At 43.0% G+C, this 576,716-nt stretch overlaps 4 protein-coding genes, 2 long non-coding RNA genes and 1 pseudogene across 13 annotated transcripts; 3 read left to right on the forward strand and 4 right to left on the reverse strand.

Annotated features, from left to right (window-relative positions):
- Positions 1-16,233: 16,233 nt before the first annotated feature.
- GLYCTK (glycerate kinase) lies at positions 16,234-21,986 on the reverse strand. Of its 3 annotated transcripts, none has more exons than XM_059663390.1 (5): positions 21,826-21,986; positions 18,969-19,384; positions 18,594-18,745; positions 17,812-17,987; positions 16,234-17,469 (listed from the first exon to the last, which is right to left on the reverse strand). In XM_059663390.1, the coding sequence occupies exons 2-5, from the start codon at positions 19,343-19,345 to the stop codon at positions 16,600-16,602; spliced, it is 1,575 nt and encodes a 524-aa protein (XP_059519373.1). In that variant the 5' UTR covers positions 19,346-19,384; positions 21,826-21,986; the 3' UTR covers positions 16,234-16,599. The 3 variants fall into 3 exon arrangements, with proteins under 3 accessions (XP_059519373.1, XP_059519374.1, XP_059519372.1); XM_059663391.1 differs by lacking the exon at positions 21,826-21,986 and adding an exon at positions 19,936-20,048; XM_059663389.1 differs by lacking the exon at positions 21,826-21,986 and adding an exon at positions 19,936-20,048 and having other exon boundaries at positions 18,969-19,621.
- Positions 21,674-27,568, forward strand: LOC132215324 (uncharacterized). Its single transcript, XR_009448503.1, has 2 exons — positions 21,674-21,905; positions 27,456-27,568. It is a non-coding gene; the product is annotated as an uncharacterized LOC132215324 (long non-coding RNA).
- A 13,281-nt stretch (positions 27,569-40,849) lies between these two features.
- Positions 40,850-41,371, reverse strand: LOC132215125 (E3 ubiquitin-protein ligase RBX1-like; annotated as a pseudogene).
- A 5,201-nt stretch (positions 41,372-46,572) lies between these two features.
- Positions 46,573-72,453, forward strand: WDR82 (WD repeat domain 82). Its single transcript, XM_059663403.1, has 9 exons — positions 46,573-47,062; positions 53,821-53,918; positions 57,740-57,806; positions 65,419-65,518; positions 66,004-66,120; positions 66,554-66,709; positions 67,130-67,199; positions 68,171-68,313; positions 69,282-72,453. The coding sequence occupies exons 1-9, from the start codon at positions 46,902-46,904 to the stop codon at positions 69,309-69,311; spliced, it is 942 nt and encodes a 313-aa protein (XP_059519386.1). The 5' UTR covers positions 46,573-46,901; the 3' UTR covers positions 69,312-72,453.
- Positions 72,454-74,746: 2,293 nt separating this feature from the next.
- Positions 74,747-79,191, reverse strand: PPM1M (protein phosphatase, Mg2+/Mn2+ dependent 1M). 6 transcript variants are annotated; one of them, XM_059663397.1, is made up of 10 exons: positions 78,818-79,191; positions 77,998-78,121; positions 77,605-77,859; positions 77,047-77,159; positions 76,633-76,717; positions 76,418-76,536; positions 76,188-76,251; positions 75,859-75,966; positions 75,605-75,753; positions 74,747-75,295 (listed from the first exon to the last, which is right to left on the reverse strand). In XM_059663397.1, the coding sequence occupies exons 1-10, from the start codon at positions 79,048-79,050 to the stop codon at positions 75,151-75,153; spliced, it is 1,395 nt and encodes a 464-aa protein (XP_059519380.1). In that variant the 5' UTR covers positions 79,051-79,191; the 3' UTR covers positions 74,747-75,150. The 6 variants fall into 6 exon arrangements, with proteins under 6 accessions (XP_059519380.1, XP_059519381.1, XP_059519382.1 ...); XM_059663398.1 differs by lacking the exon at positions 76,188-76,251 and having other exon boundaries at positions 75,605-75,766; XM_059663399.1 differs by lacking the exon at positions 75,859-75,966.
- Positions 79,192-79,455: 264 nt separating this feature from the next.
- Positions 79,456-462,410, forward strand: LOC132215343 (uncharacterized). Its single transcript, XR_009448504.1, has 5 exons — positions 79,456-82,240; positions 147,234-147,480; positions 303,060-303,181; positions 443,744-443,937; positions 460,679-462,410. It is a non-coding gene; the product is annotated as an uncharacterized LOC132215343 (long non-coding RNA).
- LOC132215333 (stathmin-like) lies at positions 243,576-244,297 on the reverse strand. Its single transcript, XM_059663394.1, has one exon. The coding sequence runs from the start codon at positions 244,211-244,213 to the stop codon at positions 243,764-243,766; it is 450 nt and encodes a 149-aa protein (XP_059519377.1). The 5' UTR covers positions 244,214-244,297; the 3' UTR covers positions 243,576-243,763.
- Positions 462,411-576,716: the final 114,306 nt, after the last annotated feature.

Genomic DNA, 576,716 nt, shown 5'->3' on the forward strand with positions numbered 1-576,716 from the left:
CTCTGGTTTGCTGGGCCAGGGGCTCTGAGCTGCTGCCAAGTAAAACCTAGTCATAGGCCTGGGGGTGTCAGAGAGGGCTGGTGAGGTCTGGGGTTCACCCCTTCCTCAGGCCTCCCCTGCCCCCCTGCCCCTGCCATTGGCCAGCTGGCCTCAGCAGTTCTGATCAGAATTGTCTTTGATGAATAAAAATGGAAACAAATCCTCCTTTGATCCACATGGTCAGCTTGACAGCCCAGATCACAGGGAGGAGGGGTGGAAAGGAATTCCTGGGGGCTGTAGGATTGAGAAGCGCTGGCCCGTGGATGCTCAGTTCTCATCCCAGCCCCCCACCCCCCCCACACACACACACTCCCCCGCTGAAGCTCCTTCCCACCCGTACTTTCCAGCTGGAGTCCCCTCCCTCTCAGTCTCCCTACAACTTCCTCAGGAAGCCCGCCCTCATCCCACAGAGCGCGCTCATACGCCCCTCAGGGGCCCCAGAGGACCGTGGCCAGTGCCCCTTGGTGGGCAACCACACCGAGGTCACTGCTGTGTCCTCCAGCTGGACGGTGGGCTTGAGCAGCAGGACCAAGGATTGCTGCTTTTCCCAGTCGCCCTGCCAGCCAACCACTCCTAGAGAGGCCCTTCGGAAATGACTAGGAGGCAGAGCAACTCACGTCGCAGCCACCACCCTGAAGATGGCGGCACAGACAGCAGCCCAGCTGCGCGTGACTCCTGTCCCCCATCACCGCCCTCTGACCTGTACTTCCAGACCACACCAGGGGACAGGGTCCAGGATGCTGAGGCTCCAGAAGCAGCTGCCAGGAGGCCATCCCACTGGCCCCTACCTACCTGGGCCAAAGCTCCAGGTGACAGGCAACAGGGCTGTGATGTCTTCCGACATTTCCATGGGGCCCTGAGAAGCTGCAGAGAGCTGTTCATCTCTGGGGGCATCCCAGCTCAGACATCCTTCCAAACTCTGAGGGAGGGAATGGCTGCTCCCATTTGACAGGCAAGGAGACTGAGGCCCTGAAGTAGAGACCTTGTTAAGGTCACATACACTGCTGACCAGGCAGAGCTGGACCCTCTGCTCTTGCCTGGGGACCTCCCAGCTACCCATTCTGGTTCCATAGCCCCTCTTGGCTGACCCTCAGAGCAGGCAGCTGGGCCTGGGGATGGGCAGGGATTGCCTTGAGGAGGGTGCCTGGGCTGGGGGGCAGGTGTGGTGTCTGTGGGGGTAGCAGGTGCAGGATAATGGGGCCACCGGGGGAGGCCCAGGGAGCAGGTGCTGCCATGGAGGGGGTGAGGTTGCCATTGTACGCCTGGCTCTGAAGGGGGATCCCTGTGAGCTCCTGGGCCACCCTGGCTGATGCTCAGAGGTCGTCCAGATGCCTGGGCTCAGGCACACAGCCAAGCCCCTCCCCTGGGTCCCAGCAACCGCCAGGTTGTCATGACAACCAGCACTTTCATCCCTGTCCTTTTGTCTGGTCACGGTTCAGCTTTTGTGGACCAGCCATAATTGGGGGCATGGAGCAGGGGGCCTTGCCTCAGGACACACTCAGTGGGGCGGAGTTGTGAACTGCAGCAGAGGGGGCTGAAGGGCAGGTGAAAGAAAACTGGAGACCAAAAAGGCTGGGCTTTGCTGGCCGCTGACCCCTGCAGCCTCCTCTCCTAGTGGCTGACCACACCCTCCGAGCAGGGTCTGCGGGCCTGGGGGTGACCTGGGGCCCAGGCCCTCCTGTCCCCTTTCTGAGCCTCATTTCTCCTTCTGTGAGTGGAGCTGTGAACAACCCCTCTCCCCTGGCGCACTGTGGCTCTGGGAAGTGAAAGAGCATGGGCCAACCAGAGTTTAGTAACTCCCCTGTACAACTGGGGAAACTGAGGCACAGAGCAAAGCTGGGCCCTGGCCTGGATCACACCACAGTAAGCAAGTGGCAGAGCCAGGCCTGCAGGAAAACCAGGACATCAAGGCATCAGACCCCCAAAGCAAACGCAAATTGAGCCTCAGGGTCATCCCTTCTTCTGACACCCCCATTGGGAGGAGCTTAGCCTGTTTGGAGTGAGCTTCTGCAGGGTCTGCCACCCTCCATGGGATCTGGGGCCCTGCAGGCCCCTCACACTCAGGACAAACCAGACATGGCGGGGTCTGGTGACATGCCCCAGAGATGCCTCCAGGTAGACACCTTAATCAGGGTGGGTCTGCATCCCCGTCTCTGCCACCACTGGCTCCCTGAATGAAACTGAGGAGCAGGAGGCCACAGGGAAGCGGCTGGGGTTGCACCTGCATCTGGAGGAATACTGAACAGAGAACCGATTTCAACAAGCAGGGCAGGCCCCACATCAAAGCACAGCTCGGCCATCTCAAGAATATGTCACTTCCTCTCCCCCACGAACGTCTTCCTCTCCCCCACGAACGTCTTCCTCTGGGTTAGCTCTGTGTCTGCGCTGGATCTGAGAGGGGGGCAGCGGTGGGGTCTGGTACTTGAGGCCAAATCCTGGGCTGAGGCTGCAACCCTGGGCAACCCACACCAGGAGGACAGCATCCATCTCTGTAGTTACTCGTTGTTGTGTGTAATTAACCCATTCTCGGGGACTTAGCATGTGTCATGAGGTTTATGCACATGATGTCATTTAATCCTTGCACCAGCCCAAAGAGGTTAAGCTGTCTTGGGAAAGGAGATCAGCAGACCCACTTGTGAAATGGGGAAGGGTAGGAAGCAGAGGTGAGGCCACTGTTAGGTAGAAGATAGTGCGAGGCATATTTGGGCTCAGGGAAAAACATTTTTTAAAAATATATTTGTATTGATGTCAGAGAGGAAGGGGGAGGGAATGAGAGATAGAAACATCAATGATGGGAGAGAATCATGAGATCGGCTGGCTCCTACACCCCCCCTACTGGGGATCAAGCACACAACCAGGGCATGTGCCCTGACCAGGAATCGAACCATGACCTCCTGGTTCATAGGTTGATGCTCAACCTCTGAGCCACATCGGCAGGGCCAGGGGAAACCTTTTTATAACGGCCCAAGTCAAGGCTGCCCCGGTGGCAGGGAGCTCCCTGTCCTAAGAGACATGCCAGGAAAAGCTGGACGGGCCCTGTCATTCAGGCATCAGAATGGAAGCGGAGTACCTGCTAGCCCAGAGTGTGTAACCCTGGAGGGTACAGAGAAAGCAGCATCCCCAGGAAGGGGGTGAAGGACAGTGGGGACATCTGCCCAGAACTACTCCCTGTGCCCCGTCTCCAGGGGCGACTTCCACTTTCTGAAACGTCTTTCTTAGTGAGAAATCTCAGAGGACCAGGGACAGCACAGGCGGGAGCACAAGGCGGGGAGTAAGCATCCCAAATGTTGCATCCTGGGCACTTCCCTTCTGGGCCCCCGGCCTTGCAGGGATGTCTCAGAGCCCAACCGGACTCCCAAGGCCCCTCTCGGGGGCTGGCAGCTCGGCTAGCATCCCTCACGCTCAACTACTCCTCTCCAGATTTTAGCCGCAGCCCTGGCCTCCTCACTGCCAGTCACCAGTACCTTTTCTACCCAGCAGCCCTGCTTAGGCTCCTCCACGGCTCCCTCACTCCTGCCTGATTGGGTCCCTCATTCCCCCCACTTGGCACCTGGCCAGAGGGAGGCCCATTTAGTTCCTGCCACACACCAGGGGCCTGCCCCCTCCTCACCTGGGTCATATTCACTGCGGTCAGACCCTCTCCTCCCAGGTCTGGGTGAAGTGCCCCTGTGCTCCCATGGCCACGACAAAACTGTGGCCAGGACCATTGGTGTGTCTGTCTCCTCAAAAAGACCAAAGGCACCATGGGGCAGGGTCCTACCTGTTTTGCCCAGCCTGTGTGCCCAGCCTGTGTCCCCAGCCCTGGCCCTAATTGCCTAGCACAGAGGACAGCCGAATGGATGAGCGAATGGGAGTGTGACCAAGTTCCAGCCACGCTGTGCCCACGCTGTGCAGTCAGAGGGGAAAGATGCCTGTTGGTGGCTTTGTGCAACCTCCCACCCCGACCCCTGAGAGGGGAACATATCTGAGAGTTCAGTAGGTTTTCCTAGGCCTGGCTGACCTGGAACCTCCAGCTACTGCTCTCCCTGAGTGGTCCCGGCCTGCCTGGCTGCCACACCCCCCTCCCAGCTGAGTGGCAGCCTCCTGACTCCCTGGCGGGCTTCCAGGCCTCAGAGGAGGCCACCGCCTTTGCCACCACCATTACTGTCACAGCCACCCTGCTTCTGTGAAAATGCAATTACACCCAACAGCCTCCGCCTCACTTGAGCCTTGCCATTCACACCTGGAACTAATTAACTTAATTAGGCCTTAATGAGCTACGCTGGTCGGAAGGCCTATTTTTACTTAATTATCCCATAATGTGCTTGCGTGGAGGCGCGGGTCCTGGAGGATGGCTTTGGCGGTGGCAGTGCAGCCATCTCCTCTCTCTGCAGAAAGGATGCCCGGGAGTGATGCCTGACTGCCAGGGGTAGGCCCCCAAACGCTGAGAGTTGGGGAGTGGAGGCTGAGGCAGGAACCCCCTCACCTCATGAAGTCCCATCCTTCTGGCTGCCCTGCCTCAGCTGGGGCTAAGGCCACATGGCTCTGCTGAGGGTGTGGCAGGCAGGGCCTGGCTGGCTTTTGCATTCAGACCTCTGGCAGGGAAGGGTGGGGCTCAAAGTTACTTCTCCAACTGTCTCTGCTGGGGAGCCAGGCTCAGAGAAGTAAGGGGCTTGCCTGAGGACACACAGCTAACTTGTGGGGATGGAGGTCCCAGACCCTCTGAAGGAGACTTTCAAGGCATGATAGGATCCTGTCAGGGTGGGGTCTAGCCCTTCCCACGCTGGGCCGGGTTAGGGTGGGCAGAGGATCACCCGGACAGCTGGCCTCCAGCATTTCCATGGCAGCACCTTCCACCCCTAGTTGGGTCTTGGCTCAAAAAAAACCCACAAAGTTTGTCTAACCAACTTCTCTAGCTTTGGGGCGAGATGAGGTGGGCTTGGCTCACTGGGCAGATATGAGGGAGGCATGGAGAGCAGAGTCCCTCCTTTCCAATTTGCCTCTGCCTTGGCCCTGCCGAGCTGGGGGGCAGGGGAGAGGGGTTCCTAGATGATTTGGCTCATTTGGATCTCTGGGTTCCTGGGGCTGGGGGGACTTTGGCTGAAGATGGATCAACCCTCTCTCCCTGGAGCAGTCCTCTCTCTGGAACTCCAGCCTTAAGTCTGACAACTGTTGCCTTGGTTCCTGCAGCCCTACCTGGCCCTGGATGTCCCTCTCCCCGGCCAGCTCTTCCCAGCATTCTCCTCTTCTGAAAATGGCCACATCATTCGCTGATGTGCTCAAGCCAGGAACTGAGAGCCACCCTTGACACGCCACAGCTACCTGTCAGGAGTCCTGATGGTCATGCTTCCAATCAGCATCCCCAGATACCAACTTCCCACCAAGCGCCCCCCCCCGCCGCCCCATCCTGGCCACCAGCGTCTCCCATCTTGGCAGCCCTCCACAACCAGTGTCCACACAGCTGCCACAGTGATTTTTAAAAACCACTCCCAGTTCAAAACCCTCCAGTGACTTCCTGTCCCACACAGAATAAGGTCCATGGCCCTTAGCCTGACCTATCCTGCCTGCCCGCCTCTGGTCTCATCACCTCCTTTCTCTTGTCCTGGCTCCAGTCACGTGGGCTGCCCTTTATTGCCTCTAAAGCTCAGGGATTTTGTACTTCCTGCTCCTCCTGCCTAGTATGCTCTTCCCCCTGACCTCTAGGTCCCTCAGATCTTGGCTTAAAAGTCACTGCAGACTTTCCTGGCCCCACACCCTGGTCTCTTGGCATGTCACCTTGTGAGGATCTTCTGCATGGCACCTGCATGACACTGCTCCTGTTTTCCTGTCTCCCACAACGAGAGAATAGGCAACATGGGGCCAAGGACTCCATCGGTCTTGGTCCCTGCTGACCCCCTAGCCTACAACACCATGTGCCCGGCACACAATAGGGACCTTTTGTTGAGTGGATGTTGAGGGAATGTTTTGACCTTCCATCAAACAGCCAGAGTCCCCACCACCTTCCTTGAGCTCCCCGGGCCACTCAAACACCTCACACTTGGGCATGGCATCCCCACATCCTACTCTGGCCCCCGGGCTCGGCTCAGACGGTCCTCATCACCCGAAGTGCTCCTTTCCCCATCAGCGGAGGACTGAGACCCTGCCTCCCAGGCCCTGTGCTGCTCCTGACCAGTGAGGGAGAGCACTGGACCTCTGCCTGTTTGAACTGTGTGCTTGGCTTGGCCCTTGCCTTGGCTCTTCCCGGCGCTTATCTCTGCCTGTCCTTTGGAGGAGACTCCTTGGGCCTGGGTCTGTCTGGACCGAGAGGCCATAAGCCCCTGGAGGTGGTGACCATCATCTCTGCTTGCCCATCACCTCCCATCCTGCCCCAGCAGCCAGGCCCAAGGTGGCTGGCCCATAGTCAGTGATTAGCAAACAAGTCAGCTCACCCTCCCCATGTGGCTCTCGACCTCAGGAGGGGCTCCGATAAGAGCAGGGCCCGGCTAGCTAGGGGAATGGAGTACAGGATGGAGCACCGCTGAGTGGGAAGGTCAGAACCCAGGCCTCCGAGACAGGAGACACGGGTTAGCCAGTTCAGAAGGGCAGGGGGCCCAGATGGGCCCACAGAATTGCCAGTCAGAACTGTCTCCCTCTAATGGCCAGGTAGGGCACCAGTGGGACACAAAGGGATGGATAACTATGTTGATGTAATTTGGAGGGAGGGACGATAGATGTCAAGTTCTTTGAGTCCCATTTCACACAGGCTCTGGACAGACCCAGGATATCTGAGACTCTCTCTTTTCACACAGGGAAACTGAGGCCGGAGGTAAGGGACCAGCCCTGTTGACCCAGCCAGGTGGGGAGTAGGGTTGCTGAGCAGTGACTCCCATCCTCTTTCACGTCCCTGCACCCCCTTCCCTCAGAGCTGTGAGGTTCCCTGATGGGGAGGCTGTGATGGTCTCCAGGGTCAGGGCCCTGCCTTCCAGCTCAGGGATTTTGGTGGTAAGAGGAAGGATGGAGAAGGCTGATTCCTAAGGCAGCCCTGCCCCCTCCACGGGGGAGGAGACCTCCCTAAAGCTGAGGGTGACTTACCTGGGCTTGAGGCATCTCTAGCCATGTTGGGCTACCTTTAGGGTTGGCACTGCCATGACTGGCTCTACCACTTCTCTTGCCCCGAGAAATCTCAGTTTCCCCACTAGTCCAAAAAGGAAGAGTCGTCATCCCAGATCTTCAGTCTGTGGCCTAGTAGGGTCATGTAGGGGCAGTGGCTCCTGTGAGCAGCGAAGCCCTGAAGAGATAAGAGACAGCACCCTAATGAGGGCAGAAGGACCTAGAACACTCAGGCCCCCTAATCTCAGCCACCCCAGCCAAGTCCCTGCCCTGCGCTGGGGTTGTGTGGGTTGGCGATGCCCAGATGTGATGGGAGAGGCTTAGTCAGGGACTCCATCGCTGGAATGTGCCTTTCTGTCCTCACTGACTCTCCTGTCCCAGGCTGCTGTCAGCTGCCAACAGCCACCCCACGTACACACTCACACAGCAGCCACTCCCGCCTCCCCTCTGAGCAGAGACAGCTGCTGCGGCCTCCATGCTGGAACCAAAATTGAAGGAGCATTTTCACAACGTCGCCTCCCACTGAGGCTCCCAGTTGCATGTTGAAGCCATGTGATGGAGCCCATGTTACACTAATTCTGTCATTACCCTAATTAAGTAAATACTGTATGTGCTAATGGGCTGAAACTTCTTCAGGGGGCTAGGCAGGGGGGCGGAGGCCAGTGTCCCCGGGGTTATCAGATGGGTGGGCTGGAGGTCACAGATGCGGGGAGGGAGGATGAAGAAGGATGAGGGGGTGCTTCCCCCTGAGTTCAGCAGGTCCTGTGGCCACCCAAGTGAGGACCCTCGGTCACCGCCCTGGACAGAGGAGGAAGCAGAAGGTGCCGAACAGGTGGTCAGAGACCCAGGTGGGAGGCCTGCCTTTGCCAGGTGGGAGGCCTGACAGGCTCGTGGCCTTGAACAAGCCCTTTTCCTCTCTCAATTGGGTCTCCTAGTTCACCCCCACCTCAGCCAGCCCAAAGCCTATGGATTCTGAGACATACTGGGCACAGCGGTATCAGAGGGACTCCATGTTCCGGCAGGACTAATCGAGCCACTGTCAGTCCTCTGTGGGACATCCGTTACATGCCCTGCCGGGTGGCCTGAACAAAGCCTTGGGCCCTGGGGGCAATGTCAGCGTGAACCAGCAAAGGAACAAACAGGGTTAGCATTCCCCAGAAGCCGTGGGAGATGGATGAGCTGAAGAAATCTGGAGGGCTTCCTGAAGGAGGAGGACTTCCCCTAGAGGGAAAGAGGAAATCAGGGCTTCAGAGCTCAGATTATCTTTCCAGGTGTGATTTTTAAATGCCAGACTTCTTAACCATAACCTTGAGGTGGGGGTTAGGAGGGATAAGAGGGCAGCCATCTGAAGGACAGCCTCCAGATGGGAATCTAACCCCTTTGGAGGGACTGGAGGACACAGGAATGCCGGACCTGGGTCCAGAACCATGACATAAGCCCCGGTGTGACCAGAGCCTCCGTCCTCCCCTCTCCGAGTTGATCAGCATGGCCAGCTGTCAAGGAGGGCCCCCATCCCTGCCCGTCCTTCATGGGGTTGTGGAGAGGGGCCCACAGGCACTGTGGCTGGGGCCTCCAGCAGCCGGGTCTTCTCAAGCCCACTCAGGGCCGCAGTGCCCAGTCCCCTGAGTGTGCCCAGGGGCCGCAGCGTGGGCATCCCTGCTCTCCCAGCTCCACCCCACCCATCTGTTGCCATCTCTGCAGACATATGCTGCAGCTCCACACCCAGAAAACACCACATGCTCACTTTGGTGGGCAATGGCTGCCTGCCTCCCAGGCTGGAGGAGAGAACAAAACGAGAGGGAAGTGGGACCGAGCCCTACACCAGCCCGACTTCCAGGGCGGCCTTGGTCAAGCCCCTCTGGCTCCCAGCCCCAGGCTCCCAAAGATGATGTCCACTTATGCGGTGCCTGTCCCAGGCCTTTATTCACTCCACACGCTATGGTCTGGGCTCCCATTGGGCTGGCTCAGAAACAAATACACTGTCTTCTCAGCTGTGATGTCTGCAACTTCCTCTCAAACGGCTCAGGAAAAAAATTATGTATGACTACACACACACACACACACACACACACACACACTGGGCCACTGGCTAATTGTGTGTGTGTGTGTGTGTGTGTAGTCATACATAATTCTCCGCCCCTCCCTCTCCTCTCTCATCCTCTCCCATCTCTCCCTCTCCCCTTTCCACCTCATCCCGTCCCTATGTGTCAGTATATGTATATATATATATATATATATATATATATATATATATATGTATATATATATATATATATATATATATATATATATATATATATATATACTGAGAGAGAAAGTGACGCAAAATGTTACAATAGTTGAATATGACTAATGGGTATATGGGTGTCATATTATTCTTATTCTGACAACTTTCCTGCAAGTTTTAAATTATTTCTAAATAAGAAGTAGAAGAAAAGAAGGAAGGGAAGGAGGGAGGAAAGTCCTTTCCTTTCGTGGGTTTCCAGGCTACAAGAGGAGGCAGCTGGCCCAGTGGGAGCCAGGTTGATGTGGCCCTGCTTGTGGGGCCCGGAGGGCTTCCCTGAGGCGGCCGTAGGGACTGGGGTCAGGCAGAGTCTAAGTGGAACAGAGCCGGGTGGGGTGGGGGCTGACTCTCTCTCCCTCTCCACGCAGCGCCAGGCTCCGCCCCCGGCTCCCGCTCCTCTCCGGCCCCCCAGAGAAGGCGGGTGCTGTGGAGTTCCTATGAGGAGTCTCCAGTGGGAACACAGGGGACTTGTCTTGGTCAGAGGCCTGGGAAAGCCTCTTGGGGCTCCGGGCATGACAGGAGACTGGCCCAGCCCCGGCAGTGTGCCCTGGAGTAGAAAGGGATGGGCAGCTATGGGCAAGGCCTCCCCCCCCCCGCCCCCCCCCCCCCCGACCTCGCCTGCCTCAGCAGCCCTAACACAGGCCTGTGCCAGCCCTGGTGCCCTTCCTGTCACAGCAGTGCCTGGCAGGAGGGCGGCCTCAGGGCAGAGGCTCCGTATTCCCTCCTTGGACTCATTAGGCATCCAAGAATGTGGGTATGGAAGGGGGGCTCTGCGGCTCTGGGCCCACCCTTGCAGCCCCCTTTCCACCTCATCCCGTCCCTATGCCCTGCTTGCCCACTCCCTTCCTCCTCAGCCTCCTCTTGCCCATTGCACCCACCAGCCTTCCCTCCTCCCTGGGGGCCCCACATGTTCTCTCCTAAAAGGGGGCTTCCCCTCCCCAGTGCTCAGGCCAGCTCTGGACCCCTCCCCCAAGGAGGCGCGCATCCTGGTGTGTGGTCACCCACAGGTGTGTTCCCAGCTCCTCCGGATGGAGGGGCCCCGCCCCCTCACCGCCAGCCCCTCTCCCCTTGACCTCAGGCGGCCACCTCAGAGCCCGGACCGCCCCAGAGTGGACCTGCCTCCGTCCAGGAGACTATCTAGATGCTCCCGACTGCGGCCCCCAGAGGTCAGCAGGGGCTGCTTCCTGCACTCAGACACCTTTGTTCTTCTCCCGCCTTTGTCCCTGGCCCCTGTCCTTGCAGCCAGCCCACCGGCCCAGTGCCTCGCTGCTGGCCTGGCTGCTCACCTCTCCCTGCCATTCCCTTCCTGGTCTTCCACTGACTCAAATGCCAGACCCTATCCTGGGACAGTGGTGGGGCGGCTCTGCCCACCCAGCCCGCCAGCCAGCCCGGCTGCCTGCCCCCTGCAACCTGCCTCTCACCCCTCCCGCTCCTGCCCACGCCCCCTGACTTGCCCCGTGTCCGCCCCTCTAACAATCTCTCCTCTCTGGGTCTGGCCCCTCACTGCTCCTCCCCCCACCCGCCCCCTCCTCATCCCTCTGTTCTTGGCCCTTCAGTCCCTGGGAGTCAGGCTTTATCTCTCTCTCACGCGTTCTCCGCCCCTCCCTCTCCTCTCTCATCCTCTCCCATCTCTCCCCCTCCAGCCTCCACTCCTTCGCCTGCTCACTCACCCTCTCCCTCTCCCGCGGCCCCCCCTTTCTCCCCCACCTCTTTGTTTCAGCTGCGAACCGGCTCCTCGGGACAGTTCCCACACCGCAGTGCCTCTGGCGAGGAGACAGCGCCGCCGAGGTGAGCCGGGGGTCCGGGACGCCAGGCGGGGCAGCGGGAGCCCGGGGCGGGCAGGTGGGGGGAGTGGGCAGTCCAGCGGAGGCGCCGCTCTGTCCAGGGCAGTGGGAGCCTGGAGTGCCAGCTGCAGGTGCCCCGTGGTCAGTAGGAGCCGAGGGCAGCGGGGCAGCCAGTTGCCTGGGGTGGGGGGCTGGTGGGGGGCAAAGCTGCTCGGGAGCTAACAGACTCGTCCCTACCCTAGTGCTGGCCTCTGTGGGTGGTCCGGGGCTGTGGGAGACCCTGCAGGGGGGCGGGGGGGACCTGATGGGGTGGGCGGGGGCTGGGCTCCTGGACTGCCACTCCTCAGGGTTGGCCCGCACGCACGCCTTGTCCTGGAGCCCTCGCAGGGCGGCGGTGCTGTCAGTGAGGCTGGGACCCCTACAGGTGCCTGTCCCTAGTTGAGGTTTTGGCTGCAGGACAAGGGATGTGCAGGGCTGTTCTCACTGCCCGGGCTGCCCGGGCGGGGGGTGTAGGCAGAGGAGAGATCTGCCCCAACCACAGGCTGGCTGCTTTTGCCCCAAGCTACTGACCGCCAGACCCACAGAGCCACAGGGCGGGGGGGGGGGGGGTGTGCCCTTCTCCCTCCCCTGGGGGTCTCTGACCAGCTTCCCCAGACAGGGCTCCTGGGACAGCTTCACCCAGATTGCAAAACAGTAGGTTTCAGGCCAGAGCCCAGATGCACTCGAGGTCAGCTTCCCGGGGCGAGCTGAACTGGCCAGGGTGGCATGGTTGTGGGCTGGGGGGCAGGTGGGAGCAGAGCCCTGGCTCCTGAGTGAGGCTACAAGTGCGGTCATTGGAGATGATCCAGGAGGGCGAGGAGGTCCTGAGACTGAAGCTGGGACAGGTGGGTGGAGTGGATGGAGAGGCCTGGGCCGCTACCAGGAGCCCCGCCCCCTTCTCAGCCGGAGCTGGGGGTGGAGCAGCAGGGCTAGGAGAGGAGAGTGTGTTGCTCACCTTTCCTCAGGATGGCTCCACTGGCTGCCAGAGGAGAGCCGGGGTGTGGGAGACCAGGGGAAACTTCCCAGTAGAGTGCATCTTGGGTGGGGGTGGGGATGGGGTGGCCCCTGGCTCTCTGTCCAGGGCAGAGCTGGGTACTACATCTCCCTGAACCCTCAGGGCCCTGCAGTGGACAAGTCCATAGTGGGTAGGGATCCCATGAGGTAAAGCTAAGGACGCTTGTCCTCCTAGGACTGGGCGGATGGGACACCTGTTCTGGGGCCTACCTCTCCCTCATCCTCTTCCCTGGCCAGAGCCTCCTCATTGAGCAGGCAGCTACCCTCCCAGACAGAGGTGGAATCAGAGCTGTTGGGCTCAGGTGGTCCCTCCTAGCCTACCCCATCCAGCTTCCAGAGGCCCCGGGCAGCCTGAGCCAGGGAAAGTGGGGGAGCAAAGCCTCAGGAACACCCCACTGGTTTCCAGGGAGGGGCTGACCCAAAGGTTCCTGGCCTGGGGCCAAGTGAGGTCTCCCCACCCTGGTCTGGGCCTCATCACGCCCTTCACATGATCCAGACCCAGAGGTCAGGCTGCCCTGCCTATTTTTCTGGGACATGAGGGCTCTCTCCCAGGCTGGGCCAACTTACTCTAGTTCCAGCTGACCCTCTCCTGCTGGCTCCGTGACCTCCCAGGGCACTGTGCGCCCAGCGGCCATTAAAGCCTCAAATACCAGCCCCTGCTAGCGCCAGTCCAGGACTGGAGGGCAGTAGGCACTTGCCTGGCCTTAGTCAATAGCCCCAGACCCTCTGGCTGTAAGCCTGGCGCTGCCTGGACCCAGATGGTTTCCCTCAGCTGACAGCTCCCAGCTTCTTGGAAGAGGTCAGCACCTCTCCCTTCTCTTCATCCCTCTCTGAGGCCCCACCTGCCACAGATTTTTTTACCCAGATCCATCTGGGCTGACACCTCCTCTGAGGGGTGAGCAGGACAAGGATGCTGTCCCCAGTCAGAGGAGAAAACTAAGGCCAGGATAAGGACCTGGCACTTTTAACTGACACCCTGGTGAGCGCCTAGATGAGAACGGGGTACTGAGGCTGACAAAGTGTCCGTCCGTGGCCCAGCCTCTCTGCCCCCTAAATCCTCAAGACCCTAATGGCATTGCCAGGGACAGAGGGGCTAGGTTACTCTGAGAGGGGAGGGTGGTTTGAGCCAGGGCTCCCAGCCTTGCTTCCAAAGTGGGCATTGAAGGGGCTGCCTAGGCTGACGGAGGGCTGCTGGGACAGAGGCAGAGGGGCAGGCAGAGGGGAGGCGGGGAGGGGTTCCTGAGCTGGAGACGCATCTCTTTCCCACCTGCGACACCTCCTCTACCTCCTTGCATGCCCTATCCCCCAGCCCTGCACAAGGAGGCCTCGGTAGCAAACTCCTAAAACGCCTCCTGGCATGATGCCTTGTCGAACATCCTCCCGAGGCTGGTTCCCACTGTCCATGTGAAGTCCAACCCCTTGGCCAGACGCACAAGGCCCTTTGCCAATCGGCCTGTGCCAACCTTTGTGGCCTCCTGGCCCATCTTGCTTAGCCTTATCCCCAACATTCTAACTATACCAAACTGGGTGTCCCTACCCTGGGATGGAGCCAAGCACAGCTCAGAGGCCAGCTCAGTGACTGTGATGGGTTCAACTGGACACACACGTGCCCACACCCTGGTCTGGGCGTCATCACGTCCTTCACATGATCCAGACCCAGAGGGATCAGGCTGCCCTGCCTATTTTTCTGGGACATGAGGGCTCTCTCCCAGGCTGGGCCGTTCATATGTAGACACGCACCTTTGTATAAAAGCCCACCACCCAGCTGCATGTAGTTTCCTACCAGATCACACACACACACACACGGAGCTGGGAAATCTGAGCCAAGAAGGGTCTAACAAATCTGGCTTATGGATGCCTAGAGACACTGAGTGTGGTCCTGTCACCATCCCCAAGTCCTTGAGGGGCAGCAGGGAGGCAGGAGTGGGTCCCCGGTTGGCTCAGCCCTCACTGGACCCCAGGGTCTCTGAGCCCGAGGGTGGGCAGAACATGGTCAACCAGGTCCCAACCAGGTTCTGATTCTGGTTCTGTGTCAGGACTTGCTGTGTAGCCCCAGACAGGCCACCTTCCCATTCTGTTTTCCCAGCTATAAAGCAAAGGAATTTGGATTAGCCGACACCTACGGGCTACCCAGGCTCACTGTCCAGCTGCTGTCAGTCCATGGCAATTTCAGAGAATGGAAGGGCCTGTGAGAGCAGCAGTCAAGGGTGCCAGGCACCCCACAGGAGCTCCGGCCGGGCCAGGAAGAGTCCGGGACTGGAGATGCGGTGAGTGCAAGGGCAGCAGGAATCTGAGCCAGGAGATAGGAGCAACGATTAGGACCATACTTGACATTTATGGAGCAGATAATAAGTCCTATGAACACTCACCATGCAGGGTTTATCTCATTTTCATCTAGATTGAGGCCAAATATATGCTCTTTTATCTTGGGGATACCAAATGAGCAAATCTAATGGGTGAGGCTCGATCCAGCCCCTGGCCTTCCAGTCCCCACAGACACAGAGCAGGGGCCGAGGTGGCACCGGGGAGCCGCTGGCAAGGCCCCACTCCCGCCCCACCCCTCAGCAGGTGTGTCAGCAGCCATGGGCACGCAGCAGCATCTCCTCTGCTGAGTATCTATGAATACAAACATGCATCCCCCTCTCCGCATGCCAACACGAACATGCACACACATGCACAAATTGGGGACGTGGCAGGCAGGTCCTCCGCCACCGGCCAGCCCTCTTCTGCCCTCGCCTGGAGCTGGACACCCTGTGCTAAGACTCATGGTCCCGAGAGCAAGGACTGAAGCAGGGTCAGGCCATGTGTAGAGGTTGCCAGAGGAGAGCCAGCACAGGGCATTGTCACGTGGGGACGATATCCCCTAAGACTATGACCGCCCCCCCCCCCATCAGAAACTCCACACAGGGCAGAAGGAGCTGGTGCCTCTGCATCGAGTGGTGCAAACTCTCTTCCCCAAACCTTCGTGGCCCCAGAGCCCTGCTCTCCTTGCTCACCTCCCTCTCAATCCCCGACCTGCCCGATGTGCTGTCCGGGTCATGAACCGTCTGCCAGCTGGGCTGTCCAGAGCTCAAGTGGGGCAGGAAGGCTGTTCCCAGGGGGAGGGCAGGCCAGCTCTGGCCAGAGCCGCTCACACCTTCAGAAAGAAGGGGGTGGCTGGGGTGGCAGAGGGGCCAGCAGCAGCATCCCAGGCCTCGCTGTTCTCTATGGCTTTTTATTCCTATGTGATTCTACTGCTCACTCATATAGGGATTGGAGCCGTGGCGCACGGCGGGGGCGGCCAGCGGCGGGCGTGGATGCTGAGCGAGGGGGCCCAAGGAGAGCCGGGACAGCGGCCCACCTTCCCTCAGCACAGGCAGCTGGCCTGGCCAAGGGACCCTCCTCTGTTGCTTTCCTCCCCACTGGCGGAGGGACTGTTGGACCCCATCACTGCTCTGACCCACCGTCCAAGGCTGACCCCCATAACAAGGCTGGGACCAGGAATGGGACTGTGTCCCCACAGGAGTGGCTGAAGGAACTGGGGGTATTCAGCCTGAGAAAAAGGCTGCCACAGGGAACAAGGCCCAGTGTCCTGTGTGGCTGGGGCGGCCCCTAGCGAGAGGGCTGCTCAACCAAAGAAGGTGTGGTCTGTGGCTAAGGGCTGTCCAAAGTAGGAAGGAGGCCAGGTGGGAGGTAGTAAGCAGGCACCCAGTGGGGCATATAGAACCTGGAGACCGGGGCATGGATGCCACTGGGGAAGTCACTGTTGGATGGGTGGCCAGGCCCTCCCAGACCCCACAGATGGCAGTCCTTAGGCCTGTCTCCCTGGGGTCTCTGCTCACCCATGTTGGGAGCCAGGCTCCACCCTCCCAGGCTCCTGTTGGTGAAACAAGTGCTGAGTGTGTTGTGTGGAGGGTGTGGGAACTCCCACCGGGTCCTGGTGGGGTGGCTGCAGCCCGACCCACTCCCTCCCCAGCGGCCCCCTGTGAGCCCCGGCTCTGAGGGAAGATGCACTGAGACCCCATTGAGTGGTCCTTTTTATTTTCAGTCCTTCTTGTTCCGCCCCACAGAGAAACAGGCTCAGGAGCTCAGCAGTGGGGCTGCTTAGGGAATACCGGGAACAGCGAACGGGCCAAGAGGCTTGTTTTGGCCTCAGGGGTACTGCTGCCGGGGCTGAAATTAGGGGCGGAAGAGAGCCGCCATCGTGCCGTTCTGGTTGGGGGAATGGACATGAAGCAGAGGCCCTGGGTGGGAAGTGTAAAGGCCAACCATGCAGCCAGGGCCAAGGCGAGGAGGGGCCCTCAGGCCTGGGGAGGCCCTGGGGACCGACCCTGGTCTGCCCAGAAGCTGCCCGTAGGCCTTCTCTGGACTCCCAAATCGTGACTTATGTCATCACCGCGGCCGCAGGAACAGGAAGTGGACGTCCATGACGTTGGTGCCCGTCAGCCCTGTGTACAGCAGGTGGGCCCCGCCCTGGAAGCGATGGAAGAAGGTATGTGTGTCGTTGTGGGCTAGGAAGGTGGCCACATCCAGGCCCTCAGCGGTGGCCTGGCTGGCAAGCTCAGGCATAACCCAGGCCCCGGCTGCCTCCGTGGGTCCGTCCCTCCCATCGGTGCCGCCACTCAGAAACAGCACGTCGACGGGCCCCAGCGGCCGCTGTCCCAGCTCTGTGGCGACGCGCAGGGCCAGTTCCTGGTTCCGGCCACCCTTGCCCGAGCCCTGCAACTGCACGGTGGGCTCCCCACCAGCCAGCAGGCAGATGGGGCCCTGAGCCCCCTTCACGACCTCCAGGGCCTCCTTCAGCTGCAGGTCTGGGAGCTGGAGCGACGCCGCCTGCTCATGGAGCTGATCCTCCTCCTCCACAGAGACCCCGGCGCCACCGGGCGCAGTGAGGTGGGCTCCAGCCACTCGGGCCAGCAGCCCGTAAAATGTGGCCACACTTTTCACGTCGCCCTGCATGGCTGCGCTCAGCACCACGGCCCGGTATCCCAGCGCCTCCGCCTGCCGCCGGGCCTCAGCCAGTGCCAGTGCGTTGGAGCCGATGATCACATTGAGGACGTGGCCGCAGGTGTGAGGCCCGTGAGGGTCCGAGTCGGCCCGGGCCAGCACAGTTTTCACCGAACGTGGCAGGGCAGCACGGAGGCCATAGCGATTAAGGATGTGCAGGCAATCCTGCACATTGTGGACGCTGGCCACGGTGGGGCCGCTGGCGATCACCTCCACGGGGTCTCCCACCACGTCCGACAGAATCAGGCTTACCACCTGGGAAGAGGTTGAAGATGCAAAGCTGAGTCCCGCCTGGTCCGCACCCCAGAGCTCTGAGGACAAACTGCCCCTCCCGACCACCCCACTTCCCATGTAGCCATACACCTTCCACCACCTGCTGCACTTCCTGGCCCGTTTCTAACCCCTCTCAAGTGGGTTTGCAGAACACCTGGTCATGTGGACTCCACCTCGCCCTCTGAGGTCTCCCTTTGATGGTCCTGTGAACTCCATACCAGGTCCCTGCCAATCTGTAAGCTGTTTGAGGCTTTCATCTGCTGAGCACATGTGGGCCTGATTCCACAAACCCAGGGCTGCCTGGGTAAGAAGTGACTCACACACCTGGGCAGGGTAGGCAGCCTGAGCGAGCCCCCCACCCTTGAGCTGGGACAGGGCCTTCCGGATGGTGTTCAGCTCCTGGATTGTGGCTCCGCGGGCCGCCAGCAGCTTGGTGAGTGTCTGCTTCTCCTCCAGTGTGACGGGTGGGATGGGGGCGGGCAGCAGGGCCGAGCCCCCACCTGCAGAGACAGGGAGGACTTCAGGCAGAGGGGACAGCAAGGAAATGTCCTCACCCAGGGATGCAGGTGGGCAGTGAACACATTAGGGAAGGGATGAGGCCTGAAAGGCAGAGTTAGGGTGCCCCATATGGACATGCAGTGAATGTGTGCAGTCACCACACCCTGGGCACCTGAGGTTGTGCCCTGCCTTGGGGTACCCCAGGTCCCAGCAGGCACTGGAAGAACTATTCCTTAAGATCTTGAAATAGGCGGCAGATATGGGGGAAGAGGGTGGAGAACCAAGGAGAGGGCTCCATAGGGGCTGCAGGGCCTGGGTTCTAGCCCCAGGTGACATTGGTACAGACAGCAACAACAGCAGTGACATTTCCCTTGCAAGACTCTGAGGTCGGTGCTCCCTATGTGCCCTCATGACCTGCCAATGGGAACCTAGGGGAGGACCCCACAGCTCAGAGGAGGCCAGACGACTCGCCCAGGGCTGTCCAGAAGTCAGCCATCCAGGTTCCTCACTGCCTTACCTGCTTTGTGTCCCTGGGGGCTCAGACCAATGGTTTCTTGAAGACCTGATATTGCCCCACCCAACTTCCCCAAGCAATCTGGCACCCACACCTGAGATGAGCACGAGCAGCAGGTCGTCAGCTGTCAGCCCTTCGGCCAGCTGCCGGATGGCTAACGCAGCCCGCAGCGAATCACGGTCCGGCAGGTTGTCCTCTGCACCCTCAAAAACCTGGACACGGCTGTGTGGCTTCAGTAGCATCTCCCTCAGGGGAGAAAGAACAGAGTAAGAGATGGGGCGGGCTCCTCTCCTCCCAATAACTTCCCAGCTGTTCATACCATGATGCCTGCTAATACCCATCCTGGAACCAGGCCAGACCCGGTAGAAAAGGGAAGCTGGTGAGGAAGGGAGGCCCCGATCCAGCCTGAGTCTGGGCCCAGATTCCCCTCCAGATGGACAGTAGGGGGCAGCCCCCCAGAGCTCCTTACTGCTTGCCACTGCACTCCACGGCAGCACGGATCCCCTTGGGAACGCTGATCACGCCCTGCACCAGGTGCTGGCCCAGTAGCTCCTCGGCTGCAGCTGCCATGCCCAGCACAGCCTTGCCGAAGCCCACCAGGTAGAGGTTTTGCCGCAGCTGAAAGCTCCGATCCCGCACCTTCAGCTGCCCGCTGCTGGGGTCCAAGGACAGTGCCCGGTGCATCATGGGGCCTGGCAGCACGGCACCAATAGTGTTCTCAAACAGCATCCGAGCCTGCTCTGCCAAGGCCATGCCACTGGCCAGCCGTGCCCCTGGGCCCCCCCAGAGGAGTGGGCGTAATGGGGCTCGGGCCAAGCGGGGCAAGACCTGCAGGGCTACAGCCATGCCCCACTGCTTTCAGCTCCACCTGGCACCCATAGCCGCCTGGAGGGGAAGAAAACACTAATGAGGCAGTTGCAAGGTCAGAGAAGGGAGCCCCTGAGGGCTCAGGGATAGTGGACCCCACAGCTGCTGCTGCAAGAATGGACCATCTGCCAGTCCCAGGAGACTTCCCGAGGCTCCCAGCTAACGGATCTCACTCCAGTCCTCGGAGCCCAGGCCTGCCACCCAGCCATGTCCTCCTCTTCTGCCGGCCACACAGCGGTCCTCTGAACGCTCTGCCTGGAGTCCAAAGGTCCTGTTAGTTGAGCCCTCCTCCTGGGTCACCCACTTTGGCTGAGAGTTAATCATTCACGGAGTGAGCAATTCCTATCAGTGGCTTCCCGCCCCGCCCCTTGTCCACCCCTTCACTCTGAGCCCTCACCCAGGTGCAACGCCCCTTTCTGGCACTGCTTCCTTGCCTCTTCACCACTTCTGGTGCCAGGAGGCTGCTGGCTGTCCCACCAGCTGACTCAAGCCCGGTGACCTCCCGCCTGCTCCTATTCATTAACTTATGGGTCTGTGTGGGGCGACTGCAGGCTTGCCAGGGCACTCACAGGTCCTGAACATCAAGGCATACAGTCTGCGGAGTCCCAGCACTCACGGCCAGTACAACCAGAGGTTCCGTTTCAAATCAGAAGTGGCAGCAAAGTCTCGCTCATGGTGGAACCTCAAAGAAACCCCAGATACCACATGAGGCGATGTACCAGGGGACCCAATCTGCTGGACAGAAAAAGATGCCCTTCCACCTACATGGCTGGCTGGACCCACCCCTGCTAACAGCATGCCTTTTGGCTCCCACAGAACAAAACAAGCCTTGGGTCACACCACCCACAGGGGTGAGAGCCAAGTGGCTATGGCAGCGAAAGACCAGGCTCCCACAGCTGAGCCCAAATTATCATTTTCCCCACGGGGCAGGGAAAATGCTCAAGAAGCCTTGAGGTGAAGGTCAGGAGGCTGTTGAGGAGTTTAGGGACAATAAAAAAACAAAACCAAAGAGCTTATCTCTAAAAAGGCGTCTGCTTTCATAAATGCCCACCATAAATGCTGCCAGTTGACTGCAGCAGTGTGTGGACAGAGCAGGGGAAGGCGGCTGGGAACCAGGCTCCAGCTCCACCATGGGCTTTCTGACTGGCTAGGAAAGCTCCATTTCTCTCACTGGCCTCGTCTGCAAAATGAGCAGTGGGAGCCCTGGCTGGTTTGGCTCAGTGGATAGAGCGTCAGCCTGCGGACTGAAGGGTCCCAGGTTCGATTCTGGTCAAGGGCACATGCCTAGGCTGTGGGCTTGATCCCCAGGAGGGGACCTGCAGGAGGCAGCCAATCAATGATTCTCTCTCATCATTGGTGTTTCTATCTCTCTTTCCCTCTCCCTTCCTCTTTGAAATCAATAAAGATATATATATATATATATATATATATATATATATATATATATATATATATAATTTAAATGAGAAGTGGGATAAGATTAAGACTAATGCTTTCCCCTTGAAATCCCTGGGCTCTCTGAAGCTGTCCACTGTTAACACACAAAACCTGGACACCAAACACCAATCTATCCCACACTCAAAAAACCTGGCAACGTCTCGCCCTCTGAGCCTGCTGGTTTTCCACATTTCCGTAAGAGACCAACTCTGTCCGCCCTCAGTTGTGAAAGGGAACAGAGAGCACCACCATGCGGACTCTGGAAATGGACCCAGCTTTTTCCTGGGGGCTCCTGGGGCTGACCCCCATCAGGCTTGGAGTTAAAAGTATCTTAGCATCTAGCAAAAGCTGGGTGAACTCTGTACTTATTCAAAAGCTGGGTGAACTTTGTACTTATTTCCCAAAAGGACACAGGCCTAGAGGATCCCTGCCTTGCTACTGGATAGCAGAGCCCAGGGCAGGAGGGCATTCAAGGTGAAGGTTGCCAGAGAAAATACAGGGCGTCCAGTCAAATTTGAATTTCACACAAATGAGGAATTTTTTTCTTAACAAACAATTAACAATGTCATATTCGTTTCAGGTGTACAACGTAGGGGTTAGGAATTGCTTTAATATAGGGATTTCCCCTAGAATATTTGGGACATACCTATACTGAAATATTACTTGTTTATCTGAGATTCAAATTTAAACAGACTTCCTGTATTTTTATTTCTAAACCCAGCAACTCTAATCAGGACAACTCCTCAAACTCCCGGGCACTACAGCGCTAAACCTGGAGATTCCGAGAACATTCGCCGTGACTCCTCCCCGCCGCCAGATGGGGCTAGAACCACTTCCGGCCATCGCCTGCTGCTGGCACAGGTCCCGGAAGTGACGTCACCTGGCCGACGCCGCAGGACTGGGCGAGGGAAACGGCTGCGGCGTAATATTGGGTGGTAACCCGAGAAATAGCCCACTGCCGCCGGGGCCCGCTGTGGCCCGGCACAAGGACTGCTTCCGCATGTTTCGCGGCGCAGACTTACCCCCGGTTCCCGGCTGCGGCTTCCAGCGCTGGAGGCCGGAAGGACTCGCTGGTGGGCGGAGCGGAATCCGGAAGTGCGGGGTGGGTGCCAGGTGTGAATGGTGCTTGGAGGAGCGCGGGGCGGGGATCCGGAGTGAGGCCTAGGGCCTCGGTTTCATCTCTGCCATGGGGGTCGTAATTGCCGCCCCACTGGTTGCTGTGATCGTCTCCTCATTTTTCCTGTTCGGAGCAATCAGTCAGCAAATACTTTCCAAGCTCCTGTTAGGTGCCAGGCACTGTACCGAGCCAACGGCCCAGAATCCCGGGATCGCTCCTTACCCACAACCCACCGCTCCGGAGCCAGGTTATGTCATCCTCACCCTCCTGGCGCTGGGGTCCCAAGTAATTGATTGGCGTCTCCCCCACGCCCCCTTCCCCTTGGCAACCAAATAACAGCTCTGACTCAGCAAGAGAGTTCAGTGCCGAGATCCTCGAGCGCACAAGGGGCCTGTAAACACAAGTGACCCTGGGCCTCTCCCTGCCCCTGCTCTCACCCTGTGCTCGGGAGGGTGTACTATTTTTTTTTTTTAATGCAGGTTCTAGTTTATATTTTATTGATTTTTTTACAGAGAGGAAGGGAGAGAGATAGTTAGAAACATCCATCAGCTGCCTCTTGCACACCCCCTACTGGGGATGTTCCCGCAACCAAGGTGCATGCCCTTGACCGGAATCGAACCTGGGACCCTCCAGTCCGCAGGCAGACGCTCTATCCACTGAGCCAAACCGGTTAGGTCAGGAGGGTACACTATTTTGACTACGTTTTCTTGGGGAGATGTGGGGGAGAGCTACATGACAAATCACAGAATAGACTTCCTAACAATCTTAAACAGGTTTTTTCACACCTGCTCTCTAGCAGCTGCCACCTCTCTCCATAGATCTCCAAACCATGCTCTGCTTTTGTCATAAACTCCTCCTTCCCCCCTTCTTAGCTGTTTCCCTGGGCTTTCCTTTGCCTTTATGCTAGAGGACCTTTTATTCCCTATCAACCGCTCCTAAACGCTTCTCCTCCCCATCATCCAAGCACAGGCGCCTTCAGGAGGAGTTGCCTTCTTTATTATGTTTTTTTCTCACTTACTAGTACAGTTTACATTCAGGATTATTTTGTATTAGTTTCAGGTGTACCGCATAGTGGTTAGATAATCATATACTTTACACAGTGTTCTCTCCCTCCACCCCCATGTTTCCAGTGCCCACCTGGCACCATTCGTAGTTATTACAATGTTATTGACTATATTCCCTACACTGTACTTTACATCCCCAGATCTTCCTTCTTTAAATTTGGGGAGATTGGAAAAACTTAAAGTTTCAGTTTGTCCTCACTTACAGTAAGCTGTCTTCATCCATGCATGCATTTATTCACTCCTCCATCATTCAACAGTCATTTCCCGAGTGTCTTCTTTGTGGGCCAAGTGCTGTAACTGCTGCAGTGAGTAAGAAGTGGTGGTTTCAGATGGGAAATGTACTCTGCTTTTGTAATTGCATTCCCACATTGGTGAGAGGAGTGTAAATTTGAGCAACTCTCTAATTATTTAGTGCCAGAGATTCATAAACAGACACCATGTACTGTGCCCGTGCTGTTCTGTCAGACTGTAAGCAGGGGACTAACTGTACCCATTTTTAACCTCCTACCGCACCCCACAACTACTCACAAGATGCATTTAACAACAGCATAAGTTTTAGATGCCCACTGGACTGTGAGCCTCTGGAATGTCATGACTTGGTCTAATTTGTATTTGTACTGCCTTGCGTAGGACCAGGCACAAAAAGAAACTGGAATTTCTTTCTTGTTCTTCTTCTTCTTCTTTTTTTAATGAATTAAGACAACAGTGAAGTGCTCAACTACAAATTGCTGCAGACCCTAGGTGGAAAGGATTTCACAAAAGGAAAAGAGTTGGTGGTGAATAGAAGTAGAAGGCTTCATTGAGTGGTGGGGTTTAGATCTAAAAAAAAACCCAGAATATTCAGCTCATCCGAATAATAACACATCTCTGGATAGTGGGCATGAATATGTCTACAGTCTTTTTTTAATCCTCACCCACGGATATGTTTAGAGAGAGGAAGGGAGAGAAAGAAAGAGATTCCTGACTGAGAATCGAACCTGCAACCTTTTGGTGTACAGGACGATGCTCCAACCAACTGAGCCACCTGCCAGGGCTGTCAATAGTCTTTTAAAGAGCACTTTGGCAATAAATATCAATATCAATAAATATAAAAAATGTGACATCCAGTTTCAGTCCAAAGAAATAATTGGATATGCGGACAAAGATGGTATAGGGAAGGGAAAAACTTTCTCCTTTACAGTCTTAGGTTCAATGGTGGAGGCCCTACAAATTAAACTGACAGAAAACAGATTAATGGGAGAAAAAGGTTTATTTTATATGCACATGGTGGCAGGGGGGGGGGGGGGTTGCTAACAGAAATGAAGTGAGGACTCCAAAGAAGACAGTAGGCCTGAGACCTTATACACCCATTTTAACAAAGAGTGATAAATTATGGAGATGGACAAGATAGAGGGGGTTTGAGCGACAAGGGGCAGTACATTGTGGTAAAATATATGGGGGAAATAAGGATTGCTGTAGTAAGATTTGTTTGCACAGACTCATCTTGGCATTGGTTCCCCATCTCCTGGTACCAGAATGGCACAATTTCTCACGGAAAATTTATGTCCTGCTTTTCAGTAGGAAGGAGGAGGACAGGGAGCCCTTTGAGTGTCTGCTGTTTCTCAGCATGACTGTATGCTAAAGTGGCAAATTTAGGGTGATGTACTCTGATCCCTTCAGTGGATATGGAGAGGTATTCATCCCAGAAATTTTCTGAGTGTAAAGCAATGTAAATATCCATTGATGATAGAATTTATACAATTAAGTTTATAGTGCTTCTAAAAATATTAATAATATTAATTCTAATATTATTAAGGCTACATAGATGTTATTATTTTTTTTTAATTAAATCTTTATTGTTCAGATTATTACATTTGTTCCTTTTTTTTTCCCCCCATAACTCCCCTCCTCCCAGTTCCCGCCCCACCCTCCGCCCTCACTCCCCACCCACTGTCCTCATCCATAGGTGCACGATTTTTGTCCAGTCTCTTCCCACATCTCCCACACCCCTTTCCCCCCCAAGAATAGTCAGTCCATTCCCTTTCTATGTCCCTGATTCTATTATAATCAACAGTTCATTCTGTTCATCAGATTATTTATTCACTTGATTCTTAGATTCACTTGTTGATAGATGCATATTTGTTGTTCATAATTTGTATCTTTACCTTTTTCTTCCTCTTCCTCTTCTTAAAGGATACCTTTCAGCATTTCATATAATCCTGGTTTGGTGGTGATGAACTCCTTTAGCTTTTCCTTATCTGTGAAGCTCTTTATCTGACCTTCAATTCTGAATGATAGCTTTGCTGGATAAAGTAATCTTGGTTGTAGGTTCTTGGTATTCATCACTTTGAATATTTCTTGCCACTCCCTTCTGGCCTGCAAAGTTTCTGTTGAGAAATCAGCTGACAGTCGTATGGGTATTCCCTTGTAGGTAACTGAGTTTCTTTCTCTTGCTGTTTTTAAGATTCTCTCTTTATCTTTTGCTCTTGGCATTTTAATTATGATGTGTCTTGGTGTGGTCCTCTTTGGATTCCTTTTGTTTGGGGTTCTCCGAGCTTCTTGGACCTGTAAGTCCATTTCTTTCACCAGGTGGGGGAAGTTTTCTGTCATTATTTCTTCAAATAGGTTTTCAATATCTTGCTCTCTCTCATCTTCTGGCACCCCTATAATTCTGATGTTGGTACGCTTGAAGCGGTCCCAGAGGCTCCTTACACTATCCTCGCATTTTTGGATTCTTTTTTCATTTTGCTTTTCCAGTTGGATGTTTTTTGCTTCCTCGCATTTCAAATCATTGACTTGATTCTTGCGCTCCTCTGGTCTGCTGTCGGGCGTCTGTATAATATTCGTTATTTCAGTCTGTGTGTGCTTAATTTCTAGTTGGTTCCCCAATATAAGATCGAGGGTCTTATTAGTTTTCGTGTAGAGCTCATTAAGTTTATCGGCAGCTTGTAAACAGTTCTTGAGAGACCTTAAAAGTGTGGTTCTGAATTCTATTTCTTCCATTGACAATTTTGTCCTGTTTCTTTGTCTCCGCATTTTGTTATGCTTCCTTGGTGCACCCCCTAGTGGTCTTTGTTCGCAGTCTTATAGATAAATCTTGATTGTTGTAGCTAATTCCAGGGAGGGTTTGACCTCCAGGCCAAGTGGCTATGAGAATCAGCTGTGTCAGCAGTGAGAGAACTTCTGTCCTCTAGGGAGGTGCTAATCTAGCCTTTGCCTGAGGCTATCCGGCAAATGCCTCTGTGCAGGGCTTGGGCAGGGCGGGTCGCACAGGATCAACAGCATGGGCCGGAGAGAGCAGTTATGGCGGCTCTCAGTCCTGTCCCAAGGAGCTCTGCCTCTCTGAGTCCCAGCACCCGCTGCAAAGCTGGGAGAGAAAGCTGCACTCGCTCTGACCGAAGCCAGACAGTCCCGCTTCTCCCGTTCGAGTCTGGGTCCCTAAAGACTCGCCCGGATCTGGAGCTCAGAGTCTGCGACTCCCTCCCGATTGAAAACAACAACCGCGCCCTCCGCCGCCAGCCCGCTCCGCGCACTCCGCACCTCAGAATTTGACTTCAGCACTGCGCCTCCTCTGAGTGTCCGTGTGCGTTTCTCTTTCCTCCTAGTTGTAGGACTTCCACTCAGCCAGCGTTCCTGTGGTTCTGGGTGATGTCCCTTCCGTTTTTTGGTTTCACTTTTGAAGTAGTTGTTCAAAGCAGCAAACTCCGGCGTTAACCTATGCCGCCATCTTGGTTCTCCTATCGGAAGGCGAGTTCAGATGTTATTTTTTTTTTGAGATGCTATTTTATGAATTAAGGAAACTGTTGAAAGGCCATTAAAGTAGATTATAAGCTTTCCCTATTCGAGCAAGCTGAATTACACATACCCTACTGGGGGAGGGGTTACTGAATTTATTTTTTCGAGTTAAGCTTTAATTTACATGTTTCCTTTGAGAGCAAAGGAAGAGGTTGTTCCTGGGTGATGTTGGATGATAGTGACACGGGGAAGGTGGCAACAGTGCACCCATCTCCACTAACACTGCTGAATCTCAGGAACCCCTGTAAATCTGAAACCCAGCCCCCTTCTCTGCTCAAGGGGGCCGTCAGGGTAGTGAGTAGTGCTCCGTCTTGGGCTTTCTGACCTGGAACCTCACCGTAAAGATATCCTGCTTGTTGAAGAAGCTGGTCACACATGATGTGCAACCATTTGAGGTTTCAGATGCCTCAGTAGGCTGGAAGTGTTAGTTCATGTTACCACAGCAAGCCAGCAGTCGTACTCCTAAAGCACCTGCTCTTCTATGGACATTCATCCTGTTGTCCTCCCGCTTCCAACCGATAGAGCAGTTTACCCCGAAATCCAGGTCTCACCTTCCAGCACTTCCCGCCCCCGTGTGGTCGAGTTCAGGCAGTCGGCTAGTTGTGGCCAATGAGTTGTGAGTGAAAGTGAGGGGTCACTTCTGGCCATTTACTTGCCCGTGAGGTTTTCCTGAGCATTTTTTCTCTTCACCTGGCAGTTGGCAACATTCAACCCGAATCCCTGAGTGAGTGATGGGAAGAGACACCCGGCCAACCCACAACGGACATGTATTGGAAGTAGAAAGTAAACCTTGGATGTTTGAATCACTAAGATGTGGGGGTTTGTGTTACTGGGCCATTACCTAGCCCATCCTGGCTAAGCTCACTCTGTCCTGTAGAACTGCATCTTAGAAGCTAGATCTACTCTTGTTAATGTTAGATCATCCAGAAACTCTTGGTTCTCACTGGCATTCACCTTGCCAGACATGCTTCTGGTCACACACTGTTCATGCTTGCACACCTTTTCTTGAGGCATAGAACGACAATGAAGAGATCAAGAACATTTTGCTGTGTATACACAAACTCAGGAGAGTCTTGTGCACTAATTAATACCTCGAAGCGGGGGCACAAAGCAGAAAGCAGCTTCCATGCTGGGGTCCAACCCCAGCGGGTCCAGGGGTCCCCAAAGGTGTGGACGGCGTCGGCGAAGAAGGAAGGACACGGAGACAGCGTTCAGTTAATCAGCAGCCTAGCCAGGATTTCCAGCCAGGATCTCCAGCCAAGTTCTGGTCTGGATCTCCAGCGAAGTTCTGGTTAGGATCTCCAGCCAGGTTCTGTGTCCATGTTCTCTTGCTAGGTTCTCCAGGTTCTCCAGCCAGGTTCTGTAGCCAGGTTCTGTCCAGGTTCTCCAGCCAGGTTCAGTCACCAGGTTCTAGTCAGGTTCTCTTGCCAATTTCTGTAGTCAGGTTCAGTCCAGGATCTTTTGCCATGTTCTCTCGCTCGGTTCTGTCTCTAGGTTCTGAGGCCAGTTTCTGTCCAGGATCTTTTGCCATGTTCTCTCCAGCGAAGTTCTTCTGTCTCTAGAGAACGTTCTGTGTAGGTTCTGTGCCTAGGTTCTGTCTCCTAAGTTCTGTCTCTTGCTGTCTTGTTACATCTAAATTTATACCAGTTGATTCAATCCTATCAATCTCTATTACAAAGGTTAGGGCGTTTCTTATCTCCATTCCAGGGAGTAAAGATTATGTAGCTTAAGCATGATTGTTCGTAGTTAAAGTGATTAATTACCCGCCTGGCACTTAGTTAAGGGGTTTTATTCCCTCCCTAACTTCAGGGGAAAATCCCTACCTGGGGAAACAACCTTTCTCGGAGAGGTGACCTTGGTTAAAACACAGCGCCAAGAAGGTGAGCAAACATATTAAGAACAGTATGCCATATATGCCAGGTCCCTTGAAACAGCAAGCATGGACTGGCTCCCAGCACTTCCACAAATAGAAATTCTTTGCATCAGTCTTAGATTCCAGCAGTGGGGCAGATTTTTATTCCATCAGTTCATGTGGCTTCTGCCCCTCACCCCCGCCTTTTTAAAAAGGTGGTGTATTTTTTTAAAAAAAATTTTTTCAATTGACTTGAGAGAGAGGGATCGAACCTGAAACCTGGGCATGTGCCCTGACCGGGACAGTGCTCAACCAGCTAAGCCACACTGGTCAGGATTGCCCCTACCCCTTTTATTGCACTTTACCTGTGACTGAACAGAGGTAAATGATCGCAAGAATTCAGGACCAGCAGGAAATGTAGGATTGATTTAGAACCAGAAATAAAAATAGTGAATATCAATGTGTTCCGTCTTCTCTCCAATGAGGTGAACAAAGTTTGGTTATTCAGCCCTGAAAAGTATTGTGAATTATGATAGTGCATTCATAGAGAACCTGTAAAAAGTTCTGCCACCGTAAAATCCACTGTGAAAGTAAAGTAGTGATTTTTTTTTTTTTAATGTATGCAAAACCTGAGATAAGTCAGAGGGTGTCAGTCATCAACTCCAAACTGGAGGCAGCTGCCTTCTCAGGGCGGCACTGCTGGGCTTCTCGGCCTCCCTCCACTCGTCCTTCACATCCGGGACCTTGGGGTTCAGCCCCCTCTTCCTAAGCATTCAACCCTAATGCCTCCCAAGAGTCTGCACGGAGGCGTGGAAGGGCTCTGCAGTGAGCTTTCAGGACTCCCCTCTGCCGCCCCTGCCTTGTGCTCTGCACTGCTGGACCCTGGCCAGGGCAGGGCCAGGGGGAGCTCTGGAAGACCCAAAGCTCTGGTGCTAGAATGGTGTTATGAAGGCTTGTTCAGGGGGCAGGAGCAGGTGAGGCGGTGCTGGAGGAGAGAGAGAACAGAGCTCTTTTAAGTAAGGACTGTAAACCCCTTAAAGCTGTGTTTGTTTGTTTTTAAAGGAGGGATAGGGGAGCATACAGACAGCTCAGCCTGGACTGATGGGTAACTGATGAGGAGCGGCTAAGGCTGTATAGGCTGGGTTGTGAGATGGGGCAGTTAAGCCTTTGAAACAGTTGTATACTTTTAGAGACAAGAGGTTCTGGGAGGTGGTTCTTCCTGGCTCTGAGCTGCCAGCTTATCTGGGAAGCTCCTATCCCTTCCTTCCACAACAAGAAGGCATTGTTGAGCTACAATGGACTCAGTTACAAGTGAAACAATTACCTACCCTTTGCCCTGGAAGCCCGGCTGGAGAGTGCGAAACCAGCCTCCAGGGCTTACTGGCTGGGTGACCTTGAGAACGTTACTTAACCTCACAAAACCCCAGAGTCTTCATCATTAAAATGGGGTTAAGAGCATGAAATGTGTTTAAAGTGCACACAGAAAGCCTCCAAGTTGTGGCCGTACTGTTTCTGAGCTGGGCCAGATTAATGGGTGTGTGACCTATGCAGTCACCAGGGAACAAGGCCAGAAGGGGTCCCGCACTGGGTTTAATAGTCTGCTGCTGCTGTCTTGCAATTCTTAGCAGTTTCTGTGAGGGGGAGCCCATATTTTTGTTTTGCACTGGGTCGGGCAGATTACGTCGCCAGTCCTACTACCTGGAGAAGAATGGTATTACGGGCCCCTAGCCCAGGGGTCTCGGGATCTGTCTGAGGAAGTCGTCAGTGGCTACACGTCAGGAGGGCCAGGGTTACACACTGGGTGAGGCGGAGGTGGCACTGTCTCCCGGGCAGTACTGAGGCTGTAAGGACAAAGTCTGAGCTCCCCCAACTCCCCGCTAGACAGGTCCCTCCCGCCACTTGGCCCAGGAGAGCTCTTTTAGCAAGAGGCCTAGAAACCCTCGGCCTGGCTCACTCCGTGGCTGAAGGTCACACTTTGAGTCTCCCACAGGCTGATCCCTTGGGAAAACTAAGCACAGCCTGTCATTCAGAAGTGCACAAGCTGCAGGAATTATATGAAGTCAGCCACAGGTTCCTTGCAAAAAAACCCACAAAGTCAAATGTTCTAATCTTTTTTGAAAATGTTTTTATTGATTTTAGAGAGGAAGGGAGAAACACGTATGTGAGAGGACCATCTATCAGATGCCTCCTGCACACCCCCTACTGGGGATTGAGTCCACAACCTGTGCTCTGGCGGGAATTGAACCAGGAATGCTCAACCAACAGAGCCACACTGGCCAGAGTAAATATTCTACCCTTTCGTTTTTATTTTATTTTTTGTCAATTCTCACCTGAGTATATATTTTCCATTGTTTTTTAGATAGAGTGGAAGGGAGGGAGGGAGGGTAGAGAGAGGGAGAGAAGAGAAGTGAGAGAGACACGTGGAGTGGTTGCCTCCTGCATGGTTGCCTCAGAACCGGGGCAGGGATCGAACTTGCAGCCCAGATACTTGTCCTTGACCGAGAATAGAACCTGTGTGTGGGCCAGTGCTCTAACCACTGAGCTGTATGGACCAGGGCCTCTACTCTTTCAAAATGCTTTTAAGCAGATATTAATTTGGTCATCAGAAGAAAATAAAACAAGCAAGAAACAAATAGAAAATATGTTTCAATTAAAATAAAAACCATTGCTGAGGTTGCCTTTGACTCCACAGAAGATGTTTGTAATTTTCATTTGATGTGAAATGCTACTTCTGCTCATGGTCATCCTAGAACATTTATTTCCTCTTGGTGGTAAGTGAAATGATGCATTCATTTAGAAAATAAAGCAATTTGTCAGGTAAGAAGCAGTTATATGAGACTGTGTGTGACAATTGAAACATGCTATTCAGAATTACTGTGGGTTGCTATCATGTTCCAACATTCTGCTTTTCCTCTTTGGCAATTTAGCTTACACACACACACACACACACACACACACACACACACACACAGCCTTCCCAGAGAGTCACCTGACTCTAGTTATTGTGAAGGCTTGTGTAAAAACTTGAGGGGGAGCAGAATAGCCTCCCCATAATGTGCCACTTTCGCATGTGGATTGTTTTGAGCTGAAGGCAATTAAGAGCCAGCAGACTCTAGAAAAGCTTTTTCTCCATTAACTGCCTAAAAGAATTTTAAATGCGGGTCTATATCAACCAGGGAGAGAGCTGCTATCAGAGACAACTTTGTACACCAGAAAGATTTATCTGCATGCTGCGGCAAACATTTGTCCACCAAAGTTTTGCTCTTCTTATCTTCCTGTGAATTGTCTTCCTCCCTTTTGAGATCCCAGACCCCTACCTTCTCCTTAGCTCAGGATGGTATAAAAATCTAAATTGCCTGACTACCTTGGATTCTGTCTTTGTGGGGCTCCTGTACATACAGGGTGGGGCAAGAAATAAGTTTACAGTTGTGAGCACACAAAACAGAGTTCATTCTTGTATTACTATTTATTCATTGTATTATTTTCCATACGGACAACTGTAAACCTACTTTTTCCCACACCCTGTATATACAGAATTAAATTTGTTTTTCTGTTAATCTGTCATATCAGTTTTTTTTTCTTTTTCTTTTTTGTCTCATATCAATCTTTATGTATTAGATCTGCCAACTAATCTAAAAGGAAAGGAGGGAAATGTTTTTCTCCCAAACAAGCTTAATCAAGTTCCAGAGAAGTCCCACTGGGCACTTTAACTCAAATTTATCTCAAAGAATTGGAATTTGTAAGGAGCCATCAGTTTTGGAAAGAAGATATATGACTTAGTGCAGATTCCACTTTAAACTGTGTATCATGAAATGTAAGCATTTAATAAATGGGCCAATCCCGCCCTTGCCAGTTGCTCAGTGGTTAGAGCATTGGCCCAAGGACTGAAGGGTCATGGGTTTGATTCCGGTCAAGGTCATGTACCTCAGTTGCAGGCTCGATCCCTGGTGCCTGTCAGGGTGAGAGCGGGAAGCAACCCATCCATGAGTCTCTCACATCGATGTTTCTCTCTCTCTCTTCCTGTCTCTCTCTCTCTCTCTCTCTCTCCCTCTCTCTCTCTTTTTCTCTCCTCCCTGCCACTCTCTAAAAATCAATGGAAAAAATATCGTTGGATGAGGATTAAACTCCCCCCCCCGCCCCAAATTAAAAAGAAATGGGCCAATCCTAACCCTATTGTAATCATTTCACAACATACAAGTGGATCAAGTCATTACATTGTACACTGTTAAACAAAAACCTTAGCCGCTAAAAGCCTTTCTGAAAGTAAGGGTTCATTGAGCCATGTGCTAGGCAGAAAAAGGACGAAGGACGAGGTCCTGGGGCATGCAGTCTAAACCAGCCGCAGCAGGGCTAGATGGAGAAGACAAACCCATCTGTCGTCCTGGGCTGACAGAGTTTGGAGAAGAAAGATTCAAGTTGTTTTAAAAGAATTTACATTGGCTATAGATAAAGGGGGTGGGGGGGGGGGGAGGTGAATCGGGCTGGTTCTGGGACAGGTGGCTGGTCAGTAAGGAAGGAGTGTTTGCTCTTTTTGTATTGATAGTGGGCAAGAGTCCAGAATGTTCCTGCGTAAGCAGAATGCAGTGGTGTCTGGTGGTCAGCTATTCTCCAGATAATCATGAAAATAACCACCTGGAAGTTAATTCAAAGTTTCAACAGGCATTCAGGAATGTAAGCAATCCTGCTGGTTTTTGGCCTGCAGCTATGAACTGATTTTACCTCCCTTATCTCTCCCCGCCACCGTCCTGCCTGCAGTCATTTAATCTAGGACACTAAGGAATTTTCTCCGTGTCAAGACTTTAAACTTACACAATACCATGTGTCAACCATATTGCATGAATCTGGAAAAACAAACAAACAAAAAACAACTCTATCCAACTAGCTTAAATAATAAGAAAAAATTATTAACATAACAAGTAATCTCAAGACAGGATGGCTGTAGGGTTGGTATATAGATCACAAGGACCCTGGGTTAGCTTCCTAGGACTGCCATAAGGAAGTCACACAGACTGGGTGGCTTAACACAATAGACTTTTATTGTCTCACGGTTCTGGAGGCTAGTAATCCAAAATCAAGCAGCATCTCGCTCCCTCTGAAATCGATGGGAGAGACTCCACTCTCTGTCTCCATCTTTTGGGTGTCTCTCTTTTCTTCTAATAAGGACACCAATCATATTGGATTTTGGGTCCACCCTACTCGAGTTTGACCTTATCTTAACTAATTACGTTTGTAACAACCCCATCTCCAAATATGGAGTACATTCTGGGGTACTTACTAGAGGTGAGGACTTCAATATATCTCTGGGAGAGGGCAAGAGACACAACACAACCCACAACAGAACCTTTCCATCTTTCTGCTCGGCCACTGTCAACCTCCTGGCTTGCCTTTAGGCTGCTGTCCTCATGGTGAAACCTGGCTACAGCAGTCCCAGGCATCACGTCCAACAGTGTCCATCAGAGGGATCTCTTCCTTGTATCTCTTTTAGAAGCAAATAGCCCTTCCCAGGACCCCCCCCCCCCCCCCACCCACAGCAGACTTCTAATTTATCATTAGCAAAAATTTCATCACTTACGCATGCCCAATGCCATGACTGGGATGGGGAACAAGACCACTCATCATGGTTGACTTTGACTAGTGGTTCTTAAATTTGAGCATATATTAGGCTCACCTACCTGTAGGGCTTGTTAAAACACAGATTGCTGGGCTCCACCCCCAGAGCTTCTAGTTCACTAAGTCTGATGAATTTTTGACAAGTTCCTAGTTGAGGCTAATGCTTCTGGTCCTGGAATCATACTTTGAGAACCAGTGGTTTAGACTAACCAGGATTTATCTCAGAGTACTGAGCTCAACAAGTGGAAAATGCATTGCCAGTTAGAGGAGGGAGGAATCAACAAAATCAGGGTTCCATCAGAAAGGAGCAAGGGGGAGGAGGGTAGGCAGCTAGTAGTGTCTGCCAAAGAGCGGCCAAAGAAAAGCCAGGAAGAGACTAGAAGGGGTGTGTCCAGACAGGCAAGAAGAAAGTCAGAAAGGAATAATGTCAAGGGGGACCATGGAGAAGAATTTTAGGGAGTGATCAACACTGTTAATTTCATAGATAGGGCCAGGAAGATAAACACTTATTGAGAAGATTATGTTTTTGTAAGGACCTCATTAAAACACATCATATGCAGAACTTGTTTTTCTTGTGTGCAACAAACTTTATAAAATCTTATCAGGAACAGACCAATGATATAGGAAAACTGTCCTTTTAGTTGATGAAAGAACTTAAGTTTTATATAAATATACCATTGATAGTGGATATTAATTAATTTTAAGAATCCTAATAATAGCCCTGGCTGGTGTGACTCAGTTGATTGGGCATTGTCCCATGCACCAAAAGGTTGCTGGTTTGATTCCCAGTCAGGGCACATGCCCAGGTTTCAGGCTCCATCCCTGATAGGGGGCATGAAGGAGGCAGCCAATCTATGTTTTGCTCTCACATTGATGTTTCTCTTTCTCTCTCCCCCTCCCTCCCTTTTTCTCTAAAAATCAATTAAAAAATCAAAAAATCGCCGAAACCGGTTTGGCTCAGTGGATAGAGCGTCGGCCTGCGGACTGAAAGGTCCCAGGTTCGATTCCGGTCAAGGGCATGTACCTGGGTTGCGGGCACATCCCCAGTGGGAGATGTGCAGGAGGCAGCTGATCGATGTTTCTCTCTCATCGATGTTTCTAACTCTCTATCTCTCTCCCTTCCTCTCTGTAAAAAATCAATAAAACATATTTAAAAAAAAAATCAAAAAATCTAATAACAATGTTAGCCAGCTTAATTATAAAAAAACTAGAGGCCTGATGCACAAAATTTGTGCATGGGGCTTGGCCCTCGCAGCCCCGGCTTCATTTGGAAGGTCGTCTGGACCAGGGGTCCTCAAACTTTTTAAACAGAGGGCCAGTTCACTGTCCCTCAGACCGTTGGAGGGCCGGGCTGATGGCTGTTTGCAGGCTGGTCAAAAAACTATGAACAAATTCCTATGCACACTGCACATATCTTATTTTGAAGTAAAAAAAACAAAATGGGAACAAATACAATATTTGTATTTGCATGTGGCCCACAGGCCGTAGTTTGAGGACCCCTGGTCTGGACGGTTGTTTTGCTGTTTGGTCTAATTAGCATATTAGTTCTTTATTATATAGGACTAGAGGCCCGGTGCACAAAAATTTGTGCACTCGGGAGGGTCCTTCAGCCCGGCCTGTGCCCTCTCACAGTCTGGGACCCCTCGGGGAATGACCACTTGCTGGCTTAGGCCTGCTCCCCAGAGGATTGGGCCTAAGCTGGCAGTCAGACATCCCTCTGGCAGCCTGGCAGCCCTCGGGGGATGTCCACTTGCCAGCGAGGAGTAGGCTTAGCTGCAGTTGGACATCCTTAGCGCTGCTGAGGAGGCAAGAGAGGCTCCCACCACCACCGCTGTACTGGCAGCCGTCAGCTTGGCTTGTGGCTGAGCAGAGCTCCCCCTGTGGGAGCGCACTGACCACCAGGGGGCAGCTCCTGCATTGAGCGTCTGCCCCCTGGTGGTCAGTGTGTGTCATAGTGACCAGTCACTCCCAGTCTTTCTGCAGTTAGTGTCAGTTTGCATATTACCCTTTTATTATATAGGATAGAGGCCTGGTGCATGGGTTGGGGACAGCTGGTTTGCCCTGAAGGGTATCCTGGATCAGGGTGTGGGTCCCGCTGGGGTGCCTGGCCAGCCTGGGTGAGGGGCTGATGGGTGTTTGCAGGCTGGTCACACCCCCTTCAGGGTGTGGGTCCCCACTGTGGTGCCTGGCCAGCCTGGGTGAGGGGCTGATGGGTGTTTGCAGGCTGGTCACACCCCCTTCAGGGTGGGGATCCCCACTGGGGTGCCTGGCTAGCCTGGGTGAGGGGCTGATGGCTGTTTGCAGGCTGGTCAAGCCCCCCAAGTGGGGACACTCACCCCATGAAGGTTTGGCCAGCCTGGGTGAGGGGCTGATGGCTGTTTTCAGGTTGGCCACACCCCCTTTAGGGTGGGGGGTCACCACTGGGTTGCCTGTCCAGTCTGGGTGAGGGGCTGAGGGCCGTTTTCAGGCTGGCCAAGCCCCCTGGTGACGGAAGCTCCCAGCCTCTCCTTTTTTCCTTTATTTTTTAATTCTGAGATTTATTTACCTTCTATAATTGAAACTTTGTAGCCTTGAGTGGAGCTCAGAGCCAGCCAGGGTGGGCGGGAAGCTTGGCTTCCTCCATCGCCAGGGGCAACCCAAGCCTCCTGCTCGCTCCAGCTTTGTGGCCACGGCTGGATGAAAGCAGGTATCTGGGGTTTATTTATCTTCTATAATTGAAACTTTGTTGCCTTTAGTGGAGCTCAGAGCCAGCCGTAGGAGGAGGGAAGCTTGGCTTCCCCCATCAATGGAGCAACCAAGCCTCCTGCTTGCTCCAGCTCCGTGGCTGCCGGCCACCATCTTAGTTGAGTTAATTTGCATATAGTCGCTCTGATTGGCTGGTGGGCATGGCTTAAGACATAGTGAAGGTACAGTCAATTTGCATGTTTGTCTTTTATTAGATTAGATAATATTTTCTCTTCCCATTCTGAAATAACCAAGACAAAGTTATTTTATGTCCATTAATGAGAATATATCTCCATACCTTATACTATCTTTTATTAAAAATATGGACTATGCATATATGAATATAAGTTCCATATTAATTATAATTTTAAACCTTTAGAAATCTTAATTTTAGTGACAACTAAAAATAAGCAATTAGCATTCATTAGACCAGTAAATTTATAAATACAGTTCATTCAAAATGATTATGTAACTCTGTATTATTGACCTGGAACATGTTCACATTATAAGAAAAGGGTGGGTTATAAGTAATATTATATTATGAACCCATTAAAAATATAGTTCAGCCCAGCTGGTGTAGCTCAGTGGTTGAGTGTTGACCTATGAACCAGCAGGTCACAGTTCAATTCCAGGTCAGGGCACATGCCTGGTTTGCAGGCTTGATCCCCAGTGTGGGGCATGCAAGAGACAGCAGATCAATGATTCTCTCTCCTCTATCTCTATCTCTCTTTCCCACTTTGTTCCTCTCTGAAATTAACTATATATATATATATATAGTTATCTACACTAATAAAAGAGAAACATGGTAATTGGCATACGACCGCTACCCTTTTCATTGGCTAATCAGCGAGATATGAAAATTAACTGTCAGCCAAGATGGCGGCCGGCAGCCAGGCAGCTTGAAACTAACATGAGGCTTGGTTGCCTCAGTGACGGAGGAAACCAACGTTCCCCGCCTGCGGCTGCAGGCCTCTGAGCGGGCAGTTTAAGAAACATTGTAACAAATACCACCGGACTTCAGCCAGCAGATTCGCAACATTGTAAGCAAAGGCCAGAAACCTACTTTCAGCCGCGGAGGCCTAAGAGCTGGAGCCAAGCCTCAAGCTAAAGCTGGCCCAGAATAAAAAAGAAAAAAAAGAAAAAAAGGAGCGGTTGGGAACTTCAGTCACTCCCTGCCTGAAAACAGCCCTCAGCCCCTCACCCACACTGGCCAGGCACCCCAGTGGGGACCCCCACCCTGATCCAGGACACCCTTCAGGGCAAACCAGCTGGCCCCACCCATGCACCAGGCCTCTACCCTATATAGTAAAAGGGTAATATGCCTCCCGGCACCGGGATCAGCGTGACAGGGGGCAGCGCCCAAACCCCCTGATCGCCCTGCGGCTCTGTGTGTGACAGGGAGCGGGGCCCCAAACCCCTGAGCAGCCCTGCTCTGTGCCTGATAGGGGGGAGCTCCCTAACACCCCCCCCCCACGGGCCCTGCTCTGTGTGTGATGGGGTAGAGCCATAACCTCCCCATCGGCCCTGCCCTGAGTGTGAGAGTGGCAGCGCCCCAACCCCCTGATGGGCCCTGCTCTGTGGGTGATAGAGGGCGGTGCCCCAACCCCCTGATGGGCCCTGCTCTGTGCGTGACAGGGGGTGGCGCCGCAACCTCCCCATCGACCCTGCCTTGAGTGTGACAGGGGATGGTGCCCCAACCCCCCAATTGGCCCTACCCTGAGCGTGACTGAGGGTGGCATCACAACCTCCCAATCTGCCCTGCTCTGTGCATGACGGGGCGGCGCCCCAGCTCCCCAATCGACCCTGCTCTGAGCCCAGCCAGGGGCTGCACCTAGGGATTGGGCCTGCCCTCTGCCACCCGGGAGCAGGCCTAAGCCAGCAGGTCGTTATCTCCCGAGGAGTCCCAGACTGCGAGAGGGCACAGGCCGGGCTGAGGGACCCCCCCTCCCCCGCGAGTGCACAAATTTTTGTGCACCGGGCCTCTAGTATATATATATATATGTATATATAACCATATATATATATGCATATACATATATATATATATATATATATATATATATATATATATATATATATATAGTTAAAATTTATATATATTTTACCATAATAAAAACAAATGGAACAGTAGCTACTTCTGGATGCTATGTTTTTTATTACTTTTTTTTTTAAGTTTTCTGCAATGGATGTGTATTTACTTGTATGAAAAGTAAGTAAATAAATAAAATAATGCTTTAAAAGAAGAGGAAAATAAAAGGTCGTCTGATGCTCTTTAAGGCAATTTTGATTCAATTTGATTCAAACTTTCCCCTCCGTTCCCCTCCCACCCCCGCTCTGGAGTCACCTTTTTAAAAAAATTTCTGAGCCTTTCTTAGTCACCTTTAAAAAATTTTTTGTTGTCTTTATTTTTTTTAAATTTATCTTTATTTTTTAAAGTATTACAGATTTCCCTTTTGTTTTTTTTCCCCATTGACCCCCTCCACCCTGCACATGCCCCTCCCAGGCTTTCACCACATTATTCTCTGGGTCATGGGCTATGCATATCTATACTAATAAAAGGGTAATATGCCAACTAGACTGGCCATCTTCTGGATGTCCGTCCGGACCAAGTCACGGTGGCAGGGGCCGAGGCAGAGGCGGTTAGGGGCGATCAGGCTGGCAGGGGAGGGCAGTTAGGAGGCCATCAGGCTGGCAGGGGAGCAGTTGGGGACAATCAGGTGGTAGGGGAGCAGTTAGGAGCATCAGGCCAGCAGGCAGAGGCAGTTAGGGGTGATCAGGCAGGCTCCCAGGCCAGTGGTTAGGAGCCAGTGGTCCCGGATTGTGAGATGGATGTCCAACTGCCAGTTTCAGCCTGATCAGGATTGGGCCGAAACTGGCAGTCTGACATCTCCCAAGGGGTCCCGGATTGGAGAGGGTGCAGGCCGGGCTGAGGGATACCTGGTCATGCACGAATTTCATGCACCAGGCCTCTAGTATGAATGTAAGCTCCTGGGTTAATCATTCCCCATCCATCCTCCCACCCCCATCCAGCCCCCCACCTTACCTCTGAAATTGTTAATCTGTTTCAAGTTTCTATGTCTCTGGATCTATTTTGTTCATCAGTTTATTTTATTCATTAGATTCCACATATGATACTTATTTTGTCTGACTGTTTTATTTTGTTTAGCAAAATACTCTCCAGGTCCATCCATGTTGTTGCCAATGGTAAGAGTTCCTTCTTTTTTACAGTGGTGTGGACACTTTTTAAAGTCCAGCTTTTAAAGCACTATTGGACTGGAAGCCAGGAGAGCCCAACTCTAGCATGTCTGGGAGCCAGGCTGGGAATGTGAAACAAGCTGGACTATTTCAGGACACTCTTAAAATATGAAAAATGACCTTTTCCATTCCAAAAATAATTCCGCGAGTCAAGTCTTGGAAGAAAGCTTCGGTCTTAACAGTGAAATCTGGGAAAGGTACAGGAAATACAAAACTTGAAAGATACCCTGCAAAGATTTCTTTTGGCTGACAATATTCAGTAGATTACAGCTGTTTCTATGGTTATTTTTGTGGGTTAAGAGGAACCACAAAATGGTATCTCAGTGGATGTGTCCACTTCCCAACAAGTCCAGGACATGGCACCAGATTTATCCATGTTGCATCTAACTATTCAAAGCCGACTCTACACCAGCATTTCTAGCCTGTGAAATAAAGAAGCAGGGATTGCAGGGAAGTGAGTGTGCTGGGGAGCCCAGGGTTTTTCTTCCACTGCTTTGCAGCTTGGAAAGTTGCCATCCATTCAGGTTTCACTCAAACAGGCTTTTTCCAGACCCTAGAACAAATCGTAGCCAGAAACTCTGCTCTTTGTCAGGAGGCAAATTGCAGCCCAGACTGAGCCAGGATCATGCCTTCTCCCCGTAGAAAACAACTTTGGTTTTTTTGTTTGTTTTTTAAGAATCCAACTGGATTTTATTTGATACGGAACACAATAGGACTGCAGGAATAGAAAACTGAAAAGACAAAGCGGAAAAGACCCAGTTCTATCTAACTTACAATTAAGTAACAGGACGGCAAGTCATTAAATGAATAACAAAACAGTTGAGCTTGATGGAGAATATTCTTTTTCTAGTGCCCATACTTTTGGAATTCCCACTCTGTTGTCCAGCGGACACACCTGCCGTGTTTTGAGCCAGCGAGAGATGCAGTGGAAGTGAAAAGCATGATTACAGACTCCCCACGCAACGGTGCACTCTTCAGAAGTGGCAGATGCCTGGTTCGCCGGACATATGCAAAGATCATAATGTGGTTCCTGCAGATGACAGTTATCAACCACAATGTCCCAGGCCCAGAGGGCTACTGCGTTCCACTTTTTCACTTCGAAGAGCTTCTTGCCTGCTCCGCTGTTGGTGCCACTCTGGGTATCCACATCCATTGCTGCCGCCATTTTGGAAACACACCAACAACTTTAAAAAAAAAAAAAATTTTATTGATTTTTTACAGAGAGGAAGGGAGAGGGATAGAAAGTTAGAAACATCGATGAGAAACATTGATCAGCTGCCTCTTGCACACTCCCTACTGGGGATGTGCCCGCAACCAAGGTACATGCCCTTGGCCGGAATCGAACCTGGAACCTTTCAGTCTGCAGGCTGACGCTCTATCCACTGAGCCAAACCGGTTAGGGCACAACTTTGTTTTTAATGTGTAGGAATCCTGGCTCTTCTTTCTTTACTCAGGGGATGGGACACAGCCCTGAGTTCTTTCCAGAAAGACCCCTGTTGTCCCCGGGTTTCTGTATTGTTTTTGCCACTGTCCAGATTATATTGTTGTAGTGTACCCTGCAAATCACACCAGGATGCCTCAAGATGTTGAATTAAGGAGCCACATTTATTTCAAAGCCAGCGACTGCGAGGGGCAAATGCTCTCCAAATCTCATAGCCCTGTATGGCAGTAACATCAGGCTTATATCACAAAGGTATCGATTACATCTCTAGGTTTGGAATGAGGAACAAGGTTTGCAAAAGCAGTTGGTTACAGAAACTAAATTGAGCAAGTTAGTTATCTACAAAGGTTAATTATAGTTTTAGGTCTTGGAGCCACTGAGTCAACAGAAAACACATTTTCTGGAGCCACTGAAGCAATTAAAGCAATTGTGCTGTCCTGGTCTCCAGGTGCAGAGGAATGTGTTTTGAAAGACCAGTAAAACCACAATCAATGGGGTATACAGTCGAATGGGGTGATTTATATAAGTTCAGGAGATCAAAACAACTTCTCTATTATTTTAGCAAGCAAATAATTACAGAAGCCAGAACAGCAGGGTTAAAAATTAAACAGCAGTTTTTACCCGAGATGAACGTTACTATGCTTCATTGCTCTGGATCTATGGATACCTCATCTTTCTAATATCAGTGATTTAAATGTTTCAGTCTTTCCTCTTTAGCTACTGCAGTTTAATGAAGTAAAAGAAATAGGCTCCATCTCCACTGTAGGAGACCCCGGGCAATGAACCATTTGCAGAGCTCCGCACAAGTTAGACATCTGTGAACCCTCACAGGTTGCACTCTTTACCCCCTTGCACAGAAAGTGACCCAAGGTTCTTGGTGCCTATTCTGTGATTAGATGTGCTTTTCTTTGTTAGGGATCAACTTTCTCTCCCTTTAAGGCAAAGAACCCCTTTGAGGAACCATTGGAACAACCCTGTTGACTACAAAGAGGGTAATGCAGCTGTTTCATATCTTAAATGTGGTGATGGTTACACAACTGTATATGGTATTAAAAACTATCAATTAAATTATACCTGGATTAAGAACACCAACAACAATCAGTTTAGTAACATGAAAAAATGTGTACAAAGCAATACTAAAGCAGGGGGGGGGGGAATGCTGCATCGGTAAAGCTTATGTGTGTGTACATACATATACATATACAGTGGGGCCTTGACTTACGAGTGTCCCGACTAACGAGTTTTTTGAGATATGAGCTGTCTCTTGGCCGATTTTTTGCTTTGAGTTGCAAGCTAAAATTCGGGTTACGAGCCAGCTTCAGATACCCCACCGCTAGTTGGTGCAGCAAACGTCACAGTGAACGCCACAACATCAGCCCAGCATCACGTGTCTCACTCGTTCACTTCTTGATTTGACATACGAGTAATTTGAGTTACGAGCTCCATCACAGAACGAATTAAACTCGTAAGTCAAGGCCCCACTGTACTAGAGGCCCGGTGCATGAAATTCGTGCATGGGTTGGGGGGGTCCCTCAGCCCGGCCTGCACCCTCTACAATCCAGGCCGCAGGCACAGGCGCAGCCACTGGAACCTGGGACCACGGGGCAGGCGGCTTGTCTCTCTCCCTGGCCACAGCCTGGCTAGTCCCCATTTCTCTCTCGCGAGCTCATTCGTGCCTGGCAGGTCCCCATTCCTCTCTCCCAGTGTTGAGTGTCTGAGCTGTTCCAGCGTGATGGTGTGATGGATATTTGCATATTAGCTCTTTATTATATAGGATTGGTTAATTCTTGTATGTGGTCTGACCTGGGGTTGCGCCCGAAACCTTGGGTGTATCAGGATGATAATCTAACTGAACTCTAGGGCTTCCTATGTTTTCTTCTTGGATTTTTATGCTTTTGAGTCTAAAATATGCCTTTAATCCACTTTAAGTTTATTCTTGTGTATGGTATAAGAAGGTGGTCTAGTTTCATTTTTTTGCATGTATTTGTCCAATTTCCCCCAAACCACTTATTGAATACTAGAGGACTGTTGCACAACATTCGTGCACTGGGGGTTGGGGGGGGTCCCTCAGCCCAGCCTGTGCCCTCTTGCAGTCTGGAACCGCTCGGAGGACATCCCCTGAGGGGTCCTTAGTGCTGCCACAGAGGCGGGAGAGGCTCCCGCCACTGCTACTGCGCTCGCCAGCTGTGACCCTGGCTTCTGGCTGAGTGGCGCTCCCTCTGTGGGAGTGCACTGGCCACCAGGGAGCAGCTCCTGCATTGAGCATCTGCCCCCTGGTGGTCAGTGTGCATCATAGTGATCGGTTGTTCTGCTGTTTGGTCAATTTGCATATTAGGGTTCTGTTATACAGGACACTGTCCTTACCCCATTGTATGTTCTTGCCTCCTTTGTCATAGATTAATGGACAGTAAAGGTGTGGGTTTATTTCTGGGCTAATATATGTCTGTTTGTATGCCAGTACCATGCTATTTTGATTATTATGGCCTTGTAGTATAGTTGGATATCAATTGGCATGATTCCTCCAGCTTTGTTCTTCTTTCTCAAGATTGCTGAGGCCATTTGGGATCTTTGTGGTTCTATATAAATTTTTTGGAACATTTGTTTTAGTTCTGTGAAATACACTATTAATATCTTTATAAGAATTGCGTTGAATCTATAGATTTCTTTGGGTACATTTTAATGATGTAAAGTCTTTCTATCCATGAACACAGTATATGCTTCCACTTATCTGTATTTTCTTCACTTTATTTTTTTAGCCTTGGCTGGTTTGTCTCAGTGGATAGAGCGTCATCCTGTGGACCAAAGGGTCCCTGGTTTGATCCCAGTCAAGGGCACATACCTTACTTGCAGGCTCCTCAGGCAACCAATAGATGTGTTTCTCTCCCATCAATGTTTCTCTGTCTTTCCCTCTCTCTTCCATTCTCCCTAAAAATCAATGAAAAAATATCCTCGGGTGAAGATTAAAAAAGAAAAAATTATTTCTTCAGTGTCTTAATAATTTTTCAAGCACAGGTCTTTTGCATTCTTGGTTAAATTTATTCCTAGGTATTTTATTTTTATTTTTTTAATCCTCACCTGAGGATATTTTCCCCATTAATTTAATTTATTTATTTAATTAATTTGTTTTTCAGCAAGGCAAATATCTTTACTTCTGCAGAAGGATGTGCACACACATGGTCTGGGAACACACGCACACTGATTTTTTTTAAAATAGAGAATGGAAGGAAGCGGGGAGGGGGGGGGAGAGAGAGAGAGAGAGAGAGAGAGAGAGAGAGAGAGAGAGAGAAACATCAATGTGGGAGAGACACATTGATTGGTTGCATCCCGCACACTCCCCGGGGATGGAGCCTCCAACGAGGTATGTGTCCTTGACCAGGAATCAAACCTGATACCCTTCAGTTGGTGGGCTGATGCTCTAAAATAGCCAAGCTATTTTATTTATTTATTTTTAATTTTAATTTTTTAAAAATTCTCACCCAAGGAAATTTCTTCATTGATTTTTTTAAAAATATATATTTTATTGATTTTTCACAGAGAGGAAGGGAGAGAAATAGAGAGAGTTAGAAAAATCGATGAGAGAGAAACATCGATCAGCTGCCTCTTGCACATCCCCCACCGGGGATGTGCCGCAACTTAGGTACATGCCCTTGATCGGAATCGAACCCGGGACCTCTCAGTCCGCAGGCTGACGCTCTATCCACTGAGCCCAACCGGTTTCGGCTTCATTGATTTTTAGAAAGAGTGGAAACGAGGGGAGACAGAGAGAAATATTGATGTGAGAGAAATACATCAATTGATTGCCTCCTGCAGTCCCAATTAGGACCCCAGTGGGAAGAGCCTGCAACAGAACTCCATACCCTTGACTGGAATTGAATCCAGGACCCTTTAGTCTGCAGGCCTATGCTCTATCCACTGAGCCAAACAGGCTAGGGCTATATTTTTTAATGCAATTTTAAGTGGGATTGTTTTCTTAGTCTCTCTTTCTGATAGTTCACTTTTGGTGTATAAAAATGCGAATAAGCCCTAGCTGGGTTGGCTTGGCGGATGGAGCATCTGGCAGCTGACTGAAGGGTCCCAGGTTCCATTCCAGTCAAGGGCATGTACCTCGGTTGCAGGCTCCATCCCCAGCTTCGGTTGGGGATTGTGCAGGAGGCAACCAACATCAATATTTCTCTCTCTGTGTCTCTACCTCTCCCTTCCACTCTCTCTAAAAAAGCCAATGGAAAAATATCCTTGAAAAAATAATGCAACTGATTTCTGGATATTTATTTTGTATCCTGCTACTTCACTGAATTCATTGATCAGTTCTAGTAGTTTTTGGTGGAATCTTTAGGGTTCTCTATATACAGTATCATGTTATCTGATGTAAATACTTTTTAAAACTTAGGTGAGTGTGGAGCAGTACACTTAAAATTAGTTCACTCTGCGCTTTATGCTATAAATACATTGTTTTAAAAGAAGGTTTAAAGTTCTGGCTGGTGATCACAAGAGTGTATATCCAAATGAAAAAATATTCATCCCCAAAATTTGTGCAGTCTACCATACATTATAACGCAATAAAGAAAAATACAGACATTGAAACTGCCCGCTCTGTCCAGGACTAGAAGTGAAAGCCCGCCCGCGCTGTGTTCACTGACATAGCGGACCTCCGCGTGGCCTGCGATCGGGCGCCTGCAGGGGGCGCCCGAGTCGGGGCGGGGCTATGGCTGCACAAAGACCCGCCGCTCGGGGCACCAAGGTCTTCCGGCCCACGGGGGAAGGTGGTGGGCGGCCCCACGTCTCCCGCCCTGTGAGCGGCTGGGGAAACCGCCGCCTCGGGCCACGCTGCCACTCCACTCCGCGTAGGCCGCCCCTGACGTCACCGCCCCGCCTCCCGGCCTCGTGCCGCCGTCCTAGCCCCGCCCCCTTTCCCGGCTTGCCCCGCGGTGAGGTCCCTCGCCCTCGGCTTCTGCCAGTCGCCGCAAGATGGCGAACACAATGAGCTGATCCGCGCTTGTTGCCCCTGAGCCTACTGTGAGGAGGAACGGTTGGCGAGGCCTCACTGAAAGAAGAGCGTTGCACGAGCAGGAGGAGGAAGAGGAGGAAGAGGAGGAGGCGCCCCGACTGTCGGCCGCTCTCCCGCTCGCCGCCGGCCCGGCGCTTGCCCCGCCTGGGTCGGCCCCTCGGCTGCCCGCCCGCTCGCTCGCTCGCTCGCCTCCCCGCTCGCTGCGGGGCCCCGCCCCGGCCCTGCTCCGCCGCCGCCGCCTCCTGCCGCCGCCGCCATGAAGCTGACCGACGGCGTGCTGCGGAGCTTCCGCGTCGCCAAGGTGTTTCGTGAGAACTCCGACAAGATCAACTGCTTCGACTTCAGCCCTAACGGCGAGACGGTCATCTCCAGCAGCGACGACGACTCCATCGTGCTCTACGATTGCCAGGAGGGCAAGTGAGTGCGGCGGTTGGCCTGGGCCCGGCTCGGAGCCCCGCCCTCCCTGCCTCCCTCCCGCGGGTCGCGCCGCGGCCCGCTCCCCACTCCGACTCCGGCCTCCGGCCTGTTTTGCACTCGCTCCCGCCAGGGCCGTTTCCACTCCGAAGCCGTCCAGGAGGCCTTTTTTTTTTTTTTTTGAAGAAGTAACGGTAGTAATGCTAGTAGTAGTATTTTGTAAGTCTTCGGTCTCCTCAGAGAGCGCTCCGCATCTCTTGCCCCACCCCACCTTGACCTTGACCTTTCGGCGCCGGCCCGCCCACACCTGCCCGGCGGGGAGCGTTTCCGCGCCTCCTGCTCTATCCGAGGTGCGGGTCGGCTCTATCCCCAGCGCCGGGCCGCCGAGGCTGCTCCCCGCCGGCCGCCGCGGCCGCTCTCCGTGCCCTCGCGGAGGTGACCTCGATCCGGCGCTGGCACCCCGCCCACCCGCTCGCCCTCGGCTTCCCGCGAAGGCCGCGTGGGTTGCAGTTCTTAGCGTCAGGATTTATTTTTTGTGCTTCCTTTCCTTTCTGTTCCGAGTCATGCTCACACTCCTTCGGACCCGGTGCCCACGCTTATAGGTGAACTTTTTACCCAACATCTGAAACTTTTCCTTTTTGCCGGGCACAAGCGAACTTGGCCGTCTCATCCCGACCTGAATGTGGACCTCCCGTTAGAACAAAGAAAGCATCGTCTAATAATTTCGTGTTTCCTCTTACGCTTTTTTTTTTTAAACTACACTTTATGGTCCCCTTGGAATTACCAAAATTCCGAGTCTAGTCTGACCGTGAAATGTATACGTTGCCCCTCTGGAGACCCACCACACCTGCTTGTAAGCCCAGCATTTGTTTTTTTTCCTTTTTTCCTGGGGAGCTTGTCAGCTTCACCTCACCCCTGTAGATTTGCTTTCTTTAAGTCCTTGCCAGCTTGTGAGCTCCTTTGGAGCAGAACTGGATTTAGGCTAAATTTTATTTCCCTTCAGCCACTTTCCTCAAGCAGGCTTGCAGATCTTTGCTTTTGTCAGACTTCATTGTGTTGTCTAGTTCCAGATCTTACTTTTTGAATCTTTGGGTTTTCCTCTATCTTCTCCAGCTGTTGTTCTTCTTCCTTTTTTTTTCCCCGTTAAAAATACACACTGATGTCCCCTATAAACTTTCTTGTGGAACTTGTCTCTTTGTGAGTTTAGTTATCTAAAGTAATTCTGTTTGGTCCGAGCCATAGTGTTCTACCCACTTTTTCCCCACTGGGGCTATGAAAAAGTATTATGTAATTGGCTCTGGATTTGCCTGCTGTACGTGGGAGGGTGGCCTATAGTGGTGGTCCTGGGGGAAGAGAATTTGTTAGCTGGAGTGATGCTGAGTTTTTTTGAGTCAACTTAATTCATTTAGCATATGGATTTCTGTCCATATCTGGCCACTTAATCCGCTTGGAAGAGAGAGTAATGTATAATGCTGGGATGAGGGTCAGTTGTGGGGTTCTGGAGCTAGAAGTAATTTGAACCTGGCTTCCTTGAAATGCTTGTGCACAGATTAGAACCTCTCCCTGGAACCTGAGGATGAAAGTGTATATCCTCATTCAAAAGAAATAAAGGTTGTGGTAGTATTTCTTCAGTTTGTCTTATAATTTTCACATGTTGGGAGGGATGACAGTGACTTGAAGTCCTGTCTTGTTAAAAGCAAAATGTTAATTATATGACATACTGCAGTTTATTCACTCATGTAGCATTTTTACATAATTGCAGTCTTATAGAAAAGTCACAGCAATGTTCCAAAGAACTCCCATATGATCCAATAATTGGCCCCATTTTGCCCCATTTGCTTTATTCTCTATGTACATATTTACACAAATGCATTTTTTTTCTAGAGGTATCAAGCCCCTTTATTCCTAAACATGGGTTTCTTAGGCACTAGGACATTCTCTTATATAACCAGGTGCAGTTATCCAAATTAGGAAATTTATTGTTTTTTTTTTTTTTAATATATTTTATTGATTTTTTACAGAGAGGAAGGGAGAGAGAGAGAGAGTTAGGAACATCGATGAGAGAGAAACATCGATTAGCTGCCTCCTGCACACTCCCTACTGGAGATGTGCCCACAACCAAGGTACATGCCCTTGACCGGAATCGAACCTGGGACCCTTTAGTCCGCAGGCCGACGCTCTATCCACTGAGCCAAACTGGTTACGGCCAGGAAATTTATTGTTGACACAATAGTGTAGGGCATGCTTTTAAAATTTTTCTCTTATCAAGTAATTGTGACCTTGTTTCATTGTGGCAGGAGAGTGGTCTGGTAGTTGGGAGACCTGGGTTCTAATTTGGCCTTGTGACCAGGTATGTGACATTGGTCATTTCACTTCTCTGGATATTAGATGACCTCTTTAACCTATCCGACAGAGTACATGGTCCTAAGTGGTAATGTGAAGAAAAGATTTGCCACTAGTGTGGCCAAACCAACATTGGAAGAAATACAATGTTTTCTTGTAAGGCACAGTATCTTTTTAAAATATATATATTTTTATTGATTTCAGAGAGGAAGGGAAAGAGAGAGAGAAAAAGAAAAAGAAAGGAGCATCAGTGATGAGAGAGAATCATCGATCAGCTGCCTCCTGCATGCCTCCTACAAGGGGTTGAGCCCAAAACCTGAGCATATGCCCTGACTGGGAATCAAACCGTGACCCCCTGGTTCGTAGGTTGATGCTCAACCACTGAGCCATACCTGCCGGGCTAAAACAATATTCTTTATGCTCTGTGTTTTCTAGTTTACTGTTGTTGTTTTTTTTAAATTTTATAATGGAGTTCATCCATTGAGTGATTTTTTTTAAACTTGAGAGAATATGAAGGATATTAACTGAGGTAGGTGATGCGAATTATTCAGAGAAGGCTTTAATATTATTTGCTCATTCTTTTTTAAAAAAAAAATATTTTATTGATTTTTTTTACAGAAAGGAAGGGAGAGGGATAGAGAATTAGAAACATTGATGAGAGAGAAACATCGATCAGTTGCCTCCTGCACACTCCCCACTGGGGATGTGCCTGCAACCAAGGTACATGCCCTTGACCGGAATCGAACCTGGGACCCTGGAGTCCGCATGCTGACTGACGCTCTATCCACTCAGCCAAACCAGTCAAGGCTATTTACTCATTCTTGATCACCAGAATCATCTTTGGTGGAGAGAAGCTTACAAAAATATTTGTGAAAAAATGTTGTTCCTGGGCTTTGTAAAGATTCTCTGAAAGGCCGAAACCGGTTTGGCTCAGTGGATTGAGCGTCGGCCTGCGGACCGAGGGGTCCTGGGTTCGATTCCGGTCAAGGGCATGTACCTGGGTTGCTGGCACATCCCCAGTGGGAGATGTGCAGGAGGCAGCTGATCGATGTTTCTCTCTCATCGATGTTTCTGACTCTCTATCTCTCTCCCTTCCTCTCTGTAGAAAATCAATAAAATATATTAAAAAAAAGATTCTCTGAAAGAATGAAATACATTAGAATTTTTTTTAAAATATATTTTTATTGATTTCAGAGAGGAAGGGAGAGGGAGAGAGAGATAGAAACATCAGTGATTAGAGAGAATCATTGATCGGCTGCCTCGTGCATGCCCCCTGATTGAGCCTGCAACCCAGGTATGTGCCCTTGACTGGAATTGAACCCGGGACCCTTCAGTCCAAAGGCCGATGCTCTGTCCACTGAGCCAAACCAGCAAGGGCTAGAATCTTGCTTTCAAACTAGAAAATCATATGTGGTAAAAGATTTCTGTAATTAAGAACAAATCTCAGGTTAGTGTTATTGATAAATTTGAGGCAAATAGGCTACTAGGTGTACCAGTTAATAATGCGGATGGAGTTACACATATGTTGATATATATGCGATTTGATATATATGCTATTTTGTATTGACAACAAGCTTCAAAACTTCATGTGTCAAATTTGCTGAAGATGTTATCATCATAGATATTTTTACGCCTACTAGTAAAAATGTCAAATTTCATGCCCCAAAAAAGAGCATTTGTGGGAAGTTTTAATTCATTATTTTGAAGAAAAAGTTATTGTATACTTTGGGAAGCTTATGGTGAACATGCTCCATCTCAAGATACTTGTGAACACTGGTTTAAACGCATTAAAAGTGATGATTTCGATGTGAAAGACAAAGAACGTCCAGGTCAACTGAAAAAGTTTGAAGACCAACAATTACAAGCATTATTGGATGAAGATCCATGTCAAATGCAAAAACAACTTGCAGAAAGATTAAATGTTGCTCAGCAAACAATTTCCAATTGTTTACAAGCAATGGGAAAGATTTTAAAGGAAGGAAAATGGGTGCCACATCAACTGAACAAAAGACAAATGGAAAACCGAAAAGTCATCAGTAAAATGTTGCTTCAGCAGCACCAAAGAAAGACTTTTTTATGTCGAATTGTGACTGGTGATGAGAAGTGGATTTATTTTGAGAATCCCAAATGCACAAAATCATGGGTTGATCCAGGTCACCCATCAACATCACCTGCAAGGCCAAAATTGTTTCAGAAAGAAGACAATGCTCTGTGTTTGTTGGGATCCGAAAGGTGTGGTGTATTATGGAAACCATTAATACTGATCGCTACCTACAACAAATAATCAATTTGAACCACGCTTTGATCGTGAAACGACCAGAATGGGCCAGAAGACATGGCAAAGTAATTTTGCTTCATGGTAACGCACCATCACACACTTCAAAACCAGTTAAAGACATGTTAAAAGATCTTGCCTGGGAAGTATTAACCCACCCACAGTATTCACCAGTCCTTGCTCCTTCAGATTACCACTTGTTCCTTCAGATTACCACTTGTTCCGATCGATGGCACACGCACTTTCTGAGCAGCGCTTCAAAATGTACGAAGAAGTGGAAAATTGGGTCTCTGAATGGTTTGCCTCAAAACAAGAAAAGTTCTATTGGGATGGTATCCACAAATTACCTGAAAGATGGGGAAAATGTGTAGCTAGCAATGGACGTTACTTTGAATAAAGCACTTTTGATGTTTCTCTTAAAATTACCGTGTTTTCGCCGAAACCGGTTTGGCTCAGTGGATAGAGTGTCGGCCTGCGGACTGAAGGATCCCAGGTTCGATTCCGGTCAGGGGCATGTGCCTCGGTTGCGGGCACATCCCCAGTGGGGGGTGTGCAGGAGGTGGCTGATCGATGTTTCTCTCCCATCGATGTTTCTAGATCTCTATCTCTCTCTCCCTTCCTCTCTGTAAAGAATCAATAAAATATATTTAAAAAAAATTATCGTGTTTTCTTTGATTACAAAATCTGCCATTATTAACCCGTACACCTAGTATATATAAGTGGAACTGAAAATTTTCCTTACACCACAGACTTTAACATTGGCTCTTTAGGCTCTACTGTGGTAGATAGACTGAAATATTGGGATAAGTAAGCTTCTCCTTTCACTGGTAGAGGCAAAGTCAACTACCTTTTGAGAGCAAGCACATGTGCACACTCATACTCACTTGTTTACTCACTCTCTCATTGGTTACCACCATACAGTAAGTAACCCCAATGAACAACTCTGGACAGTGGACTTGACTAGGTAGCCTCTCAGCTGAGAAGTCTTGTTTGGAAATGCGTTTTATGTAGGGAAATTTTTAATCTTACTGACATTAAAAAATATTGAGACCTGGCTGTTGTTTTCAGTGGCTAATGTCAGCCCATGAACCCAAGGGTTGTGAGTTTGATTTCTGGTCAGGAGCACATACCTGGTTGTAGGTTCAATCCCCACTTCATTCAGGGCATGTGCAGGAGGTAACCAATTGATGTGAGATGGGTCTTTCTAATATTGATCTCCCTCCCTCCCTCCTTCCTTCCTCCTACTCTCTCATGGGAAAAAATATCTTCAGGTGAGGACAAACAAAAAACAAATATTGGATGTGCAAATGATTGATTTCTTATAGCTGCCTGGGTCATCTGATTGTTTAGCATCTATGTGCCAAGATGAATTTGCATTGATGACAGGGTGAACTTTTTCATAAATTGGAACTCTCGGTAAATACTGGTACAGGATTTATGAAATTCTCCTACACCTAAATGTAGAACATTATGAAGTTTTTGGTTAATGATTTTGTTGAGTTCGGTTTCAGCTTGATGTCTTCCTCAGGCTTCCATAGAGGAAGACATTTACAGAACTTCAGCGAATGGATTGGTATCCTCTGGCTTGGGAAATGTGTGATTTTGCATTAAAGTAAAAAGAAAGCAACCAATGACTAGTTTTGCTAGGGAGAGTTAGGTTTGCCTTCCAAAAGGCTCAGTAAGTGCTTTGGACATGTAGGATAGGGAGAATGGATAGGTTCTACAATAGCAGGTTATTAGGAAGGGTAAAAAGTAAGTTCTGGCCTCACTGGTTTGATGTATTTTCATGTCCCTCTTTATTGTCAGGGTGATTTGTGTTTTTTTGTGTGCCTTTGTTCCCAAATAGATGTACTTTTTCTCAAAGCTAACTTTTGAATATTGTAATAAAGACTGAATTGAGCCCTCAGATTTACTTCCACTTTTGAATCTTTGCATTTGGTGTCCAGAGGTGAGAAAGGCTGTTGCACTTGATTTCATTTGTTTCTTCTCTCTTGTAAGAAATTCTGTTTCTTTCTAGTGTTAGAGATTACCAAGAATCCTCATCCTTGCCACATCATTCAAGTGCTTTTTTTTTTTTTGAAGATCTCAGATTTGATGATGGAGGATTTTGATTGTTTTCTTTCTCTGTCCATTTTCTTATCAGACCAAAGAGAACCCTGTACAGTAAGAAATATGGCGTGGACCTCATCAGATATACTCATGCAGCAAACACAGTCGTTTACAGCTCTAATAAAATAGACGGTAAGCAAGCCTTCTTTTTAGTAGGTCATGGTTTCCTTTGTTAAATACTTCACGGAATCTTTGTGACTATTTCTGTTTAGGTTGTAGTTACTTTAAATATTTTCCTATGATGTTAACAGTGCTAACATTGTTATGACTGAAAAGATGCTGGAGGCAAGCTGCAAGTGCTTTTGAAATTGAGTATGAAAGATCTTCAGTTTAGAGTAGAAAGTGGAAATAGGAAGCAACAACTGGTGTTTATGGTTTGTACTTCTGGAAACTTAGAAGAATACTTTTAGAACAAATGAAAGGAAAGAATACTTGACACACAGCAAGTGGTAAACAATAGTACCTGCTCTTCAAAATAAAGAGATTTGAGAAAAGTTTTCACAAATGCTTGAGCTATGATAGTTTATGGGATCTTAGAAGAGTTTTTAGTGTATGCCCAATCTTTTATGGTTTGTGTCAATAAAGGACAGTGTGCTGACCTTATTTTGTCTTTGATTCTCGGGACAATTTTTTTATCTGAACTTTATCCTTTTCCCTTTTTACTTTTAAATAAAGCTAATGTCTTTGAAGAGTAAAGTTATTTTTAGAAATTAAACTTGTGAGTTTCTTTCTCTAATAAATGGTTCTGCTTTTACCTGCATTTCACCTGGATAAGTTGTTCTCAGTTGACAGATGATCTTGATAATTGAGCAATACCACTTAATTCTTTTATTATTATTTTTTACAATATAGTTTATGGATTTCAGAGAGAAAGTTAGAGGGAGAGAGGGAGAGAAATATCAATGATGAGAGAGAATCATTGATTGGCTGCCTCCTGCACGCCCCACACGAGATAAAGTCCACAACCTGTGCATGTTCCTGAACGGGAACCTAACTGTGACCTTCTGGTTCATAAGTCAATGCTCAACCACTGAGCCACATCGACTGGGCAACACTTACTTTCATGTTAGGACTCCTTTTTAAAAAAATTCTCATGAATTTGATTGTTTCACTTTTTTTGCGGTAAGATTTTTCTGAAGTCATTCAACAGAGATTGCTTACACTGTTATTTTGGTTCTGCCTGTCTCAGAGCTGAAGTGTCTTCTTTTTTTAATGTTTTTTTATGAGATGTTTCTGCCTGTACTTGACTTTTAGTAAGTATATTATTTCTACTTTTCATACCTGTATTTCAGAAATGGTTTTTTAAGTAAGCATGCATTTGATGCTTTTGACAAGAATATATAAAACATTAGAATCCTAAAGAAACATATCTATGTGATTATCTGCATGACTGGTATATTTCTTCTGTTGGGGTCTTTTTCTGGGTGATTAAATGAGGATTGTCCAAATCTGGTTCAAGATGAGGCAAATGTGTGGCACTGCAGCTTTGCTGCCAGGCCTCCGCTGTGAGGATATTGCCTTTCCTGTGTCGAGTGCATCCTGAAGAGTTCCTTCAACGCTTCGTTTCCTTTTGCCTGATTCCAGGCTGAGGTAGTAGTTTGTACAGTTTGAGGGTCTATGATACCACCCGGTACAGGAGATAACTGTACAGGCCACTGCCTTGCCAGGAACAGCGCGCCAGCTACTGAGTGGGGCGGAGAGGATGGCGACGCCCTGCTCATCTCTGGGAAACCAGGTAATGGGGAGAAAGCCTTTTTCTGCTTAGGGAAGGTGAGTAGCTCCTAGTAATAGAACAAACAGGAAGACTTTGTAGTTGTTATAGGAGAACTTTAAAGATGTATTCAAGGAAAACCATGTAGAGTTCAGTTTTGTAACATACAGGTTAAATGCCCTCTTATTAGAAAGTACTCCTGTGAACCACTGGGATGACTTGGTGCTGTTAGTGTCTTAGTTCCTGTGTTCTGTTTTCCTCCAGAATGTTCTTTCTGTGCTTTTCTTTCTGCATTTTGGCATCATTTCCTATTACCCCTTTCTCAACAATTGTTCCTTATTCATAGTCTTTTTAGGGGCATCGTACCTTCTAGTTCTATTCTTTATGGCACTTCATTTCCCTTCCCATCACCATCTTTTTTTTTTTTTTTTTTAGATAGAATCATTTGGTTTTTAAGAATGTCTTATTTTACCCAAGCACAGATCTCTACGATTATTCCTTTCTTTGTTATTGTCAAAATCTCACTGTTCTGACTTCTTGGTATAGTTCATGAGTTTTATTTTGAAAACTAGGGGCCCGGTGCATGAAATTCGTGCACTGTGTGTGTGTGTGTGTGTGTGTGTGTGTGTGTGTGTGTATGTGTGGAGTGTCCCTCAGCCCAGCCTGCCCCCTCTCACATACTGGGAGCCCTCAGGCGTTGACCCCCATCACCCTCCAATCGCAGGATCGGCCCCTTGCCCCCATCACTGGTTCTGCCCCCAGCCCAGGCCTGATGCCTCTGGCCCAGGCATCAGGCCTGGGCAGGGGACCCCCAGACTCCTCCGATTGCTGGCTCTGCCCCTTGCCCAGGCCTGATGCCTCGGCCAGAGGCGTAGACCCCCATCACCCTCCGATCGCCTGATCGGCCCCTTGCCCAGGCCTGACGCCTCCGCCAGAGGTGTCAGGCTTGGACAGGGGACCCCCACCTCCCCCCGATCACTGGCTCTGGCCCCCGCCCAGGCCTGAGGCCTCTGGCCCAGGAATCATGCCTGGGCAGGGGACCCCCATCTCCCTCTGATCGCTTGCTCCACCCCCCCGCCCAAGCCTGACGCCTCTGACCCATGCTTCAGGCCTAGGCAAGGGGACCATCATATCCCCCCAATCCCCGGCTCCGCCTCCCCACCCAGGCCTGATGCCTCTGGCCCAGGCATCAGGCCTGGGCAGGGGACCCCCAGCCCCCCGCCCAGGCCTGATGCCTCGGCCAGAGGAGTTGACCCTCATCACCCTCCGATCACCAATCACCGGATCGGCCCCTTGACCAGGCCTGAGGCCTCCGGCAGAGGTGTCAGGCCTGGGCAGGGGACCCCCAGTTCCCCGTGGTTGCAGGCTCCGCCCCTGCCCAGGCCTAACGCCTCTGGCTGAGGCGTCCGGCCCGGGCAGTGGGGACCCGCAGCTGCAGCGGCCCCGCGATCGTGGGCTTCGCTTTAGGCCCAGGCAAGGGACCCCTAGCTCCTGGGACTGCCAGCTTCGACCGTGCCCAGTTCCCATTGCTGGCTCCACCCCTACTTCCTGCTATCATTGGCCAGGGACGAAAAGGTGCCTGATTCTCTGATCATGCCCCCCAGTTCTTAGCTCCCCCCTGGGTTTCCGATCACTGTCAGTGGCAGGGGGCTTCTTCCTGGTTTCCCTTTCGCCTCCCTGCATTGTGCCTACATATGCAAATTAACCGCCATCTTGTTGGCAGTTAACTGCCAATCTTAGTTGGCAGTTAATTTGCATATAGCCCTGATTAGCCAATGAAAAGGGTATCGTCGTACGCCAATTACCATTTTTCTCTTTTATTAGTGTAGATGTCTTGAGATCTTTGAAACCCAAATTTTCTCACTGTTTTTTGCCACTTTATTAGTATTTTAAACTAATTTCTCTGATGGACAAGGGACTAGTGGATAGTTGGTTAACTAGAAAAGAAGTAATAGAACTTCTCTTTCCATTTTGTTTAATTTTTATGTAAATTGTAAACACAGCATTCAGGTGAGGTTATTGCTCTATAGTCTGTCAACTTAAGAATTCTGCTTTTGAATTATGTCAGATCTGTAGTGCCCTCTTTTCAGTTGTGGAAAGGAATTATTTACTATTTATTCATACCTTGCTTGGGTTATAGACAGCAATGACTTCTTCGATCTTGCCTTTTCAAGATGAAAATGCGAAGTAATTTTCTTTGAAAATAGTAGGATATCATCATGCCTTATTTGTCTTCTTACAGATACTATTCGTTACCTGTCCTTACACGACAACAAATACATCAGATACTTTCCTGGACATAGCAAAAGGTAAGACCCAAGTGTTATAGAAGTAGATAGTTCTTTTATCCCTGAGCTCTCAGATAATAGAAGAATGAATGGAGAGATTTTATCAGTGAACTAAAGCTAGTTCCTCCCTGCTGCTTGGCCTTCCTCTTGGTCTTCTTTTGTTAATCCCCACCCAGTCAACTCTTGATTAACTGAGGTTGTGGAGGCAGGGGTAGGACTTTATACATAAATTTAAATTGTTACCGGAAAGGGGACCTGGTCCTTGGTGGTTCTGCCTAGGGCCAGCCTGTAGTGCGTGGGTTCTTCATGCAGGAAAAATTTCACAACATGAAGTCCAGGTGAATTTTAGCGGATGTTTATTAAAGCTGGGACAATGAAACAAGGAAGGGCTGGGAAAATGAGCCTAGGCTGGTCTGCTTTGGCTCACTAAGAAGTCAGAGAAAAGGGGGCCTTGGGTACAAGCTCTGGGGGTTTGCCGGGGATGATCTGCCACTGCCCATTGCTGTCCTGGTTGCAAGCCTTGTGGGGTCCCTTGGAGTTCAGGAGATACATGCCTAGGGGAAAGAAGTAGGAAGGAGAACGCAGGCTGGGAACTTTGTTTTGAGGGGTTTTAAAGGCTGGGTGTTTAGGGGAAGTCTCGGGAGAGAATCTCAATAGAATATTCATCAGCTTTATGCTGATGTAGCAAAATGAGGTTTTTTCTCTTCATCTGTCCTTGGTTGTGGTTGGCAAATGGCACTAATTGGATTTCTGCTGTTACCCTTCGTAGAGTGATTTAAGCTATTTACCCTCTGGTTAGGAGGAGAAGTGCGAAACATTTACTCAAGTGTCCCTGGTTTAGGGAAGATAGGATATATTAGATCAGTGGTCGCCGACCGGTGGTCCTTGAGGTCTGAAAGGTTGGCGACCGCTGGTTTAAGGAAACCTTTGGAGCAGTGGTCACCAACTGTTGGTCCGCAGACCACTGCTGGTCTGTGAGGTCTGAAAGGTTGGTGACCGCTGTACTAGATGGTAACTGCTTGGCATATTGATTTTCTAGATGATTGCAAACTGCTGTTTAACAGTCTGATCTTAGTTTCCCTAGTCCACTTGTCCTGGTTTACTGGCCTGTCTCAAAATCACAGTTAAAATGTAATTAGGAAAAATGGTAGATTAAAGATATTCAGTGGAAACCTATGTAGTAAAAATACAGTTAGAATTTAGGAACCCCAATGAAAGGGATATCTGTATATATATGAAGCCTCCCAGTAAGGTGGTCCCATTTCAGCAGGTTTCTGCTCTATACAAACATTCTATGTGGGGACCTTAATGAGGATGCAAAAGAATAATTGTCCTTTGTTACTTTTAAAAGTCAAGAAGCTTGTTTCCTTATCCTGTTTGGTAGTGTAGGTTGCTTCTCTGTCTCCTTTGCCAATTTCCTCAGTATTTTTTTCTCTAGTTTGTCAAGTTTTGGTTGAATGTTAAACACATTTTTCCCTTGGATGATATTTTAATCACAGGGAGTGGGTTATTTCCTCTTGCTTTCATTTGCAAATGTCCAGAAACCAAGTAAGGCTTAGAGTGGTAGAGTACCCTGACAGGCTGCACTCTGATTGGGCAGGGCATTTCTGTTACTGAAGGTAAGAGGCGGCAGCTGTTGATTACGGTAGTGCCAGACAGTGAATGGCTTGTGACAAGTAGATGTTTTTGTTTGTTTGTAATCAAATTAATGTTCACTAATGTACTGTTGTCTATAATTGAGTTGATTGCAGTTGTTCAAAATTCTTTCCAATTTTCCCAGTTGTCCAATCTCTTGACCACCTGATTCTTATTAGTAGAAGACTTTGTCCCTCTCTTTTTGACAAAATCAAGGCCATCCAAAATAAGTTCTTTTCAAATTGTATTTCTTTCACCTAAATTCTGCTCTTCCTTTGAACTCTTTCCTTGAAAAAAGAGTAGTCTTTCTTCCTTGACAAAACCAACCTCTGTTTGCTTTCATCTGCTTAACTGGACATTTCCTTGCTGTCTACAAACTTACTTGGTCTCTTATCTTAAATCTATTTCTGGAGCCTATCACCCACTCCTTTTCACTGTCAAATATGAGTAATTTGCATACTCCTGTCTTCACCATCTAGTCCCAGAGTCATGTATGGGGTTTTTTCTAAGCTGTTTTACTTCCCGTTCCCTGCTGCCTCCAGTTAAAATTCATTGCCCTGGGCTTTTTTGGAGGTGCTCAACTTTTCAGTAAAACATTTTCCCCCCAGTTTGCAGCTGACTTTTCCCATCTCGGTTTTATTCTCTCGCTATTCTTGGCTTCTCTTTCTCCTTTTGGCTCTAAAATATATAAGGTTCTATTCTAGCCTTTCTTCCTTCTTGGTATTTAAAAAAAATATCTCCCCTGATTTCATTCATGTCTACTCAGATGGCTTCCCAAATCAGTATTTTTAGCCCATGTCTGTCATGATTTCCAGACTCAACTTCCACCTACAGGTTTTATACACATCTGTGCAGATGTTTTTTCCATGTCCCCCATCTGACAGGTCCAACACTCCATCCATCATTGTTCTATTCCTTGAGTCATCTCCTCTCTGTCTACCTCACGTTTCTTCATGTCTGTTCCTATCGATTCTCTGGACTCAAAGCCTCTGTTGTCTCTTGACTCCCTTTCCCCTCCAGTGAGATGTTAAATCCTATTGATTCTATCTAGCTTTAATCCCCTGTGTCGCTCTCCTCCCTACTCTCTCCTTTGCTTCTGTTCTGGCTTATGTCCTGTCAGGTGAATTATTGTCAAATCCTAATTAATCTCCCCATCCCTCACCATCCTGCTTTAGCACCCTGTATTATAGTTCTGACCACAACGTCCCTCAGGAAGCCTTAAAGGCTCTCCACATTTGCCTACTCCTTTCCCTTGGACTCAGGTTCTCCTTCCTCTGGCTCTGACTTTTCCCCCAGCATTATCACTCAATTGCGGTGAATTGAACACGTGCCTCATGACTTCCTATCTTGCACCTTCTGGAAAGGTGTTTCCCATTGAAATCATGTTTACCACAGGTTTGCCTCTTCCAGGAAGCCTTCCCTGGCCTTCTGTTGGAGTTGTCTGGACTAGATAGTTAAGCTTCCATAGAGTTGAGGTATTATTCCTCTTTGTGTTCCCTGTACCTCTCAGCATAAAGTTTTTTTGCCAAGATGGACTTCCTCTGAGCTATTGACCTGAATGCTGTGGCATAAAATTGCATGTCTATATGCATTTTGCTCACTCTGTTTTAATTATCACCTTAGCATTCCCAGGAAATTTTGGCTTACAGTATATTTTAAATTTTTGAGTTGGGGAGCTAGTGTAAATGTTACATTGGAAGATTTTTTTTTTTTAAGAAAAATTTTTAAAAATGTAAATGGTAAGGAAAGTAAATTTTTTTCATTTTCTGTTCATGGTGTACATTTTAATTCTTTCTAGTGGAACCAAAAACCTCCTGAACACCTTTCAGTATCATTCAAAACTTGAATTTCCTCTATGTCTAGATTTTAAAAATCTATTTACAAATGAGCTGTGCAGTTAGTTCAGTCACCTTTTTTACTTCAAGCTTCTCTTTGTCAAAATGAAACAGTACAATATGCATATTTCCTCTGTAATTTTTCAAAAGTTTTTTTATTTATTGATTTTTAGAGAGAAGAAGGGAGAGAGAAACATCGTTGTTCCACTTATTTATGCATTTATTGGTTGATTCATGTATGTGCTCTGACCAGAGATCAAACCTGCAACCTTGGTGTTTTGGGACAATGCTGTAACCAACTGAGCTACCCAGCCAGGGCTCCTCTATACCTATAGTCTTTATTTGTGATACCAGCTGCTAGATCTATGAAGTGTTTTGCAGTCAAGCTAGAATATAGAACTGTTCGTCCATACACCCAGAAGAGCCACCTGGATGTCTACTTTCACAAGGGCTTTCTTCATAGGCGATATGGTAGACTCACAGTCACTGTACAGGTCAGAGCTCACACCTCAAGAACCCCATGGTCAGGGCCATGGTATGCCCTGGGAGGCAGGTAAAGTGGTGCCACGTGTGGTCCTTCTCTGCAGGCCAGGCCCAAATGCTGGGGAAATGGAGGAGGGTGTCTCTTCAGAGCACAGAATGGCAGAGCAAGAACACCAGCAGAGAGGACAGGAGAGCTCAGGATGAGTCCTTGGAAGAAATGTTTTTTTAGTGAGCGATTCTCTTTTTTAAAAAAAATTGATTTCAGAGAGGAAGGGAGAGGGGGATAGAGATGGAAACATCAATGATGAGAGGATAATCATCGATTGATTTCCTCCTACACACCCCCTACTGGGGATTGGGCCTGCAACCCAGGCATATGCCCTGACTGGGAATCAAACTGTGACCTCCTGGTTCATGGGTCAATGCTCAACTATTGAGCCACCCAGCTGGACAGTGGGTAATTCTCAATGGGATAATCATAAAAAGGGACCTATATCAAAAATATAGTTGCTGGTAGCACAGGCCTGTGGCTCTGTAAGTGTAATGCCCAAATTAGCAGTCTATCACCTAGGTCAGTGGGCTGAGGTCTGAGAATTCAAGTTTCTAACAAGCTCCTAGGACCTAGGTCAGTGTTTGGCAAACTGCGGCTCGTGAGCCACACACGGCTCTTTGGCCCCTTGAGTGTGGCTCTTCCACAAAATACTGACTTCTGTGCATGGGCCACGAAGTTTCAATCACGCTGTACCTGTGCGCCCGCACGTGGTATTTTGTGGAAAAGCCACACTCAAGGGGCCAAAGAGCCGTGTGTGGCTCGCGAGCCGCAGTTTGCCAACCATTGACCCAGGTCCTAGGACAGTGATGGCGAACCTATGACACGTGTCAGAGTTGACACGCGAATTCATTTTTTTGGTTGATTTTTCTTTGTTAAATGGCATTTAAATATATAAAATAAATATCAAAAATATAAATCTTTGTTTTACTGTGGTTGCAAATATCAAAAAATTTCTATATGCGACACGGCACCAGAGTTAAGTTAGGGTTCTTCAAAATGCAGACACGCCGAGCTCAAAAGGTTCACCATCACTGTCCTAGGAGCTTGTTAGAAACTTGAATTCTCAGACCTCAGCCCAGACCTGTTGGATCAGTCCTGGGAGTGACCTCAGTGATCAGTGTGAGCCCACCCTCCCAGCCATACTGGTGCCACTTGGGTGTAGACTTTTAGTCTAGACCACAGACCACTCATTAAGTATCCCATATAGTTCAGTACCATAAATTCACCCTTTTAAAGCAAACAGTTCGGCGGTTTTCAGTACACTTACAAAGCTGGGCAGCCATTCCACTATCTTAATTCCAGAACATTTTCATCACTCCAAAGAGAAACCTTGTACCCATTCACATTCCCTGGCAACTACTAATCTACTTTCTGTCTCCATAGCTTTGCCTCTTCTAGACATTTTGTATAAATAGAATCAGACAGTATGTGGCCTTTTGTGTTTGTCACTTACCATGTTTCCAAGGTTCATACATACTGTATGTAACGTGAATCAGTACTTCATTTAAAAATATATATATATTTTATTGACTTCTTACAGAGAGGAAGGGAGAGGGATAGAAAGTTAGAAATATTGATGAGAGAAACATCGACAAGCTGCCTCCTGCACACTCCCTACTGGGGATGTGCCTGCAACCAAGGTACATGCCCTTTACCGGAATCGAACCTGGGACCCTTGAGTCCGCAGGCCGACGCTCTATCCACTGAGCCAAACCAGTTAGGGCAGTACTTCATTTTTTAATGCTGAATAATATTCCGTTGTATGGATACATACCACATTTTGCTTATCCATTCATTAGTTGATGGACATTTGGGTTTCCAGTTTTGGGCTATTATGAATAATGCTGCTGTGAGCATACATGTACTTTCTTTGTGTGGACATTTTCATTTTTCTTGTAATTTCTGGGTCATAGCAACTCTTGTTTTTTGAGGAACTATAAACTTTTCCCAAAGGAACTGTGCCATTTTACATTCCCACCAGCAATGTATGAAGATTCCAACTTCTCCACATCCTCACCATCATTTGTTATCTCTCTCTTTTTTTCCGTTATCTCTCTTTTAGATTATAGTTATCCTGGTGGTTGTGAAGTGGTATTTCATTGTGTTTTGATTTGCATTGGAATCATACATTTTTATGCTACAGCTTTAAGTTGCTTTTTTTAATTATATTAGTTGGCTTTTGATTATCCAGATTGCTTGTGTAGTGTGTTCCTTAAAATGGCAGTTTGGGGAGAACAGGTTTACCAGGTGTACCGGTTAATAATGCGGGTTTTTTTCAATAGATGGAGTTACACATATGTTGATATATATACGATTTGATATGTATGCCATTTTGTTGTATTGACTTCAAGCTTCAAAACTTCATGTGTCAAATTTGCTGAAGGTGTTAACATCATAGATATTTTTACGCTTAAAAATGTCAAATTTCATGCCAAAAAAAGCATTTGTGGGAAGTTTTAATTCATCACTTTATTTTGAAGAAAAAGTGATCGTATATTTTAGGAAGCTTATAAAGGTGAACATGCTCCATCTCAAGATACTTGTGAACACTGGTTTAAACGCTTTAAAAGTGATGATTTCTATGTGAAAGACAAAGAACGTCCAGGTCAACTGAAAAAGTTTGAAGACCAACAATTACAAGCATTATTGGATGAAGATCCATGTCAAATGCAAAAACAACTTGCAGAAAGATTAAATGTTGCTCAGCAAACAATTTCCAATTGTTTACAAGCAATGGGAAAGATTTTAAAGGAAGGAAAATGGGTGCCACATCAACTGAACAAAAGACAAATGGAAAACCGAAAAGTCATCTGTAAGATGTTGCTTCAACGACACGAAAGAAAGTCTTTTTTGCATTGAATTGTGACTGGCGATGAAAAGTGAATTTATTTGAGAATTCCCAAATGAACAAAATTATGGGTTGATCCAGGTTAACCATCAACATCACCTGCAAGGCCAAAATTGTTTCGGAAAGAAGACAATGCTCTGCATTTGGTGGGATCCAGAAGGTGTGGTGTATGATGAGCTTCTAAAACAGGTGAAACCATTAAAACTGATTGCTACCAACAACAAATAATCAATTTGAATCACGCTTTGATCGTGACCAGAATGTGCCCGAAGACATGGCAGAGTAATTTTGCTTCATGATAACGCACCATCACACACTTCGAAACCAGTTAAAGACACATTAAAAGATCTTGCCTGGGAAGTATTAACCCACCCACAGTATTCACCAGTCCTTGCTCCTTCAGATTACCACTTGTTCCTTCAGATTACCACTTGTTCCGATCGATGGCACACGCACTTTCTGAGCAGCGCTTCAAAATGTACGAAGTGGAAAATTGGGTCTCTGAATGGTTTGCCTCAAAACAAGAAAAGTTCTATTGGGATGGTATCCACAAATTACCTGAAAGATAAAAGGGAAATGTGTACCTAGTGATGGACATTACTTTGAATAAAGCACTTTTTGATATTTCTCTTGAAATTATCATGTTTTCTTTGATTATGGAATACGTCATTATTAACCGGTACACCTAGTATATATGTAAGCCGGTAGAGTGGTTTAAGGTTCACATCCAGTTTTTGTAAGTATTTTGCTTCAACTCTTATTTATCTCAATGCATTTCAGGGTGGTGGCCTTGTCCATGTCACCTGTGGATGACACTTTCATTTCTGGGTCTCTTGATAAGACCATTCGACTCTGGGATCTCCGGTCTCCTAACTGCCAGGTAATGGTACCTCACAGTTACACTTGAGTGTTATGTATGGTAGGCACTGTCATCACCTCTCCCTCTCAAGGAAAGGGGGAAAGCATTGGTTCTATTCTGGGATCCCAGAGTCTTTTTAAAAAACTTTGGAGAAAATCTGATTTCCTGGTAGGTAGCTTGTAATTAAGCAAATGCCCTAATCCAGGGCATATTGCATTATGCTCTGTGGCTTACTGCTTTAAAAATGTTTTCCTGGAGCCTTTTAGCCTCAGATTTGTTATTTGGATTTAGTGGCTATAAAATACAGTTAAGGTTGATCTGAAATCAGTTGTGTGGAGACCTGTTTTGTTTTTTTTTTTATAAAAGCTTCATTTCAGTTTTACTTTTTCACTTCTGTAGGTAGGCTGGTATCTATTTGTGTCTCTTAGTTTTCTTTGGGAAAAGTAAATTTTATAGTGATAGGACCCTAGGTTCATTAACTTTTTTTCTTATTTCTGTTTTCTTAGGGCCTCATGCATCTACAGGGCAAGCCAGTTTGTTCTTTTGATCCAGAAGGGTTAATTTTTGCTGCCGGTGTCAATTCTGAAATGGTCAAACTCTATGACCTTCGCTCTTTTGATAAGGTAAATCCTTAAGCTCTCTTGATATTGTGGAAGTTTTGATGGGTGAGATGGACATTTTAAGAACCTTTTAAAAAACATATATTCTTATTGATTTCAGAGAGGAAAAGAGAGGGAGAAATAGAAACATCAATGATGAGAGAAAATCATTGATCTGCTGCCTTCGTCCCCTACTGGGGATCGAGCCTGCAACCCTGAGTTGGACCCAAGACCCTTTAGTTTGCAGGCTGATGCTCTAACCACTGAGCCAAACCAGCTAGGGCTTTAAGAACCTTTTCTATGATAGAGAGGTATATGGTAGATATTGGAGAGTGTCATAGCAGCAGTTCATCCTTTGCTTTCCCTAGTCAAAAAGGAATCCAAAGGGGATAGAATAAGAGCTCAGGCAGAAGGAATTATTGATGTGCATTGGGGCTGCTGCTTTTATCTTTTGCAGGGGCCATTTGCAACATTTAAGATGCAGTATGATCGGACTTGTGAGTGGACAGGACTTAAGTTCAGCAACGATGGCAAACTCATCCTCATCTCCACCAATGGCAGCTTCATTCGTCTCATTGATGCATTCAAGGGAGTGGTGATGCACACGTTTGGGGTGAGCTGACATAGCTGTTTCCATGTTCCTATCTCCTGGGCTGAGAGTTGTGTTCACTGGTTAGTGGAGACAAACAGCTATCCTTAACTCACTGATTGAGGCACAGGCTTACATTTTGTTCCTATATATGAACTTACTTCCCTTGGATTCTGAGACATTCACTTCTCACCCAGTGACCCAAGTTTAGTGTTTAGATGTCATATAATTCGTGTCCATAAACGTTTTCTTGCCCTCTTGAATCTGGAGCTAGAGTAGGCGGTGAATGGTAAAGGGTGGGGCCACGTTTGGAAACTTGGTGCTGTTGTGCATGAGAAGAGGGTTTCACAGAAAGGAAGGTGATGAGTCTGCTGGGTCAGTGTTTCTAGGCAGTTATTTTTTTGTTAATGGCACTTTGGCAAGAGAACTGTTCTGTTTTTTTAGGGTTATGCCAACAGCAAAGCTGTCACACTGGAGGCCTCATTTACTCCGGATTCCCAGTTTATTATGATCGGTAAGTGCTCTTTATACCCTTTGGGGGTTATTTTTTTAATGCTGAGGTTTTGTTTCTATTATTTTTGTTAATTTTAACTAATTAAGATAATACTTGTTATCCTTTTGTTAAGATGTTCTCAGATTTCTGTGTATCACTGTATGCCAAAGGTATAGTGTCTTTAAACTATTCTGACTTTGCAGTTCTTTACTGGGAACTGGCATTAATGTTGGTCTTTCCTGGACTAGCATTGGAGTTAAACTCTATAAGCACCATCTTATTAGTAATACTAATTTTCTGATATAATCCTGCTTTCAATCATTTTTAAAGTATATTTTTTATTGTTGATAGTTTTATAGATATCTCCCATTTTTCCCCCCTTGACCTCCCTCCTCCCTGCCCTACCCACCCCCCAGGTCTTCACTATCCTATTGCCTGTGTCCATGGGCTATACATACAAGTATATGAGTTCTTTGGTTTATCTCTTCTTATCCCCCCATTTCAGTCATCTTAATGGCTAGGTGTTGGTGGTGTAATGATATTTAGCCTCCATTTAAAAAAAATGTTTTTATTGATTTTAGGGAGAGAGGAAGGGAGAGGGAGAAACATCAACATTGATCGGCTGCCTCCTGCATGCCTCTATTGGGGATCGAGCCAACAACCCACTGTCAGGCATGTGCCCTGACAGTGACCTTGGTGCATGGGTTGATTGATGCTCAACCATTGTGCCATACCAGCTGGATTTAAATACCAGCCCCCATTTTTAATGAGAAAACTGAAGTCAGAGGGGAAGCTTTGCTTAGGAACAAATAACTAGGATCAAGATTATTTCCCATAGTGTCCTTTCTTCACTGCTTCTCCTCCCTCTCAATTTCTGCTGAGGGCTGGGTCCTGAAACATGACTTCTTTCTACATGCCAATCTATGTCTCTTTTCCACTTCCCTTTTTATTGTGCTTTGAGCTGTTGTGTGTTCCTTGATCATTCTATTCAGGTTCAGAGGATGGCAAGATCCATGTCTGGAATGGAGAGAGTGGTATAAAAGTAGCTGTGTTGGATGGCAAACATACAGGCCCCATTACCTGTTTGCAGTTCAACCCCAAGTTCATGACCTTTGCCAGCGCATGTTCCAACATGGTATGTGAACAATGGGAGATGTCCTTCAGTTGGGTTGTGGATGTTTCAATGAGCACAGCAAGCTGTGTTCTAAATAGGTTCACCCAAATTTGTTTCTCAGCTGTTGTTTCCATGTTTCACCTCTTACTCTCTGATCTCTGGTTGGGCTGGCCTTTCATTTTTACTCTTCTTTCTATGATTTGGGATCACCTGTGAGCTCCCCGGAGATCGTAAGCCAGTTTTAGCTCTGGCTCCTAGTTTTATGCCCAAACTATCTGGGCTATGCTTTGACAGCTTTTTGGCTTCTTAAAATACTTTGAACAAGCCTTTTGTGGTTGTAACCTATCAGTTTTCCATTTTTCTCAGTTTATCGCTGAATTCCTCAGAAATTCTTACAGTTGATCATAACTCACCACTTAGAAAATTCTCTCCAGGCTGTCTCTCTTCCTAGATAACACTGGCAGAACAAAGCATCATGAATCTCAGCCACCAGTTTCCCCTGGGCATCTTCTAAACCTACCTGGATATTTGGAGGATGAGGCACTTAGCCAGAACACATTACCTTCCTGGCCCTCCCCCCCACCCCTCCTCCTAAGAAAACCTAAAAAAAAAAAAAAAAAAAAAAGCATCAAAACCATCCAGTCCAATCCTCATTTTTTACAGATCAGGCAGGTAGGGCCTTTCAATGAGGGTCACTTGTACATTAGTATGAGGCTAGGTTACCCAGATGCCTACCTCCTGGTCAGCACTCCTTTTTATCCTTACCACTGGGCCACTGTGGTAAGGATAAAAAGGGTAGCAGTATTGGAGGGAAACAGAACCGTGTAAAGTGGAGTGTTTCTCCATAGATTGCCAGAGTCCGTTGTTTGGGAGGGAAGGCCACCAGCCATAAGGGTTGGACAGCTTGACGCTGTGGGAAGGGGTAAAAGAACCCTTGTAGTTAAGAGAGCAACTTGGCTTTTTAAAGTTGACTTATGTTCTTTTTCCAGGCCTTCTGGTTGCCCACCATTGATGACTGATCCTGATGCTGTTTGGCTATTTCTGTACAGTGAATGTGTGTTCAGCAGGAAAAAACTCAGAGGGACTGATCTAATATTGGGACTGGATCATTTGACTGGGCTGGAGAGCATCTTTCCACATGGCCTTCCCATGGATGTGCTGTACATCTGCTCAAAAGAAAAAAAAGTGCTTTGCCAAGCTTCTTCAAAAGGACTCTTGGTGGGGCAGATTCAATTGGGACTCAGATTTTCTAGCTGTCAACTGCACCAAGCCCCTCCAGAGGATGACCAGACTCATGATTAGGGTATAGTGGGGCCCTTAAGGCGCCTTCAATTTTGAATGTATTTGCTGCTGAGGAGCTGGTGAAGTTATTAATTCTGCACATCCCCTCTCTTACCCCCATAAATGCATGGGAAGCCACAGTTCTGGTTTTGAGATGCTAGAGCAGCTCAGTGCCCCTTGCCCTCACCCTGCATGTCTTATTACTGGGTCTCCCTGTGTCATTGTGGTATAATCCACAACCATATGTTACTTAGGTGCCAAACATTTACAGAAATAAGTCTTCATATATCTTGGGGTCAGAAAGGGACAGATACAGAAAGACCTTGTTTGCTAGGAAGAGTCAAGTTATAGTCATTTGAGGGTGGGTGACCTAGACATGCCTCAGGCTCTGGGTTTTAGGTTGGAAAAGACCCAAGAACCTGAAAGGGAGGAAGGGGTAGCAGGTGAGTTCCTAGGACTGGGAGGTATAGCAGTAGCCTAGTGTGGTCCCTTCTCATCAAGACAAACCAATGGTCCTCCTGGGTGCCTACCCAGTGTGGTTGTGTACAAAAGCAAGGGAGTCTATTTTTGTACATGAGCTACATCACACTTTCCTGTGGGGCCAGTATTGTGGAGTGAGTTTGAGTTGTTTACACTGATGCCTTCCCTGCCCACCACAAATTGTGTACATAGTCTTCTGATGATACCATCCCTTCCCAGCTCTTAACCATGAGCTGGCTCCAGGCCTGTGTTATATGTTATATTAGCCTTTTTATATATGATCTTGGGTTTCTGTTGTTTGTATTTTAGCATAGTGTGTACACCTTCATTTAAATATATCTGTGTATGTGCATACATATATATGTATACTAGAGGCCCAGTGCATGACATTTGTGCACTGGGGTGGTGGGGTCCCTCAGCCCGGCCTGCACCCTCTCGCAGTCCAGGACCCCTTGGGGGGTATCTGTCTGCCGGCTTAGGCCTGCTCCCTGCACAGAGAGCGGGCCTAAGCCAGCAAGCGGATATCCCCCAAGGGGTCCTTAGTGCTGCTACGGAGGTGGGAGAGAGACTCCCGCTGCCGCCGCTATGCTCACCAGCCGTGAGGCCAGCTTCTTGCTGAGCGGTGCTCCCCCTGTGGGAGTGCACTGACCACCAGGGGGCAGCACTGCTTTGAGCATCTGCCCCCTGGTGGTCAGTGAGTGTAATAGCGACTGGTCGTTTCATTTTTCAGTCGATTTGCATATTAGGGTTTTATTATATAGGATAGGGTGTATGTATGCATATATATATATAATACTTGTTGTTTCTTGGAGTTTAGCCGAAGAACAGCCTGGGGGAAAGACTGCATCCTTGCTAATAGTGTTTGCCACAAGTGTTTGTGAGTCTTCCCTATTACATTTTCCCTTAGGAGACTTTACGGAGCAAAGCTCCAAGTGTTTGCTATTCCCATGGCAGCTAATTGAGGGTCTTGGGACGACTCCCTTGTGTTCATCAAGCCGCACTTTGGGGCCCTCTCTGCAGTATTAGCCCCCTTTTTTGCCTGGTGATTCTCTGTCTGCACCTTTATATGTGTGACAGTCACTTTTGCATGCCTCTGTGTCTGGCTTACAGTATTTGGGGACAGGATGCTGGAACCACGGCATTTTCAGTTTGAGGCTTTACCAATTACACGTCACTCCTGTTTACCTGTTATGTCTTCTTTCTTGTTTCTGTTCCTTGCCTTCTCTTGGGAGAAGGAGGGGTCCCGATCAGGGTTGAGATGAGCTGTGGCTAGCTTATGGCTTTTCTTCCCCTGCATGGCCTTCTTAGAGCAGGATGAATGGCATGTTATTTTACTAAATTCCCAAACATTTAATTAAGCAGGTAACATACTCCCTGCTCTTCCAGAAACAGACTCAGCAAGGTAATGATTTGTCCACAAGGACTTGCCCAAGAGTACATGTCTGCTAGGGGGAAAGCAAGCCATTACTGACTCTGTTCAGCAGCAGAAATAGGCTATGAATTGCAAGCAATTACTATTTTGTTTTAGCAGTTACTTTTTTTTTTTTTTTTTAATCTTCACTTGAGGATATTTTTTCCATTGATATTTAGAGAGGGAAGGAGGGGTAAACATCAATGTGAGAGACACATGAAATGGTTGCTTCCTGCACAAGCCCCTGACCATGGCCAGGGATCGAACCTGGCGTAGGCTGATGCTCTAACCACTGAGAACACTGGCCAGGGTGCAATTTTTGACTTGTTCTCAAACTTAAAGGTCAAGGGGCATACATCTTTCTCAATGTAGACTAGGACCTGCAGCTTCTGTGATACTCACTTTATATAGCTTTGCAATTTAATAGTGAAGGAAATTTTAGAAACCAAATGAACTGAGCTGTTTACTGCCCACTCCTGACTTTCCCAGGATAGAAAATTCATAGTAGGGATAACTTCAGAGAGTGCTTGGAACAGGGTTAACAGAAAACCTGCATAATTAACATATCTGTAACTAGAGCAGCTACCAAGCATGATTTTCCTGTCAGCAGGAAAATGAATTGTATTGAGTTGTGTGTCCAAAGCTGAGGTACCATGTCCTTTGAAAATATGCACTCATGGCCTCTATAAGGACCTGGCTCCTGAGTTAGGAAGGAAAGGAAAACGACGTAGCTGGAAGTGACTGGAGATGATGTGGTGGTGGGAATAAGGCAGAATAAAGAGAATAAAGGCTGTTGGCCAAAGAGGCTGAAGGCTGGGGCTGCATGGATGCTCACAGTGGAGCCAGAGGTGCTTGAGTTCTTAGTGAGGAAGGGCTGCTCACCACTTTCAAGTCGGGCCAGAGCCACCGATTTGTATGCGACAGTAACAACACTGCATTGCTCAGCCACCAGCTAGTTGGTTATTATTATTATTATTATTTTTTTTTTTTTTTAAGAAAAACTTCTGGTTGCAATAACAATTAGTGCTTATTAAAGAAAATTTGGGAATTTTAGAAAGAATCAGTTTTCCACCCAAATGCTATCACTGTTAATCTTTTGGTGTTAAGTGTTCTAGACATTTCTGTGTGTAGATTTTTGGTGTGTTTACATAGTTGTTATTCTACTGTATATACAATTTTATGTCCCTTTTGTACTTAACATAAACATTTTTCCATGTTATCTGTCTTAAACAGAATTTTATGGCTGTAGACTCTTCCTTTGAGTTTCGGTAGCATTGTTTGGTTCCTAGAGTTGGAGGGTGAGATGGGTTGACTCCTGGCTCACAGTGGGCTTCACTAAAACACTGTGTGGATGGATGGTTGTGCTTCCTGGGACTGCCCTTGACTGCCCCTGGTGACTAAGCTATGGGCTGGTGGGAGGAACCCCTAAACTCAGTCCTCAGGTGAATAGCAGCGTGAGTCTCCTCTACCCCAGCCTCTAATAAGCAACCATATGGCCAGAAATGAGTGAATGGGAAAGGCCAGCCTGAGCCAACCTTGATCTTCAGAGACTTACATCTGGCATGTACCTCAGGCTACCTTTCATCCCCACTGTTATCTCAGCTCTTAATCAGAATGGCAGCCTCTATCTGGAATAAGATTTGTCCTGCTAGGCCTTAGCTTTTGGGGGGCAAGGATAGTGGGGCCTCTTTGAGGCTCCTATGCCAGTTTTGGCAGACGGCCTGGCAATTGCTTGGTAACCCACTGCCTGGCTTGTGAGTTGGTAACTACTAGAGCCTGTATTCTAACTGCTCTATCCTTGGAGCTGCAGGCACCTGCCATGTGCCTTATTCCCGGCCCTCTCTGGACCAGAGAAGACAGTCTTAGGCCCATTACTTTGCCCATGGTCATTGGAGGTTGGCCAAGGGCTGTGAAAGGCAGCAGAGGGAACATCCCAGCTTATGAGCAGTAGGTTGACAGATTGCTCAAAGAGGAAGAGACCTCACAACCCAGTGGGAGGGCTGCTGCAGCATTTGACTCTGAGACATGAATACATAAGTCAGTGTAGCTGTCCCTGCTGCAATCACTCCTGTCAGCTTGCTTGTAGTTGACAGACCCACTGCACCCACGCCCTTGGCTTCAGCCTTTGTTGTGAGGAGCAAGAGGATGAGCTGGCTCAGCTGTTGATATGGGCGAGAGGCAGACACAGGATGCTGCCCACACTCTTGGGGGCGGGAAACTACTGAGGAAAGGGGAAGTAAAACTCCTGCAGGTTATCCGGGCACACTCCTGCCCTTGCCAGCTGCCAACTAGAGTCCTGGAGAGGCTGCCCAGGCTGGCTGGGGCCGACCAGTTTGTCAGGATACATGGAGGTCCAGACTGTGGACAGATGTAGGTCCAGAAATGCTGGGCTATGGGATATGACTGAAAAACGAGAAATTTTGTAGTTTTTCCTATCTTCCCTAAAAAACGTTTAGGACCGTGGTCGGCAAATTGCGGCTCGCGAGCCACATGCGGCTCTTTGGCCCCTTGAGTGTGGCTCTTCCTAAGCCTTAGGAGTACCCTAATTAAGTTAGTAACAATGTACCTACCTATATAGTTTAAGTTTAAAAAATTTGGCTCTCAAAAGAAATTTCAATCATTGTACTGTTGATATTCGGCTCTGTTGACTAATGAGTTTGCCGACCACTGGTTTAGGAAATGGAGTCTAAAATGAGTTAATGGGCCGGAAAGAGGGTCTGAGAGCCTCCTCAAGGAGTTAGTAAATACATGAATTTTATCATCAATTCCAGAGCCTATTGGCCCTTGTCCTTCCTAGCTGCTGTTTAGGCTGTGAGCTACCTGATAAGAACTCATCTCAATTGTAAACCAAAATAGTGGATCAGGGAAGAGTTGAGTAAGGTTGAGGTCATGAAGGTGATTGCCTTATAACTGAACAAATACTTTCCCAGTACTTGAGTCTTGGCAAGTGCTAGATTGTAAAATAGTCTTGTTGGAAGGGTAAAAAATTAAGCTGCCCATCAAAATGCAAGCCGTGGAATTTCCATTCAAAAACAAGTTAAAAGGGCAGCCCTTCTGGTACCTCAAGCCCAGAGCTCACAGATGGTGGTGGAGACCTCCTTTCTGTTCCCCAGGCAACAGCCCTCTCACTGCGGCTCACCCCAAGCTGGAAACTAGGGAGGCCACAGAAAAAAAGTGCTATATGCAAGCTTGCAAGGTAGAACTAAGACTGATTTTTTGGAAGGTAAAAGCGAAAGTAAACTGTAATGCCAAGCTGTACAGGAATTCACGATTCACAAGGGCTTTTCTGCACACAAACTTTTAATCATAGGGAGGTGATGGGGAGCAACAAAAGAAAGGCACTGGGGCATCAGCCTGGGGAGGGGACTGGAAGGAGCAATTGGGATGCAAGGCCAGAGGCAGGAGCAGTCATTGGAGGGAATTCCCCTCAGCCAACTGGGACTCCTTGCCCCTTTTTGTTCTCCATCTGCCTGCCAAAGGGAGGACCGTGGGAGCTGGGTTCTCGACACTTCAGTTCTGACTGCCTGGTATAAATAAATGCTCCTCTTGAAATGGGTGGGGGTGGGGGCAAAAGCCCTGGGCTGTGTCTGGGGGCAGGCAGGCAGGCAGGCGTGCTGTTGACCACAGTGGAGGGATGCTCACATTGCACCTAACCTGAGTGGTTTTGGGATATGGTGTCTGAATCCTCAGTGGCCACTGCTCCCTTGGCTCTGGCTGTACAAGGGAATCACGAACACAGAGACGTCATCGTAGGACACCTGCCCTTCCTCTGTGGGATTGCCATCCTTCCCCTGTGTGCTGTGTATCAGCATTTGGGCCAGCTCCGAGAACCTGTGGGGATCATCCTGCAGATGTACTCCAGGGCTGAGCAAAGAGGCAAAGCCCACCCTCAGGGAGAACTCACTGCGCTGGGTTAGACACTTGGAGACCAAGCCATGCAGTCCAACTGAGGGGCCAGGCAAGCTGCAAACCTGTGAGGGCCAGATTGGACCCACAGACATCCCCACCCCTTGGAATCTAGAGACCACACTAATCCTGACCCTGCTGTAAGCCAGGCTTGCCAGTGCTGTCTTCTCAGCTGTAACTACTTGGTGTTGCTGTTGCACCCAGGCCCAGGCAGGTCCCCAGCAGTTACAGTACCTGTGTGGGTCCTCTTGATTGCCAGGGAGGAAGCTCCGCACTAGCCGTGCCACCTGCTCATTGGACAGGACATCCCAGAGCCCATCAGTTGCCATGACAACCACATCCTCTTCCTGCAGCTCCAACTGGTCCAAATCCAGCACTGTCACCTGCAAGTTAAGCCTGAGGATCCCTCAACTTTCCCTTCCTGGCTCCCACCAGCCTCATTTTCTGGGTAGATGGAAGGAAGCTGGGGTGGGCTGTTGCCCTCTCACCTGTGGGACAGAGAGCAAGAAGGGCTTGAGTTGAATGTTTGTATCCAGGACTCTGAGCTGATGGTCTCCCAGGCCCCGGGAGACGGCCAGTGTTCCCAGTAACCGAGCCTGGGGACAAGGGAGATGTGAGGTGACAGCAAATAGCCCCAGCAAATGCACAAGTAAAGCACAGAGATGGACTGTAGTCCTCAGGCACCCTGGGCTGAGGGAGAAACATCCTGTGGCCTTGGAGCAGACCCAAGACACCAGCCACAGCCACAGCACAAAGAAGCTCCCGCCTCTGCAGTGGGCAGTTGAAGAGGGATTTTTGGAGGGAGCTGTTCACTGACCTGCCTACCCTGTCCGTGGATCAGTGGGTACTTGAGATCCGACTTCTCCACGCACTTGTAGCTCCTACCAGGAGCAGACCCAGTATCAACCCAGGCCCTACTTCCCACCTCCTCTCCCCTCAACATAGGGCCCACCCTGCCCATGTGGATGGGATTGCCCCCCGGCTACAGAGTTGGGCTTAGACCCAGTGGTTCTCCCCACTGTCTCTCCCCACCCCCATCCTGCTCACCAGCCGCTCATGTAGTGATCCCTGAACAAAACTTTCTGCCCCAAGTCATCCCCCTTTAGTCGCCGAGGGAACTCCAGTCGGGTGAACTCATCAGCCAGAAGCTCAGGGTAGACAAAGGCCTGGGGTAGGGAGGCCATGCTCCGATTAGGCTCTTGTTGGTGGCCCTGCACCCAGGAGTTGGAGCTCCACAGCCTCCCTCTGCCAAGGGCACCTACCAGTTGCTGGATCCGTTGTCGCTCACTTTCCGGGGTGAACTCAGAGCTCAGAGGCCGCACCTCATCTCTCCGCACCAAGATGGCCCTGGATGGGATTGGGGAGGAGAGGGAGAGGGCTGTGATGAAGCCTTCAACCTTACCCATGGCCTCCTTTCTGCTGGCCAGGGGCCTGCTCTGCCCACGCCCCCCTGTTCGAAGCCCTCCACAACCTCCTGCAGGGTAAAGCCTCAGCCCCTTCGCCCTGTGCGCTCTCTGGCATCTGCTGTCCACTCAGACTCCATATAGACCAGATGTACAAATAGCTCAGCTAGCCAAGCCTCCCCATTTCCCTCCCTCCACTTCCAGCCCCCTTTCATTGTCCCCACTGCCTGTGCTGCCTGCCTGCCACCTGCCCCACTCTCCGAGCTCACTCACCTGCTATCTCCGGCATTGGCCACATACAGCTTCCCCTTCAGCGACACAGCCACCAGGGCTGTGCAGCCACCCACTTGGCCTGCGGCCTCCAGCTCCCGCCCGATCACCTCATCCTGGGGCAAACAGAGGCCACTTTAGCTTGTACTGCCACCATATCACTCTCTCCCCAGTGCTCACCCTGTAGTTCATTTCCCCACCAACCAGCCTGGCAGTCCTCGTCCAAAGTCTAGCTATGTCTCCAGGACCCCGTGGTCAGATCTGTGTGTATCGCTGGAGAGAGGGAAGTCCTACTCAAAAGAGTGAGAAAGGGAAGCCAGCTCCTGCACCAAGGACCAACAGGGTGTGCAACGAGATGATGCAGGTAAGAGCACATAGCACATAGTAGGCACTGGATAAATGGGAGGGGTTTTGATGATAATGATGGCTGTTAGGAACAAACCAACCCAATCTTGTCTTCCCAACTCAAACATCGAGGGTGACTACCACACCCAAGGTCTCTCAGGTCCCTGGGGACAAAACTGTCACTCCTTCCCCAGTCAAAAACCACACTTAACTTACACATTCCTGGAAGGCGCTCTCCAGAGCCCCGATCACCAAGTCTTCTGTCCTAATGCCCTTTTCCTCAACAAACTGGGGATCACTGGGGCAGACACAATGGCCACTGAGATGCATGGGGGGCTGAGTGGCCACCATGCCCTCTCCTATGGCCTCCAGCTGCCGGCGCAGGCAGGAGTGCAGGGTGTTGGCAGCCAGGATGGCTGCAGCTGGACCGCCATGCCCATCAAACAGTGCCCAGTAATGACCGGTCAGGAACTGTCCAGGAAAGGACTGGTGTCAGGTTCTTCCTGGCTTCCCCAGTTGATCCCTGGCCCAGCATGGGCACTAGGGTAACAACTTCAGCCTGAAGTCCTGGCCCCAGCCTGTAAGAGGGGCTCAACCCGGTGTGCTCACCTCCTCTGGGCACAAGGTCAGCCACTCCTGGTCCTCTTCAGGCCCAAACTCACATCTCCGGATGCACAGCTTCCCACAGGCGGCCTGATCCTCATTGAACTCGGATTTCTCTGCATTGATGATCCTGAGGCCAGGAAGTGATCAGTGACCCTCCAGGGACACACCCATGTCCCTGTGGGCACAGAGACCAGAGCAGGTGCACAGGGAGGAGCCCTCCCTCTGGGCAATAGCCCCCACGCTGTCCCTTATGTCTGGACAAAGATGGTGTAAGTTTCTTAACTCTTCAGTGACCTAAGGCAAAACGCAGGGCCCAGCTCCTCTGAAGCCTGCCTGTTGACCTGGCTGGGAGGTAAGGGTGGGGCTGCTGGGGAAATCTGGGGTTCCCTTGCTACCCTCCCCCCCCCCCCCCCACGTAAGCGAGAATCCCTGTCCCACACAGCATAAGCCAGAACCCAGGGGGTGTGTGTACCGGGGAGGTATCGCCAAAGCCCACAATGCGGGCACTCCACCCAGTCTCCCTGTCTCATGTTGGAAGCCCCAGGGGTGCAGGTCCTTCCCAACTTGCCACCTTCTTCTCTGAGGGAGGTCGGCGTCCCAAAGAAAAGGCCGAGGTGGAGGAGGGGAAGACTGTCGGAGCCCAGAGACGAGGGCAAGAAGGAGTTGGCCGCAGGTTGGGGAGGGCGTCACTCACTCCGTTTAGCCTGTTCCCTAGCTCCGCACAGGCCCCGGCTGGATCAGCAGGGGTCCGGGGTGAGGGGTCCCGGGACAGGGTCGCTGGAAGGGGAGGGTCGGGCGGGGTCGCAGGGGGTGGGGCACTCACTCTGCGTAGCCTGCGTTCCAGGGCAGCGTGCGGCCGCGCGCGGGGCAGCGCACGGGCCGGGCGTCCGGGCGGCGCGGGGCGTCGGGGGTGCCGGGGCAGGAGCCCGAGCCGCGCAGGAAGCGGGGCCGCCGGTAGGGCACGGGGCTGGCGCGCGGCCGGGGCGAGCGCGGCGCGGGGAGCGGGCCGCCGGCGACCCCGGGCAGGAAGCGGCGGCGGAACCAGCCCGCGGACATGGCGCGGCAGGGGCTGCGGGCGGAGCGCGGGGCTGGCGGGAAGGCTGGGCGGACACCACCCGGCCCCGGGAGGAGGAAGCGGGCCGGGAGGGCTGGGGCGGGGCGGGCGGGCGGTGACTCCCCTAAACCCCAGCCTCGCAGCGGAGTCCGTGCGCCGCCTGCTGCCGTCGGGCTCGTCAAACCTCTTAACAACCTAAGAAGCAAACGCTGTTACCAACCCCACTTCGCAGGCCGGAAAAGTGTGGCTCAGAGAGGGAAGTCGCGCCCCGTGCCCCACGGTGACCTGGGCAGGCGGACTGTCCACCCACGCGTGTGGGGGTGGGGCCCTCGCCGTGGAGAGGGGCTGCCCCTCCTCCCCGCTCCAGGGGCCCGCGCAGGGCTCAGGGCAGCCGGGAGCCTCCTGCTGGCCCGGACCTTGCGCAAGGGGAGGAGGGAAGAGGATGTCCTGAGGTGCTGGGCTGACACCGTGAGTGCCTCTCAGCAAGGCGTTCCCCTCCGGTGGCCTCTTCCTCCCGGCTCAGCTCGGCCCCCTCCACCCCGGGATGGGCAACACTCGTCCTGGGACACCGCTCTGAGCCCCTGGCTGGCTGTCACTGCAGGGTCAGCGGCAGCGTCCCCGTTCACATCGGGGTGTCAGCAGATCACCCTCTGTCACTTACGCCCTACTCCCCGCGCAGGCCTGTTATTTCCATCTCATAAGGACCGTGCAGCCACACAGGGGAAGTGTCCTACGCCCAGGGCTGTGCTGTTTCCATTATGACAGTGGAGCTGACTCAAAACCCACCCCTCAGGGATTTCTCTTCCCCTTTCCTCCTCCGGGAAGGCAGGCTAGTCAACTCAAAGCCCCTGAGCCCAGGGCCCCCAGGGAGGGCGATGGGAGAAGTCCCTACCTTTGCCTCTGCTCCTAAACCCATCATATGCCCACTAGGCCTTACTTCCTCCCGGTGGGCCAGCCTGCCCCTTTGTGCGTTCCCCCTACCCCAAAAAGAAGGTTCTCGGGGCTGGAAGCTGTGTGCAACACCTCCCTCAGATGGTTCAGTTCCAGAGAGCCTGTGGGCTAATTTTCTGGACCCACTGTGTGTGCCAGGCCCGCGCTGGGTGCAGGAGCACAGCACTGACTGATGGATCTGAGCTCCCCAGCAGTGATGGTGGAAGTCCTGGTGGGTGCTGCTTGATCCAGCTGGCAAGGGGGTGAAGGCAAAGTCAGCGAAAGCTTCCCAAAGGACACCTGAGCTCTGACTTGTCCTTAGACAGAATTGGACCAGGGACCCAGGGTAGGGCAGACTTAATTCAGGATGTGGGTTACCTCATCCCCACCAGCCAATGGCTAAGAGGCTTGTAAAGTCTAAAATTCAAGGAAATACCCAAAACACAGCCTACTCCTCCAACCCACTGTCATGGCCTCTCCTTGGTGGGATGCAGGTCCTGTTCTTTAAGGTGTATTCAGAGAAGCTCCTGACAGCCAGACGCCACATGTTGCCCAGCGTAGCCATTTTAAGTTTTCCCAGCCGCGTGGAGCCCTATGGCAATCCCATACTCCGTTCCCAGGTGTCCTGAGTATTCCTTCAGTGCCACCAGGGTCCTCTGGGCTCTTGGGCTCCCCTGAGCCTCTGTTCTTGCCTGGATCCCAAGCTTGTCTCCTTTGGTTCACTCCCTCATTTTGATGAAGCACATCCTTTAACCACTTTCTAACAGCTTGCAAGTCTGAAAAAGTTTGTATCCTATTTTTGCTTTTGATCGGTATCTTGGCTCAGAATGCTGACTGCTCTGTTTATTGTCTTTTGCCTGTGGCTGCTGCTGAAATCCAGTGTCTGTCTTATTCCCAGACCTTTGGATTAGCTTGTCATTGCCTTTTTGTCTCTCCACAAACTTCCTGGTTCTTCTGACTCTGGTGTCTGAAGTTTTGGGGGAGGGGCTACATTCCTGGGCTGGCCCTCCTTGGAGGTCGTGCAACACCTCACTCCCCCGTGACACCCTTCTCTGGACAACCTTTTCCAGTTGCTTGAATGAACTCGAGCGCGCCCTCTCCTGGCAGGAGGCCTTCCCTCAGCTAACTCCGCACGTGAGGAATGGAAGGTAAGAGAGGATCAAGCTTAGAAAAGGAGAAAAATGTTTATGCTACATTTTTTTTTTTTACCTCACAATGAAAATAGCTTTGTTATGTCCAATATCTCTCCTTAACAAAATGTAATTTTTAAAATTTAATACTTTTACATGACTCAACATTTTAAAAAAAGTATAATAGTGTATTTAGCAACAACCCCAACCCCTGGCTACCCAGTTTCCCTCCCTGGAGACATCCAATACCACTACCTTCTTGTGGATCTTTCCAGAAATTCAGGGGTATTCTGTGGAAATTCAAACAAAAAAATTACATTGCATATTCTAGACAAGAAATAACAAGTGCTGGTGAGGATGTGGAGAAAAGGAAACCATTGTGCAGTGTTGGTGGGAATGTAAATCGGTGAAGCCACTGTGAAAAACAGGATGGAGGGTCCTCAAAATATTAAGGGGATTAGAGAGATGGGGAAAAAGTGGTTGGATTTGGGAGGGCTGGAGAAGTTAAGTAACTTGACGGACGTCACATAGTGACTACTCAAATTTATATGAATTAAAATGACACAAAATTAACATTCCACTTTCTCAGTGGCATCAGCCACTTTACGAGTGCTTAGTAGACACATATGGCCACCTTATTGAGCAGGCAGATCAGAGAATATTTCCATTGTCGCAGAGCGTGAGGGACAGCACTCCCTCAGAAACCAGGTCTCCTGAAGTTCCTTGCCTAAAGCGCAGGCAGATTCCCTACTCAGTCTGGAGTCTCTGAGTGTTTGGGGGCTGATGTCAGCAACTCTAGATTGTGCTTGACCTGGCAGCGCTCCCCAACCCTTAAAAAAGTGTGGCGTCCAGAGCAGTGCAATTGTCCCTGCCCCTTTACTACAATTCAAGGCAGTGACTGAGAGGTAGGAAGCCACGTCACTAATGTGTCCGTGTGAATTTGACCACAGGGCCACCCGGGCTGCATGGAGACTCAGAGCGGCCACGTATGAACCCTTCTTCACGTACGACTTCATGAAGCAATCAGGGATTTGCCCAGCTTCTGAAAATATTGGCACACAGAATGTACATTTCACGACTGGAATCGTCCATTTCGGAATTAGATGTCAGAAGAATAATAAAGTAACTTTTGGTGAGTACATACTATCTGTAACGAAACAAAATGGGGATTGCAGCAGCTACAGCTCAATCTTCCATCTCAGAGGTTTATTAGCTCGAATCCCACTAGAATCAGTAGCAGGATCTGAGAGTGTAATAAAGTGGGCGCATTCAGTATGCTGCATGTTTCACACTTATTTGATCACTGGCTATTTTTCTGTTTTCTTTTTTAATCTATGAAATGTCTCGTAAAATTAGTTTTCTAAGAAACACAGTTTGGGAAATACTATGCTGGTCCAGACTCATCATTTTACAGGTTATGAGAAATGAGTTCCAAAGAGGGTAGCATGAATTTCTTAAGGTTTTGTAGGAAGGTGGTTAGGCTGGGATTCAAACTTGTCAGAGGCCAGTGCTTGGGCCCCTGCATCAATCATTTATTGGAGAGTTGGAAGTACCATGCATGTCAGCCTTTCACAAGAGACCTGGGTGAATGCTGAACCTTCCAGGCAGACTATCCTATATAATAAAAGCCTAATATGCTAAGTGTTCGACTGTTTGACCAGTTGGTATGATGCTCACTGACCACGAGGGGCAGACACTCCGACCGTTAGGTTAGCTTGCTGCTGGGGTCTGGCCGATCAGGACTGAGTGCGATGGGCTGGACACGCCCTGGAGCCCTCCTGTGGTTCCTCCTCGGCCTCGATTGTGCACCGGTGGGGTCCCTCAGCCTGGCCTGCACCCTCTTGAAATCCAGGACCCCTTGAGGGATGTGGAGAGCCGGTTTCGGCCCGATCCCAGCAGGCCAGGCCGAGGGACCCCATCGGTGCACAAATCTGTGCACTGGGCCTCTAGTCTATATATATAAAAGGCTAATATGCAAAGAGTTCGGCTGGGAGATTGGGAGCTCGATTGCTCGCTATGATGTGTGCTGACCATCAGAGGGTGGTGCGGAATGAAGGAAGTCCCTGGCCGGCAGCCAGTAGCCAGGGAAGGAAGGCCCCAGTTGGCAGCCGGAAGGTCCCGATCGGTCCTAATCACCAGCCAGGTCTAGGGACCCTACCCATGAATGAATTTTGTGCACTGGGCCTCTAGTTGTAAGATAATAGTAAAAGACGGGGGATGGGAGTGGGGAGCTGCTACACAGTAATTTATTATGTAACAACAGAAAACTAATAGAAGTAGCACGGAGGCCAATATGGCAGGATTGAAGTAAGCAAGGGGAGACTTTGAGAAGATAAAATCTGGGAGTTAGCCCAAAGCCAGAAAACGCAAGGCTTTCTGGGCCTTGGTTGTGCCATTGAATTTCCAGTGAATGGGATGGGACACTGCTGGAAGGTTTGAGCAGAGGAACCGTGGCCTTGACCTGCTCCTGAGAGCTCAGTACTGTCTGATGAACTGGTAGCCAGAGAAAGCAACTTCACTGGTAGGACCCCCAAGGACTTCCAGTGGTACTAACAGATCCTTTTTTTTTTTTAAGTTAATGGTTGTTGTTGTTCTAATTCTTTAGTAGTTTCATTTTTTTGTTGTTGAATTTATTGGGGGTGACATTGGTTAATAAAATTATATAGGTTTCAAGTGTACACTTCCATAATACATCACCTGTATATTGTATTGTGTATTTCCCACCCCAAGTTAAGTCTCCTTCCATCACCATTTATCACCCCATTACCCTCTTCTACCTCCTCCCCTTCCTTTGTGGTAATCACTACTGCTGTCTGTGTGTAAGAGGTTTGTGCGTGGTTTGTGTGTTTTTTTGCTCAATCCCTTCACCAAGCTCACCAACCCCCCTCTCTTCTGACAGCTATCAGTCTGCTCTCTGTATCTATGAATCTGCTTCTATTTTGTTTGTTTATTTTGTTCATTAGATTCCACATATAAGTGAAATCATATGGTGTTTGTCTTTCTCTGACTGGCTTATTTCACTTAGTATAATACTCTCCAGGTCCATCAATGCTGTGGCAAAAGGTAAGATTTCCTGCCTTTTTGCAGCCAGGTAGTATTCCATTGTGTAAATATACTACAGCTTTTTTATCCACTCATCCACTGGTGGGCACTTAGGCTGCTTCCAAATCTTGGCTATTGTAAATAAAGCTGCAATGAAAAGAGGGGTGCATATATCCTTTTGAATTAGTGTTTCAGGTTTCTTCAGGTAAATTCCCAGAAGTGGAAAATCCTGGGTCATAATACAATTCCATTTTTAATTTTTTGAGGAAACTCCATACTGTTTTCCACAGTGGCTGCACCAAACTGCATTCCCACCAACAGTGCACGAGGGTTCCCTTTTCTATACATCGTCACCAACACTCACTGTTTGTTGATTTATTGATGATAGCCATTCTGACAGGTATGAGGTGATATCTCATTATGGTTTTAATTTGCATCTCTCTGATGATTAGTGACTGTTCAGCATCTTTTCACATGTCTATTGGCTCTCTGTATGTCCTCTTTGGAGAAGTGTCTATTTAAGTCCTTTGCTCATTTTTTAGTTGGATTGTTTTTCTTTTGGTGTTAAGTTATATAAGTTCTTTATAAATTTTGCATATTAACCCCTTACCAGATATATCATTGGCAAATATATTCTCCCATTCAGTGGGTTGTCTTTTCATTTTGCTTATAGTTCTTGCTGTGAAAAAACTTTTTAGTTTGATGTAGTCCCCTTTATTTAGTTTTCTTTTGTTTCCCTTGCCCAAGGAGACATATCAGAAAAAATATAGCTACAAGAAATGTCTGAGATTTTATGCCTATGTTTTTTTTCTAGGAGTTTTATAGTTTTGAGTCTAACATTTAAGTCTTTAATCCATTTAGTGTTTATTCTTGAATATGATGTAAGAAGGTGGTCTCATTTCATTTTTTTGCATATATCTACCTAATTTTCCCCAAACCATTTATTGTTAGACTGTCTTTACCCCATTGTATGTTCTTGCTTCCTTTTTTAAATATTAATTGACCATAAGACGTGGGTTTATTTCTGGGCTCTCTATTCTGTTGCACTGCTCTATATGTCTGTTTTATGCCAGTACCATGCTGTTTTGATTACTATGGACTTGTAGTATAGTTTTGTAACAGTGGGGAATTGTAATCTATCATTCTTTTGACATTGTTTTGGTAAATGCTGACTCTGACTAATATGTAGCTTGTAGATAAACAATATGCTTGTATTAGAATCCGAGGAGCTAACGTCAGAAGATGCAGACTCTGATCTTCAGTCACCCCATTTCCAGGAGACTTGCTGACTTTCAATCATAGAACCAGGATGACGTAGAACCAGGATGACACACACCAGACCATTGCATGACCAGTTTCCAGATCCTTATCGGAATAGACTGTGCTGGTCTGCATGTAGAGAACTTTTCAATCCCCTCCCCTTGACCTCTTGTTCTGCTTTCCCTCCCCCTCCTTACAGAAACCTCTGCTCACACTGAGGTAGGGAGATGGGCTCCCTTGGTTTCAGTTATAGTTTGATATCAAGTAGTGTGATTCCTCCCAATTTGTTCTTTCTCAAGATTGCTGAGGCCTATTTGGGGTCTTCTGTGGTTCCATATACCTTTTTAGAATATTTGTTCTAGTTCTGTGAAACACACCACTGGTATCTTGATAGGCATTGTGTTGAATCCATCAATTTCTTGGGCACTATGGACATATTAATGATGTTCATTCTTCCTATTCATGAACATAGTATATGCTTCCACTTATTCTTCAATTTCTTCAATTCTTCAATTTCTTCTTCAGTGTCTTGTAATTTTCTGAGTACAGGTCTTTTACTTCCTTGGTTAAATTTATTCCTAGGTATTTTATTTTATTTCCTTTTTATGCGGTAGTAAATGGGATTGTTTTCTTAGTTTCCCTTTCTAACAGTTCACTATTGGTGTATAAAAATGCAACTGCTTTACTGAATTCATTTATCCTGGCAAATCCTTCATCATAAAATATTCCGAAGGAGCCAGGAAAACACACGGGGAACACCTGGAGCGGTTGAGAGACAATGCATATCAGATACAGTATTAAGGATATACCAGCGACTGAGAAGAGAAATCCATTAGGAGAGATCACATGCCTCCCTCTTTGTTCAGTTCCCATATACAGTAGGAAAAGGCTTTCAGTAGATGTGCTTCTCTAACAAACATATCTACGCGGTAGAGACTCAGCCTCAGGAATATCCACAGCCTGCCCCATGCTATCCTGGCAAATGATTAAGATATGATTAAACTTGATGGTTTGCCACGGCCAGGAATTGATTACTAATAGGACTCAGGGGCAGCTTTTATTGGCGGTTGAGTGCTTTGCCAGAAACTGCCTTCCAGAGGGGGCTGGAAGATTGGAAAAACGGCAAGGGAACCCCACCATAGGAAAAATATAGACCCCCAAGATAATAACAGCAAGAGAGAGAGAGGCAGAGCCTTCCTCACACACACCAAACCAGAAATACTTCAGGTATATTTAAACCCTACTCCAGAATTCAGCACCTTCTTGTAGTAAGAATCTTTCCTTGCAGTCCTCAGCATTCTGTTGCCTTGGCAAAAACCCTATCTCTTGACATTTAAGAGATTTCTGTCCCATTTTCAAAGAACAGTCCTGGTGAAGATGCCTTTAAAAATGTGTTTTGTGCCCTAACTGGTTTGGCTCAATGGATAGAGCGTCAGCCTGCGGACGAAAGGTCCCAGGTTCGATTCCGGTCAAGGGTATGTACCTTGGTTGTGGGCACATCCCCAGTAGGAAGTGTGCAGGAGACAGCTGATCGATGTTTCTCTCTCATCGATGTTTCTAACTCTATCTCTCTCCCTTCCTCTCTGTAAAAAACCAATAAAATATATTAAAAAAAATAAAAATAAAAATGTGTTTTGTATCTGCAATGCCTTTACTGCTAACCCCTCCCCTCGTCCACCACCCCACTCTCCCAGCCAGAATCTGTTCATATCCTCTACCTGACTTCTCCATAATGGGCGTCCCCCATTCCCTTTCACTGGCGAACCATGTGCAGGACGGGCCGTGTGGTGCGCCAGCAGGAATCCACTGAGGGTCCATGTCACGTGGTGCTTGGGGAGGATGCCTGGAGTGCCCACTGTCTGTGCGAGCAGCTCTCTGCTCATCTTTGACCCTGCTCCCTGAGGATGCTGAACTCTCGAAGCAGGTTGAGCTTCCTGAATTTGGTATTGGTGACTTTCTTGACTGGTTTCTGATGAATTTTATCCCAACTGTCAGTTTTGGGGTTCTCCTAGCTTCCATTTCCATTCTTGTCCATATTTGCTTTCTCCTGGCTTCCCACTCTCTCTCTTCAAGATCCATGGTCACGGCCTGTCCGTTGTTGCTAAGTGGTCAGAGCATCAGCCCACACACCAGAGTCGTGGGTTTAATTCCTGGTCAAGGGCAGTACCTGGGTTTCAGTTCGCTCCCTGCCCTCGGTCAGGGAGCATGAGGGAAGCAACCCATTGACCCCTCCCTCCCTCCCTCCCTCCCTCCCTCCCTCCCTCCCTCCCTTCCTCCCTTCTTCTCTCCTTTCCTTTCTTTTCCTCCCTCCCCACCTCCCTTTCACTTCCACTCTCTCTGGAAAAGCAATGGAAAAAACATCCTCTGCTGAGGATTAACAAAATAACAAACAAAAAAAGATCCATATTCAGAGCCTAATGCTGTTGGAATAAACTGTAACTAGAAATTCTGTAAACTAGGAATACTCGTGATTTGATCACAAAGGGTGATAGCGATGGTTTGGAAGATAACATATTTAAAGCATGTGCGGGTGGTTGGCACATGATAAGTACCGAACAAACTGTTAGTATTTTTAGTAGGAAAGCTGGTGGATGGGTGGAAAGGGGCAAGGATGAAACTCAGAGAGAGTATGGTGGTAGGAGAGGAGACTTAAGATGTGGAAACAGAATATGAGAATCCTGCTTACATGCAAAAGACACTGCGGAGTGGACCCCACTTCATGAGCATCAACTCAGCCCTGTGGTCACAGAAACACAGAATGTGGCACTTGGGAGTTTGATTAAAGCCGCTTAAAGGAGAGCATGCTGAGTCCGGAAATCCCAGTGATGGACAACTCACTTGAGTCCTGCTATGGCCTTCTCTGTTATCATGGTAACAATAATCATGTCTTCATTCAATGACTATATAGAGTGTGTACTCTGTGCAAGGCACTAGATATACTGCAGAAAGCAAAGCCAAGTCCCTGCCTCATGCATCTTAACAGTCTGTAGGGAAGAGAGATAATAATGATGTAGAAAAATCACTACCGTTGAAAATGTAGTATGAGTAACAGGAAAGCATCTTTCAGATAGGAGATCAAAGAAGACTTCCCTGAGCTGAGATTTGAGGCAAATGAGGATAAACAGAGCAAGCAAAGAATGGAAGTGAGGCAGAAGGAGGACCGAAGGTGGGGGACATGATCGCAGTCCTTTACCACATTTTGAGCTCCTGTACGCCAGTCCCTTTCTAGGTCATCTCCTCTGATCCTCAGTGAGGAAGGAGGCACTTTTCCAGGCATTAACTGAGGCTCAGAGAGCTCAAGTAAATCTCCCAGGGCTATTGGAGGCGTGGAAGAATTGAGGAAAGAAAAGAAAAAGAGAGAGAAAAAACTCGTGGGCATGGAAACCAGTGTGATGATTACAGGAATTGGGGGGTGGAGGAAGAGGGTCTAGGGGGGTAAATGGTGATGGGGGAAAATCTATATATATAAAGGCTAATATGCAAAGTGCCCCCTGCGAGTTTGATCATTTGCTATGATGTGCGCTGATCACCAGGGGCGGCGCGGAATGAAGGAAGGCCCTGGCCAGCAGCTGGAAGGCCCCAATCGGCCCTGATTGCTGGCCAGGCCTACGGACCCTATCCGTGCATGAATTTTGTGCACCAGGCCTCTAGTAATAAAATAAAGAGCCAACAGTGATGGCTGCTGAGGTGGCCAAGGGGACCAGGGCTTCAGCTGTGGGCTCAGGCTCCACCACGATTTGAGGACATCCCCCATGTACTTCCTCCAGCCCTGGTCGGAAAAGACGCTCACTCCCAGCGAGCCCCACTGGCTGGCCGGGATCCAGGTCCCACAGGCAGAGAATCTCCACTACCAGCAAGGGTGATTTTTAAATGAAGGAGTATTCAGCAGAGGGTTTGCAAACATTAAGTGTCCTCTTACTTTGAGCAAATAGATGCAAAGCCCATTTCTGAGAAAAGAAATGGAAAACTTAAAGGACCCCACAAAATGAATGTGAGGAACTGACTACAGTTCATTAATTGGATCAAGTACCCATGAGATGAAAAAGCCATTCCATAGTATCGTCAGGGACTTGAGGCCTAGGTAAGGGATTTTTCTGAGGGGCTCCCACAACACTTGCATATAGTTTAAATAAGCATCTGCAGTCATGTCATTTAATTAGGTCCACGAGAAAGCCCTAAATCACCTCTGTGCCTTCACGGGACTCACAATTTCAGACTCTTCCTGTTGCCAAGAAGTAGAATAGCCAGGATCCATGGAAAAGTTTTGGGCCAATTAAAGAGGTTGTGCACTGCTATTTAGAAACAAAAAAAATGGTGCTCATTTTTCATGGTGACATTAGCAAAGACAACCAGGACCTCTCACCTGGAGCCTCTGAAGGTGACAAAACCGTGAACCAGGTGGACCTAGTAGCATGTGCCTAAGACTTTGCTCCAGCCAACACTACTTATTATATACTAAATTAGAGGCCTGGTGCACAAAATTCGTGCATGGGTAGGGTCCCTAGGCCTGGTCGGCGATCAGGGCTGATTAGAGCCTACCGGCTGCTGGCAGGGGCCTTCCCCTTCCTTCCCTGGCTGCTGGCTGAGGCCTTCCTTCGTTCTGTACCGCCCCCCTGATGGTCAGCGCACGTCATAGCGAGCGATCGAACTCCTGGTCTCTTGATCGAACTCCCGAGGGGGCACTTTGCATATTAGCCTTTTATATATATAGACTAGGGGCCTGGTGCACGAAATTCGTGCACTGGGTATGTGTGTGTGTGTGTGTGTGTGTGGGGGAAGTGTCCCTCAGCCCAGCCTGCCCCCTCTCACATACTGGGAGCCCTCAGGCGTTGACCCCCATCACCCTCCAATCGCAGGATCGGCCCCTTGCCCAGGCCTGATGCCTCCGCCAGAGGTGTCAGGCTTGGACAGGGGATCCCCATCTCCCCCTGATCACTGGCTCTGGCCCACGCCCAGGCCTGAGGCCTCTGGCCCAGGAATCATGCCTGGGCAGGGGACCCCCATCTCCCTCTGATCGCTTGCTCCACCCCCTGCCCAAGCCTGACGCCTCTGACCCAGGCTTCAGGCCTGGGCAAGGGGACCATCATATCCCCCCAATCCCCGGCTCCGCCCCCCACCCAGGCCTGATGCCTCAGCCAGAGGAGTTGACCCTCATCACCCTCCGATCACCAATCACCGGATCGGCCCCTTGACCAGGCCTGAGGCCTCCGGCAGAGGTGTCAGGCCTGGGCAGGGGACCCCCAGCTCCCCGTGGTTGCAGGCTCCGCCCCTGCCCAGGCCTAACGCCTCTGGCTGAGGCGTCCGGCCCGGGCAGCGGGGACCCGCAGCTGCAGCGGCCCTGTGATCGTGGGCTCCGCTTTAGGCCCAGGCAAGGGACGCCTAGCTCCCGGGACTGCCAGCTTCAACCGTGCCCAGCTCCCATCACTGGCTCCTACCCCTACTTCCTGCTATCACTGGCCAGGGTGGCGAAGGCACCTGATTCTCCGATCATGGCTGGGGGGCACGGCAAAGGCGGCCCCAGGGCCGCCTTTGCCCTGCCCCCTAGCTCTTAGCTCCCCTCTGGGTTTCCGATCACTGTCAGTGGCAGGGGGCTTCTTCCTGCTTTCCCTTTCGCCTCCCTGCATTGTGCCTACATATGCAAATTAACCGCCATCTTGTTGGCAGTTAATTTGCATATAGCCCTGATTAGCCAATGAAAAGGGTATCGTCGTACGCCAATTACCATTTTTCTCTTTTATTAGATAGGATTTTGTAGGTCAGAAGTGTGGGTAGGCTCCATCATGTTTTCTGCTTAGGCCAGCGTCAGCTGTCTGCAGGTCTGGGGGCTCTGAGGAAAAGTCTACTCCCAAATTCATTCAGGTTGTTGGTAGAACTCAGTTCCTTATGGTTGTAGGACCGAAAGCCTTGTTTCCTCATTGGCTGTCAGCGGAAGGCCACTCTCAGCTCCAGGAGGCCACCCACATTCCTTGCCACGCGGTCTCCCCATCTCAAAGCCCAAAGGGTGACCTGAATCTTTCTGAGTTCCCCTTCTGCAGCCAGCCAGGGAAAACACTTTGCTTTTAAAAGACTCATGCAGTTAGGTTAGCTCCACCTGGACAGTCTTCCTCTCTAAAGGTCAACTGATTAGTAATCTTAATCGCAGCAGCAAAATTCCTTTAACATACATAGTACTCCTGGGAGCACTGCGGAAGAGGAGGGAATTCTGCCTCCCACACTATTCCTTAAACATGCTCTGATCAGTCTATCTCAGGACCTTTGCACTTGCAGTTCCCTCTCTCAGGGACTCCTCCCCAGAGAGTCATGTGGTTTGCACAATGGACATATTACGTACTTACATGTTTATATGTTTACTAGTGGCCCGTTGCATGAAGATACACTCAATAGACCTTGCTTCCTCTGGCTGCCGGCACCGGTTTTCCTCCAGCACCCGGGACCCAGGCCTTTGGTCCGGCCGCAGCAGCGAGGCTTGGTTTCTCCGCTCCGGCTGCTCCCAGCCCTTCCTTTTTTTTTTCCCCAGCCCCTCCTTGAGCGGAGTCCAGGGCCGGTGGGAAGCTTGGCTTCTTCCGTTTCTGGGAGCACCCTAAGCCTCCTGCTCACTCCACTTCTGTGGCTGCTGCCATCTTCAGTCGTCTTCAGTTTTCGCTTGCGCCTGCGTTTGCAAATTAACTGCCATCTTTGTTGGGTTAAATTGCATAGTCGCTCTGATTGGCTGGTCGGTGTAGCGGAGTGGTGGTTAATTTGCATGTTTCTCTTTTATTAGTGTAGATCAGGGGTCCTCAAACTTTTTAAACAGGGGGCCGGTTCACTGTCCCTCAGACCTCTGGAGGGCCGGACTATAGTTTAAAAAAAAACTACGAACAAATTCCTATGCACACTGCACATATCTTATTTTGAAGTAAAAAAACAAAACGGAAACAAATACAATATTTGTATTTGCATGTGGCCCGCGGGCCGTAGTTTGAGGACCCCTGGTGTAGATCATTTCTCTTTCCTCACTGGAATTGAGGCTCCCTGAAAATGGGGGCATTGCCTGCTTTATTCATGACTGCATCCTCAGCACCTAAAATAACTCCCGGCACACAGCAGATGCTCTACATCAGCGATTTTCAACTGGTGTGTTGCAAGAATTTTTTAAACATGCAATGCCCAACTATTTAGTCAGGGGCACTGATCTCTTTTCCCTTAGATTGTCAAATAAAAAAATGACAACAGCCAACACAACAATAGTCATCTGGTGTGAATGAATCAAAATTATACCTTTTTTTTGTTAGGTCAGTAAAAAAGTTATTTTTTGGTGGGCCACAGAATTTTAGTAATTAGTTATGTGTGCCATGAGATGAAAAAGATTAAAAATCACTACTCTCAAGCATCGATCAGATTGTCAAACCTCAGAGGGAAGGTAGGGGAGGGTGGGGGTAAGGGTGAGAGATCAAACAAAGGACTTGTATGCATGCATATAAGCCTAATCAATGGACACAGACAACAGGGGGATGAGGGCATGAGTGGGGGGCTTGGGGGAGTAATGGGGGGATAAGGACACATATGTAATACCTTAATCAATAAAGAAATAAAAAAGGAAAGATAATCACTGCTCTCCATCTGTAAATGCATCATAAACGAATCTCTACTTTTCTCCACCCTCTTCTTCTCTTCCCCACTAAGATGTCTCTGAATTTTAGAATTTTCATAAAATGATCATTATAAATGGGTTTTCCCTCTCTGAATTCAAGCATGATGATGAAAGGCGTGAGGAACCTCTGCTTTTCCACCTGACCTAAATGAGCACGGAGTTTAAAGAGGCTCTTTTATCTTTGTCAGTCTTTCTTACCTTTGACCCATTTGTCTCTTCTTTGCCTGGCATGTACCTTGTGCATTCCCATCTTTATGCCTCAGTTCAGGGTTGGAAAGGCCTTGAAAATGTTTGATTGTAATTTCCGATTCGATGAGTGAGTTTTCTAAACTGGAATATTTGCTCTGGCTGGTGTGGCTCAGTTGGCGGGGGCATTATCCTGTGCACCCAAAGGTTGTGGGTTCAATTCCCAGCCAGGGCACATACCTAGATTGTGGGTTCCATCCCTGGTCTGGGTGTGTTTGGGAGGCAACCTGTCGATGTCTCTCTCTCTCTCTTTCTAAAAATAAAACTTAAACTGCCAAGAATATTCCCTAGTTTTTAAGGTTCGGCTCAGGATTCATGGGTTCCGTGGCATTCTTTGATTGGTATAGTTAATCCATAGGGAGATCTTTCTCTTTTGAATTAATTTACTATCTGAACCAGAGGTCCTGGGGGCACAAAGGCTAGATTAGTGCACTGGTCTATTTTCTAGTTTGGAAAGTCATTTTAAGGGTTAGTCTTCTTTTTAAAACATATTCTTTAAATTGAATTTTTAGAGAGAGAGGAAAGGAGAGGGAGAGAGAGAGAGAGAGAGAGAGAGAGAGAGAGAGAGAGAGAGAAAGAAACATCGATGTGAGAGTGAAACATTGACAGGTTGCCTCCTGGTTGACACTCCAACCAGGGACCGAACCCACAACCTGGGCAACAACCTGACTGGGAATTGAACCAGTGATCTCTCAGTGCACGGGTCAATGCTCAACCAAGTGAGCCACACTGGCCAGAGCTAAATGCTTGTCTTTTTGTTTTTTTAATTATCTTTATTGTTGAAAATATTACAGATGTCCCCTTTTATCCCCATTGACCCCCTCCACACTGCACCCGCCCCTCCAGGCCTTCACCCACAATTATCTGTGTCCATGGGTTATACATATCTACCTATATATATATAAGGCTAATATGCAAAGTGTCCCCTTAGAAGTTTGACTGGGACACCAGGAGTTGGATCACTCACTATCACATGCACTGATCACCAGGGGGCGGAGCGGAATGAAGGAAGGTCCTGGCCAGCAGCTAGAAGGCCCCAATTGGCCCTGATCTCTGGCCAGGCCTAGGGACCCTACCCGTGCACAAATTTCGTGCACTGGGCCTCTAGTATGCATAAGTTGCCTGGTTAATCTCTCCCCCCACCCTCCTAACCCTGCCTTTTCTTGGAGATTCATCAGTCATTTCCATGCTTCTATGTCTCTGGATCTACTAGTATTTTATTCATCAGTTTATCTTGTTCATTAGATTCCATATATGAGTGAAATCATGTGATACTTGTCTTTCTCTGACTGGTTTATTTTGCTTAGCATAATACTCTCCAGGCCCTCCAGGTTGTCTCAAAGGGTAAGAGATCCTTCTTTTTTACAGCTGCATAGTATTCCATAATATATATATATATATATATATATATATATATATATATATATATATATATATATGCCATAGCTTCTTTATCCATGCATCCATTGGTGGGCACTTGGGCTGCTTCCAGACTTAGCTATTGAAGGAGATTTCAGTAAAAAATCCAGAATTCTCATTTCTCTTAAAAATAGAAACTCTGGAAACACCTGTTCTCATGTCCATGTTATGGTGGAAGTCACGTCCTAAGGCCTATGTGATAGATTAATCTCTACCTTGAACAAGCCCTGTCCATTATTTCTGTGCATCTAGAATAACACACTTAACATGTCAGAAAGATCTCTTCTCCAGATCTCCAACGATAACAGGGTGGGACAACTCCAACATTCCTCATTAGTACTCTTTACCTGCATACCCCATATGTCAGGTGTTAACTGGCCTGGACCCACTGATATGAAAGAAACATGTGTTCCTCCATTTTACTTTTCATCCAGTCCTAGTGATTTCCCAGCTTTGCTTTCTCCCACCTCCTTAATCTGCCACTAATGGATTTCATATAACTTTTTAAAAAAATACATTTCTATTGATTTCAGAGATGAAGGGATGGGGAGAGATAGAAGCATCAATGATAAGAGAAAACCATTGATCACTTGCCTCCTGTACACCCCCTACTGAGGACCAAGTGAGCAACCGGGGCATGTGCCCTGACCTGGAATTGAACTGTGACCTCCTGGTTCATAGGTTGATGCTCAACCACTGAGCCACACCGGTCGGGCTCATATAACTTGCTTTACGTCTTCTCCTTTGATGCTAATGCATGAAATAAACTGCAAAACTTATATCCCCCCAGAGCATTATCTCAGTCCCTTGAGATTTTGCTTCTAGGACTAGCCCCTAAATCAGTGATGGCGAACCTATGACACGCGTGTCAGAGGTGACACGCGAACTCATTTTTTTGGTTGATTTTTCTTTGTTAAATGGCATTTAAATATATAAAATAAATATCAAAAATATAAGTCTTTGTTTTACTATGGTTGCAAATATCAAAAAATTTCTATATGTGACACGGCACCAGAGGTAAGTTAGGGTTCTTCAGAATGCTGACACGCCGAGCTCAAAAGGTTCGCTAAATCCTGCCCTAAATCCCTGGCTCATAATAAACTCTTCCAACTTTCCTTTAGGTTTGAAATTCCTTTCCTGTATATCTATTGTGGTGACTACGAAGGCATTTCAAAGAAGCCCATCCAGGATGACCCTGCTGGGTGCCTGCAGGGCCCTCGTGCCCCAGGGGCTCCCGCTTTGCAGCAGGTGAACTTGGGTGAGTTCTCCTTTGGAATTCCAGACCTCCGTGTTCTGTTGAAGGTCTTGACTTTGTTTGAGCTGTTCTTAGAAACTCCTGGAGGTGGCACTAAAGGATAAGGAAAAGGAGAAAGGGTGGCTTTTTTTTTTTTTTTTTATGTGGTCTTTGAATGTGGTTGTGCTTTAACCTTTGCTTATTGCACAATACACCACTGATTCCCAGGTTCTGCTGACATCAGTCAGTCAGGTTGTTTCTCTTACCATGGCTCTACAGGTGATAAAGGAAGAGGTACAAGGGCCAACTAGTCAGAACAACTATCTTTTTTGACCTTTAATGAGGCACCAGACAAGAAAGCCTGTTGATTTCTGCCTCGGGTCTGATGTGGTCCTTGGAGCCATGCTATGGAGGGCATTGCTCTTATAGAACAAGGCTCTCAGTATCGTCTGACCATGTGCCTAGCGAAAAGCCACTGATTCGATTCTGGGCTGCAGAAAGACATGGCTACATAGTCAGTTTATAGCACTCAGTTTCTAAACTGTGGGGAGAGATTCAATGATTTGTTTAATTATTTAATAGTAGAAAAATAAAAATTTTAATGTGTGTGTACAAAGAATTCACATAAGCATGAAACCCAATGATATACTTTAAAAAAGAAATCTAATTGGGTGAAGCCAATTCTATGGAGCTTGGATATGAACCATAAATATGTACTAGTAAGTACGTTAGAGGTTTCTCACACAGTTGCCTAGGGAAAAACCCTGGGCCGCTTTTCTGAGTAGTGGCCCATTGTGGAAAAACAATGTCTACTCTAATTTCTTTAAGAGTCATCAGTTATGCTGGGCATCAAAAGACGCTTTTTTATTGGCCATATATAATAAAATATACTGGATAATTCTAGATGACTAAACTTTTAAACAACTGTAACTTTTGGAAGAACGAAGCCAGGATGGGACAGAGGCTGCCAATTATAATGATATAATTAAGCAGACATTACTAATCGATTGCTGCACATTTCCCATCATCTCCAGATGTGACCTCAAAATTGTTCCCAACAATGTGCTTTAGGCAGAACTACTACTTAACTGGAGTTGTCATGTGAGATGAATGAAGCCTTTTGCCGTCTCTGATGTAGAGTATAAGAAAAAGTTAACTTTCTTGTTCTCCTTGCTGACTTTTTTTTTTAACCTTATGGAAAGGTTTACAGATAAACAGGCTTTGTATTTCCAGGTAAATCACTAAATGGCTCATTGATCGTTATGTCACTTTGAAAAGTGGGCCATTTTAGAAGTCAAACTGCAGAATTTGACAGGACGGCTGAGGCAAGGCTTCATTTGATTTTTGAGCTTTTTATTCCACGCCAGACATTAATGGGAGTCAACTCCTGGAACAGATGGAAAATTGTGTATTCCAGGAGAGAAAGCCAGTGGGTTGTATGTACCAAGTGCGAACCCAATCCTTTAGGGTGAGAAAGTTCTCTCTGATGGCAAGTCAGTTACCACATGACCCGGAATATTCACGTCTACATACTTGATTTCTTTCTTCCCCGTCTCTTGAAGTTGCCAGCAAAGGCAGGCAAATGACTACATTGAACAAAATAATGTGATAGGAAGGAAAACTTAGGTTACAGTTTTCAAACATGAGAAGTGAAGTGGTTTCATTAAAAATGCATTAGGCATAGAATGAAAAACACACACACTACCGTCCTCATCTTTGGTTGGCACATAATTATTAGACTCTTCAGGATTACTTGGATTTGTTTTACGACCGACACAACGCAAATGGCATCATAACTTTTTGAACCAAGGCAGCAGTTTCAAAATTTAATATCGCAGGACAAGGAAAACAAATAGGCCTTGTCTGTTAGTGCACAATGGCCCTAAAAATACACAACTGTAATTTCATGGCTGACCTGTGTTGTAATTTACTCCTGGTGGTTCGTTTACTGAGATTTTAACTCTTGGGACTCTACATTTGGCCAAAAATGACGGAGATGTGAAAACCATTACACAGCCTTCCTCAGAAAGGAAAAGTAAGACAAGGTGAAGGGGCGTAACTTCACTTTTTGTGGTGTCACTCAGGAGGGAAAAGTTTCTAGAACGCTGGATCCTGGCTGTGCACCCTCCAACAAGTCATGGAACTTCTCTGACCTCAGTTTCTTCATCTATAACTTACATGGAGCAATCAGACACGTCTTAGACTTGTTAGGAGGACAGATGAGTTAGTGCATATGGAGTGCCTAGCACAAGGACCCATTGAAAGAACTCAACATGTTTTATGTTATTTTTTTATTGCTTTGAATGGCTGTGTTCTCCCTGCCATTGTATAGTGTTTAGAAAAAAATGGTCTAGGGACTGTGGAATGGAAAAGCTTCCAAAATAATTTTCCCGTGTTTGGAGTTTAAGCTTTTACCAAGGACATCACCAAGAAGTGTTGCCGGTAGAAGAGGCAGGGGATGGCAGTTCATTGCAAAACAAACCTGAACAATAAGACAGACGTAGTTCCTTGGGTCTTTTTGCAAAATTGTTTTATTTCTTGGGAAAATGGTTTTGCCTTATTAAAAGAAAAAATAAGTTTAAGCCATCACCATGAACATGCCAGGAGCAGTGTGCTGGAGGGGGAGAGACCCATGGAGGCGAGCCAGTCATTCCAGCCAGGAGCACCTGGCCTCCACTTGGTGTCCAGGTATTAATACATTCCGGTCAGGAACAGCAAGGCCACTGAAATGACCACCCGGGAGAGTAATGCCTGTAGCCTGCCACTGAGGTTCTGTGGTTGTTATGCAGTATTGTTAAAGCAATAGATAATGGTTACACTTCTGTAACAGCTCACACTCTCTTGTGTTGCGATATGGCTTCTCTGTCAGGCTCCCCAGGAGTATTGGAAGCTCCTTGAGAGTAGGATGCTATCTTATGTACCTAGTATCCCTGGGGCCCAGCACAGTACCTGATGGGCAATAAACATTGTCACCTGAAGTTCTGGCTTTAATAATTCCTCCGCTCATTGGAATATTTGTCCCTACATTCATGTTTTCACTACTGAATGCCCACTATATGCCAGACACTGTGCTGGGTGCTAGAATTACAAATGTGAGCAAAAGTAACATCGGAAGAGTCCTGTAAGTAGGAATGCAGAGCGTGTTAGCATACGTGCTTTCTAATGTGAATGAATGAATGGATAGATAAAATAATCACATTGGATTTCTGCCGGGAGAAGGAATGGGAGGAAAGATCTAATAGGGAGTTAGTATAAGTGGAATGGAAGGGTTGGGCTGGGAGGTAGTGAGAGAAAGTTTTGAAATATAGTTCTGGAGGGCTTAGCTGATAGGCCAAGGGGTTTGGGTTAGGGTTGAAAGCTGGACTATGTACACAGGCCAGGCAGGTAATGTAAATAAGTAAAAAAGACCAAATGCGAAGAGAGATAGACTGGTGGGGACCATACTAGTCTTGGGAGTTCATGCCTCACTAAAGACCTTGTCCAGCGCTAGCTCAGTGCTTCCTAGACTTTTGTGTGCCTGGGGGTCACTGGGCAGCTGTCTCTGGGGCTGTAGTTTTGGGAGGGGGTGGTGAGGTCTGAGACATCATATTTCTGACAATCTCCCAGGTGATGCCATGCTCCTGGTTTCCTCATCCATTGTCTGAGAAATAAGAATCTAGTTGATTGTTGTCATGTGACAATGTGGGTCCAGGTTTGCCAGTTCATTGGACCTTTTCAATAAACCCATATATCTCTGTTTTATCTAAAATGCCCTGGTTTTTCATAGTAGTAACTTATGTTTGTAAAATGGGAAATCTCTCTTTGACTACTTCATGGAATTATGAACATGAACTATTCTGATTCTAAATGCTAAGACCTCATCCCTCCCTCCCTCCCTCCCCCCCCCTCCCCCCCCCCTCCCTCCCTCCCTCCCCCCCCCTCTCCCTCCCTCCCTTAATAGCTCTTTAAAAATGTACAAGCCATGCTTTGTGGGCTGTATAAAAATAGACTGTGGCCCAGCTGGTGTGGCTGAGTGGTTGAGTGTCGACCTATGAACCAGGAGGTCACAGTTCCATTCCTGGTCAGGGCACATGCCTGGGTTTCAGGCTAGATCCCCAGTTGGGGATGTACAGGAGGAAGCTAATAAATGATTCTCTCTCATCATTGATGTTTCTATCTCTCTCACTCTCCCTACTTCTCTAAAATAAATAAAAATATATTTAAAAAACAAAAAAACAAAACAACACAAACAAATAAACAAAACACAGGCTGTGGTCTGGGTTTGACGCATGGGCGGTAGTTTGTCCTGCCAGCTCCTGAACTGGGCTCTCTTACAACTCTGTAGGGACGGGAGTTAACTTGTAAAAATGGAATAGCATTGCACATGATTCTTGTCTGAGCGGAATGTAAATAATTCCTCTCCACAAGGATGCAAATAAATTTTTCCCTGGAGAGATGCTACTTATTTCTATGTAGTAGAAAATATTACCATTTATTGTCTTGTAGGACATTAACCAGTTTCGCATCTATGAACAAATTTATTTTGGCATTCCTTTGACTGACTATCTCTGTTCCTCATATTCTCCTTGGAATCAGTCATAAAATCTTACTGGCTCTCTTAGTAATTAAAGACTTGACTGGAGGAGAAACCAAGATGGCAGAATAGGTTAATGCCAGAGATTGCTGCCTCGAACAACCAATTCAAATTACACCTAAAAGACGGAATGGACATCATCCAGAACCATAGGAAGGCTGGCTGAGTGCAAATTCTTCAACTAGGAGGAAAGAGAATATCAGACCCAGACTCAGAGGAGGCGCAGTGCTGAAGTGAAATACTCAGGTGTGGAGTACGCGCGGAGCGGGCTGGCGGTGGAGGGCGCGGTTGTTGTTTTCAATCGGGAGGGAGTTTCAGACTCTGAGCTCCAGATCTGGGCGAGTCTCTAGGGACCCAGACTCAAACGGGAGAAGCGGGACTGTCTGACTTTGTCAGAACTCGAAGTCAGCTTTCTCTCCGAGGTTTGCAGCGGTTGCTGGGACTCTGTGAGGCAGAGCCCCTAGGGACGGGACTGAGAGCAGCCATAACTGCTTGCTCCGCCCGCCCTGTAGATCCCCTGGGACCTGCCCCGCCCAAGCCCTGCACGGAGGCATTGCTGGATAGCCTCAGGCAAGGGCTAGATTAGCACCGCCCTAGAGATCCAGCACAGAAGCTCTCCCACTGCAGACACAGCTGATTCTCATATCCAGTTGGCCTGGAGGTCAAATCCCCGCCAGTATTACCTACAACAACCAAGGCTTAACTACAACAAGACTGCGCACAAAGACCACAAGGGGGTGCACCAAGAAAGCATAAAAAATGTGGAGACAAAGAAACATGACAGAAATGGAGGATACAGAGCTCAAAACCACACTTTTAAAGTCTTTCAGTAAGTTTCTAGAAACTGCCGATAAACTTAATGAGATCTACAAGAAATCTAATGAGACCCTCGATGTTGTGATAAAGAACCAACTAGATATTAAGCATACACTGACTGAAATAAAGAATACTATACAGACTCCCAACAGCAGACCAGAGGAGCGCAAGAATCAAGTCAAAGATTCGAAATGCGAAGAAGCAAAAAGCACCCAACCGGAAAAGCAAAATGAAAAAAGAATCCGAAAATATGAAGATAGTGTAAGGAGCCTCTGGGACAGCTTCAAGCGTACCAACATCAGAATTATAGGGGTGCCAGAAGATGAGAGAGAGCAAGATATTGAAAACCTATTTGAAGAAATAATGACAGAAAACTTCCCCCACCTGGTGAAAGAAATAGACTTACAGGTCCAGGAAGCGCAGAGAACCCCAAACAAAGGGAACCCAAAGAGGACCACACCAAGACACATCATAATCAAAATGCCAAGAGCAAAAGACAAAGAGAGAATCTTAAGAGCAGCAAGAGAAAGAAACTCCGTTACCTACAAGGGAATACCCATACGACTGTCAGCTGATTTCTCAACAGAAACTTTGCAGGCCAGAAGGGAATGGCAAGAAATATTCAAAGTGATGAATACCAAGAACCTACAACCAAGATTACTTTATCCAGCAAAGCTATCATTCAGAATTGAAGGTCAGATAAAGAGCTTCACAGATAAGGAAAAGCTAAAGGAGTTCATCACCACCAAACCAGGATTATATGAAATGCTGAAAGGTATCCTTTAAGAAGAGGATGAAGAAGAAAAAGGTAAAGATACAAATTATGAACAACAAACATGCATCTATCAACAAAGTGAATCTAAGAGTCAAGTGAATAAATAATCTGGTGATCATAATAGAATCAGGGACATAGAAAGGGAATGGACTGACTATTCTTGGGGGGGAAAGGGGTGTGGGAGATGCGGGAAGAGACTGGATGAGGACAGTGGGTGGGGAGTGAGGGCGGAGGGTGGGGCGGGAACTGGGAGGAGGGGAGTTATGGGGGGGAAAAAGAGGAACAAATGTAATCATCTGAACAATAAAGGTTTAATTAAAAAAAAATTCTAAAAAAAAAAGACTGAAATCTTCGACATGTTTGTTTTATATTTGCATAGATATCAGATTTTTAACTGTTTGAAATTAATTCTGTAGCAATAATGTTATCCTTTTTTTAACAAATTAGAAAAGTGGCTTTACAAGTGGTTAGGGGAGTTTCTCACGTTAACCAGTACATGGCCCAACTGGGCCGCTGGGACTTCAACATGACTTTGGGTTCTTCGGGAAGAAGAGAAAAAAAGCAGTTCTGCCATTTTGCCCTCCTTCTGACTTCCTGGAGAATTTGATTTTCCTTATCCCAGGATAGGAAAACATTTCTAAAAGAAATGTAGTAAGTTAAGCAATTTATATTACTCATTTTCATATTCTGTGAGCTCCTTTTAAAAAAACCTATCCGGCCCCTTTATATGCAAGTAAAAACTCTTTCTCACACCACAGCATGGCCTATGAATACTTCTTAAGGCTAGTCTGGTTGTCTCTTTCTTGTACCTCTCTGGTATTTTGTGGAAGAGCCACACTCAAGGGGCCAAAGAGCCGCATGTGGCTCGGGAGCTGCAGTTTGCCAACCACTGGCTCTAGGCCAACTTCTGCGGCATCTCGCTGGGACGCGAGAGTCACTTACTGGGAGTTATGGGGTCTCCTGTCTGGCTACCACCACACAGCGCCACCTGGTGGCCACGTGCCTTTATTTTCCAGCGCCTCTCTTGACCTCTGAAGTTGAAGGAAACAAAACATCTCGGTGTGTGAACTGTGCCTGCCTGAGGTCCCTGTATGTGGAAGGAGGCAGATGGTACAATCGGAGGAGCAGAGAGTTAACTGCCTAAGGAGAGAATGCTGGTTATCCACGTAGGGCACATGAGTACATTGTCTTTCCTTCTTCCCTCCCATGGACGGATTAAAGCATGGTTTATTCCTAGAGCTCGAAGATGTCCTGAATTGCTGAGTGACAAGCAACCTGACACATCTTTTTATGGGTCATCGTGAGCCGTGTGTCACCTGGCATTGCTGTCATCCTTCCCTATTTCACATCCTTTTGCCTTATTCTCACTGTCCTGGGACTGTACCTGCGAATAACCATCAGCACTTAATCCTTGCCCCAGGCTCTGTTTCCTGGAGACTCAGGTGACCACAAGAATTCCTTCTCACACAGATCTGATGTTCTTTCTCAGGACTGGAAGTTTTAATGGCCAGTTTGATTTTAAGCCACAACAACAAAAAAGAAAACCACAAAACTACAAACATAATGCTGTTTGTATCGATTAGGATTAAATTTAGTTCCTAGCAATAATAACAACAACAATAACAACAACACACACAAATAAAATGGCCTAAACAACATAGAAATCCGTTGCTCTTTCATGTAAAAGTCTGGAGTTACGCAGGGCAAGCTATCACCGTGGTTTTCCTCCACACAGTTGTTAGAGCTGCGGCCTATTTCCAGCTCAGTGTACCCCTCTTGTAGGGCATCACCTTCAGCCTTACCCCCCAAGGCCACATGGGCTTCCTAGGTAGGACCGTGAAGCGGAGAAAAAGGGAAGGGCCATAGCTCTGCACCAACTGTGTTTGGAGGAAATTCCTGAAAGCCGCCACAGGACAGCTTGGTTTATATTCCATTGGCCAGAATCTAGTTCTACAACCTGCAACCTAACACCTCTACCTGCTGCAAGAAAGCCTGGGGAATGGAATCTTTATTTTGTGTGGCCATGTGTGAAGACTTCTGTTTGGAAGAAAGAGAAAAGGGCTATCCAGGAACAGCTAGAAGATTGTCAGGTACTTCTGTGTCAATTCTACTCTTTTTTCTTAACTCTCTAGGACAGTGGTTCTCAACCTTCTGGCCCTTTAAATACAGTTCCTCATGTTGTGACCCAACCATAAAATTATTTTCGTTGCTACTTCATAACTGTAATGTTGCTACTGTTATGAATCATAATGTAAATATCTGATATGCAGGATGGTCTTAGGCGACCCCTGTGAAAGGGTCATTCGACCGCCAAAGGGGTCGCGACCCACAGGTTGAGAACCGCTGCTCTAGGATCTATTTGACAGTGGTGGGTATTTTCAGGAGGCGATGGACAGGATACAAGTTAGGACAGAAGGAAGGAAAGTGATGCGCATTCAGTAGAAATTTGAATTTTGATCTTTCCCCGGCTAGCAACATGTGCTTCAATGGTGATGCTGGGCAGCGGCAGTGAGGTGATTTTGCCGAACGCTGTTCCGAGTGTGTTTAAGGTAATCCAGGTGTATTATATGTTGAGTTGTGATATTTTCAGTTTACAATGGGTTTATTGGGACGTAACCAATTTCCTAATTTAAAAAAATTTCCTTTGCAATGTACTGTCACCTAGCATTTTTTTTTCTAATGTCCGGTTATAAAAATGAATTTATAAAACGGGCCAAAGGATCACATCCTCTCATTTACATCTGCTACTCAATTTATTTTCATTACTATTGTGATCTTTTTTGATTAATGTGACTAATGTTCCTCACATGGCTGGGAAATGTATCAGTTATGGGGTTAATTCATGTGGATGTTTAAACTCAGAATGGGTTCATATTCATCAAATGCATCTATTTGATGGGGGCTTTAATTAATTAGGTTCTGAAAACCTCTTCTGATAAATTCCACTCCATGCTAATGAACCCCATGGATCACCTTATTAAGCGCTAACTGTTGCCACCTTTTCACCTGCACTATTAAGCCACATTTAATTTGTTCACACAGTTCCACAGTCAATAACAAGGCCTTTATTTTTGCACCATGTAATCAGGGTTAGGAATGTCCATTTTCATTCAGCGCAATGCTTGCATAAGGTATGTTATGGAAAAAGATGCTTAGCTAGAGAATTTTTAAGCACATAAAGAAAAAGAAATCAAATTGGCATTAATGAAGGTGTGGGAATAATGTGAAGTTAAAATCGCATTTATGAAAAGAGTCAATAAGGTTTTAAGTTTAAAAATGTTTCCTATAAAGTAGCATAGGAATAGAAATTACAAGTTTTAAATGCCATTTATTTCTTCTTCTGCATTCTTTATTGGGATTTAATTTGCATGCAGTAAAATTTACAGACCCTTTTTGTTGTCAATTCTCACTTGAGGATATTTTTTCATTGATTTTTTTTATTTTATTGATTTTTTTTACAGAGAGGAAGGGAGAGGGATAGAGAGAAACATCGATGAGAGAGAAACATCGATCAGCTGCCTCCTGCACACTCCCTACTGGGGATATGCCTGCAACCAAGGTACATGCCCTTGACCAGAATCGAACCTGGGACCCTGTGTCCGCAGGCGACGCTCTATCCACTGAGCCAAACCGGTTAGGGCTCCATTGATTTTTAGAGAGAGAGTGGAAGGGTGGGGGAGAGACAAAGAGAGAAACATTGATGTGAGAGACAGATCAATGGGCTGCACATGCCCCGACCAGGGCCAGGGATAGAGTTGAGCCTGAGTCGAGCCTGCAATTGAACCTGCAACTGAGGTACATGCCCTTGATGAGAATCGAAACCCGGACCCTTCAGTCCATGGGCCTAACCACTGAGAAAACTGGCTAGGGCAGATTTACAGATCTTAAGTGTACAGTTGGATGGGTTTTGAAAAATGATGTGCCCAGGTAACCATGGTTCCAATCAAGATAGAGAATAAATCAACACTGCAGAATATTTGAAATCTAACAGAATGTACTTTGTTTATTCTGGCTTCCTAGATTCAACATGTTTTTGAGATTCATTCCAATTGTTTTATCAGTTATTTTTTTTTTGCCAAACAGTAATCTGCTGTATGCATGTACCACAATTTGCTTATATATTTTCTTACTGATGGACATTTAGATTGTCCCCCCATCAACCCCCAACTTTTATAAATAAAGTTGCCACAAACATTCTTGTATAAATCTTTTTGTGAGCATATATATACACCTATGGATGAAATTGCTAGTCATAGGGTAGGTATATATTTAAAATTAGAAGAAATTGCCGAAACCGGTTTGGCTCAGTGGATAGAGCGTCAGCCTGCGGACTGGGAGGTCCCGGGTTCGATTCCGGTCAAGGGCATGTACCTGGGTTGCGGGCACATCCCCGGTGGGGGATGTGCAAGAGGCAGCTGATCGATGTTTCTCTCTCATCGATGTTTCTAACTCTCTCTATCTCTCTCCCTTCCTCTCTGTGAAAAATCAATAAAATATATTAAAAAAAAAATAAAATTAGAAGAAATTGCTCAACAATTTTTCAAAGTGCTTACCCAACATATGGTATTGTCAGTTTAATATTTCAGTCATTCAAGTAGTTGTATAGGATATCTCACAGTGTTTTTAAAATTTTTTTTCTAATGACTAATGATGTTGAACACTTTTTTTTTGCTTCTTGGCCATTGCTACATATTCCTTTGTGATGTTGCCTGCTCAGTTCTCCTCTCCCCCTCATTCTTTGCTGGAGAAGGAAATCTTTCACATCCAATTTCTCTAGCCTGCATCCCAGAAATCAGATTGTAGACTTGTAACCACTAATATCAGTGGGCTGGGATTTACAAAATGGCTCCTCACACAGCTGTAGGGCTAGGAGGACCGAGAATTGGTTTATTACTTTCTTGTTAAAATGAAAAAAAAAGTTAGTACCTTACTTAAAAACTCATTTGACCCGCTAGTCACCAGGCCTGCCTTGGTTCCATGCTAATGTGCCTGTCCGCTGGGAATTTGTGGTTCATTTTCTTTTCAGTATGTACTACAATATAATTCTCTGTGTCTTAATTTTATGAAATAATGGGGCAGAAGAAGATGTAGTGAGGTTATTAAGTCCTTCCCCAGTCTTGAGATAGTCTTCATTCTTTCTCTTCTTAACTCATCAAAGTGATTTAGCTGTGATTACCCAGGTAATTCAGGCAAAATACCGATTCCCTTGTTTTCGCTGTATAGACCTACCTGTGGCTGCTGTTTTAATGAAAGGCAGTAAGTTTAACAATTCCATTAAATTTAACACCTTCTAAAACACATAAGACATCGGAGGTATTAATGCTGCATGAGTATTTAATAATAGGAACTAAGCTTTTATGGCACTTCACAGTTTGTAAAGCACTTTCTATTTGTTATCTTAAGCTTTGGGAGGTTGGTGACATATCCATTTTAAAGATGAGCTAAGTGAGTGTCAGAGTAGTGGGAGATCTAATAGAAAGTAATATCTATGATGACAGAACCAGTTAGTGCTAAAGCCAGGACTGGAACCTAATTCCTCCTCCTCTCTTTTATTTTATACTAGAGGCCTAATGCATGAAATTCATGTGAGAGTAGGCCTTCCTTTCCCTGGTTGCTGGCACCGCTTCCCGCTGGCACCTGGGACTTGGGCTTTCCTCTGGCACCAGCTTCATCCGGAAGGACATCTGGAAGGATGTCCGGTCTAATTAGCATATTACCCTTTTATTATTATAGATAGTGTGGGTTCTTTTAATCCAGGCAGTTAAATGCAAGGACCATGGGAATCTGATTTGTTCCAACTATGGGAATTTTAAAGCTTGCTGGGACCTTACAGATCATCTAGTTATATCACTTCATTTTATACAATGAGATTGGAGATAGTATTGCTTCCCACAGTCCTTTGGAAACTCCAGGCTTAGTGATTAGAGAGACTCGAGCTTGCGAAGACTAGCGCTCGGCCTCTTTTGTGGGGAGATGAGGATGTTGGAGCTCAGAGAGGTGAGAGGCTTGCCCCAGGTCACACAGCTGGCCCTGGTGGAGCTGGGGGTTTGGGTCCAGATCTCATGACACCCAGTCCCAGGACTTGTAGAATCTTTTTACTTACAGAGAATTTAACTTACCAGTTTACTTCAGCAGTCATGTAGGTTTTATAAAAGAGAAATTTTAAGAACTGATTAAAGAGCAAGAGTAGCCAGCTTATGGATTTCTCTACAACTCATGGAGTGATGCCGGAACTATGAAGTTGTGTCATCTGTGAATCTCTCTGAAGGAATTCAGTATCCTAAGAAAGATGTATAAATATTGACATCAGATTCACCTACATAGACACTCTCAATAGAGTTTCTTTTTTATTTATTTTTTTTTTTTTATTGCTTAAAGTATTACAAAGGGTATTACATATGTGTCCTTTTTATTCCCCCCCGCCCTTGACAATCCCCTGCCCTTCCCTACCCCCCAGTGTCTTATGTCCATTGGTTATGCTTATATGCATGCATACAAGTCCTTCGGTTGATCTCTTACCCCCCTCCCTCCTGTCCCCCAACCCTCCCCGGCCTTCCCGCTGCAGTTTGACAATCTGTTTGAGGCAGCTCTGCCTCTGTATCTATTATTGTTCAAAAGTTTAGAATGGTCTCTATTGTCCATGAATGAGTGAGATCATGTGGTATTTTTCCTTCATTGACTAGCTTATTTCACTTAGCATAATGCTCTCCAGTTCCATCCATGCCGTGGCAAATGGTAAGAGTTCCTTCCTTTTTTTTTTTTTTTTAATATATTTTATTGATTTTTTACAGAGAGGAAGGGAGAGAGAGATAGAGAGTTAGAAACATCGATGGGAGAGAAACATCGATCAGCTGCCTCCTGCACATCTCCCACTGGGGATGTGCTCGCAACCGAGGTACATGCCCTTGACCGGAATCGAACCTGGGACCCTTCAGTCCACAGGCCGACGTTCTATCCACTGAGCCAAACTGGTTTCGGCGTTCCTTCCTTTTTTACAGCAGCATAGTATTCCACAGTGTAGATGTACCACAGTTTTCTAATCCATTCATCTACTGATGGGCACTTAGGCTGTTTCCAGATCTTAGCTATGGTGAATTGTGCTGCTATGAACATAGGGGTGCATATATCCTTTCTGATTGGCATTTCTGGTTTCTTGGGATATATTCCTAGAAGTGGGATCACAGGGTCAAATGGGAGTTCCATTTTAGTTTTTTGAGGAAACTCCATAGTGTCTTCCATAGTGGCTGCACCAGTCTGCATTCCCACCAGCAGTGCACAAGTGTTCCTTTTTCTCCACATCCTCTCCAGCACTTGTCGTTTGTTGATTTGTTGATGATAGCCAGTCTGACAGGTGTGAGATGGTACCTCATTGTTGTTTTGATTTGCATCTCTCAGATGATTAGTGACTTTGAGCATGTTTTCATATGTCTCTTGGCTTTCTGAATGTCCTCTTTTGAAAGGTGTCTATTTAGGTCCTTTGCTCATTTTTTGATTGGATTGTTTATCTTCCTTTTGTTAAGTTGTATGAGTTGCCTATAAATTTTGGAGATTAGGCCCTTATCAGATATGACATTGGCAAATATGTTTTCCCACGCAGTGGGTTTTCTCGTTGTTTTGTTGATGGTTTCTTTTGCTGAGCAGAAGCTTTTTATTTTGATGTAGTCCCATTTGTTGATTTTCTCTTTAGTTTCAAGTGCCCTAGGAGCTGTATCAGTGAAGAAATTGCTTTGGCATATGTCCGAGATTTTGTTGCCTTTGGATTCTTCTAGAATTTTTATGGTTTCCTGTCGTACATTTAAGTCCTTTATCCATTTTGAGTTTATTTTTGTGTATGGTGTAAGTTGGTGGTCTAGTTTCATTTTCTTGCATATATCTGTCCAATTTTCCCAACACTATTTATTGAAGAGACTATCTTGGCTCCATTGTATGTTCTTGCCTCCTTTGTCAAATATTAATTGAGCATATTGGTTTGGGCCGATTTCTGGGCTCTCTATTCTATCCCATTGATTTATATGTCTGTTCTTGTGCCAGTACCAGGCAGTTTTGAGAACAGTGGCTTTGTAATACAGCTTGATATCTGGTATTGAGATCCCACTCAATAGAGTTTCTAAAGTAGAAATATGTCAGGCAATATTTCCTGAAAAATAAAATTAAATAGAGACACAAATAGATAAGCAGAAACATGTCTTTATTGGATAATTCCTGGGCCAAAGAGAAAAGCCAAAACCACATTTGCTGAATATTTAGAAAATATAGATAATGAAAAAGCCACATAAAAAAAGTAATGGGATGTAGCCAAAGTTGTATTGAGTGGAAAATTCATAACTTTAAATATTTGTGTTAGTTAAATGAGAAAAAAAAGAAGTTTTACTGTGAGAAGTTAAAATAACTCTAACCACAGAGGCGAAGTGCCATTCTCATCACACCAAACCCAGGGTATATGCTAATAAAATGACTTATCAATGTTGATATTAAACTTGATAAACTAACATTGTCAGATTTATGTTGAGAAAAGATTTCCCACATGTACTCTGAAGACCCAATTGGAGGGAGTCAAGAGCAGGTGTGAGTCAACTAGTTAAAAAGGTTACTTTGCCGAAACCGGTTTGGCTCAGTGGATAGAGCGTCGGCCTGTGGACTGAAGAGTCCCAGGTTCGATTCCGGTCAAGGGCATGTACCTGGGTTGCGGGCACATCCCCAGTGGGAGATGTGCAGGAGGCAGCTGATCGATGTTTCTCTCTCATCGATGTTTCTAACTCTCTATCTCTCTCCCTTCCTCTCTGTAAAAAAATCAATAAAATATATTAAAAAATAAAAATAAAAAAAGGTTACTTTATATCTGAAGGCATCAGGATTCCAAATATCACCCGTGTATGCAGAGCTGTATTTCTACTGTCATTGTGACTTTGGATTAAGACAGTAAATGAAACCTTTACAAAATTACTATTATTATTATTGTGTAGTAACAATGTTTCAAATAAAATCTTAAGTTTCATAAAAACCAATAGATACTGAGCTGCTCTTGGTCAGGTGGAGATGGGGTGGTAATGGACAGAATCTGTCTGTGATGATTAATTTATGTATCACCTTGGCTGGGCTGCAGCGCCCAGATATTTGGTCAGACATTATTCTGGATATTTCTATGAGGGCGTTTTTGAATGAGGTTAGCTTTTCACTTGGTGGGCCTTGAGTAAAGCGGATTGCCTTCCACGATGAGGGTGGGCCTCATTCGATCAGTTGAAGGACAGATAGAACTAAAATACTCCCCTAAGCAAGAAGATCTGCAGCCAGCAGCATTCAAACTTGAACTGGAGCGTCAGCTCTCCTCTGGGTCTCCAGCCTGCTAGCCCACCCTGCAGATTTTCAGCGAACCAGCCTCTATACTCATGTACTAGGTGTACTGGTTAATAATGCGGATTTTTTTTCACTAGATGGAGTTACACATATGTTGATATACATGTGATTTGATATGTATGCTATTTTGTTGTATTGACAACAAGCTTCAAAACTTCATATGTCAAATTTTCTGAAGGTGTTAACATCATAGATATTTTTACGCTTAAAAATGTCGAATTTCGTGCCAAAAAAAGAACATTTGCCGGAAGTTTTAATTCATTACTTTATTTTGAAGAAAAACTTATTCTATACTTCGGGAAGCTTACGGTGAACATGCTCCATCTCAAGATACTTGTGAACGCTGGTTTAAACACTTTCAAAGTGGTGATTTAGATGTGAAAGACAAAGAACGTCCAGGTCAATTTGAACCACACTTTGATCATGAAACGACCAGAATGGGCCAGAAGACAGGGCAAAATAATTTTGCTTCATGATAACGCACCATCACACACTTCAAAACCAGTTAAAGACACGTTAAAAGATCTTGCCTGGGAAGTATGAACCCACCCGCTGTATTCACCAGACCTTGATCCTTCAGATTCCCACTTGTTCTGATCGATGGCACACGCACTTTCTGAGCAGCACTTCAAAACGTACAAAGACGTGGAAAATTGGGTCTCTGAATGGTTTGCCTTAAAAAAGAAAAGTTCTATTGGGACAGTATCCACAAATTACCTGAGAGATGGGGGAAATGTGTAGCTAGCGATGGACATTACTTTGAATAAAGCAATTTTGATGTTCCTCTTGAAATTATTGTGTTTTCTTTGATCACAAAATCCGCGTTATTAACTGATACATCTCGTAAGTCAATTCCTTAAAATAAGTCCCTCTCTCCTCTCTCCTGTCTCCTCTCCCCCTCTCTTCTCTCTTCTCTCTCCTCTTTCCTTTCTCCTTCTCTCCCCTCTCTCCTCTCCCTTCTGTCCTCTCTCCTTTCTCTTCTCTCTTCTCTCTCCCTTTCTCTATTCTACTGGTTATGTTACTTGGAGAATGCAGACTAATATACCATCTGTCTCTTTCCCACCCCACTACACTCTTGTTGGGGGGTACAATCCTTCTATTCCTTAGAGATGAGTTAGAAAATCATTGATTTAAAGACTTGAGAGGATGCTGAGAAAAAGATGGAAGAACAATTTACTGAGAATGTATATGAGACTCTAGTCCACCTCTTAGATCTGTGTTATTTGATTATTTCCCTCTCCTGGCTTTAAAATGACAATAAAGAATGATGATTAAAAAATGGAAAGTATTTTTCAAATAGGAGTAAAAGCAATTTTACTCCTAATTTTCATTCTTAATCTAAGCATGAAATTGTACAACAGCGATAAGCTAAGGATGAATAGAGGACATTGGCCTCTCTGGAAAGTAATGAGACTTCACTTTGCTGGGCTGGATGCCTCATCACTTCTATTAACAGTGCTTCTTAATGGTATTGGGTCCTGGGGTCTTTAATAAGCTGGTGAGTATTAAAGGCATAGACCCTTTCTTTCCCAATACTGATTAAAAATCATACACTTAACGTTTTGCTGTGCTTTCAGGTGTTTGTGGATGCATCTTAAAAACTTGCATTTGGGAATATTATTTGTAATAACATTTGGGTGCGGAATAGAATAGAAAGAACTCTGTACATGGAATCCCAAGACCTGGTTCAAATTCTAGTTTTATCACAAATTAGCTGAGTAACTTCGACCAAATGGCTTCAAATTTACAATGCTGCCTGCTGCAGGTTTAATTTCTGCAGCTTTGAAATGGGATGACAATATTTGGTGCAGAGAGCTGGCATGCACTCCAATTAGATCATGTATGTGCAGAACTTTGCAGACTTTAAAGGGATGTGAGGATGTAAGGTGGTGGTATTTGCTCATTAGACAAACTGGTCAGTCACTTAGGCAGACCTTGCTTGAATCATGGGACACAGGAAAGATGAGTTTTCATGGGGAGAACACAAGTGCTTGGAGTCTGCTACAGAGGCAGGAGCGTACAGGAAGGTCCGGGAGTGGAAGCAGACGGGAAGCAAAGGAGAAAATGCATGGGTACAGACGGGAGGATGGGAAGACGCTAAAAAGTAACGTCTTTTCACTATTTTACTTGCAGTTGCCATGGTTGAGCTATTTGCAAGAGGCTGTTTGGATATAGAACCCTGGATGGATCAGACATGAGCAGATCTGGAATTCCTGGTTTCATAGGGTGGAACAGGCTTAAGGATGGGTACGTCTGGAAGTCTCCTTGTGTCTAAAACTTTGTAAGGTCAATTGAGAGAACTGAGTCAGTAGGTATTCTGTCTGCTCCTCTGTACTTCCTGAGGGTTGGAGAGTAGAACCAAGTGAAACAGCAGTTCTTTTGGGGCATTGCAGTGATTCTCTGAGAAACCTCCTTGTGGCTTTTTAGGGTTTGAGCTGGTCTTCAGTCTGAAAATCATAGTGAGGATCCCGTCTTGCAATTGAAAAGAGACGTCTGCTTCTCAGGGAGCTTGTGTGCTCATGCTCATGCTTGAAGTCCTTGGGGCTGGTTTCTGCTGTGGTCACTGCACAGTGGAGAGGACCAAGTATGAGGTGGGCTGACTTGTCTGCGATTACATTGCCAGCTTTTAGGAGGTGTCTGTCTGAACCCCAGTCTTGTGCCTTCTGTGTTGTGCTGAGACCTACCCTTGAGAGGGAGCGTAGTGCAGGATTCAGAGCTCAGACTGCAGCAGCAGACGCATCGAATGCCGGCTTCCCCATCTACTAGATGCCTGACCATGGGCACGTCACTCAGACACTGGGTGCCTCAGTTTCCTCTTCTGTAAAGTGGGTACACCGGCTGCTACCTACCTCATGACTTAGTGTGAGGATTAAAAGTATGACTAGGCCTGAAGTGTGTAGGAACTGTGCTGTGATGTAATTGACATTTACCCATACCTATAATAGTGCGTCTCAGTGTGAGAAGAGAGAAATGTGAACTCAAAGGATCTCTGGTGCAAAGTTTGTGGAGAGTGTGTAGTAGTTGAAACTGAGTATACTCTTAGGTACTTAATAAGCACACTGCCCCTGCCCGACCCCCCCCCCCCCCCCCCCCCGCCTCACCTTAACACTTATAGGAATGGTGCTTATGGCTCCTCTCACATGGCTTGACTTCGTCTTTCAGATCTCAGCTCAGATGTCACCTCCTCCAAGTAGTCATCCCTGATTGTTGATGTGGTTTCCCTTCACCCTTTACATTGTATCATCTTAATCCTTTCCCTCGTAGCCCTATCACAATCTGGAGTTCTCGTTTCATTTCTTTACTTATCTGTTTGTTCATAGGATGTCTCCCTCACCTGAAAGTCAGCTTAATGGGGGCATGGTCTTGTCTGTCACCTCCTCCTCCAGTATCACACTGCTTAGCACAGTTCTGACTATTTATAGGGGTCTAAGAAGTAATCGTGTGTGTGTGGTGCACGTCGGGGAACTTCTGGCTTACCTAGCAGCTCCTGTGAGGGGGAGCAGGTCTGGGACCGAGCTTTAACATTCCTGGCACTCGCCTACCTCTATCCACCACCTCTCTGTGTCCTTCTCCCCAGAAACAGTGATGTTATTAGCAGAGCCCTCCACCCCTTCAAGCCCTGAATAAGTTCCCCTGTGCATCCTCCGTCACAGACATGGCAGCATCGTGCATCCAGCCGCCCGTGTCATGATCTCTGAGTGGGAGCTTTTCCTCTCTCCCTCGGGCATGAATAACTCTAGTGCCCTGATTTTGCAGATGGATGAAGGGGTCAAGGCTGAAAGTTCCAGACAGATCTGTCGGTGCTGCCTCACCCCCTGTTTCAAGTTCTATTTGTAAACCCCCATTCTCCTCACCTTCTCATGATAAACGGCTAAGGGTAGAGCGCATCAGCATGGCACTGAGGGCACCGCAGACCATGGCAACAGGAGCTCATTTGCTTGACGAGAGATTACACTGGCTTTTATACCACAAAAGGCACAAGAAATTATAGCACTACCTCGAAATTAAAATTTTTATTCAGAAGCCAGTGGCGCTTTATCACCCTAGAAGCAATTACAAGGTGATAAAATGTGTGGACATTTAATCGATGCTGCTGTTGGGACTCGCTGTGCCATTTGAATTCTGACTTGGGGGCATTCTGAAGGCATTGCCTGTGTCCTGTGCTTTGCCGAGGGACTTCTTACAGGCACACTGGTTGGCTGCAGGTGGCTGAGCTGTACTTTCTTGGGGTGCAGTGGAAGGCTTGCTTGATAAAATGCAATTATCTTTGTGGCAGAGGGGATGGCAAACCACCAACCAGAGCCAGAAGTAATTATTCTATTTGGGACCTCAGAATATCAAATGGAGCTCCAAGTTGTTGTACAACTTTTAAAAAGGTATTTAGGTTGGATTGGAGCCTCAGGGTGGCTGAGGGAGGAGTGGAAGTGTGTGGGCATAGGAATCAGGAGGCCTGGGGTCCAGTCTGAGCTATTTCTACCAGGTTCCTTAGCTCAAGCCAGTTACTTTGCACAGCCTCTCTGGGATCGCGTCTGCAAAAGGAAGGCGTGGGCTGGATGATTTCTGAATTCCTTCAGGCTATTTCTCCTAGGGCAGCGGTTCTCAACCTGTGGGTCGCGACCCCTTTGGGGGTCGAACGACCCTTTCACAGGGGTCGCCTAAGACCATCGGAAAACACATATATCATTACATATTGTTTTTGTGATGAATCACTATGCCTTAATTGTGTTCAATTTGTAACAATGAATATACATCCTGCATATCAGATATTTACATGACGATTCATAACAGTAGCAAAATTACAGTTATGAAGTAGCCATGAAAATAATTTTATGGTTGGGGGTCACCACAACATGAGGAACTGTATTAAAGGGTTGTGGCATTAGGAAGGTTGAGAACCACTGTTCTAGGGCCATGTCTAGTAGGGGTTCTGTTCCATGGTCACCTAAAACAGTCCTTATTTTATTTGAAACATTTAAATTGAGAAGGTGAAGATAAGAAGTGATTAAATTTTTTAAAATTGAATTTATTGGGGTGACATTGGTTAATAAAATTATACAAGTTTCAAGGGTACAGTTCTATAATACATCACCTGTATGTTGTATTGTGTTCACCACCCAAAGTCAAGTCTCTTTCTATCACCATTTATCTTCCCTTTACCCTCTTCTACCTTCCCCCACCTCCTTTCCTCTGGTAATCACCATGCTGTTGTCTGTGTCTATGATTATTTCTTGGTAAATATATTTTTATTGATTCAGAGAGGAAGGAAGAGGGAGAGAGAGATAGAAACATCAAGGATAAGAGAGAATCAATGGTCATTTGCCTCCAGCACACCCCTCCCACTGGGGATCAAGCTGGCCACCCAGGCATGTGCCCTGACCGGGAATCGAGCCCTGACCTCCTGGTTTATAGGTCGACGCTCAACCACTGAGCCATGCTGGCTGGGCTGATTTTTTTTTCTTAATCTCTTCACCTATTTCGGTTAGTGACTGGTTTTTGACTTTACCGAGATAGCTTTGTAGGAGGCAGGAGGCAGAGTATCCTTCTGTCATGGGAGTGTGGAACTGTCTGTTACTGTTTATAGCATTTGGGGACCTGTGGGGGAACTGTGAGGTGAATTTATAATATATCCACTGAGCTGGATGGAATTTTCCAGGCTACATATGCCAAACTCTTAATAACACAAGTGTCTTTATAGGCTGTAGAGACAAATTTCTGGCAAATTCTTGGTCATGTTGCGGGTGAATGAAAGTTCTATGAGGTCAAGGATATTGTTGGTCTTGTTTACCATGATCTCCTGCAGACACAATTATTTGTTAATTTACAAATCAATAGATGATCTGGCACAATAGTCTTGGGGAAAAAAGAAGGGGGCTTGGCTATCTTCTTATTTTCTTTTTCATTTGAACCCATCAATTCCTTTCTGTTATGGCTGCTGAAAGATCCTGGAAGTGCTCTGATAGCCCAGAAAATTCCCATTTTTCTGAGGAGGATAGGTCAGCCAATGCAGGGAGGTTATTTTTTTTGTGGTGAAATTAGATCTCTTCATTTTCCTCCACGATCCAGTTGGAAATGACCAAACAGAGATGTTGGATTAGAAATGAGCATCATTGGATGTTATCCAGTTTACTCTTATTTGTGTCACCCACCATTTCTTCCCTTACCCCCTGAAACCTTCCCTGAGTCCCAGGCTACTCTCTATTCTAGATTCCTCTAAAACAGCGGTTCTCAACCTGTGAGTCGCGACCCCTTTGGGGGTCGAACGACCCTTTCACAGGGGTCGCCTAAGACCATCGGAAAACACATATATAATTACATATTGTTTTTGTGATGAATCACTATGCTTTAATTATGTTCAACTTGTAACAATGAAATTGGGGGTCACCACAACATGAGGAACTGTATTAAAGGGTCGCGGCATTGGGAAGGTTGAGAACCACTGCTCTAAAAGGTTTCTCTGTTGTTGTGGTATAGAATGTTCATTTACTTCTGCATATATTCCCAGCGTTAGGAATATATGGGTTGGGATCTTACCCTTTTCTTTTTGTGTCCTTCTTAGCACAGCCCCTTTATTCATGTTTGCTGAGAAAGAAGTTCTTTCTGTGACTTTTTGGTCGATGAGCAGGAGGAAGTTAACCTTTAAGGATCAGTGCTGTTGACTTGATAGCGTCAATTGTATGCCTAGGACTAACTGAACATATGCAGTTCCTGCTCTTAAGCTTTTTACAGTTTTGTTCGGAAGTGAATGAAGATCTATCTGGTTTATAGGTCGACGCTCAACCACTGAGCCATGCTGGCCGGGCTGATTTTTTTTTCTTAATCTCTTCACCTATTTCAGTTAGTGACTGGTTTTTGACTTTACCAAGATAGCTTCTGCATATATTCCCAGCTTTAGGAATATATGGGATGGGATCTTACCCTTTTCTTTTTGTGAACCACTGGTCTAAAAGGTTTCTCTATTGTTGTGGTACAGAATGTTCATTTACTTCTGCATATATTCCCAGCTTTAGGAATATATGGGATGGGATCTTAAAAAATAAGTTGAGATATAAACAAAAAAGATTAAAGTCAAGTGCTAGGTTGTGTGGATATAGGCAATTTAGCCTTTTTGGCATTTAGAGGGATCAGACAGTTAAGGATGACATCTTATTTTCTAAAGTGTCTGTAATGCACCTTTAAAAAAAACCCTTATGTGGGCCCAACTATTATGGGTGGGGAGAATTCTTCATCCCCACCTATTACTCATGGGAGTGGAATTCTTGCAGTATCCCAAAGAAAAGGATTTTTCTGAGACTCATTGCGGGGGGGGGGGGGGGGGTTAAGGTATTGTAGAAAGCATTATTTCCATGGAATTATACCCCAGAGTTTCCAAGGCCCTGTTTCCCTTCACCCCCCACAGAAGTGTAGCTGCGGCTTCAGTAGGACTAGATGAGAGCCATAGTCCAGAGTTTTCTTTTCCATGTAGAAGCAGAGTCCAGTCCAGCTTCAGGCTGCTTAGTTTGTGTTCCCTGCTGCAGTCCATTGCATGTGGGGTCCACAGGGCCACATGATTATGGAGGAAACATGGGCAGGAGCAAAGCCAAAGGAACCAGAGCGCCAAGAGAGCCACTAGCCGAGAGCCATGATCCAAGAGCCAAGAAAGAGAATTCCTTTGTCTAGGGGATTAGGTATTCCCAAATCTTTTGTGGGCTTGCATTGGCTCCACCCACGTTGGCCAATGAGCTCTGTCCCCAGATTTGACTGACAAGCATCTTCCCTATGGCACCTGGACTCACTGTTCATGCATCTACCTCCCCTTTGTCCAGTCCCTTCCCCCAGTAATCAGCAGGGAATGGGCTGGTGGTTCCCAGGGGAGTGTGAAATTGCAGCTTCATGGTGAAGCTGCCCCAATGGCCATGCTTATAATGTCTGGCCTCCCCTTTGCTCCTTTTCTATTGTTAATCACTAATTACAAGGGTATCAAAACCGTATTCTAGAAACAAATACTCTCAAACAAAACAGCCAGACAGTCAGTTTCTTCTCTATCTTAAATTCACAAATTATAGGGTATTTATGGCCTTTGCCTATTGGATAGTTTGACCCTTGCCTTTGTAAAACCACAAAGACAGGAATAAAGTATTTTGCACCTCAATCCTAATCCCCTGAGGCGTAGTTTCTTAGGCAAATGTATTCAGATTTCTTTTCTGCTGATGGGGGAACCTGACTCACAGCTAGTACTGGAATTCCTGGCATTCCTCAGACAAATACATTAGAAAATTGTTTGATGGTTTGTGTAAGTAAACCATCAGAAACACGTATATCTTCCCTATCTGTGTGGGTGCATCTTGCTTCCTTGTAACTAAAAAAATTCAACACGTACCGAGTGCTAGCAGAATGCCCAGCACTGGTCTAGAAGCTGAGAATACAGTAGTGAGAGCACATGCTCAATGTACCTTTCTGGAGTTTATAGCCTACTTGGAGGAAACATACTGCAAATAATGACCGCAGTAAACAATTCAATGATACAGAATGTTACAAGGCGACCAGGGTTATGGGAAAACACAGGGCAGAGATTGGGGGTGACAGTGGAGTGAGACTGGGTTGCCATTTTACATAAGGTGGTTGGAGGGACCTTAGTGACAGGCAGCCATTGAAGAATGACTTGAAGAAGGTAAGGGAGTGAGGCATGCAGATATCTGGGGAAGAGCATTCTGTGCAGAGGGAACCGTCAGTGCAAAGGCCTGAGGTGGAAGTGTGCTGCATATGAGTGAGGGTGCTACGAAGGAGCCAGTGTGGCTGTAGTAGGGAGGATGGAGACATGGCATCAGAGAGGATTGCATAGAGCCTCGTAGGCCACAGGAAAGCTCTTGGCTTTGATGCTGATGAATAAATAAGCAAAGGAGACATTTGTTTTATGATATATTTTGGGGGGATATACCTAACAAACTCTTAGTAGACTATTTGTCTCACAATGTACTTTTGTCTGCTTTGTTTGGATCTGCAAGATTCTGTATTTTAAGGCCAGTCACCTGTCAGTATGGTGTAAGGGAAAGACCCAGCCTGGGTACAGTTCTCAGATTCACACTTAGTGTCCCAGCATCTTTGACTAGGAAGTGAAGGTGTTGAGCTAAATAAGGAAGAGAAATGTTTATTTTTTGTACCAACTCTCGTTCATTGATAGTGGTTGCTTAAAGTGTCCAGTGGAGTCTGCATTCAGCTTTGGGCTGTGCAGTGAAATCTCTGTGAGTGATCAGTAGTATCCACCTTGGGCACAGAGAAGAGGTGATGGTGAGTGTGCTATGAGCTAAGAGGATGTGGAAGTTGTCATTCTTCATAGTTGGTTTTCAAGACAAGAACTACAGAGTTTTGCCTATCTGTGTTCATCACAAATGTGTGAAGACTGTGGCTAGAAGGAGGAAAAATTTGCAAGAAATGAACTGGAAAATAGGGGTCTTATATTCCTTACTATGTGTACTATTTGTTATAGTACAAATCTTCAGTTATAAAATATGAATTTTCCTTGGTAGTCCTTATGATAGGATAAAAATAACATGTTAGGCTCTTCCTCATAAGTCAGTGAGATATATTAGACAAGTATTTTCCCAGTATTATAGGAAATTGAAGCACAAAGCCATAACTAAATGCATAATTAACAGGTTAACTATATTTAACTAGGGCTATTAATAAGCACTTCTAGATAACAGATATCCAGCTGGGCTGTCCCTAGGAAATGGAGATGGGTTGTCCTCTTAGCTTTGCTAGAAGGTTGTAAACTTTACGGTTGGTGCTTGTGTTGGGCAGGACTAGAACTCAGATTTATTTTTAATCCTCACCTGAGGACATATTAATTGATTTTAGAGAGAGAAGGAAAAGAGAGAGAGAGAGAAACATTGATTGGTTTCCTCCTGAAATCAAACACACAACCAACCCTTGGTGACACTCCAGCCACTGAGTTCTGGCCAGGGCTAGAACTCAGATGTTTTTATTCAAAGCTATTCTCTTTTATTAAAAATTCCGATACATTAGACAGTGTAGAACTGTAATAATTGCAGCTACCAGCTTTTCTGTGCTTACCATGTGCTCATTCATGTATGAAACACTTATTGCATATCACCTTAATTTAGTTCTCATAACACTTTAGGGTCAATATTACTTTCTATTTTATAGATAATGAAATGAATGCTGAGAGAGGTGAATTTAATTTCACTGCTGAGGTCATAGAGTTAGTATGGTCTATCTATATTCAAGTCTAGCTCTGTGTAATCCAGAATCCAAGTTCAATTGAAACTTTATTAATGAAAATATTCAATTTTTAAAAGAGGAATTCATCACTAATAGAAACATTTTATATTTAAAATGAGTTTAAAGTAAAACCAAGGTCCTGAGCTAATACATCACCTCAGTGTTGTGTTCAGATTTAATCACTCCTTGAAGAAGGGAGTTGGGGAAGATACTGGGATTGAGATTAGAGTAAAATTCCATATAAATTATAAGATGATTTCAGAGAGGGAGAGAGAGAGAGAGAGAGAGAGAGAGAGAGAGAGAAATATTAATGATGAGAGAGAATCATTGATCAGCTGCCTCCTGCATGCCCCACATGGGGGATCGAGCCCGAAACCCAGACATGTGCCCTGACCAGGAATCGAACCGTGATCTCTTGGTTCATAGGTCGAAACTCAACCTCTGAACCATGCCAGCCAGGCTTATCAACAACTTTTATTGAATAGATTGTCTTAACTCCATTGTATATTCTTGCCTCCTTTGTTAAAAATTTACCGACCATGAAGGTGTGGGCTTATTTCTGAACTATTTTATTCCATTGATCTTTATGCCTGTTTTTACGCCAGTACCGTGCTGTTTTGATTATTATGGCCTCCTTGTAGTATAGTTTGATATCAGAAGACCTTTGTTCTTCTTTCTCAAGATTGCTGAGGCTATTCGGGTCTTTGTAGCAGGCCTTTCTAAGGATAGCAGTTCCAGGCTTGCTGTTAAGCTCTCTTCTGCACAGTCAATTAAGCTGTAATTCTGTCAAAAACTGGCAGGCTGATCCCCCTTCATGTTTTAGGGAGTCTTACAAAGGTGGGGGATTCTTATTTTGCATGTCTGCTAAGAACACCTCAAGGTTATTTCTGCATCATGCTTCCTGGTGATGTGAGTGTGGTGGGCCAGAGTGCATGCCTCCTGGAGCAGTGGGCCATGGTTTTCTGTTTAACGTCGCTGATTATCCTCCAGCAAGACTTTCTGTCACCAACCATGTTCCTGTAGGCTATAGTGTGGCGGCTTCCAGCCTGGTTGGAGCGAGGCCCATTGAATCCCCGCATTGCTTCCCTGCTCTTCCCCCTCACCCCCTCCGCCACCTTTGCTTTTAAGCCTTAAAGGCAGGATCCATATCAGATTCATTCCTGAAACCTCTAGAGCTCGCAAACAGGGTCTTGCACATAGTATGTAGTAGGTGCCTAGTAAATGTTTACTGAGTCACACAAGAGAGGCGGCCACGTACCAACCACAGAGGTCTCACTCAGAGAGACCGGCGGCCTTCAAACCTGGTGCCCAAAGACCCAATCTTCTTGCCAACTTAAGACCACGAAGGAGAGAAAACCCCCAGCTGAGTCTGAAATGAAAACGTAAGCCAGGGAGCTAAAAATAAACAGCAATGTGGGACTCCTCAATTCCGACAGGCTGCCACAGCACAGTGTCAGGAAACTCCACGCGGTGAAGAAGAGGAATAAATTTAGAAGTTTTAATGAGGGGAGATTCTATAACTGCCTGAAAAGCCTAAGTAAAAGAGGGGAATGTAATTTTTCTAGACAGGAGTGTGACATTCCCCTCCCTCACCCTTCCAATCCCTGGGCGATATGACATCCCTCCTTGCTTCCTGAGCACAGCCAGGCCACCCAGCACTGAGAGTGAAGTCCATGTGGGGAAGCACAGGCCCTGACCCTACACCCAGAGTGGCTGCTGGCAATGGAGTTCTGGTTTCAGGGCGCAGAGTCATCAAACCGGAGTATTAACAATGGAATCGATCTTTGAGTTATTAGTGGTGTTCGAAGCTTCTTAGCTATTGAAACCTCACAAAATTTTATGCAGAAATGCAAGATACGAGGCAGATGAAGCAGAACTTATGACTGAAGCGGAGGTAGCTGATTTCCCCCTCCTCCACTGGCCCTAAGTTATTTCCAAGGAACCCCTGTGGGTCCTGCAGGGCAGGGCTGTTGTGTGCAGTTGTGCAGGTTCTGCATGTAGACAACCTGCACATTTGTCTCAGAACTCAGTTGGAAAAGATTGGCATATTCTAACCCTCTCATTTATAGATCAGGAAATTGAGATCTGAGGTGAAGTGACTTGCACAATGTCCAGAGATCAGTCACAGAGGTAAGATTTGAACACAGGAGCGATGATTCCCAATGTGTTGCTATTTCAGAGTCTTCCTGGCCTCTAGGGTCTCACTAGGCCACCCATACAAAAGTAGTGTTAGAGCAGGAATCCTGGGTCAGGTGTCATGTGCTTCTGCTTAAGAGAAGAAACGAAAGGGGAGACATCCTTGTGGTCAGAGTAGCTTTCAGAGACACCATCTTGGTTGGGCAACCAGCTAATCTTCAGTCCTTTTGTTAAGCATTGATGGTAAAAGAAAAGCTGAAAACTCTCTCATCACTGCAGCATCAGGCTTCCGATAAGGATACTAGTAAGAAAAGACTATGAGTATGACTTTAACTGTAGCGTTGCCTGCAACTACAACCTTTTTTATGACTATTGGCATGATAACCAGCTGCCAAGTACTATATTAGGTATTATTTTTGGGTTTTCACCGAACTTTAGGCTCTAAGGGGGCAGGATCTTTGCTTTTTCTGCTGTGTGTTGCGTCTCCAGTCTCATATACATAGTTGATGCTGAGAAAATATTGGGGATTGCTATGAGCCGAATTGTGCCCCTCCCTCAAGTCCATATTATGAGCTGGATTATACCCCTCCCCCTAATTTCGTATGTTGAAGTCCTAAAACCCAGTACCTTAGAATGTGACTGCATTTGGAGTTAGGGCCTTTAAAGGGGTGATTAAGGTCAAATGAAGTCATATGGGTGAGCCCTCATCCAATATGATTGGTGTCCTTATAAGAAGAGGAGATTAAGACACAAACATACATAGAGGGAAGACCATGTGAAGACAAAGATGAGAAAATGGCCATCCACAAGCCAAGGAGAGAGAAAACTCCAAAGAAACCAGACTTGCTGATATCTTGGTCTCGGGCTTCTGGTCTCTAGAATGCAAGGAAATACAGTTTCTGTTGTGTAAGCCACCTAGTCTGCAGTATTTTCTTATGGCAGCCGTAGCAAAGTAATACAGGATTAAACACAGAATTCATAATTAGGTGGTGTTTCTGGGTTTGTGGCTCTAACTATTCTTTGTAATAACACATGTGATATTCCTATAAAAAGAAAGAAGATGGTTAAAGACCTACTCATTCACATGATCTAGGATGACTACTGATTCAGGGTTACCTTTAACAAGTCATGAGAATTTATTCCATTAGAAACACATATTCTAAATTGGCTGCAATCTATAATCACCTCCTCCTGCCTAGCCCCCGAACTTTTGCTGTTACAGTGTTTGGAAGTTTCTTTATTTCCTTATTTTACTTTTCCTAGAGCCGATGAAGAAGTGAGAAGCACAGGTAACAACATAACTATAAAACCAATTAACACCTCGGATTATAATTAGATGGGGCTGACAGAATGCCTCTTCTAACAAACCCTGTGACTATGAAGGGTTTTGTGCTGTCGCTGTTTTCCTAGACGAAGCAGGTGTTTCCTTCTGTATCCAGTCTCCCAAAGTAACTTTAACTTGCTCACAACAAATTACACAAAGAAGAGTGACATGGGAGACCATGCTCTTTGCCAGCCACCTTGGGCCAGGGGATTAGAGACATCAGCACTGCTTGTTTCTGGCAGTAATTTGCTGGAACTGCACTAGACAGGAGTGTGCCATTCCCTTCCCACACCCTTCAAACACCCTCTGGGGGAGGGAAAGGGAAAAGAAAGGGAAGGGCCTGGGACACAGACAGTGAAAACCTGTCATAAGATATAGACTCAGAGCAGCACAACTCCATCTCCCTTTTATATTTAGAACTTCCCCAAAATGGGCCACGTGGTCAGACATGTGGCTCAGGATTAAAGTGAATCTGACTATATGACCTAGAGCATATCCCTGCCATTCTGTCTAAGCCTCAATTTCCTCATCTGGCAAATGGATATAATGATAGTCTCCACCTTGTAGGATTTTTTGTGAGAATTACATGAGATCAGTTGAGTACAAGAAGCTAGGAACTTAATAAAAGCCAGCAGGTATGGCTATTATGTAGACTTCAGACAGTGCTCAAATATTTGCAGGGATGAAGAATTTGCTAGCTTCCTCCTTCCTGTGGTTCAGAAAAATACCCAGCAAACTTGGGGTGAGGACTTTAACTGGAGGCACATATATGTTAATTTTAAATGCCAGGGTTGCTGGTAGGCATATCCCATAGGATTGCTGTGAGGATTAAATGAGAGGAAGTATAAGGGACTGTCTTGTAGACGGTAAAGTGCTACAGCAATTTATTTCATGTTTATTGCCCCTGGAACTGTGCGGCACAAAGCCCTGCCATACAATTATTCTCAAGTTTGTCCAGACTTGGACATAGGAACCGTCGTATCCTGTAAATGTCCGTAAATCACAGTGTGTATTTCAGGGATGTGGTGTCCTGGGAAAAGATGAAAGGTATTCCTGGGGAAGAGATAGGTTTGGCAAACCTAGGAGACCATGGCCCCCGTGGAGATTCTCCAGGCCTAGAATACCGTAAAGGTTCTGAGAAGCCCTACACTGAGGGAATCTGTGGGGCTTTGTTTTACCCTCAGGACCCTTCTTCGGGGAACACCCCTCCGCCTCTTGTAGGTCACTGTTTTGGAACTGCTGCCACCCTTTGACATACTTGAAGAGGCTTTGAGTGTCCTCAGCCTTTTCCCGTCCAAACATCATTCCTTTAACAGCATTCCATGGTTTGGAGTCTTTTTTTTTTTTTTTTTTTTTTTTTACCACCATGATAATTTTTTCACATGTCCCATGCATTTATATTTGTTTTTGTCTGATGTGCGCTTGAGCAAGCAATTCCAGGTGCGGCCTGACAACCGGACTAGACAGGGGTAGACACACTCCAAGATTCTAGACTTTTTGTGGAAAGAGAATGGAAAGGGTGGTATCACATAGGTCATTGTCTCAACGTGCAGGTCTCCCTGAGTCTCACAGGCCGTGCTAGCATGACTCTTGAATCACCCCATCTTTGGACCTGAGAAGCATTGATCTTGGCAGAGGCAAATAGACTATTCTGTCTGGAAAGTAATGGCCCCTAGAGGGCAGTGTGGCCACAGGAAAAGGCTTTGGAAGCCTGGTTTCCTAGGACTCCCTGGGAGCTCAGCGTGCCCAATGCTGCTCCTGGAAGCGCCGTACTCTGTCATTTTATCTTGTTTTTCTTTTTCACTGAATGCCTTAGGAAATAGTCAGAATGTCACCTGGCCCATCGAGGCAAGCACTGAGGAAAGGCGGAGGTCCCGCGGAAAGACTCAGCCACGGCCTTGAAGAGGAAAGTCGTCTATGTATGTCAGCCTCCAGGTGGTGGCTGTGGCTCTTGAATCATCACCGTTCTTGTACCCATGGGCCTTGTTAAGTTTCCGATTTAGGGCTTCAGCGAGTAGGAAAGATTCATTCTTTTCTGGAGCTGGAGCAGACTTCCTTAAGAGTGACAAATCAAATACACTAATGTCCCCGGACTCAGGGTTTTAGAGTTTGATCAACATTTAATATCAGTAAGTAATGAATGTTGTATATCACGATATAATCAATATACACAGACATTCTAGTGGTGAAGAGCAAGGATTTAGCTGAGGCTGAGTCACATCTTGCACCTACTACTTACCAGTAGGGTAACCTTGGGCAAGTTATTTCAGCTCTGCGAGCCTCAGTGTCACTGACTACACAGGGGAGGAAGCATGAGCTACCTCAAAGGGTCATGAGGATTAACGTAAGGATACTAGTAAATGTAAGACATCTTGTGTAACAGTGCTTCTCAAAGTGTGGCCCCAGGGCAGTGGCCTCCCATCACCTGGTAAACTGTTAGAAATGCAAATATTCAGGCTTTGTGGAAAGATGCATTAAATCTGAGACTCTGGGGCTGGAGCACAGTGATCTGCTTCTAACAAGCCCTCCAGGCGACCCTGAGGCTAACGTTTGAGAAAATATGTGGAACTGGAACTGGCTTATAAATACTCAAAGTAATAGTATTTTACCACTGAGAGGGGAACTGTTGCTTGCAGTACCAAATATGGAGTCCCCATTATAAGAGATGGACAGGCTTGTTGAAAGATGAAGGTGCCGAAGAGCCAAATAACCAGTGTGTTACTGACAGTGAGACCAGACATTCTGAGGACAGAGATGTGACTCCTGTTGGCCTGGCATGACCTGACGAAGCTTTGTGGTGAGGTGGGCTTGAGGATGACAGTTCTGACAAGGCAGATGGACACGAGCAGGGCATTCTGGTTGAGGAAACAGCAACAGTGGTAGCTACGCCTTACGGGGGAGAATAATCAAGAAGTACTGAGATAGCAGCTAAGTTAATATTTATTTAAAATTTCTGACCATCTAGGCCAGACACTAGACTAGCACTGGGGACACAGAGATGACGAAAACCTGGACAATGAATTCCTAAAGGCACCTTAAAAATTGTGGAATTGGATCTCCTCCTCTGCATCATAAAGACGTACCATGTATGGAGGACTTACTATGTATTAGACACTGTTCTGAATACGTGAATCTGCTCAGTTATAACAAGAACCTGATGACACGTGTATTATGATTATAGTTATTTCCATGTTATACATGAAGAAACTGTGGCCTAGAGTGATGCAATAAGCTGTCACAAGTCATGCAAGTGATTAAGTGGAGGAACTGGGAACTGAAGCTAAGGGCCTCTTACCAGTAAGTAAGTGGTCAGTTCTTGAGGGCTGGAGGGTTTGTGTGACAGAGCCGGCAATGCCCACCCAGGACTGCGTTTGCTTCTTTACGTCCCCCTGCACTCCATGCAGGTCGGTGAGGCCCCACAACTAATGCCGGCCAAAGAAATGGAGAGAAGGCAGTGCATCACTCTGGACTCAGGCATTGCACAAACCTAGCACAATTCTCCGGCCTCTCTTCCCCTGCAAGGTGACCTAGAGGGAAGACTTGTGTTCTGGATGTACCATTACAAGATCATGGAGCCTTTTGTTGGCCTGAGTCTCTGAGCAACTTTGTGGAGCAGCGGCCCCTGTAGATCTCAGATAGATGTGTAGCTTAAGCAAGAAATACACCTTTGCAATTTAAGAGGCTGTGATTTGGGGTTTTTTATTGCAGCAAAAGCCTAGCCTATGCTGGCTAAATTTATAAAGGAGGCTAAAATTAGATACATAGGATAGAAAAAATCCTGAATATTGGCCTAAATATTTTCCAATGGAATTTATAGGCAAGTTAATCCATTTTGTGTGTGCAAAAATGGAAACTTTTTTGTCTTTTTTAGGAACTGAGTTAAAGATAGACACAACAGTATACACATAGCATTTTTTTTTTTTTTTTTAGCTATCCCTGTTTTAAAATTGTTCTTTCCAGTTTGATAACTAAAACAAATCCATCCCAAGATCCTGAAAAATTCAATGTTTTGAGGTTAATTCTAAATTTTACTAGCTTCTTCATATATGTAGAGTCAACATACACACACCCCAAAACAAACAAAAAACAGAAAAAGAAAAATATGTTTTCTATGCTGGAGTGTCCTAATTTTTAGTCTAGGCAGTTATGATGACCTTACACATTTTCTCCTGCCTGCCCCCGGGAACATCTTCAGAGTTCAGTTCCACAAGCAGCACTTGGTCTCCAAGTTCACATCCGGCCCTTTCCCCCACCTTTGGCAGATGAGGGCGACGGCACTGCTCTCTGTTCGCCCGGCCACCAGCATGTGGGTGGCATACCTCTTTTAGTTTTCCCCTCCCTAAAGAATAGTCTGGGAGCTCTTTCAGACCTTTTAGATTCTTGGTGTGAGTGTGGAGCTCAACGGAGTTTGAGAGGATCCCTGAGCTGGCTGAGTGATTCTTTTTTATTTATGTTTAATGTCAAATTATAAGAAACTCCAGGACCTCAAGGGAAATATCTTTGAAGAGAACAAAGATCCACCGAGGTAGATCTTTCAGCCAGGTAAACGTTCAAGAGGCAGTTACCAAGGGCAAGTGAAAGAGAGTGGGAGAAGGAGGTATTACTTAAACATGTATGTGTAGATACAAACATGTATTCATTTATATGAATATCTATAACCAGGAAAAATCACATTGTAACAATGAGTATGTTTATAAAGAAACTCAATGTGAAATTAGTTGTTTACTTGGTTTTCATGTGGCCAAAGTTCATTGAGGTGTGAAATGCTAAGAGGCAGCTATATTATTAAATAAATATGCTACAGAAGAGTCCTAAGATGGGGTTATCTCTTGTTCTCTCTATGTAAATTGTTGGCCAAATAGCATTGGAAGGCCTAGGATAGAAGGTGTTTGGACCAGCGTGGCAGAGGGCCAAGAAGGTATGGCATCAGATCTTGGGCTGGGAGGCCCTACACATGTCAGTTATCATTATGGGCGTCAGTTCCCATATCTGGGAAATGGAGATTTGACTGTGTATCCAGTGAATATCTAGGTGTCTTGAGTTTTCTAAGTGCTGTGGATCTAGTAGGAGAGTAAGATAGTTGTGGTTATGCTCTCATATAAACAAATAAATGAACCAGATAATTTTTGTTAATGAGTAGTGCTAAGAAAATAACCCCAACACATTGAAAAGATAGAAAATGAATAACCAAAGGGTAGGGAGGTGATTGGGGTTGGATTTGAATGACAAGGAAAGGAAGCTGTGACAAGTTCTGGTGGAAGTGGGGCGGGGCAGAGGGAACCAATGAGTAAGATGAAGTGGGAACAGGAATGCGCAGTGTGACCGAAGCAGAATGGGCCAGGGAGGGGCAGAGGTAGGAGATTGGCAGAGGGACCAGCAAGCACAAAGGAGGTCGGACTGTGCCCACATGGTGAGCAGCTTGGATTTTTATTCCCAGTGCTATGGGAAGCCATTAGCAGGCCTGCACAGGGGAGTGACACGATCAGATTTGCATTCTTTATTTATTTAAAACCATTTTTATTTAAATATATTTTTATTGATTTCAGAGAGGAAGGGAGAGGGAGAGAGAGATAGAAACATCAGTGATGAGAGAGAATCATTGATTGCTGTGCCTGCATGCCGCCTACTGGGGATTGAGCCGGCAACCCAGGCATGTGCTCTGACAGGGAACCAAACTGTGACCTCCTGATTCCTAGGTGGACGCTCAACCACTGAGTCACACTGGCCAGGCCAGATTTGCACTTTCAAAAGCCTCATCTGGCTGCTTATTGAAAAGGGATTATAGAGTAGGAACAAGAGTAGGAACAGTGAGACAAGTTAGGAGATTCTTCTAGTGTCTCAAGATTACATTTGGATCAGGGGAGGCAAAGGAATTTTAAAATGATGCGCACTAGTGTCTGGCTAAAATAAAACACCCCTTCTCCCCCTACAACTGAGTGTTCAGTATTTGAGATGCATATTCTGTTTATTGAATCAGAGATGAAGTATAGAGTTATGAAAGTTTAATATCAGTAAACTAGAGGCCCGATGCATGAAATTCATGCAAGAGTAGGCCTTCCTTCCCCTGGCTGCCGGCACCAGATTCTCTCTGACACCCGGGACCTGGGCTTCCCTCTTTGGGGCGATCATGGGGCGATGGCCAGGCCCCCGACCAATCGCATCACACCTGCCGTGGCTGGCCTGGTGCCAGTGGGTGCAGTGGGTGTCATAGCATGGTCCCCGATGGTCGTCCAGAAGGTCATTCCACTGTTTGGCTGTTCGGTTGATTTGCATATTATGCTTTTATTAAATAGGATGTCTCATTAATTGTGGTATGAAGATCAATGATTCCCTTTCTTAGCTATTGATTTAGCTAGGACACAGGAATCACTAGAATATTTAATACAGAAGGTCTTTCCTGGAGACAGTTGGATACATATATGATAGAAGGACTGAGATGCCAGGCAGGAGACAGTGAGGCAACCAGAGATGAGAGTAGAAGGAGGCCAGCACCACTAGGCTTGAGGGACCAAGGGAGGAGTGGGTGCAGATGGAGTACAGGGGCTGGGGTCATGTGAGGGCCTGTCTGGAGTGAATTAGAGGCATGCAGGAGATGCAGGCACTGCTGGAGATGCCTAGGAGAAATACCCTCGCTGCTCTCTCTTCTGCTTTTCAGTCTCTTGCCAATGAATCCCATGGGCCAAAGACTCAAGAGGCAAGTGGAGTGGGAGCCTGGAAAACATGCAGAATGGAGCAGGGTCGGGGGAGGAGTTGATCTGGGGCAAACAGGCCCAGGACTGAACCTAGCCCAGCATTCTGCCTCTGAATTAAAAAGTGGGTAGTGCTGTTTAGAGTTGGGGAAGAATGGACAGTGGAGACAAGAAACCCCCTGCAATTAATTGTCTAAGCCAGCGGTTCTCAACCTGTGGGTCGTGACCCCTTTGGGTGTCGAACGACCCTTTCACAGGGGTCGCCTAAGACCATCGGAAAACACATATATAATTACATATTGTTTTTGTGATGAATCACTATGCTTTAATGATGTTCAATTTGTAACAATGAAATTGGGGGTCACCACAACATGAGGAACTGTATTAAAGGGTCGTGGCATGAGGAAGGTTGAGAACCACTGGTCTAAGCACGATGCGAGCTTATTTTGCTCTCACATAGCCGTTTGATGCAGGTCCTGGATTGGTGAGTGGCTTTTCTCGGTGGAGGATTCAGGGCCCACCAAACCTGGGGCTCAGGGTCCTCTTCATCGAGCCAGCAAGCAGGAAAGAAAGTTTGGAGATTAGAGGGGATGTGATCTACTCTCAGAGATAATAAACTGAGCAGTAGGATTTCTCTGTAGGGTTCCAGGGGACGGAGCCTAGAGATGGGAGCAGAGGGGATGCTAGCCCAATGTGAAGAAGCATTTTGTAACGCAGTGGAATGTGTTAAGTGTAAATGACAAGCCACTGGAAACCAAGACTGAATACCGCTCATAAATGGTTAGGCAGATGGAACTCCTTAACCTGGCTCTCCTGAACCCATTGTATTGCAATGCTTCTCCTTGTCTCTGCATTCCAGCCCCACAGTCCTCCATATTCAAACGGATTTGTCCTACCACAGGCCATTTGCATATGATTTCCTTCTGCCTGGCAGGTTTTTACCACTTTGTTTGATAAGGGCCATCCTGACAGGTGTGAGATGATGTCTCCTTGTGGTTTTGGTGTGCCTTTCCCTGATGACTAGTGATTTGATATGAAATAAAGTAATAATGTAAAGCCCTTTGAACAGTGCCTGGCACGCGGTAGTGAGACTATCCCGCAGTGAGATGGTCTGGCTGCCTGTGCGTTTGTTTCTGACAAGTGACACAAAAAGTCATGCTGCTCTATAGAAATAAACAGTAATTGCACCTCGATTTTTTTAGAAAGAAGGGATTGAGCATCTCTCTCCTGCAGCACCTTTGCACCGAGAGGAAGCCACCGTGGTAACACGACTATAGCTGTCTGCGGGATTTATTCCACTGAGCTTGGGCTGGGGAGCGCCTCTCACTGCCTTTGAAATGTCTATGAAAGAGAACTAGGGTATCATCTACTCCTTTTAACTACGGCTACATTTCAGTACCGGCTTGATGTGATAGTACATAAATGGGGACATTTGCATAATGTATTGAATTTCCAGTTAAACTTTAATGATAATTGGTTGAACTGGATTGCCCCATAGGAAATGAAGATAAAATGAATGTTCCTCTTCTTGAGTCTAATGCTATAAAATGTAAAGCAATTTTGGGGAAAAGTTTTTGTCTTTATTTAGTCCCCTCATCTATTCTGCTTTCATAATCTTTCCAATTACCTAACCTGCACCAAGATTTCCCAAGGAATAAGCTCACCCATGTGTCTAGAGCCGTAAGGACCCGAGCAGGCCCTAGAAAGAGCTCCTTAGCGTAATCCTGCTTTTTCCTGTGTTTGCCTGACTGATGAAGAGTGTAGCAAGCTTCTATCTGAACCACTAGAATAGCAATCTGTGTTTACTAAGATTTTTAAATGTCGATTAACCAGTTATTTCCAGCAGTATTTAAGACGGTAAAGTAATTTGGACATCTCTTACTGAAGGAGGTCTCTCTCCCCATCTCGCTCTTCTGTGGAACCCTTTAAAGTCTTAAGCCCTGAAAAGATGATGCCCATCTCTACTTTAATTGCTATGTATGTTTCAAAGTAAAAACAACACTAACCTTTAAAATACGTTCAAGAAGAAGTTCAAGAAAGTCTGATTATCCCCCTAAGGGAACTCATGTACACAGCCATCTGCCTTCTGGGAGGGCAATAGTAATACCATTGTTAGCTGTAGTCACCATGCCATATGTTAGATTCCCAGAACCTATTCACCTTAGAGCTGAAAGTTTGTACCCTTTGACCCACCTCTCCCATTTTCCCTAACCCCCTAGACCCTGGAAACTACCAATGTATTCTCTGTTTCTGTGAGTTCAACTTTCCAAAATTCCCCATATGAGTGGGATGATGCAATATTTGCCTTCCTGTGTCTGGCTTATTTCACTTAGCACATTGCCCTCAAGTTCACTCACGTTGTCACAAACAGCCGGATTTCCTTCCTTCTTATTGTGGGATAATATTTAATTGTATATATATCACACTTCCTTTACCATTTACCCATTTACAGACAGGTAGCTTGTTTCCATGTCTGGGGTATTGTGAATGCAAGGACCATGGGAGTGCAGACATCTCTTGTATATATCTCCAGAAGTGGGACTGCTGGATCTTATGGTAGTTCTACTTTTAAGTTTTTGAGGACCCTCCATACTATTTTCTGCAATGGCTGTACCAATCAGTTTACAGTCCCACCAACAGGTACAAGCGATTCTTTTCCCCCGCGCTCTCACCAACAGTTAGGTTTTGTCTTTTTGATAATAGACACCATCACAGGTGTGAGCTGATATCTCATTGTGATTTAGATTTGCATTTTCCTGATGGACGAGTGATATGGAGCACCTTTCCATATACCGTTGGCCATTTGCATGTCTTCTTTGGAAAAAAATGTCTATTTAAGTCATTTACCCATTTTTAAATTGGGTTATTGGTGTGTGTTTTTATTGAGTTGTATGAATTCCTTATATGTTTTTTGATATGAACCCCTTATCAGATATATGATTTACAAATATTTTCTCCCTTCCCATAGGTTGACTTTTCATTTTGTTGATTGTTTCCTTTGCTTACTGAAGCTTTTTAGTTTGACGTAGTCCCACTTGTTCATCTTTGCTTTTGTTGCCTGGGCTCTTGGTGTCATATCCAAAAAACGTCATTGCCAAGACTAATGTCAAGGAGCTCTTTCCCTATGTTTTCTTCTAGGAGTTTTATGGTTTCAGGTCTTACATTTAAGTCTTCAATTCATTTTGAATTATTTTTTATTAATAGCGTAAAAGTTTCAATTTCATGCTTTTGTATATGGATATCCAATTTTCCCCAACACCATTTGGTGAAGAGATTATCCTTTTCCCATTGTGTGTTCTTGGTCACTTGTCGAAGACTTTTTGACCGTATATGTGTGAGTTTATTTTGGGGCCCTCTATTCTGTTCCACTGATCTATTGTGTTTGTTTTTATACCAGTGCTATACTATTTTAAACACTATAGCTTTGTCATATAGTTTAAAATCAGGAAGTGTGATGCCTCCAGTTTTATTCTTTTGCTCAAGGTTGCCTTGGATATTTGGGGTCTTTAATGGTTCCTTGAAAAGTTTAGGATTTTTTTTTTATTTCTGTGAAAAACGTCATTGGAATTTTGATAGGGATAGATAGCATTGAATCTGTAGTTTGCTTTAAGTCATATAGGCATTTCAACAATATTATTCTAAACCATGAACGTAAAATATTTTTCCATTTATCTGTATCTTTAATTTTATTCATCAATGCCTTATAGTTTTCATTGTATAAATCTTTTACCTCCTTGGTTAAATTTATTCCTGAGTATTTTGTTCTTTTTGAGGCACTTCTAAGTATAAATTTCTTCTAAATTCTTTCTCCCTTCCCCTTCCTTCCTTCCTTCCTTCCTTCCTTCCTTCCTTCCTTCCTTCCTTCCTTCCTTCCTTCCTTCCTTCCTTCCTTCCTCACCTGAGGATATTTTTTCTATTGATTTCTAGGGAGAGTGGAAGAGAGAGGGAAAGACAGAGAGAAACATCGATGTGAGAGAAACACATCAAATGGTTGCTTCCTGCATGAGCTCTGACCAGGGCTTGGGCCGGGGAGGAGCCCGCAACCAAGGTACATGCCTTTGACTGGAACCAAACCGGGGCCCTTTGGTCCGCAGGCCGATGCTTTATCCACTGAGCCAAACCGGCCAGGGCTAATTTATTTTTCTGATAGTTCATCATTAGTGTACAGAAATACAATAGATTTTTGTGTATTGATTTGTATCCTAAAGCTGTACTGCATTTATTAGTTCTAACAGTTTTTTTGTGAGGAGTCCATCTCTCCTCCTCATGGCATCGGCTACAGTGGGTCTACGGGGGCCGGAGGCTCTAGATGGCTCACTTTCACAGCTGGCTTCTCCACGGGGAAGTTTGGACTTCCTCAACGCATGGTGGCTGGGTTCTAAGAGGGAACATCAAAGACAACAGCCGACAGTTGTGTCGACTTTTAGGGCTTAGCCTTAGGAGTCCTGTGGTGTCACTTCAGCCAGAGTCACAAGCCCGCCCTGATTCAAATGTAGACTCCACTTCTTGACAACAGGAGTGTTAAAGCCACATTGTAAGAAGAGCCTGTGGGATGGGTGATTCTATTGTAGAAATTTCTAAAAAAACAAACAAAACCTGCACAGTTCTTTACCACTTCAAATCTACTTTGGTAACAAGTAGGGCAATAAATAATAGCAGTTGTTGAGCAGGTGCTTGTCTCACTGTGGGCTCCTTGCGAAGAGGGGCTGTGATTCACCCATCTTTGTATGCCCCGTGCAGAGCACAGAGGCGGATGCTGAGGGGCAGACCCTTGTTTCCTGCCTAGTTAATAGCCCATAACAACGTCACCTTTGTTCCTTACCAACAAAGCCCTCACTCTGTTTAGGAGGCGAGGTGCTCCAGAAAGGGGGACCCAGACCTAGGAAATGAGTCAGGATTGGCCTAAAGTGTTTAGGGCCCTCATATTACTCTTTCCTGGCTTATTGATTGAGTAATGGCCATGTGATCTAATTCTCCCCAAAGAGATGTAAGAGAAAGTCTGCTGAGAAGAATTGTGGAAAAAATGTCTCACTCTAGACAAAGGGAAAGAAAGGGTTGCTCATGGAGAAATCTCACCTTCCTTCCTACCTTTGGATGTTGTGGTGTGTGCATACTATGTTTGCAACTCAGGTAGTCATCTTGAAGTCATGACCGTATTTCCATGGGAATCTCAAAAAAGCCGACTGATATTTCTGGGGCTGTTTAACTTCTAGTTAACCAACTTCTAGACCTGCCTCTCTCCAACTTCTTGTTATGTGAGGTAATTAATGCCTATTATTTAAAGCCAATTTTAATTGGCTCTCTTGGCTGTTATTTGCAGCTGAAAGCACCCTTATTGAAACAGAGCTCAATTAATGTTCATAGAATTGAATTGCAATCCCCTGATTTGCCAATTTACTTTGTAGACTGTGCCATGCTCACGAATAAGTGCAAAGGCTTGTAAAATCTCATTTCTGTGACCACGGTCCCTCTGAGTTTCTTCTGTGAACCTCAGGGACTTCAAAGTTGGATGGCCTGGAAATGCCTCCAAACCAGAGTCCTTTGGCCCATCTAAGTGCCAACTTTCCTGAGGCAATTTCTTTTTTGGCCCAGACATTTAAAACACAATAGGCCTCTGGGTGAGCTGGCTTCTTGGCATTCCCAAATCTTGCAGCTGAGACATAATGACTAACTACAGGCGATTAGAGTGAAGTTCCTACCGAGGGCTTTGAATACACGGAGAACGCAGCTGGGTGGAGGCAGGTCTTTCTGGCATCAACCCTGGGAAGCTTTGCCAAAACACCTGTAAACTTTTCTGGGCTGTTCCAGCAAAACCTCCCACTCTCAGGAAACATGTCCCCCATGTTTGGAGCATAATACCTTGGCTGGTGTATTCATTGGACTTGTCAAAAGTCCCCACAGGCAGTTATTATTTTTAATAGCACATTTTTTACCCCTTCCCCCTGGGGATTCTAAATAAGGCTCCAGGGCCTTCGCCAGAGTGTTTTTTCTGATGGAATTGGATGGTGATGAGGCGAAGTGCTATTGGTAGGTAACGTATGGAGCCAGGTGGATGGGGTTTCACAACTTTCATTTTTGTCATCTCTACAAGGATTGTCTTAATCTCTAGGGACCCACAATGACTGAAACAGTTCTTGTCCTAGAAGATCTTTAATCATGAAGACAAATGTGAATTTCAATCCCTTCTCTGAGCCTTCATAGAGTTTTACTCAAAACCTTTGAGTTTGTGACCGATGTGAAATCTTTACCCAGGAATCGGGGTTGTAAGGTTTCCCAGGCATCTAATCACGCTGACACATTACTGTGATTGGATGACTAGAGAAAGGTGAAGTTATTTTGATTAAGGAGTTTAGTTTGGTTACCTGTCTGAAATAGACATTGCCAGCACCTTGCCTGGATCCCATTTATCCTGCTGATGCACCACCTATCCCTTAACCTGGTATGAGTGTTGGCTGCTAATGGCTTATCACTGTGTCTTTCTGTAAAGAATTTATCTTCGTCAATAGGAGCAACCTCAATGGGAAATGACCAGGAGGGTATGGTCCTACAGCCAATGATCTACACTTATAAAAGGGTAATATGCTAATTAGACCGGATATCTTCCAGACGTCCATCTGGACAAAGCTACAGTGGCTGTGAGGGCCGAGGGCTGGTGGCATGGGAGAGGGAGAAAAGCCGCCTGCCCATGGTCCCAGGCGCCTGCGGCCGGCCTGGGCAAAGCCGCCCACCCACGGTCCCCTGTGGCTGCGGCTGGCCTGGGTGAAGCCGGCCTGGGTCCTGGGTGCCTGTGGCTGGCCAGCGGGAAGGAATCCCGCGTCCTGGGTGCCTCAGGCCAGCTGGAGGAGGGAATCTTGGGTCCCGGGTGTGGGGCTGAGGCAGAGGCAGTTAGGGGTGATCAGTCCAGCAGGGGAGCAGTTAGGGGCAATCAGGCTGAAGGAGGAGCAGTTAGGGGCAATCAGGCAGGCAGGCAGAAGTGTTTAGGGGCGATTAGGCAGGCAGACAGGCAAGTGGTTAGGAGCCAACAGTCCCGGATTGTGAGAGGCATGTCTGACGGCCGGTTTAGGCCCGATCCCACAGGGATTGTCGCTCCTCCCTCTTCCCCCACCGCCACCCCCCATGCACGAATTTTGTGTACCAGGCCTCTAGTATGATATAAAAGTCTTGTCCTGCTGCCTTAAGGTAGGACAGCACTGTGATGCCATTCAAACTCCAGAATTTCCAATGGAATCAGACTGGAGCTAGACTGCAGCTGAAACCACATCTTTGTGCTGCCTCTTCTGTGTCCCTTACTTCTTTACAGGCTTTACCTTAAAAAGTAACCACTTATACAAGAATCCCCATCTCGGTCTCAGCAAAGGAGAAGGACTGGCTTTGTTGCGATACTCACTTCGTTGCGGTGGTCTGGAACTGGACCCACAGCACCTCCGATGTATGCCTGTGGTTGGTTTCTAAATTCTCTTCCAAAACCAATCCTTCTAACAAGTCCTGGCTGAATGGAGCTAACGTCCCCTCACTGGACTGTGCATTCCTCAAGGTCTTGGAGCTCAGATGTATAGTCATCCAACCCAACTGCCTAACAGGACCAGCTACACAATTTTCAGTGAAGGCTCATCAACCCCGGCAGAAACAATGCCGCCTGGTAGGTATGACACACAGGACCCATTATGAGAGGACACTCTGTAAATCAGTGAGTAAGTCCACCTTACGTCAGTAAATCCCACGCCTCACCCACTTGTGTTTGTGTAAGTTTGCTGTGAGATTTCAACCACGTCCGAACAATCTCCTGATGGCTGTGATGAGTCAGGTTCTGATGCATGCAGTCACGACCAGGGCTGCTTGGTGAGTCACATCCTTTGTGAAGGATGCTCTGGGGCAGAGAAATAGGCAGCCCTCCAGGACACACTGCTGATCCGCCTCCCCGCTGTGTGGTCAGTGCCCCAGGTCACAGGAACAGAGGGCCTGGAGGCGAGATCCGAGATCTGAAGGGTATTAAGGGATGCTTGCTCCACGGGGTAGCTCCTACTCTCTTTCTTCTTGGGTAGGAAAGATCAATCGCTCTACATATTCTGGCAGATGGACCTTTTGTCTCCCTCCACTCTCAGAAGATTCATTATGATGAGGCTTCTGCCATGGAAATGTCAACATTTGCCTCCAGTTCTTGGTGAAGTTTTGAAAATAAAGTTTTTGTGAGGGATGTGATACCCCCTGATATTCAAAAGGCCGCACCAGCTGACATTATGCATTTCTGGTCAAGAACCAGAGGCTCATAGGACCATGCATCCTAGACCTTTAACAATTTAACTCCCTAATTCTTTAGCCCCTTCTTTCCAAGACTCTCAAATGCAGAGTCTCTGCAGAAATTCCAGCAGATTCTCACTCTCCCTTCTACCTGCACTCCTACCTGCCTGCCGCCTCCTTCTCCTCTCTCCTTTCTTTCCTCCTTTACCTGCTGGTACTTGGCCCTGCTGATGCAGTTTAGATACTACCCAGGCCTCCAGGAGCTTATGTTTCCTGCTGTTATCCCGAACTGAAATCCCTTCTCTTCTTTACGTATGTATCCAACGCCTTTGCCAAGCCCAGCTCAGGGTGGAACCCACCCACAAAGGCAATCGTTCCAGCCTTTGATCACTCATTCAAACGGCATTTGCTGAGCTCCTGCTCTGTGCTATGTATTTGCCGTCCCACGAGGAAAAAGTGGAGGTTCCTGGTCTCATGGAACTTATACTGTAGAGGGAGAGAAAAGAACAACGGAAAAGTAGATGAGAAAATATCAGGTCACAATAGTGGTTCCAGAATCTCTACACAGGTTCATAGGTAGAAATTCAGCTGTGAAATTATTTAGAATACATTGAAATTTCCTTAAACTAATTTTCCTGGTAAGTTAATATATATATATATATATATATATATATATATATATATATATATATATATATATATATATATATTTGTTGATTTCAGAGAGGAAGGGAAAGGCAGAGAGAGATAGAAACATAAATGATGAGAGAGAATCATTGATCGGGAGCCTCCTGCACACCCCGCACTGGGGATCAAATCTACAACCCAGGCATGTGCCCTGATTGGGAATTGAACCGTGACCTCCTGGTTCATTGGTCGACACTCAACCACTGAGCAATACCAGCCAGGCTTGCCTGGTAAGCTTTAATGTAAAAAATTGATAAGATATTGGCAGGACCTGGGAGGGGGAGAGAAGAATGGGGAGTTGTTTAATGGGTACAGAGGTTTAGTTTTGCAAGATGAAGAGTTCTGGAAATGGATGGTGGTGATGTGAATGGATGGTGGTGAAGTGAATGCAACAATGTGAATATATTTCACCCCAGAGAAGTGTATACTAAAAGTGGTTAAGATGATAAATTTTGTTATGTGAATTTTGCCACAATTAATAACAATAATGAAAAAACAAAGAAATAGATAAGAGTTTACTGTACTTTACACATGAGATTGAGAAAATATCAGTGGTCTGTATCCACACCCATGATTGTGGGAACTGAGCTGTTGGTACCACCTGTCAGAGGGTGCTGAGTACCATGAGAAAATGCAGCAGGGGTATATGTGAAACAGTGTCTGACCAATTGGAGGTCAGAAAATCCTCTCAGAGCATCATGCTAAGTGAAATAAGCCAGTCAGAGAAAGACAAGCACCATATGATTTCACTCATATGTGGAATCTAATGAACAAAATGAACTAACAAGCAAAATAGAGAGACTCATAGATAGAGAGCAAACTGCCAGCTATGGGAGGGCCTGGGTTGGGGGGGGGGGGAGAGGGGGAGGGATTCAACCAAAAGACAAAAAGTCATGGACATGGACAACAGCGGTGATTGCCAGGGGGAGGGGGGGATGGATTTGGGAGGTGGAGAAGGGAGATAAATAGTGATGGACAGAGAAAAAAACCCCAACAAAACAAAACTTGACTGATAAAAAAAAAAGGCAGTATGTTAGAGACAAGGCAAAAACAAACAAAAACCCCACACAAAACAAAATAAAACAATACCACAAAACCCCCCTGAGTTTATGATAATAACCTGAGAGATGGATGGCAAGAGGGAACCAGGCATGTGCTGATGTGGGAACAGAACTGCCCACAGAAGGAAAGAGCTAAGGGAAAGGCCCCAAGGGAACAAGCTTGGAATGTTTCAGAAATGGACAGAAGGACCTGTATGGCTGAGGCAGGTGGGGCAGGGGGCTGGGGGGTGGAGGGGAGGGGGGTGGGGGGAGGAGGGGCAGATTGGTAGGAGACGGGGCTGGGGAGCGGAGCAGTCCTCCTGGAACACAGCCTTGCCCACGTGTTTCCATATTGTCTGTGGCTATGTTCATGCTACTAGGGCAGAGACAGAGAACATATGGCCAGCAAAATGAAAACATTCACTAGACGGCCCTTTACAGAAAACGCGTGCTGACCTATGCGTTAGAGTTAAAAGAAGGAAATTTAGGAAGGTCACTGTGGCACCATGCCAGGTGGAGGTTTGTCACTGACCCTCCAGCTGTCTCATAGTCAGTCTGAGTGTTCAGCTAGACTGAGGGCAGCGACACTGTGTTGTTCCCTGTGCCGGGTTGGGCCCGAGAAGGCTGAGGCAGACAGGCTGAGGGACTTAAGGTCCTAGAGCTTTAAGAAGTGGAGCAAAGCTTGGAATCTCCATTCAAGTAACTTCACAGCCCAGCTGCCTTTGATCAGAGAAGCATAAAATGCCTCTGTATTCTGGAACAAAATGAAGTCAGTGAGCCGAATGCCAGTGATATAGAGAAAGTATGCATCAAAGGGAGCTATTTTTAAATTATTGGTTTTGGTAAAAAATGACCAGGAGTGGAGTTGACCTCCAAATATCATGACTTCCTTCAGTCCCTGGGAAAGTAGTGTTATGTACCCCAAGATAGATGGTGACGAGTGGGGCTTGACAGATACAGAATTATACTCAGAAATCTTCAATTGCTTTCTTTTTTTTTCCATTTGTTTCCTTTTTTTTAAAAAAAATATTTTATTGATTTTTTACATAGAGGAAGGGAGAGGAATAGAGAGTTAGAAACATTGATGAGAGAGAAACATCAATCAGCTGCCTCCTTCACACCCCCTACTGGGGATGTGCCCACAACCATGGTACATGCCCTTGACCAGAATCGTACCTGGGACCCTTCCGTCCGCAGGCTGATGCTCTATCCACTGAGCCAAACTGGTTAGGACCATTTGCTTTCTTTAAACCAGCAGTAGAGTGTGTTGAGTAACTTACATAATCAAAAGAACTGTTTTCACATAGCCTCCCTGCCAATTTTGACACCCACAATACTTGACCTGTTCCAGGGAAGGAAGCTGAGATTACTAACATGAAGAAGAAGAAAAGGAGAAGCTGGATATTTGAACCGAGAGGGAGATTTTGCCAGGCCTGAACATTTAGAGGGTAACATTTAGAATGGGATTTTCCAAAAAGTGAGTTTTGGCTAGCTGCGGCAAAGTCATGCATCACGAGAAATGACGTTGTGAGCTGTAAACAGTTTTTAATTTATACAGGTAACATTTAAAATGCTAACTAGACCTTAAGATAATTGCTGGAAGTTAGAAAGCCCCTGCTGGGAATTCTTCCGGTTTCTGTGGAAATGATTCAAAACACACCCGGATCAGGGACAGTGTTTCTAACTTTGGTTTGGACTTTGGCCGACTTGGGTCTTGACTTCTGCAGAGCCAAGGAACTGAGTTACTGACGCTTTTGGTCATTGAAATCTAAAGACTCCAGTCTGTAAGCAGAGTGAGAACTCAGCCCAGCAAGGGAAGGTTTCAATCCAGCTCTTGTGGCTTGGTCGCTTTCCTTCATTGTCACCAGGCCTGATTTTGTGTATTGATCGCAGGTCACTTAAAAAAAAATCACATAGAAATTTCCCCCCTCCATTGACGATATATTCCACAGTTTTTCAGGTACTGTGTTTGTTCAACAACCAACAAAAGTGTGAGGGCCTGCCCTGTGCTGGACACGGCGCTACGCCCCCCAGGACATGGGGATAAATAAGGCTGACAAGGTCCCTGCTCCAAGAGTTTATGGGGAAAGGATAAATTAGCATACACATACATAAGTAGGTAACAGCAGATCCTGGATGAGCATTACAACCAGCTTGAAGCAGGGTAGTAGGGTACAGTGAGGCGAGCAGTGGAAGTTTAGATAAGGTAGTAAGGAGCCCCTGAGGAGGACATTGCGTTTGAGCCGAGACCTGGATGATAAGAGATCTCCATCTACCTGAAAATCAGAGGCCAGAGTGTTCCAGGCAGAAGGACCAGCAAGTGTACCGCCTTCTTCTTTGAATAGATCTTTATTGATTTCAGAGAGAAAGGGAGAGGGAGAGAGAGATAGAAGCATCAATGATGAGAGAGAATCATTGATTGGCTGCCTCCTGCACGCCCCCTACTGGGGATCAAGCCCGTAGCCTGGGCATATGCCCTTGGGCCGGAATCAAACCTGGGACCCTTCAGTCCGCAGGCCGATGCTCTATCCACTGAGCCAAACTGTCTAGGGCCAGCAAGTGCGCCTTCTAAGAGCTGGGGGTAGAGGGATGAGTAGGTCTCACAGGTTTCTTAAATTCTTTCTCCAAACCTGTTTCAAAACAGCAATGGTAGTATGTATATACTCTAGTCCCAAATGCTTCTGAAAACTTTTGTTGCCTTTTTTTTTTTTTTTTGCCAAGGGTGTCACGTTTAGAGCATTTTTCTCGAACTGTGGAGATTCGCCTTGCCACTTAGGTGTCTTCCCTCTCTCAGGCCTTTCTCTTCTGTTTTGTTGTTTTTGTGGACTTTGGAGTCAGAGCTCTCGGTTCAAATCACACCTCTGAGACTTAATACGCCGTGTGACCATTGGCAAGTGACTGAACCTCTCTGAACTTTAGTTTCCTCATCTGTAAAATGGGGACAGTAACAGTCCCTGCCTCACAGGGTGGTGTAAGGATCAAATCCTATGATGAACGTAAAGCTCTTAGCCCAGGGGTTGGCGTATACCAGGTGTACCGGTTAAGGTGGATTTTGTAATCAAAGAAAACACGGCAATTTCAAGAGAAACATCAAAAGTGTTTCATTCAAAGTAATGTCCATCGCTAGCTACACATTTCCCCCATCTTTCAGGTAATTTGTGGATACTGTCCCAATAGAACTTTTCTTGTTTTGAGGCAAACCATTCAGAGACCCAATTTTCCACTTCTTCGTACATTTTGAAGCGCTGCTCAGAAAGTGCGTGTGCCATCGATCGGAACAAGTGGGAATCTGAAGGATCAAGGTCTGGTGAATACCGCGCGTGGGTTCATACTTCCCAGGCAAGATCTTTTAACGTGTCTTTAACTGGTTTTGAAGTGTGTGATGGTGCGTTATCATGAAGCAAAATTACTTTGCCGTGTCTTCTGGCTCATTCTGGTCGTTTTATGATTAAAGTGTGGTTCAAATTGACCTGGATGTTCCTTGTCTTTCACATCGAAATCATCACTTTGAAAGTGTTTAAACCAGCGTTTCCAAGTATCTTGAGATGGAGCATGTTCACCATAAGCTTCCCGAAGTATACAATAAGTTTTTCTTCAAAATAAAGTAATGAATTAAAACTTCCCACAAATGCTCTTTTTTGGGCATGAAATTCGACATTTTTATTGACTTTTTACAGAGAGGAAGGGAGAGGGATAGAGAGCTAGAAACATTGATGAGAGAGAAACATCGATCAGCTGCCTCCTGCACACCCCCTACTGGGGATGTGCCTGCAACCAAGGTATATGCCCTTGACCGGAATCGAACCTGGGACCCTTCAGTCCGCAGGCCGATGCTCTATCCACTGAGCCAAACCAGTTAGGGCCGAAATTCGACATTTTTAAGCGTAAAAATATCTATGATGTTAACACCTTCAGAAAATTTGACATATGAAGTTTCGAAGCTTATTGTCAATACAACAAAATAGCATACATATCAAATCGCATGTATATCAACATATGTGTAACTCCATCTATTGAAAAAAATCCGCATCATTAACCGGTACACCTGGTAATACTTGCTCAGTAAATACTAACAGCAGACACATTTACTTAACTCCTTACAGATTTCAAAGTGCGTTCACATTCTTGTAATTCCCATGAAACCCAGTGAGATACACTTGGGTTCAGAGTCAATATCAGAACCAGAGCAGAGAGAGTGAGAGAGGCTGTACTAATAATATTGGGGCCCCAGAGGCCTGGAGGGGCCCTGGAGCCTGACTGTGCTGTGAGTCCTGTGTGCAGATGCTTAGCAGATGTTTAGTTCTTCCCTGGGCTGAACCCAGGAGCTCCCCCACCCATGGAAAAGGTCCTCATTGGATCAGGGAGAGATCTGTGCAGGAGCAGACATTCAAGGGAAACCAACGCTCCTGGTTCACCTGGGACTGAGGCATTTCCTGGGATGTGGGCCTTTTAGTAATAAAACGGCCAGGATCAAGCAAATTGGGACAATTGATCACCCCTGATTTCCCAGGTGGCTACTGGAGAGCTAGAGGGGAAAAAAGCTTCAGTGGTGCTTGGCACTTTTCCTCTCTTTGGATGAGGGTGCTGCCTTCTAATGCCAGGTTTAGCTTAGGAAGTAGGCGCATGCTTGGAAAGAAGCTTATCAACTGTAGGATAAGGACTTCCAGGTTGAGCCCTAACCGGTTTGGCTCAGTGGATAGAGTGTTGGCCTGAGGACTCAAGGGTCCCAGGTTCGATTCTGGTCACGGGCATGTACCTTGGTTGCAGCAGGTACATACCCAGTAGGGAGGGTGCAGGAGGCAGCTGATCAATGTTTTTCTCTCATTGATGTTTCTAACTCTCTATCCCTCTCCCTTCCTCTCTGTAAAAAAAAAAATCAAAAAAAAAATCAATAAAATATATTTTAAAAAAAGGACTTCCAGGTTGCGATATAAGCCAGAGTAGAAGAGGGCGGCGGTCATCCAGTAGAGTGGCCCCCAGCCACACGTGGCTATTTGCAATGTGATAGGCCGTTAAAGTCACACTGGATTTCTAAGTCTTTTTTTTTTTTAAAAATATATTTTATTGATTTTTTACAGAGAGGAAGGGAGAGGGATAGGGGGTTAGAAACATTGATGAGAGAGAAATATCAATTAGCTGCCTCCTGCACACTCTCCACTGGAGATGTGCCTGCAACCAAGGTACATGCCCTTGACTGGAATCGAACCTGGGACCCTTGAGTCTGCAGGCTGACGCTCTATCCACTGAGCCAAACCGGTCAGGGCTGGATTTCTAAGTCTTAATACCAGGAAATAAAAAGGATGTAAACAAACCTCATTAATAACTTTTGTATTGATTACATGTCAAAATGATATTTTGAATACATTGGGTTAAATAAAATGTTACTAAATTTCCAAAGAAGGCGGTGACCTAGCAAGACTTTCTTTTTCTGTCCCTGCGCTCAGAAAGTCACTGGTCGCCGCATGCACCCTGGGGCATCAAGAGACCAAGGAAGAGGAGCACGTAGAAAAGCGGCTCCTGCGGAGACCCGGCTCAGCCATCGCGAGGCCCTACGTTCTGTGTCGTAGGCCCTGGCTCCTCAGCGTCGGCCTGGGCCCAGCTGTACCGGCATCACCTGGGAGCCCGTGAGAAATGCAGACCGAGCCCCTGCGGCAGGCCTGCTGAACCAGCCTTAGCTGAAAAAGCCCCCAGGTGAGTCATATGCACATTAAATTTGAGACACCCTGGCCCAGGTTCTTCAACTTTGGCGGGTATCAGATACTCCTAGGGCAGTGGTTCTCAACCCTGGCTGCACATTAGAATGACCTGGGAATGTTTTTAAAATCCTGATTTCTGGGCCTCATCCTCCGGAAATTCTGTTTCTTTGTTACTAATGTTGTGGCCCCACCCCATAACAAAGAAACAGAATTTCCGGAGGATGAGGCCCAGAAATCAGGATTTTAGAAAGATTCCCAGGTGATTCTCATGTGCAGCTGAGGTTGAGAACCACTGGCTTAAAAGATCAGCTCTTTGCAGCAGGTGAAGGCGGGCTCTCTTCAGCAGCCGGCAACCTCCCTGCTGCGTGGCAGGCGCCGAGGTGGGGCGCAGGCGTACGTGTCTGCCGTTGCTTTGACTGCTCAGTCACGACGGAAGCCTGTCTCACCTGCAGTGGCAAAGGGCACTGTGCCCTGAGCCAGGCCTGTAAATCTGCCCCACCTGGAGTGCCAAGTCCGCAAGTCCATCCTTCGGCGAGGTGAGCTTGCATGCTGGGAAGGAGTCATTGGGAGGGGGAAGAGTTTGGAGGTTTGGAGGGAGAATGGCCTGGATTTGCGGTCCTTCCTGTTCATCCCACTCGGAGTTCTGGTCTGAGGGGCCTGAGGACCGAGTCCAACATGACTCCTTTACTGGGCAGATGCCTTGGGAGATAGGGCGGGGGGGTGGGGGGTGGAGGGCACAGCTAACTACAGTGTCATATGCAGCATCATGCCAGGGTTTGACACTGGCGGACCTAGAGTGATGGGGAACGTGTAACAGGAGGAGGGAAACAAGGTGTCAAGGTTAAAGTTATTTAATTTGCAGTTTGCCTTTGGAGCTGTAGCAAACGCCCAGCTCTCCTCTGTTTGCACTCCAGGCCCCCTCTGGTGTTTGCTGCAGCCCCGACAGCAGTTCAGGAACCCTCAGACCTGCTTGCCACTGGCAGTGTTTTACCGGAGTTGGCTTTCTGCCCGGGGCTTTCTCCAGCCCAGGAACTTCGGAGAGTAACTCCCTCAGGGACAGCCCTCACCAGTGCGAGGAGGGCTCGTGGGTAGACCCTGTAGACTCTCATCTCTCAGGGGCATTTCTGGAAGGTGCTCTACGTTTCTCGGTCGAGGGGGGAAATCGAGCACCCATGGCCTCCAGCGGCTTCAGTGGTGCACCCTGACATTAGCGTTTCCTTCCTGTCTCCCTCTTCCCACCTCCTCACCAGGTTTTCTTGGGTCATCTTCCCAATAAAATACCTGCCGCCAAACCAGAGCTCAGGCTCTGATTCTCGGGGACCGAAATCAAGACAGGAACACGCCCTGGTCCCTTTATCTCTTTCTCCAACCCTCAGTGTAAGTGTGTACATAGTGTCACGGAACCTCCCTACCATTCTGTTGGGAACAAGCACCATGGGTTTCTGTGTGTGCTGACAAGCTTTCCAAGGCCTGTTGTGATATCATCATCTGTTGTGATATCATCTGTTGCCATTCGTTCATGGTTTGACCTGTGCTGTAAAGACAGGCCAGTGTGCGACCAAACTGGGGTGAGGAGCTCAGTTACCTGCCATGTTGGTAGAAAATGCTGACTCACGGAAGCAGTAACAATGAGAATTATCTCCCCACATCCCTCCTCCCTCCTAGTTTTCTTGAATGCTTTTTTTTCTTTACATAATTTTATTCACTTTTTATTCAGTTGTCTGTCTTGTTGCTGTTTTCTGTTGCTTCTTTGCTCCTCTATAACCCTCCTGTCAACGTCTCCCACGACTTCTTTGACTAATGGGACTCGCAGCATCTGAGGTCTGGTTTTAGAAACCACGTGGACGGTATGGGAGGCGGAATCGCAGGTGCAGGGTCTATACTGAATGCCCAGCTTTCCAACCTGTGGAGGCTGCCTCTTAAAGGCATTAAGTGCGTGCATTTGTGTGGAAATGCAGCAATGGAATGGGAAGTTCTGGGTCTCTCTATTTTGATTTCCAAACACAGAGACCTAATATTTTTGAAACATCTGGTAAAATCCAGGCACTGCCTTGGGTGAGGCAGTTCACGGACTTGTTTTCATTTACGCCTCAGTCACCATGGGAGGTAGGAGCACTCATTCCCATTTTACAGACGAGAAGAATGAGACTTAACCTTAGATGACTTGTGCAGGTTCATGAATCCTCTGACTGTGTTTGAGCTGAGGAGCATACAGTGCTTGATGGGATAGTTCTTGAATGTGTCCCATGACTCCTGAGACCTGTGGTGCATATTGTCCCCGCGGTGCAAATGTGGAAACTGAGGCAAGGGGTGGCACTGACTCTGACGCATCCAAGATCAGAACTGGCAAGTCGACCAGGCGCATCAGAAAGAACTAGAGTCGGAGCACACATTGCAGGTTTAGCTGCGCTCCTGCCTGGCGTTTGGATCTGAAAGCTCAGAGGTGAGTTGAAAGATGAAGGCTTCATCCAGCTTAAAGAAAAAAAAAAGCCTATGTGTGTGTCTGGCTGATTGCAGCCAATTCTCTGTTCTCTGCACACTGTGGTTTTAAAAAATGCATGATGGACCACGCTTGCCCAGTGCTGATGTTTTATTCGGTTTCATGTGGTGCGTCGGATGCCTGTTCTGTCATCAGAGGCCATTTCCAAAGGCACCATGTGAGAAGTGATGTAATACTCAGAAAAAGGGCTCTGTGTTGCATTTTACATCTACTGTCAGCATCCCCATTTATTCGGATTTGGTTCCTAATGATCTTGTCCCCTTTGATCGGATCCTGGGTCAGATGTGTAGTCAAGACGAGTTCAGAAGGGAGCTTCTTTAATTGTTTTGGGCTTTATCTCTTGGATTGGCCAGGGTTGGCAGGTGGAATCCAGGGCTGGTTCATTCATTCAGGGACCTCCTAGGCCAGGCACTTGGGATTTCTGGTGGAAACCGGTCCAGGAAAGAATCAGAGGAGAGGGCTCCTGGTAGGGTGGGAGGGTCCCAGCAGCTGAGCACGCCATGGCCGGCTGCAGTAAAGCATTGTGTCTGGGACGAGTGCTTGACTGAAAAATGGGAACCACTGAATCCCAGTTACTCTGCCTGGGTGACGCGTAGGGATGTGAGCATGAGAGGAGGAGCTCTTCTTTGAATCACCATCCTGTTGTCTAGGAGGTGCTTTTTTTGTTAAAATCCCTTTACCTTTTTCACCCAGCCTTCCAACTCCCCTCCCCTGACAGCTGTCAGCCTGTTTTCTGTATCTATGAGTCTGTTTCTATTTTGTTTGTTAGTTAATTTTGGTCATTAGATTCTACATATAAGTGAAGTCATATGGTATTTATCTTTCTCTGTCTTATTTTACTTAACATAATACTCTCCAGGTCATCAATGCTGTTGCAAAGGTAAGATTTCTTTCTTCTTCTTTTTTTTATGGCCGAGAAGTATTCCGAGTGTAAATGTTCCACAGCTTTTTTATCCACTCGTCTGCGGATGGGCACTTGGGGCTGCTTCCAGGCCTTGGCAGTGTAAGTAACACTGCAGTGAATATAGGGGTGCATGTATTCTTTCAAATCAGTGACATGGAGGACACAGAAGGGAAGGGGGATGGAGAGAGGGAGGAGAGGGGGGTACCGGGTGAGTGTGAAGGACGGGGGTGCAGGGTGCGGGGAGGGTGAGAGACTGGTGGTGGAGGGAGAGGATCGGAGGGAAAGAGATGCTGGGAATCTGGAACCGAAAGCCACAGTCTCTGCTTTCAAGGTGCTCAGTGTGCAACAGGGAGGCTGACGGGTCACGTGGATCCAGTCAGTGCCACCAGGAGGAGGGCCTGCACGGGGGGCGCCCCGCATGGACTGGGTGGGGTGGGGAGTCGGGACAGTCTTTGGAAGGAAAGCCGGGCCTTGAGGGGTGAGCAGGAGTTTGTCACATCCTTCTGGTTCTCCGAGTGCGGCGCGGGGCATCCCGAGGTGTGAGTTCAGCCCTCGCACGCTCCTGTGACTCCCAGAGTGCGGCCGGCTCCAGCACAGGGCGTGTGCAGGAGAAGCAGGGAGGCAGCTGGAGGGGGTTGGGTGCGAGGCAGGTTAAGCACTGTATCCCAGGGCATTGGCCAGCGTTGGCTGTTGTATGTGCTAAGCAGAGCCCAGGCGGCACGGCCTGAAGGAAGAGCTGTGGAGACCGGCCGATCCTCAGCTCGTACTTCCCCCTTCGCCAGTGACAGCCGGTGCCACGTTCCCAAAGGCCCCTGAGCCACACCACTGCCCCACACAGTTACCAGAAAACACAGCACACACGCCTCCCCTGCCCTCAAGCCCCACAGCTAAGTGTTTGCTGTCATTGTCCGGCAACGCCACAGTTTTCTAGCTTTTCTTTGACATTTTAAATTTTTTTATTTTTTTCAAGTTCAGGGAATGACTTGCAGTTCTTGAGGTGTGCAGTCCAGAGTGCATGTCTAATTTATTCAACTCACCCAGAGACACTGGAGATAATTACAGTGGGAAATTCCATCTTCTGAAAAAACCTCTTTGCTGAGAGGGTTATTTCGCCAGGCTCTCTGTGGGACTCTGCGCCCGTGGAAATGAAAGAGCCCTTGACGTACCTGCCGGGGCGGTTTTCGGGCTCAAAAGCCTGAACTTCATCAGTGTTTCTGGAGATGTGAGACTGATGCTATAGCATGTTTTCCAAAATTCAGTTTGAAAACATACAACACATTCAGTAATAGAAGGCCGTTTCAAACTTAACATTTCTCTGTTGCACTGCTGAGTTTCCAGGATCTGAATACCCACGACAATCTTGGCGGCGGGTTGCAATTAGAATAATGAATTACTATAAAAATAATTTGTACTTATTTTCCTATCTTTGTAACCTTTATGAAGGTCACATATATACAGGGGAAGGCACCGACCATCCATATACAGCCCAGTGAACTTGTCACTAATTGGTTCACCCATGTCACCAACCCCCCAGGTCGAGAAACAGAACATTGCCAGGAGCACTCCACGAGTGCCCTGGGTCCCCACCACCCTGTTCCTCCTCCTACAGTGACCCTGTCCTGACTTCTGGCACCACTGATGAGTTTAGCCTCACTCAGAAATATGCTCGTAAGACTTGTCCACGTTGAGTGTAGCTGTAGTTCGTTTATTTTCTTCACCGTACAGTATGTCAGTGACTATACCGGTACTATAATTTATTTGTACAAACCACCGTGAATGGCCGTTCGAGTTGTTTCTGCCTATTGTGAAGAGTGATGCTGTGAGCATTCTTGTTCACAGTAGATGTGATTTTTATAAATTTAAAATTTCACCGTCACTGTATTAGCATTTTTCAGAGAAACAATAAACAGGTGTGTGTGTGTGTGTGTGTGTGTGTGTGTGTGTGTGTGTTTATTTATTTATTTTGAAGTGGCTCACCTGATTTGGAGGCTGCAAGTCCACCATCTGTAGGGTGGCAGGAAGTCCTGGGTAGAGTTGCAGTTTGGTCTTCTGGCAAAATTTCTTCTTCCTCCGGGCAGGTCAGTCTTGTTCCGTTCACCTAAGGCAGTGGTCGGCAAACTGCGGCCCCTTCAGTGTGGCTCTTCCACAAAATAACCACTTGCGGGCGCGCACGTACAGTGTGATTGAAACTTCGTGGCCACACTCAAGGGGCCAAAGAGCCGCAGTTTGCCAACCACTGACCTAAGGCCTTCAACTGATTGGATGAGGCCCACCCACATTATGGAGGGCAATCTGCTTTCACTCAGTTCATTGATTTTCATGTCATTCTCACCCTAAAACACTTTTACAAACACATCCAGAATAATATTTGACTAAATACCTGGGCACTGTGGTCCAGCCAAGTTGACACATAAGATTAAGTGACAACACTTATTGAATATCTGTTATGGGATCTCTCCTGTGCTGGTGCTGGGGTGGACAAAGGATGGTGAGGTGGCCCTAGAATATAGTGTATTGTTAGAAAATTTGAGGTATAGTGAGGCCAACAGACCAAGAGACGATTGCCCTTGAAAAAAGGGTGTTACAGTTCCCAGGAGGAGGCGGTATGTCATGCCCCCGGGTGCAGAGGGGCACAGGAGGAAGCAGCAGAGTCCATCAGGGCCGGAGGAAAAGGAAGGAACTGTGGTGAGAGCCTTTATTGTGGTTTCTGAGATGCAGGGTGAGCAGGGTTAGGGTTGGCTAGCTGGAATAATTTCAGTGAGCTCTGGGGCCGAGGAGCTGTCCCTAGTTTCCTGGTTCCTGGCCCTGGGCTGATTAGGACAGGAGGCTGGTGGTCTGGAGTGTGGGAGTCCTGTGAAGAAGGTGGTTGGAGGAATGGGCTCTGGGTTGGATGGTTTGTACACCCTTTAATGAGTTGTTTATTATCTCTAGGAATTGGCTAGCCTTGGGAGGGGCAGCTCTCCAGGGTCAGATGTCAAAGCATCAGAATACAGAACATAAAAGCCGTGGTGAATACAGGGGGCGGGGGGCAGGCGGCAGGCGGAGGAAGACCATGTAGTGGTAGGGTCGGGGATAGAAAGCACGCTGGCATGGGACGTAGGGAACCTAGAGTGCGTCATTAACGAAGGATTCTGATCACATCTGGCTATAGCGAGGCACACTTTAACGGAGAACCCGCGGCTCAGGGAAGTTAATCAGGTCACTGGTAGTGAGGAGCAGAGGTGAGGCGGGGGTCCAGGTCTCTCTGACTTGTCATTCTTAACCTTTATGCTTTTCTCCCTCCCGGATTGTTCAAATAATATTATTCTTGCCTTTCTAACCTCAAAGGGTTATTAGAAGATAATGACTTTATATAAGTGAACCCATTTTGTAACCAGTGAAGAGCTAGACAGATAGAAGGTAAAATTTTTATAAGGTTATAGCACAGGAATGCTGCCAGGATTCAACCTTGAAATATATAAATTCAATTTATACAACCTTAGAACCGGGAGAGACGTCTGCAGATCATTTGGGCCCTGTCTCTGTTCTCATACGGGTGAAATTCAAAATGACTTCTCTTTCCCTGGAGGACTGCCAGGCTCTCTCCCTGGGAGCCTGGTGTGTTATCACTGTGATGAGAAAAAGATCAATGGATGTTTATTTCCCAGTGACTTTGCTTAGTAAGTTACTTATTCATTATGCACAGTGGTGCCTGGTGATCTGATATTACGAACACAGCTTCCCGAGGTACCTAAGTTACCCAAAAGATGTGCCTTGAGATCTGGCTCAATATAAGTTACAGGTTACCCCGTCTGGTGTGCTTGGTCTCACAAAATTCAGAGTTCTGTGCCATGGGAAACGGAGGCAAGGGCCCGGGGCTAAAGGCAGCCGTCCCCCCGCCCCCCACCCCCCTTCACCCCGAGCTCTAGGACTGCTCTGCTGCAAACTAGCTGGGTGATCTTGGATGGCAACTAGGTCATGTTGAGCTTCACTTTTCCCACTTCTAAATCCAAAGCATTGGGCTAGGTCAGTGGTCAGCAAACTGCGGCTCGGCAAACCGCGGCTCGCGAGCCACACGCGGCTCTTTGGCCCCTTTAGTGTGGCTCTCCCACAAAATAACGGCTCTTCCACAAAATACCGACTTCTGCGCATGGGCCACGAAGTTTCAATCGCACTGTACGTGCGCGCCCTCACGTGGTATTTTGTGGAGGAGCCACACTCAAGGGGCCAAAGAGCCACATGTGGCTCGCGAGCCACGGTTTGCCGACCACGGGGCTAGGTGACGTCTCAGATCCCCCTTTCACCGAGGACAGGCGGCATTCCGTCACAGGATTTGGATGGTTAATGTCATTTTTTTTTTTAATTGCTTAAAGTATTACAAAGGGTATTACATATGTATCCATTTTATCCCCCCGCCCTAGACAGTCCCCTAGCCTCCCCTATCCCCCAGTGTCTTATGTCCATTGGTTATGCTTATATGCATGCATACAAGTCCTTTAGTTGATCTCTTACCCCCCTACCTCCTGCCCCCCAACCCACCCCGGCCTTCCCGCTACAGTTTGACAATCTGTTTGAGACAGCTCTGCCTCTGTATCTATTATTGTTCAAAAGTTTATAATGGTCTCTATTGTCCATGAATGAGTGAGATCATGTGGTATTTTTCCTTTATTGACTGGCTTATTTCACTTAGCATAATGCTCTCCAGTTCCATCCATGACGTTGCAAATGGTAAGAGTTCCTTCCTTTTTACAGCAGCATAGTATTCCATCGTGTAGATGTACCACAGTTTTCTAATCCATTCATCTACTGATGGGCACTTAGGCTGTTTCCAGATCTTAGCTATGGTGAATTGTGCTGCTATGAACATAGGGGTGCATATATCCTTTCTGATTGGTGTTTCTGGTTTCTTGGGATATATTCCTAGAAGTGGGATCACAGGGTCAAATGGGAGTTCCATTTTCAGTTTTTTAAGGAAACTCCATACTGTCTTCCATAGTGGCTGCACCAGTCTGCATTCCCACCAGCAGTGCACAAGTGTTCCTTTTTCTCCACATCCTCTCCAGCACTTGTCGTTTGTTGATTTGTTGATGATAGCCAGTCTGACAGGTGTGAGATGGTACCTCATTGTTGTTTTGATTTGCATCTCTCGGATGATTAGTGACTTTGAGCATGTTTTCATATGTCTCTTGGCTTTCTGAATGTCCTCTTTTGAAAGGTGTCTATTTAGGTCCTTTGCCCATTTTTTGATTGGATTGTTTATCTTCCTTTTGTTAAGTTGTATGAGTTCCCTATAAATTTTGGAGATTAGGCCCTTATCAGATATGTCATTGGCAAATATGTTTTCCCACACAGTGGGTTTTCTCGTTGTTTTGTTGATGGTTTCTTTTGCTGTACAGAAGCTTTTTATTTTGATGTAGTCCCATTTGTTCATTTTTTCTTTAGTTTCAAGTGCCCTAGGAGCTGTATCAGTGAAGAAATTGCTTCGGCATATGTCTGAAATTTTCTTGCCTTTGGATTCTTCTAGAATTTTTATGGTATCCTGTCGTACATTTAAGTCCTTTATCCATTTTGAGTTTATTTTTGTATATGGTGTAAGTTGGTGGTCTAGTTTCATTTTCTTGCATATATCTGTCCAATTTTCCCAACACCATTTATTGAAGAGACTATCTTGGCTCCATTGTATGTTCTTGCCTCCTTTGTCAAATATTAATTGAGCATATTGGTTCGGGCCGATTTCTGGGCTCTCTATTCTATTCCATTGATCTGTATGCCTATTCTTGTGCCAGTACCAGGCAGTTTTGAGAACAGTGGCTTTGTAATACAACTTGATATCTGGTATTGAGATCCCACCTACTTTGTTCTTTTTCAGGATTGCTGCAGCTATTCGGGGTCTTCTTTTATTCCAGATGAATTTTTGGAAAGTTCGTTCTAGATCTCTGAAGTATGCTGTTGGTATTTTAATGGGAAGTGCGTTGAATTTATAGATTGCTTTGGGTAGTATGGACATTTTAATGATGTTGATTCTACCAATCCATGAACACGGTATGTTCTTCCATCTGTTTATGTCTTCCTCTATGTCTTTTTTCAACGTCCTGTAGTTTTCTGAGTAGAGGTCTTTTACCTCTTTAGTTAAGTTTATTCCTAGGTAGCTTAATTTTTTCGGTGCAATGGTAAACGGGATTGTTTTTATAATCTCTCTTTCTGAAAGTTCACTATTGGTGTATAGAAATGCCTCAGATTTCTTGGGGTTAATTTTGTATCCTGCTACATTGCCAAATTCATGTATTAAGTCTAGTAGCTTTTTGATGGAATCTCTAGGGTTTTGTATGTATAATATCATGTCGTCTGCAAATAAGGACAGTTTTACTTCCTCTTTTCCAATTTGGATGCCTTTTATTTCTTCTTCTTGCCGAATTGCAATGGCTAACACTTCCAGTACTATGTTGAACAGGAGTGGTGAGAGGGGGCATCCCTGTCTTGTTCCTGTTCTTAGGGGAAATGGTGTTAGTTTTTGTCCGTTGAGTATGATGTTGGCTGTGGGCCTGTCATATATGGCTTTTATTATGTTGAGGTATGATCCTTCTACTCCCACCTTGCTGAGAGTTTTTATCAAAAATGGGTGTTGAATTTTGTCAAATGCTTTTTCTGCATCAATTGATATGACCATGTGGTTTTTTTCTTTCAATTTATGTGATGTATCACGTTTATTGATTTGCAGATATTGTACCATCCTTGCATCCCTGGGATAAATCCTACTTGGTCATGGTGTATGATCTTTCTGATGTACTGCTGGATCCGATTTGCTAAGATTTTGTTGAGGATTTTGGCATCTATGTTCATGAGGGATATTGGCCTGTAATTCTCTTTCATTGTGTTGTCTTTACCTGGTTTTGGTATTAGGGTGATGCTGGCTTCATAGAATGAGCTTGGAAGTGTTCCTTCCTCTTGAATTTTTTGTAGTAGTCTGAGGAGGATAGGTTTTAGTTCTTCCTTGAATGTTTGGTAAAACTCCCCTGTGAAGCCATCTGGTCCTGGGCTTTTGTTTGATGGAAGCTTTTTGATGACTGCTTCAATTTCTTCCATAGTTATTGGCCTGTTGAGATTTTTAGATTCTTCCTGATTGAGTTTTGGAATGTTGTATTTTTCTAGGAATTTGTCCATTTCCTCCAGGTTGTCTAGTTTGTTGGAGTAGAGCTGTCCATAGTATTTTTTAACAATCATTTGTATTTCTGTGGGGTCTGTTGTTATTTCGCCTCTATCGTTTCTGATTTTATTTATTTGGGTCCTCTCTCTCTGCTTCTTGGTGAGTCTGGCTAGAGGTTTGTCAATCTTGTTTATCCTTTCAAAGAACCAGCTCTTGGTTTCATTGATTTTCTGTATTGTTTTTTTGGTCTCTATGTCATTTATTTCTGCTCTAATCTTTATTATCTCCTTCCTTCTGCTCACTCTGGGGTTTTCTTGTTGCTCTCTTTCTAATTCTTTGAGTTGTAGAGTTAGATGATTTACTACCATTTTTTCTTGTTTTTTGAGATAGGCCTGTAGAGCTATAAACTTCCCTCTCAGGACTGCTTTCAATGTTTCCCATAGGTTTTGGATTGTTGTGTTTTCATTGTCATTAGTTTCCAGGATGTTTTTAATTTCTTCTTTGATCTCATTGGTAACCCAATCAATATTTAATAGCATGCTATTCAGCTTCCAGGTGTTTGAGTATTTTGGGTTGTTTTTATTGTAGTTTATTTCTAATATTATGCCATCGTGGTCTGCGAAGATGCTTTTTATGATTTCAATCTTCTTGAATTTGGGGATACTTTGCTTGTGACCCAATATGTGGTCTATTTTTGAATATGTCCCATGAGCACCTGAGAAGAACGTATATTCTCTGGCTTTGGGGTGAAGTGTTCTGAAGATGTCTATTAAGTCCATCTGATGTAGTGAGTCATTTAGGATTGCTATATCTTTGCTGGTTGTTTGTCTATAGGACTTATCCAGTGCTGTCAATGGTGTATTAAAGTCCCCTACTATGATTGTATTGTTGTCGATCTCTCCTTTGATATTTTCCAGGAGTTTTTTTATGAATTTGGGTGCTCCTACATTGGGTGCATATATGTTTACCAGGGTTATATCTTCTTGTTGTATTGATCCCTTTAGTATTATGAAGTGGCCTTCCTTATCTCTTGTTAAGGCCTTCACTTTGAGGTCTATTTTGTCCGATATAAGTATTGCTACCCCAGCTTTCTTTTCCTTTCCATTTGCCTGAAAGATATTTTTCCATCCTTTCACTTTCAGTCTGTGTGAGTCCCTTCTAATGAGGTGGGTTTCTTGTAGACAGCAGATGTATGGGTCATGTTTTTTTATCCATTCAGCCACTCGATGTCTTTTGGTTGGAGCATTTAGTCCGTTTACGTTTAAAGTTATTATTGAAAGGTACTTGTTTGTAGCCATTTCTTTTTTTGTGTGGCTGTTTTCTTTCTGAGCTTTTTATTTCTTATTTTTATATCAGTCCCTTTAGCATTCCTTGCAATGCTGGCTTGGTGGTGACAAACTCCCTTAGTCTTTTTTTGTCTGTGAAGCTTCTTATTTCCCCTTGAAGTTTGAATGATAGCCTTGCTGGATAGAGTATTCTTGGATTCAGTCCTTTGCTTTGCATCACTTTGTAAATTTCAGTCCATTCTTTTCTTGCCTGATGTGTTTCTGTTGAGAAGTCGTTTGACAATCTAATGGGAGATCCCTTGTATGTAACTTTCCATCTCTCTCTTGCAGCCTGTAAGATTCTCTCTTTGTCCTGAAAATTTGCCATGGTGATTATGATGTGTCTTGGTGTGGGTCTTTTCAGGTTCACCTTGTTTGGGACTCTCTGGGCTTGTGTGACTTTTTTCTTCCCCACCTCAGGAAAGTTTTCTGATATTATTTCTTCGAGTAGGTTTTCTAATCCTTGTTCATCCTTCTGTTGTTCTGGTACTCCTATTATTCGTATGTTGTTTCGTTTCATGTTGTCCCAAAGCTCCCTTAGGCTCTCCTCCTGTCTTTTAATTTTTTTCTCCAATTGCAGTACATTTTGGGTGTGTTTTGCTTCCTTGTCTTCTAATTCACTAATTCGGTCCTCCGCTTCTCCTAGTCTACTGTTGATACTTTCAATGGAGTTTTTCATTGCAGCTATATCACTCTTCATTTCTTCTTGGGTCTTACTTAGGTTGTTGATTTTTTCATCTGTTTCTTCTAGCTTCTTCCATATGTTATCGATTTTTTCATCTGTTTCTTCTAGCTTCTTCCATATGTTATCGATTTTTTCATCTGTTTCTTCTTGCTTCTTGCAGAGGTTGTCGATTTTTTCCTCCATCCGGTTTATGCACTCTAGGATCCTTATTCTGAATTCTTTATCTGTCATGTTGCATGCCTCTGTATTACTTAGCTGCTTTTCTGGAGAGTCCTCCTTCTCTTTCCTTTGGGGGTTTCTTTGTCTACCCATGTTTGATCTCACTGACATATCTAGACGTTGAGTTGTTCAGTGGTTGCTCCCTTGGTGGCAGTGACTCCTTGGTGTGTGGTTGCTCTTCGGGCGGTTGCGGTAGCAGCTGCTCTTCAGTTGTCAGCAGCTCCTCTGGTGGGTGCTGTTCACAGCTGTGGTGGCTCTTCTGGCTGGTGGGGCGAGGTTTCACGTACAGCTGCTGTTCCTCAGCAGAGGATGTGGTGCTCAGGAGGTTGCTGTTGCTTGGATCTGCTGCGTTGATTTAAAGGCACAAAATACAACACAACAAGGCACCACGTACCAGGCACTATACACAAATATATTCACGATATTAATAACCCCAATTAAAGGTGACCACCTGAATTAAGAGAATTAGGGGATAAGGAAGAAGGAAGAGAAAAAGATAAAAGAGAGAAAGGAAAAGAAAAGTAGGGACCAAAAAAAGGGAGTGCAAAAATGAAATTGGGAAAAAGGAAGGGGGAAAATAAAAGCGAGAAAAGAAAAGAAAAAAAAAAGAGCGAAAAGAGAGAATGAAGTGGAAGAGGGGAAGAGACTTTTTATATGAGGAGAATACTCCTATAGAACAGCCATTAATCCCAACAAATTCCAGCAACAGCTCCCTGGATATGAATGCAAACTAGAAACAACCAATAATATAACGATGAAAATAGAATGGTGAACACTGATCCCAAAATAAAATAAAGAAAAAATAAAATGGCACTTTAAAAAATGGTAAAATGGTAGCAGTAATAATACTGGTTAAAAATAAGAAGGTAGTAATTAAAAGGGTAAAATCAGGTGATGGAAAAAGAAGAAAAGAAAAAAAAAAAGATCAGAAAAAAAAGTGAAAAAAAATTGGTTTCTTAGTTAAAAAGTGAAAAAAGAAAAAAAAAATTGCAGTAGTGAATGTCCTTCGTTTCTTCTATTCTTCAGTGTGGCTCGCCTTAGACCTTCCAGGTATTCAGGAGAGTGTTGAGTTTCCCTGCGATATACTGTTCCTCTGTGTTGTAAACCACAGTCCTTATTTTAAAGCATGCCGCATTTATTTCCTAGACTGCCTTATTTTGTGTTTAGCAAAGAGTCAGTTTGTGGGTCAGCCTCTGGGTGGCAGTGTTCTGGGGTTGGCCTCTGAGGCTATAGGGCCTCTCTGTCCAGTGGAAGTTCACTGCCCAGAGCTGACTGCGTAATAGTTAGTTACCGGCGCTATGTTGTTGCTGGGATTGAAAATCCCCCTATAGGCCAGACCCTGTTAACTCCCAGGGACTGATCAGGTTATCTTAATCCTTGGTCTCGTACAGGGTGGAATCTGGGTGTGGCTGTGCTCCTTGCCTGGGGGCTGGGGGGAGGAGACTCACTCTCAGGAGCGGGTGGCTGCCCCAGTCCTGGGCTCAGGGGTGTCTCAGCACTCAATTCACTACCACCTCTCCCGGCTCCCCCTCTTTCCCCAGTCTCTCCCCAGATTCCACTCCTCAGCACACTCTCCCTCTCTTCAGCACAGGTGAGTGTCTGTATCCGAAATGTCCCATGAACAGGATTCAGTGTAAACAAACAAACAAATGCCGGCCGCGGAAACGGGGAAGGCTTGGTTTCTGTAAGCTTCTTCTCTTACCGGGACTGCATGGTCAGGTCAGCTCTTCAGGCTGCCCCCTTTAGGCTCAGTCCTCCGCGGTCACAGAACCCAGCTCTCAGTTTCCCTGGCGGCGCCAGGAATCCCGCAGTTCTCCTTTCCCCCGTCAGGGGCTGTGCCTGTCCCAAGGGACGCGGCTGTCTGCCACGCGGTCTCCCTCCGACTCTCTGGGCTCAGAGGTTTGGCAAACTTTCCTGCCCAAATCCCTGGGTTTTTTTTTACCTTTCCAGGGGAGTTCTGCTCTTCCCGGCTGCAAACCCTCTCACCAGCTGAGCAATTTCGCCAATTCGGTGTGAGTGTTACTAGCTTCAGCTGCTCGCTCCATTTGCTCCGGGACACGACCTGGGACACGTCTGCCTATATCGCCGCCATCTTGGTTCTCGGTTAATGTCATTTTGATAGAGGGGCAAAGTACTCATAAGTAGCTGGGAAGCTGGTTGTCTTTGCGATGCCCAGAAATGCATAAAATAGAGGAAGATTTATTTACACGAACAGGCGAGTCCATCTTCTACTCTGCTGCTTGCTGTTGCTGACTCCACTTCCTCGGTTAGCCCGGCTCACTATAAATTAAGCTTAACTGCTGCTGCCTGGGAGTGAAGCTCCGTAAATCAGCGCTGGGGAACAGAGGCCCTGTCGGGGGAGCTCTTCATGGGCTGCTCTAACCATTGGAGAGACAACGTATTACCTGGCAACAGCTTCTGAATATTAGTTTATGTCTTGGCAATTGTTTTCTTAATAATCCAAAGCTGTCACGGAAGCGTAGCCCACGTGGTCCGGACTCTTGGCTGCCTTCTCTGCCTGGTAAGGGCTGATTCATCATGTCTTCCTCGTTCCCCATGGAATCTTCCTTTCTGTAGGCGACACAGTGAAACGAACTGACCCATTTCCAGATAATTAGATCGTTTAACGATATCCCCTCATGTTTTTTTAAAAAATGAGATTGTTTTATCCAGAATTAAACTGTAGACTAGTGCCTCTATGGTAATGTCATCCATATGGCTCTCCAGTATGGGCTGGCCCAGCTTCGCGAATGGATGGTAATTCTTAGCACTGGTGCTTAATCAGACATGCCTGCCCTTACACTTGCAAGTACTCAAATTTTTGTTGTAATTATCTAGCAAAAAATACACAAGCCATTTCAATGTCACCTTGAATATCCACATTGTAAAACACAAAACAAAACCAAAACCAAAAAATGATACTTCTGTGCCATCCGTGGCTGGTTTGCTGAGCTTGAGGAGTTACTGGAGTTCAAAGGTTGGTCTCATTAAAACTAAAGCTGGTGCTGATATTTCTATATAACCGGCACCCCCTCTGTCTCCCAATCCTACATATCATTGCTAAGCTGAAAAGAGACCTATGACTCAACTCCCATATGTCTCCAGAACCTTCCTAAATTTACTCAGAAGCAGGAAAGACAGGTAAAGCTATCTCCACTTTGCCTTTTCAGCCCACAAAGACTCAGCGAGTAATCACAGTGGCCGGTGGGTGCACAGCAGCAATTAGGTCATTTTAATGGGAAGGAGTCGCCCCCACAATAATAATAAGGGTGACAGACTTAATCGCGTCTCCCTGGGGAAAATGTCCCGGATTCAGCAGTTCATTACGGAAACGGAGGCTTGTTGTTCAAAACAAAACAGAGCGCTGTTAATTATGCACACGCTGCTCCCAAGGCCTGGCACCTCCTCAGGGTGCCCCAGCACTGCTGAAGACCACATTATGCCAAGAAATCTGGACTCCCAGGATTAGTTCTGAGGCATTTCATGAATAGCCAGTTCACTGGGGTTTTCAACCTACCACGCATGCTGCCGGCTGAGAAATGAGGTGGGCAGTACTAAATGGATGTGTAGATGCCAGATGGGGATTTATTACCTTTCCAGCTACTTTCTGTACTTGTGATATGGAATTCAAGTTGTTGAGGTCATTTTAAAGAGAGGGATACAATACATCCTGCCTGAAAAAAAACCCACCGCTGGTGAAGGAGACTTTATGAAGTTGTTGGCACAGGTTTGAGTCTGGCAGTGGCATAAATTGGATAGAGAGGGTGTTGCTGACATGGTCTATGCCTCACACATATACTCTTGGCACTAACTTATACACACAGAATACCTGTGACTACCCGTGCACACCTGTGGCTCTCTGCCTGAGGGGTTTTGTTGTTGTTGAATGTCTTCTCTCCCTTCCCCTCCCCTCCCCTCCAGGCAGTTAATGGCAGATGAAGAGTTGGTGAGTAAGTGCTCCAGCTCCCCTGCATCTTGGTTGGGATAAGTCTGAGGCGTACTCTCTATCTCTCAGAGCTCGTCAGTGAACTTGACCTGCAGCTGCCTACAGCAGTAACTTGCTCCAGAATGCACCTTTAATTGACTTCCTTCCTATCCCCATCTCATTTTTCCACTCCATTGTCATTGTTTCCCAAATGAATGAATTCATTTGTATCCCTGCTTCAGGCCTGCTTCTGGGGAAACTCAACCTAATTTAAGGGGCGAACTTCTCTCTAAGTAACTTGTTACTGAGACATAAAGTGACTCTTTCCACTCACCATGCTAATATCTCAGAGGACAATTACTCAACATGACACAGCATATTCCAGTTTGCCTCAAGATGATAATTGAGGTCAGAGAGATTCTCTAATTCTTGGTAGAGTGGAAAGTGAAATGATAATGGATTTAGTCAGGCTAATGCTAGGTTATGCTGCAATAACAAGTTAACCAAATCACAGTTTAAGGCTAATTAGGTGGAACTCCTTGGTAACTTTCTTATAAAAGTAACTCTAGAATTTGGTCTGTTTTTGTATGAGGAGGCTGAGCCAAATGGCAGTGCTAGGAAAGGAAGGGAATGTAGTGTTTTGAGCAAGAGGTGAGATCTGAGGAGCAGGTTGGGATGAGCAAGCCCTGGGAGAAGCATAATCTAGGCCCAGTACAGGTGGCAAAACCACCTACAGACAAGATCTGTGTTAAACATATGAGCCAAAAGTAAAAAGTCCTTAAATTACTTATCAAAGTAAATGCTTACTTTGACTTCTAAATGTCAGACATTCACTCTCTTAGTTTGCCCCAACTCAGTAACTATTATGATAGTCTAGATAGGCCCCAACTCAGTAACTATTATGATAGTCTAGAATTGACCAACTAATGCATCTGGTTAGTCAAATAATTGGTATCCGAACCACTGCAGAAAAAGTCAAACCAGTCTTTTGTCAATTTGTATCTTGTAGTTGGAAAAGACAAATGATGGTGAGCTTGTATTTTTTGCAACTGGTAAGTTTGCTGGTGTGTAGGCCCAATTAAAACCTACAGGCCTGAGTTAGATAGGGCAGATTTTTATAGGATTATTGATCCTGGAGTCTTTAATCAAGGAACAGAGGGATAAAAAAGATGTGAAATATAGTTTGAAGGATACAGCCAGAGGAAATTTATGAACTGTTGGTTTTTCAAATTGTTAAACTCTTCCTTGATGAGTGATGTATTAACATAATCAGTAAATGTTTTTATTGATTTTAGAGGGGAAAGGAGAGGGATAAAGAGATAGAAACATCCATGAGAAAGAAACATCTATCAGCTGCCTCCTGCACACCCCCTAGGGGATCAAGCCTGTAATCTGGGCATGTGCCCTGGCTGGGAATTGAACCAGTGACCTTTTGGTTCATGGGTCGACGCTCAACCACTGAGTCACACCGGCTGGGCTTAACATAGGATTTTGAGTAAGAAAACCAGGGGTCATATGTCAGTCTTGTCACTCAGAACAGTTTTCTAACTTCTCCACTTCAGCTTCCTCCTGTCTAAAATTGGGATGGCAATAGTACCTGGGTCTGAGACTTGATGTGAGGATTAAATGGCTTAACAGCACGAAGCCCTTGGCATGGTATGCAACATATGGCAAGTGTGTAATAATGTTAGCTATTGTTGCTCACGTCCTGATGTGTAAAGTAGGGTTTCAGTTATTCATTATTTTAACTAATATTTATAGACCATGCACTGCTTGGGTCTGTGCTTGATGGTGGAAATAAAATTGTGAATAAGAACAAAGCCCAATTATTATCCTGAAAGAGCTCAGAGTCTGGTCAATGACATAGACCAGAGGTTTGCAAACGTTTTCTTAACGGCTAGATGGTATATACTTTAGGCTTTGTGGGCCATAGGGTATCTGTCGCATCCATTCAACTTCGCTGTCATAGCAGGAAAGTAGCCTTAGAGGGTACGCAAATGAATTGACATGGATATGTTGCAGTAAAACTTTATACCAACAGGTAGAGGGCAAGATTTGTCTTGTGGGTCATAGTTAGCTGACCACTGAGATAGTACTATACAGACATTAACAGCTGGTATTTGTTGCGTGCTTACCATGTATTTGTTCATTTATTTAACAACTTTTCTATAGCAGTTACTATGAGCCAGACAATGACCAATACTTTAACTCATTTAGTTATCATGATAACTCCATTTACAAGATGGAGTTGGCATTTGTATAATTCCCATTTTACAGATGAGAAAGCTGAATCATCAGGAGGTTAAATAAGATATAAGGTTGAGATTTGAACCTAAACAATCTAGTGCCGGGGTCTGGGCTTGTAACTATTATACCACAAGGCTTCCCTCTCAGAAACACTTCACTACGAACTTTAATAAGTGCATGAAGGGTTTAAAAATAATGTCTGCTTTCCCCACCCCTTTGAGGTGAGGAGTTTGGTCTTGTTTCTGAACTGCAGGGTACAAGTGGGGATGACTTGTCTGTAGGTCTTGGAAATGAGACATGAGCCAGCTCTCTAAGGCCACCCTATAAATGTCTCCCTTTAAATGCCTTTGAACTTGGGAAGAAAAACATTAACACCTGTCCTCACGGCACATCATCTATAGAAAGACCCCAGGAGATGGCTGTTATTGTCATTTCCACGGAGCAGATGAGGAACCAGAAGCTCAGGAAGGTAGGGGCAGCGTGCTGTAAGATCACAGCTGGAAGTGGTGACCGCAGGGTTGGAACCTGGATTCTCTAATTCTGAGGCCTGCATTCTGGTCCCAAGCACCAGGAATATTGTCCTATATGTGCACATATTGTCCCAGATCCTGCTCTTGCTTTCATCTGCTGGTCAGGGTGGAGGGAAAGTGAGAACTGGTTAAACTGAGCATAGCTGTGACAGGAGATGGTATTCATCTTATTCAGACACTGTCTATGGCAGTGGTTCTCAACCTTCTGGCCCTTTAAATACAGTTCCTCATGTTGTGACCCAACCATAAAATTATTTTCGTTGCTACTTCATAACTGTAATGTTGCTACTGTTAGGAATCGTAATGTAAATATCTGATATGCAGGATGGTCCTAGGCGACCCCTGTGAAAGGGTCGTTCGACTGCCAAAGGGGTCGCGACCCACTGGTTGAGAACCGCTGGTCTATGGCATACAAAGGATTTAACAAACAGTGTGCCCATCCTGATAATTAAAGCTCCTGAAAAATAACAACTTGGCCCAGAGGTATCATTACCTGAAACACAAGCTTAGTGTCTCTTTCAAAACAGTGATAATTTTTATGTCCTGCTATAAATGATCATTTAAGCAGCTTGGCATGAAAATAGGGCACAATGGCCCCTGTGCTTGTGGGGTTTGTGCTAGAAAACTGAACTTGATCTTGAAGCGAAATGCCCATCTGTACTGAAAACTTCCATGAATGCTCCACATTTTAATAAACAAAGGATGCAAAAAGCTTGTATTGAAGGGAGGAGGAGGGAGCATGGGGGTTTCTATGCTGGGTGGAAAAAGGGCAGATGGGTATGAGATGGCTTTGGAAACCATCTGGGAAGCTCTTGTGGGTTGAATTGTGCCCCTCCCTCCACCTGAAAGGTATGTTGAAGTCCTAACTCATGATACCTGTGTGAGAGCTCTTATTTAGAAATAGGCTCTCTACAGATGTAATTCAGATGCAAGTTATGAAAAGGTCATATTGGAGTAAGGTGGGCCCTTAACCAGTCTCACTGGTGTCCTCATATGAAAAGGAGGTGGGAGGAGAGAGAAAGAGAGGAGAGGGAGAGGGAGGGGGAGAGGGAGAGGGAGAGGGAGAGGGAGAGGGAGAGGGAGAGAGAGAGAGAGAGAGAGAGAGAGAGAGAGAGAGAGAGAGAAAGGGAAAGGAAGAAAGAAAGAAGGTCATGTGCAGGTGACAGAGGTAGACATTAAATTGATACAAGCCAAGGAAAGTCAAGGGATTGATGACTACCACAAGAAGTGGGAAGAGGTAAGGATAGATTCTCGTTTACAGGTCTTGAAGGTGGTATGTTTCTCAAAATTTATCCATTTCTTCTATATTATCTAATTTATTGCCATATAATTACTCATGGTGTGCTTTCATAATTCTTTGTATTTCTGTGTTGGTTGTAATTGCTTTTCTTTCACTTAGGATTTTATTTATTTGGGCTGTCTCTTTTTTTAAAAAAAAAATGAGTCTTGCTAGAGTTTTGTTGATTTTATTTATCCTTTCAAAGACCCAGCTTTAGTTTCATTGATCTTTTCTGCTTTTTATTTTTGTCCATATTGCATTTCTTTCTATGCTGATATTATGTCCTTCCTTCTACTTTGGGTTTTGCTTGTTTTTCTTTTTGTAGTTTTTTTTTTTAAAGATTTTTAAGTTAGATTGTTTATTTGGTATTTTTTCTGCTTCTTGAGGCAGGCCTATTTAGCTATGATATTTCCTCTTAGAATTGTTTTTTCCTGCATCCCATAAATTTTATAAAGTTGTATTTTCCTTTTTATTTGTATCAAGGTAGTTTAAGATTTTTTTCTTTGACCCATTGGCTGTTCAGTAGCATGTTTAATCTCCACATATCTGTGTTTTCTTTTTATAAATTGATTTCTAGTTTCATGCTATTGTGGTCAGAAAAATCATATTCTAGATAGGATTTCAGTCTTCTTGAATTTATTGAGACTTGTTTTGTGCTCTAATATGTGGTACATCCTGGAAAATGTCCCATGTGCACTTGAGAAAAATGTGTAATCTGTAGTTCTGGGATGAAAAGTTCTATGAATGTCTGTTAAATCAGTCTGGTCTAATGTGGCATTTAAGGCGCTTATTTTCTGATTGATATTTTGTCTGGATGAGGGAAATGGGTTAAAGTCCTTAGCTATTATTTATTACTGTTAATTCCTGTCTTTTTCCCCCATCAATATTTGCTTTATATACTTGGATACTCCTATGTTGGATGTGTAGATATTTACAATTGTTATATGATCTTCTTGGATTTATACCTTTATTATTATGTAATGTCTTTGCCTCTTTTTATTTTCTTTGTTTTCCAATATATTTTTTCTGATATGAGTATTGCTCCTCCAGCTTTCCTTTCATTTTTATTTGCATGGAATATCCTTTTCCATCCCTTCCACTTTCAGTCACTGTGTGTCTTTCAATCTAAAGTGAGTTTTTTTATAGGCATCATGTTGATGATCTTTTTTTTTAAAAAATTAGCCATTCTGCCACTCCATGAATTTTGATTGAAGCATTTAACCTATTTACAATTAAAGTAATTATTGATAGATATGTACTCACTGTTTTTGGTATTCTGTTTTTTTTTTTTTTTCTTTTCTTGATCTCTTTCCTTTTGATTTGTTGGTGGGTTTTTTTGTTTGTTTTTTGTGTGTATTTTGTTTGGGTTCCTTTTTATTTTTATTTTTTGTAGGTTTTTGGTTTATGGTTATCATGAGGTTTATACAGAGCGTCCAAAAAAAGTATACATACTTTAAGAGCTGATAGCTCAATTTTGAAAATGAAATGTATTTTAATAAACACTGCCTTTATAATTATTCAGTGTGCGTGCATACATTTTTTGAACACCCTATATATATATCCTCCTATATGTATAGCAGTTATTTTAAGCTGATAGGTGTTTAAGTTCAAATTCTGAAAGTACTGAGCTTTTACATTTAACATTTACTTTAGTGTTTCTTGTAAAGCTGGTTTAGTGGTGGGGAACTCCTTTTGTTTTTATTTGTCTGAGAAGCAGTTTCTTCAGTTCTTAATGATAACCTTGCTGGGTTAGTATTCTAGATTGTAGGTTTCTTTCTTTTATCACTTTAAATGTTTCCTGCCACTCCAGTATGGCCTGTAGGGTTGCTGCTGATAAATCAGCTGATAAATCTATGGGTTTCCCCTATATATAACAGAAAAATCATATTCTAGATATGATTTCAGTCTTGCTGCCTTCAAGATTTTCCATTCCTCCTTAACTTTTGCTATTTATAATTACACTAGAGGTCTCTCGGCCTGGCCTGGGCCTTCTCCCAATCCAGGACCTGCTTGAGGAATGTCAGAGAGTCGATTTCAGCCTGATCCCCACAGGCCAGGCCAGGGGACCTCACTGGTGCACAAATCCATGCACCGGGCCTCTAGTATGCATATAAGATCTTTGGTTAATCTCTTTCTGCCTTTCCTCCTATCCCCTTTCCTCTAAGATTTATCAGTCTTTCCCATGTTTCCATGCCTGTGTGTGAGCATCTGCCCCCTGGTGGGCAGTGTGCATCATAGCTACCAGTTGAATGGTCATTTAGGCTTTTATATATATAGATTATGTCTTTGTGTGGGCCTCTTTGGGTTCATCTTGTTTGGAACCTTCTTTTCTTCTTGGATTTGGATGTCTATTTTCTTCCCCAGATTAGGAAATTTTTCAGCCATTATCTCTTTAAATATACTTTCTGACCATTTTCCTTTCTCTTCTTCTTCTGGAATCTCTATAATGAGAATTAGAGCACTGGTTGTTGTCCCAGAGGTCCCATATAATATGCTAATTTTTAAAAATTCTTTTTAAATTTTGCTCTTCTGCTTAGGTCATTTCCACTATTCTGTCTTCCAGGTTGTTAATCCATTCTTCTTTTTTAACAAATCTGACGTAGATTCCTTCTGACGTAGTCTTCATTTCAGTTATTGTAGACTTTATCTCAGATTGTGTCTTTATTATATTTCCTAACTCTTTTGGAAGTGTTCCCTGGGTTTCTCTATTCTGTTGTCAAGTTTGTTGAGCATCCATATGACTGTTTCTTTGAATTTTTATCAGGAAAAAATTACTTATCTCTGTTTCATTAGAGTTTTCCTCCATTTTTTCTTATTCCTTAATTTGGGGCATATTTTTCTATTTCCCCATTGTGTTGGACTTTTCTGTGTGTGTTCTTGTAAATTAGATGATGTAGCTATTTTCCCCAATCTTGAAAAAGTGGTCTTGGATAAAAATGACCTCTGTGTAGACTGTATACTAGTGGTTTTGTCAGGTTCATTGGAGTGAGGGTGGACATGTACAGTGCCCAGGGTGTGACCTGTACAGAAGGAGCTGGTTCAGTCAGGGCTTCCCTGTCCTGTGGGGCCAGGTGGGGCAGCCCTGTAGGCTTGTCCTACAGAGCTCTGTTGATTCTACTCTTGATTCCAGTACAACAGCTTGATATGTGTTTGTGGCTCACTCTGTGGCTTTGATTGTCTGTTGCTGGTCTAGGCAGGGAGTCCTGTGAAGACACCTGCCACAGCATCACTCTGCCCTCTCCTTCCTACACCCTGCAGGGCTTCCCACTGTGTGCACGGCTTGTCCTATTATTTTGATTGACTGCTGGGAAAGCCTGGTCTGAGCCAGACTATCCCATGGGTGCAATCGCTGTGGCACTCTGATTCCCTTTCAGTTCAGGTGGGACTGCCCAGCATGCATGCTGTGGCTCTCTAGTGGTTTTGCTTTTCCTCCAGCAAGGCAGCCTAGTGGGTGTATGTAGCTGTGGCCTGGTATGGGTGAGCCTAAGCACCCTGTTGGGTCTGCTGGATCTAGCTCTTGTTGGGGGACCTGTGTACATCTCCTATAGCACCCTCTTGTTCCTACTGGAGCTAGCTCCAGGGCACATGACTGGGGACACACTATTGCAGCCTTGCCGATTGGCAGGAACACTGGGCTAGAGCTCCTGCTCATGCTACCCAAGTGTAGGGGGAATGTAAATGATGGCATTCACCAGCTCCTTTGATTCTGATGGGTTCCCTCATCTTCTCATGTGGTCTCTCACTTCTTTGTTGTGTAGAAGCTATTCAGTTGTCTGGTTATCTCTCAGGAGAAATTGTTCTAACTATAGACGTGCATTCAGTGTGTTCCTGGGAGGAAATGAGCTCTGCATTCTCTTAAGCTGACATCTTGGACTTGCTTTCTACACTTTCATATTGCATCCCACCCCTCACCCCTCAGCCCTGGCTATTACTAATATTTTCCCCATCCCTATGATTTTGTCATTTTGAGAATGTTATATAAATGGAGCCATACTGTGTGTAACTTCTTGAGATTGGCTTTTTTTCCCCCCACTCAGTATCATGAAAAATATTTTTGAATTCTCCTGTATGCTGGGTGCCATGCCAGAAACTGGGTACAAAGAAGTCAAACCCTTCACTACTCAATTTGCTGGTTTGCTTGATTACTGGTGGGAAAATGTTCCCAAATTGAAAAAGAAGAGACCATTTTCCTGGTGTCAAACTGCCTCCTTTCACATTGGCTTATGTTTTCAATCCATTTTATTCCTCAAGCCAAACATCCTCAATATTGTTATTAAGTAGTCTATGGAGAGGCTATGTGACGGAAAAAAATCTGCGGTGGCAATATTTTAATTTGAATAGCTCTACAAACACCAAATTACCCTTTATTGCAATGGTAGCCTGGGAGCCTTAATTGAGACTTTCTGAAGGTTGGCTACTTTTGTGTTTTCCACCTACACCCATCATAGCTGTGTGTTTTGGTGCATTTATGTACAAAAGTTAATTCCCTGTGACTTGATCTACTGCAGGAAAGTGGGGAAAAAAAGGAATAAGTTGGTATGTTATCTGTTTGAAATGTACTGAGAGAACTTTTCAGTTTATGAAAGTACAAGGCAGAGCATGGACCAGTTGCTTATTTTGCGGAAAGATTATGACCCTGATAAACTGGTCCCTAGTCGCCTCATTGTTACCAAGAAGCTTTGTGTGCTGAACAAGTCAACAACTCCTTTGGACCTCTTCTGTGAAAACAGGGCTTTGGACTATTTAAACTGCAAGGTCTTTTATAGATGGGAAAAATAATTCTGTTTTTGTGTTTTGTGATCCTGGTTTATATGATTATCACATCTCAGAACGCCAAAACTAGGGCTACTTTATAAAAACCATTGGAGGCCCTTATTGTCCCATCATTACCCAGTTCCCAAATCTACCTGCATCACTACCCACTTACATTGTCTTATTCTTACTGTGCTACCCCTCCCGCCCCCCTTTCTTTGTGTGTTAATCCTCACCTGAGGATATTTTTCCATTGATTTTTAGGGAGAGTGTAAAAGAGAGGGAAAGACAGAGAAACATCAATGTGAGAGAAACACATCGATTGGTTGCTAGGAGCCTGGACCAGGGCCCAGGCTGGGAGGAGCCTGCAACCCAGGTATGTGCCTTTGACCAGAATCGAACCCGGGGCCCTTTGGTCCACCAGCTGATGCTCTGTCCACTGAGCCAAACCGGCTAGGGCCTGTGCTCCCCATGAATGAGTGTCCTCACTGCTATCAAAGGCCCAACTCTCTGAATGCTTTAGGGGCTTTACGGTCTTTGTTCTAGCACGTCTCTCTCCTGCATCATTTTCTCTCTTCTCCTGGCTTGTTGACTGCAACATATGAACGAGTTCTCACTCATTTTAAAAAAGAAACAGCCCTCCTTCGATGTCATGTCTTCCTCCAGCTGCCACCCATTCCTCTTCCTCCCCTAACTGCAGACATTTTGGGAATCATCCACACTTGCTGTTTCCTGTTCCTTACCTGGCATTCCCCCTCCAACCACTTCCAACTGGGCCGCCATGTTCAGCAAGCCAACGAGACACGTGGCAAAAGGGCCATGTGACCCTTTTCTGCCTTCCTCTTGGTGACCTCTCAGCATCTCTGATCTCCCTCCTTCCTGAACCATTCCTGTCTGGGCTCTGCTGTGCCACATTCTTAGGGCCATTCCTCCTTTCCTCCTTTGCTGGCTCTCCCTCCTCAGGGTTTGGTCCTGAGCCCTGTTTACATCTCTCTCTACAGACAGTCTCTAGAGGTTCTCATCTAGTCCTCTGGCTTTAAAAACAAATTCTGATGAGTCACATGTGCATATTATGACCCAGTCCTTTCTCTTAGCTCTAGATTTTTGTATGTGATAGTCTACCTGGCATCTCTATTGTAGTATTTCATAGACATCTCAAACTTACATGTGCAAAACAAAGTTCTAATTTTTTCCTTTCCTCATCTTCACATTGTCTTCCCTACCTAGTTTCTCAAACCATCATGCTAGATTCTAGGCCCAGACTGAATTCTCCCCTTTATCTCATTTACCACATGAAATCCAAATCATTCGGGTTTAATCTCCTGAATGCATTGAAAGTTTTTCCATTTCGCCATCTCCACCCTTGTTTCTCTAGCCTGTGTCAACACCAAATCTCACATGGCTATTGGAACACATCCTAACTGATCTCTTTGACTTTCGCCTACACTTCATTGTCTACATTCATTTTCATGCCTCACCCTGTAATAATCTTTTTTTTTTTTACTTACTGTACTTGTTTATTAATGGTGTTTCCTCCACCATTTCCCCTGAGGTCACCGGCTTTTTCTTCCTTGTTTATCACTCTCTTATTTTTAGAACAAAGTAGAACATTTTTGAATATAATAAATGAATAAATGAAGCTGAAAGGAAGTTTTTTTCCATCTTTATTGATATAATTGACATGTAACATTGTGTCAGTTTAAGGTGTACAATGTGTTGACTTGATATGTTTATATATTACAACTGTATCATGTCACATAATTACCATTTCTTTTTTTGTGTGTGTGTGGGGAGAATACTTAAAATCTACTCTTTTAGCAGTTTTCAAGTATATAATGCAGTATTATTAACTATAATCACCATGCTGTATATTGGATCCCCAGAACTTATCCATCTTATAACTGAAGTTTGTATTCTTTTACCAATATCTCCCCATTTCCCTCTCCTCCTAGCCCCTGGTAACCATCACTCTCCTCTGTTTTTATGAGTTTGGCTTTTTCAGATTCTACAGAGAATTTGTCTTTCTCTGTTCGACTTATTTTACTTAGCATAATGCCCTCAAGTTCCAACCATATTGTTGCACATGGCAGGATTTTGAAAGGAAGTAATTTTAGGCATGAAAATAACAGCACCGCTGTTCATAGCTGCTAACACTGAAGTCATGCTTACTCTGGAGCAGGAGCGCCAGTGTTTCGGCCAGGGACTGAGGCGTGGCAACGGTTACTGACGTTCTAAAGGACCTGCAGCCAGAAGGAGGCAATTCGGTCTCCATGCTAGTTTGGGCATATCGTGCTCTTCTCATTATCACTACTGAGCAAAGAAAAAAAAGCATGGTGTGTGGTGATAGCTCTGGGTTTACACCCCAGTTCTGCCTCATAACTACTGTGGGAGCTTTGACGAATCAGTGCATTAAGCCTCAGTTGCTCAGCATAAAAAGGGGACAGTAGCGGCTACTCACCAGGGGTTAAAGAGGGTCTAATGAGATAACCTAGCACCTCATGTTAAAGGCATGGACATGTTAACAAAGCACCTCGCACAGCCCCTGGCACGCCGCACTTACATTTATTAATATCTCTGGACTTTGGCTTCTGTCTGAGTTGAATGCAAATGCTTTGATCTAAGTGTCCCCTCAAAATTCATGTTGAAACTTAACTCCATGGTGATAGTGTTTGGAGGTGGGCCCTTGGGAAGTGATTAGGTCATGGGGGCTCCACCCTCATGGGATCAATGCTCTTACAAAAGAGACCCCAGAGCCCTGGCTGGCTTGCTCAATGGTTAGAGTGTCGGTGGGAGGACTGAAGGGTCTTGGGTTCCATTCCCCGTCAAGGGCACATACCTCAGTTGCAGGCTCCATCCCAGCCCCGGTTGGGCATGTGTGGGAGGCAACCAGTTGATGTCTCTTTCTCACATTGATATTTCTCTTTATCTCTCCCCCAGTCCCTCTCCCCTGCTCCCCCTCCCCTCACTCTTTCTAAAAAAACACACAACACAGACACACACACACACACACACGAACTCAGAGAACTCTCTGGCCCCTCCTGCTTTGAGAGGACAACAAGAAGTCATCTATGAACTGGGAAGCAGGTCCTCCTCAGACAGAGAACCGGACCGTGCTGGCACCCTGATCTCAGACGTCCAGACTCCAGAACTGAGAAATCAAGTTCTGTTGTTTATAAGCCACCCAGTCTCTGGCATTTTGTTATGCAGCCTAAAGGGGCTAAGAGCAAGGTTCACATCTTTTCTGAATAGGAGATTCACTGAAAATACATAGCAGGTCCCAGCGGCTACTTTCTCCCTTCCAGGACCTTCTGCAGGCCTCTCCCCCAGGAACCTAGTTCCCATGTGTGTGCCCTGCCCGGAGGTTCCATACCCAGCTCTGCTTCTTGCAGTCCTCTTTTCCCAGTAGCTTCCTCATGGCTCCTCAGGCTGGCTGTTCTACTAGAAAGTAGTCTGATAAATTAATTCCACCTGGGCCAAAATGACGGCTAGTGTTTAAAAGTGCTACCGCAGTGGCATTTTCATAGAGGTCTGGTGGAGAGGCAAGGTTTGAAAGTAGAGGGTCGTTTTGCTCTTGGTGAAAATCTCAGCCCAGTGACAGGTTGGGGTGGGGATATTTTGGGGCCAGGGGGCCTTCCTAGAGCCTGTGAATCATCCAACAGGTTGTTGCTGTCTCAGCTCTGGCATAGGACAGGCCCTGCATGTCACAAAGGGCACCTGGGAGGTAATTTGCTGGTGATGAGGATGTTCCCATTGAATAGTGGGAAGATCATCCGTGTGCACATCTGTTCTTCATTTGGTCCAGGGGACTTGAAGATGGGGAGGTCTGCCCCAATCTCAGGTAAAGGACTGACGCAGCTGTTCACCAGAAACCAGCCAACCCTGAACGCTCAGTTATCCAGCACTTGACTGTGGGCTGCTTTCTCCAGCCAGAGGAGAAGCCCAGGAAAAGCTATCAATTTCTAGTCAAGGTCTGTTGGAAACCGACTTAAAAAGAAACAGCCAGCTTATATGTTAAGGTCATGCCTGGTTCACCCTAGGGTTGTTGTTGTTGATGTTGCTCTTTGACAGACATATGTGTGTATATGTGTATGTGTGCATCCTATATAATAAAAGCATAATGTGCAAATTGACCGAAAGGTGGGAAGACAGATCAGTGGGGGGACTGAGGAGCAGGCGGTGCCAGGCTAGCCAAGGTGTGTGTCAGCGAGCAGAGGGAGGGGACAGTGATTGGGGGATGGCAACGACCAGCAGCAGTAGAGGGGCTATTGGGGGGGAGTAGGGCCAGCTGTCCATCCCCTGATCAACCCACCCAGTCGCCTCCCACAGAGGGAGGCCAGACTGCCCAAGGGGAGCGGGCCTAAGCCATCAGTTGGACATCCCCTGAGGGCTCCCAGGCTGTGAGAGGGTGCAGGCCGGGCTGAGGGACTCCCCCACCCCCTGAATGCACAAATTTTTGTGTACTCGGGCCTCTAGTGTGTGTGTGTGTGTGTGTGTGTGTGTGTGTGTGTGTGTGTGTATATATATATATATATATATATATATATATATTTCAATTTTGGAATCATTTGACTTACAGAAAAATTGCTATGATACTACAGAGTTCCTGTACACCCTTCATGGAGAGTCCCCTGATGTTATACTCTAGACTTTTGGAGCCATACTTTTTGCCCCAGAGAGGAAAATTGTTTATTTATCCAGTATGAACCTACTATGTTGCAGGCACTGTACCAGGCACTAGGGATAGAACAACGAAGCAGACAGACCTGGCCCTGACTTCAGGGGTCTTCTGGTCTAGCTTAGTGGTTTTTATTTTTATTTTATTATTATTTTTAGTTTTATTGCTTAAAGTATTACAAAGGGTATTACATATGTCTCCTTCTCCCCCCCCCCCCCCTTGACAATTCCCTGGCCTCCCCTACCCCCAAGTGTCTTATGTCCATTGGTTATGCTTATATGCATGCATATAAGTCCTTCAGTTGATCTCTTACCCCCCCCCCTTCTGCCCCCCTATCCTCCCTGGCCTTCCCGCTGCAGTTTGACAGTCTGTTTGAGGCAGCTCTGCCTCTGTATCTATTATTGTTCATAAATTTATAATGGTCTCTATTATCCATGAATGAGTGAGATCATGTGGTATTTTTCCTTCATTGACTGGCTTATTTCACTTAGCATAATGCTCTCCAGTTCCATCCATGCTGTTGCAAATGGTAAGAGTTCCTTCTTTTTTATAGCAGCATAGTATTCCATTGTGTAGATGTACTACAGTTTTCTAATCCATTCATCTACTGATGGGCACTTAGGCTGTTTCCAGATCTTAGCTATGGTGAATTGTGCTGCTATGAACATAGGGGTGCATATATCCTTTCTGACTGGTGTTTCTGGTTTCTTGGGATATATTCCTAGAAGTGGGATCACAGGGTCAAATGGGAGTTCCATTTTTAGGTTTTTGAGGAAACTCCATACTGTCTCCCATAGTTGCTGCACCAGTCTGCATTCCCACCAGCAGTGCACAAGTGTTCCTTTTTCTCCACATCCTCTCCAGCACTTGTCGTTTGTTGATTTGTTGATGATAGCCAGTCTGACAGGTGTGAGATGGTACCTCATTGTTGTTTTGATTTGCATCTCTCGGATGATTAGTGACTTTGAGCATGTTTTCATATGTCTCTTGGCTTTCTGAATGTCCTCTTTTGAAAGGTGTCTATTTAGATCCTTTGCCCATTTTTTGATTGGATTGTTTATCTTCCTTTTGTTAAGTTGTATGAGTTCCCTATAAATTTTGGAGATTAGGCCCTTATCAGATATGACATTGGCAAATATGTTTTCCCACGCAGTGGGCTTTCTTGTTGTTTTGTTGATGGTTTCTTTTGCTGTGCAGAAGCTTTTTATTTTGATGTAATCCCATTTGTTCATTTTCTCTTTAGTTTCAAGTGCCCTAGGAGCTGTATCAGTGAAGAAATTGCTTCGGCATATGTCTGAGATTTTGTTGCCTTTGGATTCTTCTAGAATTTTTATGGTTTCCTGTCGTACATTTAAGTCCTTTATCCATTTTGAGTTTATTTTTGTGTATGGTGTAAGTTGGTGGTCCAGTTTCATTTTCTTGCATGTATCTGTCCAATTTTCCCAACACCATTTATTGAAGAGACTATCTTGACTCCATTGTATGTTCTTGCCTCCTTTGTCAAATATTAATTGAGCATATTGGTTCGGGCCGATTTCTGGGCTCTCTATTCTATTCCATTGATCTATATGTCTGTTCTTGTGCCAGTACCAGGCAGTTTTGAGAACAGTGGCTTTGTAATACAGCTTGATATCTGGTATTGAGATCCCACCTACTTTATTCTTTCTCAGGATCGCTGCAGCTATTCGGGGTCTTTTTTTATTCCAGGCTTAGTGGTTTTTAAAGTGTTTTCCCATCAACATCATATGAGAACTTGTTATAAATGCAGATTCCCAGGCCCCATGCCATACTAGGAGCAGCAGCTCTAGGGGAGGGGCCAGCAATCTGTATTCTAAGAGGCCTTCCCAGAGGTTCTGATTGCCTGGCCAAGTTGGAGAACCCCTGTCTAGTGGGGAAGAACTAATACTAAATGAATAATTTCAGATATGTGCCGATTTCACCATGGGAGGCAGGGAGTTGAGGACGCTTGCCTTGTTGAGAGTGTCGGAAAAAGCCTGGCTGAGGAAGGGGTGTGTTAACTGCCTTCTGCAGGATGAGGAGGAATGAGCCAGCTGGCGTGGTGGCAATGTGTTCTAGGCCGAGGCACTGTCTGGAACCAGGGTGAGAGAGGCCGGGCATATTCCGTCTGGACTCTCAGCCACTGTACCATTGTGAGTCGGAAAGAGTAGTCTTGGGTCCAAGTCCAGCTTAATTAGAAAATCTAACTAGCTCTCTGCATTTCCTCAACATTAAAAAAAATCAAATCGATGTTGCATGTAGAGGATTCTCTGATCAAGGGAGAGCTTTGCCACCAGGGATGAGAAACCCACTGTGGAGCTGACTCTACTTTCAGTAGCTCTGATAGTCTGCTGTGCCCACTCGACTTTGCTGACTTCAAATCCTTACCTATAGAATGAGAGGCTTGCACTGGCTCCTTCCAGCCATTTCCCTTTTGATTTCATGATCTGCAATTAGCTATAAATGTCATTGTACTGCTATTTACTTTAAAAAGTACATTTATATTCATTTCCTTCAGTAGCTAATTCTACACAGAGCTTTCTTATTCTTTCCTCTGAAATTGCTGCTGTAAGTTAATCCCACAAGAATATATTACTTGCTCTAATGATCTGGTAATTATCAAGTAATGAAATGGCCAACTGTAAGCATATTATTAAGAGCATTTTCTGTATGGAACATTTTTGTCATGCAATTAGAAGTGTTACTTATATTTTAGTAATGCATAAGAGGTTACATGCTGGGGAGCATGAAAATAGAGCAATATCCTTCCATCCTCTGCTGAAATAAGTCTTAAACCCACATGTAAAAAAAGCCCTCGGAGCCTAATTCCGTGGGCTGGAGCTGAAAGCCACGCTCTGTCTTTGAGTTCACGATGTGCCCTGCTGTCATTGATCAGAACTCGTCCTTCGAGGAGAGTTGAGGATGGTGCAAAGCTGGATTAGGCAGCTACATTTCTAGGCTACCAGTACATTTCTGGCCATCCCGATGTACCTTGTCCCTCTCCATCCTCCACTGGGGAAAAGTTCCTCATGAGAGTACTAATTCTGATGGGCAGAAAGTTTTACTCACAAAGTCAGGCATACCAAAGTCCTTAATAAGAATGAATTACATTTAAAAAAATATTTTAAAAATTATTTTTAAGTAACAAAATAAATTGATGGACAGAGTGGATCCAGAGACATGGAAGTATGGAACAGAGTGCGGAATCTCAGAGGGAAGGTAGGGAGGGTGGGTGGGTGAGAGGTAATCAGCCAAAGAACCTTGTATGCATATATGCATAATCCATAGGTACAGACAATAGGGTGCTGAAGGCCTGGGGCGTAGGGTGTCGGGGGCGGGGGGAGACAGAGGCAGGCTGGAATGGGTAAATGGGAGGGAAAAAGGGGACATATGTAATACTTTCAACAAAAAAGAATTATAAATTAAAAAAACAATTTAATTAAAGAGAAAGAGAGAGAGAGAGAGAGAGAGAGAGAGAGAGAGAGAGAGAGAAAGAAAGAGAGAGAAACACTGATTTGTTGTTCCACTCACTTATGCATTCATCGGTTGATTCTTGAATGTGCCCCGACAGGGGATTAAACCTGCAACTGTGAGACCCCCGAAGCGGGACCCTCACTCTGTCCCACCGACCGACCGACGACGACCCCAATCAACCGCAGGAGACGTCACTTGATGCAAAACGGAAGAGGCTTTATTCTTTATTCCAGCGCGCTGGGGCCCAACCCGTACTCACGCAGGAGCAGAGGAGTTGTGCACCCAGCAAGGGGTTTTTCAGCTATTTATATGCTCAAATCACACATCAGGGAGGGGTTGCATGCAAGAGGGTAAGAGGAGAACAAAGAAATTCCAAAAGGGTCTGGTTTGTGTCTTGATAGGGATAAGGCACTCCTTCCTGGTGTTTTACAGCCTGTTCCTCTCAAGGTTGATTGAAGCTGGGTTTACTCAACCCATCCTTTGTTGGGGCTATCTCCTGTAATAGCCTTGGGGAGGGCGTCATTCCCTTCCGTTCCTATCTCTAGCGTGAGAAACCTGGGGAGTTGAGATAAAACAGGCAGCTAGGCCTGGCAGCTGGGCCTGTGCAGTTTGTAACACCAACATTCTTTTATTCTTTCACAACCATGTCACATTGGGATGACGCTCTAACCAACTGAGCTACTGGGTGGTCAGGGCAAGAATGAATTATGTTTTAACCAAACTGTAGTCAGACCACTTTTGCTGCATATGTAGCTGTTTCATGAATGTCAGACCGTGCCATATGCAGTACGTCATGCACCTGCATCATGAAGAACTTTGTGCTGAATGTGGTCTCAGATTAAAATAAAAATGTTTTTATTGATTTTTCTTTTTTTTAGAGAAAGAGGAAAAAGGAGAGAGATATAAAAATATCAATGAGAGAGAAACATCAATCAGTTGCCTCCTGCATGCCCCCACTCCAGCCCCTCTGGGGTATGTGCCCTGACTGGAAATAGAACCAGTAACCTCTTGGCTCATAGGTTGATGCTCAACCACTGAGCCAAACCAGCCGGGCTGGTCTCAGGTTTTTAACCTTTGAGCTTGGTAGCCCAAAACGGGCACTTACCTTCTTTTAATCTGGCTTGTCTCAGAAACGATTCACATGGCAAACACGCAGTCTTCCTACCTGGAAACAGTCACCCTCTTCCCAGGTTCAGTTACCCTTGATCTGCACTGATGACTGATGTGCTTTCCTTTCTATCTACACATATTACCACTTTCCATTCTCAACTGGAAGCCCCTGGGGGACAGGATCCTTATCTGACTCATCTTGGCAGAACGCTATCAGCCAGCACTGGAGGTGCTGACTCTGGGTCAGGCCGTTGGCATTTCACTTGTTTTCCCCCATGCCTCTCTGGGCAGGATTCCACAATGTGCCCAGCAGTACAACGGGGCCCTTCCTGTCCATGAGGTGTTTTTTGTTTTGTTTTATTAATCCTCACCCAAGGATATTTTTCCATTGATTTTTAGGGAGAGCGGGAGAGGGACAGAGAAACATTGATGTGAGAGAGACACATTGATTGACTGTCTCCTGCATGAGCCCTGACCAGGGCCAGGGCAGGGAAGGAGCTTGCAACCAAGGTACATGCCCTTGACAGGAATTGAACCTGGGACCCTTTGGTCTGCAGGCTGATGTTCTATCCACTGAGCCAAATTGGCTAGGGCCCATGAGGTGTTTTTAGTTCTATTTTATGAATGAGAGAATAGATTCAGAGAGTTCTAATAATTGATTTAGGGACACTGAACGAGTTAGTGCTGGAACCAGCATTCAAACCTATTTCTGTCCAACACAAGAGTCTGTGCTCTGAGTAGTTACATTGTCTCTCTTGGACCTCTAACATCATATAAACTAGTAAATACTTGTAGAATGCATGGGTGATTCTCCATCTAGTTTGTATGACAGGCTGATGTACTTTGGGAAAGATAAAATTGCTTGAGGGTACTAAGTTGTGTATTCCGGGGAAGAACGTAGATAATAAGAGCGTCTATGAGACACACTTTTGATGTAAAGGAAATAATGACAGTTACCTGAGTAAACCAAAGAAACTAGTGTATTGCTTGTTATTCCCGTCACAGTCAACCATCTCTGGCAGGAACAATACTGTTCTTGAACTTGTTTTTCCCCCCGTGTTGCATGGTTGATCACATCATTACTTCAAATCTAATGTAATCAGACATCTTACTGGTTGTTTGATTCTGATGCAACTACTTGTTTGCCTAAGGCAGTCTTCATAAGTTCAAGTTTTCAGTTCTGGGGAGTAAAATTGCTAAGAGGGGAGACCTGGAGGACTGTGGCCATCCCATTCTATTCCAAAGTGATACTTGAGATCCCTAAATTTGCTAAATTAGGAGCAGACTGTATTTGTTTACTGTTCAATTTGGCATTCCTTGCCATGCCATTCCATTTCACTCTTTCCATGCTTTTCCATTTTATTCTGCAAACAAATCTGGAGTATGGCAATGGACTGAATATTTATGCCTCCTTTAAATTCATATGTTGAAATCCTTATCTCCAAAGTGGTGGTTTTAGGAGGTAAGGCCTTTGGGAGGTAATTAGGAGGCCTTTGGAGCCCTCATAAATGGATTAATGCACTTATAAGAGAGACTCCAGGGAACTCCATTGCCCCTTCAGCCATGTGAAGACCCAGTGAGATGGCTCTCACCAGCACTGAATCTTATGGTGCCTTGATCTTGGTCTGTGCACCCTCCGGCACTGTGAGAAATAAATTTCTGTCGTTCATAAGCCACCCAGTCTGTAGCATTCTGCTATAGCAGCCTCCATGGACTGCATAAGACAATGCGAGGTATTGACGATGCATGGGGATCAGGTTAGAGATGTCCCCTGCCTCACCTAACCTGGTGTCCAGTGGGGAGATAGACAGGGAAACAGTGCGAATGGGTAAACCTAGGAAAGGGTACTGCAAGGAGCCCAGGTTGCTGTGGGGATGGGGTTTGACACACATTTCAAAGAAGGTACCTGGAGGGAGTGACTGCTTAGTTGTTTCCTGAGAGATGAAAAAGAAATAGCCAGGCAAAGGGCATTTAGGCACCCAGAAGGAGTAAGCAAGTTAAAGACAGGCCCAAATTCTTAATGTTTCTGCTTATTTTTTGTCTCTTTGCAAAAGACTCAGCTTGCTTGTGTCTTGAGATCCCTAAATTTGCTAAATTAGGAGCAGGCTGTATTTGTTTAATGTTAAATTTGTGTTTCTCCTCATGTAACTGGGCAACAAAGAATGGCTTGTTATTAAGGGATGGGTAATGTTCAGAGAGCTCAGGGTGTGGGAGGCTTACCAGAAGATATCAAGCATTATTTCATATATCAGTTGAAATAGCTTCCTCTCCCAAAGCTGTCAGAAGTGGGTGTGGCAGATAATCAAGACTTCTCTAAAAAGGCAGGGTTACGGTTCTTATTAAGGTGCAATGACTTGTCCAGAAGTATTATTCCTACTTAGGATGGAATTTAGATTATTGTTGTTAAAGATTGAACTGTCCTGACCCACATAATTTGATGTTTAATATTCATGTTCAGTTTCAATGACTTTAGTTCAAGCAATAGTGATAACTTTGGTGTTGATGGATGTTAGTTCTAGAACAGAAAAAACACAGTTGGTTTTCTGAGCCCTTTGAGTCTCTAATATTTTGGAACATCACACTCAGAAATTAGTGAAGCATGGCTCTTGAGACACCTTTAACAAATGAACTGATTTTAAAGTGCTAAGGAGAATAAAAGACTTCTCAACGTTTTCTCCCTCCTTTTAAACATATAAAATACTCCATGTATTTGGTAAAAGACTTAGGTTAAATGAGCAGCAGTCAACTCTGAAGGATAAAAGAGGTGGTACCTTTAATATAACTACCCACTTGACAAGTCTGAAAGGCAAATAATTGTATGATTAAAGATTTTTGGCAATTCAGATTGTTACTGATGTTTTATGAATGAAAACGGATGTATAATTTCAGATACATGTATAATTAAGATAAAAGCAGCTTACCCCTTTGATTCAACAGAAAGTGATATTTGGACGGTTTTGCCTTTAAATCAAGTTTATTAAAGTTGTGGCTCTCACTTGGTCAGTTGGAATTGATCAGACATAGCTTTTTCTGTAGTATAACCTTTCAACTTTAGTTTTTGGATTTATTACCAACTAGAGGCCCAGTGCACGAAAATTCGTGCACTGGGGTGGGGGGATCCCTCAGCTCGGCCTTGCCCCCTCTTACAGTCCGGGAGCCCTCAGGGGATGTCCTATTGACAGCTTAGGCCCAATCGGGCCAATCAGGGGAAGGTGCCACTTCCATAACCCCCCTGCTGCTGCCACTGCCAGCCACCGAGGCTGCAGGCGCTTGGCCCTCACTTCTTAGTGCTGGCCCCGCCCCCCCCGCCCCCCCACTGGTGGGTGGGGGGCGATCTGGGACCGGGCTGGCTGGGGGAGGGGCTGTGGGAGGTTGAGGCACAGCAGGTCGCACCCTGTCTAGCTTCTGTGGAGACGTGACGCCGGGACCAGGCCTGTGCCACTGCCTCTGTGGCTGCCTCTGTGGAAGGGGCAGCACTGGGACCGGGACTGCACAGCCCCCTCTTCCACTGCCTCTGCAGAAGGGGCTGTGATGCTGGACTGGCCCATGCTGCGGCCTCTCCCGTGCCACCAGCCCTTGGCCCTTGCAGCTGCTGTGGCTTTGTCTGGAAGGATGTCTGGAAGACATCCAGTCTACTTGGTCTAATTAGCATATTACCCTTTTATTAGTATAGATACGCCTCACTGGCTAGGATTATGACCAATTTTCCTCTAGTAAATGAAACCCCTCCTATGCAGCCCTGCTGAACTATCTCTCATTAGAAAGCAGAACCCAGGTCAACATATGGGGACAAGTTTGTCTTGACTGGTCTGCTTTTCTCTTTGGTCCACCTCCTCCATTTCAGGGCTCTCACTCTCCTCCCTGAATTAATGTGCTTGTTCTTTTTGTCCTAGTTCCTTTTGTCAGGAAGCATTTGGAATATTTATTCACATTAAACTATCAGTGGCTTAGAGTTATTTTCCCCAGTGAATAAATTTATATTTTAAAAGAGGATCTAGCAAGATGACACAGTTTAGTCCAAAAGAATTGACCCCAAATGGTAGAATATTAGGTGTTAAAATGGGGAGGATATTGGTATTTGTGTGCTGGAAGCTTTGAGTACCCATTCTGTGACTATTAGTAGGTGGTACAAGGCCATAAATAACACCAATCCTGTTGGTAAGAAAAAAATACTATGAATTTCAAGGAAATCGTGAAATATGAGCTACCCCAGGTTGAAGCTATGCGTAAACAAACAAATAATTCTTGAATTTCTTCTATATTCCACAATCTTTCTGCTCAACTTAACTTGTGGTCCCTACATTTAAAGCCATAAGTCAGGATATATGTTTAAAAATCATTTTCAGATTTGTGTACATTTATATAAAGTCTTTCAAGGGTATTAAACTTAAATCACTTTTATGTATACTGTCTTGTCAGTGCATGTGGCTATAACAAAAACACCAAAGACTGGATGGCTTAAACAACCTACATTTATTCTCGTAGATCTGAAGGCTTGGGAGTTCAAGGCCTGGTCTTCAGATGGCCATCTTTTTGTTGTACCCTCACATGGCTGAGAGTAGAGAGTGAGGAAGCAAGCTCTCTCTTGTCTCTTCTCAGAAGGGCACCAATCCCATCACGAGGGCCCCACTCTTATGATTTAATTATCTCCCTCACACCCCACCTCTAAATACTATCCCACTGGGTTTAGGGTTTCAACATGAGTTTTGGGAACACAAACATGTAGTCCATAACATATACATTTGCTGACATGGGATCTGGAAAAAGATAAACAAAATGCTGGACTTAGGGTTTCTAGGGACAGTGCAGTATCGGTTAAGAGCTCTGGTCTTGGAGTCAGATGTTGGGAAAGTGATCTTTCTAAGCCTCAATTTCCTCTTCTGTCAAATGGAAACAGTAATGGGACTCTCCAATTGTGACTATTATGAAGACTAAGTCGTATAAGGAAGGCATATAAACCTTTTAGCATGGTGCCAGCCACAAAGGCAGTGTTCAATAAATTGTAGTTATTTTAATATACGAATTTTAATGCTTATAACTTTTATGATACAATAGGAAATATTGCCTAGAAGGGGGATCTTTTGTGTGGAAGGGAAGAAATAGAAGTGAGATGGTAGAAATAAAAATGAGCAGAAATAAAATTAGTAAATTCAAGGGCCACTATATTGGTCAGCCACTCAGAGCAGAGAAGCAGGAACAAGGCTGGGAGAGAAAGACCTAGAATGAAGGCAAGGAACTAACCACGAGAGCAGGCGAGGATAAGGTAGGAATGTGAGCAAGCAGAGCTATAGCTTTTTGTCAAGGCTGCCCTGCCAGCTGGAACCCCACCTTAGGATAAAGACATTATAATAAGAAAGTGGGGCCAAGTGTGGTTCCATGAGCTCTATCTACCTTGTGGGAAAAGGTTTGGAGTAAGTAATACACCAAGAATTAGCTCTTGGAGAAAACTGAGTTATAAACAGAAGGGTTGTATTGAGACTGTTGTTTTAAACCCTTGGATACTGCCAGCTTCTTCCTCCACCTGCTGACTCCATTTGAGTCAGCGCAGGTAATAGAGCACCTAAGTGTCTGTGTCTACGTCTCCCTGTTCTACTTATTGGCATTGTTGCTGTTAAAGAAATAGAGAAGAGGTGAAAGTGCTTTCTTCTGGTGCCTTGAAGTTTAACTGGGCTCAGGGCGACCTGAGAAGACTGTTCCTTAGTATTTTGCCCTTGTCCTCGCCTTTACTGGGGAAGGATGGGCCTACCAGAGCATGGACTATGCATATGCCTGGTGAACCAAGCCTTTTGGCAGGTGATGTGTACAGAAGTGAATTTTGGATTTATTTGGAGAAAGTGAGTACATAGTAGATACTTCTCTAGGGTATCTGTGTGGTCAGTTCAATGCAGGGTAAGATCAATTCCTAAGTCTTACTGGAAAGGGAGTGTCTCAAAGACCCCATCTTTGTGGTTCCTATGCTGATGTGAGTGAGCAGCATCAGGAGCGCTTATTTGGAGCTTGAATCCCCCTTCCTTCCCCTCCCTGCCCCCAGCAAGCTGGTGACAAGTCAATAAACTTGTCTATTTTTTCTGCCCTTTTCAGGCCCCTTTCTTTGCCTTCCCCGCATTTTCAATTTCTGCTGTCCTGTCCCTCAGACACTAACACCTCCACCTCATTCCCTGTCTATCTCCCTGGTCTCTCTGTATAGCACAGAGACATGTTTTTTTTTTAAATTCATAATTCTGCCCTTTAGTTTGATTTCCCAGGAGACTTGCCATCTTGCTGAAATATAGCTACAGCCATGATGTGAAGGTAAAAGGGACAAGGTACCAATTGTCCCAGCCTTAACTCTTGATTTCCATACCCTTTAGCAGAAAACTAAAGAAATTCGGGAGGCAGTTTCTGCTCAGCCGCGTTCCAGCCTATTTTAGGCTGCGAATTTGAAACGGTTCAGTAGTGGATGGAGTCCTATAATGCCCTGGCGGGCTTAGATGAGGAAAAGTGACCTTTGATATTCAACGGGTAAATTCATACCGTTCCCACCTGCCTCCTCTGTGGTTTTTATTTTCATAACCACACACCAGCTCTTTCTCTGGTGTGTCCTTGTGGTGCTATCTGTGGGCCACAGAGTGGGCTGACCTGCAATCAAAGAAAGAGATTAATTGAAATGAGGCTCGCCTGAGCCCAGCGTAGCCAGCCTTTGGAAAGCAGGGCTCAGAACGGGGAGGAGGCCCAAGAAATGTTTTCCTGCTTTGCCCTGTACTAGCTTTCTCCTTGGAAAATTCCCATGACCTCTACTGATGTTAATTAAACTCAGAGTGAGAGAAGCAAGTCTGCATGTTATTCCGCCCAGATGGTAAAGAAGATCTTTAATTGTGAGGAAGCAACAACAGAGCCGTATGTTGGGGAACTGAGAGGCTTACTCTGATTAGGAAATGTGGGCGTTTCTTACCTTCCTGAACGCTGTCACTTCGTCTGCTGTCCCTGTTCTAGGTGATGGGTTGAATAGTGCTGGGGAATTTGCTTCTACTTTTCTTGTGATTCTACCTTCAGAAGAAGAAAGAGCTGGGATGAGTCATCCTTCATTTCTGTTAGTATGTTATTTCCAGTGTTACCCACGTGCAATATAACTCCTAAGTATATGCTCCTTGTAACCAAGTTAAGAAATAGCTAAGTATGCAGAGTAAAATATGAGAGCATCTATTTACCACTCTGATTCCTTTCTCACTCAGTCATCTTCTGTGAACACTTCTTGTATTAAATTAACTCTGGATTTTGACTTCTTCTGAATCACAAGTGCGTTTTTGTCACACATCACGTTGTCATCCGCTTTCTCTGGGTTTGGGTCTTGTCAGCTTTGAACCTATATGCTTCCTATTTTTAGGGAGACCTGGAATTTCTGGCCCTCTGAAAGCTAAAATGCAGGAATTTTTACCTGGCAAATAGTACCCCCAAACAATAAAGAATGCTGCAGATTTTTTTGTTATTCAGTAACTCCTATGTTTTTTATGGAATTTTGAGTAGGTTGGATGGTGGTTGCATATGCTTACTCTCCATTTGACTTACTCTCTTCATCTAAATTTGGAGATGAGGTTTAGTTTGCTAAAATGATTTGACTATAACTGCAGTGTGTGCCTAGAATAATGTCTGCTAAAGGTAGTTAGTAAAAGTTAGTTGGTAAATGGTTTAAGGGCTCAGTCAAGACTGAAATTAGGTTTTTCAAGCCTTGGTTGTTTACTCCTTCATGATAACATACTGAATCAAAGTTTTTTTTAAAAAAAATATTTTATTGATTTTTTTTACAGAGAGGAAGGGAATGGGATAGAGAGTTAGAAACATCGATGAGAGAGAAACATCGATCAGCTGCCTCCTGCATGCCCCCGACCTGGGATGTGCCCACAACCAAGGTATATGCCCTTGACCGGAATTGAACCTGGGACCCTTCAGTCCACAGGCCGATGCTGTATCCACTAAGCCAAACCGGTTAGGGCAAAGTTTTTTATTTTTTTTTTATTTTATAAATTACAAACATTTCTTGGCAGGACACTCTTACTTAGAAGGTAGATATTTTAAATATAAGATCATGGTTTAAACAGCTATATGAATTAACATAGACTTGCATTACCATAGTCTAAAAAATTAGCCCAGGCCCAGGAGAAATTAGCCTCTAAAAAAGTATGGTTGTGAGTAGAAATCAATCATGCAATTAGAAGCTCATGTACAACTCTGCTTTCTATATTTTTTTTTCTGACACTTTGAATACAAGGATAATGCTAATCACTTCTGTCTTTCATTACCGAGTTGTTTGAACTTACAACACTGACTTAGCACAAATAAAGCCAGTGAGCCAAAGGCAATATTTTGATGTTCCTCGTAGCAGAAACATTAACTGAACTGTGGAGGGAAGTGCATGGATTTGAAATTACCTGGGGTTGTCTGTGGACTTGAGCTAAACTCTGCTAACCTATGATTGATGAGTTCTTTCATTTATTGAACAAATATTTATTGAGCACCTACTATTTGCCAGGACTTGGGTGCATAGAATCCTAGGAATATAGCAGCGAATGAAATAAACATGGTTCTCACAAGGCTTTCAGTTTAATATGGGAGATGGGAATTCAATGAATAATTACATAGACAAATATTTTATTACAATTGTATTAAATGATAAAAGATGAGAAAAGCATGGTGTGAGAATTTGACCTATTCATCCAATAGAGAGATGGTTAGGAACTGGGTCACACATTTTCTTAGTATAGCATGTCATATGCCCTTGCCAGCAATCTGTAGTAATTCTGTAGACATTTGAGCATTGGACAACATAGTATGTAGGTTTGAAGCTGGGTGTATTGTTTCCTGCAGAATTTTCCTCTCTGAGAAGGAGGATCAATTTTCAGAGAACAGTGGGTAACACTAGTGCTGTTTGTATTAATCCAGAAGCCAAGCGAAGCAGACAAGGTTATTTATTGTTGATGTCCGAGTTAGTACCTTCTAGGATTTCATTAAGTAGTGTTTTCCTTTATCTCAAGTGTTATGTTTCATATACAGAATTTTGCTCAGAGTAACTTGGTAATCTCTGTCATGTTTAATTTATTCTGTTTTGGCATCAGTCACAAACTGAATTATTTCTGTTGCAATAATTTTAGAATCTGTGTTTTGCACCTTCCAGACAAAATTAGAATTACAGTATATAAACCTCACGGGAAAAGGAAATCTTTTCCAAATTAGATCGTCCTGTAAGTTTAGATGTAGAAAAGTAGGTGCTATTTTTGTCCTCTTAATTATTAAAAAAAATAAACTTAGTTTTAGATAAAAAAACCATGCAGTAAGTTCAGAGAGTTCCCATGTACCCCACACCAGCTCCCCCTGTTTTAATCTCTTATAGTAGTACTAGAGGCCCAATGCACGAAATTCGTGCAAGGGACTCAGCCCTCATAGCCCTGGCTTTGTCCAGAAGGTCGTCTGCAAGGATGTCTGGAAGGTCAATCAGCTGTTTGGTCTAATTAGCATATTATGCTTTTATTATTATAGATGGTTCTTTGTCACATTAATGGAAAAATACTGACAAATATTGTTAACTGAAGTCCATAATTTATTGATATTTTAAAAGTTTTTACCTAATGTCTTTTCTTCTGTCCCAGGATCCCATCCAGGATACTGTGTTACTCCCTATCAGTGGTTCTCAACCTGTGGGTCGTGACCCCTTTGGGGGTCGAACGACTCTTTCACAGGAGTTGCCTAAATACATCCTGCATATCAGATATTTACATTATGATTCATAACAGTAGCAAAATTACAGTTATGAAGTAGCAACGAAAATAATTTTATGGTTGGGTGTCACCACAACATGAGGAACTGTATGAAAGGGTCGCGGCATCAGGAAGGTTGAGAACCACTGCCTTAGATTCTTTTTGGCTGTACTGGGATGATTCCTTAGACCTTCCTTGTTCTTGATGACTTTGAGGGGTACAGTTCAGGTATTTGGTAGGATGCCCCTCAAATTTGGCTGATGTTTTTCTCATAGTTAGATTGGCGTTGTATGTCTTGGGGAGGAAGATCACAGAAGTAAAGCACCATTCTCAACAGATCACATCAAGGGTGTCAGCTACCCATGTGACTTATCACTGGTGATATTAGTCTTGATCACCTGGTTGAAGTTGTGTTTGTCAGGTTACTCCCCTGACAAGTTACCCTCCCCCAGCCCTCTCATGTTCACTCTGTAGAAGTCTGCATACATTTAAGGAATGAGGAGTTATGTGCTTCCTCCTTTAGGGTGGAGTGTCTACATACATTACTTGGCATTCTGCACGGGATGCTTCTCCCCCACTTACTTACTAAATCAATCATTTATTTAATCACTATGGACTCATAGACACTTATTTTATACTTTAGGTTATAATACATTACTTCATTTTGTTGCTCAAATTGTTTGAGTTTGGGTCATTGGGAACTTTTCCCATTGGTTTCTACGTCCCTCTGATGTACCCTCATTATTGTGGGCTTTTGGGAATACTTTTTTACTTAACGACTGTTTTTTTGTTTTTGTTTTTAATTACATAAGAATGCTGTGCTTATTGTAACCATTGATAGCTCAATGGACTACGAACCTTAAGGTTAAAACACCCCAAACACCAAGACAAAACAACCCCTCCATCCAGATAACCCTGAAATGTTTAAATTGGAAAACGTATTCTACTATTGTGCCAAGTTTTCCTTGACCTTGGGCCATCCCTGCCGTTGGATCCAGGCTTGTGAATTTGTGCTTTGGGTGCTTTCCCTGGGGTGTCAGGAAAAATCCAGATCAGCACATGTTTTCTAAAAAGGGCCAGATAGTAAATATTTTCAGCTTTGTGATCTGGAAATTCTCAGTGTAACTGCACTGGTCTGCCTTTGTAGTGGCTGTTTTCCAATAAAACTCTATTTACCAAAGTAGGTAGTAGTCTGGGTTTGATCTGTGGGCTGCAGTTCACCAACCCCAAGTTAAGAGAACTGCCTTTGCAGACATGAATTCAAGTCTTGTCATTTACTGACTGTTTGGCTGCAGGCAAGTAATTTAACTTCCAACAACCTCCAAAGTTCCTCAGCTCAATGATGGGTATAATAATAGAACTGATGCTGGTCCCCTGTGGTGTTTAGGGCTTACCTAGAACACTTAGCTCAGTGCCCAAGATATGCCTGTTAGCTATTCTTAGGGTGATTATGTAATTTACTGCTAAACCTGGTCTCTTGGGAAGGAAAGATGTGATATTAATAATTATACTGGGACAACAAGTAAAAACGGACTGTCCAGGACCTGCCCAAGCATGCGAGGCTACTCTGTTTTAGTTAGGGTCCTTTCTCACCTACTAATGCCTCTAATTTCCTGCAGATGTTTTGTCCTGTTACTTCTACGGCAGGACCCAGCCTAGGCTAGAAAATTACCCTTTTTTTCCTTTCTTCTCTTTCTTTGATTTCAGGAAATGACCTGATTAGATGAGTTTTGGATGATATTACTCGATCTGACGCAGCTTAGATACTTTGTGTTAAAATGTCGTTAGATTCTCCTCAAAGAACTGGCAATTTGCAATTAAACGTGGTGTTCCACACATGTTCAGATGGTAGAGTAGCAGTTCTTTTATTTTTTTTCTCTTTGCTTGATCTGAATTCCCCAGTTCTTCTCTCAGGATTGGGATTTGCCATTGTTTTGACCTTTTTTTACCCTGAGCCTTTCAGGCTTGGCCTTGTGTGCCTGATTGCCGTGTTCTGCCCCAGCTTCTCCACTTAAGTCTCTCTTTGGGAGAATCTGTTATTTCCAGATGTAGGTCTTTTTGCTGCAGTTAGTTATTCCTGCTCTCTTGGTGTACAGAGAGGAAACAGAAGGCTGGCTTAGACAGGGAGAGGAGGCATTCACAGTGCTTGTCAGTGTGGTCTTGACCCTGTGGGTGTTCATTAGAATGCAGGATTCTGGGTGCCCCAGACACATGACGTAGATTCCCCAGGAACCAGCATCTCACCAGCTATTCTCCATGGTTCTACCACTCTCCAAAGTTTGAGAACCATGGCCTTAGAGAATGTCTCAAAAGGGAGTCCAAATGACAAAAAGCTATCGGGTGTGTTATTTTCTATACCATTCTCTCTGAGATCAAAGATCTCTCTATTTGTGCCAGAAACCACTACTAAAACTCAGACCCAAGGGAAATTTCAAGACATTTTCTTTCTGATGACCCCCATCTTTCCTTTTTCTCAACTATCTGTTGGCTAAGGGAAGTGTGGGTGGGTCATCTCATTGGACAGGGAGGAAATAGTTGGGGATGGGGTTTATAGAGGCTTCGAAGGATGGGAAGTAAGGTGGCTGAAAAAGTTCTCCAAAGTGTGTGTGTGGGGGAATGTAAGTGCGACGGGGAGTCAAAAATAGAGAAGTTTGGTATAAGAAAGTCAAGAGGGGAAGGGAAGGTGGAGTTTAGGGGCAGATGTGGATGTAGTTGAGCCTGTAAACAAATCACAAGCTGAAAGAGGTTGAAAGCCAAGTTTAAAAATAATTTATTTATTAGAGAGAGAGGAAGAGAGAAGGAGAGAGAGAGATAGAAACATCAATGATGAGAGAGAATCATTGATTTGGCTGCCTCCTGCACTCCCCTCACTGGGGATGAGTCTCCAACCCAGGCCATGTGCCCTGACCGGGAATGAAATTGTGACCTCCTGGTTCATAGGTCGATGCTCACCTACATGCCAGTCGGGCTGGAGACCAAGTTTAAATCATGTGTGGGAGGTTTCTCTAGCAGGATTCTGAAGGACAGCAGGGGATTATTAAGGGTTTTGTTTTTAAGATATACATTGGCTTAAGAAATCAATAAATGTTTGCCCAGATCTTCCTATCGTGTTTATTCAGCTATTTAAGATAGGAAGTTCTAATATCTTTAGTGGTTTAACTGGCAGAGTTTTCCAAAGACCCTAGTGTTCAAGTTGAATAGCATCTGTTTTCATGTTTTACAAATACGAAATGAGCCCCTAATTTATGCATGTTCCTTGCTAGGCACTAATGTGGAGACACAAAAACATAAGTCCTTGTCTTTAAAGAGCTTTTGTTTTTGGAGGGCAATCAAGAAAGCAAAACGTCTCATCCTCTTAAGTAGCTCAGAGGGGATGGATTCTTGAACGAGGTATGAAAAGATGAATATGATGAAGTAGGGTAAAGGAAGTGAGCATTTTCAATGGGTATATTGTCTTCCTGGTGTGGAGTAGAAATTGCATGGTTGGTCTGAGGAAGGACAAGTTGCTTCATCTGGTTGACACAGCACGCTGTATCTGGGAACAGTGGGAGGTAGCATGAAACATCATCCGAGGGTCAGATTATAAAGGGTCTTAAAAGCCAGCCTGTATATTCTGTTGAAGGGATTTGTAAGGGATTTTAATGTTAGAAGAGTAATATACTAAGAATTGCATTTTCGAATCATTCCTTGGTTACATTTTACTGGGATGGCTGGAGATAGAACTCACTAAAGAGAGTGCGGTGAGTGAAGAGGGTCTTTGATTCTGTGAGCACAATAGGAGTCTGACAGAGGTGACTGTAGAGGGAACGTAGAGAAGGGGTGGTTGAGGACATTGCAGAAGAATAACCTATGTTCCCAGAACTGTGCCGAGGTCCTCGGACGGTTTACCTTATTCCATCCCCTCAACAGTTTGATGAGGTTTTATTTTTATCTCCATTTTAGGGGTGAGGAAACAGGCATAAAAAATTAAGTTACATGTCCGAAGACACATAGCTAGTGAATAAAGGGTATAGGACCCTGCTATTCAATATGGTAGCCACTAGCTACATGAGGCTATATACATTTAATTAAAATTAAATATTAAAAAGTCAGATCCTTAAACATTCATACTACATTTCAAACACCCAATAGTCACATATGACTAGTGCCTGCCAGATTGGACAACACAGATACAGAATAGTTCTATTACTGCAGAAAGTCCCCTTGGACAGGTTTGAACTTGCACATTCTAACTCATGAGCCCCTGTTCTTAATCCCCTCTACCGCCTACCAATAATGTAAAACACTGTGGTTTCTAATTGGATAGCGAGCCAAAAGAGGAGCGAGTCAGGTAAGACTAGTATAACATGTTTGGTTTCTTTATCAATATATTGATGGCACTTATGAGCCCAATATCTTACATTCTTTTCAGTATGTTAGGTTAGCTTAAATTATATTGGGAGAAAATAAGCTGGTCTTAATTCAGGACAATGTCTACCTGATGCATGCCCTAGTCCAGGGGTGGGCAAACTTTTTGACTCGAGGGCCACAATGGGTTCTTAAACTGGACCGGAGGGCCGGAACAAAAGCATGGATGGAGTGTTTGTGTGAACTAATATAAATTCAAAGTAAACATCATTACATAAAAGGGTACGGTCTTTTTTTTTTTTTTTAGTTTTATTCATTTCAAATGGGCAGGATCCGGCCCGCAGGCCGTAGTTTGCCCACGGCTGCCTAGTCTCTGTTTGTAGCTGGGGCCTCAGTTCTGATGTGAAGAGTCCATTTGGCAAGTTTGCAGTGTGGGAAGGCAGCATAATCATAATCATGTAATAAGTCTGGTCCCTTCTCAGGTTTCTCCTGAAATGACTGTTCTGCTTAGTTCTCCACTTTTAAGTGGATGTCTTCCTTCCCTCAGCACAATATTGCTAAAGCAAGGTTGCCAATTATATTGTTGTGTGATACAGGATCTGGGATAATGTTAAACTGTTTATTTCCTTATTTCAAATGAAAATGGAGAATCTCACTGCTTTTAGGGGGAGCTGGCATATAATTCTTTAGCAATTAGGATAGTGATCTTGCAATTCCTGTAAACGTAGGCATTTGAACAGATTGTTTTACCAACTCCCGGAGGCTAATCCTTTCTAAGCATGTGGCTGGGAGGGCCTTATCAGAATGCTCTGTTTGTGATTTGTTTTAATAGGTGGTGGTATACTAGCCACTGTGGTTTGCATTTGCAAGAATATTAAGCCTATTATAATTTGGGGACAGGTCCCCTCAATTGTGCTTTACCCTAATTACCACAAGACAGTCATACAGAATATTGGACTTCATGAATGTACTGTGCAAGACTGGCTTCTCTATTATTGCTTCCCTTGAACACAACCCTTTCCTAAGATCTTCAGAGTATATCATTGAGGCGTGTGCTTCTTTGTGTTGCTTTGTAGCAGGGTTATATCAAGGCCAATGTATGGGGTGGACTGTGAAAATGCTGGCTTCCTACCCCTGGGAAGCTTGAAAACACTTCCTGAGAAATAACCTTTCTTTGTCTTTCCAAGGGTCAGATTATGGTCACATTAAAAGGCCATTTTATAGTATGATTTTGGTTGAGTTGTGGATCATTGTTTCCTATTCATCAAGCATCAACTTGTTGGCAAACATGAATTGTGCTCATGTAAAAAGGCTTGTTGTTTTGCCTCTGGGTTTGTTTCTGGATTTGTTCACATCATTCAACTTCCTCTCAATCATGGGAGATTCATTTGGGAATCAGGAGGAAGGTGGTATGGGGATTTTCCATTTTGTTCAATGCCTAAAGCTAGAGTTTTGATTAGTAAGTCATTGTTCAGAAGTCTTGGCAATGGACGTTAATTTTTTTGTAAAAATGATTTATATGAATGCATATATAGTTCATTATAAAGAATTTAAGGGTTTCCATTGTTTTGTACTGGGGACCTTCAAGGAACAAAGTACCTTACCTGACCCCAAATAGTTTGCCTTGGTGTTGATAGCTGGTGAATTCAGGTGCAGAAGAATGCTCTTCTTGGTTGCTGATCTCAGGGGAGACGTGGAGGAGCCTTTATGGACTATTATGTTACTCGTATCGCTGGTCCAGATGCTGTGCAGTGGCTGCTGTTACCAAAGCCAACACTGCCACTTGGAAAGGAAAATAGGCCATGATGGTGTTTGCCTTAAATTTGGGGAGAATAAGAAAATTGGAAAACCAAGAGCTATTTTATTGTTGTCCAGAACAGTTTCATGTTTTTGTATTTCCTTAGTGAGACCTATAAGAGTTTAGTTTACTACACACTGAAATCTACTAAAAAATTTATCTACCTCTCTTTCCTTTTGACGCCTATCGTCTAGCAACCAACCTTCTAGAACCCCAGAGACCACAATGGTAACATTAGTGAAATTACGTCATCTCTCAGATTCTCTCGTGTGTTAGTCTGTTAGGGAAGCCAAAACAGAATACCACAGGCTGTGTGGCTTAGACAACAGAAATTTATTTTCTCACGGTTCTGGAGGCTAGAAATCCAAGATGAAGGTACTGGCAGGTGTGGTTTCTCTTGAGGCTTCTTTCCTTTAGTTGCAGCTGGCTGTGTCCTCTTGAGCCTGTTCCCTTTGTAAAGGAGGTTGGAGACTGATCTGGTCAGTAGTCGTATCATTCTACAGAGATCTGTACAAGTTCACAGAGGCATTCACATTCAAGGTTACAGTGGCTTGGGCTTCATATTTCAGAATGCATTTACAGAAAATGTCATAAGGGTTCCTGAGGTCTTTTTTTTGGTAATGGTTTCAATTACTTTGACTTTTAAATCCATACTTGGCATGGGAAAATTCAATCTCATCTGAAAGGCAGGTGTTCAGGATGAGAAAAAATATCAGGTTGACACTTCGAATATCCAAGTACATTGACTTTATTTTAAAATTCAGCGCTATGTTATTGAATTGATTGTGTGTCATAACTATACCAAGCAGAAAACCAACTTCTTCAAAAGAGATTTCACGGAAACCCAAAAACAATGAGCGTGAGATGGTTGTTTACAGGATGTCTGAATTTTCATCTTTTGGCAGACATGGATGTTTCCTATATTGGAGACAAGTTTCTGTAAGTGAATTTCATTTTAAAGTAACTTCCTATTCCAATTGGTTGTTTCCCCCCACCCTATCCCAAGGCATCTGCATGGTCTTTTATGAATGGCATGCATAGTTTTCATCAAAGGCTTTTGTATCCCCTAAGTTTCAAAACAAATTATGAAGACAGAATCTCTAAGGATTTATGACTTTAGACTAAAAAACCAGCATCTTCATAGGTTAATTTAACAGTTTCTAGGCTAGACTGTACGTTCTCTGGTATCTGTATCAGTTCGCAGTTTGGGCCTTTGTTATTTGATCTTCCATAATTCTCAGCATCGTGAGAACTGCATCATGCCTCAGCAGTATGACCAGGGACAAGAATTACGCCGCCGCTTTTCTCTAGCTCTGAGTCCTCCTTCAGTTTACCTTCTTATTTTCTCACATTTCTTTTATTCCCTTTCCTACCTCTCAATCAGAGTGAAGTTGTAGATTCTCATAAATTAAAAAAAAAAAGAGGAAGGTTCTTCTACTGAAGAACTGAGTGCAGTTCCCGGTTTTGAATAGAATTAGTGGGTCTTTGTTTGTTTTATTCAATCCCTTTATACACATCCATTATATGTCAGACTCCAGGTTAAGCTCAGGAGGAATGAGAGAGGAATAAAACAGCCCTGCCTTGAGAGGACCGTTCCTGAGGACAGGAGATGTAAATGTATCAGCCTACCCAAATTTGCAAACAAGAGCAATGGGATAGAAAGGTTGCCTAGAGGAAAGCTGGATGGATTTTTCCTGGGGTGATCATGGGAAGGTCTCCCAGAGGATCTGCTATTAAGATAAATATGGTAAAGAGTACCACATATCCCAAAAGCTCAATCCTAATTGTTGGCAGGGCCTTTTGGCGAGTTTAAGTGCTTGATCGTTGCTCCACTAAGCGCCTTAGTGAGCAAGGTATGCGGTCAGGTCTCAGGGATGAAGTCGACATTGTCTCTGTTCACAAGAAGTTGGTGCATATTTTCAAGCTGGGGGTGTCCGTCTTGTCTGTGCAGTCACAGGAAAAGGCCAGGGGAATGGGCTGTTCTTGGCCTCTTCCCTCCCACCCCCTCCTTTAGCATCTTCCGGGAGAGTAAGACCAAGCACCAAGAAGAAGGATTCCCACAGGTGTCCTGGGGGAGGAGGAAGGCACCTCTCTCCCCTTCCCCGACTGCACTGGACACTCTGTGCCTTATCAGCAGGGGCCTTGGTTTGGGGGATCCCTGACAGAGATCAGGGGAAAGGAAGATGGGCACCTGTTCCTGTAGTGCGTGACGGTGATATGACACTCTTACCGCCCCTCCTTTCTCCTGCCTTCTCCCCAGACATCTAAGTTGACCACCGTGCCTTCCTCGCCGAGCTCAAATAGGGCCTCACTATCCTTCTCAGCACAGTGCTTCGAGCAGCCGCTAGTAATTGATCATAGATTGACATTCATGTTGAAATATTTTGGCCTTTCTTGTCCTAGAATTTTGAAACAAAGGGTTAACCATGTTCTAATCTAATTAACTGTGAGCCCCCTCCCTCCACACCCAGTTTATGAGGGTGGGAAAGCAGACAGGCTTAGGAGAGAAGCCTCTTTCAGGAAGAAATAGATGGGGGTGGTGTGTCCCCAGGGGCTTTTATCTTGGGAACCCACGCAGAGAGGAGGTGGAATAGCACTCCTGCTGATTTAGGGGAAGAGTAACAGGCATTAGGGAAAATCAGCCAAGTTCAAGTTAAGTAGCTTACATGTGGGAAACATTTTAAGTTTCCTTGAGTTGGAGGGCAAACGTGTGCGTTGGAAGTCTTCGTTCGCAGTTCTGGAATTTGAGTTTTTCCCTTTTGCACAAACCTTCTGAGGCTCCCAGGTCCTACCTGAAGTCTCCCATGCCCAGGACACCTTCAGTGGACACTTCTTCCTGAGACCTTTCCTGCCTGTGACCTTTGTCTTGTTCTTAGACTACACGGAATTATACTGTCCTGAGTCATTGGGAATGTTTTCCACTTCCGGGAAGAATCCTCTCAACTCTGCAGGCGAAGGAGCCCTCTCTGGGCCACTTGCATGGTTGGTTTTAGACGAATGACAGTGAGAATTTATAAAGTGAAGAAAGTTACCTAGGAGCGCTTTCCCAAAGGTGTCCTAGGAGGAACCCTGTCCATACATAATGAGGAGGAAAGAGGTTCCGTGGTCAAAGAGTCTGAAAAAAGCTGCGTTCGGCAAGATTTAAAACTAACAGAACTAAAGTCATAATTGCTGCCATCTATTGTAGTACTTGCCAGGCACTCTGCTGAGTACATTACACACACCACTTCACTGAATTTGGTCTGGTTTTATGAGGAAGGAATTATTTCATTTTCATTTTGCAGGTGAGAAAATGGAGCCTCAGAGAGGTTAAATAACTTGGTGAAAATTGGTAGCCAATAAATGGGGGAAACTAAAAATCAAACTGAAGTCTTGTCAAGCCCCAATTACCAGGTGCGTGTGTGTGTGTGTGTGTGTGTGTGTGTGTGTGTTTAAAAACTTTAGACCCTCCCAAAAGCTTTCAGTACTTTTATATGCATTTGGCAGCTCCAAGAGAAATGCAGAATAAATGGCATTTTCCAAGCATGTTTTCAGAAACCATTTTTCCCCTGAAATTATCTTGTGAGTCTAGTGTTCTGAGGAATATATCTTGGGATAAGTAGAACTCAGGTTTTATTATACATGCAGTTTTATCTTTATTAGCAAACTTTTATAGTCACTGTGTCATTTAATCCTTATAACCTCCACACAAGGTACATTAGGTATTATTATAGCCATTACACAGGGGGAGATTTAGATATATCAAATTCAGGTAACTTTCTCAAGTTTCACATTAAATCCTGGAAGAGTAGCAATAGGAATATAGTCAATTAAGGGAGATCTAAGAGTATATAAAGTTAATTCTCACCATTTTTACTGCTGGCTATTAGGATACAGTGAATATTAAATGTATTTTGATAACAATAATCAACCTTCATTGACTTAAAAATGAATTTGAATATATGTTAAATACAGGGTGTCCCAAAAAAATTTATACACACTTTAACAGCTGATAGCTCAATTTTTTAAATTAAATGTATTTTAATAAACACTGCCTTTACAGTTATTCAAAGTGTATGTATACATTTTGGGGGGACACCCTATAATATTTCCTTTTTCTGCAGTTCTGCCATGCAACATAGTTATGTTAGAGAAGGGAAAGGAACCATTAGTGGAATGGAATTATACTGTATAGCTTACCAATTAAGGGAAGGAATAGAACATGAATAAATATGGAATATATATATATTTAAAATATTTTTTATTGATTTCAGAGAGAAATGGAGAGGGAGAGATAGAAACATCAATGATGAGAATCATTGATTGGCTGCCTTCTGCACGCCCCCCTACTGGGGATTGAGCCCACAACTCAGGCATGTGCCCTGATCTGGAATCAAACTATGACCTCCTGATACATAGGCCAATGCTCAACCACTGAGCCATGCCAGCTGTGCGGCTGGACTATATTTTTAAGAAAATCTTTCAGTTAAACTTTATTTATTTATTTTTATTTTATTTATTTATTTTTTTTATTGCTTAAAGTATTACAAAGGGTATTACATATGTATCCATTTTATCCCCCCGCCCTAGACAGTCCCCTAGCCTCCCCTATCCCCCAGTGTCTTATGTCCATTGGTTATGCTTATATGCATGCATACAAGTCCTTTAGTTGATCTCTTACCCCCCTACCTCCTGCCCCCCAACCCTCCCCGGCCTTCCCGCTGCAGTTTGACAATTTGTTTGAGGCAGCTCTGCCTCTGTATCTATTATTGTTCAAAAGTTTATAATGGTCTCTATTGTCCATGAATGAGTGAGATCATGTGGTATTTTTCCTTTATTGACTGGTTTATTTCACTTAGCATAATGCTCTCCAGTTCCATCCATGCCGTGGCAAATGGTAAGAGTTCCTTCCTTTTTACAGCAGCATAGTATTCCATCGTGTAGATGTACCACAGTTTTCTAATCCATTCATCTACTGATGGGCACTTAGGCTGTTTCCAGATCTTAGCTATGGTGAATTGTGCTGCTATGAACATAGGGGTGCATATATCCTTTCTGATTGGTGTTTCTGGTTTCTTGGGATATATTCCTAGAAGTGGGATCACAGGGTCAAATGGGAGTTCCATTTTCAGTTTTTTAAGGAAACTCCATACTGTCTTCCATAGTGGCTGCACCAGTCTGCATTCCCACCAGCAGTGCACAAGTGTTCCTTTTTCTCCACATCCTCTCCAGCACTTGTCGTTTGTTGATTTGTTGATGATAGCCAGTCTGACAGGTGTGAGATGGTACCTCATTGCTGTTTTGATTTGCATCTCTCAGATGATTAGTGACTTTGAGCATGTTTTCATATGTCTCTTGGCTTTCTGGATGTCCTCTTTTGAAAGGTGTCTATTTAGGTCCTTTGCCCATTTTTTGATTGGATTGTTTATCTTTCTTTTGTTAAGTTGTATGAGTTCCCTATAAATTTTGGAGATTAGGCCCTTATCAGATATGTCATTGGCAAATATGTTTTCCCACACAGTGGGTTTTCTCGTTGTTTTGTTGATGGTTTCTTTTGCTGTGCAGAAGCTTTTTATTTTGATGTAGTCCCATTTGTTCATTTTTTCTTTAGTTTCAAGTGCCCTAGGAGCTGTATCAGTGAAGAAATTGCTTCGGCATATGTCTGAGATTTTGTTGCCTTTGGATTCTTCTAGAATTTTTATGGTTTCCCGTCGTACATTTAAGTCCTTTATCCATTTTGAGTTTATTTTTGTGTATGGTGTTAAGTTGGTGGTCTAGTTTCATTTTCTTGCATATATCTGTCCAATTTTCCCAGCACCATTTATTGAAGAGACTATCTTGGCTCCATTGTATGTTCTTGCCTCCTTTGTCAAATATTAATTGAGCATATTGGTTCGGGCCGTCAGTTAAACTTTAAATGTGTATCTGTTTGAACTAAGCCAAAGACTTGTACTTATACATTTAGTAAATATTTCTTTAGTCTGGTTGTTTGAGGAAGATACATTAGTCTTGCCTTCATTGGACATTTAGTGATGAACCACAAGCAAAATTCTCAAGTGATAAACCATCACTGTAATTGATGACCTTAAAGAAGTCTTTCCCCAATATCATTGGTTTCATCATAAGGGCTTATCCAGGTGGTAGCTTGTTAATTGAATGAACTGCCATAATCTCTTGCTCACTGATAAATATACATCGTTCAAGGCCAACTGTTAAATCATAATACTTTGTTTATCATAATCCTCTCTGGATATTTTTCACCTGTGTTCACAGTAGCATCCTCTTCATGGTTACTGATGTCCTTATATTACTTGTGTTCAACACCTTCATTTCCCCATCGCCCAAGGAAAGCATAACTGGTGCGCCATGGTTAAAGCTCAGCGTATTTTCAAGGACAGCCTCTTTTCAGTTTATAATTTTTCTGGTAAGCAAGGTGGTTTGCTATCTACATGGTGTGCATGGAGTCCTTCAAATCTTGACATGCAAGCTCATTTTTAAACCTTCATTTTCAAAGTCTGTGCTAAGCATTTGTTACTGGTGATTAATCAACATTGTCCTACTAGTAACATTAACAACGGACTGAAGATGGAACTCTTTAAGGAAATATTGAATCCCCTAGGTCCTTGTTCGATATAGCAAGCATAGAATTTTCAAAAAAGTATTTGGACTATTCTCCATGGACCATAAAATTCCTTGCAAGTGGGGCTTTGTTATAGATACTACATTGCGGGGAAATAAACACCAACACTTTATTTTTTCACCAGAAGTTTGGGAGAGATACACGCAGATGTACAATTATCTTCCAGTTCAACTTATGCCTCTGGTACAAAGTATTGTTGAATCTGTCAGAAAAATTTCTCTGATAACTATATATTTTAACAGCATTATTGAGATATAATCCACAAAGTCGGTTTAACTTGTTCAGTAGTTTTTAGCGCATTCACAGAGTTGGGCAACTATCACTGAACCTAATATCAGAACATTTCATTATCCCCAAATGAAACCATGTACCCATTAGCAGTCAGTCCCAGCCCCTGGCAACCACTGTTCTACACTCTCTCTCTATAGATTTGCCTGTGCCAGGACATTTTATATCAATGGATTCCTAGAATATATTGGCATTTTGTGACTGGCCTCTTTCACTTAGCATCGTGTTTTGGGATTGCAGCCATGTGTAGCATTTTGGATGTTGGCTTTTTCCAGTTTTGCCATGTGTTTTTTACAGCTGTCTGGGATGCCGGCATATGCAAGTAGCCACCGTGTTTGTTGGCACTCTCAAGACCTCTTCGTGCTCTCCCCAAATGTTTATGTTGTTAGTGTTTTTCTAAGAACACAGTGCCAATCCAGAGCTGTCCTACAAGCATTGCTAATGGGTTCCAGGTTAAGGTTTTCATTAGATGCTATCTTTGCAAATTTGCATATATAACTCTCACAATCAGCAGAACCTGTTTCACCTTTGATTTCAGCTATTTTATACTGATATTCTGAGTACTCATATGTAATGTTAATGTTCAGTTCTTAACTAACAGGCTTCAAAGCCCAAAAACCAGTTAATGGCAGATGTCCACCCTTTGGTGAAAAAAAATCCATTCCACACACTATAAAGAGCTTCATTTTTTAAAATACTTTGCAACATTTTCCTCTTTATCATTAGTGCTTGGTCATTATTATCACTGTAAAACTCCCCAACTTGTCCATCTTTTTCTTTGTCGTATAGATTCCTCACTATATTCATCAGTAGATACCTTACAGATAGAACTTTTGCAATGACTCTATTTTCTTACTATTGGTCATGTTTCTTGGGTATGTTACAAGGGTATGGGAGAGTATACCAGGATGGTAGAGACAGCACACAGTGAGTGCACTGTGACTGAAGTAGGCAGGGCCAGATCATGGAGCTTTGCCTGCCTAGAGGCATGAGAGGAACAGAAGTTCCTGTCAGAGTAGCAGGTTCTAACAGAAATGTCCACACTTGATCTGGTGAGACTTTGGGAAATATTTAAGGTTCTGGAGATGAGGATAGTAACCTTTCAGGAGCTTTTGTAGTCAGAAGAGATTGGGATTATGGGGATGAATCAGGATGTGGTTGTAGCGATTTAGACACGAAGTAATGACAGTTGGAATCAGAATGGTTCAATTGGAATGGTTGATCCAAGAAATACATGAAGGAAGTAATGGCAGAACTTTGTAATTGGCAGGGTAGACCACGTAACAGAATTGAAAGATTGTGGGCTTTTGAATCAGACAAATGAGAGTTAAATGATTGATTCTGCTGACTACCAGTCGTGGGGTGTGGGGCAAACAACTCAATGGCGCTGAGCCATGGTTGTCTCTAAAATGGTGATGATAGTGCATCTTGAGGGGCTGTTGTGACAGTTTGAGACACTGTGTGAAGTTTAGCAAGAGCTGTTAGGCACTCAGTAAAAGGTAGGGACAGTTTATAGGGATCAAAGAAGGAGGGAGATGAGAGTTGAGTTGTCTTGGGCAGTGGAGGAATAGCATAGATGCTGAGTGGAAGCAATCTGATTTTAAGAGGAATAGCCTAATTTATTTTTATTTTATTTTTTATTTTTATTGATTTCAGAGAGGAAGCAAGAGGGAGAGAGAGATAGAAACATCAATGATGAGAGAGAATCACTGACCGGCTGCCTCCTGCACGCCCCCCACTGGGGATGGAACCCGCAACCTAGGCATGTGCCCTTGACTGGAATTGAACCTGGGGCCCTTCAGTTCGCAGGCCGGCGCTCTATCCACTGAGCCAAACCAGCTGGGGCAGGAGCAGCCTAATTTGAATGTGGCGGTAAGGATAAGTAAATTTCTTCAGACAAGGGAGGCTTCCAGTTAGCCAGCCTTATATTTTACAGCACCGCTGGGCACCCATACGCTCCAAACCAGGTCATTTAGTTTTTATGAGCCTAGATAGACTTGGAGCACTTTGGTTTGCACTCAAGTACAAAATCTACTACCCCTTCCAAGAAGTGCCATGAAATACGACTGAAGAAACCCCTGATACTGTTTATACTATGGTGTGGATGTGGAACATGACGAATGAGAGTCATAGCTGGTAACCAATATTAGATCATTATGACAAGGAAATTCATTGTTGGGAACTTTCATCTATGGAACGGATGATACTATCAATCCATTCTCTCAGTCAGAAAGTTACTTTTTGAGAAATTATCCTTTCCATCTCCACTTTGCCTTTTCATAGTAATGTGGTTTGATTTAACGCATCTCTCTCTCTCTCTCTCTCTCTCTCTCTCTCTCTCTCTCTCTCTCTCTGCTTTTGTACAAAATGCCTTTCACTTTTCCAATGCTGTGTCACTCACTGATAAGCGTGGATTCAGAATGCAGGTTGCAGTTTTTATTAGCATTGTGATAAATGTGTATCTGCGTATTTCTTGGTTATGTGTTTTTGTCTAGGAAACGGGCATGCCTTCCACAGTGGCTTTTGGCTGTGAGCCTTGGATAGTATATATACAACAGCTTTAAAGTCTATTCCATCTACCTCTGACCTCCCTTTCCGCATTGATTTGCAGGGTTTTGGGTGGGATTGGCATAAATGTGAGGTGGAGGATAGCTGTGGTTTCTGCCTGCCCTACATTCCTTCCTTCTGATAAACTGCATCCTGCTTTTCTGTTGGAAGCCCGCTGCCAATGCCATGTGGTCTGGTTGTGCTGTCAATCTTGATTCCCCTGGGAAGGACATGCCATTCATTTTGGCCAGAATACTCCATTCTCCAGTCAGTGATTGGTTTATAGATTGACATTTTCGTTCATTTATTCAACAATATTTTTTGAGTGCCTTACTCTGTGTTAGGTACTGGCTTTTTTGTGGATACAACAGTAATCAAAATAGGTCTCTGTGCTTACAGATTTCTAGTTCAAGAAGACATGAAGCAAACCAGTAAGCAGAAATACAATAAAATGTCAGGTAATGGTTTTTCTTAAAAATGTAAAAAGCAAGTAAGAAGACTTAGAGTGATAGACCATGGTATGAATGAAGTGAGGGGATAAGCCGTATTAATATCTATATCTATATATCTATATATCTATATATCTATATATCTATATATCTATATATCTATATCTATATCTATATCTATATCTATATCTATATCTATATCTATATCTATGTATATATATAGAGAGAGGTAATATGCAAATTAGGCTGGGATGCCGTAATGGGTCATGACCGGACAGGAGGAGGTTGCACACATAGGTGAGGCCCAGAGCGGAGATGGAGACGGAGATGGAGACAGACAGGAGGGCCTGCCCGAGCTAGCACAGCGGCTCAGGTGGCTCCGGAGCAGATACAGGCAGGGGGGCCCAGAGGACGCGAGTCAGGCGCGGGTCCTGGCCCCCCCGTGGGGCGCCTCCTTGCGTGATTTCAATCGTGCGCTGGAACTCTAGTCTTAAATAAAAGCATGTTTATGCAAGGGGAACTGCAGGTGCAAAGGCCCTGAGGCTGTAGCCAGGAGAGCGATCACAGTGTGCTGAGAATAGCATGAGTGAGGGCAGACTGATAGGGAGTGAGGACTGAGAGGTAGCCAGGGTCCAAATCATACAGGAGCTTAGTGTCAATAACGAGGGCTTTGATTGGACTGTGAAGAGAAGGTATTGGGGGGTTTTGAACACAGTGACGAAGGAGGGTTAATTAGAATCTTTCTGGAGATGTGACATGTGGGTGCCAGGAGAGAAAGGGCGCTTCTCTTCATTTAGGATAACAAGCTTTGAATATGATACAGGAGGGAGCTGCCTGTTCTCTCCTTCCTGGCCACACAGAGGACAGTTATCGCACTGGAACCATACAAAAAAGGAAACAGGAAAAAAACAACAACCCGGAGATAGGAGAGGGATAAGTCTATTCTTGGATCCAGCCATTCTTGAAATACCTCTGCTTATATGAACCAATAAATTGATTTTTTAAATTTAAACTTTGTTGATTCAAATGATTTCATTTGTCACCTAAAGAGTCCTGAGTAATGGTAATTGTTTGCTTTGTGGCCATTAGTAATTCTCAATTTTATTTATTCTATCAGCTAAGGCTAGTGAAACACCTAATTTTATATTATATTATGTTATGTGAGTCTCAATAACAAGGTGCAGTAGGCAGACAATACATTTCTGGCATAGCGATGAGAAAGAGGCCGAGAGCACCGGAATGAGTGCTTTGCTCAGTGCTAAGCAGATAATAATTGGCAGAGCCAGAATTTGAAAGACGGTGTGTGTGACTGTAAAGTCCACACTTTTCCCATTCTGTGATAGGTCAGCAGTTTTGTGGTGGCTTTAAAATATGTCTTCAAATTCTCTGACATTCCTCCCCTGAAGGAGTGGAGTGTAATTACCCTTTCCTCCAGTATGGGTTGGACACAGTGGCTTGCTTCTAACGAACAGGAAAGAAGCATAATGAGAGACTGCCACTTTGGAGTGTAGGTCATAAAAGACAGTGCCACCTCCTTGCTCTCTGTTGGGTCACTCACTGGGAAGCCCACTCCCATGTCATCAGGACCCTCCAGCAGGGGAGGTCTCCAGCCAACAGCGCTGAGTGAAGCTGGCCTCTGGAAGCTGATCCTACAACTCTGCCAGCTTCTGAACTGCAGTCTCATCGGCCGCTGAGCTACAATCTCAGCTAATCCACCCTGGATTTTGGATCCTTAGAAATTGCGACAAAATAAATGTTTGCTGTGAGCTGTTGTGTTATGGGGTAATTTATGTAGCAATAGATTAGTAATACAGTTATCTTCTCAGATTTCTTTTCATCCTTGATGCCTTCACTGATAAGATTTTCTGAATTTTAAAAGAAGCTATACCTTTGGTGACCAATTAATGTGATTTCTAATGAAAGATAATGTCAAAAGTTTAAGTATGAATGATATCACTGTAGATTCCATTTCAAAATTGGTCATTGCGTCTCTGAAGAGAAATGCTTTAACTACGATGATACAATTGAATGCCAACACAACAGACCTACCAGTTCACCTTCTGTGTGAACCAGAACTCTTAGGAAAGGGCAAATAGTCATGTCATAGGATAAAAGTCTGCATTATGGATTATGTTATCAAATCAGCAGATTAGAGAAGACTAGGTCTCAATTTCCATAGACATATAACAAAAATGTAATCAATTAATTGAAGCATTGTAAATATGAAGAATTGGAATTGATTATGTAAAATATTCAATATAAAGAAGTGGTATTAAGCCCGGCTGATGTGGCTCAGTGGTTGAGCATCAACCTATGAATCAGGAGGTCACTGTTTGATTCCCAGTTAGAGCATATGCCTGGGTTGTGGGCTCGATACCTTGTGTGGGGCATGCAGGAGGCAGCTGATCAATGATTCTCTCTCATCACTGATGTTTCTATCTCTCTCTCCCTCTCCCTTCCTCTCTGAAATAAATAAAAATATAGTAAAAAAAGAAAAGAAGTGGTGTTAATGTATATCAAATAATACGTTGATGGATTATTATAAAATTTTTAAAATTTATAATGTGAAAACATGTAGCATCATAGGAAAACGTGTGAGACTCATTCCAAATGAATAGCTGAAAATAGAATTCTAACTATATTAAGATTATATTTATATAACTTCAATATAAATATGTGTAAGGATTTCAGAAAAGTAAAATTAAAAGTGGTCACTTATTAGAGGAGTATAATTCTGTGTGTCTGAATCTCTGCACTTATAACATCACTTGAATGCTTTTAAAATATTGCATTCAAGTTTGACTTAATTTTCTAGATGTGTTCTCATTAGTGGGACCATTCCCTATGATAATCTTGAGCCAGCCTATAGTTTTATGAGAGAATGTTGAATTCCTTAGCTGCCGTTTCTATCTATGCTATACAGCGTCTCCTGCATTATCCTTGGGTCAAGTTCATGAGCTTTAACAAATGTGTTAGGGTATCGGAACATTTTCACGTGTGTGAATTCTGTTGCTTTGGCAAAAGGATTGGGTCCAATATTTTAAGAGTTTTTGGTCTAAAGTTTTTCAAATTTTAGTTACCCTCAAGATTATGACCAAGTCATGAGCCACCTATACAATTATGTGATTTTTTTTTGAATTGAGTAATATGTGATTTGTTGCTGCTGCCCTTTGCAACCTCAGACGTTTTGTTAGTCATGGTGGAAACCCACATAATGAACCCAAATGTGGCCTCTGACTCCTCAGGATCACAGGGCCCCGGGGAACCACATTTTCCAACCACTTTTCTAATCATAGCTGTGTGACGGGATCCCACCAAGGAACGGTGAGTGATTGGGATAAATGAGTTTCATGTCACCTTCATCTCTAAGGTGACTTGATATTAACTGCTTCATGGAATAAAAGTGGTGAAATTTGATGAAATATTTGATGGCAGGGCCACAGATGGAGGTGGCTTCATTTCCTGATTCACCAGGCGTATGAAACCAGACCACTGACCAGGAGAGCCCTGTGCAGACTGTTACCTGAACTTTAGTTATGTTCAGGCTCCTGACACTTTCAAGCTTATTCGTCGTAACACCTAGCATCACTCTGTTATGCTGACAATAAGGTAGCTGCAGACATAAATAATTGTGTACTTGCTAAATATGTACCTTCCACCTTGGGTGCCCCCCCCCTCCCCCGCCAATACAGGTAGTGTGCATTGGGAAATTCTGTTCTGGTGCTCGCTGGACTGATAAATGTCATGTGAGCAATATTTCTTGTCCCCAGGTTCTTGCTGCTGGTCAACGAGAGTATTCTTTCCTTTTTCCTTTTTTAATGTTTGTATAACCCACTGTTGAGATATTGCTGACCTTGAAATGCTACCAAATCGTGTCAGCGTTTCTTCTGATTCTCGGGAGGACAGCAGCCAAAGCACAAACACCCTTTTATTATAAAAGGAAGTGACTGACAGGTCAGGCGAGACATGTGTCTCCTCGGCACGCTTTCAAAGGGGCAAGTTATTTAACTGAAAGTGTCCAGCTCTCTGTCAGTTCACAGTGCTCGTTTGTTCTGTGGCTAAGCTGTGGTCACCACTTACGACCCAAAGTGCTCAGCAGGGAACCTCCAGGAGGAGGCGCCCTGCTGTTTCTCTTATGTTCCTTTCCTGACTTTCAGAAATGTTCCCGAGAAGGATCAAGGGCTGGGCATTTCTCTGGGACACCTGACATTAGTTAGGGTTAGTTATGTTAACTGCTGTAACATAAAAGTCCCTTTCAGTGTTCCTGGTGGGGGGCCATGTTTTGCTCTTGCTTTCAGAGGCTGGAGGCCTCTCTCTGTTGCCCTGTCCTCCTCTGGATTCTTTAAGTCCTTTCCACTAAGCTGGTGGGTGTGTATAAGGGACCATGGATGGGAGGCCTCTTTCACAGTGATTTTGCAGTGAGCATTTTGCAAACCGTCCCTCCCAGCAAATGACGGCAAAGAACCAAGTTGTTCTTAGCCCACCTCGTGCACCCTATTTGGCTGTGCCAGGATTTCTGGCACAACCCAAGTTCTGTGGACCTTTTTCCCAGCTGCTCTATTGTTCGGGAAGCTTCTCAGACTTTTCATTCTCATTACAAAGCTGATGATGGGCCCCATTAAATTGAGCCTTGGCTGAGCCAATTATGATATGGAAATGCTTCCTTATTTTATTAGTAACGATCAATTATTTTCTTTAGTGTAGACTAATAGAAAATCTCTAATATGCATGCACTTAGCCCAGCAATTGGTGTGGGCACATCAGAACATGCTTTCTCATACAGATGGCACCAGGCTGCAGTTTTCTCAGTGCATAGGACCTAGCACCTGCTTTTAGTGCTGGGGTTGGTGAACAGGGGGAGCGGGGGGGGGGGGTCATGTGTGTGGAATGGGCTATCCAGTGCCTAGTCCGTAGAGAGCCTCATGGAGCCAACTTTCCTAGCAGCTTCCTTATATTAGAATTCTTTGAGGTTCAAGAGCCTGAGAGGATCCGAGGGGGTGAGGCCTTTTGAGTTTAGAATATCTAAGCCATTTGTTATTTCCTGAGACATTACTGCTGCCTGGGCTCACATGCCACCTTCATGCCACCAATTCTGTCCTGAGATGTACAACAAACAAGCAAATCGATAAAGAAACAAACAGACACAGTGTCCTGAGCATGTTCTATGTTTGCTACCTCTTGCTTCCTGAATGGTGTTTCCATACATTCCTTCTTCTTTTATTTTTTTTAATATATTGATTTTTTACAAAGAGGAAGGGAGAGGGATAGAGAGTTAGAGACATCGATGAAAGAGAAACATCGATCAGCTGCCTCCTGCACACCCGCTACCGGGGATGTGCCCGCAACCCAGATACATGCCCTTGACCGGAATCGAACCTGGGACCCTTTAGTCTGCAGGCCAATGCTCTATCCAAACCGGTTAGGGCCATACGTTCCTTCTTGCTTCGTTCTCTGATCTCTCTTATTAGCTTGTGACCTTCTGGATCCTTGTACTCGGCAGCTCAGTGGTGAAGAGCATGGGTCTGGGACCACCCAGCCAGACCAGAACCTGGGCTTGGCCTCACTGCCTACTCATGTGATTTGTGGCATTTTTTTTTTTTTTTAACTTCTCGAAACGTAGTTTTCTTGTCTGTGTAATGGAAACACTAATGTTCGCCCTATATGGTGGTTGTCCACATTAAATGAGTCAGTGCATGGAAAGCATTTAGCATATATTGGGCAGCAACTAAATGTAGCTATTATTATTGGTCACGCTTGCCTGCCCATTATACATCTCCTGGCTGAGACTCCTCTTGGTTGGAATTCCATCTCTTTGAGCTCAGGGATTCATAGAATGTTTGGGGAGGTAATTTTTCTGAATCTGCCCAGAACTTGACGTTTTCTTTCCCAAATCTTCCTCATTAGGAAATTGATGAGGATGGTGAAAAATAAGAACAGTAATGGATAATCTTTACTGAAGGCTAATTATGTGCAAGACCCCACACAAAGTGCTCTGTGTGAATCATGCACTACTGATCCCTCCACGGGTCAGTGGGCTGGGGATCATGGTTTCCCATAGTACAGGTGAGAAAACGGAGGCCAGACCGTTCGCATACCTTGTGTAAGCCTCTACCAATAGTAAGGGGCAGAGCCAGGATGTAAACCCACGTCTGTCTGACTCCCTGGTGCCGGTGCCTGTTGTCGAGTAACTGCTGTGGATACCATCTCGAGTGGGCAGGACTCCCGAGCCAGTTCTTGGTCTCTCAGACCATTTCCTCTTCTGTCCCCTCGGCTGTCAGCGCACAGCATTTCCTGCCCCAGGCAGGAAACCACTCCTCCCCAGGGATCTCGGACTGAGGAGATGCACCAGGGGACTGGGGACTGGTTACATGGCATTAGAAGGCTGAAAGAGAGGCAAGGGGACCCTGAAGTAACTGCAGGAAGCAGCCATCACCCTAAGGCAGCGGTTCTCAACCTGTGGGTCGCGACCCCTTTGGGGGTTGGACGACCCTTTCACAGGGGTCGCCTAAGACCATCGGAAAACACATATATAATTACATATTGTTTTTGTGATTAATCACTATGTTTTAATTATGTTCAATTTGTAACAATGAAATTGGGGCTCACCACAACATGAGGAACTGTATTAAAGGGTCGTGGCATTAGGAAGGTTGAGAACCACTGCCTGAGGGAAAAGTGATGGTACTGAGAGCTAGGTCGTGCAGGGGGCGGGGTGCTGCGGGGCAGGGTGCTCAGCCCCAGGGCTCGCCATGTGTCTGGTACTCGGGCCCCCGAGTGTGAACATTGTGGGGTTGGTGCCCAGATCATGAGAGATGTAGGAGTTACCTGATGCTGTTGAAAGAAGGCCAGCGGGGGCTGGTCACAGGAGAGAGCCACCCCTGCAGAACCCAGCTGGGGGCTGGTTAACGGGGGTGGGGGCGGGGGGTATCTGCGAAACAGTTTGTGGGCTCCCAGGCCGACATCACACAGCAGAATGGAGAAAGTGGGACTGGGCTGAGAGAAATGGGGAAATAGCAGGCACGATGGCTATTTCCACAGCTGGCGTGGAGGTCCTGACAGATGAACGTGGACACATGCTGTGGAGGTATAAGTGGGCAGCTTGCCTGTGAAGAGACTAAACCTGGTAACTGAAGAGGGACTTGCTTTCCCGCTCAGCAAGTCCCGTGCATCCACATACCTCGTTTTGTAATGATTGATATGATTTTAGGGCTTTAAGCTAAACGCGATCTTTCACCGGTGGCAGTGTTTGTGGTCTTCAGCGGAGGGCCACACCGGCCTACTGGGTCACTTCCCTGAGTAATTAGCTCTATTGAGCATTTCCCCTTTTAGCCACAAATCATCTTAGTAAAAGTGTAAGAAACTCCATGCCGGTCTAATTTCCTGGGAGACTTTCCTTCTCTTTGAATTACCCCTTCGCTCTTGTGAGAAAATGCTTTCGGGAGGAGGAAGTGCTTGGCACTGAATAGGGGAGAGGAGAGAGCCTGCAATCTGAAATGCTGAGTGGCAGTTTCGCCTCAGCCAGGCTTGTCTCAGGACTGATGAATGGCCCCGCGAGCATGCTTGCTGGTGATGTTAAATCTCCCTCAGGCCCAGGCCCAGGCCTAGGCCTCCTGCACCCGTCTGCATCCAGAGCGGCAGGTGGTGCTGGTGTTAAGGGATGATGAGGGAGCTGAGAAATCCGCTGTGGAGAAGCAGGGGGCTGGAGGGCTGGCTGGAACGGGGCCAGATGCATGCGCGTTCTCATTCCTCGCCTTTCCGATTCAGGTGAGCATTCCCCTGTCAGCAGAGTTGTATGGAGAAGTCCAATGAGAGATGAAGCTACGCTGGGCTCTTTCTAATCATGTTGCCCGCCTCTCAGTGCCGTCCTGCTGCCCGCGTGTGCTGGGTGTCCCTCCAGCAGCAGAAGTTTGGCATCTTCATTACTCTCCCTCCTGTTTTTCTTCTTTCTCACCTTACTACTCCCCTACTCTTTCCTTTTTCCTTTTTAATCTTCCGCTTTCTGACACTTAGTTCAATTCAGTAACATTTGTACATAGCACTTGTCTGAGACACTGGGGTGTCTGGGGGAAAGGGGCATAAACATAACATTTTAAAAATAGAAACGCAGCGGTCATTTCTTGTCTATACTAAGTCTAGGAACTAAGCGAGGCGCTTTGACCCTCACTTTACCCTGTCTAACCATGTAAGTTACTCACATAGGGAATCCCGGGAGGGACATGGCCCAGGTCCTTGGTAATAGGGAGACGAGAGCATTAAAAAGCCACTGGCTCTTGTGTACATTCTCTTCCCCGCTTCATGGTCCGAATCCTGACACTGCAGCCACATAATTCACAAAATGCTGCAGCACTGGAGTCAGACTGCCTGGGTCCAAATCCGACTCTACTACTACTTCCTATCTGAAGTGGGGCAAGTTACTTAATTTCTCAGTGTTGCAGTTTTATTATTTGAGAAACGGGATAATAGTTCCTACTTCAAAGGATAGTTTTGAAAACCAAATGAGGTATCACACACACACGTTTAGAACAGTGATGGCGAACCTTGTGAGCTCAGCGTGTCAGCATTTTGAAAAACCATAACTCAACTCTGGTGCCGTGTCACATATAGAAATTCTTTGATATTTGCAACCATAGTAAAACAAAGATTTGTATTTTTGATATTTATTTTTATATATTTAAATGCCATTTAGCAAAGAAAAATCAACCAAAAAAATGAGTTCGCGTGTCACCTCTGACACATGAGTCATAGGTTCGCCATCACTGGTTTAGAACAATGACTGGCATAGTAAGTACTCCACACACTTTAGCTTTAACCATTGTCATCACCGGCCTCAAGTTATTAACTAAGTTACCCCCTTTGGAAGGTGTAAGGCAGCATTTTGTCTCCTTCCCAGGCCCCAGCTGTGCCCCTGAGATGTGCCCGGCTACAAAGGGAGCAGCTCTGTTTTACAGGAAGTACTGGGGAAGGCTTCCCCGAAGGGGCTAAATAGAGCTGCCCTGGGGAAAGTCAGAGGTGAACTCCTGAACCCAAGAGGGTTGTATACTCAACAGAGTCAGGTGAGACCTGTGTTCATTGCTCCCTGTCAACTTCATGTATGCATATTCTGCAGACAATTTCAATGGGATCGTACAATCCTTGAAATGAAACATGGGGCCTGCAGGTTCAGGATCCCCAATTTGAGATCACTTGCAGGATGACTGTTCTCTGTCAAAAAACCATAATGATGGGAGAGTTGAGCAGGTGCTGTTAGCACCCCACCCAGATCTCCTCTGCCCCTCCCCCAGCTGCTGTGGCCGCTGGCTGTTAATGGCTCATACCTGCACTTCCTCCCTGCGGTTATCCTTGGCTGATGGGAGCCTCAACCAGAAGATACAACCACTCCACCCCATCACTCCCATGCGGGGTGCCCTCAGCAATGGCTGACTGATGAAGGTGTATCACAGCCCAGTTGCCTTGCCTCTGTGTGGCTCCAACCCTATGATGCAATGTATATAAGGGTTCTGAGCTCCTGGAGGGATCAGGCCGAGGTCTTTTCTGAAAGCTCATGTTTACCTCCTGTTATCTCCTGCTCTGTCCCACCGGCCTCACAGCCCCATAGGTTTCTGCTGAGGGAACTTTCTGCACAGAGTCTTCATCGGAGTCTCTGCTGGAGGGACCTGAGCTAAGTTGAGAGGAACTTGAGATAGAGTTTACAGGAGGCACAGAGCGAATGCCAGGGATGGGCAGGAGAGGCGTCTGTATCCAGGCCCAGCTCCTCCCTCCCCTCCGTCTCTGCTCCTTCCTTGCTCATGCCTCACTGCTCCTATTGTCCCGTGACATTCCACATGGTTCTGGATGTGGGGGACAGCCTTTTGGGGAGCTCACCAAGAGCAAGTGGCATATGTGGTCACCTTGGGGCCTTCCGATTTTAGAGCAGAATTTTTCTTTGAGCTGAAGGGAGCCTCCCATGCAGAGATGATCCTTTAATGAGGCTGCTGAGCAGCGATGATGAATGTATTAGGGCTGGGGAGTCCCCACCCCAGCAAACACTGTGCTTTGACAGACAGGGAGCGGACCAGGCAGATAAGAGAGAAAGTGCAGCATCATGTTTTGGTGTTTAATTTGGCAGCCTATAGCTCATTGTAATTACCCTGGAATAATTATCTCTAGCACACAGCTGGGTTTGTCTTGGTGTAACTTGGGAGTCATTTTCCCACATTTGAATAAATCAAGCAGGTTGAAAGGAAGGGCCGGAGACAAATGACATGTAAAGACGGTTCAGTGGTACAGGGCCAGGAAATGGCAAGCTTTGGACCTGAAAGGGAAGGCTGACTAAAGACACTGTGTCTTTGTGTCCAGGCAACCACCCGAACTGTTGGCATCAGAAGCAGGGTCTCCAGGCTGTTTTAGGAGAAGAGCTGTCGGAGCTGAGTGAGGGGTGGCATTGGGTGCTAGTGGAAAGGGGCAAGCACCAGGCAGGACCCTACAGCATCGTGGGCAAGAGCATGCACTTTGGGGTTAGACTTGAATTTGAATCCATCTTCCATCACTTGCCATTCTTTGAGAAAAATCATTTCATCTTTCAAAGTAGCAGGTTCCTTATAAAATTAGAAAAGGCGTCTTTGGTGCCATATCTCCTTCTTTCCATCTCTGGCTTCTATCATAAATGCTGGGTTATCCTGACAGGTGGGCCACCTCTTCAACCGTTGCCAGGGCAGACATTACTAATCAACCACATATCTCCCTGTAGTTGAGCCTTACAGTGGCATCGGAGTCCTCAAAGAGCACTTCTAGCAGCTACTCCCAGTCTACCCCAGTTGGCATGCTCATCAAAATGACGACTTCTGGGCTAACATGTTCCTCTTCCTTGATGTTTGATATTTCCAATCTGTAAAATTAGGAGTTTGAAGATGATCCCTTTCTAATCCATCTAATTGGATAGTCTAGTATTTTAAGAGACAGAGAAATGGGTCATCGGAGCTTGAATTATTTTGACTTCCATTCCTTGTTCAATGCTCTGCAGATAACCAGTAACTCTGTTGGGTCTGCTTATGAGAGGGAGGAGAAGTACAGGAAATGGGGGGTCAGGACACTGTTCTAAAATATGTTTCACTTTTAAATGATATAGGTAGCATTCGTTCATGACAGTAAAATTAGAAATTGTGTTAAACCAAAGATAAAGCTCACTATTAAAATGTGGCTGTATATTATCTGTCCGGACTTCTTCTGTGTATATACTTATGATAATTTATGAACATATTTTCACATTTTTAAATATATTCTACTCTATTGTTGCTGGGGGCTTATAGTCTCTGTGTTCCCATGGAGCCTGGAGCCTGTAAGGACAGGAGACATGAACTGATTGCGATGCTATAGTAGAGATCTGTACCCAGTTTCACAGGGACGCAGGTTACTGAGTGCTGAGTTGGGCCTTGAAGGAAAGGGATCTTTCAGGGGAGAAAGTCATCAGTCAGAAGCCATGAGGATTCATGGCCTGTCAAGGAGCCTGGTTTGCAGGGGGTTGGGGTGGGGGGTGGAGGATAGAGTAAACAGAAGGGCATGGGGTGGGAAAGAGAAGCAAGGACTACAAACGTTTTGTTCCTGACTATGTCCTCTGTCTTGCAGTAGGTCATCAGTTAATATTTGATGAGTGAATCAATATTCTTAATCCTAACATTGTCCTATATCCTTTCTGAACCTTGGCCTCAACATTAAATTGGAGTAGGGTCACGTGTACACAATCAGGACTGGTGACTCTGATTGCCGGTGGCAGATGCTGTTCACGTCCCTCCTACAGTCCTTTGGAACTTTTCATTGTGGACACTTTGCCCACAGTGTCAGATAATTAATGCCCCTGAGAATAGTCATCACCCAGAGAGTTACTGGCGTTAGTTTGTAAATAGCTTGGCTCTGTCACCCCTGAGGGGGTAACTTGGAGGTACCCTGGCTCTCCGTGATAGTAAATTTTTCTGTGTTATTGAGCTCTACTTACCTGTAATAGTAAGGTGCCCTTTATTGACTGTTTTTGTTTCCCTGGCTCATTTTCCATTTTGTCACTGTGTTTTCTAGAATTCTGTCCCAAATAAATTACTTGCACTCAAATCCTGTTCCACGGCCTGCCTCTTATGACTCGCGGGCACCATGGGACTGTACGGGAGAAGCCCCAAACAGTTGATTGGGCTTTCTGGACTCCTGTCTTAAAATAATCTGGACTAGAAGCAAGTTCACAAACTTTGTTTCCTTTCAGACTCTATTTCTGGACTAATATGCATTTGTAGATGGAATGTTGCAAAATAATGCTGTTTCCATGCATCATAAGGTAACATAAGTATCATCAAAGCATTTGCTTGGATCCGAAACAATAGTAAAATCTCTGTTAGCTTCATTACGGCAGCCCCCAAGCGGTCTTTTATTAAAAAACAATTCCAGAAGTGAAAATATTAGTGTGTGACTGCATCTCTGCTAGTTGGCAAAGAGGAGCTTACATTTGATGTCCATAAAGGATGTAAGTAAATTCCAGGGGAAGAAAATAGTTCAGTTCAGTTTAAGAAACAAGAAAAGGCTTGACATTTACATGCGAGACATTAGAAGTTTTCATGTATTTTTGTGCATCTTCTTTGTTTGTTTCTGGCGCACATAGACCTCTAATACCCAGGACCTGTGGGTGGACAGGTTAAAAATTTAAGGGTGTTCAGTTTGGCCTGGGAAGGGACATGGTCACAGTTTTTACATCTGTGTGCCAGTGTGTTTATGGAAACCGTCTCATTTAATCTCATCTCGCACTCCCTGAGAGTCCATGGCGAAAATCCAGTGCGTGAGTGTTGAAGCTGGGACTTAAACCCTAGTCTGTGTGATTCTGATGCCTGTGGTCTGTCCACCTCATCTAAGCAATTCCCCGAATACCTCAATAACGAGGCTTTCGGTGTGCATCTCTCACCGTTGGAATGGGGCGCCTTTGGCGTAGAAACGATACCAAAGTGGATGAACCAGTGCACCTTCCTCGTTATTTATGTTCATATTGTGAGCATTTTGGGTCTTGTAGGCTAAAGTAAGAAATTTGAATTTTCTTCCAAGTGTCAGAGGAACTATTGAGCTTTTTGGGAAGGGGACATGGTTTGATCTGGCTTCTTTTAAGAAAAGAGCTAGAAAACCCTGTTAAGAGCTGGATTAAATAAAGTGGATTAAATAAAGACAAGCCCTGTGAGTGTCTACAAAGAGCTGCAAGGTAGGTCAAATAATGACAGTTTTCTAGAAATGGGGCTTTTAAGGAAACTTGAAACCTGTTTTGTCTTTCCTAAGTGGCTGCTAGGCTATTGGTTTTCATGGCTACCATGATTGCCAGGCTGTGGTTTTCAGTGCTACCGTGAGCTGTAGAGAAGTGAGTGTATGGGGACAGGGCAAATTAAGACACCTCAAACCTCACACTTCTTAAGACTGATATTTAGTACCTTATGAGGGAGGATAAATTTGCCTTTGTTAATTTCTAGAGTTGTGAAGATGTTGATTTTGATAATTTTATTCAGTGTTTTACTGCTTTTATTGAAGAATGATGTTTTGGAGGCCCTTCTTCAGCCATTACTGAAGTTCTCTTTTCCAAAGTTAACCTGATTTGGGAATGGGTAGAGAGAGTGCATTCTAGGCAAAAGAAAGAGTATTTGCAAAGGTTTGGTGAGAGAGTGCTTAGAATTATTTTTCTGATACTCAGCTTTGTTCTCTTGAAGAGCAAAGACGGGGAAGCTGGAAACTTCTTTTTTCAGACTTCCATGCCAGCAGGATTCCCATTTAGAGTTTTAACAGTGCGTGGTTCTGATAAGACTGGAAATACAGAAGAGAAGGAGAAGCCGTTGTTCTCTGACAGTTACTGTGCACAGGCGTCAGTGTGGACGGACTACAGATGAGAGATGGATGTGCTAGATTCCAAGTGTTTCCCGTTCTGTATTGAAGGTCGCTGATATCAGGAGTGGTGGTTTCTTGTGACCCTTCTACTTTCTGATTTCTTAAACACTGTTAGCAGTGATATTTACTTTCTAGCCCTATAAAAGTGTGTTTCTAATTTCCTGTACTAAATACTTTAAAAATATTTAGGCTGTCTTCCATTTTCTTACAAAACATTGACTGATACAGATTGAAGAAGCTCAATAGTTTCATGGAAGACAGTGGGGCTGAAGTTTTGAGAATATGGGAAGAGAATTGTTAATTCAGACTGGAGGGGGCAAAAATCAGGGTCTACATAGTCCAGCTAGTTCTATAAATGAGTGAAGTCTGAAAAAACGGTGGCGTGGTGGTAGGGAATAGGGCAAATGGGAGGTCACGAGTCCCATTGGAAGATGACTCAGAATTTTTCAAAGGAAGTAAGAAATTCAAAATTTTATGTCAAATCATCTGTGTGCCATATTAGGTATATATTTTATTTTAAAAGCATATATTATAGCCCAACTCATGTTTCTGTCTAGCCTGTATGTTGTCAGTTTTTGAACACTGGCACATCGGGTAAGATCTTTTAGGATGCTTTCTTTAATTTTAAATTTTTGCTCTCCATTTCTTTTATTTCTATCATTGACTTCATCTTAGTCCTTGTAAATTTCCAAGTTTCCTTTATCTACCACATCAGGCCCTAAACCCAACCTGAAATAAGAGAAGTTGAGAGGGAAGGCAGAGAGTTCAACAGTGACAGATTTGAAGGAAAATACCCCCATTCATTTCTACCTGTTAGCCTTGCTTTGAGGCACATTTAGAAATGAGTTTTAATACCTACTTAACTATCTCTGCATTAAAAGAATATGTAAAAAAGATGTTTCAAGATAACTTGTGCAATAAAGGTGGTTTGTACCACAGCTATTTCTTGCTCTATATCTTTAGGCAATAACATAATGGAATTTTACTTTGGAGGTGAGAACACGTGAATATTTTAAAATGCTACTTTTATTGCCAAAAAATGTTAAGTTCAATATCCTTAAAAGGCTACTGAAATATTACAGCCATTGCAAAGTGGGATTTCATGTAATTAAAGAAGACACATGGACATTTCTGGGGGAATGGTGAAAGCTATTAGTGTGCATTTTGGAGTTATGAAGAGCTGCGTTTAAACTTCGCTTTTCCATGTACCAGGTATGCGAGCAACGGCAAGTGTCTTAACTTCTCTGAGCTTCTGTAAATGGGGATAAGGAGGAAAGAGGATTAAGTAGTTGATTGAAAATCTTCTGAGAGCCTACTCTATGCCAGCTGTTTCTTTAGACATCTTACTAGTAGTCTGCCAACATGGAATTAACAGTCTATCTGGAGAGACAGATGAGAAATAAATGAATTGTACACAATTATTTTTAGTTGTGATAGGTGCTACAGAGGAAAACTACAGCATGCACTGAAAGTAAAACTAATAGAGAGTGGTTGTTCATGGCTACTACTAAAAATAGTACAAATAGTATAAATTTATGAAATAAAATATACTTAGTATAAATTTATGAAAGTTAATAAAAGCTTTCTTTGGAGTTAGGTTTGGAAAAGATTTTTAAACACAGTGTGTTCAATATCAGATTTCAGAGGCTTATGATTAACAGTGCTGTGCTGATGCCAATTTTAAAAAGTGCAGCATGGAGGGACCTGGAGAGTATTATGCTCAGCGAAATAAGCCAGTCAGGGAAAGACAAGTATCACATGATCTCACTCATAAGTGGAACCTAATGAACAAAATAAAGTGATGAACAAAATAGATCCAGAGACATAGAAGCATGGAACAGACTGATGAATTGCAGAGGGAAGGTGGGGAGGGTGGGTGGGTGGGAAGAGATCAACCAAAGAACTTGTATGCATACATGCATAACCCATGGACACAGACAATAGAGTGGTGAAGGCCTGGGGGGGGGGCAGGGGTGGACTAGAAGGGGCCAATGAGGGAAAAAAGGGGACACTTGTAATACTTTCAACAATAAAGATAAATTTAAAATAAGTGCAAAGTTAATGCTGAGTAATGACTTGGAGTTAAAAGATAATATGAAGACCTACTCCTGGTAATATGCTCATTTTTTTTTTTAATTGTTGCATCTGATCAGTCTTGGCCTTCCTTGCTTCCCACGGTGGTGATTGGTGGGCCACATTAAGTTTCCTGATTAAGGTATTCCCATTAAATTCTCAGATGAATTCAAGTCAGCACTAATGAATGTGCTTGTGTGGTAGCAATAGAAATTCATCCCAGATAGCTTAAGCCATTACAGGGAGTCTGTTATTAAACATACAGACCCTGAGCCCAGAGGTGGTAGTGAGACCTCAGGGGCGACTGGAAACAGGTGCTGGAAAAGCATCACCAACCAAGGTAGCAGCTCTCTCCTCTCTCTGCATTTTCTCCCATTTCTGTTCCATTCTGTTTTCACAGCAGAGAGCCTTTCTCTGCTTCTGTCTTTAGGTTCCAGGTGGGTCCAGCCAACTTCAGGCACCGATTAAGTCATCTCTCCCAGTATAGATAACCTGATCAGTCCTGCTTTGATCAGATATTTACCTAAGTCCAATCCATAATGGTCAAGAGAGTGTGATTACACAGCTCCTACCACCTAGACAGAAATTTCTGGGCCTTCGGCACATGTCTAGTGGGAATAACAACAGTACATACATCATTAGGAATGTTGTGGAGATTAGATGAAGTAATATATAGTGTCTGGCACGTAGTAAGTATCAATAAACATGAGCTGCTATTAATGTTGTTGTTGACACCTTTCAATCTTTGTAAGAGATGTTTTTGCTCACGATCATTGGAACCTAGAATAAAGGAGGAAAAGTCTTATTCTGTAACCAACTCTTAAGCAAGTTTGGGTGAGTGAGCCTGAATGTGTCCTCATTAGTGCAGTGTCTATCAGTCTTAGAAGCATGGCTCGTGTAATGAAATTTGTTATACTCTTGTCTGTTTTATTCTATTGAAGCAAACCAGATGGGAAGAATGCAAATAAGAAAGCTTATTATTATCAGGGATAAAAAAAATATTCAAGGCTAGCTGCTTAGACATTTCTCAGCTTCTAATGAATAAAATAGGCATTAATAGTAATATAATTGTTGGTACCCATTGAAGTTTGCAGTTATTAGAGCGGTAACAAAAAGAAACTCATCATAGCCAGTACATGGTTTCTCCACATTTTAATGGGCATTTTCCTTTCCCAATAATTAAGGCCTGCCCATTAAGTCTCAAATTAATAAAGTGAATGCTAATGAACATTTTAAAGTCAATACACACTGGCTGAAAATGTTTCTGTTTATTCTTCTATTTTTTTCAAGTTTTGGGCTTGAAAAACCCTCTGGATCTATAAAGTCTGTCTGCTGTAATAAAAAGGTCTAGCATATCTGTGGTATTTCAATAGTAAATAATTAGAAATAAGTGACACTGTCTTTTGGCAATTACGTGTGAGTAGTTTTTGTTCTTCCTGGGAGTGAGATGATTGGGAATTGGGCCACTTCAGCAAGCATGGATTAAGCCAGCTGGTGTCACTTCAGGGCCCCTCTCTGGCTGTTCCTTTGCCTGAAACTCTCCTTCCTTAGATACTGACATGGTTCACCCCTCCCTTTCCTCCAATCTTTGCTCTAATGTTACCTTCTTAATGACACCCACTCTGCCCACCCTGTTACAAATGACATTCCTCCAACCCTGCATTTCTCAACTCTCTTACCTGGCTGGATTTTCTCCAAAGAACGTATTACATTCTAACTTGTTAGATGCCCTATCTCTCTATATAAAAAAGCCTAATCGACCTTTGTGACTGAACAACAGGTCGACCAGTAGCTATGGCGTGCACTGACCACCTGGGGGCAGATGCTCAACACAGGAGCTTCCCCCTGGTGGTCAGTGCGCTCCCACAGCCAACTTCTCGCGGCCCCTCCTCCTGGTCGGCCCCCCCATGGCCCTGATAGGGAGGGCTGCTGGCCAACCTCCCGCGGCCACTCCCCCCGGCTGGCCTCAGTCTCTGGCCAGGCTGAGGGACCCCACCCGTGCATGAATTTGTTCACTGGGCCTCTAATTTGTTTATAATGTTTATTGTCTGTATTCATTTTGTTTTCATACTTTTTTTCCTTCAGGTATCTCCAGTGCCTCAAATCCTGACAGGCACAGAGTAGACCTTCATTATATATCTCACATATGAAATATATACTTTATATAGAAATGTTTTACATACACATATATGTCTATATGTGAGTAGGGCTAAAATATTTGGATGTATGTTATAATGGTACCTTTAAAAAAACTTCCATCCTCTGTCCATCTACAAATATTTACTGAGCACCTAATACTTTTCTCTGATGCTTTGTTTAACCTCCCTGCACTAAAAATCTTTTCTATAAAGTGGGATCAGAGCTACTGAAGGAGAAGTATTGGCTACTGAGGGAATTAAGCCAGCAGAGGTGGGCTTAGGCTCAGGCTTCTTTGAGGGCAAATGATGGACAAGGATTATCCCAGCAAAGGGTCTGGAGGAGATGGCATAGTAGATGGCAGATGTGTGACAGGCAGAGGAACAGCGTGCGCACAGGGTTAGAGGTAGGAGAGATCGAGGTGCCTTCAAAGAAAAGGAAGTTTAGTGTTGCAGACTGTAGAGTGGCAATGACTAGGATGATGAGAGAAACGGAGGCCAAGTCCTCAAATACCTTGTAAGCCGGACAGATGAGTCTGGACTTGTCCTGAGCCAAAGTTTCCTTTGAGGGACACTCTTATCCAGCTTTTTACCCTTGGTTTTTAGATGGGACACCACTCCTGATGCCAGAGGAGGGACCTAAGAGCCTGACCTATCAGAGCGCTAAATCCCCACAGCCTCAGGGATTGGTCTAGTTGTAGACACACAGCCCAGGCACGGCCACTCAGTGTCATCTCACCCTTCTCTAGCGTCAGTAATTGTTTTAAGTGATGTGGGTTTAGGAGTTACTGTGAGGAAAAGCTCTTTTTTTCTTTTTTTTTTTTTTTAACATTGGTTTTGAACCTTGGAATCTCTGGGGGTCTGGAGATGCCAGCAGTCATCTTGGCACTACATGGAACCTGAGAGTTAAGCCAAATGGAGAAGGAGGGATGGTCAGTTGAGTTTTCAGAAATGTGAGTTATTTCACAGTTCTGCTTAAGCAGTTTGCGTTGGATTTTCTGTATTTGCACGGTGAGCATCCTGACTGTCCTAGACTGCAGGAGTGTCCCTGCTGTGGCCGCCGTGTTGCCCTGGCCGAGATGAGGTGCCGACACTGCTTGTTGACCGTTGTCGACACTTGAAGTGAGCTGTGTCGGTGCAGTGCCTTGAATTCACTCTTGTTCTATGCATTCAGCATTGCTAATGCGAAGAAATACTCCTTTATTCATTTTGTCCATTTTGCTATCACATTCCGAATTCCTTGACTTTTCACCTGCTCCATACTTGTTATTTTTGGAGATTATTTGAGAAAATTCCAGATAACATCAGTAATTATTTGCTTTTTCCTTGAACAATAAGTACTGTGGCATGTTGATAAAACCCGGTAGTCCTGCACCTAGCCCCAACTCCAAACATAGTGTTCAAACCTTTATTCAGATGCCTGCAATGCTTGACAGGGAAATTCCCAGGATCCCCCAAGCTCCCACAGAATCTACCATTGACTGCAACCAAAACAGTATTTTCTCATTCATAGTGGGAAGAGCCTATGAATACTGATAAAACTGAAGTCAGTTGTGTTTTTCAAGAGAAGTTAGTTGCAGACAATTGTGAGTTTTAGTTTTTCTGAAAATGTAGATAGTTAATTTCATCACTCATTACTTTTAGTATGAAAATGCAGCTGTATCTGGTGTGCATCACTGTCTGCTTCAGAATTATCTCTGAGGTCATCCACTTAGTCATTTGTTCTTTCATGCATTTACTCATTCACTCAACAAAGGCTTGTGGAGCACCAGTTCTTGCTCTTGGTATTAGGGATAGAGAGAACATTGATGATGGCCTGTCTTCCGAAGGAATTCATATGGATTGAATTCCTAGTGCTTGTTTCACAGTTAAGGGATGGAGTTCTAAAGAGATTTTCATTGTAATGTGGCTACTACATAAAGTATATCCTTCTGATAGGTATTGGATAAGTATAGTGGCCCTCAGCCTTTTAATTCCAGGTCCCCACTCTTAGATGCACTGGGGAGTAGGACCAGGAATCTCTATTTATAGCCAGTTTCCCAGGGTTTCTGTTCTAGATGGCCAGCTGCCTACACTTTAAAAATCTAATTTCTATAGGATTGTAGCTATGTTGAAAATTGGAGCTTGTAGAGGACTGTATATAAAGACATTAGACCAGAGGAGGAATAAGGGCAAAACCTTTTTGCCTGGAATCAAGGACCATGGATAATGTGACCCAGGTTTATAAGTCCAGTTTCATCTCTCACTGTGCCCCCAAACAACTCTTTTTTAAAAGTAAAGTTTCACAACGTTTCAGTATTTTGGCTTATGAAACTCCCTTTCCCTTCTCTCCCCAACCATGGAATGCTCCTTGTTCCCCTCTTCTCCCAGAGAATCTGATTTTGATTCATCACCAAGATCTTGTCTAGTCAGTGCTCCTCAAGTTTTAATGGGCACACATATCACCTAGGAATATTGTAAACATGTATATTCTGACTCAGGTCTGGGGCAGGGCTCGAAGTTCTGCATTTCAAACACGGTCCCAGGTGATGCTGATAGTACTGGTCCATAGACCACCCTTAGGAGAGCAAGGTCCCAGCCTACAGTGAACTCTTCTCCGAATCTCTCCTGCTCTGGGAAATGTCCAATTCTGTGTCTGTCTCCTGGTATTGGTCATTTTTCCATAGGCCTTTCTTCTTTAAGGGAACTAATATTTACTGTTTACTTACAAAATGCTAAGCATTTCACATGTATTGTCTCAATGAACTCTCTCAACTACCCTGATTAGATGGTATTATCACCCCATTTTCTAGATTAGGGAATATGCTCTGAGAGATTAAGGCAGCGGTTCTCAACCTGTGGGTTGAGACCCCTTTGGGGGTCGAACGACCCTTTCACAGGGGTCGCCTAAATACATCCTGCATATTAGATATTTACATTACGATTCATAACAGTAGCAAAATTACAGTTATGAAGTAGCAACAAAAATAATTTTATGGTTGGGAGTCACCACAACATGAGGAACTGTATTAAAGGGTCACGGCATTAGGAAGGTTGAGAACCACTGGATTAAGGGATAGTTTACCAAGATCACACACAATCTTCTTAAAAGCTATTGATCCAGTTTTATATGTGTTTAACGTCATAACAATACAGAGTGCATGGGTTTACACAGGATAGAAATTCCATAGACTCCCAGTCTCCGTTGATAAATCATGAACCCTCCAAATCATGATTTTAAGTGTTTGTGATGATTCAGAATTCTCACAGTATATTATTGAGTGGAAACATCAGGATATGAAGTGATCAGTAAGACCATTCTAATCGTGTCAAATACATACATATGTGTATGCACACACACACACATATGACAAAAGAGAATGATAATAAACATATGATATGTAGTGGTTATTTTGGGGTGCAAGAACTGGAAGTATAGAGTTTCTGCTTTTATGCTTGGCTGTATTTTTGATTTTAAAAAAATGAGCAGGTACTGCTTTTTTAACCAGAAAAACCAATAAATACAATAAGGTATAATGAATCTATTGCTAGGACCAGACAAGACTTGTCGGCGAAGAACAGAGGCAGCCCCGTGAGGACTAGGGAGTGATGGATGTCCTGCGCATTCTGGAGCAGCGATGCCCAACTACACATGGGGTCAGCCTTTGAGGAGACAAGCTTAGTTTTTGTTTAAACTGATTTCTAGTTTTTGTTTTAACTTGGGAAGGGTATTCATTATAGTTTAAAGTTATTTTCATTGAAGTAAAATACACATGCAGAAAAGCTCACATAGTATAATATGCTGTAGTTGGCCACGGGTAACTGAAACTGTGGGAAGTGAAACCACAAATAAGAGAGAGAGCTATAATTTATTTTATGCAGTGCTCTTTTTGTGAGATTGATCAATAGTCCATGTTCTTGTGGATCTTTTGTTTTCACTGCTGTATGGTATTTCACTGTGTGAATAGAGCACTGTTGATTCTTTAAAAAATTATTTTTACTGACTTCAGAGAGGAAGAGAGAGGTAGAGAGAGATAGAAATAAAATAAGTATATGTGTTGTCACTGGTTGCTCAATGATGAGAGAGAATCATCGATGGGCGGCCTCCTGCACGCCCCCTAGTGGGGATCGAGCCTACAATCTGGGCAGGTACCCTGACCAGGAATGAACCATGACCTCCTGGTTCATAGATTGATGCTCAACCATTGAGCTACGCTAACCAGGCTGTTAATTAATTCTTGGTGGGCATTTGGGTAGTTTCCAGATTTTGGATATTATGTATAATGCTGTTATGAATATTCTAGTATGGGTTTTGGACAATAGTTTTTATGTAAATATATTCTGACAATTGTTTGAAATAGATTATACTGGTGGATTTTTGTGAATAGTGGTGTCCTAAAACTTTAAGGGTCCCTGGAGAGTTATGTAGATAGCTTGAGAGATTTTGAGGTAGTAGCTCAGAGGCAAGACTCTGGCATCTGTGGAGCACATTTTGAGAGATACCTTTATAAAAAAGAAAGAATATGGAACTGAGAGAGGCCATGGTTCTAATCTGTTTTTCCCACTTACTAACATGACTTGTTAATTTTTTCTCCACCTATAATAATGCCTCCTTGAGTTGATTGTCTGGTTCAAATGAAGAAAATATGTGAAAATGCTGTCTTAAGCTATATATATAGCACTCTCTATATAAGATATCATGTTTATCACCCAGAGCCTAACTGTGAGGGTAAAAAGAGACAGTAAGGAGTCAGAAATAATATCAGATGCTAAGGTGACATGCCTCAAGGGTATTTGTCTAATGAGATCATACTACTTCTAAAAATTGTGGCTGCACAGAGAGATCTGATTCATAGAGGATTGAGTCTTTTCATCCTACGATATCAAAACCTTTTGGAATGAACATGGGTGGCCCCACAATACACCGAGTCAGTAGATGATCCATTGTAGGTTGGTCAAGAAGGTAAAATTGAAATATTGTTTCATATTCCTTGAACTCCATAACAAGATATAGCACAGAGATTTACACATTAGAGGAGCTAGAATAACCCTCCCTGATTCCCAGTTTCCTGCCTCTCTCCCACCCTCCCTGTGCTACAGCCTCACTGAACGTAGAGTCCTAAGTATCCCATGTTCATTCCAGCTTCAGCACTTTTGCCCGTGCTCTGACCTTTCCCTGGAGTATGTTCTCTGTCCAGAGAATATTTATCATTTGGTCTTAACTTAAAGAACATTTCACAGTGGGGACTTCCCTGATCTTTATGTGGGATCTCTGGTTACATAATCTCATGTCATCCTCATGTCACCTGAATGTCTTCACTAGATCACCACCGTCACACTGCTGACCTTGCATAGCTGATTGATCAGGTGACCATGTTTGCCTCATTTACTGCAATATCCTCAGAGCCCAGCAAATAATAGATCAGTACTTTTTGTGTGTGTGCTGCTGCTTCTCTTTTCAGAGCCAAGAAAGAACAGAGCCTTGGAAGCTATGGGTAAGGGCACTAGTACTTCAGAATTGATGCTGGCTGCATGCAAGCATGCCATGCGCAAAGGGCATAGGATGGCCAATGCTATTTGCTTTTGATACTTCACAATCTCAATGTTTTCTTTTTGGAATCAGAAAAGAGGAGGCTTATGTTTATGTTGATTGCAAATTTTGGGCAGGCTTCAGAGAGCTGCTGGATAGGTATCCTTGCAAGCAAGCCTTGCCTTTCATCATAATTTCAGAACTCTTTCCGAAAGAAAGGTATCAGAGCTAGCATCCACTTAAGGCAGAGTGACTCACATCAGGTCATGAGCTCACCGACTCACCCAGGAATATACTGTTTTGTGTTTTGAATTCAAAATGGCCATTGAGATCAGAGCCACAATGAAAATGATGTTTAGAGAGGTTATTGTTATTTGGATCTGGGAATAAAAAGCAGCCTTTATTTTTTGTGTGTTGTCATTTGCTACTGCCATCCAATCTTTGGCCTTTTAGATTGAGGAGTGGGAGAGATGGGGCCTATTAGAGGTGGAGCTCTGGTTATCCATCATCCATCCATCCATCCATCCACCGGCTAAATAGATGCAGAGTCACAGAGTTCCACATCCAAGCTCTTGAGTTGGGAAGAGGCATTATGTCTATTTTGGAATTTCTTAAGGCATCAAATTTGTGTAAGACAGTGATAAAAGGGGTATTTAGACAGGAAGAGAAAGAGCAGAAGAGCTAACAACAGCAACAACAACAACAACAACAAAAACAGCAAAAGGGGAATTTTGACATTTTGCTAGACTTAGAAAGTTTGGGGTGAAAGGATATTTTAAATCACCCAATCTTGCCGTGTCTTACATTTATTTGCTTTCTTGCTCATTATTCATTCAGCTTAGTCTATTTTAAGTGCTCAGACTCTGGCATTAGACTGCTTGGGTTTGAGTCCTGGCATCGCCTCTTGCTGAATTCATGAAACTGGTCGGAGTGTTGAACAGTCCTGTGACTCAGTTTGTACATCTGCAGAATGGCAACAGGTAAAATGAGAAAATGGATGTTGTAAGGATTAAATGAGATAATGGGTGTAAAGTATTTAAAGCTCGGTGCCTGGCGCATAATGAGCGCTCAATCCAGGCTGGCTTTTATTACTCATGAAGACACTGTGCTGGCACCAAGAATAAAGTACAGTCCCACACTGTGGAATTTCCTGTTTAATGACAGAGAAAAACTCAAACGATTATCCAATGTGGTGATAAACCCTACAGTAGAGAACAAATGGGACAAAGTGTGCTGTCAACTCTGGGGGTGGAGAAGCTGTATTTGATATGGAAGGGGTAAAGGAGAGTCTTTTAGACAAAAGACTTGCTCATGGAGATTTATAGCTCTGGAATGGTCAGGGAAGTTGGAAGTGGCTGGCTCAGAGGCGTATGGGTGATGGGACTGAGCTGATAGGTGGGGAACTTCAAAAACTCCCAACCTGTGGGAGGTGATTGTGGAGGGCCCTGCATGTGTGTTGTCACTGGTTGCTCTGAGTTCATCTAACAGAGCTAGTCATGTCAACATTTGCTCCTGAGTGTATCTTGGGGTGTGTTAGACTCATTGTTTACAAAGTCTTACCTTGAACTTTGAGTTTGGAAGGGGCATTTCATTTATTTCAGGTTTTTTTTTTTTTTTTTTTGGTTGAGAACTGAGATATATGTGAGATGTAGCTAAATTCTACCATTGCTTTTGCTATAAGTTGACTGGTCCAACTCCATCATAACCTTTGGCATCATCTGAGACCATCTTTCATGCTCTCAAAAAGCATTTTCTGTCCTTACAATCAGAGCAATTTAAAAGGACCTGCTATGGCCCTGGCTAGTATTGCTCAGAGGTCTGCACACCAAAGGTTACTAGTTTGATTCCTGGTCAAGAACATGTATCTGGGTTGCAGGTTCAGACCCTGGCCCCTGTCGGAGTGTGTGCAGGAGGCAAACAATTGATATGTCTCTCGCACATCGATGTTTTTCTTCTCTTCTCTCTCTCCCCCACCTCCTCCCTTCCTCCCTTTTACTCTCTCTAAAAGTCAATGGAAAAAAAATATACATGCAAGGAGTTGAGAGCATTGACATTAAAAAAAAATCATTCTTTTTTTTTTTAACTCTAAGTTATCTCTCTCATCTTTACTGTTTTCTCTTCCATTTAAATTTTATTTTTATCTTAAGTGCTCTTTTCATATTTTATTTCTTCCTCTGCCACTGCCTCTACCCCAAACTCATCCCTCTTTAGCTTCTATGACATAGTGGTTTCAAATTGTACTTCTCACTTTTGGGGTTCTGTGGAATTAACTCAAGGGCACTGTGGTTGAACTTCAAAATTTGCACTCTGACTTCCACCTGACTTGCTTTGTGTGTTGAGTTTCTTTTAAAAAATATATATTTTATTGATTTTTTTTACAGAGAGGAAGGGAGAGGGATAGAGAGTTAGAAACATCGATGAGAGAGAAACATCGATCAGCTGCCTCCTGCACACTCCCTGCTGAGGATGTGCCCGCAACCAAGGTACATGCCCTTGACCGGAATTGAACCTGGGACCTTTCAGTCCGCAGGCTGACATTTTATCCACTGACCCAAACCAGTTAGGGCAATGTGTGTTGAGTTTCTAAGTAAGATTTTGTTTGGAGAAATGGTTCCGAGATTATAGAAAGTTTAATGTTATTTATGGCCTTAGGATACTGAGTTATAATTCATTTTCCATTTTCTTTAACTACTTTATAAATAGAAAAACAGATTTGAGTAGGACCTCTTTCAGATACATTTGTGTCTGTGTATATTTTTTTACAGGTGCTCTCTTGAACTATTTCTTTCCTTTATTATTTTGCTTACAAATGGTGGTACTTGATGTGGTTTATGTGGAGAAATGTGCTGTTTTATTTTTTGCTTGAGTTATAAAGTTTGCATGACATTCTTGAATCTTGCTTTTTAAAAGTTGTCATTGACTAGCACTGTGAAGCACTATATACCAATGGCATGTAAAGTTCAAATGGAAGAATATTGTGTATATTTGACACGTTGTGTGAAAAACGCATTCCACGAGGCAGGCACATTCAGGTGCCCACCTTCTGCTGAGAATGAGGCCACCATCTGTCCCACAGTCCACATCACAGGGAATAAGGAGAGTCAGAAAGAAGAGGAGGAGGCAGTAATTTTGTATTTATTAGATTGTAAACTCTGTAGCGAAATGATAACTCTGTCTTACAGTTTTTAGTAGTTTGGCAGGGAAGGAAGGAATCACTGGAAAGAGTAAGTGTGATCCATTCATTCATGACTGAGAAGATGACTCCTCTTCCTCTTCTTTCTTTCTTATGCCAAATAATCAAGCCTAATATTAACGGAACAAGATGGGGGTGAATAAGGGAAATGTGTTATAGGACCTTTTAAGATTTTGGTAAGCAAATAGATACAGTGCAAAATACAGTAAGTGTTTCCTTGCTGTCTTGAGTTTTACTTCTCTCAAGCTTAGAGGCTGCCTGAGTTCCCTCCTTGACTTATAAGCGAACCAAACTGTACATATTGTATTACCTTCAGATCTTTCCCTGCAAATCTGATTCTCAGACACTGTGTTCCTTTTCTGAGCCATGTTGCATTTGTCTGCATCATTCTTGCCTTTAATATGAAGTTATCAAATTCCATATACATCCTATTCTTTCCTTGTGCTCTGATATACCTATAAAAATAGTTTTGATCCAAATATATTCTGTCATGAAGGACTATAAAGATTGTATAGCACCAGGAATAAAACAGTACCTGTAAATTGTGATTACGTGAGTAAAGTTGTATCAGGGAAAAGATACTGGCAGGGAATATGCTAAGATATTAATATCTTCTGTGGCAGGAAAGGACAGTAATAATAAAACTTCCTGACCCATTTGCTGAAGGCCTTTTATGTAATAGGAATTACCCAAAGTGGTTCCCTGTACTAACTCTCACACTGCTTTAATATAGCTGTAATGATCCCCATTTGCCAATGAGGAGATCTGAGACTCAAATAGGTTAGGTGACTTACCAAAGTCATAGTTTCTGTGAGTGGCAGAGTTGGGCTTCAGAGACAATTCTGTTTGTATTGAATGCTGGAAACAGAACTAAAGTAGTGATCATGCATCCTGGATCCGAATATTGGTCTTTCCTCCACTAGATGGCTTGACCTCAATCCGCCAGTTCTCATTTGTAAAATGATGGGGATTGAAATAGAGCATCCACAGGGGGCCTTCTAGGGTGGAGATCCCACAGACCTAGGTTTCCAGTTTGCTGGTGTGCCTCTCTTACTCAAAGAATAAGGTTGTTTCCTGAGATTGGGTTGATGGTTTTTACTATAATTTCTCATTTCAGACACTGCCTGCATCAACTAGGAAGTGCATATCTCACAAAGGAAATAGTATTATCAGGACATATTGTGGTTGGTGTGCAAATTGGAGGGGAAAGGACTCAGTGAAGTTCAGACCCTTTTGCTTTTGTTTGTCTAAATCAAGGAAAAGAAATATGTGAGGGCTGACATGATTGACATGGAGCTTCAGGGCTCTGGCTTGAGTATGGCTCATCAGTTCTAGAAAAGATTTCCCAGTTAGCTGGCTGAATAGCCTCCTGGCAGACAGCTGCCTGCACAGCTGGGACACCAACCCTCACTCATTACGTGGCACGGCTCTTAACTGGTAATATTCATACCCATCTGTTTAGATAACACTGTGCCCTCGTGAACACAGGTCAGCTCCATCCTCCTGTACCTCTCTCCAACCTCTTCCCCTGACCTCCCATCCATGCTTGTTTCCATCTATTTTGCAGATGCCCTTTCTATCTGGATATACCATCCTAGTCTCTACACACTCTAAGGAAATGGCCAGGTGTGCATCACAGTTAAAATCATAAAATCCTGAAGCCAGAAAAGATCTGAAGACAACTTGTGGCCCAGTCTGCTCATCTCATAGACTAAGAGGCTAAGATTAAGAGAGGTCACACAACTAGTCTGCAATAGAGAAACTGATTGGTATTTCTCCTAATATATTTCTGGAATTTCCTACCCGTGACCTTGGAGTTCCTCCCATTATATTTCTAGAATTTTCTCCCAAGTGGCCTAAAACTAGTGTTAGATCAAACATTGACAGTTATTCTCACAGACATTTTCTAGAGTGTTTTCATGAATGGACAATACTGAAGTCATCCTTGAACAGAATGATAAGGACAGTATCCCTGCTGCAAATCTATATGGGTAGGACAATCACTTGCAAGAGAGAGATACTGTCAAGAGAGCGCTAGAGTCACTAGATCCTCTAAATACCTAGGTAAAAGCATTTTATTTATGGAGCCAAAAGGCACTGCTGGAGGGAGGGAGTGAGTACAATCCTGGGAACTAGAGGGCCAGGATCTATTGATTCCTTCATCCCTCCTCTTCTTTCTCATTCACTCTTCTCCCCATCTTCTGTATCCTCCCATCCTTTATTCTCATAGCCCTGTTCTTCCACTTCTCATTTATCTTCCTTTTCATGTTAGAGTCTCTTTTGGAGAAGGGGTCACTTCTTGTTTGGAGGTTGAACCGAAAGTGGGTCCCACATTGCAGAGTCAGGACACTTCCTGGGTAACACCATTAAACACCCCCGAAAGCCTCAGAAACCCAGAAGCATCATCCTGTGTCATCACTTCCTGCCCTTTACCCTGTAGGATCCACTTTCATTTTGACATCTCTTTTAATTTCTATAACAAGACAGGGATAAGCACCCACGTTTGACAGGTAAGCAGAATGAGTCACACAGAGGTAAGCTGTGGTCTGTGATTGTGATGTGAGATTGGTAAGTGCCAGAGAGGGCTTTTAGACTCTAGGTCTGGGGCTGTGTATCCAACCTGAATGTACATAAGCATCACGTGGGAATCTTGTATCTCATGATTTACTAGATCTGGAGCAGGGATGAAGATTCTGCACTTCTAACAAGCTCTGAGATGATGCTGGGCTGCAGACTCCCCTTTGCGTAGATGATTTTGTACCACACCATGCAGTTTTCCATCTTGGAACCTTAAATCCTGTGTGTGTGTGTGTGTGTGTGTGTGTGTAATTGGATTTCCCATGTAGTTCTGGATGTTGAATCTTACCTTTCTCTTGAGTAACTTGGTCAATATCTGTACTTCCATGAAAGAGCATGTGGTAAAATCATAGGGCTTAGCCAGAATACAATTGGGCTTGCTGTCTCATGATCATTGAAGGAAGCAGCTGATTCTTGGACCTGAGGACTCCTCTCAAGGGTAAAGGACACGGAGGTGTTACGATGAGTAAGAATGGGACTGCCATTTCTCACCTAGTAAGACAACTGGTCTCAAATAAGAAGCCCCCCAAACTCATTATCTTACTCAGTCCCATCCACAGAGGAAGAGCTGTAGAAGCAGCTGCAGGACAAATATCAAGGCTCTCAGAATATCTGGCATTCCTGCCGGTAAGGAAAAGTACAGAGTGAAAACTCTGGAGGAAATGGCAGTGACTCAGCATGTGGTGCTCATGTTTACAAAGGAGGAGAAGGGGAAAAGGTCATGTCCTACCAAATCCCAGGAAGCAGCCTAGTCCTCCTGCCTGACTCAACACATTCTACAGAAAGCTCAGTGAAAGCCAGGAACGAGAAGAGAAACTAGTAAATATCAACATGAACCCAGCCTGCCAAGCACCTTGAGGACTGACACTGCACTTGCCTCTATGGGGCCTTTTGATTTCCCAGAGATTGAGCATGCGCACGCACATGTCTGTAAACACACACACACACACACACACACACACCCACACACACACCAAGGAGGCCTGAGAAATGCTTTTAGAGGAAGAAAAAGGATTTTTAATTTTCTTTGATTTTAAAACCACATTCACAGGGGCAAGGTAGATATGTAAGAACAGGGAGCAATTCTCAACTTTCTATTTTCTTTGTAATAAAAAGATGAGTCGTGATGGGTTCTTGCATCCTTCTGGCTGGATCTTTGAAGCTGGGGCCCTTTAAGGTCCTATTATAAATACTTTCATTCCCATGTTCCATAATTCTAGCTGAGCAACAAGATTAGAGTCGGCATGTAGGTAGACCCCTTCCCCAACTCTTGGAGAATTGGTGTTTTCCCAATTAACTTAAGTGATGGAACAGAAATTGCAAGATGAAAATAACCTGATGATCTTTGAATCCACAAACCTGATCACTCTAAATTTCCAAGCAAACTCATAAAAATGAGGAGTGGAAGTCAGTGTAGAGATCCCCACATAGTGTGCTTTCCCATCATCATCTCCAGCCACTCCTTTAATGCCGCCCTAACCCCTTATCCCTACTGAAATATTTCTCATTCCTTGAACCATTTATGTTTTTCCACATTTCATTATCTTTGTTCATCTGCTGAACTACTTGTCATTAAAAAAGCCTAGGTCATCAGCTGCAAACCTCTTACAGTCACTTTGGCAAAGGCTTTGCCAATTTCTTAGGAAGTTAAACATACTTACCAATGACCCCAAAATTCCATTCCTAGGTATGTACCTAAGGTAAAGGAAAACAAGGCCCACGCAAAGACCTATACATGAATGTTCATAGCAGCTTTATTCATAATAGCTTCAAACCAGAAACATTCCAAATGCTCATCTGTTGAATGGCTAAACAAACTGTGTTACATCCACACAATTGAAGACTACTTCAGCAATAGGAAGATACAAACCACTGATACAACAAAATGGTGAATCTCAAAAGCATTATGCCAAGTAACAGAAGCTAGACACAACAGTTTATATGTCAAATAGTCCCATGTATGTGGTATTGAGAAAGAGGCAAAACTATAGGGACAGAAAGCAGATCAGTGATTGTCAGGGACTGGGGTGAGGGGAGTGTATAGACAGCATTTGGGGGTGACCACTTTTATATTTTGATTGTGCTGGTGGTTATATGATGATAATATATTTGCCAAAATCATCAACCCAAACATTTAAAAAGAATGACTTTTGCTGAATAAAAATTGTTTTTCAATAATCCCAACTTGAAAAAAATTCTGGCTCACAGATCAGTCCCTTTTAGATACTGTCAGTTGCAACCATAAATCTCCAGTATAGTCCTCCAGTATAGCATTCACCACCTTAAACTATAGTATAAACACATCACCTGAGGACTTTGTTAAAATGTGGATTGCAAGTCACTGGATCTGGAGTAGGCTTGCAGATTCTGCACTTCTAACAAACTCCAGGATGGTGCTTGTGCTGCTGGGTTGCAGACCATCCTTTGAGTAGATGGTCTTGTACCATACTTAGCAGTTTCTATCTTGGAACTTCAAATACTTGTTAGATGATTGGGTTGCCCATGTGGTCCTGGATGTTGAATATTGCCTTTCTCTTGAGGAACCTGGTCATGTCCCATACTTCTACTTGTGGGTACATAGGAAAATCACAGGATATGATGACATTTTCTATACAGTGGGGCCTTGACTTACGAGTGTCCCGGCTAATGAGTTTTTTGAGATACCAGCTGTCTCTCAGCCGATTTTTTGCATTGAGTTGATAGAGTAATTTGAGTTAACGAGCTCCTTAATGAGCTCGGTCTCAGAACGAATTAAACTCGTAAGTCAAGGCCGCACTGTAGTCCACTGTGAGCCTTTCAAAAGCAAAGTCTGTGTGCTGTTCATTTGCTTTTTTACGGATGATCATCGGCTCCTGATAGGCACTCTGAAAAGCTCTATGGAGTGGAGGGATGAGTGCGGTCCTTTTCTTAACCAGTAGTAACTGGAAGAATATTAAGCTTTCGAACATAATGAGTCCATTGAATGCAGTAACTAAGTCAGGAGCCAGGCAGACACTATAATCAGTACACATCCGAAGTTAACTGGCACTTGTCTATCAGTAGGCCTGCGTGTTTCCTAAAGCCCTCTCCTTTCTTCAGCAGAAGCTGCCCCGTAGTCTTCTCTTCCACCCCCTTGCCCATTGCCTGGCATTCTGTCATTATTCTCATAGGCCTGTCGATTATTGGGGTCAATGTGTCTCATTGTTGTACTAATGATCCATATTCAAGCTGGATCTCCAAGGTCTTAGGGATAGTTGAACTTACTATGCCTGGAGCTCTTAGCTGGACAAGTCTAAAGGTAAACTGACTAGGTGTGGACAGTTAAGGGACAGTCCATGGTCAACCAACCTAAGTTCTAGACCTGGTTTCATCAGTAACTATCTTTGTGATTTGACCAAGTCATGTACCCTCTCTAAGCCTCCATTTTCTCCTCTGAAAAATAGGAACTGGGGTGAACCAGGTGATAGCAAAACTAGTCTTCATCCTTAAAAGTCTGAGATTTGTGAGTCATAAAACCTTACCCATTCCTGCTGAAAGTAGTATGAGCGTTTAAAGATAGTTCAAATTCTCCTCATTTAACTGGATAAAATCCCAGTCCAGATGGTTGGTGTCTCCAGAATGACATACTCTTTACACATGAGGACTTGATTTGCCAAGTTACCCCACCATTTGCATCTCACATTCTATCCCAACAGATTTACTCAAGAGGGAAAGGCTTATATGAAAATAATCTCAAAATAAGACTACTTGGGGGAACTTTTCTGGCCATGCTAATTATCGACTTCAGCCTTGTGTGGTTTCAGATGGACAGCTGTGTATGAATATTAATTTTTCTTTGAGGGCTTTTAAAAAAGATTTCTTTGTTTTCATAACACAATCAAGAGAATTGGTGATTCTGACAAAACAGCAGTTAAATGTGTGCCACATCTCAACTTGTAAAATGACATGAAGTTTCTGGAAACAGGTCATCTTAAATGCAATTTGTTTCCTTTGTCATGTTATTGATTGAAACAGTTATGATATTAGCTCTTCAGCCCTTTCAAACAATTTTATTTTAGAATCTTTCTCATCTTCTTTTGAGGTTACCTTTCTAAGTGCCAACATGTTAATTTTTGCCCATTGCTCTGACTTACTTAATTTAACAGATCCTAATTTTTCCATTGTTTATTCTGATTTTTGTTCTTCACTTCTCTCTCACATGTTGGATTGTTTATAGATCTTCCCACTGTAATTTTCTGTACCATCTGGTTAAGTTGTGTGGCCAACATATCATCTGATCTCCAAAGATTCATGCTCCTCTTCAGCTGGTAAGTGGTTTCTTAGCCAGGACTGCATTTCCCAGCGCCCTTTGCATTAGGCAGGGCTATAAGACTAGTTCTGGCCAACGGCATGTGAGTGGAAGTGGTGTGCCACTTACTGAAGAGATTAAGAAGCAGGCTCACCTTCTTTATGGTCTTTCCTCATTTGTCATCTCAATGAGGAACTCTTGAAGGACTAGAGGAGGGTCAGGCTGCCAGAAAAAATGAGGCAGTCTTGCCCTAGCTGGATTGATTCAGTGGTTAGAACATCAGCCCATGGACTGAAGGGTTGCAGGTTTGATTCTGGTCAAGGGCGCCTACCTGGGTTGTGGGACATGTGTGGGAGGCAACCAGTCGATGTGTCTCTCTCACATTGATGTTTCTCTCTCACTGTCTCTCTCCCTTCCTTATACTCTCTCTAAAAATCAATGGGAAAAATATCCTGGGGAGAGGACTAACAAAAAATAAAACTAAAAAATGAGGCAGTCTTAATGCATAGATGACCACGTAGAAGGCCATCAGACACACCAGCATTGGGCTATCCATGAGAGGGAAATAGCATTTCTTTTACTTTCTGTCACTGAGTTTACTAAGATGATTTGTTAATTTTATTTACTGAAGAAAGATCTAGAGCAGTGGTTCCTAATATGGGGCACACACCCCACAGGGGGGCAATGTGATTTTTAAGGGGGGCAACTCGAGAATGAGTTATTAACAGTGAATTTTTTTGCATTTCTTATGGTTCTGGGGGCTTCATATACAGTATATAACTATATATTGTGACATATTTATGCATTTCAGTTCTCTATTATGTTTTGAAATGTTATTTGCTATTTTTTTATATCACTTCATATTATTTTTTAAAATAATTTCTTAGTGATTTCTTCCTCATTACTTCAGCTGTCCTTTTGTTCTTTTATTTTTCTCTTTCATGGATGCCATGTTCTTTGGAAGCTTGTTTAGACCAACTTAATGGCCTTTTAGGCTTCCTCCACATGAACAGGAGCTCACTTTTTGAATAATAAGAATTATATGTCATGCGGGGGCTGGGAGGGAGGTATCAGGATTTTAGAGATGCTTAGGTGGGGCATGGCCAGAGCCATGTTGGGAACCACTGGGCTAGAGGATTCAACACTAATGTAAATTTTAGGAGACAGGTTAGGATCTTCTGTGTTCAGATGTCCCCTTTTGCTCATGTGTAAAAGGCTGCTGGATTATTTTGGATTTGTGAGGAGTGGGTGTAGGAGATTAGAGTTGATTGAGGGGAACAGTGTATCGTGTGAAGCATAGAGTCAAGTAAGAGGGAAAAGACCTAGAGTTCAGGTCAGGCTCCGCTCCTCTGCCTCTATTACATTGGTCTGGTTACTTAATTGATCTGTGCTTCAATTTCTTGTCGGTAACATTGGTATAATAGCACTTTCTTTGTAGTCTTGTAACAGACCAAATGATGAATTACTTAGGTGCTTAACACAGAGCCTGGAATATTTTGCCAAATGTCAGTTATTCATCAATCTCTCTTTGTTCTTAAGCAAAACTTGTAAATTACTATAAACTTGTTCATTGAATCTTCACCATGTAGAACAATGTCTGGCACATAGAGGTTCAATAAATAATGATTATCTGAAAGAACAAAGATCCAGTTTTTATTTTATTTTATTTTTTTATTATTATTTTTTTTAAACAGCACTGTGCAGTTTTATTAACCATTCAAGTACAGTAGCATCTGGTAAGATCGGGACAGAATTGGGATTTAAAAGTGAACAGATATTCAGCATCTAACAATTTAAAAGAAGCCACTACATACTCTTTTCACAAACATGTTTTCACAGAGCCCAAACAGTACTAGCCATTGACCCAGCACACCAAGTGTACTGAAGTAGAAAAGGTACAACAAGAAAAACAGCTACATTAGCAAGACCTCAACACTTTAGAAAAAGAGTAAAACACTTTCAGTTTCTCCCCTTTAGCCCCTAAAACAACATCATACAATTTGGATCTACCTATGGTCCTACATCAGCTTCTAGAATATTTGTCAGGAGGGCAAAAATAAAATGACACTGGCCAGTACAGTCTTTGGATATTTAGGAAGGGGAGGGGGAGAAAATCAGTTCTCAAAACAAATTAGTCAGCTTCAGTCTCATCAGCAGGATCTTTGGATTCTTTGTTCTTCCGCACTTCTTCAATGTGCTTGTCCTTCTCTCGCAAACGCTCCAGTTTGGCAGCCATCTGTGCCTCGCGGTTCTCCTTGTTGGCTTCCATTTTGTGGGTCAGCTTCTCCTCTGCCATTTTACTGAAGTTGTTGTTCTCTTCGATTGCTTTCTGAAGCACTTCTTTCTCGTGCTCTCGTTTCTCAGCAAGCTGCTTCAAGACCTCAGCTTCATGGGACTTGCGTCTTTCTTCTGCAGCTTCTAATTTCTTCTGAATTTCCTCCAGGGAAAGATCCTTCTTCTTTGGAGGGGAAAGGGGGAATTCTGGGACGGATTCTTTTGATCGAGGACCGAGAATCAGCTCAAAAGCCTGGCCTGAAGCACGCTTCTCCAATTCGTTCACCTGGATATCAGAAGAAGCCATGGTGAACAGAAGACAAGAGCCTGGCAATATATTCTACACAATCCACTGGCAAGGAAAGCCCTGCCCGGTCCGAGCCGCCTGGCCGCACTCTTGTTTTGTTTTTGAAAAAATATATTTTATTGATTTTTTTTACAGAGAGGAAGGGAGAGGGATAGTCAGAAACATCAGTGAGAGAGAAACATCGATCAGCTGCCTCCTGCACACCCCCCACTGGGGATGTGCCTGCCACCAAGGTACGTGCCCTTGACTGGAATCGAACCTGGGACCCTTGAGTCCACAGGCCGATGCTCTATCTACTGAGCCAAACCAGTTAGGGCAAAGATCCAGTTTTTATCCTGTTTTTCTTTTCATGTACTATTGGAAGCATTTTCCTATCAGTTATTTGTAAAAACCTGCTTTTAGAATGGTTGCTCTGGTCAATCTATAATAATAAAAGGGTAATATGCTAATTAGACCACCGTCTTCTGGACATCATTCGGACATCCTTCCTGATGAAGCCAGGGCTGGAGGGAAGCCGCTGCCGGCAGCTGGGGGAAGGAAAGCCTACTCTTGCATGAATTTTCGTGCATCGGGCCTCTAGTATTTAATAAACACATTTAGAGCTCGTATACCTAATAGTGAAATTCTCTTCAATGTTGTCAGCAGGTAATCTCTTTCTCTAAAGATGCTGATGTTGAGCAGTATATTTTTTGCAGTTTTTCTTAGGTAATATATCTAGAGTCCGCAGCATATTTTTTGAACACTGGCTAGGGTAGCAAATTGTCAGTTAGTGCAGGTGAATTAGATTATTGGAAATAGTCACAAGTCACTTCTGACCAAGTTGTTGAATATGAGGGATGGTTTGGCTTGAAGAAAAGAGCCTAATGCATAGATTTAAAATAATGGCTCTGATTTCATAAAGTACAACTCCGAAGTTACACTGAGCAAAAGAATTTATGTTGGAGGAAGTGGATAGGCATACAAGGGGGCTGCTTTGAAAAAAAGTGACTTATTCAAATCTGTATGTTCCACAATTTTAAATCATACATCAGGTCAGTGGAAAACCATTCAATTTCAAAGAGATATTCATGATCAAACTTTCACAAAGTTTGCCTTTAGAAACAAAAACTCTTGGTTTGACATTTTGGTTAAAGAGCCCAAAGGGAACTCTGTTGAGAGTTCAATATAGAAAGTTTTTCAATTTCTGGTTTTCAGAAGACTAGCTGGTTGAGAAAATTCAAATACTGCCATGGGGTAATATATCTTGGATAGATTTTTTGAGTTCCTTCTAAATATTTGGGTTCCTACTAAATATTTGATCCTACAGTGATATCAAAGAGATGGTAAGACCTTTACTTTCTGGGAAATAAAAACCCAAAGAGAGAAGGGCAGTGTCATTATCACTATGTAATGCCCTATAATACATTTTAAGAATTTGACGAGAGAGCCAGGCAGGGTTCTCTCATTGCCTGATACTCATTGCCACCTTCAGAGAGTAATAAAGTTATTTATATACCTATAACAACTTTACAATTTACAAAGAAATTTCATATACTGTATTCCATTTGATGTCCCAAGGGGCTAAGTAAACGTGATTACCTCTAATCACGTGATTACCTCTAGTCACGTGATTATTTCAGATGGAATAAATAACCAGAGGCTGAAAGGGCGTGTGGTTTGTCCCAGGTCACTCAGTAGATAGTGATTTATCTGGGACACTGCGTACGCACCGACCTGGGACGCTAAGAAGTTCACAGTGTACTTTTCTTTAATCTCTTTGAAACAGTGCAACATTTTGATTCATTGGTTTTATAAACTGGCTTCAAAACATACAACGTGATATGGTCTCTCATCTCTATAGTCCTCTCAAACTGAGCCACATGTGAGGAAAAAAAGGCACATTCTTACAAGCCATTCTCTATGGAGAAGCTAAAGTCACACTTAAAAAATGTGTCAGATTATGTCCCTCCCCTGATTAAACCCCCAGTGGTTTTCCAACTCACCTGAAATAGCACCCATGTCCTCACTAGTTCTAGAAGCCTGTGTTCTGTCTCCCACCTAATGCTCATTCTCATCTCTGACCCTTTCCTTTTCTCTACACCAGCCCACAAGCCTTGCTCCTGTTTCTTGAACCAAAAACTCATTATTGCTTTATAGTTCTTGTATCTTCTGTTATTTTACATGCAGCTGGGGTGCCGTTGGAAAGTTCTAAGCAAGAAAACGACATGATTTGTTTGCTGAATGGAGGAAGGAATTGGCAGTGATCTGTGGTGGCTGGGAGTAGGGGAGAGACATCACCCTTCTAGCCCTTATGTATGATGCCTTTTCACCTAAAATAACCCAAAGTCATCATTTGTTTAACCAATTTCTTCAAAGCCGCTTGCATTCGATGCCCAGATAAATTGTCCCAGGAACATTGTACTCACGTAGGTTGAGATCAAGGGCTTTCTCATGGAGGCTGGACTCATTGTCATTAGGAGGGAATTTCAAAAAACCATGACTCAAAAAGCGGCCTCAGTGCTGAAGCAGGTCTCTTCAGGGACTGTTCTCCTACCACCTGTGTTGTATCAAGATGCTTCTCCAGGTAGAGGCACCGATATTTAAAGACTTGAGAGGGGAGAGATTTGAGGGATGTCAAGGAGCCCAGTGCTGAGGGAATCACACTATTGAAGTGCATTCAGTGTATTTCCACCCAACAGCTAAGTCAGTGTTATTAAGCGCAGGAGTTGTCCAGACAAGCTATGCCTCAGGAAAAAGATTTCACCATTTAACTGGGGGTGTTAAATTGCTATAGCTCTGACTGTGGATCAGAAATAGCTGTTCATAATGACGACTGCAGAAGGCTTTGTATTAAACTGGTCATTCCTCAGCTGTCAGAGGTAGCTGTATATGGAGCCAGATCCAGTGCTCTACACTAACTGTGAATCATGACTTCAGGTATTGGAAAGGGCCTTCTCTTGCTGACCCAGCGAAATACTTTGCCTGCCTGCTCAGTGGTTCAGAAAATTATTTTAAGAGCAGACAGATTCATGATAGACCCATACAATGAAATTCTGAGGATTGCGAATGATCTAGACTTACATATAATGGCATGAAAATCTATCCAAGATATATTATCAAATGAAAATCAATACTACAAGTTCATATAGTTTTATAAAAATTGCAGATAAACATCTATTTTTTACAACTTTATGAAATACAGTGGACATATAACGTCGTGTACATTTAAGGTGTGATGACTTGATATGGGTATACATTGCAGAATGGTTACCACAATAAAGTGAATTAGCACATCCTTCACCTCACATAATTACCATTTTGTGGTGACGATGAGAACATTAAAGCTCCACTCCCATTGCACTTTCAGATATGTAATAGAGCAGTGGTCGCCAACCTTTCGAACCTCACAGACCACCAGTGGTCCACAGACCACCGGTAAGCGACCGCTGTAATCGAGTATTGTTAATTATTGTCACTGGGCTGTGCCTTGGATCCCCAGCACTTGTTTATCTTACCACTGAAAGTTTGTACCCCTTTAGCCAGCATCTCCTCATTTCCCTCACTCCTCAGCCACTGGCAACCACTCATGTCTCTGAGTTTAATGTTTTTAGATTCCACAGATAAGTGGTTTCATTCAGTACTTGTATTTCTGTGTCTGACTTATTTCACTTAGTGCAATCCCCTCAAGGTCTATTTATATATATATATATAAAGGGAGACAAAGGAGATAAGTGTGACTATTATACACCTGATTGTCAGCAGGGGTAACTAATGGGTCATAGGATTTCCTGTGCTTCCCTGCAAGGGCACGTCCTGGTGGGCAGGAATGCATACAGATGGACACCTCCTAAGGTAGTCATTTTCAAATCCAAGGTTTATAGGTCTGAAATGCTAGTAAGTAAGACAGATCAGAGTGGAATTCTCTCACTGAGATGCAAGAGAGGAAGCAGATCTTTTTGTATCCCCGCTCCCCTGTCCCTCCAGCCCCCTGCATTTGTCCCCAGGCATCTCCTGGGAACAATGAAAACAAGGAAACACCGTTTGGATAATACCCTGAGGTTTGGGGAGCAAGTCCTGGAGTTGGGTTTTACAATAGTGACCTTAAAAACAGCCCTCTGTCTAATGAAAAATCCAACTAGCCAGGACTGCATTCCTTCAAGTGTGCTGTGGCCAAGGTATTAAGTTAAATATTAAACAAATGCTAAGGAATCCTTTATGGTCTAAGACTTAGTATCTTTGTGTCCTTTGGTGCCATGAAACTTTACTGCTAGAGTGGACAGATCTGAGGAGGCTATGATCGCAAACCCAGCAGGATATTGTGCAGCTGTTACGCACAAGAGCAGATCCCGTTACTCAGGGAGAGCCGGAGTGCGACTGTTTATCGCCTGTGGGCTGGAGAGGGCTTTAGTTGGAGCTTTGAGAAATGACGTGGAAAAGGTTTTTATTTGCAGAGCTTCCAGTATGATGGCTGCTGAGTTATTTTCCAAGAGCTCAGACCCCAAGAATGCATTTGCAAGGACAGAGAAGGTGGGTGGACTCGACACACTGGGTGCCACCCCAACTTACAGTGATGAGTTGTTTCCCTTTTATGTATTGCTAGGCCAGTTAAGGATTTATTTGAAAAAAAAAAAATCTGCTGTAGAATAGCACAAGTTTGAGCACTGCTGCCTGACCTATCCATCGGTGTGCTGGAAGTGGAAGTGCATTTGAATTGGGTCAAGTGCTGATTTCTGTAAGCTCAGAGTTCATATTCAGAACAGAAATATTGCCCTAACTGGTTTGGCTCAATGGATAGAGCGTCGGCCTGGGGACTCAAGGGTCCCAGGTTTGATTCTGGTCAAGGGCATGTACCTTAGTTGCAGGCACATACCCAATAGGGAGTGTGCAGGAGGCAGCTGATCAATGTTTCTCTCTCATCAGTGTTTCTAACTCTCTATCCCTCTCCCTTCCTCTCTGTAAGAAATCAATAAAAATATACATATATAAAAACAACAAAAAACAAAACAAATATTTTTGTCCCTGAGAAGGAAAGGGAAAGTTTTATGGATTAACCTTTGTCTTAGATGTGATCATTTATTTGCGGCAGTGAGCTAAGATAAAGCTTTAATTAAATGAATTATTGTTACTTGTAGAAAGCTCGAAAAATGGCACTCTGCACAAAGACAAAAACAACGCATCACATTCCCACAGCCGGAGAAAACTACCAGGGACATTTCCTTTAAGCCTGTTTTCTGTGCACCCATCTATGTGCTATGTATCGGACTGGGTAGTGAATGTAAAGTTTATTTCCTCTTCCTACTGTTTTACATTACATTGTGAGCTTTTCCTCCACTGTTAAAAGTTCCATTGTGTGGAAGTATAATTTACTTCACTACTATGTTCTTTTTGGATATTTAGGTCGTCTTAAATATTTTACTTGTATGAATCATGCAGGGTACCTCTTTGTAAATGAATATTTAATAGTATCTTATATTTTTTTATCAGATAGAGGACTAGAATTATGATTACTGAGTAAAGAATAGAAAGGTTTATCTTTGAAGCTAACTGCATGTGTGTGTGGGTGAACACACACTCACACACACACACACACACACACACACACACACACTGGCGCTCAGCTTCAGGGCAGTGTAATCCACCTGTGGGGTGTGTGGTTGCTGCTACTGCTCCCTGCTCAGCAGTGCACATTTGCATTACTACTGCTTTTCTTGGGGTAAGATGGGGGGGGGAGAATTTGATCCATCCATTTAAGAAATATTTATTAAGCACATATTATGTTATGGGCCCTATTCTATAAAAGGGGGGAGTGTAGTAGAAATAAAACACAGTCCTTGCTCTCATTGAACTTATATCTAGCAGGGAATCTGGTAATAAACAAATGCATAAATGTACACTGTACATCATTGTGCGATTGCAATAAGCTGTTGTTATAAAAAGCATCGGCCGAGTGGGGGGTGGCTGTGGTGAAAACTGCCACCAATGATCTCTGAGGCCCCTTTCAGATTCCTGGGCAAGATGTACTCTTCATTTGGGCCCCTTTATTTTGTAGCTAAGTACATTCATTTATTAGTTCATTACTTTGTTCTGCATAATCCCTTTAGGATTTGCAGTCCTTTATTACATAGCGGTCCCCAAATTAGTGTGGTGTTTTTATTCTTTTATTACATTTATCGTAATAATTTGTATGCCACAGAATTTATTTGAACAAAATATTCAATATGGAGCGTCATGATGACTTGAGATCTTTGCATGTTTTCTTTCTGTTTTTGTTGTTTCTTCCAATAGGGCTAAGGAATAGTAAAGGAGCAGTAGCACCTTCATGCCATCTTTAGTGTTTGTCAATGTTTGGTTAGAGGAGAAAAAAGAGATTTCTGAAAATCCTAACTGCTTCAGATATTCAGAGTACATGTTTAACATGACAGATATGAGGATTGTGTAACGTGCTTAGAACTGTGCCTGGCCCATAAAAAAGGCTCAGTAAGTTTTAGATGATGTTGTTGTGACTGATTATTTTATGCTGAGTTATCACTGTATCTCTGAGAATTGCTCCCAGACTCTTGGGCCAGATGAACTATGTCTTAGGGTCACTTTCTTACTCAATTTTGCATAAGCACATTCATCTAATAGTTCTGTTCTCAAGCATCCTAGCAGATCTGGTTTTTGTCTCCTCCTTTCTTAAAATCTTCAGGTAAAGCCTTGTGATTTTCTGGCTACAACAGTTTGCCCTCCCTTTCCTAAGACAGATACTAGTTACACTCAGACACCGCTCTCCTGGTTCAGTGCCTTTCTGGTGACCTCTGTTAGGTGAGACCTGCTGAGACGATCAATCTTCTTTTATGACTGTCCATCCCTTAGGATTATAATATTTTGTGCACCCCACCCACAGTGGCATCCATCCTTCACCAGTTCTCCAATTATCGGGTGATTGGAAACATTTTGGAACATGAATTCTTATTTTGGTTGATGAACTTTGGACTTTCTTGGGAGAATCTCCCCCATCTCATGCTCACAAACAAATTTCCTAGGGGTTTCTTCTTTCCCTTCCTTTCTTCTCACACATCCCAGCTGGGGAGTTCTGTGTGGGCATGTGGGCAGGTTGATTTTTCGCTTTGGCTGCACGCTGAAATTATCTTCCGCAGTTTAGAAAATACTGTTGCTGGGTTCCCAGTCCCAAAGATTCTTTCTTAATCTGTCTGGGGCAGTGGTTATTAGAGTGTGCTTTTGTGTGTCTTCACAAGCCTTCTGGTTGATTCTGATTGCATGCCAAAATTTAAGAACCACTGGTCTTGGGTGTGTGGCCTGATCCTGGGTCTTTAATGAGATAATTGTCAGGTGAAGCCGCTGTTAAGAATCCTCTGGATCAGGTCATCTTAAGACGTATTGGCATTTAAAAGTAATCAAACTTGTAATGACAAGGGTTCTGTATAAACAGAAGTAAAACTTTCATTTATTGGTTAGCTCCTACTTGTGGACACATGGTAGGCTGAACTATCACATTGCCTCTGAATGAAGCTCAAGCTTTCAGCTTTCTAGTACAAGACAGCTTTATTATTGATCCCTCGTGTCTTCTCCTGGAAAATTGTATATCATCGATAAAGCTTTGGCATGGGATAGTGAGTTAGGCTGATTCTTGCATTTCGCTGCGTTCCTAATTAAGCCAGTTTGTATGAAAGACTTGACAGACGAGACTTGGAATCAAATGTATTGATTTGCATATTGATTTTCTTTGAAACTTGTGGTTGCCACTGTATATCACACCCGAGCAGCGTCTGCTCTGTTTTGATAAGAAAGATAATTCAGGTGGTTGGGCTTATTGCTTAGGCTGTTAAGTTGCAAAATAAAATAAAAGGTAACCATTTTACTTTACAGCAGGTGGAGGAAAGGTTCAGATTAAAGTAAAAATGACTAGACTGAGTGTTGACAGGATGTATTTATTCCCCTGGATTTAACAGTTCTGTTTATCTCTAAAACATCCTCAGACAATTCTATAGCGGTGCTTCTCTACTTTAACGTACCTTGAATCCCCTGGAAGGCTGTGGAATACAGGTCCCTGTGCTCCATCCAGAGTTTCTGATTCAGTAGATCTAGGGTCAGACAGCTGACAAGTTCCCAGGGGACTTGGCTGCTCCTGCTGGTGGTGGTGGGGGAGACACTTTGAGAACCACTGTTCTCAAGCATTTTAGATTGTATCTCATAGTACAATAGTACATTATTACATAGGGTATATCTGAGAGAAAATGGTAAAAATGATCTTCCAAAGGTTACCCAAGGATGTGCTTTACCACAGGGTGTAGAATGTGCTAGAATGATACCAAAAATGTTTGCTCTAAATACAAATTTCATACTCTCCTTATTCCATTTGTAGCTATGGGGCCCCATAATAATATAAAACAGTTATCCAACTCAGAGATTTGACCTTACCATGTCCCCTCACATCATGGGAATATTGTCTGCAATGCTGAACTAACATCATTTTCCAGTTCATATCCCACAAGGATTTATATCAACTAGTAGTGACTAGCCACGTCTGTTTTCTGGGTCCGTGGCATCTACAGCGAGAATACCCAAAATTAGATTGTGAAAATTTCCATTGCTACGGAACGCTCTCAGCTTTAGCATGTCCAAATCTATCATGATAAGCCCATACACCACCGAAAAGGCAGCCTTAGTACATAAAAACTCTAAGTTACATAAATCCTGTAAGAGAAAAAAGGAGATTCCTATATCCTACCTCCTAACTGCAAGGAATTTACCATGGAAGCTGGCAGATGCGATGAACCAGGGCTCCTCCTCAACTAGAACTGTTGGTTGATTATTTATGAGCCCCCACTGCCTGGAACAAGGTGGTGGTCAATAAATGTCAGCTGCACTTAGGGGGAAAGAGATTTTGGAAAAGTTCATTTAATGTGGGTCTGAGAATGGGCAGCTATGGAAGCTCCGATGGAGGTTTGGGGAAGCTGGGGTGGATCTGGGGCAGTTACGGATCGCTCCTGGGGCAACGAGGGCTTCGTTGGTCATTATGATTACTGTTCCCATCCTACCTACAGTCTTTCCTTGTAGTAAGCAATGTGTGGGGCCAGGCTTGTTTTTAAAGCACAGTCTTCAGGGGTTGTCCCTTTATAGCCAGTTCCTTACTTCAAGAAGCTGGTAATACCTAGTGGTACCAATGGAATGTTACTGAGGGAAAGAGAGATTGATTTTTTTGTATTTATTTTTAGCTGAGACCTCAAGACACGGGCCCTGAGAGACTGCCTATTTCAATTGCAAAGATAATTGTGTTGATTGTCATATGGCTATATCGTGATGTGCGTTTGCTTCTTCTGAGCTGCATGGTGTGACTATTCTAAGGTGATAGGCATTGTTAGTGGTGCTGCTGGTTAGGTCACTGGAGGGGCATGTGTTCCTTGCTCTGCAGAGCCACGTGGACTGGGGAATAGCAGCAATTATTTGTGATTCTGCCCCAAATGTTGGTCTGAAGAGGAGGGGCTGGTGCGTGAGGGTGAGGTGGCGGCCAAGTCTCTGTTTCATTTAAAGATGGGCTCCTCCATCCTCCCTACATTGGGCCAAAGGAGACATTTTATTATTTTTAAAATTTTCTTTTCTTACTGTAACATAAATTCATACTCCTTGTAAAATAAATAAAAAGATGCCTGGACTATGTGACTCAGTGGTTGAATGTTGACTTATGAACCAGGAGGTTATGATTCGATTCCTGGTCAGGGCACATGCCCAGGTTTTAGGTTCAATCCCCAGTAGTGGGCATGCAGGAGGCACTAGGGGAATATATCATTTAGCTCCTTCTTTCTCTCCCTCCCTTCCTCTCTCTAAAATCAATAAAAACATATTTAAAAAAAGACAATACAGAAAGGAATAAAGAAAGTAAAAAATAAATCACCTGACACCCAATGATTTTGACATGACCCTTTAAAAATTTTGGTATTTATCTTTCTAGATTTTAAATATATCCTTGGCCCTACCAGTCAAAAAAATTGGATTGAGCTTTATTTTCCACAATTTATATTTAAAAACAATAAATTTCATTGCAGCTCCTACATATTAAATTAGTATTTTAATAATATTGTTTCTTAACCCATTAGCCCCATGGAGATTCTGATGTGGTGCCTAACTCTGCTGAAACATGCAGTTCATGATTTGAAAGACTAAAAAGCTAGTAGGGAACTATCACTACCTTTGGCTTCATTGGAAATTATGAGAGCATATTGAAGAGGGTAGGAAAATGTGAGCCCACTGGCCCTTGAATGTAACAGAGTTCTGAGACATTTCCCTCTAAGGGGATGAGGAAACGGGACACGCAGATGGCGGTTTATTGCTGGCCTATTCACTCAGCGGACATCTGTACTGACTTGGGTCAGAAGCTGGTGTCCCAGAGATGAAGAAGATGCAGCACTGCTCACAGTGGTGGGCATAGCCTTTACACAAGTTATGATAAGATGTGATAATTAAATTTCAGGGATTTTAGAGAGAAAGCTGTGGGACCACAAAGGATATGACACAGTGATTAATTCTTCCTGGAGGCACTAGGGGAATATATCAGTTAGGTCCTTTTCTCTTGCAAATGAAAACTCAACATAAACTGAAACAAAAAACAAAATCCTGCCCCTTCCAAAATCCAAATAGTAGTGTCATTAGAAATATGCCTCTTGTTTTCCTTGTTTTGACTATTTCTTCCTCGGTAAAGGCTCTTTTCATATAATGGGGGGATATGGTCTGCTACTTTCCCCCATCCTATAGCTGCAGGATGAATTCTTCAGATTATTTTGTCCAGGCCTCTTGCCTAGAGTTGTAGAGGAGTTCTAGGGAGAAGCTGTTCTGGCCCAGCTGGTATCACCTGTCCATCTTTGAACCAGCCCCTGTGTCCAGCATTTTCATTGGCTAGGTTTAGGTCACATGACCTTTCCTAAAGCCTCCCTTGAACACTATGTGCTGAGAGTGGGGAAGGGATGTGTCCTAAGCCAGCAGGAATGGATGCTGGCAGCTGTCCACTATTGGAAGGGCTTCCCTGGAGGTGACACTTGGCTTGCACTTTGCAGGGCGAGTGGTCCTTCTTACCACGCAAAGGCTTTGAGTGTCAGGGGGATGACTTCGGTGGCGGCATTAGAGTACGCCAAAGAGAAGGCAGATGGGATGAGGCCACAAGCAGAGGGGACATGAATCCAAACTGTGAAAGGCCTTTGAGACTACACTAAGGAATTTGCATGAAGGTGCCAATGGAAGCTTTTAATGGCTCAGTGATACGGTTAGTTTTTGACTCTTAGAAAGACAGCTCTGGTGAAGAGGACTGAAGATGGATTTGATTGGGGAGAATCTGGTTTTGTCAGAAAGAGGTATAACTCTTAGTGTGGTACACTCCCGCTTGCCAGCTCCACAGTGGAGGCCTGGGCACCTGGCTGAGGATTGTGGAGGAACAAATGCCTATGGGTTAGCAGTGTCTGTCATCTGAATGGGACGGAGGATGGTGGGGTACAGCCTGTGCATTCGATGACCCTGATCAAGCTGTTGCAAATGAGGGATTATTACAATTTTAACCCCCTACCTTTTTTTCCCCCAAAAAGAAAAAGAAATTTTTTAACAACGTGCATGTCCCTTATGTATTTGTTTAGTTATTACCATTATCATTTTATTATTTGTTGACAGCAGAGGAAGATAGTCACATTTCAATATGGCTCCCCTTATATATCAATGAAACAACAAAACATTGCTATTTGATCCAATATAAGTGGAACATATATCTGTTTTTTTAAAGTAAGAAATTCCTGCCTAAAAATGTCTTCCTGAGAGTGTTCTGGGAACTGAACAGTGCCCAGTATTCCCTGTGGGAGCGGCTGTCACATGGCCCCTACTCTTTGGTCTTGAGATATGAATTTTCATCTAATTTCTTTTGGCTCGAGTTTTAAGGCATAATAAGAGATGGTATTAGATTGAACTAATTTTTTTTAGGTTTTGTACTCTTGGTATATGGATGACTAGATTAATTTATAGTACTATTAATCTGTTGCCCTTCATCAGCCGTAAATTCAATTTCCTGCATTAAGGTATAATTCTAGAGGGGATAGGATAAGGACAGATCTGAGGCCATGAATATCAAGTTGTTAAAGATGAATGTGCGAATGACTGTGAGGAACAAAATGAACTAATGGACTTTTTAAAAGTAAATATTTTAAAATGGACAGCCACTTAGTACCCTCTTTAAATGTATGAACATACGTGGTGAAACCAGACTCTTCGAGATCTGATTCCTCCCTACCGTTTAAGCTGCTTCTGTCGACATCAGCCTGCTCCTACTTTATTTCTCTACCTGGCACGATTTTTTTTGCCCACTCACCATTTTCCAAAGCCCAATTCATTGGCCACTGCCAGAAGGCATTTATTGATGTCCCATCCCTTCTTTCCTTCCTATACCTTAAACAGACGTCCATTATTTCACTCACCCCGCTTGACTGCAATGATTTGTTTGTCCACTTCTCTACTTGACTGTGAGCTTATTTGTGATGTGGGGTATATTCTTCTCTGGTGGGAGATCCATAAATGCCTGCTGGATTGATTGAATGCCAGTGTCACAGGTATCTCAGAAGACTCTCTGAGCCTTAGCATACAGCAGCAGAAAAAAATGGAGATCAGCTCCTTTCCCGGCCTCCTAATGCCAGGGGCACCAAAGACCTCTGTGTGAAAAGGCTTCTAAGTTGAGATGTTTCCGTGGAGTCCAGTGGCCTCTTCATTGATTGTTGGCTGATTTGAAACAGGCACGGCCACCTCTGACATGGCTCAGTAGATCAAGGGGGCGTTACTCACTGTTGGGAACGCCTTGCTCTCCCCAAGTGCTGGGTAACACGCACAGCCTGCTGCTCGCTGCAGCTGCGGCCCAGGGTCAGGGCCTTTCACTGCTGATGCTCTGTGTGGGGCGTCTGGTGGACCACATGCTTGTTCCTCCTGCCAGTGTTTTCTTCGTTAGAGTGCCGCCACATGGAAATCATATTCTGACTGTTAACAAGCCGTGGTAACGTGAACCTCTCTATAAAAAATGAGTTAGCCCAAACCCAGGTGTAGACATAGAGCCATTTCTCCACTCCTGACTTCAAAATGGGACTGGGGCCAAACCCTTGCTTGGTGACACTCTTCTGTCATCAGAGAGCGCTCTCCTGATCACCCTGTGTGAAGTGGCACTCCATCACTCTCCGTCCTGTACCTGCTTTATTTTTCCTCACACCACTCACCACCATCTCTGCTCAGCGTCTTCCACTGGCTTCCATTTGTCTTGAAATAGAACCCGGGCCCCTCGCCATGGCCTGCTGACCCTGTAGGGCCTGCCTCTGCCTTTTTCTCGGCTGCCATGGCCCTTCCACTCCTATTCATGAACTCCGTCACACTGGCCTCCTTCTTCTTCTCAAAAGCAGGAGCTAGGTTCTGCTGCAGGACCTTTGCATATGTTCTTCCTCCACATGTTTGAATGGGTGATTTCTCCTCATTACTCATATTTCAGCTTAACTGTCCCTTGCAGTGGTTCTCAACCTTCCTAATGCCGCAACCCTTTAATACAGTTCCTCATGTTGTGGTGACCCCCCCAACCATAAAATTATTTTCGTTGCTACTTCATAACTGTAATGTTGCTACTGTTATGAATTGTAATGTAAATATCTGATATGCAGGATGTATTTACATTGTTCACGACCCACAGGTTGAGAACCACTGTAAGAGGCTGTCCCTATTGATAGTGGTCCTGTTCTCTTCTCTCTCGTTCCATTTTATTACCCTCAAGGCACAGACCTGCTTTCTGAAATTATCCTGAAATGTTTCTTTAAGTGCACCTCCTTACACTGGCATCTTTTTACTTGTTTCCTGCTCTATCCTTACTCCCTAAATGATGTCTGAGTTTTGTTAGGTGCACCTTAAATATTTTTGAAGTGAATGAATGAAGCCCTTGTGAATTAGGGTTATTTCACGAAAAGGAGTTTGTGTTCATAACGTGACCACAGAAGGCACTGGAGAAGGAACTCCAGACCCAAACTCAGTCTTTCTCACTCCATCAGGCAGGACAAGGTTAGGTCCTTTTAATCTAGGAATGTGGGGGTCAGTTATTACTGAGCAGGAGGGCATTGTAGCTAACCGTAAGGGAGAATCCCACAAATCAGCCACTCAGAATTTGAGGTGAAGCGGGAGAGAGAATTGGAGAGTGGTTAAGGAAGCAGTTATCATCTCTGCCAATATTTGAAAATCCACCATTAGCCTCTTGCTCCTCCTTTTTAGCTCTATGTTTGTCCGTCTTCCCTCTTTTTGCAATCTTAAGCTGCAAAAAGTACAATGAGTGGCCACAGGACAGGATTTTGCCCAGTTAGTTTTCTAAGGCAGAGTCAGAACCTCTCGAATGCCTTCAGAGGCCAGAGAAATAGCAGAAATGGGTGCATTTCTGTGTGCCAGGAAGTAGAGTGGTGGGCAGGTGAGCTAGAGAGCATATTTCCACTGTCAGGGGTGCACATTGAAGACAAGAGAAGTCAGCAGCCAGATTGGCCCTTGGCTGGGCAGCCTGGACACGTCTGATTTTATGACTATTTTTTTAACCAATCAGTGTAAGTCTCCTTTATGCAAACACTTGTTAACGTCAGTTCAGTGTCTGTTAACTTAAGATTTTGGTGCATGACAAACCAAACTGATTCATGTGTATAAAGAAGTAGGCTGGGATTTTTTTCTTTTTTAAATTGAGAGCATCCTAATTGCCCATTTTGTTTCCTTCTTTTTTTAATTTTATTTTATTAAATCTTTATTGTTCAGATTGTTACATTTGTTCCTCTTTTTTTCCCCCCATAGCTCCCCTCCACCCAGTTCCCACCCCACCCTCTGCCCTTACCCCCCCACTGTCCTCATCCATAGGTGCACGATTTTTGTCCAGTCTCTTCCCGCATCTCCCACACCCCTTTCCCCCCCAAGAATAGTCCATTCCCTTTCTATGTCCCTGATTCTATTGTGATCACCAGATTATTTATTCACTTGATTCTTAGATTCACTTGTTGATAGATGCATGTTTGTTGTTCATAATTTGTATCTTTACCTTTTTCTTCTTCATCCTCTTCTTAAAGGATACCTTTCAGCATTTCATATAATACTGGTTTGGTGGTGATGAACTCCTTTAGCTTTTCCTTATCTGTGAAGCTCTTTATCTGACCTTCAGTTCTGAATGATAGCTTTGCTGGATAAAGTAATCTTGGTTGTAGGTTCTTGGCATTCATCACTTTGAATATTTCTTGCCACTCCCTTCTGGCCTGCAAAGTTTCTGTTGAGAAATCAGCTGACAGTCATATGGGTTTTCCTTTGTAGGTAACTGAGTTTCTTTCTCTTGCTGTTTTTAAGATTCTCTCTTTATCTTTTGCTCTTGGCATTTTAATTATGATGTGTCTTGGTGTGGTCCTCTTTGGATTCCTTTTGTTTGGGGTTCTCTGTGCTTCCTGGACCTGTAAGTCTATTTCTCTCACCAGGTGGGGGAAGTTTTCTGTCATTATTTCTTCAAATAGGTTTTCAATATCTTGCTCTCTCTCATCTTCTGGCACCCCTATAATTCTGATGTTGGTACGCTTGAAGCTGTCCCAGAGGCTCCTTACACTATCTTCGTATTTTCGGATTCTTTTTTCATTTTGCTTTTCCGGTTGGGTGTTTTTTGCTTCTTCGCATTTCAAATCTTTGCCTTGATTCTTGCGCTCCTCTGGTCTGCTTTTGGGAGTCTGTATAATATTCTTTATTTCAGTCTGTGTATGCTTAATTTCTAGTTGGTTCTTTATCACAACATCGAGGGTCTCATTAGATTTCTTGAGGATCTCACTACATTTATCGGCGGCTTCTAGACAGTTCTTGAGAGACCTTAAAAGTGTGGTTCTGAACTCAATATCCTCCATTGACAATTTTGTCCTGTTTCTTTGTCTCCACATTTTTTATGCTTTCTTGGTGCACCCCCTAGTGGTCTTTGTGCACAGTCTTGTTGTAGTTAAGCCTTGATTGTTGTAGTTAATACTAGGGGGATTTGACCTCCAGGCCAACTGGCTGTGAGAATCAGCTGTGTCTGCAGTGGGAAAATTCTGTCCTCTGGGGAGGTGCTAATCTAGCCTTTGCCTGAGGCTATCTGGCAAATGGCTCTGTGCAGGGCTTGGGTGGGGTGGGTCACACGGGGTCAAACAGGGTGGGCGGAGTGAGCAGTTATGGCTGCTCTCAGTCCTGTCCCCAGAGGCTCTGCTTCTCAGAGTCCCAGCAAACACTGCAAACCTCGGAGAGAAAGCTGCCCTTGCGTTCCGACCCATGCCAGACAGTCCCGCTTCTCCTGTTTGAGTCTGGGTCCCTAGAGACTCGCCCAGAACTGGAGCTCAGAATCTGAGACTCCCTCCGGATCGAAACCGACAACCACGCCCTCAGCCACCAGCCCGCTCCGCGCGCACCTCTGCACCTTTGTATTTTCTGCACTGCGCCTCCTCTGAGTCTCGGTATGCTGTTCTCTTTCCTTCTAGTTGAAGAATTTCCCCTCAGCCAGCTTTCCTGTGGTTCTGGGCGATGTCTGTTCCGTCTTTTAGTTGTATTTTTGAAGGGGTTGTTCGAGGCAGAAAACGCCGGTGTTTAGCTATGCCGCCATCTTGGTTTCCTCCCACAATGGGTTCTTAAACTGGACCAGAGGGTCAGAACAAAAGCATGGATGGAGTCTTGTTTCCTTCTTTCACTTATGGACTGGTACCTAATATGTGGTGGTTAATTAATCAGAATTAAAGATAAATTATTTGCTATGTTGTTATTTTCTCAAAATCCCAAAGTCCCCGTTTTCTTAGTATTATTTATGGATCGTTTACATAGATGTTCTCCTAGAAGTATATTTGAATAGAATATTTGGAAATGTTATCTAGACCTGTTTAAAAGAGGCTATAATGTTCCTAATTATTTCTAATAATAAAATTATTATAGGAGCATGTCTGTTTAAAAGAAGATTAAATTACCCATTATCTGATGATCAGTTGGAAGGGAGAAAGGATATCAGACAAATGGTAATAGTAAGTTCTCTGAATTTCAGAATATATTTCTTTTCCTGCTCCATGGGTACCCAATGTAGAAAATTTCAAATGATTAGCTGGCACTGTGGTTTGTAGTGATAAATTCATATCAGGCAAGATTTGTACTACATAAATTACCTAGCTATGAATCCAGATGATTTAAAGGTGAATTAATTGCTGTTATGTTTGCAATGCCAGTGGAAAGGGGCTTGGTGACACGGATCAACACAGGCCTCAGGCAAGTGACTGGCTCTCTAGTAAACAACTCCTGTCCCCTGTACAGATAGCTAATTCCAGCAAGAGACTTTTGAGTCCAGTGTGAGTTATCGACCTCGTATAGACCTGTCCCCCGGGTACTTCTTTGAATTGAGCGCTATCTGAGAGTATCCGGGTTTTGATAGCTAAGTGCCATTGAGTAGCCTATGTGAAATGGCGTGCAGCGTGAGGGCATTAGCACACGACAAACTGTGTATCAACGAACCTTCTATTACTACCTCTTTTCCCACTTAAGCTTTAGCGACTGGGACTGAGAGGTGAAATTAAACTGTTCACCCCAAGACTTCTCTTTGCAGTAAAGTTAAGGCATAGTGATGGGCAAGATGATCTATCATTAGGATAGTAATCAAGGGACATGAAGGAGATATGCAATTTTTCTTTTCAAAAAATATTCTATTGATTTTAGAGAGAGAGGAAGGGAGAGGCAGAGAGAGAAACATTGACGTGAGAGAGAAAAATGGATCAGTTGCTTCCTGTACACGCACCAACTGGGGATTAAACCCACAGCCTGGGCATGTGTCCTGACTGAAATTGAACCAGTGACCTTTCGGTTCACAGGATGAAGCTCAATCAACTGAACCACACTAGCAGGGCGGAGATATGTATTTTTCAATATGCTAGTTCCTCCTCACACAGAGTGCTCGTTCTGATGAGGCACACTCTTCTGAGCCTGGCTTCACTGCCAGTCCTTAGCTGTCTGCGTTTGACTCAGCCTGGGAGCATGTGGACCGTGCAGATTCTGGAGTCCTGTCTCAGACCCGCTGGGTTGGAATTGCTATGCGGGAGGGCTCAGGAGTCTGCATGGGGACAGGTATACTGGTACATATGGGGAACAAGTTAGTCTTCCTCCACTAAGTTCTCATTGATCTCCTTCATCTGCACGTGACCCACATGGGAGAAGGTTTCATTCCTCTTACGTTTCCAGTGAGTTCTGCGGAGCTGGGACTAATGATGCTGTTGACTGAATGAATGCATGAGTGCATTTCTACTTCATTTGCTTCTTTCACTGACCGTGGATATGATATATTGAGATTATGCTTTTGGTTTTAAACAGCAACGTAACATAGAGAAAAAGGGTAAAACTAGCCCATTTTAGGAAAGACACTTCAAATTTGAAAACACGACACATTAAATAGGCTGGCCTTTTTTTTTTTTTTTTTTTAAGTGTAGTTAGGTGAAATAGCACAGTCTGGCACAAAATAGATCTTCAGTAAATATTTGTTGAATAAATAAGTGAATTAGTAGAGTATGCCTGTTACTAAGTGGTAGTTTTCTGGGGTTTTGAGCACCTTCCTAGGGGGCACGGTGCTATAGGCTGAATGTCTGTGTTCTCCTAAAATTCATAGGTTGAAGCCCTGAAACGCAGTGATATGGTATTTAGAGGTGGGTCTTGGGGAGGTGATTAGGTTTAGATGAGTCATGAGGGTGGGGAGCCATGATGGGATTGGTGACTTTATAGGAAAAGAGATGAGAGAGACGGTCTCTCTCTGCCATGTGAGGAGAGAACAAGCAAACCTTGAAGAGAGCCCTCACAAGCAACCAAATCGGCCTGCAGCTGGTCAGACTGTGCCTCAAGAATCAAAACATTAGCTTCCAGAAGCCTAAGCCATAGATGCCTGTTTCTTAAGCCTCCCAGTCAATGGTGTTTTGTTATAGCAGCCTGAGCTGACACATGGCGATGGGTAAGGAAGGGCTTCCTGGAAAGATGACATCACCCCATGAGTCGGGGTGTGGGTCTGCTTTCTTCCCTAATCCTCAGAGTCCTGTCCTGCAGCAGGGGCTAAATACATGGTTATTGAAAGAATGACTGCAGTCGGGCTGCAAAAGAGCAACTGCAGCTTGGCAGGTTTCCACATCCGAACGACTGGGCCCACTGTGAGGAGCAGGGTCAGCTCTGCGCCCTCAGAGCCGACCTGCTTGCTCAGAGCTCTGACCCAGCCCTGCTTCCAGGGGTGAGTCTCCAGACAGACTCCGTCCGGGTTCCCTTGAAGGTGAGAGAGGACTTGAAAGAGAAGAGGGGATGTGGTGTGAAGGGTGCGACAGGCCAGGCGGACTTCATCGCCACTCTCTGTGTGTGGGCTTTGGGGACGCGTGGCTCCAGCAGTCACATAGCTCTCTGAAGCCTTCTTCCTGGGACTCGTGTGAGGGGCAGCCGTTGTGTCTGGCGATACGGGGCCAGCCTCTACGAGAAGCAGGTTGATTTAGGTGCGTGGGCAGCCAAGGAACACAGACAAGGAAACAGTTTGGAGTAGAACGTAAGCAAGTCTGTTTTGGAGACATACCACCCTCAGCAAATTCTAAAGTCACCCCAGCGAGTCAGCCTTGGTCTGCTCATCTACAAAACGGGGCTGATCATGGGGGGGCACCCGTCACCTGCGATTGTGGAACACTTGGGATAAAGTAGGTGGGAACACTGTATATTAATGTCCCATATCAGCGCTAACTCATTCTGTTGACTTTCTGGCTGCGTTCTGTCCAGTTCAGCAACGGCCTCCTGTATGGTAGACACTGTATGTAGGAAAAAGTTGGATGTGCTGGTATCTAACTACTCTCTATAATATAAAGTAGATAAATGAGTGTTTTAAGAAAAGAGCCAGCAGACAATGATGGGGGTTCAAAGGAAGGGGAAAAACAGCCTTTTTGAGAGGAGCTGAAATGCTTCATTGAGGAGAAGACTGGGTAGGATTTTTATGGGCTGAGATATGGAGGAAGAAATTTCAGGGGAAGGGACAGACCAGCAATAGACAAGGCCAGGCAGTCAAGAGATGATGGAATATAATTTGAGAGCGGCAAGAAATCCATGCAGGATATTGATGTGGGGGCAGCAGGAGATGAGGTGGGAAAGGCAGCCAGAGTCAGACTGTGCAGGTGGAGACCTGACTTGGCAGGTAAAGGGGACCGTTAAAGGCAGTTGAGGGAGGATGTTGGGCTGTGTAAGAACAGGGTTTGAGAAGCGCCCAAAGAACAAGTACTACTATCATTGTGACTAATATTAGTACTAGACACGTAAAGACTATCAAACAATTTTTTTTTCAAGTTTAACATCAATTTGTGGGATCGCTGTCTGCCTTTGATGTCGGTGGCATCTCATCCTTGAAGAGTCTTTAAGTGCTGTAGGCGGAGGCAAGCATCAAAGGCAGGAGTAGATGCCCCTCTGCCCTGAGGTGCCTGAGTGTATGTCTTTTTCTCCAGCAAACACAATTTTATTTAAGACTCTAATAAATGTAACAAAAGAAACTTCATTCAAGGAAGGAATATGCACAGTTGTTACCTCCCTTCTGGGAGGGCTCACTTCTTCCCTCCAGAGGAAAAGGAGCATTTGACTCCACGAGAGTGTTTGTAGCATTTTTGTTAGGATTTTTGCTGAAACTGAAAGCTATATTGTTTATAGATTTTGCATGGCAGAGGATCAAACTCTTTTAGGGGGAAATTTTTGTGTGTTTTTTTCTGACTTACGGTTTTGCTCCAACTCCTGGGTGTGTTGCTGACACTCTTGGTGAAAATTCCAAAGGGGAGGCAGCTCCACTCCCTCGTTAATCAGGGCATTTAATGCAAGGGCTAATGATGTGATATGTAACCACACTGCAACTGTTAAGCCATATGCCCCTGCTTGCTGTTATTTATGGTGGAGGCATTTATGCTTTTAGGTTCCGCAGCCCCGAGCTACATCTGAAATGATGCTCCAAAGCACTTGCAGAGGCAGCGGGTGGTACTTCCAACATCCTTGGGCCCCGTCTGTGACTGTGGGGAAAATCTGCACCCAGGATATGTCTGAAGTGCGATGCAGCATGTATTGGCAATGGCACAGAGCAGGAGGGAAAGGTAAGGACTCACCGAGAGGCAAAGCGAGACTGCGAGGCTGTCGCCCAGAGCTCTTTCGTGGAAAAGAGATTGAAAATGATATTTTCTTGGCTTCTCTTTATGTGGATGGATTCGGCTTAAACAAACAAACAAACTTGAGAATTGAAAGCATCAGGCTAAAAAATATTATATATGGGGTACATTTTTATACTAGTAATAAAAATGAGAGGTGTTATGCATCAAACTTTTTCTATGCTAGACACAGCAACTTTACCGACCGGCAAGGCTGTGCCCATGTGCCCTTCCATGTGAGACATGGAAACATCCCTCTAAGTGAGATGTGAGAAGAGACGCCTTTACCAGACTCCCCCTTCCCCACAGTGAGTGTCATATATGCTGCATCACTTGGATCATTTACATACGTATGTCCTGTCGTATGCATCACTTCCCCATGATGGGAGGTGGTGCCAGAGTGGCCTGTTCATCTTCATAGGGCTGAAAGTAGAACTAGTGGGCAGATGATATGGTTTGGATGCAGAACAAAGGGTTCAGCTGTCAGTGGACACCAGCATGGTCTTATCCGTGCTTATCAGATGGTAAAAACCTTCCTGGCTCTTGGGAGCAGTGATTCTCAACTAGAGGTGCTAATTTACCTCCACCCCAGGGGACTGTTGGCATGTCTGGGAGCATTTTTGATTGTTCCAACTGGTGGGGGATGCTACTGGTCTCCAGTGGGTAGAGGCCAGGGACATCACTGTACATTCTATTATGGACAAGACAGCCCCTTCTCTCCCCCACAATCCTTCCCCAAATGTCAACAGTGCTGATGTTGTTTAGCCCAGCTCTAGAGTGAGCCTGATGCTGAAGGTGAATTCCTTGCAAGAGGAAGGATCGGCCAGCAGGGTCCTCTTTCCCATCCTTCTCCAGTGCAGCATTTAGCATCTCTTCTAAATAAACGCCACACAATATTTAAAGAAATTATTTGAAGAAACACCAGTGAACTAGCCTGTACAGGATGCCACTGTATCTTGGGCCAGTACTGGCTAGGCACTGTGCTAAGCTCTTTAACTGTGCCATTTTATTAGATCTGTTAAATAACCCTACAATACTGAGGGCAATATTACTATAGTAATATAGAATAAGATAGTAATATAGAATATATTCCAGAGAGCAGGAGAGAAAAAAATCCAAACCTCTGCTTTCAAGTGAATACCTCTCAGTATTATTTAGAACCAAATGACATGGCAGTCAGTACCTTACAACATGGTTTGTTTTCTGGAAGATGGCAGTAAACCTTCTTCTGCACCTAGAAAGGGCCTAGGAACTTATATTTTCTCAGTGACATTACAAAGCCATCGATTTAAGAGCATTGAGAAATAGAATGATCTCATGCCTGGTTGTTATGGAGGGAATGAGCTCGTTAATCCATGCATGGCGTGCTTCCTGCCGAGCTCTGTATGAGAGATGAGGCACTGTCATGTGCAAAGAACCACAACTTTGCCACTGAGGTCGCCATCTGTGTGGGCACACCATACCCGGGAACGTAAATCTCCTGGACCTCAGGGCCTGACGTGGTAGCGGGGGTGGTATTTCCTTACCTACTTGGTTGATTTTTTTTTTTCAGGTCCAACTGTAAGGTCTGATCTTGATTCTATAGACCGTTCATTTCGAAATTAACTTAGGCTGTGTTCTAAGTACATTACATATATGAACACCTTGGTGCATTATGAATATCTCCATTTTATGGACAAGGAAACTCAGGTGTAGGGAGGTAATTGCTCATGGTCAAGTTAGGGCTGAGCCTGGATTTGAACCCAGAATCCATCTGTTATGATGTGCAACCCCTCTGTGCTAGGGTGTGGTGCGATAGCCTGGTTGAACATGGCTTTGGAGTTGGCTAGAATCCAGACACTGCAACTTCCTTGCCATGTGTCCCTTTAAGCCATAACCTTCTTATTTGTAAACTAGAAGGGAAACAATATACCTCCAGTGTGTGATAAATATAGTGGGTCCTCATTATTCACTGTAGTTATGGTTTGTATAATCACTGCAAATACTGAATTGGCAAATGCTGAACAGAAGGCTCCCAAGGGAAATGCAGGGTTAAGTTCCCATGAGTCTTAGATCATGACATTTTTGTTAACCAAAGTATGCATAACCTTGTTTATGTCTGTTTCTACTTAAAGCCACCTTATTTAATATATATTATTGACTCATTAACATTGAAATCATGGTCAACAGCACTATCACTCACGCCTGAACAAAGCTCATCTAACACATGCATGTTTTCCACAAGCACATCACAGCCTTTCTTCACGTGGGGACACTAGAGAGCATGTCAGCACTATGCCTGGGCCATTTTAAGCTGTGAAATCACCAAAAAAAAAAAAAAATGCAAGAGACGTCGTGGTCAGTAAACTGTGAAAAGGACACTGTGTACACATGAGAGCTGAAAGAAGGCAGAGCGTCACCTTGTTTGACTTCAGGCACCTCACGAGTTTCTCTGCGCTGCACATGCCTGGGAATGGCTGCAAAAGTTCCATGAGTATGGATTTTGGAGTTACAAATAAAGGTTAGCGAGCAGACTAATTTGCATATGCAGAATCTGTGAAGAATGGGGATGGATTTTCTATACCTCCAGGGTATGGAAAATACTCAATATGTGGAACTACTTTTGTTATTTTTAAAAAGGTATGCTAAAAATCAGGTTCCTTTTGCATGGTTTCTTGCTGGCCCGCTGTGGACTTGGAAGGTTCTTGTCCAGATGAGAGGGTGTGATTATGGAAGCAGCTTTTAAGGAGGTTACACTTGGTTTATTTGCTTTCCTCTTCTCTTTTATCCAAAGTTTGGCTTTTAATTACAGAAGTGAACATATGAACAAATGATCATATGAAATATGATCTATATATATAAAAGCCCAAGTGACCGTTTGACCATTTGACCGTTTGACTGGTAGCTATGATGCGCACTGACCACCACGGGGAAGACACTCCAACCAGTAGGTTAGCTTGCTGCTGGGGTCTGGCTGATTGGGACTGGGCGAGACGGGCTGGACACACCCTGGAGCCCTCCCGCGATCACTCCCCAGCCGACCAACTTCCCACAGTACCTCCCCGGCCCTGATTGGCCCCAATCGGGACTGAACAAGATGGGCTGGACATGCTCTGGAGCCCTCCCACAGTCCCTCACTGGCCCCGATTGTGCACTGGTGGGGTCCCGGATTGTGAGAGGGCACAGGCCAGGCTGAGGGACCCCATCAGTGCACGAATCCGTGCACTGGGCCTCTAGTTATAATATAATGTGATCAGCTTGCTATTGATTTTTTTTAAAACAAATAGACCAAATCTATTCTTCAAAGCAATGACCTTGGAAGAGTGTATGATAATTCCATGTATGTGGCAATTGCTCAGAACATTTTTTAAATTGAATTTATTGTGTGACATTAGTTAATAAAATTATACAGTTTCCAAATGTACACTTCTATAATACATCATCTGTATATTGTATTGTGTGTTTTCCACCCCAGGTCAAGTCTCCTTCTATCACCAGTTATCCTTCCTTTACCGTCTTCTACTCCCCTCCCTGACCATCACCTCCCTTTCTCTCTGGTAATCACCATACTATTGTCTGTTTCTATGAGCTTTTTTGTTTTGTTTTGCTTAATCCCTTCACCTTTTTCACCAAGTCCCCCAACCCCCTCCCCTCTGACAGCTGTAAGTCTGTTCTCTGAGTCTGTTTCTATTTTGTTAGTTTATTTTGTTCATTAGATTCCACACATAAGTAAAATCATATGGTACTTGTCTTTTTCTGACTGGCTAATTTCACTTAGCATAATACTGAGCAGGTCCATCTATGCTGCTGCAAAAAGTAAGATTTCCTTCTTTTTTATGGCCTAGTAGTAGTCCATTGTGTATATATAACACAGCTTTTTTTTTTTTAAACATATTTTATTGATTTTTTTTACAGAGAGGAAGGGAGAGGGATAGAGAGTTAGAAACATCGATGAGAGAGAAACATCGATCAGCTGCCTCCTGCACACTCCCTACTGGGGATGTGCCTGCAACCAAGGTACATGCCTTGGACCAGAATCGAACCTGAGACCCTTGAGTCCGCAGGCTGACGCTCTATCCACTGAGCCAAACCGGTCAGGGCTGTAACACAGCTTTTCAAAAAAATATATTTGTATTGATTTCAGAGAGGAAGGAAGAGGGAGAGATAGAAACATCAGTGATGAGAGAGTCATTGACCAGCTGCCTCCTGCATGCCCCCTACTGGGGGACCGATCCCGCAACCCGAGCATGTGCCCTTGACAGGAATCAAACCCTTGGACGCTTCAGTCCGCAGGCCGACACTTATCCACTGAGCCAAACCAGCCAGGGCACCACAGCTTTTTTTTTTTTTTTTATCCACTCATCTACTTATTTTACCTGCTTTCTTTACTTCAGGGTGTGAGTAGATTGCCAAGAGGTGGAATATATTAGATATGGGGGGGTAAATGGCAGAATGAGAGAAGAGGGAAGGCTACATTCCGCCCTCCGCCTCTCCCTGCATCGAAGGGCTCCTGCTACACGGTCCAGTGTCTTAGTTATTGCTCCTCGAAGCCTGACCTCCAAACCAGCATGCAGCATCCACGTTACCTAGGAACTTGTTAGAAATAAAAATTGTCTTCCAGGTTCCCCTGAATCAGAAGCTCTGTGGATGGGTTCCAAGTCTGCTGGGACCCCTGCAGCAGGCGGAGGCTGAGAACCGCCGCTCTGATTAAACCCCCTTCTCCAGTCACTGAAGTTTGACCCCTGAGTACTCCGCAGGCTGCCAACCCGTGAGGCAAGCGTGCCGTACTTCTTTTGTGATGGTTAAAACTGGCCTGGATTTTTCTGGGATTGTCTGGGACCAAATCCTTTTGTTAAAAAACATCAGCCCCCTGTTTGGTTTATGATAATTTTTGAAACTTCTTTATTAGGGCTCAGCTTCTCATTTAATGACTGATGGCAGAGCTGCTTTCTCATTGTGAATTCATTTTTATGCAAATGCCTCCAGCCTCCAGAAAGATAAAGCACAAGAATGGATTTGTCTTCCAAGTTCTAACGCATATGGATTGTCAAGGTTTTTCTTTCATTTGCAGAAAGTTTTAGGCCATTTCATGTTTCTCCCACGCCCGCCCCCCCCCCCCCCCCCCGCACCTGTCCTCTAACAGGCATTATTCCATAACTCAGGCTTTTCAGGTTGATGATATTGTGACTATTTTGAAAATCTCCATCTTTGTCAAGTTATTCATTTATTTCACAAATATTTACGAAACCAAACTCTATGTGGGGGCACTCAGCTGGATGCTGGAATCCACTGCTGAGCATAACAAGGATGGTGCTTGCCCGCATGGAGCACACCAGCTGGCGGGGACAGATGCTCAAGACTCATACAAGTAATTAGGACTTCGGGAAATGCTATTAAAGAAGCACAGGAAGCTTCTGTGCTTTGAGAGAGGACACAGTATAAATAAAACCTGGTCAGGAAATGTGTTCGTGTGCTTGACATTTGAATAGACTTTTTAGCAGATGAGTACAAATTACCAAGGCAAAGGTAGGTGGGACCAGGGGAGGTATGAATGTGTGTTCAGGTCTTCAAGAGTAATTCTGATATTTTGGCTTGAAGGTACCAATGGAATATTCAAAACTATATACCCCATAGGCAACTGGCACCCTATCTGATGTTCTGGGATAGATCTGGTCTGGTAATATTGATTGGGAAGATTTCAGCATATCGATAATATAGGAAGTTTGGAGAAGTGATGAGAACATTGAGAAAGAATGAGTCAATTGAGATAAAAAACAAGGGTATGAATGAAAACATGCATAATGCTGGCATTTAAAGGAGGGAAAAAAAGAAGAGACGTGGGAAGGTGACTGAGAAACAGCAGCTAGAGAGGCAGAAGGAAAACAGGAGAGGGTGTGGGTGCCGTAATCAATGCTCTGCTGCTTCCTCCTACCTCTGACTAGTCCTCAGTCATGTATTTTGTTCAAGGAAACAGCTGCCAAAGAAAATGGGGACAGAGTTGTATTCATTATGTTAGCAACAAGGACCTCATTGATAACTTTGGCAAGAATATTCCCAGTAGAATATTTTTATTTAATACTTTCTATTACGGAAGTCTTTATATGTACATAAAACTGATAGGATAGTATAATAAACCAGAGGCCCGATGCATGAAATTTGTGCAAGAGTAGGCCTTCCTTCCCCCGGCTGCCGGCACTGGCTCCCGGGACCCGGGCTGGCTTCCCTCTGGCCGCCTGCAGGCACCCGAGACCCGGGCTTCCCTTCAGCCCCGGCTTTGTCTGGAATGACGTCCGGAAGGACATCCGGTCTAATTAGCGTATTGCCCTTTTATTATTATAGATGCCCACACACCTATAATCTAGCCACAACAATGATCATCATTTTTGCATTCTTTTGAGTCCTATTATTGTATCTTTTAAAAATACATTTTTATTAATTTTAGAGAGAAAGGGAGAAGGATAGAGAGATAGAAACATCGATGAGAGAGAAACATCATTGATTCACTACCTCTTGCATGCCTCCTACTGGGGATCAAGCCCACAACCAGGGCATGTGCCTTGATAGGAATTGAACCAGTGACCTCTTGGTTCATAGGTTGACACTCAATCCCTGAGCCACATGGACCGGGCTATTTTATCTTTTTCACATTAGTGTCTACCATAGGGCCTGGCACACTGGAAGCAGTCAGTAAATACCTGTGGAATAAGTAAATGAATAAATATGAATCAACAGATTTAGTGTACTGTATAGAGATGCATTGCTCCCCTCAAGAAGGTTATAGCCTGATGGATTGGAGCAGACATAAGGCCACGGAGTTAGGTCCAAACAAGCAAGGGATGTGGATTTCTGTGCTGTTGTAACAGATCCAAGGAACCTTTGTATATTCAATTCACTCTTCACTCCGATGATAAGTGAGGGGCAATGGAACCAGCCCAGTCTGAGTTGGATTTAAGTTCTGACTCCACCCTTGCCCTGCTGTGAGATTTCGGGTTAATCATTTAACTTCTCTGAGCCTCAGTATCATCATAAAATTTTCATGGCAAAATGAAAAAAAAAATCCTCTAGAATTCATTTAATCAACTTTTAAAGGAAAACCTTTTCAGTCAGTTTGGGATATAATGAAATATTTGAAATATCGTTCAGTTTTATATATTCTTTTGCTCTCCTGGATGAATAGTTTGAGGCAGTGTCTTTAGCTCCATTCATTCATCTTTTCATTGCTTCTTAAATAGAGGAGATGACATGGATCATTAGAAGTGGATGCCAGCGCCCCGCGCAGAGTCTGATACATGGCCCTGCGCATTGAGTGGTAGCTCTCATCATCATGTATCAGTCTATTCTCCAGGAAGAATTCTCTTTCTCTAGTCTGGGCTTATTGTTCCCTCCTTTTACCAAACACACTTTCTTTCATGTACATTCACATCACGCACTCATTCCCCCCCATCACCTTTCCGCGTTTTATTCTTCTTGCTTTGGAATAAACAGGCAAACTTAGCTTCAGTTTGCTTAAGGACTTTCCCATGCAGATCTACCAAGTCAAACCTGGCTTTCTGTCCTGGCATTCGAGGCTTTCGCAAGCAACTGCCGACACCTGCTCCCCCAGTCTTTTTAGTTTGATTTCTCACTACTCCTGAACGTGCCTGTGAGTGCACTTTTGTGGGTCCTTTGTAATAATCACCTTCCCACTCAAAGTCATCTTTCTGCTCACTAACAGCCTTTACCATGGAAATCCTACCTCCTCCATGAATATTTGCCAACTTCCCCGCAACTGAATGTAGGAGTTCCCACCGCTGACCTGTCTGTGGCACCCTTGTCAGCGCTCCTTGAATTTGCCATATTTTCCTTTAAATGTATTTATCATTCTATCTTATGTAAATGTTCTCAGGATTAAATACTGAGACAGAGATAATGTGCTTGGAAGTACTTAGTAAAGAATAAAGACACAGATAGAAGGTGTAACAACATTTATTCAGCAATAATTATGTGTCTCATCAATAAATGCTAGGCATGCACTTTCTCATTGAATCTTTATACCATTATGAGATGTGTACAAATCACACTTGTATTTTTTTTTCTAGGCAAGGAGACAGAAATCTGGAGATATTCGGTATTTTGTCTAAGCTCACACAACTAGCAAAAAGCAAAACTAGGATTCAGACTTGGGCCTGTCTGACTCCAGGGTCTCAGTACTTAAAACCATTATACGTATTGGTTTTAGAAATCATAGTAAGTACAACTTTGCCTCAGATGAGCTAAATGACCTTTCTGTTAAAAGAAATATATATATCCTCCTATAATTATAGTGAGATTAGGCTCCTTTTTATCTTAAATATCTTTTCATCTGCTGTAATTATCTACTTTTCATTGCTAGTGAAGACCTGGCTAAATGAAGACATTTGTTGCTACTGAAATGGAAATGAACCTGTGTTAAAATTACGGCATAGCACCTAGCCCAGGGCTGGAGACGAAACCTTTAATATAAACATCTTAGATTACTTCACTTCAGAGAATTTTCAACTTGAATCGCACTATTGGAGTTTATAAAAGGGCTGATCAGTGCTCCAGCCATTAAAAGAAAACCACTGTATTTGCATGTGGGCTTGCTTTTTTTGTTCACAGGTCATTTATGACTTTTTGGGGGGTGGGGGTTAGGGGTTGGGGAGGAGGGGTGGTAATTGGGGACATGTAGCTACCTCAGGAAGGGACAAGGAATGGATCTCTAAATCTTGGTTAGTGTTATGTCCATGGGTGAAAATTTCTACCCATTTATTTATTAACAGAGATATTTCCTTAGACTAGGTTCCCAGAAATAGAATTACCAGGTCAAAATCTATGGACCTGTGAAGTGGCATTTATTTTTCAAACACATTGTAAAGTTGTTCTCCAAATGGTCATGGGTAGTCATTACTGCAACTCACCGATGGATGGTCCTACACTCTCTTTGAAGCCCTCTCTTGCTTTGTGTGGGGCCACATGACGAGTTCTAGCCAATGGGTTGTGAGCTGAAGTGAGATGTATCATTTCTGCGATGAAACATTTAATGGCCAGTGAGAGATCTTCCTCTGCCTGGGGACTGGCAGTGTCGCTCTATCAAACTAGATGCTGGAGGAAGAACCATGTAGAAGAGAGACCCCAGGTAACTGACTCATAATGGTCATGGATTGTGGGGGGAGTAATAAACTTGTTAGGTGAAGCCACTGAAATACAGGGTTAGGTACGGTGACATACCTAGTTTATCTTGATCATTATCGTGGTTGTATAATTTATAATGCCGCTACCTACATTTAAAAAATACAATTTTTAAAACTAGGTATTAAGTTAGTATAATTAAAGTACAATCTGCATAGACTCTTCTCCAACCTTATCCCCCGCTCAGCTGCCTGCCCTCTATCTATGAGTCTGTTGGTTTGTTTTATTTTTCAAGAACAACCTTTTGGGATGCTTTGGAATGCATTTATTGATTTTGTTGTTTTCTGTTTATATAATTAATCTGGCTTTTAATGTTTGTTATTTCCTTCTTTCTTTATATATTATTTTTTTTTAGCCATTTGTTTGATGTATAATTTTGCATTCTCTATTTCTTAATGATAAATATACGTACGGCTTTGCATTTTCCTCTGTGTACTCCTTTAGCTGTATTCTTTTCTTTTTTTGGAGAAATTGAGTAACCTTAGTTTGCATCTCCTCTTTGACAAAGTTGTTTAAGAGCAATTTATTTAATTTTTAAGTGAATTACACGTATTATTTCCTGTTACTAATTTTTAATTTTACTATATAGTGAGTTAAAAATACTGCTTGTTTTATTCTATTATTCAGAATTTAACAAGATGTCTTCTGTGATAGAGATAGTTTTAATGTTTATTATATTAGTATTTGAAAATAAAGGCAATTTTCTATTTTTAGGAATTAGCACTAAATATTTATCAAATACATCTACTTTATTAGTTTTTGATTAAAGTGTTCTATTCTCTTATATTTTTTGACTAGTTGATGTCATTCATTGACTATAGAGGTTAATTAAATTCTGCTATTTCTGGTATGTGCTTTATTTATTATGTTTCATATTATACAATATCTACCTTAGGAATGTTGCTGCTATGTAGTCCGTATTTGTGTGTTTATGTGTGATATTTCCCCTTTTTGGTATTACACCTGGAAGCTTTGCTTTCTCTTTGTTTGCATTCTTCTGGTATATTTTTCCACCTTTTAATTTTTAACCAGGATCACTTTTTTTTTTGGAGGGGGGGGATTTGATTATGTCTCTTGTTTTAATACTATTTCCTTTAGATCATATCTAATTCCCACCAACCAACTCTATACTTCATTGGGAAAAAGATGCTTAGGGAAAGTTTCTAAGGAATATTGCTGCTGCTACTACTACGACTACTACTACTACTACTACCACCACCACCACTATTGTTATTTTGTTAATAATATTATTAAGACCCTTGCTCTATAAAAGCATCTCTGACTTTTCTCTTAAGTCCCTATTTATCCTTCTGAAATCTCCTATGTTTGTTGTGTGTATTTGTGTGTGTGTGTGTGTGTGTGTTGCTGAGTTCCTCTCAATGGGCCATCCAACAATAAGCAAGAAAATGTCAGAGTTATTTTAGAGCACTTAGTTGGAACAACAAAAAAAGCCAAATAAAACCCTTTATGTCAGTGTTGGCCTGGTCAAGATGCTTCCCTTGAAGAGGATAATTCAGAACTTTGATTTATAAGCAAAAGGTACTAAAATTTTTCTATCTCTTTGGTTCATTCCACTTCTGCTTGAATTTCATGTCACTTCATGATTGATGTTTGGTCTCTGTGCTATTAGGCCTCTATAAACTTAACTCATTAGCACTCCTCGGCAGTTGGCAGCATAAATTTGCTTTGGTGATGATTGGCAAAATTGTCCTCTGTAGACATTTACTCATCTAGTGTGAGAAACTGGGATTTTATTGTGCTAAAACTGTAGCTGAGAATATCAAATATGTTATTCAAGAGCATCAGATCTCAAAAATGCAAAAAAGATGGAGCTTTTATGGGAAAAATATAAACCAAGAATATCTTCCTTGGTTCAGGTTATAGATATTTTCTTCTTGATTTGTCTTGTAAAATGCTTCACAGAAACTATGGGGAACACATCGTTTTCCCATTTCGGCAACTTAAAAAAGATTTTCTGACTCTTCCATAGCCAGAACGCTTGCAGCAGCACATTTTTATTCTTTGTGAGAATTCTATCAATTTAAATATTTGCATCTATAATCACATTATTCTTTTGACATGTTAATGTCAACAGCATGTTAATTTCTGCTGTTTTTATCTTTTTTGTCATTTAATTGTTCCTCCCTAATTTAATTAAATGCATATTATCATAAGACTAATTATATCTTGTCTCTGAGTGATTTGATCTGTAGGATGCCTTTAAAATGTGTTGTACTTGCTTCATTTTGCCTGGGGGAAAATCATGATAGAAAAAGATGCATTACTATCTCAGCAAATATAAATTATACTAAGAATTCTCCTGTCAGCTTAATGGTTTTGGTGGAGGTTTATTTGTAAACTAATACATTAATACATTGAGTGTTTGGGAGCTAATAAATGTTGCTAACTAGGCTGTTTTGGGTGCCTGACACTTTGACCCTCCCCCAGGACATGCTGGCAAGCTGTGCTTTGCTTCATTCTTCCTGTTTTCAGCTGGCTGTCAATGGAAATTAGATCTACCTTGCATTTGACTCTGAACTTTTTCACTCACGTTGTTAAACACATACACACATGTGCTCATGCACACACACATGCACACACACATAGTATTAAAGCACAGTTTTGGAAAGTAATGACCAGCTATGAAATCATCTAGACTTAGAGTCTAATCATAGCTCTATGGTTTTGAAGTTGCATCATTCTGGCAATTTGCTTGAGTTGTCCAAACCTTCAGTTCTCGACTGTAAATGGCAATTTTAATACTAATGTTAGAGAATTGCTAAGGATTATATTAACTAATTTATGTAGAACACACAGTATAGTACCTGGTTCAAAGGGGTTGTTATCACTTTTACTGATATTAATCAAATTTTATAACAAATGGAAACATCCTTTAATTCCATTCTCCTAACAATGTCTCTTTTATATTGTAAATATTTTATATTTATATATTTTATGAATTCATATTTAAAATTTTATTTTTAAAAATCACAAAGCATTTTATTTTCAAAAGTATGTGAAGTGGCTTATATGCTTGGTCATTGTTAACTGAAAACAAAAGCAAGACATAAAATTATGCTTTTTACCAAAAGCATTCTCTTTGTCTTGATTGTGGTCATTTTTAATGACTGTATAGTATTCCATTAAAAGAAACATTCCATAACTTAATTAATGATTCTCTATGGGTTGAGATTTACTAAGCCTTGTTTGTTATCAGTAAGGAAATATTAGAGAAGCATCTGCCTATTTGTTTTCCTCCCAATGAATTATTTCCTTATACTAGATGTTCTTGGCAGAAATTACTGACTCAAAGGATATAATACTACTAGTGGCCCAGTGTACAAAATTTGTGCATGGGGGGCGGGATTCTCCTTAGCCCAGCCTGCACCCTCTCCAATCCGGGACCCCTTAGGGGATGTCCAACTGCCGGTTTAGGGATCAGGCCTAAATCGGTAGTCAGACAGCCTTCTCACAATCCTAGACTGCTGGCTCCTAATCGCTCACCTGCCTGCCTGCCTGCTCGCCCCTAATTGCACCCCCTTGCTGGCCTGGTCACCCCCAACTGACCCCCCTGCTGGCTTGGTCGCCCCCAACTGCCGCCCTGCTGGCCTGGTCACCCCCAAACGCCCCCCTGCTGGCCTGGTCACCCCTCATGGCCCCCCGCCAGCCTGGTCACCCCATGCAGCTTGCTGTTCAGTTGTTTGGTTGCCCTCACTAACCCCCCCGCCAGCCTGGTTGCCCAACGCAGCCTGCTTGTTCAGTTGCTTGGTCATCCCTCACTAACCTCCTGCCGGTCTAGTCATAGGCAGCCATCTTGTGAGGATGTGAGGGTTAATTTGCATATTACCTCTTTATTACATTATATAGGATTATGACTTACTATTACATTGTTAAATACTAGCTCTGATTTTTAAAATAGTTATTTATAGGCCCTAACCAGTTTGGCTGGGTGGGTAGAGTATTGGCCTGTGGACTCAAGGGCCCCAGGTTTGATTCCTGTTCAGGGCATGTGCCCAGGTTGCAGGGGACATGCAGGAGGCAGCCAATCAATGATCCCCATCATTGATGTTTCTATCTCTCTCTCTCCCTCTCTGAAATCAATAACAATATATTTTTTTAAAATTAAAAATATATAGTTTTTTATAGGAACCTTACTATGGCAAAGGCAAGAAGAATTCTTGAGCAATAGGATACCTATGTTGGGTGATTTTGAATCTGCATAAATTATAGTAGAAACCAGCACCCTCTTAACAGACACTTTACCCCACAGCGTGGGTCGTCTTGCAGCCATTGGCACATAATCTCTTCCTATTGCATGCAATTAATTCAACCCATTGGGCCCAACACTCAAGCTGAGCTAATCAGAATCCTTCCCTGGAAATTTGGATTTGAAACAAGGGGAGAGATTCAGTTTCTCTGAGTGTTTGAACCAATAAAGTGTATACCAAAACTGGAGAAAAAGAAGTTTGACTTCTGAGAAAGAAAGAGAAAAAAGGAAGCAGGTATGCAGAGATGAGATTTTGAGAGAGTGTTTGAACGCTTTCCTGGCCATGGGTTCAGCTCCTTCTTGAGCCCCTCATCAGGCTTATCAGAAACTCCTTTGTTTTGTTTAGTTAACTTGGGCTCTTTCCTACTATTTGGGACCAGGAGCTCTAATTCCTACAGTGGAGCATCTGGTACTTCTCAGATGTAGCTAGAATGAGCAACTTCCCACATGGTGTGTGGGTGTCTAGTTAATACTACATTCTCCTCTGATTGAAATCCTACTGTTATAAAAGAGGGAAGAGACATTTATTCTTCACATATCATGTATCAGATATTTCCAAGAAAATATCATTTAACCCATGCAATAATCCCATTGTGGTGTTAGCCCATTTTTTGCAGATGAAGGCATTGATGTGACTAGAGAGGTTATGAACTTTTCCAAGGTTGTACAGCATTTGAGGGGAACAACGTGAAAGATCTTCGGAAGTTGTCGTGATACTAGAACTTGGCAGTGTTTTACATTTAATCTGTGGGGGCTTTAGGAATAGATTATATCTGGAGTTCCTGGGTACCTGCGTTTCAGAGCTCCAGCCTGCATGTAAGCTTGGCTTTCTCCTTTGCTGAATCTGAGGCATTAGCATCACCAAACCTGGTGGTCAGACCCCTTTTCCTTATTCCAAATGGAGTTTTATTTTTTTGAAAGATAATTTTGTAAGTATTTGTGTCACCGTGCCGTTCACTCCTGCTTCCAAACCTCAGTCTCTTTACCACATCTCCTCCTCATTGCTGTAATACTTGCATCTTCTTCGACAAATATTCCAATTTTTTAGAAGACAAACATATTTTCAAAAATGCTTTGTATCATGATAGACATAGAAGTTCATGATCACTTGCCCATCTTGTGTAAACTCATGTTGGGGTCCACTCATAGTACTTGCGTAAGGTTTGGGAAAACTTCGCCCATCCACATAGTTTGCATTTTTCTTTTTTTCTAATACTGTATATTTTTATTGATATCAGAGAGGAAGGGAGAGGGAGAGAGAGATAGAAACATCAATGATGAAAGAGAATAATTGAACCGGCTGCCTCCTGCACTGCCCCTACCGGGGATCGATCCCAAAACCCGGGCATGTGCCCTCACCGGGAATCAAACCGTGACCTCCTGGTTCGACACCCAACCACTGAGCAACACTGGCCGGGCTTTTATCTCTTTCTTGCAGGCGGGAATCTTAGGGGAGGTCTCAGGGGAGGGTTTTAGCAGAATATTCATCAGTTTTCTAGTTGTGCTCCTCCAGGGTCATGGTCTTCACTGATTGGTCAGCGTCAGGGCAGGGGGTCATCAGTCATCGCAGTTGGTCCTGGTGTCACGCACCTGGTTTTGCTGCTTTTCTGGGCCTGGAACTGAAATACAACTGAGGCCTAGATGTTATTTCTGGGACGTGGCCTTCTGTATCTGCTGAAAATTGCTCTGCCAGTTTGTTCAGCTGTCTGCCTCAGTTTCTCTATTCCACTTGTCCCTGCTCACTGGCCTGTCTCAATCCTTTCTTCACCTTGTGTGATTGCCCTGTCTCCACCATCTTCCTGTTGGTCCTCAAACATCCATCTTGAATGCCATGGGCTTCACAAAACCTCTTATATCTTAACCTTTTAGATCTTAAAGTGACCCCTCCCTCCTCTTGACCATGCGCGTCTTTGCACTTACTTCGTGGCAGCTGCTAGAATTGTATGGAAACTTTTCTTTGACCAGATTGGGAAGGTTGGGAAGGGAGGAATGTCACCTGTGGCCGTCAGGTTGTAGGAGGAAGCAGATGGCAGGCTTAGATGAGGATAGTTTGATGGGAATTTATTTACAGAGAAACCTAACTGCAGAGGTTTGGGGAGAGCGTAAGGAAACCACAAGAGATACTGAGGGAACCTGGGGCCCCACAGTGAAGCTGTCACAGGCGCTGCAATGGAGAAATGAGGGAACAGAGAGATTTCCAGAACCAGAGAGAAGAGAGCTGTGCTAGCAGCAGCCTCAAGCGGGCCAGTGACACTAGAGCCGTAGTCAGCAAACTGCGGCTCGCGAGCCACATGCGGCTCTTTGGCCCCTTGAGTGTGGCTCTTCCTAAGCCTTAGGAGTACCCTAATTAAGTTAATAACAGTGTACCTACCTATATAGTTTAAGTTTAAAAAATTTGGCTCTCAAAAGAAATTTCAGTCATTGTAGTGTTGATATTTGGCTCTGTTGACTAATGAGTTTGCCTACCACTGTCCTAGAGCAACCTCCCAGGCCAGGCAGCACTGACCAGAGTTTAGTGACGCAATGCAAATATGTCGGCCTCTCTCAGGTGGGGAGCCGGGCTAAGGACAGCAAGTGTTTCCGGAGGAGAGAGCAGAAGCGAACAGAAGACAGCTGGCACCGTGTGGTGCTCATCTTTCAAACTTCTCTATGCCTCGCTGGAGCCTGGCATATTGTTGGCACCAGTAAATAGAAGTTTGGGGTACTGTATAGTTTCAGGATAAGATAAACCACTATGGAAGCGTTGTTTTTCTTTCTTTTAAAAATAATTATGTATATTCATATCTTTCTTCCTCAAGTGGTTGATTCAAAGACTTGTGTGATGTATCAATGACCAATCCAACTGTTTCTTTTGATTTTGGATGTATGAAATATGTATGTCTACGTCTACATGTGTATATTTGAATATTTGCATCCATCCATCTCTCTCTCTCTCTCTATGTAGTAATTTAATCCAGGGAGAAATGGTTGATATTAACATTGTGGGCGGATCATGCGGATTCTCGCTTCATATGACACAGTGTTTTTACAAAGTATCATACTTTAAAAAGATATTAGCTTGTAAGAACATGTAATAAATAACTTCAAAATGCAGTGGGTATTTAATTTTGAAGCGTGCCTTTACCATTTATGTAAAACCTTTTTTTGTACTCGTTCAATAGAAACTTATCTGGCCACTGGGTAATGCTAGCAATAAAACAACTGGTCCACAATGTGTTAAAGAAAAAGAGGGGGGGAGGAATGTCATATACAGTGGGGCCTTGACTTACGAGTGTCCCGACTAAAGAGTTTTTCGAGATATGAGCCGTCTCTCGGCCGATTTTTTGCTTTGAGTTGCGAGCTAAAATTCGGGTTACGAGCCAGCTTCAGATACCCCACCGCTGGTTGGCGCAGCGAACGTCACAGTGAACGCCACAAAATCAGCCCAGCATCACGTGTCTCACTCGTTCACTTTTTGATTTGACATACGAGTAATTTGAGTTACGAGCGCTGTCACGGAACGAATTAAACTCATAAGTCAAGGCCCCACTGTATATCAAGAAGAGACTTAATAGATCTTGAATTATAGAGCAGTGCTAGTAGAGAGCTCGTTTGAAAGATTTTTACATTTATACCAGAGTACATCTTACACATCATGCATTTTGTAGATTAGAAGAATTGTGATGGTGTCCACCCAAGGAGGGGGCAAACTAACTTGGATAATTAATAATTTTTAGAATATTTTGTGTCAGAGCACATCACATTCTGTCATTTGCCTTAAATGCATAAGCAACCTCATCACCGTGGCCTGTAGGTTAATCGTTAAGAGGAAGAGGAAGAGCAGAAATACTAGTATGTTTTTATGGGTGCCGCACGGGAGTCGGCTCCAAACATCTTGAAGCAGACGCTGCGGTGAGGAGGGGCGGGGATGAGAGGGCCGTGCAGAGACGCGTGGCTCTGGCTCCATGAGTGTGGGAGAGGTTTGATGTCACCCCCCTCAGTCCTGAGCTGAGAACGGAATCCTTCACGCCACTAGTGCCAGCAGCCAAGGAGCCGCAAAGCCCCAAATCTCTAGGGCTTCCACTTCAAATCCTAATTAGTTTTACTTGGAAAATTAGTTCCAAGCACAGATTTTGGCACTTACAATTGTGAGCTGACATTGAACTTGCTTTATTTTAGATTTTTAAAAAAGATTTAACTCGTGTTAAGTTGTTGTTTTCTCTCTCCTCTCCTGTTGCTGTTGGAACACACATCTTTAACCAGCCCGTCCGTCAGCACTGCCCTTCTGGCTTCTGCGACGAGGGTCCATTCTCTCACCCCAGTGACCAACGACTGGTTTTCGTAAGCTTCCCCGTTTTCCACTGATGAAAATTTAAGCAGCCCGAGTCTTTCCTACAAATTACCAGGTCATTTAAAAATAAATTGGGCTCATTTTAATCTAATTCCTAATGCACAACTGCCTGGGGAGTTATTTTCAGCTTCGTTTGTTGCAGTTTGCAATTATCATGCTTCTCTTAAAGAAAAGAAAAGTAACAAGACTATATTTTATGTGAATTACCAGTGATCTTGCAGAACAACTCATATTTAAGCTAAGCAGCAGAGGGGATGAAAGACCGCGTGGGTAATGATGCAGGCTTGACAAGATCCAGCCAACAGTGGAAGCGGCGAGGGGATACAGCCCAGGTGCTAATCTTTTACTTTGAGTCACGAAGATCCAAGGCCTGCCAATCAAGACCACGCAGATCACTGAAAAGACGATGATTTTCCTAAGCTCGCCGAGCCTCTGGTTCCACAACTCTGAAGCTGCCAGCAAAATTTGACTTGGACTGTGTCTGATTTTGAGGGTATGGGGCTTGTGTACTTGGTTTCTGAAATGAGCAGTGTAATTCGACCATTGATTAAACCAGAGGGAATTGCTCACTCACAGCCCTGGATTACAAACTCAGAGTCAATTTCGGATGCTTCCCCGTTCTGTCACTTCCCAGCTCACAGGCAGACGGCTGTCTCCACTGTCCTGTGCGGCTGTCTCCACTGTCCTGTGCAGCGTCATTAGGGTCACTGGTTTAGAAGCACCTTCGAGGTGTGAATCAAAGATGAAGGGAATTCTAAGGAGGAGAAGATGCTGTTCGAGGCGCTGAAGGAGGAGGTGCAGGGCTCTGTGTCTTCTTCAGGGCGTCGGGAGCACTTGCCAGGGAGGCAGAGCAAACTTAAGAAGGTGGTGATATGGGTGCGTTGGGCCTGTGGGTCAACAGTGGTAGCAGAGAGAGGGTAAACGAAGTGTTCAGGGTTTGGCAGGAGACTGGCTCAGACGGAGGCCAGTGGGCGAGGTGGTCGTGCTGCAGGTCGGCTGGGCCAGATGGCGGCACGTTTGGTGAAGGCGTTTGGGTGTTCTGCTGTCGCTGCCAGGAGCGATGGAAACAGTCTGAAGAATACACTACGGAATCAGTAAGACAAGCTTGGGAGTCCCTTTTATTTCTCCAAACCTTTCTGAACAAATACCGTTGTGTTGTTTTGCCACTTTGGCATTTTAATGGAAACTTTTAATTTCCGTCTCCCCCCAATTTAGAGTGAACAGCGGGAGCAGTACTTCTAAAATAATATTGACATATGAGCTAGCTCTCTGCAAACACAGGAGAGGATAATTAGCAAACATATGTTTGATTCAAATTTAAAAACACATGTACTTAAAAGTGGGTACCTTGCCATTTGGATGGCAAATAGCTAATAAAAAATCTTATCTATTTTATGCAAGTTCTTCTAAATCTCACATTCTCCCTATGTACACATGATGATGATGATGGGGACAGCCAACGGTCCCAGCATAATGTAAGCACTTTACATGTACTATTTCTTTAGTTCTCAGAACTCCGTGAGGTAGGTGACATTATTCCCATTTCACAGATGGAGAGACTGAGGCCCAGAGAAGCTGAACAAAGCGATAGAGGGCACGCAGCTAGCGAGTGCCAGACGTGGCCTTTGAGCCATCATTTTGGCTCTGGAACCCAGGCTCCCAACCTCTTTTCTAGGCAGCCTCTCCTAGTGTGGTAGAGTTTATGACTCAAGCGATGGAAGTGGAAACTGAGGCGTGAGAAGTACAATGACTGATACAAGGTCTCCCAGAGCCAGGACAATGTAGGCTTGCTAAATGCACTTCCATTTGAACATAATAGTTGCTGGAAAGGAGTGGCCTTTCTTGTGAATTGCAGCAAGTGGAAACGTTTTATCCTTAGTGGCCATCACTCCCTTGGCAATTTAGCTAAAGCTGGATTAGGTAGGAGTTTGGCAGGATGAGCGAACTGTTAGAGTTCGGCGTATGGAAGTCAGTGGCACATGCCAAGCTGGAGAGCCTCCAACGACAGCAGTCACCAGAGACGGGTTTGTAAGAGCCCACCCAGGCCTGCAGTAGGTGTTCCCTTCGGTGGCCTCACCACACTCCAGGGAGAGTCCAGCGTGACTTCTCAGAACACACTGCTAAGCACCTGTTTTTCTGACTTTCTCTTTCATCCCTTTATGACGGGGCTTGTCAGCCTGAGCGCTGTTGGCATTTTGTGGCAGACAATTCCTTATTGTTGGGGTACCTCCTGGGTAATGTAGGATTTTAGTTGCACCCCTGGTCTCTCCCACTAGGTGGCAGTAGCATCACCCAAGTCCTGACAATCTGGCCCATCTCAAAGATGGCCAACTGTGGCCCAAGGTGTAACTTAACCTCTGGCTGAGAGGACCCCTGTCCCCTCCCCTCCCCCTTTCTTCCTCTGCCTTTAAACAGAGGCAGGGACTGGTTCTGCTCTCAGTCATGACTCTTAGCTCCTCAGTGCACTTGCTTCTGGGCTAGAACACAGGTCTTTAACCTGGTGTCCAGGATCCCTGGGTTCGGTTCCACAAACACCTGGAAATGATATAAAACTGTTTTGTGTTTGTGGCTTCTCAGAAGAGTCCTTAGCTTTCAAAACACCTCAAAGAGCCTGGCTGGTGTGGCTCAGTGGTTGAGCATCGACCTATGAACCAGGAGGTCACAATTTGATTCCTGGTTAGGGCACATGCCTGGGTTATGGGCTCGATTCCCAGTGGGGGGCATGCAGGAGGCAGCCAATCAATGATTCTCCCTCATCACTGATGTTTCTCTCTCTCTCCCCCTCTCCCTTCCTCTCTGAAATCAATAAAAAAGATATATTAAAAAAACCCCAAAAACTTCTCAAAGAAGTTTGTGGCATATTAAAGAATTGAGAATATTTCCCTTGAGGCAGTGCTGTGGGCTACACATCAGATAATTTTATTTTCTGAGTAGTCTGCACACACACACACACACACACACACACACACACACACCCTCTTAGGCTAATCTATACTGGTCAGGATACTAATATTAGGCAGGTACAGATTCCTAAGGATCGAATCTTGTCGCCAAGGTGAGCCAGGCCTGCTTAAATGAGGACACTGTTGTATTAGGGCATGTTCCCTGTGCCAGGAGAGGGTGCAGGCAGGTGAGCAGGCCGTTGCCATACATCATGGCGTAAGGGTGAGGGGCCTTACCTTGGATGTTCTTCTCTTGTATTCTTGGAGATTATCTTAGGGGATAGCATTACTTCCAGGGCAGAGTTCTGAGCAGTGTGAAAAAGTGGCTATTGCAAATATTTTTTCTCTCTCCTTCCCATCACTTGTCTCATCTCTAGACCAAACCCTAGAATTTGCAAACTTAGAGGTGGTGGATTTTATATAAATGGGAGCTAGAAGAGTGGTATGGGTACAATGAAATGAGATAAGACTCCAGAAATTGAAAAATGGTAGGAGGTCATAGAGACCTGTAGGTACCTATTCAGTCTCAGAAGGGTCCTTTCCCTCAGAACTTAAAAATGTCTGGGTTCTCATACATCAGCTCCATTTTGCATTATTTTTTTTTTCCTGGAAAGGGCAAAGGAAGGGTGTTCCCATCTATTTGAAAACCTCTGGAGGAAGAGCCCAAAGGGAAAGGTTATTCCATATAAAGATTCTGCTGATATTAAGTGGGGAGAAAGGACAAGAGAACTCCCGGTCATTTTTCTATCCCTTTAGAAGGACTGCTTTTACTTCTATTTGTGTGAGTAGATGAGTTAAAGCCCCAGGTGGGATGCAGGCTCTGCAGCGTCCAGCTCACAGTCTGTCGGGGTCTGTGGGTTTCCAGCAGCTCGTGCTGTCTGTGTTTTCTTTCTGCCTCCCTCCCATTACACAGATGTCAGCTTCTCTGTAGGTTTCTGGAAAAATGCCTAGCAGGTAGAGGCAACGTTCTGTATGGATTGTAAAGATCCCATCTTTTCTCTAGGACTTTGCTACTATAAAATTTTTGGGGACAGCTTTCCAGCTCTGTTGTGTAATGGGGGAAAAGGCATACATGCGGAATTGTCTGTTATATCAGAGACAGATAACACTGGGATGATAGGTGGGCAGTTTCCCTGGCAACATCATTCACCTGAAAGTCTAGTCCTCCACTCATTTTAGCAGTCATGCATGATGCCATTAGGAGACCTAGAAATGCAGAGGAGGCAAGTCCAGAATAAAATGGGAAGCATTATTTCCATGACTCTAAAATAGAGATTGAGAAATCCAAGCAAACTCACAACACTCTACTCACTCATATTGGCGCCTTCTCCTTTATTTCCTATTCTTTTTTCAGAAACCCATGGTGTCACACTAGAGTGTGATTCCATAAATAGCGAAGATTCCAATAGCAGACACATACTTTACAATATTTTAAAAACCAATATGCTTTCTTCACACACATTGAGCCTTCTTATTTTTTCCTAGCAAAATCTTTGCAGCTTGGGGTGAGGGAGGCAAATTATCAATGATTACTGCAGCAAAACATCCCCTCAGTTTAATATTGAAGTTAGCCAAAGCTCAGTTCTATCTTGCTGGGCTGATCATCTCAAGGATTTGAAAGTTTGAAAACATGAGGCCCCCACCTCTCCTTTTTCTTCCAATTTGGTGACTTTGATATGCCATTTCTTATAAGTCTTGGTTGGCAAGCAAGGTTAGGGCTATTGTTAATTCTGATCTGAATTTGTATTTGAGGAATACCTTAAAAATTGGCAGGCAACTTTACTGGCCATGTAATTACCAGGTCAGGGTAGTATGTTTTGATTTGAATGACTTAATATTTACTACTTTGCAAACAGAGGCTAACAATGGGTTCCAAGGCCGTCTGCAGACCTATTTTATTCAACTTTTAGAAGCTTCTCAAGTTTAAGAAAAATACTCTGTCTCCTTGATGGCTGCCTTTTGGGAAGGGGAAGTTGGCATTCATGTGTTTTCTGGACAGGCTGTGTTGAAAGTCATTTTGGGAAGACCATGGACCACGTGGCCTAGACATCGAGGAGCTAAGCACAGTCTTCCATGTTTCCTTGATGACTGACAAATCCAGGACCAGAAAGAACCAGAGTTTTTATAGACGGCTTTCCTCTGCTGGCTTGTGTCTGACTCAGATGTGATGTGGGCACCAGTCCTGGGCTCTGCCTATTGCGTGTCTACATTCCATTTAGTTGAGTGGATGAGTTAGAACACCAGATAGGAGGCAGACTCAGCCGCTGACTCAGATCTCAGAATCTGGGGGTTTCTTTGAAGTTGCCAGACTTTGCTGTTCATGTGACTTTCTCCCTCCCTCCTACTCCACAAATACAAGCTACTCCACAGGATTCTGGGAGGGTAGATATACTGTTTTGTGCGGATTATAAAGAGCCTCCCTTCTCTACAGGACTTTGCAAGCATAAAATTTTTGAGGGCAGCATTTGTTTGAATAATAATGGCTTTGTCAGGCCTGATCCAAAACTCCTGTGGAGGGAATTGATGGATATGTCATTGTGCAGGACATGGTTCTTGACATCATAAAGTATTATAAAACACAATCCTTATGCTGAGTGCATGCTGGTCATCAGGTGGTGGCAGTAGGGACTCTCCAGGAGCTGGGGTCAGTGCTAACCACTGGTGAGTTTGATGACTGTGAGTTGTGTGGGACAAAAGCACATGGAGGGAATAGTGGGAAATATGGCTGGTAAGTTAGGTTGGGGCCTAGTTTCAGAAGGCCTTGACTGAAGGATACGAGGTTAGGTGCTCATTTCTGTAGGTAATGAGCAGCTTTGGGTGGTTTGATATAAGACACAATTTCCAACTGGTATTTAAGGAAGCTACATGAAGTCAGGGGGACTATCTCCTTTTGTGCTCACCTTGCATAGAGCCTGGCATATAGTAGAACTATAAAAATTAGGTGAAACCATGAATAAATAAATGAAACTGTGCTGTACTCTTCTAACTGTCCAGGATGAGACAGGGGCTGGGGTTGGTGTGGAGGAAACTGGAATGGAATTGCCTGGGACACATATAAGAAGCAGGGATTGGTGATTGGAAGTGGCAGGGAAGGAAAGGGAGGGACAAGGGAATGAATGAATGAATGAATGAATGAATGAAGTGAGTCTAAGATCAAGAACCAGATTAGGAGATTTTATTGTTCCATGTGACAGACATGAGGGCTTTTGGGAGAAGACCATATTTGGGCTTAGATCTGTGACCTTCAGTTGATGACTCAGTTGGCAGGCTGGCTAGACAGGGCTGGTGGTCAGGCCATGGCCTTACTTGACTGTGGAGTTCTCTGAGAGGTGGTACTGGTTGAAGTAAGGAAGTTGCATCTACACAGTTACCTTAAATTGATGTTCTTGGGGCAACACTCAGTCCTGGCAGGAACAAGATCAATGTGTAAAAGCAATAAGGCCAATGTGGGTTGAAGAGGTGTCCACATATGCATAGACCACGGAGAGGAACACGTGACAGAGCCTCTTCCTCCCCATGGACCGCACAGGCGCTATTTTTTCAGGGCAAAACGAGGGGCAGAAAGTCGAATCCAGTACATCTGACTTTTAATCCCAATGCTTCCATTTCCTGTGGTTAATGAGAAGCAGTTAGCCTGGTTATTAAAGGCTTGGATTCCAGAACTGGAAACATCTGACGCACATCCCAGCTCTATCACTTACTAGCTGTGGGACTTTGGGCACATTCTTAAACTCTCTGTGCCTCCATTTTCTAATCTGTTAAATTGAGGTAATCTTCACCTGGGGTAGTTTTAAGGATCAACTGAGTTACTATAAATAAAACAGCTTTGTACATACTGGTTAGTAGTAGTATTCCTCTCTATTTAGGAGAATCAATAGTTGAAAGATGTTTAACACCTAGAGACTCAGTATTCGGATCTATAAAGGTGGAGTTGTAAACCTAACCCAAACCCACTTCCCTCCCTTTCGAGAGTGATGGATGCTTTCTAAGTAGGCTGTGTGTTTACTTGTGACCCTTCATGTCTCATCAGACTTTACCATTTGTCAATCCCTTTCTTTTCCCCAGACTCACTGCTGAAAGCCAGTATCCAGACGAGGTTGATCTTTTGACACCTGCAATATGAACCCCATCCCTAGTGTGTTAGATTGTTCAGTTGTAACTGACAGAAAAAAAATTTAAGCATACATTAAAAAGTGAATTTGGGGCTATGCAGCTGAGAAGTCGTGTGTGTGTGTGTGTGTGTGTGTGTGTGTTTTGCCCCTGGCATAGTAGACCTGGAGCTCAGATGCTGCTGTGGGGGCTCCATCTTCCTTGCTCTCTATTTCCTGCCTCTTTCCCCGCTGTGTGGGCTTCAGATAAAATAAACCTCCTTAGGCTGTGTGTTCACCAGTCTGAACTGGCTCTGCTTTAGTAATAAGCTCACTCCTTGCTCATTCATTTTATCTAGAGTAATGGTGTGCTGTGATGGGCCAGACCTGAGTCATGTGCCCCTTTTGTGTCCAGAGGCGGGATCTGTAAGCAGAAACAGTCAAAGGAGGGCTTCTGGGCAGCCTGGAAGGATATCTCCTCTAATAAATACATCATACCCACCCAGGCATCTACAGATGCAGGCTGGGAATGGCCAACTGCCCATAGCTGGCTCAGAAACCATAGCAACATTGTTCTTTTTGCTCTTCCTGGTTTGGTTTCTTGTTAGTTAAAAATAAAGATGCAATATCTTCTAAAATTCAGGGCACCATCAATAGTGAAAGGAACATCAGGTTGTGATTTGAGCTGGGCCCTGGGGCGGGAGTGTCTGGGCACATTTGAAGAATCGGCTGGTTGCATGTGCTGGAGGCCACTTGAACTGCCCTCTGCCCTTCCCCCGTATGCTGGCTGTAGATTGCTTTCCCTAACTCCTGCGGGCACCATAAGGATCAACAAATGAATGTTTTCAGCTACTTTAATATCCTATGTCTAAGGGATTAAACCAGCCGTGGGCAAACTACGGCCCGCGGGCCGGATCCGGCCCTTTTGAAATGAATAAAACTATTGAAAAAAAAGACCGTACCCTTTTATGTAATGATGTTTACTTTGAATTTGTATTAGTTCACACAAACACTCCATCCATGCTTTTGTTCCGGCCCTCCGGTCCAGTTTAAGAACCCATTGTGGCGAGTCAAAAAGTTTGCCCACCCCTGGATTAAACACTTCCCAACAATTCGCTCCTTTGCATTCTTTCATGCATAATTCTCAAACAGAGATAGTTCCTGTTTTACTTTTAAGAAATCAAAGCTGTTCTCTCCACACCTTTTTTCATTTTCTTCTGCTTTTTAAAATGCACAATGCACTTATGCCGGGTGAATGTTAGTAATATTGCATAACTTCGAGCACATGGTTCAGGTCACTCAAAATTCTCTCCAGTTCCATTCTTTGTTCTAGATTTCAGATCTCCTGAGTCTGATGTATTATTCACTATATGATTCTCACGGAACAAGATGCATTATTTACCAGGTTGTGGGATAGCTAAAATTCACGCTTTCTTGTAAATTGTAAATAGCATGCTGGGTTAGACTGGGTTGCTGAGTCAGGCTTGCACTGACATCATGGTAAATGCACTTTATTCTCTGGATGATGTTTTGTTTCCAATCCTTGAATATTCTGGCAGGATAAATTTTGATGCTTTGTATATTAATATGGCCCATCGATTCTATCTCTCTGTAATTTACAGAATGTATAGAATCCATGGAATTCAGCAATAGGCATTGTAAACTAAACCAAGGACTATGTGTGTGGTGCCTGGAATTTGTTGGGTTGAACCCAATTTCTGGAAGAGCATGCAAGAGTTTATGCACCACTAGAGGGCAGTAGAGTGATGCATCCCAGAGCTGAGAGTTTGTTGGCACTTTTGTATTTCTTGTGGAAAGATTGGTTCTAGAACTTTTTTTTTTTAAAGCTTGCATTTTTTTTTGTCCCTGGGCTGTGATGGGGCTAAGCTATACAGAGATGTTGATGCTCATGCTAATTCCAGTAATACTTTAGGTTTCTGTAGCTAGTCGTGTGCTGGTGTTTATCAGTAAGCTCGCTGTGGGGAAAGCCCTGATTTGTAGCATTTCTGTGATGTAAATATCCTCATCATGGCTGATTGCAAGCTACTGATCTGACGTCACTGTGTGTGGAGTTAGGGAGACAGGTGCATGATCAGGACATATACCCCCCGATGAGCTTTGGCCATTTGCCACTCACAGTCTACTGCTGGTTATGTTTTCAGATGTGCATAGCCCAAGTCTTCCCTAACAGTCTAAAAGCCAGAGAAGACGTGCCTGATACTTTTTGTCTCCCCACACTGCACCCAGCACAGTGCCTTAGACATTTTAACTTTTTAAATGAGAACTTTTTATTGAAGAATAATGTACGGGAAAATGTACAAATTATCAGTCAATTATCAATCAAATAATGAATCTTCAGACTTACAGTGTACCCAGCCCCTAGATCAAGAGACAGCATATTACCAGCATCCTAGAAGCCCCCATTGCCCCCCTCAGGCATTAACATCCTGCTGTCCCAGGTCTAACTCCATACATTAGTTTCATGTGTTTTTGAAATGTCACATAAATGAAACCCTTTAGTATGCAGTCCTTTATGTCTGGCTTCTTTCCATCTTCTTACGTGATTCATTCATTTGGTTGCAGATAGCTGTACTTCAGTCTCGTTGCTCTGTACTATATTCTGTAGCATGAATATGCCACAGTTTATTTTGCATTCTACTGTGTTGGTCATTTGAATTGTTTCCAGTTTTGGGCTATTAAGAATAGGGCTACTATGTTCATTCAACTGTGTGTCTCTGATGAATAAAAGCACATAGTTCTGTTGGGAACAGGCAAAGATAATGGGTAGGTAATCTGGTAGGCAGGTGTCTTGAAGTTTTAGATCTTAAAGACACCCTGATTCGGTGGACGGGCATGGATAAATTTCTGTGGGACCACAGTTAGACTGAGGTTGGAGAGGATGGCTTTGTGTGACAGTAGAGATACGTATCCAGCTGTAAATTTGGAAAGAAAAATCACTAGGCAGGCTGAACATGGATGGGGACTGTGGGGATGAGCTGGTGATTGTCCAGGGTGGCGATTCCTATCCAGAAAGTCCAAGATGGTGAATGGAAGTTGGTGGAGCATGGCTTTGGGGAGCCTAGGAAGTGTAGTATCTGGAGATTTAGGCGGATAAAAGATTAGAACGAGGGAAGACATTCATGAACTCAGATAAACATTTATTGCCCACCTACCACTCACCAGCCACTGTACTGGTAATATGATAGTGATTGAAACATGATTGTGCTTCTAAGGGGCTTATACTCTAGTTACAGAGAGAGCCAAGCAGCCAGGCAATACTGTTTAGACAGGTGGTGAGTACTTTGATGAGGGCATTGCTAGGTGCCCTGGGAGAAAAGAGGAAGTGGGTGTGATAACCCAGCCCAGGCCAGGGTTGGGGGGGGGGGGTTGGGAGTGGCCAGGGGCGGGTTGGGAGGGAAGAGGTCTGACGGTGACTTCTGCAGGAGATTGTATGTGAGTGCTGACCGAGAGAATAAATGGGTTGGGGAGGGTTTCCCAGGCTGAGGGAATGGCATATGCAGGGACCAGCAGTAGAGATGGCACAGTGAAGTAGGGAAATGGGGGGTGGTTTGCAGTGTGGCTGGAGCCTAGTGTAGACAAGGGGCATGATTAGAGATGAGACTGGCATGGAAGTTAAAGTCCAACCATGGAGGGATTTGGTGCTCTATCCTCAAAACCATGGCAAGCTATTAAATATTTTAAGCATACTCGGCTGGGCATTCTCTGGAACAGGTGGGGCACCTGACATAATCAAGACAAGGCCCATTCTCCTCAAGGTAGACTCTTGACCTTAGGAATAAGGTTGCAGCCCCTTTATGAGAACTGAGACCCGTGATCTTTGTTATTGTAATTGTGTGCTGGTAAATGAGCTCTCTGGTGGGCAAGCAGGGGAGGTGGGGAGCTCTGATTATAGTGTTTGCCAATTTCCATGGTGTAAATATGCCAGCTTGCAAACATCCTGAACGTTGAACAACTGGTTCTTGCGAGCCCGTAGGCGCCTGCTTCAGCACCACGACTGTGTCACCAGGTTTACTAGGGCGCAAAGCTCCTGACATTGCGTTAGAGGTCGCTCACCAGTAGCTCTCAGGCTTCATTGTACGTCATCACCTGCCCTTGTTAAAGCACAGATCCATGGCCACCCCCAGAGCTTATGACTCAGTAGGTCTGGAGTGGGGCCTGAGAGTTGGCATTTCTAACAAGTTACCAGCTGTGGAAATGCTTTGTGAATCAGTGCCTTTAAGTCACCCCTTCATGCCTATGCCTGGAGGAGAGGAGTCCCAGATTCTCATGGAGGGGCCGAGCCTATAGAAAATCATTCCCCTTCTGTGGAGAAGAGGAAATAAGACAGGGATCCATGCCAGTCCTGGCAGAGAAGACATTAATGGCAACATCATGATGTAAAAGGAATCAGGATTTGTACTCAGAAGATCTGGGTTGAGCACCTTTGCTGGATAAATGTAGGTGTGTTACCCAAACTGAATTTTAGGTGGTTCTCCCAGCTCCAGAACAGCTTCTCTGATAACACTGATCTCACAGAGTTGTTGTGATGGTCACGTGAAGCACTGATAGCACTGATCTCACAGAGTTGTTGTGATGGTCACGTGAAGCTAATTGCCAGCTGGTGTATATTATCACGAACTGTAACCGCAGACGACTATGGAAGTGTCTGCTGTTGTTCGTAGAGATGAGCACGCGAAGCTGGGGCTCAGAGGTTACATGATTACATAGCTGGAGGCGAGGCTGCTGGTTTTCAGTTTAGAGCCCTTCCTCGTAGATGAATGCTTTTCAGATACGTCCTGTGGCCTTTCTTCAGATGAAACCTTAGGAGGAAGGACAGCACAGGAAACGATGAAGGACGAGCTGCTCTTACCAACTAGGAGAAGGGAACACCCTGGAGCCCGAGGCAATGCCCCAGCTGCGAGGTGTCCTAGTCCAGGCAGAAACCTGAGCTCTCGCCTGTGGTTTCCTGGAGGCACCTTCTGCCCGAAGTGGCAGAGGGCAGGTTCACTGGGCAGGACCTGGGCGGCTTGAGGGTAAGGTCAGCACCAGTGGGTCTCACACTGGCAACACACAGGCATCACCTGAGGGAGGTTTGAAAACCCAATGCCTAGGCTGCCCCCTGCCAGTTACATCAGAATATCTGGGGAGCGAGTCAGTCGTCTGTCCTTTTCAGTTCCCGAGAGCACCCCAGTGAGGCCCGGGTGGTCACCGGGTGGGTGCCAGGGGCTCTCAGTGTGGGCCCCGGCCAGCAGCAGCAGCACTGCTGGAACTTGTTAGAAACGCAAATTCTCAGACCCCACCCCAGACCCTGCATCAGAAACTCTGGGGTTAAGGGCCCGAAATCTGTGTTTCAGCCAGTTTTGCTGGTAACTCTGAAGCATGCTGATTGGAGAGCCGCAGTGCAAGAGCAGAGGTTCTGATGGTGGGTGGACGTCCCATCGGTGGTGCTATCACTCCATCACTGGAGGAGCTGAACAGACAACACCCCCTGCGGTTCCCATGGGCCCCTCCTCCAAAGGCTGTCTTTCCCCCGGGAGGATGACTGGCCCAGGGAGCCTCGGGACTTACCGGGCTGTGTCTTGTCCCTTGTGCTTTTGGGGGAAGAAAACAGAAGAGAATCAGGAGGGCTTGGCTTCTGTCTTTCCCCTTCAGTTCGGAGGCTTCCTCAATGGGAGACTGGACGTCCGCAGCTCCCTGCCTGGCAGCGCCCCTCTAGCTGTTCCTGCCGTGAGCTCTGTTACCTGACAACCTAGAGATGCAGGTGCCGAGTTCGTAGTGTCCTGGGTCTTGCTTAGGTGTTGTTTCGTTTGTTTGTTGTTGTTTTCTTTTCCAAGTGGTGAGGTTGAAGTAATACATGTAAATTATGATTTCTGTTGATTTTTCTCAGCTTGAGGAAACTAGAAAATGAGGGTGATCGTGCCTGTTAGCTGGAGGGAAGACAGGAATAGGTCTAGATTTGAATGAGACAAAGGCAACAAGGGGAGGAGAAGTAGAAAGTTGAATGTAGGGGGCTCTAGGGAGGTAGACACCTGATAGGAGCCTTCAGTGGCTGGTCAGGGCTGGGACCAGGACTAATCATTCTCACCTCACTCCTCCAGCCCCTGACCTCCTGCGGGGCCTCCCATGGATGGAATCCCATCAGAATTGATGTATCCATATGGATCTGTCTTGGGGGACACAGCAAGTTAAGAGAGGGAAGAGAGGGGTTCTGGGTGGGCGTATGGGAGATGTCCAGTAATCTCCCCTCTGCTCCCCATATCCCTTACTACCTGTTCATCAGATTTGGCAATTACATGTGCACTTACTCATGGTCTCTCTTATACAATTTCTGTGCATTATTATTATTTAACTCTTGTATGTTACTTACCTTTTCAGGCATTCATGACCCCTTTTCCTAGCAGTATGATACACTTCTAGTGGATAATGAACATGTCTTAAGTTTTCCTGTCTCCATAACTGAGTTTAGCCCAGCAGTTACTATAAAGTTGGCATTCCCATAAAAATGTGTCCATTGCACGAAAAATATTTTTTAAAAAAAGTATTTATTTGTTGAGGGTTTTTCAACCCCCAAAGCGCAGGGATTGTGTTTGTTTAATGTTAGATGTGGCCTGGAATACTTTAATACAAACCAGACTTTATTTAGAATCTCTCAGAGGCGGAATGAACTGTTTGGTGGGCACCTGTCCAAACTCTGTAGCACGAATTCCTTCTAAAAAATCCCCGATATATGGTTACCTGGGTGGGCTTTACCTGGCTCCAACGACAGGCCTCTCAGGACCTCACGGAGCAGTGGAGAACATTCAGTGGCTTTGATAAGTAGAAGGTTCTTCTCTAGGCAAGCCTCTTCGTAAGCCATTTACCTCGAGGCCCTGGCAGTCACCGATCTGCTGTCCACCAGACTTACCCCTCCAGAATGCTGCGTGATGGGATCAGATGTAGCTCGTAAGCTTTTAGAGACTGGCTTCTTTCCCTCAGGCTGAAGCATTTGAGAGTCAGCCAAGTTGCTGAGGCTGTCAGTCATTCGCTCTTGTTTATTGCTGTGTAATATTCTTACATGTGCCACCATTGGTTTCTCCGTTTACCCATCACAGGACATTTGAGTTGTTTCCAATTTTGGGCGATTATAATCCTTATCTGGGACCAAGCAGGGTGAGGAAAGAGAGGAAAAAGAGCTACGGGTGCCCACGCTACCCACTGGGAAGTCCAGTTGTCTGATCAAGCTGGAGGCTCCTGGGTGCCTCTTGGTGCTGCTGTGGCAGCTGCCTTCGGGGCTGTGAGACTGCGTGCTGTGGTGCAGAAGACAGAAAAAAAGAGAGGAAAAACTGGGTGATTTCTCTTATTTCTCGAGTGTCAGGAGACCCTTTTCCTCTCTGGAGTGTTTTCCGCCAGCACTCACACTCAATTCGGATTCCAGGCTGGAAGATGCCGGTGGGAAAAAATGCTGAACTCCCCACTGGTTCTGTTGAACTTCACATTCCGGCCCTCTCCCCCAAGTCTCATGCTACCTTTTCTTGTCTGAGCTGCTAGGAGCTGCTCCATGCATTCTCTCCAGGTTTTACAGCTCCCTTCAGTGGGAGAGAGGTGCAGTGGGCTTGCGTGCTCCTTGCCTGAAACAGAGCATTCTTGGAGGGTTTTTTTTTTTTTTACAGTAGTACCAATGACCCCTGGTCCCCCCCCCCCCACTCCACTTTACCCCCCTCCACCCAGCCCCTGCCCCACCCCAGGCCTTCACCACACTATTACCCATGTCCATGGGTTATGCATATTGTTAGGTTAGGTGGCTCAGGAGGCAGCGTAAGAAATAAAGAGTCGAGTGAATCAGAAAAGAAAAGAAAAGGAAAAGGTTTATTTCTGCATCCCCTGGAGACCCATGTACCCCAAAGACAGGGCACGTGGATTCACGCGAACAGGGAGGGGGGCGCTTTTTTATACAGCTGTTGGGTGAGGGGCGGGGACATGAGCTGAGCTGAGGAATTCTCTGCTGCAGGGGATGGGCAGGGTATTCAGAAAGAAGTCAGTATCTGTGTGGGGGTATGTGGATTCAGGGAGAAGAAGCCGGTATACTGTGTCTGGCACATTGATCTGTGAGAAATTCCAGGGGAGGTCCATTATCTCATCACAGGTCTGCATGTATCCGATCCTGGGCTCTCTCCAACCTAACACATATATGCATATTAAGTTCTTTGGTTAATCTCTTCCTCTCCCCCAGTCCTCCCCTCTGAGATCATTCTTTGAGTTTTTAATATCAAGTATTATATTTTTATTACCAGTTTAGTGTTTTGAAAAACCTGCTGATTAAAAAATAATTTCTTCTGTATATTTGCAATTTGTTTTCTTTCTTTAAATGGTATGAATATTTTATTTCAGTGTCTGATATTTCAGTATCTGAAATTGTTGAGTCTGTATCTGCTTATTTTTGTATATTTTAAATGAATCTCTATTTTAAGAATCCGTTTCTTAAAATATTGCCAATGGGGATTCTTTGAAGCCTGGGATGAGAGTGGATTACCTCAAGAACGATTTTCTTTGCATCTGCCAAGTGCTTGGGTGTGCTACCAGAATGGGACCAATTTAAGCTAACTTCTTGGCATGAGGTTTGGTGGGCCTCCTGTGTAGTGTGAGTTCAGGCGGTGAGCTCGCAGGAAGGCTGGCTTGTGGGTTACAGATCCTGGGGTGGGTTTTTCCTTTTTCTCAGAGTCAGGATTCCAGCAAGATAACCTTCCTTGAGTCCCCTGGCAGAGAGCACAATTTTTCCAATACACCCATTTTTCTGAAAGTACATTTTTTGGGCTTCTAGCTTTATGGAGCAGGTCCAACACAAGACCTTGGGTGCCCCTGAACCTGTCTTTTGAACCTGGCGAACATGAAAACCAGTGGTCAACTCCGCAGAGTTAATAGTTGTCCTAAAGGCAAAAGCTGACTTCAGTGTTCTACCTCTTCACCTAGCTTTTGGCCTCGGTATTCCTTATTTTCTTGTTTAATCATCTTTGTGTTTAGGAAGATTTTGAAGTATTTACCAGCATTTGTTTTTTTTTTTTGTTTTTTTTTCAGCGGGAGGGTCATTTAGATGACTTGTTCACCAGCCTCCTAGCAATGGGACAGTCTCTTTACTAGACCAGGCGCTACAGTTCAATTAGATCTCAGAATAGGTACATTGAATATGTAGAGTGTAATAGAAAGGGCTGGGGGACTAAGGCTGCGTCTAGGATTTCTCCCACATTGCCAGTTGAAACCGTGTCCTTCCTCCGGGCCTGTTTCCGTACCCCCTGACAGGATTGGCTGAGATCGCTGCTGAGACTTTGAAGCTCTTCGCTGTTTGCTCATTAAGCCATGCTTGGGAGGCGATTATCAAAGTTTCTTCCAATCTAATCTGTTGTCACAACCACCTCTGAAACCGTCCGTGTTTAGGATGTTGCAGTGTCTCAGCTGGTGTAACCATGACCTTGTTGATTTCCCTCAGGGCAGTTCTGATTGCTAGAACACAATGATTCCGAATAACTGGATCTCGTTATTTAGGCAGGAGAGAGTGCAGTCGCCTCAAGGGCTTGTTCCTAGTGCATCTAGAAGTAATACCCTCAGCAGTGCCAGCCGGGTCACTGCACTTGGGCTCAGGAGGCCGGCGGCAGTCCCATTGTGTTGCTGGCTCTGGTGTTTGAGTGTCTTGGCTGCTGTGGGTAATACAGGATGGTGTCATTTGCTCCAAAGCGGAAGCATTTTTTTCTACTTCTTCAGGCGAACAATTCACATGTTTAAAAGTCAGCAATTGTCTGCCCAGGTAATGAACAGTGTTCCTATTGAAAAGATACAGGCTATTGAGTGTCTTTCCTTTAATCATAAGTGTTTGGGATCTTCTGAGGTCTATTGTAAACACTCCTGGGCCCCAAATCAGAAGACAGGCAGAGGTGATTTTTATAATCGTATAAAGGTTTAGAGCTATGACTTATTAAAAAGTATGTTTGTATTGATTTTAGAGAGAGGAAAGGAGAGGAAGGAACATCAACCGGCTGCCTCCTGCATGCCCCCTACTGAGGATTGAGTCTGCAACCTGGGCATGCACCATGACCGGGAATTGAACCAATGACCTTTTCTTGTATGGCACGGATGCCCAACCAACTGTGCCACACTAGCCAGGGCTATAGCTATGACTTTTATAGCTTCAGAGCCTTTATTTTTCTACAAAAAATACTTGGAATATCAATATAAAAAACATATTAAATTATAAAACATATTAAATTAATATTTTACATGTATTAACATTAATACATGAGGTCCTTTTGATGAGATATATTTCAGACTCAAAAAAATTGAACTTAGGACTTCATGTTCAATTAAGTACTGATTTCTATTTGCTGAGGTTTTGTTTCCCGTATGAATTCCAGGGCTCACAGATGACAACAGCAGTCTTATGTCAGTCATAGCACCTACAAAATAAAAATAAAAATTTGCAGAACCCCCAAAACACCTACATTGGACACCCAACAGAACACAGTTTGATTTGCACTGGTCTAATTTAATCCCGCTGCTTTCTAGTTGAGAAAACAGAGGCCTTGAAAGCGCTAATAATTTGCCCAGAGGCGTACGGTAAAACAAATTTGTTGTGTGCCTACTACGTGCTGGCAGTGAGATGTATTCTACAGACAACAGCCAATATCTTTTCAAAATTTGCCTAAGTTTTGTGATATTTTTGTTACTGACATTATTATCCCCATATCCCAAAACTGCAGTCCTGAGAGGCTGAGGAAGTAGGTGGCAGCCAAGCAACAAAGGCCTTTTAGAGGCATGGATGACTTTTGCCGGAGACCAATTCCAGCATGACAGCCAGGCTGCATCTGGGAATAGCTGAAGGCATCTCCCCAAACCTGAAAAGGAATTATTGCTTGGCTGCCAGACAGTTAAAGGGCATCTTAATCTACATTGCCTCCTACTGGCCAAACACCTGAACAGCCGTAGGCTAATTCTTCCATTCTGACAATGCTTGTGTATACCCTTTGCAGTGTATATCTCTGCCTCGCCTCAGGACAAATTGTGTTAATAAAAAGCATGGGGTCCTGGGACGAGGAGACCTGAGACCTTAGACCAGTGGCTCTCAACCTTCCTAATGCCGCGACTCTTTAATACAGTTCCTCATGCTGTGGTGACCCCCAACCATAAAATTATTTTCGTTGCGACTTCATAACTGTCATTTTGCTACTGTTATGAATCATAATGTAAATATCTGACATGCTATATGTGTTTTCCGATGGTCGCGACCCACAGGTTGAGAACCGCTGCCTTAGACCTTAGACCTTAAAACTTAGATCTTAGCAGCAGCTAGGCTCCTCTGACCCCCAATGCCTTTCAAAATTATGCTTCATCTCTGGACTCCTATTTAATTTATGCACAGCCTTCTCCAGGGTTTCTGAACCCTTCTTGATGCTGGGACAAGAACCCCGGCAACTTTAGGCGGGGCTTGATCAGAAGTGTGTTTTGAATACGGTGTTCCATGGTCTTCACATGTTTTACCTTATAATCCATAGAAAAGCTGAGAGAGGCGCTCACGATTGCATTATCCCTGTTTTCCACATGAACATACTGAGGCCCAGAGAAATGGTTTGACTTGGCCTGGGAGCAAGTGGCAGAGCTGGGACCTGAACCAGGTGGCTCTGGCCGAGGAGCCCTGCGCTTTGAGAGCTAAGCAGCGGCCGGTGCTCTAGAGCCAGAGACCACCGGGAACACTCCTGTGTTTCGACAAGTTGAGCGCAGTGGTCACTGCAACAAGGGTGGTAACCGTGGAGAATGTGGGTGTCTCTGTAAGGGCGTCAGAAAGGACTGACAGGGTTGGGCTGTTAGGAGACTCGAAGGCTGTCTTTGTGTGAGGTAATTCTGTTTCTTAATGATATAATCTTCTAAGAGAGGAGTGGAGTGAAGCTAGAGTTATAGTCAGTAAAGAAGCAGCAGTCAGGCCTGGCCGGGTGGCTCAGTGGGTTGGGGTGTTGTTCCATACGCCAAAGAGGTGGTCGGTTTGATTCCTGATGAGGGCACATACCCAGGGTTCAGGCTCAATCCTGGTTGGGGTCCATAATGGAGCTCTGCTGGCAGCTTGCTACTGTTATGAATCATAATGTGAATATCTGATATGCAGGATGTTTTTTCATTGTTACAAATTGAACATAATTAAAGCATAGTGATTAATCAGAAACACAATATGTAATTATATATGTGTTTTCCGATGGTCTTAGGTGACCCCTGTGAAAGGGTCATTCGACCCCAAAGGGGTCGCGACCCACAGGTTGAGAACCGCTGGTGTATAGTGATTGCTTTGTACCTGCAGGATAGGAACAGTGCTGGGCATTCCCTGAGTTTGGAAGCTGATCCCCCGTGAGAGCCTTGAGGATGCCCGCCCACGCTCAAAGGTGGCCCGTAGTCTGGGGACATATTGCTTATATTGAGATGTGTAGAGGCTTGTTGAACTGAAAGTAGTGTCCCCAATGCAAGGGGCCTCTAGTTCTGACACCTATTTTTAGAGTCTTATTATTTTATGTTCAGGGAAGGAGGCGGCATGGCCTAGCAGAGAGTGTGGGTGAGAAAGGGAAGTTTGTGCTCCATCTTCAGGGATAAGTCAGGGCAGCCAGAAGGACACGGAGGGACGGTGTCCAGGAATTCACTGAAACTCTGGAGCCTCTGCCATGGTGTTTGTTAGCCGAGGCTCTCGGAGGTCCTGGAGTGGGTTGAGGGAACAGAGACGTCTTGGGCTGCCCAAAGCACTGATGACCGTGTCCTCTCACAGCCCTCCCTTACTCACTTAGGTATAGTCTTTGGTTGCTTCTGTGCGACACCTGACGCGTCCAGGAGTGGGACAGAGCCCTGATGGCCTGCGAATCTGACAATATTTACTGTCTGGCTCTTTACAGGAAAAGTTTGCAGATGCCTGAATAAGCGACCCAGCCAGGATTCGAACCCGAGACTCAGAGCCAGAGGTGGCCCTCTGCAGGCAAAGATCAGCCCGGACCTGGAAATGCCGGCGTGAGAGACGGTGAGTGATCAGCCAGCTGGTATCCCAGCGGCCGGGTTACAGTGGGCGAAAGGTGCAGCTGGGTCCTAGGAGCTGAGGACGGAAAGGAGACACGAAGCTCATGACAAGATCAAGTCATGTAGCAGGTGGTGTCTTAGCAGGACGCTTTCCCTGCAGCCCGTTTCTACCTCTTTCCACACGGTCCTTGCTTCTTGGATGCAGAGGGGCCCAGGATTCTGGAAGAGCATCCGGTGAGAAGAAACAGGCTGAACTGCCCGCAGAGGTTTGATGTGTTCTTGGGGGAAAGCAGACGCTCTTGTTGAAATGCGAAAGCGGTTGCTGGGCGCTTCACCAGCTTTGCTGGGCAATAGACTTGCAGTGAAACCATCTCTCCCATTCTGGGCTGTTGTGAGCAGCTTGACTCCAGAAACGCTTTTCCTCCCAGTACCTCGATGAGATCCATTTGCCTCCCGCTGGGAAGAGGCTGAGTTGAAGTGCACCTGCCCGCGTCTCCTGGTGAGAGCACACGCAGTCGATCTCCGCGGCAGGTGCTCTCCGTCGTCCCGGGGGCTCCTAGAAGCGGCGCCCTGTGGAGGGCAGGTGGTTAGCATGCGGGATGCTGTCATTACATTCGTTAGGCAGCCTTGGACGGTCGGCGTGCCTTTTACGGCAGGGTAACATTTGCTCATCTAGGAAATTAGGCTCAGAGTGGAAGGGGACGAGAGGAAGCTGGCATGCAGCACCGACTGAGCCTTTTGTGTCCCCGACCCAGGGAGACCGCTGGTGCCACAGCCTGCGCAGCCAGGGCTGTTGGAAAAGGAGCATCGGAGGGTTGGACGTGGCCTCTGGGAGTTAGTGTCCTGCTCGTTGGCCGCTGTTCTGTCAGCTGAACCTTTTGTTCACCTATTTCATAAGTACTCCCCGGTGCTTGCTTCACCTGTCCAGGCAATCGCGACTCAGTGGTGTCCCTCATGCAGTGGGGCCCCTGCCGCCGGGAGGGAGCATGCAGTCTTATGGGGCAGACATGTCAGTCACGTAGTCTCACCATCAGACATAAACCTCGACTGCAGTAAGTTCTACGTAGGAGGGGCTCCTGGGCTACAAGAGAGTCTAACTAGTGAATCTGACCTTGTCAGGGAGGGCAGGACCTTGAGGAAGCGGGGTGCCTCTGAGACTGTAAGATGAGCAGTGGTTACCCAGATGAAGGGAGGGAAGAGGGTCCCACAGGTCTACCTCCGTTCTGTCATGGGCCCAGTATGAATTTTTCTGTGGCCTGATTGACTGACTTGGCTCCCCGAGCCAGCAGTCTTTATTGAGAGCCGTGTGCTGGACACGGGTACCGAGATGGAAGCACATCGTCAGGATTAACATCCCAAAGCCGCCATTTACTGAGCTCAGACTCGGAATGCCGGCAGATCCGCAGGTGCACTCCAAATGGGCCTTTTATGAGGCAGGTGGCCTGGGCACGATACTTGGTTTCTCTGAGACCTGGGTCCTACTCGGTTAAAAGTAAAAAGGCTGGCAATGTTAATTTCACCTGATCATTGGGAGCATTCCGTGACTTACTGCAACATGCAGCACGGTTCCTAGAGTGAAGTAGGGATTCGATGGGTATTTGTTGATCGGATTGCCTTGGACCCGTCATGGGCTTTGGAGTCCAGCCTGATTCATCTCCGTTTGTGCAGGGACCACAACGCTCTGCAACTGTCTGCCTGCCCGTTATCCTCCCTTCTAGCTTTATCCTCTTATAAACTCCAGCCATTTCTTTTTCTGTTCCAAGCATGAATGAATTATTAAAGAACCATTTGTTTATATATTCCTAGCAAATGCATTATGATTGGTCCAGCTAGGTACCGGGGGAAAAACAAACAAACAAAAAATTCACACTGTTAGCATCTAGGAGTATTAAAATAGATGGGTGGTTTGGGGAGTCATGATTATCCTTTTATGATGACACCTGACAAAAGCAATGCATGTCTGGCTCTTTCAATCCTGTGTGCTCACATTCTCTTCTTTCTTTTAGTGTCTGCAGTGTCATCAGCCTTGCTCACAAGAAGCCCATCATGTTGCATTTTATTAGGAAATATGTTTGTGTCAGGGATGGAACCGTGTGTTTTGTTGATGCCTCCTGAACCTAAAATTAGACGATCCAGGTGCTTGCCTCTGTTGTGTTTCAAAGAACTGCAGCAAATGAAAATATACAGACAGGTCTAACGACCTGGAGAGGAAGTGGGCAGGGAAACAGAGCTCGGAGAGATTTCTGGAACTCAAAGGCCCATCTGCTCGGTGTCAGAGCCCATGAGCTGGGTCATGGAGCTGCTGGGCAGGGAACCAGTGATGGCTGGTCTCCCGTGAGATCAGCCATTCTCCCCGTAGCCCCCTACTTCTGATCATAAATTGGCAGTTGATGATGAGTAACTATTATTATTATTATTTAAGTTTTCAGAAACTGAATCCATAGACATGGAAGCGATCTTATGAGGTACCTCTGAACACGAATAGCTGGGGCATTTCATCTGTGCTTATCCTAAAATCCCACTTTCTCTGCGGAAAGCCCTTTGATCCTTAGGAGAAATGTGTTTCTTGATTCTATCCAAACAAATGAAAGCAAACAATCAACCCTCGTGTTGCTTCCTTCTGAGTTGTCTGTGAGAAGCAGAGAGGGGAGTGGCTGCCTCATAAGCCCTGCTTGGGTTCGAATCCTGCCTCCTTGACTGAGTGGCTGTGCAACCTTGTTGAAGTCACTTGATCTCTCTGTGCCTGTGTTTCTCATTTTGTTTTTTTAAGTGGGGAAATAATAGCATTTGCTTCATGGTGGTATTATGAGACCGAATGCATCAGCATGAGCCAGATTCTTATAACTTCATGGCACACAGCAATGCAAGAAAGCGTTATGTTAAACATAGAAAAGACCGCCAGCTTTCTCCTATCCGATACACTCATTGCAATGGTACTTTCCCTTCTTCATCAATTCTCTTACAACATTTTGGCTTTTAGGAGCTATGCCATACAAGAAAGAAAACATGTGAAGCAGCACTCCTGACAAACTTCATTTAGATGGAGGGGGTATTTGTTAAGCCCCAGCCCTCTCACCGGGAGGATGGGAACGGTCTCTTTTGAGACCATAAGCTCTGGAGCATCGTCTGGGTTGGGGGCTCAGAGAAAAGATGAGACTTCTTGCTCCCAGTCACGTGTCCTGTAATTACCTGTCAGTAATTTGTCTGGGAGCAAAGCTCACTTCCTTGGGATAACCTGCTGCTTTGCCACCTGTGCTTCTCTGCCCCTTCCACCCGTTTGTCTATGACTTTGTAAAAAAAAAAAAAAAATTTATTGATTTCAGAAAGGAAGGGAGAGGGAGATAGAAATATCAATGATGAGAGAGAATCATTGTTCGGCTGCCTCCTGTACACCCCCTATTGGGGATCAAGCCCGCAACGCGGGATGTGCCCTTGACCGAAATCGAACCCAGTACCCTTCAGTCTGCAGACTGACGCTCTATCCACTGAGCAAAATTGGCTAGGGCCGCCTATGACTTTTAATGGCTTATTTAGGGGTATGCTGTTGCAACCATCTTCCCCAGACTTATCTGGTGACTAAACAGGTATTTAATAAAAGTGATCCTGTTTCATAGGTAAAGAAGCAAAATGGATGAGAAAATAGGCCAAAAAACATGCATTAAATTCCAGGTTCCTTATATGCGCATTTATTTCTTCCTCAAGAAGGTACCTTCTTGAATCTCCACCCTCATGAAACCATTATGGCTAAAGTCTTGGTGCATTCACTTCTCTTGGGTTCTGAGATTTTTTTCTTCTGCAGAGTAACCAGGGCATCAATCAACTTACAAACAGGAAGGCAGAGCCCCTGAAGACAGGCTGCGGGGGAGCCCGGTGACATGGCTTGGGGTGACCGAGGGAGTACCAAGGGCTGTGAGCACGCTGAGGATGGACACAGGCAGCGGGGCAAGCACCTGGGGCGTCTCCTGGTTCCCCAAGATAGAGGAAGTCCTTGGTTTTGTCAGACTACAATTTTTGTCAGTGTGGACTTCCCATGAGGCCCTCCGGTGTGCCTGGGAGCAAGGATGTCTGAGGTCCTGAGGCCTGGAGTGGGGCTGCGTGGATGATTTAGCTCTGGCTTACTCCTGTTCCTTTGCTGTAGATTTCCAGCCACGTGGCCTAGGTCTTTTCCTCTAGCGCCTTGGGAGATGTCCCCTCCCCACAGGGGACATTTGGCGGTGCCCGGAGACCTGTGGGCTGTCACCATGGCAGCGGGATAACTATTGGCATCTGGTGGATGGAGGTCAGGGATGCTGCTGAACGCCCACAATGCACAGAATGACACCCAATGACACAGAATTACACAGCCCCAAATATTACAGTTAAGGCACGGCCTCACGTGACAGACGTGTTCCTGCCCCTGGGTCTTAGTGCTGGGTGTTCCTGTCCTTGCACCGTTCTCCCTCCAGACCTCTTCCTGGCTGGCTTTTGGTGGCACACAGATTTCAACTGGATCGCCATGCCCTTGGAGGAGATCCCGCTAAATGTCGCCGCCCTCTCCCACATTCAGTTCTCTTTACCAACACCCCACTCTTAACGTTCCCATAGCACTTAGCCCTGTGAATTACGAGTTGCTCAATAACGATGCTCACTTTTATGAATCTTGCATTTTGCTTTTCACAAAGCAAGGAATGTACAAATGCATTTGAATTTTCGATATGTCTTCTATTTTGCCTTTTTCTGTGCAGAAAAGCTTTCCAATATCGACAAGACCCCCTTCACTTGTTGAAAATGCGAAATCATTGTGCGGCAGTAATTAATTTTTTTTCTCACCTAATTAAATTTGTGCAAAGAATGAGGAAAGCGCTTTATCATCCATGGGAGAAATGGGTTTCTCACACCTGACTTCAATCACTCTGAGTAACTACTTCATTAAGACAGAGGCAAGCCTAGTGACAGATCATTAATTTTCATGGATATAATCTGGGAAGCCAAATGTTTATAGAAGGGGAGTCTGGCAGGAAGGACATAAATGTATTAGCACTTATTAAAAATAAGCTGTAAGTCTGTTTGCATGCTGCCTCTGTCATGTTATGAATTAATCGCTGAAATGTAACCATCATAAAATATGCGTAGCACAACGTGTCGAGGAAGGAAAAGAAGGTCGTATCTCCCTTCTCTAACAGTTGGAATCTTCTATATTCTTGAATTTACATTTTTTAAAGGCTAGTGGACAGAAATAAAATGGCACCAAAGCCAGGAACATTTGTACTCTCTCTTGCTGTAATGTAACTCTTGCTATTTCGAATAGGATGAAATGGAAGTCAGTGGTTACCTGAGTGGCTGCATTCTGTCTATAGTGGAGGATGAAATTCACTCTTTTTACCCACACCCAGGCTCTCTGGTCAAAAGCTAAGACATTTAGCTAATATGGGATGACCAAAGAGCCCGCCTCCATGATAGTTAAGCTTCACCAGTATGCTAATTTCACTCTCTTTATGCCCAAATCATCAAATATAACTGTTTCAGTACTTCAAAGGGAGCTTTGAAAATCAGAAAAAAAGGTAGAATTATTGGCAAATTCTACATTTCTTTGAACTAATCAGTTTTGAGGGAGGGATCTTGCTGTCTCTGAATTTTTCTGTTCTTTCTGAGGAGTTGAAATCCGGGGAGACTAACAACACCATGCTAATGGACTAATACATTTCTCTCACAAGACTGTTGCATCAAGTTAGATAATGATCTCACAAACTGTAAAATACTTTGTGGACATCAGCTCAAACCAATAGAAAGGAACCTCTCCTTCTTCAAGGCTATAGTCCAGGGGTCCTCAAACTTTTTAAACAGGGGGCCAGTTCACTGTCCCTCGGACCGTTGGGAGGGCCGGACTATAGTTTTTTAAAAAAACTATGAATAAATTCCTATGCACACTGCACATACCATATTTTGAAGTAAAAAAACAAACCAGGAACAAATACAATATTTGTATTTGCATGTGGCCCGCGGGCTGTAGTTTGAGGACCCCTGCTAGTCTGTCTTCTGCCTCTTTCGCGCTCTGAGACTGGGATCTGCTAGGGCAGGCTTGATGCTTTGTTGCAAAGACCTTGCTTTGTAACCTACATGCTGCCTGGACACAGAAACTGGATTAGGCTTAAAATCAACTCAGTGGGAAGATGACAACTTTTAGCATCAAAACCCTGTCCAAATATTGGCTCTGCCATTTACTAGCCAGATTGGGCAATTTAAATAGTTTCTTTGAGCATCAGTTTTTTTCATATATACAAAAAAGAACAATTATGATTATTTTTTATAAAATCGTTATTATTGAAAACTAGGGGCCCGGTGCACGAAATTCGTGCACTGGGTGTGTGTGTGTGTGTGTGTGTGTGTGTGGGGGGGGGGGGGAGTGTCCCTCAGCCCAGCCTGCCCCCTCTCACATACTGGGAGCCCTCAGGCATTGACCCCAATCACCCTCCAATCGCAGGATCAGCCCCTTGCCCAGGCCTGACGCTTCTGACAGAGGTGTCAGGCCTGGGCAGGGGACCCTCATTTCCCCCCATCACTGGTTCTGCCCCCAGCCCAGGCCTGATGCCTCTGGCCCAGGCATCAGGCCTGGACAGGGGACCCCCAGACCCCTCCGATTGCTGGCTCTCCCCCTTGCCCAGGCCTGACGCCTCTGCCAGAGGCGTAGATCCCCATCACCCTCCGTTCGCCTGATCGGCCCCTTGCCCAGGCCTGACGCCTCCGCCAGAGGTGTCAGGCTTGGACAGGGGACCCCCATCTCCCCCCGATCACTGGCTCTGGCCCCCGCCCAGGCCTGAGGCCTCTAGCCCAGGAATCATGCCTGGGCAGGGGACCCCCATCTCCCTCTGATCGCTTGCTCCACCCCCCGCCCAAGCCTGATGCCTCTGACCCAGGCTTCAGGCCTGGGCAAGGGGACCATCATATCCCCCCAATCCCCGGCTCAGCCCTCCACCCAGGCCAGATGCCTCGGCCAGAGGAGTTGACCCTCATCACCCTCCGATCACCAATCACCGGATCGGCCCCTTGACCAGGCCTGAGGCCTCCGGCAGAGGTGTCAGGCCTGGGCAGGGGACCCCCAGCTCCCCGCGGTTGCAGGCTCCGCCCCTGCCCAGGCCTAACGCCTCTGGCTGAGGCGTCCGGCTCGGGCAGCGGGGACCTGCAGCTGCAGCGGCCCCGCGATCGTGGGCTCTGCTTTAGGCCCAGGCAAGGGACCCCTAGCTCCCGGGACTGCCAGCTTCGTCCGTGTCCAGCTCCCATCGCTGGCTCCACCCCTACTTCCTGCTATCACTGGCCAGGGCGGCAAAGGCGCCTAATTCTCCCATCATGGCTGGGGGGCAGGGCAAAGGCGGCCCTGCCCCCCAGCTCTTAGCTCCCCCCTGGGTTTCCGATCACTGTCAGTGGCAGGGGGCTTCTTCCTGCTTTCCCTTTTGCCTCCCTGCATTGTGCCTACATATGCAAATTAACTGCCATCTTGTTGGCAGTTAACTGCCAATCTTAGTTGGCAGTTAATTTGCATATAGCCCTGATTAGCCAATGAAAAGGGTATCGTCGTACGCCAATTACCATTTTTCTCTTTTATTAGTGTAGATATTACATATGTCCCTGTTTTCCCCCATTGACCCCTTCTAGCCTGCCATCCTCCCCTCCCCCAGGCCTTCGCCACCCTATTATCTGTGTCCATGGGTTATGCATATATGCATGCAAATTCTTTGGTTGATCTCTTCCCTCCCACCCCCCCCACCCCCATCTTCCCTCTGAGATTCCACAGTCTGTTCCATGCTTCTGTGTCTCTGGATCTACTTTGTTAATCAGTTTATTTTGTTCATTAGATTCCACATATGAGTGAGATCATGTGATACTTGTCTTTCTCTGGCTCATTTCGCTTAGCAAAATATTCTCCAGGTCCCATTATTAAGTGAGAATTTATGTAATGTATTGGCACATAGAAGATCCTCAATAAACACTGGTTCCTTTTCCTGTAACAATTGTCATGCTAGATTTTGAGGTTTACTTTAGTGTCAGTCTCATTTGTCCTTGGTTTTCGTTTTGTTTGGTATTGGGTTATTATGTTTATGGTAATTTAAAAGGGGCTTTTGGTCATTCCTAGAGGTGGTTTATCTTTCCCTCAAGCTTTTAAAATTTTTTTCAGAGACTGGAAGCCTGAGGGCCTAGTATATTGTCATAATATACTGTAAACTTTGCTTAATATATGTCTGGCTTCCATTCATCTTTGAGGGTAACGACATTTTTCTGCACTCCAAGTAGAAATCAGTGGCCTAATATTTAAAACTAGGACTGTCCTCTCAAAAAACCTTGGATGTATGGTAACTATAGATAAATTCATGTAGCAAAGGTTATATTCATTTTTTCTTTGTCTTTTTTAATCATAGCAATAGCAGTTTGTAGTGCTCTATCTACACAAATTTTCTGAGTCAATGAATGAATGAAGAAATAACTTCTAGAACTAGAGATGGTGGCGTCCTGGTTCAGCTTTATGTCCCAAACAAGTTCGTCATGGTAAAGGGTGGAAGGTGGGTAACAGGAAGTGACAGGTGGCTAACAGGAACTAGTATACATTAGAAGGAGGCCTCACAGATAGAATACCTGGGAGTAAGAGGATGAAGGTTCAAGTACTGGCTCTGTCCCTTAATAATCAAGTGGACTTGCTGCCGGACCGGTTTGGCTCAGTGGATAGAGCGTCAGACTGGGGACTGAGGGGTCCCGGTTTCGATTCCGGTCAAGGGCATGTACCTTGGTTGCGGACACGTCCCCAGTGGGGAGTGTGCAGGAGGCAGCTGGTCGATATTTCTCTCTCATCGATGTTTCTAACTCTCTATCCCTCTCCCTTCCTCTCTGTAAAAAAATCAATAAAATATATTTTAAAAAATAAATAAATAAATAAAAAATAATCAAGTGAACTTGGGCAAGGACTTGGCCTATTTGAGCCCCACCTTCTTTATTTATAAGAGAGTCATAATAATTTCTCTTTCTAGAAGTAGAGTAAATAATGGATCTTCATGATGATTTCATTAGATAATGTAAGAAAAATACTCAGTACAGTTCATAGCACAGTGTAAGTAGGCAGCAAATGTTAACAATAACAAGAATAGCTATTATTTTTGGGTTCAAGAAAATTTGTACTCGTAAGAGCAAATTTTAGGGTAGAATTCTACTTAAGTCTGATCCTCAGACCCTCCACTTCTCACTGAAGCCACCAGCCTGGATTTTCTTTTAGGAGGACACGCACAAGCAACTCCTGGGAGCAGAGCTGAGAGCTGTCCATGAGACATGCCAATTTGGTGTTGGAAAGCTATGTGGTCAGCCCATATTAGCTAAATGCCTTAGGTTTTGACCAAAGAGCCTGCCTCCATGATAGTTAAGCTTCACCAGTATGCTAATTTTACCTTTTGTTGCTGTTGAACATGCTGGAATATAATATTTATTTAAAAATTCTTCATGCAAATTGATTGGTACTTAGACATGAGCTAGCACAGTGAGGTAGTTTTGAAATGCACGGGGTCACTTCATCTGATGGCATTCAACCACAGAGTACATTGCCTTTTACGATTTCAGCACTCTAAACATGTTGGTAGCCTGAGTCTCAAGTGAAAAATCATAACAAGGTTAATAATAATCTTCTCCTTCACTTGAATTTTCCTCCAGATACCCTAGAGATGTGATACCAAACTCAAACTGTTTTGTGGGGAAGAGAGTGAACTCTGGAAGTGAAGGGACTCTCATCCCTGTTTTAAAAAGTGAGAAATCAAGAACCTTAGACAGATAAATGACTTGCCCAGAAAAAAAAAAATCTAAACTCTCTGCTATCGTTTTTTTGGTTGAATATCTCGAGAGAAACAATTCTCTTCTATTGGTTTTGCCAGTTAATGGAGCAAAATTCTAAGTACTGAAATTTGGAGGAAATTCTAAGTACTGAAATTTGGAGGATAATAAAAGAGGTCCTTGTAGGTTGTTTTAAAAGCTCAGCCATTTGATAAGTTGCTTATACCATAGTGCCCTAAACCCACCTTTGGTTGACTGTTGCTTTCTTTCACATGACAGTTTTTTTTTTTTTAAAACTTTAACTCTAATAGTAATTTTATTTCTGGCAGGATTCATCTACCGCCTTTTGCTCATTATACTACATTTTATTCCTGACAGCTTAATAATTGTACATAAAGCTTATGTATTTTCAAGAGTTCATCTCAAATAATAAACATTTGTTATGAAAACAATGATACCCATTGTTCTCTAACATACGATGGGACCAGCTACGTTGGGTGGCACAAATGGGATGTGCTGACTGACTTGTGAGCACAGGAACATTCCCACCCATGTGGGCTACATTATGTTTTATGGATCCATGTTTTCTTGCTGCTAACCAGAGGCTAAACACATACATGTCCTCAATTACAAAAATTAGGAAAGTAGTGTTTATTTTTAGCCTCCAAAGCCAGTGAGGAAACTGTACCATATAATCAGCGGGGATCACACTCACTTCCTTTGCTCTGCAGACCTGCAAAGCCAATACATACCTATCCTCTTGTGTCTCATCATGTCTTTATCCAAAATGAGATTTGGGGCCAAATACACATTCAACTCTTATTGAGTCTGCAGGTGCACTCTGACTCGAATCACGAAAACAGGAATTCCTCCTCAGATCTTAATGTTTAAAGCGTCTTTAGAGCTTATGCTTTTGGAAAAATCGATGGCAATTCAGAGGAAGAATGCACAGCTGTGTGGCCAACTGTGTTGTTGGTGTTGAATCAGACCGCCGCTTCGGGCTCCATCTGGGACTGACATTTAACTTGACCTTCTCAGGACAAGAGGTTAATTTCTGAAGTATTAGAATTATGGAGATTAATTTGTGAAGCTGCTTATAATTAAGATGCCTCTGGCTTTTGCATCTGGGCTGGAGACAGCAGGCGTTAATGACGATAATCCATTTTCTCCCAGGGATGACTGAGGTCTGCCGCTTCGAGCTCGCCAATTTGTTTGTAGATTGTCCTCCTTTTTCTTCTTCACTCTCCCAGAGAAAAGACTGGTGACCTCTATAAACACAATGTTCCCTCTCACCTGAGATGGAAAAGTCAACTCTAGGTCTTACTGAAGTGTATAATGAATCCATTCTTTGCTCTTAAGTTAGCTGTAATAGTTATGACAAGAACGTATTGTTGAGCCAGACTCGATGCTAAGCTTGGGACAAATCGCTTCATTTAATCTTCCTGACAACCATTTAAGATAGGCACTATTACTACCCCTATTTTATGGATAACCAGGGAGATTAAATAACTTTTGCAGGATCACACAGTTGGTACACTGGCAGAACCAGGATCTGAAAATGAGTCTGTTTTAAAGTCTGTATTTTTCAGCCATTATACTCTCTTGTCTCCTGGATAGGTTGGGAAATAATGACTGTACTTACTATATAACAGGCACTGTTGAAGGTGATTTAATCTCACAACAACCCTATGTCCTAAGTAGAAGCATTATCCACCTCTAGAGCAGGAAAATGAAGTATAAAGAAATTGAGGGACTTGTCTGAGATCAGTCAGCTAATGAGTAAATGGTAGGTGAGGGGGCTTAAACCCAGGCTGGCTGGCAGCAGAGTCTATGTTCTTAACCCCTCAACAATGATTCCTTTTGAGTGGAAATTACTATTGAGTTTTTCTATAGAAAATATATCTTGATGTCACATAGGAAGGAGGAATAGAATTGGGCCCTGTTAACCCTTAATGGAGATGGTCCTAGAAAAGGCTTTCTCACACCAGGCTGCACGTCAGAAATGACTGAGGAATTTACAGAAATTTTTATTTCATTTGACTTGGGACTTGAGCATCTCTTGTTTTCTAAAATTCCCCAGATGATTCTAAGGGGAAACTGGCCTTGAAATTCATGGTTCTGGAGAAGCAGTTCAGCCATAAAAAAAAAAAGGTCCAATAGGAAAAGGAAGATAAGATATTATGTACTTTTGGCTAATGGTCGCTGTCCTCTTAAGGGTCTCAATCAACACTCACTGTCCATTCCCCTCTAAAAAAAAAAAAAACGTTGAAAAAGGAAAAAAAACAGACTAAACTTCAGAGTTGTTCAGAAGGTGTTGATGTTGATTTAATTAGTCCACTTCCTAGGACCCTATTAATCTGGTCCAGTGCCTCTGACATGTAGTTACAAAGCTCCACCTTTCCCATGACTTGTGATTGATTGCTTTGCTAGATCACAAGTGACCACGAAACGCCCAATGAATAGCCTGTCATTTGGACTGACCTCAGAGTTTTTTCACTTTTTAGGACTTGCCCAGACTCACTGAGTTCTGCCAGTTTTATCAGGGTCTGATGGTCTGAGGTGTAGCTTTGTCTTCCTTCCTCTACATTTCTTCTCCGTCCCTTCCTCTGCCTCCTCTTCTCCAAGGTTGTTTCACCTAAGAGGTTCAGCTAGAGGGATAAGATGGTAAGATAGGATGGAATAAACAACAGCTCCATTGAGCTTCTTTATTTGTAATAGGCACCAAAAGCCACGTGGTTAAAAGAATACAGACCTTTTCATATTCATACAACAGTTCAGGTTTTAGAATTAGAATTCTTGGGTTGTCTATCTTAAGACACATTCATATTATGTGGTACTAAGGTCTCTTATCTCCTTTGCTTACAGGATAGGTAGTATTCTTGATAATCTTGCCATTTGTGAAAAATTTCCTTTATATTTAATTTTAAATGTTACAGCATTATGTAAAGTGGCTTTGATTATGTTCACTTATATTTCTAGCAATTGAATGAATACATGTGTACCTTAGAGTTATCACAGGTTCAGCTCTAGATCTTTGCAAGAAAAGTCATAGCCCTTTCCTGGTAGAGGGACTTGCCTTCCATTTGCAAAAAAGAAGCGATTGCTGTAAAAAAGAAGGATTTCTTACCATTTGCAATGGAACTGGAGAGCATTATGCTAAGTGAAATAAGCCAGTCAGAGAAAGATAAATATCACATGACTTCACTCATTTGTGGAATATAATGAACAACATAAACTGATGAACAAAAATAGAACCAGAGTCATAGAAGCATTGAAAAGACTCCAACCTATGAGGGAAGCGGAGGGGTTAGGGAGTAAGAGATCAACCAAAGGACTTGTATGCGTGCATATGAGCATAACCAATGGACACAGACAGTAGGGGAGTGAGGGCATGTGCTGGGGGGTGGGAGTGGCCGGGGAGAGGTCGGTGAGGGAAAAAGGAGACTTATGTAATACTTTAAACAATAAAGAATTTAAAAAAATAAAAAAGTATAAATCAGGAAGATTAAAAAAAGGCGCAACATCTGTGAAGTGCAATAAAGCGAAGGGCAATTAAAGGAGGTATGCCTGTATTAGCACTTTTGAAAAGTCAGGGGAGTTACAAAAAAACAAAAATATTAGGTTAAAGTTAAAAGTACTGATACAAAGTTATACTGATGAGATTAAAGGGCAGTTAACATGTAACTTATCTCGATTTTCAATTTCTTATGTTATGATCCTTCTGTTATGGCTTGTGCACTCTACTGTGTCCATATCACATTGAGATCCAGAGAAACACATTAACATCATCCTTTAGGACAGCGGTTCTCAACCTGTGGGTTCTCGACCCCTTTGGGGGTCGAACGACCCTTTCACAGGGGTCGCCTAAGACCATCGGAAAACACATATATAATTACATATTGTTTTTGTGATTAATCACTATGCTTTAATTATGTTCAATTTGTAACAATGAAAATACATTCTGCATATCAGATATTTACATTACGATTCATAACAGTAGCAAAATTACAGTTATGAAGTAGCCACGAAAATAATTTTATGGCTGGGGGTCACCACAACATGAGGAACTGTATTAAAGGGTCGCGGCATTAGGAAGGTTGAGAACCATTGCTTTAGGACATGTTTCTAAATGTTCCAGAAAAATTAGGACATGGGAGATCGTGTAGAAACAGTACAAGGGTTTGACGACCAGTAGAACTGGCTCTGGGACAGGCTTATTGGATGATGTTGGACAGATGATATTACTTCTCTATAGCTCTTTCCGTGACTCTATGGAACATTTGAGGAGAAGAAAGCAATGGGTTGGGCCCATAGTCGGCAAACTGCGGCTCGCGAGCCACATGCGGCTCTTTGGCCCCTTGAGTGTGGCTCCTCCTAAGCCTTAGGAGTACCCTAATTAAGTTAATAACAATGTACCTACCTATATAGTTTAAGTTTAAAAAATTTGGCTCTCAAAAGAAATTTCAGTCGTTGTATTGTTGATATTTGGCTCTGTTGACTAATGAGTTTGCCGACCTCTGGGCTGGGCTAAATCAGCTCTTCACGTCTGATCTTAGGACCTGCTGCATCAGCCTCACCTGGGGGTCTGTTAGAAATTTAGATTCTCAGGACTCACCCCAGACCTGCTGACTCAAATACTCTGGTGTGGGGCCCAGCAGTCTGTGTTTTCACAAGCCATCCAGGGGATTCTCACTGTATTTTGAAAACCACTGGGAAAAATTATCTTTGTGTCCTATCTGTCACTAACATCCTAGAAGGCTTCCACTGATTTTTCAAGTAACTAGAAGCTACTGAATATTTTAATTATACAGAAATCACTGTCTAATGTTTATTTGTATGGCTTGATACCATTTTGAACCTGGTTTGTCATTGTACGGGACGAGCACAAAACATACCAATTAATATGTATTCCTACTTGATACAATGCCAGTTAAACAAACTTAAAAATAGAATTCTAAAATGCTGGAATTGGGAAGAAATCTTAAAGGCACTTAAGTCAGTTATTTCCAGCTGCCATTTTATAGTTTAGTAAACTGAGGCCCAGATGGCTGTATGACCTTGACATTATCTTTTAGATGAGAAAGAAAGACTTGGGTAAGCGTGATCCACAGGCTAGGAATAATCACTGCACTTTACTATTTTGTGGCATATAGGCAGTGCCTGAGAACTACCCAAGCAACTAAATTGGTTTTAAACCAGTGAGCACACCCAAAACAGCAATTAGGAAACGGACCGTTGCAGATTTTGACCTGTATAAAACTACACAACCCATTACTTGTTACAAGTCAACTTGTGTCAGTCATTTCAAGCAAAGCAGACCCTTGAATCTGTTTGTAAAGGACATGGTTGAAAGAATGTCGGTGTATTTAAATCTCATTTCATATTGTGGAGGTCAGGTTTGAGAGAGTGAGCTGGAAGAACAGATTGAAGATGTTAATTTATATTAAGGATTTATTATTTAATAAAAATAAATTAAGGATTTATTATTTTAAAGATTGTTTTCTTGGGAAAAAAAAAAAAGTACAATCAGTTAAATAACTAGTGTTCTCCCGTAGGTTGTAATGGAAGAAATGCTATTCTAGATATTCTGAGACATAAGTGCTAATCTTGTTTCCTTACTTCCCCTTGTTATTTGATATTTTTAGTGGCTTGAGAAAAATCAGACAGCCCACTGGACCTCAGTTAACCGTTCTTATTAAATTGGCTCATTAATATTTAGAGCTTCTTAATGCAGAGGCTAAAGACCAAGTAATACCTTGGGGAATGGGAAATTAAAGGAGGACACTGAGTTCCATAGGACTCATCCAGAAATCCCTGTAAATAACATACTGCTGTTTGAATTATAAAAAGTACTGAACTCAGAGGCAGGAAGACCTAGGTTCAAACCAATCAGCTATTGCCCTTATGACCTCTGGACCCTCGATGATTGAAAAGAATAACAGCCTCACATGTTAGTTGCCGTCAACTGATTTATCACAAGAAAGTGCCTGGTATGGCATCTAGCACCCTTGCCAGGTCATCAATAAAACTAGGAGAGGCAGACAGCCCCTTCAGAAGCCTGCATGGAGACTTCCTTTTGTGTCCATAAATGAGTGTCTGTGACAGGACTTGCCTTCTTTCTGTAAATGTCTAGAAAACTGGCTAAACTACTAAAAACAAAGGTTTTTGAACATTGGACACCAGGCAAAATGACTGTGATTCACGAGAAAAAGTAAACCAAGGAATATGATGTGTACCCTCACTTCTTTCCTAGGAGCATCTTTTCTACCATGGTACAGGGAGGAAGGACCATACAAAGACTGGTGATCTCAGTGAGTTGAAAAGAGAGATCAGAGTTCAGGGATACTGAGGCAGCTAGAATTTGAGGTGAAGAACACTGGTTAGAAGATAGTTGGAGAGAGCGAGAGAGCAAGAGAGCAAGCGAGAGAGAGAGAAGTGCATACACTCTGGAGATATGCATAAGAGTCCTTTCAAACCTTTGAACACCAGTATGGATACATGCAGGGTGAAATTCCATGGGACTGACGAAAAACAACTGGCAGGGAAGGACTAATTAGTGGCGAGCTATCAGCCAAAATTCATACAGAACCGGACAGAGTAGAGCGATATCACTGAATTAACATAGACTTTAGTAGAGACTGCAGGATAGTGACACTTTAATAGTGGTGCTAAATTATCCCTAGAGTCGAGACTTCAATAGATGCTTCCTTAAAAACTTGTAATCAAACCTTGAGAGGATCAAGTAGAGCTAACGTAAAACTGTTGAATTACTTGACAGAACAAAATCAAGCTCCCTTTCAGGAAATTCAGTAAAATCCTGTATTCAACATAACAAAATCCATAATATCTGGGATCCATGGAAAACAAAAACATTCTTAGAAGAAAAATATGAATAATATGTAGGAGAAAAATTATTTAATGCCAACAGTTCCAGGAACAAGAGATGATAGAAACAGCATATAATGACTTTAAAAAAGGTTTTATTAATGTAATCTATAGGACTAACAAGCATTTTTAAAGGAAAATATGACATATTGAAGGAAGAGGAAATATAAAAAAACAAATGGAACTTTGAATATTAAAAAATGTCAACATCTGAAATGAATTTTTTGCTGGATTAACAGGATTCGATACTGCAGGAGAAAGGATGGGTGGCTTTGAAAACACAGAAATGGGAGCTGTCGAAGTGAAGCACAGAGAGAAAAAGACTGCCAATAGCACCGTGGAACAATACCAAGCTAACAAACTAACATTAAGTCACAAAAGAGAAAAACACAAAATATATGAAGAAATCAGAGTAGAATTTTTCACGTTATTTGATTTTCAACAAAATTTTTAGTTGTTTCAATAATACAGTGCTAAACACTGTAAAGCACATATCCAAGTTCAACAAAACCTGAACAACATTAGCACACCCACAAAAATCCACACTGACATTCATCACAATCAAACTTCTGACAGTCAATGATAGAAAATCATAAAGCAGCCAGAAGGAAAGATAGAGGAAAAAATTAAGAGTGACTATAGACTTCTCTGAAAATTTATGTAAACCAAAGGACCAGAGAACAATATCTATTTTGTAAATTTCATTTTTCAATTACTATTTACATTCAATATTATTTTGTATTAGTTTACAAGGAAACAATATTTTTAAGGTATTGAAAGTAATACAAAAACAAAAACTGTCAAACATGGCATTCGATAACTAGGACATAAGAACAAAAATCAGTAAAGATATTGAAAATTTAATCATTATAAATAAACTTGACCAAATAGATGTTTATGGACCATTCCCAGTAACAATAGCAGAATACACACTCATTTAAAGTACATGTAGAATAGTCACCAAGGTAACCATATCCTGGGCCATAAAACAACTCAATACATTTACAAATTAAAATTATGCAGAGCATTTTCTCTTACCAAAAATAATTAAATTAAAAATTATTATTAGAGATGTCTGGAGAGTCCCCAAACATTTGGAGTTTAAACACACTTCTTAGTAACCTATGGGTTAATGAAAACTCACAAAATGAAATAAAAATTACTTTAATAAAAAATGAAAACAAAATACATAAATTTATGGAAGGCATCCATATCAGTACTTACAGGTGTGTTTATAGCTTTAAATTATATTGAAGAAATCTCAAACAATAATTTGTTTCCATCTTAAGAAGCTAGAAAAAGACCAAGTTAAACCCAAAGTAGAAGGAAGAAAATAGTAAAAATATGAGAAAAAATCACTAAAATAGGAAATAGATCAGTAGAGAAAATAAGTGACACGAAATGCTTATTCTTTGAAAAGATTAAGAAAACAAACAGCAAACCAACCAACCTAGGCAGAATGATCAAACAAGAAAGTGTGAGTTACCAGTATCAGAATGAACATGGGTATCACCACACATTCTACAGACAACAAAAGGATAATAAAGAAATATTACAAACAACAGAGTTTGTCAATAAATTTGACAACTTAGATGAAATGGACAAAGTCTTTGAGAGAGATATATATATATGTCAAAAGTGATCCCAGAAGAAATAGACTGAATAACCTCATATCAATTAAAGTTGACTTATAATTTTAGTGCTCCTCTTGTTAAATGCAATGTGGTATCTTGGATCTTCAGATAGAAAAAGGGTGTGAATAGAAAAACGGGGGAAATCTGAATAGTCTATAGTTTAGTTAATAGTGATGTACCAGTGTTAATTTTTAGTTTTTACAAATTACCATGGTTATATGAGATGTTAACATTAGGGCAGTGGTTCTTTACCAGGGATAATTTTGTCCCCCAGGCGACATTAGGCAATGTCTGGAAACAGTCTGGCTGTCACAACTGGGGGGAGAGTGTTAACAGCATCTAGTGCAGTGATGGCGAACCTATGACACGCGTATCAGAGGTGACACACGAACTCATTTTTTTGGTTGATTTGTCTTTGTTAAATGGCATTTAAATACATAAAATAAATATCAAAAATATAAGTCTTTGTTTCACTATGGTTGCAAATATCAAAACATTTCTATATGTGACACGGCACCAGAGTTAAGTTAGGGTTTTTCAAAATGCTGACACGCCGAGCTCAAAAGGTTCGCCATCACTGATCTAGTGGGTAGAAAGCTCAGCGTGCTAGTTAGCGTCCTCCAATGCAGGGGCAGCCATCACAACAGGGAATGATCTGGTCTGAAATACCAGTGTGCCAAGGTGTGGAACACCCCGCACACAGAAAAATTAAGTGAAGGACAAATGGGGACTTTAAGACAATTAGTGGGATTCCTCTTAATCACATCTTTCCCACTTATTCCATTTCTCTGAGTTTAACTACTGCGATAGCCCCACCTCATTAGTGATGGGGTCTTGTTCCTGGCATGTGGGGCATGGGTTGGGGGCTAGTGATATGTCGATATCCCTGGTCATGTATGTCCAGGCATGTTCACAGAGGCAAGCACAATCACTGTTCAGCAAGGTCATTAACCCAGAGTAGGACATCATGTGCCACCATGCTTCTCTCCGCCATGCTTGGCTTCTCTGCAACCCGATACAGAGAAATTATATTAGTAAAGAAATAGAGTTACTTGGTATATATCTTTGTAAACAGCATAATTATAAAACTGTTGATGTGTCTGTTCCCCTGGAAAATTTCTTGAATGTCTTTGTGAGTCATGACTTATTGGTAGCCTCCTCCACCCACTCACCCACCACCTACCCACCCACCAGAAAAGCCCGTCATTGCATGTAAACATTTCTCTTTCCTGCATCAACTCACCCTTCAGAAACACAGACCAGTGAAAGGTTTGGCATCTTCACTAACCTGGAAACTAGCAGTTTTCTCTGGGGACTTGAAAGGAGCATGGATTAATGGGAGCATTTCATTATCTGGTGAAATCTTGGCATGCTTGGGGACCAATTAGGGAACTCTTGAAGTCATCCCACTCACAACCTAACAATAACTTCAATTATAGTAATTTAGCAAAATTGCACACTTTAGATATCAGCTCCCTAACTTTTTATGAAATGTTTTGCTTCATTTCTTTAAAAGTCTGCATTTTACTGAAACATACATATATTAGGAATATGTTGTAAACACGTCTACGAAGTGTTGCTTAATGTAATGGCTTAGCCTGATTCCTGTGATTTTCTGCTCTTCTCTTCACTCTCATGGCTAAAGTTATTGGCTTAAGCCTCTAAAGCAGGGGTAGGGAATATCACAGGAGGCCCGCAAAACCATTTGGTCATGCCCTGCCAAGGCATGATGGGTGAGTTAATGAAATGTTTGACCAAATATAGCAGGCTAATTTTTTTTAAAAACATATTCTATTGATTTTCTACAGAGAGGAAGGGAGGGAGACAGAGAGCCAGAAACATCGATGAGAGAGAAACATCGATCAGCTGCCTCCTGCACACCTCCCACCGGGGATGTGCTCACAACCAAGGCACATGCCTCCAACTGGAATCGAACCCGGGACCCCTCAGTCCGCAGGCCGACGCTCTATCCACTGAGCCAAACCGGCCATGGCAGCAGCAGGCTAATTTTTAAGTTGATAATTTTGTGTGGCCTGCAAATGGTATTATAAATATGCAAATGGTTCTTGGCAGAAAAAAGGTTCCCCACCCCTGCTCTAAAGGAAGTATTCTAATTCTACTCCAACTCACTCCATGTTCTCTTCTTACAGGACCTTGGGAAGTTAAAGTTTTGTTTTAAAGGAATGGGGATATTTGAAGACCATCCAAAGTAGCACTCCCTGTGCCCAACTCTAGAGAAAGCATGAGCTTATTCTTGGGGTGGAAAATAGTTCTGGGTTTGTCAAAATATTAGAAATATTGCACAAGGCAAGATAAACGTTGGGAAGACAGGCAAAAAGCATGCTAATGAAAATGTATGAAGAGAGCTTATAATACGGAAAATTAAAAACACGATTAGAGGTAGAAATTCAAGAAGATCCTAAAAATGTTGGTGAAAGGATAGATGTTCTCAGTCAGTTTTGGTCCACTCACCAAGAGTGTCTGTGCTCTTCAGGGACATGACAAGCTTATATATGAAAACAGGATATGCTAGTGCTCAGTTGTAAAGTTCAGACATGGAAGATGGGGGTGCTATTTCACTTGCTAAGTGAGAGTGGATTTTGAGTAACTAGATGAGTTCCTTTTCCAGTTCAACCAAGGACCACTAAATAAATGATAAGCTGAGCCCCAGGTGGTCATTAGTAGAGGAATGCTGCCGCTGGCAGAGAGGAGGCACGTAGCTATTTGGGATTTGTAAGGCGTTGGTGAGGGCTGAGAAAGAGCCTTCACGTAAATATTAACGAGAGTCTTCAGAATGGTTCATTCTTCCATTTTAAAATTCCTGCTGATGAGTTATTTTCTCATGAATGAAACAACTTCTGAAACAACTTGTCTGAAGATTGAGATGCAACTTGAAGCCATTGAATTATCTGTAGGAAATGCATTTTGAGTTGGGTACTTAGGAGAAAATGGTTTTGCACATTCTCTTGGGTGATGTTCCCCTCCATTTGTGGAATTTGGATCCACTGGGCCTCACGGTGTGACCATGGAACAGTGTCTGATCAGTGAAAAGGAAGTTCATCCCTTTGCATTTTATCAACTAAACTCATTATTACAGGGGTCCCTGATTATAAGAGGTAATAAATATGTTGAATGACTTGGTGAAAGTGGCAGTAGAACAGGAGGAGAAATAACTTCACATAAAGAAGAAAATATTTCTTTACATGAATCACAGGAATCAGGCTAAGCCATTACATTAAGCAAATATTTATATTTCTTCACATAAACAAGAAAATATGGGGAAATCATATTTTTTTTGTAATCTAAACACTTTTCTAAAATTACTTTCACATTTAAGAATCAGATGAATGGCCCTGACTGGTGTGGCTCAGCTGGTTGGGGGTAGTCCTGTGCATGGAAAGGTTGCTGGTCTGATCCCCAGTCAGGGCACATGCCCAGATTGTGGGCTCAATCCCCTGTAGGGCATGTGCTGGAGTCAGCCGATCGATGTTTCCCTTTCACATTGATGTTTCTCTTTCTCTCTCTCTCTCTCTCTCTCTCTCTCTCTCTCTCTCTCTCTCTCTCTCTCTTTCTCTCTCTCTCTCCCCCTTTCCCTTTCTCTGTCTAAAAATCAACAAGAAAACAAACCAAAAAGGATTAGATGAATGGAGTACAGCCACTTTTATACATTGTTCCACACTAATATGAATACAAGCTATGCCCACTGTAGGGGACCCTGTGGGTGCCCACCTGCATCCTCTCACATCCCTCTCCCAGCCTCTGCACATTTAACTGCTAAAAGCAACCACCCATGACCTTCTTCAGAGGATGCTTCTTGGATACTGAAGCCCATTGCCCCTTAGGCATCTACCTTCCCCCTTCCCCACCCTACCCACAGCTGAATGACTTTCTGTTGTGTTAACACAAAAGCGCAGCTACACTGACACCAGAGAATCAGGCTCTAAGGCATAAATTAACACTCCAGAGCCCCCAGCAGGATCAAGCCGAGTCTACACTTTTCCCTGACGTCATACCCTTCTTGGCTGCCGCTCCTTTGCCATCCCCTTACTGGTTTCTTCTGAGAGCATTTTAACACTCAAATCATTGGCTGAGGTTCTACTTCTGGAAGAACTTGTTCCCAAGAAACCCCACAATTAGTTGGGAATCATGGTGAACTCACACAGAGAATCTTCTTTTACAACAACAAACATGTTGGTGAAGAAGTGGGAACTCTTTCCTGCTCCAGTATTCTGAGGCCACCTGCCCTATTTTTGGCTCATAAAACTAGCAGTGAATTTGCATAACGGACTTTAACAGATTTCCTACCATTTTGCTTATCTGTCAGGAAGATATTGTAGTGTCTATTTTAAAAAGGTTCAAATGGAAATTTTTTCCACTCAAGCACTGCAGTTGAGTCAACAGCATGCATTTTTAAGAATTCCATAATGTATGTACATCATGCGCAACTCTGAGGAATTCAATAAGTATCTCATACAATATTATGTCTACTCACTCTAGGGAGTTCTTAATATGCACTTTATGGGGACTTTAATCATTTCTCTTCTTTAATAAAAGTGAAAGCAACAGTAATAGTGGATATAAAATGTGTACATTTAAATGTCTGGATTTTATACAAACACAGGTTGAGAAATGTGAGGACTGGCAGTTCATATAAAAATTCACTTTGATCACGGCTGTCCTGGAGCATGAATTTGCTTATGAGGCTCTGAAGTTATTTATCTAGTTCTGTGTTCAATGGAATTAAAGAGAGTTACAGAAGCATCATCCTTAGGACTCTTATAAGTTAGAATAAGGCATAGTGATATAGAAAGGTAAAGTTTGCCTTTGCTATCATTAAGAGAGATACTAACTTAGTGAGCTAGATGGAATAAAATAGATGCATAGGCAAGAGCTTCTGATTCAACCAACCTTGATTGAGAGTTATTTTCTCAGACCCATGTGAGTCACTTTGGTGTACATTATCTTACTTGTTCTTAATTACAACTGTCAGGGCAGCCTGACAGGGTTGAGCCGGGCTGAGGCAGGAGGTGGGAATTGAGAAAAGAAAGAAAGACAGGAAAGCGGGGTCGGGAGGACCCCAGTTCTCTTGATGAACTGAAGTCCGTTTATTAGCTATACAATCCTATTTATACACAACACACTGAATAGGAGGTCTGTCAAGAGGAATGTATTCTTTGTTCCTCTTACTCTCTAAGGGAGAGACACAGCAGAAGGACAAGTTCTCAGTACAGCATATCTCAGTAAATAGTTACAGACTTCTTGGTAAGCTATGAAAGGCTGCTCTCATTCTACAAATGTTGCTCTCATTCTACTGATAATCACCATCCAAACAAGTCTGGGAAGACTGTGTGTGTAAGGGTTCCAGCCTTGCTAGCCCCTTCAGGTGCAAGGACCATGCCAGCTTCCATCTGGCCCACAACATACAACCTCTGAGATAGGTAACTATTTTCTCCATTTTTCAGTCAAGGAAACACGTTTGAATAGGTAAATTGCCCCAAATCACACAGCAATAACTAGCAAAGATGGGATTCTAATCTGGGTCTACGAGATCCAGTTTCTGTGGTGTTTCCAGTCTTTTTAATGGCTTAAAAAATGGGAAAATATGGTCGCCTACACGTGTGGGTAGTGAGATAGACAATGCTTCTCCGCAGTTGAATCGGCCATGATCATTTTAAGCTGGATGTATTCTGGGGAATTTATATTGATGCTTAGGAGATTTTATCGTTTGGCATTTTTATGCCAGGATTCTGGGAGAAAGCTTCTGCTCCAGTTTCCTCTCTCTGAATAATACCTGGTAGAAAAAATAAATCACGGGCTAGGAGGTATTCGTGTGTAACATTCTACTACTTATTTGTAGGCGAAGGAAACAATACCTTTCAGCCACTAACAAGCCTCAGATTTCTCTCTCCTTGTTTATGCTGGCTTTACATCACTCGGAAGAAAAGTGCTCGTCTTTGATTTATGTTCACTGACAATGGAATGTCCAGGATGATTAATTACGCTGCTCGGAGTTTGCTGTGGTGCTTACCTCTGTAGCCCCAAATCTGAAGCAAATAAATGTCCGTGTCTTGCCAAAGAACAGCAGTTAAACCTACTTTCTTTTAACCAAGTGATACATAGCTTGTATTGGATACAGTGTTTTAAAGATTAATTTGTCACCTACATTTCTATTTTTTAAGGGGATGGGGTTCCTTTTAGTAAAAGTAGCATATGTACCTTTAGATTTTTTTATGGGAATTTAGAAAAATATATTGCAAGCCTCGAAAATGTTCATACTCTAATATTTTTGTAAGGTTATTCTAAAAAAAAAATGGAACGCAAAAAAGGATTTAAGTACAAGATGATCATTTAAGCATTATATCATAGGGATAAAGTGGAATTAATATTCAAATATCCAACTATAAGGAATGTTTAAATCTTGAAATAACAGCATGATAGAATTTAACACGTGTTAAAAATCATCATGTTTACAACAGTTTTAATTGTATAAGAATTATTTGATATGCTAAGTGTAAAAATCGGGATGTAAAATTGTTAATAGAGTATTCTCTGAAAAACTATGCATATGAAAAAAGGGAAGTATGTTAGTATCAAATATCCTCTATTTTTGGATAGTGGAAATATATATATAAATTCTCCTTTTAAAGTATTTTCTTTTTTTTTCTGAGTTAACAATGTGCACATAGTGTAACAATAAACATATGTCGCAAAATGTAGACAAAAGGTTAGAGTTCTTTTTAGAAAATTTTCAAAATTTACTTTGTTCTGGCATGATGTGCACCAAATTGTGATTCTGGAACAAGGACACACAAACCACCACCCATGGGCTCAGTCCTGCCTACCGCCTGCCCCGGTGTGTGAAATTTTACTGTTAACACAGCTCCCTGGCCTGCTCATGTACTTATCATTCCAACAGCAGAGTTGAGTAGTCCTGACTGCAAAGAGGAAAATATTTACTGCTTGTCCCTTTTCAAGTTAGCTAGTCCCTATTCTAGAGTAATACATCTCAGCAACTAATAAATGAATTTATATTGATATGATATCAGTTTATTTTCTTAGAAAATATGTCCAATGTCATATGCCTATTCTGGAAGCAAATGTTTTAACTCAAAACAATAGGACAGGGTAGAGAGAATCCTTAATTTGTAACACACGTGCGTGCATGTGCACGCACACACACACACACGCACACATGCACACACAAAACTAGACAGTAGCACTTGGATTTAATTCCTAGGAGATTTTTAAAAAGTATTTTAAATTGATTTTAGAGAGAGAGGAAGGGAGAGGGAGAGAGAAACGTTGATGAGAGACAAACATTGATTGGCTGCCTCCTGCAGGCCCCTACTGGAAATCGAGCTCACAACCCAGGTGACCCAGGCATGTGCCCTGATCAGGAATTAAACCCACAACCTTTGGATGCATGGGATGATGCTCAGCCAACTGAGCAATCCCGGCCAGGGCAACAATAACTTTTAAGCTAGATTATTCGTTGGTCTTCCTTAGGGATTAGCTTGTATCTAACTCTCTAATATTTTGGCCTTTAAAAAATATATTTGCACCAAAAAAAAATAAAATAAAAAATATACTTGCATTTGTTGTGTTTGTTACTAAGCCTTTCCTATTAATTAAAAATATACTTCTCGTTATTTCTTCTATGATCCTTTCTGTTTCTAATTGATTTGTTAGACCAGTATTGATAATGCTTATTGTCCTCAGTTTGTTCCTTTCAGTCTGCATTTCTTTTTTTCCTTTTTTTAAAATATTTTATTGATTTTTTACAGAGAGGAAGGGAGAGAGATAGAGAGTTAAAAACACTGATGAGAGAGAAACATTGATCAGCTGCCTCCTGCACATCTCCTATTGGGGATGTGCCTGCAACCCAGGTACATGCCCTTGACCGGAATCAAACCTGGGACCTTTCAGTCCACAGGCCGACGCTCTGTCCACTGAGCCAAACCGGTTTCGGCCCAATCTGCATTTCTTTTCATTATTTTCTATGATATCCTCTTTGAAGTCTTGCTTATTATTGAGTTTGTGTTCTTACAGTATTCTGTAAAACGCTTGTAGGAATTTTCTTTACTCCTATTATTGAGGTAAAGAGCCTTTTCATTATATCCAGGGTGCACAAAACCAACATAACTTACCACTGTTCATGTTGACCTTGATCCTCAGGGCAAGGAAGTGCTTGTCAGATTTCTCCACTGAATCGTATTCCATTGTATGGATGTACCACAGTTTGTTTATTCACCTATTGAAGGGCATTTTAGTTTTGGGTGAGTGTGAATGAAACTGCTATACATATTGCATAAGTATTTGGTGGAATTCACTTTGTTTAGCTTTTAAAAAAATTCAGGAGTTTTAAAAATTAATTCTTTGGGGTTTTCTATATGGTTAATAATGTTATCTGTGAAAAAGGTGTTTGTATTTCTTCCTTTCTTTATATTTTATATCTTTTATTTACTTTTCTTGTCTTATTGTATTATCGAGGGATTCCAACATTATTTGGAGTAGCAGTTGTTAAAAGGGCATCCTTGCCTTGTTCCTTAAGAAAAAGTAGTTTAGTTTCTCACTATTAAGTATAATGTTAGCTCTCCATTTTCTGTGTGGATATTCTTTTTCTTTTAAATTTCTTTATTGATTAAGTTATTACGTATGTGTCCTTATCCCCACATTAGCCCCCATCCCCCCCACTCATGCCCTCCCCCCCCTTGCCCCGTTGTCTGTGTCCATTGGTTAGGCCTGTATGCTTGCATACAAGTCCTTTGGTTGATCTCTTCCCCTTACCCCCACCCTTCCCTACCTTCCCTCTGAGGTTTGTCAGTCTGAACGATGCTTCTCTGTTTCTGGGTCTGTTTTTGTTCATCAGTTTATGTTGTTCATTATATTCCATAAATGAGTGAGATCATGTGATATTGTGTGGATATTCTTTATCAAGTTGAGGAGGTTTCCCCCTGTTTGTACTTTTCTGAGAGTTTTTATAATGAATGGGTGTTGAATTTTGTCAAATAGTATTTCTGTATCAATTGATGTGTTCACATAACATTTCTTCTTTAGTATTTTCATGTAGTAGGTTACATTGATTGTTTTTTTTTAATGTTGACCTTGTCTTTCATACCTGGAATAAATCCCATCAGTTGGCATGGTGTGTAATTCTTTTTATACATTGTTGCATTCAATTTGCTGATATTTTGCTAAAGGTTTTTATATCAATGTTTATGAGAGATATTGATCTGTAGGTTTTTTTTTTATAATGTCTTCATCTTTTTTTGATATTAGAGTAGTGCTCTTATAGAATGAGTTAGGAAGTCTTCCTCCTACCTCTGTTTTCTGGGAGAGATTGTGGAGAATTATCCTCATTTCTTCCTTAAGTATTTGGTGGAATTCACTGGTGAAGACTGGTGCTTTCATTTTGGTAATGGTATTAATGATCAATTCAGTTTGTTTCACAAATTTAGGCTTTATCAGATTTTCTATTACTCCTTGTGAATTTTGGTAGTTCTTTCAAGTAATTGGTCTATTTCATCTAAAGTATCAAATTTGTAACTGCCGAGTTGTTTATAGTTTCCCTTTATTATCATTTTAGTGTCAATGGAACCAGCAGTGATAACTCCCCTAGTGTTTTTGTTATTTGTAATTTGTCCTCTCCCCTCCCCTCTGCTCCCCTCCCCTCCCTTCACTTCTCTTCTTTTCCTCAGCTTGAGCAGAGGTTCCTTAATTAATTTTGTTGATTCTTTCAAAGAATCAGTTACTTTGGTCACTAATTATTTTCTATTGTTTTACTGTTTTCAATATTATTATTATTATTTTTAAATATATTTTATTGATTTTTTACAGAGAGGAAGGGAGAGAGATAGAGAGTCAGAAACATCGATGAGAGAGAAACATTGATCAGCTGCCTCCTGCACACCCCCTACTGGGGATGTGCCCGCAACCAAGGTACATGCCCTTGACCGGAATCGAACCTGGGACCTTTCAGTCCACAGGCTGATGCTCTATCCAATGAGCCAAACCGGTTACGGCTATTTTTGTTTTAATTGTTATTATTTCTTCTGCTTGCTTCTTTCTCTAGTTTTCCAATTGGAAGAGATTATTGATTTTTATTCTTTATCAACACTAATAAAAGAGAAAAATGGTAATTGGCGTACGAGCTACCCTTTTCATTGGCTAATCAGGGCTATATGCAAATTAACTGCCAACTAAGATTGGCAGTTAACTGCCAACTAAGATTGGCAGTTAACTGCCAACAAGATGGCGGTTAATTTGCATATGTAGGCACAATGCAGGGAGGCGAAAGGGAAAGCAGGAAGAAGCCCCCTGCCACTGACAGTGATCAGAAACCCAGGGGGGAGCTAAGAGCTGGGGGAGAGGGCAAAGGCGGCCCTGGGGCCGCCTTTGCCCTGCCCCCCAGCCATGATCAGAGAATCAGGTGCCTTTTCTGCCCTGGCCAGTGATAGCAGGAAGTAGGGGTGGAGTCAGGGATGGGAGCTGGGCACGGTCGAAGCTGGCAGTCCCAGGAGCTAGGGGTCCCTTGCCTGGGCCTAAAGCGAAGCCCACGATCGCGGGGCCGCTGCAGCTGTGGGTCCCCGCTGCCCGGGCCGACACCTCAGCCAGAGGCATCCTGCAGGGGCTGGGGCGGAGCCCGTGTGATCGCGGCGCCCCCCGCTGCCATGCAGGTCCCCGCTGCCCGGGCCGGACGCCTAGGCCAGAGGCGTCAGGCCTGGGCAAGGGGCCGATCCTGCGATTGGAGGGTGATGGGGGTCAACGCCTGAGGGCTCCCAGTATGTGAGAGGGGGCAGGCTGGGCTGAGGGACACTCCCCCCCACACACACCCAGTGCACGGATTTCGTGCACCGGGCCCCTAGTTATTTTATAATATACTAGGGGCCCAGTGCACGAAATTTGTGCACTGTGTGTCTGTGTGTGTGTGTGTGTGTGGGGGGGAGTGTCCCTCAGCCCAGCCTGCCCCCTCTCACATACTGGGAGCCCTCTGGCGTTGACCCCCATAACCCTCCAATCGCAGGATCGGCCCCTTGCCCAGGCCTGACGCCTCTGCCAGAGGCGTCAGGCCTGGGCAGGGGACCCTCATTTCCCCCCATCACTGGTTCTGCCCCCAGCCCAGGCTTGATGCCTCTGGCCCAGGCGTCAGGCCTGGGCAGGGGACCCCCAGACCCTTCCGATTGCTGGCTCTGCCCCTGGCCCAGGCCTGATGCCTCTGCCCAGGATTCAGGCCTGGGCAGGGGACCCCCCTCTCCCCCCCTATCACCGGCTCCGCCCTTGCCCAGGCCTGATGCCTCGGCCAGAGGCGTCGACCCCCATCACCCTCCGATCGCCTGATCAGTCGCTTGCCCAGGCCTGACGCCTCCGCCAGAGGTGTCAGGCTTGGACAGGGGACCCCCATCTCCCCCCGATCACTGGCTCTGACCCCCGCCCAGGCCTGATGCCTCTGGCCCAGGAATCATGCCTCGGCAGGGGACCCCCATCTCCCTCTGATCGCTTACTCCACCCCCCTCCCCAAGCCTGACGCCTTTGCCGGAGGCCTCAGGCCTGGGCAAGGGGCCGATCCGGTGATTGGCGATCGGAGGGTGATGAGGGTCAACTCCTCTGGCCGAGGCGTCTGGTCCAGTCAGTGGGGACCCACAGCGGCAGCGGCCCCGCGATCGCGGGCTCCGCTTTAGGCCCAGGCAAGGGACCCCTAGCTCCCGGGACTGCCAGCTTCGACCGTGCTCAGCTCCCATCACTGGCTCCACCCCTACTTCCTGCTATCACTGGCCAGGGCGGCAAAGGTGCCCGATTCTCCGATCATGGCTGGGGGGCAGGGCAAAGGCTGCCCTCCAGCTCTTAGCTCCCCCCTGGGTTTCCGATCACTGTCAGTGGCAGGGGGCTTCTTCCTGCTTTCCCTTTTGCCTCCCTGCATTGTGCCTACATATGCGAATTAACCGCCATCTTTGTTGGCGATTAACCGCCATCTTAGTTGGCATTTAATTTGCATATCGCCCTGATTAGCCAATGAAAAGGGTAGCGGTTGTACGCCAATTACCATGTTTCTCTTTTATTAGTGTAGATGAATTTAATAGCATACACTTCCCTATGAGCACCACTTTCACTACATTCTACAGATTTGATAAATTGTATTTCCATTTTCACTGAGTTCAAAATATTTTAAAATTTCTCTTGAGACTTCTTTGACCCATATACTATGTATAAGCATGTATATTGGGGGATTTTCCATCTACCTTTCTGTTCTGATTTCTAGTTTGATTACTGATTGAGACTATACTTGGCTTATTTTAAATTTGTTAAGGTGTGCATTACAGTCCAGTCTCTCCTGTGAATATTCAGTGTGAGTCTGAGAAGAATGTGTATTCTGTGTTGTTGGGTGTAGTTTTCTGTAAATGTCAGATCAAGTTGAATGATAGCGTTGTCCAGATCTTTTTTATTATAACTGATTTTCTGTCTGCTTGAACTATGAATTACTTAAAGAGAGGTGTTTGACATCCCCAACTATAATAGTGGACTTGTTTATTTCACCTTGAAGTTCTATCAATTCTGGCCTCACATATTTTAATGCTCTGTTGTTAGGAGCGTACATGTTAAAGATTGTTATATCTTCTCAGGGTATTGACCACTTCATCATTATGTCATTTCCTTCTTTATCCCTGAGAAGTTTCCTTGGTATGAATTCTATTCTGTCTGAAATTAATATAGATATGCCAGCTTTCTCTTTTGACTAGTACTAGCATAGTGTATCTTTCTCTATCTTAGTATTTTCACTGTAGCATATAAAAATCTTTTAATGTAAAAGTTTTTTTTACTGTTTATAAAATGATGTTATATATATTTAGTATAGAAAGTTAGGAAAATAGAGGAGAAAAAATCAGAATTATTCATAATCCCACCTCACAGAAATAAATACAGTTAAAATTTTGGTGCTTTTGTTCTCCAATTCTCTCCCCCATGAATATATGTAAATTGGATCTCTGTTGGGATTCAGATTTAATTAGTAATGTCCCGGTGAAAAAGTAGGAAGAGTCCACAAGAAGTTTGTATAAATTAGAGGACAAAAGGACTTAAGATCTTGTTTGTTTTTCTGAATAGGTAATACACATACACAGCACTATGACTCGGAACTTATTTCTCTCCCCTAAAAATAACAGTTTAACACTTTTTGTATATTTGTATTTAGAACAGAATGTATTCTGTGCACATTCAGGATTAAGTATTTTTTATATAACTCTATATACTCTAAACATAGTCCTGTCTTAGTCCTTAAAATGTAATTACATATCTCAGAGAATTTTCCATTTCAATAGCAAGGGATAATGCCTTTGAGCAACTGATAATTATTTCATTGTATGTATGTAATATAATTTATTTAACTGATCTCCCATTGAAGAACAGTTAGTCTATTTGCATGGTTTTGCTGTTACAAATACTGCTGCAAGGATTATCTTGTACATAGGATTTTATATATCTACTAGTGTCCTGGTGCATGAATTCGTGCACATTGAAAAGAAATTAATTAGAAAAAATATTTTAATATCGCTATTTTCCCTTTCTCTATAATAGAAGTGTCAACCAAATTCACAATTGACAATGACAGATCAAAACACATGCGTGCTATTGGCGCCAGTGAGAGCTTTATATGTATGGTGCATGCACGAGTCAACTTATCCTTTTATATATAGAGAATAAACTTGCTTAATTAGACCTACTTTCTGATGTAGCTAAACTTTTTCCAGCCCAGTGAAGCACCCCAACTTCACTTTCAGGTAATTGTCAGCAACACAGCAGAAAATATCAACATGAAGCAGATTATAATTGTAGATCATGCAGGGAGAACGAAGGATAAAATATTAACTGCAGCAGTGTGTGACTATATTCTGTGCAGTGAGAAAACCTGAAGTCATTTTCAAGTTCCACCATTTCTTACTTCTTTTCAGTTGGGTCAAGTTTCTAAGTTTTTTATATTTAGCCTTTTCTCTTTCTATTTATCTATCTGTCTATCTATCTATCTATCTATCTATCTATCTATCTATCTATCTATCTAAAGATGTATATAGTACATTGCAAAACATAAGATTCCTTGGTGAATGGGTATATGCTTTTAAAGTTTGATAGATAAAGATGTTAATAAATTTCTAGTCATTAAGAGTTTACCATATTACTTTCCCAAGAACCACATAAAAAATACACTTTTTGCCGAAACCGGTTTGGCTCAGTGGATAGAGCATCGACCTGCGGACTGAAAGGTCCCAGGTTCGATTCCGGTCAAGGGCATGTACCTGGGTTGCGGGCATATCCCCAGTAGGAGATGTGCAGGAGGCAGCTGATCGATGTTTCTCTCTCATCAATGTTTCTAACTCTCTATCTCTCTCCCTTCCTCTCTGTAAAAAATCAATAAAATATATTTAAAAAAAATACACTTTTTCACAGCCTTGCCAACAAGATGTTTACCAAGTTATCTATATTAACATTCCACCTGACAGTTTTGCTAGCTCATTATAGTTTTATTTCTCTGCAAGAATAGTTTAAGGACCATTTCATGTGTGTAACAGCTGTGTTTTTCTCTGAAGCAGATGTTCATTTTGTTTACCCATATTTCAGTTCTATTCTTGGTTTTACCTTGTGACTTGTAAAAATTATTTGTACAAATTAGTCTTCTGTGATGTGAGTTGGAAGAATTTTGTTTTGCTATGTAAACATTTAAAATTTTTGTGTTGTTGAACTCAAATATCCTTTCTTGTATGTGTCTGGGCTCTGTCATACTTAGGAATGCATTTTCCATTCTGGTGTTATCAAAGTAATCCCCCTGTGGTTTCTACTTATGATTTCTTTCTTGCTTATTTATTTTTCCCATTATGTCTTTATCTCATTGTAAGGTATGAAAAAGGGACCCAACTTTATTTCAGATTGCTATTAAGTTTTTCTAGCATACTATTTGAAAATTAATATTTTTCTTTTTTATTTGAAATGCTACCTTTACTATATATTAAACTCCCATATATAAGTAAGTCTATTTCTGGATATGGTATCTTGTTCTTTTGGTCTGTGCAAATGCCACATTATATATATACATAAAAATATATGCATCATATGCTTGATATTCGTTTGCAGTGCTTCTCTCCTTAGTCTTTGGGTTGAGACAAACTTTGTATACTCGGACTCCTCAGCATTCCTTTCTTTGTTCTCTCCTTGGTGGTCATCCCCCCTGAGCTTGTTTTCCTCGGTTTTGGACATGAATGAAACATCAGGCCTTCTGCAGTGGTCCTGAGGGGCTGGGTGAAGCAGCCTGCAAGGGCAGGGAAGTTCCCTGTCCCTGTGACCAATGCGAGACGGGAGAGAGTCAGACAGATAAATTCCCTCTCCTTGCAAACTGTCGGAGAAGTCCTCCACCTGGATTTCGTGGCTTGGGGTGAAGTGTAGCCAATGTGACAGTACCAGGTTGGTGGCCATGCATACTGAATTTGTTCCAAAAAGATTAGAAGGTTCCAACTTTTTTATTTTTAGGCAGCATTATGACATTCCTGGTTTTATTGGTTTTATAATGATGTTGGTGATATGCAATGAAGTCTACATCTGTGCTTTTACTAAACAGCAGGGTGGTTAGGTCATCTTGTACAGGTTTTCTGAGTATATGGTTTTTACTGTTTCATGGGAGGAGTATTTCACTGGCATATGTATGGATTTCCCAGTGCTTTAGCAAAAATATTCGCTCTTCCTTAAGACCTGTAATTATCATGGGTGAGACATTCTCAGATTCCCATTTACTAGAAAGATCTGCCACAGCAGTTGATATTGCTTAGAGGTTGGGTCATGTTCATTGATTTTTTCTTTTGGGCTTGTCGTCATGCCAGACACTGTGTGTTTGAATAGGGAGTACAAGATACTGCCCTCCCTTTCAAGAGCTACGGATGCTGACTCTTAAGGCAGTGCTTGAGATTTTAATATGCCGGTGGCTTCTGTCTCATAAGACCACTTGTTACACGTGGCCACTTGTGATATTTCGGCCTGTCCTCTGCTCAACAGTGAGGCTGACTTTATCAATTATTTCCTTTCATCATAAAAGTAAGCATTTCTTCACTAAAGCTGATTAGCTACATCCCATAATCTAAGGCAGGTGATTTTTTTTTTAATGCTTCTGTCTTTTCATGTTTAACCCTGTGGATTTAAATCTTGTGAGGAAAACTTATTAGAAACCTACTTAAGTGTTTATTTTTTTGAGAAAAACCAGTAGATCTCCCATGACATGCCTGAGAAGGTACATGTTGCAAGGTGAATTAGCTTAGCCACGCATGCACTTTTATGACAGTAACAAGAAGGAAAATGAAATTTTATGGTCTGAGGCAGCTAAGACTTGCAGTTTTTATCTGCTTTGGCTGTGTAAGAGAGCTTGACAAGGCTGTGTGAGAGAGCTTGACAAGGCAACTTTTGCACAAAAGGTGGTCCATAGGTGTTTAGAATGATGGTGGCAGTTGCTGCTCACTGTGGGCACTGGGTGTATTAGGCTTCTAGCATCACCATAACAAAGTACCACTGACTGGATGGCTTAAGCAGCAGAAATTTACTTCCTCACAATCCTGGAGGCTAGAGTCCAAGATCAAGGTGTCAGTAGGGTTAGTTTCTTTTGAGGGACTCTCTCGTTGGCTTGTTGATGGCTGGCTTCTCCCTGTGTCTTCACACAGCCTTTCCTCTATGCACGTCTGTGTCTTAATCTCTTCTTCTTACAAGAACACTATTCACATCACATCAAGGGCCATCCCAATGACCTCATTTAACCTGAATTATCTCCTGAAAGACCCTTTCTCCACATATGTCCTGATGAAATGGGGGTTAGGACCTCAACATATGAATCAGGGGGGATACAATTCAGCTCATGACATTGGCAGTGAGGATTGAGGCTGACTTTTGCTAGTTAAGTTTTACTGGCTGTGACAGCTATAAGTTTAGGGACAATATGAATTCATGTGAAATACATTTCGTTCCATCACATCCTGAGGTGGAGAAACCCTCATCATCTGGTGTTTAGAGCCACATTACTCACTCCCTCTTCGGTATTGCTTCTGTGTTTTGTATGTCTCTTTAGCATTACTGTGGTTGTATTTGCCATACAATTTCACAATGGCAAGCTGTATTGTCAGGCTCACTCTGCTAAGAAGCTACTCTTATTTGCAGTTGAATGCCAACATGCCTGAAATCCAGCATATGCTTGTTTCTTTAGTCTTTCCTAAGTTATCTTTCAGTTACTGTCAGGCCCTTTTTCCTTGGGTACTTGAAAGTCCCTCTCCTTTGGACTCCATTGCTCTTTCTCTAGGGCCCATCACTTTACCTTGCCCCTTCCCCTGTGTTGAAGTCTGCGTTATTCTTTTCATAGCATTGTCCTTGAATAAATATGAGGGGCCCCATTTGATCCATGAGTATTCAATGATTATTCCCCTTCATAGCATAACGTGGATGTCTTATTATGCCCCTTTGTCACCAGGAGCAAAGATAAAAAATGACCAAGGGGTAAAGGGATCATAAAACTCAGTCCTTCTACTCACATATAACATTGTACTTATTTATTTTTAAAATTTGTGCATATGATGCGAAAGGCAGGGACTGTGTCTCACCGTTGAGTTACCAGCATGTGGCCTACTTCATGACACATAGTAAAAGCTCATTCAGTGTTTGGTTGAACTGAACACAGTATTTATATTTCAGTGTTGAAGGAAGTCTTGTCGTGCTTATGACTTACATCAACTTGCTCCAGGTTTCCTTGGACAACATATTTAGCAAGCGAGGGATTGATAGATGGTTGACAATTCTTGGCTACAGAACCAAGCGAAGATCTAGATGATGTAGATTCCTGATATTTCCTGTTTTTGTCCTTTATTGTCTTATCAGAATCAGGGAGCATTGGGTATTAGGAGGCCCAGGGAAAACATAAATAGTAAAATATCTCATCCCTACCCTCAAGGAGTTTAAATCTGTTTGAGAAGGGAAGAAATGGAGAGGCCATTGCATGGTGGCTGGGAGCTAAGAAGAGCATTGTTAGTTTGACCTAAGGGCTGTATGAAGATCTGATTAGCTCTCTATAGAGGAATTTGGGGGAAATCCCAGCACTGATTAAGGTCATTGGCCTGGGATAACAGGAGATATATGAGGTGATCTATTGCCATTATTATGCCATAAAATAACAGGATAACAACACATCAGCTGGTGAAGAATGATGGTCTTTATTAAATATAATAATTGTTTATAATTTTAAATAAGTTATATGTAATATTAATATAATGCTATAATATAAAATTACAACATAATTTATAAATATTGTAAACAATTCCATTAAGAAAAGAAGTAAGTTGAGTCTGTGAAAATGCTTCAGACAAGACTACACTAATATTGGTTGTTTGGTTCATATTATTGTCGATGTTGGCCTACAAAGTGATTTCAAATGGTATCAGCTCCCTAACTGAGAGAAGGAAAGAGAGTCTGATCCTTGGGAAGATGATCAGTTTTCATGTATTTTATTAAAAGCAAGAATAATTTTGAGGTAATTGGGAACATCCTGTAATGTAATCGACTGTATTAAATTTCTATGTAGATCCTATAATGCCTCAGTTTCCTCATCTGTAGAATGAGAGGAATAATAAAAGTACATACTTTAAAGGTTTGTTGTAAGGACCAAATGTTTTAATACAGAGAGAGCCCTTCCTTGGTGAAATGCCTGCTTCAGAGCAAGAAGGTGTTAGGGATGAGTGCTATTAGTTTCCATTCTAAGGCCGCTTTATCATATCTCCTTTAGTGCTTGTCAAATTCCAGAAAGTGACAGCACATTCAAGCTGGACATCCATAGGTGTTGGCAAAGAACTTTGAAAGTTAAAATTGCAAAAATAGTTCTCTAAAGAAGTACTAGTCCTTCTCAAGAAGATGAGGAAGGAAAGAAAAGGAGTAACTTAAGTGAGAGCATACAGCTCATGTGAAACACATACCTATAGTAAGTGACAAAATGTGAGATTCATCCCAGCTCATTAATAATTTAAACATCAGCCTGGCTGATGTGACTCAGTGGTTGAGCGTCGACCTATGAATCTGGCAGTCATGGATCAATTACTGGTCAGGGCAAATGCCTGGGTTGTGGGCTTGATCCCCAGTAGGGGGCGTGTGAGAGGCAGCTGATCAGTGATTCTCTCTCATTATTGATGTTTCCATCTCTCTTCCTCTTCTTTCCTCTCTGAAATCAATAAAAAGACATTAAAAATAATTTAAACATCATCATAATTTTGACATTTCAGACAGTAGATCCACTTTCTCTTTTTAGCTCTGCCAGCAACTCTTTAAGTCAAACTAATGCTACTGTGAACTAGGCATTGTGTTAAGTGCTTTTACATATTCTGTCTTATAAACACACAACTTGGTAGACACAATTTGTCTTGTTTTACTGGTAAGCAAACTATGGCGTTCATTTTGCTGCTGTCACAGAGGAAAAGGAAAAGTGGAATATAACCACTGTATCTGTAAAATGATGAAACCGTATTCCAAACCACCCTTTTAGCACCTGTGTTGCTAGAACTTTAGCCATTTTCCCCCATGACTACTGCTAAGTTGCCTCTTCTGCCACCTAGTGGGCAGTAAAGTAATTACCATCTTAACATTTCAAAATTGATATATAAATCATGGCTCTTACTATTATTATATTTACTATTTTACTTCTGATAATATCTCATTGCCAAGAGGTGTAAGACAGTATGTATAGAGTGTACATAATTTGTTCTACATGCAATGAGAATTTTTGATTTGTACCAGAATTGCCGGTACAAATTGACATAAGATAATTTCTTAAAAGTTAATTATAAAAACTGCATGGCAACATACAATTTATGGCTTGAGAAATTACTTTTTATTGAATACTGTAAATGATTTTTATGAGTCTTGGTACTTGATAATAAGTATTTTATATTTAAAAGGAAATAGTGCAATTTCTTATACTTCTTTTGCCCAAGAAGCTACATAAAGATTGCCTTCCAATTGCTGCTGCAGCTAGAATTGCTGAGAGTTAAGCTTCTTCAATGAAAGTCATCTCACTCCTTTTTCTTAGCATGGTAAATCTAAATATCCCATTAAAAAATGGCCAGGAAAAAGAACTAAGAGAGCAGGCTTGGAGCAGCTGTAGGATATTTTAATACCCTTTGGGTCATAACCCCCTGTCTCCTATCAAGAGAGATATCATGAATTATAGCTGATGGAGGGAAGTGCTCTATGGATAGGAGATGCCTAGTTTAGACTCAGAAACAGATTTGCTGTGTGGCCTCAGCTGAATTATTTAACCTCTTTAAAGCCTGTTTCATCAGGTGTGTTTGAAATAGTTCTTATTCTGCCTTATTTTATAAGACTGTGGTGAGGCTTATAGCAAATGGTTCATATGATCTATATATATATAAAACCCTAATATGCAAATAGACCGAACGGCAGAACAACCAAACAACCGGTTGCTATGATGTGCGCTGACCACCGTGGAGGGGGGGCGTGCGTAAAACATGGCAGGTGTCGGCAGCAGGTGACAGAGCGTGGAACATGGCGGGCATCACCATGGCAGGATGGTGGAACGGGTGATTGGGGGCACCAGACCAAGGTGGGGCACCGGTCGCTGTCACTGGGGCAAGCCTCTGCTAGTTACTGAAAATTCTTTGCTCCCACATGCCATGGTCCCACTGGGCGCTCACGCCCGCTGCCAGCTCCAGAGCCACCGATGGTACCTGCTGCCGGCACCCAGCGCTGGCCCCAATTGCTTGGCGCCATCAGCAGGTATGAGTGGCGGCTGCTGGCCCTGATTGCCCCTCAGGTCTTCTCCACCTCTCCCGCTCCTGAGGGTGATTGGGACTGGCAGCTACCTCTTGCACCCACTGCCAGCGATGGCCCCACTTGCCCCTGCAGCTGGTGCCAGAACTGCAGCTCTCACCCGCTGCCAGTGCCCGGCGCCAGTCCCAATCACTGGCACCATCAGTGCGTGGGAGCGGCGGTGGCGGGAGCAGGGCTGCCGGCAGACAGGGGACTGGGGGCCATAGCAGGAGGGGCGCAGAGAATGGCCGAGATCCACCCCTGTGCCCACTGCAGCCTCGTGGCCCACAGTTCCTTTCAAGGTGCATGAATTCGTGCACTGGGCCCCTAGTCATGCTATAAAAAATAGCAGGACAAAAGTCTCAGAAATTTCATCACTAGATTGAAAAGCAGCAAGTCAGGTTGTTTGTACTTACACAGAATACTAGGAAGAACATATACTATCCTGTCATTGGTTCATTTAAGAAGCGTATGCTCATTAACATTCCAAATAAAACTGTAAGATAGAGAGTGGTGGGAGGCAGGGTCTCTGGGAGAAGTAGTAGTGAGAAGTTGGCTTTGAAACCTAAGGACTTTATATACAGGGTTTTATAAGATTTGTGTCTCCTGCCTGGGGCCCAGACCGATGTTCAGACCTAGTTGGTGAGTCGTTGGACAGCCCCTTGAGAGGTTTTGTATTAGGTTTTGGTTTTGGTTGGAAATACTGGGGAAGAATGATCCTGGAGGACATTATGCTAAATGTAATAAGCCAGTAACAAAAAGACAAATACTGTATGAGTCCACTTATATGAGATACTTAGAATCTTCAGAATCATAGGGAGAGAAAGTGGAATGGTGGTTGCCAGGGGCTGGGGTCCGGGGGGATGGGGAGTAAGTATTTAATGGGTACAGAGTTTCAGTTTTGCAAGATGCAAAGAGCTCTGAAGATGATGGTTGTACAATACTATGGATTATTAACTATCATGGACTGTACATTAAAAATGGTTAAGATGGTAAAATTTATGGTATGTATATTTTGCCACGATAAAAAAAACAAAAAACGGAAAAACGAGAGGTACTTGTGTGAACAAATAAATGATTAAAAAAAAAAAAGCTAGGAGGAGGTTTGGTGAGGGACTGGGTTGGAGGCGGGGCTTTGGGCTGAAAGTGTGGCATTTGTCTGTCCCAGCTTCGCCCAGCAGAGGGATTTTAGGGGGAATGAAAGGAGCTGTTGTTATCACGAGGGACTCAGACTTGGAGGACGAATAGCTGCTGGGTGACATGGTACGAATCGGAGTGGGGTGCGAGTCCTGGCTGGAGAACACCATCTGGCGCAGGAGAACTGGTGGCTTAGGGAGCCTGGGCGAGGTCCGCGCTGTTGGCACGGGGTGGGGGCTCCTGGTGGGTCCCACCAGCAGTGGCAGTGATGCGATTCTCTCTGGGCTCTTCATGGGCAGAGGACAGGGCTGGACAGGGAAAAGGCTCAGAGGATGCCTTCTAGCGATAGTCGGTGACAGCCTGGACTTGGTAAACTCGTACGATACACTGTGAGGGCTCTAGGTCCCTGGGTGAGTCATTCCAGGTGGCCAGGGATCCCGTATGAGCACGTGCAGGCAAGGGCCCATGCAATGTGGGTTATTGTTGGTACGTTAACTCCTTCTACACTCCTGCTGGGGAGACTGGGGACACTTGAGTCAGTTATAAATAAATAGAGGGTCCTGTTCCTGAACAGCCTGAGCAGAGAATGGAATATTTGCTCAAATCTGACATCTGTTAACGAGCAACACATGGGTCCAATCACATGAATGGGGATTTGATTTATAATCGTGGCATCACGGACCTGCTCCTTCAAACTAACACATGAGGAGATGGCACTTGAATGGAAATCTTTGCTGAGTGATTTATTGCAAGCTTACTACTTTATGAATCGCGAAAGAGAGGGACTACCCCCTTTATAATCTCTATATAAATCATCTGGAATTATGATGGATTAAATATTCTTTCTTCCAGTGATGGTCGTAAGTGTTATGAGCAGCTTTTAATAGAGAAACAGAAGAGATAAATAACAATTACTGTTAGAGGAAGTGCATGTGTGTGTGTGTGTTGTTTTTTTTTAAAACCAGTTTTCCCACTTTTTCCCATGATGAGGTTAATTAGTTATGGCAAAGGCCCATTAATAATTTTGTTTAGCTCTTTATCCAAGCAGTAAATGAAAGGAATAGAGGGAGATTTGGGCCATCGATATAATGAGAATGCATTCAAAGTATGTAAAAGTTTTGTATTCCCCTCAAAACTCACTCTGCCTCGGCCGCGAACAGGGCTTCGGTTATTCATATGTATCTAACGTTTTCCTTGAACATTCTCCCTTCCTGATAGAAAGGCTGTGTGCACGCGGCAGACGCGTGGAAAGTGCTGCGGGCCTGCGGAGTTCAGGATGCTGAGAGAGAGAGAGGGGAGGAAAGCGGTTCTAGCTATTACTATTGGAAATGTACTTAGGAATTTACTTGCATAGTGGAAAGTTCACTCTTTTTGGTGTGTGGCTTTTTGAGTTTTGCTACATGCAGAGGGCCTGTATCTACCACCACAATCAACAAACACCCCTCCTGCCCTGTCCGGTTTGGCTCAGTGGATAGAGCGTCGGCCTGCGGACTCAGGGGTCCCGGGTTCGATTCCTGCCAAGGGCATGTACCTTGGTTGCAGGCACATCCCCAGTAGAGAGTGTGCGGGAGGCAGCTGATCGATGTTTCTCTCCCATTGATGTTTCTAACTCTCTATCCCTCTCCCTTCCTCTCTGTAAAAAATCCATAAAATATATTTTAAAAAAAGAAAGAAAAAAGAAACACCCCTCCTGTTGCTCTTGGAGCCAGCACCTCCCCACCTGGCTCCCACCGCAGGGCCTGGCAACCGCTGGCCTGTCCTCCACCCAGGCCTTTGCTTCCCCTCAGAGAGCGCTGCTCCCTGCCCCTGCCCGTGTGCCACTGGTGCCAGCTGGAGGGCGAGGCTGGTCATGTTCTGAACTGGGGAGTTCTGTGGTTCTCCTGAAGGCTTAGTCTTGTTGACGTCATGTCCCTGGGTCTCCACTGTGACCTCTTCCAGCTCCTGCTGTGCCCCCAGCCATAGCTCTGTCCCTTTCTGAGGAGTTGGGGGGCTTTTTCTGCCCCCCCCCCCTGCAGTGACTTTTCCAGCGTCTTAAAGGAGACAGGCAGGCTGACGTGTTCCATTAGTCCCAGTACCACAGTGTCCATCTACAGCCCATCGTTCTTTGAGGGCTCCCCGTAGATGCTTTAGCTTTAACTTTAACTCATAAGAAAATGAATATAATAATGAATATTGAATAACATATCTGCCTGGATTATATACTTTTAAACCAACTGAGTTGTCAAATATAATGTTTAATAGATATTTTTATGGAGAAATAGACCCGTGACAGCAAAGTGCCTAAAGTTCCCCGAAGCCCTGACGTGGCCCCAGGAGCAGTGTTTGCTGCCCTTCCCAGGCCGTGAGCCTCCTGCTGCCGGAAGGAGAACGTTCTGGCAGGGCCTGGAGCTTCCTGCCTTTCTCTCGGGGCTGCTGCTCCCTCCCCCAGGCCTGCTCCCCAAGGGATACTCTCTCGGGCTCTTGCCAGTCTTTTCCCTGCAGGTGGGCGTGAGCTCCTCTGACACCTGCTGCCCAGCACTGGCTTGTTGAACACGTTAGACTTTAGGTAAATACTTCTCACTGATGTCCACGGTGTCCTCCCTCGGGAAGCAAGCGCTGGTGTCCTGCCTCTGTTCACAGGTACCTTACATTTTGGTTTAGTTGGTTGCCCTGTGACCTCAGTCCTCTGCATTTCCGAAGGAAGTTAGGAATTTGCCACTCGGCCTGTTTTTCTTTTCTCTTAGGGGAGTGAGCCGTGACCTATCTGCTGAGGAAGCAGAGTCAGCATGTGGCTTTAAACCCCTGCTGACATTCACGGCTGGTTTCCTGCTGTTTTCCGTTGCTTTTGTTGTGTGTTTTGCTTTGTTTTCCTGAGATTTATTCCTCTTCGCTTTCCTGCCTCTCTTTCAGTTGCTCACATCCAGCGTGACTGTTCTTTTCTTAGCCTCGTAGACATAACCATCTTCCAACCCCATAGAACGTGAAGAGGCAGGTGATGGCTCCTCTGGCCTTGGGCCTCGGGAAGGAGGTGGAGATGTGCAGAGGTAGTTCTTATGGCTATGTAAGGTGTGAGTATGAAGATTTTTGGGGGGTAAAGGTGATGTACATTGCCCATCCTGTTCTCTCATCTTCTTGGCACCACTGACCGACCGCTGTGTCCCAAGATATTGGGGGAGAGCAAACATTCTTTGGCATTTGTCATCTTGAGAAGTCTTCTGCATAGCATCTTCATTCATGCCCATGAAAGAAGGAAGCAGAAAAGGAAGAATAATAGGACTGTAAGAATTCGTGCAGTGCCCTCTTTAGTAATTTGAGAGTGTTCCATGCCATCGTTCTGTCTCTAACACCAGATCTTTCTCTGTAATAGTCACCTTGATCATCATGTGGAGAAAGCAGAGAGACAAACAACTTCAGGACTCTCCCGAAATCAAGCACCCTCATGTTCCCGTTTGTTTGGAGGGGTCCTGGGTGGGTGAGAGGCAGGAGACGTGGGTTGAGGTTGAAAGGCTGTAACTGGCTTCCCAAGTCACAGGAACCGAGCACTGAACTCGGGCAGCCACTGTGGAGCACCGTTCAGTAATGTGCACAGGTTACCGGCAGAAATCCCTTCTCACCAATTGTTGGCCTGGAACACTTCTCCGTAGGAAGAAACGGGACAGAGTCTTATTTTCTGGTATTAGGCTCCTGTGCAGATCCATTAGCTGCCACTCTATGCTAGGAAAAAAAATAACGTGTGTTCCTCCTTTCCTTCTATTTCCAAGGGGCTGCAGGAATTGTTGGGTGCAAAAGGCAACCCAGCCCAGCACGGGATGTCTTCAGCTTGTTCCCACAAAGTAGATTATTTTATAGCTCTATTCGTCTTCCTATCCATTCATTCTCAACTATCTATTCATTTTTAAGCAAATATATATTGAATGACTTCTATGTGCTAACATGATAAAAATAAAATCTATGAATGCCTAGCACAGACCCTGGCACATAGCAGGTACTTTAAAGATATTTATTGAGGAAATGAATGAATGAATAAGAGAAGGCATGATTCCTGTTCTGATGACACATGCAGTCTATTGGCAGTGGGGTGGGTACATGAGAATGGTGAACAGAGGCTATGTCAGGAATGAGAGGCAGGAGCCTTTGGATAGGACTCGGTAATTAGGGAAGGTTTCTAAAATAGGTGACATTTGTGTCGAGTGACGAAGAAGTAGCAGTTTGGTGAAGAGTGATATAGTATGTAATGACTAGTGTCATGGACTTTGTATTTCAGCATATCGGGGGTTGAGCTCCAGTTCTGCCACGTGCTCATGGTGATACGTGAATAGCCTATTGTCCCAGCAAAGCCAGGTTTGTCAGCCCTCCTGCAGTAGGAGAACATGACCTCACAGGGCTCCTCATAGCGCCTTGGAAGGGAGGGGTCAGAGGAAGACACTTGAAGCACTTTAGCACGGGGACTGGGCGATTTCTAAAGCTGATTTCACACAGATCTGGGGCCGAGTCCCCAACCCACCCTGGAAGCCCCCCTTCTCTCTACCACCCCTCCAGGACCCAGGCCTCTGGGCTTACCACCCCATTGCTTCCCTTCCTCCCCGGTGCCTCACAGGCTGGTCACTGCCTCCCGAGGGCATCTGACAACCAAAGGCCACCTAGGCCATGATGCTCCTCTACCCCCCACCCCCAACCCAGAGACCTCGCCCCCGCTGAGATCTCTCTCCCACTCAGGAGCTCCCCAGGCCTGATCTCAGGTCCTCAGGCCCAGTAAGGGGGGAGGGGAGGCAAAATGCCACCTGCCTGTTGGGAGAAGTGGGGAGGGGGCCCGAGCCAGGCACGTCTACCTGGGCTACTTAGGGGCTGGAGCTCATGACCCCTCTCCCAGGCTGAGTAGACACAGTGCCTGGTATGGACAGCAGAGATGGATGGACAGACAGAGCACGCTGTGACAGGACACTGGGAGTGCGGCACAGACATTTTGGACCAAGTGGCAATGGAGCTGTCCTTAAAACTGAGGCCCCAGTCTGTGAGGTGGGGCCAGGTCTCTCCCCCTCCCTGCCTCACTGCCCAACATACACAGTGGGAAGAGCTATGTGGCGGGCAGGGGCCAGGCTGGAGAGATGGAAGCAGGAGGCACAGGGCAGGGAGCAGGACTGATTGGGGCAAAGTCTGTAACATAACAGTGGGTGAGGGTCTTGAAAGTGTAGCCGGACAAGCTGATAGTCACAAAACTATACCATTTTGATTGGTTCATCACCTTTTCTTCTCGGAGGAAGCACATAGCTCAGTTATTTTTGCTTGCTCTCGAACTGTTTAACACAGGGATAGAAAGGTCGGTGGGTTTCAGTACTCACTGGCCATGTGACTTTTGACAAAATCCTCCCCTCCCCCCCCCCCCACTTGCTTTACTTGGAGCTAATGGAATGAACAAAGCTTCTAGGAGATTTTATGAGAGAATATGTGTGGAACAGGGCACAGGGCGTGGCCCACAGGAAGTATCCATTGTAGGATGCGGAGCTATCAGCAGAGCAGCAGCCTTACCACACACCTGCATCGCCATCCGGCTCTAAGGATGATGGTGATAACTACAGTCACTCGTCCCAGTTTTCTCACTAACTTGCTGTGTGACCTTGGACAGGCAACTCACCCTCTCTGGACCTCAGTTGGCTTCTCTGTAGAAAAAAGTCATCAAGAGCAAAAATCCCTATGCTTGTGTGTCTGAATCTGCACCTTGATTGTACTTTTCCACTGTGTGAAGTTTATCTGAATCTTAATAGTGAAGCCTTAAAATGTCTCCACGCCACATTCTAATTTTGTCCCAGCTCTGCCTTAACTTATTTGTAGAGACTTTGTGACCGCTTTAAGGTATCTGTTGTGTGCATTTGGGCTGAGTAGTGAAGGATAAATAGGCACCCATAGGAAGTTCCACCAGTTTATTACTAAATATTATATATCAAGTGTTCCAGAAACTCTCCCTATTGCTGTCATCGTTGATGATAGTATTTTTGCCTATCTGGAGTGAGGAACCTCCCTGGTTTGCAGGAAGGCGGGGAATGAATGCTGAGGAATAGGCTTTGGGCTCTGGCTTTGAAAGGCGATATAGTTGTTACATGGATTTCGGGCTTGGGGACCCACCGATAGAGCCCTCAAAATAAGGGCCATGTCCTCAGAATGGCTCTTGGGAGGGCCCCCGTCACTCCCTGTGTGTGAAAGGGTTGCATCGTCGTTATCTAAGCGGGCTAAGAAGGCATCATTGCGGAAGCAGGAAGATGGCTATTCCATACTTGAGAAAACCGAGAGGGGAGGGTTTGCTCCTGCTGCATTTGACTGGGACAGGCAGTGGGCTGGCGCGTTGCCTGTCTATGGACGGGACTAGTTCTGAGAAAATAAAACATATTTCCCTGGACAAGAGAGGGAGAATGGCAAAACACCAAGGCAAAATTACCTCTTGAAAAAGAGAACTGTTGTAAGAGACAGATAATGTGAACATGCAAATAATAGAGCACTTATGTGGATTGCACTGTAGCAAACTCACACTTACAGACACTTATACCTGTTCACTTTCATGGTTCTCAAACAGAAATATTAATCAAGAGGGAGGATGGTTACTATAGAGACTTACATTAGGGTCCTTGATGACTCAGTGAAAGAAATATTGAAAACATAGATTGAAGTTCCAAACACATCTATACATATATAAGCCTAAGTGACTGAACGACTAAATGCCCCTTTCACCAGTCGCTATGACGCACATGACCCCCAGGGGGCAGATGCTCGATGCAGGAGCTGCCCCCTGGTGGTCCGTGTGCTCCCACAGCAGGAGCATGACTCAGCTGACTGATGGGCGGGTGCCAGATGCTGGGCTCACGGCTGGTGAGTGCAGCTGTGGTGGCACCAGCCTCTCTCGCCTATATAGCAGTGTGCTACCGTGCAGCAGCGGCAGGCGCAGCAGGGCCGGGATGAGTGGGAGTGGTGCCCGGCCCGGCTTGGGCTCCTTCCTGGCTGCCTGCCACGTTGCGCACTACTACATCCCCCAAGGGGTCCCGGATTGTGAGAGGGCACGGGCCAGGCTGAGGGACTCCACTGGTGCACGAATCCGTGCACTGGGCCTCTAGTGGAAATTATAAGAGGAAAGATAAGATACTTGGAAGTCAGATCCAGGAGATCCAACAAGTGAATAATATCCCCTTCAGAAGGAGGAGAGGGCAATGATAAGGGAGATGTATTACATACAAGCTAGAAGAACATTTCCTTGAGCTAAAGACGGATGAATCAGATTAGAAAGGCGCTTGGATGTCTAGGCAGGGCTAAGAAGAGAGGGAACATGCCTAGTGACATTCTCTGGCTTTGCGCATGAGGAAGAGATCTTAGACTCTTCCAGACGGAAAGAATATGTTACTGCCATAGAAAAAGATAGACTGGCATCTGACGTCTCGCTACGCTGGATGTGAGGAAAAAGGGGAATGCCTGTAATTACTAAAGAACATGACTCCTCCATGCAGTCAAAGAATTGTTTGCCTGTCACGTGGAAGATATTTTCAGATGATAAAGCATTTCGATTTCTCTCATGTAACTAATATATAAGTAATTTGCTTGAAAAAGTACTGTAACCAAACAAATGCATCATGGTCCAGACACTTTGAGATAGAGGACTATGGAGGGAGAACAGGCGACAATGAACCTTGCAGGGTGTTTGTGTGTATGTTTAAATCTAATTAAATAGAAATAAATGACAAGACAGGTGTAATGCAGCTGTTAAACATGAAGTCTCAAAATGATCATTGCTAGCCTAAACACAGTCTGGAAGTACAAGTACTCAGCTTCATAGAATCAAGTTGGCGTGGTTTTGAACCTCATTTAGCAGAGGAAATACCTGTCTCAAAAACAGAAACCTGGTTGATACCTCTTTTTCAGCTTGTCTTTTAGCTGAATGCTTTTCTACACAATGTAATACATCTTGTCTTAAAGGAGGAGGGCAAAGATAGGATTTGGTGGAGAAATATGTTGTCCAAAATTTTAAGAAAAATTTCTAGGCTAGCAGGCTATTTCCTAAGCTATTCAATACCCACCTAAAACTTGATTTTAAGAAGTTTTTAAAGTGAGACATGTGTTCTTGATTACAAACCTCTCACAAGGAAACCAGAGCCCTCATACCCGGCTGGTGGGAATGTAAAATGGTGCAGCCATTTTGGAAAACAATCTGGCATTTCCTCAAAATTATTAACATAGAGTTATCATGTGCCTCTGCAATTCCACTCCGAGGTATGGATACAAGAGAAATGAAGACACGTGTGCACGTAGCTTGTACATGGTTATTCCCAGAAGCATTATTCTTAATAGCCTCAAAGTGGAAACAACTCAAATGTGTATCATTGATGGTGATGAATAAACAAATGGAATCTGTTATGTCTATGCAATAGATATTATTTAGCAACAAAGAGGAATTAGGTCCTGAGACAGGCTATAATGTGGATAAACCCTGTAAACAAGATGCTAAGTGAAAGACACCAATCACAAAGGACGACGTGTAATATGCTTCTATTCGTAGAATAGGCAAATCTGTAGAAACAGAAAGAATAGTGATAGCCAGGGGCTGGGCGAAGAGGGAAATGAGGGTTTAGGGAATGAAATGTCCTAAAGTTGATTGTGGTGAATATTGCATGACTTTACGAATATACCACAAGCCGTTGAATTTTATACTTCAAACAGGTAAATTTTACACTTTAAATAGGTATGTGAATTATATATCAATGAAGCTGTTACAAAACCCTAAGATCTTCTTTATATGCTTCTTATGGGCTTTTTTCCCTCTAGTAACCCCTAGATCTTTTATAACACTTTATTTTTAAACAAGACATAGTTAAAGAATGGCAGGAAATTCTCACCCTGATTAATAAACTTCAAGAATGGATTGGTTATCATTTTATGTGCTTTTTTTTTTTTTTTTTTTTTGGAAAACTACCTCTAGAAATAAAAGGTAAAGGTAATTAAGACTGATATTGTGGTAGGCCTTTAGTTATCATTAACAGACCAACGACACCAAAGTCATCTGTTACTGAACATTTCATTGGAACACTTTTGGATACCATGGAGAAAAATAAAATATAGAAGGATTTTTGTATTTTTTTCTGTTAATCCTCATTCAAGGATATATTTTTTTCATTGATTATTTTTAGAGAGAGTGGAAAGGAAGGGGAGAGACACAAAGAGAGAAACATTGATGTGAGAGAGACACATTGATTGGTTGCCTCCCACAATCACTCCAACCGGGGGCTGGGGACCGAGCCTGCAACCAAGGTACTTGCCCTTGCCTGGAATTGAATCCTCGACCCTTGAGTCCGTGGGCCAATGCTCTAACCACTGAGAAAACTGGCTACAGCAATTTTTGTATTTTATAAAGCCTTCTGCTAAGGGAAATTCCAAAGTAAAGTGTTATGCTGGGTTGGACATCAAGCCTCATGATTCTTTTCAAACATAAGGGCTTGGGCTGCTGTCTTTAACACCCCATTGGTTTGATAGGTGTTTGAATTCATGATGATGTCTCTTCGATCCAAGTGTGTTTTTCCCTACATTTTTATTTTCTTATAATCTCACTAATCTTTCACTTTCTGCCTTATTTTTATGACTGCAGCATGTTTAAAAGTCTATTCCTAAAGAATTTGTATCTGATAGGAAAATAAGTTTTGTTCACTGATGGAGAAAAACATAGATAAAAATTTTTACATTAAATAGGATGTTTTTATTAACTGAACATTCAGTTACCATACTAAAGCAGAAACACTTTTGTTTGCTCTTTAAATCTTGTTGGAAATATTTCTGAAAAGTGTTAGTTCTCCTCCCTGCCCCTGAAAGTAAAATGTGCCTTTAGATAAGCAGGGAAAGCTGAAAGGCTTTTTAGCTTCCAGATTTCTCACTGCCAACAATTGTTTACTGGCTGTTGACTACATAAGATTCTCATTGAATAGGGATGGTTGTGCTGAAAATAGTCTCTTTATATAAAAGCCTAATCGACCATTACAACCGAACTACTGGAACGACTGGTCAACTAGTCGTTATGACATGCACTGACCACCAGGGGGCAGACACTCAATACAGGAGCTGCCCCTAGTGGTCAGTGCACTCCCACAGCCAACCTCCTACGGCCAGCCAACCTCCCCCAGTCTCTCCCTACAGCCAGCAGGCCCCGTTTGGCAGGCCCTGGCTGGCAGCCAGCAGGCCTCGGCTGGCCCAGCTCCAATTGGGACTGGGTGAAACTGCCCCGATAGGCCCTGATTGCCAGCCAGGCCTAAGGACCCCACTCGTGCATGAATTTTATGCACTGGGCCTCTAGTATAGGATATTGGGTGAGTGTATCCTGATCCCATCATGTTTTAATTGAAGATTCCAGTAGGTTAGAGTTTATTCTACATGCCCTGATATGAAAACGTATCCAAATACCCTCCCCTCCAGACCTACATTTTTCCATCAGAAACTGTAAATCATTTGTTTTTAGTCTGGAAAGAGAAAGGTTTGACTTGTTTCAATGGAAATACTCTAACTCCCCTTGTGTACTGTTAAAGATTACAGTTACTCATGACACTTGTTAAAGAAGGGTAAGGCAGGCTTTATTTAGGGGGACTGTTGGGATAAGAACAGGGACCACAGCAATGGGGTTTTACTGTAGGAGAGGGAATTGAGTTCAACCTCAAATACCACAAGGAATTGTGGGAATTTATAGCCAAGGAGCAGGGTAGGGGTCAGTGCATGGAAAAGTACTAAGAGGAAACACCAGTTGAAGAGTGGATTCTGGCTAAACTGACCTAATAGGATTCTTGCTAAAGGCAGGTCAGGGTAGTCAGACAGCGCCTGTGGAGGTGTTGGGGGGATGAGGAACCCGATCAGATATCCAGGGTAATCACATACTTAAGGTGGGGAATTCTGGCTAAACTAATTAAGGATTCTTGTTAAAATTGGGATTTTAAGGGACATGCCTAAGGGTGGGTTCTAGTTGGGCTCATGACAGCCTACCTAGGGTTTGGTCATGGAGAGAACCTTTATCAGTCTAGGCATGGGGCGAACGAGGCGGTGGAAAGAAGGGTTCATGTCAGCAGAAGAAGGGAAAAGACTATCAGGAGGATTATCTTCAAGATACAGGTTCCCCAAAAGAGTGAAAAATCCAGACATGGGTTCAATAACCACTTGCTATCTCAACATAGAAAATGGTTTCATAGAGACCAGACTTTGGGAATCTGTGTGTATTTTATAGTGGGTCTGGTTCCAATATGAGAAAATTTGGCCCCCTCTCACCCCTTTTGGAGGATTTTGACAAGTAAACAACTCATCAATTAATTAGTCCAATTGGATTCAGTTAGGGAGTCACTGCAGAGGTCAAAAATAAGTACTGAATGAGTTATTGCCCTCGTAGATCCTTCAGTCAAGGTTGGAAGACCCTCAGGAAAAGTACATTAATTATTTTTTGATATGAGCTTCAAAAAGGAGGGATGACCTACATGCACGAGGCCCTCCACTCTCTCTAATGCATTCTTCCCACTCAACTAGAATCATCTTTGAAGTTCGAGCAGTGGATCATGTTACTGCCCTGCTATAAACCCTTTAACAATTTCTCACCAATTTAGGATGAAGGACAAAAGCCTTCACATGGTCTTCAAGGTTCTGAATGAGTTGTGCTCTGTCAGTCTCTCCAGACAATGTTTTATTTTCTAACTTACTTCATTTTCCATGTGGACATTGAGTTTTTCTGGATTTTCATATGGATTTGTACCAAGCTGTCTCTAAGTGAGCTCATGAACGTTGTGGTAACTTACAGGGGTGGCAAAGGGGACCTGAGGTTTAATATGTGCTTGGGTTCTGATGAGGTGGGGACTGTGATCGGAACTGCCTTTACTGACAGGGCCCCATTTCAGTGGATAATGCACAAACATTCACATAGTAACAGATCACGTCACTGCGAGGCCACCTGGTGAGTTGATAAAATTGGGGTGGCAAGACCGGGCAGCACCCTTATTGAGATGCTCAATGACATTTTCCTTGTTTATCTGTCCTTGATGTTCCTTATCAATACATCATCCTCTGATTGCTGTGAGTAAAGAGATCAATTGTGTCACCTGGTAGTCTGTTTTTTAAAGGAGATACTGTAGAGTGAAGAAAACACTTATTTCTTATTAGATGGCCCACCTTGATGAATTTCTTGGATCGTTGCTGTCCTAAACTATCCCAACAATTACTCATTGCGATACATTGGTTTGTACACCTGTGTTTCAGTGACACGCCTCTGTATCTTTCTAATCAACATCTTCGTGGATGGATGTGTAGGGTTTTTGGTGTGAGACTGGCCCTATCCCATCATTTGCAGTCCTTACATAAACCTTATAAACTATTTATTTAAACTGATAAACATTTAATATGGACACATCTTTTCTGCCCAAGGGATTCTCTCTGTGGAGAATGCTTGCTTCTTTGAGAACCATTTTCCAAATCAGACTATTGTGTATCTGTCAGGAATGAAAGCAGGCAATTATGTGGGGAGCAGGCAGAGCACTCGACCTGTATCTTGGCAAGTCCCTGGGGCCCCCAAGGGAGTGGCGGCTGGTGATGATAACACTGAACCGGTAATCTTGACTTAACTGGATAATTTCTTGGGGAATTAAATTCTCAGCTGTCATTACAAGGCTTTCCTCTTTCTTTCTTGTTGTCGATACTCTATATTCTGTCTTCCTCTGTGAGGTCTACAATTTCAGGTAGTTTTTGCTGAAAGTTGTGATTGTTTTGCTTATGCACATGTGTTTTCACCCCAGGAGCAAAAGAGCAGAAAAGAAACTCTTGCAGCAGAATCCAAATGGCTCTTGTTTATCTGGGTCAGTGGACCACCTAGTTACGAAATCTTAGAGGTATGTGTGTAAGCACCATCGACCTCAGTGACTACTTTATACCGTGTAATGTCTTAGCATTCTTAAAATGACCATATTTTGGGGCACAATGGTAGTCAAAAACCTTATGAGTTTGTTTCACTAAAAAAGTCTAACAAAGACAACACAATGACCTTTAGTTTTGACTCAATGAATTGGTTTTATGGAAAAGAGTAAGATTACATCATATTGATGCCAACCTGGGATATCAGAATGAATTAGTGCCTTAAGGGTCAAATAATTCTCCAGAAAGAACTGGGAAGCCACACATTGCCTATTACAGGGAAGAGACATATGGAAGTAGCGTAGGTATTACTACAGTGTGTCTCAGGCAACTTTACTGATGGAACCTTAATAGTTTTCATGAATTCTAATATAATATGTAGAAAACCACATTTCTTTTGTGGCATTCCCATGAACTGTTACATGGTGCTCTTTACCCACATGCCTGATCTTGCAGATTCTCTTAGCCTTGACTTAGGGACATAGCAAAATATTAACACAAAGTACAGGCACACCACAGAGACACTGCGGGTATTGATTCCAGACAACTGCACTAAAGGGGGCTGTAGTCTTTCTGTGAGTGGAGGGTCTTGCCTTCATGCTGTTAAAAACGTCTTTGAATGTAATAAAGCGAAGTGCAGTAGCACAAGGTATGCCATAAAAAACACACACCAATTACCCAGGGGACTGTCAGTGGCAGTCAGTCCACCAGTCTTGCCAGATTCCCTGAAATATGCCGACCATTTGAAAAGTCTCCATATTAGCCACAGGAGCGCTGTTTTAAAGTTATTTACTGGCCTCTCGTCATTTCACCCTTGGCTAATCTGGTTCCTCTGAAATGCATAAATCACACGCAGAATACGCACAGATTTCATCAAGGATTGACATCTGTTCTCTCTGTGGGCTGTCTGGCAATTATTACTGTGTTAGGGGTTGGTAGCATGGGTGTGGGGTGCTACCAATGAGCTTCTTGTGAATTGTCCTGTTCCGCTATACTGCCCAGCGCCGGCAGCGGAATTTTGTGCACATTAGATGCCCAATACATTCTTGTTCATTGGAAAGGATTTTCTATCAGTGAGGATTTCAGTGACTAGCAAGAAAACACTTGAGTTAACGCGGCTAGCTGTGTATTAAAATGAGATAGCAAATGTTGTGTTGGTGAGGAATGTGTGTGATGGCTGTGGAGAGGGGCTAGCAGAGGACATGCTTATTCTTCCACTTGTGGAAACAGTGGTGCAGGAGAGGACTTTGAAAATGTCAATTGTTAATTGAAATTTAAATCTAGACTAATTGAAAATACCAAACTCCATTTGATATTAGACTTTTGGGGACTATCTTGTTCCTATTGCTCTAAACCCAAAACATTACTCTTTCATGACCTGTTAAGTACCTGCCAACAACTTCTAGAAAAATACTCGGATGGCAACAGAGATATTCCTGGGGGGAAAAGTGTCAGAATTATTTCCCTATGGAATATGTCATTTCTTAGATTCACTGTGAAAGTCAGATTTAATTCACTTTTATTGAGTCCTGAGCTTTTATACTATTAACATTTTTAAATTAAATTAACACACCGAGATAGATGTTTTCTGTGAGTGGAGGGTCTTCCCAGGTTTGTACCAGACGTAGGGGAGAGACAGAATTCAAACCCAGATCCTCTGCCTCTAGGTCTGGTACAGTAGCCTTTGCATAGTAAGTAAAGCCCATTATTCTAGATTAGGGTGATGCCTCTGCACAGTTGTTCAAGTCTTCATTGTTTTTCTTTTTGTGTTTATTGATTCTTAGAGAGAGATGAGAGGGAAACATCGATAGGCTGCCTCCTGCACATCCCCTACTGGGGATTGAACCCGAAACCCGGGCATGTGCCCTGACCGGGAATCAATCCAGCACCTTTTGGTGCATGGGTTGATGCTCAACGAACTAAGCCACACTGGCTGGGCAAGTCTTCATTGTTACTATAATTTGTTTTGAATTGGTTTCAACTCTGATTCATTACTCCTTTCCATTACTCCTTGAACATCTTAATTTTATGTTTTAAAGTCGCAGAATAAAAACACTCATACTAATAGGTATACAGTTAAAACCGGTATAAAGTACAATCCTTTGTACAGTAACCCCCTCTAAGAAGAAGCCCATGCTTACACTCAAGAACTGGTGCACTAAGCAAATTCAGTTTTCGAGCCGATCAGGAACCCATAGCCAACAGGAAGAGCTATCCTAGTGGTGGAGAACACAGGGCTTGGAGTAAAAATGATCTGGGCTTGAGTTAGCTTCTCTGTCTTCCCTGGGCTCAGTTTTCCCATCTGTGAAAGGGCGATAACTATAACTGCCCCTTAGGGCTATGGTGAGGGGTAATTGATATACAGCGTATAATGGCCAGTACCTGGCACACAGGAAGTGGTCTCTTAAATAATCGCTGTTACTGTCATCACTGCCATCTCCGGTGGAATGCTGTTCTTGCTCTACAAGCCAACCACCCTGGCAGATCACTTTGAAAGACCAGCTCTCAAAAGCTACCTCCATGTCTTGACGGCCACACCGCACTGAGCAGCACATATACTGTAGCTTATACTGGTACCATAGCAGGATTTTTGTGTCCTGGAACATGAGAGAGGGTTTCCTGCTTCTCCTTTCACAGAATGTTTTATATGAATCTTGCTCCTTATTCCCTAGATCACAGACTGTCCACTAAATGGGGTGGAAAAAACTCTTAAGGTCTAAACTCTGGTGAAAGCGAGTGGAGTTAGAAGGCGTGTCTTTATCACTGTTTCCTTCAGGAAATAAGACGTCAGGTCTCATCATCAGCTCTCAGTAATGATGTAATGTAGCCGGAGTGCAAGTCTAGGAGTCAGTCTTTGGGATTACCATGAAAAAAATAGCCCAATGAAACATGAAGGGAGCATTTTTCTTCTAGCGAACAGTTGAAAGCTCTAAGACCCATTTGTTATGTAAGTTAATATGTTTACTTTTTGTAACAACTAAAAGCAGAGATCCTTGCTCCTAATTGCCTAATCAATATTAAGCTTCTGTTATGGCTGTGTCGTATTCACCGAGCATATAGTTGTCGACAAGATCAAAGTGACCCTTACCCTCACAGAAGTTACGTGTTGGGGACAGAGGAAGGGACCAGACACAGGTTATTAAGCAGTAGTTTATGAAATGTGTTATGTACAATAATGGGGGACGGACAGAATACTATGAAGCTATGTAACCAGAGCACCTAATATTTTCAGGACTTGGAGCTTGGGAAAGGCTTCTTAAAGCAACTCCCGTGTATGCTGAAGCCAGAAGGGTAAGAAGGAGAATACCAGGCAAAAATGAGGGGGAGGAGGCAGCAGGTATAGGAAGCCATGTGGGTGAAGAAGATTTCCAGCGTAGCTGGAGAATAGAGGGTGTGTATGTGTAGGAGGAATGAGGGGAGGCGGGTGGCATGGTGGAAAGCGGTAGGAGGGGGCTTGTAGTTAGGAATCTCTAAGTAGCTCAGAGGAAGAGTGATGGGCCTGGGGCAGGGGGGATCAGGCTGTGTTTGAACCCTGGCTTTCAACACAACTGAGCTCCCTGACCCTAAGTTTATTCCTCTGTAATGTGGAGAGAGGAACGTTTGACCCACAGGGCTAGGATGGGTATGAAGGGGAATAAATGAAGGAATAAACCTAAAGGACCAGGTATGATCCAGGCACAAAGCTGGTGATATTGAAATGTTAACATATTTATTCAGAGGCAAAAGCCAAACATATAGACAACAACACGGTGTTATTAGAAGAACATGAATGTTCAACTCGTTACTTTTTTTCCCCCTAAATATATTTTTATTGACTTCAGAGAGCAAAGGAGAGGGAGAGAGAGAGAAACATCAATGATGAGAGAGAATCATTGATTGGCTGCCTCCTGCACACCCCTTACTGGGGATTGAGTCTGAAACCAGGGCATGTGCCCTTGACCAGAATCGAACCCGGGACCCTTTAGTCTGCAGGCCGACACTCTATCCACTGAGCCAAACCGGTTAGGGCCTCAACCTGTTATTTCTTCATAAGAGAACCACTTTTTTTTTTTTGAATGCATGCCCATGTGTATTTCTCTATACACATATCGTTATTGGCTCAGTCTGTGGGGCAGAATGTCTATCTTTGTTACTAAAGACAGGTATTTTCTCTCTCCCTGCAGTGAGAGAACATCAGGTAATTATGTTTCTGAAGAATGGGGCCTGCATTGTTGTTGTTTTTTATTGCTCTTGTAACAAATTACCACAAACTTAAAGGTTTAAAACAACTCAAATGTATTATCTTACAGTTCTGGTCAGCAGTCTGAAGTGAGTTTCCCGAGGCTAAAATTAAGGTGTCAGTGCAGCTGTGTTCCTTCTGGAAGTCCTAGGGGTGAATTTGTATCTTGCCTTGTCAGTTTCTAGGGGCTGCCTGCTTTCTTTGCCTGATAGCCCCTTCCTCATCTTCAAGGTCATCAGTGTAGCATCTTCTAATTTCCTTCTGACCCTTCTACCTCCCTTTTATAAAGACCCCGTGATTACATTGCACCCACCCAGAAATCTAAAAGAGTGTTCCCATCTCAAAATCCTTAACTGAATTATACTGGTGACGTTTCTTCGCCATTCAAAGGAACATATTCAGAGGTTCCAGAATTAGGACACAGACGTTGAAGAGTGGAGGCATTGCTCTGCCTCCATTGCATGTAGTCCCCTATAGATGCAGGGTTCGGTACCTGGTGGGTTCTCATGGTGAAGATGAAGTGGTGGGTAGATATTAAGCCCTTTAAATACTACCCCTACATAACTTTTTTTCTGGCTTTATCCCCTCAAATAAGACTACTGCTAAACTCTTGGTGATAACAGCTGGAGTGGAAGAGCAGAATCACCTCCTTGGGCTCGGTGCTCACATCTCAAACATCTGTCCTCACAGTCATGGCTCGTGATAAAGCAGAGAAATGTCTGGTTCAAAGATAATGCCCGAGGCAGGAACACGAGGAGGAGATCTTGTGTTTCTGCCTTCTTGGGGCGATGCCGACAATATCTTTCTCCAGAACTGATTCCTCAGGGATGGTGGTGTTTCCAGGCCACCCGGGGAAGAGCCTCTGAATCAGACATTTATTCTGTGCCGGTTGTTTCTCAGCCTCCTGCTCCCAGGACTGCCTTCTCAGCAGTAGCTCTGGAAGCGTTTCCCTGTGTTGGTGGCCTGCCATTCCTCTATTACTCTAATTCGTCGTCTGGACTACTCCTTGCTGTTCTTCTGCCATTAGTGAGGTATGCTGCAGCTAAATTACAGTGCTTGGAGACGAACGCTTTCCCAGTGTTTTGCCCTATGCTGTGATAACTTCTCTAACTTGACGTAAACTATAAAATTGATTTTGAGATTTTGATTTTAAATAAATTGCAAGCTTCCAAATGACCTAACCCAGAGTTTTCTGCCTGACGTTTAAGTTACTTGCTTCCCCATTTTTTTTTTCTTCTAAAAGATTTTAAAACTTTTTTCCCTATAGGCTTTTTATCATTGCCTTGAAGGGCTTCTGTTGAAAGGTGTATGTGATTTTTCAGTTGTGAAACTTCAAAGTGGATTTGTTAGACTTTTCGGCTCTGGGGTTACAGTAAAGCAGTCTGATTCCATGACGTTTAAATGGAATTCTTTATTTGCTCTATTCTGTGAAGCTTCTAGCAGGTGGTTGTAATCAGAATGACTTAATCCTATAGTTGGTATTGGGGTGGAGGGGGGATTCATTTCCAAGTAGGAGAGAAGTCTGGATTGACTCCTGACTGCATTTCAGTGACATGCTTTCTTTTGGCCTGTGCACCTAGTTTATGAGAGAGAGCAGTGGACTGTGCCACCAATATAAAAAGCTGTCAAGAGGGTGACTTTCCCATTAAGTATATTCACTCTTCATCTGGACAGCTGGCAGTTAGGCGCAATGATTCTTTCAGGTGCTCTTGGCTTCAAGATGGCCATGCCTGTTCTGTCCTTATAAACCTCAGTCTGATTGACTCCTGGAACCGTGATGCGAGGAGCATGGTGGAGCCTCTCCCCAGCAAAGCAAACATGTAGCTGCGGAAAACATTATATATATGATAGGCATACGTATATAAATATATAGCACATATCTAATCATAAATATATTTCCATTATTATAATTATATATGGTAAATATATAATGATAAAAATAAATATTTAAATATGTTTTATATAATTACATGTCATCTTCAGCAGTTAAATGGCTGAAGGGAATGTTCCTATGGGCATACAGAAAATGGAGAACTATTTAAAAACCCACTAAACCTTGGTAAGAGCAGTGAGAATCTGTATCTGTAGCATCTGAGTATGACTTTCTCCCCCATCCTCTCCCCAGCTCAGTGTGATAGAAACTGTACTCCAGGCATGTGCATCCGAGAGGGTGAGTCCCAGGAGGGACTTGCCACTGGCACCTCTTGGGCCTCTCAGCTTCCTGTTGCAGGGGTTCTGTTCTGGGCAGGTGCTGCTGAGAGGACTGGTCTCCCTGCCCGCATGAGTGCACACTTCCCAGGTAGATGCTCTCCCCAGGCATGGCAGGCCAAGAATACTGGGCACTGAAGCACCCACTGCAGCTTGCTTATAGGGTGGGTTTTTTTTTTTTTTTTTTTTTTTTATAGCAGGAGGTGCAAGCTGGGAAGACCCGGGGCTACCATCCTTGCCCAAAGCCCTGCTCAGAGAACAGGGTATTATGCTGGGTGAAGCAGGACATTGGCATGTCCCCTGCAACATTGCACTTACACAGAGGTACTGCCCAGAGGGATAGTCAGGTTATAAGAACAGAGAGCTCCACAGATCTCCCAAAGGGGACTGACTTTATTTGGAACAAAGAGTGGGCAAATTCATGCCCGGGTTTTGTTAAAACAATGAAGGTCTTGGTGGTGACCACTTAGTGGTGGTTTTCTTCGGCTGATAGTCCCATGATATGTATAGCAACAAGCAAAATGGCAGGGCAGCCAGGACTTTAGCAGAGAGAATCGGTGCAAGAAGCAACTAAGAAGAGCTCTCCTGAGGTCTGAGCGGCCTCACGGACTGGCAAAACTCTGCTCCTGAAAATGGGCCCTGACTTAATTGGATAAGACTAGAGCCATTGATGACCCAGAGAATTGTCAGAAGTAATAGAGGAACCAGATATCAATTAATGGAGACGGACAGCTGGGTGTGATACCAGTTGACCAGTTGGGCGCAGAGCAGCTCAGATGCCCAGGAAGACTATGTGCATCCGCAAGACTACCCTCCACGGGACGATTTCAGAGGTTAAACACTGAGGATGAGTGAAACAGACTTCAATAGAATAGTCCACCTAGGTCAGAGACAAATAAAAAGCAAGCAAGAAAACTATAACAAGCCCTGGGAGGTCATGATGGTGGTATATACAGAGTTGCTATATTACTTAAAATGTCCAGTTTTGCATGATATGCAAAGAAATGGGGAAATGTGACTCATACACAGAAGAAGAAAGCAGACAATAGAAACTTGTCTGGGAGGGAACCTTGATTTAACAGACAAAGAATTTAAAGCAGAGATTATAAATATGTTGAAAGAAATAAAAGAACATATGTCTATAGACTGAAGCAATGCATAATGGTTATGACTTTTCAAATAGCAAATATCCATACAAAGATAAAATTACAAAAAAAGAACCAAATGGAAATTGTGGAGTTGCAAAATTCAACTACTGAAATGAAAAAAAAAAAAATTACTAGAGGGCCTCTGGTGTTGATTTGAGCTGGCAGAAGAAAGAATTAGCAACTTGAAGATAATTGATAGTGATTATACAATCTGAAGAATGGAGAAAGGGAGAATGAAGAAAAATGAACAGAGCCTCAGAGAAATGTGGGACATGATTAAGCACAACAGCATGTGTGCAAAAAAGAGAACAAGAAGCCAAAAAAAAAAGATTCAAGGAAATAATGGCTGAAAACTTTCCAGCTCTGATGAAAAACATGCATATAAACATCCAAGAAACTCAGAGACCTTCTGATAGGATCAATGCAAAGAGAACCATAGCCAGACATATGGTAGGCATATGTTGAAAGCCAAGGTCAACAGCAAATATTTAGAAAGTAGAAAAGAAGACTCGTTGCTGACAAGATAACTTCAGTAAGATTAATAGGTGGCCTATCCGAAGGAATACAGATGGGAAGGCACTGGGATGGTTTTGTCGAGATGCTAAAAGAAGGCACTGTCAGCCAGGAATCCTATATCCGGTAAGACCAATTTTCAAAAGTGAAGATTAAATAAAAACATTCCCAGGGGGAGAAAAATGAGGGAATTTACTGCTCGAGGATCTGTACTAAGAAATACTAAAGGAAGTTCTTCAGACTGAATGCAGCTGATCCCAGATTCAGATTCAAATTAACACAAATAAGCAAAGAAACCAGTAAAGGCCATTATAAAAGACTAGAGGCCCAGTGCACGAATTCATGCATGGGTGGAGTCCAGCCGGCGCGGCCCCAATTGGGGCGGATTGGGGCTGGGCCTGTCAGGAGGAGATGGCAGGAGGTTGGCCGGCTGGCCTGCCCTAATCAGGGCCGGGCGGGCTTGGGGAAGGGGCTGCAGGCGATTGGGCAGTGGGCCCTGCCCCCAATTGGGGTTGGGGGAAAGATTGTGGGCAGGGCTGGCCATGGGGAGGGGCTGTGGGTGGTGGGCCAGCCAGCCCCACCCCCGAATGGGGTGGGGGGTGCCAGTTGGGGGCCAGCAGCCTGAGGGAGGGGCTGTGGGTGGTTGGCTAGCCCGCCCTGCCTCTGATCTGGGTGGAAGGGCCAATCTAGGGTGGGGCCGGGTGGGGGGAGGGGCTGCAGGAGATTGGCTGGTTGTCCCCACCCCCTATCGGGGTGGGGGTGGGGCGATCAGGGGCAGGGCTGGCCAGGGGGAGGGTTTGCAGGCCAATCAGAGTGGTGGGGGCCCATAGAGGGCGTGGCCAGCTGGGGGGAGGGGCTTCAGGAGGTTGGCTGGCCAGCCCTGCCTCCTATTGGGGTGGGGGGGGTGCAATCAGGAGTGGGGCAGTGAGGGGGAGGGGCTGCAGGAGGTTGGCCGCCCAGCCCTGCTCACATTGGGCGGGTTGGGGAGAGGGGCTGTGGGACTATGTGGTGGGGCGGGCTTATAGGGGGTGGGGCTGGCCAGGGGGAAGAGAGGGGGCAAGAGTTGATCAGGGGCAGGCTGGCCGGGGGTGGGGGGTGGGGGGGGAGGAGCTGGGAGGTTGGCTGGCTGGCCCCACCCCCTGATTGGGCCGGTTCGCTGGCCACAGTGTGTCATAGTGACCGGCCTTTAAGGTCATTATGGCCATACGAACGCTGGCTTTTTATATATATAGATGGTATATAATGATCTCTTTACCCTTTTAACTGGATTAAAAAGCAATTGCATAAACAATATGTATATAGTTGTATTGTTCAGTTTATAATGTATAGAAATGTAATATATTTGAAAATAGCAGCTCAGAGACAGTGGGTGGGAATTGTTTTGGAGTGAGGGATTGATAGTGGATAGTAATTGAACAAACAGGAAGAAATGAAGATAACTATAAATGGCAAATAAGAAGGTTAATGTAACAAACTATAACTGCATACTTTTCCTTCTCTCAGCTTCTTTATAAGACATAAAATTACATAAATACTTATAAAAATGTATTGTTGGGCTTGTAACATATATCAAGGTGATATGTATAACAACAATAGCACTCAAAGGGAAGTGATGGATAGAGCTATATAAAAATAAAGTTTCTCTAGCTCACTAAAATTTAGTTAGTGTGCAAGTTATGATACATTTTGTAAGTATTAGATCAACCACTAAGAGTATAACTCAAAAACTATCTAGTTAAATCATTAAAGGGAATTGGAACGCTCACAAATTGCGGGCAGTATTGTAACATGTACCACACACTTCTCTCATGAAGGCCTGTGCTTCTCATTGGCACCTTTCTTGATTTGACCCCCAAACAACAATAAATGACCCCAAAACATTGGTTTTTACAAAGTCCTTGGAAAATATATAAAAGTATAAAGAAGAAAATGAATGAATATCACTGCCTAGAAAAAATATTTTACACAATTATTACCAGATTTTTCTCTGAATATCTATGAATACAGATTCATTTTTTAACATTTATTATCTCCTGAGTAATTCAGAAACAATTTAATAACTGCCTAATATTTAATCTATGTACACATCATAATTTATTGAATGCTTTCATTGTTGGACATTAATATTGATTCAAGTTTTTTACTTGTGTCAACAAAACATTTATAGGGAAGCTGTAAAGGCTAGTGGTGAAGTATGAAAGTAAAAAATTGGGTTTGAAACCTGGCTCCAGCATTGCTAAATGTATTAGTCAGGGTTCTCCAAAGAAACACCACCAACGGATATGTGTGTGTGTGTGTGTGTGTGTGTGTGTGTGTGTGTGTGTGTGTGTGTGTGTAGATAGAAAGAGGCTCACACAGCAGTGGAGGCTCGGTGACCCCACCATCTGTTAGGGAAGGCTGGCAGGTGGAAGCCAGGGAAGAGCCGTAGTTCAATCCAAAGGCCATCTGCTGGCAGAATTCCTTTTTTGCTTGGGGGAGGTCAGTCTTTGCTCTGTTATGGGGATGAAGAGACAGAAGCTCCAGGAAAGGGGCAGAGAAGGAGGTAAATGTATTTTTGTTTTACATAAGCCAGATTCTCAACTAGTGAGCACTACACCATAGGCCTGAATCAGAGAGAAGAGCTATCAAGTAGGAGTAATGACAAGGCAGTTATTGTTACATGGTCTCCAACATGTCACCAGTGAGGTGGCTGGCCACCTGCGAGAAGCCATTGGCTGCCATATTTGTAACTTATAATGTGCTGCTTAAATCCAGATTGCAGGCTATAAAAGTTCAAGTCCACATGCCTCCAGAGTCCAAATTTTAGCCAGGAGATAGGAACGCCAACCCCAAATCACAGTACATCATGAAAATGGTCTCCCATGATAGTTACAAAATGTTATGGGGGCATCAAGCATTAAGAGTCTGGGATTAAAGAATCACAGTGAGGTTTCATAGATGGGATGACATGTGAACTGAGTTATTGAAGGATGAATAAAAGTTATCTGACAGCCAAGAATAGACAATCTACGTAATTAGAAAGTCAGTGCAAAAGAAAGATCAGGGCACACATAGGGTATCGTGGTTCAGCATGACCTGGAGCAGAGGAAAGAAAGTATTAGCTCTCATGCTATTTTAGCTACTTTAAATGGCAGGAGTTTTCTGGGACATCATGGTAGGTGGAATCTAAGGATAATATGCACTCAATGGGAAAGAGGGCATTGAACCATTGATTGGTGATGTCTGCCTTGAGTATAGGAGTGGAAAGGGTAGTATTGGTGCTAAATTTCTGTCATTGTTTCAGTTTGACAGGTACACATAAACTAGGATGTGAAGGAAATTTCTTACCTTGTTATGACGTTTTAATATTATATGGGCGGTGAAAAAGCACGACTGATTTTTAAACAGGTGTGATATGGTTGGGGTTATCCTTTGGAAAATAAACTCTGGAAGTACTGTGGAACATGCCTACCTTTCTACCCACACCTTGCACACACACCCCTGCTCGCTGGTTAGAGAAGTAATATCTAACAAGGCAGTGAACACTCTCTTCATAGCTCATGGTGAAATCACCTCTCAAAGTCACCACTTTGGACATCTTATAAATAAGGTTGCTCTTCGGCTACAATGCACTGGTTCCATCTTGCTGTTGTTTAAATATGAAATCCTTCCGCATTAGATGGTGATCATCCAGTCTCCAGAAGCAGTGCCCTTTTGTGCTCCTCCTTGGAGAAATCACTCCTTCCAACCAGAACTTCCCCAAATGGCAAAGGCCATTTCCTTTGTGTCTCAGCTGAACTTTCACTTCCTCAGAGAAGCCTTTCCCTGAGATACCTCTCGAGAGGGGTCACTGCTCCTTCCATTTTATTTTCTATCTTACTGCCTTGTTTCTATCCTTAAACTCTGAATGGCACCCTCCCTCATTAGAATATAAATTCCACAGGGGCAGCTGCCTTGTTGAGCTTGTTTAGCTCTGCCCCGGGGAGCTAGTAGGCTGCCCACGCCATCAGAGCTTTCTTGGTTGGCTTGATGGAGGAAACAAGAAGCGAAGGAGAGAAAAGGACAGAAATAATCGCCACTTAAGTTCTGATGGCTAGATACATGTAGGAGGGATTCTCAGACAGAGGAGAAAACTTCACATTCCTACCCCTACCTGAAGGGCAGGTCCCTCCCTCCCTCCCTCCCTCCCTCCCTCCCTCCCTCCCTCCCTCCCTCCCTCCCTCCCTCCCTCCCTCCCTCCCTTCCTTCCTTCCTTCCTTCCTTCCTTCCTTCCTTCCTTCCTTCCTTCCTTCCTTCCTTCCTTCTTTTCTTTCTCTTTAATGGCACATGCTTTCTGGAAGTGGCCCGAGGCACTGCCACTTGAAGCAGGCTGGGTTTCCTGGACGGGCCCTGGGGTGAAATGGATTGATTCTATGGTAATGTTAATTTCACATGGAGTTGCTGCTGCTTTCTTTAGGAGCTTGTTTTCTTCCCAGAGCCTTTGAGAAACATCCCTAGACACAAGCCTTCTCTTCCAGGTTGGATTGGCATTCAATCATGGGGTGGGTTTTGGAATGCCAATGAATGCGCCCCAATCACCTCCTCTCCACACCCCCAGCAACTGATGTGGCCAGAACACCTGGACGGGTCTTAGAAGGCATATGAAACCCCGATAGGTAACAGCACCCAGACCCCATTAAAAGTCCCTGTCTGTGTTCACATTTGCTCACGTTGTTGTGGGAGTAAGGTGCTAAGCATGTACATTTTGAGGGAAAAGGGAGCCTAAAGAGTTTCTGGGCACCATGAAGCCAGTCCAGGCTGGGAACTGAGCATAAAACCTGATGGTCTTTGCCATTTGGGGAACTTCTGGTTGGAAAGGAGTGATTTCTCCAAGGAGGGGCTCAAAGGGGCACTGCTTCTCAACAGAAGTGCAGGGACAGGCGTGAATACCCACAGTCAGATAGATGGCGGCTCTGCAGGCTCACCATCTGGATCATCTGCCTGGCATGGCTCCTGGTGCTTCTCTCTCCTTGCTCATGAAACAGCGTTAAATGCCAAGCGTGGCTGGGGTCTGATGAACACATATCACAGTTCTGTTTCCTAAACTATGTCAACTCACCCAAAGAGAGCCCAGTAAAGACACTGGAATCAAACATAGAGAGACCTTACAGCCCACCCCGTAGCTAAAGTTTCTCCTAAACACTTGTGCTTCTCTGCTCACCGCAGGGTCTGGGTTTATGGGCAGGGCTACTGTGCTCTCTTGAGGATAATCAGGATTTAATAATACCGGTTCAGCTATTTATACTTCACTTTCAACTTTACATCCGAACACCTTACCTCCTGTTCCTATTTTTGTCAGGACTGTAATGATCACTCTTTTTTGCCCAGTGACTAATCTCCTGACCCCTTCCTGGCTCTTTCCGTCTCATTTGTAGACTGTTTTTTTTTTCCCCCCTCTCCTGGCCTCATTTCTGCCTTTTTCATTTCTCTGTTCCTATTATTTCCTATACTTCTGAGCACACAGTGTACAAAATGTGTCTGGCAGAGGGACTGGACTTTACCTGCAGGAGGTCAATATGAACTAGAAATGGTGTTAAATTAGGGAAAATTATGGATATTTTTAAAAGAATGAATTGTTTCTGCCTTAAAATATCTGCAGTCTTGCTTGTGGCACAGTTAATTTTTACATAGATTTAATTATATCAAAATCATTGTACTAGTTAATTGCATAAGTGTTTTTGCATTTTCTCAGCTCCTTGAGGCTTGCAAGCTAACTTTTTTTCTTACTAAACTACAGGATGTGACGTGTTAAAAAATAGATTAGTATGCCAGTGAATATTGACAGCACCTATGAAGGTATTACATTAGTTTACTTTTTGAAATCTGTATGTGATCTGTTCTGATTTTTAAAAGGAAAGTTGACCTTAATTGTACAAGAACTTCTACTTTTCTCCCATTAAATTATACTGAGCTTGGTTATCAGAATGAGGAGGCATGCTGCCTTGCTTTGTTTCTCCTCTTTCCTGATCTCTTTCTTCAGCTGTTGAGTTATCGTCCTTTCTCTGGTGCAAGGAAGCCGTAAACTGGAGAAGTGTCTTCATACCAAGGCACCCACAGATACCCATGGTAGTCCCCGAGCAATTCTCCCTTCTCCTTTTCTTAGCTCCATTTTATAAAAAAATTATTTTTCAATTGTAGTTGACATTCAACATTATTTATATATTAATTTCAGGTGTAAAACATAGTGGTTAGGCAATTATATAATTTACAAAGTAATCCCTATATTTCATGTACCCACTTGGCATCTTACTTAGTTATTACACTGTTATTGACTATATTCCCTGACTGTTTTGTAACTGCAAGTTTGTACTTCTTTCTGTAAATTAAATTTATTGGGGTAAGATTGGTTCACAAGACCCTACAGGTGCCAAGTGTACAACTCAACACATCATCTGCACACTGCACCGCGTGCCCATGACCCCAAGCAAAGTCGCTTTCCATTCCCATTTCCCCCCTTTTGCTCCCCTTCACCCCCAACCCCTTTCCCTCTGGCTTTCACCACAGTGTTGTCTGTGTCTGTCATGTATATATGTTTTTTTATTAATCCCATCACCTTCTTTCATCCAGTCCCTTATACCCCCAACCCCCAACAGCTAGCAAATACCATATGATCTCACTTATATGTGGAATCTAATGAACAAAATAAACTGGTAACAGAATAGAGACAGAGGCATGGATGCACAGAACAGTCTGACAGGTGTCACAGTTTGTGCTTCTTAATCCCCGCACCCTTTACTCCCAGCCTCCCAACCCCGCTCCTGTCTGGCAACCCTCTGTTTGTTCACTTACTTTGTTCTTTAGATTCTGCATAGAAGTGAAATCAGATGGCATTTGCCTTTGTCTGGCTTATTTCACTTAGCCTATAACTGCATGCTCTAGCAGTGATCGGCAAACTGCGGCTCGCGAGCCACATGCGGCTCTTTGGTCCCTTGAGTGTGGCTCTTCCTAAGCCTTAGGAGTACCCTAATTAAGTTAATAACAAGGTACCTACCTATATAGTTTAAGTTTAAAAAATTTGGCTCTCAAAAGAAATTTCAATCGTTGTACTGTTGATGTTTGCCTCTGAGTTTGCCGACCACTGCTCTAGAGGTCCAGCTTAATGAGGGGGGATTCTCAGAAAGGCCCTTGCCATTTCATGCAAATTTTATTCATATTGGTGAGTTAGAACTGAATGCTGATACTAGAGTGCATATGCAAATCATGCACGGGTTAACATAATGGTGGGAAGTTGAGAATAGGAGGGAGTAAGAAGAGCCAATTATTAGTGGTACATTTTTAAAACATCTGTCTATCCCTGCCATCAACCAGTGTAATTAGGGTGATAGTGAACTTGGAGCCCAAGTGGAACAACATGAGGTGAAAGTTTGTCCTAAATCTGGCCTGTGTGAGGACACGGGTGGGGGGCAGGGGTGGGGGTGGGGGGGAAGGGAGGGGGACGGTGTGTGTGAGACGGGAGGGGGAGGGTGTGTGAGGGGGGTGGAGGAGCGGAGATACAGGAACTCAGGAAAAGCAGTGTCATTCAAGTAATACACTCCTTTCTTTATCATGGGCATTTTGTCCTAAATGATTTTTTAAAAACAATCCTTTTTCTCCTGGAGAACGATGGGATCTTTTAATGGGCTCTTGAATCTGTGACAAACCTGCAAACTGGAGAAGACACATGCAGTTTGTAGGGCAGGAAGAACAGGGACCTGTTTTCACCCAACGTCCAGCTTTCTGCCAGTCCGTAGTGTGTGTCTGTGTGTAACCCTAGTGGGTAAGTCGCATCCTAATCTTCATTTTGTCACTTTCAAAGACACATACTCGGCTAAACGTAGTTAAAAGCCCAACAGTCTGCTCTCAATCACAAAATCTACTGCTGGGAAAAAATACACCTCTGTATTCATCCAAACATCTTAAAGTTCTTTTCTCCCTATGGCTGCCACTTTCAATGCCATTCACTTGGAAACAGCTGCCCCACCAAAATGTCAGTCTCTACCTCACCCACTCAAAATTGTAAAAGAAACAGTTCTAAACCAAGTCCTTGGCACTCCTTTTTTCCCTACCCCTGCCCCTCTTCCCTCCCTCTTCTGACCTTTCTCTGCTCTTCCCAGGAAAATCTCAGCACTTCCTGATCTGATTTCTAGTCTCATCCTGAATTCTCCAAGGTCTGTCTCTCCTTATACCAGTGGTTCTCAACCTTCTGGCCCTTTAAATACAGTTCCTCATGTTGTGACCCAACCATAAAATTATTTTCGTTGCTACTTCATAACTGTAATGTTGCTACTGTTATGAATCATAATGTAAATATCCGATATGCAGGATGGTCTTAGGCGACCCCTGTGAAAGGGTCGTTCGACCGCCAAAGGGGTCGTGACCCACAGGTTGAGAATCGCTGCCTTATACACCTCTCTGACTCCCCATCATTAAAGTGAAGAAAGAGAAATGGAAAATTCACAGTTGTCTGAGGGTAGAAGAAGGTTGTGAAGATAGCAAATCCTCATATCTACAGGTGCATAAGTTTTTGTCCTCAACTCATATTCAGATACACTTATACAGGGTGAGGCAAAAGTAGGTTTACCTTTTTGAGTACATGAAACACAGAGTCTATTCTTGTATTATTACTTGTTAATTATTGTATAATTTCCCATATGAACAACTAGAAAGCTACTTTTGCCTGCCTGTGTTCTTTGCGCCAGGTCTCCAACGCCTCCTCCTTCTGTTCCAACCCTGCTCACACCCCTCAGCCCTCAGTGCAGTTTACTGTGAGGACAGAGTAAGATTTTTCTTCTAAGGAGAGTTCCCACATGTAGCAAAAACAAAGTAAAATGAAATAAAACATATCAAAACAACTAAAAACTAGACTCTGTTTCATGCAATAATTGGGACATTCATACATTAAAAAAGTCATTTATCTGAAGTTCAAATGTAACTGGGCAACTTATATTTTAACACTATTTCTAAGGGAATGGTAATGTTGAAGGAAATGGGTTCATTTTTAAAAACTTTATGGAGGAATAATTGACAAATATAACTATATATTTAAAGTATATGCACTGTGATGACTTGATTTGCATTTTGGAGTGATTACCAAGGTCAAGATAATTAATACATGCATCACCGTGTGTGTGTGTGTGTGTGTGTGTGTGTGTGTGTGTGTGTGAAGAATATTTAACATCTTTCTCTTAGCAACTTTCAAGTATACGATACCGCGTTATTAACTATGGTCGCCAAGCTGTATATTAGATCTTAAGAACTTATTCTTCTTATAACTGACAGTTTGTACCCTTTGACCAAAATCACCCCATTTTCCCCTCCTCCCAGCTCCTAGCAACCACCGTCCTATTCCCTGTTCCTGTGAAATGATTTTTTCCCCTTTTACATTGCACGTGTAAGTGATGCGTGCAGTGTTTGTCTTTCTCTGTCTGGCTCCTGTCACTTGGTGTAATGCCCTCAAGGTCCATCCATATTGTCATAAGTGACAGGGCTTCCTTCTTTTTTTTATGGGGGAATAAATTTCATTGTATTATATATATATACCTCATTTTCTGGATCCTTTCTTTCATCAAAGGACATTTAGGTTGTTTCTGTATGTTGGCTTATTGTGACAGATATCACAACAAACATGGGTGTGCAGCTATCTCTTCAGTGTACTAGTTTCAGTTCCTTTGGCTAAACATCTAGGTGTGAGATTGCTGGATTGTAGGGTTTTGCAGAGTACATTTAGTGGATAAGTTAAAAGCAGCAAATGAAGACATTTTTGAAATAGTATCTACTGCGTTCTGAACCAGGAGGAGATCTAGAAGCTCCAAGGACGGTGAGAAGCTACCGGCAGGGGGTCTTGAGGCCAAAGAGTAAACAGGCTTATCCGGCGCTTCATCCAGCTGAATTCCCGTTATTATGATTTGTGACTTGTCCACGGTGTAGGTAATACAAGTATTTTTTAAACAACACGATTCAGCAAAAATATATGGGATGGGACAAATGGAACGTGGAACATAAAAATATGTAAGAAGAGAACCAGGTAACTGCGTATGGGGACAAACTCATATTTATTGCATTCTGCTTGCCAAGTTTATCATCACCTCCTTCTCTTATTCTTTACTTCTCAGAGTCCTTTTTGCTTTTCTCCCTGTAACTCACCCTCCCTTACTTCAAAAACATCTTATCCGAATTCATAGGGATGCCCTGGAAGTAGCCTCAGATTCACCTGAATTATCACCATCTGCTTTCAAGTATTATGTGTCCTTGTGTCTGTTAATACGTCCCCCCCACATGCATTTAACGGGCACAAGCACTGCTTGTCTTATATATTATACAGCAAGCAGGCTAAGGGCCAAGACCAAGCCTTTGCTTCCTAACAGTGGCACAAAGATGTTTAATACAGATGCTTAAGACAATGCATCGCTGTCTTCCACTTGCAGTGGTGATGGGTTCATGCTGTCCTTAATTGCCATGATTAGTTCAATGCATGACTAATCACACTTCTCTGAAACAGAGCTGCTAGCAGAGAGCGTGGCGGCCGGCCCCTTGAGAAGCCCTTCTCCCTGATGTTTTGCTAACCTAAGCTTCCTTTGCCTGGTCCCCAGAATTTAGGGAAACGCTGAGTAAATCCAAGAAGTAATGGGAATTCTTCAGCTTCCGCATGATATTTGCTCAGAGCTTAACACCTGCCCCAGCTCTTCAGGGGAAATCATAGAGATTCTCTCTTCTGTGATTTGTAGTAGACATTTTCTGGGGAAATCTGCACCTCAAAAGTGAACAGGAAGGTTGTCTTTAATATAAAGCCTCAGTAGCTGAAATTTCAAGCATCTTTCGGAACATAACTACTGCTTCTCTGAAGCGTTTGCCAGCTGATGGGGACCAGTCCTTTAATCCTATTCTAGAACAACTAATCATGGCTGTACATTAATTTAGTTGGCTTTTGTTTGTTTGTTTCTCTTCCAATGGAACCCGATTCTGCATCTGAGGAGTCATGGATTCCTTCTCATTTTATTAAGCACTTTTCTGGTCCCTGAGCCAGGTTGGTTTGAATGACATCGGTGAGATGGAGGCCTCAGGTTTTATTCCTTCCCGAGTTCATTCATCTCATAAAATGGGGAAACCATAGCCTTAGCTACGTGACTCCTTAATGCAGGAGGTGTTCTTGTGGAGGCTTGGGGTCTGGTGCAGGTCGGGTGGGAGGATGGGTGGGGTCCATTGATGGTGGGATGGGAGTACAGGTGGGGGTGGGAGAGCAGGTGGGGGTGGGAGAGCAGGTGGGAGTGGAGGTGGGGTGCAGGGCAGATGGCAGTGGTGGTTGCTGGATGAAGAGTTTGGCTTGTCTAGTCTGAAGCGCTGGGACTTCAGCACAGATTCTTCTTAGAGCTGGCAGGCCACAGCCCACTGAGACTCAGATACCACCAAGACCTCAGTGATGAATAATTTCCAGAGACCTGCTGCACAGCAATGAGACTACAGTTAACAAACTCTGTATTGTGCTCTTAAAACATTTTGTTAAGAGAAGCATAACACCATGGTCAAGAGCACAGGCTCCGGGTTAGACAGGCTGGTGAGGGTTCTATCTCAGCACTGTCTAGCTGTGTGATCGTGTCCAAATCGCAACATCTCTCCGAGTTTCTGATTTTTCATCTGGGAAATGGGGTTAATGATGTCCACTTCACGGGTTCGCATGAAGCAGTTCACACAATGCCTGGCACATACATAGCCAGTATGAAACACATGATAGCCGTTATAAGTCCCTATCTGTGCAAAAGGTAGTGCTTATTTTAGGGACAGGAAAGTAGAGAAATGGAAAAACCTAACGCAGAGTTGGGAACAGAACAGATTCTTTATAACACCCAATTACCTCTTCCTAACACTGTGAGTGCAAATCTTCAGCTACATGTGTCTTTACATAGTATTTGTGGTATTTTGGGGACACCCTGGGAATCCAACTATCATGCATTGTCTTATTTTTAAGTGACAAAGATATTCAAATACCCAAGTAATAGACCTATAAATAGGATGTAAATTGAGGAAAGCCTGTTGATATTTTAGAAAGTCAATAGCCATTATTTATCAAGCCAGTTAATCATCTAGTCGTCACCTTTGTTGCAAAACGGATGCTGAGAAATATGACAATATGACATTTCCCAGGTGACTGGAAACTGTCGTTTTATTCTTACTGGCCTTAACGATGCTATTTGAGGCTACGCTTGAGAAGCTCTGGGCACAGAGCCTGCTAGAATGCTGTTCATTGGGTGTTAATTGGCGGCCTTTACTCCTGCTCCATATCCCCGGGGTTCTTGGAGATGGTGTACCCCTGGGTTCCAGGGGCCCTGGTGTTCCTGGTGTTGACATTTACTGTAAGATCTGTAGGTAGATTCTGTGGCGACTTCAAAGGGTGTCTTGTATTGGATCTGTTTCAAAAGCTTGGTACAGGAATACTTTAAAAAAGACAGGATGGTAATCCTTTTAAAATGCCAATAGGGTATTTGAAAATAAGACAGGTCATCACGATGTCAATCTAAAACCTCTCTAAGCAGCCAACACCATCTCTGCAGTCACTGAAAAGAGACCATAAAGTTACCATTTCTGTGTATAAGCAAAATCATATCCTTTGACTATTTTGCTCAGCCTCTTAAAACTCTTAAAAAGGATAAAATGTTATGAAAATTATGCATAATTAAAATGACCTCAGTTTCATGAATTATCCATGGAATGAAATTTCTATAGAATAGTAAATCATAAGACTTAGAATATTAAATTATCTTTTGTACATTCAGGGTTTGGTTTAACAAAATTGATAGTTATTCTCTTCACTTCTTTGCTCATTAATGTATTTAACAAGGGAAGAAAATTCAACAATAAACATTCAACATTTTATTTAAAGTAATGGAGAAAATTCTCAGTTAGTGTTTTCAGAAAACAACACATACATTGTCTTATTTGACAGGCAAAGAGCAAGCCATAGGAATGATCACATGCAGATGCTGTTTCACTATCTGCATCTTCTCATTCTCTTTTATCAATGCATTTTCTGAGATTTCCCAAAGAAGAGAGAATGGAACAGCTTGAAAATTTAAGGAGGATGACATGGAAATTTACCCAAAGGAGATGAAAATTTAAACAAAGCAATTATTTATTTATTTATTTTCATTTTCTTTTTAAATGACAGTTTACAGTTGATATTATATTGTGTTAGTTTCAGGTGTACAGCATAGTGTTTAGATAATCATACATTTTACAAAGTGTTTCCCTGATATTTTTAGTACCCACCTGGCAGTGTACAGTTATTACAATACTAGAGGTCCGATGCATGAAATTCATGCAAGGGGCTTGGCCCTCTCAGCCCCAGCTTCGTCCGGAAGATCGTTCAGAAGGATGTCTGCAAGGTCGTTCGGCTGCTGGTCTAATTAGCATATTATGCTTTTATTATTATAGGTTATGGACTCTATTCCCTATGCTGTACTTTACATCCCCATGACCATATTGTAACTGTGAATTTGTACTTCTTAATCCCTTCACCTTTTTCACCCAGTCTCCCAACGCCCCTCCCGCCGGCAACTGTCAGTCTCTTCTCTGCATCTATGCGTCTGTTTTGTTTTTGTTTGTTCGCTTATTTTGTTCTCTAGATTGCACATATAAGTGAAATCAGATGGTATTTGTCTTTCTCTGACTGATTAATTTCACTAGCATAATAGCCTCTAGCTCCATTCATGCTGTTGCAAATAAGTTTTCATTCTTTTTTATGACCTAGTAATATTCCATTATATATATGTATATGTATATGTATGTGTATATATATATATATATACCACCACATTTTTTATCCACTTATCTATTGATGGACACTTGGTTTGCTTCCATATCTTGACTACTGTAAACAACACTGCAATGAGCACAGGGGTATATACATTCTTTCGAATTAGTGTTTTGGATTTCATGGGTTATATACCCCGAACTGGAATCACTGGGTCATAAGGCATTTTTAAGTTTTTGAGGACCCTCCGTACGGTTTTCCACAGTGGCTGCGCCAATCTGCATTCCCACCAATAGTGCACTAGGGTTCCCATTTCTCCACATCCTGGCCAACAGTTTTGTTTGTGGATTAGAGCAATTGTTAATGAAATAAGGTCTATGCGTAGAGGTTGGCAAACTGACCAACCAGGCCCTTTTTATACATAAAGTTTTATTGGAACCCAGCCACAGCCATTTGTGTTCATATTGTCTCTTTTCTGCTTTATGTTTACTCATATTTTGAAGAAGACAGTTTCCTGTGCCTTAGGTCTGAGAATAGCCTTTGCTGATGGTCTCTGAGGAACCCTGGGATGGGTTAAGATGGAAGGATGGTGCATGTCAATCTCAGTCTCCAAGTTCAGGTTAGAACTGGTCCTGCTGCAGAGAGTAGGGGCTAGGAAATGGGCTGCTTAGTCCAAATGTTTGTGCTGTTCAGAGCTTGACCTCAGCAGTCTGAAGAACTGATACATTTACTGCTTTTTACCCCACTGCCATATTATTGGTATAAAAGGATCTGAGAGTGCCCATGGAGAGTTCTGGAAGGGATGAATGGGGCCTTCTGTGGTTGTTCTGGGGGATAAATGTTTGAAGACCACATTGCAACCTTCTTCCTGTGCAGCAGGTCCAGCAAGGATCTGCATGGGCTGGGCAGGGCTGGTCATTTACAGCCAGGAGTACCAGATTCACAGTCGCTTGGGACCTCTAATTTCTTCTAGTCCAGTGTTTCTACGCAGGTGAAGAATACTTGTGTTCTGTGAGTTAAAGTGTTCCACTATTAAAAATGAATAACGAACAGTTTTAATTTAATTTAATAGGAAAAAAATAATGGATACATCCATCAATTTCACATTTTTCCTTTAAAATCACAGAACTTTCTGGTGCCTGCTTCATTTCCCTTTATTATTAATTCATGTATATGCTGATTTACTCAACAAATGTTTTCAGCAGCCCTTTTATATGCATGTACTGTGTTAGAGGCCTAGAATAGAGCAACGAAGAAAGATATAACCTTTCAACAAGTTGTTAATATTTTTGGAGGTCGGATGCCTGGATTCAAATCCCAATACCTCCACTAGCTAGCTGAGCTGCCTTCATCAAATTTCAAAACCTCCACATGCCTCTGCTTTCTTATATATAAAATGAAAAATAACTTACAGGGTTGTAATGGTTCTGACTCCAATTCTGATGTGTGGGGATTTTCCCACACCAAGCAATTCTTGACACGATTTGGGCATCCTACAATTCAACTGAATTCTGATCCTATCCACCTGGAGATATCGGCAGATCCCACAGGTTAGGATTCAGTCCCCTGAAGACTTCTCCCTCCCTCCTTCAGATGCCAGCCACAAGTCAGGTAGTTACCTGTTTTTATTGACCAGCTCTAGATTGGAGGTCCCAATGGACCTCCCCACGCTGGCCACCTTGGGTTCCATTAATTAAATATTTTATTTACTAGATCCCTGGCCTATTTTATTTAAAATTTTTATTTATTGATTTTAGTGAGGAGAGAGAGAGAGAGAGAGAGAGAGAGAGAGAGAGAGAGAGAGAGAGAGAGGGTTTGTTGTTCCACTTGTTTATGCACGTATTGGTTGCTTCTTGTTTGTGCCCTGATGGGGGATTGAACCCACAAACTTGGCATATTGGGATGATGCTCTAACTAACTGAGCCACACAGCCAGGGCGATCACTGGTTTATTTTAAAAAAAGATACAACTCAGGAATGACCAGGTAGAAGGGATGCTGAGTGCATAGGCAGGGGAAGAGTGTGCCACTTTCCGCTAATCTCTGTGTGTTTATTAACCTAGAAGCTCTCCAAGCATGGTTCTTGTGGGGTTTTATTGAGGCTTTCATAGATAGGCATGTGCTTAAATCATTGGCCATTGATGATTAAACTCAATCTCCAGCTACTCTCCCTCAACCAAGATTGGGGTGGGACTGAAAATTCCAACCTTCTAAATCACAAAGTTGGTTACCTGGCAACCAGTCCCTGTCCTTAGCTGCTTTCACAGAGTCGCTTCATTAACATAACCTAGGACACTTTTTAGTTGCTCTTATCACTTAGGAAATTCTCAGGGTTTTAGGAGTTCCAGAAATGGGAACGAAGGCCATATATATATTATATTATAAATCATAATATCACAGGTTGTTGTGAGACTAAAATGAGCTCTCAGACTCCAAACATTTGGAATATTGTTTGCACACAGTAAGTGTAGGTTAAGTGCTAGTGCAACTTGTTGTTTTAGATAAATGTACAAATAATCATATAATTTTGGGTTGGGGTAAATGCTATGAAGTAGAGACCTACTGTAGAAGGTGTGGAATAAGTGCTCTGAGAAGGACTGAGACTTAAAAAAGGAAAAGCTTGCAGGCAGAGTTGAGGGAGAACATTCTAGCCAAAGGGAACATCATGTACATGACCCCTCCCCCCCAAGACAGAAAGTGAGCTTGCAGAGTTCCATGGTCTGAAAGAAAGCCATTGTTGTCTACAGCCTGGTGAGCCTTCCCGTGGCTTCCATTTTTACCCATAGCCTGAACATATTAAATGAGTCAATACATGTAGAAGCATTACAGAACAGTATCAGGCGTATAATAAGCATGGAATAAGTAGCAGCCATTATTATTATTATTATAGTGAATACTATTTTCTGTTGTCATTCTTATTACAGACAATTTCTAATTCCTTCTCTTGGACGTTGGCCTTTAGTTTTAATCATCTGGTTTTCATAGGATTTAAATTGTAATACTCGTGTAATCAGAAAAAGTATTTTCTCTGACTGTTTACAAGCAGTGATGGATAAACATCTGAGGACCAAAGAAAAGTTGTTCTGATGAGAATTGGTCTGGAGAATGACAAAAACCTTCATTTCAGAAGAATTCACATTTAACCAATGAGCAGACATTTGCATTCCATCTTAAGCTTTGCATTGGCCCCTGATGAAATCAGATAGCCCTGATTAATTATTTCAAGTTTCTGAAAGACCAGAATCATACCCTGTACGAGATACAACCATTGCCTGTCTATTTAGGAGATGCTTTATTTTGATTGATAATTGGTTTTTTACATTCTTTTAAAGCCATATTTAATCAGTGCTAAGATGCATACTTTTCCTACTTTAATGCATCTTATAATCAGGACTATGCCACAGACTAATGGGCAGCATTTTCTTTGTGACACGTAAGACAATCTTAGGATCAGTGGTGTCTTGGATTTGACAAGATATGGTGCGCACCTTCATAAAATGGGCCAGCAGGTTTCAAGATGCCCCTTCTCAGGTATCAGTACAATGCTGTTAGTTCTTCAACAACTTACTTTTCTCAAGGTGTGGGACGTCGAGTTTCCGTCCCATTCAGTGACAATTTATTTTCCCCTAGAGAGGGACTCCTGGCAGGGCCACCCATTCTGATGGCCATTTTGTTCACTGCACCAGGTGTCTTGCCAAAGGGATGTTGAAATCTGACCAGCGCTCCCTTTACCAGCCCTGGTCCTGGCCGGCTGTGCCTGCCCACAGAAAGGAGTGTGTGTTTGCAATTCACCCATGCAGAATTATTGTTGTTTGTAACTTTCCACTCAGAGCAGTCACCTGTTTATAATTCACACAAGACACAGTTTATGCAAGCAACAGATCTGATTCCTAATATCATAGTTTTAATTTGTTCTCTTTTCTACCTAATTATCCCCCCGTCATCATTGTAACTAGGTGTTGTCTTATCTTCCGATGTGTCTAAGTTTAAAGGATTCCTAATTTAGTTTCTTCGTCTATATGCAGATAAACACTGTCTCTGGTGGACATGAATAATTTTTTTGGCCTCTTGGCATCCATTTCTCCTTTTGATCACTGTTCTCTGATTTTCCCAAGGAGATTTGGGAGGGGCTCAGGCAGGGGTATGTGCATCAGACGAGATCTAAGCCAGCCAGCACCTCATGCTCCCTGACCACAGGGGACCCTGACCCAACCAGGATTAAAAAAATACAGTGGGATTTGTTTACTGGGAATCCTGGCCGAGTGATTCTTCTTGTTCTTCAACAAGAGAGGGTGTGAGGACTGGAACTGCTGAAGTGGCCTGGAGACCACAGCAGTGGAGCCTCTCTGGGGATGCCTGGAAGGCAGAACTGAGCGGATGAGAGAAACGGAGTTTGGATTATATCATTTAGGATTTGAAAACAGTTGTATCTGAAGCCAGACATATTCCTGAACTTTTAAAGACTGGAACAGATAAATTCCTATTTTGGCTGAAGCGCATTTGGGTAGGTTACTTTGTGATTTGCAGCTGAAGAGTCCTGATAGAACCCCTTTTCAGCCCATTGGTCTGCAACTAGACCCAGTTCCCCGTAGCTTTAGATAGAATGACCTTGGCTTGTTCTGCCTCTGTCTTTCTGGTCTGTTATCTCTCTGTCTCTTTTCCTGTTTCTGTCTTTCTATTTATTGATCCATCTCTCTATTTCTGTTTTTTTTTTCTTTCTTCCTTTGGGAAGCTTTAATAAGCTAATGCTGAGACTTTTTATTGTGATGATTAAGAAGGGCATCATCTATTAGCCCAAAAGATAAAGATCTCTGGACAGACTTGATTTTTATTGTTACTTCTGTTGTATTTTTTTTCAAATATATTTTTATTGATTTCAGAGAGGAATGGAGAGGAAGAGAGAGATAGAAACATCAATGATGAGAGAGAGTCACTGATTGGCTGCCTCCTGCACACCTCCCTTTGGGGATTGAGCCCACAACTCGGGCATGTGCCCTGACCGGGAGTGGAACTGTGATCCCCTTGGTCCATAGGTTGATGCTTAACCACTGACCTACACTGGCTGGGTACATCTGTTCTATTTTTACTGACTACTGTCTGGTTCAAGCTTTCATAGATAGAAAACTTATGGGTCTGAGAAGGAAATGTTTTTGTTAGCTAAGTTTGTAAAATATGAAGGAGCTATATTCGGTAGAAGGATTAGTGATCACTTGCTATTTCTGAATGTGTATTCTCAGAATTGAGGATATTGTAATCTTCAGCAATCACATATCAGTGCAAAGTTCTGAAAGTAAGAAACATTTATTGATTCAAGTCCAAATGCAGTAACTATGGCTTATCTAGGATGGGTAATATGATGGAATGTAAGCTCCAGGAAGGTAAGGATTTTTATCTTATTCATTGCTATCCAAGTGCCAAATACATAGAAGGTACTCAATAAATATTGGTTGAAGGATTGAATGAATGAAGAATTAGGATTCATGTGTTTTGGTTGAGGATATTCAGTTCTTGAGTTACCATGTTCATTATCAATTTTAAGGAGTTAAACTATATATTATAGTTATTTTTTGAATTAAATGTGGGAATTTCTCACTTGAAAAGGTGTTTCATAATAAAATCTAAACAGAAAGTTTGGTATCCCTGTTTCCCCCCAGGCCTTGTTGTTGTTTCAGAGTTGCCTGCCATTGGACATGAAGTTTGGCAGCTCCTATGGTGAGATGACTCTCACTGTTACAGAACATCCTTTCCTTTCCCATGCAAATGCCCTACCTTAGTGGTTCTCAACCTGTGGGTCGAGACCCCTTTGGCGGTCGAATGACCCCTTCACAGGGGTCGCCTAAGACTATCCTGCATATCAGATATTTACATTACGATTCATAACAGTAGCAACTTTACAGTTATGAAGTAGCAATGAAAATAATTTTATGGGTGGGTCACAACATGAGGAACTGTATTAAAGGGCCAGAAGGTTGAGAACCACTGTCCTAGCTGGAAGAATCAAATAGCTTCCCTGGGATTCTGGATTTCTGTCTATCTGAATTATGCTTCAGGCCAATGTTATTCATAGTTAAAGGCGTAACTAACACCTTGTACGTAGAGATACGGCATTTTCTCCATTGCCCATTAAGGTGTCTGAGGGTTTCCTAATGTGATTGGGAGCGTCTCCCTCAGAGATGGCACCAGCATCCTTCTTTTTCTAGAGCACTCACCATTGGGCACCTCTCCAAAGTCATGGCAAATTATGAAGCCACTGTGACCCCGTTGGGTTCTAAAATCACTTGACGTGTTACATAAATACACATAGACTCTCACATAGTGACACTTCTTCAGATGATTTTTCCTGTATTTCTATTTGCATTGAGGGAAGTCTGTAACTAGCTAATAATTTGCTTACACAATGCTTCTTAGGGCCAAAACCCAGGACAAATATTTGTATGATTTTCTTTCACTGAAAACTATTCTTTCCAAAGAAGGCACAGGTAGCACATTTACAGAGTGCACCTTTCATCTGCTTGAATGATGTATAAAGTCTTCAGAGGCAGTCTTCCCACTGCAGAGAAACAATAAGAGTTATTGCCCACAGGGGATTTAAAGTCACAGCCCATTACAGTTATTGATAAAGGACAAATTATTCTTTTCATTGTATCTAATACAGGGAGTCAAGTTATCCGGACACATAAATTTATATGTTTTATCCCCCCCTCACCAAAATTACTTACTAGAAATATAAACTATAATGACTATATGTTGGGTGATTATGCAATTTTTCAATCTTACTGAATTCCTCCTTACTCATTTAAGGCTGAATTCTTTTTTTTTAAAAAAATATACATTTTTATTGATTTCAGAGAAGAAGGGAGAGGGAGTGAGATAGTAATATCAATGATGAGAGAGAATCATTGATCGGTTGCCTCCTGCACATCCCCCATGGGGGATCGAGCCCACAACCCAGGCATGTGCCCTTGATGGGAATCAAACCTGCAACTGGTCAGTCCGCAGGCCGATGCTCTATCCACTGAGCCAAATCAGCTAGGGCTTAAGGATGAATTCTTAATAACTAAGGAGCTTCTTCATATTATCAGAAAGTATTTGATCTTACTTGGTGTGACTTGGACCTTAAATGTTTAATACAGTGTTCACTACTTTGCATTGGTAATTGAATTAGCTCCACACTCCATTCACTCAATCTTTATTTTTTTGAAACCCCACTCTTCCCTCCAAAATTGAAGAGCCACATTTAGTGATAAGGGCTCATACTTTGAGGCATTAACTTTTGGTGACCCATTTACAGAAGATTCATCCTCTTTCCTGGGATGTCTACACATAGGCAAAAAAGTAGACAGGTAAACAGAATTGTCTTGATAATTTCAGCCAAAAACAAACAACATTTTTTGTCTTGATGTAAGCAGTGTTATACCCAATCGAGATGAATGTATCTTTTGATGGAATTCTATGGACTGTGGTATGTTTCTCTTTGAAAGGCAGCCCAAGGTTGTAACACAGTCACGGGGCTCATAGATTTCAGATTGGCATTTCAGTTATTTCTCTGTAACTGGACAGAGCACTACAGGTGTTGTGTTTGATTGTCACTGGATTCACGAAATGTGAAGGTAGCATCACATGGGGAAAGAGAGTCCTCAGTTGACAATCAAAGAAGTTATCTCTCATCCGCTGCCACTTGGAAAGTCACTTAACTCTTCTCGTATTAGTTTAAGGTCTGTTGTGCCTGTGCTGTTGTTTAGTAGATAACATGAACATAAGCTCAGTTGCCTCAAGAGAACAGGAGGAGAGGAACCTCCTACTGATGGGCTAAAAAGATGAGGCATAAAATTAGACAGAATTTAGCAGGAGATGGGTAGGTACCTCTTTGGGCCATTTTTATCCTATCTAATAAAAGAGAAAAATGGTAATTGGCGTACGACGATACCCTTTTCATTGGCTAATCAGGGCTATATGCAAATTAACTGCCAACTAAGATTGGCAGTTAACTGCCAACTAAGATTGGCAGTTAACTGCCAACTAAGATTGGCAGTTAACTGCCAACAAGATGGCGGTTAATTTGCATATGTAGGCATAATGCAGGGAGGCGAAAGGGAAAGCAGGAAGAAGCCCCCTGCCACTGACAGTGATCGGAAACCCAGGGGGGAGCTAAGAGCTGGGGGGCAGGGCAAAGGCGGCCCTGGGGCCGCCTTTGCCCTGCCCCCCAGCCATGATCAGAGAATCAGGTGCCTTTTCCGCCCTGGCCAGTGGTAGCAGGAAGTAAGGGTGGAGCCAGCGATGGGAGCTGGGCACGGTCAAAGCTGGCAGTCCCGGGAGCTAGGGGTTCCTTGCCTGGGCCTAAAGCGAAGCCCACGATCGCGGGGCCGCTGCAGCTGCGGGTCCCCGCTGCCCGGGCCGGACGCCTAGGCCAGAGGCGTTAGGCCTGGGCAGGGGTGGAGCCTGCAACCACGGGGAGCTGGGGGTCCCCTGCCCAGGCCTGACACCTATGCCGGAGGCCTCAGGCCTGGTCAAGGGGCTGATCCGGTGATTGGTGATCAGAGGGTGATGAGGGTCAACTCCTCTGGCCGAGGCATCAGACCTGGGTGGGGGGCGGAGCCGGGGATTGGGGGGATATCATGGTCCCCTTGCCCAGGCCTGAAGCCTGGGTCAGAGGCGTCAGGCTTGGGCGGGGGGTGGAGCAAGCGATCAGAGGGAGATGGGGGTCCCCTGCTCAGGCATGATTCCTGGGCCAGAGGCCTCAGGCCTGGGCGGGGGCCAGAGCCAGTGATCAGGGGAAGATGGGAGTCCCCTGTCCAAGCCTGACACCTCTGTCAGAGGCGTCAGGCCTGGGCAAGGGGCCGATCCTGTGATTGGAGGGTGATGGGGGTCAACATCTGAGGGCTCCCAGTATGTGAGAGGGGGCAGGCTGGGCTGAGGGACACTCCCCGCCGCCCCCCCCACACACCCAGTGCACGAATTTCGTGCACCCGACCCCTAGTCATTAATAAATAGAAATACTTTTTAGAAAAAAAATTTGAAAAAATGGATATCTTCTTGTATTTTAAATTTGTTGTATTCAATTTTTATACATGTGTGTAATTTTCTAAATATACAAACATATATTTGTCCTGTCTTAGAACTTGCAATATAAGAAACATTTAAATGCAAATTTCTGTGCTCTTCCTTTCCCATGGTCTTTTTAATATAATCATCCTATCCACAGGTAGACATGTAAGAAGCATTTGCAAGCCTCATGGCAAAACCATTCTTGCTATGGTTTTTTAAAACTCCCTCTGATGGGGAAGCCTAGTGAGAGCCATACTGTACTTGAAACTGGATTCAGTTGCAGAGTAAGACAAAGTGGTAAAAGAAGCTGCAAACAGAAGTATAGGGGCAAATCACAAACTTGAAAGTCAAGCGTTGGCATTAGGGTTTGGGCAATAGCAAACAGAAAGCACTGAACAGGTCTGAGCAGGAAAGTGAAACGGACACTACCTCGACCAGCTGGAAGCCTGAAACCTGTTAGGAAGGGCCTACGAAAGTGAAAGCTAATGAAACATTACAGCTTTATCTGACCAGGACTAGACTGTTGATGGGAAGGAAGAATAATCAGGATTTGACGACTGATTGGGGAAAAGTTGTCAAAGTTGACTGTGGCTTTCAGTCTCAAACATTGGGAACATGTCATGGCCTTTAAGAGAGGAATTAGAAGAAAAGGTTTTTGCTAAAGATGAATATAGAATTCAGAATTGATTATAATGGTTTCAAAATCAGATTGGATCCCAACACATAAATACTAGTAGTTTCCTCCAACTATTGGTAACTGGTACTGCTATTAGAATTTTACATGCATGTTAGATGTTCTGAAAATGTTTAGATTATTTGAAAAAAATGGACATATTAGAAGATTAGGGTCTTTAGAAGAATTTCTGTAGTTAATTTTTTTTTTTTTAAATAGAAAAACATTTCATGATGTAGTATGTTTACCTCCAACTTCCCTCTTTTGTGGCTTGGGATTTTTACTTTATTGGGTTAAAACAGCAGCAGCAACAACAAAACATGTCAATTTCTACATTTGATTTCTGCCTGCCAGGTTCTTACCCAAGATGACATAAAAAATATTAAGTAAGGGGTTAAGTGTCCCTTTCAAACAGGATAAACTAGTGAACTGTGGGAGATCTAGCAACTCATTTTTACAAGTTATCAACATAGCTGCCAAGCCTCAGCACATTCTGTGCCTCTTGATTTCTCGGGAAGTGCCAGGCCACCCTTGTCCCCACAGGGAGTGGGAGGAATTATGAAAGTCTGGTCCATTAATCAGCAAGTTTCTGCTATGCAGGAAACACATGGGGAGGACAGAGATGGATAGGCCTTTGTGAAAACCTGATTAATGCGTTTGTTCCCACCAAGTTGCTTCCAATCTCTTTATGGGTCAAGAAACTTTTATATCTTGCTGCTACCTTATCAAATGCATCACCACCTCCCCATTTCCTGAGTTCTTCTGAGCAATCCCCTTTTTTCCTCTGCAAGCACCGTTAGTATTCCACAACCAGAGGTTGGCTTTCAGATGGTCAGTATTTGAGAGCTTTGCCGAAGGAGTGGTGAATAGAGAGGTCTGCCTTGGTGTGTCTAGGACAGTGGTCGGCAAACTGGCCCCTTGAGTGTGGCTCTTCCACAAGATACCACATGCGGGCGCGCACGTACAGTGCGATTGAAACTTCGTGGCCCATGCCATGGGGCCAAAGAGCTGCATGTGACTCGAGAGCCACGGTTTGCTGACCACGGGTCTAGGGGAATGATCAGTGTGTCAGAGGCAACTTTTTTCCCCCCTTTGGCTTGGGGAGAAGGGTGTGGGCAGTGTCTGAAAAAGAATACTATTATAAGACTAGAGGATTGTCTTCTGTCAACCAGCCTATAATTTCCTTATAATTACAAAGTAGGAATGGTCCCTCTCCCTTATCTTACACTCTTGAGGTTCAGCTTAAATCTATGGCCCCCCATTCTGTGTAAATACAGAGGCATTTTATTAGACCTGTTCTGTTTCAAAATGGAGCTCTCTCTCATGGTTTTAGTCTCCTTTCTAGATATGTGCACTTTTCCTAAAATACAGTTCTAATTATTTTCAAGTTTAAAAGTAACTCCAAATGATTTAAACATTACAAAAGTGCTTAGGAAGGATGAAAAAAGTGGACACCTGCTATGAAAATGCTGGGGGCAATGGGTGCACGATGCTCTGTGCAGATGATGTTTTACGGAGTTGTGCACTTCAAACCTGTATGGTTTTACAAACCAATGTCACCCCAATAAACTCGATTAAAAAAAGATAATGGTTTCCTAACTCTTTTCATTCTGGAAAACATCCCAAAACGTCAAGAAAAATGTAAAACAGAGATATGAACTTTAGTTTTTGGATCAAACTGGAAAGAGATCCAAAATATTTGGAAAACTTAAAACAAACCAACAAACTGAGTGTATGCAGAGACCCCGTGAGAAGAGCCAGAGAAAAGCAGAGGAGAAAGAGCCCAGTCTTGGCAGAGCCCAGAATCTGTCACTAGTTCTTGAAGGTGAAGAGCACAACGTGAAAAGCAAAAAGTAGTGTTCTTGTGGGAACATTCTGTGTGGAAACGGGTGAATTAGGTGACAGCAAGGCCATCTGGACACAGTGTGGTTCTGAAACATGGGAATGAGCCTCCATAAAAATCATACAAAATATCAATTTTCCCAGAAGTTGTTTTTTTGTCTCTCTGTGCATGCGTGGGGCAATTAATGATAATCAAATGGACATTTTGGTAGAAAAAAATAATTTTCCAAAAGTGTCCACAGAAAAAAATCTATATATATAAAAGCCTAAGTGACCTGCTGACCCCTCCCAACCCCCCCCCACCCGAGTCATGAATTTTGTGCACCGGGCCTCTAGTTTGTAAATAAATAGTCGCTATTGAAAGGTTTCCTTATGTAAAGTTGGATTGGTCATGATCTAAAAGGTTAAGTCATGAATTTATGTATGTGGAAGACACATTTGATAAAATTCAACTTCTTTTCAGAAAACATTTAATAAACTTGTATGGATTCTTAAGTGGATAAACTATCATCTTAAGGAACAGTTCATCTTATAATCCAATGTGATACTCACGGAAAAACCCTAGCAGCTTTCCCACTGAGGTCAGGAGAGGTTGGTGGTAGGTGGTGTTAGGTGCTATGGGGGGCAGCTGGTGGTAGGTGCTGTCAGGCCATGTGCCATTCTCTATTTCTTATTATAGGAGAGCTCTAGGTAACAATTAGATCAGAAACAAAATTAGAGATATACAAATGTATATGGAAGAGATAAAATTTTATATCCTGATTATGTGACTGTATACTTGATAAATACAAGAGAATCAACTACTAGAAAGAATAATTCAGTAAGTTATTAGGATTAAAAGTATATGTATTATTAGTAATTTTTACATATTTAAATAAATCAGTTAGAAATTTTTTTAAAGTTTACTTTTAATTGTAACACAAACAATAAATATCAAGGAATTCACACTAAGTGTACAAGAATTTTATGAAGAAATTGAAAGGCAAAAGAATCCCACAACAAAACACACAAAAATAAAACAATTCCAATAGATCAAAGTCTTAAGTAGAAAAAAAATAAAACTATAAAATTATTAGAAAAAATATGAGAATGTTTTAAACCTCAGGATGAGATGGCTTTTCTAATGTGTACTCAAAATCCAGAAGCCATAAAATAATGATAAAATAAGCTACATTAAAATATGAAATCAAAATAAACTTCTGCCTGTCCCTTTCCCTTCCAAAAGGCAATAAGCAAAGTAAAAAAGAGGCCATTTAAACTCATGTGGTAGAAAAGGAGTTAATATTACTAATATAAAGGAGGCTTAGAAACTTACAGTGAAAAGGCCAAAGTTTGCAAATATACAAGTCAGAGACAAGGAAATAAACATGGCTCTTAAATGCTTGAAAAGATGCAAAAACTCATTTGTAATATGACAAATGTAAATGAAATCACAGTGAGACATAACTCTTTACCTGTCAACTTGTCAAAAGTCCAGAAAGTTCGTATATTTTGTGGGTGAGGTGCTGAGAAAGGGCACCACACACGGACTCACGATTGTTTAGCGGTGGTCGGCAAACTGCAGCTCGCAAGCCACATGCAGCTCTTTGGCCCCTTGAGTGTGGCTCTTCCACAAAATACCGACTTCTGCGCATGGGCCACGAAGTTTCAATCGCACCGTACATGCGCGCCCGCATGTGGTATTTTGTGGAAGAGCCACACTCAAGGGGCCAAAGAGAGCCGCATGTGGCTCGTGAGCCACGGTTTGCCCGCCACTGGTAGGGTATAAATGGGTACAGCCCTGTCGGGGGCTGTGGTCTCTGTGGAAATTTATAATGTGTGTGTATACCCTCTGACCCAACAAGCCTACCTCAACAATCCTACCCCAAGATCATACTCAGATACACATGAAACGATCTATGTTCAATCATTCGCATCATTGTAATAGCTAAAGATGAGACAGCCTAAAAGCCCATCACAGTACATTGACTAAGTGATGCCAGATTCCTACCATGGAGGAATATCCAAATGTAAAAAGCATAAGGGAGCTCAACATGCATTCAGATGGAAAGATTTAAAAATATATATTTAAATGGAAAAAAATCAAAGTGTAGAACAGCAGGCATAGTATGCTACGGTTTGTGTAAGAAGAGAAGAAATAAACGTCTGTCCGTATTGGCCAGTACATGATAGAAATCTCTGGAATGATAAAGACATGAACAACACTGATCTCCTGGGGGAGGAGGGGACTTTTCACTGCATGCCTCTTGGTACATTTGGATATTTAAGCCTTGTTGAATGGGCTGCCTCTTAAAAATGAAACAAGTAATGAAAAGGAAAAATCCCACCCACGTAGAGAAACAGCAAGGCATAAACATTTACCGAGACATGAAAACCAAGCCACTTTACATTTAGAAAGCCTCTCATAAATGAGTTTTATATGATGCAAAATGCAGTATTGTGCATATTATACGGAAAAAATCAATAAGTGAAAGAAACTGGTCATAAAGTAAAGATGCTGTGAGCCCTTTATTTGCAGAAAGGGGTATGATCATAGGATGAGTGCCTCCATAGATACTTAGAGAGCACTGTTGCGTGCTTACGCGTTAATGTGCTAATGCTAATAGATTGGCCAGTGATTCTCATATGAAATGGACCGGTTTTTATGTCCGAGATTAGTTGTGGTGACTGCTCAGAAAGAAGCACCAGCCTGCCCACAAAAGGGCCCCAGGCTGTGGAAATGAAGGGGATTTGGAGACCCCAGAGAGTAGGGATGTGCTTGCCGACGGTGACGATGCTCGCCCAAAGCCTCCGTCCACAGCTCACTCCAGGAATTAGGATGCAACTAAAAGGAAAAATACAGAAAGGCAATTCAACATGAACATAGAAATTTGATTTCAGTGAACAGTAACTATTGCAGCTACTAGTGTTTTTAATGACCTCTTGCTTATTAACTGACCCGGTCCAGTCGCTTATATGACACCGTGTGCCGTGAAAATTACAATAAAGTAAAGGCTTTGGAAAGAAAGCAATTTACTTTGTATTCTGCTACTGGGAGAGAAATGTAATTTACATAGTCACAGTCTGTTTTTATTAATGAAGTTTAATAATAGTTACCGTTTAGTCTGTGTTTATTATCTTGCAGGCATTGTGCTAGACACACACACATTTTCTCATGCAGTCTTCCCAGCAATTTAATGACACAAGTGTACTATTTTTTAAAAAAATATATTTTATTGATTTTTTACTGAGAGGAAGGGAGAAGGATAGAGAGTTAGAAACATCGATGAGAGAGAAACATTGATCAGCTGCCTCCTGCACATCTCCCACTGGGGATGTGCCCACAATGAATGTACATGCCCTTGACCGGAATCGAACCTGGGACCCTTCAGTCCACAGGCTGACGCTCTATCCACTGAGCCAAACCGGTGAGGGCCACACAAGTGTACTGTTATCAGAAGGTTTGCAGAACTCCCCAAGGGAAAAAGGCAAGTCGGGCTGTGGAGCTCATTCTCTCTGAATTCAGCTAATCTGTGCTAAGAACTATCACTCCATCATGTGAGTTTCTCTCCTTCCCTTCCTGAGATGAATCCATACGGTCCCTTAGTTCTACCTTTGGACAGGGCGTTCTGGTGAGATGTTCTGGTGGCAGAACTTGGATGAGGTTGGCAAACAGGCACTCAAGAAGGCATTGTGTGCAGATACGGAGAAAAGAAAGGTCTCAAAGATACAGTGAGAGCACTGTAGCCCGCCCATGACATGAGGACGCAAGGGCTTGAATAGCTCATTGTTTTCTCCTAAAGGGAATTTGTTGGGCCTGATTATTTGGGAAATTGCTCCTGATATTTATATGGGATCAGAGACACAGGGGACTCCAAGTAATGAGCTGACATAGACAGGGAAGATTTCCCTTCTTGAAATTGAGAAAAAGACTCAAAGATCGACAGTCACCTGTGCTGGAAGCAGGTGTCTGTGGCACTACTTGCCTTGGTAAGTAAGGAGCAGAATGTACATCGTGACCGTCCATTCAGCAACCCTGATGTGCTATGAAACATATTTTGGGGGATGGTTTCTGATGAAGGAGCAGGAAGAGAAGAACTGAGCTTTCTGTGTAGAGGGAGTGGTGAGTGCAGTGGTAGATGTACACCTCTCTTTATTGGGAGAAAGCAGAACAGTTTTGCAGTCTAATAACATTGCAGGAAAATGAGTTAAAATTATTATTATCCAAAATCATCCCATCCATCCATCCATCCATCCATCCATCCATCCATCCATCCATCCATCCATCGTTTTCTTCTCAAAGCCATCCCTTACGAAATAAAACTCCTTTTATATTCTTAAACTTAGTTCCTGGGAATGACTAGGTAATCGAATGATGTGCTACATCATCCAAAATGTCCAAACCTTCCACTCCCAGAGTTTCTTTCAAATGTAAAGAGTTTGAGAGTCATTGCTTACATTTACTTCGTACTTTGCGCTTTGATACAGCCTGGTCGCTGCCATTATCACTGTCCACAGCTCCATGAACAGCTGTGGGATCCAGTGATGCCACCCCTATGGCTCCGCCCTCACCACGCCCTGGCAGTGAGCTGACTTGGTGCTTATCTGCTTTCCTCTGCAGCCCCTAAGCAGCCATTTCATTATGGCCCCACCCACATGATGGGGGGTAGGGATGCTACCTTTTAAAATTCACTTTCATTTTCTAAGAAACTGAATATAGAATGACAATCTAGATTACAATTCAGACACATCAGAAGGGTTTTAGAAGAAGAAGGCACAGATATGTCTTCTCTTTTCTTTCCTGATCAATGTAATTTAGATGATGGTGATAATCATCGTCAACAGCATGGAAGTAAGAACATGTGGCTCACAGTACGTAATGAGCAACTCCTGTGTGCTGGGCAGTGTTCCGAGTGCTTGGCATGGGTTACCTCCTTTAGGCTATACCAACAGGTCTATGAGACAGGCACTGTACCCCCAGGTTATAAAGTAGGAATCAGAGGTCCCTTATTCAGGGGGACAGATGTCCCAAGGTGGAGCTGGAATGAAGACCCAGGTTCGTCCAGCTCCTGCGCCTGCATCTTTGCCCACTCAGTGTCCTTCAGGGTGGTCTCCGGCACAGACACTCTGGAATCACCGAGGGAGCTTGTTAAATAGGCAGACACCAGGGCCCTCCTCCCAGCACCAAAATCAGACATGGCAGTGGAGCCTGGGGCTGCATTTAACAAGCTCCTGAGATGTTCTGGTGGAGCCTGAAGTCTGTGAAGCACTTCACCTTGTGGAGAGCAGTAGGAAAGCATGGGTTTGCAGTGGCTGTTCAACCACAGGAGTCTGTCAGTGCGACAACCAGGGATCTAAAAATGGAAGCCCCACTCAGGACGACCGTATTTCTGTGCAAAGTGGCGTGTCCCGGTTTGCCCTCAGGGAGCAGGGAACAGCTTGCCCAGGACTGTGACCAAACACACAGCTTGTTGGGAAGAGGAGAGAGCTGCTCAGGGCTTGCTGCCTCTCTTCCCTCCTCAGCAACCGTGAGCAATGCTCTCAGGAGCTGGGCCTTCCGGTTACTTGGGAAACAGGGCAACAGCCGGCACCACAGTGGTCTGGCCACCTGCTTGCCTGGATTCAAACCCTTGTGTCTTCTCCACTTGCAGTGTCTGTTTAATGGCGAGTGTGGCTGATTTAATTTGTGAGCAGTGGTTGGAGGACAAAACCATAGGACTGGTTCCCACCACTATGTTCAGTGTCCAGCTCTCCTTCCCCCGATGGAAGGGAGCAGGAAACTGGTGGCCTCTTTGTATTCACAGGACTTAGGACAATGTCCCCAAAGCCAGAGATTCTCAGAAACTATATGTGAGGCAAGCAAATGAAGAAATGAAAGGGCATGGAAAGCATTTTCTGGAAAAGTATCGTCCTAAAAGTGTTTTTCGTTGTTTTTTTTTGTACTTAAGTTGCTTCTCTGTGTTTTTCCACATTTATTTTTCTTTTTTTTCAAATTTATAAAAATGAGAATGGGGAAAAACATCCAAAAGAAGATAAAATTACCTATAATCCTGCCATCTAGACGTGAAGAAAAAAACAAAACAACTTTCTGGGTGCCTTTGATGGGTGTTTTTTTCCATCAGCAGTAATTTCTTCTTGGAGCCTGGTTCTGCGGTGTTACTGCAACTTAGCTTGGTTATTGTGACCGACTTTCCAGATCTCCTCTGTGAAGCCAGGATAATGAGTGATACTTAAAGTTCCCATTTTTGCTTTAATTTACACACCTCTAGAACATCCCGTTTCTTTTACTGCATTTTTGATATTGTAATTTACAACAATGGGTCCTTATTTGGAAAGTAGTTTATTTAAAGAGGCCTCATTTACTGCCTTTCTGGGTGTGTTACTGCTGCACAGTACCGCGGAGCTGTATTATCCTTGTCATCTTTTGACATACATGCACAATAGCTGATATTTCTAGTGTGCTATTAATATTGTTCATCTGCAGTGTGTTTTTAATCTGGTAGATGTGTTGTTACAGTTACCTTTCAGATTTACATCTTTAATCTAAGAGATTAACAAGCGTTCATAGTTTTTAAAAACATGCTAACAAAATGTGAACAAGATAATTAAAAATATAAATAAACCAAAGCCGAGTGATTTTGAAGAACTTTATGACCTAATACTTGTTTGGGAAATGGAAAAGAGAGGGGGATGAAGTCATGCTGGGAAGCTTGTTCTACCACAGAGTAGGAACAGCTAGTTTATCTTAGAACTCACAGGTGCCTCCCTTGGTGAGAGAATATTACTGATAGATAAGAAAGTAACCCTACTTACAGTTTTAAACTTTACTTATTTGCAGCGAGATATAATTGGTATAACGTTGTATTGATTGATACATTTACATATTGCAATATGATTACCACCTCTATCAAGTAACATAATTGTCATTTCTGTGTTAACAGCATTTAAGATCTAGTCTCTTAGCAACTTTGAAGGATATACTACAGCATTGTGGACTGTACCCCCTGTGCTGTGCATTAGATGTGCAGGACTTACTTATTTTCTAGTTGCACGTTTGTACCTTCTGATCAACACCTTCCCAACCCCAGGTAACCACCATTTGAATCTCAATTTTTGTGAGTTTGGCTGATTTAGATTCTACATGTAAGTGATACACAGTATTTGTCTTTCTCTGTCTGACTTATATCACTTAGCATGTTGCCCTCACGGTCCATCTGTACTGTTGCGAATGGCAGGGTTTCCTTCTTTTTCAAGACTGAGTAACATTCCGTGTGTGTGTGTGTGTGTGTGTGTGTGTGTGTATGTGGATGTATACATGTGTATGTGTGCGTGTTTGTTTTCATTTTGTTTGAATAAATACCCAAAAATTAGATTGCTGAATTATGTGGAAGTTCTATTTTTATTTTTTGAGGGATCCCATTCCATTTTTTTCTAGCAACTTTTCTTGCTTTCCCCTTCCCTTTCCTTTCATCCTGAATAGCTATGCAAACCTATGAAACATCTTTATTTTTTTCTGATGTTTATTCATTCACTTATTTAATGAACACATATTTCTTGGGTGCCTGCTTTTCTGGGGACAGAGTGGTGAGCTGGGCATGAGGGCTACAATGGTGGACAGGACCTGGAGGCCTAGTTCTCATCAAGCTTGTAATCAAGTGGAGAGAGACAGGCAGTCATCCACTAATCACAATGCGTCTGCAACTAAAAATTGGTATTAGTGCAACAAAGAAGCATATCACAGTTTAGTGAGAAAGTAAACTAATGTGTCCTGACCTAGACCAGGGGCGTTGGCTCAAGGTCAGAGAAGATTCTCGAGGAAGTACAGTTTGAGCTGAGAGTGTAGGAGGAGTAGGGGGTAGATGATAAAGGAAAAAGTGTTCCAAATAGAGGGGACAAGATTTAAGTACCGCAACTGAAAAGGACACGGACTAATAGAGGCATTAAAAGAGAGGCAGTGGCTAGAGCTCAGAGAGTAAGGGATAGAGTGATGCTAGACATGGCTTGACAGGGAACTGGGCCCCAGATGATGCAAAACCTTGAAGGTCATATTAAGAATCTGGCTTTATCCTAAAAGCAATGGGACGAAGCCATAAAGACTTTGTTCTGTTCATTGGCCCTTAACTCATTCTCTCTTGTATTATTGTCTTTTGTGCACATGACTTATGGCTCCAGATAGGATACGGGATTGTGATAGTTGTGCTGGTTAATTTTATGTGTCAACTTATCTGGGCCACATTTATCAAACAACATTCTGGAAGTTTCTTTGAAGGGCGTCTTTGGATGAGAGTAACATTTCAATTGGTGGCCTTGGAGGAAAGCAGGTTGCCCTGTATATGTTGTGTGGGCTTTGTCCAATCAGTGGAAAGTCTGAGTAGAGCAAAATACAGTCTCCCCTGAGCAAGAGGGAATTCTGCAGCAGGATGCAACATTGGTTGCCACTTGGGTCTCGAGCCCGCCACCCACCTTGCAGATTTTTTTCTGGCCAGCCTTCATAATCACAGGAGCAAATTCCTTAAAATAAGTTGTTCTCCACATTCATATTCATCCCATTGGTTCTGTTTCTCTGGAGACCCTTGGCTAATACAAATATAATTACCTCCTTTAATACAGAGAATTGTTTCATGATCTTTGCATGTTCCTAGTACCTAGTACTTTATGAATGAGGACTTTTTGGAAAATTGGCCTTTTATTTGTACCATGCCTACGTGTAGCATCTTGTGGGTCTTGGGTTTTCAGAACTTGATGTGGGTAGCATTAGAGAAAATGTGTATTGAATCAGAAAGTAAATCATTCCCTTTTACCTACACTGGGATCTACATATTTTTGAGTCTGGTTAATTCATTGGGGAGGAAAATGTTTTGTTTTGTTTGGATTACTAAATTTGAGGGGACCCGATAATGAGTCTTTGACCAAAACTTCAGTGACATGGTCTTTGTTTTCAAGTGGTTTTCTTATAGTAGGGCGTATAAGACATACTCAGGAGAGCCAATAACTGTGTGGAAAGTTGTCAAAATGTGTTTTGTAGATTGTAGAGAAGATAAAACCTATATTATCTAGAACAGAGCCACTCAAAATGCAGTTGATGAAAGCGTCCTGGTCCACGAACTGTGTTTTATTAGTCTCCACAGAGATAAGTACAGACATTGAGAGTAAGCATGAAGAAGTGTAGCAATTGAACAGAACAGGTTTATGCCTGTTGATGTAATTTTATAAATTGAACATGCATTTTATATGCCTTTAAAAAATATAACTTTTCTAGTAGTTGATTTTAATTGGATGTTACGAAAGTATTGGTGGGTAATGAGTTGGAGATTAAAATAATAAAAAGGACACAAAAGTCTGGTCAATCACCACAGGCAGTTTGAGAAACACTGGTCTAGGCTGGCTGAGAAAAGGTTCCTGAGGAAGGATAACTGGTCAGAAAAGATCAGGGCTGGGAGGAGGAAATGGTACTTTCAGAGGAAGCCAAGGAGATCACCCTTGTCAGTGAAGGTTTCTTGTTAGATGGCAAAGTACTGTGAAAGGGCTCCCCTGGGAGAGTTGGCCAAATTCTAGTAGCTCCCAAGAGGTCATTTCTAGCTCTGTGCCAATCTCTTTATGAGTTCTCCCGGTCCATTTCCAAACAGGAGTGTTAGTCTGAAGGTTGATTGTTCCTCAAATTATCATGTGCATATATCACTTGTTATCACTGGGCAGAGAAATCTCTATTATGTGTTTACAGTAAGCTTAAGCGAATTCATTGTTGCGAGTTATCACTTCTTTGAAAGATAATACTCCCAGTGCTTTCCCTTCTCACCCCTCCCTTTGAATCTTGGATGAACTTATAAATACTATTTGATTTGATCTTATCTAGGAAATAGAGGACATTAGTCAAGTTCACAGAACGCCTGCCAGATTTGTATTCTCTACGGGATGTCCACCATGATGAGTTATAAAAATGATGATTTTCCCGGCAAGTATATTACCCCCACCTCCCAAGAGATTTTGAAGGTCAGGTTATATTTTTCAAAAGCAAAAATTTCCATCCCAATAAAGAGGATGCTTATAAAACCAGTACTTTAGGAACTTGGGATAAACGTCTGGAATAGCAAGAGGGACAGACGTATTCATGGAAACAGCCGATATGTATTAGTGATGTGATAATGTTTTCTTTAAGTGATTGAAGTGGCCATTTAGTATAGCTGAATAGTACATTTTTTCTGCTTCCTGGTGAGTTGTGAGCGTGTAAACTTTTTTGGCACATTTGAACCAGGTGAATTCTAGTTTGCAAAGTGCAGATGATAATGCAAAGTGAAGGCGGATTCCAGTTTGCCTCTTCTGGTAGTTGTTGCTATCTTAAACAGTTTTTCTTTTCTTTTGTTATGATGTGATGTCCTTGCCAGTATTTTTGTTTCTTTATGTAATAATTTGCCTCTAGACAGTATTATTCTACTAGAAGGCTATTGAACTGTTGACTATTCTAGTAAAGATGAGTCAGTGATTTAGATTGTAAACATGTTAAGAATAGTTCTCAACTCTGGTTGCTCTTTAGAATGGCCTGGAGGTAGAAGGTAGATGTATTTATGTATATATGTATGTACAAATGCACATGTGTATTTATGTAAAAATAATTACGCCTAAGCTCTACACAATCCTTTTAATAAATTTTTCTTTTTTTGTGGGGTGGGACACAGGCATAGATATTTTTAAAATGTGTTCGCGGTCGTTATAATATGCATCTTGGGTTGAGACCCATTGCCTGGGAGCAGGGTCACCTGGAAGGCTTGTTCACATCACCGATCACAGCCTTTCCCTGGTGCTTCCCATCCTCAAGAGTTTCTCTTTTTTATTACATTTATTGGGGTGACACAGGTTAACAAAATGATAGAGGTTTAAAGTGTGCAATTCTATGATACATCATCTGTATATTGCATCGTGTGCCCACAACCCACAGTCAACTCTTCCATCACCATATATTTGACCTCCTTTACCCTTTACTACTCCCTAACCCCCAATTCCCTCTGGTAACTACCATACAGTGAGTTTTTATTTGTTTTTCTTGTTTGTTCATTTGTTGCTTTCAGTTTTATATCCCATATATGAATGAAATCATGGTTCTTGACTTTTCCTGTCTGACATTTCGCTTAGCATGATATTCTCAAGATCCATCCATGTTGTTGCAAATGGCAGTATTTCATCTTTTCTTACGGCTGAGTAGTGTTCCATTGTATATGTGGGCCACATCTTCATTCAGTCAGGCCGGGATGGGGCCCTGGATAAGGTGATGACAGTGGTGGTCCTGAGGCTCCGCTTTGAGAAGCATGTTATTAAAAGATCGGAACAGACCCAGTAATGACCTTATTCATTCAAGTTTCAATTACAAGGCTTGGGGAGGATGAGGCTGAGGTTGGCTTTGAAGATTAAGTGGAACTTGGACATAGGAAGGGACAAGGCATTTCAGCAGGAAGCAAAGATTTAAAACCCAGATGAGCAGACACAGAGGGCTAATTTCTCCCCAAAGCTACAGATTTGTGTTTAATAATTAACCAGCAAGGTGTGTTCCTGTAGAGATGGCACCAGTCCGTGATGCTTTGGTTTAAAACTCTGTTCATACAATCAGCATTCCTTCAACAAGTGATGTCCTGAACACAGAATGTGCTAAAAATTAGAGCTTTTCAATATTTTATTAGTTATTTACTCATCTGCCTGTGTATCTTATCTGTTTTACTCTGTGCCAGGCATTGTGCCAGGTGCTGATATATAGGGATTTTAAAAGGGGGGGGGTCAACAAACATTCCTTGAAAAGGACCAGATTGTAAATATGTTAGACTCTGTGAGCTTCATGGAAAATGGAGGATAACATGCAGATACATAACTACTCAAAATGAAATAATTTTAGCTCCCGGGCTGCACAAAAACAGGGTGTAGGCCAGATTTGGCTATAGGCCAAAGTTTGTCAATCCTGGTCTAGTGAGAGAGACAAGCATTAATTCAACGCACATGTAAATACATGACGAAAGTCCATTTTGTTAAGTACAGTAACGAGTAGGGGAAAGTGGGATTCATTTTTTCCCTGAGATCAGCAAAGCCTTCTAGCCTTCTAGAAGATGTACATCCCGGATGGCAAGCATCCAGCACAGGGGTGGGGGACGTCTGGCCCGTGGGCCATATAAGGCCCGCGAAATCATTTGGGTGATTCTGCCAAGGCATTAGGGGTGAGCTAATGAAAGGTTTGACCAAATACAGCAGGCTAATTTTTAAGTTGATCATTTTGTATGGCCCGCAAATGACGTTATAAATCTCCACATGGCCTTTGGCAGAAAAAAAGGTTCCTTGCAAACATTTTTTCCCCTTTATCTCTGGTGAATAATTAAGCATTTCTTTATGAATTGCTATGAATTTCTGAATCTTTCTCTCTGTCTGAATATTGTCATGAAGAAGTGAAAAGTTGAACAGTTCTTGGTTGACAGTTAACAAGCCCAGGAAACGCCATTTGAGCAGAACCCAACCTTGGCAGGAGTTTTCGCCTTTGCACATGCGTTTTCCTCTGTCCCTTCCTGTCTGACTCCTGGAAGACTGTTCTTTTTGGATCAGTGGTTGGCAAACTGCTTTCTGTAATGAACCTCAGACAGTGAATATGCTCAGCTTTGCAAATTGGCCTCTGTTGCAACTACTCACCTCTGCTGTAATAGTGCAAAAGCAGCCACAGACAACAAGGAAATAAATGAGCTGGTCTGTGCGCTAATACAATCTCATTTAAAAAAACAAAACCCACATACACACAGACCAACAGGCGGCTGGCCAGATTTGGCCTGTGGGCTGTAGTTCTCTGCCCCATGTTCTAGACCCCATGTAAGTGTTACAGTGTAAGACTATGTTGGCATTACTTTATGTAGTTTCCTCATGTTTTGTTTTTTATATCTTGGTAATATTATATATTGGATTATCTTTGCAAATCTATGTCTTTGTAAAGCTGTTTTCTCACCCTGCTGTGCTGTTATTTAAGGCAGGTACTGCCTTTTACATATAACCAGTATATATCTCATAAAGATTTGTTGGTGTGTTGAATGAGACCATGGAAAATTGTATTTCCCCCAAATGGTCAGAACAATATTTTCAGTTCCACGTGTCCTTTTCAAAACTTGCCCCTCCTCAGCAAGGAGCAGGGTCTGTTTCCCCTCTTTTGGAACCTGGGTTGGACTTTGAGGCGGACTCGGCCTCAGCAAATAGAATGAGGCAGCATCATACCACATGATATCCGAGACTAGGTCATAAAAGGTGGTGATAGATACAGGGCGCCTCTCTCTCTCTCTCTCTCTCTCTCTCTCTCTCTCTCTCTCTCTCTCTCCTCCTCTCCCCCTCCCGCTCCCCCCTTCCCTCCATTCCTAGGATCAGGACACATCCTTGGATCCCAGCTCCTAGTCTTCATGCTGAGAGGAAGCCCAAACAATCCCAAGCAGAGCATCACTCCATGGAGTATTCCACATGCAGAAGAACCGAGACCCATCCTTGCCTCCCCTCAGCCCCCCACCCCCCCGTGTTGACAGCTCTGATCAAACTCCTGAGATGCAAGTCAGTGAGGCTTTAGCAGTTGCAGGGAGCCAAATCCAGCCAGTTGCCTGTTTTTGTAAATAAAGTTTTGTTGGGACGTCGCCACATACATGCATTTATTTACGTATTATCAATTGCCACTTCTGCACAACAGGAGAACTGAATAGTCATAACAGGGACGGTATTTATGGCCCACAAAGCTGAAAATACTAACTGGCTCTTTACAGAAAAATGCGCCGCCTCCTGCCTCCTATTTGAGGCCCCAGACATGTGGGGCAGAGGCAGCCGTCCCTGATGTACCCTGACCTTCAGAATTCATGAGCATAATAAATGGTTGTTTTACATAACTTTGTGCTTGAGAGTGATTTGTTATATAATCCTAATACCTGGAACAAAGATAAATATTGTTCTTGGGAAATAAAAGCTTCTGTTTGTTAAAATATCAGAAGATCTAAACCTACCCTCCCTCTTCCCTGTTCCTCGATCCACTAACAGGCATCCTTTCACATCCAGGGACATGACCACGTATATTCCTCCCTCATGTTTTGGAATTCAGGTTATATTTTCCTTCCAGAAAGCAAATATTAGTGATCCCGATTACTCTTAAGAAATCAGAAGGTTTTGCTCATGTAGAAGAAGTTGAGTTTTAACAACTATTTCCAGATCTTGCAAACCATGAAGACTCTTTTACAGTTACTCTTTGCTACTTGATCACCGTAAGATTCTCCAGTGGATGAGCAACCACCTTCAACCGCATACACTAATAACTGTAGCTCTCAGTTCATACAGATAGAGGTGTCATTCAAATATCCAGAATTGTGTTCTCTATTTTCTCCTTTTGCCATTCATCAAATTTCATGAAATTTCTTTCATGAAAAGGATTAAAGGCCATAAAATAAGATATATTATAGTGCTCCCTTTGAAATGTTTTCAACATTATTAAAAATAGTGCAGTTTGAGGTGAAAGGTCAGCCAGTAATAATCAATTTCTTTAACACTGATGTGATTTTTATTAAACATTTATCATTGGGGTGTCACTTCAGAAGGCTCTGGAAATTATTTTTCATTTTCTGTATATCCTTCTGCAGCTGTCAATTGCCCAGCAGCAACAAACATTGCATGTCAATTCTTTTGTGCTTTATAATATTTTATGGACTTTTTTTCTGAAATTTTGTGTTCTAAAAATTTACACAGTGGATACTTATAACATGCAAGTGCTCACCCAGTTTTCTGTAAGTTGTGGAAATATAGTAATTTCTTTGATTCAGAGTTTAACAAAATATGGAGAAGTCGGATATTGTGTTTTCTCATTTTCTTCATTTTATCTTAGTTAGCTTAGAGAACTAGGGACTTAAGAAATGTTTTTAGGAAACGTATTTTGAACCTACCTTTCCTACGTAATTTTATCTTGTATTTCTACAAGATGAGGTTGAAGACTAGGGTTGTATGTGTGTTTGTGTGTGTGTGTGTGTGTGTGTGTGTGTGTGTGTGTGTGAGAGAGAGAGAGAGAGAGAGAGAGAGAGAGAGAGCAAGCGAGCAGTGCACAACAGTTATAACATAGGCACACATTTATATTTAATGGAAAAGCTCAAATTTGACTTGTCCAGTAGGGTTTTCATGAATACCGTACAATCTTCTGCTTCTTTCATTACCCCTGATATCTGGTTCCTGATTTGTTTTGTGGTTCTGAGTATAATAGTTCTGTATAATGGAACTTATCTTCTGGGGACAGAATAGTATTGTGACCAACAAGGACTTTGGTTGCATACCTGTCAAGGTTTGAATAATAAGTCCGCTACTGTTTAGCTCCTACTCTTTGATAAGTTCTTTCATCTTTCTAAGCCAGTTATCCTCACTCTCTATAAAAGGGAAATTGCAAGATTTACCTCAAGGTTGTTGTGAAGATTGTATGAGATCCAGTTATCTAAGCATCCTGCTTTGATATAGTGAGCCCTGGTAAATTTTCCTACTGCTACCAAGGTGTTATTTATGGCGGAAAGGATTAGATCATTTCAAAGATAGCATTAAAAAAGTCTACTTACTTGCCCCGAGGTATTCTCGCTTCTGGCATCAAGAAAATAAAAGTCTACCTACTCAAAACCGTTTCCCTTATTTTGCTCCAGGTTGTCTATAATTTGACACCATTTTAAGTGAGTCATTTCCTTAGAATACAATTTCTGGAATAGGCATTAATCAAAATATGTTACCTGGGGAGTATCACACATTTACATCCAGGTACATAGACTTGAAGATCAGGCGACCTAGCTGTTGCACGGGACAGATAAAGGTTACCTGATACTGGATGGGTATTTTTGTAGAGGAGGAAGTGGTGAGAGAGGACTACAAAACAGAGAGGACAGGTCTGGATAGTGTGGTACCTGGTTAGGTGTATTGGTAGTGGATTAAAAACATGGAGGAAAAATATGTCAAGATATTTAACTGCTTAAAAATTTCTTATAAAGCATGGGCAATGTCAGTGCTCTACCTAGATCCTATGGGCTTCCTATTTAATATTTTTTTAAATTTTGTTTTATTTCTTAAAGTATTACAAAGAGTATTACATATGTCTCCTTCCCCCCCTTGACCTATTTAATATTTTTGTGCATTCTTTCCCTGTATGATTTTGATTCTAACAACCAGCACCCATAGCTTCTCTTTGGAGGTCTCCCCTCAGACTACCTGAGTCACTCTGCACTTACAGATGCCCAGGAAGTGGCCAGGGGCTCACAGGTAACTCTCTGCTGAGGGCTACTCTGTGGCATAGCTAATGCTTCAGAGTTCCCAGGCTTCTGAAAGATTTCGCATGCAATCTCACCTTTGTGGCTTCTTCCCCTTCCCTGTTGTGCTTACCAGTCTCCCCTGGAGACTTTTCCTTAATAAATTGCTTGCACACAAACCATCATCCCAGGATCTGCCTTTGGGGAACCTGAGCAAACTCAAGGTAAAAATAAATACACTTTCTGTTATTTAAATAGTTGGCACCCGTAGGGAACTTCAGCTGTTTAGAGAGAGAGAGAAATGATAGAATGAACAGCTCTCCCCCCGCCCCCCCCCCCCCGCCCCAGTGGGGCATTGAAGGGCTTGCACATGGTCTATGAGGAGATCTTGACACAAAGAAGTTCACCTCTTCTGTGTAATAAATATAAGGGAGCTTGTATGATGAGGCATACAGCAACAGAGAAGAATTCAGGAGGTGGAGAGATGGGACCAAACAACACAGAGGATCAAACAGAATTCCTGTTGGAGTGCTGTCCCATAGTCCCCCAAACAGGGATGTCTCTCATTTAGTCCTGTTATTTGAGGTAATGGAAAGCTTTCCTTCTTTCTGCTGTCTTACCCACTCCCCCACTATCTGCTATACCCATAGCCTAGAGCTGGTGGAACTGGGGGGAGTAAACAATAGGGGGTGGCATCCATTATGGAGCCAAAATACTGCCATAAAGAGATCCAAAAGCTGAATTGATTCATTAGAACTCAGGAATTTGCAGTTAGAGTTGATTAAGAGAAATCTACACATCACCACCCAAATTCTCTGCGCATCCTGGGCAATAGACAAATGTCCCATTAGTCATTAGATGGAGCTCTAACCAATTTCATTTCAACTGTAGAGGACTGGGTGAACCCAGCTGGCAGTGGGCTCTGCTTGCTTCTCTAATGGTCTATAGTTAGCTCTGCAGGAAGCAAATATTTCTCGTCCTTGAACCTCAGAGTGTTTCCTTCCACCTCTGTTTCTCATTGGCACAACCTTAGAATAGTGCTAAAAATAAGGTGAAAAAGAAAACTCATTTATTGATAGTCTTTGTGGGGCAGAGGAGGAGGTTTGCCTGGAAACACCTCCTTTCACATGAAAAGGAAAATGTGCGGATTTAATTACCATGATTAGAACCAATTAACTACCTGATTCTGCTATTAAGAACAAAAGGCCATTTGTAATTTGCAGGGTTTCTAACTTGAAACACTTTCAAACCAAGGTAGAAAGGATAACTTCCCAGAGGCAAACTGAGACTGTAATAGAAGTGTTGGAGTCTAGTGGAAAGAATGCCCCCAGAGGTCATGAAAACTTACATTGGGTATACCACTCACTTTGCATTTTTCAGGGTCTTCATCTGGCCATTGGACAATTTCTCCTCTCCAATCTACTTTATAAAGTTGTCATGAGAATTAAATTAAAGAATGGGTATGTGGATGAGGCCCACATCATAACTTCTCAAGGAAGTCAGAAGAGCAGTTCAGTGGTATTGCTGATCCTTGTTAGCACACAAACTTGGCCATACAACTTTCTTTAGCTTATTTTATTCCTCTCAAAATTCTGTTTTCATCTGAGTCATAAATCAGCTTACCACCCTTCTGGAGAAGATATATCTACACCTTATATCCATATCTATATCTGTATCTGAATCCATATTGATATAGTTAATCATGTTGCATAGTCTACAAATTTCTTAAGAAAGAGACCATAGAAACCAAAGCATAGATCAATAATTGCTTAGTGCACATGCCTGAAATTTCTTCACTGAAGACTACTTTTTTGGGTTAAGAATCATCAGCTAATATATGAGTATCTTTTATCAGGGCATATGTAGCTCATGTATTATCCACCCAACTGTTTCCTAATGGACAACATGACTAATAAATCATAACATTCCTTCCCACTAAGTCCAAAGTGCAGCCTAAGAACCTTCAACACTGGAAATGACAACATAATGGTCAGAGTTGATGTTTGCATAGAAGATTGCTTGCAATTCTTACTCTAAAACTTGCCAATTGTTAGCACTAAAGCATGAATGTATTTTTAAATTCTTGCCAACAGGAAAGCTAAGTAGGAGCATTTCACAGCAGGAAGGTGAAAGACAGTAAGATCATTTTTGAGTTGAGATGGGTGAGAGTCGCAGAATATTGCACAGTGAGACAATGCTCTTGGGGCAGAAGGGCTGTGTGAAGGAAGAAGAGGAAGGTTGGGAAAACGGACTTTACTGCTTGTTGCTTTAGAGCTGCACTGTCCAATATGGTAGCCATTAGGCATATGTGGTTACCACGTACTTGAAATGTGGCTGGTCTGAATTAGGATGTGCATAAATGTCAAATACACACAGGCATTTGAAGACGTAGAGTAAAAAAACCTGTAAAAATAGCTTATTAATAATTTTAAGTTGATTACACATTAAAATCATAGTTTAGATATATTGGGTTAAATTATGAAATTTAGTGTTACACCTAATTCACCTGTTTTTTTGTTTCTGTAAAATGTGACCATTAGAAAAGTTCACGGATTTCTATCCGGGCCCAGAGATCTCTAAAGGGAATTGCACGTAGGGTTTTGGAAGAGTGGGCGACCTCTGAAAGTATATGCACCGTGTTGTGTGCAGATGCATATGTATATTTTTCTGAAAGGATAGCATTAGGTTTTTTTTATCAGAGTTTGTGATACCAAACACGGTCACCACTGCTTAGGAGTCTTTCGTGGAAAGACAGGAGACCTTGAAGTGGAATTTAGAAGGCAAAAGGCAGGACCTTTCCCCATTTCTGAAATCCACAGGGAAAATAACAGATTTGTTGTCATGGGGTGGAGACTATGATCTTGATGAAAGCCATGGCTGGGTCCCTTTATCTTTTTATATCCAGGACCTGCCAGGCATTGTTGGCATCCAAAGAGGTTTTGCCATCTCATGCCTTTGAGCTCATCGCCTGTGAAAACGTAAAGGTCATTGTTTTCTGCATAGGTCCTAACCATAGTTTTGAAGTAAAAATGACACATTGAAACTTCTTTGGAAGATGTCTTTGCTTCAAGTGGATTTTCCAGAATCTAAGGATTGAAAGGATGACATGAAAGCAGTTAAACTGTGAGGTAACCCAGGAAGCATCAGTAGGGGGGTGGGGAAGTGAGGCATGGATGGAAAGGAAGCCAGTTCAGGGAAGGTTAATGAGCAGGTTCTTGCTGTGGGTCCTCTGAGGCATCACCTAGATCATGTCTCAGAGCCGGTCCATGTAAAGGGCAAGGATGGTGTCAACTGCACATCCTAAAAGGGCAAGGATGCTGGTTGAAGGTGTTTCCTGATGTCATAGCTCCGCAGATTTTCTGTTTTCCCCCAAGCGAGGGCTGAGCAGCCTTCTACAGCCAAGGAAAGCCCTCAGGCCTAGAGTTACGGCCACGTGCATTTAGAAGCTGCCCACAAGTTGGGGAAGAGCACGTATCAAGGGGATGTGGGCGATATATCAACAACTTCCCTAAGTGTTACCTGGGGGAGTGTGGCTGGGCGAAGTTGCTCTTTAGGTATAGCCGAGTAGACAGGGAGGACGTGTTTATTAAAGGATAATGATTCCAATTTAGATGGCTTGCAAAACTGTGCACATAGGAGTTTCATGAAGATGGTTGTCTGCCTTCTGGGGATTAAAGAAAGTTAATGCAATGTCTATACTATGGGTTTGTTTGTGTAGACCCATCCAACGTAATGGTGTTTTTCAACCATTGTAATACAAATGCTCATAGGAAAATGCATCTTGGAGTGTTGTTGAAAAACCATTTGAAAAGCTGCAATTATTGTAAAACAATTTGGCATGAATAAGTTTTGTCGGTGGAAATGAAAAGCAGTTTTTAGGCCAAGAGTTTGCTATTTTTCCACAAACAAGCTTAATGGAAAATAAAATGATTTCCTCTCCTTGGCCACCTTGAAATGTTTAGATGTCCTCTAAGAGCAGTAAGTGCAGATTCTGTCCATTAGTATAGATAAAGGAGGTCCATTCCTCACACTGACAACCTCAAACGTTTAACATTTTTTCAGAAGGACTGAAATACATATCAAACTGGAGGGGGAAAGAGATGCCTGAGAGATCACAGTGTTTTCTCTTCCAAAGTCTGTTCCCCATTAGAAAAGCCTAATTATTAGGATGAACGTGGTTTCTAAGTACAGTTGTTTTCACTCTGCCTATGGGAAATGTGAAGGGAAGCACTCCTCGACTTCCTTTTAAACCTAGAGAGAAGCAGAGCTGTCCTTTATCAAGCTGTTTTACTCATTTTCAGGAACACTCTGGTCCATCTTTCAAAGGCACAAACATGATATAGAGAGGCTTGCAGTCTTTGCTACAGACAGGCTGTTCCAACTTGTGACCCGACCGCCACCACTGCCTTCGGAGGAGGCACTGGGGCAGGACAATAGAAAGAAAATCTGATTAGGTTTTTCAGATCAAGCCACTGATCTTCCTCGTCGATAAATCGTCTAGTTGCTATCTGTAGCCTTTCTTTGCTGCCCTAGAGTCCCTGCTTTGATAGTCTCCCCCTTATCTCAGGAACTCAGCATGGAGAAGCTGCCCCATTGTCAAGAGCCCACGTGTGTGCCCACACCTCAGCCCAGTGACTGAATTCCTGCTGTCTATTGCAGGAACATCCTTTCTTGACCACCTTTTCTGTTACCCTTTGCCAGACTGTCCGTTCACTAATCACAGCTGGAACTCTCACCTGCCGTACTCTCAGGATGTCCACACCAATCCCATTAGCTACACTTCCTCTGGTTTCCATCTCCAGAGTGGAGGCTTTCAAATGCATGGCCCATGCTGGAAGCAAACCCCTTCTCCAGTCCTGGGCTGTCGAGAATTGCCTGGTGTGCTGTCAGCTCAGCTCCATGTCAGTCGAACATTCACGTTCTTTAGTTGTACCATGTTTTAGCGGTGTCTCTGCAGGCCAACATGACACCCATTCGGACTCATCCCCAAAAGAACAGCATGTTCTCTTTGATGTGGGCATTGTCCAGAATCAATGACTTGCTCTCCCTGAATTTCTACATTTGGAATCTTAACGAGCATTGAGTTTTAGAGGCACCGACCTTGTTTTCAAGTATAGAACTTAATTACTTTAACATGTCACTGTTAACGGAATCTCAGCACTCTGTTCTTACTCATAAGTCACATGAACTAATGTAAGACAAACTATATCAGCTCCTTCTGACGAAATGTCCTACCTGTTTAATGTGCAGAGGATGGCTCAGGGTGATCCTGAGATAATTGCATCAAAATCACTTGTGGTGGGGGGAGGGGGTTGGAAGGGGAGGCGTGTAATTCTTAAAAATCCACATTCTTGGGCCTCGCTGCAGACCCAGTGAACTAGAATATACAGTGACCGCAGAACCTACTTTTAAAAAAAGGCATAGTAGTGAATCTTAGAGAAGTGAAAATTTACAAAGCAATTCTGTTTTCGTCGAGCACTGCTGTCACCTGATATACGTATGTTTGTTATATGGACTATGCAGATATAGTAAGTACACTGTGCATGGCACTTTACAAAGAGACATGCTTAAAGGATGAGGATTAAAGATCAGCATGAACAGAAGCTCTACTTGCTGCCGTCTTCAGAGTGGGTCACCCTGTGTGCCCGCAGGATAGACGTACGCTACCACAGAAGCTGTTGTTCTATAGTTCTCGGAATATTAAGCTTATCCCGGGATTGCTTTGTGTTCTGTTTTAGCGGAGTAACGGGGTCATTTTTGTTGGGGGATATTAGGGAGAGCCAGGTGTAGGAGACTTTTAGGAAGGCTTTCTGGGCATGCACGAAACCGCTTGAGGGCTCAGTTGGGATGGGGGCTCGGATGTGGCACCGGGAAGCACTGCTGACAGAGGGGTTATATTTGAGGAAAAGAGAGGGACGGCACCCCACCACTTCCTGCAACGCTGAGCCTGTATGCTGTCTTATGTGTAGCCCCTGTCTTGCCTGACCCCGGGACTGTGCTGCTCACAGTGGATGTGGGCGGAGAACCAGAGCCGAACCACAAGTGTTCCTGGCCCATGACAAGTAGAGAAATTAAGAGCAAGTGTTTAGAAATGTTTAGACCATTGTTTGATGTTGCTGTGGCATCTAGTATTTTACAGGAGTTTTCATCTGTAATGGATTGGAAATTAACAAGATAAAACCCACGCTGCTCCTTCCCTCTGGACAGTTGGAGAAACCCTGCCCAAGAGCTGCACACGAGGCTGGTTCCCCATCTCCTTGCCTGCATTTCAGGCACTAAAGGCTTAGGTGCTGGCGTCCGCCTTTCTCCCTTGAAGGAGCTGCCTGTCTTGGCTTGTTAGAGGCTGGGACAGAGAGTGCAACTGGAAACCTGGGCAGTCACCTGACCTCTCTGGGGCTTCTGTGTCATCTCTAAACGGAGACAAAGGAAACAGACTCCACACAGTGTTTGGGGTTCTCATTTGTTTTTGTTTTTTTTCATCATGTTAAGGAAGGAGTACCTCCTTTCCTGTAGTTATATCTCCCAGGGAAGTTAGGATTCTAAGCCGTGAAGCACATATTCTGATCGTTAGAGTCCAGGAAGTGTTTGAAGACACTTAGTAGCCACATTTTTGTTGCATCATAGGCTCAGTTCCTGGTGATACGAAGGCAGATTTCTCATCTTGCATTTCTCCCTGATTACAACAGGGAAGAAGAGACAGGATGGTAGAGCCATTGAGGGCAGGAAATGTGGAATTTGGTAGCAATGTGGCCAACCCCAGCTCAGCGACCTAGCAAATAATGACACAACTTCTCTGAGCCTCAGTTTCTTAATCTCTTCAGTGGGCACAGTGATTCCTATCTAATAGGGTTTCAGTGAGGATTTCAATGAGATTATTTTTGTAAAGCACTTGTGAAGACATATAGAACATCTGTTCCTCTCTGACTCCATAGTGGGTGGCCTGGTATAGACCCATAGAAAGCGCTTAAGATCTGGGCTGACCTGAACTCCATCACCCACCATTCTTGGTTTGACTTGATGCAAGGGTTCAAGTGGAAGTCGTTTATTTAATAATTCCCATAGAGGAGTAGAGAAGTGAGAGAGCAGGGAAGGGAGCTGTTTTATTCTACTCCACACTTACCACTGTGGACAAGTGGAACCTAACCCCACTCAGGACAACTCGGGAGGTAGAGGGTGAAGGAGCTGGGGTATTTATTCATCACCTTCCACATGTTGAAAGCTTCCAGGGGGTGAATATTAATTTCCTACACTGCTGCCTGCACTGGCAGCCATAGGAAGTCCCCAGGCACAGGGTCGCAGGGGATGACAGGTGAAAGTCAGCTTACTGGTAAGTGCCACAAGGATATGGGCGAGACACCCATCTTCACCTTGTTTCTCCACAGTGTCCTAGAAATGTGCCATGTTCCACCATGCCCCTCTTCACGTTGAGAATGTCTGCGGTCCATTCATGGCGGACGCATGGCTGCCATCTCCCCTATGCCTTGTCCAGGCTCTCTCGCTCACAGCGGTTCCTTCTCCCTCGCAGCTCCTTGCTCACTCGTTGTTATTTAGAGCACTCCCTTTGGCACCCACACGGAGGTATTTCAGTGCTTCATGTGGGTGTCTCACCTTCCCACTCCAGCGTGAACACCTGGGGACAGACACCAGCACTTACTCATCCTCAGTTTTTGTCACAGTCCCCAGGACAAATGAGGAGGTTGCAGGAATTGGGCTACTCAACTTCCACTTTTTAAACCACTTGACTAAACTGACTAGTTTGAAATTTTGTTGATTCCAAAGTATTTGTTTGTTTGTTAATCCTCACCAAGTATATTTTTTCTCCATTGATTTTTAGAGAGTGGGAGGAAGGAAGGAAGAAAGGGGAGGGAGGGAAGGAGGGAGGTTGGGGGAGAGAGATGAGAGAGAGAGAGAGAGAGAGAGATTGGGTGCCTCCCACACGTGCTCCTGCACGCACCCTGGGTAGGGCTCAGATGGAGCCTGCAACCCAGGTACATGCTCTTGCCTGGAAATCAAAGCCATCACCCTTCAGTGCATGGGCAGATGCTCTACCCACTGGGGAACTCTGACCAGGGTGATTCTAAAGTATTTTGATGAGAATAACTAGTCACCACAGTGGTAGTACCATTTACTATTAATCACTTATGTGCCTGGCAGAGTGCACTTAACATCCTTCTCATGTAATCCTCACAGCAAAAGTATCGTCACCATTTACAGATGAGGAGACAATCCAAATAATTAAATGTCTTTACTAAGATCATATAATTAGTTGGCAGATTACCAATTTAAACTCAGGATTAACCCTGAATTCCAGACTTTTAACCACTGTCTTTCAAGGATAAGAAACAGAAAGAAATACTGAAAATAACTAATTTATTAATTTATTCACCTATCTGTCCACCTACGGAATGACCCAAATCCATTGAGTGTATGTTGTCGTTAGACTGGGCTGGTCACAGACAAATGAAATCATTCTTGGGAGACGAAGTATAGGAATTGTCCTGGGGGCCCCTCAGTGTCTAGGTGACCTTCCTCTTGTCTGTCTCTCAGTATCACAAACCCAGGGACGCTGCATCTAGTGTGAGGGCTACAAAAAATCGCCTCTGACATCACATATCCTCCAAGATGGTGTTGGCTTTCATAAACACAGAACAATATATTGTTATAACTTATATAAATGTTCCCTCAGACATTTCTCCACTTCGGTTCTCAGCTCGCCTCTCTCCCTTTTACATTCTCTTCCCCCGCTCGCCTAGAGAATCATTATTTGTCTGTGGGAGGATGGGAGCCTTGCTCTGACTCATTACATGTGTCCCAAATCCGTAGTCTTTGCCAGGGCTGTTCTCTTTCCCTGCAGGACCTAAGCTCCTAAAAGGCAAAGGTAGGAAGGGACATTTGGTTGCTCTGCTTGTCTTCCTCTTGCTTGAAGCAAGGAGTCAAGCTAGTCTAAGATGGATGAATGGGGAAGGCTCCTGGGCATCCTATATAATAAAAGCCTAATATGCTAAGTATCCAGTCGACCACTTGGCCATTCAACCAATCAAAACGTAATATGATAATGATATGCTAAGGCCACTCAACCACTCAGTATGATGTGCACTGATCACCAGGGGGCAGATGCTCCAACCGGTAGGTTAGCTTGCTGCTGGGATCCAGCCAATCGGGACTGAGCAAGATGGGCCAGACATGCCCTGGAGCCCTCCTGCGGTCCCTCCCGGCTGGTCAACCTCCCGTGTGCCTCCCCCACCCCGATCATGCACCAGTGGGGTCCCTCAGCCTGACCTGCGCCCTCTCGCAATCCAGGACCCCTCAGGTGATGTCAGAGAGCCAGTTTCAGCCCGATCCCGCAGGCCAGGCTGAGGGACCCCACTGGTGCACGAATTCGTGCACTGGGCCTCTAGTAAGATAATACAAGATTAAAACAAACAAACAAAAAACTGCCCTGGCCAGTGTTTCCCAGTGGTGAGAGCATTGGCCCACACAATGAAGGGTTGTGGGTTCAATTCCTGGTTAAGGGCATGTACCTGCATTGTGGAGTCCATCCCCAGCCCTGGTCAGGGTGCGAGAGGCCCAATCGAAGTGTCTCTTTCACATCGATGCTTCTTTCTTTCTCTCTCTCTCTCTCTCTCTCTCTCTCTCTCTCTCTCTCTCTCTCTTCTTCCCTCTCTCCCACTCTCAAAAAATCGATGGAAAAAATATCCTTGGGTGAGGATCCACAACAAAAAGATTTTAAAAAATGCTGTGCCAGTTAATATTTCAGAATAGCCCATGATTTCATTTATATGTTTGTATGTGTGTGGACATGGCTATGTATTTTAATCGCCGTAATTTATTATCATTTATTGTTTTCCCCTGACAGACCAGCTTATTGGGCCTCCTTATACTGGGCCGAGAATAAAAGGCAAACATGATTCAACAGAGAGTCAGAGACTGTTTAGTTCCAGTTTGTGGGCCTGTTGAGCGGTTGGAGAGCCAGCTGCCTTTCCCACAGGCCTCTTTTGTGTGCTAGCACCCGAGGCCCTGACCCCAGATGCTCTCTGAGGATGGAATGTGGAGTTCAATCTTATCTGAAATTTCATTAGGAGACTGTCTGATTAGCCTGAGTCAGAAATTGCCTTCCAAATAGTGTATTGGAAAACATTAATGAATTGTTTAGAATTTTCTAAAAGGAAAACATGATTTATTGATTGTCTTCTGAGTATTGTTCTTGCTGGAATAAATTGAGAATTGTAGTGGCTTTGTTTGAATAACTGTAATTAAGATTGCTTTGTTGCTTTGGTGACAGATGCCTACTTACTAGATTTTTGAAGGAGAAAAAAAGTCCTGCCTTGTTAAACCCTCAAGTTGAAGGAATCGGAGGAAGAAACCCCAAGGTGATTTTTTAAAAAGCGATGCATGGTTTGTAGATCTTTTTTAGCAGGCAGTATGTGGGGAAATTCCGGTTTCAGATACTCAGCGAATGTTTTGTGCCTATAAGTCAAGCATTTGAAGTGTTTTCAGCCCATTAATCTGTAATATTATGTCAGGAACAATTTTAAAATGACTGACAGCTTAGGTTGAACCTCACTCTATTGATCTCAAGGAGTAATCAGAATGCCTACCACTGTGCACCCCCACTCTCCCCACACACATAAGCACACCCCCTCCCCCAACACACACTCCACTATCTGGATTGCTTCCGCACAGGCCCCGTGGGCATTTCTCCTGAGAGGATGGCCAGTTCTAGCTCCGTATCATCCATTATAGGCTATCACGGGCATATATTCACACTGAGAAGTGTTCTCCACTCAGCGGTGATTAATGGCTGTTTTCAGAACCATTGTCATTTACCTGGGCAGGGCTACTTTAATTGAATGCTCTCTAGAGTGTCAGATACAGTGTTCAGCATGGAGAGTTTATTTTTTTATTCAGTGATCACATGCACCTTGCAATGGCAGCAACTCTTATGATATCTGCTTTGTAGACGAGAAAACTGAGGATCTGAGCACTCAAGTGACTTGTTCAGGGCCACACAACTGATGAGAAACAGAGTTGGGACCCCTGCACTCTTAGACCCTCTACCAGTTTGTTCTGGTGTAATTACCTAAAGCAGGAAGACTGGTCCCCAAGCTCCCGATCCTCCGTCTCTGTCTAACTATCTCCCCTACTGACCTCGCAGAGCAAACTGATGTCCCTGATGCAATGTGTGAAGCAACTGAGTTTGTGTACATGGGGACTTACTCTCGCCCAGGTATGTTTTGACGGAGCAAGAGTATGTGGGATTGAGACAGTTTTGGCAAGATAATTTTCCAGTGAAAGAAGAGGAGTTTAGGACATGGTGGTTACTGTGGGTTATTACTCCTAGAACCATTGATACCCCACCTCTTTTCTACCAGAATGTTCATTTTATTTCCCTTCTCTCATTGGATAGGCCCTTCAGGGACTCTGTCCTCTGTTCTAGCTTTCCGGGTAAAGCTTGTAAGTAACTGGTTAGGTAAGGGGGAGGTATAAAAATTCTGGGTAATGGAATATGAAAATAGCTGAGTGGGGTTTCCTTACTCTTAAAAGGAATGTGTTAAATTATATGTGTGGTAAATTACATGAAAATGCATCACTATGGGAGGAGAACCAAGATGGCGGCATAGGTTAACGCCGGAGTTTGCTGCTTTGAACAACTACTTCAAAAGTGAAACCAGAAAACGGAAGGGACATCACCCAGAACCACAGGAACGCTGGCTGAGTGGAAGTCCTACAACTAGGAGGAAAGAGAAACGCATATGGACACTCAGAGGAGGCGCAGTGCTGAAGTCAAATTCTGAGGTGCGGAGTGCGCGGAGCGGGCTGGCGGCGGAGGGCGCGGTTGTTGTTTTCAATCGGGAGGGAGTCGCAGACTCTGAGCACCAGATCCGGGAGAGTCTTTAGGGACCCAGACTCAAACGGGAGAAGCGGGACTATCTGGCTTCGGTCAGAGCGAGGGCAGCTTTCTCTCCGAGCTTTGCAGCGGGTGCTGGGACTCAGAGAGGCAGAGCCCCTTGGGACAGGACTGAGAGCCGCCATAACTGCTCTCTCCGGCCCACCCTGTTGATCCTGTGCGACCCGCCCCGCCCAAGCCCTGCACAGAGGCATTTGCCAGATAGCCTCAGGCAAAGGCTAGATTAGCACCTCCCTAGAGGACAGAAGTTCTCTCACTACTGACACAGCTGATTCTCATAGCCACTTGGCCTGGAGGTCAAACCCTCCCTGGAATTAGCTACAACAATCAAGATTTATCTATAAGACTGCGAACAAAGACCACTAGGGGGTGCACCAAGGAAGCATAACAAAATGCGGAGACAAAGAAACAGGACAAAATTGTCAATGGAAGAAATAGAGTTCAGAACCACACTTTTAAGGTCTCTCAAGAACTGTTTAGAAGCTGCCGATAAACTTAATGAGATCTACACGAAAACTAATAAGACCCTCGATCTTATATTGGGGAACCAACTAGAAATTAAGCACACACGGACTGAAATAACGAATATTATACAGACGCCCGACAGCAGACCAGAGGAGCGCAAGAATCAAGTCAATGATTTGAAATGCGAGGAAGCAAAAAACATCCAACCGGAAAAGCAAAATGAAAAAAGAATCCAAAAATGCGAGGATAGTGTAAGGAGCCTCTGGGACAGCTTCAAGCGTACCAACATCAGAATTATAGGGGTGCCAGAAGATGAGAGAGAGCAAGATATTGAAAACCTATTTGAAGAAATAATGACAGAAAACTTCCCCCACCTGGTGAAAGAAATGGACTTACAGGTCCAAGAAGTGCGGAGAACCCCAAACAAAAGGAATCCAAAGAGGACCACACCAAGACACATCATCATTAAAATGCCAAGAGCAAAAGATAAAGAGAGAATCTTAAAAACAGCAAGAGAAAGAAACTCAGTTACCTACAAGGGAATACCCATACGACTGTCAGCTGATTTCTCAACAGAAACTTTGCAGGCCAGAAGGGAGTGGCAAGAAATATTCAAAGTGATGAATACCAAGAACCTACAACCAAGATTACTTTATCCAGCAAAGCTATCATTCAGAACTGAAGGTCAGATAAAGAGCTTCACAGATAAGGAAAAGCTAAAGGAGTTCATCAACACCAAACCAGCATTATATGAAATGCTGAAAGGTATCCTTTAAGAAGAGGAAGAAGAAGAAAAAGGTAAAGATACAAATTATGAACAACAAATATGCATCTATCAACAAGTGAATCTAAGAATCAAGTGAATAAATAATCTGGTGATCATAATAGAATCAGGGACATAGAAAGGGAATGGACTGACTATTCTTGGGGGGCGGGAAGGGGTGTGGGAGATGCGGAAAGAGACTGGACAAAAATCGTGCACCTATGGAAGAGGACAGTGGGTGGGGAGTGAGGGCGGAGGGGTGTTATGGGGGGAAAATAGAGGAACAAATGTAATAATCTGAACAATAAAGATTTAATTAAAAAAATTACAGTTAAAAAAAAAAAAAAAGAAAAGAAAATGCATCACTATGAAAAAGTATTATGGGCCTGTGTCTATGTGTAACATAACTTTAAGCCCATCCTTAACATACCCCTAAAAGAAATCCCACTATAAAGGGGGCTTTGTATTAAATAGATATATTGTTACTAAAATGTATACAAGAGGGTTTGTTAGTTAGTAAAGAGATATTGGAAATAACTTTCGCCGGTGGTTGTCATGTGTGGTTGACTAGAGAGATTACATAGGCTCCTTCACTACTGCAAGAACAAGGTAAAGAATCTAGTCTGCATGTCTAACCTTGTAATAGCACTCAGGGTCTTCTAGGTCATGTTCATTCTGTATCCCACCCCCAACAATCGCAGGACACTCTGTCATCTGATTTGACTATATGTTTGGCTGGTCATGTCTGCAAAATATTGTTGCACCTGCCATGTTGGAGAAAAATGTGTACATAAGGTTCTTATTGGAATGTCTGAAAATAGAACACAGGGACGTAAAAGTTTTTATAACTGATTTTGTGTCCGGTTGATGATATTGTTGAATTATATTATTTTCACACATTTGAAATAATGTGCATGCAAGTGAAAAACTTGGTATTCATTCGCCGAGTACAGAAAGTTTATAGATCTAATGCCCAGCTGGCTTCAGATAGTCCTGTGGTCAAGGTTGAGGGAGAAAAATGTGTTCACAGGGGGAAGTATTCACCTGGGGATTAGATGTGATGAGGGCCGCAAGTATCAAAGGGGAAGAGGCATTTGAATTTACTTTCTAGCCAACACTTTCAAGCTAGGAAAGCTTTTCCTACTCAAATTTGAATAGTTTTATGCTCTACCCCCACCCCCATTAAACACGGCTCAGTCCCATATAGAGCCAAATCAATTCATTTATTATTCCCAAATGCATCTTTTTTTTTTTTTACCTCCTCACTTATATTTATCATGGTATTCTCCTTCCTAGAAATTCTTTAGATATCCATTCCCTGCTAGCCCTATTCTAACCATTATGAAGATCAAGGTCATATGCTACCCTCTCTGGGCAACCTTCCTCTGAACTAGCATTTGATTTGCTCACGACTTGCATTTTCTTGCTTGGATGTAACTGTTCTGTTTTCCTGTGTTCCATGCTGAGGATTCTCATCTTGCGCTCCTCAATAGACTCTAACTTTTTTTGCAGAAAGGAATTCCCTCTTATGATTTGTTGTGTGACCATGAGCTCTTACATTGCTGCTTCTGTATGTGTGTGTGGGGGTACTCCATAATCATTTATTGATTTTTATGTCATGCTTGCACATTAATGTGCATTATTGGGCTGTTAATATCAGGTTACAAAAATCAGACTCGTACAAAGACATGAAGTTCTAGCTGGGAGGATCTTAATTGTGATGCTTAGGAAGGAAATGCTTGAAGAGTATAGTTAGATATATATTGATTTATTGATGACAGCCATTCTGACTTGTGTGAGGTGATATCTCATTGTGGTTTTAATTTGCATTTCTCTGATGATTATAGATGTTGAGCTTCTTTTCATGTCTGTTGGATATCTGTATGCCTCTTTGGAGAAATGTCTATTCAGGTCCTCTGCCAGTTTTTTAATTGGATTGTTCTTTTGGTGTTAAGTTGTGTGAATTCCTTATATATCTTGGATATTAACCTTTTAACAGATGTATCATTTGAGTACATCTCCAATTCAGTAGATCTTTTCATTTTGTGGATGGTTTTCTTCAGCAAAACTTTTTAGTTTGATGTAGTTCCATTTGTTTATTTTTCTTTTGTTTCCCTTGCCTGAGGAGACATACCCCAAACAATATTACTAAGAATGATGCAAAAAAGTTTACTGCATATATTTTCTTCTAGGAGTTTCATGGTTTCAGGTCTTACATTTAAGCCTCTAATCCACTTTGAATTTATTTTTGTATCTGATGTAAGAAAGTGGTCCTGTTTCATTTTTTTGTGTCTGTCTGTCCAGTTTTCCCAACAACAATTATTGAAGATACTGTCTTTACAACATTATATCTCCTTGTCTCCTTTGTTATAATTAATTGATTATATAAATGAGGATTCATTTCTGCTCTCTATTCTACTCCACTAATATATCTATTTTTATGCCAGCACCATACTATTTTGATTAGCTTTGTAGTATAGTTTGATATCAGGGTGAATGATACCTCCAACTTTGTTCTTTTTTCTCAAGATTGCTGTGCCTATTCAGGGATTTTGTGGTTCTGTATAAATTTTAGGATTAGTTGTTCTTTTCTGAGAAGAATGCCATTGGTATTTTAATAGGGATTGCATTGAATCTGTATAGGTAGAAAGGGCATTTTAACAATATTAATCCTTCTAGCCCACGAACAAAGTATTCTTCCATTTATTGTATCTTCTTCAGAGTCTAAGAGTTTTCAAAGACAGGTCTTTCACCTCTTTGGTTACATTTATTTCAGGTCAAGATTCAATCTTGGAAGCTGGTGAAACTCTCAGCTGTATCTCTATTTAACTTTGCCTAACAGAAATAATTGAGTTTTTGTTCAAACTAAAATTCATTGTTGAAAGTTCCTGTAAGAGATCTGTTCTAGCTCATTCTTTAACTTTAGAATGGAATCACGTTTACTGAGGTTAGGTTTTAAGGTAAAATTTTATTAGACAATTACCCTTTAATGTTCTTTAGCAAAGGGCTTTGTTAGAGAACAATGTGGGCAACATGTAGTCCAGGACAGCCAGCTTTTCCATCGTATTAGAAGGAATCCCACTTTGTGTAACTTACTGCCCACTAATGGAGTTAGCTTGTATTTAAGGGCTATTTTTTTCCGTGAAAAATATGTTTTGTTAAATGCTAGGATTATACTTCTACATCATACTCAGTGTAACAAGCTGCTCATACTATGAGAGTTACTTGGGACCTGAGATTCACCGGAGAGCATTGGACTCCGGTTCCCTCCGGAGCAAGTGCTCATTGAGTGGAATGCTGGTGTCCCGAGACCACTTGTAGAAATTGTTTACTTTCTCTGTCTCTATTTCCATCTCATGTTTCTCTCTCCCAACCTCTCTTCTCCCCTAGCTTCTCTCTCTCTCCACCATAGCTTGTATAATGAAATAACTAAATTGGCAAAAGGAAGTGGGCAGAGGATGCAACCCCATTGCATTTGCTTATTTTTTCACTAGAGGCCTGGTGCACGGATTCATTCATGCACTGGTGGGGTCCCTTGGCCTGTCCTGCAGGGATTGGGCCAAAACCGGCTCTCCGACATCCCCCAAGGGGTCCCAGATTGCGAGAGGGTGTAGGCCAGGCCAAGGGACCCCACCGGTGCATGATCGGGCTGGGGAGGGACTTCGGGAGGGCTCCAGGGTGTGTCTGGCTTGTCTCACCCAGTCCCGATCGACCGGACCCAGCAGCAAGCTAACCTACCAGTCGGAGTGTCTGCCCCCTGGTGGTCGGTGCGCATCATAGTGACTGGTCAAATGGTCGGACACTTAGCATATTAGGTTTTTATTGCATAAGATTGTCATACTTTTCTAAACACCACAGAGTGCCTTTTATCAAAGAATCTGCCTCTTGTTGACCGTGAGTTAGATTTCTATTGCTGCCATAACACATTACTACAAATTTAGGGGCTTAAAACAACACAAACTTCTTATCTTGCAGTTCTGTCGGTCAGAAGTCCAACACGGGTCTCAAAGGGCTAAAATCAAAGTGTCACCAGGGCTGTGCTTCTTTCTGGAGGCTCCAAGGGAGAATCTCTTTCCTGCTCATTCAGGTTGTTGGCAGCATTTGGTTCCTCGAGGTTGTGGGACTGAGGTCTTTGATTCTTTGCAAACTACCGGTTGTGGGTTGATCCCAGCTTCTAGAGGCCGCCCTAGATGCATTGGCTCATGGCCCCCTTCTTTGGAGTCCCTCTTACACATCCATGTGTCCAGTCCCTCCTGCCTTTCTAGCTGACTTTCCTGCCTTTGTCTTCTACTTTAAAGGTTCTATGTGATTACAATGAATTCAGCTGAATAATTCAGGACCATCTTCCTCAAGTCTGTAACCTTCACCCCATCTACAAAGTCCCTTTTGCCATGTAATGCAGCATATGTTCAGGTTCCAGAGATTAGGACATGGGAATCTTGGGAGTAAGGTGGGGAGAGAGGGTGGGGGCATTGTCCTCCTCTATGGTGTATTGTAGGCCATCCAAAAGGAGCTGATCATTTCCCTTTCTCCTAAAATACAGGGAAGCTTTTTATTGTTAGCTGCTCTACAGATAGATTTTTATGGTTACTTATTTCCAGGAGATGGGGACTCGGAGAGGTAGGGACTGGAAATGACTCTGTATTTCTCAGTGACTACACTTACCAGAGACATTGGATAAACTTGATGTTTTCCTGGCAAGTAAGTAGTCATGATACAGTTCCATAGGAAGTGTTGTTACTGTTGGTTAGCTGAAGGGTAAGAATGAAAAAAGAGCCAAATGAAGAAGTGCTAAGGTTTATTTTGTTTTCAGGTGCAGAAAGGGTACTGCAAACCAGTCCAATTTCCTTTATTTGGAGCTCAAAGAACTAAGCACTGAATAAAAATGCAGTCGGTTGTACTTCTGGAGCAATGAGCTTCCCCAAAATAGTTCATTAAGATGTCATAGCTCCTTTGGTGGGCTGCTGTTTTGACATTTCTAAGCTCACAATTTGCCTTTTGTGTATTATACAGTGTCTCATCAAGGGACCAACAAAATCCTGTTACAATAAAGCTGATGTATTAGTGCCATGGCGAGTACATTCCCTTGGTTATTCAGTCACTTTGTGTAAGTAATTAACTCCACTTCTCTCGATGGCAGGCTAGTTTTCAAAGCCCAAGATGCACAATGTTGGTTGCAAATGCAGTTCCTTGCTAACAAAGCAGATAGAAATGAGATGCAGGGATGATGTCATTGGAATAGGCAGAGAATTCAATCCAGGTGACATTTGGATGCCAGGGATTTGAGCTGGTTTAATTCTTTTTCAGTTTCTTAGGCAGACTTGTCTCTATGCACCTGCAAGCAAGACTTGAAATATGACACCTTGTTCAGGGTCCTGTGCCCCCTGAGTACCCAGAAGTGTCTCCATTTAATATGAGCTTCCGGGAAGAGATGGTGGTAGAATGGAGACACCTTTTCTTTGCATCTCAGGAACCCACATATTTGAAATGAAAGTGAAAAATTTTAAGACGGCCGAAACCGGTTTGGCTCAGTGGATAGAGCGTCGGCCTGTGGACTGAAGGGCCCCAGGTTCGATTCCGGTCAAGGGCATGTACCTGGGTTGCGGGCACATCCCCAGTGGGAGATGTGCAGGAGGCAGCTGATCGATGTTTCTCTCTCATCGATGTTTCTAACTCTCTATCTCTCTCCCTTCCTCTATGTAAAAAATCAATAAAATATAAAAAAAATTTTTAAGACATAATTTCGATCATGTCTCTCTTCTGTCCCAAATTCTGCAATTAGTTTTGTAAAACTCAAAAACTACTTGGACCTCCAATGCCTTAAGTTAGTGCTACTTGAAGTGTGGTCAGTGCCGGCCCACAAACTCTTACTGGTTATCTACCTGTCCCAGAATAAACTCAACAATGCCACTAGGTACTGTTTAATTAAGCTGATATATAAATATGTACTTATAGTAGCAACACATTTTCAACAAAGAAGGCAATGAATTTACATATATATGCCAATTGATATATATATATCTCCATACAAACACATACATGTATGTATACACAAATATACATGGTGTCCCCTCAAAATGTATATGCATTTTGAATGGTTATAAAGTCAGTGCTTATGAACATACAGTTCATTTTCAAAACTTAAAAGACTCTACATAAATGAATAGTTTTTTGTGTTTTCAGACTGATGACCTTCTGGTCCAGGCACTGCTGATAACGCAAAGCAATGGAATTGCAAACATCAAGAATCATTTTGTTTAGTATTTGTGCACGCTCAATTTGTCAATTGTTGCCAGTTTTGTACTGTAAACTTTATCTTTTATGTATCCCTATAAAAAAGTCTAGTGGCACTTGAGCATAAGTTTTATTTATTCAAAGCTAAGTCTGGCTTCAGTTAAACCTGAAAAGGAGTGAAAATTAAGTGAGTTGTCATCTGTTAAATAATGTATACATTTTTTGGGGATACTATATATATGCATATATATTTTTTATATGCATGTGTGTATGAATATATATGTGTGTAGGTACATGTATGTACATGTATTTTTTATTTGCTTCCCTTTGCCCTTTAGTCTTTTATTTAAAAGTCACTTAAAAATTACCTGTTCAGTGAGGTTTCTCTGGCTCTGTAGCTAAACTGTTAGCACCATCATCCTACCTAGCATTTGCTATTCTACTTCCTTATTTTTGTCCTCCTTGGCACTAATCACTAATTATTTTTTAATACATTTTACATATTTTTGTTTTTGTTGTATATTTTCTTGCTCTAGAGGTAAGCTCCATGAAGGCAGACATAAATATCTGTTTTGTTTAATTCTGTATTCTAGCTTCTAGAAATATCCCTGGTATATAGTAAGGCTTCAGTAATTATTGCTAGACTGAAAGATTGAAGGAATGATTGGAGGAATTAATGGATTAATGAATAAATAACTGTGGATAAATAAGTGGATTAGTGAATAAAAATACACATAATTGTAAAAGTCGATAAATGAATGTATAGGTGGGTGTATGAATGAATGAAGATATGACATTATGAAACCTAATGTTGTCTATTTGTATAAACCTGAAGGTGGAACATCTAATCTCTGGTTTCAGCTAAGTCAGCTAAAACTCTCACCCCCAGTACTGGAGCAGTGAAGTGATTTTTTTGCAGATTAATCACCATACATGTAGGTTGCTGTCTCCTGTTCTGCTATGGAGCACATTTCTATTACTTTTAAAAAATCTATGACATAAATCATGACAATTCAAGAGTGTAGTTTTAGAGACTGGCTGCTACCCATAGATTGATGCATTGTGAGTGAACAAAATCCAAAGGACTTGCATTAAATATCGCTGATGTGGCTAGCAAGAGCTTCCTCAGGCTGGCTTCTGTATCCCTTTGATGCATCCCATGTCTTATCCTTTGTGGTAAAACAAGAGGTCTGTGCTTCCCTGCCGTAGCCCTGAAATCAAGTGTTTCTTTACAAATACATGGTTCCATCAAGTGGAAAAATATTTTGAAATGAAGATATGAGTTCTAGGTGGCATTGCTATTGGTCTGTCATTGCTTCTAGGTGCTCTCTGTAGAAAGGACTAGGAAATATATGTGTGTGGGTATCCATTTATAATCATACACATATATTTATACATAACAACCTACTTGTCTGTCTATATTAAATGTACAAGTTAATACCATTTTTTCAAAGTCCATCCCAATATCACAGAGTACATATATATACTCATTTGTTCAAGTCTAGAAGATACCAAAAGAAGACTCAGGATCGCTGAATACCATATTACTATGAAAAGAAAACCTACTGACTAGAGTTTAATATTTGTTTATAGTTTTTTTCCTAAGATAAAATTTATATACTGGGAAATTGCAAATTTTTACTATCTAATTCAATGCATTTTGACAAAAATGAGGTTTTTTAAAACTCCTAATGTGTAATCGGAGTTCACTAGTTATGCATTACCTAACATGGCTCCTTAAGTTTTAACTTGAGATCAACTTGGTGATAGATTTTTGCAGTTTTCAGGTTTTTCCCCAGTTGCTAGTGTTCCAGATAAAGTTGCTGATGAAGCAAGTTCAGACCACTGACTTTGTAGCTGTTCCCCCAAGTATTTCCCTCCCCACCCGATTAACAGCTGTTTCTTCTTTTAAGAGGTATTTTAGAAGCTTTTTAGTTTCTTAAAATTAATCTTACCATTAATGAAATGACCCATTTGGCACTCATGCTCTCAAGGAGGAGAGAAGCTGAAATGTCCACTCTGTTTTCACACCATCATTTACCACTTTTGAGAAAATAGTCTTCTCTCCATATTCCTTTTGAAGGCTTCAAGAGTTCTAAAAATATTGCTCTCAAGACACTTACAAAGTCATTTCAGCTCCCAAGGCTTGAGTTACTGTCTTCTGTCTCCTTGAGGACGAAAAAAAATCACCTGAGACTAATGGTTCTTCTACATAAACAGTGCCAGCAGACACCTGTGTTCCACATTATGTGACTTGGTGTCTTACTGAGAGTCTTTTGTAAGAGTTAACTTAGGGACAATCTCCTTTTGCAGGAACTTGCGTGGGAAGAAAGTAGCATAAGTTGCTTGGGTAAAGGGACAGGGGTCTTGTTGTAGGATCAACTGTGAAGCCTGCCCTTGAATCTGCCCTCTGTCAAGCTGCATACAGGGCATATGGTGATGACCGAACAGGTGCATTCTAATTTTAGCCAAGAGTAGTTGCATTATTTATAAAGTTAGCCAGGACTAGTTGCAATATTTATAAAGTTTTTAATGCTGTTTAGAGGGTAAAATTTATCGTTCTGTGATAGAAAAGTGTCACTATGACATTTTTTGCCCCCAAGATTGAATAATTTAAGAATGGACTCATTTCAGGACCAGTCCAAGTAACCAAATAGTATTGGTAGATTATTTGCATGTATAGTGGCTATTCAAATGGGTATATGGAACTTGGTCATATTTGTACTTTGTTCTCAATTAGATTATTGGTTTCTCCACAACGTCTGAAATTTTACACAAGTGTCAATTGTTTTGTGGCTGGTTGTTTTATTTTTAAAATAAACATTAGTGTTTAGAACAGTTACAGATTTAGTTATAGAAAAATTGTGAAGATGGTATAGAGTTCCCATAAACTCCTCGCCCAGCTTCCCCTATTATTAGTACTTTACACTAATAAGATGTGATTGTTATCATTAATGGACCAAATTGGTATATATATTGTTATTAAAGTCCATATTGATCATTTCTCCAGCCGTGTGCTCCTTCATACCACTTCCATCCTCTTTTCTGTTTACCATCAAGTGTTTCTTTTGTCTTTAAATTCCTGTTTCAGGAACTCTGCCTCAACCCTCCTCATCCTGCAAATGAAAGACTATTGGAAAGTCTATTCCTATCTTCTTTCAGAATTAATATAATCAAAGTAAGATGACAAAGATGAGAAGAACCTGAGCTTTGCATGATATTCATTCTAGGAAAAGCATGGGGTTGCAGGAAATCATAAAAATAATAGGAAATCAGGAGCTCTTTAATCCAGCCCTCGTCTGACAAAGAGAGGCCTGTTTCAAAGACTGCTTTTTATCTTTCCCAGTTAAATGTCTCCAGTGATGAGAAACTCAATACTCCATGTGCCTTTTTTGGATATCTCCGACTATTATAGAGTCCTATTTATATGGAGCTGAAATATATCTCCTTATTAATAAAGAAAAGCTAGGCCATGTTGTAGTAATAAGCAATCCTTAAATCCCTTTGGTGTAACATGTGAAAGTTCCTTTCTTGCTTATTCAAAAGTTGCATACCTGGGTGATTGGCTAGGACAGCCTTTCTCCATGTGGTGACTCAGGAATTGATTCTATCTCTATTCCTCCACAAATGCCTTGACGGGGGAGGGAAGAGCTGAAGGAGCACGTACAAGTTCTTAAATGCTTCAAGCCAGAAGTGAGGCAGATCACATCTACTCCCAGAAATATTCACATCGTTCCACTTAATTGCAAGGCAGCTGGGAAACTGGGGAAGCACTGGGCTGTTGAGAGGCAGTCAATATCTCCACCAGTTGGAGTTTCTGAGTCTCTTTGCTCCTTTTAACCACTCAGCACAGTCACCCTTCCTCACGGAGGTAACCTAAACTCCCGCCCAGTCATTGCCCTGGGTTCAATGTCCAGGATCTCGGGCGAGGCGGCAAGGTATCCTCCTTGTCATGTCCGATCATGGACCCTTGTTAATAAGAACTAAACACAGACATGCCCTCTGGCAGACTGGAAATCTTACTCAGGTATTGCCTGCCTATATGGAGTGGTGGGGGGCCAAGGTTGTTTTAATTCGTAAAAAGTCATAAGTTTAGTTTAGACCAGCTGTATTATGTTTGGTTAAAATAACTTCCGTAAAACCTTTTAGGTTTTTCATCTCTGCTTCCATTCATTTAAATGTGGCAGTTACCACACCTACCTTTCTTTTTAGGATTTTCCCAAATCCTTATTTCATCGAATTCTTACTCCAAAGGTTCATTTGCTTAAGTTAATAAGGCTTTTTGAGGCTGTCAGACTTCAGGTGAGGAGCTATTCTTATTGGTATCCTTAGAGGAGGCCTGCTTCATTGATTTGTCGGGCACGACAGAGTAAGTGCTAAATGTAGTTCACTTTTCATGTGATTTACTCCATATGAATGACACCCAGGATGTTTGAACACCCTGTGACCCCAGACACAAGATGGTGCCATGTTCCGTTTATATTTGTGTGAAACTAAATAGTACAAAGTCCAGATCTCTGAGTCTAGAAAGTAGTAGACATCCCCCATGTCCCATACCACTGAAGAGGTTTTTGTAATTTTCTAGGGGCAAAATGAACTGTGAGGATAACGGTGGAGACGAGAATATAAATGAAAAGTTCTGCAGGGCTCTTCTGAGGGATAAAACAGAGTTTTATTCTGATATAATTTGAAAATCAGAGTACTTAGGCTTAGCCATGAACCAAAGACAGGCGTAAAGTGGGAAGAATAAGACAAGGGATTTAAAAGTGAGAGTTACCCTAGCTGGGTGACTCAGTTGGTTGGAGCATCGTTCCAGACTCCAAAAGATTGTGGGTTTGATCCCCAGTTTGGATTTGTATGAGAGGGAACCAACCAATCAATGTTTTTCTCTCCCTCTCTCTCTCTCTCCCCCTCTCCCTCTCTCCCTCCCTCCCTCCCTCTCCCTCTCATCAATAAAAAACATATCCTCAGGTGAGGATTTTAGAAAATGTGTAATTTAAAGGCAGAGTTGTGTGAAGCTGCTGATCAAAAGACTGGGTTGTTAAGGAAACAGGACCATAAATTTATCGCATTCATTTTCTGATTGGTGGGGCAACTGGATTTTCAGGGGTCTGCTTACTCGGCAGTCAGAAAATGGTGATATGAGATAAGAACAATGGGTAGATTCGGTGGACTCATGGTCAACAGGTGGAGTCGTCAGACATGGTCAGCAAAGGAAGGGTCACAAAGAAGGGACCAACCTCTCAGTTTCCCTTGGAGTCTGCAAAATAAACCAATAAAACAAGCAGTAGTGAACAGATCATGCAAAGAATGTTGTTGGTCCCATAGACAGAATCAGAGGTTAAACTGCAAAATGGCCTACTCACTTCAGTGAGGTGAGAGACTAAGTTGCAGAAGGGTCCAGATACTCAGTCACAAAATTATGATATGAGAATCCTTGAGAGGATGGATTTGAGAGGCATATAAAAGGTCTGATCAAGAGCATGGAATTGAGCCCTAGTCGATTTGGCTCCGTGGTTAGAGCATCAGCCTGTGGATGGAATGGTCCCAGGTTTGATTCTGGTCAAGGGCACGTACCTTGGTTGTAGGCTCCTCTCCAGCTCGGGCCCTGGTTGGGGCTCATGCAGGAGGCAACCAATCGATGTGCTTCTCTCACATTGATATTTCCCTTTGTCTTTTTCTCTCTCTTCCACTCTATAAAAATCAATGGAAAAATATCCTCGGGTGAGGATTAAAAATTAAAAAAATGAGTATGTAATTGATCTGTGTTATGGTAGTATTAAAAGGGAAATTTGTGGAGTTTCCATGTGAAGATGGCATATTGAATATCTATAATTTCACTCTCTCCCCAAATACACTAAAACTATCATAAAGATATTTTAAAAATAGATTTAAATCCATAATATTTTGGGAGCTGAAAAGTAGATAGTCGAAAGAGGTAATTGGCTAAATGGATGGGAGACCGTAAGATTCTGAAACCATAAAGATAGAACCAACAATACTCTGATATGCACAGCAGAATCCTTATAGAATGAAATTGCAATATCCCTCCACCAGGAGTTTGGGGGAGGGGAAACAGAGGGGTGATGGGAGAGAGCTACATTCTCATCTACCAAAGAGGAGATCAAGAGATGATTCCTGAAACACACAAATTTAAAATTAGCAATTTATATAGAACATAAAGGTCTTTAAATTTCAAAACTAATTAAGAGAGCCTAGTCATTGCATGTGGGGAGGGATGTCTTATGCATCTTTTAATACTTGTAAAACTGTGCAGCCAATACTTTGAGGAATTTCTGAAGTTAAAAGCAAGTTTCTGATTTGAGTCTTTTATAGAGAATAAGGATATTTAGAAGTAGAAGGCATCCGGGAGAATAACAGAGGCCAAATTTGTCCTTTGACAGATGACAGAATTGAGGCATGTTAAAATTGAGCCTAATCTTGCAGCTCTGCACACACAGTCTCTGTCAGGAGTGTGTTCATTTGCATGTCGAAATTAGCTCCTACTCCAACTAAGACTCAGCCATCCTATGGGAAGGCCAGGATATGGTCATGGCAACTCAACGCCACTGCAGTGATGACTTCTCGGCATTGTGTCAAAATGGCAGATTAAACATATTTAAAACAAGGCAGGCAGCATTGTCTCAATGATTAGCCATGGCAACTGTCAGGAATGAGACTGAAATCTGGTTGCAGGGAAGGAGAAATATTTATGTATTTCAATGAGAGGGAAAGTGGAACTCGCCGTGAATGGGCTGAAGGGAAAGCATACTAATGGGAGTGACAGTAATGAGATTATATGTATTATAAGCACTGACAATTATGCGCTCATTATGAAAATACACAAAGGGAATGAACACAATTATGTAGCAGACACTATGGGACAATGAACTTATTATACCATTTGCACTGTAGCCTATAAAAGTTTGCTGCTAGATTTTATGCTTTATGAGAGCTTTCCCCCTCCTACACCTCCATAAAATTTTGGAAAACTAAAATTTGAAGAAATTAGGCTAGACATGGCCTCAGTCGTCATTCAGTTTTGCAGTTTTTCTACTGTGCTACCTCAGAATTTCAAGGGAGGCGTGAAGGGAAAAGTGACGGGTATTCCAGGCCCCTTCAGCCCTCTTCAGCCCGAGCAAACCATCTTATTCTGCCTGGCAAGTTGCTTGTCCCTACAGTGTTTTATGTAACAACACGATTCTACTAAAACAAGAAGGCTGGAACTCAGAAGTCTTTTCAGCTTGCTTACTTCTGAGACGAGGGGTCTGGGGCCCTAAGGATGGAAGTGACCTGCCTGAGATGAGACTGAGCTAGAATGAGCACTTATCCCCCACACCTCGGTCCTTTCATGGTGCTCCATTCCAAATGGGTTGTGCTCCAAGCAGCGTGTCCGTGATGACCAGTGCCTGGGAGGACTTCATGGTGCACCTCCCTGCACTGCAGAAGCTGCCGGTGTGGATCCATTCCCAGACCCTAGACCGGCACCGCTGACCTCCCACAGATGGTGTGTGGATGGGCTGGGAAGGGCCATACATACCACTGTGCTGACTCATTTTGTTTGAAATCATTTACTTCATGTACAGTGGCCTGCAGTAAAAACCAAAAGTACCAAAGCAGTTATACTATGTGCTAGTCACTGTACAAGTGCTTTATGTACCGCACTTATGGTTAATGCATTTAGAACTAGAAAATTTAATCTTTTATTTGAAGTTGCGATCACTGGTCTACAAAGTATTTCCATTCAGTTCATGCATGATATGGCTTAACATACATGAGGAATTAAAAATCAACACAACTGCATTTAGGGCCATTTCCTCCCTGCAAGCTGGAGTGGGTTTGGTTTTTGGAAGAGGCAGTGACTTAGGAGCACAGAAATGATTCAGAAATGATTTGCATCCTGGTTACATGCTGTCTGTCCCAGTGGAGGCAAGCTCTCTGCCTTGATGAGGGCCTTTCGGGGGAGATCACCTGGGCTTCTGTGCCAGCGGGCTTCCCATGGAGGCACCAGCAGACGTGTGGAGGCAGGAGGAGACAGCACATCTATATCAGTAGCTTCCACCTTCCAAAACTATAGTATCCCTGAGGTGACAGACTCCATGGTCGCATCTCTCACTGGATTTTAAAGACATGATTTCCTCCCTGTGCGGTCACCAAATGGCTTTGTGATCTCAGCACAAGGAACTTCTCTCGTCTCGGGCACCTCATCGCCCTAACCCTGTCCTCACCTCTCCAGGTTATCTCATCCTTAAGATCTTTTCAGGCGAGCCATCGGGATGAACGCTTTTGCTGATGGGACTGACAAATGCAACATAGGAATTCAAGGTCATGAGAGCGGTTTTCTTGTGTGGCTCAATACTGACTTTGATGACAGTGTTTAGTGTAAAATCCCAGAATGCGGAGAACCATAGCAACCCCATTGGCTTCCTGTAATGACCATTTAAAGAGCAGGCCTCTTTGGATATATTAGATATAAAAATTATGGTTCATCTGTTAAAAAATTTTTGGCATGATTCTTCACATATAGTAAGCAAGCTTTAAGAACATTGAGAGGTTTCATATGATTTTTGACTTAGAAAATGCCTTTCTATGTCTAAGCACAGAATGGCTTGCCACACCTTATAATGGAACCGTATCAGACGAAGGGCAGAGGGCTGGGGCTCATTTCTTGCTGTCTGGCTTCAGCCCAGCCTTGTGCTCCCTGTCTACTTTGTTCTCTTTTTAGAACCAGGGATGGAATCATGCTCAGTCTCTCTCAGCCCTTCTGGGGCGTGGTTACGGTGTTTTGGCCAGGTTCAAGTCTCGGACTAATGAAAGGACAGGGTCCTCTCATTGCCACGTGCAAGTCCCAGCTGGAGGGCAGGGCCCCCCCCAGCACAATTATAGCCAACGGCTGTGGTTGTAAGCTTGAACCTATGGTCCAAACACGTAGCCCCACGTGCCTTGTGCTAGAGTTCAGGTGCATGTAGTTGAGTGAGGTTGAAACTTACGAGAATGCTGTAAGCAACGTGATCACGCCCCCTGCTTTGCCTCGTGACATCTGCTATAACATAAAGACACCGCTTGTGGGCGCTGTCGTTGTCTCCTCCTCAGGGAGGCAGCGTCCCACCGAGACCCAGCTATTATTCTCCTGTCTGTCTTTTCCTTAATCCTTTCACCCGCCCCCCTCCCCCACTCAGGACCACCCTTGGTCATGCAGCCACAAGCCCTATAGTGTAATACTGTACTTTGAATGCAAGAATGCTCATAGTCACATATGCGCATGTTATTTTTTGACTTCGCTTTATATTCACAAACTGATGTCTGGGTCGAGATCAGAAGTTCCTCAAGCAAGGGGAAAAGGAGAAGCTGAGCAGCCCAGGCCAGCCTAGGATCACATGTGATAAATTCTGGAGAACAGCAGCAGGTCTGATGGCATAAATGCACACTCCCTGATTTTGCAGGGCTACGGGGCAGTGTTTAAATCAGAGCATTCAGTGCCCCTGGCAGCTGCAGATGAGATACCCAAACAGGTCCCCTGAAGCCATGGCTCGCGTTCAGTCGGGCCGGCCCAGCGTGGAAGACAATCTGTTCCCTTCCTTGCCCACCTTCTCCCCTCAGGCCCTGGCTGCCCTCCCCCCTCTGCAGTCATTTCCCAGGCAGGACTGGAGAGAGCTGCAGACTAAATTGCTTTCTCCCGGAGCATCTTCGTACATGTCAGATGAGATCAGATTCGAAGCGGGTTCTGTGCTCTGCAGGGCTGATCCAAATCAAATCAAAATATCTGTTACGTGGGACATGATTGAAGTGTATTTACTTTACTGCGTCCCCTAATGGTCCTGTCATCCGGTGCCTGAGGCAGGGTTACCGGGGAGCTGATGAGTCAGAATTGCCTTCCCCACTCCATCTTTCCCTCGGCTTGGCTTCCAGGTTGGTCCCCACAAATGCTGTACCCTTATTAGCAGAAGGGACGTGGGATGCACTTGGAACTCTTTCTCCAAGCTTTGCTTTCAAATTACATAAAGCAGTAGGGCTTCCTCACATTTTCCGCCGGTTTTGCCACACAATAAGGGAAAACAATCCCTGAGGAATTTCTGCTCAGCACCCTGAAGCTATAGGTTTTTGTTACCTATGCTTTAATTTCCTCTTTGTCTTTGTGCATTATTTTGCTACCAGTTCCTTAAACAATATTTTTCCTTTATAGAATATTAAAGTAAACTGAGCTCTGTTAGGCTCTCTCTCCAATCCACAGGGTGTCTCTCTTTCTCTGGAAGAATAAAAAAGGTTTACCAAAACCTTGTTCTTTTCCCTTTATTCTGTTTTCACACACTGTTTTTTAAATGTATCCTAAAAAATAAATGTCTTTTTAGGCACTAAGGGAACGGTGTGGAATCTTCTCTAATTAGAGTCAGGCTGAGACAGAGTTTTGGCTTCCTCGGGTGGTGGGACACGCGGTGACTGTGCCTGGGGCTCCGGAGCTGTCGTTCTGAGACGAGGGAAATGACGGACCGCATCTCATTCAGGGTCTCTTCCCTAAATGAGTTCACAGGGTGCTTTGAGCACTTCCCTGGTCCCTACAAACAGTGTTGTTTTGGGAAAAGCAGAATCAAGCAATAATTCTGCAGCCTCTGCTCTGCTAGGCACCAGGCAGGCTTGTTTCTAGCAGGACCCAATGCCCACCAGTTCCATCCCACCACCTGGAGGAACTGGGGAAGAAAGGCTGAGGGCAGTAGACAGCCCACCACAGTGCTTCCCAGGGAGGGGCACACGCCCCACAGGGGGGCAATGTGATTTTTAAGGGGGGCAATTCGAGAATGAGTTATTAACAGTGAATGTTTTGCATTTCTTATGGTTCTAGGGGCCTCATATACAGTATATAAATATATATTGTGACATATTTATGCATTTCAGTTCTCTATTATATGCTTTGAAACTTTATTGGCTATTTTTTCATATCATTTAATGTTATTATTTTTTAAACAATTCTTAGTGATTTCTTCCTCAGTACTTCAACGGTCCTCTTGTTTTTTTATTGTTCTCTTTCATGGATGCCATGTTCTTTGGAAGCTTGTTTAGACCAAGTTAATGGCCTTTTAGGCTTCCTCCATGTCAGCGGTTCTCAACCTGTGGGTCGCGACCCCTTTGGCAGTCGAACGACCCTTTCACAGGGGTCGCCTAAGACCATCCTGCATATCAGATATTTACATTACGATTCATAACAGTAGCAACATTACAGTTATGAAGTAGCAACGAAAACAATTTTATGGTTGGGGGGTCACCACAACATGAGGAACTGTATTTAAAGGGCCAGAAGGTTGAGAACCGCTGCTCCATGTGAATAGGAGTTTACTTTTTGAATAATAAGAATTATATGTCACGGGAGGTGGGGGGCATCAGGATTTTAGAGATGCTTAGGTGGGGCATGGCCAATAAAAGGTTGGGAACCACTGGCCCACCAGCTGGCACTGACAGGAGGGCCTCGGTGCAGTTGAGTCCACTCTGCAGGAGACTGGAACCCAAGCACAGGAAGTGGGACTCAGGAGCACAGGAGGCGCTTTCCTGCCCGCAGTGCTGAGAACAGTCCTTCCCATAGAAGCTGCATCCAGGCTGATCTTGAGTTTGGACAGTAGGAAGCATGCTGGCCAGTAACCCCTGGGCTGGTCCCTACCCTCAGTCATTTCAATCCCTTAGGACTGACTTAGGACAACAGCTATTTTATGTCCTCGTCGGAGCAGCCATTTGGTTGTCTTCCCAGTATCCTTTTACACTTTAAAGAGACCTTATCCCACCTCCTTTATAAAGTTAAGGGGAAACACGTCAAGTCTTTTTTTTTTTTTTTAATATATTTTATTGATTTTTTACAGAGAGGAAGGGAGAGAGATAGAGAGTTAGAAACATCAATGAGAGAGAAACATCGACCAGCTGCCTCCTGCATATCTCCTACTGGGGATATGCCCGCAACCCAGGTACATGCCCTTGACCGGAATTGAACCTGGGACCTTTCAGTCCGCAGGCCGACGCTCTATCCACTGAGCCAAACCGGTTTCGGCGACGTCAAGTCTTGAAGGGACTGTGAGTCAGGATGCCCTCCCTCTCCTGGCCAAAGGCCCAACCTTCAAACCAAGATTTTGGAAGAAGGACTCCAAGACCAAAAACAACGGATCCGTATTCTTCCCCTGGCCTGGTCTTGAAGAATGGGCCTATAAACCTCCACTTACCTGACTTTCCAGAGCTGCTATGGATCTCGGCCTGTCCTATGCTTGGTCCTTCACTCTCTCTTGGATTCTATGACCCACCAAACATCCTTTCGATAAGTTACCCAACTCCTTTTCTTGAAGTTGCCCAAGTCAGTTTTTATCTCTTCCTCCCAACCCTACCTGCTCTCATCTTCCTCTTTACTCTGTTTTTAAGCCCACCTTCCATGTTGCTTTCAGGATAATCTCCATGCCCCACAGCAGATTCCTTCCTGCTAGTATCCTCAGTATTCCCAATCCCTTGCTGGTCTATATCTGAATCCCTCAGGCTGGCTTTTACTCTTCCCATATGGTGTCTACCTTCCCTCAAAGGAAGACCTTCTAAGAGTCAGCTAACATGGGGAATAATCAGAAAGGGGCAAGAGAAATAGGGGAATTGGTGTCTGTTTTTTCCCCTCTAAATGTGGGTTTTAAAAATAGATGTAAGATCCTTTTCCTCTCTAACAGTCTATGCTTCAAATCTTGTCCCAACTTGATTTTTTAAATATTATTGGCATGCAGTGGGCATATAGGAACTTGGAGCAGAGAGTAACATATGCATGCGTGTATCTGGTTGCCAGTCTCTGGCCTCCCTGCAATGAAGACCTGAGTGTTAAATCAGCGGGTGAAGAGGCAGAGTATAAACATATCACACCCCAAACATGGGCCGTGCACTCTGCCACTTGGCATCTTCAAGCTTGCGGCCCCCATCCTGCTGTATCTCTACGGGATTCTGCTTCGATATTTCCAACCTTAAGTTTTATACCGCTCTTTTCTTCATCCATGTGTTATAAGCTTTATGATACATTGACCCAAGACATATTCAGGGAGTTAGATGGTACAATAGAGGAGGCCAGAAGAGACCTGTTTGCCTAGGTGAAGAGCTGGTTTAAGTGTCTGTGAACTGGTAATGTTATCAGAGAAATGCATGGATGGTCTTTCTTCGTTGCTAGTGGGAGTGCGGTTCTTGGGGTACCGCTGGAATAAGCATTGCTGGAGACCCCCACGGGAGGATGCGATGTAATAGTAAGCTTTATTTTTGTGGAATTACAACCCTTGGTTTCTAAAGTCCCATTTCCCTTAACCCAGTCCTGGAAGGTGTGCAGCTGGGGCTTCAGTAGAGCCAGAAGCAAGCCAGCACCCAGAGTTCCTGTTCCATGTTGGAATTGGGTCCAGTACAGCATCAGGCTAGTTGCAGTCCATTAGTCCACTGTGTGGGGTCTCATGGCCGTGAGACATGCGGGCACATGCAGGGGAGCCAAGGGAGTGCACCCCAGGCAACTAAGAGTCTCAAGAGAGCAAGAGCAAATCAAGAGAAGGAACATCTTTGTTGAGGAGATATCTCAAATCTTCCCGTGCTTGCAGTGGCCACGCCTGCTCTGGCCAATGACCTGTTCTCAGGTGTGACTGCTAGACAAGTGCCTTCCCTATTTCACCCAGACTTTACTGGGCACATGTCTGTTTTCCCCTGTCCAGTCCCTTCCCCCAGCGATCTGTGGGAAAAGATCCGTGGCTCCCTGGGAGTGCTAAATTGCAGCTTCCTGGCAAAGCACAAATGACATGCCTATAAATGTGGCCTTCCCTTTGCTCCTTTCCTGTTATTTATAACTAAGTTAACTACAATGGTATCAGTAACATCATTCTTCAAGGGAAATAGATGCTGATATTTTGGTTTGTAACATTGCCTTCTTTTCTAATGACTTGATACCAAAGTTTCATGCTAACGCAGTTGCTTTCCAGGTATTATTTAATTTAGTCACCACTTCCCCCTCCTTTTTTCCTTTTTCTTTATCGTCCCTGGATTTGGATAATTACTTAAACAGTGTCTTTTCATTAAGGGAGTAAAAAAAATGCATCCCTTAGATTTGAGCTATTGTCATGAGGAACCTGTCAGTCACAATGATAGACATGAAGTATATTTCTCTCAAGTAAGTTTCTGCTTCACTGTCACCCTGTCCTTTTCACTTCTTCCAGCCTCTGGTGACTGGCAGGGTTTCAGTTTCTATAAAGGAATGGTTCTGCGTTATTTGCAATGGCCACTCTTTCCCATTCTCCATTCCATCTACTTTTTTTCAGGTTGTCAAGTTGCAAGGTCTATTAACAAAAAATATGAGGACTAATTTTCTTCTCTTTCGTGTTTATGAATGAAGGATGGTTTACATTTAAAGTTATGTTAACAGAACTTACTGCCGAATGACCCATGCTATCCCATGCAATGTAAGACATGTAAACTTCCTACTTTTTTTCAGTAGACATGTGAGGACCTTGGGGTTTGTTCACTCATACATTCATTAAACAAGTACCTGTTGAGTGCCTATGTGCCAACACTGTGATAGGCATTGGGTATATATCTAGTAAGCACAGTTAGCCTTTTTTGAACTTGATAGGATAATATTCATCAAATAATTGTGTATTAGTTATTTATCCCTATATCTAGCAGTTTAAAACAGCATACATTCAGTCTCTAAGACTCAGGAAACTGGGAGTGGTTTACCTGCATGGGTCTGGCTCAGTCTCTTATGAGCTTGTAGTCAAGCTGTTGGCCGGGGCTGTAGTCTCTGAAGATGTGACTAGGACTGGAATATGCATGCAGTTGGCTGTGAGCAGGAGGCTTCAGTTCCTTACCATGTGAGACTCTACAGATGACTGACAGCTTATATTAATACTAGAGGCCTGGTGCATGAATTCGCGCACAGGTGGGGTCCCTCGCGGCCTGGCCAGTGATCGGGGCGATTAAGGCCTCAGGGCCATCTTGCCCAGTCCCTATTGGGGTGATTGACCACGGGAGGTTGGCCGTGGGAGCGCACTGACCACCAGGGGGCAGCTTCTGCATTGTCTGCCCCCTGGTGGTGAGTGAGCTTCACAGCAACCAGTCGTTTGGTCACTTGGTTGTAATGGTCACTGAGGCTTTTATATTTATAGATAGCTTCCCCAGAGTGAGTGATACCAGAGAGGGCGTAGGTGTGGGCAAGGGTGAGGGTGAGAGAAGCCAAGATGGAAGTGACAGTCTTAGGACCAAAACATAGAAACCACTTCTGCCATATTCTGTTTGTCATAGAAATCAGTCATGGAACAATGTGGTGAGTCTCTGGTAGCCTCAGCTGCGACCCTAGGCCTTGGCTTTGTTGTAGGTAAGCATAATGGCTTATATTAGTTCTCCTTGGTCATTAGGAGCCTGTCATTGGAATGTGAATGGCTTGGTAGAAATTTAACCTCCTAGAAAATGAACTTAATCCCTCAGTACTCTGCTGATGCTTAAGTTCAAAAGTTTTATGTGATCACATGTAGCTTACAAGATTTTTATGTTGTTACTGCGTATTTCATTGTAATGGAAGCATTTGAATTTAAAGGGAAGTTTAGGAATGTCTTTTGGGGAAAAACACTTTTGCACTGCTATCTTTTTAAAATTTTGGCTGTCTTATATGACAGGAGACGGAAGTCATTGTAGAAAACCTCTTTTTAAAGGGTGAGCTAATTGTTGTCTTTGTGTCTTATTCAGTGTCTCACACTTAGAAGGAATCTGGTAAATATTTGTTGAATATGACTGTGTGAATATGATAGTGTTAAAAAAGGCCCAAGGTCCTAATTTGGGAAGTTTCAGCCTTCCTTTGTAAACTTGGCATGGGAACAAAGATGGTGTTGCAATTAGAATTTTAGATTTTTGGAGAGTATTAGTAGGAGTATTTTAGGAATTACCTGGAGTGCAGATAGGTCTTCTGTATTCTCTCCCACCTAGAAGATGTCAATAACAATGTATGACTTAGCTGTCATGTAAATGGTCCGCCTTAAAGGAGTTGTATGTATTTTTATTTAATGAGGTTGAGGTCACAGACCATCTTAAACTTCTTGTTTTTTTCTTTCCAATTTGGACAAACATGTAAATAAACTTAGCATTTTATGAATTGATTTATGTTCTTGTTGTACCAGAAGAGGTATGCTAGTTCAGAATTACAAATATATTTATACTTGGGTGTTCTATAACCAGGAGTATAAATTTTCAAACTTTTTGCTCTGCATTTGGTCACTGAGACACCAAAATGTGTCTCAGCTTCACTTAACTTGCCTTCACTTAACTCTGTTTTATAGCCAGTCCGTGGGGCTGGGGCTGGGGCTGGGGAGGCAATGGCGAGTGTTAGAGAAATACTTCCAGATAAGTCTAGGAACCCATTCATACCTCCTAGAGAGAGATTAGCCACAGGAGTTTTCACCTTCCCCAGGCCTGGATGCATTTGTCCCAGGGATTTTGGATAAAGGGCTCTAAATTGACTGTTTGAAAACCTATACCTCCATAGCTCCCTCCTTTCACTTGCTTTTGTAAGCCAGAGGAAGGAAGGGAATTCTACCTTAGGAAAGAAACCACATTGTGAAGTGAAGCCACTTTATCAGAATATTTGGGCATTTCTGAAGCAGTGGAGCCCAGAACCCGGATCTTTGGTGGGGATGTTGATGACGTAGATGCTGATGTGGGCCCTCACTAACTCCTGTCATTAGTTCACAAGGCGGCTGGCGAGGCTGTGCCTGTGTGGTGGTCTGCTCAGAGCTCCTGCCAGCACTGCCAGCGCTTTTTCAGAGTCGATGAAAAATGTAATGAAGTTTTAGTAAAATGTGTAATCTATGTGTATATACAAAATTCCTATAGTAACTCTATACAGGTATTTTCGGTAAAGATTTACTACCTAATGCTTATCTGCTTCCTGAATTACTAAAAACCTATCATTCTTATAATTAAGATGTCATGTTATATTAATATATATGTATGTGGCTATATTTTCTGAAATAAAACCTGGCATGCACGATGTGACTGGGGAGAATATATTAGTAGATATGGGTCCAGAAGAGCAAATGTTTGAAATTATCTGAGAACTCCAGGGCATTTGAGCCCTGCCAATTACGTATATGAATGTTTTGTTAGTCTTGGTTTAAATTTCAGGGATAAAGGCTGATTCAGTTCTTTTTTTGTCCAGTGGTTAAACTGCATGTTGAGAAAAACACTGTTACCTATTGGGTCTCATTGCTGGAAACGAACCCTTCAGGCTGACAAGTGGGTCTTTGAAGCCTGCAGGTGGCTGAGGGGCGTTGTGACCTGAGCCTCCCAGAGCAGCCTTTCCACATTTTGGTTGTAACGTATCTGCACCCAGATTTGGCCTTAAGGCTGGTTGTGTGAATCATAACGGGGTCAGGGGACTAACTAGCTTCAAACAGGAGGCAAATCCGTTAGGGGGATCCCATCAGACAATCCGCAGTCCAGGAGAATGGAAGCCAATGGGACTCACAAGGAATCAAGTTTTGTGACCGACCAACCAAGAACTCTGTCAAGCCCAACACAAAGTGAAGCACCAAATCACTGCCAAAGGTGTCAGCGGCTTCGGAATGAATAGAGTGCAAACTAGTCAGTGGTCAGTGACGCGAGGTCAGGGGTCACAGTTTATGCAGCCAAAGCTTCTTTTCCCTCCAGGATAATGACTCTCTGAAGCCCTGATTAGAATTTTATTTCAATTTGTCTCATTTTGCAACTAATTTTCCAGGGTGTTTGTGGCATTAATGTGATTGCTATTCTGTTTTGCCAACAAGTTCACATTTACAAATTAGAAATCTCATCCAGAACAAGAAAATCTTTTATATACCAAACAAGCTGATTTTTAGCGTATTTGAATATATTTAAACAAGCTGATTTTTAGCGTATTTGAATATATTTAAATGTAAACATAAAACCATTAAGGTCTCTTTATACTTTCATCCTTCTGACAGAAATTCGTATCTTTGTTATTCAGAACCAAAAATTTTTTAAAGGTTCCCATCAGTGAATAGAAATCAGCCGACATATTATTAGGAGCATACATCCTTTAAGAAGTGGAGAAGACTTTCACATGTGCACTATCATTTAATTTGAAATATCACATTTTTTATCTTTTACCTTTACCTTCTTTATGACTGGAGCTGGGCTTGTGCTTAATTTTCACCTCCACTCAGCTCAGGTGAGTATCTGTCACTGAGTGTGGGTTAAACAGGTTGAAGGAGACCTTGAGTTGGAGGAAGAAAGAGAGGTATCGGGAGAGTTGAAAAGAGCCTGTTTTTGCAGTGGCTGTTCCGGTTATTTATTGCTGTGTAACAAATCCTTCAACATTTAGTGACTTAATACAAACAACAATCAGTTAGTTTAGACAGAGCTCAGAGAGAAGGAATTATTTCTGCACAGATGGGATGATTCAAGTTGCTAGAGGCATCTCTCCATGTTGTCTCAGGCCTTCTGCCCATCATCTCTCCATGTGGACCCTTGGCACGGCGGCTTCAAGGTAGTTGGACTTGGCTCATATCTCCAAGGGTGAATGTCCTGGAGACCAAGGTGAAAGCTGCACCTCCCATCATCCCGCCTTGGAAGTCACTCTGCATCTCTTCTGTTGAATGCAACAAATTGTCAAAGCTGGACACTACAGAGGTAAGAACCGATTTTAATCAGCAATAACTACTGCACTAGGGAAGAGAGTCCACTGTGAACTGAACTCAACTTCAATTTGTACCTAGGTGACTGCGTGTTCTAAAAGAGAGAGGGTGGGTGAACAGGGTCTTAATAGTCAGGGAAGTGAAAAATTACCTAAAGGCGAAAGCGGGGGTTGGTTCATGTGACACCCATCTGGGTTTTCTAACTGTGCTTATGGAATTAGACTCCTCCTCTCCCACTGAGGCTGGGACACAGGGACTGGGTGTCTTCAGGTGTTGGCTGGATTAAACAGTAAATTTGTTTCTGGTAGCCTTGAGTTTTCTCAGGTAAACACTTTAAAGGGGATAAGGGTCTCGAGATGCTAGAATGTTAGTGTTTTCTTCAAGACTTCATAGGCCAAGTTGAAGCCCAATCGAGAAGGGACTGAGAGGAGTCCAGCTAGAGAATCTTGTCATTATTCTTTGATTTCTGCAGAAGGGTGTGACTACCAGAGGTGCAGATTACTAGGGGACTATGTTCATCGTTGCCACAGTAGTTAAAACAAGACTTCTGGAGCCAGTCGGCCTGGATTCCAAGCTGGCTCAGGTCTTTCAGGCCATGTGATTTCAGGCGAGGGGTGGGGAACCTTTTTTCTGCCAAGGGCCATATTTATAACATCATTCTGAGGCCATAGAAAATTATCACCTTAAAGTTAGCCAGCTCTATTTGGTCCAACATTTAGTGAACTCACCCCTCATGCCTTGGCAGGGCCGGGCCTTACATGGCCCTGGGGCCGGATGTTCCCCACCCTGCTTTAGGCGAATTACTTTTCTTGCTGAAGCTCGATTTCCTTGTGAGCACAATGAGGAATGACAGTCATAAGTACCTCATAGGATGTTATGAGGATTAAATGAGATAGTGTTTAGTAAGGAAAGTCTCATTATCGTCCTTGTTACAGCACTGATCATTTACACAATAACGTGAATTCGTAGGGACTAAAGGTTCTCCTTTGTCACAGAAGACCATTGAAAAACTGTAAGCCTCCTGTCTTCCCTGAGTAGAATCCAGGTTCCTGTCTCTACCTATTTCCATTTCCATACAGGAGAATACTGAGAGGTGTTTATGCCATAAGGTAAGTTAGGGTGAGGGCACCCACTGTGCAGCGCTCAGGCTAGATCACAGTGGACACCCGCCTGGTCCCACGCCTGATCACAAAACTATCATTTCATGTAAGTATGACATTCACACCTATGCACTTTATAGAAACCATAAGCCTAAACACGCATATATTTTCTGCTCTTCTTAGAGACTGATTTTAGATGTTTAATCTGTAGAATCCATTATTTAGAACAATTATATAACATCACCCATGGTCACTGTTACTTCACAGCAAGAGATCTCAGTGTAGTTTGTACTCTTGTTAACACCTACTTGACATTGAGAACAATCAGATCTTCAGTGGATTCTGTTCATCAGACCTCAGCAATGCTCAGCAGAAATAAGCGTTCCTTGATAGCACCAGTTCCAGATTCCAGCAACTAAACCAAACAACTGCTGATGGGAAATTTTAAAGCAACATATATCCATTTAAAATATGAATATTGGCCTATGGTCGGTAACATAATATACACACACTCACTAAAAGTCAAGCAGGGAAAGATGTGTTAAGAACAGAAAAAGTGAACACGTTTATGTTCAAATAGACGACTTTTGTGAAACTGACCTGTGTTTTGAATGATTTCACCTAGAACCTTGCTGATCCCAGGTCACCTCTAAAATGAAGATTTAGGAAATCCTATTTTCAGTATCAAATAACCTATGGAGAAACATTTGTCTCTCTCACCTCATTAAAAACCCAATATATAATACATTTCAAGATTTCACATTTACCCAAGGACATGTGATAAAACTGAGCTTCTAAAGAACAGTCTTACATATTAGTTTATTATACTAGTATTTGTTGACTTTACCTCCTTTTCTTTTATAGGAACTATAAACTTGGTTTGGCACGAATACTGATTATCTGTATTTAAGTGCACATTTTTCCTACAGCTGAGGTGCAGACGTCCTATTAATGCTGTTAATGAAGTACCTAAGCCCCGGAGGCTCCCTGAATTATAACAGACTTAGGAATAAAAAGCCTATGAATAATTCAATGCTGTGGGTCCGCTAGTGGTGGGGTTATTTTCCTTAGCATTACGCAACAAGAAAATTTAGTGTCCTTTATCTTAGACGTAGGCAGACCAACGGACTGGAACCAAATAGGGGCCTTTGGATTTGTTGTAGGCTTTTAACAGCTTACATAGAGAGAGATGAAGAGATCCTGCTTCTTGGAGTTTGGTTGGAATAGCAATCTTGTTGTTACTATTGCTTTAACAATTAAGAAATACTCAATCTGGTGGCTGTAATTAAAGCTTTCCTAATACCGAAACTAAATGATCAATGATCGGTAGGGCCACTCAGATGGAGAGGAGTCTGAATAATGGCTCTATGAGAACAGGGGGATTATGGCCTTTGTCATGTGTGGGGATGTAATTTTCATAAGCCAGCGTTCCTGCTTGGAGAATTCCTTTTCTCATAGTTGTTTGTTTGGGCTGCTCTTCCCTAGTCTGTCAGCTGGTTAGCACAAGAGTAATTATGGGCTTGACTTGCATAATAAAGGTCAGAGTTCTTTCCCAAGGCATAGATTGGAAGCAGATTCCCATTTGGCAGAGCAAGACAGATTCTCTTCAACTTGCCAGAAACAAGCTTGTACATTTATTTTGAGCTGAATAGTCCCACCTCAATCATAAGGCCCTGGAGACACACTGAAGCAGAGCTTTGAAAGGGGATTAATATGGACTTGGGAGCTGAGATCAACTTAAAAATTTTTTTTTACATGATACAAGTATATATAATCCCAATATTGTAGCCTGTGACATAAAAAAAGATGTCATTCCCCAGGTCTGCACAAATAATGGTGTCTTGGCTCTCTATTCACGTAACTCTGCCTAGAGTGCCACTTCCAACATGTCTGGGAGGCCCCAAAGGGTAATGCCATATGTGATCACAAACCAATTTGTTGGCAGAGCACTTGGCTATGTCTGCTCTGTTCTTCCTCTCTCAGTAAAGCTCCCACATAGCTGATCCTCTGCCCAAGAAGTAACTTGGCAGGTTTCACTGCTTTATCACTAGACCTCTTAACTAGCAAAGTCAAGGATCATGCCTACACATCTCAAGACACTCATCCTTGGGTTGTGTATTAGTCATGACAGCTACACTGTGCTGCAGTAACAAACAAATCCCCAAGTCTCAATACCGTAACACAGCAAGTGTTTATCTTCTATACAATAGTCTGATTTATGCTAGGTGGCTTTCCTGTAAAGGGAGACTCAGGACACCTTTGAGCTCCACTTTTGTCACCAAAGGGGCTCTGAAACATGGGTTTTACCTTATTTTTAGCTTCATCAGAGGGTTGTGGGAATGTCAATACAACACGGAACCACTTAGATACGGAGAGCTTCTTTCAGCACCAAGTGACCAACACTTGAGCAATAGTGGCTTAAAATGGTATTTCCTACTTGTCTCCACATTTTCCTACTTTTAAAAAAAAGTCTGGAGAGAGGTATTTGCTGGCATTGGTTCTGGTCTTTTATTTTATTGACCTTAGAGAGAAGAAGGGAGAGGGAGAGAAACGCTGATGGGGGAGTGAAACATCCATTGGTTGCATACTACATGAATCAAACCTGTGACCTTCCAGTGCATGGGATGGCACCCAACCAGCTGAGCCAGGGAGGTTCTGTCTTTAATGATGAGGAGTCCAGCAGTTGTGAAGTTTCCTTCCCCCCCACTCATCTTTGTCAACCATAGTTACAGATGCCTACTTGATGTGGGATATTACATCAGATTGAATGCAGAAGCAGATATGAATTACAAAGAGTAGCAAAATATAAAACAATGCCATTCTACTTTTTTTTGCTTTAAAAAGAATATTTTAATACAGTTATTGTTTCCATTAATAGTTAATGAGCTTATTATTTTTAAAAAATATATATTTTTGATTTTTTTTTTACAGAGAGGAAGGGAGAGGGATAGAGAGTCAGAAACATTGATGAGAGAGAAACATCGATCAGCCGCCTCCTGCACACCCTCCACTGGGGATGTGCCCACAACCAAGGTACATGTCCTTGACCGGAATCAAACCTGGGACCCTTCAGTCTGCAGGCCGACGCTCTATCCACTGAGCCAAACTGGTTAGGGCAAGCTTGTTATTTTTAAATAAATTAAAAATGTTTCAGATTTAACTTCCAAAATAGTAAATATTTAATCCACATATGCAAAATGTTTTTGGCAGGGTCCTCAATGATTACATATTAAAAGCAGTAGAGGGATTCTGAGACCCAAAAGTTTAAGAATAGCTGCTTTATAAAGTAAGTCTATTAATTCATTGTGTATTGAGTTTTGCATCTGGTTTTCTCCCTTTATCATTTGGCTATTCTTTATTGTGTTTCTAGTTATAGGATTTTATTATTTTTATGGTGTTAAATCTGTAAATTTAGTCCTTAGCTATCTCCTCTGTGTCTTTCTACTATTTAAATATATATATATATATATATATATATATATATATATATATATATATATACACACACACACATATATACACTATATATATACATACATACCTATATACATACATATATATACATATATAATTATACTTTTAATGCTTAAACATCTAGATTCTTTTTGTATACTGTAATATGGATATAACACTTTTCTCCAAATATAAAGCCAGCTGTCTCAATATCATAGAAGGTCATCTTTTTCCATGCTTTTCATGTGATAAATTCAAATGTATTTGCAGTGTTTTAAGATACCACTGATTTTCCCACTCGTCTTTGGGTACCTCTCAGCTACAACCAGACAAACAGTTCTAATTACCATAGCTTTAAAATATGATTTTGATATCCACTTATTACCAAAAAAAGTATTTTCTCCCTATAATTTTATTGATTATTCTCATTCACTTATTTTTTTCAGATGAGATTTGGAGTAACTCTTAAATTAGAAAAAATGCACAGTAACATATTGATGGAAATTATGCATGTCACTGGGGAGAATTGACTTCTTTATTCTTCTGAGTCACTTAGTATTACTGTCCATTAATTTGTCTTCTTATGCATATTCTTTTTTATAGGACACACACTTTTTTGATATTTTTTTAGGATTTGGTCTGTTCTTAACTTTCTAAGAGTATTGAAGAGTATTAAAGTTTTCCCTTATCATAATGCCACTAGCCGCACTGTTTTACAGCATCCCCACTTTCATGTGCTTCCAATTTCTTTGTCCAAGCTTACTGTCATGATAGGACATCTTTTACACTTTTCTGTTGTGCATTAGAAAATCTGAGGGTGAATACCATTTATCTCCCTTACACAGATTTCCGGAAAATATTTCCAAAATGGACTAATATGCCCTGTGCCCCAAGATATCTCTATTTCTGGGACCTGTTTTCTTTTCCTAGTTTCCCAACAGACTCATGTCTTTTTTTGAGGCATGTTATTTTCCTTTTTACTCTTAAGTTAAGGTAGAATTGCTCTAAAGGGAATTGAGCAGCTATATTAGTTGCTATGGATAAGCTGAACTTTATGTACTTTCCTGCAGTACAGGGGAAGTGGATATAACAAAACTTTTGCAGAATTTCAAAAATTATTTTCTTTGCTGTCAACATCATGCAAAATCATCATCTGGCCTGGACTAGTGGAGTGATCCAAACCTTGTGGAGAATATATAAATTTAGATACTTTAGCAAAAACTTCAACTATTATTGAGCTTTATATAAGATGCCTTAAAATATTTGCTTAATTTTTTATTAAAATATAGTTAATATGCAATCATAGTTTCAGAAGTGATCACCACAGTAAGTCTAGTAACCATCTGTCACTGTACAGTCATGATATTATTGAATATGTTCTGTGCTATATGTTACCATATATTCCTGTGACTGACATTTTATAACAGAAAGTTTGTATCTCTTATCCCTTTCACTTTTTCTACCCATCCCTTCTAGCAACCATCAGCTTATTCTCTGTGTCTGACCCTGTCTCTGTTTTGTTCATTTTTAAAGATTCCATATATAAGCCCAATCAATGAAGCATTGAATAAATCTGATAAAATCTTTAAAATTTACTCAGTTGATTTTTCCCCCAGTTTGGGTCTCACTGATAGAGTGAGATGGAGACTACTGATGGCTTTGGGGACAAGGAGAAATAAAAGGTTAGTACCCATAAACTCTTTGAGTTCTCTGTCTCTCTCACTATTTCTGAGAGTTAATATCTCTAAGAGCCAAGATCTCTCCTCTTCGTGTTCAGCTCCCAGTATAATTGTATTTCCAGTCCAGGGTTCATGGTCAGACGGATGGGAGGCTCTAGCAGAGCACCACTTCCTTAGCCCAGGTTAGTCTATGGTCCCAGCCCCGGGCTTAAGGGGTCAGCTGGAGTTGCTAGGTGGTTCCACCTGGAATCCAATCCCTAGCCCTTGGTTAGTTTACAGTCTCCATCTATTGGGATCTGCTGGTGGTGTACACATAAGGCCTTCTCTTAGCCAGTCCATAGTACTCTCTCTTTGTATCCACAGTTACATTTCCTTGGTTACTCTTGGTTTCTGTTAATGTGCACAATAAAGTAAAGGAACAGATACATACACTGAGTGGCCAGATGATTATGACCACCTGACGTTAGTAGGCAAATTAGCCATAATTTCACGCTGAGGTTACTGGAGGGCCAGACCATGATAAATAGGGAAGCAGGTTGTTTATCATGACAGAAGTGATTTTTTTCTGAAGATATGGGTAAACAACGCGATTTAACAGCCTTTGAAAGTGGGATATACACTGAGTGGCCAGATTATTATGACCAACCCATCAGTACTTTGTTGGGCCACCTTTTGCCTTCAATACTGCAGCGATTCTTCTTGGCATTGACTCCATGAGATGTTGAAAGGTGATGCCAACTATCTGACACCAAGCCTGATGAATAGCACTGTCCAGTTCTGTGAGATTTGATGGTTGTGGAACCAGCTGCCTGATGGCTCTTTTAACTTTGTCCCACAAAGACTCAATTGGATTTAGATCTGGTGATTGTGGGGGCCACCTAAGCAAGGTAAAGTCTCCCTCATGTTCTTGAAACCACTCCTGCACAATACGAGCACCGTGGCATCGCGCATTGTCTTGTTGGAAGAAGCCATCTCCATTGGGATACACCATCAACATGATAGGATGAATTTGATCAGCAACGATACTTAGGTATGTTGTGCTATTTAGATGTTTATAATGATCTGGCCCTCTAGCAACTTCAGCGCAAAATTATAGCTAATTTGCCTACAAACGTCAGGTAGTCATAATAATCTGGCCACTCAGTGTGTATATACAGTATATATATAGTGTATATATATATATAGTGTATATATATATATATATATATATAGTGTGTGTATATATATATAGTGTGTGTGTATATATATATATAGTGTGTATATATATATGTATATATATGTATATGTATATATATATATATACATATACATATATATGATTTCAGAGAGGAAGGGAGAGGAAGAGAGATAGAAACGTCAATGATGAGAGAGAATCATTGATTGGCTGCCTCTTGCACACCCCCTACTGGGGATCGAGCCCAGAACCTGGGCATGTACCCTGACTGGGAATGAAACTGTGACTTCCTGGTTCATAGGTCAACACTCAACCACTGAGCCTCTGTGGCCAGGCAGTAGATCTATTGTTAATGGGAATATTGGAAGCCAAAGCTACAATATTGATAGGTTTGGGTCCAGAACTTAAAAGCTGTTAGAGCACTTGCTACTAACTCCTGTGCTAGGAAAAATTTGTCACAGAATGGGTTAGATTTGACAGTAGGTCACCCAACAACCTCAAACAAATTTCCATGCAATGAGGTTACAAAACACCACACTACCATGAACCTACTGGCACATTCCTCTTAAGTATTAATTTGTATCCCAGAGACTCAAGGTTTAGCCAAAGAAATGCAATCCTCAAATTTCAAATAACTGATTGCTACAACTTCTCCTCATTTTGTATCTGAGAACTGTGGTCTTAGAAGCCATAAATATCTACAAAAATGGCAAATGACAACCTGTAATCACAATGGCCATTATGGGAAATGTTCTAATCAGACAAGATTGTTAATTTAAGAAGTGCACTTGAAAGCAAGAACTCCTAAATCAAACAAACAGAATGGAATACCTATTTTAATTGGCATGCGGAAACTTCCAAAAAATTCTAAAATCATTTCATTGAATGATTCATTGTAAAAGTCTAATGAAAAATTAAAGACAAAAGAGAGACCTCAACAAAAGACTGATGTGACTACTGCTACTCCCCTCCATTTTCCTTTACCTGAGTATTCAGTCTACTAATTCTCTATCTGGGTTGCCTTTTCCCTCGAAAGAGGCTGCAAGATCCTAAACAAAAGTTGGCCAAGTTAGTGGCCTTTCAGATACCCCCATATTAGTTTCTTCCAGGGTTGATGGGACTCTGACAAACTACTAGTTTTTCTCTTAAAGAGCCAAGGGGAAAATTAAAATTCATGGAAAACCTTGCCAAATTCTAGTACATATTTGGGCTCCTCTCTACCTTACAGCATACTCGCTCTGGAGCCTGTAGATGTGACCCTGGGGAAAATGGGCAGAAACCAGCAAAGGGTGAGAATCCTTTCCAGAGTCATGAGAGAAAGGTAAAGTTTCACACTGTCCCTTTCTTTTTAACTCCAGACCCATTGGTTATTGATCTTATTTCTCTTTGGGACAGCTATTACATCTTACTTATATCGTTTTGTGCCCTGAGAACTTGGCTTGGGTGTCCCCAAAACTCTGCTGGAAATGTGGGTTGCACTCCATTTGCGTCCGACAGAGTGTTGCCAACTCTAAGGGACATTTTCTTTCTTTGGGAGTGACTCTCTGACTTGGGAAGCTAGTATCTTTTGCACCTCTTTGTGGATGCCTTTTTCATCTGAGGTCATTCAACACTGCTAGGAATATACTGTTTGTCCCAGCTGCAACTTGACAGATACTTAAAATGATTGTTAAGGTAGTTCTATGGTCAGAAGTTGGCCAAATCAGAAGCCGATATTCAGAAGAACTTTATAAAGGCCTTCTCCCCTAAGCTAAGATGAAACTATGTATATTCTCAGAGGAAAAGAAAACCAATCCAAAGGCAAACAGCTCTAAATCTAGAACATAGGAATCTTTTTTTTTTTTAAATCCCAGTTGAAGATCTCCCTGATAAAAAGAAGCAAATTGAAAATAATGTAGTTGGATGGGTGTGTCAGCCCCTTGATGTCATTCAGGTTACCACCAATTCTTAATTTAAAAAATATATATTTTTATTGATTTCAGAGAGGAAAGGAGAAGGAGAGAAAGATAGAAACATCAATGATGAGAGAGAATCACTGATTGGCTGCCCCCTGCACACCCCAACTGGGGATTACGCTGTAACCTGGGCATGTGCCCAGACCAGGAATCAAACCGTGACCCCTGGTTCATAGGTTGACACTCAACCACTGAGCCACGCTGGCCGTGTGGCACCAATTCTTTGAGGAATTGTAAAGACTCAATTTAGGCAGAACAGTTTCTAAGCAATACAGCTCTAAGAGCAACTCAAAGCCCACCTTTTCTATTTATCTCAAAAGGCTTTCAGGTACTGTAAAAGATCTTGACTTAGGGAACAGAAGTTCTTGTTGAAACTTACATTCTTTCTGTGTGCCTTTTGAGATGTCAATTTTCAACCAGGTATTCTTTAGGAACCAAGAAAATTCTTATCAAAAGGGGGGAAAAAGTCTATTTGAAAACCAGTTCTATGAAAAATCTTTGCCACAAATACTAGTAAAATGTCTGAGCAGATAACCTGAATTTATTCTATCTTACAGAAACATAAGTTGTGTCCAACAGTTACGGCTAAAATTTTAAAACAAAAGCCAGAAGATTTTTTTTTTGCATCTGTATGTTTATGTGTGTATTTTACAGCTGTGTGATTTTTTTCTACCTCCAGATTGTATTGCCAAAATTGATTAGTAAAGAACTCTATTTCATTGACTGAAAGACAAACGAGCAATGTGTGAATGAAGTTTACTCTCAGATACATAAAAACTAACCCAAATGTTTTCCAAGTTCCTGTGACCTAGGATAATCTTCAGTAAATAAACCTAGTTTAAGTTTGTTTTAATTAAAATAGGCATGTCTTTAGAACTATAAGTATTAGATATGCTTTTATTCTACCTAGGTTTAACAAAAGTCAAATAAATTCATGTTATCTGTTACAGAATGACCTTAAAAATATAACAAGATGATGTTTAGCTATTTAATGTCTCATGACGTTTTTATGAGTAATCTAAATATATATAATTGTTAAGAACAAGTAAATTCAATAGATGTAAAAAGGATGAAAGTTTATAAAGAACTTTTCAACAATAATTACTCTTTATGATATGCCTACTTAGAAATTTCAAAATCTTTCTGAGGTAAGTTATATGATGGATAATTATTTAACATCTAGATTTACAAGAAAGATAAAATTTTGAAACATTAACTATTGAACATAGGTTTATTCACTTCTGATACCATTTTACAGAGGAATAAAGATATGTGGGCCTATTAGTAATTATGTTTTATGCCACACTGAAAGAGTTACTATGAGAAAGACTGTATATACTTCTAGAGATTATGAAATGTATTTATAAGTCTAGCAGTCTGTGGTTGCTTAAGTATTAATTTTCATTAGGAATTAATGATTCTAGGGGTTAATAATTCTAATCAATACACATAATTAACTAGAAATGATAAGGGTGACTGAATACAAAGTTTTATAAAGAAAAGTTGTAGAAGGTTTGGAGAAAAGGAATCAGGAAAGGAGTTTTATGTGTTGTCAAGCTGGCTAAGACTGGAATTTCTTTGTCTTTTTAATATTTTAAGATCAAAAGTACACTAGTACAAAATTAAAATTTTGGAGGAGGCAGATCCAAGTTGGCATAGGTGGACTCTGAGCTCACTGAACACATTGAATGTACATTTATCTTTAGAGAAAACCCTCCAGAGAGACACTGTGAACCAATTGAAGAACAACTTCTGTATAACAAGAGAGGGACCAGATTGAGAAAGTTGGGGAACCACTAGGGCTCTTGGGGAGCTGAGTGAACAAACCAGGACTGGAGAAAATGGTGAGTACTATTGCTTACATTTCCCTTGAATGTGGATAGCAGGTGGGAGCTCCATCCATATTCTCTGGCCAACCTGCAGGGCACTGTAGCGCATCCCCAGCCACCCTTCCTGGAGCTAGATCAGCTGTGGGCAAACTACGGCCCGCGGGCCGGATTCGGCCCGTTTGAAATGAATAAAACTATTGAAAAAAAAAGACCGTACCCTTTTATGTAATGATGTTTACTTTGAATTTATATTAGTTCACACAAACACTCCATCCATGCTTTTGTAATGGCCCTCCGGTCCAGTTTAAGAACCCATTGTGGCCCTCGAGTCAAAAAGTTTGCCCACCCCTGAGCTAGATCCAGCAAAAACTAGAGGGTGCTAGAGCAGGCATACAAGGGGTCCTTTTACCCGGAGATTGTTCCAGCAGGTGCAGCAGGGCAATGCTTGCAGGACCACTGGGATGCACGCTAGCGGGGCTCCCCCCTCTGGAGAGAGTGCAGGGCTAGAACGGCACTGCAGCACCCGCAGGCAGGACTGTCCTGTCCAGAGAAAGAGCAGAGACAGTGGAGCACTGCCCCTCCTGGAGAGAGTACAGAGTTGGCTAAAGCACTGTCATAATTCATGCAGGACTGCCCTGTCCAGAGAGAGTGGAGACAGTGGGGCAATGCTACACATGTACCTGGGGCTGCCCAATTCAAGAACGTTTGGAGCTTTATTTAGACAGAAAATTAAGGAAATAATGGCCTAAATGCCACTTTAGACCACTTTGACTTGATAGACATTTATAGAGCATTTCATCTAAAAACTGCATATTACACATTTTCTCAAGTGCACATGGAACATTTTTCAGAATATATCACATACTAACCTACAAAACAAGCCTCAGTAAATCAAAGAAGAATGAAATTATATCAAGCATATTTTCTGAACACATTGCATGAAACTAGAAATCAACTACAGGAAGAAAACCCCACAAAATACATGGAGATTAAACAACATGCTTCTAAACAACCAATACATCAAGAAGGAAATAAAAATCTACCTTGATAAATGAAAATGAAAGCACAATCTTGCATAATATATGGGATGCAGCAAAAATGGTTACAAGAGGAGAGTTTTCAGCTATACAAGTCTCCTTTAAGAAGCAGGAAAATCCTCAAGAAATTAGAAAAATAGGAATAAACAAAACCCAAAGTAAGTAAAAGGAGGAAAATAATAAAGATCAGAGTGGAAATAGAAAAATAGAAAAAAAATTAGTGAAACTAAGAACTGCTTCTTTAAAGGAATTAATCTGATAAGATGCTAGCAAGACTCATCAAGCAAAACAGAATAAAAGTAATCTCTCCTCTTTTTTTTTTTTAAATATATTTTATTGATTTTTTTACAGAGAGGAAGGGAGAGAGATAGAGAGTTAGAAACATCAACGAGAGAGAAACATCGATCAGCTGCCTCCTGCACATCTCCCACTGGGGATATGCCCGCAACCCAGGTACATGCCCTTGACCGGAATCGAACCTGGGACCTTTCAGTCCGCAGGCCGACGCTCTATCCACTGAGCCAAACCGGTTTCGGCAATCTCTCCTCTTTTATTTCTAATTTTAACCAATGCCACAGAGATAAGGATCACTAAAGAATACTACAAACAAATATATGCTAACAAATTCAACAATCTAGAAGAAATGGATAAATTTCCACAAACCTACAACCTTACAAGACTTAAACTAGCAAAAATCCCAGGAAATCTCAACAGACCAATTACTAGCAATAAAATTGAAGCAATAATAAAAAATTCCCAAGAAACAAAAGCCCAGCACCAGATGGCTTCGCAGATGAATTCTATCAAATCTTTAAAGAAGAGTTAGTACCTATTCTTTTCAACTTATTCCAAAAAATTGAAGAGGATGGAACATTTCCAAACTCATTCTATGAAGTCAGCATTACCCAGATACCCAAACCAGACAAAGATACTACAAAAAAAAAATACAGTTCAATATTGCTGATGAACACAGATGTCAAAATTTTCAAGCAAAATACTAGCAAACTGAATTAAACAATACATTAAAAGTACTATACACCACAATCAACCAGGAATTATGCCAGGGATACAAGGGTGGTTCAACTTCTGTAAAATAATTAATGTGATTCATCAAATCGACTAAACTAAGGATAACAGAACAGAAACAGACTCATAGATACAGAGACCAAACTGATAGTTGCCAGATTGGAGGAGGAAAGGGGATCGGGGTAAAGAAGGTGAACGGATTAAGAAGTACAAATTGATAGTTACAAAATAGTCACGGATTTAAAGTACAGCACAGGAAGTATAGTCAACAAGACTGTAATAAATATGTATGGTGCCGGGTGGGTACCAGATTTATCAGGGAGTTTACTTCGTAAATTATATAAATGTCTAGCCACTATACTGTACACCTGAAGCTAATATAGAATATCGAATGCCCATTTTAATTGGAAAATGATTTTTATAATATTTTATTAAATTATCTCAATCAATGCAGAAAAATCATTTTAAAAAATTCAATATCTATTTATGATAAAAACTCTAAACAAAGTGGGTATGAAAGAACTTAACCTGAACTCGATAAAGGCTATATATGACAAGTAACAACTAACATCATACTTGGTGGCAAAAAGCTGAAAGCTTTCCTCTAAGATCAGGGAGAAGGATGCCCACTCGCACCACTATTATTCAATGTAGCATTGGAAGTCTTTAGCCATAAAGAAATAAAAGGCATCCGAATTTGAAAGAAAGAAGTACATCTGTTACTATATGCAGAAGACATGACACTTTACATAGAAAACCTCAAAATAATAGACTGTAGTAAAGTAGCGGGATATACAATTATATACAAAAAAATGCCACATCCCAATACACTAGTAACAAATAATCAGAAGGAGAAATTAAGAAAACAATCCCATTTATGACTGCATCAAAAAGTATAAACTACCTAGGAATAAATTTAAACAAGCTGGTAAAAGGCCTGTACTCTGAAAACTGTAAGACATTGAGTAGAACAGGAAAAAAACGTAAGTATATTCCATGCTCATGGCTTGGAAGGATTAATTCAAGTGATCATACTACCCAAAGCAATCTCCTGATTCAATGCAATTCTTATCAAAATACCCGTGACATTCTTCTCTGAACTAGAAGAAATAATCCCAAAATTTATATGGAACCACAGAAGACCACTAATAGCCAAAGCAATCTTGAAAAAGAGAACAAAGTTGGAGGTATCAAGCTCCCTGATTTGAAACTATACTACAAAGCTATAATAATCAAAACAGATACACATCAATGGATCTAACAGAGAGACCAGAAATAAACCCTTGCTTATATGGTCTAATGTATGGCAAAGGAGGTAACAATATACAATGGGGTAAGGGCAGTCTTTTCAAGAAGTGGTATTGGGAAAATTGGACAGATACATGCAAAACAATGAAACTGAACCACTATTTTATACCATAAACAAAAAACCCCACATATATATGGCCTGAAACCATAAAACTCCTGAAAGAAAGCATAGTAAACTATTTGACATCAGTTTGCATAATATCCTTTTGGATACGTTCCCTTAAGCAAGGGAAACAAATGTGACTTTATCCAACTACAAAGCTTCTGCGCAATGAAGGAAATGATCAACGAAACAAAAAACCACCTTCTGAATGGGAGACTGTATTTGCAAGTGATATATCTACTAAAGAATAATATGCAAAATGTATAAGAAACGCATAAATCTCAATACCCCAAAACAATCCAGTTAAAAAATGGGCAGAGGCATGGACAGTGTGGCTCAGTGGTTGAGCGTCGACCTATGAACTTGGAGATCATGTTTCCATTCCTCATTACGGCACATGTCTGGGTTGCAGGCTCGATCCCCAGAAGGGGTTGTGCAGGAGGCAGCCGATCACTGCTTCTCTCTCATTATTGATGTTTCTATCTCCCTCCCTCTCTGAAATCAATAAAATTAAAAAAAAAATTGGCAGAGGACTTGAAAAGAAATGTTATCCAAAGAAGACATACAGATAGCCAACAGACATATGAAAAGATGTTACTAATCATCAGGGAAATGCAAATCAAAACCAAAATGAGATACCACCTCACACCTGTCAGAATGGCTGTTATCAAAAAGCATGTTTTGGTGAGGATGTGGAGAAAAGAGAACCCTGTGCACTGTTGATGGGACTGCAAATTGGTGTAGTCACTATGGACAACAGTAGGGAGATTTCTCAAAAATTTAAAAATATATATACCATACAACCTAGTAATTCCAGTTCTGGGTATTTATCTGAAGAAAATGAAACAATTCAGAAAGACATGCACCCCAAAGTGTATTGCTGCATTATTTACAGTAGCCAAGATATGATATGATGTCCATTGACAGAAGAATGGATAAAGACTATCAGGTATATATATATATATATATATATATACACACACACACACACACGTATATAATAGATTATATATTATGAAGCAATAAAAGAATTAAATCTTACCATTTGTAACAATGTGGATTCATCTAGAACATACTATGCTAAGTAAAATGTCAGACAGAAAGACAAATACCTTAAGGCTTCACTTATATGTGGAATCTAAAAAACAAAAGGAATAGTTGCTAATAGGGAGCGTGTGGGAGGATAGGTGAAGAAGGTGAAAGGGAATATAATCAATAATATTTTGGTAAGTTTGCACAATGTCAGATGATTATTGTAATTGGTGGGGTGGTCACATTGTAAGGTATAAAAATGTTGAATCACTATATTGTACCCCCAAAACTAATGTAACTAATATAACAGTGTGCTTACTTTCAAAAGTTAAATTTTTTTCTGTTAAAAGTTTTCTTGGACTATTGGCCTACCTTTGATAAGAGATTATAAAAGTCTATTTACAATTAAGTCATGTATATGGGCAGCAAAGATTTTTTTCTTAAAATAATTTAGTGTGCCTCATGTTGTCTTTATCAGGTCTTTGATTACTTAAGAATATCTAGTCTTTTTAATATATAAAGAGCTAAGTTTTGTTCACTACTGTGTAACTCTGTATTTGCCTTAAAATAAAGTATTATTTTAAAATGATCTATGATCTTATTTAATAAAATATTCAAATCTTTTGACATTTTTCCCAAATCAAATTGTAAATGATGCTTCTCTGACCTCTAACTAACATTTTAATTTCCTAGAGGGCCCCTGGAAAAATCTTAAAGGATTTGTCTTTCAGCTGGTAAGATATCAAAATAATTATGTTTATTTGATATATTAAATTACATAAGAAGCATTATCAAATAAGAACTGATGCTAAACCTCCTTTGGTTATATTTGTATAGATGCATGTTATTAAAATGTGTTCTAGAAATTTGATAAAAGTCCTAGAAATCTGATATGTCCTGGTATAATGTTATCAGTTGTAATTCCAGATATTATCTTAAAATATTACATATCAATCAAGTTTCCTTGTCAATTCCCTTATAATGAATTCTCATCAGATCTTTAACCAAGGCATTTTTTGCCTTTTGTCTTTTACATACAGTTATTATTTTACTCTGAAGCTTTGGCAAAGTGGGATTCATGGAAAGGACCCTACCAAGTACTCTTGGTCACTGACACGGCTGTGCTCCTCCTGCAGTATGGTCCTGTGCAAACGCTGCAGGAGACCTCAAAATCAAATCGACCGGGAAGAGAAGTAGCTGACATCGAGGGAGACTGCTTCCTCCCTGTAGTCAGATCAAGGAACGGAAGTCACATTTCTTTCCAGGCCTCCTTCCCCCTCTGGCCCTTTTCCAGCCTAATTCTTTGAAGGTCTGTTAAATGTTTTTATCCATCTTTTGCCTTGATATGACCTGGAAATATAATGCTATTGTTCACATATCTCAGACCGCTGCAAAATGGGTTATTCAACCTCCAAACGATTGTTGGACTTGCCACGATACTGGTGATCCTGTAGTTTTGCTGGTCACAACACTTCTCCCTGATTGCCAATGCCTCACTTTCTCTGGAACAAACTCAGCCTCCTTGTTTTCATGTCAGATTCCTTTACCCTGGGTGTTCGTTTTCCTGTCTCTGGTTAACAGCCCGGGGAACCTATATCCAGGCTCTGTCCTCCACAAAAAAGGGGTGGGGGCAGACAAGGCAAGGGTCAGTGTGCAGACCCTTAAGTTTACTGGCCTCCATGGCTGTCACCTTCCCAGTCCCAAGGCATAGACTCAAATGGGCAGTCTCAGGAGGCATTCATGATTCAAAATGAGCTTCCTCTGGCAGATCCCTGCTTCCCTGGCCAGGAGTAAATGCATGTGAGGCTACGATCAGGAACCTCTTCTTAACTCTTGAAGATACTGGACAACCTGCTGCTAAAACAAGAGCTGCCCAACAAAAACTCCTTAGACTCTCTGGCCAAAGTTGTTCTTGATGATATGACAGCCCTTGATTCTATTTTAGCTGAGAAGGGGGGGTGTTTGTGCTGTGGCCCACACCACTTGGATTGACATTTCTGGGGAAGGTGTGACTCAACTACCTAAGATCACTAACTAAGCCAGTTGGCTTCAAAAAATGACTTTAATTGATGTTGGGATCATGGCTCTGAAGTGCACTCCAGGTATTGGAATTACCTTGCTTAGGGCATCTCCCTATTGCACTGTTCTCTCTCAAAAGCTTTAAATGCATGTTCACAGCCACTAATCACCAAGCAAATTATCTCCCTGAAACTGGAACATCAGAAAAGGAATGAACAGAATAAGTAACAAAGAATGTGAGCCTGACATTATGACCAACCTGTGAATACTAGTATATCACACAGAGGTTCAGCAAAAAGAAAAAAAAAAAGGTGAGAGCAGAGTAGTAGCTGGGAGCAGCACTAAGGCCTTAAGTTTTGATTACATCTCACAGTTAACTCTGATCAAAGAGGGGAGGAGGGGAAAATTGTTTAAAAAAAAGACAATAGGGCCAAAATGGAGTCACTTATGTTAAGCCTCATGTCACCAAACCAAGACTGAATTGCAGTTTCTTTTCCTAGAAATGGAATCTTAAACCAGTCCACCGAGAATCGCCTGATTAGCACTAAGTGAGGTAATCTGCCCGCTAGACCCCTGCCCTCTTCTAGGAAGGTAACCTTGCAACAGCCAACTCACTCTTTGCCAACTATAACGTCTTTGTCCCTGTTCCCTTCTGCCTACAAGTCTTCCATTTCATCCAGTTTCATGGAGCTCCTTTCTATGCTGCCAGATTCATGAATCACTGAATAAAGCCAATATGATTTTTTAAATTTACTCATTTGAATTTTGTTTCTTTTAAAACTTAAAAATACAGGATGGGAAGGTACTGTTTATTGATAAGGGGTCAATATCCAAGAAATTGGATACTGTAAGTTTAATGGGCGTTTTTAAAGTAAAATAATTTTAAAAAATAGGCATATGGGTACAAAATAAATTCAATCCTTTCTAAATTATTGTGACTTGGAGAAACATGCAAAGGATACTCCAAAAATAATAAAGAATATTAAATTTTGTTTGTGATTCTCTACTTTCAAAAGAATATATTTATTATTAATCCTCAGCCAAGGATATTTTTCCAGTGATTTTAGAGAGAGTGAAAGGGAGGGAGAGAGGAGAGAGAGAGACATCAATGGGTTGCCTCCCACATGTGCCCCAATCAGGGCTGGGTAGCGAACGTGCAACTTAGGCACATTTCTTGACCAGGATTTGAATCCATGATCCTTCAGTGCGATGTCCAACACTCTAACCACTGAGCAACACTGGCCAGGGCATGAATACTTTAATGTTTCTATCAAACAAGTCCCTTTTTAAATTAGAGCTTAAAGACCACTATTTTAAAAGTTTACTTATTTTTCTGAATAAATATTACAGATTTATAAAAATGTACACACTAATACAATGAGGAATTTACTATTCTCAGGAAAGCTTAGGGCTTTAGGTACATTTCTTCCTTAGAACTTCCTTAATTAAAAGAAGTTCATCTCTGAGGTGTATTCATTATAGAAAAAATGGATTCATTATTATAAGTGAAATTTGTATTAAACAGTTTTTCCAAAGAATTGACTACGGTGCTAATAGCTTTGTTTATGTTAACAATAAAATTATCATTTAATGGGAAAGAAAAATTGTAGGTAATTAAAGACCAAAGTAATACACTACATTTTTCAGCAATTAATTGATAACTTGCTTACCCTGGGCTGTCTAACAATTAACCAGGGAAACACTGCTAGGAAATAGGAAGCATAAATGCAAATAGGTTCTGGATTTATTCTTTTCTAATCCATTGACCACATTATCTAATCTGACATAAGCAGAAACCCTCCTGGAAAGATTAATATTCAAGAACACCTCTGAAACTTCTGGTTTAGTGAGCCCTAATTGTTTTGGCAACAGAAGTTGTTAGAGCAAGGAGTTTCTAGGGATAGTTCTCATCCATCACAGGAGTCTGAACAAGAAAAGGAGAAAAAAGAGTTTTCTAGATATTGCTCTGTGTGTTATGGATTGGCAGCTCTCAATAATGTTCTTGATCAGGGTGAATATTGATGTACACAAGCTTACATACCCACAAGTGTCTGGGGCCATGTGTGGTTACAGATGCCATATCTAAATACCGCCATCATGAACTAAATTATAGAACAATCAACCTGAATAACCAACTGAAGACTAGTTGAATAGATATCTTATAACCAAGGTTCTATAGAAAAAGCCACTTCAAGAAGGGCGGAGACAGAAAGGGAGGGCCCCATACCTGCGTGCTTCTGCTAAGAATCTGGAGGGATATCTGAGCTGCAGAAGTCCCCCTTGAAGAACGTGGGGTCTCAACCCCATGCTGGGCTCCCTGGCCCAGAGCCAGGAAGAGGCACCCACATAACATCTGGTTGTGAAAATCACCTGGGAATCTGCTAGAAACCCAGGTGCCCTCTTAAAGGGCCAGTGCACAAAATTCACAGCCACTAACACTGGGATCCAGTGGAGGGAAGGTGAATTAGAGCAGACTGTAGTCATGTGAGGACAGACTGGGTTGTGTGCCTCTAGGGAAAGAACTGAAGAAATAGCCAACAGTGTCCCTGCGCTGTGTCCCTTGCCCTCACTGCCCACATCCCTCTCTCCCAGCCCCCTGTTGCCCCATCCAGCCAAGCTCATGCCCTGCAGAGGAGTCTGATTCCTGAGCCTTTGTGAAGGGATCTTGAGGGCAAACACAAAAGAGTCAGACAATTGTGTGGCTCTGGGGCAGGGGCCAATTTCCTGCCCCCACCACCTCCCAGAGTAGCAGTGCTCCACACCTATGGGAGATCTACCAGCCCCGCCCCCCCAACCCAGGGGAGGACAACTAACTCCACCCTCCTGACACCTGGTGGCCCTGCCCTGCTCAGCTTGCACTCTACAGTACTGTCAGTGGGCTGTGCCTGCCTGGTTCCATGGTGCAAAAGACTCTCCAGGAGATGTGCACTCTGCATACCCTCTTCCATGGTGCTGAAGTCTTTCCAGGAGATCTGGGCAGTCCCTGAGAAAAACTGGATTGTATGGCTCTTGGGCGGGTCTATTCTTCCCTTGCATACCAGCCCAGCTTCATTGTTCCTGAGCAGAGCCGTCCCTTCACATGGCCAAACCTTGGTCTGTTTGGGCATGATGAACTCTGCTGGCCTCACCCTGACAATCCCTTGAGACTGTCCCACCACAGCATTCTGAGGCACACAGTAGGTGGTAGCTGACCTTGGTGCACCCAGTGACTGTTGCCGAGTGGCCTCAGATCCAGCACTGGTGCCGAGCTTAAACAGGTATCAATCTGGTAAACACCACTGGCTCCTACCAGGCCACTCACTGAACCTCCATCACGCAACTCACAAACTCTCAGAAGCTGTTTCAGTGAATGAGCCTAAGAAGCAAGTGAAGATGGATCTCAACAAGTCTTGGGCCTTTTGCCGACCTGTGCCTGGGCTCAGTGTTGTTGGTAACCAACCTTGGTGTGCAGTTTCATTGCACACTGAGGCCCAGCAGAGGCAACCACAAACTATGGATCCCTTTTTTGCTCCAAAGAGGTAGCCCAGGGCTGGTCACAGGCAGCACCTGACATTGACCTGCACTGGAGTCCCTCCCTAGTGGCCCTAGAACCAACACCCAGTGGGATTCAGATCTCATCAGAACATGACCTAATTAGTTCCCTAAGAGAGATCTTGGCAGGCACCAGACCCTGTTGGAGCAAAGTCAGCTTTGTAGAATGAGCCCCTGCACAATAGCTCATACATTATGGACAGGATCAATCCTCATAGGTAACCAGAGGGGCAACCCCACCCACATATGGGACTAAAGCAATTAAGACTCAACTACACCAGGAGGGCTCACCCACATATGGGACATCCCTGGAGCACCCAGCTCAGGAAAACAGCCCTGCAAGACACCTACTATAGAAGCCACCATGCCAACAATGAGAAGCACAGCACAGAGACAAATAGAGAATCCAAAATGTAGAGAAAAAGAAATATGTGTCAAATGAAAGATCAGGAGAAATCCCCCTCCAACCCCCCGCTCCCCCCCCCAAAATAAACAAAATGGAGGCAAGCAAGTTACCATATACAGATTTCACGACAATGGTTGTAAGGATGCTCAAGGAACTTAGTGAGAACTTGAACACAGAGATAGCAATAATAAAAAAAAATGGCAAAGAAATCATAAAAAATAACCAGTCAGAAATGAAGAACACCATATCTGAAATGAAGAAGATAGTAGGGAATCAAAAGCTGGCTAAATGAAGAAGAGAATCAAATCAGGGATTTGGAAAACAATTATGCAGAAAACACCCAATCAGAGCAGCAAAAAGCAATTTTTAAAAATGTGAACAGTCTAAGGGACTTCTGGGACACCACCATAACATGTGCTTAATGATGGTACCAGAAGGAGAGAGCGAGCAAGGTTTGAGAACCTATTTAAAGAAATAAAGGCTAAAAAATTCCCTAACCTGGTGAAGGAAAAAGACACAAATGTCCAGGAAGCACAGAGTGTCTCAAATACAATGAAGCCAGAGAGGCCCAAGACACATCATAATTAAAACTGCAAAGGCCAAACACAGAAACAGAATCTTAGAAGAAGCAAGAGAAAGAAAGCAAGTTACTAAAAGGGAATTCCTAGAAAACTGTGAGCTTATTTCTCAACAGAAACATTTCAGGCCAGAAGGGATTAACATAAAATATTCAAAGTGATGAAAAGCAAGGACCTACAACCAAGAATACTCTATCCAGCAAGGCTAGCATTTGAAATTGAAGGTGAAATAAAGAGCCTCCCAGACAAGAAAAAACTAAAGGGGTTCATTAATACCAAACCGGTATTATAAGAAATGCTAAAGGGTCTTCTTTAAGAAGAAAAAAGAGAACCACAGTTATAAAGAATAAAATGGCAATAAATTTGTACCTATCAATAATCACTTTAAATATAAACTGATTAAATGCTCCAATCAAATGACATTGGGTAGCTGAATATATAAGAAAATATGACCCATATTTATGTGGTCTATAAGAGACCCAATTCAGGATGAAATATACACAAAGACTGAAAGTAAAGATATGGCAAATATATTGCATGTAAATGGAAATGGAAAAAAAAGCTGGAGTAGCAATACTTGTAGCAGATAAAATAGACTTTAAAACAAAGGTTATATGAGACAAAGAAGGATATTACATAATGATAAAGTGGTCATTCCAACAAGAGGATATAACCTTTGTAAACATGTATGCACCCAACATAAGAGCATCTAAAAATTTTTAAATATATATCTTACTGATTTTTTACAGAGAGGAAGGGAGAGGGATAGAGAGTCAGAAACATCGATGAGAGAGAGACATCGATGAAAGAGAAATATCAATCAGCTGCCTCCTGCACACTCCCCACTGGGTATGTGCCCTCAACCAAGGTCCATGCCCTTGAATGGAATCGAACTTGGGACCCTTGAGTCCGCAGGCCGACGCTCTATCCACTGAGCCAAACCAGTTAGGGCAAGAGCATCTAAATTTATAAAGCAAATATTGATGGACATAGAAAGATTAACAGTAATACAACTATAGTAGGGGCTTTTAACACCCTATTGACATTAAAAGATAGATCTTCCAGATAAAAATCAACAAGGAAACAGTGTCCTTAAATGACACACTAGACCAGATAAATTTAATTGATATTTGCAGAGCAGTTCACGCCAAAGCAGAATATACATTCTTTTCAAGTGTTCATGAAACATTTTTTAGTGTAGACCACATGTTAGAACACAAAACAAGTCTAAATTAATTCAAGAAGATCGAAATCGTATTTCCTGTGAATGGGGTCCATGATCTTTATTTGGTCTCATAAAATGTTGAAGACTCAACCAACTGTACAAGTCTTCAATTAGTTAATCTGACGGTCAGCTACTTGGGAGGAGGAAAATATCTAGATCAGGCTTCCTCAACTTCAGCACTAATTATATTTTTTGATATTTGGAGTCTGTGTGTGTGTGTGCATGTGTGTGTGGAGGGTTCCCTTGTGCATCATAGGATGTTTAGCATCATCCCTGGTTTCTACCCATCAGTTGCCAGTAGTAGCCTCCCCGTATGACAATTAAAATGTCTCCAAACACTGTCCAATGGCCCCTCTGTGGGGAATCCCCCCCCCCCCCGCTCCCCTCTCCCCGTTGAGAACCACTGTCTACATCATCAAACAAGTGTGCACACAGCTTATGTTCATCTTAGGTAGTTGTGTAGGCAAAATCCTGGGAACTGCTTGTTCGGAATGACTTTCCCTTAGTGAAATATTATGTACTTCTATCATTGATTCCGACTCTACTCAAGTTTTTTGAAAGGAAGAGAAAATCTTCATATAGTTTGAAAATCAAAGGTAATGGGTTATGATAAAATCACCTACTGCAGGCGTGTTTTCTCTGTCCTGGGGATAAGCCAAATGAAATATTTGACAAAGAAGTTTATTAAGTTGCTGAAAGTTTTTGGTTTATTTTATGGAAGCAAATTGAATCTATTTTCCTGAATGTTGTGGTATTAATCACCGGAAAATGTTCTTAAATATAGGAGATATCCTCATTGTGGGCTTTTGAAATACAGCAATCTCAAATGTTCTGCATGAAATTGAGTCTTATGTTGACTTATAGTTCATCTGTTTTTGATATTATCTTCATCTGGGTGGATAGTTGAGAGAAATTACGTGAGTTCTATTAAGGCCTAAACACTACCCATCTATCCCAATAGAACAGTCACAGAAAAAGAGAATTTTTCTCAATATCACCATTACCTTCAGTCTGTATGAAATTATTACCTCCATCCACAGAAAACTGATGGACCATTTTAACTATTTATTCCACTCAAGTTGTCAAACTAAAACAGAGTGAAAATGCCAGTAATTTATAGCCAGGCCTTAACACACTGCTAGCATATCATAGACGGGAACCTAAACACCTAAATAGACGGCTTTCATCAATAAAAGAAAAATAGCTGGCCAGGCTTGGGTGAACCCAAATCTGTGTGAACATGCCCTCACCAAAAAGAATTCACGTTTAAGGTTTCATTAAATAAATATACTTTTCTCCTCACCTTTTATACTGTTTAGACTCAACAATATTAATATTTTTTCTGCCTCCTGAAAAGTCTAGCACTGGGCCTGGCACTGAGAAAGAATAGGCAAAAAATCCAAATGGGAGTGATAACTGCTAATTCTGTTTTTATCAGATAAGATTTTAACATTACAATTACACAGCAATTTGACCCAAATGTAGTGAAACAAGGAAAAACAAGGTACATCTGTCATTTTTTTGTGAAAAAATTTAGCGAAATAAATTGACATTTATTAAAATAAACATCTGCTTAATAGAATTTCATAAGATATAAAGATGTTTATAAGTAGAAACTCAGGTGAGGCTGAAACTGGAATGGTTCAATGATGGAGTGTTTTTCAAAAAAGCTATAAAATACCTTTTTATAAAAATTCAAATATAATGGACCACTTGAAAATACAAACATATATATTTTCTGTAGACCACTTGAAAATACAAAAATATGTATTGTTAAGAAATTCTCATAGTTTTCATAATTCCACTTTGGAGGTATAATACAGTGAATATATTACTTTATTTCACATAGAAAATGTTACAATCAGTTCATATAATCCAAAAAATATACCTAATTCTATGTTATTGTATTACTAAGATTTTTAATGTGTTGAATATTCAAACACCTTCTTTTCAAAAATTTGACCCTAGATTTTACTATAAGGTGCATACTGAAATTAACATACTCATATGTCTTTTACTTACTATTTAGGGTCAGTATTTCTCAGTTAAAGAATATTATAATTGCTAACTATTACCCATATATTTGTGTGCCTAATACTTGGAATTAATAGCTGAGGCCATGTCTATTTTAAAGCAGTTGTTCTATCTCATCAACTGATGTGGGCTAAATTATGTCCCCAAAAATTTATATGTTGAAGTCCTAACCCCCAGTACCTCAAAATGTGACTTTATTTAGAAACAGGGCTGTTGCAGATGTCATAAGTTAAGATGAGGTCATACCAGGATAGGGTGGGCTCCCACACCAGTCTGACTGCTATCCTTCTTAAAAGGGGAAAACTGGGCACAGTCACACAGAAGAGAGACACTATAAAGAGACACGGGAACACGGTCAGCGACAAGCCCAAAAGAGAGGCCTAGAACAGATCCTTCCCTCTCAGCCTCAGAGGGAACCAGCCCTGCCAATACCTTGATTTTGGACTTTCAGCCTCTAGTCTGAGACGATAAATTTCTGATGTTCAAGCCATTCAGTTAGTGGTAGTTTTCACAGCAGCCCTAGCATACTCATACCCTAACCAACACTGCAGAAAATTTCTCCATACTCAAAACTCCTTCTTCCTAGTCCAGTGGTCGGCAAACTCATTAGTCAACAGAGCCAAATATCAACAGTACAATGATTGAAATTTCTTTTGAGAGCCAAATTTTTTAAACTTAAACTACATAGGTAGGTACACTGTTATTAACTTAATTAGGGTACTCCTAAGCTGGCCTTTGCTAAAAACGTCCTCAATCTGAGGGGTCGACCTCAGCGAACGCACCCCCACTTCTTCTAACAACACTTCTTCAAAATAGACTCGCCAGGCCGAAAACCGACTTCTGCGCATGCGCCACGAAGTTTCAATCGCACTGTACGTGTGTGCCTGCACATGGTATTTTGGGGAAGAGCCACACTCAAGGGGCCAAAGAGCCGCATGTGGCTTGCGAGCCGCAGTTTGCTGACCATTGCCCTAGTCCAACAACACCTTCACTGACACTTAACATAGTTGTTCAAGAATTTTTAATTTTTTATTCTCTTTTATTTCCAGGTCATTGTATATTTATCTGTTTCCTTAGTTCCAGCCCATAGTCATTATAGAGGGCATTTTCTTAACTTACTATTCCAATGGTCTTGAAATAATTAAAAATAATAGCAATAGTTAATATTGAATGCTTTCTATATTCGGGCTTTATGCAAAATTAAACTCTTTATGTTAATTACCTCTTTTATTGCCATGTTAATGGACTCATGGAAATAAAGTGTCATCTCCATCATCTTTTTTTTGTTGTTAATCCACACCTGAGGATATTTTTTCCATTGATTTTTAGAGAGAGTGGAAGGGAGGGAGAGGGAGAGAAAGAGAGAAACACATCAATTGGTTGCCTCCCCATGGCACCCCGATAGGGCTGGGGATCGAACCTGCAACCCAGGACATGCCCTTGACCAGGAATCAAACCCGAGACCCTGCGGTCTGCGGGCCGACACTCTAACCCTGAACTACACCAGTCAGGGCTCTCCATCCTCTTCTGTTTTGGTTTGTCATCTAGGTGTCCAGAGCACTTTAGACATCCATTGCATGTTAACAGCTTTACTACTCCAGCGTAAGTCTTTAAAAATGATTGAAGCCTGATGTGGAGTTATAACCAACTGGACTCTCACTACAGTGGTGCTCAGAGAGACAGATTTGAATTGGCATTAGAGTGGCATTTATTCCAGAAAGTGTAGCTTTCAGGGAATTATAATCAGTTGGAAATTTCACTAGAATTTTCACATTATTTCAATTCATTGAATAACTCCTCTCATTCCAGAAGAAAAAACATAGAAAAAAGACTGTTCAGATGGTCAGGAAGCCAAATAAGATGCAATGGCACTAAGTTAGTAATCGTAAGTGGCAAAGATAATTATGCTGAAATCTGAGGACAGAACAAGAAACAGCTCTGGGGGTGGGGAGCAGAGACTGGCCGGTGGATGCCAGGGCAGCAGGAGTGAGGTGTCAGGAGGTGACTGGGCAGGGAGTGCAGTGCATGGGGCTGGATGGGACAGGCCAACAGAACAGATCTGGGAACAGGGGAGTGGAGAAAGTTTGTGGCAAGGCAAGATGGGTTCCTGTCAGGGGCAAAAAGGGAAGCTAATGAGAGGAGAATGGGCTGACAGCAGCTGTGGAGTTTTGTCACTTGGTAGCAGCAGCTGGCTAAGGCAGAGCTTGTCTGGGGAGACAGCTGTCACAGCTGGGTGTTAGCAAACCTCCCGCATAAGCACTATGCAAACACAGCCAGGGAGGACTCTGACAGGAGAACAAAGTATTTTTTTTCTATTTTTTTTGCTCATAATAATCTATTTTTTTTTATTATTATTATCTGTGAGGTCACTTGGATCTTAGGCTTTAAATTCCTTAAGGGACCATCTAGGAAATGTGTGATCTCAGATTTAAAGGGTGGGGAAGCTGGCAGAGCCCTGAAGAACTCCAGTATTTTAGAATGAGGCTGTGAGAGGTTGGGGGCAGGCATCTTTTAATTCGTGCCAACGCCTTCTCCAACGAAAGTGTCGGGCCTCAGTTCAGCTGATGCTCTTTATAGTTCCTATGCCTGGAGGTTTTCCCACACCACCAAGCAGTTCTCCCACACCAGCTGGGAATCATACAATTCAACTCAATCTGCCACTGTCTACCTAGTTCAGCTGTGGGCAAACTATGGCCCGTGGGCCAGATCTGGCCCGTTTGAAATGAATAAAACTAAAAAAAAAAAAAAAGACCATACCCTTTTATGTAATGACTAGGGGCCCGGTGCACGAAATTCGTGCACTGGGTGTGTGTGTGGGGGGAGTGTCCCTCAGCCCAGCCTGCCCCCTCTCACATACTGGGAGCCCTCAGGCGTTGACCCCCATCACCCTCCAATTGCAGGATCGGCCCCTTGCCCAGGCCTGACGCCTCTGGTCTAGGCGTCCGGCACGGGCAGCGGGGACCTGCAGTGGCAGCGGGGGGGGGGGGTGGGGGGGAGGGGGCGGTGCTGCAATTGCGGGCTCTGCCCCTGCAGGACGCCTCTGGCTGAGGCGTCGGCCCGGGCAGCGGGGACCCGCAGCTGCAGCGGCCCCACGATCGTGGGCTTCGCTTTAGGCCCAGGCAAGGGACCCCTAGCTCCCGGGACTGCCAGCTTCAACCGTGCCCAGCTCCCATCGCTGGCTCCACCCCTACTTCCTGCTATCACTGGCCAGGGCAGAAAAGGCACCTGCCCCCCAGCTCTTAGCTCCCCCCTGGGTTTCCAATCACTGTCAGTGGCAGGGGGCTTCTTCCTGCTTTCCCTTTCACCTCCCTGCATTGTGCTTACAAATGCAAATTAACCGCCATCTTGTTGGCAGTTAACTGCCAATCTTAGTTGGCAGTTAATTTGCATATAGCCCTGATTAGCCAATGAAAAGGGTAGCTCGTACGTCAATTACCATTTTTCTCTTTTATTAGTGTTGATGTTTACTTTGAATTTATATTAGTTCACACAAACACTCCATCCATGCTTTTGTTCCGGCCCTCCAGTCCAGTTTAAGAACCCATTGTGGCCCTCGAGTCAAAAAGTTTGCCCACCCCTGACCTAGTTATAACATCAGATCCCACAGGTTAAGGATGCAATGGCAAAAGATTGCCCCTCCCCCGTTGCAAGTTCAAGTTGTCACCTGAGCTTCTGACTGTGAATCAGGGGTACCCAAGAGGCCCTCTCTGGGTTTGCCTAATTGCCTAGAGTGGCTCACAGAACTCCAGCAAAGAAGATTCTATCCCTTGTGGACTTTGGGGCTTGGTATGCTGGCTTTACGGAAGCATTTTGGTTCACCAACCTGGAAGCTCCCTGACACTCCTTCCTCCTTTTTGTTTTTGTTAATGATGCTTCATTAGATAGACATGATTGATGAAATCATTAGCCACCTGTGACTAACTCAACCTCCAGCCTCTCTCTCCTCCCCGAAGTGGGTGGAGACTGAAAGTTCTCAAGTTCCAATTCTCTGAACACTTGGTTGGCTCCTCTGAAACCAGCCCCCATCCACAGAGATGATGATAAAAAAAAAAAAGTCATCTCATTAGCATAAAATAGCTTTGTTGCTGTCATCTCTTAGGAATTCTAAGGGTTTTAGGAGCTCTGTGCCAGAAACAGGAATGAAGACCAAATACATATTCCTGTGGATGAAAAGGGGCTCTATAACACATGTGACCAGTCCAGTGACCAAAAGTAACCTCACAAGGTGATCTGGCCATAAGTTCCTAACTGGGCAGGTGCTGGTGGGCAGTCATGCCCTAGGCCTATAACTTCTTTAGGAAAAGGTCCATCTTTATAGTCCGCAAGGCCTGTCCATTTTTCCCGTGCACCAACATTAACACACCTTTGAATAGCTTCTTTTTCAGATGCCTCAGCAACCTAACGATCCTCAAGAGACCACAGAATCTTAACTATCCTATAATCTAATCTCTGCCTTGCTTCCTCCCACTTTCTTATAATCTTCCTAAATTCCAAATGTGTAAAAGAAACTCAATTCTCTGGGGCACTTTCTAAGTCTACTAAGATCTTGCTTTCAGGCCTGTATTCTGTTTGGCTCAAATACACTCTAATAAACCCATGAAAACTTTCTAGATTTGGGTGTTCTTATGTATAAACCACAATATCACACTCTTTCTGCTTCCTAGCTTCATTTTTTTTTTCTTGCCGGGGAAACTACTAATGTGTTTTTCCAAGGGTGCGACATGGATGTTTGATGCCCTCACAGAGACACTTTCTGTCTGTCTTTTGCAAAAAGCCCGATGCCCTGTTATGAGCAATAAAATGCCTGTTTATGCAGGAAGCTAAGTATCAAATTTGGCTAAACTGCAACGGACAGCAACAACCCTAATCCTGTGTGTGTTTCTTCCGGGAGTTCATTAATTATATTCACAACTGTCTAGCAGTAAAAGATGATGTGCTTAGGTTCCTCTAGCTTGAGGTTCATGCATCTTGTATTCTGGTGGCCCTCCGCATGCTTGCCCCTGCCACTGTTCACTACTCATTTCCCCTCCAGGCACACCCAATCAAAAACCAAACATTTGCCAAACATTTGCCCAATTTACTTATCTGTTAAATATTTATTGTGTATTCCTGTGCTTCATTCAGCAATGATTTTCTGCTAACCCAGGTAAGTAGGGAAAATGATTTCAGAAACAGCTGTTTCTGGCTGACTATTCACTCCATCTTTCAATCAAAATAAAAATACAGAGGTGTGTGCGTGTGTGTGTGTGCCAGGTGCTATGCTAGGTGCTGGGAATATGGTAGGAAACAAAAACACACTTTTTTGGAGGACACCTGAGGGATGGCACTAAGTCCAGTGATAACAGCCACAGACGTGAGGTCCCCCAGGATTCCTGTCTGCTCTAACTATTGCATCATACCCCCAAGGCAGGACTCCCAAAGTCATGGTGTACAACTCCAGGCGGTTGTGTGATATGGCTGGAGGATAGAGGACAGGTTTTGGGGGCTATGACAGAAGCAGGACCCAGACATGGAGAGTTTTGTGTGTACCATGTGAAAGCATGCTCATACAAACTAGAGGTCCATCAAGACTGACTAATCATTTAGGGAGTACAATGAATCAGGGGGCACATGCCCAAAAGAAAAATCTGCGACCATGGACCCTGCTTGCCAGTCCTTTCTTGCCAAGATGCACTGGAACCTCTAGCAACATATGAGGTCTTTAATTAATATCTGTGGCCACATTTACACAAAAGACAGCTGTTTTGTACTTATTTTAATCTCAATTGTTTACTCACATGGTTACCTAGCTTATATGATGTTTTCTAGGGAGCCATGTTTCAGAAACCCATGGTGTTTTGGGTTTGTTTACCATACAGAGTTATAAATAGATCAGGTACATCTTGCTAAAAGGATTTCATAGACAAGAGTTCTCCCACTAGCAAATAGCATGATGAGAGCTGACAGGAGATCTATTATGTTATTGGCATGTTTCTAAGGAGATTTGGTGTCATTACTTTCTTTCCTCCCTAGGTAATTCTCTGCTTAACTTCTCCATCCAAGAAGGGGAGAGAATGCATTGTGGGCTTGCTACAAACCATTTATGCCTCAGTATGCATTTATACTACCATAAAGGAGCCTGAATTTATAGTTCAATCCCGAGGCTGTCTGAATCACCTGAGTTTCTTGTTAAGTTGCATATCAAATCAGATCTTTAAAGCTGGGGCCCAGGATTGGATTTTAAAGACTAACAAAGGGCTCAGATGGTGAAGTAGGAATATTCTGTACTCACCTCCTCCCAGGACACACTTAATCTACAGCTACTTATAGACCATTTTCTTATGAACAAAACAAACAACAAAAAAAATACCTACCAAAAATAAAAAATCTAAAAGTGAGCTGAGCAACAACTACATATTGGGCAAGTAAGAAAAAAACCCCACATTGAAGTGGGTAGGAGAGGCTGGGACACAGTCTTGCCATAAACCCCACCCCTGGTGCAGCAACTCAGGGAACCCCAAACCCAAAACTTCTTACTGTGGAGCAAAGAGTTTAAACCTCACATTAGGGCAACTTTTAAGACCTGCACTGAGAGACAAGCACCCAAAACATCTAGCTTCAGAAACTAATAGGGCTTTTGTCCACAAGACCCATTGGCAATACAGTGGAACACAGATATGACTCTTAAAGGGCTCACGTGCTGAAATTAACTTATCATAGGGCCCAGCACATAGGTACCCAATTGTGCCCAGACTGATGTGAGAGAGGCTCCTCTGCTAATCTTAAAGCACAGACCTAAGGGCAGACATTTAACTTAGCACACATCTACTGGCCTGCTGGGATGTTCTCCAGAGACTTAAACTGGTGGGTGCCACCTTTTTGTGTCTCTCTCTTTTTTTTTTAGCTTCTCATAGACCTTTTATTTTTCTTTTCCCCCAGTGGCCACCATCTTTATACTCCCCCTCTACCTGGCTCAAGCTAGAGAGTGCCATCTACTCACTCTACCTCTGCGGTGATCCAGAGCGCTAGTATCTCCCAGAGGGAAACTTTTATGTGTGTTTGGTGCCCTGGATTATATAGATGGTGCTCCATTTCTGTGGCCACTGCCCAGGGAAAACCCCTGATCACCTGGCTCTGGTGGCCATGGGGCTTGTGTTCCTGAGTCCCATGGAACTGGAGCAATTTGAGGGACGGTTCTGGACAGGCTGCCACTCAGAGGGTACCACACAGATAGCATCACCGAAAACCACCACCAGTCTCCCTGGGAAAGAGGTCTACTTGCTTGTACTGAAGTTGCGGCCCGAGGGAACAGCCTCAGGTTTGATACACATCTAGAGGGCTATGAAGGTGCTCTAGGGAATGAATGCAGGCCAGTGGATGCCATCTTTGCACGCTACCTGCTATCAAACTGCACTACACTGACAGAGTAATTAAAACAGCATTGTATTGGTATAAAAACAGACATATAGATCAATGGAACAGAATAGAGAGCCCAGAAATAAACCCACGCCTTTATGGTCAATTAACACTTGGCAAAGGAGATAATAACATACAATGTGGATTTGTGGGGGTGAGTGAAATAGGTAAAGGTGGTCAGTTAGAAAATACACATTCATAGGATATAATGCACAGGATGGTGACCACAGTTAACACACTCATGCAAATTTTAAAGGTGCTGAGAGAGTAGATCTTAAAAGTTCTCATCACAAGAAAAACATTTTGTAACTTGTGGGAAACTGTTTATTGCCTTCACTATCTGATAAGCATAGACAGAGAACTCCCCAGAACCCCCCCCCCCCCTCCCGCCCAAGGCTGGGTGCCTTTGAAGCCCTAGCAAAGCCCGGAGCTAGGCGCCACCTCTGTTTGTCCAGACAGTGGTAGCTGAAACTACTCCCCCATTTATTATTATGTAAATCCTTGCTGATGGGCTAGTCTGCTTGTTACTGGGGGGTCACCTGCCTAAGGGCTACTCCAGATCAATAAAAGATTGGAGCAGCCTGAGCATGGGTGGAAGTCCCTCTCCTTGAGTTGGACTTGCCCGCCTGGACCTCCAATATTGCAAAATTATCTCGTGTCTTTTTCTCTCATTTGTTGTGCGGCTCCTCTTTCAGGTACCGAACCCTACTCCACGCGGGTCGTGGAAGGAAACACTCGACAGTAACTACGCATGGTGATGCATATCATATCAACTAGACTTCTTGTGGTTCACATTTTGCAATAATACAAATATTCAATCATTTGTTATAACATTATATTAGTTTCAGTATACATGTCCATTATATGTTAATAAAAAATAAAGCAGATCACACTATGATTTTTACGCAAGCTAGTGTTTGAGATTTCAGTAATATATCTGGAGACATTTGAAGTGAGTTTCAATGTTTGAACTGGGGGCAGTTCTGAGATCTCCAGTAGCTTAAGCTAAATGAAACGAAGTTTGTACTAAATACCTAGAAATCAATCTGGGAGATAAGAAATAAAATGCCCAGGGGATAGTGCCTGCCTATGATTACTGGAGTGAAAAGGGGGGTGTTATTTCTCATTCCAGTCAGATCTCCGACAATCCTATTGCCTTTAAACATATTAACTCTTCAGGAGCAATAGAACACCCATTCACCACTAGCATTCTGTGGTTCTTCTTTATGACTAATTGAAGTGTGCTATGGTAGGAAACTCTTCCCTTTTATCCCAATAAAATATTTGAAATGTGTGTCATACACATTTTTAAAGCTAAATTTTAAATACTCTAGAGTACTGGTGTCAAAATTATACTATCTAAAACAAACAAATAGATAATTCTACCAAAGCAATCAGCAAAGCATTTCAAAGCCAGTATGCTGTGGATGGATTAATGCAGCTCTTATTTTCTAAACACACATAAAAATAATAGCTAAAACGTATGGTAATTTGATGTTGGTATGTTCACCATTAATAATAGGGTGCCTGGACACTATGGAGTTTTCTCCAATTCACACTAAAATTTTATTCTTTGGCTTTAATGGTCCAATCTCCTAATTTAAGAGGCTTAAAAATGACCATGCTCTTTGAAACAATAGTCACAGTTTAGGAATTTATATTAAGAAATTATTCAGAGGTAAGTTCACAAATTCATGTATGAGAAAGAATTATCTCAGTGTAACTCATAATCACTGCAATTCAGAAACAGCTTAAGTGTTCCAAAAAAAATAAGGAAATTTTTAGATAATTTATGGTAAATAGTATCATGAGATTTTTGTAGACATTAAAGTATTGTTTGGGAAGATAAGAAAATCCTCATAATTTAAGTGACCTCTTATAAAAGTAGGGTATAAAGTTTCATATTCAAAATAACAGCTGTGATGAAAAACTGTGCACAGAAACTAGCATGAAAAAAGGCATAAACTTTACACTGCTTACCTCAAAGATGTAGAATCGTGGATGATGTGTGTTTTACATCACCTGCCAATATTCTATTTTTTATTGTAAATGTGTAATACCATATTATCATAAAAAGAGATGTTAATAAAATACGAGGAGGTAAAGCTTAAAAAAAAAAAAAGGTGGCAAACACAACTAGCCACTGTGACCAAGAGATCAAATGTAACTCAAGAGAGATTAAATCTTTAATACACCAGCCTAATTTTCATTGACTTCTTTCTATCACCAATATCAAGACTTTGTTAGTAATTTTTCTTCCACTAGAGTGCATTGTAGTAGAGCTAATCAAAGCATCTGTACCGTGAATTTCCTAGAAGGTGGCCTATCTTTGTTTCTGCACTTTTAGACTCTAACAGTTGTTTCTGCCAGTGTCACAGATAAGAGGAAATTTTGGACAGAGTTACTGGTCTCCATGGGGAAGGCTATTCCTTAGGCCCATCTGATGTTGCCGCTGCATCCCAAGGTCCACACAGGTGCATTACATAAGGCTGGAACAAAGCCCATGGGTGCAGTCATCAATGCTACATAAATTTGGTCTAATTTTTCTTTTACATGAACACTCTACCTTACAAAGGGACACTCTGCCATCATACTCCCAGCTAGAGAGATAGCCAGAAAGAATCAATTGAGCCAATCTGCCTCAATCCATTACTAAATAAGAACTCTATATTTCACCTATGTGAGTATTCTTTGGAAGGTAATTTAAATATTTCTTTACTTTTCTCTTTCAAGTTTGCCTTCTCTCCATGACCTGCCTACCTCTCGGGGCACCCATATATCCTTCTTGCTCAACCCCTCTTTCTCCTGCTTTTATTATCCCCTTTCCCATTAGATCTGCCTTCTTAATTCTGCTGCCATCTCTTATAGATGAGCTAGAAAGTTCCATACTTGCCGTTACCCCAGTAAAATCTATTTGCTGTGAACCTCCACATTTTTCAGAGTGAACCTGTAAGACAAAGTATTCTCTTGGTAAAATTGATGACTTCTTCTAGAATATTTTTTGAGCACAGAGAAGAAAATATGCTACTATAATTGATAACACCACTGTTATAGAGACTTAAAACAGCATTTCACTGAACAAACTATCCTAAAACTTGTTTGGAACCACAAAAGACCAAAAATCACTAATGAACTAATGAGGAAGAAGAACAGAGCGGGAGGCATCATGCTTCCTGATTTCAAACTACACTACAAAACTATGATAATAAAAACAGTATGGTTTTGGCATACAAATAAACATATAGATCAATGGAACAAAATAGAAAACCAGAAACAAACCCACACACATATGGCCAATAAATTTCTAACAAAGCAGCCAATGAAGAAAGGACAGTCTCTTCAATAAATGCTGCTGGGAAAACAAAACTGCCAAATACAAAATAATGATACTGAATCACTCTCTTCTATCATGCACAAAAATGAACTCAAAGTGGATTAAAGACTAAATGTAAGATCTGAAACCATAAAATTCCTAGAAAAAAACATAAGTGGTAAGCTCCTTGACATTGGTCTTAGTGATGATTTTTTGGCTCTGACACCAAAAGCAAAGGCAACAAATTAAAAGAAAACAAACAGAAAGACAAACAAGATTATATCAAACTATAAAGCTTTTGCACAGCAAAGGGAGGAAGCCACTTATAAAATGAAACTTAACCTACTGAATGGATAAAATATTTGCAAACCATATATCTGATAGTGTTAGTAGCCAAAATATATAAAGAATTCACACAATTCAAGAGCAAAACCCCCGGAGAACCAAGATGGCGGCATAGGTTAACGCCGGAGTTTGCTGCTTTGAACAACTACTACAAAAGTGAAACTAAAACACGGAACGGACATCACGCAGAACCACAGGAACGCTGGCTGAGTGGAAGTCCTACAACTAGGAGGAAAGAGAAACGCACACGGACACTCAGAGGAGGCGCAGTGCTGAAGTCAAATTCTGAGGTGCTGAGTGCGCGGAGCGGGCTGGCGGCGGAGGGCGTGGTTGTTGTTTTCAATCGGGAGGGAGTCGCAGACTCTGAGCTCCAGATACAGGCGAGTCTTTAGGGACCCAGACTCAAACGGGAGAAGCGGGACTGTCTGGCTTCGGTCAGAGCAAGTGCAGCTTTCTCTCCGAGCTTCGCAGCGGGTGCTGGAACTCAGAGAGGCAGAGCCCCTGGGGACAGGACTGAGAGCCGCCATAACTGCTCTCGCCGGCCCACCCTGTTGATCCTGTTCGACCCGCCCTGCCCAAGCCCTGCACAGAGGCATTTGCCGGATAGCCTCAGGCAAAGGCTAGATTAGCACCTCCCTAGAGGACAGAAGTTCTCTCACTACTGACACAGCTGATTCTCATAGCCACTTGGCCTGGAGGTCAAACCCTCCCTGGAATTAGCTACAACAATCAAGATTTATCTATAAGACTGCGAACAAAGACCACTAGGGGGTGCACCAAGGAAGCATAACAAAATGCGGAGACAAAGAAACAGGACAAAATTGTCAATGGAAGAAATAGAGTTCAGAACCACACTTTTAAGGTCTCTCAAGAACTGTTTAGAAGCTGCCGATAAACTTAATGAGATCTACACGAAAACTAATAAGACCCTCGATCTTATATTGGGGAACCAACTAGAAATTAAGCACACACGGTCTGAAATAACGAATATTAAACAGACGCCCGACAGCAGACCAGAGGAGCGCAAGAATCAAGTCAATGATTTGAATTGCGAGGAAGCAAAAAACATCCAACAGGAAAAGCAAAATGAAAAAAGAATCCAAAAATGCGAGGATAGTGTAAGGAGCCTCTGGGACAGCTTCAAGCGTACCAACATCAGAATTATAGGGGTGCCAGAAGATGAGAGAGACCAAGATATTGAAAACCTATTTGAAGAAATAATGACAGAAAACTTCCCCCACCTGGTGAAAGAAATGGACTTACAGGTCCAAGAAGCGCGGAGAACCCCAAACAAAAGGAATCCAAAGAGGACCACACCAAGACACATCATAATTAAAAGCCAAGAGCAAAAGATAAAGAGAGAATCTTAAAAACAGCAAGAGAAAGTAACTCAGTTACCTACAAGGGAATACCCATACGACTGTCAGCTGATTTCTCAACAGAAACTTTGCAGGCCAGAAGGGAGTGGCAAGAAATATTCAAAGTGATGAATACCAAGAACCTACAACCAAGATTACTTTATCCAGCAAAGCTATCATTCAGAATTGAAGGTCAGATAAAGAGCTTCACAGATAAGGAAAAGCTAAAGGAGTTCATCACCACCAAACCAGGATTATATGAAATGCTGAAAGGTATCCTTTAAGAAGAGGAAGAGGAAGAAAAAGGTAAAGATACAAATTATGAACAACAAATATGCATCTATCAACAAGTGAATCTAAGAATCAAGTGAATAAATAATCTGATGAACAGAATGAACTGTTGATTATAATAGAATCAGGGACATAGAAAGGGAATGGACTGACTATTCTTGCGGGGGAAAGGGGTGTTGGAGATGTGGGAAGAGACTGGACAAAAATCGTGCACCTATGGATGAGGACAGTGGGTGGGGAGTGAGGGCGGAGGGTGGGGCGGGAACTGGGAGGAGGGGAGTTATGGGGGGGAAAAAAAAGGAACAAATGTAATAATTTGAACAATAAAGATTTAATTAAAAAAAAAAAAAGAGCCAAACCCCCAAACAATCTGATAAAAAAAACAGGCAGACTATCTTAACACATTTTTCCAAAGTAGACATACAGATGGCCATCAGGTAATAAGAAGATGCTCAACATCATTAATAATCACAGAAATACTAATCAAAACTACAATGAGATATCACATCATTATTAAAAAGATAAGAAATGATAACAAAGGGTTGGTGAGGGTGTGAAGAAAAGGGTACTTTTGTGTAGCCTTGGTGGGAAAGTCAATTGGTGTAGCCACTATGGAAATCAGTATGAGGGTTCATAAAAAAATAAAAAATATAACAACAATATGATTCAGTAATGCCACTTCTGGGTATTTACCTGAAAAAACAAAAACTCTAACTTGAAAGGATATATGCATCCCCATGTTCATAGCAGCATTGTTTACAATAACCAAGACATGAAAACAGCCTCAGTGTCCATCAAAATGTAATATATATATATTACATGTACACAATGAAATATTATTCAAGCATAAAAAGAAGGAATTCCTGCTATTTGCAACAACATAGCTAGAACTTGAGGGCATTATGCTAAGTGAAATAAGTCAGAGAGAAAGGCAAATACTGTATAATCTCACTTACATGTAGAATATAAAAACAACAATAACCCCAAAACCAGGTTGATAAATATACAGAGAACAGATTGGTGGTTGTGGTGATAGATGAAGGGGTAAAAAGGTACAAAGTTCCAGTTATAAAATATATAAGTCATGGTAATGTAATAGTCATCATGGTGACTATAGTTAATAATATTATATTTAACTAGTGGCCCGGTGCATGAAATTCATACACGAGGGAGGGGATGTCTCTCAGCCCATCCTGCACCCTCTCCAATCTGGGACCCCCTCAGAGGATGTCCAACTGCCCCACAGGAATCAGGCCTAAACCAGCAGTTGGACATCCCTCTCTCAATCCAGGACCGCTGGCTCCTAACTGCTCACCTGCCTGCCTGCCTGATCGCCCCTAACCACTCTGCCTGCTGGCCTGATCGCCCCCAACTTCCCCCCTGCCGGCCTGATCACCCCCAACTGACCTCCCCTCCTGGCCTGATTGCCCTTAACCGTCTCTGCCTTGGCCCTGCCACCATGCTTTTGTCTGGAAGGATGTCCAGAAGGTCTCCTGGTCTAATCAGCATATTACCCTTTGATTAGTATAGATATGTGAAAGATGCTGAGAGTCGATCATAAATATTCTATAAAACAAAACAACCAACAAATAGCATTGTACTTAAAATAGGACACCTTGACTTCCACAGACCCTTCACTTTTTGATCAAACCATAATTAATGTTGCTTAAAGGATCATAAGTAGAAATTCTTCTTAACTGGCAAGGATGAACATTTCTCCATTAATGGTGTGGACTGATTTGCTAAATATAATCTTTATATGAAATATTGGGGATGAAGAATTAAAAACATATAGGCTGTTATGTATAAGTTGAGGAACCATATTTAGAAACAAACTTATGACTGAAATCTCTTACATATACATATAATCTTTACATTCACCAAACAATAAAGATATAACATAAACAAAGGGAAAGCACTATCATTTGAAATTAGCATAATGGCTATGATTTATGCAATGTTAAAAACAAAAGCCTTTGAGGATTTTCTATTTTTTCTTCTTTTTAAAAATATACCAGTGGTCTGGTGCACAAAATTTGTGCACTTGGGAGGAGGGGGTCCCCCCAGCTTGGCCTGTGGCCTCTCACAGTGCGGGAGCCCTGCAATGGATCGCCCCAAAGAGGTATGTCCCGCCCACCCATCCAGGGCTCCTCGCTCCTCGATGGATTGCCCCAAAGAGATAGGCTGGAGCCGGGGGTTCCACCTCCGCAGTGGGTGCCTAGGGCCACAGGAAGCCTGCCTCACTGTGCGCTCAGCCATCTTGTGATGGCGTGAGGGCATCATGCATGAGGGTGTGATGACTACTTAGCCTTTTATTAATAAGGATTTTATTGATTTTTTACAGAGAGGAAGGGAGAGGGATAGAGAGTTAGAAACATTGATGAGAGAGAAACATCGATCAGCTGCCTCCTGCACACCTCCTATTGGGGATGTGCCTGCAACCCAGGTACATGCCCTTGACTGGAATCGAACCTGGGACCCTTCAGTCTGCAGGCCGACGCTCTATCCACTGAGCCAAACCGGTTAGGGCCTTTGAGGATATTCAATCTCCAAATATTCAGGATCTTTGTGTTACAAGTGTAAAAAGTAGGGTTGTCTTTGGGGGGCATATAAACCAGAGACTGTTTTGTATCATCTAGTTGTCTCCTAACTGTGAAGGGAATCAACAGCATTTACTAACTAAAGGATGCTGAAGTAAAAAGACATGGATTAATTGCACCATTAATTCACAATTACAAGACATTTGGGGTGAGGCCTGCCATTTGCACATAATGGATAGATGACTTCATCTGAATGCTCAGGAGCATTTGTCTGTACCATTTTTGTGACATCAGCAATCTTATACTTTCTAGCATTACTGTTGGTCTACATCATCACATTCATCAGATAGTCAAGGTCTTGGTAACAGAACCATAACTAACCTGTTGTATCACCATTAGCCCTGGACCCCTGGCATCCTGAGTGTTAACAAACAGTGTTTCAATGAAGAAAGTAAAAGATTGTGTGTTCATTAAATAAAAAACCCTCTATGTGGATATACTTTTATCTTCAAGACTAGAGGCCCGGTGCACGAATTTGTGCACAGGTGGGGGGCCCTCGGGGTGGCCTACGGGGATCAGGCCCCAGCTCGTGCCCCCAGGCTCGTAGCCCCAGCTCAGCCTCCAGCCTCGCAGCCCTGCCTGGCACCCTGCCATGGCCTGGCACTGCCCCTTCACCTGCTTCACCATCCCACCTGTGGGGCGATCAATCAGGGCTGGGCCCTCTGCCCAGCTCCTTCAATGCCTGGGAGCCAGGCAGCAACCCTGTCCCCCACCGCCACCTCTGGTCACTGTCTGTGGGGTGATTGGTGGGGCAAATGGGCTTCCACCCGCCTTGTGATGGAAAATTTACCCCGCCTTGTGATGGAAAATTTACCCCGCCTTGTGATGGAAAATTTACCCTCCTTGTGATGGAAGTGGACACAGAGAACCCCAAACAAGATGAACCCTGAGAGGCCCACACCAAGACACATCATCATGAAAATGCCAAGGTTAGAGTCAAAGGGAGAGTCTTAAAAGGAGCAGGAGAAAAGCAGATATTTTGTACAGAGGAGTTCTGATAAGACTGTCAACTGATTTCTCAACAAATATTTGCAGGCCACCAGGGAGTGGCACAAAATATTCAAAATAATGAAAGACAAAGACCTGCCACCAAGACTGTGCTACACAGCCAGGCAATCATGTAGAATAGAGGGAGAGATAGTTACCCAGATAAGAAAAAGCTAAAGGAGTTTGTCACCACTAAACCATTATATTATAAGAAATGTTAAAGGGACTTTTCTAAGAAGAAAAGATGAAAAATATGAATAAGGAAATATAGGAGAGAAAACTTAAAAAGGCAAACACTTAGGAAAGGCAGTCGATCAACCAACTCTAAAATGAATACAAAGGTTAAAAGCCAAAAGTAGGAAGGATACACATAATTACAATAATAAATTAAAGGATACACACAAACACACACACACACACACACACACACACACACACAAGGAAATAAAAATGACAAAAAACATATGTGAAATGGGTGAGTAAAAGTTGTAGTGGTTTTAGAATGTGCTTGAATTTTAAGCAACCATAAACTTAAAAGGGCTGATATAAACATAGCTTGGTATATATGAAGCACATGGTAAACACAAACCAAAAATCTATAAGAGATATATAGAAAATAAGAAAAAGGAATCCAAAAAAACACTATAGAAAATCATCAATATACAAAAGAAGAGAGTAAGAGAATAAGAAAGGAACAGAGAGGAACTATAAAAGCAATCAGAATACAATTAATAGAATAGCAGTCTATACTAATAAAAGGGTAATATGCTAATTAAACCAGGAGACATTCCGAATGTCCTTCCGGACAAAGCCATGGTGGCTGGGCTGAGGCAGAGGTGGTTAGGGGCAATCAGGCCAGCAGGGGAGGGCAGTTGTGGGCAATCAGGCTGGCAGGGGGGCAGTTGGGGGTGATCAGGCAGGCAAGGGGAGGCAGTTGGGGGCGATCAGTCCAGTAGGGGGTTGGTTGAGGGCGATCAGGCCAGCAGGGGGGTGCAGTGGGGCAATCAGGCCTGTGGGGGCGGGGGGCAGTTGGGGGCGAGCAAGCTGGCAGGCAGGAGAGCAGTTAGGAGGCAGTGGTCCCAGATTGTGAGAGGGATGTCTGACTGCTGGTTTAGGTCCAATCCCACAGGGGTCCCTGATTAGAGAGGGTGCCGGCCAGGCTGAGGGACACGCCCCCCCTGCACGAATTTCATGCACCGGGCCACTAGTGACCACATAACTATCAAGAATGTAATGTAAATGGATTAAATGCACCAATCCAATAACACAGGATGAAATGAATGAAAAAATGAATGAAAAATAAAACCTGTACATATGCTGCCTAAAACAGACCCCCTTCAGATCGAAAGACACACACGGACTGAAAGTAAAGGGATAGAAAAATATATTTTATGCAAATAGAAATAAAAAAAAAAAAGCTGGGGTGGCAATACTTAAACAGATAAACTTTAAAACAAAGGTTGAGCCGAAACTGGTTTGGCTCAGTGGATAGAGCGTCGGCCTGCGGACTGAAAGGTCCCAGGTTCGATTCCGGTCAAGGGCATGTACCTGGGTTACGGGCACATCCCCACTGGGGGATGTGCAGGAGGCAGCTGATCGATGTTTCTCTCTCATCGATGGTTCTGACTCTCTATTCCTCTCCCTTCCTCTCTGTAAAAAATCAATAAAATATATTTAAAAAACAACAACAAAAAAACACAAAGGTTGAAATAAGAAATAAGAGACATAGAAGGGCATTACATAATGATAAAGGGATCTTCTTGTAAGAGGATAGAACCCTTATAAACATTCACACACCCAATGTAGTAGTACCTACATATATTAAGCGAACAGTGGTGAACATAAAGGCAGAGATTGACAGTAATGGCAATAGTATCAGACTTTAACACCCCATTGACATCAGTGGATAGATAAACCAGACAGAAAATCAACAAGGAAACAGGCCTTAAATGACACATTAGAGCAGATGGATTTAATTGATATTTTTAGAACATTTCAACCCAAAGTAGCAGAATATACATTCTTTTTAAGTGCACATGAAACATTTTCCAGAATAGACCAGATGTTAGGCCACAAAACTAGTCTCAATAAATTTAAGAAGACTGAAATTATAGCAAACATTTTCTCTGAGCACAACGGTGTGAAACTAGGAATCAATTATAAGAAGAAAACAGAAAAAAACAACCAAACACATGGAAGCTAACTAACATGCCACGAAACAATGAATAGGTTAACAATGAGATCAAGGAAGACAGCAAAAGATACCTTGAGATAAATGAAAATGTAAACATAATGGCCCACAATCTAAGGAAGACACCAAAAAAGTTCTAAGAGGGAAATTTAGAGCAATACGGGCATACCTCAATAAACAAGGAAAATTTCAAATAAACAATCTAACCCTACACTTAAAGGAACTAGGAAAAGAACAACAAACAGCTCAAAGGGAGTAGAAGGAAGGAGATAATAAAGATCAGAGGAGAAATAAACAAAATAGTGTCTAAAGAAATAATAAAAAGACCAATGAAATCAAGAGCTGTTTTTTGTTTTGAGAAGTTAAATAAAACTGACAAACCTTTAATTAGACTCACCAAGATAAACTAAAAAAGAGGACCCAAATTAATACAATCAGAAATGAGATAACTGATAAATGAAATAAGATAACTGACACCATAGCAATACGAAGATTTATAAGAAAATACTACAAATAATTATATGCTAACAAATTGGGCAGCCTGGGAGAAATGGATAAATTGTATCAGGAAGAAACAGAAAATCTTAACAGGCTAACTACTAACTAAATTAAATCAGTAATCACAAAACTTCTAACAAAAATCCTAGACCAGATATCTTCATAGGTGAATTTTAGCAAACATTCAAAAAAGAATTAATACCTATCCTCAAATGATTTAAAAATGTTCAAGAGTAGGGTAGATCTCAAGCCCATTTTATAAAGCCAGCATTAGATTTATTCCAAAACCAAAGATATTACAACAAAAGAAAATTAGAGGCCAATATACCTGATAAACATAGATTAAAAAATTCTCAACAAAATATTAGCAAACTGAATTCAGCATTACAATGAAAAGATCATACACCATGATTGTGTGAGATTTATTCTGGGGATGCAAAGTTGGTACAAAATCTACAAATCAATAAATGCGATACACTACATAAACAAAATGAAGGATAAAAGTCACATGATCATATCAACAGATGCAGAAAAAGTATTTGACAAAATCAAGTATCCATTTATCATAAAAACTCTCAGCAAAGTAGGCATAGAGGGAACATACCTCATTATAATAAAGGCCATATATGACAATCCATATCTAATATCATACTCATAGTGAGTATATTTCTTATGATAAGGTATAAGACAAAGATGTTCACTTTCACCACTGTTATTCAACATAGCATTGGCAGACCTAGACACAGCAATCATACAATAAAAAAAAAAGGTATTCAAATGAGAAAGGAATAAGTAACACTGTCATTTGCAGATAACATGATACAATGCTATATGTAGAGAACCCTAAAGTGACCATCGAAATCTATTAGAACTGATAAATAATACATTACCAGGATACAAAATTAATTTATAAAAATTGATTGCATTTTATACACCAATAACAAACTATCAAAAAGAGAAATTAAGAAAATAATTCATTTACAATTGTATAAAAAGAATAAAAACCTTATAAATAAATTTAACCAAAGAGGTAAAAGTCCTCTATGTGGAAAACTATAATCCATTGAAGAAATAATTAAAGGTATACATTAATGGAAGGATTCTAGTGAGCTCATACTACCCAATGCAATCACAGATTCCATGTAATCCTATCAAAATACCAAAGGCATTTTTCACAGAATTAGAACCAATAATCCTAAGATTTAATGAAAAGCTTCAAAAGACCCCAAACAGCCAAAACAATGTTGAGAAAGAATAAAGTAGGAGATGTCATGCTAGCTATTATCAAACTATACTACAAGGCTATAGTAATCAAAACAGCATGGAACTAGCGTTAAAACAGACACACAGATCAATGGAACAAAATAGAAAGCCCAGAAATAAAATCACAACTATATGGTCAATTCTTCATCTATTAAAAGGAGACAAGAATATACAATGAGGTAAAGACACTCTATTCCCTCAATGGTGTTGGGAATGGCTCTTACAGGGTAATTATCCAAACTAAGTAAGAAACTCATAAATTTACACCCAAACAATCTGATTAAGAAAATGGGCAGAGAACCTGAATGGACATTTCTCCAAAGAGGACATACACATGGCCAACAGACATATGAAAAGATTCTCAACATCACTCACTAAATCATCAGTAAAATGCAAATTAAAACCACAGTGAGACACCTGTTAAAATGGCTATCATCAATAAATTAGCAAACAACAACTGTTGGTGAGGACGTGGAAAAAAGGAAACCCTCAGGCACTGCTGGTGGGATTGTAAATCATTACAGCCACTATGCAGAACAATATGGCTGTTCACCCCAAAATAAAAATACAGGACTACCATATGACCCAGCAATTCCACTTCTGGGTATTTATCCAAGGGATTCCAAAACACTTATTCGAAAAAAGATAGCCAATATATGGAAACAACCTAAATGTCCATAGATAGATGAATGGATAAAGAAAAGGTGGTACATAGTTGTACCGGTTAATAATGGTGGATTTTGTAATCAAAGAAAACACAATATGTAATTTCAAGAGAAACATCAAAAGTGCTTTATTCAAAGTAACGTCCATCGCTAGCTACACATTTCCCCCATCTTTCGGGTAATTTGTGGATACCATCCCAATAGAACTTTTCTTATTTTGAGGCAAACCATTCAGAGACCCAATTTTCCACTTCTTCGTATGTTTTGAAGTGCTGCTTAGAAAAGTGCGTGTGCCATCGATCGGAACAAGTGCTAATCTGAAGGAGCAAGGTCTGGTGAATACGGCGGGTGGGTTAATACTTCCCAGGCAAGATCTTTTAACGTGTCTTTAACTGGTTTTGAAGTGTGTGATGGTGTGTTATCATGAAGCAAAATTACTTTGCCATGTCTTCTGGTTGTTTTATGATTAAAGTGTGGTTCAAATTGACCTGGATATTCTTTGTCTTTCACATCGAAATCATCACTTTGAAAGCGTTTAAGCCAGCGTTCACAAGTATCTTGAGATGGAGCATGTTCACCATAAGCTTCCCAAAGTATACAATAACTTTCAGCAGCACTTTTCTTCAAAATAAAGTAATGAATTAAAACCTCCCACAAATGCTTTTTTTTGGCACAAAATTTGACATTTTTAAGTGTAAAAATATCTATGATGTTAACACCTTCAGAAAATTTGACATATAAAGTTTTGAAGCTTGTTGTCAATACAACAAAATAGCATACATATCAAATCACATATATATCAACATATGACTAACTCGATCTATTGAAGAAAATCCGCATTATTAACCGGTACACCTATACAATGAAATATTACTTGGCCACCAAAAAACCCGAAATCTTACCATTTCCAACAACATAATGGACATAGAGGGTATTATGCTAGATGAAGTAAGTCAGACAGAGAAAGACAAATACTATATGATTGCATTTGTATGTGGAGTCTAAAAAATAAAATAATTGAACAAACAATATAGAAACAACTCATCGGTATAAAGAACAAATTGATAGTTGCCAGACGGGAGGGAGTTTGGGTGCTTGGCAAAAAAGATGAAGGGATGAAGAAATACAAGTTGCCAGTGATAAAAATAGTCACAGGGATGCAAAATACAGCAGGGAGAACATGGTCAGTGGTATTGCAATAACTATGTATGGTGTCAGATGGGTACTTACTGAGGTGATAATTTCCTAAGTTACATACATGTCAAATCACTATATTGTACACCTGAAACTAATGTAATATTATATGCATCTGTAACTGAAAAATGTATTTAAAAGACAATCTTATAATTTAATTGGTATAACTCATTCTGAACCTCGGAATTTCTTAAAATATACTAGTACCAAGACACTGAAAGCCACAGTTGATCTCTTGTATACAGCAAATAAAGTAACTAAAGCAAGGCAAAGGCGAACACTATCACACTCACACTTATTTCAGTTCATATGACACCTAGGTGTGAATTTTAAAAATAAGCTCTTTCCTCTGGGGAGATACAGCCTCTTGGCCAGGTGTACACACTGGTAATCCAAGTGCAGTACTTTCACAGTAGGTTCACCTGGCTCACCTGGATGCTTATGAGAATTCATTAAAATGTTCGTATAATTTACAGCAGATATCTGGATCATAAGATTCCGAAACACTTACTTCGCCTCTCCTACTAATTAGGGAGAACTCGATAACGGGAATGCGTCTCCCTTGTTTGTATGCCCTTGCTACCGATTATAATTACATAAGAGTAACTTGATACACGTGTTCCACAAGTGACCCCAGATCTGTACGTAAGACCTCACCCTTTAGCTTTCAAAAGTCCCTTTTCCAATGGAGCCATGAGGATGCGGGCAGAAGGACAATCTTGTTTCACGTTTAGAACCATGTGCTAAATGTCCCCATTATTTAAGCTGCATGTTGGAACAAATGCCTGAGGATGATGGCAGGAGATGATTGGAATTTATGTTCCGAATATGCCTCTCAATTCCTGTGGGGAAGGAGGGTTGGGTAGAACTGCTTGATAAGCAGTTGAAAATTCTGTTTCCACTCCCTAAATACTACAATTACAACTTATCAGTGAGTGTCATACTTGCGAGCTACGCTTCTCAAGAGAGCAGACCCCACAGTTCCTTCAAACGTCAATGGTAGTGACAGGACAGATCAGAAACTGCCAGCTGCTTTCAGTCTTTTTAAATACAGATGACAGTCGCATTCATACCAAATGATTTCAACAAGATTACTATTATTTAAGTCAGCACCTAGAAATTAATCATTTCACCATTATTTTAGTGCTAACAAGACACTTTAGTGGAATCATTTGACAAAGACGATTAACATTGAGTCGAGAGGAAAGGCACACGTGTCAAAAGCTAATCAGCAGTGGACAAATGCTACCGAGGATTCCAAACAAAGTCTTAGAAACAGACACTTGGCATTTGAAAATCTCTCTTTAGGTTACTTTATCTGATCCTAGCCTCTCTTCCTTCAGCTAGCTCTCAAAGCCCAGCCAGAATATGTCATCCACCTTGATAATCCAGTTTTAGAGAAGATACTTTCAGAACCCAATTAAAAATCATCATCATCATAAAGTTTATTGAACAATTATCAGGTTATATAAATTGTGCTCAGAATATTATATTATACAGAAGTACCATTATTGTCCCCATTTTCAGCTAAAGAAAATAGGAACAGAGAGGTGAAGTACTTTGTTTAAGGTTAATTTATTTAGGCAACAGTGCTCACTTTCTTACAGGTCCAACATTTCACCCTCAAAGCCATTTCAGGACCATTTCTTTCTTTATGACATGTTCCTTCTTCAGAGAAGAACAAACTCAAGTTTTTTATTTTATTTCTTAATAAAGCATTTTAAAATTGACTTTAGAGAGAGGAAAGGGGAGGAGGAGGGAAGGGGGAGAGAAAGAGGGAGAAGGAGAGAGATGAAAGAGAAACATTGATTGCTTGCCTCCTGCATGAACTTGGGCCCTATAGGAGATGGAACCTGAAACCTGGGTGTGTGCCCTGACCAGGAACCAGAGATGCCACCTTCTGGCGTACTGGATGACATTCCAACAAACTGAGCCACACAGGCCAGGGCCAAACTCAAGTTTTTTATTTTATTTATTTTTATTTTTATTTTAATATATTTTATTGATTTTTTACAGAGAGGAAGGGAGAGGAATAGAGAGTTAGAAAAATCGATGAGAGAGAAACATTGACCAGCCGCCTCCTGCACACCTCCTACTGGGGATGTGCCCGCAACCAAGGTACATGCGCTTGACCTGAATCAAATCTGGGACCCAGTCCGCAGGCTGATGCTCTATCCACTGAGGCAAACCGGTCTGGCAAGTTTTTTAAATTAAATAAATAGTGAGCCAGTAGGCAATGTAGTTTAATTTTGAGAAGAGAGCCATATATTCCTTTTAAATAAAGTATTTCTCAGTTCTAGAATTTCAATTGGGTTCTTTTTAACTCATTTATGCTTGTCTGCTAAGTTTTCCCAACTTTTCATCTATTATGAGAATATTTTTCTATGGCTGCTTTAAAGTCATTGTCTGCTAATTCCAATATTTAGATAATTTGGAGCTGTTTTCTTATTTCTTAATTGATTGTCTTATTTTGAGTACTGGTCACACGTTCCTGTTTCTTTGTATACTGAGTAATTCTGAATTATACCCTGGACATTGTGAATGTTATGTGTTGAAATATATAGATTCTATTATATTTCTCACAAGAGTGGTAACTTTTTGTTTTAGCAGGTGATTAATTTGGTTGAACTCAAAGCACAAATTTGTCTCTTGGATGAAAGCTTAAAACTCTTTTCAGTTCTTTTATCCTAATCTGGGTTGTTTGATGTCTGCCTCACACATGTGTGGTTCAGAGGTTGGCAGTGGATTTGGATAATTTGGGGGTTCCTCTCGTCTCTCTTCTTTCCGTGCCCATCCTCCACACATGCCCAACCCTTTCCAGAGATTGTGGCTGTCTCAAACTCTGTCCTCTGGTTCTATAGGCCAAAAACAGTGTGGGTTTTCAATGAGAGTTTTACCTACACCGAGTGTGTGTGTGTGTGTGTGTGTGTGTGTGTGAGAGAGAGAGAGAGAAAGAGAGAGAGAGAGAACGAACTTATTGAGCACTGTTTCCTTCCTCCAAATTTTTACTTCTTGCCAGAATCTGCCTGTTTTTATTCACTCTTAGTGACTTTAGAAATTTTTTTTAAAAAATTGTGTCCAGGCAGCGGTCACCAACCAATGGACCACCAGTGGTCCGTGAGGTCTGAAAGGTTGGCGACTGCTGGTCCAGAGTTTACAGTTATTGTCTGTGAGAGCCTTAGTCTGATAGGTATTTACTTGACCATGCCAGAAGGATTCTCTTTTGAGAATATGAACAAGCTAAAAACCTTTCCCTAATAATCAAAAATGTGCATGTCCAAGAATGCTTCTATTCTCTTGTTGATTTCTGTCTTCCCTTCCCTCACTTGTCTTTAGAAGGGGAGAAAACACTGATTTGATGTATCCACCTGTATTAGTGAACAGGGTCACTGTTAAAGGCAGAATCAAGTACTCATATTCCTCCAACCAGGTGGTAGAACAGCAACCTATGTATCCAAATCTACATGCCTATCCAACACAGACTTTGATTTCTCCACTTGTGGTCATTCAGAACGTAGTAATACTTTCCGATAACAAGACAGGCACATAAGAAAGCAACAGGACCAATTTACCGCTTGTAGCCCCTTTCTGGCTGTATCTGAGCCTGAATGTTGCCTGAGCACTAGTACAATTAATAGTAAAGTAGAATCTTGTGTCCGACTTAGCTAACTATTCTTCAGGTGGAAAGCTTCCTTGGAACCTCCGGCCTCGCTGTTTGTCATACCGAAGGGGGTCACAACCAGGCAATTGGAATTAGCTTGGAGTAAAATCTATTTTCCACATTGGCTCTGTGGCCATTCTGCCTGGGAACAGATATGCTCATTACCTTTATTTGGGCTATTGGATATGCACTCATATCGTCCAACTGTGGGTTTTCTACTAGGATGACTTTGAAGCTGGAGAGTCAGCATGGAGCATCATTAAACAGCTGTGTGGAAAGACTCACTAGGAAAATCCAAACAGTAAGAAAATGGCCAGGAATCACAGAAGCCAAGTTCAAAATGAAACGCTTTAAACTTACTAGAAGTGCTTTGAAAAATCACTGGCTGCATTCAATGATCGCTTCTTCCCCAGCAGCAGATAGATTTGTATAAAGCACACAGTTTTATAAAAACCAGTCAAAAAGGTTGGGTTTCTGTTTTTTTTCTTTTATTGCCTGGTGTCTAGAAAAGTATGAATATCAGCAAAGATGTAAGGAGAAATGAACTGCTTTTTTTTGAATGAGACAACCATGGTTTTCAGAAAATTTGGGGAAAACATCAGCTTGTTATGACTTTAAATCCAAATCTTCTTGAACTTCGAGGTGTTTTAGTATTCAGATGCTAGGTGTTTTGTGATATTACATCACAGTTACTGAAGATTGATACTATTAGTCTCCTGAGTAAGGTCCATAAATGGTTTATGTATTTTTTAATTAGTTGCTAAAATTGTGGCCCATAAATTCGCTGCACCAGGATATCGCCTGGACTACTTGTTTAAATGCTGGTATCTATCTACTATCTTGACATCCTGAATGAAAATCTCAAGGTTGGGGTACAGTGCTTGGTGTTGTAACTAATTGTATTCCCTTTAGTATAGTTTCGTTGGATTCAACTTTTGAAAGTATTTAACAGCAGCATGCGTAAAAAGGAGTAAAATAAATATTAAAATAAAGAATGTTAATAATTTAAAAGCTTTTTGTTTGCCTAAAGTAGGTCATATATTGTTCAAAATCTGTTTTGTTCTGTCTAAATAAAAAATAGGTCTCTTGTATAATATGCTTGTTTTAATGTCATAAAATAGTGAAATTAAATCCTCAAGCAAGCAAGGCTTAAATGAATAACACAATCTGCAGGAAGATGACAATTTAAAAAATTTAAATGTCTCACAGGAATGTATTCATCAACAACACTGTAGTGATGTCATTGCTCATTCCAATGTCCACATAAATATGTTGTAGTGAATGCTCCTACAGAGCTCTTGTTTGACTCTGTCTTGGCAAATAAAATGGGATTTTACAGCATGCGATAAAAATGCATTTAGATTCCGATGATACATTTCTGAGTATGACTATCAAAGAATCAAATCAAGTGTAGAAAGTGACCTATGGTGGTATCTGTAAAGGCAAATCAAAACGGGAGCAGGGGCAATTTTCTGGGTAATTCAGGCTTCCTATGTTGACCCAGTGCATGGTCATTACTCAGTTGTACGTTTCCTGTGTAGCTGCAGGCGATGGTGTTTTCCTCTAGTGTGATTCTAGTAGATTCACAGTTAGTGGTCTGAATGAGTTTTAGCAATCTTCTCACTTGTATGCATTCATAATTAAAGTCATAGTAAACATTTATTGAACATTTATGTGCCAATCACAGCTCTAATTATTTTACTGTTTATTCATCTTTTATAACAGTTCTATAAAGTAGATATTAACATTTCAAATTTATAGATGAAGAAACCAATACCTAGACAGCTTAAATAACTTGCAATGGTAGCAAGTAGCAGATCCAGTACTGAAAATGATGTGTTTAATTCTGAAGTCTTACTTTTACCAACTATACTATGCTAAGAGCTTTGAAAAAGAGGCTTGATTCAGAGGAAACTTTGGTGTTGTGTTTGGTTTCCATTGCATAGATCGCTTAGTATAAGAGAAGAAGATTGGGAGGAAACACACAGAACTGGGGTATAGGATCTGGCTTCCTTAGAGGCCTCAAAGGAGTTAGTTATGGCATTCTGCCATATGTGAGGGACGAAGTTTGCTAAATGAAAAATGGGTGGTGAGAATCAACAGAATTCTGGTCAAGGTGGCAGAGTAGGTAGATGCTGTGCTTACCTCCTCCCCTGACCACATCAAAATTATAACAAAATTCTAGAACAGTCATCATGGAGAACTACATACAGACTAGCTAAACAGAATTCCTATAACTAAGAACATAAAATAAGCCATGTAGAGTCTGGTAGGATGGGTGGAAATGTGGAATGAGCAGGTCACACACCCATGGTATGGTGATTAAAAATCAATTGGGATAAATCAGCTGCCAGGAAAAGGAGTCTCCATAATATCTGGCTGTGAAAACCAGGGCAAGAGCTAAAGGGTGAGGCCTTGGGACAGCTTTCTCCAGGGTTGGAAACATGGAACAGAATGACAAATCTCAGAGGAGAAGCGGGGAGGGAGGGCAGGAAGAGATTAAATCATATCTGACCTATGGACACAGACATTAGGATAGTGAAGGCCTGGCGCAGGGTGGGAACCAGGTGGAGGGGGGCAATGGGGGGAAAAGGGGGAGGCATCTGTAATACTCTCAACAATAAAGATTTTTCTTTTAAAAGAAGACACACAGACTGAAAGTCAAGGAATAGAAAAGGTATTTAATGGAAATGAAACATTTTTAATTTTTTTTGTCATTAAGCCTCACCCGAGGATATTTTTCCATTGATTTTAGAGATAGTGGGAGGGAAAAAGGAAGGGAGGGAGAAGGGAGGAGGAAGAGGGAGGGAGACACAGAGAGAGAAACATCATGTGAGAGTCACATCGATTGGTTGCCTCTCAAGCTCAACCAACCCAAGGACCAAGATCAAATCTGTAACCCAGGTACTTGACCAGGAATCAAACCTGTGACCTTTGGTGTGTAACAACTTAGCAACACCAGCCAGGATGAAATAAAAAATTTTAAAAAGCTGCAGTAGCAATATTTATCAGACAAAACAGACTTTAAAACATGAGATGAAATAAGAGACAAAAATGGAAATTTCATAATGATAAAAAGATCAATTCTACAAGTGACTAGAACTCATAAACATCTAATCTTCTGGTGTAGGAGTACCTGAATATATAAAGCATATATTGATGGACATCAAGGGACAGATTGACAGTAGTACAGTCAGAATAGGGGACTTTAATACTCCATACTGACATCAATGGATTGATAACCCATACAGAAAATCAACAAGGAAACAGTCACCTTAAATGATATATTAGTCCAGATAGACTTAATGGATGTTTTTAGAATATTTCACCCCAAAGATGCAGAATGTACATTCTTTTCAAGTGCACATGGAACATTTTACAGGACAGACCAGATGTTAGGCCACAAGACAAGTCTCAACAAATTTAAGACAATTAAATAATCTCAAGCACCTTCTCCAACCACAATGGTAATGAAACTAGAAATCAATCACAAGAAAAAACCCCTGAAAAAATACAAAAACACATACAGGCTAAATAACATGCTACTAAACAATGAATGGGTTAGTGATAAAATCAAGGAATAAGTCAAAAGACAGCTTGAGAAAAATGAAAATAAAAACACAACGTCTCAAATCTGTACGACAAAGACAGCAGTACTAGAAGGAAAATTTAAATCAATACAGGTATACCTCAAGAAACAATAAAAATCTCAAATAAAAAACTTAACTTTACACATACAGAACCTGGAAAAAGAACAAATAAAGCCCCAAGAGAGGAGAAAGGAGGAAATAATAAACATCAGAGTGTACATAAATGAAATAGAGTCTAAAAAAATAGAAAAGATCAGTGAAACCAAGACCTAGTCCTACAAAAGGATAAATAAAATTGATAGGCCTGTTTCCAGACTCATCAAAACAGGAAAAGAGAGTGCCTCAATAAAATCAGAAGTGAAACAGCAGTGACAACTAACATGAAATAGATACAAAGGGTTATAAGAAAATAATAGAAACAATTATATGTAAACAAGTTGGACAGCCTAGAAAAATAAATAAATAAATTCCTAGAAATATGCAATCTTCCAAGACTGAATCAGGAAGAGACGGTAAATTTGAACAATCCAATAAGTACTAACAAACTCAACAGGTAATAAAAAAAAAAAATCACACATCAAACAAATTGCTTCACAGGTGAAATTGATGCAACATTCCTAGAAGAATTAATACTTCTGCTTCTCACACTATTCCAAAATATTGAAGAGGTGGGAAGATGCTAAACACATTTTTATGAGGCCAGCATTACTCTGATACCTAAACTAGACAAAGACACTACAGAAAAAAAATTATTTACCAATATACCTGATGAACATAGATGCAAAAGTCCTCAACAAAACATTAGCAAGTAAAATTCAGCAACACATTAAAGAAAATCATACACCATGATCCAGTGGGATGTAAGGCTGGTTCAATATTCACAAATTGATTAACATGATACACCACAAACAAAATAAAAGATAAAAAAATCATATGATCACGTCAACAGATGCAGAAAAATCATTTGATAAAATCCAATCTCCATTTATGATGAAAAACTCAACAAGGTAGAAATAGAGGGAACATACCTCAATATAGCAGGGGCCATGTCTATGGCAAACCCATAGTTAATATAATACTCAATGGGGAAAATAGAGCTTTCTCTTTAAAATCAAGAACAAAGACAGGATGTCCACTTTCACCATTCGTATTTATCACAGCACTAAAAGTCCTAGCCACAGCAATCAGACAAGAAAAAGAAATAAAAGGCATCCAAACTGGAAAGGAAGAAGTAAAACAATCATTCTTTGCAGGTGACCAGTTGCATTTTATACACCGATTACAAACTATCAGAAAGATAAATTAAGAAAAACAATCTCACTTATATTTCCATCAGAAAGAATACAATACATAGGAATACATTTAAACAAGGAGGTAAAAGACCTGTACCCAGGAACCTGTGAGACATTGAAGAAAGAAATGGAAGAAGGTACAAATAAATAGAAATATACCTTGTGTATGGATAGGAAGAATTAACATTGTTAAAAAAATTGATGAGTATGCAATTCTAAGTTAAGTACTCTCTAAGCACACTGAAGACACTACTACACTCCTGGCTTCCTCTGTCACTTGAGAAATATCAGCTGCCAACCCAATGCCATCCATTGGAAGGTACTATAATATTCATGTTTTTTCTCTCTAATTGATTTTAGGTTCTTTTATTTATCTTATCGTTGTGTCCAGATTTTTATAGACGTTTACAGATGTGGATTCAGTTTTTATTATTTCCTTCCTTTTGTTGACATTGTGGAATCAATAAATCATCCTTCATTTGTTCTGAAAAGTTCTTTCAAATGTTGTTTTCATCATTTCTTCTCCTCTTTCCTTTTGAAGCTCTGATTAAATGTAATTTATATATTTCAAAATCATTTTTGGTCCTATTTTAAATTTTATATTTTCTATTGCTGCAAGTTCTATTTGGTTCCTCCCCCAACTCTCCAAAATTGCTCAGTCTTTTTGAGGTCTCTTGTTCTGACTCATATGTTCAATTTGTTTCTTTTAGCATATTCATTTTCTTTTCTAATCTTTATTTTATAATTCTAATACAGATTTTCTTTATTGTTCTATTTCTGTCGGGTCTTATTCTAGCACCACATTTCCTGTGTTTCATTATTTTTTAAAACTTTACGAAAATGTTTGAGGCCTCATTTGAAAGTGAATTCTCCCAGTAAGAATTTGCATCTGTTTCATCCAGGTACGTGAGTGGCACCAATAGCCAGAGGAAGCATAAAACAAAATTTAGGCTTGATATTTTTAGGATCAAATAGGAGGTAAAAACTGGGCTCAAACAAACATGGGTCTAACTGGGGCAAATAAACTTTCAGAGTGCATTTATTTTTTTCTTACATGTTGTACTACATTTTATGATGGACAGTTTCTTTGCTGAGATAGATTCTTTGTCCCAAAATGAGGGTTTCAAATTACTGCCAATGGTTCCTATTATACTCTCCTTTTGTCCAGCTACTTAGCTGGTGCATTTCTATCTAGAGAGGCTGTGACAACTGAAGCTCGGGTTCACCAAGTTCAGCAACTACTCTCAAGTTTAAAGCCAACTTTCACCTATGACTTTATTAGCTTTTGGCCTTTTGAATAGTGCTTACTTTATTTTAGCTTATTGATACCTTTAAAAAAGTTTATATAAAATATTTTATCCACATATTACACAAATACTGGAAATAACCAAAATATCAACAGAGGAATGAATACATCTACACTAATAAAAGAGAAACATGGTAATTGGCGTACGACCGCTACCCTTCCCATTGGCTAATTCCTGTCACTCACAGAGTAGGGCCGAGATATGCAAATTAACTGGCAGCCAAGATGGCGGCCGGCAGCCAGGCAGCTGATGCGAACAGGGAGGCTTGCTTGCTTCAGTGACTGAGAACTCCAACGTTCCCCGCCTGACTTGCTGGACTCTCAGCTGCAACTCTCAGCAACTATGTTGCGAATAAAGAAGCTAAAAAAAACCCAGAAACCTGCATTACTCAGCGGAGCTTCAGCCAGCCGGACCGCAACATTGTATCAAATACAGACGGTAAACAAGGCCAGAAACCTGTTTTCAGCAGCCGAGGCCTCAGAGCTAAAGCTGGCCCAGAATAAAAAAAAAAACAAACAAAAAAAAAAACGGAGCGGTTGGGAGCTTCAGTCCCAGCCTGAAAACAGCCCTCAGCCCCTCACCCAGGCTGGCCAGGCACCCCAGTGGGGACCCCCACCCTGAAGGGTGTGTGACCAGCTGCAAACAGCCATCATCCCCTCACCCAGGCTGGCCAGGCACCCCAGTGGGGACCCCCACCCTGATCTAGGACACCCTTCAGGGCAAACCAGCCAGCCCCACCCATGCACCAGGCCTCTATTCTATATAGTAAAAGGGTAATATGCCTCCCAGCACCGGGATCAGCGGGGCCGCGAGGCCTCCCGGCACCAGGATCAGTGTGACAGGGGGCAGCGCCCAAACCCCCTGATCGCCCTGCAGCTCTGTGTGTGACAGGGGGCGGGGCCCCAACCCTCCCACCCCCCACGGGCCCTGCTCTGTGTGTGATGGGGTAGAGCCATAACCTCCCCATTGGCCCTGCCCTGAGTATGAGAGTGGCGGCCCCCCACCTGATCGGCCCTGCTCTGTGGGTGTTAGAGGGCAGCACCCCAACCCCCCCCCCCCACGGGCTCTGCTCTGTGTGTGATGGGGTAGAGCCATAACCTCCCCATCGGCCCTGCCCTGAGTGTGACAGTGGTGGCACCCCAACCCCCTGATCGGCCCTGCTCTGTGGGTGATAGAGGGTGGTACCCCAACCCCCTGATCCTCCCTGCCCTGAGTGTGACAGGGGGCGGTGCCCCAACTCCCCTATTGGCCCTACTCTGTGAGTGACAGGGGGGAGCTCCTCAACCCCCTTATTGGCCCTGCTCTGTGCATGACATGGGGGAGCTCCCCAACCCCCTGATGGGCCCTGCTCTGTGAGTGACAGGGGGTGGCGCCGCAACCTCCCCATCGACCCTGCCTTGAGTGTGACTGGGCGGTGCCCCAACCCCCCAATCGGCCGTACCCTGAGCGTGACTGAGGGTGGCATCGCAACCTCCCAATCTTCCCTGCTCTGTGCATGACAGGGTGGCGCCCCAACTCCCCAATCGGCCCTGCTCTGAGCCCCACCAGGGGCTGCACCTAGGGATTGGGCCTGCCCTCTGCCACCCGGGAGCAGGCCTAAGCCAGCAGGTCGTTATCTCCCGAGGGGTCCCAGACTGCGAGAGGGCACAGGCCAGGCTGAGGAACCCCCCCTCCCCCACGAGTGCACAAATTTTTGTGCACCGGGCCTCTAGTTATATTATATTCATGCAATACAATACACAACAACAATGGAAAGAGAATTAACTACACACAACCAACTGCATACAACATAAATAAATCTCACATTTTGTTGAGTGAAAAAACCCCCACTAGATATAAAGAGTACATACTGCAAAATTCCACTTACATGACATCTATGAGCAAGCTAAAACAATCAGTGTTAAGAAAAGCCACTTTACTGATTACCTTGACTTGAGGGCTGGGGGTTGGTTATTGACTAGGGAATTCTATGAAGGAAATTGCTGGGGCTCAGAATTGTTCTAGATCTTGGTCAGGTACTTAAACTCATCTAGCTGTGCACTGAGGATTAGTGTACTCTGCATGCATTAAAGTATGTATGCTTTCCCTCAATAAAACAAAAATAATATCCTCAATTTTAGTTGGTTTGGCCAGCATACGTCATTCTGCCTTACTATTGCAAATAAAAATCCAAAGGCCTTACAAATACAAGGGATTTATATTCATTACCTACGTTGAAGTTAGAAGATTAGATAATCATTTAGAGAAGGCAATGAGAATATAAAACTGCCATGTCTCCCTTTTTTGGCAATAAGGTTTTAATTCTTTTAATCATAACTTAAACTCCACACTTCATTTTGCTTTTATAGTCAGTATCTAAAGAAGTGGAAACATCTCATAGAGATCATATATTAAGACAAAGAAGTAATATGAATGCAGATATAATTTCTAAAGGTATAGTAAAGCTATCATTCTTGTAACAAAAGTCTTGAAAATAAATGTACTTTTAATTCTTCAATAAATGGGACCATGAAGACCACAGGCAGTTAGACCTGAAGGGATGTGATTAATTTTTCTAGTGTCTCATTTCTAGATACCTATATCATTTCCACACTGTGCACTCCAGGCATGTTTTTCATGTCTACGTGCAGTTTATGCATAAACTACATTTGTGTAAAGCAGTTTATTAACAGAGAAGATTTATTTTATTAGCAAAAGGAAAGGGGTTGTTAAATGGGTGTATTTACGGTGTATTTATATATTTAATAGCCATTGTTTACACATTTGCTAACAGGATCATTAATCGTTTATGTAAATGAAGAGCATGAAGTGGGTAACAAATCGCAGATGATGCAAGATGCTTATCCACGACATAGTGAAGCTTGCAACTAATGTTTTACTTGTAGAATGACACATATGTCTATATATATCTTTGTCTCCCTCAGCAGGTTTAGAAAAGTGCCTAATATGCAACAGGCTCTCAGTAACGTTTGCCAAATAAACACATAATAACCTATCCCTCCTTTTAAATCATATTTGTCTTCTAAAAATTATGTCCGCATCCTTTAGTGGCTCTCAAATAAGTTTCATGGTAATGTGATGGGAAAAGAATATTACAGCCATTGTTTTGATGGATCAAATATTAGCGTGTACTGTTACCATTTTTTCTAAAGCAAAAAAAGAAAATCCTTCAGGGTGTGAGGGAATAAACCTTAACGTCAATGGGAACTAATTGTTAATCACTTGATTCCTAAGTATCAAAAATTAACATCAACAAATATTTACTGAGGATAGTATTGCCAGGGAATTCAGCTGGATACAGGAATCCTAAAACTCATAAGACATTGCCTGAATCTACTTGGGAGCTGGACCCCTTGATATCATGCAGTCGCAAACACACCTTTGGTGTGATGCTCTAGGGCAATGGTTCTCAACCTGTGGGTCGCGACCCCTTTGGGGGTGGAACGACCCTTTCACAGGGGTCGCCTAAGACCATGGAAAACACAAGTATAATTACATATTGTTTTTGTGATTAATCACTATGCTTTAATTATGTTTAACTTGTAACAATGAAAATACATCCTGCATGTCAGATATTTACATTACGATTGATAACAGTACCAAATTACAGTTATGAAGTAGCAACGAAAATAATTTTATGGTTGGGGGTCACCACAACATGAGGAGCTGCATTAAAGGGTCACGGCATTAGGAAGGTTGAGAACCACTGCTCTAAGGGCATCCTAGGACAAAGCTACCAGTTAAAACTCAGAAGCACTGGTTCTTCTGGGTAAAGGGACCCGCTCTGCTCAATGAGACCACATTGAATGACCTCTCAGAAGGCGTGATTTCTATCACCTTGGTTTTCATCATCTAATCATTGGGGGTGACAGCCTCACAGGGTGGCTGTTTTAATTGAACAAGACTATCATCTGTGTCAAGTGCCCTGCGCTTTGCCAGCAACATAAAAAGGCTCAATAAACATCAGCTATCATCACTACTGCCTTCTTCTTCAACATCTTTTATATTCTTTAGTGCAGGGGTCCTCAAACTATGGCCCGCGGGCCACATGCAAATACAAATATTGTATTTGTTCCCGTTTTGTTTTTTTTTACTTCAAAATAAGATATGTGCAGTGTGCATAGGAATTTGTTCATAGTTTTTTTTTTAAACTATAGTTTGGCCCTCCAACGGTCTGAGGGACAGTGAACTGGCCCCCTGTTTAAAAAGTTTGAGGACCCCTGCTTTAGTGGCTAAGAGTCTAGATTTTAGAATCAGACCTGAGACCTTGTTCTGAGTCTGTTACTTGAAAGTTATACAAGCTTGAAAAATGACTTCATAGCTCTCATCCTTAGTTTCTCCATCATCAAATCAGGAATACAAACAAGCCCTCAATCCACTCAATCACTGGAATAATGGACTAAAATGATAGATGCCAGTCAAGACTTCAGTGGCAATGCCTGGTACACAGTAAGTGCCCAATCAATTAAGTGATGATAATGCCTTCTCTCTACAAGATGATAAATGTCTCGAGGGCAGATTATACACCTTTATTATATGGTTCATCTATGAATTTACAGGGAGGGAAGATGCAATGTGAGATAGGCTTATTTGTCCTGGGAACAGACACTTTCAGATCAAGGAAACAAGAGGAGAAGACAAGGGAGAGAGTTTGATTGGAAGAAAAGGACCTTATTTACTACAACTTTCTCTCTAGTCTTAGGAAGCCCTGCAGGGTCCTTCACAGAGGAATGTTACCAAATCAGCCAGGCTGATGTAGGAAGCTAATACTGGTGATGCAGGAAGCTAATTATAATAACACATTGGAACTGCTATAAGGATTAAGACACCTATAAGGCAATTTTAGGTCCCAGATTAACTTTGCTTGAATTACCTGGATATCTGTCCCAATATCTCATCTTAAATCCCCATAATCTTAACGACAACCTTGTTAACTGGCTTAACCCAAGTGTCCTTACAGCTACCAAAACAGTGGCGCTGAGAACTCTGCTAAAAGGTAACCGAAAATCAGCAGGGAACAATGACTTAAATGTGTGGATTGGTTTTGTCTTCCTGTCAGTCCCCAGACTTTCATTATACTAGTAACATGTAACTTATTAGCTGTCCTTTTTGCTTACATTATTACTTTGGAAATATTTCCAAACAAAAATGCTTCTGGGTTTCTGTCTTGCTAACAAAATGCCTTCTTTTATGGCTGTTATAACTCTCTTGTCCCTTATTCCTCCAAATCTTTTATCTTCCTCTCACAATACTTACGTTAGTTGATAGCATATGGCCTGTGGACAACTCCAAAAGGTCATGCATATCAGATAAGTCCTACTTCCTCTCTCTGCCTGCCCCCCCACCCCCCTAAATATGCCAGAATAAACCCTATAGGATGCTGAGAGATGAGGAAGAGATGTTTGCTGTTGGATGGCTGAATTCTCTTATCCTTGTCAATATCTTATCCTAATTTAGCAGTTTTTATGCCTTTCCCTCCTGTCACTTCCATTTTCTCCTGTCACCAAAGTAAACCTGGAAAAAGACACACTAGCTAGGGCTTTTCACTATCCTGTGTAGCTGATCTTATTGAAGCAATTAAGTCACTTGGAAAATGAGTGGAGAGGAGCCATAGTCATTCTGCAACTTCTGAAAACATTGCACATCCTAGGCATTCTGGGGGGGGGTGGGGGGGGGATAGGTTATGCCAATTAAAGAAGTAAAACACGTTTTTTCCTTTTTGCTATTTGACTGCAGAATGCTTTACAGCTTTGTGATTTGGAAAGAGTGGTACAACTTCTTTTGCGCCTTATTTTATCATGTGATATAATTACATCTGCTAGAGCCCAGAGTCTAATTCTGCTTTTCATGCATGCATACCGTACATCACGTTGAGTGACATTTCTTTTAGATATTGCTGGTTGCTTAGCGCTTTCATTTTGTATTTTTTCTATCAGTACCAACCCCAGTAATGAGTTTTATAAGACATCTCACTGTGACTTGTCTTGCTGCCATAAAGAAGAGATCATTGCAAACAGTGCATTTTAAAGTCTGCACGCAGAGCTTTCAAAACGTCCATCCTCCCTTCCCTTCCCGCCTTCCTCTTGTCTGCCAAGTGTTAGTACGTTTTATACATATTAAATGTGAATTAATGGCCAACATCTTGAAACTGACCATTTCAGCTGAAACTGAGTGGAGACGGCGCATTAGATGGAGGTGGTTGGGGCAGGCGGGACCTGCGTACTCCATGTCGCATAGTTTCTATCTTTTCTTACAGGCTCCCTGACTCCTGGCTTGGTTAATCCACACTGGCTGTCCCAACTGGGGGGACATCTGAGGTTGTGGTCCCTAGTCTATGATGAAGTGAGACTTGCTGTTCCTCTGTGTTGGCTCTGAGTTGAGAAGGGGTGGAGTTGAGAAGCCTTCATGCATGCTAGCGGTCCTCAAAAGGTTAAATCCATCTGACAGGCTTCAAGCTTTCCCTGTGTTTCAAACTTTTGTTGAAACCACTGCACTCCTGCACTGTGAACTGCCTGGCACTTGGGAAGATGACACATTATTATAGAGTCACACACTAATGGTGTTTGATCTCTTTGGTGCAGATATCCTACTCTTAGGAACTTAAAGCATGATTACAAGAACAGAAATATATAGGTAAGAAAATGTTCATTGAAAGATTTTCTGTAATAGTCTGAAAGGTTTGCAAATGTTAATTAGGAAGACTGCATTGAACCATATAAAGCATGTTAAGTGAAAAAGGACAAATGCCAAATGACACCCACTAAGCCTCTTGGGATATGTGAAAATATAGAGCGGCCATGTCAAACTTTAGGCAGTGTTGTCTTTTAAATACAAATTCCCTTAATTTTATTAATTAGTTTATTTAGTAAAAAAAGACCTTGGGTGAATATATTTCATCAAAGGGGAAACATGCCTCCCAGAGAATTTTCATTTTGGAAAGTTTGGCATAAGTAGCATTTTTGTGTGTTCAGAGGAATTCAGACCATGGAAAGAACTCATTAGCTCAGAGTCACAGCCCTGAGTGCCTGCTCTCCTTCCGTGCCTCTCCCCTCTTTCCTAACAAAATGTCCAGTCCTGTGTGTAAATAAAACCACTCAAAAATTACCAAGCCCACAAAGGCTTCTTCTCCCTGACCATGTTTACCTTGTCACATTTGAACATAGAAATGCAATTGGCGTTTGTAAAACAAAACACAACAACAAAACATGTCAGGAGATCTAAATATAACAAATACCTCAGAAGAGAATGGAAAGTTCCAGGGATGGGAAGAAATTGAAGCTCTCTGAATCTTACCCACCAAATCCAAACCAGCTGATTGGTGAATTTAGGTGCTCTTATCCAGTAAGTTTTAGCATCCATGAGATAGTGTGTGGACTGGTATTTTTGAATTGTGAATGATAAAATCCTTTACACCCTTAAGATTCCAATATAAGGATAACTGTAGGACCATCTCCATAGAAGCAGAAAAAAGCATTTAACAAAATTCAACTTTAGTTCATGATAAAAACACTTTAACAAAACAGACAGAAGAAACATACCTCAGCATAATAAAAGTGGGTGGGGAGAGATGAACCAGGGAATTTATATGCACATATGCATAGCCCAGGAACACAGACAATAGTGTGGTGAAGGCCTGGGAGGGTCAGGTGTGGGGTGGAGGAGCCAATGGGGGGGGGGGGGGAGGGACATCTGTAATACTTTCAACAATAAAGATAAATACATGGAAAAAAAGAAAAGAAAGAAAAGCCCATGTCCACAGCTAATACCTTATTCGATAGTGAAAGGCTAAAAGATTTTCCTCTATATAAGGAACCAGACAACGATGCTGACTCTCACCACTCCTATTCAAACTGGTATTAAATACTAACTAGAGTAATTAGGTGGGAAAACGAAATAAAAGGCATGAGAATTGGAAAGAAAAAAGTAAAATTCTCTATTTGCAGATAAATTAATAGAAAGAAAATACTAATGATTCCACCACCATTAGAAATATTCAATAAATTAAGTAAAGTTTCAGGATACAAAATTAACATGCAAAAAATCAATAGCACTTCTATCCACTAACAACAAATCATCTGAACAAAATAAAGAAAATTATCTAATGTACCATAGCATAAAAAACAAAACAAAAAAACCACTTAAGAATAAATTTAACCAAGGAGGTGAAATCTTTTACGCTAATAAGACATTCATGAAAAGAACAGATGAAGACACACCCAAAAAATGAAAAGATAATTCCATTCCCATGTATTGGAAGAATTAAAACAGTTAAATGTCCATATTACCCAAAGCCATCTATAGAGTTGATGCAATCTCTATCAAGATTAAATGGGATATTTTACAGAAGTTGAAAAAGCAGTATTAAATTTTATACAGAACCACAAAAGACCCCAGACAGCCAAAGAAATCATGAGAAAGAACAAAGCTGGAGGCATCACAATTCCTGCTTTCAAACTAAATTATAAAGGTATAACAATCAAAACAGTGTAACACTGGCATAAAAACAGACACGTAGGCCAAACAATAGAACCGAATTCAGGGCTCAGAAATAATTGCATATATGATCAACTAATATTTGACAAAGGAATCAAGAATACCAATGGAGGAAAGACAATCTGCAATAAGTGGTGCTGGGAAAATTGGATACTTAACATGTAAGAGGATGAAACAGGATCCATATCTTACACCAGGCACAAATATTATCTCAAAGTGAATTAAAGACCTAAATGTAAGACCTGAAACCATAGAATTCCTGGAAGAAAACCTGGGGGGAAAGCTCCTTGACATGAGTCTTGGCAATGATTTGTTTTTAATATGGTACCTAATGCACAAGCAACAAAATCAGAGATAAACAAATAGGACTACATTAAATGAAAAAACTTCTGCTCAGCAAAATAAACCACAAACAAATGTAAGACAACCTATGGGATAGTAAAAAAAAATTGCAAACCATATATCTGATAAGGGGTTAATATCCAAAATATATAAAGAACTCATCTTTATAGCAAAACAACAAATAATCCAACTTAAAAATAGACAGAGGACTTGGATAGACATTTTTACAATGATATGCAGATGGCCAATAAATGGTACATAAAAAGGTGTTCAACATCACTATAATTTATTACAACTCACACCTGTAATACTATCTTCAAAGAAACCAGAAATAACAAATGCCAGTGAGGATATGGAGAATGGAGAACCCTTGTGAACTGCTGGTGGGATTGTAAATTGCTGCAGCCACTATGGAAAATAGTACGATGGTTACTCAAAAAGTTAAAAATAGAACTATCATATGACCCAGTAATTTCACTTCTGGATAATATATCCAAAGGAAACAAAAACACTGTGTCAAAGAGATATCTGCAACTCGATGTTCATGCAGCATTATTTATAATAGCCACGACATAAAAACAAACTAAGAGTTCATTGCTGGATGAATACATAAAAAAGTTGATACACACACACACACACACACACACACACACACACACATACCTATGCAATGAAATATTATTCAGCCATAAAAAAGGAGATCCTGTTAATTTTCAATAAGATGGATGAACGTTGCCAAACTCATAGAAAAAGATCAGATTTTTGGCTATCAGAGGTGAAGGTTGGAGGACAGGAAACTGGATGAAGGTGGTCAAAAGGCACAAATTTCCAATTATTAGATAAATAAGTAATAAAGACGTAATTTATAACATGATGACCATAGTTAATACTACCTTATACTATAATTGAAAGTGTTAACAGAGTGGAGCCTATGAATTCTCATCACAAGGAAAAAAACATTTTTTTTTCAAATATCTATGTGAGATGATGGATATTAACCAAACAGGAAAAAGCAAAACTAGATATAGAGCACTGTAAAAGTTGAAGATGTACAGCAAAATGATTGAGTTATATATAGTATATCTTCAACTTTCACAGTGCTGCATATCAATTATATCTCAAAAACACTGGGGAAAGAAGAAACCCTGCCCAACAAACAGTTCTTAACAAACATTTGACATACTTGGCCTTTAAGTTAATAATGAAAATGCATTTTTTAGTTTTTTAATTTTTAAGAGGTTTAAACATATGTTCATTTTAGCAAGTTTCCATGAGTCTTTAGAAAACCTTACCATACGACTATCATGGGTTTCTTCACTGATTCTGAGTTCTGTTTTGTGTACATGGATCCAATATATTTAAAATTCTTATTGTTTAAAATTGGATATATATGTAATGTACCTTTTTGCTAATAAACTGTAACCTTTAATAAAAAGAGAGATAAAAGTTGAGGAAAGTCTGATCAGAAGGAAACATGCATTTTTGGTTTATAATTAAAAACAGTAGGCATTGATGCTCTTTCTCTGTAGAGTTGAATTTGAATCAAGAATTTAAATTATTATCAGAGAAGAGTATTTGGCCTATCTGGAGAAGTATTACGAATTGAAGCCACTTTAATGAAGCAATCTATAATAATAAAAGTGTAAGATGCTAATTAGACCAGACAGCTGAACGACCTTCCGGAGGTCCTTCCAGACGACCTTCCGGATGAAGCTGGGGCTGCGAGGGCCGAGGCAAGCTGCCACAGCTGCGAGGGCCGAGCCCCTTGCATGAATTTCATGCATTGAGCCTCTAGTAACAATATAATCGTTGATTGTCTACTATAGCCTTGATGTCCAAGATAATTTGTCCACGGTAACATATAACCAAGAGAGATTTGGTTTTACATGGTTCTCTAGTAGAAGCCTCTTAAAAACATGTAAAAACTACCCCCAACCCCTTCTCTCTAATTCTTGTAATAAAGTTCCCATTTTCTTTTGGTGATACTATTATTCTCCATTATTAATATATATTTTTAATTTTAAAAAATATATTTTTATTTATTTCAAAGAGGAAAAGAGAGGGAGATAGAAACATCAATGATGAGAGAGAATCATTGATCAGCTGCCTCCTGCATGCTCCGCACTGGGGATTGAGCCTGCAACCTGGGCATGTACCCTTGACTGGAATTGAACCTGGGACCCTTCAGTCTGCAGGCTGATGCTCTATCCGCTAAACCAAACTTGCTAGGGCTAATATGTATTTTAGGTGGATGGTACATGGTAAGAACTTGGCCCATAAGAAAGGTGCAACCTCCTGACCACCATGAAATGGTCCAAAGCCATTGGAACAATGGAAATGGCAGAAGTTTGTTCGAATTTTGAGAAAATAAGGGAGTTCCTTCCACTGAGATTATGGAATTTAGTAGAAATGCCACTGTATGAAAAAATAGTACTGGAGAATGAAGATTACATGGAAGAAAGATGAACCCAGAAATGGATAGAGAGCTTCAAATTTCAGCCAGGCCTAAAGCTAACTAATCCATATTTCAATTCCCCTTTTGGCTTCATCCAGTTTGAGTTTATTTTTTTATTTTGCCCCAAACAAACTGATTTGTATAGCATTTCGAATCATTGTCAAGCTAAAGGGAAGCCATGAAACTGATCTGGGAATCTCTTTTTCTGCTCAGAAATCTTAATCTGATTATATTTATAAAGAAGCACAGGAACACTATTTTCAAAAAGAAAATGACATAAATCATCTTTTCTGGTATGGTTTTACTCACCAAGTATGGAGTTAAAGGCCAGTTGTTAAGAAAATTTCAAGACACTTAGATACAAAAATCCCTTAACTTAGTCTCAAAGAGTGCCATATAAGTATTTCTTCTAAAGTCAGCTGACATTTCTAGGTGGCACTTTACATTTGGTCGTTATTGGGAATGGTTTTAATTTCCCAAGCCCAAATTACACCAATGGGAGCGGGGTGATCACTCATCAAGCACTGGATAGCAAGCAGGAAGCCGCCAGCTTTTATAACTCAAATCTCCATGTACAGTGCTTATCAGGAGAGTGAAAATTGACAGCAGTCAGTGTGAAAGGAAACAGGCAACCAAAAATGAAAATGGCTCACAAATGATCTCTGTCAGTGTTCTGAATTTCGATTTCTGGGGGCAAAAAGAGAAAAGGCGTTATAATTTATTTTTATGAAGGTTTCCAGAAATAATGAGATAGGCTAAGTCGGCTGAGATAAAACAGAGTCCTGACAGAGTTATTTGGTTGATTAATTCCAAAAGAAAGTTATTATGGAAAAGGAACATTAATTTTGGAAAGAATTATACTAGTTATGCAAATTTATTAAATTATCTATAAAACTTAGTCATTTCTCTACTGCTTTGCTGAAAAGAGCTCATGGTTTTTGAATTTTTCAACAGAGCCTGACACAGTATAGGCCTCATAATTGGTGACTGTTATTACTATTGTTATGTTGACAAGGTGAGGGGAAGAAAGCTATATCTATTGATACATGTTATCTATTCATATATATTATTTCCAGGTTATATATGTATATTCCAGATAACATATAACTTCCTGGTAATATATACATATATAAATATTGTATATATAGTATATATATGCATATGATAACTGTATGCATATTACATGTGCATATATAAAGTGATTCCCAGGTGAGAGTCACCTGGTTTTAATTCACAGCTTAATACAGATGACAGTAAAGACTGGAGTTTTGGTAGTAGGGGGCAGGGAGTTTAAGCAGAGATGACAAGGTCTGGGCCAACTACTGCGGAATGTTTGCTACCTGGGTCTGTATGTACCAGCCCATGACAGCTACATCTTTCTATGGAGAAATCTTTTTGTCCAGAAATATTTTTCTTGCATGCAGGGTCCATTACTCAGGGCTGACCAATCTCCAAGGAAAATTATCACTTACCATCAACACATTTATTTATCCTTCTAACTCCAATAAATCAGTGTCCTACAACCCCATCCCCTTTTAAGGCCCTTTGGTAGACTCCCCTCCTTTAGGCTAATATATTTTATTCATTGTCAAAAGACATTTTTCTCATCTGACAAAACGCTAATACTCATTTAAGGGGTTTGCAGTGAGGGCTGCAGATGTTTCTCAATCTTTAGGGCATTTTCATTGATATCAGGGATGGGGAACCTTTTTTTTCTGCAGAGGGCCATTTGGGTATTTATAACATCATTCGAGAGCCATATAATATTATCAACTGAAAATGAGCCTATGTTTGGTCCAACAGTTAATTAACTCCCCCTGAATGCCTTGGCAGGGCCGGACCAAATGATTTCTTAGGCCTTATACGGCCTGGGCTGGACGTTCCCCGCTCCTGGTTTATATAGCTTCAAGGACACCATACCTTCAGGTTGTTTTTTTTTCTCGCTTGTGGTGTTTTTGTTTTTGATCCTACCTCACTGGTTATTTTTCTCTCTGTCTCATATGCTGGTTCTCTACTCAACTTTTAACTTTGGAGTGTTTAGGGCTAGTCTTGAACTTGATTATTCTCTTCCTAAGTGAACGCATGAGGTCTCATAGCGATAATGTCATTATCATTCAAATTTATTTCCCTAGTCTTGGCTGCTCTCCATCCCAGGGCTCAGTTGCCAACTTGAGATTGCTACCTGATTCTCAAGGTGCAACTAAAACATATAAAATAGAACCACTGATTCTCATGACCCCTGCTCCCCGTTTACTTCTTCCCTCGTTTCCCCCATCTTAGAAAAATGGCACCACCTGTGCTCAAAGCCATTTTGATTTTTTTTTTATTTCACCCTTTCACACCTTTACCCTCCCCCATCAATAAGTTTTACTGATTCAATTTCCAAAATCCCAGTGCCTCCCTTCATATATAGTGTTATCATTCCAACTGGAGCCATTATCTATTGAAGTGATTAATAACTTGAAAGAAACTATCCCTAACTAGTTTCACTTTCTGTCTCTTGCCCTTGATACAACAGTCTCAGCAATCAACCGATTTATTAAAATCCTCCTATCATCAAACTATCCCCTTCCTTAAAACCTTCCACTGACTTCCTGTCACTCCTGGAATAAAACTATCATTTCTTTCCATTTCCAATAACCAAGTTATTTGGCTCAACCTTCACCTTAAACCTCCCAAATTTCCATTCTCTATTTAGAGCGCCCCACCCCCCTGATTTCTCTGTCTCAGTCGAAATGCCTCTCGTCCTAGATGATTGCCTTTGCACTTGGTACTCCCCCTCCTGGGATGCTCTCACTCCAGTTTTTCCCACTGCTCAGTTCTCACAGTTCAGGTCTCAATCAACTGTTACTTCCTCCGAGAGGCTTTCCCTAGGATTCCACGTGTCATGGAGCATGGTATTGCTCTATCACATTAGCCTATCTTATTTTATCCATTCAATATCAGTTGAAGTACAAGAAAACACTTTTTTTCTTTAGAAATGATCAATTTCTTATTACTTATCCTGCACTATTGGACATATTCTCATTTATGAGGAGCAGAGACTAATGGAATCATATTTCCAAACCCAGAAGAGTGCTTGGTACACAGTGACAGCCTAATTGAAATTAATATGATTATTCATGATTATTGTTGTGATTATTAATATTAATTTTCTGTAAAATTGTTTCCTAAACTGGCCAAAGACTTAACTCGGTGGTCATATCACAGGAGTGAATTCTGTGGTCACCCTAAAACAGCGGTCCTCGGCTGGGAGCGATGTTGTTCCTCCAGGGACATTTGGCAAGTCTGTGGGCATTTTTGTTGTTGTTACAACTTGGGGGTGGGGTTTCTATTGGCATCTAGTGGGTAAAGATCCGAGATGTGGCCAGAATCTACAATTCGAGGAGACAGCCCACTGCCTCCCCCAGGACAAAGAGATTATCTGGCCCAAACTGTCAAGAATGCAAAACCAGTCCCTGTAACTTTCCCACGGGAGCATAAAGCTTGAGTATTTGTCTTTGGTTTCAAACTTGCTCACCTTCCCCGGCTCCCACTCACTCAAGCAATTGCGCTTTGCCTGGAACACAATAGGCAGTCAATGATATTTTGATGAATTGAATGCATCTAAATGAAAGTTTTTTTCTTCCCCTACCACCATGTGGTTAACATTTGCAAAAAAATATCAGCTAAATCGAGAGTACATCTGGGATTAGAATTCAATGGACAAGTTTCGGGATTGAGTTAAATTGGCCCAGCCTCCTTAATCTGTTAAGTATTTAGAAGCACACATAAGCTTTAGTAACTGCAAACCTTAGACAAAAATTTCACCTCTAGTGTACATCATCCATTTAGCTACACGGCTGAATTGTTTTACTTTACTTGCTCTGCACAGGTCTCTGCAAGAAAGACACATGTGGGAGAGAATTTCTGCTCGAGAGAATGTTACCAAAGCGGCCTATCACACCCTGGAAGGGGAGGGTGCTGACTGAAGGGGAGGGTGCTGACAATTTCATGTGCTGTAGCTGCTGTTTAAGAAACTCACCTGAAGTCAGGCGAGAAGCCTATTTTGAAGAGGCAGAGAGAAGCACTCAAGTACTAATGAGGCTATAAAGGGCGAGGTCTCGGCTTTCCAACCCTGGCTGCCCATGAAAACCACCTGGCGAGATTAATAACATACAGATGCCTAGACTCCCAGCCCTCACGATTTTAAGCAAAATCTCTGGGTTGCATCGAGGTATCAGGACATTACTGAGCTTACATGCAATTTGAATACACTGCCAGGGCTGAGAACCCCTTGCTTAGCTGAAGGAAGAAATGACCATGACAATGACGTTTTAGCTGTCCTCAGAAAGCTAAGTCAGGCAACATTTTAATTTTCAATATTAATAGATGTCTTGCTAGGCAGGGAAGCGATAAATCTTACACAACATTAATAAGAATACCTTGTTATCTGTGTTTTGATTGCCAATTTTTAGAACCACATTTATATTATATTTAATTCTCAAAGAACCATCAGAAGTAACATATAAATATGATGGAAAAAAAAATGCGCTCAGAGAGCTCACTTGACTTACCCGAATTCGAGCTGGTTGGTTCTTTCCCTTTTCCCTCCATTTATTTTCTTCCGTATCATAGATTGTGTCTGCCATGTGATGGAGCTCAGGCATTCGCTAGCCCAGGAATCCCAGGCAGGAGAAGGCCCTGTGGTGAGGGGAAAGTGTCATCATCAATCCCTGAAAGCCGCGGTTTCCCTGAGAAGTTTTCCGTCGTAGGGTGCTGTATGGATTAATTGGAACTGGGGTTACCTGCTCTGTTGACCTTGGTTCTGTGTCTTCAGCGTTTATACTCTTCTCCTCTCTTCATTCCAAGCAGTTATTCTTTATTTTCAACACACAGTCTTCTTTGTTAGATCCGTGCTTTTCCCATGGTGGCACTATCCCTCCACTTGTGCTTCTGCTACAACTGTTCCTCTTGTCCCAGCCACTATATCAAGCATGTGACGAAGGGCTGACCAATCCTGGTATCCGTTTTCTCTGTTCATAGTGATTGGTCTAAAATGTGGGTGTTTCCAGTATGGCCAATCCTACGTCTCCCAGGTGATTTCTCTCTAAGATGTGGGAAATACTGCATCTCTCTTCTTTGTGGCTCAATCTTTTGCCTCTTTTTTTTTTTTTTTAAATCCTCACCCAAGAATATTTTTCCATTGATTTTTAGAGAGAGTGGAAGAGAGAGAGAAAGACAGAGAAACATCTATTGAGAGAAACACATCAATTGGTTGCCTCCTGCACGAGCCCCGACAAGGGCCCGGGCCGGGGAGGAGCCTGCCACCATGGCATGTGCCCTTGACCTGAATCAAACCCGGGACCCTCTGGTCCACAGGCCGATGTTTTACCCACTGAGCAAAACCAGGTAGGGCTTCTTTTGCCTCTTGAACAGAGGACACACTAAGGTCAGCCTGCAAAGAGGAGGACCGAAAAGCACAATCAAGAGATGGAGAGAGTGGGAGCTCACACCTGGGGGTGTTGTGCCCTGGACCCACATGTGCCTTGGATTCTCCAATTACTTAAGCCAATAAATTCCTCTTAGGACAGTGGCTCTCAACCTTGGCTGCACATGAGGATCACCTGGGAATCTGTTTAAAATCCTGATTTCTGGGCCTCGTCCTCCGGAAATTCTGTTTCTTTGTTATGGGGTGGGGCCACAACATTAGTAACAAAGAAACAGAATTTCTGGAGGATGAGGCCCAGAAATCAGGATTTTAAAAAGATTCCCAGGTGATTTTAATGTGCAGCCAAGGTTGAGAACCACTGTCTTACGGCATCAAGGAGTATGAGTTTTATTTGTCAGTTTTGTAACAGAAAATGATCTGATCGTTACACTACATGTTCTAAGGACTTCAGGCATTTGAATATGCTTTCGATGAATCAGTTTCAGCTCAGGATGGGGTTATCTATAATAATAAAAGCGTAATATGCTAATCAGACCAGATGTCCTTTTGGACATCCTTGCGGATGACCTTCTGGATGAAGCCGGGGTCCCAGATGCCTGCCGGTGGCCAGAGAGAAGCCTGGGCCCTGGGTGCCTGCTGGCAGCCCCAGGGAAGCCCTGGTCCCGGGTGCTGGAGGGAAGCTGGTGCTGGCAGCCGGGGGAAGGAAGGCCTACTTTTACATGAATTTCGTGCCTTGGGCCTCTAGTTACTATAATTGAAAATATTAAGGACAGTCTCCCTCTCATCAGGACCTTTGGCTTTGGCTACAAAGGACATTCCTCTAAGCATCATGGAGGATATAGCAGGTTTTAGTGCAGTGGTTCTCCAGGTGCAGTCCTGGGCCAGCAGCAGCACAGGGGACCTTGTTAGAAATGCAAATTCTCAGCCCGCCCCAGGACTGACTAATCAGAAACTCTAGGTGGGCTCAGCAGTCTGGTTTAACAAACCCTCTAGGTGATCCTGATGGATAGTAAAGGCTGAGAACTAGGCTGGAGGGTCAAAACATACCCCCACCTTTATTTTATTTTAATACCTCACCAAGGATCTTTTTTTTCATTGATTTCTAGAGAGAGTGGAGGGGATGGAGGAGGGGGAGAGAGACAGACAGACACATAGATGTGAGAGAGACACATCGATTGGTTGTCTCCTGATGAGCCCTTACCAGGGCTGGGGAATCTACAACCCAGGTACAGGCACTTGATTGGGAATCAAACCTGAGACCCTTCGGTCTGCAGGCCAACACTCTGAGAAACTGGCCAGGGCACCTCCACTTTTTTTTAATAAGAGGTAGTCAAAGCACATTTTGAGTAATATTATGAATTGCGTATCACACGCTCGCACACACACACATTTTCCTGCCAAACTATTTGACAGTCCTAGACAACCTATTTATGTTAATAACAATCAACAGTAAACATAATAGTAGCTAAACTTCGCCGAATGCTTATTACACACCAGGGATCCTGCAACTTGCTTTACAGATATTACTTTCCTTTTGAAAGCTGACACTGTGGAACTTCTTAGGTCCGTGTCTCCCCAGAATGAGTCCTCAATACCCTGGAAACCACCCCAGGATTAGTGACTCGGTAGGTACATGTCCTGTGTTTGTTAGGTGCATTTTTGTGGCCCCTCTTATTTTCTCAGAAGAGATCATTCCATTCTAAAAAACCAAGGAGAAGTTTTTGATGGTGAAAAGGAGAAGCTTTGGGCAAAGAAGATTGGAGATGGAAAATCTTTGCAAAGAATTCATGATTTGCCTGTTATCACGTAGGCATGCCTAACCAGGTGGAACGATGGTACAATTTACAAGCCATCTGTTTTCAATGTGAAAACCTGAAGCTGATACAAATAGTCGGTACTGTGGAGAGGGAGTCCTATGTTTTTATTGGGTGGTGGTGGTTGTTTTGAACACGTGAAAGAATAATGGAGTTTACTGCAGCATTTTTCAAATGCTGATCCAGGCCATGCAGCTGGGCATCTTGAGAATTCTCAGGGGCTTGTGGAGAATATTACTTTCTAAGACTTGGAGTCAGGTGACCGGGAATGGGTACAGGAATCCGTGGTACATGGAACGGCTTTTCGGCTAGATTAGGGACTCTCTAAATCAAGACCATTGGTTCACGAATGGTGCACTGATGGTTCAGGGGAATCATTATACGAAGTGTGGGCAATCTGTCAGTTTTTTCGGTTTTATATTCTGAATTTTTGTGTACGGCTTCATTTAAAGAAAGGGGTGTGCCATGCTTTTTAAAAATCACTATTTTGGCTTATTCTCTGTTTAGGTTTGTAGGGAGATTGGGACTGGAGCCCAGGCCTCCTGACTCCATTACGATGCTCCGTCTGCCAGCACCAGGGGGCCAACAAGGATGATGGACCATCGAGGAAGGACAGCTTTCTCAGAGCTTTAGCTTTCCAGCCCTAAGGCCTGTTTAAGGATATGACAACTTGGCCAGGTCCTCTGTAGCTTTTCACTTGCGTTACTCACCATTTAAGGTGTGACCCTCTGTGAGCCTGGCTTGTTCCTCCACAGAAATCTGCCACGGGTTACACCGTATGTGCTGGCCAATGTCTTTTGAGTGACAGCTGGAGGGGGGACGGCTGAAGCTGTGGTAGCCTGGGGTCTAGAGCAGAGAAACCTGCACCTTTCATCCTCTCTGGGATCTCCCCTTGGATCCGGTTGTGCACCTTTTTGAGGAGATGCACTAGGTAGGACACAGGTCTTAAGGTTCCTGTTCTGTGAATAAAATTTTTTAAAATCCTATTTTATAATACACACAGTCTCCCAGAGAATGCTCCTAAGCTTCCGGTGTAAATATGAGGCAAACAACAGCAAAACCATTTTATAGTTTGTCTTTGTAAACATGAGGCAAACAACAGAATTGCTCTAGTTCCTCTTACTAAGTGGGACACCTCTGGTTGGCGGCTACGTATGTCCATTTAGTAATCGACAAAGGGCTGATTTTGTGCTCAACAGATGACCACAGGGCAATCTAATACCCCTTTTCTGACGTAGCATTGCCAGTGTTGTTTTGTGAAAAGGAAAAAAAAAAAAAGGTTACCCTAAAGTAAAGGGTTAAGAAGTCCTTTTACCAAAGGAATGTTCAGGTACTTGCCCCAGACAGGACACAGTTGGGATGTTAGGAGCTGTGTGTTCCTCCTGTTTAGATAACACACTTCATTATATAATTCACAGGAGGGGCAGTAGGAGTCTTCAGAACCAACAGAAGGCATATATACAGAAAGAATCTTACGGCAAGGAATTGGCTCACGGGTGATGGAGGTGGGCAAGCCCCCAGGTCTACAAGAGTGAGTCGGCGAGCTGGACGGGTGCCAGTGGTGGAGTTCCCTGCTGAACCTGACGGATGGAAACCTGGCCTTACAGAGGAGGGAGTGGATCCTTATGAGCATCCAGCTAAGCAGGAGATGACCAGGCCTTCACAGGTAGGCAGCCCCAGAGGTTAAGTAAAATGACATAATGTGCCTAAACTGTACTGTGTTCTTCAATCCCCCGTGTTAGGAAACAAAGTCACAAAAGTATTAAAACAATTCTCTGTGTACTTTTATCTTTAGCATTCGTAAGTTGGGCTTTTAATAGTGTGACACAACTTAGCAAACAATGGGATCAAAAGAAATTACAGTTGTCTGTAAACTTCCCGGAGCAAAGAGATATGAAGGTGGGAGAGACTTGTTTTCCTCGTAGAACAGCAAGTCAACTTTCCTTAGACCTGGTATACATTGTTTCTTTCAATGGCTTCCCAGCCCTAACTGGCATAAAGAAAAAGGAAGTAGTTTGGATGCCTGTGTCTGACCAAATTCTCTGTTGGCTTAAGAGCTATTTCTAAATATCTGTATTCTTTTGTGCCTGTTCCACAAATCTTTATGCTGCCAGACTTTGAATGTGGTATAAGTATCAACTCCCAAATATGAAAGTAGATTCTGACAGAGCTCTATAATCAAAAGTAATTTTCCTTTGGCAACCATTCGACAAAGAAAAATAGAACCTTTGAAGTTGTTCTCTTACTTCTATTGTCTTACATTAGTATTATTTTTTGAGAGTTGTCACATAATGCTAGGGCAAAGCTGAAATAATAATATCCTGTATCATTTTATTTTTCATTTTTTTTGTATTTTTTCGCCTCTCTGCCAGCCTCTTTTCAATATTCCCACCATCCTTTTATATTACCTGCTGGGACAATCTTTTCTCAAATCAAACAGTTGAATTTTCTTATTATGTTTCAAGGATCTTAAAGATGCTCTTGTATTTCCAGCGCCCCGTGCAGCTAGGCAACGGTGTCATGAGCTCCAGCCGCGTGGAGGAGAGGAGAGTGCGCAGCTGGGGGACCTGCAGAAGGAGGCAAACATTTGAGTGTCAGGATCTCCCATCTGCTGGCTTTGACTCTGGAGAGGCGTGAAAACAGACACCTTCACAGAATATGGTGCAAATCTGTCCACCAATGAAACAAATGAAAAACAGAAACGTAAGTTTTAAAAAATAAGCCTTTGGAGAGGAAGCTTCTTGCCCAAGTCAGAGCACACCAGGTTCGGGGAGAGACATGCAACGGTGATGTTTTTCAAAGTCAGCAGAGAGAGGCGGCAAGTCAGAGCTCAGACCAGAGTGTGGGAGCAAGTGCTACTGGGAAGTCGAGGAGGAAGGCTGAGGACATATTTCATGCGTGGAGTCTAGAGGGCCAGGAGGGAAGATTCCATAGAGCAAACGTGATTTGCCCCGTGGCCTAGATCACATATTCTACATACTGCTGCCCAAACCTTCGACTTGGGAATGACAGTTGTAAGTATGGATGCAATCTGTCTGCCTGACACGCAAGATAGCACGTGGTAGTCTCCTGTGCCTCACCATCCAACATAACCACAATCATCATGACAAAAGCCAGCGTTCAGTGAGTACTTAGTACTTGCCAGGCATGTTGGTGAGTGCTCAGCATACGTTGTCTCAGTGCGTCTTCCCAGCAATATACACTGAGTGGCCAGATTATCATGACCACCCATCAGTACTTCATTGGGCCACCTTTTGCCTTCGATAGTGCAGTGATACTTCTTGGCATTGACTCCACGAGATGTTGAAAGGTGATGCGAGGAATCTGACACCATGCCTGATGAATAGCACTGTCCAGTTCTGTGAGATCTGATGGTTGTGGAACCAGCTGCCTGATGGCTCTTTTAACTTCGTCCCACACAGGCTCAATTGGGTTGAGATCTGGTGATTGTGGGGGCCACCTAAGCAAGGTAAAGTCTCCCTTATGTTCTTGAAACCACCTTGCACAATACGAGCACCGTGGCATAGCGCATTGTCTTGCTGGAAGAAGCCATCTCCATTGGGAGATCAAGTTGATCATATATGTGTGGACTTACTTCTGGACTCTCTATTCTGCTTCATTGGTCTAGATGTTTTTCTTTATGCCAGTACTTATCTCTTCTTTTCTTAGTCCAGCTAAAGGTTGGTCAGTTTTATTCATCTTTTCAAAAAACCAGCATGTTGTTTCATTGATTTTTCTATTGTAATTATAGCCTCTATTTTATTTGTTTCTGCTCTTATCTTATTTCCTTCCCTTGAGAGCTTTGGACTTAGTTTATTCTTTATTTTTTTGTTCCTTAGGGTGTAAATTTGGGTTGTTCTTTTGACAACATTCTTCTTTTTTTAATGTAGATAAAGTGGGTATTCAAGTTGCAACAAAAAGACACTAAACCACAACATGAGAGCATACAAAAGCCTAAACCTCACCGGTAAAGGCAAATACATAACAAATACAGAAAACTGTAACACTGTGATGGTTGTGTGTAAATTACTTTTAATTTTAGTATAAAAATTAAATGATAAAATATAAAAAATAACTATAGCTACAAAAGTTTGATGATGGATACAGAAAATAAAAAGATGTAAATTGTGATATTAATAATAAAGTGTGACAAAGGAGTAGTAAATATGTTTATATACTTTTGAGTTTAAATGGTTAGCTTAAAATATTGTTAGAACTATAACACACAAAAAGGGAAAAGATATGAGAATATTAGTATAAGAAATCAACAAAACACAAGAAGAAAGTCAGAGAGAACAAGAGAAACAAAAGAACATGAGTAAAGTAAAATAGTAAGACCTTCACTTTAAATAATTACTTAAATATAAATGAATTAAATTCCGCAGTCAAAATACATAGAATGGATGAAAGGAATAAAAAAACAAAAGACTCAGATGTATGCTGTCTATGAGATTCACTTTAGATTTAAGGACACATACAGATTTAAGGTAAAATGATGGAAAATATTTTTTCATACAAATAGTAAACAGAAGAGGAGGACTGGCTATACTTACCAAGTCAAAATACACTTTGAGTCAAAACTGGTCACAAGAGATAACCACAAAACAAATTTTGAAAAATTTGAGAAAAATTGAAATTACCCTAAATATTTTTTCCTACCACACTGGTATGAAACCAGAAATCAATAACAGAAGGAAAATTGTAAAATTCACACATATGTGGAAATTAACACCTTTGAACAACCAACAGGTCAAAGAAAAAAATCAAAAGTGAAATTAGAAAATATCTTGAAACAAATGAAAATGAAAACACAACATACCAACACTTGCTATTTCTTGTACAGAAAGTGTTAGTACACTCTTGGGAATAGGGCCTCACAGAGCTGCAACTGGCCCCAGCACAGTAAAGCAGTTTCCAGGCAGCAGCAAGACATCAAATATGGAACCATGTGGCCATTCACGGCTAGTCCTCATTAAGGAGCTAATGTCAAAGCTGTTTGTAAACAAAGTCATGATGGGTATGGGAGATATATGCCCTTCAAATTCACATCAATTTCGTTGATTAATTTTCCACAAAATAACCTTTTTCTGTTCTTTTTGTTATATTTTCCTCTGACTTTTCCCTTCTATTCATGCCCTTGCCAACCCTGTCTTCTCTCTTGCCTACTGACTCTGTACTACGGTGTGGCAACCCCATCTCTGATAAAGTCCATTGTCCTCCTTCCTTTTTCTCCTCCTCCTTCTGAATTAATTCTTCCTCCTCTGCCAGTTTGTAGTTCTGGGCCATTCATTTGCCCTCCTGTTAATCTCTAGGAAAAGATCTTCACCTCTAATCGGAGATCAATGTTTTATACTTAGGAGAGTTTTGTTCTGATAATCATGGAATTTTCCAGTGCAGACATGGTGAGAAGGTTCAACGAGATATATCAAAACATGCATGTTTCTGGAGCTGTCTGAAAGTGAGGCAATGAATAAATCCAATCAGGTTTCCCATTATCACAGCCAGGAGCAGCAACCAGCAGTAGTCTGCTGTTTCCATCCAGACCTGACCATACATTGATGAGTTAATATTTAAATGATATGAGGCTTGTTTTTCACTTTATTTGATAGTAAAGTGGCGGTGGTTTTATCTTTTTACTTCTATTACGGGGGACCATGGGTGGTCTCTAGTGTGGCTCTGACATTCACGTTCCTGGGAGATGGTGCTGTTTTCATAGCTGGGCGTGGAGCTTTCCTACGCTGCCAGTGGGCTGAAGCGATGTCTTCTCCTGGCGTTTTGGCTGTGTAGTGATGATTTTCATGTCAGTTGTGGGATCCAATAAAGCCTGCAGGAAGATAGCACTGAACAACTGTTCTGGGCAGCTTAGGCTTTTAATTTTATTTTCTTTCATTTTATTTATTTACTTATTTCGAACCTCTGTGGGTCAAAATCTCTCACTGGGGTTAGCTTGGCTCCAAGAAAGGTAAGACTTTGAAAAGAACCCCTGTGATTTCAGAGGGGGAGGCAGAAGAGGGAGGGAGGTTAGGAAGAAAAGGAGTGTGTGATGATTACAAAAGCGAATTAGACAGGAGATAAGGAGGACTCAGAAGAGATGGGGGAATCTATCAATCAGTTTTCTCCCTCTTGGAAAAGTACCGCAATGCCATTTTATGTCTTTCAAGTAGATTCTAAACAGTATTCTTTTAAATTAAAAATCTGAAAATCAAAAGAAGAGAAAGAAACAGACTAGCTTTTTGTGTGTGTTAAGTGAACCTTAGCAATGAGATAACTCTGAGTAGGAAGAAAGTGGTGGGGGATTTTTAAAAGTAATGGTCTTAGTTTTCTTTTATAATGGAGCCACAAATTAACATTTTTGAATTGATTACTGGTTTCTTAAGATTTTGAAAGTGAAAGGAATCTATTACTGACTTTGTTGCCACGATCAAATATTGTAGGCATCCTTACGCCTGCGATTTCCATTTTACAGACGCTTTCAACTGCAATTGCTGGTGGAGACTGGCTTGTGAGACAGAAGCAAATTCAACTTGAAAGAAAATTCTTTGAGCTCTTATTCTGTGCTCAGCACTGGGCATCATGGCACATACAACAGAGGAGGAGCATGCAATCAGCACACGAGGAACAAAAAAATCAGCACAGGGCAACACAAGCAGCAGGTGGCGGGACTCAGGTGAGGCATCACTGTTAGCACCTAGGTCCTAGGTCACAGTGATGACGAACCTATGACACGCGTGTCAGAGGTGACACGCGAACTCATTTTTTTTGGTTGATTTTTCTTTGTTAAATGGCATTTAAATATATAAAATAAATATCAAAACTATAAGTCTTTGTTTTACTATGGTTGCAAATATCAAAAAATTTCTATATGTGACACGGCACCAGAGTTAAGTTAGGGTTTTTCAAAATGCTGACACGCCGAGCTCAAAAGGTTCGCCATCACTGGGAGATCACAGGAAGGCTGGGCTGGGTCCGGTGGAGTGCAGCTTAAATAAATTTTAAAAGGATAAGAAGGTTTCAAATAAATTGCAAGGGAGAAAAAAAGAGAACTGTAGGCACGAAGATCAGTCTCAGATCAATGTGGAGGGTAGGTAAGCCCCACCCACGTTTGTGAGGCACAGTTTGCTCCCGGATGTCTTAGAGTGTATGAGCCAGATAGTACATGAAAATGACATTGCATATGCAAAGCAAACACTTATTAATTGCCTAATGTATGCTGGGCACCACTTTAAGCATTGGGGTTACAAAAATAAGTAGGATTTCATATTCTAGAATCTCACTGTCTCATCATGAAAGAACCAAGCAAGTAAATCAATAATCACAAAATTAGTGTAATACACACAATAATGGGGGGTTTAAGATCTTGTAGTGGCAGTTAGAAAAGCTATCATTTCTGCAATAAGAAAGGGCATTATCTAGGTGGGGATTGCTAGAAATAAATAGTTTCCTTTGCACTTAAGTGTTCAGACCAGAAACTGGTTGCAGGCACATGTGTGTAGATGTTGTGGGGAAAACCCTAAATGGCAAAGATGTGAAGTGTTCTTCCTGCAAATCAGGTTCCAATGGTTCTGACTCAAAGGCAGTAGCTCTTTTCTGGACTATTTGGGGGTTGACAAACTTAGAAGGAAAAAAGATGTCCTGGAATCAAAGAATGTTTTCAACTCTTTTGGATGCATTTTTAATAACACATCCCACCCATTTACAGCAACATAGTAAGCTCTGCAGATTCAAGCACCTATAGTTTGAAAGCCAAATGGATTGTTTGAGGGAATGTGGTTTCTGCTGATAACTGGAAGAAGGATAAGAAGGTTATAAACAAACAATGGGCTGAAAACTAAACAACATTTAGAGAACAATTTTATTTGGTATCTTTACTTCTTATAATTAAGTTTCAGCTCAGTAATTTGTTTGAAACTCAATTTTCTTTTTAAAAAATATGTTTCTATTGATTTCAGAGAGAGGAAGAGAGAGGGAGAGAGAAACATCAATGATGAGAAAGAATCATTGATTGGCTGCCTCCTGCACACCCTCTACTGGGGATCAAGCCCCCAACCAGGACATGTGTCCTGATGGGAAATGGAACTTTGATCTCCTGGTTCATGGGTCCACAGTCAACCACTGAGTCACATTGGCTGGGCTAAAACTCAATTTTCAATAATTTTTTGCAAGTCACAGGACACTAGATCTATAGGTATGCTAACTGTGTTAAGCTGACCTATTGAAGTTAAGGTTGAAGAAATATAGAAAGGTTGTGATGAAGTTTTGACTATTGCTTACTGTCTACATTAAAACATTTTTCATATGGAGAATAGGAGAAATAGGTGGCTTTATTTGCAGGCATTACAAAAAATTCAACATTCATTCATTCACTCACTCATTCACTTAATACTTTTTGAATACCTTTCATTGGCCAGCCATCATGTTAGTCTCTTAAGATTTTAAGATCAGGCACGTGTTGTCTTTGAAATCTAGCTAAACAGTTTGCAATACTTTATAGTAGTAATCATAATGTTAGCTATTATTATTGTGTTTAGGCACTTTTAACTTACTGTGTTCTAGGCACTTTTCTAAGTATTAATTCATTTAATAACCTTACATGTTTTATGAGGTACTATAATAATAATGTTCCTTTTAAAACTGAGGCAACTGAAGCTCAGAGGGAGTAAAGTATTTGCAAAGGTTATACAGCCGGATATTATTCCAATGCAGGCAGCCTGACTTCGGAATCTAGACTCTTAAATACATTGATAACTATAGTACATATCTTTTCTATCAATCAACAAAAATGTATTGAATATATCCACTTATCTGTGAACATTTTGAGTGCAGAGACCTTTTCTACATTATCTCCTTATGCTCAGCACCTCGCATGGGAACTCATAATATATATTTAATAGATGCTATTGTGCTGCCAGCGGAAATTGTGTTCTTTCACGGGATCCTGAGGAAAGCCTTCCATGGACCCATGCATGGCAGATGGTGGTGGGGCAAGATCAGGCTTCCAATGTGCCATCTGTCTGTCCGGCCATGGAAGATTCTAAGCTTGTCTTTATGAAGGCCAAACTGGCAGGCCAGCAGAGGACATTCGGCTCAGGCAGACTAGAAAGTCCCAAACAGGAATCCCACATGGCTGCTAGACCAGCATGGTTGTGTGTGCGTGTGCCAGCGAGAATGGGCTGAGCATGGGTCACCCAGCGAGAAGAGAGGGCTCTTCTTTGTTCCCCTGGGTCATGCTCTCTCAGGCTTGGGAAAGACCAGACGTTTTCTCAGAATAACCAATCAACTCCCCAAGCTTTCTCTGGCTTTTGCTGGATCCCCGCCCTGACCAACTGTTCCCTTTCCAAGGTTATACTGACCGACCTTCTATGGTCAAGCACCATCCTCTTGCCGTTTTAATTTCTATTGTGCATGAGCTTACCTTACATGTTCCCCTGCTCCCCCGACAGTCTGGTTCTAGAGGTGGGGGACAGAGAATTGTCATTCCTGGCAAGGCAATGTTGTAATCCCCTGCTTACAAACCCTGCTGGATGCTCATTAAATGCAGAGTGCTAGGCCCCTCCCCTAGAGTTGGAGTCCATAGGGCTCATGTGACATTTCAAACCAAGAGATCTGGGGAATCTGTAACAGTAACTAGTCCTCCAGGTAATACTGCTTTAGGTGATCTGAAAAGTACTGTCCTGAGGATTGGGATTCAGAGATGAGCTAGACATGCATTTATTTAATCAAAGAGTGAGGATCTCCAGGCCTTCTCTCCTTGCTCTCTTCTCCATTTGCCTGCCTGGTTCCCTGCATCAGGAGACTAGGTAGACAGAGACGAGACTAGAGAGGCAGGAGAAAAAGAGAAGTTTCTTTGCTTAAACGACACCCCCTCCAATACACACATAAAAACAGAGAAAGGTAAGAAGTAGAAAGAAAACTAAGGCAATATATATAAAGAAAAATGCCAGAAAAGATGAAAAGAGAAAGGCTGAAAAGAGAGAGTATAAAGAAGAGAATAAATTAGGAGGGAGGATGTTTTGGGAAGAGAGATTTAAAGAAGTATTGCTGTGGGTTATGAAAGGGCCCCTCTCATAAAGAATGAGATTTCTGCCCTGGCTGGTGTGACTCAGTAGTTAGAGCATCAGCTCGGGCACCAAAGGATCATGGGTTCGATTCCCAGTCAAGGGCATGTATTTGTGTTGCAGGTTCGCTTCTGGCTCAGGTTGGGATGTGTGTGCAGTTGGGGTGTGTGCAAGAGGCAACCATCAATGGGAGACACATTGATGTTTCTCTCTTTCTCTCTCTCTCTTTTCCCCTCCCTCTCTCCCTTCCACTCTCTCTGAAAAAAATCAAGGAAAAAAATATCTTTGGGTGAGGATTAGCAAAAACACACCAAGAGATTTCTTTTAAATTGTATTTTGCTCTTAGACTATTAAGAGTTTCTCTAATGCATTTCTGTACAGAGAGTGAGCCACACAAAGGCTCTAACGTTGCAGAAAGAAGCCAGATTGTCCTCAAGATCTTCGCTGTCAGGTTGTAGAGATAAGACATAAGTGAGTGTACTCAGAGGTTCAGGAATTGGCCTCACAGCCGGCCTTGGGGGAACTAGTCAAAAAGTCAGGGGAGAGGTCGCCAACAGCTAGTCAGTCTTACGAGCCTTTGCTGTTGTCAGGGTGAATGTTGTCAGATTCATCAAGTTGTACTGTAATTGCTATAGAGGGACCATGTCTTATTCCTATGTGCATCCCCACAGCCTAGGAGGCTGCATTGATGTCTATGCTTTCAGGAAATGTTTCCTGAATCAACATCATAATTAATGCCAAGTTGAGCTTCCTGTGAATTCTTCAGCCCTCATTTCACTCTTCTAACAAAAAGGGAAGAGCCGGACAGGCGTGGCTCAGTGGTTGAGCATCCACCCATGAACCAGGAGGTCACAGTTCAATTCCAGTCAGGGAACATGCCAGGATTGCAGGCTCGATCCCCAGTGGGGGGTGTGTGGGAGTCAGCCAGTCAATGATTCTCTCTCATCATTGATGTTTCTATCTCTTTCTCCCTCTCACTTCCTCTCTGAAATCAATAAAAATATATATTTTTTTAAAAAGGGGAAGATATGGAAGTATATTGCATACTGACAGAAAGCTTTTTAATGTCATAATAAAGAACTGAACAGAGATCCTCCTAATACCTGTTAAAATAGATCCCATGTGAATGCAGAGGAAAATATGGTAATGTCAGGTGGACTAGAGATCCCATAACAGTAATAGTTCACTCAAATGTGTGATATTATTCTCCCATTCACATGTTTTAAATAACGGAAATGAACATCACAGCCACTGAGTAAGATAAATTTAATGACAGCTCCATCATTGCAATTACAAAAGACAAGTCTTACAGGAGAGAGAGAAAGAGAGAGAGAGAGAGAGAGAGAGAGAGAGAGAGAGAGAGCGAGAGCGAGAGCGAGAGAATAGGAAGAGATAAACACATTCTCCAGGACTAATTCTTACCCAGGGCACACAGTATAAGCAGCCTCTGAATCGCCTTCATTCATCTCTGTCTGTTCCTCTAATTCGGATGACAGAGTGGCTCAGTTAAATTGAAAGTGCGTTAAGTTGTCAACCAAAGAGTGGCACTGTTACTGGCTGAAAATCATTAATTTTGATTTGATCAATTCCTTTGTAATGGGGACATTTTTATTATCTCTGGTGTTTTTGTTTTGGTGACTTTTCCCAATAATGCCAATATTTCAAATAAGCCAGAGGAGAAACACAAGAGCCTAACACTTCTCTATTCAATATTATTATATTTAAAAAAACTCCTTCTTGCCCTAGTCTGCTTAACATAAAATGAAAAATGAACAGAATCAAGAACACAACAAAATTGTGATTGTAACGTGCTGATTAATTTTGAGGTTTTATCAGCTTATACATAGGGAAGCAAGTGTGAAATATTCTACATCTGGAGATTCGTGGGACATTTAAACCAACTGGGAATAAAACCCAGTCATCTGACAATGCTTTACTCAGCAAATGTCTACCTTTGGGAGCCTGCTGTGTAATTACCGCCTTTGTTTTCAAAGGATGCATTCTTGTTTAGGCGATGTAACGGGTCACAACCTCGGCCACCTATTGTCCTCTCTAGAACTTTAAAGAAATGCTGTTGCTCCCTAGAAATTTGCATTTAATTGGCCTGTGGTGCAGCTGGGCAATGGGGTCTTTGAAAGGTCCCCAGATGATTTACTATGGGGACAAATACACTCATTGAATGGGGACTTGTCTTTAGATGTGTTCAGTTGTCAACTCAGAAGGTTAGACCCAAAAGCATTAACTGAGAAATGCTTCACACCAACAGGCTGGCTGGGAGGTCTCCTCTCCATGGTGACCTGACTGATTTGAGGTGGCTGCCTGGAGTGTATTTAAGAGGAAATTAAAGCCACTTGTAGCCTGGGGGGGGGGGGGGGGGGGGGAGTGGTGCGACGATTCAGGAGGGACAGAAAGAGTGAGTGGTGCTATACATACCATGTATTGCCCAGCCCTCAATTTGCAAGTACAGGTGTTTAAATTATGTGTAATTCAGGTGGGATTCACATTTAATAAGTGGTCCCAATTCACCAAGGAATCAGCACATTCTCCTAATCTAGGTTTCTCCAGGCCAAGAGTCTCTCTGTGCGGATTCTTTTTTGCTTCCTCTATCTCCCTTTCTACAATTTCCGCCTCGGGGAATGGCAATAGGAAATTGGACTCTGAGCTCCTTGGGGTTGGGAGTTGTGCTTTACAACCTTTGTATCCTGAGCACCTAAATTAGGCTTTGTCTGCGGTGCTGATGTGAACAGCCTGTGCGTGTAAATGGCTTCACTCCAGCCCACTTTCTGAGGAAGTACATCTTCCTACTGTAACAGCCACCTGTTGTTTAAACTGTCATTCTTCTTCTTCCCTTTGGTTTGCCTCCCTGGGCATTGTCTTGGGCCTGCTGAATGGGAGGTGTCTTTGGCCAGGAAAGCCTTTATGTTTCGTCTGATAACCTTCCTGCGCTGTCCCAGTTTCCTGTGTCCTGCCACACTGCCTCCTGGGGAGTCTGACTCAACATCACAGTTAATGAGGCAGGTTGTTATTCTCAAAGATGACACCACATTTCCCCCCACTTCTCATGCTCTTCTGCACCGCGGCCTGGCCACTCCTCCACCAAGAGGCGGGTCTATTTCGCCACCTCCCTCAGTCCTGGCAGCTGCTGTGCGCTTTGACGAATAGATATGGTGGAAGGGATCCTGTGCTTGTTTTGAGCTTAGCCCTTTGCTGTCCTGGCAGCTTTGTGTTTCTCCCCCTTGGAAGCCAGCAAATCTCCGAAGACTTGTGTCTACCCTGCGGCCCCCTTGCTGTGCAGGCCCTGAGCTAGTGTGGGGATGCAACGGGGTGAGCAATAGAGAGGACAAGATGTACGAAGGTGCCACAGGTGTGAATGAAGAGACCTTGGTGGTGGGTCCTCCAGCCCAACTACCACATGGTTCAGATCCAAACTGCCCAACGGAGTCCTTCCTCAATTTCTTGCCCACTGGATTCTCTGAATAATAAAATAAAAATATTTTTAAGTCACTAAGTTTTAGGAAAGTTTGTTATGCAGTCGTAGCTAAAAGGGCCTGACTGGTCAATTCTGTCAGCCTGTGTGTTCCCTCCACACGCTGCAGGTTCTGCCCAGAGACCTCTGCTTGAGGACAAGTTTCAAATCTCCGATGCTGGACCGCATGGTCATAACTACGGTATTTCTGGAATCACAGTGATCTCCTTGACTCCCAGTCCACCAAATGTGTGACCTTGGACCTATCTTTTTCCTTTTCTGAGACGCAATTTCCTTGTTTTGTAGAGTGGAGTAAATAATAGATAAAGATAGTGTTGGGGGTTAAATAGGTAATGCATACAAAGCACTGAGTACAGTGCTCAGCTCATTTTAAATGGTCAGATAATAGGAGTTGTTACAGATGACAAAATAGTAGCAACATTTCTGCCTCTGTTTATTGTTTGTTTGTTTGTTCCTCTGACAATGCATGAGGGTTGTGGGCAACTGTGCCTCATGCATTGTCTTAACTTCATCCTAGTTACTCTGGGACACTCACATTCTCAGAATGTGGAAATATCATGTCCTCTTTAAAATCCTCAGCTTTTGGATGGTTCCTTGGTGACCACTGGGCGTGGCTCCCTGTCCCCATCATTTAGGAAAGAAGAACTCCCAAGGCAGAGTGCCTTTTGACAGGTTCTCGCTGAGGAAACATCACATTCTCTCCTCTATATTTTCTTCTTTATTATTTCATAGAATGGCCCCTTCTCCCACAGATGTGGACAAGAGAGAAAATGGCTGTGTTAAATATGAAAAAGTTATGGCTGGCATTTAAGTTTATAATTACTGTGGTGTTTAGAAGACACAGGGACAGACCAAGTGTGGCTTTCAAAGGGAAGTGTTTGCTAAATTCTTTATTCTGTATTATGGGCTGTTATTTTAAGCATCTTATTTCCTCAATAGCCTGTGAGCTCTGTCAAGTTCAGGGCCTTGTGGTTTATTTCTTATGTGTGTAGATAGTCTTTTCACAATTCTGAGTAAGGACAGATGTATTTGAACAAAAGATACATTCAAAGGAATACAGAAAAAGTATCTAGTGAGACCTTCACATGTTATCTTATTAAAGGTACAGACTCTAAAGTACCATCTTAATTTAGGCAGGCAGGACTACTGTAATAAGTAAACCCTGAAAATATATTATCAATGCTCAATCTAAGATGGCTCTTTCCATTTTGTCGCACCATCATCATCCTGGGGGTTCTGTCTACGTATCTAGTGTAACAGGAGACCTCGACCCTCTTCAAATTGCCAGCCAGTAAGCAGCACACAGCACTTCTCACTTTCTGCTTAAACACTCACCTCATAGGGCAAAATTCAAGGAAGCCAATGGGTTTGGATAGCTCTTTGTGTAGGGCGATGCCATGTAGAAAGTTTAGATTCATTCTTGGCCTCTAAACACTAATGCCAATAGCAGCCCCCCCTCTCCTCCCATAACTGTGACTCCAAAACCTGTCTCCAGACGTTGCCACATGTCCCCATGCACAGTCCTAAACTCATCCTAGTTACTCTTGGACACTCACATTCTCATCCCTGGTTGAGAACCTCTAGACATACCCAATGTGCAGGAGTGCAACAGGGATAGGATGACCATAAAAAAACTCCCATTTAAAGAGAAGGATGGTTGAGCATCGACCTATGAACCAGCAGGTCACGGTTAGATTCTGGATCAGGGCACATGCCTGGGTTGTGGGCTCCATCCCCAGTAGGGGGCATGCAGGAGGCAGCCGATCAATGATTCTTTCTGATCATGGGTGTTTCTATCTCTCTCCCTCTCCCTTCCTCTCTGAAATCAATAATAATAAAAAAAAACTAAATAAAAAGAGAAGGATGTAAGGGAGGGGTTGAAGGGGTAGGTGAAAAAGGTGAAAGGACTAAGAAGTACAAATTCGAGAGAGAGAGAGAACCAAGATGGCAGCGATATAGGCAGACGTGTCCCAGGTCGTGTCCCGGAGCAAATGGAAGCTGAAGCTAGTAACACTCACACCGAATTGGCGAAATTGCTCAGCTGGTGAGAGGGTTTGCAGCCGGGAAGAGCAGAACTCCCCTGGAAAGGTAAAAAAAAACCAGGGATTTGGGCAGGAAAGTTTGCCTGACCTCTGAGCCCAGAGAGTCGGAGGGAGACCGCGTGGCAGACAGCCGCGTCCCTTGGGACAGGCACAGCCCCTGACGGGGGAAAGGAGAACTGCGGGATTCCTGGCGCCCCCAGGGAAATTGAGAGCTGGGTTCTGTGATCACGGAGGACTGAGCCTAAAGGGGGCAGCCTGAAGAGCTGACCTGACCATGCAGTCCCGGTAAGAGAAGAAGCTTACAGAAACCAAGCCTTCCCCGTTTCCGCGGCCGGCATTTGTTTGTTTGTTTACACTGAATCCTGTTCATGGGACATTTCGGATACAGATACTCACCTGTGCTGAAGAGAGGGAGAGTGTGCTGAGGAGTGGAATCTGGGGAGAGACTGGGGAAAGAGGGGGAGCCGGGAGAGGTGGTAGTGAATTGAGTGCTGAGACACCCCTGAGGCCAGGACTGGGGCAGCCACCGGCTCCTGAGAGTGAGTCTCCTCCCCCCAGCCCCCAGGCAAGGAGCACAGCCACACCCAGATTCCACCCTGAACGAGATCAAGGATTAAGATAACCTGATCAGTCCCTGGGAGTTAACAGGGTCTGGCCTATAGGGGGATTTTCAATCCCAGCAACAACATAGCGCCAGTAACTAACTATTACGCAGTCAGCTCTGGGCAGTGAACTTCCACTGGACAGAGAGGCCATATAGCCTCAGAGGCCAACCCCAGAACACTGCCACCCAGAGGCTGACCCACAAACTGACTCTTTGCTAAACACAAAATAAGGCAGTCTGGGAAATAAATGCGGCATGCTTTAAAATAAGGACTGTGGTTTACAACACAGAGGAACAGTATATCGCAGGGAATCACAACACTCTCCTGAATACCTGGAAGGTCTAAGGCGAGCCACACTGAAGAATAGAAGAAACGAAGGACATTCACTACTGCAATTTTTTTTTCTTTTTTCACTTTTTAACTAAGAAACCAATTTTTTTTAATTTTTTTTTTCTGTTCTTTTTTTTTTTCTTTTCTTCTTTTTCCATCACCTGATTTTACCCTTTTAATTACTACCTTCTTATTTTTAACCAGTATTATTACTGCTACCATTTTACCATTTTTTAAAGTGCCATTTTATTTTTTCTTTATTTTATTTTGGGATTAGTGTTCACCATTCTATTTTCATCGTTATATTATTGGTTGTTTCTAGTTTGCATTCATATCCAGGGAGCTGTTGCTGGAATTTGTTGGGATTAATGGCTGTTCTATAGGAGTATTCTCCTCATATAAAAAGTCTCTTCCCCTCTTCCACTTCATTCTCTCTTTTCGCTCTTTTTTTTTTCTTTTCTTTTCTCGCTTTTATTTTCCCCCTTCCTTTTTCCCAATTTCATTTTTGCACTCCCTTTTTTTGGTCCCTACTTTTCTTTTCCTTTCTCTCTTTTATCTTTTTCTCTTCCTTCTTCCTTTTCCCCTAATTCTCTTAATTCAGGTGGTCACCTTTACTTGGGGTTATTAATATCGTAAATATATTTGTGTATAGTGCCTGGTACGTGGTGCCTTGTTGTGTTGTATTTTGTGCCTTTAAATCAACGCAGCAGATCCAAGCAACAGCAACCTCCTGAGCACCACATCCTCTGCTGAGGAACAGCAGCTGTACGTGAAACCTCGCCCCACCAGCCAGAAGAGCCACCACAGCTGTGAACAGCACCCACCAGAGGAGCTGCTGACAACTGAAGAGCAGCTGCTACCGCAACCGCCCGAAGAGCAACCACAGACCAAGGAGTCACTGCCACCAAGGGAGCAACCACTGAACAACTCAACGTCTAGATATGTCATTGAGATCAAACATGGGTAGACAAAGAAACCCCCAAAGGAAAGAGAAGGAGGACTCTCCAGAAAAGCAGCTAAGTAATACAGAGGCATGCAACATGACAGATAAAGAATTCAGAATAAGGATCCTAGAGTGCATAAACCGGATGGAGGAAAAAATCGACAACCTCTTCAAGAAGCAAGAAGAAACAGATGAAAAAATCGATAACATATGGAAGAAGCTAGAAGAAACAGATGAAAAAATCGATAACATATGGAAGAAGCTAGAAGAAACAGATGAAAAAATCAACAACCTAAGTAAGACCCAAGAGGAAATGAAGAGTGATATAGCTGCAATGAAAAACTCCATTGAAAGTATCAACAGTAGACTAGGAGAAGCGGAGGACCGAATAAGTGAATTAGAAGACAAGGAAGCAAAACACACCCAAAATGTACTGCAATTGGAGAAAAAAATTAAAAGACAGGAGGAGAGCCTAAGGGAGCTTTGGGACAACATGAAACGAAACAACATACGAATAATAGGAGTACCAGAACAACAGAAGGATGAACAAGGATTAGAAAACCTACTCGAAGAAATAATATCAGAAAACTTTCCTGAGGTGGGGAAGAAAAAAGTCACACAAGCCCAGAGAGTCCCAAACAAGGTGAACCCGAAAAGACCCACACCAAGACACATCATAATCACCATGGCAAATGTTCAGGACAAAGAGAGAATCTTACAGGCTGCAAGAGAGAGACGGAAAGTTACATACAAGGGATCTCCCATTAGATTGTCAAATGACTTCTCAACAGAAACACATCAGGCAAGAAAAGAATGGACTGAAATTTACAAAGTGATGCAAAGCGAAGGACTGAATCCAAGAATACTCTATCCAGCAAGGCTATCATTCAAACTTGAAGGGGAAATAAGAAGCTTCACAGACAAAAAAAGGCTAAGGGAGTTTGTCACCACCAAGCCAGCATTGCAAGGAATGCTAAAGGGACTGATATAAAAATAAGAAATAAAAAGCTCAGAAAGAAAACAGCCACACAAAAAAAGAAAAATGGCTACAAACAAGTACCTTTCAATAATAACTTTAAACGTAAACGGACTAAATGCTCCAACCAAAAGACATCGAGTGGCTGAATGGATAAAAAAACATGACCCATACATCTGCTGTCTACAAGAAACCCACCTCATTAGAAGGGACTCACACAGACTGAAAGTGAAAGGATGGAAAAATATCTTTCAGGCAAATGGAAAGGAAAAGAAAGCTGGGGTAGCAATACTTATATCGGACAAAATAGACCTCAAAGTGAAGGCCTTAACAAGAGATAAGGAAGGCCACTTCATAATACTAAAGGGATCAATACAACAAGAAGATATAACCCTGGTAAACATATATGCACCCAATGTAGGAGCACCCAAATTCATAAAAAAACTCCTGGAAAATATCAAAGGAGAGATCGACAACAATACAATCATAGTAGGGGACTTTAATACACCATTGACAGCACTGGATAAGTCCTATAGACAAACAACCAGCAAAGATATAGCAATCCTAAATGATTCACTAGATCAGATGGACTTAATAGACATCTTCAGAACACTTCACCCCAAAGCCAGAGAATATACGTTCTTCTCAGGTGCTCATGGGACATATTCAAAAATAGACCACATACTGGGTCACAAGCAAAGTATCCCCAAATTCAAGAAGATTGAAATCATAAAAAGCGTCTTCGCAGACCACGATGGCATAATATTAGAAATAAACTACAATAAAAACAACCCAAAATACTCAAACACCTGGAAGCTGAATAGCATGCTATTAAATATTGATTGGGTTACCAATGAGATCAAAGAAGAAATTAAAAACATCCTGGAAACTAATGACAATGAAAACACAACAATCCAAAACCTATGGGACACATTGAAAGCAGTCCTGAGAGGGAAGTTTATAGCTCTACAGGCCTATCTCAAAAAACAAGAAAAAATGGTAGTAAATCATCTAACTCTACAACTCAAAGAATTAGAAAGAGAGCAACAAGAAAACCCCAGAGTGAGCAGAAGGAAGGAGATAATAAAGATTAGAGCAGAAATAAATGACATAGAGACCAAAAAAACAATACAGAAAATCAATGAAACCAAGAGCTGGTTCTTTGAAAGGATAAACAAGATTGACAAACCTCTAGCCAGACTCACCAAGAAGCAGAGAGAGAGGACCCAAATAAATAAAATCAGAAACGATAGAGGCGAAATAACAACAGACCCCACAGAAATACAAATGATTGTTAAAAAATACTATGGACAGCTTTACTCCAACAAACTAGACAACCTGGAGGAAATGGACAAATTCCTAGAAAAATACAACATTCCAAAACTCAATCAGGAAGAATCTAAAAATCTCAACAGGCCAATAACTATGGAAGAAATTGAAGCAGTCATCAAAAAGCTTCCATCAAACAAAAGCCCAGGACCAGATGGCTTCACAGGGGAGTTTTACCAAACATTCAAGGAAGAACTAAAACCTATCCTCCTCAGACTACTACAAAAAATTCAAGAGGAAGGAACACTTCCAAGCTCATTCTATGAAGCCAGCATCACCCTAATACCAAAACCAGGTAAAGACAACACAATGAAAGAGAATTACAGGCCAATATCCCTCATGAACATAGATGCCAAAATCCTCAACAAAATCTTAGCAAATCGGATCCAGCAGTACATCAGAAAGATCATACACCATGACCAAGTAGGATGCAAGGATGGTACAATATCCGCAAATCAATAAACGTGATACATCACATAAACAAATTGAAAGAAAAAAACCACATGGTCATATCAATTGATGCAGAAAAAGCATTTGACAAAATTCAACACCCATTTTTGATAAAAACTCTCAGCAAGGTGGGAGTAGAAGGATCATACCTCAACATAATAAAAGCCATATATGACAGGCCCACAGCCAACATCATACTCAACGGACAAAAACTAACACCATTTCCCCTAAGAACAGGAACAAGACAGGGATGCCCCCTCTCACCACTCCTGTTCAACATAGTACTGGAAGTGTTAGCCATTGCAATTCGGCAAGAAGAAGAAATAAAAGGCATCCAAATTGGAAAAGAGGAAGTAAAACTGTCCTTATTTGCAGACGACATGATATTATACATACAAAACCCTAGAGATTCCATCAAAAAGCTACTAGACTTAATACATGAATTTGGCAATGTAGCAGGATACAAAATTAACCCCAAGAAATCTGAGGCATTTCTATACACCAATAGTGAACTTTCAGAAAGAGAGATTATAAAAACAATCCCGTTTACCATTACACCAAAAAAATTAAGCTACCTAGGAATAAACTTAACTAAAGAGGTAAAAGACCTCTACTCAGAAAACTACAGGACGTTGAAAAAAGACATAGAGGAAGACATAAACAGATGGAAGAACATACCGTGTTCATGGATTGGTAGAATCAACATCATTAAAATGTCCATACTACCCAAAGCAATCTATAAATTCAACGCACTTCCCATTAAAATACCAACAGCATACTTCAGAGATCTAGAACGAACTTTCCAAAAATTCATCTGGAATAAAAGAAGACCCCGAATAGCTGCAGCAATCCTGAAAAAGAACAAAGTAGGTGGGATCTCAATACCAGATATCAAGTTGTATTACAAAGCCACTGTTCTCAAAACTGCCTGGTACTGGCACAAGAATAGGCATATAGATCAATGGAATAGAATAGAGAGCCCAGAAATCGGCCCGAACCAATATGCTCAATTAATATTTGACAAAGGAGGCAAGAACATACAATGGAGCCAAGATAGTCTCTTCAATAAATGGTGTTGGGAAAATTGGACAGATATATGCAAGAAAATGAAACTAGACCACCAACTTACACCATATACAAAAATAAACTCAAAATGGATAAAGGACTTAAATGTACGACAGGATACCATAAAAATTCTAGAAGAATCCAAAGGCAAGAAAATCTCAGACATATGCCGAAGCAATTTCTTCACTGATACAGCTCCTAGGGCACTTGAAACTAAAGAAAAAATGAACAAATGGGACTACATCAAAATAAAAAGCTTCTGCACAGCAAAAGAAACCATCAACAAAACAACGAGAAAACCCACTGTGTGGGAAAACATATTTGCCAATGACATATCTGATAAGGGCCTAATCTCCAAAATTTATAGGGAACTCATACAACTTAACAAAAGGAAGATAAACAATCCAATCAAAAAATGGGCAAAGGACCTAAATAGACACCTTTCAAAAGAGGACATTCAGAAAGCCAAGAGACATATGAAAACATGCTCAAAGTCACTAATCATCCGAGAGATGCAAATCAAAACAGCAATGAGGTACCATCTCACACCTGTCAGACTGGCTATCATCAACAAATCAACAAACGACAAGTGCTGGAGAGGTTGTGGAGAAAAAGGAACACTTGTGCACTGCTGGTGGGAATGCAGACTGGTGCAGCCACTATGGAAGACAGTATGGAGTTTCCTTAAAAAACTGAAAATGGAACTCCCATTTGACCCTGTGATCCCACTTCTAGGAATATATCCCAAGAAACCAGAAACACCAATCAGAAAGGATATATGCACCCCTATGTTCATAGCAGCACAATTCACCATAGCTAAGATCTGGAAACAGCCTAAGTGCCCATCAGTAGATGAATGGATTAGAAAACTGTGGTACATCTACACGATGGAATACTATGCTGCTGTAAAAAGGAAGGAACTCTTACCATTTGCAATGTCATGGATGGAACTGGAGAGCATTATGCTAAGTGAAATAAGCCAGTCAATAAAGGAAAAATACCACATGATCTCACTCATTCATGGACAATAGAGACCATTATAAACTTTTGAACAATAATAGATACAGAGGCAGAGCTGCCTCAAACAGATTGTCAAACTGCAGCGGGAAGGCCGGGGAGGGTTGGGGGGCAGGAGGTAGTGGGGTAAGAGATCAACTAAAGGACTTGTATGCATGCATATAAGCATAACCAATGGACATAAGACACTGGGTGATAGGGGAGGCTAGGGGACTGTCTAGGGCGGGGGGATAAAATGGATACATATGTAATACCCTTTGTAATACTTTAAGCAATAAAAAAAAAATAAAAAAAAAAATAAAAAAAAAAAGAAGTACAAATTCATAGTTACAACGCAGTCAGGGAATGTGGAGTAGAGCACGGGGAATATAGTCAATATTATAATGACTAGATATGGTGGCAGATCGGTACTGAAAACAGGGGAAAACTGTAAACTATGTGACTGTCTAACCACTGTGCTGTACACCTGAAGCTAATACAAAATAATATTAAATTTAAAGCGTAATTGAAAAGTAAAATTTAAATTTAAATATAAAATAAAAAAGAGAAGGATGTGAAACAGTTAACAGTCTGGTCCCATGCCATGATAGGATGCTGGGAAGGTTTGTGAAGTGGACAAAGTTTCCGGACTAAAGTCATCAGACTCTTCTTCTGCTGTGTGGGGGGAGCTCTTCCTCCCCTGTTTCTCTCCTGCTCACATCTGAAGTGCACACAGGTGCCCATGCTGAGCTTTTGCGGCCTGCTTGCTGCTGATGCAAGTTTTGAGCCCTTGGGATGTTCGATGACGTAAGCAGTTTAAGGCATCTTTCAGCCAGGCTTGTGGTTTCACTGGCAATAAAATTCTCTCAAAGCTTTAGTAGAGTTTTGTTCTATTTGCTTCTAGGGAGTTCTAGGTAGAAGCAACCATGTCCTAAATTTTTGCCTAGATGCATCCTCCATATTCCTTACCTTCCTTGTCTCCATGCCTCATTCCCTCAAATGAATAGCACTTACCTTGAGGCTATCTGACACAAAAGACTGGGGTAGAAATATAACAACCTTAATCTATCTTTGCCCCACGGCTGAGTTCCTATTATTTTTTAACCAAGAAGTCGAAATGGTCTTCTTTGAAATCTTCTCCTATTTTTTGCAATCTGTAAATAATTGGCTCCTAAAAAGCCTGTAAAGTTCTTTCATTTCTGCTTGCAAACCTTTGCTTGTAATCACGTGCTATAAGCAGCAAGAACAGTCAGTAAGCACTGGTATTCTAACATATTCATCTGCTGCTTCCAGAGCAACAGGCGTTATACTTGATCTTCCTTCCCCGTGGCTGTAGAGGGCAGTTTTCCCAGCCCTGTCTCCAGCTTTCTAGGCCGAGAAATCTATTTCTGTGCCACCTGTTGCGGGTCCAGTGAGTCCTTCTAAGCCGCATGTTTTATCGGATTTTGTTAAAGCAGTACTACACTGGAAAATGCTAGTTTCTGCACCAGGTAAGGTGGATTCACTTGCTTTCACAGTAAGTTATTATGTGGTAAGTATTAAAATATTTATAGTGACATTTACTAATACAACTTTATTAATATTTATTAATAACTGAATTAATATATCTACCTACATATATAAATTTATATGATATATCCAAATTATATTATCTACAAAATATATATCAAATAACATAAAATGGTTCAAAAACACAAGAAGTTTATTTCTTAACACGTAACTATTCAGGGCAGGCATAATTGTGGGTGGCTTTACCCTTAAAATATTGATTCTTACCATCGCATGATTACACCATCTCTAGGGCCTCGGGAGTCACATATTTTCACTCCTACTACATTGGCAAGAACTGTTACCTATTTTCTAGCAGCGGGCTGGCTGGATGCATGGTCTGGCTCTGTGACCAGGCACCTCAAGTGATAGGGATCTGGGCGGGGCAGCGGCTCCTCCATGGCTCTGTATTCAAATGAGTCCCCATCTGAGTTTCTGACTTCATATTCAACTTGAAGGGTAGCAGAATATGATACCCTGAAATATGACTGTAGGAGTTCAGTATATGCCACCCCAAAATATGCCCTTTTGGTATATGGACTATTGTGAGACACAGGCACTTGAAAAATAGCAAATGCAGGCTTTCTCTGAACTCCCCTTACTTGCCTAAAGACAGATCCTCCAGAAGAAACTCAGTGGTCCTAAATCCCCTCTCTGGGACTTCAACAGGGAAGGGACTCTTACCACAGGAGACGAGACTAGAAGTGGACGCCAGACAAAAACATTGGCACAAACTGCTAAGGGTCCGTCATCTTTCCTAAAAGTCACTTACTCCCAACTAAGAGGTTTATATCCCCTCTTTGCTTTTTCTATCACGATGGCATTTACTCCAGAATTCTAAACCACCTTTGGAGTTGAACATTTTCCTTTGGGCCTCTCTCATGTATACATGAGGTACACATGTTAGTAAATGTCTGCTTTACTCTTGTTAATCTGTCTTCTATTACAGAGCCCTCAGCTAGAACTCAGCAGAGTAGAAGGAAAATTACTTTTCCTTCTTGACAAACTCAAAATGAAATCTTGTCCTTCCACATCAGTAAATGGCATGATCACCCACTTAATGGTTCAAGCTAGAAACCTAAGAGTCCCTTCTGTCATTTTACCATCCGGTTCATTTATAATTCCTGTCTTCTGTTTGTTCATTTTAAGTACAGCTGAGCAGAATTAGATTAATCATACTCCTTGGTTCATGACACTCTCTGTGGCTCCCCTATACTGTCTTCTTGTATCCTCCTAATCTTCTCTTTGCTTTTCCTTATGATATTTTACCACATCTATATGTATTCCAAAAACATGTTTAGTTGTTTTGTTTGTTTGTTTTTTAATCCTCACCCAAGGATATTTTTTCCATTAATTTTTAGAAAGAGTGAAAGGGAGGGAAGTGGGGGGGAGGGAGGGAGAGAGAGAGAGAGAGAGAGAGAGAGAGAGAGAGAGAGAGAGAGAGAGAGACATCAATGTACGAGAGACACATTGACTAGTTGCCTCCCAACTGGGGCCAGGGAGCAAACCTGCAATTGAGGTATGTGCCCCTGACCTGGAATTGAACCCATGACCCTTTGGTCCATGGGCCAACGCTTGAACCACTGAGAAAAACTAGCCAGGGCTTGTTTAGTTTTTTGATGTTTATAAAAAGGAGTTAGGATGTTTGCTATCCTCTGGAACTTAACTTTTTACTTAATATTGCAATGAAAAATTAAATTTCTCCATATTATTGCACATACCTATAGTTTACTATATATATATATATATATGTAATAAATATATGTAATAAATATATATGTATATATAAATAAATATATATTTACTATATATACATAGTATTTGCATATATATATATATATATATATATATATATATATATATATATATGCTGTCATAGTATTGCAAATATACCACATTTTATTCATACTCATCTCAGTGGGCATTTGGGTTACTGTTACAAACACTATAATTTTGTACATTCTTGTGCATATTTACTGTGTGCATGTAACTGAGTCTCTCTTGGTATGCACTAGAAAAAATTCCTTGGTTGTAGGATGTGAGAAGGTCCAAATTTACATAACTATTCTAAATTGTATTTCAAAGTGATCATTCCAATTTATCCTTCCATCAAAAAGGTTTACAAAATCTTGACGATTTATGGTCTCTCCAACATTTGGTATTGTCAGATTTCTTAACTTTTATGGATGGAGTTTGTATAAAATGATTTCTTACCATAGTTTTGGTTTGCATGCCCCAATTACTATTAGTTGAATAGCTATTCATATGCTTGTTTTTCTGTAGAATGCTTCTCAATGATTTAAATGGAGATTCTTTTGGTTTTCCATGAATGTTAATATGTAATCTGTAAATAGTAAAAATTTCTAATCCTTATGACTTAAATGTTTTTTTCCTGTCTTATTTTGCTGGCTAGGATATCCAGTACAATGCTGAATTAAATGGCGTAAATTATTTTTTAGTTATGATTTGTTATTGCTATTGTTAAATATGTCCTTTATCAGGTTAAGAACATCTTACTGTTTTAAATTTACTAGGATTTTTTTAAACCATGAATTTATTTTTAATTTTATCAAATAAATCTGCATATTTGGAGATGACATTAAGGACCCCAAAACATGTAATATACATTTCAGACTATCAGAAAGATAGGAGTTAACTTGGGGAAATACACAAAAGCACATGTAAATGCATACACACAATATTCCTGTAAAACAAATGGATTCAGTAATTGTTAAGCAATAAAACAATTAAAAAAAAACAAAACAAAAAACAAACTTCTGACTTCCTCACATTGCACAGGTAACTGAAAAAGGATAAAAATTAATGAAACCACAAAAAAAGAGAGAAAGTTTCTTTGAAAAATTACCTTTTAGAAAGTGGCATTTAATATGGGCCTTAAAGGATGGCTGAATTTTAAAAGAAGGTTATGGGGTGGGATGAGTAGAAAGAAGGAAGATGTATTGGTTGAAATGTCTATTATAAATAGGGGTATAGAACTGGGAAAACAAAGAAATGTTAACTAATCATTTGACCATATCAAAGTATGCAAAGGAAATATCAGATAAACTTGTTACTATTATATTTTGGAAAGCAATACATTTCATAATGAGAATTTTAGAAAGAAATTTCACTAAATGTGCATTTTAGAAGGTATTTTAAGTAGGTAAATCTAACAAAATGTCCTGTGTTACAAGAAGAACTTGTTTCTCTCAAAAAATAGATTCTTTTATCAATAAATTTCACGAACATTGCATATGCTATCCCACAGTCTACACTATAGTGTTAAAAGCTGTAAGAATTCCTAAAGTTAAATATCTTTTTTAGGCTATATTTCTCAAACACAATTGATACTGAAAATATTTTCTTACGTAACACATATTAACATACATGGAAAATAATGACTGGTTAGGGTAGAGAGAAGTTGAATATGGGGAGATGGGGTAGAAAGCAGGTTTAATTGACCTTAGAAAATGCATTAAAGAATTTTCCTTTGAAAATAAGTAGGAATGGGCAGCAAATTGCATTATTAGGGAGGAAGGAAACACAGGAAAGGATGTAAAAAAAGATTCATATTTGATACTGGGTGTTGGAAAGTGATAATTGGGGGGGGGGAATGGAGCCATTAAGCAAAACTAGGAAAGTTGGGGTGGAAAGTTTTAGTTTGAGCTATTCCACCTTTGAGGTGCTTATGAGAATATCAGGTGATTTCAGTGGGTATGTCTATCTGTACCTCCAGGATAGACTAGGGCTTTGAAAGTCACTCCCATAAAGCTAATGATGATGAAATGAACTTGAGTACGGATTCCCAATGTGAAAATGATGAGAAATGAAACATTCAGCCATATTTAGAAAGATGAGAAGAAAGAAGTGAGTAAAGTAGGGGGAAAAAATAACAGCAAACATACAAACAAACTAGTCAAGGAGGAAAATCTAGCATGCAGTATCCTGGACTGGCTCATGGAAGGTGACAGAAAATGCTGAGGAATAGTTGAGGACAATGAATATTGTCCTTAACATTTTCTTAGAAGAATTCCACTTTAATTTTCTCTTGAAAACCTGTACTTTTCAGAATCCTCTATTTTTGTTGTGTTTGGGATTTAAAGCATGCTTTATTCTAAAGATTTCTGTTACATTTTGGGTTATGACCTAAGGATAATTATGGTTCCAAGAGCGTATCCACTTCTGTGACCCAACCATGTAAAATGTAGAGGAAGAGGGAGGAAGTGTTCATTTACAGACAAAAGCTCTTCAGTTTCTTGTCACAGGAGAGTTCTGTGCCAATGTTGATATACCTGCAACTAAGCCCTGGGACCTAATTTGAATGGGGAAGTTGAACAGTAATGATCTCTTGTAGCTCAGGGAGCATGAAAACATTAGTTTATCATCATCCATACCATGTCTCAGAGCTTTCCAAATGAGAGCAGGAATCACGAATGCATCTCAGGTGCAAACAGCATGTTTTATGGATAAGTGCTGGTCAGGGAAGCCTGGAAAACAGTTGAATAACTGAAAATGAACTCATTGCTGCCCAATAAACTCTCCATTCTCATTAGTGATACATCTCATGAATTTCTTGCTGGCATTCAAGTTGAAGCTCATGACCTCACTGCTGTGGTGTGCATCGACACAGCCAGCCAATAAGGGATACTCTGCAATATTGTCAACACCATACGCTGTGTCAAATGATCCATTGGGACTGATTTTATGAGAATGGCTCCCAAATTCAAGCATCATCAGCTGAGCAAGTAATGCACTGTCAAAACCTTCCAGCTCCCCGGGATCTAGGTGATTTATCTCCTGGGAAACTTTTATAAATGAACATATTTTTCCTATCCAATGAAGAAAAATGAAAGGTACACTTAGACTCCTGGCTTCAGAGAATAAACAATGGTAGAGGGGTTCACATATGAGGAAAGATTAAAAGAGCTTAGGGACAAATGCAGCGGGAAACAATGATAGCCTGTGAATATTTGAAAGAAATAAAAACAGAAGACAGTGAAATTACAGTATTTAAAATGGCCCAGGAGGGGATAACTAAGAGTAATGGGATGAAAATAATGGAAACATTTAGGCTTATTCTCAGCGACATCTTGCTGGCAGTGTTCGATGATAGACTCATCTCCCGAGGCAAGTGACGGAATTGCTGTCACCTTGGGAATTTGAATCTGGAGTGGAAAAATACATAGACGTGGTGGCAGGCAGAGCTCTGCAGTGGCAAAGACACGGAGTCAGACTCATTTGTTCTCACTGTGTTTTCTCTTGAAATGCTAAGATTCTCAAGACAAATAACACTCAATGGCCGTCCTTGATTACCTCAGCAGCTGCACATGTATCATTTATAAAGCTTCACGTATGTCCTCAGAGAAGGTTTTGTCTGATTGATGCTCTGTGGAAGATGATTTTTTTTTCTCATCAATGATGCATCTTTGTTCTAGTTACTGTATTGGTTCGATGTGTCATTTTTGACAGACGAGTCTTATGCTTTTGATTATAATAGGTATCCTCAGGCAGGTACAGAGGTACACAAGAGTGACACCGCCTAAACAAAGGGGAGGGGGTGGCAAAGTGCACTTTGGAAACCAAAATGCCACTACGTGCAGAGACATGTAGCACGCATAGGGGATTGGCATCTCATGCCAGAGGGTCAACTTCTAAGACCCAATGGACTCCCTCAATAGTATGATGTCCTTCGTGTGAGTAAAGTCTCTTTTTGGGGGGTGGGGGGTGGGGAAGAATACAATATCTGTCGTGTTCTCCAGCTTCTAAAGAGGATTCGCAAACCCCCAAATTTAAAGAATGAAAGTGCAGGTGAGCATTTGAACCAGATAATCATTGAAATTCCATTTATATAAGTTTTGATGATGCTTGGGGAAAAAATTAAAAATATCTTAGCATTTATTTCTGAGAAGAACTAAATATATTTTCATTATTGTCTAGTTCTCCTTGTAATAAATAGTCTCTGATCACAACTGTAGAAGGAAGAAATGAGTTATTTGTATGCCTCAGCTCAGGATTTGGGATACACTCTACCTGATAAGATTTTTCAAATGATTTTATTTTTGTGAAACTGACACATGCTCTCATTAAGGAATTAATGAAACGTAGAAAAGCACACAGCAGAAAATTTAAAAATCGCCTAAAATGAATCCTACTCTACAGATATGACTATTATTACCATTAGGTGAATGCTATCCGAAATGTCTCTGTGTACAGAGAGATACATTATTACAAACCAGAAAAACTGCAAAACTGGCATTATTATATAAATACTAATTATCAGAATGGTTCATTTAATGCAAAATTTAACAAAAATAAAAGAAAGTCAAAGAAACAGAAGTGAATATCAAATGATTATTCACTATACAATGTATTGCTTTTCTCAATGATCCCTCAAAGTTAAAAAATAGTATTGTGAAAAACATTAAGAGATTGGTATCATTATTCTTTTTAAATAATATTACAATTTTATCTCTTACCTTCCTTATTAAAATATTAGAAAAATAGCATTTTCTTACTTTCTTTAAATACTACTTCCAACTTCCTAATATAGTCTTATTCTTAAATTTATTTCAGCTCTGAAATTCCTTTTTACTTATTTTTAAATTATCTTGTCTTGGAGCTCTTATTTTATTTAATTTAGTTATTTAATAAGATAATCTCTAGTACAAACATTTGTGGGGAATTTTCTTCTAATCTTTGAGTTGTTTTTTTATTTCATAGTGGGTTCATCGGTTATTATTTCTATTTCTCTCTATTGGAAAATGTTCTCTATTACTGTGCTATGTATATTGAATTTGCTTAAGGATCTGATTGATTTAATTGGACACTATTATTCCTCATGGAAAATATTCTCTTCATCCAGACTCTCTCATATGTCACTTCCCAGCCCAGATGAGCTGGTTCTCCATCTTGTGATTCAATCATTTGTGTTCAGTGTTTGGGGTTACAGAATCAAAACGGTGATAGTCTTTGCTTAAGAGACACCCTGGTGACTTGTCCTCTGAATATACCATGGATGAGTACTGTTAGAATGGGGTTAATGGCACAGAGGGAAATTGTCTAATATCATTGGCCTTGATGAGGTGCAGAAAAGAGATAACCATCTCTCGTTAGCATAAGTTTTTATTTTTGAGAAAATGACCTTGTGTTGCAACTCCCATGAGAAAGCTGTGTCTGCCCCATTCACAAAGTGATTTACAAAATATCTGGTTAATTGAATTCAGACCAATAACCAAGTTTCTGTCATTAAAAAAACCACGATTCATTAAATTAAACTTTTAAAACATCCAACAACTAGCTTACATGTAGAGAAATCATAACTCATACTGTGATATAAAAATAATGAACATTATTAACTTTACTAAAGGGTGATTGACAGATATAACTGTATATATTTAAAGTGTGCATTGTGATGATTGGATGTACACAAACATATGGATACTTTTGACCATTGAAAGGCACTATGAACTGGTAAAGGCTCAGTTCAGTTAAGAGTGGAAATAAAATTCTTCTGAATACTTCAGATAAGACAGAATAAAATGTGTTTTGTTTTTCATTATTAGGTTATCTAATGAATTACTCAGGAAACTCCTCTAACTCCCAAGTCTTTGTCTATACACAGAGCATGAGGGTGCTCGATATGGTAATTACCAGCCAGCTGAGTAAAACTGACAGAAAACTTGTTCAATCTAAAAGGAGTCATGAATCCTCAGAGCTTCAGTCTGGAAACCATCTTACTCAAATCCTTCTCATTCCAGTAAGGAAACTGAGGCTCAGAGAAGACAGTAACTGGCTTAGGGTGCCATGGGAGGCAGAACCTGGCTGCTTTCACTCCAATCTAGAATCTTTCCTACTCAGCCACACAGCTTCTAGCTCAGATCAATGTTTTCTCAAATACAGAACACCCAAGAGGCCCCTTGGCCCTTTCAGGGAAAAGAGTCTGGGAATAGGTGATTTATAGCTGCAATAATGCTTAGCCTGAAAATGCCCAAGGAAAGAAAACAGACTGTGATAGGTACTGCAGGGATGTAACCCAGGGCCTATTTATACACCTAGACACTGTGGCTCCTTCATCAGAGAGGAGAGGACAGGGGTGGAGAATAATTGAGAGACCACATAAGAGTTTACCGAGGGCATTTTGAAGTATTGGTATTGTATGTTTTTACTCTGGCACAAACAGAAAGCAAAAGAGACTCTCATGTACGCTGAAAAGACATTAATTTTAGACACAACTGGGAGCAAATATGTGGAAATTTTTTCTAGCAGGTTGAATGTACCTAAGTCAACTTAAATATTCACGGTTAAAAAAATAAATTCTTTCTAAGAGATAATAACAAATAAAATGAATAAAGAACTAATGTTAAAATATTTGTAATATCTACTGTTAGGTAAAAAGAACCACAATGCAGAATAATATGTATATGTTACATATAATAAATATACATAACAAGTATATTATATGTCTTGGAAGCCTGCAGAAAATACTATACTAACTACCTATATATGTAGTTATATAAATGTTTTTAACTTTTACAAATAGATTCACCTATGACACACACATACTTATTTTTGGTTTTCTTTAAAAGTTTAGGTGAATGGTATCCCTCTGCATTATCTTTTCCTTCATTATTATACCAATCCACATGGGCACAAGCAATTCTAGTTCACACATTTGAAATGCTACATGTATCATATGCCATCATATAGATTATCAATTTTATACTTAGTATGTTTCCTTTTTAACAACTATTCTAAATAACGTTGCAATGAACATGACTGCTCATGTAGCCTTGGCTATGTGGATGGAAATTCCTCTAAGCAAATACAGGGTGGGGCAAAAGTAGGTTCATATGGAAAATAATACAACAATTTATAAATCAGAATGCGAGAATAAACTCTGTATTTCACATACTCACAGCTATAAACCTACTTTTGCTGTGTTTCCAAAAGGGAAGCTGCTGAACATAAGATCAGCACATTCTCAGATGTTAACAGACAGCGAATAGAAACTGCTCTTCAGTTTTAGCTAATTTACAGCCTCGCCCAAAGGGTATGAGTTCCTGTACCTTCATATCCCTGCAAAAACCTGGTTCTTTAAATTCTGGCAAAAATTACTCTGGTGGGTACAAAATAGTATTTCATTTTACTTTTATTTTTCTGATTATTAGTGATTGAACAACCTTAACCATTTGTACACCGTAAGTGTCTATAGACGCAAGTGGCCGACCTTTTTAAATTAAATTCAGAATATCGTGGCAGTTAACTGGTTAAATCTTTTATCCATAGTGTATATTCTGAGGACTAATCTTTTGTCTATGAAATGTGATATAAATTAACCAATTTTCCCTTTATAGATCATTCTTTTGTCATCAAGTCTAAGAATACTTTACTCAGTTTTAGATACCAAATATTTTGTGTTATATATTTTCTCATTATGTTTTTGTAAAAGTTTTCCAGTTTTGTGCTTCACATTTAAGTTCATGATCCATTTATAAATTAACTGTTGTATCATATGTGAGAGTAAGGCCCAAGATTCATTAAATAAAACAACAAAAACTATTGCTGTCGAATGTTGCCAACACCACTATTGAAAAGGCTATCTTTCCTCTAAATTTCTTTTGTAGCTTTGTCAAAAATCAACTGGGCATATTATATGAATCTATTTCTGGGTTCTCTTTTCTGTTCCATGAATCTATTTGACTATCTCACCACCTTGATTATTTTAGCTACATACTATGTCTTAAAATCAGGTATGCATATTCCTCCCAAATTACTCCTCTTTTTCTAAAGTATTTTATCTGCCCTAATTCCTTTGCCTTTTCACATAAACTATAGACTGTAGCTTATAAACTATGAAGTGTATAATCTATAACCACAAAAAATCTCCAGGAATTTTGATATGAATTATATTAGGCCTATATATCAATTTGGGGAGAGCTGATACCTTTATTATGTGCATCTTTTCATCTGTAAGCATGGTATGTTTCTTCATTTTTTAGAGCTTTAATTTCTTTCTTTTTAAAAAATATATTATTAATTTCAGAGAGGAAAGGAAAAGGAGAGAGAGATAGAGACTCCAATGATGACAGAGAATCATTGATCAGCTGCCTCCTGCATACCCCCTACTGGGGATTGAGCCTGCAACCAGGGCATCTGTCCTGACTAGGAATTCAACTGTGAACCTTCTAGTTCCTAAGTCAATGCTCAACCATTGAGCCACACTGGGCGGGGGGGTGGGGGGGGACGGTGGTGGTGGTGAATCTTTAATTTTTTTTGTTAGCATTTTGTAATTTTCAGCATACAGATCTTGTACATGACTTTTAATTTTTCCTGGGAACAGTTAAAAATGGCATTGTGGTTAATTTCAGTTTCTGCATTGTTAGTATGTAGAAAAGTGATTAATAATTGCATGTTGATCTTGTATCCCATGAAGTTTCTGAACTCACTATTCCAGGATATTTTGAAGATCCTTAGGATTTTCTACATAGTCAATCTGGTCATCTGCAAATAGGGACAGTTCTATTTCTTCCTTTCAGATCTATAAGTCTTCTATTCCCCTTTCTTCCTTGTTGTATTAGGTAAAACTTCCACCACTGTACTGAAGTGCTGAGAGCAGATATCCTGCCTTGTTCCTGATAATTAGCGGAAACACATTTAGCTATTGGTGCTCTTCATTAAGTTGAGGGAGTTAACTTGCATTCCTATTTTTCTGAAAGTTTTGATCATGATTGGGTGTTGAATTTTGTCAAATGTTGTTCTTGCCTTGATTGATATGGTCATGTGATTTTTCTTCTGTAGTTGAGTAATATGGTGGATTACATTGATTGATTTTCAAATACTTAATTAGCCTGTATCCCTGCAACAAACCCTATGTGACCAGTTTAATTCTATCTATCTGTTTATCTATCTATCTATCTATCTATCTATCTATCTATCTATCTATCTATCTATTTATTTTTAATCCTCACCAGTAGATACTTTTCCATTGATTTTTAGGGAGAGTGAAAGACAGAGAGAAACATTGATGTGAGAGAAACACATCAGTTGGTTGCCTCCTGCATGAGTCCCAACCAGGGCCCTGGCTGGGAAGGAGCCTGCAACCAAGGTATGTGCCCTTGACCGGAATTAAACCCAGAACCCTTTGGTCCACAGGCCAACACTCTATCCTCTGAGCCAAAACAGCTATGGCATAATTCTTTTTAGATATCTGAATTCTATTTTCTATTATCTGGATAAGAATTTTTTTTCTATATTGATGAGTTATATTGTTCTGTAGTTTTCTTTTTCCACTGTGTTAATTTGGTTTTGATATCAGGATAATACTAGCTTTATAAAGTAAGGTGTAAATGTGTTTTCTCTTCTATTTTCTGGAGGAGATTTTGTAGAACTTAGGCATTAATTCTTCTTTGAATATTTGGTAGAATTTCTCCATTGAAACCATTTGTGCCTAGAGCTCTCTTTTTTGAGAGTTTTTAATTATAAATTAAAATTTGCTAAAGTTATGGGACAATTTAAATAATATAATTTATAGTAGGTGAGATGTGCCAATTTGTGTTTTTCTAGAAATTGGTTCATTCCCTCTAAATTTTCTAATTTACATATGCAGAGTTGTTAAGAGTATTTGCTTATTATCTATTGATATGTCCTATTTTATTCCTGATACTAATAATTTGTGTCTTTTCTCTTTTTAAATTTCTTTGCCAATAACCTTAGAGGATGATCAACTTTATTTCTTTTAAAAACCAACTCTATAAATAAATTCAGTAAAGTAGCAGGATACAAAATAAATAGCCATAAATTAGTTGCATTTTTAAAGACTAATAATGAATCATCAGAAAGGGAAGCTAAGAAAACAATCATACTTACAATTGCATTTAAAAAACACACCTGAAATAAATTTAAATGAGGATGTAAAAAACCTCAGAAAATTATAAGACACCGAAGAAAGAAATTAAAAGAAGATACAAGTGGAAGAATTTACCATGTTCATAGATAGGAAGAGTTAACATCATTAAAATGTCCATATTACTCAAAGCAATCTATAAATTCAAAGCAATTCCTATCAAGATACCAAGGGCATATTTCATAGAACTAGAACAAATATTCCAAAAATTTATATGGAACCACAAAAGACCCCGAATAGCCACAGCAGTCTTGAGAAAGAAGAACAAAGTTAGAGAGATCACAATACTGGATATAAAACTATATACAAGGCCATGGTTATCAAAACAGCATGGTACTGGCATAAAAACAGACATATCAATCAATGGAACAGAATAGAGAAGGGGTGGGCAACCTTTTTGTGAGTGCATGACAAAACCAGCGAAATCTCTGACTCATAATTCTTCTGCGTGCCAACCCTAATTTTTTGAGAACATTTTATGCCTACTTGATATCTCTTAAGGTGTACGTATGTGAAGAGCCTTGAAGAAATAATAAAATTCATCCGAGCGACAAAAACACAGTATATGATGATGAATAATACATTTATTTTTTAATGTATACATGGACACTGATAGTCCGACAGAAAACTTTATGACTCTGTTTGATATTATCAGTGGGCTTTTGCTGCTGCATCACTGATGACAGAGATTTTACATCAGGTTTATATTTTGTGACCTTCAGAGATATGCACGAGCTACTACTTTCATCTCTCAGGCTACTCCTATTACAAGACTTAACAAAATTCATCACTGAGAACAAAGATTCACAAGCGTATGTGGATGAAAACATGGAGAGTAACGCTGTTGCAAAGTTTTTTAAACAGAAAACATTTTCTGGAATGGCATTCCAAGTCCTCAATAGTTCGTTTTCGACACTTCTCTCTGGTACTCCTGTCTCTAATTGCTTTTTTTCAATGTTTTCCAAGTCAACTCTAAGGTCAATAAATTTCTGCTTCCAAATTGAGCTACTCTGAAATTCAATCAACTGCATTTCAAAGTCAGCCATGTCTATCCATGAAAACATTTGTAAGTTTAGTTCCTCCAGTTTCATGCTGTCTGGAAACCTCGTGAATTTTGCTGTCTCTTCCAGTTCTCTGAATTTTGCAAATCTTGAGAAGAACTGCTCAATAGTTGACTCGAGGATGTTTAAAAACAGCTTTTGAAGGCTTTGACAGTCTGTTCTGTCATCTTTTTGGAGGTCTTTGATGTGCCTCTTGAGGTTTGGGAAATATCTAAATCTCTCACCATCCACATCCTTCTTAAAGACTTCCAGTTTCTTTTCAAAAGCCTTTATGTAACCAAACATAACATCAAGTGTCTTGCCAGTTCCTTGTAATTTAACATTTAAGTCATTCAAATGTTCACAAACATTGTAAATGGAAGATTATAAAAGAGGGTTTCACGTGCCAGCACAAGTTATTGGCGTGCCATGTTTGGCACGCGTGCCAGGGGTTGCCCACCCCTGGAATAGAGAGTTCAGAAATAAATCACACCTTTGTTAATTAATATGGGACAAAGGAGGCAAGAACATACAATGGGATAAAGACAATCTATTCAATAAATGGTGTTGGGAAAATTGAACGGATACATGCCAAAAATGAAATTACAACGCCTTCTTACATCATACCTAATAAACTCAACAAAAAGAAAAGACAACCCTCTGAATGGGAGGACATATTTGCCAATGATATGCAGTTTATACCCCAAATTTATAAAGACAAGGAGTTCATATCCAAAATGTGTAAGGACCTTATACAATTCAATACCAAAAAGCCCCCCACCCTCCCCGCAAATAATCCAACTTAAAAATAGGCAAATGACCTGAATAGACACTTCTCCAAAGAGGACATACAAATGGCTAATAGAGATATGAAAAGATGGTTCAATGTCACTAATCATCAGAGAAATGCAAATGAAAAACCACATGATATATCACCTCACACCTGTCAGAATGGCTATCATCAATAAATCAACAAACAAATGTTGGTGAGGATTTGGAGAAAAGGGAACCCAGGTGCACTGTTGATGGGAATGCAGATTGGTGCAGCCACTGTGGAAGACAGTATGGAGTTTCCTCAGTAAGTTAAAAATGGAACTGCTTTTTAACCGACCAGGTGATTCCCCTTTTGGGAATATATCCAAAAAACCCTGAAACACTAATTTGAAAGAATACACACCCCTATGTTCATTGCAATGTTATTTGCAATAGCCAAGATTTGGAACAGCCCAAGTGCCCATCCTATATAATAAAAGCCTAATATGCAAATCGACCAAATTGGCAGTGCCAGGCTGGCCAAGGCAGGTGCCAGCAGGGGGCTCCCCGATAGTCCCACCCATTGCCCCACAGAGAGGGACAACCAGCAGTGGCAGGGGGCAGGGCCGGTGAGTGAGCAGTGCCAGGCTGGCCAAGGCAGGTGCCCGTGGGACCCTCCCCTGTGCTTACCCCGCCGATTGCCTCGCAGATCGGCCCTGAGTGCCAGCCAGGCCTAGGGACCTTACCCATGCATGAATTTCGTGCACTGGACCTCTAGTTAGTAGATTGAATAAAAAAGCTGTAGTGCCCTAGCCAGTTTGGCTCAGTGGATAGAGTGTAGGTCCGAGGGCTGAAGGGGTCCCAGGTTAGATTCCTGTCTCTCTCACATCAATGTTTCTCTCTGTCTATCCCCCTCCCTTCCACTCTCTCTAAAAATCAATGAAAAAATATCCTCGGATGTGGATTAACAACAACAACAGAAAAGCTGTAGTACATTTACACAATGGAATACTACTCAGCCATAAGAACAAAGGAAATCTTACCTTTTGTAACAGTATGGATGGACCTGAAGAGTATTATGCTAAGTAAAATAAGCCAGTCAGAGAAAGCCAAGTACCATATGATTTCACTTATATGGAATCTAATGAACAAAATGATAAAAAAGAAAAAGACTCATAGATACAGAGAACAGACTGACAGTTGTTAGAGGAGAGAGGTTTGGGGGACTATGTGAAAATAGGTAAAGAGATTAAGGGAAAAAAAAGACACCAAAAACTCTTAGACACAGACAACAGTATGGTAATTACCAGAGAGAAATGGGGATGGGAGAGGTAGAAATGGGTAAAGAGAGGATAAATGGTGATGGAAGGAGACTTTGGGTGGTAAACACACAATACAATCTACAGATGATCTATTATAGAAGTGTACATCTGAAACCTATGTAATTTTATTAACTGATGTCACCTCAATAAATTTAATAAAATTAAGAAAACACAGCTCTTTGTTTCCTTGGTTTTTTTCGATTGTCCTGCTTTCAATTTCATTGATTTGTCTTACCTTTATTATTTCCATACTCCTGCTTGCTTTCAGTTTATTTTTCTAGTTTCTCGAGGTAGGAACTTGTTAGAGAAATTTTCTTCTTTTCCAATGTATGTAATTAGTACTACAAATTTCCTTTTCCATTTTCCTGTTTTAGCTGTATCCCACAAATTTGGATATGTTGTATTTTCATTAAGCTCAATGCATTAGGGAAAATTTTCCTGAGACATAATTTTTGGCCCATATGTTATTTAGAGATGTATTTTTTGGTTTCCATGTGTTTGGAAATTTTGCTGTTATCTTTCTTTTATTGATTTCTCTTTGATTTTATTGTGGTCAGGGAATCTATAGGGCATCCCCCCAATAATGTATACACACTGTAATAACTGGTAGTTCAAATTTGAAAATGAAATGTATTTTAATAAATGCTGCTTTTCTAATTATTCAAAGTGTGTGTATACATTTTGGGGGGACACTCTATATATGATTTTAATTCTTTCAAATTGGTTGAAGTTTGTTCTATGGTCAAATAAATACTCTTTTTAAAACTAAAAATTGTATATATTTAAAGTATACAATATGACGTTCCTTACACATGTACCTAATGAAATAATTAAAATGAACTAATTTACATATTCATTTCCTATTATAGTTTCCTTATTATTTTTTTAGTGGTGAAAGCACCCCTGAAATCTCCTCTCTTAGCAAATTTCCAGTATACAATGTATTATTTTTCCAGCTTTATTGAGATACAGGGTGAAGCAAAGGTGGGTTTACAGTTGTTTGTATGAAAAATAACACAATAATCCTCTACAATAATCCTATATGCAAATCGACTGAATGGCGGAACGACTGGTTGCTATGATGCGCACTGACCACCAGGGGGCAGACACTCAATGCAGGAGCTGTCCCGTGGTGGTCAGTGCACTTCCACAGGGGGAGTGCCGCTCAGCCAGAAGCCGGGCTGACAGCTGGCGAGCACAGTGGTGGTGGCCGAGCCTCTCCCACCTCTGAGGCAGCACTAAGGATGTCTGAATGACGGCTTAGGCCCGCTCCCCGCATCCCCCGAGGGCTACCCAAGTGCATGAACCTTGTGCACTGGGCCTCTAGTTAATAAATAACAATACAGGAATAGACTCCATGTTTCGCATACACACAACTGTAAACCTACTTTAGCCATTCCCTGTATAATTGACATACATTTTATAAATTTAAGGCGTACAATCTGATGTTTTGATACATGTATATATTGCAAAATGTTTACCATCATAAGGTTAGTTAACACATTCTTCACCTTACATAATTACCATTTTGTTTTATTGTTGTCATGGTGAGGTGAGTATTTTAATGCTCTACTCTCATAGCAACTTTCAAGTGCATGATGATTGTGACCTATAATCATCATGCTGTAACCCCAGAACTTATTCATCTTATATTAAAAACCTGTACCCTTTGACCAACATTTCCCCATTTCCTCACACCTCAGCCACTGGCAACCACTATTCTACTCTCTTTTTTTATGAGTTTATGTTTTTAGATTTCACATGTAAGTGAGATGATACAGTTTTTCTCTTTTTCTGTCTAACTTATTTCACTTAGCATCATGCCCTCAAGGTCCATTCACATGGTCTCAACTGGCACAATTCCCTTCCTTTTTTATGGCTGCATATTATTCCATTGTGTGTGTGTGCTTGTGTGTATATCACATTTTCTTTACCCATTAATCTGTCAATGGACACTTAGGTTATATCCATGTCATGTATTTCCATGTCTCAGCTATTGTGAAAAGTGATGCAATGAACATGGAAAGCAGATATCTTTTTGAGATTGTGATTTTATTTCCTTTGAGTATATACCTAGAGGTGCATTGCTGGATCATATGTTAATTTTATTTTTTTCAGGAAACTACATACTATTTTCCATAGTCATTTTATCTACTGACTAGGGGCCCAGTGCACAAATTTGTGCACCTTGAAAGGAACTGTGGGCCATGAGGCTGCGGTGGGCACAGGGGTGGGTCTCAGCCCATCCTCCGTGCCCCCGCCTAGCTCCTGCCGCCACAGCCCCCCGTCCAATCTGTTGGCAGCCCTGATCCCGCTGCCGCCACTCCCATGCACTGATGGCACAGCCCCATTCACACCTGCTGGCAGCGCAGAGCGATTGGGGCAGGCGCCAGCAGCGGATGTGAGTGGGGCTGGCGCCATCAGTGGGTGCAAGTGATGGCTGCTGCCCCAATCGCCCCTCAGGAGCAGGGGGAGGTGGAGAAGCCCTCAAAGGTGATCAGGACCGGCAGCTGCCGCTAGCACCCACTGACACCAGGGCTGGCACTGGGCGATACCAGCGGATGCGAGTGGCAGCTCCAGCGCCGGCAGTAGGTACAAGTGGGGCTGGTGCCAGCAGCAGGGGCAAGCTCCCAGTGGGACCATGGTGCATGGGAGCAAAGAATTTTCAGTAACCACCAGAGGCTCGGCCTGATGACAGTGACTGGCACTCCACCTTGGTCTGGCGCCCCCACTCACCTGCTCCACCATCCCGTGGCTGATGCCTACCATGTTCCACTCTGCCACCTGCTGCCGATGCCTGCCATGTTCTGCACACACCCCCTGGTGGTCAGTGCATGGTATAACGACCGGTTGTTTGGCCATTTGGTCTATTTGCATATTAGGGTTTTATATATATAAACTAGAGGCTCGATGCATGGAATTTGTACAAGGAGCTCGGCCCCCGTCCGCCGTGGTGGCCACCTCTGCCTTGGCCCCCGTCCCCCGTGGCTTTATCTGGAAGGTCATCCAGAAGGACGTCTGGTCTAATTAGCATATTATGCTTTTATTATTATAGATATTCTCAACAACACTCACTGGGCTTCTTTTTTCTACATCTTTACCAACACATTTCTTTTTTTTTTTTTTTATAATAGTCATCCTAACAGATATGAGGTTATATCTTATTGTGGCTTTGATTTGCATTTCCCTGATGACTAGTGGTGCTGAGCATCTTTTCATGCACTTGCTGGCCATTTGTGGGTCTTCTTTGGAGAGATGTCTATTCAAGTCTTCTGCCCATTTTTTAATTCTATTGTTTGCTGTAGTCTATTGAGTTACATAAGTTACTTATATATTTTGAATAATAACTCCTTATCAGAGAGATGGTTTGAGATAAGTTTAATCTATGTGCATTTGTTGAGAGTTTTTATCATAAATAGATGTTGAATTTTGTCAAATGCTTTTTCTGTATTTATGAAGATGACCATGTGGTTTCTTTTCATTATTAAGTTTAAACAATAATTTTCATATTCTAATTTCCACTGAGATTTCTTCTTTTACTGTTGAGTTATTTCAAGATTCATTATTGTTTTCTAAGCAGTTGGAGATTTTTAGTTATCCTTTGTATACTGCTTACTGGCTTAATTGCATTTTGGTCAGAAAAGATGTTCTAAGTGCCCCCCCACCCCCAATTTCTTGATACTTTTTGGTTTAGCATAATGTAATGTAAATTTTTATAAATATTTGATGTGTACATCAAGAAATGTGCATTCTTTCATTGCAGAGTGTACTTTTCTATATGTGCTAGTTGATTGATATTTATTCATATACAATATGTCTTCACTTTTTAATTATTCTTACAACTATTAAAATATTAATAAACAGCTCTTCTTAGTATGGATTAGTCTAATTGTAGTTTATTTTCTTTATTTTTGTTATACATAATGTTTATGATATATTTTAATATAACATATTCAAATAACATTTTAATTTTCATGGTTTTATTTTATTCTCTATATCAATATGAAATATTCTTTGTTATCTCAAGTATTACTTTATCTCAAAGTCTAATTTGTTTGATTTTAACATATTTACTTCAACTATTTTTTGGTTAGTATTTGCATGACAAGACTTTTCCTATTCTTTTACTTTTTATGTTTGTTTTCTGTATATAAGCTGTGTCTCCTCTGAGTTAAATAGAATGTTAGCTTTTTAGCCATACTGGCTATCTTTGTTTTGTTCCCTCCACCCCTCTGAAATATCTGATTTATTACATTTAAGGCAATGTAATTTAAATGGATTTAAGCCTACCATTTTCCTCTTTCTATACCACATTTGTTTTTCTGTTTTATGTTAGTTCCCCCACTTCTTCTATTGTGTCTTTATTATCTAATAAAACTTTAAAAATATTTTATTTTCCTTTCTCTTTGTTATTTATAAAGTCTTTTGACTATTATTTTAGTAGATATACCAAAGAGTACAAATGTCTTTCATTTAAAAGAATACAAAATATAGTAAGAATGTTACTATGCCCCAGACAATTCCTACATTTGTACTCTTTAATTTTGTTTAATTCACCTTGTTCCTTGTGTTATTTTTGTCTTTTATTTTATACACACAGATTAATCAACATGAGACATAAATCAACATTGTTTATCACAATTAGAATCCACTTAGGTTTAGCCACATTTTTATCTTGTTCAGTAATTTTCATTTCTTCCTTTGTTTCTGTGCTCTTGTCTGGGATGGTTTTACTTTTGTCTGCAGTATTCTGTTTAGTATTTCTTACAGTGAGATGTTTCTGCTGGCAAATAGTCAGTTTTTGCTTTCCTGGAAATATCTTTATGTTGCCTTTATTTTCGATAGATATTTCACATTCTTTAAGATTGAACTGGAAGTTTGCCATTTATTGTCTTTCAGCAAATTAAAAATGTAATTTTATTTCCTTCTGGCTTTCATAACTTCTGAGAATTCGACTATCAGTCTTGTTGCTTTGTTGAAAATGATGTTTTCTTTTCTCTGGCTGCTTTAAACATTTTTTCTTTGTCTGTAGCAAATTATGGTTGTGGACCAAATCTGGCCCCCTGCCTGTTCTTTTGGAACATAAACATTCCCATTTGTTTACATATTATTTATGGCTGCTTAATGCAGAGTTGAATTGTTGTAACAGGGATAGAATGGCCCTCCACACCTAAAATATTTTCTATCTGACCCTTTATAGAAATAGTTTGAATAACTCTTATTTATAATTTTCAGCAACCTAAAACATACATAGCTGTGCTTATTTAACTTTTTAACCACTTGAATCTTTAACTTGCTATCTTTCGTAAGTTTGGAGACATTTCCAAATATTGTTTCTATGCCATTCTCTTTCTTCTCTCCTTTTAGGATTTCTATTGCCTGTGTGTTAGACATTTTCATTATTCCCCACAGGTCTCATACTCATTTTTCTACTTTCTGTTCATTCAGAACACATATGTTATTATTAATTCATTTTAATGAATAAATTCTTTCTTCTGATTAATTTTTATATATTTGTTTCATTCTTAATGTATTTATGCCCTGTAATTTCCATTAATTTTTCTTTTATGAATTCTACATTTCTGGTGAAATCCTCTATCTAATTTACTAAACATATTAATTGTAATTATTTTACAGTCAATATTATTATCTTAAGGATTTGTTTCTATTATCTTTTAAAAATATTTAATTTTATTATTTGGCCCTATCCCTTGGCAAGGCTGATAACTGTGGTTGAGTGCTTGATAGCGTATGTGGAAAACTGATTATCTGAAGCTCTGGCTGATACTATATTCTTCCAGGGAACATTTATTCTACTTTCTGGTAGACAATTAAAATAGGGACAGAATATCTAATTCAGTTTGGGATTAAGTTTGTTTGAAATGGAATTTCAGTCTTTGTGGTAACTAATCTAATTCTTGTTCACTGTCACCCCTATGGAGTAGCCTTTTTAGAGTCCTAATTAAAAGTTTAGATCCTTAACAGACTCCTCCTTTAATGGTTGGTCCTGAATTCCAATTCTTGCTTCCCCAGCTGCGTGAAAGCTCTGCTCAACTTTTGAGACCATTACCCACTCCTCTCTAAACTGTTTCCCTAGGAACTCAGCTCTGAGTCACTTACAAGGGAAATGCCTTAAAGGAAAAAAAATGTCACAGGTCTACCAATCTCTCAGAGTTTTCCTTCTCTCTGTGACACTAAGTTCTCAAGTTCTGGCTGCTTGTCTGATTCCAATATCTCAGCACATTTAAAAACTGTTTTGGGTAAATTTTCCAATTTTTAAAATAATTTAATTATTTTTTAAATTTTTATTTATTATTATTATTATTATTTTGTTTGTTTGTTTGTTTGTTTGTTTTTGTTGTTGTTGTTGTTAATCTTCACCCGAGGATATTTTTCCATTGATTTGTAGAGAGTGGAAGGGAGAGGGACAGACAGAGAGAAACATCAATGTGAGAGAGACACATCGATTGGTTGTCTCCTGCACACACCCCAACCAGGGCCAGGGAACCTGCAACCAAGGTACATGCCTTTGACCGGAATTGAACCTGAGACCTTTCAGTCTGAGGGTTGATGGCTTTATCCACTGAGCAAAACCAGCTAAGGCAATTTTATTATTATTTTTTAATTCTTACCCAAGGACATACTTAAGGAGTTGAAAGGGAACAGAGAGAGAAGAGAGAGAGAAACCAGGGATCAAACCCACAGCCCAGGTATGTGTTCTGACTGGGAATCAAACCAGCAACCTTTCAATGCAAAGGATGATGCTCAATTAGCTGAGCCACTCTGACCAGGCAATTTTCTAGTTCTCACAGCACTAATCTGCAATAAGCTGCTCCACCATCAGTAGTAGTAGAATCTTTACCTTCACTGAACTTTTCTTTAGAGTTTAGGCCAAGAAACGTTGGTATAATTATTCTGAATACACTGTAAAATTTGATTTCCAGAATCTAGGGCATGTGTTTGATTCTAATGATCATACTTTCTAAGTGATAACAACCTTTTTCTATCTGATATAATATTTTCAATAATTTGTTACATACACAGACTTTATCCATGGTATTTTACATTAGATTGTGAAGAAGCCCATTCTATTGCTGGGCAGTCCAGATTATTAGATAATTACAATTGATAAACAATCAGAATTCATGAGTGGGACATATGACAGACATTCTAGAACTTATTTATTCAAATGAAAGCGTATTCTCTTTAATATAACACTTTAAAGTTCCAAACACTTATTAAAGCACTTCTGTGTGATGCTTGAAACCTTTTGGGATACTATATATTTGGAATTGCACTTATAATATATTGTTGCATACATGCTTAGTGGTACAAATCCTTTTTCTTAGAGATTGTAATTAATTTGCAGAATGAAAATACAATCATCCAAGCTTCTTCTGGCTAGTAATACAAGTGGTCAAATTTTGTAAAGTTCAGAAGTACAAGCTACTAAGAGAATTGTAAAAGTGGTTTGTAATTTTTAAGGTTTAGTTCATCAACTTATCTACACTAATAAAAGACAAAGAAGCTAATTGACTGTACCTTCACCACGCCCATCAGCCAATCAGAAGAGTATGCAAATTAACCCAACAAAGATGGCCGTTAAATTTGCATACTGCAGGCAGGGTGGGGCAGCGCAATCGGCCGACTGCCCCGCCACCATCCAGGCCTGCCATCTGTGACCCGGAAAGTGGGCCTAAGCCAGCAGGTGATTATCTCCCGAGGTGTCCCAGACTGTGAGAGGGCACAGGTCAGGCTGAGGGACATCCCCCCGCACCAGTGCACAAATTTTTGTGCACTGGGCCTCTAGTTTTTAAATAAAAATTTACTGAATGCTTACTATATGCCAAGTACTATTTTAGATGCCAGGGAGAACAATGTTATACATAATGGATTGAATGACTAGTTATTCAAACATTAATTTTTCAACATGTTAAGAGTTTATACATACATATTATACAAACACATATAGTCCTACATATGTATGCATGTGTATATGTATGTATATATATATATATATACACATATGTATGTACATACAGCTACCATGTCAATGTATTTCTTATATTGATTTGACATGTGTGCTTGCTCTGTTGATTAGACTATCAACTTTCAACATTGTTTTGTATCTCCCGATAGTCCCATTTTGGTGTTTTACATATACTAAGACCTTGATTAATGTTGACTATCTATAAGTCAACACTTTTAAATAATAAACTCAAAATTGCCATAAGCACAAGAGTAGTTTTATTGTAATATTTCTTGCTGACAGTTTATTTCTTCTTATAATCTACGAGCAAAATATTTGCTGTGAATTGTAATGCTGCTTTAGAAAAGATGACAAAACTCTAATAGTGGAGACCAGGCATCATCAGGGAAAAGAAATAGCGTATGATTAATAAGAAACTGAATGAATCAAAGTACAGAAGAATATTTAGTACAATGAGTCCTGATTGATTTTGATCCAATGTATAGAGTCAGTTTCATATGGGCTGCTTTTCTTAGAGAGAGAGAAGGTTAAAACACCCCCACATTTGGCACACCAGTCATCCACACATTCATATTTTAAAGTACTTGTGGTTTGTTTTTTTGGCAGTTACATATAGTGAGAAAAACACACGCATTCTGCTTTTCTTAGCACTTTACTCTTAAAATAAAACAAAAAGAACAAAATGGAAATCTAAAATGATACTCAGAAACAATGAATAGTGTTAGCTTGTTAAATTACATGCATCAGTTACAAGTAACAAAAATAATTCTGTATTTTTGCTTCCTGATCTAGTTCTATGTTTACTTTTCTAATGTAATAACTTAGTTGGTACTTATCATTGAGATATAAATGTGTGTTTGAGAAACAATTTTAATTATTATACATTAGCCAACTTCTTAGTGACTTTGTATGTCTCTGTAGTTATGAAATAAATCTAAATCCTTAATTATTTCATTGAATATATCACCCTATCCTGTCACATACTTCCTAAACTGTGAAATACAGAAGAAAAAAATTTCAGATGATGATATAACTTCCCAAAACAAAGTATTTGCTTCCATTTTGACAAGTTTAACTATGGACTACATACAATTGGGATGAAGTTGTTTTCCACAAGATGTAATAAGATAGAGGAAAACTATTTATAAAAGCCATTTGACACTTGATTTTTTAGAATGTATACTTGAAGCAGAACTTAATTTCATCAATGCTAGGGTTACATTATCAGGAGAAAATCAGATGGGTTGTAAATGGGGATAAAGCCTTCAAGGACCATATAAAATTAAAAATGCTTTAGGAATAATAGATGTTTCATACACCTGTTGGAGTTAGGTGGGTCAGACTGTAATGTTCTATCCAGCTCAAATAGAGCATTATGTATCTGTCAGGATAGTCTTAAGTTTGCTTTAGTAACAAATGACCCCCAAATCTCAGTGGCTTGTGACAATAAATCTTTATTTCTCCCTATTTTCAACACTTAATAAATAAGATATAAACATTATAAATCTCAAAGTATGTCTGGATAGTCTTTCTGGGCATTATAATATACTAGGGGCCTGGTGCATGAAGATTCATGCACGGGGGAGGGGGGAAAAGGGCCCTCAGCCCAACCTGCACCCTCTCCAATCTGGGAGCCCTCAGGGGAGTCCTCTCCAATCCGGGAGTTTATGTCTGTCTTTTCAATCATATGAGCAAATTGCCTGAGACCCCCCAACCCAGTTTGGTTTGTTGCTCCCAGAATAATAGAGGCATTTTATTTTCTTTGCTTCATTGGTGGAGATTTCCTGGAAGTTTTAGGATATCTTCCCTTCAATTTTTCCTAGACACTCTGATTTTACTTATGACTCTCACCTTTGCTTTCTCTCCAACCCCAACCACAACAGTAATGTGCTCCAGGCTCACTTTGCTCTAGTGCAGTGGTTCTCAACCTTCTGGCCCTTTAAATACAGTTCCTCATGTTGTGACCCAACCATAAGATTATTTTCATTGCTACTTCATAACTGTAATGTTGCTACTGTTATGAATCATAATGTAAATATCTGATATTCAGGATGGTCTTAGGTGACCCCTGTGAAAGGGTCATTCGACCGCGAAAGGGGTCACGACCCACAGGTTGAGAACCACTGCTCTAGTGTCTAAGAGATCTGTCTGCCACCAGAACTACCAGGATTCCCAGCATTCTTGGTGCTCCCCGCGCTTCTTTTTCCAGTCCTGGGGCTGCCATCAGAACTACTATTCCCAGAATTCCTGGCGCTCCCTGTGCTGGGAGCAAGCGAGGAAGCCACAGCCCCCCAAGCGTCCAGCTCTCCTGCTCTGCTCTCTGCCCAGCAACCGAGGGAGCCATGTCCCCCCAAGGGAGCAACCGAGGGAGCGACCAAGGGAGCCACGTCCCCGCAAGCTGCCGGCTCTCCCGCTTCTGCTCTCTGCCTGGCGCCAGTGTATGCAAATTAACCCGCCATTTTTGTTGGGTTAATTTGAATATTCACTCCTGATTGGCTGGTGAGTGTAGCAAAGGGACAGTCAATTTACATGTTTCTCTTTTATTATATAGGATGCCAAGTACTTATCAATGCCAAACTTTGAGAGAGATTGAGGATTTATAGTAATTTGCAGCAACCGATATATATATATATATATATATATATATATATATATATATATATATATATATATATATATATTTTTTTTTTTTTTCTACTTTTGTAATGATTTTCTTCTAGATTCAACATGGTGATTTGAGATGGAATTCCAGTTACTGGAGGACATTCAGTCAATTACAGTTTTGTTCATTTGAGATTATTTTTTTTTTAGTATTTTCTTACAATGTTGAGTCTAACATAATGATTGTGCTCAGTTATGTTTCCTACATAAATAACTGCACCTATTGTGTTTAATGAAAAATTAATTAAACCCATTCCATCATATCTTATTCTATGTAATGCATGTAATTAAAATATACAGTACTTGCAATGGGGTTTAATCCAATTTTTTAAATTTCAGATTGTAGAAATAACCAACATCCTGCTGGAGATGAGATAATAGGTCAGTGTTAAAAAAGTAATTTTTCTAGCTCCTCTATCAGGCATCATGCCCAGTGGTGTGCTAGCTGCTAACTGCAGGTTGAGATCCCCCATCAGCAAGTGTGATAATGGGTTGGAAGAGCAAGGGGAAGAAGGGATTAATTTTCACTCTTTTTGTCTCCTTGAATAAAAATGATTCACACTCCTCATAGCTCCTGTGGATTTCAGTAGCAGCACCTTTTAAAAATAGAATTACTAAATCTCAGCAATAGAAACAATTTCAGGGGTTCAGAGCAAAAGCTATCAGACTTTATAGGGATCTCTTTATGCCTGTATGGCTTTGAAACCTCTGGAAGGGGTTAATTCATAATCTTCATAGGCAGCCCATTTCATTTTATTTTGTTTTATTAAATGTTTTTATTGATTTTTAGAGGGAGAGGGAGAGGGAAAGAGAGATAGAAACATCAATGATGAGAGAGAAGTATTGATAGGCTGCCTCCTGCACGCCCCCTACTGAGGATTGAGCCCACAATCCAGGTATGTGCCCTGACCAGGAATGGAATCCTGACCTCCTGGCTCATAGGTCGATGCTCAACCACTGAGCAACACCGGGAGGGCCCATTTCATTTTAATTGTTTGAAATTTCTTCCTCATTTATTGCTAAAATCTGCCTCCCTGTAAATTAAAATAGTAATAATTGGAGGAACAGCTACTGATCCTTGCATTGTGGAATGTTATATTTAGTTGCATCTAACAGAATCCACCCTTGCTACTTTCAATGAAAAAAAATTTAAAAATATGTTTTTATTTATTTCAGAGAGAGGAAGGGAGAGTGAGAGGAAGATAAAAACATAATTGATAAGAAAGAATCATTGATTGGCTGCCTCCTGCATACCCCCTACTGGGGATGGAGCCTGCAATTCAGGCATGCACCCTGACTGGAATAGAACCATGACCTCCTGGCTGTTTGGTCGACAATCATTTGGCCAGGCTCAATAAAAATATTTTTAAACAGAATTGTATACTGACAAAATAATAAAAGCAAGTGGACTAGGCTGTAGGCAAGGTTTTCAGAAATACCTCCTCGAATAGTACCGCGAAACTGGCCTACCAAGCCTGCTATTATCTTCAGTCCAATCAGGAAGGGGGCAGAAAGTAGAGACTAGTTATTCCCGGATCACACCATCTCCTACTTGACCCAGACCAAAACCAACAAAGCAAAGCAAAGCAAGCCCTGCACCTGACCTCTATCTAGATCTATCTAGCTCTAGTTCCTTCCAGTGTTTTCTGTATGTCATGGTCTCCAGATTTTTTTCTGTATCTTTGTTATTGTTTTGAACTGCTGTTGTGAGAGAACTCAATGAGTCATGCTATTTTACAACTTTGGTGGGTGGAACGGAATACAGACACATCTGATACAGCAAGTTGCAGAACTATTACTTTTTGAATATCATACATAGGTTCAATCTTTGGCCAAATTTTGAATCTGTCAAAGAACCCATCAAAATAAGATTTGTTAGGGAAACACAGGAGATTTGGATAGATGAAAACAAAGGTAATGTTTGGTTTTTTACTGCATTTCCTCTAAGGAATTTAGTCTACTCTGATATCATTAATTAGTTACATTTTATAACATCTTGTTTAGTGAGTGGTGTTATATTAATTTTAATTATGAACAAAGGATCAATAAGATAAAGTGAATTCCTACAGATTACATACTCAATGACAAAACTGGGGATTAAACTGAACTCATTTTCCTCATAACCTATCTAAAAGGGTGTCCCAAAATTCACGCAAGAAGTAATTTTGATAGAAAACACAGGTTTATAATTAGAAATTGTAAATTTCTTATTGATTCATAAAGTATACAGTATAGGGTTATGTATAAAATAGCATATAGGGTAAATGACCTCCACGGCTTTGCTGGCACATACACACTCTTTTGTTGAAATTTTCCATGACCGTTTTCATAAATGTGGATGAATTTTGATGAGGCTCATTTTCATCTTGATGGCTTGGTTAATCGACAAAATTGTCGCAGTTGGGGTTCAGAAAATCCACGAGTGATTGTTGTTGAGAAGCAAATGCATCCACAGCGTGTCACTGTTCGGTGCGGATTTGGGGCTGGAGGCATCATCAGTCCATTCTTTTGCGGCTGCTCAGGCAGTAACAGTTAATGGTGCTCGCTATCGCGACATGATAATCCACTTACTCGATATGCTATTCCATACATAACCCTATACTGTATACTTTATGAATCAATAAAAATTTTACAATTTTAAATTATAAACCTGTGTTTTCTATGAAAAGTCCTTCTTGGGTGAATTTTGGAGCGCCCTTTACTCCTGCCAAGGAAGGGAAAGAATAGCCTATTTTTTCATATTGAAGAAACTGAAGATCACCACACTTTTGTTTGTGTCAGTGGTGTACTTAATGGATTAGGCAACCAGAACAGATCATCTTTAAAAAATATGTCCCGCCAGCATGGCTCAATGGTTCAGCGCCGACTTATGAACCGGGAGGTCACGGTTCTATTCCCGGTCAGGGCACATGACCGGTTGCAGGCTCGATCCCTAGTGTGGGGCATGCAGAAGGCAGCCTATCAATGATACTCTGTCATCACTGATGTTTCTATCTCTCTCCCTCTCCCTTCCTCTCTGAAACCAATACAAATATGTTAAAAAAAAAAATCCTCTCTCCTTGCTATGAGAAGATAAAAATCTTAAGTGAAATTAATAATGACCAGAAAAAAAAGCAGACTGTGAAACATTCTTTGATTAAACTTATACATAAATTATGGTTTAAAAAATACAGATTATAGGCACACAAAAGAAAAGAACAAAAGGTAAAGGATTAATACCCTTTAATTACATTAGTATACCTTTCTTTTTATTTATTTTTTAAAGAAAAAAAAAAGAGAGAACTCATGGACATGGACAACAATGTGATGATTTTGGGGGTGGGGGGTTGGAGGAAGAAGAGGGCATAGAGGGGACAAATGGTGATGGGAAAATTTTTAAAAAATTAAAAAGATATTACTTTTTAAAAGGGGAAACCTTATACCTCATTTTGGTTTGCACTTATGAATAATAATGTAAGTTCAGTTTTTGAAACTTCTGCACATTTATCAATGACTTTATCAAAACTAGAGACCCAGTGCATGAAATTAGTGCATGGGGGAGGCAGGGTGTCCCTCAGCCCTGCCTGCACCCTCTCCAATCCAGGACCCCTCGGGGGATGTCTGACTGCCTCTCACAATCAGGACCGCTGGCTCCTAACCACTCGCCTGCCTGCCTGATCGCCCCTAACCCCTCTGTCTGCCTGTCTGATCACCTCTATCCACCTCTGCCTGCCTGATCACCCCTAACCACCTCTGCCTGTCTGATCACCCCTAACTGCTTCCCGACTGGCCTGATTACTCCTAACTGCCTCTGCCTTCCCCGCACCTGGGACCCAGGATTCTCTCCTCTGGCCAGTTGCAGGCACACAGGACCTAGGCCAGCTTTGCCCAGGCCAGCTGCAGCCACAGGGGACCATGGGCAGGCGGCTTTGCCTGGGCAGCAGCCTGAGGCGCCCGGGACTGCGGGGTAGGCGGCTTGTCCCTCTCCCAGACCTCAGGCACAGGCACAGCCGCTGGTGCCCTGGACTGCAGGGCATGTGGCTTGTCCCTCCCCCGGGCCACAGGTGCAGGTGCAGCTGCTAGCGCCCAGGACCATGCGGCAGGCGGCGTGTCCCTCTCCCTGGCTGGTATCATTTAGCAGCCTGGCTGGTCCCCATTCCACTCTCGCAAGCTCATTTGTGCCTGGCTGGTCCCCACTCCTCTCTCCCCAGTGTTGAGTGTCTGAGCAGTTCCGGCATGAGGGGTGTGACGACCATTTGCATATTAGCTCTTTATTATATAGGATAAATCTTTGCACATTCATGTTCAATAAATAATATTGTCACATTGTCACTCTACCTTTACTCTTAGTTGGTCAAAGAAAAAATTTAATAAATTTTTATTTTGAAAAATATTTTTCATATAAAGCACATATACACTAATTGGGAAAATCAACATAAAATATGTCAGAAATTCATGAAAACATTATTTAATAATAACTTCTAGATTTTTAACAAAAATAAAATTTCAAGTGGTCCCACAGAATGAGAGAATAAAAACAATGAAGTTTCTGTTTCTTCTCTTTTTCCCCAATCACTGTGCTTTGTATGTAAAAATACATTGTTTTAAATGCAGTAATACAGAGTTCACAGGAATAGTTGACAAGAAAGATAGAACGAAAGAAGGAAGGAAGGGAGGAAGGAAGGGAGGAAGGAAATTTCAAGCCATTACAAATTATTGTGAACTTATTTTCGAAACAAGTTTATGTTAAGTACCTTAGTTTATGTGCATCATGGATTATATAATTATACTAATTACATAGTTAATACTTACTGGTGGTTCCCTAGCTCTCTAAATGTCCATTCTCCTCCTATTCCTTATTGAGAATTTGTCCACCTAAAACATTGCATTTCCTGTCCTCCCATTCTGCTGATATGATCATGCAACTGAGCTTTATTCAATGACATGTATTCAAAAGGACACACAGTACAGTGCTCCTGGGAAAATTCTTTAAAATGGAAATAGATTACACTTTTATCCCCTTCTTCCATCCTGGAGGTGATAGTCTAATAGATATGTACTGGCATGTCTTTTTTGGTTTAATTTGCATTTCCCTGATGACTAATGTTGCAGCATCTTTCCATGTAATTATTCACTATTAATATCTCTCCCTTTCCTTGTGTCCCTATGCCTCTTGTCTCTCTTTAGTAAAGTGCCTTTTGAATTTTTTGCCTTCACATTTTTTGTTTGCCCTCTTATATTTTAGTTGTAAGAGGATTGTATATATTCATGATATAACTCCTTTAGTGAATACATTTGTTGTGAATATTTTTGCCCAAACTGTGGCTTGTCTTCTTGTTCTTAAATACTGTCTTTTGAAGGGAAACATTTTAAATTTTGATGAAGTTCCATTTCTCATTATTTTAATGCTTTTTTACATTTTAAAAATGTTTTCTAGATGTACAAAATCTTTGCAAACTCTAAAGGTCACATAGATTTTATTCTATATTTTATTAGAGAAGTTTTATAGTTTTAGGTTTTACATTTAGGTCTATGATTAAATTTTAGTTAACTTTTACATGGTATAAGGCAAAGTTCTATGTTTATTTTTTATTGTATGCATATTCATTTGATTCAGCCCAATTTATTATTAAGTTTTTCCTTTTTCTATTGAGTTGCCTTGGCACATTTGCCAAAAATCAACTGATACACAAACATGCAGTCACACATATTTCTGGCTCTCTATAATTTCCTGTTAATCTGTATTTATATTGTCTTGGTTACTATAAATTTCTTTTTGTTGGTGTATTATTGGCATACAATATCCTATTAGTTGCAGGTGTACATCACAGTGATCCAATATTTATATACATTACAAAACGATCCCCATGATAAGTCTAGTTACTATCTGTCAACATACAAAGCTATTACAATATTATTGCTTATATCCCCTATGCAGTACACTACTAGTATATCCACATGACTCATTTATTTTATAACTAAAAGTTTGTACCTCTTAATCCCTTCACCTATTTTGCCAACTCTGCTAATCCCTTTCTTTGTTAACCACTATTTTGTTTTCTGCTTCTATGAGTCTGTTTTTGTTTTGTTTGTTTGCTTCATTTGTTTTGTTTTTAGATTCCACTTATAAGTGAAATCATACATATTTGTCTTTCCCTTCCTGACTTACTTCACTTGCATAATACCCTCTAGATTTAGCCATATTGTTTGAAATAACAAGGTTCTTTTTTCTTCTTTTCCTTTTTTTAAAAAAAATATATTTTATTGATTTTTTACAGAGAGGAAGGAAGAGAGATAGAGAGTTAGAAACATCGATGAGAGAGAAACATCGATCAGCTGCCTCCTGCACATCTCCTACTGGGGATATGCCCGCAACCCAGGTACATGCCCTTGACCAGAATCGAACCTGGGACCTTTCAGTCCGCAGGCTGACGCTCTATCCACTGAGCCAAACCGGTTTCGGCTTCTTTTCCCTTTTTTGGCTGAGTAATATTTTATTGTATATGCCATACCTTCTTTATCCATTCGTCCATCGATGGAAACTTAGGGTACTTCCATATCTTGGCTATTCAAATGATGCTGCAATGAACCTAGGGGTTACATATATCGCTTTGATTTAATGTTTTCATTTTCTTTGGATAAATACCCAGAAGTGGTATTACTGGCTCAAATGATATTTCTGTTTTTTATTTTTTGAGGAACCTGCATACTGTTTTCCATAGTGGCTGCACCAATTTACATTCCCACCAACAGTGTACAAGTGTTTTCCCTTTGCTCCACATTCTTACCAATGAGTGTTATAATTTTTCTTCTTAAAAATATATATCTTTATTATTAAAAGCATTATAGATGTTCCCTTTTTCCCCCCATTGACCTCTTCTATCCTGCACCTGCCTCCCGCACCAGGCCTTCCCCACACTATTGTCTATTCGTTGGTTAATCTCTTCCCACCAACCCTCACCCCCGCCCTGCCTTCTTGCCTTTCTTATAATAGCCATAAGAGATATCTCACTGTGGTCTTGATTTTCATTTCCCTGATGATTAGCTTTAAAGTAAGTCTGAAATTACATAAAGTCTAGAGGACTGTTCTTTATTTTACCGTTTTAAATAACTTAGGTTATATTAGGGCCCGTGCATATCTTAATGTCATTTTATCAATTAAAAAAAAGACTGCTAGAATTTTGATTGGAATTCCACTGAACCAAGCCATGAATCAGTTTTAGGAGGATATTTATATTAATAATATTAAGTCTTCCAATCCATGAACTTGGTGTATTTAAAAATTTCTCTCAGCAATGTTCTGTAGTTTTCAGTTAAGCAATTTTGG

Source organism: Myotis daubentonii, chromosome 14, assembly GCF_963259705.1.
Source record: "Myotis daubentonii chromosome 14, mMyoDau2.1, whole genome shotgun sequence".
In the NCBI taxonomy this organism is placed as follows: domain Eukaryota; kingdom Metazoa; phylum Chordata; class Mammalia; order Chiroptera; family Vespertilionidae; genus Myotis; species Myotis daubentonii.

Excerpts from the sequence above, each read along its gene's own strand:
- GLYCTK (XM_059663390.1), bottom strand. The coding sequence starts at position 19,345 with ATGGCTGTAGCCCTGCAGGTCTTGCCCCGCTTGGCCCGAGCCCCATTA. Across the intron at positions 17,988-18,593 it reads GCTGCTCGTGCTCATCTCAG|GTGGGGGCTCGGCCCTGCTG; the intron begins GTGTGGGTGCCA and ends CTGTCTCTGCAG. Across the intron at positions 17,470-17,811 it reads AGGCTGCCTACCCTGCCCAG|GTGGTAAGCCTGATTCTGTC; the intron begins GTGTGTGAGTCA and ends ACCTCTTCCCAG.
- WDR82 (XM_059663403.1), top strand. The coding sequence starts at position 46,902 with ATGAAGCTGACCGACGGCGTGCTGCGGAGCTTCCGCGTCGCCAAGGTG. Across the intron at positions 47,063-53,820 it reads TACGATTGCCAGGAGGGCAA|ACCAAAGAGAACCCTGTACA; the intron begins GTGAGTGCGGCG and ends TTTTCTTATCAG. Across the intron at positions 53,919-57,739 it reads CAGCTCTAATAAAATAGACG|ATACTATTCGTTACCTGTCC; the intron begins GTAAGCAAGCCT and ends GTCTTCTTACAG.
- PPM1M (XM_059663397.1), bottom strand. The coding sequence starts at position 79,050 with ATGTCCGCGGGCTGGTTCCGCCGCCGCTTCCTGCCCGGGGTCGCCGGC. Across the intron at positions 76,718-77,046 it reads GCCAATGCCGGAGATAGCAG|GGCCATCTTGGTGCGGAGAG; the intron begins GTGAGTGAGCTC and ends AATCCCATCCAG. Across the intron at positions 76,252-76,417 it reads GATCACTACATGAGCGGCTG|GAGCTACAAGTGCGTGGAGA; the intron begins GTGAGCAGGATG and ends TGCTCCTGGTAG.
- LOC132215333 (XM_059663394.1), bottom strand. The coding sequence starts at position 244,213 with ATGGCTTCTTCTGATATCCAGGTGAACGAATTGGAGAAGCGTGCTTCA.